We start from the raw sequence: 576,716 nt of genomic DNA, 5'->3' as shown, positions 1-576,716 counted from the left end.
CCCCCAAACTGCTGTATCTGTAATATCTATGACAATGTAGGAATATATTTTTTACGCAATATATATCTGTAAATCTATAGAAAGATAAGAAGATATTAAGTAGAATAAGTAGAATTTAGTAAGGCAAAGAAAAAATTTGTCACATTTGCTGATTCATCGCTTACTATTGAACACAATGAAATATGAAAATGTGTCAAAGCATGTTATAAAATGTATCAAAACAAATTATATTTGAACTGTTTGTTTTTTTTGTCTCTGGAATAAAATAAAATATACAATTAAAATATTTGGGGGATCACCAAGGAGCACAGATATAGTGACTTTATACATGTAGGTGAACTGTTCGATTAAAGGAGAATAATATAATAGACCATTAATATAAGTCAACTCATGAAATACATTTACTGACCATGGCAATTACAGTACTGACAACAAGACTATTTGAAATGACTAGCATTTTGAAACAATCTTGTCATCATAAGTAAATAGAACACCATAAAGTTTAGGTCTGGAACAAAGTGCTTACAGAGAATCCTCTAATATCCTCATTCAATGTAAGTTATATTAAATTCTATGTACTCTATAATAAGTATGTTTTGCCATGTAATTTACCTGATCTCTTAGTAGAACACGATGTTAGAAATTTTTTGTTTGTTTTTGTATCCCCATAATACATCATGACATAATTAACATGTAAGTACCATATTTCCATGTCTGGTAATTGATCATAATAATCATGTGTGAAATTAAAAGGAACAATCCGACTCAACAACAGATCTGTGCCAGAAACATGATAAATGAAGGATGATAAACTATTCTGGATTTCTTCTTCCTCTCTACATTTAGACCACAGTCCCTCCCAATAAATCTAAAACACCAGATGCAACTTTATACAGTCAGCACTGTGTCAAACGTACAGTGGTAATAAGTCTAAACTCTGCTACATTCAGTTAGGCTGTTTGCCTAGCCCCTCAGATGTGGCTAGTTTGTTTGAACTTCTTCAAGGCTAACATGTTTTGGCTTCTTTAGCCTTGAGACGTGTGTGGTCGAAGCCTTGCAGTTCAATGATCTGCCACATGGTCGGACATGAACACATCAGCATACAACCTTACTCATGAAGGTCTTCACATTAACCACTACAGCAGCCAAAAATCCAAAATACGTATTTTCTCTCCTAGGACGTTTTTTTTTCTCTCAAAAGTTATCCATCCAAATTTTATCTATCAAATAGGACTAAATATATAGAAATTGAGTGGCTACAACAGACAAATACATTTACTTGGATGGGGACAGAATGGGGAATATACATAAATATTCAACATATTTATATGCATTTGTTTCCTATTGGATAGGCGTAACCCGGCTACATAACCTTTGAAAAACTGAGCCCTTAATGATCAGCCTATCCCATCATGCAAAGATGCTCCTCTGGTTTGCAACCAGTGCAGTTTGGCTTTCTCTCCGCCTCTCCTTCTTTCGTTCAAGTCTCATCTTCCAGCATACCGCACTTAACGCCAGTAACATTAGTCCAGCAGACAGCAGAACAAGCCCAAAGTAGGAGATGGTGGACCCATGTGAGTTGAAGCTGTAAGCCACAGAAGTGACCACTATACCGGCAATGAGAACCACCAAGCCAAACGGTACTGTGCAACGATAGCAGGAAAGTTCTGCACCACCCGTGGCTGCATTCAGTTGGATTTCAGTGACCAAAGGCATAGCTGCTATAGTCACAGTTGGAGTGTGGTCATTGTTGTTGGCCTTCTCTGTGGCTGCTCTTTCCGGGGCCGCTGGGACAGTCATGGTGTCTTTACTGGGTTCCTCTGGCATGGCCGGATCCAGCCTCAAGATTTTTCTCCCTTCAAACCGCAGATGGCTCCGTGATTTAGCCAGCAATAGGTCTTCACTTTTTTGTATCCTGTGGTTGTTCTGTCAGCGTGTCCAAAGCTGTAAAGAAATATTGTCTTTATGTTATACTGAAAGGAATGTCAAAATCCATATATACTCCTCATCTTTTTGCCCAATTGTAACCTTATTGTACATAACATAATAACCCTAAACCAACAGGTTTGTGAAATGCGCAACAAAGATTGACTCATATATTGTTCACAGCATAAAACAGCCTTCATTTGGCACTTGAGAACTCCAAGCAACCTTCTTACACCACACCAGCCTCCAGGCCAACATAATCAGACATTGACTGAATGACGCAGAACAACTCAACCTTGCACACACTCAACATTGCATGAACGGGAGATGACATTATAAACTGCGCGGTGAAATGCAGGCAGCATCAAAAGCATTAGTAATTTCACAAGCAGTCATTTGCTAACTTTGCATAGAACCCCCGTAGATTAAGACATTACATTCAAGATGCTTGTCATGCAGCATTAGTCAATAGCATCAAATCGTATATATAGATGACTTTAAAAAATCACATTTATAGAGCAAACATTTTTTTACTTGAATTAAAATATTCTTGTAGGTAGGCTATCGTTTTTTTATTGTAGCCTACATGCGTATTATTTTTGTTGATACGTGTTGGTTTTAAATACAATTCAATTCAGTCTAAAGTTAGTCATGGAAAAAAAATGTAGCCAAAGCTCTACCACCGGTATGGGCTGTACATTGAAATAGTCAACAACATACAACCTAAATCACATGTTATATGCTTAATGAATTTTACGCGTGGACTAACAGCCGCTTCAAAAGTTAATATTGTGTAATGAGAACTTTAATTATGTGCCATTGTTTTTTAGTGTCAGTGTCTGAAGAAGTGTTTCAACTCACCGCGCACGCATTTTCCATCCCCGTACCGTTTAATAAGATGTTTTTTCCCTTCGACTAATAAAACAAAGAGTCAACCGTTTGTTTTCCATATTCCAAATCCGTGTAGCCTTTCAAAGTTCGACACGCAAATAAGACTCTCCTCGTCGTTATGCAAAATACATGAGGCAGATTGAATGTTTAGTTTCTAAACACAGTTCCAGTGTACGCTCTGCTCAGCGTTTTACAGATCGCCTTGTACGAACGGTGTTGAAACTGACTCCCATTCATCGGATGTCCCCTGCGCGTTTCCTAAAGTGTAAAGAAAGCGACTGTTTTATTGCCATCTTCTTGCATTCCAAGCACTTTTATAAATATGTCGCTGGAGGGATCCAAAAGCACGTTACACGTTTTTCGGGACTTTCGGGGGTAATTTGTATGTGCTTTATAGGCTACTTGTCTAGGCACCAGGATCAACATAATGTCCAGAGTCATTTAAACCAGATGTTGAAAATTACGAGTGGAGTAATAGGCCTAAAGCAGTGACATCTCCATATATTTCAGGGATTGATCTTAATTGATCTCTATGAAAAAGATATAGGGTTTTGGTTCATATTTTTTTTAAATCAATTTCTATGTCGGGCCTATGAAATAAATAAATAAAAAGGAAAAGAAAAACGGTAGGCTAATAGGGATTATTAAATTGTAAGGTATAATATTACATTTATTTATTACAACATTAGCTGGCTTTTGACTTTAATACAACACTCTTTGACAATTTTCTTTTACCGTAGTCAAGCATAAAATGTAAACTCCATCTCGCTAATAATTAAACATAATGTTTGTTTTAATTGGGTGTTATGGTCATAGACCAACTGAGGAAGTACATACAAAAACATTGCAACTTTGTATTCCACTTGAATCAAAAACAAATATAAACATGGACTTTGTCTAATGGTGACTGTTTTGGTTTATTAAGCATTTATCATTTCAATTTTTACAAATGTTTGAGGATAGGTTGTCAACTCCAAAACTAAATTGCTAACCTTTTAGATTTTCTTTTGCCAATATTTTCAGAAATATGTAAGTGGTAATAATAGCTGCTAGTAAATATTTTTTAAGTTAGAATTTTAAGAAAAAATATAGAATTCTATTAACTTTCGGTCTGGCACATTATATTGTGCTACATAACTAAACATAGTTTGTAGATTTGTTATTCATATTAAAATAATCTGTTTATTTTTATGTATCACTGTTTTTCAGCTCCACTCAATTTCATAATGCCCAAGTCATGAGCCCATGCTTCACTGCAGCAATTCCCAGCAGGATTAGGCCACTCCTCCTGTCAAATGATTTTCTTCATATTTGCTTGTTGCAACCATACCTGGTAGGAATTATGTTCATATAAGTTCAATAGTTTGCATACCTTTGGAGAATTGATAATATATGTACCATTTGTAAAGAAAACATGAGTGAGCATTGTGGGATTCACATTCAACTAGGTCATAACAGAATGGCACAATCATACAACAAAGCATGGCAGCAAAGAAAAAAATGAACTGACCCCTGTTCAAAAGGCTGCATACCCTTAGTTCTTAATACTGTATATTGCCCCCTTTAGCATCAATGACAGCGTGCAGTCTTTAGTAATAGTTGTCTATAAGGACTCGAATACTTGCAGGTGGTATAGCTCCCCATTTGTCTTGTCAAAATGCCTCCAGGTCATGCAAAGTCTATGGTCGGCTTGCATGCACCGCATGTTTGAGATTTCACCAGAGTGGCTCGTTGATATTAAGTTCAGGAGACTGTGATGGCCACTCCAGAACCTTCACCCTTTTCTGGTGTAACCAATGGAGGGTCAACTTGGCCTTGTGCTTAGGGTCATTGTCGTGCTGGAAAGTCAAAGAGCATCCCATGCGTATCTTTTGTGAGGAAGAATGCAAATTGTCTGCCAGTATTTTCTGATAACATGCTGCATTCATCTTGCCATACATTTTCACAAGATTCCCCCTGCCTTTAGAGCTCACCCCCCCCCCCCAGACCGTCTTTTTTCAGAGCAGCCTTTATTTCTCCTAAGGTTACCTGTGGGTTTTTCTTTGTATCCCGAACAATTCTTCTGTCAGTTTGGCTGAAATTTTTCTTGGTCTACCTGACCTTGGCATCAAGAGATCCCAGTATTTTCCACTTCTTAATAAGTGATTGAACAGTACTGACTGGCATTTGCAAGGCTTTGGATATCTTTTATCCCCTATTCCATCGTTATAAAGTTCCATTACCTTGTTATGCAGGTTTTATGACAGTAATTTTCTGCTCCCCATGGCTCAGAATCTAGCCTGCTCAGTGCATCCACATGAGAGCTAACAAACCTATTGACTATTTATAGACAGACACTAATTATAATTTAAAAAGCATCAGGTGTGGGAAATCCACCTTTAATTGCCATTTTCACCTGTGTGTGTCAACTTGTGTGTCTGTAACAAGGCCAAACATTCAAGGGTATGTAAACTTTTGATCAGGGCCATTTGGGTGATTTCTGTTATCATTAAGATTTAAAAAGGACCCCTCTGAGCCTGGGTCCTCTCTAGGTTTCTTCCTAAAATTCGACCTTCTTAGGGAGTTTTTCCTAGCCACTGAAATTCAACACTACTGTTGTTTGCTCCTTGGGGTTTAAGGCCGGGTGTCTCTGTAAAGCACTTTGTGACAACTGCTGTTGTAAAAAGCGCTTTATAAATACATTTTGATTGATTTGATTGATTAAATAAAGCTTTTTTTGCATGATCCGTCATGTTTTCAAAATCAATGCCAAAATTTCACAACTTCTGCCAGGGTATGCAAACTTAAGACCACAACTGATTTGTAAACCACAATTACGTTCATGAACATGAATCTGTGCAGTTACGTTCGCTATCAACATATCACCAGTGCAAAGGGTCCTCAATAAGTTACTGTTACATTGCACCTTAACATTTGACTATTATGTTACTCCTTAATGTAATTGATTGAAAATGAAAAATGCCTTGTTATGAATAACATTTATCCCACGATTAACAGTTAAGGACAGTTAAGTTTAGGCATGACTGTCCTGGCGTTAGGGTTAGAAATAAGGTTAGGGTTTGGTTGCAGTAAAGATTAGGCATCATAGTACTGAGGTTAGGGTTAGGAATAAGCAGCAGCGTTTGGTTATGGTTAAGGTTAGGCATCCCAGTACTAAGGTTAGTGTTTGGTTATGGTTAAGGTTAGGCATCCCAGTACTGAGGTTAGGGTTTGGTTATGGTTAAGGTTAGGCATCCCAGTACTGAGGTTAGGGTTTGGTTATGATTAAGGTTAGGCATCACAGTACTGAGGTTAGGATTAGGGTTTGGTTATGGTTAGGCATCCCAGTACTGAGGTTAGGATTAGGGTTTGGTTAAGGTTAGGCATCCCAGTACTGAGGTTAGGATTAGGGTTTGGTTAAGGTTAGGCATCCCAGTACTGAGGTTAGGATTAGGGTTTGGTTAAGGTTAGGCATCCCAGTACTGAGGTTAGGGTTTGGAAGAAGGTTAAGGGTCAGTTTACAATATTGCTGGAATTGATCTTGCAACTATCAAACATGACGCTGAGTGTAGTTGCAAGTTGTTAAGGACCAGTAACACTATGAACGTCATAGTACTGCTGATATGTTCATACAAAACTAAATCGCGTTTTCCTAAATAGTTACAAATGTACATAAATCCTGCAAAGATGGGCTTCTTATTACACTGTCTTGCTGAAGTGGCTCTCACTCAACTAAACAGCTATCAAATTCCTAATTTGAATCTTGATCACGGCAAAGGCACACATTTACACTTAGTCACACAGCACACATTTTACCAATCTAATGTTAGAATTAAACAATGCCTTTAAATACCTTTTAGATAATGTATTCTGTATTCTTATTCACATCATGACACACACTCCGAAACATACTCTATCTGTCTCTCTCTCTGTCTCTCTCTCTCACACACACACACACACACACACACAGACATCAATGTCCAGGTTATCTCATGCTTGGATTTTTTATTATTTAAACCAGGGGGGCACACCCAGAGTTTTGACTGTAACCAATGGGATCCAAACAGGGCCAGTAGATGGAATATGCCTACTCCCACTCTGCCTGTAACACAAGTGTTCTGTATTATCTCACTGTATGTAATATGGGGTATTGTCATGTGTCTTCCTTCCTGAAATATATCCCTTTGCAAAATGAGACTCTACGTTTCCATTTAGCATCTGCAAAGCCATAGCTTTTCTACAGCTGGACGTTCTCCCTCTGGAGAACCTAATTTATGTGGCATCCCTTTGGAGGCATTTATGGTGTGACAAATTATTTATTGGTTATCAGTGGCATATTCCATTTGGCATATTTGAATGAGTTTCAAATTCTCTGGAAAAAAGTTGCAAAAGGGGTTTGTTGACTGTTCACCTGTTGGAGAACTTTTTAGAAAACCTTGTTGAGTTCCAGGTAGAATACATTCAAATTCCATGTAGAAAACCTTCTACGGAGGTTCTATATGGATCACAATGGTTATATATGGAAGGGGTCTACCTGGAATTGATGATAATACTAAGGGGACAGCCAAGGATTTATTTTTTGTTGCATTAATTAAAATATTAATGGAACCACAAATCCAGGGATGTGCTTCCAGAAACGCCTAAAAGCATCAATACATTACTTTAAAAACCACCTAGGTTATAATGCCTAGCATGATAGCTTACAGTTGAGGGAACGGAAGGAGTTAACCTCAATCATTAACCCGAGACATTCTGTAAAGCAGGACAATGCTTTACATAATGTTTCCTTTCGATAGTGTTACCTTACACACCTGACACACGTAATCTCACATGCCACTCACGAACATATAAAGCTTCAATCTAAAGTACAATTTCTATAAAGTACAAAATAAACGGATAGTAACTTTAGTATGTCACTGGAATGCCTCTGACGCACTTCAGCATACGCACGGAAGTCCTGGATCACATGATCCAATGTCATAGCCGGGATTGTAAGTAAACATGTCGCTGCATTTCACAGATGGGGAATTTCTGGAGGCATGGAAGGAATTAGATGAACCTAATTTGGAGGGAGGATGGGAGTTTTTCACAGAGACAATGGGTGTCAAAATTTACCGGCTGTTTGACAAGGTACATTTAAGAGTGTTTTGATACATGAATAGCTTTTCACGTGTTGTTTGTTAGCTGTTCAGCCTTGTTAGCTTGCGAATCAATGAGTAGCCTATATCATGCGATTGACGTGCTCAAAGTACACATTGACATTTATTTCTATGAAGGCGAGTCGCAAGTAGACTATTTCCACAGTTTAAATGACCTCATGAACCTATTTAACGTAGAGAGTGAAAATACATTGAATCTTTAGCAGATTTTGAGACTACATTTGACACGAAAAATGACCAGGCCTAATTCAATCTAACCCGCATTTCCGTATTTATGCGCTAGGTCTTCTATGGTCAAATTAACTCATGGCCTGGTCTTGGGTAGCCTACTGTATAAAAACCTTAATTTACTTTTGGGTTGGCCTGTGCGTTCACATTTTCAGGATTAGAAGTGTGGTGAAAGAATGAGTGTAGGTTATCCATGATGAAAGGTGGTAAACGTTGCTGTCACACATTTTTTAAATGCCATTTTGATGATTAAGGATGCTATTTATTTAACTCAGGCCCTTTGTGTTCACAAGTAGTTACAATGGCACAAGTACAATGTGTCTAAATCTGAAAGTAGTAGTAGCAACTTTTTCACAGAATGAATACATGCTTTTAACAAACCCTTTGCTCAACTCTACACGCCTGTTGTAGCTAAAGTTTCTGTAGAATTAATATCTGGCACAAATTCAGCATATTTTTTTAAAAATATTTAAAGAAAGCAATTCTTTCATGTGCCGTTTACAGGAAACTGGACTTTATGAGTACAAAATCTTTGGTGTTCTTGCCACCTGCACCCCAGAGCTGTGTGCTGATGTCTACATGGACTTGCTGTATCGGAAACAATGGGATGGATATGTCAAAGGTACAGAGGGACACAGACTCTACTCTCTATCAGCATTCCTCCATTCAAATCTCTTATTTCAATTTAACTACTAAAAAGGGTTATAAAAAGAACTATAACATAAACAACTTAGATTGACTAGTTTGGTTGAGTATTGTTGACACAGTGTTGCTCGTGATTTATTTCTATCATAGGCTTTATGTACATTATAATCTCTTAGCCCACCAAAGCATCTTCAATATCCACTGTGAGTCTCCACATTGCTGTGTAATGGCACCATTTCAACCTAGGTTATCCAGGTTTGTTTTGTTGACTGGTAGTTTCTGTTCAGATACCATCCAGAATATGACTGATGGAATTGGACTTGGATTGGAACATGCTTAGACCCGTTTTTACATTTGGTTGTTGTCTATAGAAGGCAATGACAGCAGAATTTGTTAAAAATATAATTACAGAAGATGTCACAGAAACTGATAGAAGTGATGAAAAATATTTTATCTAACAATTTGGCACACATTAACAAGGGCTTGCAAACTGTTAGAGACTACAGGGCAAAACAGACTAAAGGACATGGGATATACTCAATAATGAATCACTTTTCTCATTTTCCATTGCTTCCCCACAGTTTCCAAAAGGTAACATGTCTGCCTATCTACTAGTATTTAGCTATGTACTGTAGCCATTGATGTTGTAGTTGGGTAGTTAGCACTTTAGGCTAATGTGGTTGTGTCCTTTATGTATTTAAGTGCTTAATCAAATGTTCTTAGAAGCGTAGACTGAATAAATGAATACTTGGCTGTGCTCATTCGAAAGGGTGAAAATGCAGATTTCTGTTTGCTCTGAGAAATGCATGCAAGAAACACGTTCCTCTTAAGGTATGTCTAAATCATTGGTCATATTTTGTTGTGGGATTACCAAATACTGAACCTTTGTCCTTTCCAAGAGTAGATACTATGGGTAGGTGTATCCTGGAAATGAAAACCAAAATAAAAACACATTTTCCTCTCCTAGGGACTTTTGCAAGCGGGTGGAGTCAGCTTTTGATTGGAAACATATCCTTGGCTTCAGCTCTTGATGACTGTTGTCAAGCTCTTTTCTACAGAATCTCATTTCAATAGATAGGATTCTGTGCAGTGGGTGTCTGTGCTTTCCGATTTGATTTCATCTTGACGTCTGCACGCTACTCAGTGTTCTAGAATATTATTTGACATTGTAGAATAAAATATTGTTGTTCTATGTTGAATGACTGCTCATTTGTGTGTGTGTGCATTTCTGTGTTTGCAGAGCTGTATGAGAAGGACTATGATGGCCAATCAGCAATCTACTGGGAGGTGAAATACCCATTTCCTCTGTCAAACAGAGATGTATCCTTAACGACCTACAAGTTTGAGTTTGACTATACCTGTAGACTAAGTTTGTCGACAAAAGCAACAACCGACTTTTACGCAATTTATTGTGTTACCACATGAAATCTAAATATATTTTATCAGGAGTTCTGTGTTGATCCACTGATCAACACAAAGTCTGTAATGTTCGACTGAAAATAAAATCCACATATTGTTCTGAATTAATAACAAATATAAAACACAAAATAATTGATTGCATAAGCATTCACCCCATTTGCTATGACACCTGCCTGAGCTGTGGTGTCACAACTGTCTGTCTATAGAAGTCACATAATAAGTTGATTAGTTGGATTCCATCTGTGTCCATTAGAAGTGTTTCACATGATTACATCAGATGAAGGAACATTCAAAGGTAATCCAGAGTAAGGTTATTCTGTAGCACCAATCAGGGCTAGGATATAGGAACATTTCCAAGGCACTGAATATCCCTGAGCACAGTAAAGTTCATTATTAAGAGATGGAGACACTATCGCACAAATGTATCTGCCTACAACTGACCATCCTCAAAAACTGAAGATGCAAGTGAGAAGGGCACAAAGCAGAGAGGCCACCAAGAAGCCTTTGGAAACTCTAAAGGAGTTGCAGTCTTCAACAGCTGAGATTTGAGATACTCTGCATACTGCTACAATAGCCTGGGTGCTTCACTAAATATTGTATTTATGAGAGTGGCAAAAAGAAAACAGCTGACATTGAATCTTGGATAGTGTGGTGTAAGCCAAACGCCCAACGTCGTCCTGAGAACCCCATCCCTACCGTGAAGGATGGTTGTGGCAGCATGATGCTTGGGGAATTCTTCTCTGCGTCAGAGCTTTTGGATTCCGCAAAGTACAGAGAAATCCTGGAAGAAAACCGGCTTCCAGCTGAAGAATAACCCCAAACATACCGCCCTAACCACACTGGAGTGGTTTAAAAACCAAAGGGTAAGTTTGGCCCAGTTCATAATAACTTGACAGAGCTTGTTTTTGCAAAGATGAATGGGCAAAGATTGCTGTGTCCAGATGTTTTGTATTTGTGATTAAAATACACCAATTTATATTATATTTACTTATTGTCCTGCTCTTGCTTTTTCTCTCTCTTGCTTTTGAAGAACTGTATTTTTAGAGTAAGCAAGCATTGTTACTGTGCAGTCATTGGTAACAAAGCCTCTGACAAGAGGTGGAAAAAGTTAATGAAAACACCTGCCAGCTGCTCTACATATGCTCTGAGTATGAGCCCTTGGTATTCCATCTGGCCATGCAAATGTTAATCAGTTTAAAGGTCTTACATTGGTGACAGCGCACAGTCGTCTGGAACAGCAGGTGGCCTCATGCATGGTTCCTTGTTAATTGTGACGTAAGCACGGAATTCCTTTAGCTTGTCTGTCAAGCTTGTGTTGCTGGGTGTTAGTCTGTGATAGTTTTCAAGTTCTGCCACATCCAACAAGATTCAATCTTTGTCTCATATTGACAATTTGCATTTTTAATGACTTTTCTGGGGTCGTAAGCAAGATGACCCGTCAGTGTGCTGATTTGTGTGCCGCTCCTTGAAAGCGGCAGTTCTGGCATTGTGTTGCAGTCCAGATGTTACCTGTAATGCAAGGCTTCTGGTTTGGATGTCCCTGAGGGGACAACATCCTCAATGCACTTATTAAGGAAGCCAGTGACTGTTCTGTTCAACCTCTGTATTTTCTTGAATGAGTTTGCAAAACAGTTCTGTAGCTTAGCATCTGCTTCTCATCCAACCACTTCTTTATTGAGTGTGTCACTGGAACTTCCTGTTGGAGTTTCTGCTTGTAGGCAGGGAGCAGGAGAATGAAGTTATGCTCTAATTTGCCATAGGCAGGGTGGGGAAGGGCCTTGTTTGTGTTGCTGTGAGTTTAAAGTGATGCAGGCTTTTGTCGGCTCTCAAATTGGGCAGTTGAAAGTCAGTTTGCCTGCAATGACCGGCCACAAGAAACAACCCCTCTGGGTGTGCGTTTTGTAGATAAATTAACACCATTTATTGTTAACAAACACTTTAACAACTAGGGGTCAGACATGGTGAAGGTGAGATGAAAACCAGGAATTGTTATAAACGCTACCATTCAAAAGTTGGAGTCCCTTGTTCTAAAGTTAAGTAAAAAATTGTATCCATTAAAATGACATCAAATTGATGATTAATATGGTGTAGACATTGCAAATGTCTGAGCAAGAGGCCAAATATATTAGTGTCTAATTTGAGAAACAGATGCCTCACAGGCAGGGACGTCCCAGGGCCCAGGACAGAATTGAACGTTTAGGGCCAAACCATATAAAAAAAATTAAAAAAAACTATAAAAATTGTGACATTACTGTCCAAAAAACAGGTCACAAACGTTTTATTATTTCATGTGTTAATTCATAGCTAGGCCACATTCAAATCACTTCATTTTGATCTTAAACAAGCTGTCTGTGTGTAAATAGCTTATGTCTGTCTGCACATAAAGACTCACAAGTACTGAATACTAACATTGTGTGTCTAATATGTAATTTTATTTGAGCCTGACAAATGGGCCCCCCCAGGCCTGGGCCCGGGGCAACGTTCCTGGATGTCCCCCCCCTGTTGGCGCCTCTGCTCACAGGTCCTCAACTGGCAGCTTTATTAAATAGTATTGGTCTCAACATCAACAGTGAAGAGGCGACTCCGGGACGCAGGCCTTCTAGGCAGAGTTGCAAAGAAAAAGACATATCTCAGACTGGCCAATAAAAAGAAAATATTTAGATAGCAAAAGAATATAGACACTGGACAGAGGAAGACTGGAAAACGTGTTATGGAGAGTCACATCTAAGTTGGAGGTGTTCGAATCATAACGAAGAACATTGCAATCTCTTCAGATTACCTCAACAAACTGACACCTAGAACGCCAAAGGTCCGCAAGGCTGTGATTGCTGCAAATGGAGGATGCAAAGTTTGAAGTACGCAGTTGTTATTTCAATTAAAAAACGATTTATTATAGTTCCTATTCGTTTTGCTATGTTTCCGATTAAAACTAATTTAATGTATGTTTTCAATTGAAAAGGTCATTTCTGTGTGAACGGTAGTGCCCTATCAACCACGACTCCTTGTGGTCGGTACGGAACCTTCAATCTCAGTTGTGGTTGTTGGCCCGAGAATGTCTTCTCCTTGATGTGTGCACCAGCAATAACGTTGCGGGCGGCCAATAAGAAACGAGACGGCTTTGTGAAATTTCCATCAGCGGGCTCCTCTCAATCCTAAAAACCTCCCAGCCATCAGAAAACGATGGGGAGAGACGAGGAGCGTAGAACGTGTTTTAGGAGGGGTCCATTATCTCTCCCGAGTTTCTTTAACCCTGTTAACCACAGTATGTGTACGTCAGGGAGCGGCGGGACGTCGACGCGGATGGCAGGAAGGTCTACGTGGTGCTGGCTAAGAGCTCTCCACAGTCCCCGTTGCCGGAGAAGAGTGGGGTTCAGCGGGTTAACGACTACAAACAGAGTGTGGCCATGGAGAGCGATGGGGCTTGCGGCACCAAAGGTATGGCTCGCTCAAGTGTACACAAGCTACAGTAAGAACCTGTCCCTTGTGGTACCATTGTTAAATGTCCATTCCGGGATCGATAATGTTACATGTCCTTTCGGTGGTGAACGTCAATCTTTTGTGTAGCTGTCTGTTAAGTCACAATTTTTTTGTGTTTATTTTTTTTTATGACAGCCAGGTACATTTGCATTCTTTTCTTTCAGTCTTCATGAATTACTTTGATAACCCTGGTGGTAATATTCCAACGTGGCTTGTGAACTGGGCAGCTAAGGTGAGTTCAGACTTCTTCTGCGCAGTTTTGTTTGGATGTCAGCACAGACCCCGCCCGAGCGAAAATTATTTGCCTAAAATCATGCCCCAAAAATAGTTGAGGTACAATGATTCCTGATACTGTAGGGAAAATGCGATGAAAGATGTCCTTTATTAAGTGATGTGACCACTAAGCACAGAGAAGCTGTGCTGTGTCTGGCACTGTTGTACTGAATGCAAAGGCATATTGAGGTGGTTTGGAAAGACAAGCACATTTATTACAAAACAGGTCTTCTGTTAGTATATTGAAACCTATTTAACATTTTGAAATGTTGTAAAAAATAGTTAATAGTAATAATAACAAAAATGATTCTTTATCTTTTTGGGAACCACTGGCACCACCTTGTGGACCCTGGTTTGAAAACCCCTGTTCTACAATAATAAACCTCTGTTCTACAATAATAAACCTCTGTTCTACAATAATAAACCCCTGTTCTACTATAATAAACCTCTGTTCTACAATAATAAACCTCTGTTCTACAATAATAAACCCCTGTTCTACAATAATAAACCCCTGTTCTACAATAATAAACCCCGTTCTACAATAATAAACCCCTGTTCAATAATAATAAACACCTGTTCTACAATAATAAACCCCTGTTCTACAATAATAAACCCCTGTTCTACAATAATAAACCCCTGTTCAATAACAATAAACCCCTGTTCTACAATAATAAACCCCTGTTCTACAATAATAAACCCCTGTTCAATAATAATAAACCCCTGTTCTACAATAATAAACCCCTGTTCTACAATAATAAACCCCTGTTCTACAATAATAAACCCCTGTTCTACAATAATAAACCCCTGTTCAATAATAATAAACCCCTGTTCAATAATAATAAACCCCTGTTCTACAATAATAAACCCCTGTTCTACAATAATAAACCCCTGTTCTACAATAATAAAATCCTGTATATTACAGTATTCAATATTAATTCTAAATTAAAGGATACCACAGGGTATAGCTGTAAGTACTATAGTGTAGTACATTATACTGTATCATTCTATTGTAAGTATTTGGGTCACAGCTTTCCCTTGATATGTCCCCAGTGGGTTGCCTGAGACAGAATTGCCTGAAATTTATTGCATAGTTATAACAGAGGACTACTGTAAAATGAATAAAAAAACATTGCTTGTTTACTGGCATATCTACTTCAATTTGCAAGTTTTGAATGCCTTTATTCACACTGTTAATCACAAGCAGATGTTTTGGGTTATGATGTCAATGGTTACTTTCTGTTGCCCAAATTGGGTGTGTCTCCTATGCTCTGTCCCTTACTTTAATTGATGGAGACAGCTATTCTGTGTGTTTCAACAGAGTGGAGTGCCTGCCTTCATAACAGACATGCAGAAGGCCTGCAGCAATTACTCAAACTACTGCCAGAAGAACAAGAAATGAATGCCTTTTATTGGAGGTCGCCTCAACGCTACGAGGATTGCAATTTTCAGGCCATCTTTCAGTACAGTTTACTCCAAGAGTATTTAACTCTTACCGTATGAGGTCCGGAGCCTGTTGGTTTGAACTAATTCCATCCAGCTGGCAACCAGGGAGTTGTTGATATGATAGTTGATGGGTGGAAGTAGTGTTACGGGTCTTGTGTACCTGCATGTGTTATGGAATGGGGCATGTACTGTATTTTAGTTTTGTCTATATTTTAAATTACACCTTTCTTGAAGTTACCGGGTACTGTATTCTGTCTCCAATGTAAATGTTGCGTTTTGGGTTTGCCTAACAGCTAGGATGAGATCTGAATCATTGATCTACCCTCTGTTTGAACTGCTTCTGTACTGTATTTTGTGCTGATAATATATTTTCCTTTTACATTCCTGTTTCTAATGGTCTAAAATGAGTTAGAATTTGAAATCCTACATTTTTTATGTATTAATATTCAGTCAGTTGATAAAAATATGTATTTTTTACACTTCTGATCAAGCACTGAAATCGAATCATGTTCCAAAAAAAGTATGTATAAATGAAACACTACGCAGTACATTACTGTAATTTTTCTGCTCATTAAACAAATGTACGTGATATGAATTCATGTCAGAGGCGGATCTTAAATGGGTGCGTTGGGTGCATGGCACCCATGGCAGCCCATCACGGGCCCCCAAGAAATGTATCTTATGGTTGAAAAAATAATAGCAAGCAGAATAAAATTATATTATGATCCATTTGCTACATACTATTTAGTTGAAATTGAAGTGATAAACATTTATCGTTTTTATGATCTATAATGCATTTGTATGATCGGCCAATCTGTGACCTTGTGGGAGTGTAGCCAGCAGAGGGACATTTTCAGTAACCGTCACTCCAGTGTTCCCATGGCATGTTCTGTTTGCTAATCCAAGTTTAGCATTTTAAAAGGCTAAATAATCATTTAAATAGCTTTTTACAGTTATGTTAGCACATCTGATGTGCTGATTAAAGAAGCAATAAAACTGGCCTTCTGTAGACTCTGCAGCTGGAGCATCAGGAAGTGTGGGTTCAATTATAGGCACTAAATGGCTAGAAACAAATAACTTCTGAAATTCATCAATCTATACTTGGTCTGAGAAATGAAGGCTGTTCCATGTGCAAAGAAAATAAGTTCTCATATAACACTGTGTACTACTGCCTTCACAGAACAGCACAAACTGGCTCAAACCAGAATCGAAAGAGGAGTGGGAGGCCCCGGTGCACAACTGAGCTAGAGGCCAAATACAGTTGTGTTCAAAAGTTTGCATACCCTTAGAGAATTGGTAATATTTTATTTCTTATGGGATTCATATTCAACTGTACTGTATTTTTTCTTTTGTCATAGCAGAATGGCACAATCATAAAATAAACATGGCAACAATTTTTTTTTTTTTTACTGACCCTGTTCAAAAGTCTGCATACCCTTAGTTCCTCATACTGTGTATTCCCCCCTTCAGCATCAATGACAACATGCAGTCTTTTGTAATAGTTGTCTATGAGGCCCCAAATTCTTGCAGGTGGCATACAGTGGGGAGAGCAAGTATTTGACACACTGCCGATTTTGCAGGTTTTCCTACTTACAAAGCATGTAGAGGTCTGTAATTTTTATCGTAGGTACACTTCAACTGTGAGAGACGGAATCTAAAACAAAAGTCCAGAAAAATCACATCGTATGATTTTTAAATAATGAATTTGCCATAAGTATTTGATCACCTACCAACCAGTAAGAATTCCGGCTCTCACAGACCTGTTTGTTTTTCTTTAAGAAGCCCTTCTGTTCTCCACTAATTACCTGTATTAACTGCACCTGTTTGAACTCGTTACCTGTATAAAAGACACCTGTCTACACACTCAATCAAACAGACTCCAACCTCTCCACAATGGCCAAGACCAGAGAGCTGTGTAAGGACATCAGGGATAAAATTGTAGACCTGCACAAGGCTAGGATGGGCTACAGGACAATAAGCAAGTAGCTTGGTGAGAAGGCAACTGTTAATCATAGAAAATGGAAGAAGTTCAAGATGACGGTCAATCTCCCTTGGTCTGGGGCTCCATGCAAGATTTCACCTCGTGGGGCATCAATGATTGTGATGAAGGTGAGCGATCAGACCAGAACTACACAGCAGGACCTGGTCAATGACCTGAAGAAAGCTGGGACCACAGTCTCAAAGAAAACCATTAGTAACACACTAAGCCGTCATGGATTAAAATCCTGCAGCGCATGCAAAGGTCCCCCCGCTCAAGCCAGCGCATGTACAGGCCTGTCTGAAGTTTTCCAATGACCATCTGGATGATCCAGAGGAGAAATGGGAGAAGGTCATGTGGTCTGATGAGACAAAAATAGAGCTTTTTGGTCTAAACTCCACTTGCCATGTTTGGAGGAAGAAGAAGGATGAGTACAACCCCAAGAACACCATCCCAACCATGAAGCATGGAGGTGGAAAAATCATTCTTTGGGAATGCTTTTCTGCAAAGGGGACAGGATGGCTGCACCGTATTGAGGGGAGGATGGATGGGGCCATGTATTGTGAGATCTTGGCCAACAACCTCCTTCCCTCAGTAAGAGCATTGAAGATGGGTTGTGGCTGGGTCTTCCAGCATGACAACGACCCGAAACACACAGCCAGGGCAACTAAGGAGTGGCTCCGTAAGAAGCATCTCAAGGTCCTGGAGTGGCCTAGCCAGTCTCCAGACCTGAACCCAATAGAAAATCTTTGGAGGGAGCTGAAAGTCCGTATTGCCCAGCGACAGCCCCAAAACCTGAAGGATCTGGAGAAGGTCTTCATGGAGGAGTGGGCCAAAATCCCTGCTGCAGTGTGTGCAAACCTGGTAAAGAACTACTGGAGACATATGATCTCTGTAATTGCAAACAAAAGTTTCTGTACCAAATATAAAGTTCTGCTTTTCTGATGTATCAAATACTTATGTCATGCAATAAAATGCTAATTAGTTAGTTAAAAATCATACAAAGTGAATTTCTGGATTTTTGATTTAGATTTGATCACGCACAGTTCAAGAGTACCTATGATAAAAATTACAGACCTCTACATGCTATGTAAGTGGGAAAATCAGCAGTGTATCAAATACTTGTTCTCCCCACTGTAGCTGCCCAATGTTCTTGGCAAAATGCCTCCAGGTCATGCAAAGTCTTTGGTCATCTTGCATGAACTGCACGTTTGAGATCTCCCCAGAGTGGCTCGGTGATATTAAGGTCAGGAGACTGTGATGGCCACTCCAGAACCTTCACCTTTTTCTGGTGTATTTATACACAGAAACTAATTGCAATTCAAGAAGCCACAGGTGTGGGAAATTCACCTTTAATTGGCATTTTCACCTTTGTGTGTCACCTTGTGTGTCTGTAACAATGGCACACATTCAAGGGTATGAATGTTTGCCCTTGTTACAGACAAGGGCAAACAACTATGTGATAATAAATGGCTTCATATTATCACTATCCTTAAATAAATAAAAAATTATTTGCATGATTAGTCATATTTTCAAAATCAATGCCAAAATTGCACAATTTCTGCCAGGGTATGCAAACCTACGAGCACAGCTGTACATTAGTGTCTAGTTTGAGAAACAGATGCCTCACAGGTCCTCAGCTGGCACCTTCATTAAATAGTAGCCGCAAAACACCAGTCTCAATGTCAACTGTGAGCAGACGATTCCGGGATGCTGGTCTTCTAAGCAGAGTTGCAAAGAAAAAAGCCATATCTCAGACTGGCCAATAAAAATAAATGATTAAGATGGGCAAAAGAACAAGACACTGGACAGAGGAAGATTAGAAAAAAGTGTTATTGGCAGAGAAATTTGTTTAATTGTGACTTGGATCACAAAGAACATTCTTGAGATGCAGAACAAATGAAAAGATGCTGGAGGAATACTTGACACCATCTATCAAGCATGGTGGAAGCAATGTGATGGTCTGGAGGTGCTTTGGTTGTGGTAAAGTGGAAGATTTGTATAGGGATAAAGGGATCTTGAAGAAGGAAAGCAACACCGCCATTTTGCAACACCATGCCATACCCTGTGGACACAGCTTGATTGGAGCCAATTTCCTCCTACAACAGGACAATGACTCAAAGCACAGCTCCAAACTATGCAAGAACTATTTAGGGAAGAAGCATTCAGCTGGTATTCTGTCTATAATGGAGTGGCCAGCACAATCACCAGATCTCAACCCTACTGGGCTGTTGTGGGAGCAGCCAATCCAACCGGTGGGAGGTGCTTCCAGAAACATAGGGTGAAATCTCTTCAGATTACCTGAACAAATGGACAACTACAATGCCAAAGCTCTGCAAGGCTGCAATTGCTGATATGTTGTGTCTATACTATTTAACTGTGTCAAGAAACATACTCATTCGTTTTGTATTTTGAAATGTTATTGATTGTAATATACTGCAAGTGGATTACAAGTTCTTGTGGATAATGAAAGTGTCAGTCTCCCCCATAAAATTCTGTGAAGTGATCACATTTGATTCCATGGTCATTAATGACCGCACCTTGAAGGCAAAAAGAGGCGCTTGGAAATTCCTCATCATGTATGACAAAGGGAAAAGTTGCATAATAACAGTATTCTTTTAAATTATACATAATTATGGTGGTTTAACATTCAGCAAGGCGAATGTCCTCAATGTTATCAGCCTGTAACCATTTGCCCAGTTGATGTGAAATAATAAGATAATTGAGGTTTTTGGCTTATGGCCTTCCTAAACACACATCCAACCTACTGCAATGCCGCAAAGAACAATTCCTATGCATGATTCCTACAAGTTCCACTGCAAGTCTAAGGGCACTTTAGCATATCTTAAATGCTACATTAGATCTGGGGAATGACCGTTAAGCAACTGTTCAAAGGGGGTGTAACGGCAGCATAAATCAGTGACGTCTCGCAAGTCTTCAACCCAATCATATCCATTAGTTGGGTGGAGCTCTAGATGGTGCTCACTAACCATCTGAAATCACAACGCTGTGTCACAATAAGTGCCATTTGCTCATTTGATTTGTGTGTTCTCTGGCTTTCCCCATGTAGATTGGTCTAAGTGAATTTGGCATTTGTGTCACCTCATATTTATACCCAGTTAAAATTATGGATGACCAGATAATGTTTTTCATACATATACTAATGGATCCTTACTGCATTAGAAATTATATTTTATTCCAAAGAACCTGTAGTGGTGCCAATAATAATGCCACACATTTTTGAGAAAAATATGTATTTCTTGAAGAATAAATTGTACATAAAAAAATATACATTTGAGTTTAAGATCCAAACAATAATCAACAATGCAATTTTTTACTAGTCTTTACCTCTGTGTCCAGGGTTCTGTATTTCAGGCATTGACGTACACTTTCCTTTGAGCCTACAGATGAGCCAGGCTGGTTGGTTGCGTCTGGAAACTGATTTCCCTTGAGCTTTTTCATCACTGAAGCGTGTGCTCAGTGATGGATTTTCTATAGTGGAAGGTACACTAGATGACTTCCAGGTTTTGTGCCTAAGACCTAAGCAAAATGATTAATCAAATCACTTTAGGAAATTATTTATGATTTATGAATTTTAATTTGAACATTTGTCCATTTCAGAAAATTATATTTCAACTAATATAACTAATTGGCTTTCAATCTTAGGTGTTACTAATCCTATTTGTGCCACAATATTGTAATGCAAAAAATAAATCTAGTAATTAGGCTGCCATATTGGTCGATTTAGAAATTATATTCACTTTTGAAAATTAAAAAAAACTACGAATTGTCCTTCCAAAATGCCATAACTGAATGCTCCAGTAATTAAATAGCTACACAGTTCCTTCATCTGGCATTCACTGAACAAAACCTCTGATTTTCCTGTCCTGGAAATTCACCATTTGTCTGGTTCTCCTCTTCCCCCTTGTGGTCTGTAGAGTGAATAGTAGAATGTTGTATAAACATCTGCAGTGAGTGAACAACATTTTCTCGCAATATTACTTCCAGCTCGACTATCAGAAAGTACAAAGAACATGTGTGTTTAATTCATATCTACATTCTGTGCATACATACTGTTAATTATGTAACTGTACCAAGCCTAGGAAAATTTATCGCAGATTTCCTTTAAGAATGCATGTAATAGCTAATAACTTGACAAATGGGCTTGGTCAGAAATTATGATAAATAGCTGTTGTTGCTTAGGGTGGTTTAACCCATTCATGTTCATAATGGATTTTAATCTCCTTTGGTACATATGTTCTCTGAGGTTATTGATGCGCATATCTGAAATGTTAAATCTCCCCAAAATTGAGCGTCTCACTCACCATACAGCGTGGAGTTAAATTTTCTGTTATAAATAGATTTGTGTGTGTTTTACCACTCTTTTGCATCAAAAGAGGAATGTGCAGGTCTAGTGATCTTTCTGTACTGCCACTACTAAAGGTTACAATAAATACATGTGATGTGTAGATGTATGTGCAGGTATCATAGCACCAGTTGATTTAAACGTCTTGATTATAATAATAGTGGAGATGGCTATCTTCTTTAGGCGTGGAGCTATTTCTTTTAACAGCCTTTTCCTAATTGATGAAGGTCTACCACCTTTTTTCTCATTGATTGATGAATAATTGATGGTCTAATGTAATTGAATCAAAAATAAATTGCTTTGAGTAACTGCAGAAGACATCTGCTTGTTTTGAGAGTTGACATTATTGTAACTGTCATGGTTATTCTTTACTTTATAAGACACTATTTTGTAAGCAAGTTTAAGATATTGTCAATTATGCATTCACTATAGATTAGATGGAAGCTAACACATAAGCAATGACAGTTTTAGTGCTGGAACATGTGAACATTGCATGTACTTTTTGAATTTCAGCTACTGGTAGTTTATGATTAATGTGTCTGAGACCCTTGTTCTAGAGCCAATGCCAGGGTCAAGTAACCTAATGTATGTAAACAGGCAGTATTTCATTGCAATTGTTTTAGAATGATTCAATGATTAAAAATGTATTTGCCTCTATTTTCAATTGATTTCTTCTTTCATATTTTAATTCTAATATATAGTTTGGCATTGCTCTCAATACCATTGAGTTGTTTTGCTTTCAGTGTTATTATTTATCTTGCAATACCAATAATTTTGTTAGTTTTCAATGGAAAAATATTAACTTGGTTTAGATTAAATGAAATCAACTGTCATGAAAATAATTCCTTTAGTGAATAATATTCAGTCCTTAAAAAGGTTATTTCCATTGCCAGTTCTATACAAATGAAAGACAAATATATTTATTGGCTAGCCCCTGCATTTTAGAAGGGTTTTCTTTTGATTTGTAATATACAGGGCTAATTAGCTCAAGAAAGTGATACACTTTTTCTTCTGGACTCTTGCTTCTCTTAAATGTCAACTTGGATTTCCCAGGTGCCTTGCTGTCTGCCAGAAGTAACACATTAATGTCTCAGCCTGGAGTTGTTTTTCTTGAACCAGGACACTAATACATATGGAATGACATTGGAGACTTTTAATAGATTACAGTTATAGATATCAGTGTGCTCTGGGAATCAATCTTTTTTTCTGATTGTATGCAGTGTTGCAAATCAACTGTGTTTTTATGGAGTGAGTTCAAATCAGTTGTATGCAGACACATATTGTTCTGCTTGGGGGCCCAATTCAAAATCAGCTAGTAGTGTGAAATGGAAATTAAAACAGAATGCAATGATGTGCAAATCATTTAAACTCCAACTTCAATAGAAAATTCTAGAAAGACAAGATTTCTGAAACTGTTTCTTGAAAAATAAATGTATACTTTGAATTTGATCCCTGCAACAGTTTTACAAAAAAGCTGGGACAGAGGCAACAACAGACTGGAAAAGTTGTGTAACGCAAAAAAATATACCTGGTGGAATATCACCCAACTAATCAGGTTAATTGGCAACATGTCAGTAACATCATTGGGTATAAAAATTGCATCGTAGAGAGGATGAGTCAGAAGTAAAGATGGGGAGGGGTTCACCACTCTGTGAAAGACTGCGAGACAATAGTGCAACAATTTAAGAATAATGTTTTCCAATGTAAAATTGCAAAGAGTTTCTCATCATATACGGTACACAATATCATTAAAAGGTTTTGAGAATCTGGAAAAATTTCTGTATGCAAGGGACAAGGCTGAAAACCAATATGGGATGGCCGTGATCTTCGGGCCTTCAGACGACAGTGCGTTATAAACAGACACGATTCTGTAGTGGACATCACTGCATGGGCTCAGGAACTCTTCTGAAAACCACTGTCTGTGAACATGCTTTGTTGCTGCATTCACAAATGCAAGTTAAGACTCCACCATATGCAAGCCTATCGAGTTAAAACTCTACGATACCACCAAAGAAGAAAACATACATAAACAAGATCCAGAAACAGTGCTGCCTTCTCTGGGCCCGAGCTCCTTTAAGATGAACTGAGGTGAAATGGGAAACTGTTCTGTAGTCTGACAAATCCAAATTTTAAATTATTTTTGGGCTAAAGAGTTCAAAAGCCAGCATCCGTGATGTTATGGGGGTGCATTAGTGCACATGGCATGGGTGACTTGCACATCAGTGAAGGCACCATTAATGCTGAACAATATATACAGGTTTTGGAGCAACATATGCTGCCATACAGATTACATATTTTTCAGGGAAGGCCTTGCTTATTTCAGCAAGACAATGCCAAACCACATTATGCACGTATTACAACAGCATGGCTCCACAGTAGAAGACTTAAGTGCTAAACTGGCCTGCCTGCAGTCCAGACATGTCACCCATTGAGAACGCATTAAGAAACAAAAACTACGACAAAGGAGAACCTGAATTGTTGAGCAGCTGAAATCCTATATCAAGCAAGATTGGGAAAACATTTCACATTCAAAACTACTGCAACTGGTCTCCTCAGTTCCCAAACGCTTACAGGGTATTGTTAAAAGAAGAGGTGATGCAACACAGTGGTTAACATGCCCCTGTCCCAACTTTTTTGAAATGTTTTGCTGGCATCAAATTTAAAATAGGCATCTATTTTTCCAAAAACTAAGTTTCTTAGTTTCAACATTTTAAATGTTGTCTTTGTACTATTTTCAATTAAAGGAAAAATCATTGTATTCTGTTTTTATTAGCATTTTTATGCCGCATCCCAACTTTTTTGGAAAAAAGTTCTAACCTATTTTTCAGTCTATATTTTCTCTGTCCACTTGTATTTTGTTTCTTAGAAATACTGTGCAGTAGTCTACCATTAACCTGGATACCAGGCCAGGAATCCAACTCTGTTTGACAATACTTTTACAATAGCAGATTTAAAGTGAAACAGAGAATGATTAAGTTGATTTCAAGAACTTGCAGTCAAAACAATTCATGTTGGACTCTTTCTGTTTAAAAAAACCTTGAATGTCTAGTCTGTTACTTAAGGCCAGCATTTTGCGCTCCTTCTACTGGGGTAATGAAAGGCCTCTCCACAAACAGGGAGAAACCGAATATTGTCTTAGGACTCTCCTACTCGAAAATTACCAGAATGGTAGGCTGCTATGGACCTGGGGGTATTTATGGATTTTGGATCGACAGCTGTTGAAGATAATGTTTGACTTTCACCCATCAATATCTCAGAAAACAGCTCCACATTCAAAATGAAAAAGAAAAATCTATGTGTGAAATACAGGTTTAAAACCAAAATAAATCCCCAAAGAGGAGCCTTATCTGGATTAAAGCATGCATTTAGCTAAGCTAAGAAACTTCACAGAAGGTTTAAAAGGTATTTTGAGAACTGGGTCAGACATGCAGCTAGTAGATGTGTCAGGATGTTTATTCTTTCCATTTGCTTTCTATCTATGATACGAGTTATTTATTCCAACTTTCAGAGGAATACAAATCAAATAAATAAATGTGCTGTTGTGTCTGAAGGGTGCTGTCTAAGAGAAGTAGACACAGACTGTAATTAACACTCATTTGTTAGTCTTATGATATGTTTATGTGACACACCTTGGGAACTACTAGCATTACTATGTAGAATGTGCGTAAGTGCACTCTATCGGCTCAGTTCCTACAACGGTGTCCAAAATACCCTTTGTAGAGATGAGGTGATGGTGTTTGTGGAATGGTGAGCTTCTGTAAAACGAATTCTTGCACCTTTGTTTCTGTAAGCACTAGGTTTTTAGAATGTTTTTTTTTTCTTTCTAAATTGATTTCTACGTATGTTCTCAATGTTTAGAATTTTTATGGTTCGTTCTTCTCCACTGTTCTCAATTATTGGGCGTTCGCTCTACAGACAAGATAAGACAGAAAGTACAGAGGGATCGCAAAAGAAGTTCAGACTCTAGGGGTCGCCAACACACTCCCACACATTCAATTAATGTAAAGAAGTTAGTAATTCAAGTAATTGCGTAGTCTACATACACCCCCTAGAACCTCTGAATCTGTTACTGTTTCAGCACTATGGGCATAGATTTACAGGTGTGTTTCAAATGTGTATTTTAAGGATTCAGAAAGGAGAGTCTCCTAGCTCATCTAATAATGCATTTACTGCAAGCATTTGGTTGTTCCCAATATCTTTGTACTCCAATCGCTTAAGACGTCTTCTGTCTTTTTGGAACCTTCTCTAATTCCTGAACAGATGGACCGTGAACATACTTTTCATTCTGATATTCCTTATCTTTGGCTTCTATCTGTTCTAATGGTCCAATAACTCTGTCAATACATTTTGTACTACTGGTCTCTTAGTCCCTCTACTTTCATCGTCTGACAATATGGTTTCATAGAAAGGTCCTCTTCTAAATATTTCTTGGGCAGGTCTTGTGATGATTATTTCCTCCTAATCACTGGCGTTACCTTCTCACGATCAGATCTTCACACTACTCCTCTTTTGTGCCTGCAATCTTTATGTTTGAATCTCAACTTCCTCTTCAGAGGTATAGGTCTTCTCTTTCAGTGTTGGCAATCTCTGCTATTGGTAGGAACCTGCATTGTTGGAGGAGGCCATTGTGACGGGTGCTTAATGGTCTTTTGCATTCTCAATGGCCCTTTGTGCTTAGATTTTAGCTTTGAAACTGGTTTTCTTTTTATGGATCTTCTACTTATCTTCTGAGCTCTTTCTTCAGTTAATGGACAGCTCTGATGCAGCTTCTGATGGAGTCTCTTTAAATTTTCTGAGTGGGTTCTGACACCCTTTCCATGGTAATTTCCCAGGTAATATTTCGTATTAATGTATGTGTGGACTAACGGCTTGAAAAATTATATGCAGTGATACCTGTCATTATCGTCTAAAATTGTATAAGTATACTCAGCAGTTTTATTCAACATTTTGACAGAGTTCCTAAAAGTATGGTAAGCAGTGGTTTTCACTTCCTTTGATCCTAGCAATCAATTCTTCAATGGTTTGACATTCCAATTACTTGACATTACCTTGGAAACAATGTAGGAATGCAGAAGAAATCACTGTAGACCATGAAGTAGACTCCAGCATCGGGTCTGACTCAGCGGGTTGAATAAAAGCATATTTTCAACCCACGTGTTAGCCCGTGGTTTAGAACCATTATTTTACTAATTGAAAATGTTTTGTATTAAGTCAAAACATTTCTGTGAGATGTTGACAGCAAGTGGAAGAAGATTCATTCAGACCAAAATAGTGCTTTTAGGTTGATCTTGACCAGCTTGAGAAATTCAGCAAATTAGAATGGGCAAAAATTGAGGGATCCAATCTGGTAGAGACTATTTTTGCATGACGGAAAAGACCCCTAGGCCACACCCTTTCACACCATGCTATACCAAATGGCCATATGGTAGCATTAGAACAAGCCCTTGAAAGTGCTAACTGTGAAAGTCATTAAATTCAACACTACATTCATGTCTTTTTCCTCACAAGGAACACATTTGCATCAAGAACACTTAAAAACTTAACATGCTACTTTTGTGATGCTGAGTAATTGTTCCATATCACACTTTATATATGAGGTCACACTTTATATCAAGGTCTCATAAAGTAATCTATTATGTAAAACAACATGGTAACCAGTAAACATAAACATATAAAAACACAAAAAATTTGGGGTCACTTAGAATTGTCATTGTTTTACATGAAAACATGCAGGAAATCACTTATAAAATATAGAAATATAGTCAATTGGAAATTGGCTCCAATCAAGCGCCGCCCAAAGGGTATGGCATAGTGTTACAAAATGGAATGATAGCCTTCCTTCATCAACATCTTTTCTACCCTGTACAAATATCCTGCTTCATCATCACCAAAGCACCCCCAGACCATTACATTGTCTCCACCATGCTTAACAGATGGTGTGAAGCACACCTCCAGCATCTTTTCATTTGGTTTGTGTCTCACAAATGTTCTTTTTTTGTGATCAGAAGACCTCAAACTTAGATTTGTCCATCCATTACACTTTTCTCCAATATTCCTCGGTCCAGTGTTCATGTTCTTTTGTCTTTTTCTTTTTATTGGCCGGTCTGATATAAGGCTTGTTCTTTGTAACTTTGCCTAGAATGCCAGCATACCTCTTTGTTGACATTGAGACTGGTGTTTTGCGGCTACTATTTAATGAAGCTGCTAGTTGAGGACCTGTGAGGCGTCTGTTTCTCAAACAAGACACTAATCAATTTGTCCTCTTGCTCAGTTGTGCAACATGGTAACTAATAAACTCCTTCCACACCTCTTTCTATTCTGATTAGAACCAGTTTGCGCTGTTCTTTGAAGAGAGTAGTACACATCGTTTTATGAGCTCTTCAATTTCTTGGCAATTTCTCACAAGGAATAGTCTTCATTTCTCAGGACGAGAATAGACTAACAATCAGCTGTTTCCAACTACGATTAGTCATTTACAACATTAGCAATATCTATGTTGTATTTCTAATCAATTTTAAGCAATTTTAATGGACATTTCTTTCGAAAACAAGAACATTTCGAAGTGAACCCAAACCTTTGAACGGTAGTGTGTGTGGGCATGCTCTACCATTTTAAGATCTTGGTATAAATGTTACTGTCAAGACTCAACAGAAACATATTCACATCTTCCACAACATAGCACTATAATGAGCACATGTTTAAATATTTCAATGTTTAACTGTGATGTATTTCGGCACATATGCTCAGGTGCATTGTTCATAGACTGTGTTTTCATATTGGTAATTTGAATCCGAAATGTTTAGGTTACTGACCCAGCACTAAACAATTGGCAGTCTGCTGCTCGCAACACATTTCATTTTACATTGGTGTTTTCTGTTGAGCTGCCCACAGACTTTGACTGGTACCTCCTCTGTACGTGGCCTAGTTAGTCTCTGGGCCAACACAAGCCTTGCATTCCAAGGACAGACTACTCCTGTTTACCTCTCCACACAGCAGACTGACAGCAGACTCAGGGTACTCTCCTTTGCTTCTGTGGTTTCTGGCATCCAGCTCCAGATTCCTGCATGTCTATCACTGTAATCAGGAGTCCAGACCTGCAGTCAGCCAAGCAGCTTGAAACAAAGCAGCATGAACCGCTGGACAGAAAATAGGTAAAGCATTTCATTTGGATATAAAGTACCGTGATCTGCATTCTATCTTAGATTTTTGACTTTCCCTGGAATCTAAATGTTCTTCCTCAAAGACCCAAAAGGGGGCATGCACACTCTCCTCTTGTAACCTAAAAGAGGCTGCATTTGGCAACTCTCTTCGCTACAGAGTTGTTGAGAACTAAGACCAAAATCATGACAATGTCAAGTAATTTTCTCCATTGCTCTTTTCTAAATATTTAACCCACAAAATATAAGTCAGCAATCATTGAGAGTAATTACTGAGTACCCTCTTCTGCTGCTGTATGTCTCTGGCTCTTCTTATACATTCCATTTAATGAAACTCTTCTGGGATCTGATACCTCTTATTATGTCATTACCCCTCCGGCATAAGAAGAGATGACTGTTTTTGCTTAACTACAGCTGCCTTCCCATCACATTGAGCAGAATAGTAGAGAGCACTGATGAAGTAGACTGCATGAATAAATGACTGTAAACCATACATAAAATAAGGGTGTCTGCTAAAAGGCATGTAATGCAAAGGATTACTTCGGATTGATAAATGGCATGATTTGTACGGTTAACGTCAAGTGCTTTGCTTGGAGTGCAGGTGATTGTTTGGTTCAAGCTGTAGTCGGGGTGATTTGTTTGGTTAAAACAATGATATAACACTTTGTTGAAACAAACATGAGAAGTGGACCCCTTTGATGTGAATGTTTTAAAATGCATTCCTCCTTTTATTTGAATGCACATATTTTAGCAGACAAAAATATTGACTATGGACAAAATTAGTAAAGAAATATGAGAAATAACCATACATTAATTATCTAATACATTTTGTCATGTTGGCATGAGTTTTTGACTTGTGGTTTGCTTTAAATGGGAAAATGAACGCCATTGGCTTCTGTGGGCAGTACTAAACTGCAGTAGCTGACATGATGAGGGAGTGCTATGCATAGGCAATAACACCTTTGACAGTAAACAGTTTTAAGATAAATGTTTGTTATTCCTGCAGTGCTTGGAGCCAGCAGTAAACCCACATGTGAACTTAAGTGTTATTCTATAAACTTATCAACAGAGTATTCCCTAATAAAATAAAAAGACCTGTCATGGTAAGCGATGGATGGGTTGATCAGTTAGGGGCCAATAAACACACAAATACCACAAATGAAATGTTTCAGTCTAGGGGCTGATTTACGCAGTCCCAGAATCAAATACCCGCTGGCCTCATAGCTTTTGGTTCCACAAACAACAATGATCATCAAGGACAGACAATAGTTCAGGCAGTATGTTACTGTCATTTGTCTTTACTTACAAGTAATTCCCTTTGGTAAAACATCTCTTAAATAAATGCTTTTAGGAAACAGGGGGGAAAAAAGCCATGTTACCATTATTGAACATGCCAATTTTATTCTTCAGAAACTCCAATATTTCAAATAGATATATTTCAGAAATGCTGTTAAAATGTTGTCATTGGACTGCAACGTCTAGAAACTACAAGTTACTTCCATTAGCCACCTGATTTGGGGCTATTAGTTACTTATTTGACTAAATATTTGAATTCAAGCCTGTGTCTACCAATATATTGATGTGAGTTAAAAAAAAACATTATTGTTCAAAATGGCATACAGTAACAAGCCTCTTCTCCACCTGGCCATCCTGATGTGGCTATAACAACAATAATGACCAGCAGTGTCTCCTGTCTCTCTACCTGATTAATGCACTTAGATATGATTGAACCCTGCTCTTCGTCTGTCTGTCTCCTCTCAGACTTGTGCCTGAAAGACTATCTCATTAAAGCCTCAGTTAACTCTAGTAATGCACTGTTGCAAGTGCACATCTTGCAGTATCATTAATGCCACTGTTCATTACAGCTTCGCCCTTGAATCCACACATACCGGGGAATTTGAGGTGTTTAGTGGCTGCAGCCATAGCAACTGACATTCTCTCTCTCACGTTCCTGGAAAAAGACAGTTCATTTTACCAAACTGCACATTAGCATTTTGTTTGGGTTTGATGGTTAGTTTCTGCTACAGGCAAATCAAATGAGAATATTATGCTGTCTTGGCCAAATGATTGGGGGCGGACACTGATCAGCATGATTGCCCTCATACAGCCATGTGGTTGTAATATGATACATTGCATCCACAAACCATTGAAAAGAGATAATGTGTACAGAATCATTCAATTTACATCCGACTTAATCCTCTCACTATGGCCATATTTTGTCAGGGTGTTTTTTTTCAATCAGAGATAAGTGCAGATTCTCATGGTTTCAAGCCTGGCATCTTTTTGCTCTGTCGCCATAACATTGTGTTTGTAATTAGTTTAATTCTACAGTTATTAAGCAGTCTCACAAATACTGGAAGGAATTCAAGCTCAGACTGGATTCTCACAGAGCTTGCCAGTAAAGCTGTCTAAATGGGTCTGGTGCCATGGTTCTTACTTGGGATGATTCCACATGTTGCAGTTTGTTTTAGCGCTGTATTGCTATGCTCTACTGTCAGCACACAGTCTCTGAAATGAAGGTACATGCACTTACTCATAGACTTAATTGTATTAACATATTTTTAGGGCAATATGCTAGTCCCCTAAAATACCTCTGTTGATGTGAGGAGCAGAATTATTGTATCTAGAATCATTTGTTGATGAAATAACGTGTATTATTTGTTCCGGACACAATGGTCCTTAAAGGTTTCCTTAGGTAAGATTTCATACTCTGTATGAGTACTAGTAGAAATAGAAAGTAAATTTCCTTTTGCAGGCACATTATTTCCATCATTAATCTTTTGAGATACTGATCTTGTGGATAGTAAAATGAGACATCTGCACTCTGGAGTAGACAGTATACTATTCAATGAATAACATTAAGTTAATAAAAATGACCTTATACTGTTTCAATTACACAATCCATTTAATATGTCTGTCTATCAGAACTACACACAGGAATACAGATGCTGTGGCAGATACTTATTGGCTGTGTAGTAGGGGCAGTGCCAAATGGTAACAGAATATTAAAAAATATCAACAGGTATGTATAATGCTTCCTTCAAGCAATCAATTATTGTTCAACTAAATAAAACTTTTTGTATAAAATAAAACATTTTGTTCATGGCAATTATTTAAAAAATTTAATAATCCTGTCAGTAGCAAACATGAGTATAGCTCACAGCATAACGACATAGACGTAAATAATGGAATATTGATACAATTAACATTACATACAATACAATAATCATAAGTTAAGTTGATAGATTATATAACCAGATTGATAGCTAGAACAATAACAAGCCAATAACTCATCAGTGTCTAGCACTGAAAACAAAGTGATATGTATTTCTAATAATAGTTTCAAGCTGATGGCCAGTGCTAAACATGAGCTAGCTGCTATTTCTAGCTCACTATGGTTACACATTTGATAACTACACAGATAACAAAAATGGTCTGGCGTGCAGATGGTTGCTTGGAGCCGGCAAACCAATAGGTCGTTGCTAGCATAGATAGCTATAGCTAAACTAATACCACTGACCATCAATTTAGGCTGTATACAGTAGTTGAAACTGATCAAACAACAAACAGGGGAGTACTGTTCTTGCTTTATGACTACAGTACATCAAATGCACATAAATCATCATAATATGTCGCAGGATAGAGTATATTTCTCAAAACTATTAAAAATTATCAATTGAGTTAGCTATTATCTCGCATTATGGTGAGAAGACAGTCAAGCCTGCACTTTAAGTGTTCTTTCATTGATTGTACTGTCCAAATTCCCAAAACAATCCTGGTTCTGTTTATTTCTTGTCCAACTGCCAGCTCAAAATTTGAAGCTGATAGTCAGTTTGTTTCAACAATGTTCATGTCCAATCTAGCCGCATGCTGTCTTTTTCTAGCCATGTGGTATCGCCATGATGACAGTAACCTCATCACCTGGAACATCTTCCATTTCTCCTTCCATTGGCCTTGTGGGAGGGACTATACTACTAAATGTTTTTGTCATCAATTAATTTTAGCAAATAACGTTAATGCAAGATGGGGAGGAAGGACTGGTGGGGTGTATTCTCAAACACTTCCCAGTGACTTACATCCGAGAGAGAAAGATGCACTGCTTTCAAGCTACTTAAATAGCAAATCTGAGCTAGAAAACTAAAGCCCTCACAGAGAAGAAAGGCTACCCCCTTACAAATGGGGTCGATATGCATGTCACTGGTCAAGGAAGCTATCCCAATAAGACTTTAGCTAACTAGCCAACATAAGATTCCTGTGGTGTCCATCGTAATTGAGAAAGCGAACAACACTGCCATCAGTCCAAATAATTCTAATGACATGAAGGCAAATTTTTTTAACCCATTTAGCAATGCCAGTGTATTCCCAAGCCCCATTGTAATTTAGATGAATGAGTATCTAGCCTAGTGTTTCTCAGCCCGGCTCCTGGACGGCCCCCATTCCCTGCATGTTTTAGATCTGCTCCAACATGCCTGATGTAGCTCATGAAGGACTTGATAATGAGCTGATCATTTGAATCAGGGGTGACAGAGCGGGGAGAGATTTAAAACATACAGGGCAGGGGGGGGGGGCAGGAGCAGGGTTGAGAAACACTGATCCAGTCCCTGATTCAAGTCATTTAGTCCAGGAGCAGGGTTGAGAAACACCGATCTAGCCCCTGATTCAAGTCATTTAGTGTCATATGTAAGACCAAGTTACAGAGGAGCAGTTTGCATGCTGCGTCAAAAACATATTCAGAAATGTCCTTGTTCTGTAAAAGTACGTGCAACAGATGTACAGTGGGTATACAAACAGCGGTATACGAGACATACTGAGGAAGTTGTAGTAGGATATTCGTTGTTTAAATTTGACAGGTGAGCCGACGGATGTTGAGGCATGAGGCGTCCGCACAAAAAATGATGTAATGGTGACATTTGCATGATCAGTTTTCTATCGCTCGTTTGAACCTCACGTAAATAATACCGTGTGGGACTACGGGTCAATAAACGTTGCCTTTGTGAGCAAGACCTGGGAAGACCTGGGAAGATCTGGGAAGGTCTCCCACTCAGAAGTACGAGATGGGAAGGTCTCCCCACTCAAAAGTACGAGATGGGAAGGTCTCCCACTCAGAAGTACGAGATGGGAAGGTCTCCCCACTCAGAAGTACGAGATGGGAAGGTCTCCCCACTCAGAAGTACGAGATGGGAAGGTCTCCCCACTCAGAAGTACGAGATGGGAAGGTCTCCCACTCAGAAGTACGAGATGGGAAGGTCTCCCACTCAGAAGTACGAGATGGGAAGGTCTCCCACTCAGAAGTAAGAGATGGGAAGGTCTCCCACTCAGAAGTACGAGATGGGAAGGTCTCCCCACTCAGAAGTAAGAGATGGGAAGGTCTCCCACTCAGAAGTACGAGATGGGAAGGTCTCCCACTCAGAAGTACGAGATGGGAAGGTCTCCCACTCAGAAGTACGAGATGGGAAGGTCTCCCACTCAGAAGTAAGAGATGGGAAGGTCTCCCACTCAGAAGTACGAGATGGGAAGGTCTCCCACTCAGAAGTTAGAGATGGGAAGGTCTCCCACTCAGAAGTACGAGATGGGAAGGTCTCCCACTCAGAAGTACGAGATGGGAAGGTCTCCCACTCAGAAGTACGAGATGCGAAGGTCTCCCACTCAGAAGTACGAGATGAGAAGGTCTCCCACTCAGAAGTACGAGATGAGAAGGTCTCCCCACTCAGAAGTACGAGATGGGAAGGTCTCCCACTCAGAAGTAAGAGATGAGAAGGTCTCCCCACTCAGAAGTACGAGATGAGAAGGTCTCCCACTCAGAAGTACGAGATGGGAAGGTCTCCCCACTGGAGGCCTGAGGTAGGGGGAGCGGGGAATCTATCAAATAGCACACCTGTAACTTTGTACAGTACTAACGTAATTTGTAAAATCTGTAACACTACGAAAGGTTGCCAAATAAACCGCAATTCATGGTTTTTGACTGGTTTGTGTAAATATTTTCAGGTTTGTGTGAAATTGTTAAGAATAATATAAAATCAGTCTGCACACCACCAAAATGAATTGGTTGACAGTGCTGGGGGATGGGTAATGTATATTAATGCACGAGTGCCAAATTAAAATGGATAAGAAAATGTTTATATTTTCACAGTATTACGAATGACCCCATTGCTGCTATCCCTACATTTCAGTTACACATGCTAGCTTGCACCTTCAATTTGCCTGCACTGCACATTTAGAATTGCAATTTGTACTTGCATTTGCATTCTTTGCACATTTATACATCCCACTTGTAACATACATTGTTCTTAATTGTTTCATTTGTAAATTTTTTGCACTTCTGGTTAGATGCTAACTGCATTTCGTTGTACTGTACTTGTACTTGTTCAATGACATCAGGTGCCCAGTTTAGGAAAAAGAGGAGAGAAGAAACGTGCAATAAATAATGGCATGCAGCTATGTCACCTCTTTATGAGTATAATATTATTCATGTAATGAAATAGGCTAGTACAACAATAATGTTTGTTAGCTTATGTTGCTTGCTACACTATTACACATAGGGTGACCATTTTCAGTTTTCTGTCCAACTAGCTTACATAACATTGGATATAATTTCACATGGTTTAATCATGATTATGTGTGTAGCCTGCAGCAAAACGATTACAACCTAACTAGTACATTATTGATTTGGTTTTATTGAAGTGACATCATAAAGGTTTTCTGTGATTGTTTTCACTGAGCTCAGTAAGGGGAATTTCCAATGATATAGGCTGACTAAAAGATGTCAATATTATGCTGATATTCTTGTATCTTTTGTCATATATTGACTATGTTGAGGTGTCTTATGCCTAGAATTAGCCAATGAGGTTGTATTCCTATTCTGAAATGTTCACAAATTGTACATAATGACATGTATATTTAATTGTGCAACAAATGTATTTAGGTTGTCAGTCTCTATACTGTATTTCAAAGCAAATTCAGGGGCACTTCTGAAAGATTTCGGAGCACCTTCTGACACTGACCAGGATGATAGTTTTTTTTATGTATTTTTGGTTAGCAATAGGGTAAAATGTGATTCTCTTTTCTATTTGTATTTATATACTACGAGCTGTTTTTATTTGTCTTTGGTTTTTTTTTAGGTTTATGAGACTTTTTGAGGTTTAGGAGTTTTTGTATTTATTTTTATATTTATATTTGGGGGGAGGGGGGAGGTGGGGGGCTGAAGGGAGACATAAAAGCTACAACTGCTACTGCAGTTATCTGAATTTTTTTTAACCAATATAATGTAAACACATTTTGTAACATATTACAATACATTTAAAATAATATATATTTTCACAATATTTCTATATTTAAATTTTTCCGTAAGGGGCGGGCCGCTCTGTAGATATAGACTAAAGTATTTATATACTGTATGTCCATGCCTTACCAGTCCAACCTATAAATATATAAGTAGAAATTATTCCAACCAGTTTAAAGTATACATATTTCAAGATGTGTTTTCAGAATGTATTCAAATACAGTAGTTCAACACTGAACACAACCTTGACTGTGCCCCTGTTTTGGCTTTCAGTACAAATCCTTTATTGTTTAGTTGTATTGCTTATTCAAGTGTAATCAGAGTGCTATGGTGAGACTTTAAACAAGCTGAAAGGTGAGCTCTCCAGTAACAACTATGTCTCTTGGCACTCCTGGGAAGACTGACACCTGCTGGCTGGCTGTCACTCATACTTGCTTTTCGCCTACCAATAATAATGTGCTACTAAATAATGAAAGCACTGGATTCAGAAGAATATCTCTGTCATGAAGATGTGTATCGACTGCTTTGGATTCAATCTTTTTGCAGATAATTCATGACATAATCCTTTGACTGGAAGTTCTGTGGAGTTGTATTGCAGACGTAGATGCTATGTAGGATGATAAGTATTGAAATGGTTGGCAGCAGGAGGAAAAGAGACATTTTGTTTGATTCGGCAGTTAGTATAAAGACTTATGATTACTCCTGCGCTTTAGGAAAACGATGTGATGCTGCCTCTGTAAAATTATTTTCATTTCTAATGTGGGACTGCTTACACCAAGCAGTTAAACACAATGATATATTTAATGTTGCCATGTGATCGAACAGAAACAAACTGAGAACCAACCAACCAGAGGAAACGTTTCATAAATAACGGTGTGTCAACATTGTTGCACCTTCATGTAAATATCAATATGGTGTAATATAATGACAATTTAAATCTAACAGCAATCTCCCCACCTAGCCCTACAAGGTTGTTTGGTCTTTAATTGCTCTTTCAGCTGGATTCAACCTCGGGACTCGCTTTGCCTGCCATGCTTTAGTCATCATAATCTTCTGAGAGACGAGGATGGACAACACTTTGTTTTATTTGACCTCTGTTTATTTGTTCTCTTTCCAAGGTCTTGGGAGATGCCAAGCAGTGTGTTTGTGACCAAGGGCACATCACTCATTGTCATCTCAATGGAGCCCCAGCACCCCAGACACCCCCTCTCAGTGCCAACGCCAGACTGGACACCAACACTCCAGTCTGGGGGTGGAGAGGGTCTCAAGTGGCAACACCGGTGAAGGACCCGTAGAAAAGGGGGTATCCAGCTCTTTTAAAGAAAATATAACATAAATCATGTAAGTCACTGTGCTAATGAAAATATAACATAAGTCATGTAAGTCCCTGTGCTAAGGAAAATATATCATAAGTCGTGTAAGTCACTGTGCTAAGGAAAATATATCATAAGTCGTGTAAGTCACTGTGCTAATGAAAATATAACATAAGTCGTGTAAGTCACTGTGCTAATGAAAATATAACATAAGTCATGTAAGTCACTGTGCTAATGAAAATATAACATAAGTCATGTAAGTCACTGTGCTAATGAAAATATAAAATAAGTCGTGCAAGTCACTGTCCTAATGAAAATATTACATAAGTCATGTAAGTCACTGTGCCAATGAAAATATAACATAAGTCTTGTAAGTCACTATGGTAATGGGTTTCTGGCAGAGTAGATTAATAAAGAGAACAATAAGAGCCCTACCACAGGGCCCAGGACCCAGCTCCATTCACACTTTACAGCCCTCCCATCTGTCCTCACCTGCCAAGTCTGTTTGTTGACGCAAGAAATCCTACCAGGTATGTTATTTGAGTTTGATTAAAAAATCAATGATGTGAGGTAGGTGCATGAAATGCTTAGCCACTGTCCGTCTTCGCATACCTTACCTGGACAGACGCGTTCTCCCCACACTGACCCTACTCCCTCCACAAAGCCAAGTACCCGTGCTATTTAAATCATTTCAAGAAACAACATGAGCGTGCTCTGTCAGTCTTTGGGTGGTCTTGTTCAGTCCTGGCCATGGAGCCTCTTGGCTGACTTTGGACTGACTGCACAGGTAATCCAAGTGACTCCTAATTAACTGTTACAACATGACGAGAAGGAGTCTCAGTCCCACTCCAGAGCTGGGCTTGCATCAAACCGATATTTAAACACGGTCAGTCAGGACCCAGTGTACCTCTTCCTGTCAGCCTCAGATAATACCAAGGTGTCTTGAGAGCTGTACTAAAGTAATACTTGTCCATGTATTTGTTTGCTAGGTTCTTATGGCACAAGGCTGGAGTTGTCAGATTAGTAAATCCCAGCTTCACCGGGGAGAATGTTAAAACTGATGGGAGAGGCAAATTTAGATGGAGATTGGTGGCAGTTATGTTTTTCTAATTAAATAGAATGTCATTTTAAAAAGTTTATACAGGCATATGCATATTTAAATAGTATTTTATTTTTTTATATACAGCAACAGTCAGTATGTGTTGGCACCCTTGGTAAAAATTAGCAAAACAGGCTTTGAAAATCATTTGTTCTTTGGTTTATCCTCTTGTTCTTTCATTATGAAAACTCACAAAAATGTATTTAATGGAATTTAAATGTTTGAAAACATTTTTTTTTTAATAATATGTAATAAGTATTTTTCTCCAAAACGTGCAGCCCTTGAATTTCTCATGAGTAAAATCTACCTGAAGTACATTCCCATTAATATTGTAAATTTTTAAGTTCAGCTGAGTGATTAGGAACACCTAAGTGGTAAGCCATGACCTGTTTCACTGGGGTATAAGTATGAGGTGAAACAAAAGCAAAATTCCCATTGTCATCCATCAGTGTGGGAAATACCCAAGAACACAGTAATGTGCAACAAAAGGTTTTTGAGTTGCCCAAATCAGGAAATGGCTTTAAGAAAATAGCTCAACAGATAGAAATGCCCATTTCTGCATCAGGGCAATAATGAAAAGGTGATTTTTAAGAAACCAGTAAGAAAGCAAAGTTCTGTACAGAAAAGCAACTGGAGATGTTAACAATCGGCCTGGAAAGGATGTGTGTCTATATTGACCCCATGCATAGTGAGGAGGATGGTTTGAGTGGCCAAAGAATCTCCTAAGATCACAGCTGGAGAATTGTAGACATTAGTTGGGCCTTTGGTCAGAAAGTCTCCAAAACCTGAGTCAGAAGCCACCTAAGTAACCATACATTGTTTGGTAGGGTTGCCATGAAAAAGCATTTACTGTCATCAAAGAACAAACTTCACATCCCAGAATTATAGTGTGGCAAAAGCATTGCTGGAAATGTAGAATCTATTGGAGGATATATATTGACTTAATTGATGTGCATAGGTGCCAGGTTTGTGCAATTTATGCTACTTAATTCAGCACTTTAAGAAGATAGCTGTCCATAGTGATATTCCAGACTGTACAAAATATGAAGTTCAGAAGACAGTCAGTTTTATAAGCAGTGGAAAAACGTTAAACATAATTTTGTCATTCTTGAGAGGGCCCAAAACTGAGTTGAAAAGTGAGTCTCCTTCATACAACATATGCTAAAGATGCATACATTTTGCTGTAATAGGAAAAAATGACATGCGCTTCTATGACTAAACAGATTTGCAAGCAAGCAGAAAACCTTTGCTCCTTAGCCTTCATACAGGCATTTTAGCATGGGTTTTGTTTTTCTTTAATAACGCAACAGCTTGAGTCATAGAGTCGGCAGGGATCGAACCATCCTTGTTCCTGAGACGAGTTAAAGATCTTAAGCTGGGTGTCTCTGCTCTGCACCCAGTGGGCTTAAACATATATCACACTGGCAGTGGGCTGTTTGTTTTCAACCCCCTCTTCCGCTCCCTGAGCTGGCCACTGATCCCTTCTCTGTCTCTATCTCTCATTGGATCCCCTCTATTCAGGGGCAAAAGTGAGGCTTCACAGTCAAACAGAACCCATGCTGACAGAGAATCTCTTTGATCCCCAAAGCTTACTATCTGACCAAGTTTCTGGATTCACTCCGCTTGGTGAGTGATGTATGTTTAACTTAAACGAACAAATTTTTTGTCACATGTAAATATGTTAATTTAGACTTTATCCAAATCTTAAATCCTCTGAACACCGTGAGAGGATTAGGTGAAAAACGTATGTGGCTGTCCTGTAAAACCAGTATGGGGAACAGACCGGTGAACTGTGCTGCTGACCTCTGTGACTCCTTTGATCACTGGACCTGGATGACAATCTGTTCTTATGTCTTGAATCACCATGTCGCAAAAGGGCAGTTCATCTATCTGTCTAGATTTGTGTCTGTAAAAAAACACATTTTGTGCTTGTCTTCTGAACTCGCTTTTTTCTGCATAGCATCCATATTGGTTTCAGTGAATTGAAATGTGTTTGTAAACCTAGGATATGTTTATAGGGCTATAACATTTATTTCTTCTATGTATTCCACTCACCTGATTTTTCAGAACATAAATCCAACATCTATATTGACTTACAAATCGCAGTTACAGCCTATTATCTGGTATATATCCTGTTGAAAATTTTCTCACTAAATCCCCCCATTGCAGAGTATGAAAATGTTGACATCCTGTATAATTCAGTATGATTCTGGGCCATGTAATGCATAATAATGGGGTTTACAGCATATATACTGTATATATACAGTGGGGAGAACAAGTATTTGATACACTGCCGATTTTGCAGGTACCCTACATAGGTACCCTTCAACTGTGAGTGACGGAATTTAAAACAAAAATCCAGAAAATCACATTGTATGATTTTTAAGTAATTAAAAATAACTTGCATTTTATTGCATGCCATAAGTATTTGATACATCAGAAAAGCAGAACTTAATATTTGGTACATAAACCTTTGTTTGCAATTACAGAGATCATGCGTTTCCAGTAGTTCTTGACCAGGTTTGCACACACTGCAGCAGGGATTTTGTCCAACTCCTCCATGAAGACCTTCTCCAGATCCTTCAGGTTTCAGGGCTGTCACTGGGCAATACAGACTTTCAGCTCCCTCCAAAGATGTTCCATTGGGTTCAGGTCTGGAGACTCCAGGACCTTGAGATGCTTCTTACGGAGCCACTCCTTAGTTGCCCTGGCTGTGTGTTTCGGGGTCGTTGTCATGCTGGAAGACCCAGCCACGACCCATCTTCAATGCTCTTACTGAGGGAAGGAGGTTGTTGGCCAAGATCTCGCGATACATGGCACCATCCATTCTCCCCTCAATACGGTGCAGCTTTGCACACTCTTTGCAGTTGGGGGCACCAAAAGACTGGAAAAGTTGTATTATACAAAAAAAAACTGGCAGAATATCTCACAACTAATTAGATTAATTGGCAACATCTTCGGGCCCTCAGGCTGCATTAAAAACAGACATGATTCTATAGTGGAAATTACTACATGGGCTCAGGAACACTTCCGAAAACCATTGTCTGTGAGCACAGTTTTTCGCTGCATCCACAAACACAAGATAAAACTCCACCATGCAAAGAAGAAACCAGATATAAACAAGATACAGAAGCAGCGCCAAGTTCTCTGAGCCTAAGCTCATTTAAGATGGACTGAGGCAAAGTGAAAACTGTCCTGTGGTCAGCAAATCAAAATTTTGATTTAGCCTATAAAGGAAAGGGACAATTGGCTTGTTATCAATGCACAGTTCCAAAGCCAAAATTTGTGATGGTATGGGGGTGCATTAGTGCACACGGCATGGGTGACTTGCACATCTGTGAAGCGACCATTAATGAGCAATATATAGAAGTTTTGGAGCAACAAATGCTTCCATCCAGACAATGTATTTTTCAGGGAAGGCCTGGCTTCAGCAAGACAATACCAAACCACATTGTGCACGTATTACAACAGCATGGTTTCGTAGTAAAATATTCTGGGTGCTAAACTGGCCTGCCTGCAGTCCAAACCTGTTACCTATTGAAAACATTTGGCTCATGATGAAACAAAAACTACGACAAAGGAGACCCCGAACTGTTGAGCAACTGAAATCCTATATCAAGCAAGAAAAATTATAATAATCACTTTCAAAAGTGATTACAGCAATTGGTCTCCTCATTTCCCAAAAGCTTACAAAGTGTTGTTAAAAGAAGAGGGGATGCCTTTTTCTCAACCTTTTTGAAACGTGTTGCTTGCCTCAAATTCAAAATCTTTTTTTCAAAAACAATAACATTTCTATGGCTCAACATTTGATATGTTGTCTTTGTACTATTTTCAATTATATTTAGGGATTACATGATTTGCACATCATTGCATTTTGTTTTTATTTGCAATTTATGTAGCATTCTTACTTTTTTGGAAACATGGTTATACAATGTGGATAAAAGTTAAATTAAGAAACACCCTTGAATAAGTAGGTTTGTCCAAACATTTGACTTGAACTGTATACATATTCTCCGATTACAGAGAAGGAATTATAAACCAATTTAACCGATAATGTCATGAGTTGAATGGACCTACTGTCTGAAATTCATGCTGCAGAGACATGGAATTCGGTTGTAAAATGAGTGGTTTTGGGTGTTTTCCTTTCATTACATGTCTAGAACTATTTCTATAATGCATTGTAGTAAAGGCACGTGATGACTCAGCGAAATCTGGCTATCAATTTTCTTTATAACAAAACATAATATAAATTTTTTTGGGCAGATCTACAAACACAGACAATGGATGAAATGTCCCTTTTGCTAGGATGTACTAGTTAAAATGATTCAAGGGAATAAATGTTAACATGGCTTGCCAAAGTTTTAGATTAATTTCATTATATCATAATAAAATGTACTTATATGTTGAACATATTTATTGGGATTTAGTTTTGAATGTTTTGGTACAATTAGATTAACATATCATTTAAACAACTTGCATTAATTGTTATCAAGTATATGTTGATTATTGTTTTTTGCAGTCAGTTTCAATACACTCCAAAGAGATTTATTTCACAGTTGCTATGTGGAGTGTGTAAAAATGTGAGTAAATACCCCTGATGTCAGGAGTTCATTTCTCACATCCGTCTTTCCTATTTCAACATTGTTTCTGTCTCCTCCTATTTCAAATCAGTCTTAATAAAGCATTGGAAAAATGTAAGTTGAGAATGTTTAGGTTATATACCATTTGCATTTCTTAAACTTTTGACTAAGAGATACTAAGCCTAACACTATTTAACATTTTGATACTGACTTTTCCATGGACTTAAATCCAAAGAAAATCTTAAAAACATCAATATTCATAGAGCTCGCTTTCTATTGTTTTAAAAACACTTTCTGTGCATCGGAACACATCGAATTGACATTCAAACACCCTTAAACCTGATCTCAGTCTAGGTGTAATACATGTCAGTTTCATTAGGAAATGTATGTGGTTTGGATATCAATGGGTGCATTAAGTCCAAATATGGATGTAGTAACAGTAGATTATAGTTATTTTAAATGATGATATAACGACAATTCATATTTTATTATTATTGTCATAGAAAATGTATCTCCTGGCAAACAAAGGTGAGGAATAGATATGTTTTATGATTCTATTATCATACAATAATAAAACATCAGGGCTATATAGTTTACCAAGTTTCCTCACAAATGCAAATAAATACATTTGCTGTGTGACCTAGAAGAAAATGTAGGCAAAATTAGAATTTTAGCTTAAAGAGCAAATAAGATTTTGTGCAACTACATTTTGATACGTACGCCTACAGTTTCCTAGTTAGCCACAGGCGTGCTTCTTGTAAAAAATATAAAAAATCTGCGTTTGTCCCTGAACATGTCAGTGGCCATTATTCATGTAGCTATTGCTTGAGTTCTATCTGGAGGCAGAGGTGCCGTCTCTCAATCTTCCTGTGGTTCAGCAGGGGAGAGTGACGCACTTTTTCTTCTCCCTTCACACAGGGCCGCCCAATGCCGTCCGCTCAACCTGGTGCGCCCTGCGACTTGGCCCTCCACGACAAACGCCCGAACCACGTCCAGTCTGTCTCTCCTTCGTCTACTCTGGGCCATTCAGCGCCACAGGGGCAGTTTATAGGAGAGGGGCGGAGTGGGGGTGTGCCCTGACGATTGCATTTAGCACTCACTCTTGGCAGTGGCAACAAAGAAGCCATTCCTCTGACAACCACCGCCAGTCATTAAGCATAATTTGTCTGGTATCCCCGCGCTGAGATTGCACAAAGGGGGTAAGTAAGACAGCATGAGGCATTCTTCTGAGCTGTCATGTGGAGAGATGTGGGCCCCACGTGGGGGCGCCGAGCAGACAGAGACAGCGAGACTCACTGTGATCTCCTGGAGGATGGCCGGGGGACAGCAACCTGAGAGGGACACCCCTTCCAGCCGTGCGTCGGACAGTAAAAACAACAGCCCCTGCGGCCAGCCAGGCTCCATCTCTCCCTGCTGGATTTACGCTTGTTTCTCAACTCCCTCTCTTCTCCCTTTCGGGCCTCCCCCGCTAGCCCCCCCCCCTTGTCTCAGTCTTTCAGGAGCAACCCCGCACCCTGGCCTCCTCTGCCACTCCCATAAATGACTACTGTGACAAATCAGTAAGCTGACAGATCCGCACTCCAACAGACAGCCAGACAGCCCTCAGGAATGACTCTGGCATTATAGGTTTTGATCAAATCACAATAGGAACCTAAACTGACCTGTCTGGTGTCACTCTTTATGATGACGGGAGAGAGGCCTTGCCTCACAGGAACTCGCCCAATAAAATTTACCCTCTTGTCTGTTTTCCCACTCTACATAATCACTGCAGACCAACACTTACACGAAGGCAAACAGAGTGTGAAAGGCGTGAAGAGCTAATAGCACCAATAAAGCCATTTAGATAATAGATTTCCTATAGTACAATTCAGAGGTGTAAGTTTTCTCAGTTTAATTTAAAGGCGGTGCTATTGAAGTGTATTCACTAACAGTTGTCTTGACAACATTTCAAATTAATTAACATTTACATAATATGGATTACACTTTTCATTTAAATGTAAAATGGGAGCATACCACAATAAAATAAAAGCTTGACGATAGGCGGAAAACATTTGCATACACTCTAAAAAGAAAAAGATTCAAGGAGAATCCTTTAATCTGAAACTTAGGTGAAACCTATGTTTTTCAAGAAAAAGGGTCAAAGGGTATTTGAAATAAATATTTATAATTGTTACTCTAAGAAAAATATGACCAACCTACTCACTCAAAAAACTAACCCAAAATGTTATTTAAAAGGTTCTTGGATTGATCATTTAAAAGGGGTTCTTTAACTAACCATTTTGAAGGGTTCTTGGTATTTTCAATGTGAAGAAACCTAAAAGAAACTCAGAGCACCTTTTGTTTTTAGAGTGTATGACCTGTTGCTTTTGACAACAGGGCTATATAATATTTGTTATTTGACACATCGCATTCAAAGCTTGTTTGACGTGTCAAATAGTTTTATTGGACTTATTAATATTGACAAGCATAAACCCAGACAAGCTGTAAATCTAATTCTGGAGCTGTTTCAAACTTTATATTTAAAAAAGTAAATGTTGAGGTATTCTGCTAACCTGTGCAGCCCACATAATGTTGAAAATGTTCCATCAAAAGTTTGTAAATCGAAAGGCTAGCTTTAATGGATTTTCATGAATTAGCAGTTGTTTTTATAAGCTGTAATGTGCCCAGCTAATCAAAATTAGTCAGTGCTTAGAAGAAATTTATGACAGACTGGCAGACTGACATTCAATCATTTGGAGCAGAAGGTTCATAACTTTATAAAGTTAGTCATTTGTGTCAGAGTTAGTGGAGATATTTTGGATGTTCCTTTCTAAACATCTCTGAAGTAAGCCAGCTGGCTTATTATTTCAATAGCAGGAAGTGTCCTTTGACCTCTTACGTCCCTGCTCACGTGTCTACAATACAGACTGAGCAACACATTGTAATCACACTACAATCATCCACAGGGGGGATCTTTGGGGAAGTATCTTGAATTACCTTGGTAGGTGATAGCTGTCAATTAAAATTTTCACCAGTTTACATTTCAAGTCTTGTTTATCTAAAGTAATTCATCCTAGTTTAAATAACCCTTTATCATTATTATTGTATGTGTTTGAATGTTGGCCTCAGTTATTCAGTCCATTTCTGCTTTAACGTGTCAACCACAAATGTCTGCTGATTTGCAGGTCTGTATTTGGTCCTCTTCATCCCTTATCGTGTGCCACCTCCCACTCAGTTCCATTTTGATGCCAACGATACTGTTTCAAAAGGAACAATTGAGCTAAGGCTGTTGCTCTTTCCCCTGTGCTGCATGGTGAGAGTGTTTTGAACAGCAGCGGTGGGCTGTGTTGGAGCCTGGCGCTAGTATTGGAGCCTGTCACTAGTGTTGGAGCCTGGCGCTAGTATTGGAGCCTGTCACTAGTGTTGGAGCCTGGCGCTAGTATTGGAGCCTGTCACTAGTGTTGGAGCCTGGCGCTAGTATTGGAGCCTGTCACTAGTGTTGTAGCCTGCAGCTAGTATTGGAGCCTGTCACTAGTGTTGGAGCCTGGCGCTAGTATTGGAGCCTGTCACTAGTGTTGGAGCCTGGCGCTAGTATTGGAGCCTGTCACTAGTGTTGGAGCCTGGTGCTAGTATTGGAGCCTGTCACTAGTGTTGGAGCCTGGCGCTAGTATTGGAGCCTGTCACTAGTGTTGTAGCCTGCAGCTAGTATTGGAGCCTGTCACTAGTGTTGGAGCCTGGCGCTAGTATTGGAGCCTGTCACTAGTGTTGGAGCCTGGCGCTAGTATTGGAGCCTGTCACTAGTGTTGGAGCCTGGCGCTAGTATTGGAGCCTGTCACTAGTGTTGGAGCCTGGTGCTAGTATTGGAGCCTGTCACTAGTGTTGGAGCCTGGCGCTAGTATTGGAGCCTGTCACTAGTGTTGGAGCCTGCAGCTAGTATTGGAGCCTGTCACTAGTGTTGGAGCCTGGCGCTAGTATTGGAGCCTGTCACTAGTGTTGGAGCCTGTCACTAGTGTTGGAGCCTGCAGCTAGTATTGGAGCCTGTCACTAGTGTTGGAGCCTGCAGCTAGTATTGGAGCCTGTCACTAGTGTTGGAGCCTGCAGCTAGTATTGGAGCCTGTCACTAGTGTTGGAGCCTGCAGCTAGTATTGGAGCCTGTCACTAGTGTTGGAGCCTGTCGCTAGTATTGGAGCCTGTCACTAGTGTTGTAGCCTGGCGCTAGTATTGGAGCCTGTCACTAGTGTTGTAGCCTGCAGCTAGTATTGGAGCCTGTCACTAGTATTGGAGCCTGTCACTAGTGTTGGAGCCTGTCACTAGTATTGGAGCCTGTCACTAGTGTTGGAGCCTGTCACTAGTGTTGTAGCCTGGCGCTTGTATTGAAGCCTGTCACTAGTATTGGAGCCTGTCACTAGTGTTGGAGCCTGGCGCTAGCGTTGGAGCTGTTGAACTGAGGTGAGCTGGGATGCTCTTGGGTGGCAGAGGTGCATGCGGGGCCTCCCTGGCTGGCGCCTGTAATTTTACCTTCCCATTCATCAGCAGGAGATATTAATAATAACAGCACATCTGGATTCACTTTACTGTCTCACTTTTACCCCTCTTCTACAGCAATAGCTGCTGCCGCTGCTGCACAGTCCCTCACAACACTTTCCCTGCCGTCAGAAGTGGTGGCTCTCTGTTCCCTTCTCTCTGCCTTCCTCTCCTGCTCACAGGGTCCGCTAGCTTAACGTCACTGCTGAATACCAGCCAGGAGTCTCTCTTTTTATCAAAAACATTATTAAATTGATTTTACAATCTTAGCACAAACGTTGTGTTTTTACCTTAATAAATGTTCCTGTTAACTGTTGTGTTTGAATGCTAACGCTTCATGTGATGGAAAATAATATCATCTTCTTTTATTATTGCATTAAGTCAGTTGTATAGAATGCAGACATTTCGCCAGTTGAAATCCATTGGCCCCTTTTACTTGGCACCAGCCGTCTGTAGAGAACGGGACACGCCACCCCTGGACAGAGGCTGCGTGCATCAGTGAGCTGGCCATCCATAGGTGGAAGCAGGGGCCTGCGGCTGGCGGGCCCGGCTGGCTCTGCGCCTGCTGTCCGACCCTCCTGGTGGCGGCAGGTGACAGAGGTCTGCTGTGTGCTGAATTGACAGCCCCTCGCGATGCACAGAAACACTTGCTTCATTACCAAACGCGCCCCCGCCCCCGAAACGAAAGTTGCCGTACAAAAAAATGCGTGCATCACTCGTTTGCTCATGAGTCAACACTCATGATGTCACAGGGAGTCGTGCCAGCTTCACACAAACTGTACTGTACTACTGATTTTTTCGTGTAAAAGACCTTATTTATTTGCAAAAAAAAAAAAAAAAAAACAAGAGCTGGTTCTGTTTTCCATGGTGTGGACTAAGAACTACCTCCCACGAAGAGACATGAGAACAACACAGCTGTTCAAACCTTATTTCACAAACAACCTGCTAAAAAACACAAAAAGAAATACTTATCTGGTGCCGAAAAAAACACTGGACAACTACAGATCCTACTTTGCTAACTACGTGGCAGCGCTCATGATATATTTCAAATATAACCAACGGGAAATGTGAAGCCTGATATAGATCTTCTCATCTGACACATGCCTTACGGCTGCCGTTTTTCGCAATTAATGGAAGCCTAGAGTTGTCACAATAGCGCCAGTAAAGAGAAAAGTGAGGGATGGATTCATGTAAGGACAGGCCATCTTGATTTATGATGTGCAAATTAGGAGCGGAGAGTCTGAGAGACCAAGGGGATGGGTGGCACACAGCACCCTGTGTTGTAGGTCCAGGCTCCGTGGCCCTACCTCGGCTGGCTCCCGACCGACTCCCCTCGGCCTGTTAGCTCATAAGAGGAGGCTCCAGCTCCGTCACGGCAGCTCTGGTCTGATGGCCGCGGAAATACAACCAGATTACTACACGGCACCACCGCGCTGGTTGTCAAGGTACTGCAAAGCACCATTTGACGTGTGCTAAATACCTTGTTAGCCGACCGCCGTGGATGCCCGCCGCCTCCATCTTGGTGCCGTGTTTCCGCTCCGTTTCTGTCACGTCGCGGATTGACGGACCGCTGAATCATCAGTCAAATGCCAGAGTATTTATTTTTTCAAACAGCGAAGCGGGCTACCAGAGAACTGATCACTGCAGTGGGGCTGCGCTACAGCCCAGAGCACTTGCTGTGTGACGCTCTGGTCAAACCCATCAGTCCTTCCCTGTGTCAGCTCACTGTGGCCCCGGATGACGTGTCAGCTCACACTCACCCATTGAGCCTCAATGGCACCTTGAGCCCTCAGCCATCAGTTGCGCTCTGGTGTAGTATTTTGGGTGAGCTACTGAGGACAGTAGAACACCCTGATTTTCCCAGGGCCATACCCTAATCAATGTCGCCAATTCAGAGCGTTAGTTTGTTTATTTTATCGATTGTTTCCAGAAGTATTGACGCGATTCCCTTTGGTGATTTGACAGGGAAAAGCTAACTGTGTGAAAGCGCTTTACTCTCTGTAAAACGAAATAGACTATGTTAAGTACTTTTCCTGAATACCTAACGAGGGTCGTTCCGAGATTGAAATAGCCAAGTGTTTGTTTTGGGGTAAATTACTCTGTTTGGATAAAGTCCTATTGTCTAGGAAAATTTTAGAGCATGAATAGGAATTGTATGTCTTGATTCACAACCTGTGGGAAAGCAAGGCTAGCTGCTAATTAAATAGACTGTTAAATGCCAGAGAGGTTTTCTTAATAATAGGAGATTACACTGAAATTGATCTTGGGTTGCCTTTAGAGAGCTGAATTTTACAGACATGCTAATGTCTACATGGATAGAATACAATATTTTGCTTCTGGGAAACAAAATAATATTGACATATGTACATTAATATAAAACATGAAATTCTGACGTTTATGCGTGAGCAGTACTTTGGCCTGGTTTTATTTACTTGACGTGGAAGGACCCCATCAGTGATAAGGCTTCAGTGATGTGAGAAAAGATCTCACCTTGCTTTAGTGAAACCTAGCAATTTGTTGAGATAAACTTCACAGTAAGTGTGATTATTGTGATTGTGAGGCTCTTGGATTGCAGGAGGAGCATGGAAAATGGGCTAAACAAACTACCAAATTGCACACCTCTGGAGTGCCAGAGTAAACAAAATAGCACCCATTTCATGTCTGTGTATATTCAACCTGGCAATGTGGTCTCAATTAGTGTGGAGTGTGAAAAACGGTATTACGCGAGATAAACTGTGTGAGAGGTGCGGAGTCGTTTAATTTACTGTTTACAGAGACACTTTTTTTTATTAAAACCACACACACTTTCCATCAGTTATGAGGTTTTTCCAGCTGGTTGAGTGAAAGTGTCAAGAGAGTGTATATTGTCTGTCTTCTGTGAAGTCCTCTGACATTGAGCACATCTGTGTTGGACACACTGATTATTTTCACCGTGGGCCCTATTTGAACAGAAACAGTCATAAGTCACAAAAATGACTTGTAATACAAGAATGCTCATTTTGATTTATGCACAACATAAAGTAGTTAAATGTTCGATTAGAAAATCTTTTCATGCAAAAAAGAGAGTTGTCATCTGCTTTGAGTTAGTTAGAATGTATTTATTTTGATTCAACTGTTATGTATATACCTACTTTATATTTACCTATGCCATAAGTCATTGGCACTCTTGATAATGAGCAAAACAAGTTGTGTGAAATATAATTGTATATAATACATTATTTTATACTACACACATATATTCTACCTCATTATAGATTCAGGGGAACCAACAAACATTACACTTTTCTTCCAGTTATAAATATACTTCCCAAAAATATTCTGCAAAATTATTGTCACCCTTGTTTTCAGTATACTATCTGCTTACTAGGATAACAACACTTAGCATTTACACATCATTTGTTTTACAAGATTGGACAACATATTGGAAAGGATCTCAGATTCTTTCCAGATCCTCGATATCCTCAACTATGTACTTATGGACTGCCCTCTTCAATTCCAACCACAACTTTTCAATGGAACTCATGTACGAAGCCTAAGATGGCCATAGGAAAATTTGGATTTTATGGAAAATTAAAAATGTCCTGGTGAATTTCAATGGTTGTATAGGGACTACTCAATATTTAACCTGGCAAAGGCAACCATGTTTTTGGCCAACATTTTCTTGTACTTTGTAGTGTTCATGATGCTTTTGACCTTAACAAAGGTGATTTTCTGCATACTTCTACTTCTTTCGACAGATCCCATTGTTGTTGTGTATATTTTCATTTAATTGATTATAGAACCTGAGTCCAGGGATCACAATACAGAGAACATTGTTTATATCTTGTTAAAAATCTACGTTTTCTTTAAGCAATTATGAATGTTTTATTAATTTTAAATAATATAGTTTTCCCAAATTTTCTTTGCATAAATGAGCGCTCATTAACCATGTTGTTTATTTTGTTTTGGAGGTGACTGTATACATGACAATGAATACAACCAAATAAAAACTAACTTTAAATAAATCTGGAAAGGCTCAATCTTAATAACGTGTTTCTAATGGTTTACCTGATCATGCCTTGTCTTGGTACCCATGTATAAGATGCCTGCCAAGAGAGTGGTCTGGTTTGCCTCACTAAATGAGAAACCAGCAGGGAACGGTACAGCGACCTGTGCTGAACCTGAATGTATTCATTTTGAATGCATATCCTTTAAAAGTTTAAATGTCTTTGTGCTTTTCAAGGACCAGACTCTGAAATGGCTAATTATGTTGGCTGTTTTATTAGCAAAGAAAATATACTTTGGATTATTTAAAAATAAAACTTTTCAATTATGCAGACGTCTGTCTAAAGTATCCTGTCTTTTCAAGGTGAATATTTCACTATCACAATATCCCTGAGGGAAAAAACTGTAGGAAGAGATTAGAAGAAACATTTACAGCTCACTATGAAATAAGACCTGGCAATAGAGCCATAATTTAATGAGAACCCTTTCTACATTTCACTCTGTTGGCTCTGATACAGCTGAATATTCACCAAGAAATGTAACTGCATGAATTAAAGTATTCCATAGGTCAGTCATTTCCAAACGTATCTTCTGGGACCACCAGACATTTCACATATTTGTTACAGCCATGAACTGACTACCTGGTTCATAAACTCAGCTTTTACCAAGCCGTTGTCTAAACCTTGTGTTGATTAAAAATTTGACCTCATGTGTATGGGGAAATTCCTTTGGAACACCTCTCCAACTGATATTACGAGTGGGAAACTATGATCCCCAAGCTCCCAAATGCTGATCTCCTCTATCACCTATTAAGTAATTGACTTTGACCACAGCATTTTCTTCAGTTCAATTAAACACCAACACATGAACAAATCTATTAACCGGATAGAGGCCGAACACTGTGATGTCTTTGACTGTTAGTTTATGGTTGATGCAGTTTTGTAGCCGATTATCCGACAATGCGTATTTTCAGTGGGTTCAAAGCATGTTTTTGAATCCAACTGGAATTTATTTGGTTAAGAATGACGCATAATTGAATCAGGTCAGGTGTGACAGTTTTGGGCTGCCACAGTTAAGTGAAATGTGTGGTAGTCTCCGAGGAGAGGATTAAGAAACCCTTTCATAGGTGTTATAAGGGATTGTGGAGGATATTGGCAATTGTCATTCCACTCATCAGTATTTGCATATTATTGCTGCAGAAATATCAATCTGTTATACAGATACTATAGCTTATTTCCCCCCAACAAGCTATGCCTTCATGATAATTTATTGCAGAGAAGCTGGAGCTTATTGAAATTGTCAAGAATACCTGAAAAGTCACCTGAAAAGAGTCTTGATAGTTCTGCAGGCTACATGTATTCTGCGCAGAACATGGAGGAAAAGTTGGATGTTAGTTCCAGAGGTTTAAACACTGCACGTTAACCTCAATCTTGCTTTTAAGACACACTGTAGAGGATCATAGCTACGCTCCTCTACAGATGTGAATGGAGTGCTGCAACAACACGTCTGTCTGTCAAGCCTTTTGAGCGATGGTTTATGATACATACAGGTCAGATGACAAATAAAAGTAAGAAATTTTCCAGACTTTTCACCATCATTTGACCGTAAAGTAAATGAGTTGTACAGAAGTGCTTGTGTGAATTAGCTCATTCAAAATGAAACAGAGATGCATTTATCTAAGTGGATGGTTTATGACTGATGTAGCGGCCAGTCAGTTCTTCCATTAAATTATTTTCAAAGAATGATTCTCTAAGAATTTCAGGGTAGACAGGTTAGCAAATTGTGATACTTTCCATGGCTGCTGCTTAGTGAGAGTTGTTTATTTGGGAGTTGTTTTGGCCAAGGTGTATTGAGAGCTTCCCTGTGGAATGGTTTGCACACTAACATATTGTCCCTGCTTGTCCATTGGAGACAACACTCTTCATTAAAGAAAAATATACATATATATATATATATATATATATATATAATTTTTTAATATATATTAGTTACATTCTTAATAACAGCTTTCGTAACCTTCTACTGAAACTGCAACCAACATTTCTAAATATCTTTGGATCATTTTGTGTTTTGTTGGCATGCTGTTATGTAGATTCTCTTTGTCATGAGAGTTATTCAACAGCCTGTAAACATGCTTTCCCCAGTCCAAATACTATCTATCCTGTTGTTTTATAACATAGTAACCCTACTAGTATTATAATTATAATTCATTAAAATAATGTATTCATACTTTTATTACTATTAATGTAGTACTATTTTCATTGTAAAGAGCATATAGGCTAACCTCGAAAATAAGTTGTTGATTTTGGCCTAGCCTAATAAACATAAATAGTGGAGGCTATGGCCTCTCAGTCAGTTCTAATTGTGGTTCACCGCTAATATCCCCACTTTGGCGAGTGGAAAATGAGCAGAAATAGTCAGATATACCGACAGAGGGCGAACAGAATCCAAATTGACGGACCCCTCCTCTTCATGACCCATCCCCGCCTCTTGATTGAGGGAGGTGTCAGAGTACTTACAACAACCCCACATTCAGATGGATATATGAATTACATCACAACCTTTGAGGATATATCAGAGGGACCCGGCTACTATCTGAACGTCAAAAGAAACTATCATGCCGATCCTCTGTGGGGAGGACTTGACAACTACCCATTTGAAAGTGGCAACAGGCGGTACAGCGCACGAGAGGTACAACCGCTGATGCCACTGACGCTGTTGGATCGTTTGATACGTGATAGTGAATTCGTGCGTAAAAGGGAGACACTGCTTATATCTTACATTTCATCTGCGAATTCTGGTGGTACACGAAAGAGACACAGTTCCATTTTCATTTAATTGGCGATTGCTCTGGAGTATGCAGCCGGAATTTTGAGGACAACACTCAAGAAGTAAAGTCTGAATGGATGTAACTCACGCCGGTGCGCACTCAATAAGAACCCTGCACCACTGTAACGGTTCACCTGTGTAATACTATATCCTTTTGCTAAACATGGATCAGTCACAAAATTTTGTAGCAATGTACATTCTTATGTTGTCGCTCGGACTTATAATAGAAGAAGGGCTATGCCAGCATTATTACCTCCTCCGTCCTATCCCGAGTGACAGTTTGCCTCTTGTGGAATTAAAAGAGGACCCAGATCCGATCTTTGACCCAAAAGAGAGGGACCTCAATGAAACCGAACTTAAAAGTGTGCTGGGGGATTTTGATGGTCGCTTTATTTCTGTTACAGCACCACAGGACAAATACACTGGCAACGATGAACTTGATGATATGGACTTTCAGCAGAAACCCAGTGGAGCGATGCCTAAAGAAATTAAAGCACTGGACTTTGACATACAGTTTGGCAAGAAGCACAAACCCAGTAAAAAACTCAAACGGAGGCTACAGCAGTGGCTGTGGTCATTTTCGTTCTGCCCGGTCATTTACACATGGAACGACCTCGGGAACAGATTCTGGCCACGTTACATGAGAGTGGGGAGCTGTCAAAGCAAACGATCATGTTCGGTTCCAGAGGGGATGGTCTGCAAACCAGCAAATTCAACCCATTTCACGATATTGAGATGGCGATGTATACAGAAGAAAGGGGGTCTAAAATGTTCTTGGATTCCAGTACAATACCCCATTATAACCGAATGCAAATGCGCCTGCTCGAACTGAAATTACTGTTTAAAACTATAAATTATGATTACCAATTTTGTATGTACTACCGAGTGTAGGAATGTATTTTATGTACATGTGGAGCCATTCAATTATATAGGTTCTTGTAAAAAGTCAGTATTAGGCCTATGTGTAACCAGTCTATCGTATTTGTAGAAAAATATTGGTGGGCCTTTTGTATTTATATTGAAGACGGTTTTTACGTTGTTTTCGTCTATGGAAAACGATCTATCGACCTCAGATATCTTGCAGCTGAGACAGCTGAATATCGGTAGCCTATTTTAATGATTTATCATGTAAATTAAGAGAACTGTTATTTATTCTTTATATTCATGTAATAAAAATTGTCACTGAAATAAAGCAATCTCAGTTTTTTAAACAAAAAAAAATATATCTCACCTACGTGTTAACTTAACACACCATGGAATTGATGGAGTCACCAGCCATAGGGCCTAGTATTTGCGCAGTCGCTCCCTTCCTCACATAATCAGTCACTCGCGACTCTCACCTACCAGCCAAACTTGCACACCTTGAACTCGTTCATGGAGTCACCTGGCATAGGGGCTTCTGTAAGGCGCCCTCCCCCATTCCAACTCGGAGGCTGTTATTAGTGGCTGCATCGTGCAACGCATGCTATGGGTATGGACTGCTCTCAGTTGATTGAAACTACGCATCTAGATAGCTTGGAAAATAGCACACCTAGAACTGCGGTCAGACTTGTTGATTAATATTTCTTCAACCTATGTTTTGCAGGAGCTAATATTGTTTATGATTGTCAAGCGCTTTCTTGTGGATATACGTGGAGTTTTGTCCTTTCTGTAAAGTGTCATTGTTTCATGTCAGCTGCAACAAAATAATCCATGACATTAACATGTTTAGTGACATTGGATAGTACATCAGAGTTTTCCAGATGGATTGTTTGTTTTGTCAACCAGTGACCAGTCCCATTAAACTATCAGGGTTGAACCATCTGTTATCTGAAGACTACAAACCTATTACAAATGTAAGTGTTGATAAAGTAACACTGACTGATTTATTGATCTATAGTTTCAGCAGCTGTTGACAGTTTTCAGAGAACCTTTCATCTCTGACACCCCCTTCCAATTTGGAACACAGCAGGAGTGAGCTCTAGAATTAAACTGGAATTCCAGAATGACTCTACAGTAAGCAGAGAGGATGTTTCACCTGAAGCTGATCAAGTTATTTCCCTTAGTCCGGCTTTGTCTAATTTTAACCAGATGCAAGGATTAGTACTTTTTACTTTTTGTCAAATTTATTATCACTGCTAATATGATATAAAATATGCCCACCACTGGAAGGTGGTCTTGTTCTGCCCTCAGATTGTTGTATCAGATCTTGAATATTTACACATATTAGGTTGGCTCAGTCTGAAAACTCTATCTGTAGTTCATCTGTAGTTTTCTTTGTAGCACAATGCTTTAGAATGATGACCCCTAATGACAAGGTTATGACTTTTCAAAAGATACTCCTTACATATTTTTTTTAACTTAATTTCCTCTGAAAGGTTTTACAATTGAAAATAATACATTTTGAGCCTATGCACTTTGATGTATTAATTCACAAAATCCAGGTCAAAATCACCATGAAGGTCGATCATCAGATGCATGAACATGTATGAAGAACGAGACTGAAACAGAGCCAAATTACATTTCCTTGGATCTTTTTCTCATGTGGTTATAATGCCTATGAATGTCAAGCCTCAGTTTACAAGCTATAACGCGTCCACCTATTTTAGTTTTGTGTGTCATTGCGGGGTCTTTAAGTAGACTGCAGGATGACACACACAATATCTAGTCAGTAGCAGCTGGTCCGGGGACAACATGTACTCAATAGATACATAATAGTATATGATAGCAAAGTTGCGGGAAATGTCATTTCCTATTGTTTCTTACAAACAATGTTCTTATTGTGCAAAAATATTTCCATTTTCAAATGTGTATTCACTTTAATTCCGCAAACCATCATCAATTGGGTTTGGATTTTTTACTTTCATTATCACACCACCTTCCCTCTGGCTGTGTCCTAGAGCTGTTTGGAAGTGCTGGTACTGGTCACATGACCAGCATGTGGAGTAATAGGTGTTGATGGAGCGCTTGGTGCTTGCTAATACCAGCTGCAGACTGGAGGATGCTGGGCAGCTAATGACCCTTGTCACTGTGAGCAAGATTTTAGCGCTGCTCACTCCCTTAACCCAGCATACTGGGCCTCAGTACACCCTGGCTCCATGGTCAGAGAAATCTGAAGTCTTACAGCAATGTAATGCTTTAAGCCATCAACAATCCATCACATTTTTAGCTCTGGGTTCCATTTATTGCTTTTCTTTGCTTAATCAACTTCTTTTTTGTTGTTGCACAGCTCATGCAAATACTTTTCAGCCAAACTTATTGCTGATTAAATTCCCTAAAGGCTTCTTGATCAAAGCAATGCCTCCTAGATAATAATGCCAACCATAATAAAATTATAACTAATAACAGACAACTGATTCATGCCTCGTGTATGAGAAAGGGGGATTCATTATTTATTGAGTGGCTCATTAAATTGGATAGAGATTACATTGACTTCTAGCTGTATCATTAAAATTAAGTTGGGCTGGTCCGGAAAGGATTCTTCTGACATTTGGGTTATTATGCTTGTTCTTATGTTAACATGAGATTAAATTAATTCTTGGTTCCAGTAAAAATGATCACTAACAATGGATATTGTTAAAAGCGCTTATAATATGTTCGCCATCAGGTCCACGCAGTCACATTGTCCTAGTTTGCTATTTAAATCAGGTAGACAGGCATTAAGTAATTTATTTACTATTCAACATTAGAAACGAGTGACCTAAGTGACTTTAAGCAAGCTGTCCCTGTCCTTGTCCACCTGGTCATAATTCTGACCTAGTCTAATATCAAATAGACTCTGGATTTAGCCCAGAGAAATTTATTTATTATTCCAATTGGACTCTTAATATCTCACCCAGCACAGCCAGAAGAGGACTGGTCACCCCTCTGAGCCTGGGTCCTCTCTAGGTTTCTTCCTAAAATTCGACCTTCTTAGGGAGTTTTTCCTAGCCACTGAAATTCAACACTACTGTTGTTTGCTCCTTGGGGTTTAAGGCCGGGTGTCTCTGTAAAGCACTTTGTGACAACTGCTGTTGTAAAAAGGGCTTTATAAATACATTTGATTGATTGATTAATAGTTCCAGACGGGCCAGTTTGAATATCTCAAAACAGGAACAGCTAGGGTTCTACCAAGACTAGTGTGACCCAAAGAAATATCCAGTCAGCGGTTTTGAAAAAACAGCTAATTGAGAAGAACGGTCAAAGGAGAGCGGTAATAGCGATGTAAGCTAACAGGTGGCCAGAAACAAGCAAAGAACAGTACAGTTGTCACGCGACCTCCCGGGGTGTGGCAGTGCCAACCTCTCGACTGTGCTCCTCCTCGCCGGTGAACTAACCCCCGGCATGGGAACGATGGCAGCAACACCCCTTCCCCGCACCTGCGTCTCATTGTGTTAATTACCTGCGCTTTAAGTTGCCTCGTTTTCTGTTTTCTCCTCGTGAGTTATTGTGCTGCGTGCTTTGTGTTTTGGCCACGTAGTGTGCTTGAACTCTATATAAATGAAAACGGTCTTTATTTGTAATTCTGTGCCTGGCACTTTGCCTCCTGTCTTACGTACACTACAAAGGTGTAATGGTAGTGAACAGTATGGTTTTATAGTAGTGTCTCTGTTGTACCACGCTGATGGCAGAGGCAGGATTTCACTTAAGCAGCATGAGTCAATTGACCCATCTAGCATGTGAAACCGATGTCCACGTACTGTTGCTGACAGTTCAGCTTCCTCCACAGACAAGGCCAGACACTGGGTACGAACTCACAGTGGTCTGCGTCGTTACACTCTGACAACATTCCAATTGTTTAAGCTGTACAAAAGGGAACAATTGTACAGCCCCATCTGCAACCGTTCATGTTGGGTGAGGTCACAGAATGTTCTTAACTCCGTAACATTTACCATGACACAGCAGGCTACTCCTGCTGCTGAGCAGAGGACAACTCACGATCCTGATGCAAACATTTTAGCTTCCCCCACTGACAGTTGTATAGCCCCGTTAGCAACATATCAAGCAAGCTGTGGAGTGAGCTGACGTTATAGTCTTAACTCCGTTACACCTGGTGTCAACACAGGCTGATGCTGGTGGTCCAATCAGGGAATGTATTCCAGGCGCACGTTACGTTTCAGCAACATATTTGAAAGTGTATTTGAAAATGTTTTGACTAGGTGTGTCTTTTCGTGGCTACACTTTACTGTTTGTTACATCATGTACAATTCCAGCAACATAGAATCCCAAAGCACATATTGTCTCTCACTGGTTCTAGTAACATGCCAGTTCAGTTTACCTGATTAGCTTGAGCAGTCCCAAATGCAACCCATTAGGTCATCTTTGGGATGAGCTGGAGAAGGCTGTTAACAGCATGAATGTGCCACTGTCCAATGTCCAGCAGCTGTGGAATGCTTTTCCACAGCATGGACCAACATACTCTTAGAAAATAGGTTCAGCTTTCCCATAGGATAACAATTTGAAGAACCTTTTTGGTTCTTCATGGAACCCTTTCCACAGAGGATTCAACATGGAACACAAAAGGGTTCTAAAAAAACATATTTTCTTAGTAAACATTTATTTTCTTTGTATTCTCCTATTGGAACACCTTTTAACACTCTTTTTCAAACATGCAACATGTTTCCAACACATGTGGAATTAGTGTAGATAATAATTCAGGCTGTTCTAGAGTTAACCCAGTTCTAGACCTGGTTCTCGGTGTGTGAATTAGTGACACAAAGTTCAAAGGTTTGATGGTCTACAATCTTTTTTGAGGACATAAATGCAGTTTATTTGCTCTGCTTTATGTTCATGTGCATGTGCTTTATGTGCACTTCATGTAAAATACGTATATGAATTACAAATACGGATACGAATACATTTAATGACAGAAGTTAGAGATTATTTAAGTTCCGACCGCTAATGTACTGGACACAGAGATCCTCGAAGTGTTTACTCATCTCTGAAATGCTTTGGCCTTGTTTCAAAATTACACAAATTTCTTCAACAGTTTGACTCATTTGATTGAGCTTTTTGATCCCGGATTCCTGAAATAAATGTTAATCTTATCAGGACCACCCCCCCCCCCCCACCTTTATTTAACCAGGTAAGCCGACTGAGAACCAATTCTCATTTACTATAACGACCTGGCCAATGGATGAATGGCCTCTATGTATATTTATCTAAACCAATGGTGGCGAAGTGATATGATGGAAACAACTTTATTTTGTCATCTGTTTGGAGTTATGTGAGTGCAAATCAAGCACAAAATGAATCATTCATCAAGTGTCTTATTTGTAAATGTTGTAATGCGTTTGCAGTCAAATCACTCAACACATACGGCTGACATAGTATATAAATAGCTCAAATTGCCCAGTACAACAATTTTATACAAAATCTTATTTGACCTGTCATGTGCAGCTCCTCTCCAGTCTGTCAGTGCAGGACAGCCTGTCTTTTAATGACTTGACAGATGCTATTCCACACATCTGTCAATGTGGTAAAATATGAAGGCATTGCTCTACAGCAGCCCGAATGCCCAGCTGATCTATTATGAAAGACCTCTGGACATCAACTCCACATAAAAACAGGTGTTCTCTTGTAGATGAGAGTAGTTGTATGCCTTGTCCTGCCATACAGCAGAGCAAGTCTATTCATTTGAATGTGTTGGCCTGTTTCTGGCTTATGGCCATGTGCATTTCTTGATTCAAATGTACAGTTACGCAGTTTGCTTTCTCATTAACACCTAATCAAATGGTTTTACCATTAACAACAGTGAGCATTTGTGTTTTCTGACTTCTTAATTTCTCCATTTATGAAGCATTTTATTCAGAAGGCAATGAAGGGGGGGGGGGCATGCTGTCAATAGTTGGATTGGTTTCATAGAGGATACTGTTTAGCCTATAACCCAGGTCATCAAACTCCCCCACACATCAGATAACTGGAGGCTTTTGAAATATCCTCATGCTGCTTAGCCCAGTCCTGGTCACAGTGTTCAAATTCGAAACATTGACAGGTTGGTGTTGATTCTCCCTCTTTAAATCTCTTTGACTGTGTTTTGAAGCTTTGTGGGGGTGATTTGGTGATTTGATATACCAAGCCCATTAATCCAAACCTCATCTGGTATGCAAGGTCAGTTCTACTTTGATGTGCTGGGAATAGTACTGCCAAGTTTAAAGCAAGAGGGCACTGCTCGTTTACCAAAGATCAGGAACCGTAGCAACCCACATTTTGGCCTTTATCCATCAACTGCTGTGAATATGAGTTTTATTTAAAGGATCCCCCTATAGCTGTCAAGAATTCAAAATATATATAGAGACCTTTCAGAGAACTTCTGGACCAAATAAAAAAGGCCAGTATTCCAGTATAATCTGAGGAATGTATGGAACATTAACGTCTTCCCCAATGAGCCAATGCTGATTTGTCTTAAACTTTCGCTGGGCGTCGAAGTTACCTCATAATAAAACCAAACACATCAACTAAATGTAAACACCAATTAATTGTTTGCAAGATTCAAAGAAGAAAATACATTTTATGAGCAGTGGTTCCAGCACAATACTCATATTCTCCACTGAATCAGAACACATTCTTTTCAATTTGAATGATTAATTATGAGGTTGGGTTTGGCCTTGGGTGCATTAAACCAAAGTTACAATCAAGCTCTCTTGAATACCAAGTGCTGAAATACCCTTTTGCATTTTTTTTTCAGGGAGCCTTGGAAGCAACAAAAAAAGGGTGCTTAGAAACGACGTGTTTGTTATGTAAAATAAAAAAAAACAACAGCCCCCACTTTGCACCCAGCGCAGGAATTCACTGCAATTAACTCTTCAGCGTCGCATGTAAATATGAAAGTTTGAGGCTCAGTAGGCAGGCCCGGCTCACTCACACAGGGATCCTGGGCCTTTGTTATCTTGGGCCTTTGGCCGGGCGCCACGCTGCCTCAGCTGGCGGCACCTCGGTATAATTTTCTCACAATGGCTGGCGTGTGAGCCGTCCATCATTCCTCTTCTTGTGTCTTTCAGTTCCCCGTAACCACCCACCTCTTTCCAAGCACCTCCCGGACCCTGCCCCATTCCCTGTGTATACGAGTGCCAAGTCTCAGCAGATAGCTGTCGTTCTGCCACGCTGAGTTACAAAGCCAACCGACGCTTTCAAGTTTATTTATCGATTTTCACCCTCTCTGGAATAGTGCTCTGAGTGTTGTTTTCCTGACTTGGATTAAATACTAAATTTGCACACACCTTTCTTTGAGTCAGTAATGTCGGTCATTCATTTTCCAGGTGAACGTTTGTGAACATGCGGTTAAAGGTTTGCTGATCAAATTGAAAATCTTAACGGCTCCTTCAGCTGTCATATCAATGAAGCTCCACAATGTCAGTTTTATTGTTTAAAACTGCTCATGACCAACTTCAGATCAACTTCAAGTCATTGTGATCTTATGTTTATTCCAAGTGGTACATTAGTGTGCATTTACTTTCCTGAAAATGTTAAAAATGGCACACTCGTTTAGAGTTCGTTAACAATAGATGGAGTTTGTCAGTCATGACACTCAATTACATCTCATGGTAAGTACTTGATTCATCAGAAATAAAATCTGCCGCCAGCCAATCCCTGTCTGGTTTGCTTCATCATAATAGGTATCTCGTTCATAGTATAGAGAGATGTCCTAAAGACAGCTTTAAAAAAAAAGAGAACAGAACGGAGAAAAATAGAAGGCATATAAAGTGAGAAAAGCAAGAAAAGTAGGGGTGGATGAGGGAGGGCTTTACATTTATCACACTGCCCTGGAGTGGAAAGAAGCACTCCTCTTTCCAAAAAGTGGGTTTTCACTTCAATCTAATTCAGTGTGAAGTTTTTAAGACAAAGCAGCAATGGCTTCGTGAGATGAATGTGAAATCCAGGCTGACTTTTCCCCATTAAGACAGAACTGTTCCAGAATTTGATCCATTACACAGCTTCTCAGTTTTAGCCCAGTAGTTTTTACCGAAGCCGAAGGACGTAGCAGACCCAATAGAATTTCACTGCTATGGGTTTATCAGATTTATTTTAGACCACATTTGATGTCAGAATGTTTAATTTTGTGCCTGTTTACATATATTTTGTGTCTTTACACATTAAGAGGGGTAGCCGTTTTGGTCAAATATTAAGTTAATAATAAGTAATTTTGCTATCTTATTCTCTGGTAATCTTAAATATTATAAGGCATATGCCATCTAGTGGCATATACAGGAGCTGGACAAAATAATGGAAACATCACATGGTATAGCATTGTTACTTTGAAGTAACTGAACCCCAACAATCCCTTCAGGTGGGGGAAGGGTTGGTGGGGTAACAGTGTCAGAGCCGATCGTTTTAAAGACCTGCTTCAGTAGGTAATAGCATACATGGGCCACACGACTAACGCAATAGTGCATTTCGCGTTAAACCTTTAAGTCATGCTGAGACCAGGGAAATCATGTCCTTCATCTGGGCCAATGCTGAGTATGAAGAACCTCTTTCTTTTTGGATTCACCTAAGGTTTCCCTTGAACGTTAGACAGCGCAAAGCTCCAGTAGCTCATTCCATCAGCCTCCCTAACAAGAGTCTCAGTGGGGGCGCATTTATTTAGGATTTCCGAGAGGGGTTTAATGAACACCTCGCACTTCGCCAACAATGTCTGTTTACCGACCCAATCAACCGGACAGGATGTCTGTGTGTGTGTGTGTGTGTGTGTGTCAGCTGGTTCTAGATCTCTGCATGGCACTGGAGACTTTCATTAGTCAGACTTTACTGTTGTGTTTGTTTCCAGGTTTAGGAACGCCAGACTGTGTGGTTTGTTTGAGGAAAGCTGAGTAAGGTGAATCCCACACTCTCTGGTCAGTGTGCAGAGTGTATGCAGATTTACACTGCCTGTTTTACTATCCCCGAATGATAGCTTGAAGCACAGTGTGCGTGTGTGCGTTCATGCGTGTGTGCACACGTGTGTGTGTGTGTGTGTGCGTGTGTGTGTGTGTGCGTGGCGGAGTCTGGAAAGTGAATGATGAGCCGCATGGAAACGATTACACTGCAAATATATCAGTGCTTCCGTCTGCCCTCCCACTCATTGCAGGAACATGGACTCGTCTCATCACCGCTCCAACAAGCCGTTAGGACGACAGCATGACGCCAAACAAACCAAGGAAGGTTGCAGATAAGAAGATGCAAGTAGATAGAGCTTGTCAAAACTCCAATGTTTCCCCTCGGTGAGAATCAACATTGCCATAAGATCTAGGGATCGGTCATGGAGCGGCCCGTGACATTCCCACCAGCCCTGCCTATGACAAATAACTGCTGATGAGGATCTGTTGATTTGTACCAGCCACACCGTTCAAGCTGCCTAGTGACTTCGCGCAGGACACCATCAAACAGGGAATGCGTCCCCCCCGTGAGGCTGGAGTTAAAACCCGGGGGGGGTGGGGGGGGGTGATAAATGTGGGGCGGCCCGTGTCAGTCCTGTAAACGTAATCTGCAAAGTGTTAATTACAACCCGGCGCCTCTGTGAAGCTGTGTGCGCTCAGGCCGGCTAAGTCGTCAGTCGCATCCTGATCTCCTTTCTTAAACAACTTTGCCCGAGCCGTGGCGACAGCCATGGAAACAGGATTTTCTCCCCCCGTGATTCCTGTTTGATCAACCGGGTTTGAAGCAAATGAAAGACATGTTAGAAGTCGTGTTTGTATTACCGCTCCTTCTTCGAAGTAATGAAACTGACGGTCTTTCTGGCTGACTTCAGATAAAGACCCACCGGACACAACTGAGACTTTCAACTAAATGTAGTTGTAGGTTTCCTCCAAAATCTAAATGTAGAGCTTTATCGGGTGTACTGGAAAGGCTGGGGTACAGGCCGATGCGTTTCACCCCTCGGCCGTCAGTTCGGCCTTCTAATCTCTTATAGCATTTTAAGCAGTGTTTAAGTGCCCATTAGGGTTTCGGTGGAATTATTCCCATCTTTTGTCAAAGTGGCCACTGTTACTGCCGCCCTAACAGCAGCAAAACCCCTCCACCTGAAACATTACGTGGATAACTGTAGAAGACACTACCCCCTTTCACTGATCTCCCTCAGGAAAACACACATCGGCGGACCCTCCTTTAGATTCTGTTATTTTATTATTTTGTAATGGCCTCCAAAGGTTGATGGATGGCTCCTCTACAGGTCTCCCTAAGGAGTGGGCTCTCTATCTACACATTCATCTACCACTGTGAGACAGATACGCTTGTTTAGCCAGCACAAAGCCCAGTAAGCTGTTGTCTCTGAGAAAAAGCTGGCCGTCTCCAGACCCACTGGAGGCTGTGATGGCTGGAGCCAGAGTAATGACCTGTGAAATTCACCGATAGAGATGTCCTGTTGCACACAGGTCCGCCGGCACCGGCCCCTTGTTCTTAGCCCGTCGCTGATTTATCGGCGTGGGCCCCTGCCGGTGCCGTTGGGGTAGTGGGTTTTTATGTGCATTGGCCCAGGGATACTCTTCGGTTTTTATTAAATTTATTTCATGCACACATTTTCTGCACAGGCTGCCAGTGAAACAAAGGTTCAGCAAAGTTGGTTGTCGCTCAGGACGGGAGTCATTTTAATATTAAGCTGGACTGAAATGTTTCGTCACAATTCGGCTCGGCCTCTGCTACTGACAAAGCTAGTACAAGACATATTCTCAGCTGTGGGAAGAATTGTGAAAACATCGCTGTGGTCTGAGCTTCTATCTTGAATAAATATCTGTTAATTTATCGATACGCAGCACCTGAGAAGTATGCAGACTAATGCCTGAGCTGTCAACGTTTGCTCTCCCTCTTAACCTAATTAGACAATACTTGTAGAAATGATGGGCAGACCTGAAATCCAAGCACCCCCTGGCACCTTCTGTCTGCTGTCTGTTCTTTAATTAGATACAGTTTGACTTAGTCAACTCAGTTTCACTGTCCAGCTAGATCCTCCCCATGTGGGTGGTAACAGCTCACGACCAGCAAGCCCTAACCCGTTGTAAGACTGCGGATTGTCTGGACATATTTCACTCGCCGATTTGTGTTTCATTGTGGGACCAAATAGTTTGTTTGTATTCGATTGTGTGTTGATTGGTCATCCATCATGTCTATTTTTTCTTTTCAGTAAATTAATTCATGTGGAGCCATTTTATTAATAGCTGTATTTGTGTATTAGTCCATCATACAGTATTTCATATAGCTCGTGAGTTCTCATAGCTGTTAGTTCAAGGCTTTTTTGTAGTAAAATTTGAGTTTCCGAAACATTCCTCCTGCTTTCTGGCCAGTCACACATGCGTGCCTCTTTCTCAAAGTTCAGTTCATACAGGTAACTGACCCAGCGGTTGAAGAAGTGTTTATGGAACCAAGATGACATCAGATACCGAGACTAATCAATATGTTTTCTCCCTGCTTGCCTGCCCTTCAGGTTTTCATGAATGCGGGGAGTGGGGGGGGGGGTCCTATGCCGTAATAACGTAAGCCTAGAGGAAAATGTGACAGATGTGGAGGCCTGTGCCAGTTAGAAGAGCGAGAGTGAGACTGTCTCAGACATGTCGACTCCGGTGCAGTGATGGATGGCGAGTGAGGTAAGACGGATGACATCGTCTGTCTGAAGCTGTGTTGTCATAGTGGAGGACTGCCGCTTGTCTTGCCCCTTAATATCAGAGAGCAAACTGAAGTTTGTTTACACTGCTTCAGCAGAGTGATTTAGAGACGGACCACTGGAGATGTGGGTGAAAAAAGGTATGCCTTACTGGAGGGTTGTATCAGATTTCTAAACACTCCTTTGAAATGGAGTACCAACAATCGTATAGTTGGAGAGAAGTTAAACAACCAGCCCTGGGTGCCATCGGGGGAGAACAAAACAAAAACACCCCAAAAAAAATGCAACTAGTTCATTACATTCGAAATCTCTGTGTAAACTGATGAAATAGACAGCCTCATCTACTACCTATAGTTGACCACAACCTGCTTTAATGAGTATCATTGAAACAATAACCTTTAGTGGAAAAAGTCTCTTGAGACAAAACTGCCGTAGTCTCCAAAACAACAGCGATTTGGGCAGGGTGTTATTACGATGTAAGATGGATTGGAGTCTGGCTTATTTTGCCGGTATTCAGGGTGTGTGTATGTGTGTGTGTGGGGGGGGGGGTTTGTAGACTCTACATTTCCAGGCCGTTCTGAAGTGGGGGGGGGGGGATTACACTGTGTCACACTGTTCATACTGTTTATGCATACCAGGTCACTGTGAGTGCCTCTTTGTCGCTAAAGTGTTTACATGAATTTATTTTGGGAAAATTCCACATGACCCGGGATCGGGATCTCTATAAATTATGGAATCTAGCGCTTTGTGTAATGATAACTTCTGTCAGTTAGTCATTCTTTGTGACAGTGTTTTTAAGAGTGTGTAAATATATGGCTGGTGAGAGAAAGGGGTGTCTGTCTGTGCGTTGAAAGGTGGAGGGGATCAGGGGACTGGCGGCGGCAGGGGGGGGCTTATTTTATTACAGACAAACAATGCTTAACATGGACTCTTTTTGCCTGTCTGCAAAAAATGACTTAAAAGTTTAACCACAGGGGGTGCGGGTTATTCGACAGATGCGTACGCTAGCTTTTAAAGTACCGCTTAACAAGTGTATGACCTTTACAGTAGAAACCTGCTGTACTAGTTGGTAGTATACCGGTATGTGTTCAGATCAAGTAAAACAACTGTGTGTTAGCCAGGTGTTATACCACAAGCACAATAGTCAGAAGTAACTGGCCTGCATTGACCTTCCGAAGCCTTAAGCCATTTTTATGTATTCACCAAGACGTATGGACCATGCAGTCCCGGTTATGTATTCACCAAGACGTATGGACCATGCAGTCCCGGTTATGTATTCACCAAGACGTATGGACCATGAAGTCCCGGTTATGTATTCACCAAGACGTATGGACCATGAAGTCCCGGTTATGTATTCACCAAGACGTATGGACCATGAAGTCCCGGTTATGTATTCACCAAGACTTATGGACCATGAAGTCCCGGTTATGTATTCACCAAGACGTATGGACCATGAAGTCCCGGTTATGTATTCACCAAAACGTTTGGACCATGAAGTCCCGGTTATGTATTCACCAAGACCTATGGACCATGAAGTCCCGGTTATGTATTCATCAAGACGTATGGACCATGAAGTCCCGGTTATGTATTCACCAAGACGTATGGACCATGAAGTCCCGGTTATGTATTCACCAAGACGTATGGACCATGAAGTCCCGGTTATGTATTCACCAAGACGTATGGACCATGAAGTCCCAGTTATGTATTCACCAAAACGTTTGGACCATGAAGTCCCGGTTATGTATTCACCAAGACCTATGGACCATGAAGTCCCGGTTATGTATTCACCAAGACGTATGGACCATGAAGTCCCGGTTATGTATTCACCAAGACGTATGGACCATGAAGTCCCAGTAATGTATTCACCAAAACGTATGGACCATGAAGTCCCGGTTATGTATTCATCAAGACGTATGGACCATGAAGTCCCGGTTATGTATTCACCAAGACGTATGGACCATGAAGTCCCGGTTATGTATTCACCAAGACGTATGGACCATGAAGTCCCGGTTATGTATTCACCAAGACGTATGGACCATGAAGTCCCAGTTATGTATTCACCAAAACGTTTGGACCATGAAGTCCCGGTTATGTATTCACCAAGACCTATGGACCATGAAGTCCCGGTTATGTATTCACCAAGACGTATGGACCATGAAGTCCCGGTTATGTATTCACCAAGACGTATGGACCATGAAGTCCCGGTTATGTATTCAACAAGACGTATGGACCATGAAGTCCCGGTTATGTATTCACCAAGACGTATGGACCATGAAGTCCCAGTTATGTATTCACCAAGACGTATGGACCATGAAGTCCCAGTTATGTATTCACCAAAACGTTTGGACCATGAAGTCCCGGTTATGTATTCACCAAGACCTATGGACCATGAAGTCCCGGTTATGTATTCACCAAGACGTATGGACCATGAAGTCCCGGTTATGTATTCACCAAGACGTATGGACCATGAAGTCCCGGTTATGTATTCACCAAGACGTATGGACCATGAAGTCCCGGTTATGTATTCACCAAGACGTATGGACCATGAAGTCCCAGTTATGTATTCACCAAAACGTATGGACCATGAAGTCCCGGTTATGTATTCACCAAGACGTATGGACCATGAAGTCCCGGTGACTCTGGGTAAGTAGACGCGTGCAACCGCATTCACCGTTTGAAAGGCAACTCTCCAGGAAAACCACCCCCGTCTGACCTCCCCAATCCATATCTGAAGTGGAACAGAGAACACAGAAAACACTGCTTATCAGTCACGGCTTCAGGTCACATGCCACCCGCGGGTCAAGTGGGACTCTGTCCACTCAGGGGATGATAGCGGTAGGCAAACCAGTAGACTGAGGTGAAACTCGGCTGGAGATGTCTAATGTAACGTTAACCCCCAATGGTTTCATGCTGGAGCGGCTGTGATTTCCTCAAGTGACATGCTCCTGCAGTTAACGAACCAGAGCGTTATGTTGATTGAATTCAGTAAGCCTGTGGATACAACCATATTTGAATGTCCACCCTGTGTGATTGTATGTGCGTTGATAAAGTGTTTCAGGAGTGCAAACAAAGTCGTAGCGCAAGTTAAACTCCAAAGACAATGACGTCTTTCAGATACCAGACAATTAGTTGTTATATACACTACTGAATGTGTTTTTTCTTTTTCTTCATTGCAGTATCCAAGACGCATTTGAAATCATACCGGTTGCCATTTGTTAAAGTTTGAAGAACTGAAAGTTGGTCAAATCTGGACATTAAAAACACTTCATTATAAAATAAATCGGTGTATCAGGTTTTTTTCTGACCTCAGTCATCAATAAAGAACCTTGGTCTGGCTGCTGGAGGCTCCAGAGGTAAGTGGAGTCTGGTGTTTGGAAGCTATCAGGAGAGTCTTAGATCAATCCAGTCTTTGACAGAGATCCAGTGCTGTTCTATGTATGATGTGTCTCAAGGATTGTGTGTGGAGAGATTTAACTCTGCTCAGGGCTGGAGTTCTGAAGCAAGTATTTGTAGGGATCTGCATGAATTCCATGGAATAGTGTGTAAAAGTTAGTCCAGTCGGCTTGTCACAAATGTGCGTCTCGGTTTTCCTTCTTTCCGTTGGGTCATTGGTAATTGAAGGAGACCGTCTAATGTTCTTCATGTGACACTCAGATGAGAGCGTGGGGTTGAAGGTAACACCAAGGCTTTGGGCCCGGGGGGCTGAGAGAGACTGAGGCACCCTCAATCATATTGAAATCCCTTGCCTTTTCAAGCAATTTTCACTGCTATTCGAATAATGGACTTCCCTCCATTATTCGATGTTGGACAGATGAGACAGACAACATAAAGGTCGATAACATGTCTCTACACTGCTGTAAAAGGTCAAACCAAAGCCAAGTAGTGAACTGTGATGAAAATGTAAAGGGGGGGGGGGGGTGTTGCCGGCCAATGGAGCTTCCCAGCATGATCAAGGTGATACTCTCATCTGGACTGTAACCACGCGCTTGGTCCCTGAAAAGACCACTTCAGAACGCTGCGACCACCTGGGGGATGTGGAATATTTCCGTATTTCCTATCGGATCAATTAGCATCCAAACAGGAATAGTTATATAACCTGTTGGAGGGAGCAACGGGTGTAAGTGCTTTTTAAATGAATCAGCAAGACCCCTAAAGCCCCATGGCTGTGATGGCCCACACCTCGACTAGGCTTAACCCTTCAATCTGTCACATTAACATGGAGGGAAACACTGTACCCCATTCAGATGGGCCTTTGGTTTAAAATGCAACGGCAACATCTAGTGGCTGAATTAATTACTGCGTTGTTTTCAGTAGGCATCTGTAATAAGCAATGTTTTCTACAAAGTTTTTGTCACACACACACACAAATAAAATTCAGATTAACAACTTCAATGGGTCTGCAGAATTTCTAATTCCAAGGAAGAATGAGGGGGAAAAAAACAGACTTGAATTGGCAGTATGAATTAATGGTGAAGCTGAATCTCTTACAAGATCAATAAAAAATGAAATTAGAATAGTTATTAAGAAAGTACTATTTATTAAGGTTAATATCATGACAACAGGCACAATACAAAGAATTGTGACATTGTCCTATCCTGAAGACCTCATTTAAATAAATAGTTTGAAGAATACAGCCTTCTGGTGAAACGGTTAGTATATCAAAAGAATTGTACAAATATGTAAGACAACAGGCCAACAACTTTTATACCTTTACTCAGTCCCTCATTTGACAGTTTTACGAAATGCAGAGAGGAAAACAACAACAAGATACAGGAATAGTCTGGCTCCAGCAAACGTCAAAAAAATGAAACATTTAAAAACAATCCAGTTTTAACTCCCCCATCATCCCACCCTGCCTCAATTCCCAAGGAACGTGAACCCCATCAACAGTCAAAAGGCTTTTAGAAACCCTGTAGAGAGTCATTTCTCACCTACTAAGGCACTTGCACCAAAGAGCACCATCAAAAATCTAGTCTTCATTCAGAACTTCATTCTCAGGTTTTCTGCCATCACTTTGGCTTTTGATTCATCCGGGCACTAATGTTTGCATATGAACATATTTCAGTGAAAATTCATAAATCCCAAGGTCCAGATAACCATTAAGTGTTTAAGGCATCTAGCGATCATAAAGAAAAAATAAAATTAAAAAAATACAGAAACCACTGAAAAAAACTGAAAACAACCACTTAAAACCGCCAATCCCATCTAGTTAGTAAACATGTCTGGCGAATGCCTAGGTTCTCTGATCTGTATTAGGGGCAAATCACAAATAACTAAACCGTGAACTCCCTCCACAATTTACACCAAAATACATTTAGTTGTGTTTGTAAACAATGACACTACCACATAGGCTACAGCATAATACAACCGCACGTAAAAAAAAACAAAAAACACGCTATGCATCTGCATGGAAACATTTCAACATAATGAAAAGCAGTTTACTAAGTATGATTATAGTGAGGAGTTGGGCTGAAGTGCTGTGGTTGAACACTCTACAGAGCAGAAAGAAAGTAGCACATTGTTGTGTTTCTTCTCTATTCAAATATTACTTTAATTCGGGGTGGGGGTGGGGTAGCATAGCCTACTCTATTATGAGTCTCTGAGCCCAGCAGGCGCGTGAAAGGAGATTGTGGCGTGACTGTTTGCTTGTGCGCACAAGCGGGTAAAGAACGTATCCAGCATTTCAACATGAACCTACCACTTTAAAACCAGGTCGCAAAACAAGAAGGGAAAGGCACCGGTGCCCAGTTAGTTCATTGCTGGACTTTCTCAGTCTCCCTTCCCTTAGTTGTGTCGTCCCACAGCGTGCACCATCGCTGCTAACAAAAGGCACACACAAAAAAAGGGGGGTGGGGGTGACTGACTGGGCAAGGGAAGGAGCAGCATCAGGTGTGCCGTCCATCATCGGGCCATCTCAATATCGGCATTCGCTAACTGGGCTCGTCCATTACAGCCCTAAGTTTGACTGGAATACAGTTGCTGGTGAACGTTGCAGAGGGGATGTGGAGGAGTAGAAGGGGTACCCTCTATCAGTAACCGCCGTTATCTGAGCACCAGGGAACACAGATAGTGTATCTTCCTCCCCCATACTCTAGTCTAGCTGGAACACTCCTCTGATAGACTGGCTGCGCTGAGGAATTAAACTCCTTTTTAACTGATTAAGTAACTTGGTGCTCAGTGCTCAAACCGGGTTTGCCTTTCCGACTCTGATAATGTAGTAGCTTTAAGAGCCAGAGGTAGTCCCGGAACTGAAACACTCATAGCGGAACAAAGAAGTTTCCATAGGTAGTTTCAGTATTATTGGTCCATTTGTTTCAGTTTTACACTTCATAAAACTACAGCGCTGAACACTAACGTGAATTGTGAAATTGACAGTAACTGCTTCAATTCTTTACAAACAGTCATCCCAAGCTTGTTTTTGCCAAGATCTTACAAAACATTGGATACACTGCCGGAATCAACAGGAGGTAGCAAACCTATAACTAAATGTACCCCTTAGAGTTCCATGGCTGCTTTGTACTCTAACATTGAAATCCAATGTTCTAAACACCCTAAACGGACTAGTAGCCTAGTATTGTGATGCATTTTTAAAATGGCCTATAATCAAATGTTTGGATGGCTTACAAAAATAGCTACCACTAGTTTACGCCTGGCCCTGAATCGTTTCTCCAGCTGATTAGCTTGTTTTTTTTTCTAATGTGAACAATATATAACAATTGAAATGGCGTGACTAACAATGAAAATGTGAGCCTGTAAATTTCAGACGAGCAAATTCTAAGAGAAGCGGGAAAACGTACAGTCTGTGCGTTAACATGGCTCTAGCTTATCGACTTCCTTCAAGGCCTCTGCACTCCACTTGGCGACCCCTCGGCCGGGCCCGCTCGATGACCTGAATTCGGTCAATAGTTCCGGATGTTGAAGAAGCCCACGCTGGTGGGGGACTCCTTAACTGTGACCGTGACCAGGTTGGCGGTGACGTCGGTGACGAACACGTGCTCAATGAGACTGCGCGTGGGCTTCCAGTCCTGGCCCGCCTGGACGGAGATGGACAAGTCCCGACCGTTGCTCGGGTACGGGGAGTCTTGGTCAGAGTCCGAGGTGCTCTCCTCCTCGCCGGTGCTCATCTCACTCAGGACCTTGGCCTGTTTCCCGCCATCTTTGGATGTAGATCTCTCCCGCTTGCCCTCCATGACCCTGGCCTCCGAGGGGGGGTTCTGGACGCCACCCTTCTCCGCCCTCCCTTGGGCTCTTGTCGTGGACTGCCTCTCCGCCGCGGCACCTACCTCGCTGGTCTCATCCAGTTTGAGCTTGTCAACTCCCGGCTTGTTCTTTCTGGGCTGTTGTCCGCCAGGCATGGCCTGACACTGTACAGGACTCGGCTCTTGACCACACTGACCGGTCGCGGCTTTCCGCGCTGGGTTGGCGGCACTCCGCAGGTTCGACACCGGCATGGCGCCGCTGTCCGGAGCACTGCTGCCCTGGGCTGGAGGGTTCACACCCTGCGGGTTTAGGGCCTGAAGGTTGGCAGCTTGGTTTGACGGGCCTTTAGGACCGGGGAATGGAAGTGCAGGTGGATTCGTGGCCACCCGGTTCAGCGCGGTCTGCCTAGAGGCATCTGGTTTCTTCAGCCCGTTGGGGGAACCCAGCGGTGGCTGACCACTGCTGGTTGTGTGCTTGGGGTTATGCAAATTCAACGCTGCTACTCCGGGCAATTTGCTCAAGGTGGCTTTCAAGTCCAGACCTGATCCGCTGCCCACATCAGAGACGGACAGTTTGAAATCAGACGCTTGACTCTTGCTCTGGTGGGATCTCTGGTTAACAGAGGGGGACGTATTTGACCGGCCGGCACCTGTAGTGCTCAGCAAGCTTTTAGTAGCCCCACCATGCGGAAGGGAACTTCTGCCAGGGGCACCCAGAGGGCCTCTGCTGTTCAACCCCATGAAAGTGAAGCTGGCTGGGTGTAGGGGTTTCTTGATTCCAACTCGGGAGTCTGAAGGGGAGTCTTTGGAAACAGTCTTTATAATCTTGCGCTGGCCCTTGTTCTGTTGGATGGCCTTCATCTCAGCAGGCAGGGCTCTCCTGCCTCTCTTCTTCCTTGGGGGCTCAGGCTTGGCCACGATGATCTGTGCTTTCTTTTGAGGGACGGGGTGGAGCTCTCGTGTTCGAGGACCCGGCTTTGCCTTTCTTTCTTCGTCTGTATCATCGTCATCGTCTGACGAGGAGGAGGATGATGAAGACGAAGACGACGACGAACCAGACGACGACGACGAGGACGAGGAAGAGCTGCTTGACTTTGACACTTCAGGCACAGTTTCCTGAATTGAGGAAGAGACAAGTGATGTAACGTTCACTTATCACACGTTTGTTAGAATATATCACCATTTTTTTTTTTTTACGTCCTGAATAGAAAACAAACATACCACAACTTTTCGAGGTCTGCCTCGCGGCCTTTTCCCTCTCTTGCCATTCAGAATTTCCTTTTCTTGTTCACTGTAAAAACAAAATATAGAAACATCTTTAACATAAAGGAGAAGTCATGAGGCATTAAAGTCATGAGTTTTGAGGCTATTCTATTAACAGGCTGGGCCCCTTTCCCTCATGACCACCAAAACAACACATCATTAGTAATTTTCAAATAAACCCCCAGCTCAACCTCATAACTGACATGTGGTGACTGTCCCGGACATATTGGTCACAGTGCATCACCCATGTGGGCGAAACACCTTGGTGGTGGTTGAAGGGAGCTTCCCTCATATTATGTAAAATGCAATGGGTGTCTAGAAAAAGTACAATATGTTCCAACAGTCGTTATAAAAACAGAATCCCCGGGCTACTGCACAGAGCAGAAGCCAGGCAAAAAAAACAAAAAAACATTTGAGGTTCACTGTATCATTCATGATTTTGGCTAATTAGAGCAAGACGTGGCTCCAAATAAAGCAATATCCCTGATATTGCAAACCAAACATGTCCATTACATGCAGTCCTGCTTGAGCCAGACACTTCCTATAAGAAAAAAAAAGATGATAACCATTTTGTTGCCTAGAAACAATGTTCCTGTAATGAGCCTGTTAGAAATGGTGGTAACAGTATTCTATTGCAAGTAACACTTCTGAATAAAACAGTAACTGCTTGTTCTGCCCAGAGTTTGTGCTGTATCAAGAAAGCTCAGCTGCGCTGTAAGCTCAGCAATCCCACAACAGCATTACAGTGTAGTGAGTGCGCAAGACATGTGGGGGAAGGTGGTGTAGGAGATGATTGGCTGGTAGACTAAACCAATGCCTATAAGTCAAACATTTCTGACAAGTATCTTATTGGCTTATGAAGGCCAAGTTTTACATAACATTCCACCAGACCTTCCACACATTTGGACTGAGGTGTCTGGTAACAAGACGATATTCACTGGGACGCAAGACTTGTAACATGGACTGTGCTCATGGCAACTCAGACAGTTACCCATCTTTCAAAGCGGTCTGGCCGTACGATGCTTGGCACTAACTAATCCGCAGTTAAAAATGAAATTCCCCAGATGCTCATGAGAAAAATTCACTCACTTTCACTTTTGGAAAGTTGGTTCCTTTTTTTTTTTTTTGCATTAATGTTCCACCATCTCATTTCCTGCACCATGTGCTACTGTAGCACGGTTTTCTAACAACAAATGTACATTAGACACACACTTACATGCCTCCTGTAAACACATACATTTCAAGGCTTCCCAATACAACACATTTTAAGCACATTTGTTTTGAATGCATAATGAACAGTGTAACCATAAAAACATCTTGAAAGCTTGAACAAACAAAAAAAACAAAAAAAAGAATATCCCAAAAAGTCTAATTGAGGTGCTTACAGCTGGAAAACAAAGATTGTATGCATATCTGTGGGCTCCACAATGACTTGAACAGTACACCACTAACGTCTGCTGGACTGTTTCAGGGGGCATTGTTTGGTTATAGTGACAAAGAGAAACACACCTCTTGGTAAATGCAGCCAGCAATCTTGGGTCGAGGATGTTCTCTTGGGGCTCCCAGCTATTGTGCCTGAAGCATAGGGAACATACAACCATCAACACACTGTAATCACTTCACATGTCCACATTTGCAGTTGACACTTCTCTATAAAAGAGGAGGATAGATGATACATATTGCACTGATTTGACAATAGCATACCACAAATGGAATGTAGGCCTAGTGTAACCTAACCTAGTGAATGTGTAGAGATAGGAGGCAAATTTAAAGACCTGTGAGTGGGAGGCTTAACCACACAGCAAAGCTAGAAGATGAGAAGAACTGAAACGTTTATTTTAAGCCAAGTGTGTAGGATCTGCCGCCTGTTTACAGGATACAGACACCAGGGCAAATCATGAGTTGATATAGCATAAGGCTGGATCGGCAAGCACATGATCATTTCCATCTGCCACTTCAGTGTTAATTTCACAACAAGTAGCTTAGTCTACCTAAATTGAAAGATCGGAATTTAACCAATTCGGTAGCGCTGACAGCAATGTATGGATGTTGGTTAAGAACCCATTGAGAAAAAACTGAATTCCCATTGATGATGGGATTAATTGCAACAAAGTAACGGGCAACAACAAAAATGGCAACTGTGACAAGTAAACGTGCATGTCAGAGGGTAAGTACGCACAGGCAGCCGGAGTGCTCGAGAAACGTGGAAACACGTTAATTAAATATATACACTAGTATTTATTTTAACGCTATGCAACAACTAGAGAAAACATTAACATACACACAAAAGAAATACAAGTACCAGGCAGGTTTACCAAATAAAAAATGTTTTATTGGAGGGTGACTCCCTACTCAAACATCTATCAAATTATGTTTGTAATATCTTAATGAATAAATAATAAAAAAAACTGATTAATAGGCCATTAGTTGTAGATCCGATTTAAGTCCGTGTCAATAGCCTAGGTTTTGTTGCCTTATTATTGAAAACGTAAAACAAACAAACTAGCAGATGTAGTTAATACGAAATGATCATTAAAAATAATATATTTGTTAATATCTATGTTAATTTACTAACATCAATTCCAACAAAAATAACAGACTACCGTACAACCAGATCGCGTAATATCTGTATTTATCGCTTTTTCCAAGCAGCATGTTTATCTATATAGGGGCTATATATTTCGATGATAGAGTGGAAATGTAAGTGATAAAACACAAAACAAGTTGTATAATCTTTACTACAGCAGTGAAGCAACAAGCTACACGTTGTTGTTGTTTTCATTGTTTGAGGTTGCCCTCGCAGCTGCAGCACCACTTGTACTTACTTGGACGACCATCCCCTCCACTTCACGAGAAACTCCAACTTTCCCTGCGAAAACATAGACGCGTAATGTTTGCAAACTGTGGTAAGCTAATATTTTTGTTGGTATGAGAGCAATACATTTTACCACGAACCTTTCTTAATCTTTTGTTAAGGATGCATTCAGCATCGAAAACCTGTTCTCCTACAGCGCTCAATTCCTCCATGTCCGCTGTTGCCTACTCTAAAGTCTTTTATGAAAAGAATGGAAAAGAGGGCGGAAAGAAAACGCATTCACAAAGTTTGTCCCTTGGCAGATACCGTCCGTGTAAACGTCACAGCTTGATGTGTGACCAATCACCTCGCGTAATCATATTGCAGATTTTTTTTTTTTAAATATTTTCCCCGGGAAAATCTGTATCTATTATTTTATTATAATTGTAACACTCTTTCAGTAGCCTAATTTAGCAGGCCTAATAGAAACGTCTAATCGTATATAAGGCAATTACATATTTTGGGGGGCGGTCTCCTGCACTGTTCAACAAGGGTCTCCCTAAAAACACGGCATATCGACCGCTTTATGTTTCAGTGGGCGTAGTTTACACTAGGCATGGAGTGGACATTCAGGCGCCCTCATGCACTTTCATGTAAACGTAATCAACAAGTAGGGGGAATGTCCGTGGTCAAGGTAGGATGGCGAGTTACTCGTATATCTGGAGACGTAGTGTTTTTTTGCCAACCTTGCTAATGCCAACGTAATATGCTTGCTAAATTATGTAGCAAAATGAAAATAAATATATATTTCTGTCTATCTCACAGGTGACCAGGGGTGGACTAGGACCCCCCCCCCCCCCTGTACCTGTGAGCACCTTTTATTTACTCACTAAAGTGGAATTGCCAGTGTTTCGTGGAAGCTATCAAAGCTCAAATCCTGATACACTTTGAGATGAACATTGAGATATTTGACCATTAATAGATCATTCAAATTATTTTTCTACTCAATTGCTTAATTTTAATGTCTGACAAATACAAATTAATATAAGTATATTTTTTCAAATCAAATAGGAATTTATATTTTTCAGACAAACACAATAGAAAGACAATAGGAGAAATGTAGGTTGATTGAACCTTCTGCCTGCCACAGCAGATACTGCCAGTGCTCAATTAAAATAGCTATCGGTTTGTCTTGGTCACCTAAACCATCATCTTTCCTATCAGTTGCCTCTGGCCACTGCAGTTGTGATTGCTACACTGACCTGCTTTTCCAGCTGTATTCATCATGGCTCTTATACATGATATAGCTACATAGGTACAGCTGAGGACACAGGGGACTCTGGGGGAAAAAGTAAAATGTTCTGATTTAAAGCTGATATTGGTATCAAAATGCACAAAATTGACAACAAAATCTGTAGTCAATCTTTCGAGGCATGTCAATTGGCCAATATATGTGTGTTATGTATATACTTGAAGCAATACATTTTTGTAAGGTATAATCTTAGTAGTTGAAGGTTGATGCTCAATTACTGCTATACTATTCAAGTATTGCAGTAATTTTACTTTGCTTTAATAATTTCTTTTTCAAAACTGACTAGCATCTCATGGGAGCATGATGCACCTGAAGAGAAAACACACTGGAGCTAACGCACTAGCATAATAAGTTAAATCAGAGAGAAGTGTAGCATTGCTTGCTTTTTAGAGTACTTGTTGTAGTTAAGCTTAATGCTATCAGTCGTTTTTTAACAAGAAATCGTTCATCTCTAATGTACGATTGGGTGGTGTACTGATGAACTTTAGCACCACCAGTCCGGTTGGCTACTTTTGCTTGTGGAGTTACATCCAAGCTGTGCCTGTTAAACGTTCAGTATGAAAAATGCCACATTTCTATAAAAACATTGTTCAGTTTGTTAATTTGTATTTTATTTTTATATACTAACATTGAAATATTATGCCCTGCTAATGTCAACAATGATTTTGAATACTTGTGAATAAAATAACATGTCATAGATTTGAAGATGGGTATATCTGGAACACCAATGCTCCTAAAGAGACAGTGAGTGGGGGAAAAGTCCTGAAAATGTTAAATATCCTGATGGTGGCAGAAGCAAATCCCCACCATGTTTTTGGACAGGGCAGTATGAACTAAAGTGGTGAAAATTGACAGTTGATGAATTGATTGGTATATAACCTTTTAATTGAAGCTCTGGACATGATTTGTCTCCCTTGTCTGGCTTCTAATTGGATGAAACACCTGGAAATATAAAACCAAAAATATAAGACGGGCATTAATCATCCCTTTAATGTAACCATGACATTAGGACTTTTGCAAATGCACCAAAAATTGTCTTAGGCTGTTAAATCCCTGATACATTTCTTAAAATATTAACAATTAAATAATTCGCATTTCCCATTAGAACTACACTCAAGATACAATAATAATGTCCATAGATGGGTTTGCAGGTCTTCAAATCCTAATCTCTCCACACAGCACAGTGAACAGACGGTGACTGAGTGCCCCAGCCTTGATGCAATTAACCATCTTGATGACAGTGCCCAGGACATCGTTCAGCCTTTTGCTGGCCTGTGCGTCTCGGTGTAGTGAGCGACGCACTAAGGCGGTGTTTGATGTGGCCTCTCATGTTGACAAACCACTCTCGTTGCTCATTGCAGCTACGTCGTTGGTACATTACTGATCATTGATTAGCGATCCGAGTAAACAGCACTGCTGATCATGAGACTTCCCCATGACGGACTCATTTATGGCTCTGGTGCCCCATGTAGGCATTCTCACAGGCATAGGCGTTTTCCGGCTTGGTTCATTTCACCACGGTATGATTCACATTCCTTTGTAAATATCCACCCTGAAGAGGAAACTTTCTATGGTTGATTTTGGCAGATGATGGCGATTCAGTTTGGTTTGGAGCATGTTTGTACATTATTGCATAACAGATGGGCTTAGCAATCGGGTACAAGGTACAGGAAAAGGAAGTGCAGTTTCAAGGGTAGGGGGAGGGTATGAAGACAGTTTTGACAGTTGATTAAAGTAGGAAAACTGTTCAAAAGTTTTTGTTTACTGTGCCCTCTCATGAATATTTACTACCTGGAAATAAAGTGTAGAAAAATAGATGGCATGAGCAGGGAAGAGGAATATCATAAAAACATAAATGTTATTGGCAGGTAACAGTTTGGTTGTCAGAGTAACACTGGCAGAATTTAGACAATTTCCATGTTGATGTAGTCAGTTTTCTTAGTAATATTAAGACCCATCATTTGCAGACCTTTGGGTTTTAAGGATAAACAGATGATAATTGTTGTTTGATACCGATAGTCAATATTCATATAACATCAGCCTGGGTGCCTGTGTAACTGTGTGCCTGTGTAATTGTGTGCCTTTGTACCTGTGTGCCTGGTTGCCTCTGTAACTGTGTGCCTGTGTACCTGTGTGCCTGGGTGCCTCTGTAACTGTGTGCCTGTGTAACTGTGTGCCTTTGTACCTGTGTGCCTGGGTGCCTCTGTAACTGTGTGCCTGTGTAACTGTGCCTGTGTACCTGTGTGCCTATGTAACTGTGTACCTGTGTGCCTGTGTAACTGTGTGCCTTTGTACCTGTGTGCCTGGGTGCCTCTGTAACTGTGTGCCTGTGTAACTGTGCCTGTGTACCTGTGTGCCTATGTAACTGTGTACCTGTGTGCCTGTGTAACTGTGTGCCTTTGTACCTGTGTGCCTGGGTGCCTCTGTAACTGTGTGCCTGTGTAACTGTGCCTGTGTACCTGTGTGCCTATGTAACTGTGTACCTGTGTGCCTGTGTAACTGTGTGCCTTTGTACCTGTGTGCCTGGGTGCCTCTGTAACTGTGTGCCTGTGTAACTGTGCCTGTGTACCTGTGTGCCTATGTAACTGTGTACCTGTGTGCCTGTGTAACTGTGTACCAACTGTGTGTCTGTGTACCTTAGCATTAATTAAATAAAAATGTTGCTTCAAATTCCACAAAAGTTATCTTTCTATTATTTTAATGACAAAATACTAAAACATAAGTCAGCTAATGAATGGAAATGTAATAAATTACAAGATAATTAATACTCATCATCTTTCTGAAGTTGTACATTATACAATGCCTGGATATACACTCACCTAAAGGATTATTAGGAACACCATACTAATACTGTGTTTGACCCCCTTTCGCCTTCAGAACTGCCTTAATTCTATGTGGCATTGATTCAACAAGGTGCTGAAAGCATTCTTCGGAAATGTTGGCCCATATTGAGAGGATAGCATCTTGCAGTTGATGGAGATTTGTGGGATGCACATCCAGGGCACAATGCTCCCGTTCCACCACATCCCAAAGATGCTCTATTGGGTTGAGATCTGGTGACTGTGGGGGCCATTTCAGTACAGTGAACTCATTGTCATGTTCAAGGAACCAAATCGAAATGATTCGAGCTTTGTGACAAGGTGCATTATCCTGCTGGAAGTAGCCATCAGAGGATGGGTACATGGTGGTCATAAAGGGATGGACATGGTCAGAAACAATGCTCAGGTAGGCCGTGGCATTTAAACCATGCCCAATTGGCACTAAGGGGCCTAAAGTGTGCCAAGAAAACATCCCCCACACCATTACACCACCACCACCAGCCTGCACAGTGGTAACAAGGCATGATGGATCCATGTTCTCATTCTGTTTACGCCAAATTCTGACTCTACCATCTGAATGTCTCAACAGAAATCGAGACTCATCAGACCAGACCACATTCTTCCAGTCTTCAACTGTCCAATTGTGGTGAGCTCGTGCAAATTGTAGCCTCTTTTTCCTATTTGTAGTGGAGATGAGTCAAAGTTATTTCAGTCAAAGTTGCTCTTCTATCAGCTTGAATCAGTTGGCCAATTCTCCTCTGACCTCTAGCATCAACAAGGCATTTTCGCCCACAGGACTGCCGCATACTGGATGTTTTTCCCTTTTCACACCATTCTTTGTAAACCCTAGAAATGGTTGTGCGTGAAATCCCAGTAACTGAGCAGATTGTGAAATACTCAGACCGGCCCGTCTGGCACCAACAACCATGCCACGCTCAAAATTGCTTAAATCACCTTTCTTTCCCATTCTTATATTCAGTTTGGAGTTCAGGAGATTGTCTTGACCAGGACCACACCCCTAAATGCATTGAAGCAACTGCCATGTGATTGGTTGATTAGATAATTGCATTCGTGACAAATTGAACAGGTGTTCCTAATAATCCTTTAGGTGAGTGTACATGTAGTAAGCTATTAGATTTCATCCACAAAACCGCAATGGAGGAAATATGATGACAATAGGACACATGAGCAAATAAAAAAAGGAATAATTACAAAAATTACTGGAGCATATTGATCTGAACAGGAGCCTAATGTAATCAAAATTTTTGCTCAGAAAAGGTGTGACACTTATTTACTAGCTTTTTGCATGCGGAATGTTGCACATTCTGGAAGTGAACATGAAAGTTTGGTATCGTGAGGCAGTGCTTTAGTAAAACAGACTGTGATTCAATCAGTTGGAAATGTGGATATCCAACCATCCGTTCCATTATCAACCCTTCTAGCCCACAACAAAAAAAACATTTCAGGAGTCATCCTTTTGGAACACTATTATATCTTCACCACAGCATGGATGCTTCTGATTTTTTATGCGACAAACATCATGAACATGTTTGAAAAATGTACAGTGATTGTGCTGCATGGGTTTGGCAAAATCACTCTCACTCGTAAATTCATGTATCCTAGCTTCAACTCAGTAAGTAGAACCTCCAAAAAAACAGTACAGGTTGACCTTTTACAACTTTCTCTCCATTCACCACTCTATTTATGCATGTGCTTCAACTACACCCGAGATGGACTTCTACATGATGGACTTCTAATGAAACACAGGTCACCAAAAATGACCCCACCTGGGTCAAACACAACACACTCTCTTTCTGAACCTCCAATAGGAAGGAGACAAAACAAGCCCACTCCAAGTAATCTTCATGATTTTAAGTCTACCCATCACTTTCCCCACAGTCCTCAGACGGCTGTTTCACAATTGGAAACCTACTGTATTCAAATGCTTAATGTCGAACCAAATTCCCAATTTTACGAATAGGTCATTTCATCACTAGCTGCCATATTGGCAAAAACTTTTCTTCATTTTCCATTCTTGTGGACAATTGTCCTCTCCCCCAGGCCACTCACTTAATTTGTTCACCAGCTAGGTTGTCATATAACATTTGCTCTACAGAGTTGGCTAATATAGGGAAAGACAGTGGTGATGATGAGGCAGATCTGAAGCAACAGAGGTGGTAAAAAGAAGAGGAGCAATTCAGGTTAACTGTCTTGCTGAGGGTTAAAACAACTCAGCTCTCACTTGGGGAATTGAACAAGGGACCTTTTGGAGAGTACTTCCTTACCACTAGGCTACCTTGACCCCCCTAAAGTTTGATCAGTGATGCCTAGGAATACAATTGTAATATTTTAGAGATACCTACAGTAGGTATTGAGGATTTTATGCTATTCATTATACCGAACAACCACTCTATTCAATAATAGTCATTTGTGCAAGTATTTCTGTTCCAAAAGCAACATCTTTGATTTGTTAAGTTGTATGAAGTGAATACACTTTAAGGTTCAACTTTCCAACTAAGATTGTACCTTAGAAAAATCTGTTAAATAATTTTTAACGCTGAAGGTACTCATATAAAATATATTGTTTGGCTAATTTGTTTTTTGATAATATGACAAATAATCTTTGAAAATTGTCATACACAGATAATTGTGGTCAGTGTAGTGTGCTGTGATTAAAATATTACTTCCAAATCATACAATTTTAATTCCTTTTTCCCCCATTCTCGCGGTAAACCCATATGATCTTAAAAGTGAACGGCCAGAAAAGAGTGTCTCTGTGTTAAAACTGGCCACAATGAGCGGCTTCCTGGGTAAATATGAACAAAATGCTGTGAGAAAATGTAGTTCATCAGCTTGATCTTTCTCTCAAAACAATATGAACCTTTGATTGTGTGGAAATAGTTTGAAGAAAATGTTTACTATTTCATTCAAAAACGTGCCAATCATTGGCTTCAAATCTCCAAGGATCACAATTGGAGAATTATAGATGTGGGTTATATCTTAGGGACAACAGGTCTCTAAAACTATGATTATTCGCCACCTCCATGACAATAAGTTATTTGGACTGGCTGCTAGAAGAAAGCTTCCGTTTTTACAAAACAGCAGGTTTAAAAAGTCACCACCCCTTTTAAAATGTTCACCTTTAGTTGCCTCAATGCCTAACGTGATAACATGATAACATGATAACATATGAACATGATAACATGAATATGATATCATATGAACATGATAACATGAACATGATAACAAGAACATGATAACATGAACATGATAACATGAACATGATAACATTTCAGGCATTGAGGCAACAATGATGTAAAATTCAAATAGCATATTTTCCTGTTTTTATTCTAATTCATTTTCAGAGTATTTTAAAATATGTTTTCTACTTGGATATTGTGGGTTACTCTGTGTAAACAAAGCCAGAAAAAGTCACATTTTCTGTATTTTCATTTGAGGTTGTAAGGCAACCAAAGGTGAACAAGGGGGTGGTTACTTTATATTCTATATATAAAGTACCTCCATTCTCTGCTACCCAGTGCTGCTTTCCTAGGGGCCATTTTAGCCTTTCGCTGATGAGGCCTTACTGAGGGCAGGTGAGCTGCTGAGCTGCGTTTAAGGACTGCAACTGGTTGTCACTGGGGCATTGGCCTGATGCAAACACAGGAGGGGGACCATTCGTGCCAAAATATACAGAGGGGAGAATAATTATTTGATACACTGCCGATTTTGCAGGTTTTCCTGCTGTCATCAAGGCTACTGTGCAAAGCTGTCATCAAGGCTACTTTGAAGAATCGACAATATTAAATGTATTTTGATCTGTTTAGCACTTTTTGGTTACTACATCAATCCTTGTGTTATTTCATAGTTTTGATGTCTTCACTATTATTCTAGGATGTGGAAAAGAGTAAAAATTAAGAAATACCCCTGAATGAGTGTGTTCAGACTATTGACTCGTGCTGTACATGACATAGTAGGTCATTTTTAGGGACCTCTTTTCACTTGAAATGGACACTTTTATTGATTGATACCAATCACATTACATGGTAAAACAAACCACTTTTATGACAAAAAACTAAACTAAATTACAAAATGAATTAACTTGCAGTCGGGCCACCTGTTGCAGGCCTTCGAGCAATTCAAATTGAGCAAATGATTAAAGCATTGTCCTAGGTTCTTTCATTCAATGGGGTAAAAACATGGCAGATATCTATGATCATGTTTTAGTGTCAACATGATGATGCATTAGTCTGTAGTAAACATTCTTGGACAGAGTACGACCGCAGTCATGCCATGAGCAGTGATGCCCCTTTGTTTATCAATGCAAGATGTCATTGGCTATTAATTCCACAGTCATTGGCTATTAAAGAGGAGTTTGGTGTGTCTCCTCTTTGCTCTCTGGAGGTACGGACTTCTCAGAACTGCAACACAGAAGACAACACATTATCAACAATTGCTTGCTTGGCTGGCAAGCAAGCAGGCACAGAAACACAGGCTTTTACTGGTGCATCACAAACAACTACAATGTATTTGGAAATGTTTCAGACCCTTTCACACGTCCACATTATATCCTTATTCTGAAGGGTTTAAATAGATTATTTTATTGTATTATCATCAATCTACACACAATACCCAATAGCGACCAAGCAAAACCACGTTCTACTTTTCTTTTGGGGCGAAGATTAAAAAAAAAAGAGCAGAAATATCATATTCATGAGTCTTCATGGGTGTGATGCTACAAGCTTAGCACACCTGTATTTGGGAAGTTTCTCCAGTTCTTCTCTGCAGATCCTCTCAAGCTTTGTCAGGTCGTATGGGGAATGTTGCAGCACGTACATTTGTTTTGGGCTCAGAAGAAATGTTCGATCGGGTTCGAGTCCGGGCTCATGCTGAGCTAGTCAAGGAGATTCACAAGTCTGTCACTCCTGGATTGTCTTGGCTGTGTTCTTTACGGTCGTTGTTCTGTTGGAATGTGAACCTTCACCCCATATGAAGTCCTGAGTGCTCTAGAGCAGGTTTTCATCAATGATCTGCTGCTACTACCATGCTTCATGGTAGAGATTTTATTTGTCAGGTGGTAAACGGTGCCTGGTTTTCTCCAGATGTGACACTTGGCATTCAAGCTAAAGTGTTCAATCTTGGTTTCATCAGGCCAGATGGTCTTCTCATGGTCAGTCCTTTAGGTGCATGGGCAAGCTGTCAAGGGCTGCCATATGCCTTTTACTGAGCTTCCATCTGACCACCCTACCATAAAGGCCTGATTGGTGGAGTTCTACAGAGATTGTCTGGAGCTCACTCAGTGTGACCTTTGGGTTCTTGGTCAACTCCCTGACCCAGGCCCTACTCCCTAGATTGCTCTGTTTGCTGAGCGGACAGGTCTAGAAAGAGGTTTTGTTTTTCCAAATTCCTTCCATTTAAGAAAAATGCAGGACAGTGTAATCTTGAGGATTTTCAATGTTGCAGAATTCTTTTGTACTCTTCCTCAGATCTGTGCCTCAACACAATCCGGTCTCAGAATTCTACAAAAAGATCCTTCAACCTAATGGCTGGGGTTTTGCTCTGACATGCAATATAAACTGTGGGACCTTTTAGAAACAAGTGTGTGCCTTACCAAATCATATTCAATTAATATAATTTTTGCACAGGTGGATTTGAATCAAGTTGTAGTAACATCTCAAGGATGATCAGTGAAGACAAGATGCACCTGAGCTCAATTCTGTCATAAAAAATGGTCTGAATACATATGTAAATGAGATAATTCAGTTTTTTACTTTTTTATATACATTTGAAAATGTTTGTAAATTATAGTGAACTAACATTTTAACACAATTAACAAGACGCTTATTTATATGGAACAAATTTGCTTACATCCCTGTTGGTGATCACTTCTACTTTGCCAAGATAATCCAAACACCTGACAGGTGTAAAGTAGATTAAAACAGCATGATCACACAGGTGCACCTTATGCTTGTGCCAATAGAAGGCCATTCTAAAATATGCAGTTTTGCCACACAACACAGTGCCACAGATGTCTGATGTTTTGGGAACATGCAATTGGCATGCTAACTGCAAGAATGCCCACTAGAGTTGTTTCTCAATAATTAATTTCTCTACTATTAACTATGTCATTTTTAGAGAATTCTTCATTACATCCACCCAGTCTCAAAAATGCAGACCATGTGTAACCTCAAGCCCATGTTTAAGCAATTAGTACCAAAACATTAATGCTTATATAACTTGATGCAAACTATCTACAACATTCTACTCTAATTAGGCCCCTGCAAAGTCAATATCCCACTGGTTACAATCAGCCTTCAACCGATACAGATCAATCCGGAGCTCAGCCAGCATGCAGTTTCTTTCCCTAATTGACAGCCCATACTACCTACCCTGACCATCAAGTGTATTAACATTCACATAGAAGACTTTTATTTTATTTCTTTCAGGCAGATTTTTACCCCATGGTAATCTTTTAGTTTGTTTACAGATCTTTAGGGATTACATCTTCACTATAGGTGCCTATAACTGAATGTTATTGTAATTCTGTAATATATGTATATATATATATATATATATGTGTGTGTATATATATGTGTATATGTATGTATATTTGTATTAATGTGTGTATTAATGTATATGTATGTATGTACAGTGAGGAGAATAAGTATTTGATACACTGCCGATTTTGCAGGTTTTCCTACTTACAATCAATCAAACAAATTTATTTATAAAGCCCTTTTTACAACAGCAGTTGTCACAAAGTGCTTTACAAAGCACATAGAGGTCTGTAATTTTTATAATCGGTACACTTCAACTGTGAGAGACGGAATAAAAAATCCAGAAAATCACATTGTATGATTTTTAAATAATTATTTAGCATTTTATTGCATGACATAAGTATTTGATCACCTACCAACCAGTAAGAATTCCGGTTCTTACAGACCTGTTCGTTTTTCTCTAAGAAGCCCTCCTGTTCTCCACTCATTACCTGTATTAACTGCACCTGCTTGAACTTGTTACCTGTATAAAAGACACCTGTCCACACACTAAATCCAAAAGACTCCAACCTCTCCACAATGGCCAAGACCAGAGAGCTACGTAAGGACATCAAGGATAAAATTGTAGACCTGCACAAGGCTGGGATGGGCTACAGGACAATAGGCAAACAGCTTGGTGAGAAGGCAACAATTGTTGGCGCAATTATTAGAAAATGGAAGAAGTTCAAGATGATGGTCAATCTCCTTCGGTCTCCATGCAAGATCTCACCTCGTGGGGCATCAATGATCATGAGGAAGGTAAGGGATCAGCCCAGAACTACACGGCAGGACCTGGTCAATGACCTGAAGAGAGCTGGGACCACAATCTCAAAGAAAACCCTTAGTAACACACTACGCCGCCATGGATTGATATCCTGATCCAGAGGAGGAATGGGAGAAGGTCATGTGGTCTGTTGAGACAAAAATAGAGCTTTTTGGTCTAAACTCCACTCGCTGTGTTTGGAGGAAGAAGGATGAGTACAACCCCAAGAACACCATCCCAACCGTGAAGCATGGAGGTGGAAACATCATTCTTTGGGGATGCTTTTCTGCAAAGAGGACAGGACGACCGCACCGTATTGAGGGGAGGATGGATGGGGCCATGTATCGTGAGATCTTGGCCAACAACCTCCTTCCCTCAGTAAGAGCATTGAAGATGGGTCGTGGCTGGGTCTTCCAGCATGACAACGACCCGAAACACACAGCCAGGGCAACTTAGGAGTGGCTCCGTAAGAAGCATCTCAAGGTCCTGGAGTGCCCTAGCCAGTCTCCAGACCTGAACCCAATATCCAGCTGGCCCTATTTCAAGAGGCTATTGATGACCACAGCAGTGGTTTTTTATACTTTTCCTCGTTAAATTAGATTTGGTTCAGGTAATCACCTAATCAGTACCCCATTAAGAAAAATGAGGTGTGCCTGTGTTGGAATTTATAGAGACACTGGAATGGAATGGCTGCCATACATTTAAATATGCTGATTAAAGAATTATTTCCAGAGCTGTACGTACTTATACAAGTAACTTATAGCATTTTCTCTACAACGCATTAGTTAATAAAAAATAAATAACTACATATCTACAAGTACACCGAATCATAAAAACCTCATTACTAATTTTGCCCTTAAACCAAAATGGAATTTAAACAGAAAATCTGACCATGTGTTAGTGGTCCGAGTCTATTTCAAGCTTATAAGCTCACAAATTGATATCCGAGGGGAAAACACCCATTAGGTACAACATTTCTCCATATTTTGCAGAATTCAAGCAATTATCCTTAAAATGTCCCAATTCCCATGGATTTGTACACATTTGCAGAAAAACATACCCTGTATAATTTGTCTTCTTCTTGAACACATGAAACGACACAAGCACTATGAAGACCACAACAAGAAATCCAGCTACTGCTGCCAATCCAACAAAGATATTCGATTTGAAGTCCTTAGGGTGGCCTGAAATATAAGACATAATGAACATTTTACATAATTTGATTTGTGCACATGGATGTCTGAATGACAATTCATTGTGTGTTAAAAACATCTGTTTCTCGTCCAATTTTCCCATTTCTGATGTGTGTCGCATATTTGAACAGGTTACTACATTATGTTAGATAGATGACTTTGGCTGTGTAATGAAGGAGCAGGTGTTGGACTGACACATTTTTAGGGCCATGGGGAGTGCAAAGTCATTAGCCTGATATAAACTCACCCTCTGTGGCAGAGACCAGCATGTGTTTTGTGACATCCAGGTGGCCGTCGTTGGGCTCAGGCTTGATGCCCAGTATGTGACACATCAAGGGGTATATGTTCACTGTCTCAAAGGGGCCCACCTCCAGGTTCTTCTGGAATGCCGGCCCCACAGCCCTGAAGAAGGGCTTCATGTCCATTTCCACGTTGTCGAAGCCATGCTCACCCTTGTGGGTCTGCACTGGGAAAAACTGGAACGAGAGCCAAGAGGCGACAGCGTTGAGAGTCTGAGAAATTCAATCATGAAAGATCACAATGTGCAGTTCACATTGATGATGAGAGCGGAACGTCCGGACCCGGTCTGTGCGTTTCTATGATGTGCACTCTATTGGACAGCAGAGGGAGATGTTGGCCCACTGAAGGACATGTTTGCTGGAGCAGGAAATCTGCTCAGTGCTCAGGAGAACAGGGACAGGAGAATTTCCCTGTTCCCCATTATTAGATGGCATGCTGTTAAAATGACCGCTGTTTACCTGAGGTGAGAGGGAATCCTTTCACGCACAAAGGATTACATCTTCGAAAATGTAAATGGCTGTTGTGACTGTAAGAGCAGCACCAGACCGTTCATTATACAGTCACGTTTTAAACCTTTTACAGTGTTCACAGAAAAAGCACTGGTCTATATAGACGAACAGGAAAAGGGAAGGCTAATTAGCATATATGTTATGTAACCCTCCTCTGAACCTACGTAACAGTTGATTTGATGAAACTGAAAGGAGTGTCTCTTTATGTTTCTGTACAAAGGAACCATAAACAGGACATAAAACGAACACGCCAAATACCTTGAAACATGTGATTTTTGATAACACACTGCACTGAAGTCTAGCTGAACTGCACCAAATCCCCTACTGTAATCTTAGCCTCCAATGAGTTTAAAACTGTTTAGATTTAATCAGTAACCCGGTGGGTTACTGTCAGTATAGAATTTGAAGTAATGTGTCATTTTGCTGTTTCTGTTTTACTGTTGGCTGTGTTGTGGGTTAGTGGCCATCTTTGGTATGCAAAAGTGGGAACCTGGTCTTTCATGATTATCACTCAATATGGAGTGATGTAGCACTTTCAGTTCTAAAGCTGCAGGCAGCCAGGTTGAGCCAAATGTAAATGCTAATGTCGAATTTTGGGGCATGAATAGCTTCATGAAGCATTAGAGAGCTCGGCATGCCATCAGCCAAACCTGGATTATCCTGGGAAGGTGGTAATGCACTTAATTAAAATTGTAATGTATTAAGATGAGAATTTAATTCCTTGTTTCCGGTCTAAAAGGTTCCATTTTCTCCATCGCTACAAGCCAAATTAACTTGGTAATTCCTTCAATATTTCTGGAGTCTATTGAAATATGGCATGTTATCAGAATACTCATAATGCATGCAGGATGATGGGTTATACTGTACATTATAGAAGTACTAAAACATAGATGGCTGTAAATATACTTTATGGGCTACATGGCTATTTTAAAACCAGCTTTCTGGCTAATACTATGTTCACTGATGCCAATCCTCTAATTGGTCATTCAAATAAAAGCATGAAATTGGAATGTTTGCAACAATAAACATGCTTAATCTCACAAAATGTTAAGTATGTCTTCATCTCCTTTTTAGTGTACTTGAAATTAGTTATGTACGTGATCGAAAAACGTGGCAAAAACACTGTCATTTGTTTAAGCAAAACACTATCATTAACATGAAACCGAAACTCTGTGAATTTACCCCATTGATGACATATCCAGGGTCCGAGAAGAGAATTATGGGTAGGATGCGGTTGTTGTTAGCAAAGTGAAGGCGCTTGGGCATCTCCTCCTTCTTGAAGACATGAAGGTGAGGATGTGCCCCCTTTAGGGCTTTATAGACCGTATCCAGCATGCCCTTCCTGGGAAGCAACATCCCAGAGGGCCCAAAATCCACCAGGTGAAAGGCTATATCACTAAAGGAGAATCCGGGGATCTTGGACAGGATGATCTCCTTCACCAGGCCATTGCGGTACACATTGCTCATTCCGTGGTCAGCGGTGATGATGATGTTGAGACTGTCAGTGAGTCCGTTTCGTTCAGCCGAGCTGCGAATGTAGCCCACCGTTCTGTCCACCTGTTTGACCATCTCCCGTCGCTCAGGGGAGTCAGGCCCGTATTTGTGGCCCGTGCTATCAGGCTCCCCGAAGTACAGCGACACAAAGTCCAGGTCCATCTCACCGAACCAGGTGTCCATCACCTTGTCTACGTTCTCACGCCATTTGGTTTCATTTTTGTAGTTGTAAAACCGGGGTTCCACATCCTTCACGGTTTGGCTCTCTCCCTGGTAGCTTGGTTGCGTGCCTGGAAAGTGAAGGGAGCCGGTCCTCAGGCCCTGTGTGGAGACATTTTCGGATGAATACAGGGGTTTTTCACACACGTGTATACACACACTGCAAATGCAAATGCAGTAATGTTTAGATGAAAGTCCATCTCTGGCTCCGGTTCTGACCTGTCTCTGGGCTGTGATCCAAATGGGTAGACTGCCATTGTCCCACCACTCATTCTTAAACTGGGTGGCGTAGTACGGCTGTTTCTCACCGGTGCTGATGTTAAACCACATGTTGTGGATCACACCGTGGTTCTCAATGTAGCGCCCTGAAAAAAGGTCATCGCAAATCTGTCGTTGTTAATAGTCTGCAACAAAACCTGTGCAGCCTTTCAGTGTCTACACGCTACTGGGACGAGGTCTTCAGACAAACATCGGAGATTAGAGGAATTTCATTTCAAGAAAACTACTTTTTTCAAATGGTGCTGATGATTCAAGAGTCAAAAATGAGTATTTCCATCAAGGAGAAGAGATATTCCTCGTTCAGGCTTTTCTACCATAATCATCTTACTGAACTGTGAAAGCTGCTGGACCCTGGCACTCTCAATTACAGTTCATTCCCTTTTTTTCCCCGGTGGCTTTTACAATTCTTATGAACTACACTGGGAATGACATGCGATCCTGTAATTTGTGAGACATAAACATGAACCTTTCAAGAATCACTGCACTCTCACAGCCTGCAGAGCACTTGTACAGGTATCAGTCCCCAGTAGGTACCTGTCAGAAGGGTGAAATGCGTAGGGCTGGTGATGGTGAGGAAAGGTGGGGTCACATATCTGGCCTTGACCCCGTCCTTCGCCATTGTGTCCAGATTCGGCGTGTCCACGTCGCGGTCGTAGTCCCAACGGAAGCCATCAAAGGAGATGAGAAGTAGTTTCTGATGACCTTTGGTGCTGTACCGGTCCACTGGTACTCCTAAAGACGACACGAAGAACAGCAGGCAGAGTCTTGCTGTCCACAACATAGCAGATCTTTCCCTTTGTTCTGTTCCTAGAGGATATTCCTTACTGTCTGACCATGCCAGCTTTCACCCCAGGTTACGTCTCTGAACACCATCCAGTTTCCTGTTCACCTGAGCAAAGTTTCATCAGCTTATCTTATCAATCGACTCTCCCCAATGATTAGGTGGATGTTTGCTCAGCACATTTCTGCAGGGTATGTTTTTATGCACTGTATTATCACCTTGCAATTCTGGGTATTGTGCTCATTTTGTTGCAAAGTATAATAAAGCAGGACATCATATTGAATCGGATCCAAAATCCTGTCTGCCTTTCATGTGTCTCTGTTTCTTGTAAATAACTGACAAAGGGGAATGACACATGGATTTCACCTTGAGTGTGGATGACACATGATCGATCTGACACCTAGAAAATGAGGAAAGTTCTAGGATATACCTCTTCATCAGTGAACACCAGTGTCTAGGCAAACAACACCCCGGTAGACATTCATTTCACTCTACAATTGTTTTTAGCTTATGGTTACTCCTGAATATCATTTTAGATTTGAAATGGATATCAACAGGTCACCAGGACCGTGGGCAAAAAAAGTAGCAAAACTAAATTATTAGCTGGGGCCTTTTTATTCTTAGTGCTTTAACTTACTGTGCTTTGCTAGATACAGTCCTGTATCACTGGTTTATGATGTAACCATATCAATGCCCATCAAATTCCCTGACATGCTAGGACTTCAAATGTGTTTTTTTTGTTTTTACCATGGCTTCAAGGGAGATACCTTATCTTCATAGAGATAAGGGATAACATTCATCAGCTCTCATTTACCTCATTCATATTCATTAGCATTTTGTTCATGTTAACGCCGTCCCTGTTCCAACGTTAGCAGGAATTGGTGGAGCAGTAAAAAATGTGGAGACCAAGGGAGATTCTCAGATCTCTGCTATGAGAGAAAACAAACAACACACATAAATGCTTAGGGCAGGGACACTTTATCTGACCCTCACAATTGTGTTTTTGCGATTTCTGTAGGGAATCTCTTTTAATCTCATGGAAAACTAAGGTCTTTGTCTTTAGCACTCCCTGCTGACCATATCCTGTTATTGCACCAACAGAGATGAGAGGATAAAATCACAGATCTGTCTTCTGCTACGGACAAACACGTTACATGCTATTGATTGAACAACACATTTGATTCAATTGTCATGGATCTACGTTGTTCAGTCTTTAACTAAACCTTTTCCCCCAGATATAATTTCCAAGTGCTCACTAGCATGCTGCTAGTGGGTATGGCGTCTGCATGTTGGTTGTTAAATCACAAGGTCATGTTCATACCAACGTTCAGACAGCCCACACGCTGTCTTTTGAATTGTAGGTAAAACAGACGTTTCAGGAATAAATGGCCCTCTGTATCCGGGTTGCACACAAATCAGCATTTAGCACGGTATCCACCACTCAAGACAGCTGCGCCACTATCAACATTTTGTTTAGAGTTATATAATTCTGTCGCGATTGTGTTGCCGCACAGCAGACTACACCCATCACGTTCTACGCATTGGATTATGTGGTTCCGAGTACGGGAGGTAGACACGCGGACTGTGGTCTTGCCTGTCCACACAGCCCGCATCGCTCAGCAACGGAGCCCACACAGCAGACCCCCTTTCCCTCTCCCTGGTCGATGTTTGGCACAATCTGATAGAGTGTGATCCACATTGGGCCGGGCCCACGGCAGCTGACAGCCTCTCTCGCGGAGCTGTCATGTCAAGGGAAGGTTTTGTTGAAATTTACCAAATTTTCACCAGGGGAGCCCCTACTGAAACAGGAAAATGACATAGGTGTTGAGCAGAAAGGACTCTTTCACACCTGTCAAACACCCTGGGCCCTAACAGAGGGACTCTGGCGCCGCTCAGCTGTGGGAGACCTTACGCTCGGGTGCGAACGGTAACAATTCGGATCCCACCACGGACAGTAAACCTGTCAGTGACGGTGTGTTGCTCGGGGCGATGCCCCAGGGTGCAGTTCAGGGGGATGCAAAAGCACTTGAGGATTAGTCGCTTGGCTTTGATTTAATGTTGCAGTCTGCTCTGACTTTATTACTGTAGTGTTGCTGAGTGTGAGGGCTGAAAGCCCGGCACTTCATCAATCTGAATCTATGCTCAAACCAAGGCGCTGATCTTCACTGTCTGGTTGCCATTAAATTGCAATAGATGTTTGTTGTCAGCCCTTCATAACAATGAGATTAACATTTAAGAAAGGCCACATTGGGCTTCCCCTGAGCTGCGTGCTGTAGCCTGGCAGTGTACGGAGTTAAGAACTCATCTGAGGATTAATGACAATGTTTTATAGATATTAAGATGGATGCATTTGTACTCATTGTGCCGGCGGTGTTTAACATGACATGTGTTTAATTATTATTACAATCAACGTAACGTAACATTCTTCAAACTGTATGTCTGCCGTAGTCCATACTTTAGGTGGATGCATGTGATATCATGAGATAGTTCTTTCTTTTTATTGTGTATTCGTTTTGAGCGGAGTATGAGTGGCTTCTGCGTTGGATACATAAGTGACATTAAGAGTGAGTGAGGGGTGTTTGAGCTAGCAGCGGAGAGGAGGTGAGGTTTTTCGAGGACTGATTTGCAGCTCCTTTCAGGCTCTGCCGCCTGTAACAGGTTGATGTGATAAACTCTCCAGCGACCACAGCAGCTCTAGTCAGATGTGGTACGGCGCCAGCCGCCCTCACCCCCAACACATGCCTGTACCACCTTGTCCTCGGCCGGGTTTCTCTGTGGCGCTGGGTGGCTCCAGCACTCGGGCTTTGCACCTTCACAAGGCAGTAATTGATTTCTTTAATTTGCTTCAAGAGAAGCCGTTGTCAGCCAACCAGGCAGCCATTTTTCAAGCCACTAATTAAATGCCAGGTCTTTAGGTGTGATATAAAATTCGTTTGGCTCCTCTGATCTTCTACTCCACAGACAATTCATTAACATTTCTTTTGTGCCTTCATGTTTTACACAAAGCTTCAAAAAGGAGCTCAACGGTGACATTTTGGTTTCTTTACCAAGTATTTATGAATTTCTTTAAGTGCATTTAGACTGTGGAGATAAAGTGTGGCTGTTTCACATAAGATAAAGAAACCTCTGAGTCTTCGTCTGAAAAGAAATTCACAGAAAGAGCTAAAGAATTACCTGAAATATCTAGGAACATTTGAAGTTGTATGTCATAGTTATAGTAGTATTTTGTATTAAAATGTGCCTCAGGCCAGCATTTCTCAACCTTTTCCATTCTGGGGACCACAGATTCACTTGTCAAGCTGGAAAACCACAATTCCAGTCATGGAGTTTACCATAATATACAACCCTGTTTCAAAAAAAATGCAAATAAAAACTTAGATATATATCCATATCCATATATCCATATATTTTTTTGAAAACAGTACTAAGACAACATGTTAAATGTTGAAACTGAGAAATGTTATTGTTTTTTGAAAAATAATTGCCCATTTTGAATTTGATGCCAGCAACATGTTTCATAAAATTTAGGACAGGGGCATGTTTACCACTGTGTTGTATCACCTCTTCTTTTAACAACACTCTGTAAGCATTTGGGAACTGGGAGACCAATTCCTGTAGTTTTGAAAGTGGAATGTCGTCCCATTCTTGCTTGAAATAGGATTACATCTTCTTAACAGTTCGGAGTCTCCTTTGCTATAGTTTTCGTTTCATAATGCATTTTCAATGGGTGACATGTCTGGACTGCAGCCAGGCCAGTTTAACACCCGGACTCTTTCACTACAGAGCCATGATGTTGTAATACGTGCAGAATGTGGTTTGGCATTGTCTTGCTGAAACAGGCAAGGCCTTCCCTGAAAAAGACATTGTCTCCTCTTTAGCCCGGAGGACGTGGCATCCATGATTCCCAAAAAAGTTTTCAGAAGTGTTCCTGAGCCCATGCAGTGATTCCCACTACAGAATTGTCTGTTTTTAATGCAGTGCCACCTGAGGGCCCGAAGATCACGGCCATCCAATATTGGTTTTCGTCTTTGTCCCTTGCGTACAGCGATTACTCCAGATTCTCTGAATCGTTTAATGATATTATGTACCATAGATGATGAGATCCCCAAACCCCTGCGCAGTCTTTCACAGAGTGGTGAAACCCCTCCCCTTCCTCACTTCTGACAGGCCCATCTTTTAATACCCAATCATGTTACTGACCTGTTGCCAATTGACCTAATTAGTTGTGTGATATTCCACCAGGTTTAGTTCTGTAGCACTGTACAACTTTGGTCTTGTGTTGTCTCCATCCCATTATGTTGCTGGTATCAAATTCAAAGTGATGACTTATTTTCTAAGAAACAATAACATTTCTCAGTTTCAACATTTGATATGTTGCCTTGGTACTGTTTTCTACTGAGTATAGGGTTAAAATAGTTACATATCACTGGATATCACTGGATCCTGCCTGTCTGCACATTTTACACAGTGTCCCAACTGTTTTGGAATCGGGGTTGTATATTGTGACTCCGAATTAGGTAAAGGAAATATAATGGCCAATCATTTTAAAGATCGTTCATTGTCTGCATGTATGTACTACTGCTTATAATGCCATTAAAGGTGATTTATGGCCACCAGTTGTAAAAGTGACGCTTTCAAGCCAAAAACGTCCCCAGGAATGGCGCACTGTGTCATTGATGTGGCAATCTTTTCCCATATCATCAACCACTTTATTTCATAGCAAACTGAGGTACAAACATGCATATACTTATAGATTATGCACATATAAACAACATATTACATATCAATCCAAAAAGGACATACTTCGTCTTTAGTTTTACAGTTGAGGTTTTGGGGCAAACATTTTCCAAGGCTCCTCAAAGTGTAGAAGGCCGGTTTGGTCAGTCTGGGTCCTTTCAGATCAGTAGGAAGAAACTCTGTCTCCAGGATCTGCCGCCCCTCAGACCCTGCTCAGAATGTGTGCTGCGTTATTAGTATTTTTACGTGACTGTGTGTTCATAAAGTTGCCTGTTCCTGCCACTGAAGCCTCTGAACTGCCGGACAAGATTGTGAACGTTTGAGTTGTTTGTGCCGCCATTCCCTTCGCTGAGTGAAGCCGTAGGCGGAGCTAGCAGATGAAAAGACATGTCCAGTGTCCCACCACCACCAGAGCCAACAGAGCAATGTGTTCAGGTACCGCTGTGCCCACCCGATCCATCTTTCTTGCGAGCCCCAATGTGTTCGGGATCTCCTGAAATACAAATTAAGCACTGCCTACAAAAAGAATGAACATAACTATGAGCCTATTTACACTACATGTATATCAAGTGTCGTGATTTCATTCAGATCCATCACACCTCCCAGTGGGTGCTGATAATTAGCATAACCCCCAACAATTTCCGTAACACATTATGATTTGTTGGTATACATTATGTTCAATTGAATTCATCCCTTGTTTTTATATTAAAAACTGCAATCACAGCATACAAACCAATCAATTTTCCATCTATTTTTTTTTTTTTTAGAACTTTGTCTCAACAGCGCAACTCTAACTAGGAATGCAACACAAAATGTTCTTAGCAAACATTTTAAGATTTTCTGGTGAACAGATGGCAATGACCTCTGGTGGACAGTTCATATCTAGACATTTCACCAGTTAAACAGCGGAAAGCTCAGGGAGTAGGACCACAACACATTTCACTGCAACATGTTAATCATTTAGCAGATGCTCATATCCAGAGCGACTTCCAGTTAGTTTATTCAACTTAAGATAGCTAGGTGAGAAGACCACACAACCTGGTAGTATTAAATGCACCTTACTCAGTGAAGTCTGTGCAACAATATCTATTTTGAATCAACCACATTAGAAATGTATCTGGTGAAATCCTGCATATTCAATGCATTGCCAGTGAAACAGCTCCTGCTGTTTTTGAGAATTCTTGTCAAACTCTTGAAAGGTTTAATTCAAACACGAGTAAGGTTGACACACGATAAATGATGCACACATTTTATTTTGATCCTTCTGGAAGACATTTTACAATATTGTTGTAGCCACACCTGATTCACTAATCAAGGTCTGGAAGATTAGCAGACAAGTCTAATCCAGTGGGTTAACTCTTGACTAGTGTACATGGAATGGCGGGGTGTCTCTGACAAGAGGCTTGAATACCTCTGAGCAAAAGTTTAGACAGTGGAGGAGGACACACTCATGTATAGGAGCAACTTGTCATATGTAGTGAACATTTGTGTTTGGGTGGGCTCTTATTGGTTTGTAATTGTTTTAAATATGTTTTGGAGTTTGATAACAAATGACACATATTCAGTAATATACAAAAATATTTTTTATAAAACTGATTTATATTTGGGAAGTAAATATTTATTGGTTCGTAAAACCCCTATATATAACATTAGAATAAAGACAAATAAATGTTTTAACTATTAAAAGTAACAAAAAAAATTTTGCTGTCAGAAAGGTTATTGATATTGTGATGTCTGAAGAAATGTTAAAGACATAAAGCGCAGTGGAACAACCAAAAAGCTTTCTGTAACTAATGAATAATACTTAGGTGACATCCTTGAGGGAAAACCGAAATCCAGTGAAGTGCTTGATGAGCATCTGGAAGAGTCATCTGGCACCAACGTACACATATCAACTGTGAGAAGTCTTAGGAATGGCCTTGTAGGGAGCAAGAAATCATTCTTGCAAGTAAGAATTTATTCCTCTTGATAGACAAGGACCAGAAAAAAACGAAGAATTAAGAAGTCTGCAGATGAAACATTGTGTGGGATAACTTGGTCAGAAAAAAACCTGAATAATGGAGTAGAGTAGCATAACAAATGCAGATGCTTCTGTACAGGTGTTCTGCATGATACAATTAAGCAATTAACAACCTATCATGCTCTGTGGCATGTGTAAAAATACTGAGCAGGCCCAGATGACATCGCTTTTGGATCAAGGTGACAAGAGGAAAGGATCTCAGTGACTTTGAAAGAGGGTTCATTATTGGGGTACGGTTGGTAGGAGCTTCAGTCCCTTGCGCATCACTCCGATATATAAAGAAAAACTGAAGACCAACTTTATTCCAGGTGACTGAGCATGACAATGCAGGACGTGATCAGATTGTGTCAGCAAGAAAAGTCTGTCGACAAGATCACAGAGAGGGATATTATAGTAAGGTTGTAGTGCAAAAACCCCTTAATACAAAGGTTTTCCATAAATTTGTCACCCGCCTCAGTGTGTATACAATAAAATCTCTTGAGACACTGCCTACAATGCTCACTTTTCTGCAAAGAAAATCATCACTGAGTGTTTTCTGCACATAATTCAAAATCACAGTTTTTTTTAAAACTGTGTGTTCATCCCAAATATTTTGCCCTGGTGTGGGTGTTTCCTTCTTTCGAATTTGCTTCAAAACACTGACCTCTCCTGGACGTGTTATTTAACAATTCCCTTTTTCGAACCATACAATGCACATTCTACCACAATCTAGCTATACAATCCAAATATCGCAATGTTAGTAATCTTTATCTATAGAAGCCTACACCTCTCCATAGCACCATCGTATTTTGATTGATTATGGGGAAAAGCATCAAGATCAAACCTGGTGCTAATAATTCCCGACCAGCAGGTGTCACTATCGTGCATTGTGTTAAAGCTTCAAATAATGAACGTTTTCCGGCACAATTTGGTGAAAGCCCCAAAGGCTTCAGAAAGCCTTGGTTTCCCATTACTTCTATAAACCCTGTGCACTCAACAAAGATATAAGCTGTAATCTCTCTGCACGAGGCTCCTCCATACCCCCTGACAGCGTTGCTACCTGCGGGTGGTCTTACCTCAAACCTAAAGAAAAAAGGCTTAGAACAGTGCAGTTGAACACAACCAATGGAAATGTATTAGAGAAATAACGAGGCACACCTGTGACGTGTGATGTGTCCGTAACCACTACTATCTTGTGATTGTATTGACCAAAATACATTGCTTACTCAATCTAGAACTTGCCCGGCTTTCCTCCCGAATCCTGAATGCTGTTTTTCCATGCCTATAGAGTACATAACGTTTTGAGTGTTGCTATACTGAGACAGGACAGCTGAGGATAATTCCCTGGTAACAGGTAGACACTCTGCTGTAGCCCACAGAACCCGGGATGCACACACACCTCCATACCCATCATGTCCTCCTACCTGCCTGCCTGCCACCCCACTCACTCTGACTCAGGGTGCTCCATAATGCCCTTCTCCACAGATCCTCTCACAATGGCGCTCGCTCCCTTGCATGGAGATTCACAGCAGCTGCCCTCCTCTTGCTCGCCTCCCACTGCAATCCCATGCTGAGACTCACTAAACAACAAGGGAAACCCGCCCCAGGACACAGCGTTGCCGCTTTGTTTTGGATTTCTGGGTGAAAATATTTTTTAACACTAACGAGCTGGAAGTGCAGCTTGTGCGAGACATGCAAGGCCAGAATTTCACAAGGTTTTGGGGAAAAAGACTGAAGCATGAAATGGCAGAAGACACGTCGTAAATGTGACATTAAAAGGAGTCCCAGATCAATTTCCCCAACCAAATGTTGCATTACAGAGGCCATTTTGACATAGTAGCCGTGTGATTATTTTTTATTTCCATTTGAAAGCAATTAGTGGTGTAGTCTTTCCCTCGAGTTCCTGTGACAGAATGTGCGGAATGACTCGGGATAATTGCTGTGAAATGAACAGAGCGGGGAAGCAGTAAAACGCCAGTCTTCCCCTCTCCACGGAAACACCCTCTGCCTTTGTCGATGCACCCGGAAATTAGGCGGCAAGCGATAACAGAGCTTGAATGAGTAACAAACGTCGGGGCCAAGTGATATTTACTCCATTTCAAGCTATTACAGAAATTGAGCGTTTCCCTCTGTCTCACGTTGTGCCGGCAGAGGCGCTGAGTACAGGAGGAGACGCTTCGACGCGCACGGCTGCCGTGGAGCCACCGTGGAGGTGAGGCCACACGTGCACACCGATTGGACACGGCTTCCGATCGCATGAGAGAGCCTGAGCGGCGGCTCCGTTTGGGAACAAAGTCTTTTTCGGTGAAAGATGCTGAAAGGAATGGAAGGGACTGACCCTCCTGTCTAATGTCTATAAGCTGGAAGCTGCCTCCACAGCTCCTGCGCTAATTACTGGCTCGCTCAGAGGCAGCTGTCCCTTGGTATGCCTTTTATGCCTGTCTTAATTACGTTGGCCAGGAGAGAATGTGATTGTTATTGTCATTACTCTCGTTAGTAATTAAGCAGCTATTGACTCCGTCCTACTTTCAGTCTGTTTGATTAGGCCTGAGGTCTGGAGATATGGATTAGTCTTTCCCAACGTCGCACAGTTGAGCAGGCGCGGCAGAGCCCTCCGCTGGTCGGGGGAGACCGGGTGGGGGGGGGGGGGGAGACCGGGTGGGGGAGACCGGGGCTCACAAAGGATGAGGAAGACGAGTTGAACCGCGCCTCCGACAGAAGCAAACCTTCAGCCCAGACTCAGCGTGCAGCCAGTGAACGACGGGAGCCTCTCTTCGCCTTCATGCCTCGTCCCCGTCAGTGACACTGTAATAGTGACGGGCTCTCCCGGAGGCGGCACGGCAGCCACCGAGATCACAGAGGCGGGAATGTCAACAACCTGCCGAATGAATACTCAACCAGAGGTGCAGGTGGGCTAGCCGCAGGAGGCGAGGGCGGGCGGGGGGGGGGGGGGGGTTGGGTGGGAGCGGTGGGGGGGGAGAAAAAGATTACTCAAAACACCAGGGATTCCCTCCCACCAGGAAAGTGGCAGGGGAGGGTAGAATAATAGCCTCGGGATGGGGGTTCAATAATCGTCAAGGACCCAAAAGCAATTCCTGACTGAGCACTAATCCCCACTTTTTTGCGGGGCGAGGAGAGAGGGAGATAAGCTTGGAGGTTAATGCAGAGGCGGCTCTCCTCTGTCCTCTTCTGTGACAGCCCCTGACAGGCGGACCCCAGCCGAACGGCTTGTTTATGTTAATGCGGGCGGCCGAGCCAGCTCCCACGCAGCGCTCCACAGATAGAGACGTCAGAGGCTCGTCAGAGTGGCGCGACAACCTCTCACCAGGGTACCCAGGAACTCTGCCTCCACAGGCAGGGACACGCTGGGTCTCTATCAGTCAACCATGTTTCAAATATCTACTCCGGCACTCTTGATACGAACAACATCCAAAGATCGCTTTTTTCGACGAAGCACACTCGGTATCCCTTGCTACTCTAAATGTATAAAAATAGCATCTGAATGCACGGTTTGCCAAGTATCCTGATGTGATTCTATTTAGCTATACGTTGTATTTTTGTTAACATTCTGGGCAGTTAAAATCAAATATGCGCTCAGGCCAGTTCATGAACCAGGGACACAGTGTATTATTAGCATGTGGTTACATAGCTTACGGTATCTTTGAGAAGATCTGACGTGATCAGTGACAACCCTGCTGCCAGCGCACTTGGCCTGGCTATTAAAACAAGATGGCCATCCGTCCTCCTGCCTCCTCTTTGTGTGCTTGATCTCCATTTTTCTCACTGATAATCCTCTGGCCCATCTTCCGTCGTAGCCCGTCATGTCTCTAGCTGATGGAATGGGTCTGCTCCTCTGACCCGGAGTTCTTTTGTTTGTGTCGGCGTGATGTAGGGGCTGACCCACGGAGGTGGCGTCCAGATGAGACGGGGAGCAAGGTGGGGACATGGGAACAGACGAGGGGTCAGAGGCGTGTGAGTGGTGCCTCTCCTCTGGGTCTCCTTCACCCCGTCGCATTCAACCTGCGCCAGCCTATCATTCTAATCTGATGATAATGATATTTGCTCAGGACGACCTCTGCTTGCACAGTGTAATTACGCCCTGGCTTTCTATGATCTCGCCTATTGGAAATCGATGGGCCATAAGAGGACACCATCAGAGCTTATTATTATCACTGCTTGGCTTTCGTTACAGCCAGATCAGATTTAATATGTTGTCCAGTTTCTTTTTACAGCGTGTTTTTTTGTAGTTTTTTTTTTTACTTTGATTTTATTTATTTTTTGTTGGCTGGGGTGGTTAAGCTGGTGTCTAGCCAACGTCGGAAAAAAAACTCCCTTAAAAACCATACCGTGATGCAACGCCTCATTGCTAACCCTTCATTGCACACCGCTATTACCACAGATATCTACGCATAACCCCTTCCCTGTAATTACACCTTGGTTTCGGCAGTTCAAAGTCTATCCATGCATTCGTGAGTGGACATACAGTATATTCGAACTGCTTAGACATATCTTCCACTCCGGATGATTCCAGAGACGCTCCTCCATTAGATACATGCCCATGGTCAAGAGCCCTCAGAATCAGTCTGGGATAGCCATCCAGTGACCTTTCTACGGTCTCTGTTGATTGAGACACTTCAGTGAGGCCTCGCCTCTATAATCTTTTGAACCTGGCTCAGGAGACCATGTTTTTCCGTGGCTGCCAAGGACATATGTGTGGCCCAATGATCTGGAGATTATTGCATTTCTTTTTCGGATTTATGAGATCCAAACTTATTTCAGGAGCCATCCGTGTCTTTGCAGTGACCTTCCGTCGCTTCCACATCCCCTATCATTTAGTGTCAGTTTTGTAAAGGAGATAAGAGGATCACCAGTGAGATTCAATCAATGTGGAAAATGGACACTGCAGAGATGTAATATTGGAACTTGGGGTTAACAATGACTATGCAATAACACTGTCATTCGGAATTCACTTCCAATGGCAGGTCAATTGAATTCATCCTTGGGGTAATACCTTTAGTTTTAGCGTTATCAACAAGTTGGATGTGTGTTTCTATTCAAAGCATGTGCTTACCAGCAATTTCCTTTTATTGACCCCTGTAAAAAGGTCTGGCTCAGTCAACAGCTTGGAGATGCCATGTTTTATGAGTGAAAGGTACCTAATAACACAGCAATCAGCATTTATTGCTCACGGAGTGTTCCAGAGATACCAGAATGCCCCTGACTTTAAAGACACTGAACAGTGAGTGCCCAACTGAATGCTGAGCTAAGCTGTGGTGATAGCGTCTCGGGGGTCACACTGTCCAGTCAACAGAGGTCGTAAGTCAGAGTTCAAGGGAGTAAATCTGGACCCAGAAATAAGAAGAGGGATTAAGCGTAACAGGGCTGAAAGGAAGAATGTGAGGAGATAGGTGGTGGACAGTGGCATCTTTGAATTGAGTGTGAAAATACAAATTTTTTTTTGTTGCCAAGGACAGAAAAAAAAGCGACAAAGGGGAGAGGGGAGTGATCGATCTGTTTGTGCAAAGGGCAGAGGACTGCCAAGACACAACAGTGAGAGCCATAAGTGAGGCAGTCTCTCAATGGGACGTAGCATACCACCGACACAGAAGGGGAAAAGAGAGGCACAACAAACCAGAAAAGGGTAACCGATACATGAGGCCAGGAGAAAGCTACAAGGATAGAGGCTGCAAATGGAAAGGCTATGCTGACAAGAAAGGCGTAACAACGACATCTAGACACCCAGTACATCACATGATGCATGCACAAATCTAGGAGACAGAAAAAGGACAACGGCGATGCAGAAATAAAGGAACGAGAATAAATGCAAAGGGAATATGTTAGCTGTGTATTGAATACCAGAGAGCACTGGGTGGACAAGGGACAGATGAGACGCAAATTAATTTTTTGCCTTCGGCCACAAATTCTCTGAAAGGACAAGAAAGAAAATGCCATTGCCCAATGAGAATTTCATTTGGCAAAAGCTTTGTGAGGCGCCGGTGACTGTAACTGTTGAGTGAAGTGAAAATGAAAAAGAAAGAGAATAAACAATCCCATCTACAGCTGGGCACCCAAGGACACAAAAAAGCCTTTCATCCTGCTCCATCATTTCGGAGGAATGTGATGCCATTGTGCCTGCTGTAGTCAGTCTTACACCCTGCCCTACAAGGAAATTGCACTATACTGCAAATAGGCCTTCGAGAGCAATCTGTGGAAAAACTGTACCCAAAGGGTTGTCACCATACTATGATTTTAGTCCTGCTTATTAAGGAGCTATCCTGTCAATGTTTCTTTGATATTGTTCTCTGGATTGTATGAATGTATCATTGTTCTTCATTGACGCCCTGTTTTACATAGATCTGGTTCCACATTTGGCTAGTACTGTTATTGGAAGTTCATTTGTAAATGCAGTAAAATGAACTATGTCGGTTTCAAGAGCTAATGTCACGGTTTGTTCAAGTATTCTTTTTAAATACTCTATGAGCTGGCTTGCTTATATGCTCTTCAGATTACAGGTAATATATTTTTAAGCTGTGTCAGCTTTCTACCAGTCAGTGTGTAAGGGCTGTGTTGTTCATTTTGAGAGGATTTGTCGATAGTTAAATATATTTCCCATTGTTTTATCATGTGTAAAGGTCGTTTCACAATAATTCCTCCATTCATTTAGTTGCAGACATAGGAGAAAAGGAATGCAGGTTCATTTAAATGGATACTTTGGGATTTTGAGATTTGGGGTATTTTCCTACATAGACAAATAAATAAAATGTTTATGTCTCTGTGTGCAGTTTGAAGAAAGTTCAAGCATATAATTCGCTTAGCACTGTTGCAGTTTGTCAGCTAGTAAGTGCTAGGTAGCTGTTCTCAAAAGCAGGGAAATAACTCCATATTTCAAGGGTCTAAAAAATGTGGCTCCAAATAAAAGTGTTGAGATTTTCTGGCTTAAAAAACAATTCTTCTCGCAAATGAGAATTAGCTGCCTATCTGCCCCGGTGTTTTTGTAAACAAACCAACACCAAGTATCGTGTCAAAAGAGTGCACCAGAGTGCCCAACAAGATCACAATCAATTATCGTCCTTACGTTCACACATTTGCAAGGTCACATTTCTCAAAAGGAGCGGGATGCAAACCGTGACCAACAAGTCACACTAGGGAAGGAGAAACGTAAACAGAGACAGTGATCAGTAAAACAGGTTGAGGTAATAACAACAATCAGGTGTCCGTGATCCAAATGATGGAGAGAGGGGCGGTGGATTTCACTGGCATGGCAGGCCAGCTGTGCCAGGGCCTGATGGTAGGGGGTTGAGTCCAGATGTGGCAGCCGCCGATCTCTGAGCTCCAGCCAAACCTACAGAGCCGTGGAAGGAGGGCTCTGTAGGCAACAAAGAACACCCAGGGCAGCTGTCCACCATTTAGAAAACTCCAATCAAATTAACTTGCAGCTTGTAGTCCACATGTGATTAGTAACTACATTATTCAATCCCTATTTGAAAATGTTTCACCAAGCAGGAAAATCCCAATATACCCAGTTACTGTACCACTGTCTTTCAAACCATTAGTACAGTAGCGTACTCTGGTTTAAACATGAGTGGTTCAGTATCACCGTGTGAGATTCATTCCAAAAATCTATTCTTTCAAATGTAGATGACAACCATTGTTTTGCATATTAAAGTTGTTTAGCTAGCTAGCTGGCAGTATCAGGTCTACCAGGACGATGTTTAAAAAAGATGCAAGCAGACCTGAGGGGAAGGGATTATGGCAGAGCAGGAAGTGTTGCCTCTCAGAGTTGTCATCTTTTAGAAAGAGGAACATTGTTGACACCTTGTACATTTACCAGTACATCTGCAGAAGGGAAAGGGCTGAAGAACATCTAATGGCTCAATCAATCAACAACTGCAGCTACACACAAATTGACGAAGCGCGATGAGTGTAATACGGAGGCTTTGGGAAAGAAAACCAAACAGGACTGCATGTATTTTCTAGATCTCGCTTGTCCTTCAATCCACACTGTGATGTAACAGTGTGGGTTTTTTGTTGCACAAAAAAACCATTCCTTGCTCTTTCTGGCCAATTACATGAAACACATATCACTGCCCTAGAAATCTCTCAGACATGATACACACAAACTAAGGTCCCCCCAGGGTGAAATGCCCCTTTAACAAGCTAGCCCAGATAACAACATTAAACACAACATTTAACAACAAAGTGCACACATACTATAGTAATAATTATTTTAAAAATATATCAGAAAATGACAATTATATACCACAGGGAAACCAAGATTCTCCTTCACATCTTCTTCAATCCGAATATGTAGCTTGTGTAGATATGCTGCAAATGGTCCCAATCCTGTCATGCTGTAAAATCTGACTCCTTGCAAAAGTTAGTTGTTGCAAAGAACATATTGGTTGCATTAAATCTAGGAAAACATTTGCATGATTCATGCTTACATTTTGTTTTTTAGCTAATGCATAACTGACTCCCATCATTCCTTGTGGAATTTTATCCAGAGTGCACCTCACGGCATTTAAGGGCAACATAATGACCATGTGAAAAATGGGTGTAAACACAATTCAAATGAAGTTTCAAATATCCCCTAACCACCTCTGCCAAAAGTAGTGCAGAGTCTGAGAAATTAGGAAATTAATAGAATCTATTTCTTATGAATATCAGTAAGCATTGTGGCTATACAGATTACTTTGTATAGTTTTTAGGTAAATGCCCTTGCTTTGAGATGAGTTTCCCAGAGCTACTTACCCACTGATGGCCAGCAACTGCGCCAAGCTAATTTAATCTACACTTCAGCTTTCTTCAGACTCTACTCAGAGAAATAAAAATGGTGTCCATCAGTTTATGTAACTCTGGGTAAGTAGGAAAATGTCCCAAACCTCAAAATCCCAGAGTATTCCTTTTATTGTTTTGCAGAACCTGTCAGAACCTTTTATGGCAGAATGGTTTAGTCATAAAAATCCTGCTCCTCCTGATCTTCCTTTGAATTACCTCTTCATTAAAAGTTGCAGCAACATTTCCATCCGCCTTTAGTTAAGGCTGGTTGGAGACCAGATGGAAGGAGATCATATTAAATCTCTGAAAACAAACCACTGTTCTGGTAACAGAGTTTCCCATAATCATTCCCTATTGGGGATACACCGGAACAATAAAGAACAACTATTTAATTGACAGGTCCCTATGGACAGATCTTCAAATCCATCAAAGAATAACATTGAAGCTACCCTTGAATCTCTGCTGTGGAAAGTTGTTTTATCTCCATTTGTTTTAAAGGAAGTAACTTTTTTTGCCCAAGGGGGAAAGGGTACTGGACGGTGACGATGGGATGTTTTTTGCATTGGTGTGGGGGGTTGTTTAGTGCTTAATAATGTCTCTTTGTTCAATGGTGGATGGTCTGCATAGCATTACCAAGCAAACTGAGTGTTTCCATACCTTTGTTCAAAGCCAATATTCAAGTGAAATGAAATGAGAATAACTGGAATGCTTAATGACATTTTTCTATTCAGTTAATACCAAATGAGGTTAAACAATCAATGGGTTAAAACAATTAATGTTCTTTGTAGAACAACTGGTGGACATTTGAAGTGTGAAATAAATATAAAACAACATTTTGGTGTCTATGCATAAAACACACATTTTGTCTCTTTATGAAACACGTTTTCCTAGAATGAGGAGCCATTCATAGTCTCCTCCAAAATGTTTGTCATACTTGATAGCTCATCAAACAATATAATGTAAAATACATAATATCAAATGTGAGCAATACTATACAGAAAACATATCTTGTTACTCGGTTGCATTCATGATGCCCCTGTCGTAAACAAGTGCCCTGGGGTCAACGTAAGCAACAGCCTCATAACATCACTGATCCGTCACCATGGTATACCGTTGCTATGAGTTACGTTCTGCATATGCATTGTTTTTTCTATACCAAAACCACCATGGGTGTGCTTAATTCTATTTTTATTTCATCCACCAATAGGATTATAAATAGGAAATAGGATTACATATACAGTAGGAAATAGGATGTTATATAGGATATAGGATTATATATAGGAAACAGGATTATATATAGGAAATATAGGAATCTATTTCCATCAAAGTCCCAATGCTATATAGCAACAACCAGGTGTTTGTATTGTTGATTTTGTTGTTGTTTGTGATAAATGTTATTTTTTTGTGTGTCAAAATTTCCATAGATCCTATTGCCATGGATATGGTGTCTTGGTGCCCACGGATGCTGCCAAGTTTTGTCCAGCTGTGGCTCTTGGACATTTCATTGCCTCTTGGACCAACTTCCTCATTGTGCTTGGGGACCAAATACACATCCTTTACCAGGCAAGTGTAACACAGTGTGAGTGATATTAAGCTCACATTTACTAGTGATAAGTGGTATATTTGTTTTTTCAAGATTTTTCAACCAGGGCCTGATTTATTAATATCAACATCCATTTTATTCTTCTCATTTGTGACTTCTCTGCATTTCCAGATGTTGATGAATGTTAAAATAGATTTTTTCCCTGGGTATTACAAAGGTTTATACTGATGAATGTTAAAGTTGTAAGAGCACGCCCCAGACAGGCAGGTGGTGGGGCTCCCAGGGCAGAGTGCTCAGATTTCTTTACAGAACCAGGGTCAAGCAAAACCCGTTGTCATAAACAGGCAAAGGTTGATAACAGCTAAGTAGTAGATCAGGCAAAAGCATAGAACGGCTGGCAGAAACCCCAGAAAACAGGCAGGCAGGTTTAAAACACGGGTCTAGAAAGTACAGGCAGAGAAGAGACTAACAATTGTTAGCTAGAGAACTGGATTCACATAAAAGCTATCCAAAAGATTAACAGATACACATACAAACTATACCACACAATGAAAAAGGTGCAACGAACTGAAGTAAATCGCAGGTGCTGATGAGAAACAGGTGATTAGAATCCAGGCAGTGAGCTGCATTCAGGAGATTGGTGGCGTGGTCAAGGATGTGAGACAGACATTACAAACATGTTTTTTTCATTGGTATTACAAAATGTTTATATTCAAGTAAAACAAGAAGCCATCAAAGGTCACAAAGTACTGACATTATTCAATTTAGCTTGAATAAAAAAAACTTTGAAAAAGAAAACGTAGCTATTTTCCTGGGCAGTAAGCATATTTGTTTAACTGACAATTCTAGGTAACTCTATTATTATTATTTATTTTATATTGTCCTTTTATTCCTAATCTTTATCAACGATGTGAATCATTTCAGTGGTTATTATATACTTTATGTTTGTCAGTTGTGACAGGCTAAATTATTTCTTGAAGTGGTTGTAGACCAGTCATTTCATTTTGGCACCTAATAACAGTCAGGTCACAGTGTGCCCCATCTGATCCTCATTGATATGGTCTTTGCACTTGCCGAAGCCCTCTTTCACAGGTGCCAACCATTATAATCAAGCTTCCTTGGGCCTTTACCCCAGAAATCTCCCTCTGCCTCCAGAGCAGAGTCATGTTGCAGGCGAAGAGTGTTACATCTGCCCTCATTCAGGGGAATGAGTTGTTTTCTGACCCTGTGTTCATACAGGGGCAATCATATCTCCTCTCAGCGCATCGTTTCAGAAACATTCACCTCAAAGTGCTCTGGCTGTCAGACGTGAATCCTGTCTATAGGCTGAACCAAGACAGTGACACATTTCCAACTGAACTGATTCCAACATGTGTGTGAAAATCGCAAGGTACAATTTAAGAATTACCTAATATTTTAACATTAACATTTTAAGTCACCCTAATTACTAAGAAAGTAACAAAATCATAGGTGTTACTGTATAATTTCATAGTAATATGGTTTTGCTTCATAAATTAGCAAATGTATTGTGATTGCATGCTGGAAAATCCCCTCTGAACTACTATGTTAATAACTAATAAGAAATAGTGACTTTGTTACTACTCGGGTGAGTTCGATCAACTCCACAGGTCATAACAGTGTAGAAAACATCTTCGTCTAATCATTTAAATAGGTGATCTAACTAAGTAGACTATCATTTTATTTGGTCTACATGTTAAACGTTGTAACACAGAAATACACTGAAAATAACAAGCAATTAATGCCAGGGCTTTTATAAGTAGCCTATTTAAATCATTACATTTACGATGGTTTGACTCAACATGGTGATTTTCAAAAATGTAATTACAAAACATGAGTTTTATTGGGAAACCACAGAAAGTGCAATAACGTGTGCATTTGATAACTGATCCTGCAAAAACCATATTGCCTTGTATTTATTTTGCAATACCTACAATATGTAACTAGTGTTGATACTCCAGCTATTACTGTTTAGGTAGGACCATTTAATATTGTTACCAATAATTGCATAGATTATACATATATTTTGAAATGCTACACAATTCTTCCTAACAATTTATGTCAGATTTAAATTACAACCAATCAATAGAACTGATAATTACCCAAAATATTTTAAGAGCTTTCGACTTCGCTTTCATTAGAGCAATAAAAAAAAAATGATGGAAAGGAAATCACATTGACCTAATTAGAAGATGCGTTGTCTTATTCAACATAATGTTCATCTGATGAATCCATTTTTAAGTTTTGTGTTATTGAACATGCATTACATGCTGCAATGGGTATGGTTTCAACAGTTAAATGATTGTGATTAATGATGTGATTGTTTCCACCAGTATCTAATTTCGTTGTATAGCCCAAAAAATGAATACAAGCAGTAAAATATCAGCCAACTGAATGCATGTATTGCACTGTTCTGCGTTGTCATAGTGTTACTGTCTGAAGTATACCAGAGGCCTAGAGCTGGATTAGATGTTGAGGTAGGAAGTGCTAAACCTCTGTTGTGCCTCTAATCTCTGATTGAATCCAGGGTAGGAGTCCGGTTTCTCTGCCTCTCCACTGACATGGTTGGCCATGGAGCACAAGGCCGGACCAGCCGTGCCAAGCCAGGGAGATGGAGAGATTGAGCAGCGAGAGCAAACAGATAAAAACTGATAAAAAAAAAAAAGAGAGAAAAGCAAACGGATTGACTTTGGTAAGAGGTCACTTTTGAAAGTCCTCCCGAGTGATTGTTCCAAAGCACCATTTTTTTTCCCTTCAGGACACCCCAGAGATGTGAAGTGTAAGGTTATAGTATGGCCCAGTGCTCTATATTAATGGTGACTTTGGCTCACCTAATACGGATTCTCAGGGTTATAGCCCCCGGGTGCCTGCTGAGCGGAATGCGAAAGCAAAAAGGAGCCGATTCCTCTCCCCATCCCCTCGCTTGTCACCAGGGCCCACCAGCCCTCGTTCAAGGTTACAGCCCCATACACCCTGGCAGCGATGGAGCCATCAGCACTGATTTTAAATGATACCCCGGACTGGCCGGTGCTTGACGTTTTCCCGTTCTCTTCCACTCTTTCCTTTAAACTCCTGATTATCCCCATTTCACGTTCAGATTGTAATGCGTGATCAGAGGGGAGGCTGAACGGGGAGGACACGTTTCTCCTTGAGCTGGCCATCACAGTTCCCGCTGTGAGGAGAAAAAGAGAAAGGTTATTATCAATGGGCCGCTCTTAAGGAGTGATCCGTGGGTAGGATTCTGTGTATTTCGGTGGGGGTTTTGAGCTTAAGTAATGTTGAGCCCAAGCGATTCTCAATGTAAATTCTAAAATGGCAGTTCGGCGGCCCGCCGACCTCATGTCTTGCATGCAGTGCTAACAGTTTCTTGGGAAACTGGCTCCCGTCAACCAATTTCAGGATGGCATACTTCACATATGCTCTAAAAATGTCTAACGTTTAAAAAAGAAAAGACAAAAAGAAAAGCCCCCTGCCCACCACGGCTGTTAAATGATACCTTCGAGGGACACTGGGACTTTTTGTTATTCCATCCTCATTGCTCATGTAGATTCCGCTAAAGCTCACTTGACAAGTAAAAATGTTATTCTAATGACGGTTGAGGGAGCAGATTTTTGCAGGTAGTTGTTATGGAAACCGCAGCGGCTTAACTGTGCAATAAGCTTTCCCTCCAATATTTTCCCCTTCTTCTCCTGTTCGTTGTTCTACGCGGTGAACACTGAGTGTTGGAGTCATTACCATAGTAGACACTGTTGAGGACAGAGCTCCAAAATGTTGAGAGCGTTCATGGAGACGGTAATGAGAAAGTGGGCAGGATCAACCATGTCGAGTGTTGTGGTGGAGTCATGAGTGAGGAGGGACTTTTGAGAGATTTAATTCTTGTGGCACTGAATGCTTTCAAACCTTGGTGGCTTCCATCATTCATGCTGGCATATTTACCCCCCCCCCCCCCCCCCCCCCCCATTGCATAACCCACTACAGAAAAAAAAACACATACCTGTTATTTTGGAATTGTAACAAAACCAGATCTCGGTTGTAACAGTTTAATGCTTCCGTTGGGCTATATCAGAGGGAAGGGAGCCAATGTGTTCACAGAATCTATGAAATCAGGAAGGGTTAAGTGAAATGTGAAAGACTGGGGATTTTCAGTCAATTCCCTGAGTGTGTTTTTGTGTTTTAACATTCATCATGGTGTGGAGGTGCTCAATTCCTAGATGAGGAGGAGACCTGGGGTCAAATCCAAGAATGATCGTCCCCAAGGAAGTGTTGAGGCTCTGAGATCCAATCTTTAATTAATATCCTCCAGGAGATAGCAGGCAGACAACCAGTCATTGAGGCAAGGACATGGTTGTCATAGAAATAAGGAGTGAATAAAATGTACTTCTTTAATTACAACTACTTTTCCCAAAAAGTTGGGACACTGTGTAAAATGGAAATAAAAAAGGAATGCTGGGATGTACAAATCATTCATCCCTATATGTAATTGAAAATAGTACAATGACAACATATCAAATGTTGAACCAGAGAAATGTTATTGTTGCTTGAAAAATATATGCCCACTTTGAATCTGATGCCAGCAACATGTTTCAAAAAAGCTGGGTCCGGGTCAACAAAAGACTGGAAGAGTTGTGTTGTACAAAAAAACCCTGGTGGAACATCTCACAACCAATTAGGTTAATTGGCAACAGGTCAGTAACATGATTGGGAATAAAAAGAGCATCCCAGAGAGGATGAGTCTTTCAGAAGTAAAGATGGGGAGGATTCAACACACACTGTGAAAGACTGTGCGGGCAAATAGTGCAATAATTTAAGAATTACACTTCTCAACATAACATTGCAGAGTTTGGGCATCTCATCCTCTACGGTACATTCATTAAATTAAATTAAAGGGTTCATTGAATCCGAAAACCAATACTGGATGGCTGTGATCTTCGGGCCCTCAGACGGCACTGCAGACACAATTCTGTAGTGGACATGACTGCATGGGCTCAGGAACACTTCCGAAAACCACTGGCTGTGAACACAGTTTGTCGCTATATCCACAAACACAAGATAAAACTTTACCATGCAAAGAAGAAACAAAGATCCAGAATAAAACAAGATAAAAAAAACACTGCCACGTTCTCTGGGCTCGGGCACATTTAAGACAGACTGAGGTGAAGTGCCAAACTGTCCAGTGGTCTGACAAAACAAAATTTGAGATTCTTTATGGGAATCATGGATGCCGCGTCCTCCAAGCTAAAAAGGAAAGGGACCATCTGGCATGTTATCAGTGCACAGTTCAAAAGCCAAAATCTGGGATGGTATGGGGGTACATTAGCACACATGGCATGGGTGACTTGCACATCTGTGAAGGCACCATTAATGCTGAAAAATATATAGAGGATTTGGAGCAACATATGCTGCCATCCAGACAACATCTTTTTAAGGGAAGGCCTTGCTAATTTCAGCAAGACAATGCCAAACCATATTCTGCACAAATTACAACAGCATGGCTTCATACATTGCTGTACATAGCATTTCTCTTGTTATTTAGTCTTTGTACTATTTCAATTAAATATCATTGCATTCTGTTTTTATTTGCGTATCACGCAGCATCACAGCTTTTTTGGAAACAGGGTTATATAAGTAGTAAATTAATCTAAGCCTTAAACTGTTGATTTGTGGAGGAGTAAACTGACATTTCTTTGTTTACTTTTCAGCATTTGTTAAATTGTAGATAATGACTAGTGTCATTATTAATGATAACACATACACATTCCCATCCCCTGCCATACACTTCATATAATAGCACCCTAGCAGCTGTGGAGCTAATTAAACACATTTGGAAAGTCTCTGAGATCAATTGTAGGCAAAATAAGCAGCATTACATGTCATTAGCTTTAGCTTACCATCCCCGGATGAGTTCCTGTGTGACGCTCATTGTGCCTCCTTGGAGCATGACTTGTGAACTTTGTAAACTTCAGCTGGTTGAACTAGAATGATGTCAGTAATTATCTGGGAGAATGAAAAATATCATATTACTACAATGACCTTGCTGTTTCCATAGATACAGAATGATAGGGTATGTTGCTATCTATATCATTGGCATCACTTAAGGCAAAGCACGTTCTAAACAGAAGTTGGATGATTACAGTATCTTAAAGGTTTTAGCTTCTAATAATACGAACAATCAAAGTTTACAGGTATGTTTTTGGGATCAAACTGTTCTGGCTGTTTGTTTTTGTTTTATCAATGTGAAATGTTTGATTGGATTTCAGCTTTAGTTCTTTCAGAGTAGGATGTTTCATGCCAAAGCGTTACATTTTTAATACATTTTTTGCAGTGAGCTTTCCCTATTAATGAAAAGGCTATTATGGTAGTGCTACAAGTGTCATCCAATAGATTATTCAGATTGCATTTAATTCCAACTCAAGTACAGAAGCTCATCAACTGTCTTGCACTTCTTCAGTATAGATGTACATGGACCGAATACTCAACATACTCTACATGTATTTTGACCCATTTTTAGTTTTTTTATGCCCTAATGTATTTCCCCTAACACAAGAACATGGATATCTCAGTGCGTAGCTTATATTGAATTTTCTGACCTGGCATTGTTGAATTAAAAGATATACTCTACAGACAGCTGCTTCTGAATATTCATTTCCAGTGAGCCCGCTTGCTCACCGATTCTAATCACTGTCAGTATGTGCAACTGTCAACCATTCAAAAACATATTATGCTCCTGCCTCAACTGCTTATGGATATTCATGACGCAGGTAAAATAACAAAGATTGCTCTTCAGCTGAGCACTGTGTACAATGGGGACACTTGAGAACTCTGAAGCCCCAAGTGCACATGCGTTGACAATACACTGGAAGAACAAACGTAGCCATTCATTAAATCTTTCCCTTCTCCCAGTTTGTCTCGTTAGGAATGACACAATTTTTTTTACCTTTAACACATCTTTTCTAAGTGTGTATTAATAATGTGGAACTCAATGTATGACCTGGCAGATTTGGAATGACCCTTGGAGCAAGACTCTTTGTGTTAGGTAGTTAACTCGGATCAGAGGAGGTCAGGCCCAATGCCCTGGCCAGGGCTGACTGAGTATTTTACAGACTGTCATCACTCTTATCACAGTTTTCTCCCTTTTTTTTTTTTACCATATCTTGATTGGTGACTTTTATGTGGAACATCAGTCCACCTCTACGGCGTTATCTATGATTCCTTATCATCTTCAACTCCACCATTGTATCTCACACTCTCTCACTCTCTTGCACGTCCCCACAGTTTCACATTCCTGAGACTCACCTGATATGAGAAATGTGTGTAGAAGGCCTCACCTAGTCAGCCAGCAGTATGTAAAAGCAATTTATGGGTGGGTGGGTGAGTGGGTGGGTGGGTGAGTGTGTGGGTGGGTGGGTAAGTGACTGACTACCCCTTGTTAAATAGTGTAGTGGTTAGAGACGCAGACCTGCAACCGACAGGTCCCTCGTTTGAATCTTGTCCAAGCAACTCATGCATTAGGATTTGTTCCGTATAGACAAAAACTTCGCTGGCTACAACCTTCAGGAGCTACGTTTATAGTAAGCCTAAAATAAAACTGTTCGCGGTTATATTGCGACTATTTCTGGTGGATTTCTGAAGTAAGTTGGTCAGGAGAGACAAAAACTTTGCTGGCTACAACCTTCAGTATCTACGTTATAGTAAGCCTGAAATAAAACTGCTTATACTGCAACTATCTCTGGTGTATTTTTGAAGTACGCATCCGTGCATGACGTTTGGGGTAATACAGGCTAGATGAAAACACCTTGGGCAGTAAAAGAGTAGGGGTTTCCACGATTCTCTCGTCTTTTAGCTTGACGAAAAAGTCAGTTATCGTGACCTATATTGATTGTTATTGTATCAATGTCATTCACGAATGACAGAAAACCAAACAATATTGTGCCATGAAATAAAATAGCTTTGGCATTGTAAAGTTCGTCTTCAGTCTCGCTAGGAATTGCTCAATTCTTATGATTCTTCCAATTAGTAAGTTAGTAGATACTAGTAAGCCTTTTACTGGCTAATAAGCTGTTAAAACGGCCAGTGGGAAATGCCATACAGTTCATAGATGCTATTTGTGGTGGAGCTAAACTTAGTAAGAAACCTTAGTCAGTTTAACACAATGCTTAATGGTGTCTTGTGGAATATTCATCCATGGCGCAGTGGTTGAAGACACAGCCTTTCACATGGGTGATCCCGGTTCAAATCCTTGAATGCATTAATTTACCGTGTTTCTATTTTTATGCTTTTATCAGTAATTGAATCCCTGCATTGAAACATCGCTGTAACTGCTGGACATGACACTGTTACATTGCTGTCATATGTTTACTATTTCTAGTTTCTATTCATTCTGTTTCTATGTTTTCTTCCCTTGTGTTTCACCAGTGTCTATGTTGTCTCACCGGTGTCTTGTTTTCCCCTTATCACCTCCCTTTTCAGTCTCAATAGTTTCCTGTCTCTTTGTTGGTCATTGTTCCTTGGTATGTCTACATTTCCTGTACTTATGTTTCTAGTTCTGTTAAGACTTACTGTGATTATGTAAGCCTTTGAATTAAAAGTCTATATTACCGTTAATCTGCGATTGTGACCTGCCCCTACTTAAAATGTGACTGACCGACCACCTAAGGACACAGCGGAGACACACAGTAGAGGAGCTCCTCTGCTGGCCAGATGAGGATGAGGAGTCTCCTTACTGTTACCCTCTGGCATCTATGAGAGAGAAGGGAAGCCTCCCTACTGTTACACCCTGGAGGGCAGGCCAGGTGAAAAGGAGATGCTTTTTTGGCCTGAAGAAAAGCTGTCTTCCCACCATACCCTTACCTACCACGAGGTGTGGGAGGACGGCGGACCGCCCTACCCTGACCGCGTCGAAGGAGACCCAGCAATGTAGCTAACCTTCATATGGCCGTGTGACCAGCACTTCAGCCACCCGGAGTTGCTGTAGCTGATGGACCATGACATGTTGGCAGGTTTCCTGTTGTGGTTGGATGGGAGGATGTGGAGCTGGGCCCTCCAGTTCACAAGGACCGAGGTGTGGAAACAGTAGATTTATATGGCGTTTCTGGCAGAGTTCCAGGCGGAAGCATCGGGATTCCTGAGGCGCTCAACTCCTGTCTGTGCCTTTCCCACTTCTCCGTCAGCCCCATCACGTATCAGGGGGCCCGATACCCAGCAGCCCACCAGGGGGCCCGAGCTGAGAATCAGCTGCTGCTGCCACCCACGTGGTTGGGTTTGTATACGTGGTTTTGTGAATGTCTTATATTTGCAGATTCCAAATTGCAATGGTCATTGTAAAGAGCAATGCAGGAAGTTTTCAGCATAAATATCTACACAGTAGATATTTATGACAATAACTGTACAAAAAAATCAATATATTTTTTCTGTTAATGATGCCTTATGTTAATTTGAAATGAAAAAATAACTTGTACCTACACTCCGTGCATAGACTATGGCAATATGATCTACGACTGCAGCTGTCACTGTAGTGTTGGACGCCGTTTACCATGGTAAATTCAATTTTATTGCTGGCTTTGTTTACAAAGCTCTTTTACATAAATTCCTGTTGTAGCAATCATCATAAATTTCCTTTAGATTTACAAGATGCTATTTCCAGTCTCAGGGATTCACCTTACTGTTGAAATAACCTCCAAAACTCTTTAAAATGTCAGAATTAGTGCCCCTAGGGTGTTTCAAGAGACTGATTTATAATGAAGACTGCTTAATTCCTCAATATTTCCGTATGTGGTTTTTATGCATTTTTATACACAGGGCTCGTCTATAAGAGAGAACTTTACCTGAGTGGGAATTCACTGTTTAAATAAACTCTTATTTATGCATTTACCTCCTCCAGTCTAATGCCATTCGCAACTTTCCGTTATCAATGCAAGCTCCCTTGATAAGCTTCAAATTGTTCACAATTCTGCAGCCAAACTTCTCACCCAAACCGAGCTTGGCAGAACATTACCCATATCCTCAGAGAAGTTCACTGGCTCCTGTTACTCAACACATTGATTAGATCATGCCTCTGACATACAAAACTTTCCACTCCCTTGCCCCCCACCTGAGCAATGTTTCTCCCAAACCAACCTACACAATCACTTTGACATCCCTGGGGCCAAGCTCTAGAGCACTGGTACAGGTTCTTCTGAAGGTTTGCTCCTAGTCTCTGGAACTCCTTCCTTCTAGACATCAGGGACTTTGAGACCATCTCCATCCCACAGACCCCCCACATACATAACACACACACACACGCACACATGCACACACACACCCTCACTCACACAAACGAAAGAAGTGGGAAAATGTATGTGCGCCTTACTGGGAATCGCTCTGGTAATGAACGCCTGATAAATAATGTAAATGTCAAAACTATGTTGGTTATGGGAAGGGTATATTTTAAAAAAAATATAAGAATCCTAGCAATCACAGAAAAAAGCTAGAACAAACCAGCTGATTTGGGACAGGAATAGAAACAGCGTTGTCCAGGAAGAAAGGGTAGGATGTCAGAATAGACCGACTTGTCTCGTTGCGCTCCAGCGATTCCTTGTTGTAGATCAGTCATGGTTGGGTCCATCCACAAAAACCGTACAATTTGGACTTTCCCACATTGTGTCATAAAATAGATCCAAGCTTTGTCAGTGGGGGGCAATGCTGTAAACATGGCCCTGTACCTGATCCTACAACACATTGATAATTCTGGAACCTATGCAAGGGTCATTTGTGGATTAACACCATCACACCAGAACCTCTAGGAACCATTAAGCCATGACGTTCTGTTCATTTTTGGAACAAGAATTAATTTCCTATCTACAATGACATTGTGACATACGGCATGGCAATATAATTTCAATGGTTGGCTGTGTGTTAAAAAGTAAAAAAGGTAATTACAGTACATAATATCAGCAAACAAGGGTTTCTGAACTGTGCATGTCTCTAACCACTATGCTACTGAAAATGTATATTTACCTGGCAGAATTTCAGAATGACTAAAGACGTGTGCAGAGTACTGTGTAGAAATGGACACATTGATTTGGTTTCAACATTGTCTGTCTGGAACCTAAACCTTTAAAACATGCCTGCATTTATTCTGGGCAGACTGAGTCGTGAATCATAAAATCTTAAAATAATCATATTTGCAATCTATATTAGCTCTGGCTTGGTTTACTGCAATGGGTGGTTTCAGACAGCAAGTGGTTGACTGGTTTGCCGGTGAGCGGAATTCTACCAAGGCGGAAATGTCGGCAGTGCCCCTGTGAACCCCAGTCACCAACAGAGGTGAAAATAGAAAAATGGTGGAGAGGCTAATCCTTGTTAGCTAGCTCATGAGGGACAACATGAATAGTACATTCAACATGGGCGTGCACTTTCATACTGCAGAAGTGAATTTAATAGCTTAACAGCATCGTATATAAACAAGCTAGTTTGAGGAAGTGAATGGTAGTTTCATCCCTTCCTTCTAGCCACGACCGAAGTACTCTAGGCTGCCTTTCCTGTAACGACAGGTGCGCCACACAGCTGTCCCGGCATAATTAAAAATCACTGTGACATATGCATTACATATGATAGTGTAATCCATACCTGTAAAAAATAATGTACATGTAAATAATGATGTCACACTAGTGCATATTCAAGTGCTGACTGGTCAATAGACTTATTCAAACAAATAGTGATAATTGTCCACATCAAAGACCTAAGTCGCATTCCATTTAGCTCTGCATTCATTCATTTTAGCTCAATTTTTTTTTTATTGTAATGATTTTGTTAATCATTCTGTCACTCAAACAAATAAAATTCAAATATTTCACACTTTTGAATTACTAAAGTCTCAAACAAACACTTGTGTCAGCTGGTCTCCTAATTGTAAAAGCATGATTTAAATACAGAATTACAGCTAAAATCATAATTATCTTGATTTCTCTAAACATTTCAGACTGAGCTCAGTGAAAATGTAATTCATATTCCATAACCTTTCCAACATTTTATCATAAGAATGTCATGCAACATGGTTTAAACCAGGGTTCACCAGGTTGAAGACAGTAAAGGTGAGTACACACTGCATCAATTGTAACCAAACTCCTTCAGTAATTAATACATACACAGTCTATATAATTGACAGTCAATTGTTTAAACATTTTGTTGCACTGCCGGTCTCAGAAAATACAATTATTTACTTCCAAAATAATTAATCCATAAAAATGCACACTGTTAAATTTTTTTTTTATCTCACCTGTCTAAAACCTCTGTCTGTCTCAGACATGTCACAACCAATCACAATCAAAGGTTTAGGTGTGCAGCAGACTGGCATTTAATGTTTGTGTTAATATTTATTTTTGCACGGTGGGGTTTTTCAACTGGAAAGATATTTCAGATAGATGATTATGAGACCAAAATCAACCTTTAACAAGAAGTCAAGGGTTCCAAATAGAAATACGTTTTTAAAATGTTGTGCCAATTTATTGAAAACTGAAAAATTCCATGTACCTAAGTATTCATACCCTTCATTCCGTACTTTGACGAAACACTTTAACAGTGATGACACATGTAAGCCTGTACCAGCTTTTCATAGCAGGATATTTCCTTATAAATTCTCTCAAGCTCTGTCAGACTGGATGCAGAGTGTCACTGAACTGCAATCTTCAGGTCTCCCCACAGATGTTGAATGGGGTTAAGTCCGGGCTTTGGCTGGGCCACTCAAGACTTGTCCTGAAGCCAATCTAGTGTTGTCTTGGCTGTGTGCTTTCGCTCTTTTTCGTGCTGAAAGAGCCCCAGTCTGAGGTCCTTTGAGCTCTGGATCAGATTTTCTTTGAAAGACATCTCTGTATTTTGCTCTTTACATCCTTCCCTGAATCCTGACCAGCATCTTCATAGCATGATGCGCCCACCACCATGTGTAACCGTAGGGATGGTATCACCCAGGTGATGGGCTATAATCACTTTTTGTGGGACATAGTGTTTGGCATTCAGGCCTAATAGTTTTAATGTTGGTCTTATCAGACAAGCCTTTTTTCTAAACACTCTCAGTCCTTCAGGCATCATGTCATATGCCTTTTACTCAGTAGTGGCTTCGGTCTAGCCACTTTACCATAAAGGGCCTGTAAAAACGGTTGGCTATGCCCTCACCCATTCGAGCAGCGCTATTAATGCCTCCTCCACTGTGTTACTAAACCTGGTTCAGATTTGTATCTGATCCTCTACAGGGTGTCCGGCAACAACAAGGCGGAGAGTTATTCGTCAAGGTCTTTAGTCCTTATTCTTCAATGAACACACGTGTATCAAACACACGTTCTTCTGTTGTTTACAGGTTCACTGGACAGATAGGTGAATATTAGTTATCGGAATGATTTGTGTTTCTACAAAGCAAGAGCATGCACAACATTAACACTGAATGAGTGTGAATGGTACAATGTTGCATTACAGCTAGGCTGTGTAATAGACATAAAATATGCACGTACCCATCGACACACATACCATCACTTGAGAGAGAGTTACATTATCATCAGGCTCACAAGAGAATTATCCTTAACCCTGTCTTTAAGAGCCAGATGCTGAACCGACCAGACAGACCTCTTATCTGATCTGCCTGCCACCACTGAACAAGACTAATATGAGCGTTTGCAAGCTCCTCAAACTTCGTGGCAAAACAGCTATAGGCAGAAATGCCCGCTCTGCAAAGTGCCACGGTAGCCCACGCACACGACTACGTTCACCAACACAGCCAATACCCAAGTCAAAAACTTGCAGTTTGACAGCAGATGACATTAATGACACAGTGATGGGATGATAACATAAACAAGTAGAAGTATCCCACACAACAGCATTGTTTACAATAGGCTAAGCAATGTCGGCTAAATTAGTGCTATAACCTCTTAACTTAGCGTCAAACAGAATCACAAGCAGGTTGTTCAATAAAATAACAATTCCCCACTGGGTAGATGGAAATGAACTCCCCCTTATTTGCACAGTATTCAGCTCTCCTACACATTACTCCAATCAAAGTCAGTCTGCAAACTAGCGTCTTCTCTCATCAGAGACTGTAACTTTCTGCCCAGAGTGGGCGGGTGCGTATTTAATAGGCACCTTTATAAGCGTTCAAGGATACCAATTAAGGTAGACTGGACAGTCAAACAAACTATAAATCAATTAAACCAGCAATACTGTGTGGTAGAGTAAGTTAGGTAGAGAGGAAGGAGCAGGACAGACTTTTTTATTGGGCATTTTTTTATTCACCCCCTGACCAATGCGATTCTTGGCCTTTTACTTAGTTTGGATGGTTGACCAGCTCTAGAAATTGTTCCTAAATGGTTATCCATTCAGTGGCAGGATGGAACAGCAGAGTCCGGTAAAAGCAGAGGGGGTGGTGTCTGCTTCACGGTTGACATTCTTTGGTGTCTGGACGCGGACTGCATTTCTTCTGGATGGTTTCCTGATCTGGAGCATCTTACCATTAAATGTCGCCCTTACTATCTACCCTGGGAGTTTACATCAGTCATGTTAACAGTTGTGTACATCCCCCCCATGCCAACGCTGGGGATGCGCTCTATGAACTTTTTCGAGTTATCGATAGGCTTGAATGTTTACACCCGGAAGCTGCCTTTATTGTTGTCGAGTATCTTTATTTGTGAAAAAGAAAAATGGCCGTTTACATCCCTGTATCGACTACAGAAACCTGAACAGCGCCACTGTGAACCATTGCCATCCCCAGCCACTGGTCCCCTCAGCTATTGAACAACTGGATGGAGTTCAGTTCCTCACTAAATCGGATCCACGCAGTGCCTACAAACTGGTGCGCATCCAGGAAGGAGACGAGTGGAAGACACTGTTTAGTGCCACCACTGGCCACCATGAGTACACAGTACATTTAGACTGCACGTTTCTCAAGTCCAAGCTAGGCTTAGATCATCAACTGTACACAGCGGCTGAGAAGTGCCACTTCCATCAGGCTACTGTCTCCTTCCATCGAAACCGGATCAGCCCCACTGGAGTGGAGATGGAGTGCAGTCAGATCACGGCCAGTTCTTACCACAGTTAAAGCCCAGCCACGCTTCCTCGGTTTTGCCTGTCTCTACTTGCAGTTCATCAGGGGTTTCAGCTTGGTGGCAGCCCCTCTGGCTGCATTCCACAATGGGGGACCGCGACAGCTCTCCTGGAATGTTGAGGTAGAAGCGACATTCCACAGGATCAAAAAGCTGTTTGTCTCCGCCTCCATTTTGAAACACCTGGATCCTGCTTGTGCCATTTGTGGTGGACGTGGGTGTTTCTGAGCTGTTCTCTCTCGGCTGCGCTGTAACCCACCTAAGCTATATCCACATGCCTTGTACTCCAGGAAGCTTTCCCCCCCGCAGAGAGGAACTATGATGTGAGGGACTGGGAACAGGTGCCTGCCTCCTGTACTTCCGGGAGTGAGGGACCGCCTCCCGACCTCATGGTGAAGACAGCAGCTACAGGACACCCAGGCATCTTGCATACCATTCACTCAATCTCCTGGAAATACCGGCGGCCCACCTTGGCATGAGATGTCAGAAGGTATGTTTCCTCCTGCAAGATGTGCGCAGGAACTCCTGCTAGATGCGCGCAAGACCGCGTGGGACCTGCCCTACAGTAAGCTCCATCAACTGTCCCACAGTATCCATAGCCCCATCTGTCGGTGGACTTTGTGACCGATCTTCCCCGGTCAGATGGGAACAGCACCATCTAGGTGGTGGTGGACATGGATTTCTAAAGACTGTCGGCTCCTCCACCTTCCTGGTCTCCCTAGAGCGCTGTGTCCTAGGTTAGCAGTCATCCCTGGCACCGTGGCATCCAATCCAGACCGACACACCACCTGTGGATGAGTGGAGCCGCGCCACATTTTTTGGGGTTGTCCTCGGGGCTGTGGGCACCCTGCTGCAGGCACAGCACCTCGGAGTGTCCCCTTCATTATTCACACCTGGACGTGTCCCGTCTTTGTCATACCATTACACACACCTGGGTCCCGTCCTGATTATCAGTGCCTGTATATGCGATCCTCAGTTCCCCTTGTTTATTGCCACTAATTGTCACACTGATACGTGTCTAGAGGGATTTTAACGCTACGTGTTTCGTGCTGTAGTTATTCGCTCTCCTATTATGTGTACAGTATACCTTGATCTGATTTGTAGACCTTGTTTTGTGATCTTGCTCTCAAGTAAATCAGACAAAAACCTTAGTTTCCTCGCATCTGCTTCCTGATTGCTTTTGATACAATGACAATCTGTGATCTGTTAGGAATAAAATCGTAATTAATACCTTATATATTTTTTTAGTAGCTCAAAAATGTATTCAAAATATGTTTACATCCTACCATTATTGGGAATTTCTCAATGTCCGCTGCTCATCAAGTAGCCTGCCTGTTCTTCCAGTGCCACCCTAATGCATGACCTCTTTTTAAAAAAAATGGTCTGGTACTTGCAATTAACTTTTACTTTTGGGATGGATGCGAAAATGTTGTTTGAATGTTGAATAAATAAGTACAATCACTCTCATACCTCATTTTAAAGCGAGTTGGTTTATTGACATTTGTCTCTTAATCATTTCCAGAGCTGTATATCAGCAAACACGTCAAAGTTCAAAAAATGTTTAACCCCATTTGGCTCAACTACACCACTTCTAAACCAGCATGCAAACATCGCCAACTGCGTCTTTGACCAGCCCGGTAGCTTGCTAAATGTAATTTGCTATCAAGCAAAACAAATGTATTTTATTATATTTACGTGTCAGAAGGACAAACAGCTGCAAATGTAGCTCTTCTGTTGCTGTCTAGTTACATGAAGGTTCGTGGCATGCATGTCTGGTACAGGACTACGTTGGTGATCTAGAGAGAAGCTGTTGTTTTTCCACTGTGACGATTAGAATCTACCCAACCGCAAAGACCACACTGCTGGTATGTACTCATGGTTCAGGTTGAACTGAAATATACTCTCTTTTACCTGGTAGTTCTTTTCTGTCAAATCGTGCTCATGTTAATCAAGCTGGTTCGAGAATGAGAGAACGGGTCTCAAAAAACAAGTAGTCTATTCACATAATGTTGTTGGATCTTAGTGTATTTGTCAATGTTTTTGGCAGTGAAGGCTTTTGATCCTGTACCCTCGTTGGCTGCTCACCAAAGTGGATGGTAAGGTTGAAAGATTTACCCGCCAATAGCTAAAATGACCAGGTGTTAATAATATTCCCTGACCTTGAGTGACCACAAAGGGTCAGGACACCGCCTTAAATAGGCACCATATGGCACCTTAACTGTCTATTCAGTGCCTGGGGGCACTGGGATTTTACTTTTATACCATAGGGAAGAGTGCCTCCATATTGGCCCTCTAACAACACTTCCAAGTGGATACTGTCTCCCATCCATGCTTAGATTCAAAGGCAAACCAGCAGTGGATTCTTTGTGCTGGGCTCCTGGCATAATATTTGCGCATTTCATTTTCATGTATTTTTCTCAAAGTACTCTGAGTGCCATAAGATTAATATCCTTTTATCCTCCAACTACAGTGACGAAAAGCAGTTCCTGTCTCTCCGTCAATGTCTCCCTGATAGCAGACTTGAATTGTGTATTGCCACAGCAGGCTGATAGACACAGCTTGGTGCTGGAAATGCAATCTTTACCAAGTTATTGTAGTCAACTTCAGATCATTGAGCAGATTTCTTTAAGATTTACATTTTAGTACTTCAGAAGGTGCTAGCAGTAGTGAGTCCATTCATTTTTATACTTGTACTCACCCATGTGGAACTCAAACCCACAACCCTGGCATTGCGAGTGTCATGTCCTGCCAACCGAGCTCCGTGGACCCAGTTTCAGACTGTATCCAGATTTGCACAGACCAGAGCAAGACAGAATGAGCAAAGACACTGCAGAGGAATTACAAGCCCGTAGTCTGCTCTGAAAGCTCTACCGACTCCTACAAGTTTTAAAGTAGTTGTGAGACCCAAAGAAAGGATTTAAGGAACCTATGGCAGTGGATTGCAACAAGGGGGACGTTTGTAATAGATCAAAGGAAACCCAGCTTCAGTTTGATTAAACAGTAGCAGGACCGTATCTATTGATTTGATTTCTGGCTGAAGAACTACATTCAGATTAGAGTTGAACCGTAGATTTTTTCTCAACATACATTTTTGACACTAAGTTCCATTGTCCAAGTTATTCAGTCTTTGGTCTTGTTCCGTGTTGAATATAGTTCAGGACTATGGTCCTGTGTGGCCTAGAAATACTTTTAAAAATTATTTTAGTCATTTAGCAAGAGTTACAGAGGAGCATTATGATTATTATACTTGATAAAGCTGCTGGACCTGCTGTGCCCCAACATGCAGAAAGAAGGCAACAACCAGCCCAGTTGCCCTCAGTGAAGTTGGAACAAATGTGGGAGAAAGGCAGCATGGAGAACGGTGAAGTCGCCTACTGGAAAATCAAAAAGCTGCCAAACTGGAGATTTCAATGAAGCTGGCCACTGGCCATTGTAAAACTATCTATTCCACTTCAAGTTTGGCCCACAAAAGAACATAAGAAGTGCACTTCTTCAAGGTGGAGTCAGTTGGGTGCTATGTAAGAAGAAATGTAAGCATGAATTACATTAACAGGAAGCTATGTATTTCAAATCGTTTTATATTTCAGGTAATTAACCGATTCTCCTCAATAAGTCATATAGCTTGGTAATCATGACACAAAATACTTCATGATGAAAATAAGATTTGTAAGTATGTGCCATTGCTTTCACTAGGAACGGGGGGGGGGGGGGGGGGGGGAGATAGATTTTTTTGTATTAAATACATCAAATACCTTGGGTTCCTGGTGCAAATATCGTACCGAATGAGTGGGTAAAGGCATATAGAGTAACTCAAAGATGGGCTGAATTTAGACAGTGAAACCTTTACTAAAACATGAATTATGTACAGTGTATTCTTAGCTGTGTGTTTTCCTCTATCATTTGAGCGACACAATTAAAGTATAATATATCATAATACTCTACTTAATGATGCAATGACAAACTGTTTCATTTTGAGGGAGTTCGACTGTTATTTTCCTCTTCCTCTACCTGAGTTAGCAAGTGATGAGGAACAAAGTGGAGCTTCAGTGACCATGGTGCCACTAATCACTGAGTTTTTCAGAGACCCTGAGCACTGTCAGGGAGCCCTGCTTTGCTCCAGTCCCTCTGTGTACTATGCCCCTCCTCCTCCACCAGTGCACAGGGTAATAGCCGCCACAAGCTGGCTGCACACGCGCGGCCCATTCGGCACAGCCACCCACCTCTCTCAGTGGGTCTGACCCCTGATCCCCAACAACCGCCATCAGAGGTTACAGATCTCAAGAAGACTATTTGTTGTTGTTTTAATGTTTTTTTACCTAGCTAATGTGACAATGTTATTTTGTAGAGTTGTGTAATGGAATGGCATTACCAAGCCACTGTTTCTATGAGATAATCCATGGTAGAAAGTGTTTACAGTTCAGTATGGCCCTGCTGATGTCAGATTACAACTAGAATGGATTTTTGTCCAGTGCCCAAGGCACCAGAAGGCATTGGCAATAAAAGCACAGGTATTGCTGCTATTACATGCTATCACATATAAGATCAAAGTTATCAACACATTACAGTCTCATCCACATAAAAAGTCTAATACGTGGCCTTTTCGTGAGCAATGAAAATCCCCATTACCTTATGCATAAGTATTGCCAGAAAAAGGCATTGTATGAAAGGGCCGGTCCAGTTTTCAGCGAGACCAATTCCCATTATTTTCATAACTTATATTCCCTTATGTTTTTCTCTGTGTTGTCATTCTCAGCACATTTTATAATGGATGAACATATTTCCTTCGTACACAGGAAAGCCCTGATAATGAGAGTTATCGTTCTTTAGAATTTGCACCAGTGATGATAATGGACTTCATTATGTCCCTCTTCCAGTAAGTTGTCACCCTGAACACATTTAAATTAGGCAGCCCAGTACAGATCTTAAACCATGATTATTTTTTACATTCAAGCCGCTATTTGGAGCCTTTGTTGATTCCCTTTAATACAGTGCCTTTTCACTTCAGTGAGCGGCTCTGTTTATTTTACTATCACAACATTATAAATCACTGGCAGCTCTCTATGCAGTGACAAGATGGGAGAAAAGTCACCTACAGCTGGCCATGGCTAGGGGAATATAGTGGCTAGAAGCAAGCTCACTGGCTAGGAACAGGGCAAGGTGGGGTCTTGGGCAATGGCTCCTGAGGGAAACGGTGATGAAAACATTACTGTGCCTTACTCAATGGAGAGAATGAATGATATTGAATGCATAATTAGGGTCAGTGTCTCTCCTGGTTTTGTGTGTATTTGGCCGGACTTGAAAACCATGAGGAGTAAAATTGAGTAATAGAAGAGAGTGTTTTGAAAGTAAAGTTGTTTTAGTAATTAAAGTTGAAGTTGTTATTGCTAACATGGTTTAATTTGTAATTTGCTAAACAAAAACAAACGTGGAAAAGTGTACAATCAACGGAAGAAGTTGTGGAATAATTATGGAAATGAGTCTTCACTGTGCACTGTAACTTTAAGAATGTGCCTGTAAATTATCACCAGCTGATAAAAATTTGAAGGGGAACATGGGGAAATGTTGACTGTTGATGTGTGTGTTCTCGATGTGTTGGTGCATTTTCCAATTAAGGGGAACATAATGCAGATATCCTTTGTGTATTTTGCAGAAAATGTTTATTGAGTACTTAATGGCGGCGCGCTTTTTTATGGTCGGCCTTTCTCCTAAGGACCTCTCATTTCGGTAGATGATGTATTTCAAATGGCTTGGCGTCCAGAGAACAAAGAAACAATCAGACAAGCAACGGAAGATCAGGATAATAGGGGCAAAGAACCCTACGGCCAATCGGGAGAACCAGCTAAGACACACACTTTTCTCCCTCTCTTTTTCCCTCAGTGTGATGCATTCTTTAGCAAAAAAGGGCCGCAGGGTATTTGATTGGATGCTCTGGGAGAACTCTGATGATGTAGAGTGTTTTGGATTTAATTGATTGGGAAATAATTGATGGGAAATAATGTGTATCCACACTGATGGAATTTGTGGTGGAACATTTTGGGTAATAACTTTGAATGTAGTGAATGCATTGGGAGTTAATATTGATCAGGTTGGCCTAGAGACTTTGGCACACTCACGGGCCTCATACCTCAAGACCATTACTGTGCCTTATATCAAAGACAATTTTATTTAAAAGAAAATCTATGTTTGAACAGGTTATTTGATGTCTGTTTTTGAAGTGTTACCATCTAACCTATTACTGTATGAGGTTTGTGATTGTTTAAGTTATAGTGTTGAGTGGGGCAGTGTATAAGCTATTCTCTTCACTGACTATTCGAGGAACAGGCTGCAATCTAGGCAGTCTCTTCTGCTGATGTGTGTCAGTCTGATAGCGGTCCTTCCTTTTACTCTGTCACAGAGTAAATACCTGCCTGGTGCCTGAACAAAATAGTCTAATCTTTTCCTTTCCTTTATAATCAACGCTACCCTTCATGTAATTGAGCAAAAGTGAATGCATAAAGTGTCATATTCTGCAAAAATAGGCTTCAAAAGTATTTGCAATCCTAAAAAGTATTTTAAAATAAAGCCCGGCAAAGTGGCATCTGTTATATACCTTTCACCTTTTCCTATTACTGGGGTATAAATATGAGGTTGTATGTATGTAAAATCCCTTTATCATCCATCTACATGGTAAGCCCAGGAACATTCTGCTGAAAGGAGACAGACTGTTGTTGACCGACACAAATCAGGTAAAGGGTAAAAAAAAATACATAAACATATAAAATATTGCCCAAAAATAATTTGCCAAAAAGGGCACATGTGAGGAAGATGATTGAGGCAAAGAATAACGTAAGGATCAATGGCCCTCATTCATGAAACATTCTCAGAAAAGATCTAATTTGAACGTTGGGTGAGACCCTGAGCCCAGAGCCAAAGTCCTTAAAAAAGTCCTTTTTGTTAATCCATATGTCAGCCAATGAAAGTATAACAACCATTTATGAGCTTTAAGTATGTCGATATGGCCTGAGTGACTTAGGAAAAGCAAGGCAAAGCTAGTTTATTTGTCTAGCGCATTTCACACACAAAGGCATTAAAAACATTACAAACACATGAACAACAGAAATAAGAGAGAAAATGCAGAATAGTGAATGAAATAAATTATACAGTAATAGCCTACAGTAGTGATACAATATGTAATATTGTGGTCCGTTTGTACGTTATTCCTCATCATCTTATTTTATATTAACTATTATTATAATTGTGCTTGTTGTTACTGAAGCTGTTACAATTGTTGTTTTTCTTGATAATGATGGTCTTACTGCGAATCAAGGCTGATCTTATTTTGTGACGTTGGTTTACATGGTCTCCGACCAGACGCGAGTTTGATCGTAAGGATACGACAAAGATAATATTGATGAATACCATCTCTGTTGGTCAGGGTATTCATCAATATTATTTGAAGATCAAATGTGATAGTATTCACATTTCATGAATGGGGGCCAATGTTTCCCAAAATTCAGTCTAGTGGAATCTTTGGATTATCCAGTTTTAAAATCAACTGTTAGACGCCACATCAAGGTCAACAAGGGTCTTTGGAAGTGTTGCACAAAAGAAGCCCTTACTGAGCCAAATCCACAAATGGCAGTGCCTGAACTTCACCAAAGTGTTACTGGAACTATAATCGTAATCTTGTGTTCGAGTGAGACAAAGAATGTACTTTTTGGCCATGCACACAGTTGGCATGTTTGAAAAAAAGGGACTGCATACAAAGAGAAACACTTGATATCAGATCAATACCAGATAATTAAATGATGCTTTGATACCAGATATATCACTGATGCTTTGAGGCTCTATTGATACTACTGTTCCATGGGCTCTTATTAAAATAAATGGTATAATGAATTCACTGGGATGCTTTGTCCTTAACTATATTTTGACCTCATTGTCTCTGCCAGGAGATTGAGACTTGGCCGTGGATAGACCTTTCAGCAAAACAATCACCCCAAAAATACATCAAAAGCAACACGGAAATGGTTACTGGACCACAGAATCAATGTTGTACATTGACCATTTCAGTTTAAAAACTGAACTCTGGATTGAAGTGTAGGTACAGTCCGTAAGTGCAAACCTAAGACTAAGGATCTTGAAATGTGCTACAAGGAGGAGTGGTCTAAGATCCCTACAAAAGTTTGCTCAAACCTCTCCAAACATCACAGAAAGAGGCTCAGTGCTGTTATCCACGCCTTGGGAGGGTTTATAAAAGAAATTAAGTTTTTCTGAAATATGTCACAATAATCAGTGTAAGGTTTTTTGTTTGAGCTCCCTTGTTTTTTTGAATACAGTAGAGATGTTTCTCACTCCATCCCATGACCTGTACGCCCTGCATAATGTAAAATTACCCTTTCCTGTCATTGTAAATTAATAGCAGGTTCACTGCTTTCTAGTATTTTATGGCACTTGAAATCTGAGGTAGATAATCAAGGAGCCAGTTGAATTCCTCAAGGAATGTTACATTTACTGAAGACATGGCTTTTATCATCCATTGCAGTAAATATCTTTCCTTTTCATCAGATCTTTTGTCAAATTGGTTGAACACTGACAGTTCTTTCTTCAAAAGAATCTAAGAGGTGCATGAGTTCCTCAAAAAATTTGGAATTTACAATCAAAGTACCACTTCTTCAAAGCTTAAATTCCAATACCCCACTTCCTATATCTTATGCACAATGCTAAAATTACTAAAATGTGATATTTACCGATTTTATTTATTTTATTATATGACATATTTTACATGAACATTTGGCCCAAAACAGCTATTTGAAAGCCATACTTCCAATCTGACCAATCCATTATTACTGACAATGGATTTTTTTTAAATAAAAGATTGAATGTAACCCCTTGGATTACTAGGTTCAGGTTTCAAACTTACATGAGACCCTTTTCAGAGCAGGTTCCTCAGGCAACGTTTTTTTTTATTGGAAAGGTTTGGCATGTCAAACCAAAGTGTTATTTCTCGACTTCCAAGCGTGTACTTGGTTCTGAGGATGGCTGTCAGGCTGTGCCTGTTGATAGCATGTTGTATTAATGGATGGATAAGTTCCTGGCTGCTCTCCCTGGAAAGGTGCAATTTGTGAAGCCCAGGATCCTGCAGTATCTGCATTAACACCTTGTCTGTGGTGTCTCCAAGGGCCCAGGAGCCGGGGACGGTGCCTTCTCTTCACACTTCGTTACTCCTGTTCCCTCCTCTGACCTTAAATCTGCTTGCATGCACAGAGCACACACCCCTGGAGACAGTAGACCAATCAGCACCTCTGCTCTCGGTCTGTAACCCCCCCACACAACTCACGACACACACTGTCATACCCACTCTCTCGGAATGGGCTTATTGTCGCCAGAACCATCATTGGGCATGGTTACTTGCACACATGAATGTGATTACTGTGAAGAGTCAGATTAATACAATAGTTCAATTAGAACGTTTGCATGCAAGAATAACCATTTCTGTAATAACCCTGTTTACATGTACTAATCTGAAATCAGGCTACCTGTTGGGGATTCAATAAATGCAGAAAATGTGCAATTAAAATACATTTCATTCCTCAGTTATATTAGATAAGCCTTTTTGCTGCTGAGTTTGGACATCTAAAGTGGAAGGTTTGCTGGAATAGTGCTAGAAAATACGTACATGGAGCCAATACAGAGCTGGCCACAAATACCTGGACCTAGATAAGGGTTTAAATAATGTCTAAATAATTAAAAATATTGCTCAGAAAATCAGGTGATGTAATTGGCGTACAGTACCTTCCGAAAAGTTCAGTGTGATCCTGGGAACTTTCAATGCTTCAAAAATAAAATGTATGCATCGACACATTTCTGTATCTGAGGTCTGCGGAGAAATCCTTAGACTTCAGAGAGATTCTTAGGCTTGGATTTTGCTCTGACATGCACTGTGAAGTGTGGGTCATAACGTAGATTTTTGTGCATTTTTAAATCATGTCCAATCAATTGAATTTGCTACAGATAGACTCAATTAGGTTCTGGAGACATTTCAAGGATGATCAAAGGACACAGGATGCATCTGAGCTAACTTTGGAGTGTCATGGCAAAGGGTCTGACTGAGTACACTACTGTTTAAAAGTTTTGGGTTACTTTAAAATGTCCTTGTTTTAAAAAGTTTTTAGGTTTTTTTCAAATTGATCAGAAATACAGTAAATAAATTGTTAATGTTGTGAATAACTACTGTTTTTTGATGGAATATCTACATTGGCGTACAAAGATCCATTCATCAGCAACCATCAGTCCTGTTTTTTTCACATTGCCATTGGAAAATTGCCAAGAAACTAAATATATTGTGCAATGCTGTGTACTACTCACTTCAGAGAACAGCATAAACTGTCTCTAACAGAATAAAAAGAGTGGGAGGCCCCGGTGCACAACTGAGCAAGAGGACAAATTCATTAGTGTCTAATATGAGAAACAGACGCCTCACAGGTCCTCAAATGGCAGCTTCATAAAATAGTACCCATGCGTATGCACAGTCTAGAGGACTGGTAGAAGCTGGTAGAGGAATGTCAACTGAAGACATAGGAAAAATCTTATCAATAGAAATATGAATAGCCTACAGCAGTGTTTCTCAATCCTGGTCCTCGGGACCTAAAGGGGTGCATATTTTAGTTTTTGCCCTAGCACTCACACACCTGTTTCAAAAAACAAAAACGTGCACCCCATTGGGTCCCGAGGACCAGGATTAGGAAACACTGGCCTACAGGAATGCGCAAACTGATTCTTGCAACATCGTAGGCTTATAGGCTATGGATGTAGCAAGCGTCAAAATCCTACTGCCTGTAGCTGATTCAAAAACATGTTAGGACTAATAGGTTGTAAAACGTAGCCCTTTGAGTGGGCATATCCATACAGTTTGAAAATAACACAAACCTGATGTGCATTTTGCGTTTTGCAACACATTTGACATTGCATATTTTAGCATACGCTACAACACACCAATTTCTTTAAAGATGCTCACTCCTACGACCTAGAGGTTCTTTGTGTTTTTAAATGAGCTACAGCATTATCACACATGTTAGCTTACAATTTGTATTTGACAAAATACATTTCAGAAATGACTTATTTAAAATTCTCACTGAATAAAAATAAATAGAACATAAAATAGGTATGCTTATTCACCACAAATCGAATAAAATAGCCAATAGGCCTACTCAAAATAAGTAATAGGCTATTGCTATGCAGCACTAAACGAAAAATGCACTAAAATGGAACAATAATTTTAACATAAGGACTGGTCTTACAAAAAACTTCTGAAATGTTATACATTCTTGGCCACATTCTCTAGGCTACAGTATCTTCTAACAGATCTTGCGTTTGCAAGACAGCTTCGGCTGTACCGCCACGACCCAGTACGGTCCCTACTCGAAACCATACGGAACGCTGCCAAACTGCAGACCCAAGCAACCCCACTCTGGTGCCACTGCAGATACTTGTTCTGTAGTGAAAACAACAGCTAAGTCCTAGGACCACATGACTTGAACTGGGCTTGACAAATCCCCTTTTATTTTGTGTCTGTATTGATGTTTCTTGACTCTGACTTTGAAATGTTCTGATTAGCCTAATGGCAAATGATCACTTCCTGCAACCCTCCCACAGTGACATGTCGACCGTTGTCCCCATCGACTGTTCAACTCAGATCTCCGCAATGATGCTCGCTGTCAGGCTACTTGATATGTATCGGGAAAGGATATTTTCACATTCTATATCAGATATTACTGGAAGTTCACATTATGGGAAATGTGTTTTCTTGTAAGTTTTTTTTACTGACCTGTCCCCACTTTGCTTCATGTATCCACTGAAATGACATAGACAATAGGGCTAATTTGGCTACCTTATATGGATAATTGTAGGCCTTCATTGGGCGGGGACCGTAAGCTTGTTCGTGTACACAGAAGTATAGTATGGGTCTGATTTATCAATGCAAATGTGTTGCGTATGCCAGTTTGATAAATCAGAATAATGTGAACAAATTGTAGGATTTACACATACGCCACAATTTTGTTAGAAACGTATGCAAGATTGATACAGGTGTTCGTATCAACAAAGAAGATTTGTGAGACGCAGAACAAATGCTTGATGCTATGTATCATGCTATGTATGCTATGTATCTTACCCAACAGATAATTGTCATCTGAATTGTGATATGATTTTATGGAACTATAGCTAACTAGCTACAGTTTTAAGAAATATAAAATTACGCAAATCCAGCCACAATGCTCCTGACATCTAGGGCAGGCTGGACTGAGAAGAGATGTTGTGCAATTCATAGTATTTAACTCCACATTACTAGCAGTACCTGTAATCAGCTAGTTGACATTATCATTGAAAGCATATCGTGAGGTGATGCATGCTTGATTGAATGACTATTTTTGTGTCCTGGTACTGTAGAACCAACAACATCTCTCTCTCATTTTGAGCACAGAGACCTGTACATTGTCGTTATTGACTTCATCTGTGTTTCCGATCACTGTCCCTATTTAAGTTCTTCCTTCGTTCAGTGTTTGGACTCCGTTCCATAGTATGTTTTTCCGTTTTAAAGTTCTGTAACAATTTTGTTCTTTTAGAAAAGTCCTCTGCTCTCCCTGTGCCTGTTTCCTTATCCATCTGCAATGTTACACCTATTCCCTGCATAGAAGGCGGGACAACGTGTCATTCAACTGAAATATGAAACATGTTGATGGCAATTTTAATATGCTTCGCTCATCACAAAAAATGTTTTATCGTTGGCAAAAATAAATAAATAGATTTTGTCTCAGTTTATTTTCAAATATCTATTTTCAGAATGGTCACCAACTTGTAACTGTCAAGGAATAAAGTTACTTGATGGGTATCTGTTGTTGCCATTTTCATTAACAAAATAAACGCTTGTTAAGTGTATTTAGTTGATTCTTCTCTTTTTATTCTCTTCCATTTTACCCCCTTTTTTACCTTACTTAATCTCACCATATCCACTGAAATAATGGCCCTGTCATATTAATCACAACAACTTCCAGTGGATTCCAGAGAATAATAGATAATGTCGGGCATTCCTTCAAGTCTTCCACAAACTAATCGACTAATTTCCACACTGCCTTTACACTCATTAAGTCATGTGTGTCGATGCATGTGAGGGCATGCTCACTAACCAGATGACTTTAGTCTGTTGGCTTTTGTGGATGTGAATATACAATTATTGTCTTTCAATGCAATTTCCTATACAAACAGATTTTGTAAATCTAAAATAAATCCCCATTTCCACATTCAGGGCAATAATTAGAAAGTAAGAAATTCTCCAAATCTACGATCATAAGTGTTGCCTTTTTTTTATGGCAAAAACAAGCTCCAGCATCTACAGTTTGCCAAACGTTACCAGAAATGTCAATGGGACCGGGTTTTATGGTCACATAAGCTTGTTAGGATCAAGGGGCCAGGGTTACGGTCAGGAGGCACGTAAAGTCATGGGCTTGGTGGTCAGAATGGGATCTGCAACCAACGGCTTATCGAGCCCAAAAAGTAAATTCCAATACAATGTCCCATAGAGTTCCGATTTTTTCAAAATTCCCCAAAAATTGTAGGTTTTGATATTTATTTTGTGAAAGAATATCCTTTGAATTTGTCCCATTCATTTGTTCATAGCTTTTGAACTGTGTGCTGGATGGTCCTTCTCCTCTTTAGTCTGGAGGACGTGGCATCCGTAATACAGAAAAATTATTTAAAATGTTGGATTTGTCACACCACAGTTTTCCAGTTTGCCTCAGTCCATCTTAAACGTGCTGGGGCCCAGAGAAGGCGGCCGTTCTGGATGTTGCTTATATATGGTTTCTTCTTTGCATGGTAGAGTTATAACTTGCATTTGTGGTTGCAGCAATGTACAGACCATGGTTTTTGGAAGTGTTTCTGAGCCCATGCAGTGATTTTCACTACAGAATCATGTCTGTTTTTAGTGCTGTGCCGTCTGAGGGCCCAAAGATTATGTCCATCCAATATTGGTTTTTGCCTAGTCCCTTGCATACAGAGATTTCTCTAGATTCTCTTAATCTTTTAATTATATTATGTACCGTAGATGATGAGATCCACAAACTCGTTGCAATTTTAGGTTGAGAAACTTTATTCTTAAATTGTTGCACTATTTGCCTGCACAATCTTTCACAGAGTGGTGAACCTCTCCCGAATCTTAATTTCTGACAGACATTTTTTTAATAACCCATCATGTTGCTGACCTGTTGCCAATTGACATAATTAGTTGTGTGATATTCTACCAAGTGTTGCTGGCATCAAATAAAAAGTGTGCATATATTTTTCAATAAACAATAATGTATCAGTTTCAACATTTAATATGTTTTCTTAGTACTATTTTCTGTTGAATAAAGGTTTTAAATGATTTGCACATCATTGCTTTCTGTTCATTTACATTTTACGCAGCATCCAATAATTTTTGCAAACAGGTTGTACAAAATGTTGGTGCGGAAATGGGTTTGTGAAACAGGAACTAGTTAATATGGCGATGCCAATGAATGTGCAGATGTGACCGTAAGCAGACTACTTTGAAAATTGGTTGGTGCCACCCTGCCCCCTTGGTTGGGATATATGTTGTCATGGGCTTCATCAAGTTCCAGCAGATAATAAAACAAAACCTGACTGCCTCTGCCAGGAAGCTTAAACTGGGCCGTGGCTGGAACTTCCAGCAGGACAATGATCCAAAGCACATCTCAAAATCAACACATAAATGGTTCACTGACCAAATAATCAAGGTTTTGCCATGGCCATACCAGTCCCCTGTCCTAAACCCCATAGAAAACCTGTGGGATGAGCTCAAGACAAGCGTGAACCTCCCAATTGAGTGGTCTCAGAACCCTTACCATGTGTTCCCAAAGTCACTTTACATGATCAGAACTGTTATCTTGGCAATGCGAGTTTAGCAAAGTATTAAATGAAGGATTGAATGAAAGATTAGGGGAAAAATATATTATACATTAATATTTTTTACAAAGGTTGCCAATATTAGTGAAGAGCACTGTGAAGACTTAAAATATGTATTATTAATGATTAAGTTGTTAATGGGGGGGCACTTCTCTAGACCTATATCTTAACCATTTTCCCAATTTCCTGTAATGTCTACCCTAATCACACACATTCCTGTGATGGATTTTCACTCTACCAAGCGAGTAAAAGTAACATGCAAAATGTTGTGGTCTAGACTCTTTCATAGAACACTTCCTTGTAGCTTCCTTATCTTCTCACCCTGATAAAACATTTACAGCCCCCGTCAACACGATGCACAAAAGCGTTACATCTTCAGATTATTTAGAATGACAGTCTCTGAGGAAAAAAAGGCTAAATGGGAAGTCTCTATCATCGACGTAGACAGAAGTTAGGCCGTGTCAAACCCATGCACTGGCATGTCAATATTTCATGGAGCGGGACACTCTCTATCCATATTTATTTCTTTTTTCAAGGCTTTTTATTGAAACGGGGAATCTCATGGAAAAAGATGGAGAGAGAAAAGTGAACGGTGGTGACGATATTGAACCATGGTCTCCAGTAGGGCGCTGCGTTATGTGCATAGAGCCAGGCATGTAACCACTAGACCTTGTCTCCACACAACACGTCAGTCTTAGAACAAGCAAGGCTAAGCATTGTCAAAACAACAAGGCTAAGCATTGTCAAAACAACAAGGCTAAGCATTGTCAAAACAACACAAAATGTTTAAAACGTTAAAACTCCCTGACTTTACCAAATGTCAATATAACACATTAGTGATAAGAAGTTTGAATCTTTTTAACGACTTTTCATATCATTCAAGTACATTTTGTTAATTTGTGTCAGTAACGCTCAGAGCATGCTAGACCCCCTACCGGTGAATGATATTTCTTTGTTCACCAAACACTTAAACTGAACAAATCCCTCCATTCCTGTTTTTTTAACTTAAGCAGAGGCTCTGTCTGTAGGCTCTATATAACACTGTCTATCATATAATTCAATAATCAAATAATGTATTAGTCAAAACCTTGTCTTTTTCTCCTTGACTGCTCACTGCAGATTTACATTTTTTCACTGTGCATGTGAGACCGTTGTTGTTCGATTTGCTGAGCTGAGCTGGAGGACTGTGTAAGAATCCTGCTACCAGTGATCTTGTTCATTCACGCTTTTCAAAGGAACAATACATTTACTAAAAAAGGACTCAAGACTGTCGAGTCAGAAAAACAGAGTTCTTCAAAAAGAACATATTCACAAACTGCACATTATTACAATACACAGCGTTATTGTCACAGTTTTCATTTCAGCAACCAAATGATCACTGTTTCTAATTCCCAAGTTGACCTGATGTGTCATTATGCCCACAAGCAAGGCACTTAACCATAATTGCTCCCTAGAAGTCTCTCTGGATAAACGTGTCTGCGAAATTACACAAATGTAATTGTTAGAGCTACTTTCAGAGGGGCATGTCCTTTATGTTTTTCCCACGACCTCTTCTCCCTGCGTTACGGCCTGCTCCTCTCAAGTTGTCAAGCGAGTCGTTTCCACACGATACTTATTTGAATACCATTAGCTATGGAAGCGCAAGCAAAGCCAAACATATTGTCCAAAAACTGACAATACAGTAGCCTATTTAAAAAAAAAAAAAAGTAAGCTGTTGAAATATGTTTCACTATAGCATAAACTACTGAAAGTTATATTATGATAACTTAAAGTCACTTAAGACCTTCATAAACATAACCAACTAATTAGGCTATTACTATTCTGCTTGCTGACAATTTAATCTGCCATGACCAGTTGATAATCACTTTGATTATTGCATTCGAAACTGTACCTAAGCTGTCCTGACAGTATTTTCCCACATTTAAGAAAAGATAAAGTAAATGTTCTAGTTGATGGGCGAGGCGTAGCAAATAATGCATATTTGAATAGGGTGTGCCATTCTATTTTGTATATCTATGTAATTATAATCACAAAACGGTATATCTCCTATTGACCGAATACAAGCAGTCTTATCAGTCTATTCCAGGCCTACTGCGAGGACACAGTGAGAATATGCATAATTTACAATGGCCAAACCATGACAAATGAGTGCCCGTGCAATGTTAGCATGGCTACAAGTTTTGAACAAAATTGACTCCAATAGAAGAAATGGATGGTGACATCGCCAAAGATTATTCTTCTGATTCTAGCCTCGCACCTCAGAGGCCTTACCGGTACAAAGACAGAACTAAGCACACAGAGCAGGTTTCCTTCACCAAATGACGAGGGGGGACAGAAGAGGGGAGTGTGGCACCGTTTGGGGTAGAACAAACTGATGACAGTGCAAAGGGCTGATTATCAGCAACAAATTACATCAAGGAGGAAGCAGGCCCCACACCTCAAGTAAAAAAACATCAGCAACACTCAACAGATGAGGGCTCCATCCCTCAGCGTAATATAAGGCACCAACATAGCTTCTGTTCCCCACAACAGTGATGAAGAATGGCAAGACGACTCTTGTTCCTTACTATGGCAAGGCAATAGAGTTTTTATCTGACATACGCCATCAACAGAGACACAACCTAAAGAAACTTTTGAAACCGAGAGTCCGATACATTGTAGAAGTATTTCGGTATGTAATATGTATACAGAAAGGTGACAAGGGAAAACCTGAATAAATGAGTGGAGGAACATAATGAATGCAGATGCTTGTATTGCATGATGAAATTAAGCTTTATGTGATATAAAAGAAAACGGGACTCATCAGACCAGATGATCATCCACTGCCCCAAGGTTCAGTTCCGGCACTGGCGTGCCCATTGTAGACACTTTTGACGGTGGACGGGGGTCATTGTGGGCATCTCTGACCAGTCTGTGGCTACATAGCCCGATACACAGCAGGGCAGATGCACTGTGTGTTGTGACACATTGCTCCTGTAACCATCAGTAACATCTGTGACTTGTGCCACAGTAGACCTTCTGTCAGTTCGGGCCAGATGGACTAGCCTTTGTTGCCCTCGCGCATCACTGAACCTTGGGCACCCAACAGCCTGTTGCTGGTTGGTGGTTTGACCCTCCCCAGACCACTATCATAAGGTACTCACCACTGCTGACCGGGAGCACCCCACAAGCCTGGCTGTTTCAGAGATGCTCTGACCCAGTCGTCTGGCCCTAACAATTTGGCCCTTGTCAAAGTTGCTCAGGTCTTTACTCTGCCCATTTCTCCTGCATCCAACACGTTGACTACGAGAACTGATTGTTTGTTTACCATCTAATCTACCCAGAACAATATTCGCTTCACCTTTGAGTGGACATAATATTTTGTCTGAGTGTGTATATAAAGTATCAATCAACAGTGTGTACACCTACTCATTGAAGGGTATTTCTTCAGTTTTACTATTTTCAACTTTGTAGAATTATAGTGAAGATCTCAAAACTATGAAATAACACAGATGGAATCATGTAGAAACCAAAACAGTGTTAAATGAAAATGCTGATTTTTCAAATTAGGCATTATTTGTCTTGATTAGAGCTTTGCACGCTCTTTGCATTCTCTCAACCAATTTCATGAGGTAGTCACCGGTAATTATTTTCCAACAGTCTTGAAGTAGTTCCCACATATGATGAGCACTTTTTCGTTACTTTGGACCAAACACAGCCCCTTAATATAATATTTTGACACTTTAAAACATACAATATTACATAATAACCATAGCCATCTGTATATACTACACACTTGTGCTAATTATATTCTTTCATATCCTAGTTGTTTTTTTTAATAAATGGTTTGCTTGTCAATAATAATCCAAACTTGTTCTACTTTTTTCTAGTTTATTCCATAGGTCGCTGTTTTTATCAGATGGGACAGCTGAAATTGGTGAAAGGAGGAAGATTAGCACCTTGAGTAGGAAAGGCTTCATCATGAGTCTATCAACCTGAGTCATTGGTTGAGACAAAACCATCACAAATCCTTGCCAGACAGCTCCATATCATAGCTAGTCCATCAACATAACATAAAGTTACCGGCCTAGCTTATTTCTAGGCTAGCTTGACTTGCCACATATTTAATATTAACAATTTGAGGAAAAGTAACCTAAAGACAAAAATATTATCTTCTGAAACAATTCATTTAACATTTAAACATTTAAACACCTTATAATAAATTAGATTTCCAATCAGCAGGGGAGTGGGGTACATGAAGAGGACATATTGTATTATGAAATACATTAGAAACAAAAAGTACTGTATCATTGCAGATAAGATGCAGGACACATGTGCAAGGAGAACGGAGGACCTGCAGTGGGTATAAAAAGTCTACAAACCCCTGTTAAAATGCCAGGTTCATTAAAAGAATGAGACAAAGATAAATCATGTCAGAACTTTTCCACCTTTAATGTGACCTATAATGTGAACAATTCAATTGAAAAACAAACTGAAATCTTTGAGAAAAAAAAAAAAATCACAATAACCTACTTGCATAAGTGTGCAAACCCTCTTATAACTGGGGATGTGTCTTCTATTTGTCGTCCTGTACATCTTCGCAGAACTGCATGCCTCAACTGTGAAACCTGGTGGTTAACACTGGAACCGCCAGGCCTTTCAGACTGCCCCGCCAGAGCCAAACGCCGTTTGGCATCATTAGCATACTAATCATCCCTATTAGCATACACATTCTCCTCCACAGCATCCTGGTGGTTCTAGTGGGGCTGTTGACTTGATTTCAATGCCAAAGCATAGCTCTAGTCTCCTAGATTACTGGCATATAAGAGTTTTCTATAGGTGACATGAATAGGCTTTGCCTCAAAGACATTTGTGGACCTTCATTGTTACAGAGATGTTTTGGTGTTCTTGCCCAGGTCTGTGCCTGGACACAGTCCTGTGTATGAGCTCTATGGATAATTCCTTTAAATCTCATGAATGTTTTTTTATTCTGACAATGTCAACTGTGGGACATTATATAGACAGGTATGCGCCTTTCCCAATCATATCCAATCTGTTGAATTGACCAAAGGTGAACAATCAAGTTTTCAAGGATGTTAAATCTGTTTAATACATTTTAGAATAAGGTTGTAGCATAAAATGTGGGAAAAGTGAATGGGTCTGAACACTTTACGAATGCACAGTAAGCTAAAAGCCAACACGACTTTCCAAACAGATTTGCTGAGATAGCTAGAATTAGCTAAATTAGCTGCCTTGAAATTGTGCATTTTACTGCAACTCATTTAACTATCTGGCTGGCAATGTACATTATTTCTATTATAATTTACAAATCAGATGTATCACATTTGACCAGTTCTGAAGACATTATTGCTAATGTTATGCAGGGCAATATATAGGACAGTTTTGCTGCTATAGTATGTTCAATGTTTTCTGTAACTGAATCATCATCCATTGTGGTTTTATAGCCATGAAGTTCATTGCTCTGCTAAGAGTGGATGTTGAACTTACCTTATCCCAGCAGTGGCTACAAATGAGAACAGAGGTTCCAAGGAAATCATGCAAAAATCCAGAAAAAGTACCACATTTTTGCCACAAGTTACACTATGCACCTATTAAGACATTATTTGAAAGCGTTACATATCAAGTTATGTGAAACAATGTTACTGGGATGCTGTATAATGGTCAGACATTTTACTTGACCAGTATAGACTGGATTGGACTGGCTTGAATGTGTCAGGCCATGAAGAAACAAAAATGGAGTCCTCCAGGTTTAAGGGAAAAAGGCAAAAGGCAAGGTTACCGTGGTTTGTCTTTCCTGCTCCTTGCCTGACACCGGGTCGTTCACCTTGACTGGGTCATTTATTCTGCCACACTCTGTCTGAGTCACCTGGCACTTAGAGGGACTCAGAACAATTACATTCAGCCTTCATGGAGCACCGACACCAGGGCTGCAAAAAGTCATGATAAATTTAACTTTACGCTCCAGGTTTCAGAGATGACCTTTAGTTAAGATACAAGTATTTTGGTAATTGAAGAGCTTTTTTTTCACCTGTATATGAAGGACAATCACACAGTCATCTTTTCTGGGATTAAAGGTCTAATCGTGTGAAACCTTTATCTTCACCGACCCTAATCTACTTGAGAAAAAAGCTCAAATGAACAGTCATGATAACACAACTTCAGCTCTAATCATATCCATGTTCCTCAGCTCCAGACCTCTGTTCCTCTACCGTTTCCAGAACAAAATACAGGCCTAACATGATTGAACCCTGAGAAACATTTAAATGAGCCGAGGACACAGTCTAGTCTGGCGTTGTCCTCGTCCCCTTCTTTCTACCTTCCTACACCAGGATCAATGTATCCAGGACTGACGACTTAGACCATCAGGCCCGCCTACCTGCCTGGGTGCGTGTGGAGCCCAGTTCGGGAAGACTTTGAGAACGGTGAGCGGCGAGCAGGGAAAAAGCCTGCTAATTGGTCCAGTCTGGCTGGCCCCTGTCAGAGGAGGCCTTTCATGGCCTTTTCATGGCTTCCTCCTGGGAGAGCAGAGGAGGAGACTGCCGGCTCGTAATGAGGCAGCGTACCTGGCTGCAGAGGGGGGAATCACGAGGGTCACTTGTGGGCAATTAGGAAGAAATAATGAGAGCTCTCTCTCCCTTCGTCTCAACCCCCCTTCTGCGACACACCTTCCAGAGAAGAGCGGGGGTTCATCAGACAACTTTTGGGAGATCCCGTGAGAGACTCTAATCCGAGAAGAGAAAGTGGCACTACATGAAATGTCTTATCAACAGAAATAGTGGTGTGTCTCTGGCAACCATGACTAGCACACACAAAGTAGCAAAACCTCATGCGTAAAATTACAAGTTCTTACTCTTCCAGATGTGCTTGTGTTAAGCGTCATTGTACAAAGATGACAAACTTGGGAGGTATCAGTTGGGACATACAAGCGTAACGCTACCACCAGGCCCAAAGAATCTAGAGATGAATGATTTGTTGTGCAATGCTGCTGCGTTCACATCAGTTCTCTGAGCCAGACCCAATTTATATCCAACACAAGCAGTCAAAAGAACGAGGTGTGAGTGCCCCAGGGCTAAGCTGAGCTGTATGGCACGGGGCGTGTCCTAGCAGTCCTTTATTATCCCCGGCTGGGACTTCCTGCTTCTCATGCAGCTCATGAGTTCCTTCCTGACTGACTGCATCTGTCTGGAGAGAGATTTTCCACTTCTCTGACAGAGATTGATGCCTCGGCTGTCCCCATCTGTAATACCACTCAATATCCACTGCACTTAATATCCAAATGGCAGCAAATCAAAATCACCTTCACTCTGAGACACAGGGGTGAAACTCCTGAGTTAAGTGATGCACCATATTTACATGCATACAGCCATTTCGTTTTAGGGTCCGGAGGTGAATCAAGCATTTACATGCAGGTAGTGGGTTTTCCATGTGGACATCTCCACACAACTCCAGAGTAATGATGAAGAATATAGGCATGGGCTGTGATTGTTCCTGCTTTTTTTTTTTCTTCCCAAGCGACATCATCCAGGGAAAAGCGTTCATAAACAAATTGAACAAATGACTGAGCAGAAGAGCGCTCTGCTTGTACTTTAAGACGAAATTTCTCATGCGAGATTAAAGGGAACATGTTTGTTCTAGCACATTTAACAGACCATAAAAGTCTGATACAGCCATCATGTTGGATATCATTTTGCTCTGCCTTTTCAGTTGTGTGCAACATCAAGCTGTGTCAGACCCAGACAGTGAATCAATCAGCTGGTTGTAGGTTCAACCTCCTCCTACCATTTATTATTATCACTGAGGTCTTCTCTCACAAGTGCAGGTCATGTTTTAGCTGTGTCGTTGAAAAGAAAATCACTTTTGCTCATTTATGTTTGATTGATAATAAGGTACTGAGGGTCATGTCACAGTGCTGCTATGTATTTTGATACACATCTCAGAAGTATAATGACATAATATCATCTGTTTTTATTTCCTGTTTGTTTTCTGACGGAATTAAGCATTGATGGCAGTGGCTCTGAATTGTGTGATATGGATGTAGTCTTGTTGTAGCCTGCTGTTGTCCAGTTACAGCCTGCCGTTTTCCAGTTAGAGCCTGCCATTGTCCAGTTGGACCCCATTGTGTTCTAGAGAAAGCAGCATGACCACTATGCCTCCAGCGAAAACCCCTCCCCAGTAAAAGCCCCACCTGTAGGCATGACAAGCCATAATGCGTTGAAGACTGTAAAAAAATAAAATAATGTGACGATTGTGAGATGGCCAAGGGAGTGTGTTAAACTGATGGAAAATGTAAAGTGCTATAGTCATGGATGTAATGCAGAATGATAGTCCGTCTCCTCTGCTTATCGGCCTGTGTTTGGGGTGTAATGGAGATAAATGTTTGTCTGAGGCCGCTGGCCTGCTGCTTTGGCGAACCCCTGTCGACACACCGGTGTAGACTGGAGACAGGCAGCAGCACCGAGAGGCCCTGTGCGAGGCCAGGGAAAAGGTCCTTGGGTGACTAACCTGGGTTTCATGCCTTAATGACTCCTTGTTACTCGCACAGCCATTTCCCAATTGCCGGTGGCACTTCCACCCATTATGTGGAGGGAACACGGATCAATATGTGAGGCAATTTATCTGGGGAATGAGAGAGTGAGGCTCCCTTAGTGTGGCTGCATGGCCTGCTCAATCTCTCTCTCTTCCCCCGCTTCCGCTATCCCTCTCTCCCTCACCTCCTCACTCTCTCTCCCTCCCTCCCTCCGTCCATATCTCCCTTCCGGTCTAACTCCTTCGCACATTATTTGTTGTTGTTTTTTTATAAGTCGATGTTGTGAGTGAAAGGAGGTGGGAATTGGCTTAATCAAGTATTTCATTAAAGTAAAATGCAATGCTGCCAGGAAGCTTGTTGACTGATGCAGCAACAGCAAGGGTGCCTTGTAACAGACAGAGCCCCGCCCACTTCACCTGCCTCGGCAGGAAGACAATGAGTCATCGTTAGCAGCACCCACCCAGTGGCCTGGCACAAAGTGTGGCAGCAAGTGATGTTACAAAGCAATCATCTCACAACACTGACAGATTGTTTTGTACATCATAAAGATACGTAAACTACCCTTCCAAAGTTTGGGGTCACTTAGAAATGTCCTTGTTTTCTACGAAAACCAACACAAAATGAGTTTGTGTATGTATAGGAAATACAGCAAGATGAATAGGAATTTTAGTCATTGCCATGGTTAGAAATAATGATTTTTAATTGAAATAATAACTGTGTCCTTCAAACCTCCCACAAGTTGGGTTAGCTTGAAGGACACTTCTTACGTGTCAAGTTGCTTCCACAACAGCTCAACAGGGTTGAGATCCGGTGACTGTGCTGGCCACTCCATTACAGACAGAATACCTGCTGACTGCTTCTTCCCTAAATAGTTCTTGCATAGTTTGGAGCTGTGCTTTGGGTCATTGTCCTGTTGTAGGAGGAAATGTGTTCCAATCAAGCGCTGTCCACAGGGTATGGGATGGCGATTGCCTTACTTCTTCAAGATCCCTTTAACCCAGTACAGATCTCCCACTTCACCACCACCAAAGCACCACCAGACCGTCACATTGCCGCCACCATGCTTGACAGATGGCCTCAAGCACTCCTCCAGAATATTTTTGTTTGGTCTGCGTCTCACGAATGTTCTTCTTTGTGATCCGAACACCTGAAACTTAGATATGTCTGTCCATTACCTGTTTTTTCAATCTTCCTCCGTCTGTTTTTTGTCCATCTCAATCTTTTCTTTTTATTTGGCCAGTCTGAGATATGGCTTTTTCTTTTGCAACTCTGCCTAGACGTTGAGACTAGTGTTTTGTGGGTACTATTTAATGACGACCGTCAAAGCAGCCCTGTCTATCACGTTTTAGCATGCTTGACAGAGTCAAACAAAAAGGGCACTGAGCTACTCACATTCTGCAATACTCTTGCTGAGAGCTGAGTCGAGCTTGCCAGAGGATTCCTGATTAGAGGAGGTCCTCCTCTGACACTTGGGCAAACTCCTCCAACAACTAGATGGAGGAAACAAGTGTGCTGTAGCAATCACTCTAACAAGGAAACAATTACTTTTTACCATTGGCCTCCACTTGTGAATGGTTACAGTTGCTCACACGTTTTCTGGATAAAAATCCCACTGTTGAAGAAACATTGATCAGATTGTGAATCTAAAGGAAAACAAAGACCATTCTACAGTAGTTAGAGATAAAATAATATGTTCAATAATCAGAATTGGAAACTGCATTACATCTACCCAGTCATAGGCTGTCCCTGAAAACCCAGCGCTCAAAGAAGGAGACTCAAAGAAGGGAACCCCAACATTCACTTTGAGAGGGCTACAGGGTTCATCGACTGGGATTGGAGTAATGCTGCACCTGTAAACCAAATCAAGTGTTTTGCATTACACTGGCCTGTATGTGAGGGTGGCAAGAAAAAAGTAAAATCAAAAAGTACCATCTGAATGCTGTGATTTTGTGATTTTGTGATTGTGGTAATATCAGACTAATGCTTTTTGGCCAAAACGTGAACCAGTAGATTTGCCACTAACCTACAGTAAGACCACCAGGGATGGTGGTGACAGGGTCATACATTGGGGATGTTTCTCATAACCAGGGAATGTTGTATCTATCAAGAAGAATAGGCCAAAATCAGTTCTACACTGTGTGAAAAGATGGTACTTATTCAGTCCCAAAGACATAAAGCTGTTATTGCAGCAAAATATGTGCCCACGTATTAATGTGGGGGTTGAATACTTATGCAAGTAATATATTTCAACATTTAAATAATTGATTTTGAGTTTCATTATTTTAAAACGTAATATAAAAAAAGAGCAAAATTGCAATGTAGCATTTGTCATTCAGTGATATGAGAGAATTAGTCATGGGTTGGAATTCTAAGGCACGGTGTATGAATATGTATTTCATGTTTTAAGTGCAGCTGACATTTGTGATTTTGCCAATATCTAATGTAAATGTAATTCTTCACCAATAACAGAAACCACTGATAAAGGAATGGAACAGTCCAGTCTGCCATAATTAAATGTACTCTTTTTTATATCTTTGGCTAACTAGTTGTGCATGCGATGCTGTCAATTTCTTAAGCATGTTCCTTTCAATGGCAATACAGCTGTAGATTTGTGGGTGTTTATTGCTAGCGGTAATGTTTACATAACTAAACTTCAGCTAAAAACATTTAAGTTGTTGACAGTGTTATAATTCGGTTGATACAGTGTCAAGATGAAATACTTCCATAGACATTCATGTATTTTGTAGCACCTATCCATTCTACTGTTTACCTCTGCAAGAGACAGCCAACCTCTAAGGTAATAATGAATGTCATCAGTGAGAAAATGCACTTCTGAGCAGGCAGTCTGTCAGTCAGCCTTTTAGGTTCAAACATTTTTCACTTCGTCAATAGTAAGTCTGTGCAATTCTGATCAGGCACTATGTCAGGCGGCCCTGTCAGTTTAGAACTATCTTTCTCTTTCTATAAATCTAGCTGTTACCTACTTACATTCTGACTTCCAAGCATTACATGAAGTCCTTATTAGATCTGAAATTGTCATTCTCTCAATGGCATAAATGAAGTCTACATGAATTTAGAATTACTACTTTGGACACTTCACAAATTGAATGATTTTCTGATCATAAATATCTTGGTATCTGTGTTGATGACAAGTTTTTGCTAATAAAGTTAGTGACTTAATAAACTGAAAATCCAAATGTTATTCCTTTATGGAAATAGAGCCTGTCTATCTTTTGATAATAGAAAATAAACAGATCAGGCACTCATTATGTCTGTTTTGGACTATGATGTTGTAATATATTTTGCAAGCAGCAGCTTCTTCACTTAAACCATTAGATGTTGTCTTTAACGGTGCCCTTGACTGAACTGTATATCCGGGGAGATATATAGAACTCATCATTGCACTTAGTATGGGATGGGCTTCTGTATGTAAAACAGAAGAAGCACTCTCTTTTGTTTATTCACAAGACACTCTTGCAGGAACTCCAATCTATATATCACAGTTATTACTCAGGTTAAAACTATTCATTATAGCACAAAAAAAAGATTGTTAAGTATTTGATATGCCAAGGATGGAATCTGAACTAGGTTAAACTGCTTTTACTTTTGTAGCTCCACAGATGTGAAATAAGCTGCAAAATGGGCTCTGACTTTCAATGCCTTGTACCTATGAATATAAAACGTTGCTGGAGGTTTCTCTTGATAAAACGTGTCTATCTCTAATAGTTTGGGTAAATACATACCGTATTTTCAGTGTAGATGTGCTTACAATCTTAATGATCAATACCTGATTGTGTGTATTAGGAGACATTCTCCTTTTCCTGGCAATATCAATACCTCATCAATACCTGATTGTGTGTATTAGGAGACATTCTCATTTTCTGTTATTTAAGAAAGTATACTGTATATGTATGTTAATGCAATTAACTTTTTGCTAAAGTTATTGCTCATGTTTTTTTTTCTGCACAGTTTGTCCCAGTGAGATTTGTGTTCCTGACCCTAAATTAGCTCTGGAAAACATTTCCGTTATTTTTAATCCCCATGCTGATAAAAAAAATCCCTTTAAACAGCACAAAAGCAAAATCATTCCACATCCTTAGTGTACCTCAGAGCGTTCAGAGTTGATTGAATTGAGGAATTAAGGAAGACAAATTGACACTTTTGCTGATTGGCAATCCTTCATACATCTTAGAAACAGATGTAATCTAATTAGTTGAATCAAACTACTTTTTAAGCTTTATGTCACAGGATAGAGGTGATTTCTCTACATCTTGGAAAAGCACATTTCTCCCCTTTGCATGTTTTGTCAGACTAACATAATTGCTGAAAAAAATAGATATGTGATGCTTTTAATCATCATTTTATTTAGTCAGGCTATTTATTTATTGTGGTTTAAGTGACCTTGATCATTACATTTGTACTTATTCCAGCGTCAAACTAATCTGATATTTACCCCATGAACTACTGCTGAATCTGTATTTTAATTTAAAAGTGTTATCTGTGAAGTACGATTGATGTAACAGCAATCTATTTTGAATGTTCATCATTCTGGCATTTCATAACCCTATCTCAGCTGCATGCCTTGTTATGAATTATTTGTTGGAGTGTATGGATTCAAGACAACACTCCTGTCTCTGAAGACCTGCCAAAGGCCTTCAAAATTGTTGATCACTTACTGCTACCTTAAAGTAACTGCCCAGTAAAACATCTTTCTGAAATACAAATGCCTGCTTTCATTGTTTTACTGGAGAGAAACAACTGTATTGACCTTGAACTGGTATTTGGTCAATACAGTTGGTAGTTAATACCAAATCAAATTATCTGTTGTTTCCTAGAACACAGAAAAATATTTAAATTATTTAAACTATGTGACTTAGATGTTGCCAATATTGGTCATTTAGCTCCTTATACATAACTGGGATTTACATGTCTTTCAAAATGCATATTGATTAACAAAATGAGATGTTAGGAATGAACTTTTATAGAAATAAGACATGCCTCTCACTAAATAGCAGAAAGTAGATCATTCACTTGATGTTTCTTTCTGTCCTTGACTATGGCGACATCATCTACCTGAATGAAGCTGACACTTCATTAAATCTGTTAGATGCAGTTTACCACAATGCACTTCGTTTTATCATGGGTGACAGGTTTTGCACTTATCATTGTTTGCTCATTCAGAAAGTAGGATGGCTCTCTGACTTCACATGGGTCAACAATGTATTTTATTTATTTATAAAGCCCTTGGGCAAAAATGACAATATTACCTGACATGTTTACTTACCCATAGAAGTACAGGTTACCATACCCAATCACAGGGATGGAAGCACTGGAAATTCCATCTGTTTCTACAGACTTGGGAAAATAGCTTTTAGTGTCTTTGCACCCCATATATAAAGCAGTCTTCATGGTTATATTTTACAATTAGCAGACACTCTTATCCAAATCATGTCACAGTTATTGCATTACACATAGGACATAGATAAATACATAGGACAACCACACAACCCAACAGTAAGTACATTTTAGTAATTAGTTAATGGCCAGTGAATCTGCTGCAAGGGGACTTTAGTTCCATCATTAGGGCCAGAACTGAAATGCTTTGAGTTGGCTGAGCAAGAGCTGTCCTGCTGTAAGGGTAGTCAAGTGACCTCAGCTGGCTAGAAGCTCTGGTAGATATAAAGGGTTTAAGCATGCAAGGTAGGGAAGGGCACTTCACCAAGTTTTTTCTGTGCTCTGAAAGGGGTATATATAAACAAGATCCAGAACCCAGGTCACCTTCTCAGAGCCCGAGTTGATTTAAGACGGACTGAGACAAAGTGGAAAACTGTCCTGTGGTCTGACAAATCAAAATGTGAAATATTTTTTGGGAATCGTGGATGCCGCGTCTTGTGGACAAGAGAGGAGAGGGACCATCCGGCTTTTTATCAGCGCACAGTTTAAAAGCCAGCATCTGTGATGGTATGGGGGTGCATTAGTGCACATGGGATGGGTGACTTGCACACCTGTGAAGGCACCATTAATGCTGAACAATATATACAAGTTTTGGAGCAACATATGCTGCCATCCAGATTACATATTTTTAAGGCAAGGCCTTGCTTATTTCAGCAAGAAAATGCCAAAGAACGTTCTGCATATATTACAACAGTATGGCTCTGTAGTAAATGAGTCTGGGTCAGTTTCAACATTTGATATGTTGTCTTTGTACAATTTTCAATTAAATGTAGGGATAAATTATTTTCACATCTCTGGATTTAGTTTTTATTTGCATTTTACGCAGTGTCACAACTTTTTTGGAAACATGGTTGTAATTAAAAAATACATTTTCCACTTTGGGTGTCCCCTTTGTAGGATATTCTATGATTTTGGTGTATTTTTAGATATTCATACAGTATGTGCCATTCATGTTCACATTAAGCCCAGGGTTTGATTCAAAATTGAATACAGGCTTTTCTCTGATAGTTATGTACTTAGTGAGTTAAGGCCATTCTGATTCTGATTAGAATAATTATTTTTTTAATGACTAGATTACCATTTCATAGATGGATTCTCTGTAGATACAATAAGACCTGTAAATATATACTCAGCATACTCAATACACTTATTGTAATCAAAGGCCATTGGTTAACATACAGTGTTTTTAGGCTGTTTTGAAATGTTCAAATGTTTCTATATTGCATGGGCAGAAAGTAAATGGAAACAACTCACATTATGTAGTAGCACAAGGTTAATTATATTTCAGCTAACATATTGTCAATGCAAAATGTTTGCACGCAGCAGCTCTGTGCTCCGCCGGGTATCATCTTGGGTCAGTGATTTTCCGTTTTCCTCGGGACGTTGTTTTTTTTTAAGTTGCCATCCGTTGCCATGTAGAGGCCAGAGAGAGTGGAGAGTGGTCCGGCGGGTGATCAGGAAGTCTGAAATTGGCCCTGAGAGACCATGACTGTCTAAGAAAAGCCACAACACCGAGGAAGAGAAATAGTAAAGAGAGTCCCCTGCTGAGGGAGGGAATACTGAGCTACCTTTACAAGCCTCCCGCCACATTCTGTTCAGGAACACAACAACAAAACAGACATTTTACATCTACTAGCTTTTATTTAAGTGCACGATAGTGGTAAGTGTTATCCATTCTAATGAGCTTATGAAAACCCTGAAGGGGTAGGGAATTTGTTGCCGAGCAGTAAATTGGTTCCGATTGTGTCAATTATATGTTGATTTGCCAGGAGTGCTTTTATCTTAATCTGTCAGTTGACTCGCTTTGATGTTTTGTCTAATAAACTCAATATGCTGTTCTATTTACAGCCGATCGGGTATGTTCCAGTGGCCAAAGCTCTAAACCAGACCTTACATACAACATCTCTTTGCCAAGCCGCCTCTACCGACTGGCACCCGGTTCCAAAAGATGAAAGAGCGGCGTGGTAAAGATGTCATTAAAAAGAGAACGGAGGCAAGGCACACTGGCAGACTAGGGAGAAAAAGTGAAAGAGAGAGAGAGAGGAAGCACTGAAGCAGAGAGTGAATTCTATGGTTCAGGATCTAAGGAAGAGACAGTTGAATCTCTGGTGTTAAATAATTCACTCCTCAGTGATCAGACCTCGATTTAATTAGACCTTGTTCTCCTGATATAATCGCATCCCCATCGCCTCCATCACCAGCAGAGTTGTTGGGTTGTGAATGTGGGGGTGGGGTCATGTTCCCCTGCTGAGTCTTCACTGCGGGGGTGCTCAGGTAGAGGACACCGAGACACACAGGGCCTGTTGACAACGCCGCACAGCAGTGAGAATAACAGTTACCATGCTAACAGTGCCCCACCGACGGGTCCCGGTGATTCCGATAGCTCTGTAAACGGGCCACGTCTACCACCTCTCATGTATTTACATCACAGGTGTCAGCCTCCTAATTGCCCCCCTTCTAAACATGTCATACAAGCATGAGTGGATGTGAATGTACATAGATCAATGTTCCTGAGCCTGGTTGTTATTGAATAGAGGACAAGAGGCCCTCTTGCTGGGTATCACTGTGTCATCTGATCTCTGATCTCCAACACATGATACAGGAGCACACTCAGTCTGTGCAACCTGGAATTGTGTTGGCACGTCATCCAACTCTACCTCATTTGGAGCATGGACACTTGTTTCTCTTTATTGCCCTCACCTGTGTTTCTGATCACTGTCCCTATTTAAGTTTCTCCTTCCCTAGTGTTAGTTGTCCGTCATTGTTTGATTTTCTTACTTCTTGTAGTTTTGGTTTTAGTTACCTTTTAGTTCTTTATTAAAAGTCCTCTGTTCTCCCTGCATCTGTCTCGCCTCCTGTTTCAGCATTACATGTATCCTTTTATTTCAGAAAGTAAACAGAAAAGACACTGGCATCATTATCCATACAGTCTTTGGTAGTACAGCCTTTGGCTAAAATAAGTTCTCCAAGATTTGAAGTGTGCCTCCAAACCACTGTTTTCAGATCTCTCCACGTGTTCAATAGAATTTTGATCTGGGGACATTCCTGGACACTTCAGTACAGTCCAGCATTTTTTCGTGAACCATTCGCGGGTGTTTTGTGAAGTGTGTTTGGGGTCATTGTCCATGTTTAAGGCACCCAGTGCCAAAGATTTCAAAGTAACAAGACACCACTGAACCTCCTTCATGTTTGACTAGTGGGAAGGTCTATTCTTTGAAGGCTTCATTCTGTTTTCTGCAAACGTAGAGATGGTATGCTTTTCCAAAAAGCTCTACTTTGGTCGGCTTGCACCATACAACCCTTGTTTCTCTAAGCTGGTAATGGAAGCTGCGTGTTAAAACTGTCACACCTTGCGTCTGAAGCAGATGATCAAAGTGCTTTCTCCACAATTTCGACAATATTTCTGTGAGACCTTCCATTACGTTTTCATACAGGAAGGTTAGCTTTAAGTGAATTGGGCCATAAAATTATGTACTGTGGAAACAGGAACATCCAGGTCTCTAGTGATGGACTTGTAGCCTTGAGATTGTCCACGTTTGGCTACTATCCTGTGTCTGACCACCTCAGACAATCCTCTGGTTTACTTTCTCTTCTCAATGCTCATTTCTGCACACACAGTGACAGAAAACAAGAGAATGAGATGGGCTTTGGACAATGAATACCAAGTGGGCTGTGGGCATCTACAGCAAGAGTGTCCAGCAGAATTTAAATCAGCAAAGCAAATTGTGCACTTTGGACAGGGAAGGCTAATAGTCATCTGGTCAGGTAGTCCTGAGGCATGGTCCTGGGGCTCAGGTGAGGACATGGTCTCTCTAGGTTTAGAGGAAGCCTTCCTAAGATGCAGAAGGCAAGCAGATGACAAAAGTAAAAATTACACTTGACAAGAACGTCTCAGCCTAGACCCTCAGCACATAGACTACATAGAATCTGATCTAAACTTCCTGGTTGCGCAAGCAGCGGGATAATAACCAGAACAGCACAGGGTGTGTTTCAGACAACATATCTCAACATTAACTGTCTCAAGTACACTGGGAGTTGCTGTGCTGAAGTATGGCGTTAATGACTAATTGGATATTATGACATTGGTGGGAAAAAATACAACAAATAATTTAGCTATTTGATAGAGAGTTTTAGAACCTGTATGTATCTCTTACTCTTATTGTGCATGAAACCATATACAAAAAATGATATCAGATCTTTAAAATAGCATTAATGGGCTTCCACATCCCTTTTTACACATTTGCACAGCAACAGTACTATTGCTTACGTTAAGATCAATAAATAGGCTTGTGGGCATCGTACAGTAAAGCCATCATTGTGTTTCCCAGACTCCATTTAGTCTAAAGGATGTATTCATGAGTTTATAGTTCCAAATGTCAGATAGTGGCATTCAAGAGCTGTTCTATAAAACATCCATTGACGACTATAAACATGTCTGTGTGTATCTCTGGCTATGAAATGCACAGCCAAAACGACAAAGATAATTTTGTTCGCCTGACAGAAGTAAGCTACTTGTTTGTGGTTGAAATTGTTGGAGAATTACAGTCAGGTTTTCCATATCTTGTAACTCTAAACGAAGAGAACAAAGGGCATCCTTGCAATGCAATACATTAATGCCTTGTGTATTAAATACATTTCCACCCTGCACAAATGAAACAAAACATTAATGCTATGGAAATGTTTGTTCTCATTGTATGCGCTTATTAACACCATTCCAGCTGATTTAATGTCAACTCACAAAACAAGCTTCATCTTCATTTTTTGGAATTGGATCAACAGACCGAGGGGTATTCCAAAAAGCCCCTCACAACAGAACGTGATATTCCATAAGTTCAGTAAGTGATGCTGCTGGCAGGCGGTGATTGGTAGACTGTTCAAATGTTTATTTCAATGATAAAGTAGGGAAAACCAAAGAATATACATTACATTAATCATGGGGGCACGAAGGGCTGAAGACAAGGCAAACACATTAACAGTAGAGTTTATGGCTAGTGGCTAACATTATCCTGCTCGAATTACCCATAGTTGCTCAACTTTTTATCATGTAGATTGTATGCAGTCACAAAAATATGCAAAAATCTGTTAATCAATTTCTCAAAACACAAAAATGTAGCTATTGGGCCATACTGATGACAACTACATGTGTACATCTTTGACCACACTGCACTGTTACTTTGGTCAGTAAAACCTCCTGCTAGCTACCCTCTAACAACCTACTGGTGTTAAAACAGCTGTTCTACAGCAGCGCTATCCATCACACCACCTTTCGCCCACAAACACACACACACGCTCACACACCTTCGCCTTTAACCGTCACACTCTCCTCTTCAACCTCTCCTGGTTAAACTTAGGCCAATTTTTCTAGGAATGCTGCGGTTGTGAGGCGTACAGTAAGCGCCGGTGACATCTATGCCGGTGCCAAGAGCCCACACGTCAGCCGGAGTTGACAGAATGGCTGGCACATGCCTGAGGGCCCTGCAAACTTCCCCTCCATAATTGCATCCCATGTCAACCTGTGACAAGTCAGCCTCAACCACCGCTGGAGAGCACTAATCACCGGCCAGGCCTCCTCTCCTCCACCTCCTCAACCCAATTGCTTCTCTCTCAAGAGAGAGAGTGAGTGAATGTATATATACATATACATTCCACCACCTCCTTCTCTACCTCACAGCCTCTATTCTCCGTATCCTGTTTTAGTAGCCATTACATTTTTACTGTCTCTAGCCATCAATGTGAGTCACCGATGAACGCAGACTTTTCTTTTTAGGGTACTTCTTTAAAAGACTTATGTACAGTAGCTCATTTCTTTTACCTATCATTCCCGGTGGAAGTTCCCATCAGCGTTGTATTCTATGTTCATTTGACCAATTTTCCGGTAATTGCAAATCAAATAATTAAAAGAGCTACAGGTGAAGACATTTGTCAATCTGGTCTTATCGTACAACTGGTGATCATTCATATTCTTTTGGATAATTCGGGAGAATTTGGGGTTTGGGTATAGAGAGAGTGAATTTAGAGCAATGTCAAAGGTCAATGCCTGGGCAGATGGCTGAGGGACTCGGCCCATGTGTCACTAGTTTTGTTGAGGATGTTGTCAATAGAGTGACATATCCAAACCATGAGCTGAGGATTAATGGCAGCAACTGCCGCCAAAACTGAAATCATGTATCATTGCATGTAACAACTGTAAGACAATGGAAATGAATGCTGAGTACAAATTGGCCAGCTATGATCTTTGCAAAAGGTCAGCATAAAGACAAATTACAGTCACAGCTCCATGGGACAGACATGAGAAGAATGTGACTCCAGACGATGACATATTACAAAGGAAAAACCAGTTGTGTCACAGACAGGATTCCTCACTCCCAGACGAGCTAAACATCTTCGTCACACGTTTTGAAGAAAACAATGCTATGCCTCTAGCAAGAGTCCTGACTGCTCACGCGCAAAGTGCGCTCACGTTTTCCATGGACAATGTGAGATGGACTTCAAGCATACTAATCCTCCCAAGACTGCTGGTCCAGACCCCTTTTCACACCCTCAGGCACAGATCAACTAGTGGGAGTGCTTGTTGTCAAATACAACCTCTCCCTTTTCCAGGTGGCTTTTCCTTGCTTCCAGATGTCCACAAACATATTCCAGTTCTGAAACATGCCAAGGTGACTGAGTTAAATGACTACTGCCCAGCAGCACTCACTTCAGTCATTGTGAAGTACTTTGAGAGGCTGGTCAAGGACCACATCACCTCCATCATACCTGCCATTCTAGACCAATTGAAATTTGCATGCCACCTCAGCAGTGCCACAGATGACTCTGTAATCCAGTAATATCCTGTAAACATGAAAACAATATACTATACTTAAACATGTGACCCATACAAGACTTTGAAAATGAATGAACAAAGCTTATTAAGAGGTTATCTGATAAAATAATGAATCATAAAATGTAAGGAAGCAATATAAATCAATTGAGAGTTTACTGCAAGGATGGGTCTTTGAATTGAATCATAGGAAAATTGATTTACTTCACAGAGTAAAATGAATGATTACATTACACAAGGCTTACTCCTAAATAACAAGATACTGACATTAATTATCTAGCTATTATCACAGAGAGATAAGTCATGGCCTGAAAGGACCTTGCCCCCAGGCAGACCCTGAGAAGGAGACAGTGGGAGAGTACAGTAAAGAAACACAAAGTGCTCTTTTTCAACCATCAGACTTGTTTGGGTTGAAACACTGTGTTTTCACCAATAATGTAGCCTATTGTAAAAGTGAACTTCCAATCAGATATCAGACCTAATGGATATAATCCCAACGCCGACTATGCACCTTGTTAAAAACCTAATTATAATCCAGGTGGTTTGAACACTGAATGCTGATTAACCGAAAGCTGTTATGTACGAGACCATATACAACAGGGAATGACATCCCATCGGTTTTTACTGCTCTAATTGCACTGGTTACCGAATTATAATAGCAGTAAGCATCTCAGGGGTTTGAAGTATGTGGTCAGTATGCCACAGCATAGCACTCTGTCCAAGAACTCCACAATGCTTTGTGCCTAAGAACATCTAAGCTGTGGCCCATTGGACAAATTCCAGGCCTCCTGGACAATACTGTACACCACCATTGGGGGAACAATTAGGAACTGTATCTGCCTGATATTGTAATCAACTTTAACTTACCACCTCACACAGTGAGAGAGATCCAACGGGCAAAGTTGGAGAGTTACAAAACTTCGTTTTATCTTGATTTCAGGAACACTAGAATTCTACAACTACATGTCACATCCACATAAAATAGCCAATTTTGACGTGGTTTTGAGTAGAATGCCTTTGTTAAGAGCAAACCATAAATACAAGTGTAAATGAAATAAAATAGAGTTATTTGGACCCCAACATCAGTGATGGGCGGTGGGGAACCGTCATGGCGCTCAATGCCCTCAGAGATGGCCTAAGGATAGATGCATATCTAAATATATTTTATATAGAGTGGGGAGAACAAGTATTTGATACACTGCTGAATTTGCAGGTTTTCCCACTTACAAAGCATGTAGAGGTCTGTAATTTTTTATCATATGTACTCTTCAACAGTGAGTGGCGGAATCTAAAACAAAAATCCAGAAAATCACATTGTATGATCTTTAAGTAATTAATTTGCATTTCATTGCATGACATAAGTATTTGATACATCAGAAAAGCAGAACTTAATTATTTGGTACATAAACCTTTGTTTGCAATTACAGAGATCATGCGTTTCCAGTAGTTCTTGACCAGGTTTGCACACACTGCAGCAGGGATTTTGTCCCACTTCTCCATACAGACCTTCTCCAGATCTTTCAGGTTTCGGGGCTGTCGCTGGGCAATACGGACTTTCAGCTCCCACCAAAGATTTTCTATTGGGTTCAGGTCTGGAGACTGGCTAGGCCACTCCAGGACCTTGAGATGCTTCTTACGGAGCCTCTTCTTAGTTGCCCTGGATGTGTGTTTTGGGTCGTTGTCATGCTGGAAGACCCAGCCACAATCCATCTTCAATGCTCTTACTGAGGGAAGGAGGTAGTTGGCCAAGATCTCGCGATACATGGCCCCATCCATCCTCCCCTCAATACGGTGCAGTCGTCCTGTCCCCTTTGCAGAAAAGCATCCCCAAAGAATGATGTTTCCACCTCCCTGTTTCACGGTTTGGATGGTGTCCTTGGGTTTGTACTCATACTTCTTCTTCCTCCAAACACGGCGAGTGGAGTTTAGACCAAAAAGCTCTATTTTTGTCTCATTAGACCACATGACCTTCTCCCATTCCTCCTCTGGATCATCCAGATAGTCACTGGCAAACTTCAGACGGGCCTGGACCTTGCGTGCGCTGCAGGATTTCCATCCATGACGGTGTAGTGTGTTTCTTATGGTTTTCTTTGAGACTAAGGTCCCAGCTCTCTTCAGGTCATTGACCAGGCCCTGCCATGTAGTTCTGGGCTAATCCCTCACCTTCCTCATGATCATTGATGCCCCACGAGATGAGATCTTGCATGGAGCCCCAGACTGAGGGAGATTGACCGTCATCTTGAACTTCTTCCATTTTCTAATAATTTCGCCAACAGTTGTTGCCTTCTCACCAAGCTGCTTGCCTATTGTCCTCTAGCCCATCCCAGGCTTGTGCAGGTCTACAATTTTATCCCTGATGTCCTTACACAACTCTCTGGTCTTGGCCATTGTGGAGAGGTTGGAGTCTGTTTGATTGAGTGCGTGGACAGGTGTCTTTTATACAGGTAACGAGTTCAAACAGGTGCAGTTAATACAGGTAATGAGTGGAAAACAGGAGGGCTTCTTAAAGAACAACTAACAGGTCTGTGAGACCTGGAATTCTTAATGGTTGGTAGGTGATCAAATACTTATGTCATCCAATAAAATGCAAATTAATTATTTAAAAATCATACAATGTGATTTTCTGGATTTTTGGATTCCGTCTCTCACAGTTGAAGTGTACCTATGATAAAAATGACAGACCTCTACATGCTTTGTAAGTAGGAAAACCTGCAAAATTGGCAGTGTATCAAATACTTGTTCTCCCCACTGTATATATTATATTTTGTAATGTTATTTTCATTGATTTAATAATTTTTTGTCTGAATTGTAGTGATCTACCTATTGAAATTTATTCTGTACGTGTTGGAAAAAGAAGGGTTCATATCAAAGAGAAAAAAATATCCAATCATAATTTTTCTTTGGTAGTTTCTTGGTGGAAATAATTTCACTGGGATCAATGCTCATTGGCTGGGCCATCGGGCTTTGAATAGAAGGCAGCAGAGCCGTTGAAAAAGAGAGTTGCGACACACTATGATCTCGCCGCCACGCAGTCACGTGGTTTATGTAGCTCTCAGTAGTTCCAAACAGAGCTGCGCTGTCAACCAGTTTGAATGAGTTTAAGCGGGACAGACAGCAGCAGCTATATTTGCAGCAATTATAGGTAAATATTGACGCATAATGTACATTGATTATTATGTTTACGCTAACATTAAATGCATACAATATACTTTTCTGGGGGGAGAGTGACGGAAACAGCATTAATACATTTTTGTGTTTAATTTTGGAGGGAAATGGACTCCCATAACGTAGAATAAATTTACAGCAACGACTATATTTGCAGCAATGTTCGGTAAATATTAACTTCATGAAATGAAACCGGAGATATAATTACTGAGTGAATTATATGTTCCTAAATACGACCCATAACTGTTAATGGGATTGATTTCAGTATGGCCAATGTACCCATTCATCCTTCCTTAATCATAGACTAAACCATGTATCAGAAAGCACACACACACAAAAAAATTAATAATACATCCATACGATATGATGTACACATTGTACAGACTAGTATAGGCCTACTCTTAAGTATCAATATGTACACAACTAACCCTAACCCATCATATATAAATGTTATATATATATATATATATATATATATATATATATGTATGTATGTATGTATATATATACACACACACACACACATTTACATTTACATACATAAAGTCCAGAGCACCTGGTGTCATTTTCCTGCATATCCAGGTCTCTTTGCCTATTTTCTATGTCGGAGGTACATCTTTTTGCCCCAAATCTTCAATGACAGCCACTTCTGACAAGACAATTAATCTATTATGTTCCAATAAACATTAACTAAAACTGGCTACATAAAACAAAACTACTGACTAGATTCATGAGAGGTCGGAAAATGTGTTTAATGGTCAAAATTACAATAATTTCATCAATTTACCAGCGAGCGTACTTCGGAAGCTCCTAATATTAATGGTCTTCAGTGCTGGAACTATCAGTGTTTGGAACTATTGGCTGCTCCACGACACGTGTTACTTCCGCATTCCAAAGTTCCTATGGCGGTCTATGGGAGTGTCGCAACTCTCTTTTTCAACGGCTCTGGAAGGCACCAGCCAACGTCATTGACATTAACTTCAGTTAGAGCAGCATTTTGGAATGACAGTAGAATCAACCAATCACAAATTGTCTTGTAATAAGTGGGACAACTGTATGATGCCGCCTAAGTATACGTCTCAAATTCAGAGCCAATAACGAGCCTTATAATATTTTCTCTCGCTTGAGCCTAGCTAACTGGCTAGCTTTTTGCAGTGAGTGTATGTCACGATGGCCGACAGTCTTAATCAAGCATGCAAATAACTTCTTTCGGATTTAACATTTAAAAGACAAGCTATATGAACATGCCATTGCTTATTTTATAAAGGAGAATGGACTTCGATTTTAAATGACCATCATAATGGTAAGTGGATTTTTGTTTTCATCTACAGCTTGCTTTTGCTCTCTCATTAAAATTATTTTGAATACAATGTGTAAAATATTATTTCAACTTTAGATCACTGGTTGTGTGGTAAAAACAAAGGTAATTACTTTGCAATTGGAGTACTGGGTAAAGTACATGACATGTTCTGGTGCATTTTTTATTGTTGCATGCTGGAGACTTTATTCTCTCAGACAGCATATACTGTCCGTGGTCTTGAAACAATGTGTGAGTAGTTGTGTGGTTTTGGCAAATGTTTCTTTGAAACCAGGCTACTGTATTATCTTGTAGCATCATTCCTGCCATCAGTATTTGCAACTGTTATGTACGTGTGCTGCTTTGGTGAGCCTCCGCGGAGGCGTGGCTTAGGGCCGTTTTACTCTGTCATCATCGAATTTCTTCTACATACGATGTGCAAAAGAAAGGTCTCAAGTCATGCTCTGTATTGATAGTTTCCACTTAACGTCACGGCATATGAGGACGCCCACTTGGCGGGCAAAAGAATGTCTCCTTCCATTGCCAACTATCAACAACTTGTCAATCTGTCATTTTAACCTCAAAATGACAGATAGTTGCAGTTTCATTGGATACGCTAACCACATTTATATATATATATATATATATATATATATATATATATATATATATATACACTCACCTAAAGGATTATTAAGAACACCATACTAATACTGTATTTGACCCCCTTTCGCCTTCAGAACTGCCTTAATTCTACGTGGCATTGATTCAACAAGGTGCTGAAAGCATTCTTTAGAAATGTTGGCCAATATTGATAGGATAGCATCTTGCAGTTGATGGAGATTTGTAGGATGCACATCCAGGGCACGAAGCTCCCGTTCCACCACACCCCAAAGATGCTCTATTGGGTTGAGATCTGGTGACTGTGTGGGCCATTTCAGTACAGTGAACTCATTGTCATGTTCCAGAAACCAATTTGAAATGATTGGAGCTTTGTGACATTATCCTGCTGGAAGTAGCCATCAGAGGATGGGTACATGGTGGTCATAAAGGGATGGACTTGGTCAGAAACAATGCTCAGGTAGGCCGTGGCATTTAAACGATGCCCAATTGGCACTAAGGGGCCTAAAGTGTGCCAAGAAAACATTAATAATCCTTTAGGTGAGTGTATATATATAGTATTTGCAATCAGATCTAAATGTAATCATTGTAATGAATGATAGTCTGTTTTTGACTGCACCGATGCATCCAACTCCAATGGCCTAGCTATCGTTAGTGAGGGTAGCAAAACTCTCTTGTTAAACATATAGCGTTAGCTAAATGAATAACAAAGTGAATGCAGGAGATAAACTCACCAATCCAACCTTCTCCACAACAACCCAGGCTGTCAATGGTGGGTCATTTAAACAGTAACAATGGTTTACCTGACATTGGGAAAACATTTATATTTTTACGGGTACATTTTTCACCAGGTTCTGGGTTTTAGTGGCTGCACTAAGCTACACTGACCACCCATAGAACCATCAGTAATTTAGGTCAATTAGCTTTAGGTAACTCCACTTTGACAGTGAAAGATTTCTTCTCCTTCCCCTCCAAAACAAGAGCATTATTGCCCCACCCTGACTGAATGCACAGATAGTTGTCAACACACTCTAAACACTCATGGGCTGCAAAAGTAGAACATTTGACCGGCTTGTGCACTAGCTCCATAGAATTCCCGGTGGGCCGCCATGTTTTAACAATGTTTTGCCCGCCAGGCTGTCAGAGCCATCACGTGACTACACAGGCATTCGAGTTCACTTACGTTCAATTTACCTCAGAAGCTGGAACTGGAATTGGGAATGACGTCACTCCCGAGTTGATCGCGTTCCAGTGTCCAAAGTCAGAAAACAAGTTGGACGCCCCCATTAAAGCCTTTGTTGCGCTTGCCTTTTCTGAATATATACAATGTTTTTCATTGTATTTCATTGTGTAGAAAATATTTTGACCGCATTTCTGTAACTGTAGCCTAACCTGTAACAGGCGAGTGCTCTTCACAATATTATAACGTTTACTATAAACATCATTTTCCTATTTATAACACTAGTCTGCTAAATAGCATACCTGTAATGCCCGTTTTTTAAGGTGCTGCTTGTAAAACATTTCCCATCTTGGATTAGTGGGGTTGTTCCGACTTTCCGAGTTGGAATTCCGAGTTGAAGGGGCGTTCCAGTTGAAACTTCCTCCGAATACAAATGGAACGCGCTAACTATATGTATGACGTAAGATTGTTCTCTGCAACTGAATGCCTAACTCCAATAGTTGTCATTACTGTATTGGTTCTCCGAAAACATATTCCAGGTAATCATGTAAAAAAACATGCTTCCATACGTTAAAGCTTTTTATACTGTAAATCTTTTTGATTGTTTAGTAGCAACAACATCTGCTTTAATATGTATGTGACAAAATACACAAAGAAAATGTGTTTTGGCTGTTGTGGTTTTGTATTTGATTTGGTGTCTACTGATGTCTGTGGCTATGTCTGCGATTCTGTGTGCCAACGATTCTGTGTTTGTGCCTCTGCACCTGTGCTTGTGAGTGCGATTCAATGTGTGTCTCTGTGCGTCTGTGATTCACTGTGTGTGATTCACTGTCGGTGCCCTTTGTGACATGGTTCCAGTGCCTCCTGTCTTCCCCAGATTGAGGTGAGAGCAGCCAGGTGGGTCTGGACATGTCTGGGTGCCACGGTAACAGGATGTGATAGCTGGCCTCAGGGGATCTCTGCCTTAGAAGTGCTAAACGAGCCAAGCAGAGCAATCACTGTGTGTGTGTGTGTGTGTTGCACCCCAGGACTAAATATATCCCACTAGAGGCGGTGATAAGATAAAAACCTCTTTAAAGTACAAAATGTTGCCAAGTAACAACTTTGTAGAGACAGATAGAGACGTGGACACTATCTGGCTGTACGACTGTATGGTATGGTGTTGCAGGCATTCCTTATTTATTGGTGCTGTAGGGTCCACCTCACCAGCATGGCTTCAGTCACATGGCTGGAGACAAGACCCACACAGTTTTAGGGTGCCTGGATGGTAAACCTTGCCTTCATCTCCACCCTCGACTCAACACTCTCCAGTGTTATTGTTCGCCCGGAGCCTCTCAGTGGGCTCTGCAAAGGCCCGCCCACCCACCCTTTTTTCTGATATTGGAATTCAGTTAATTGAATTAAGGAGGGGAAATTGCAGTGGGTTCTCCTACCAGGGGCAACAATGGACATGTGTCTGAATGACTGAGTGTGTTAAGAGGGCTGCTCTTTGTCCTCTTGGAACACCAGCAACCTGCTAACTGAACCTCATGCATATGAAAACAAAGCAAATCACTGTGTGTGTGTGTGTGCACGTACGTGTGTGTGTGCATATTTATATACACTATATACAGTGTGTGTGTGTGTGTGTGTGTGTGTGTGGTACAGTGTTCTTGCTGCAGGCCAGCAGTGGAGGTGAAGCAGTACAGGCAGGCAGGTTGGATGTTGAACGGGGCCCGAGAGGAGAGCGTGGCTCACCCCACCTCACGCCACACAGGCCGAGGTGAATGCCAAGGAGTCTCAGAGCCACTGTATCAAGTGGGATCCCCCCAGGGAGCACCAAGCCAATGAATTACAGATGAGATCATTGTTATAGGATCATAACGCTGATCTAATTGGCAATTTCTCTTTTTAATTGAATTTGTTGGAGTGAAGAGGACGCAGAATAGGATTCTTGGGACTTTGTGTGGGACAACGGAGGGAGCAGACTGGAGCTACTCTGATGGTGTGCCGGGCCCCATAGTTAATGAGGCAAAAAGACAGACCGTGACATTTGTCGTCAAACTAAGTATTTTGGCAGAAGATGTCAAAACCAATATACTTCATAGTGTTTTTGGTCGTTGGAAAAAAAGGCCCTGTTGGAATGCTGCCAGAAATTGCCGTCTCGAAAGCAATCGTGAAACTTCAACAATCTCCCACTACACCCTCCCCTGTATGTTTCCTGTATTCCACTGTTCTTACTTCCTATGTAGGCCTGTTGGATTTACTTTTACAAAGGCATGTACATTTCAAGCCTGTGGGAACTGCACACGCTAACAGTAATAAAGTAAATACACAAACTAAATTATGCTAGGGGCATATAAATCCATTGGTATTGCTGAAGTTGATAATATTAATATTATGTTGGAAACAATAATTCTTTCCTCGTCATGTAATCTAAATTACTTAGACAGATGGCAGTGTTGTCATTAGTTAGCAAAGTTAGTCAAATGGCTAGAAATGCTAACGTTAGCTCGCTCATTAGCTACACATCCCAGCAATTTTATGGAAGCTAAATAACCAATCTTGTTTGACCATTCAGAGTGTGGAAGTAGTATTGTGAGTAAGCACAGCTTCTGTGGCAGGCCCGGCGCCCAGCTTAGCCCCCTCAGTTGAAGTTTTAAATATCCAAAAAAAGATTAGCCCCCTTGCCATTATTTTCTGCCCCATCAGTCACTTTGTCCTGGCGCCGGGCCTGTTCTGTGGTATTGTGATTGCAGTATTGCTTCTCTTCCGAAGTAAAAGAAACAGGCAATCATGTACAACCCTGTTTCCAAAAAAGTTGTGACGCTGCTAAAATGCAAATAAAAACAGAATGCAATGATGTGCAAATCGTTTATCCCTATATTTAATAGAACATAATACAAAGAAAACATATCAAATGTGAAAACTGAGAAATGTTATTGTTTTTGGAAAAATGCATGCCCATTTTGAATACACATTTCAAAAAAGTTGGGACAGTGGCATGTGTTTGTCACTGTGTTGCATCACCTCTTCTTTTAACAATACTCTGTAAGCGTTTGGGAACTGAGGAGACCAATTGCTGTAGTTTTGAAAGTGAAATGTTTTCTTATTCTTGCTTGTTATAGGATTGCAGCTTTCTCAACATTTCTGGGTCTCCTTTGTCGTATTTTTCGTTTCACAATGCACCAAATGTTTTCAATGGGTGACAGGTCAGGACTGCAGTCATGCCAGTTCTGCACCCGGACTCTTTTACTGTGGAGCCTTGCTGTTGTAATATGTGCAGAATGTGGTTTGGCCTTGTTTTGCTGAAATAAGCAATGCCTTCCCTGAAAAAGACGCTCTCTGGATGGCAGCATGTGTTGCTCCAAAACCTGTATGTATTGTTCAGAATTAATGGTGCCTTCACAGACGTGCAAGTCCCCCCTGCCATGTGTGCTAATGCACCCCCATACCAACACGGACGCTGGCTTTTCAACTGTGCGCTAAAAACAAGCCGGATGGTCCCTCTTCAGCCCACGGACGTTGCAACGTCCATGATTCCTAAAACTAATCTCATGTTTTGATTTGTCACACCACTGGACAGTTTTCCACTTCACCAAAGTAAATCTTAAATGAGCTCCGGCCCAGAGAAAGCGGCGGTGTTTCTGGATCTAATTTATATCTGGTATCTTCTTTGCATGGTAGAGTTTTAACTTGCATTTGTGGATGCAGCGACGTACTGTGTTCACAGACAATGGTTTTCGGAAGTGTTCCTGAGCCCATGCAGTGATGGCCACTACAGAATATACAGAATCAGTTTTTAATGGAGTGCCACTCCTCATTGGGATATCTTTCACGACATCCGCGGTATACAGGCAAGTGACAAATGAAAAGATAAACCAACATAACACGCGTATCAGTAAGGTGTCGGGCCACCAGAACAACTTTAACCTGCCTTTAGAACCTTTCTGGAGGGATGGAAAACCATTTTTTGCAAAGATATTCCCTCATTCTGTGTTTTGATGAATGTGGTGGAGAGCGCTGTTTAACACGTTGGTCCAGAATCCACCTAAGGAGTTTAACTGGGTTGAGATCTGGTGACTGTGAAGGCCATAACATATGATTCATAGCATTTTCATATTCACCAGGCCATTTACTGACCCTTCATGCCCTGTGGGTGGGGTTGTTGTCACTCTGGAGAAGACTTAATAATGAACCCTCTAGCAAAGTCACTTAGATCCGTTCCTCTTGCCATCTTGAACCAAATTTCAGGTCAACTGGGCCTGATCAGCATTTTTATACCTGCCACAGGGCATGAAAGGATGTTAATTGAATCATGTTTCTCTACTCATTTATTCAGGTTTTCCTTTAACTTTGCACCCATCTGTACACCTACAAAATTTTTTTAAGGAGGTAGTCTTTCTTCTAGGTGAGGCATTAGCTTGCTAGCTCAGATAGATTTGCTAACTTAGGTGGAAAGTAGGGCATTTTCTTTTCAGTCTTAAGTCACTGGGAATGCTTTTGTTTGTATCACTGCCTTTTTCTGTCAGAGTCCTGCCTACATTTACAGTCCCACATTGCATTATTGTAATTTTCTATAATTAAACAATAACAAAAACATTACTTAGTAGTGACCAAAAGGTGAACTTCAAAACTTAAGAAGTTGTTCCAGGCTCAGCCTGGGGACGAGGTTAGAACATCTGTAAATTCATTTTTACAACCCAACTGACATTATATCTAATTTCCCACACTTCATCTCAAATGACTGCCCTCACATCTGTTGATGATCGGTCTTCAAAACTAGAGTGACACCTGACCAGTTAAATGTTACAGTGCACACTGCCTCCTCTCAGCAATGCTGCTGCCTATCCCCCTGGTCTGGGATCAGTTTCAGATTTAGCCCAGAGTGCTAATGGCCTTAATGGGACCTGTGGGGCGCTGTCCTGTGACCTGGGATGTGCTAATTGCTGTTTATGTCTGTCTCCTCTGCCCCGAACGCTGCACATCCAGCCCGGCCCTAAATGAGCTTGCCACTGTTTTCTGATTACAGCCCAGTTAAATAAGATGAGATAAGTTAGCCTCACATCTCTCCCCGAGCCGAGCTTGAGAGCTGACAACTCCAATACATCTGCCAGCCAGGGCTATGGTAATTGGGATGGTTTGGGAGAGGAGTGATATGTGTGTAGGTGTGTGTGTGTGTGTGTGTGTGTGTGTGTGTGCGCGCGCACGTGTGATTTAGAGCTGAGGAGTGCACGGAGAGAAGGGGGATGCCTCTCTCTCTGTTGTTCAGTAGCTGTCATTGATGAGGAGCCATGGAGAAGCTTCAGCTTTAAGCTGTCATCAGCCCTCTCTATCCATCCGCCTCTCTCTATCACCCCCCCTCCCCACACACACACGGTTTCTTCATCTCTCCTTATTTATCTCCCCCTCCTCCCCCCTCTGCCTTGCTGTGATCTAGATGCAGTGTGTGAGCAGCAGCCAGTCAGTGAGCAGTGTGTGCTGTCGGAAGCCTTGCGGTGGCTGACTGTTCTGGCTCTGAAATAGGGAGCAAACAGACTCGTCGCTCGTGACTCTGACACCACTGAGATCGACGCTCCCCCTCCCGGACTGACAGGCCAATCGCAGGCCACCCCTCGCTCCTCTCGGTCGCTCTCTTTCTCTCTCTCTCTCTCTCTCTCCGTCTCTCTTCCCCCATTCTTTCTCTCTCTCTCGGTGTTGCATTCATTCTTTTGCTCTCTATCTCTCTCTCTGTCTGTAGCTGAGTCTCTCTACCACAGCGCTTCCAGAGCAGAGAAAGAGAAAGCCCCCTGCCCAGCCCAAGGATAGCCAGCCAGACCGCTGAGAGGATGAAACTCTGACACGCCAACAGACCGCAGGGAAACGAGCACAACAGTGAGTACAGCAGTCCTTTCACCTCTCAGTCAGAGACTTAACACTGGCGCGCACACACACACACACACACACACACACACACATACACACAGACAAACAGACAAACACGTGCATTCACCCTCACACAGTACACAATGCATAACTATTTGTAGCAGTGCCTTTGTAACATACAGGCAGAATTTAAAGTGTTGAAATGTATGCGCTGGTATGTGCTAAACATGTTTTGCTATAGTTGCTTAATACTGTGCAGTTCTTCCACAGTAAATAATGTAGGTATTAATAAATGAACATTGCATACCATCTACATTTTCCTTTTAACGTCCTGTTACGTATGGAATACACTATACTTCACCACATATATATTTTTTTGATTGTGTGAAACCAACTATAATGGTGTGAGTATGTTGACAGATGTTTAATGGGAAAGACTAATGTTGGCTGCTGTTCAACATTGTGGCTGTAATGTGTTGGGGATTTTTCTGTCCTTGCTGTCTCGTTATATTGCCAATAGAGGCAGGTAGAAAAACATATCAGGGAAGCTTACCCCTCTTATCTCATATCTTAAACGTCTAAGCTGGTATAAGCCAATAGATGCCTAGGGGTAAACAAAAAAAGGGGGCGTCCTTTCTTTCAAGCGCTGAAGATTTCCAAGCAATTCCATTGCTTATTGTTTAGCGCTCAGCTACTAGGATGTCTGAGCTATGTGCAGATCTGTACTGATGTGCTGCACAATTTTTTGATTATGTTTCTGGTTCACATCTCTGGCCCAAGACGATTTCCTATTTCCCTCTCCCATTTCGAGCAGAGGGAGTATAATTCGATAGCGGCTCACACGCGGGGAAGTGCAGACAGTGGATCTGGTCAGAGGACACAGATTGCATTTCCCCTGGAGAATCCTCATGCTGTATTAAAGCCACTAGAAGGCTGCTCTGCACTTGTCATCAGCTCCAGTGGTAATATAGGCAGGGGAGAGCCTGGCGTGGTGTCTGCAGCCCCTACTCTCCTTTAAACACACCCCATTGGCTCTGGTGCCAGAGACCCACGGCAGCATGCTGGGACGGGGAATGGCTTACCGTTTATATATCACATGTGCTATGCCTGGGCTTTTTACTTAAGCTTGAACACATAAAGCAAACACATGAATACAATCTGTCAACGCCAAGAGAGATCATTAACGGGGTGCACACCAACAGTTTCCTGATTATGTGTCCCAAAGGCCGACATGTATTTTCTGTCCGTGTTTGCTTTAGGTTGGATAACCACAACCTGCCGCTGCATTCTAGTGAGTGTATTATAATGGTTCTCTTGTAATGTCATAAGAATAAGATCACTTGTGGACGTAGGTCTGTTTTTATCAGGGTTTACAAACGCTTTTGTAGGTAATATATAATTGCCCGTCACATATCACGTGACATGAAAAGCGTCCACTATTGCCAGACTGCCGAGGCTGAGAGAGCACCCAGGTTTGGGATGTTTGATGCATACAGGAATATAACACACCCATGGAAACGGACTGAGAGATCAGAGATCGATGACTCCAGTGCCCAAGAAGCATCTTAGTTGCTGATGCGTCAGCAGAAGTTGGTAAAGAGGAAGAGAGACTCCGTTCCCTTTTCCAGCGTATCCTCAAAACAGGCCTGAACCCGATGTTTTGAATAAACCTCACAGCTGCATTCCTTTTCCAAAAAGGACAAATTCCTCAGCATGTGCTTTGTTCTCACAAGGCCCCACTTTACCTCCCACTTATGTGATAAGTAAGGAGCAGGATCGATACTTATCAAAGGCCCTACTGACTGAGTGGCCTACATAACACAGCCACCAGAGCAGTGAAAACCCACAGAAAGTTCCCCGAGACATTATCAAAGGATATTCAGAACACAAAGAGAAAGCACAAGAAGAATCATCCAAGAAAGAAAGTCATTTAAGCATTCTCAATTAATGTAGCGTTTTGGAATTTGCCTCCAGCTTTCATGCAGAATTCATACCAATATTTACTGAGAAGTTGGTAATGTTCTGGTATCACTAAGGCATTCAAAGGCTTCCCCCCATTTCTTTTCTGGCTCATTATTTTCTTAGAGGAAGATGTTTGTGGAAAGGAAATTACTTTATGTGCTGGAAAACATATTTAGTTGCATACATCTACCTTCTAATAAGCAGACAGACAAAATAAAAATAAAACTGTTGTGGTATTCCTTCTCAAGTTTCGGGTCTTGGGAAGGCAGGGGGAAAATATTGCTAAGTGAATGTCATTCTCTATATTATTTATGTTTTCTAGCAGAATCTTAGTTAATTGATTCCATCGGTGGTGAGTGGTTTCACTGGTCGATACTGGATCAAATATGGTATGGAAATGGTAGTCTTTCAATCTGTACAGGCTCAGTTACACTGTATGCATGAGTAGTGTTGGGATGAGGAACGATTGAGAACATGACAAGGTCAAGTGATGACTTGGCCTAATATTGTTGGCTTTCTAACCATAGCTGGATGTAAAGGTGAAGTTACATTCTTAGGTTAGATAAATGTCGCATGTTAGACTCCTTAGACTTTCCGGGTGTTTTTCCGTTTACTTTATGACTTTTCTAAGCAGACCTTTGGGTATTGGGAATCTTTACTTGCAAAACTTTTAATAAGCCTGGCAACATTATCTCCAAATGTGCCAACGTCTTGCAGTGTATGCGCATTCAAGTGTTTTTTTGTTGGGTATTGTAGCTAGACCTACATGTTGGCATGATTCTGATTATTTACCAGTCAGTCTAATAAACATTGTGGAGGTTGTATCGCTATACTAGGTATTTGTATGTACTGTTTAGGTACATCACTTTCAACCAGGCAATACACATGGTTTACACACTCACGGCAACAAATCAATATGGTAAGCAGAAACTGAAGGAAATTGTATTTTTCCACTGGCATAAGACAACAAAACAGAATTCAGTGGTTTCCTTAACAGATCTTTGAAAGGTAGTTTCTCTTCAGACCTCAGTGAAAAAAATGGTAATTATAGGGCAGGGAGCCGCTGAGGAAATGGAAAACATTACCATAAAACTTAATTTGCCACATTTTGGAGGTCGCTTATCAGAGGGAACAGAATTAGTTTTATCTCACAAAACAACTTCAATGTTAGCAGGAACATGCCCCAAAGTCTTCCTAGGCTCTGTCGTAAACATGTTCTATGACTACATTGTTTATTTAGTCCATTTCATTGGAGAGTTTAACAGGCCCACCGTTGAGGTTTGTGGGCCTGGTCACCCAGTAGACATTTAATCAGCCTGTCCACAGTGTTGACCTTCATACTTTTGTTGTCAGTCTCTCCAGGGTCACACAAAGTAGCATCAAATATTTATGATATTAATAACTGCCTTTAGGGAAAAAAAAACATAAATAAATCTGCTCTGCAAAGCCGCCGATTAAGCAGTCCATTTCAGTTCATAAAATAGTGAAGGAGAAATAAAAGGTAGAGTGGCAGACATGGTCTGTCACAAACCACACACATCAAAGACCGAGACACCACGAGAGAAACAAAAGGAACAAAAGGCTTTTACTCTGTTCTCCTATTGTAGACTCGGGAAAGATTTGTTTGACCAGCAGGTTGTTTTGATATGGGTATTTTTCATTTGTGTGTGTCTGTGTGGGTGTGTGTTTGCGAGCAATTGGTCCATGGATAGTTCTTGTGTGTCCTACCGAAATTGTTGTGGGGGATGACTTGAACATCTCCAGTCTGTAGAGGGTGTCCTACATCGACAGACTACAAACACACACACACACACACTCACACACAATACATGGGCATACACTCGCACACATGCACATATGCGTGACCTCCGCACACATCCTTACTCGAAACATATATCGGTGCACACAAACACACACACAGACCTGAAAACGCAAAGCTGTTCAGCATTGAATCCAATTGAGCCGGGGCCTAACATGAATTAAGTGTTTTCCAGACCAGGTCTGGTGACCGTGATTAGAGTGAGGTTTTATTCTGCAGAGTGGCACGTATGCTGCCTAATGAGGAAAGAGCATGCCTCACTACGAAAAGCTCCAGGCGCTTGATCCTCTTGGTGGCTGTGTGTGTGTGTGTGTGTCTCTTTGTGAATGCGTGTAGCTTTTACAGGCCGTAGAGAAAGATACGGTGAGTATCAGTGGGTAGAGTTGGTTGGGGAGTGGCCTCACATCAGTGTGTGGTGTAAGAGATGAAACAGCCAGTAAAGAGTACTTTACATAATCAATGTTTAACTGTGTCCTATTGTGGTTATTAATATTGGCTTTTGGACTGCGCCCCATTGGCTTTACACTGGGGAAGTGGCTCACTCAGCTTGACATACTCCATGTGACTACGTGGGCCAATCAATACACTGAGGTCTGCTTGGAGTACTTAGCAATGCGATCTGCCATTACGTGGGAAAGAATTGTAAACGATCTTGTTCAAACTTTTTATCACTGTGTGTCATGGTGAATGTGCAATTTCCAAAAATTACTGATACGTGTCTGTATGTATGTGTGTTTGTTTCTTTTGTGTGCGCGCATGTGTTTGTGTGTGTGTCGTTTTGTGGACATATAATGCCAAAATGGTGCAGCAACATCTTGAAACATCCTTTTCTCACCAAACGATTCAGACAAAAAGCAGAATGTGCAGATGTTTTTGGTACCAGATGGCATGGTTGGAATTGCTAGTTTCCATCTGAAGCACTGGTCCAGCGCATCAGTCCTCCTGTATCATCCACCCAATCACATCAGTCCTCCTGTATCATCTGCCCAATCACATCAATCCTCCTGTATCATCCGCCCAATCACATCAGTCCTCCTGTATCATCTTCCCAATCACATCAGTCCTCCTGTATCATCCGGCCAATCACATCAGTCCTCCTGTATCATCCGCCCAATCACATCAATCCTCCTGTATCATCCGCCCAATCACATCAGTCCTCCTGTATCATCTTCCCAATCACATCAGTCCTCCTGTATCATCCGCCCAATCACATCAGTCCTCCTGTATCATCCGCCCAGTCACATTTGTGAAAATGCCAATACTGGTGTGCATCTGACTGATACTATGTCCATTTGTGCACTAGGTTGGATTTGGGCAGAACACGTCGTTTTCCACACCATTTTGTCCGAAAGTCGATTACTCTGCCTCTGCAGCCATTGATGTGTCTGGATTGAACCACACATTTATTCTGCATGCTGCCAATGAAAGTGTGGGGCCAGAGAGGCCAGCTTCCATCAGTGTAATGATATTTCAGCCCCAGTATTATTTCAGCACTGTTCTCTGCAGTTTCTGCTCAATTAAAAATAGTCCATATTTAAATGCAGAGAAATTCAGTCGCCTGGCGATCCGTGCGCATTCAGATATGCTGCAGAACGGTTAAATGATTAAGTTTAAAATTGAGTTTTTAAGCACCCCAATGCTCCACGCCTTTAGATTTAGAAGAAGGGGAGCTATTCATTTGTAGCTGTGAAATTTTCCTTTAGCGTCATTGATGTAGATTAACCTTTGAAAAGGTAAGTGAAATGTGAAATAATTCATCCAGAGTCAGCCATGTAGCAAATGTGATTTTCGCCGGTAGAAAGACTTGGCAGACCGTTGCCCGCAAACACAGAGGCATGCGGATGAAGAGCGGATGAAGAGCAGATGAAGAGCGGAGCTGGGCGTACCGCTCTTCTCTGTTTCTAAGGTCTACAGCGTGAAGAGCAGATTTTGGAACTGCCCTGCCGGTTAGAGATGAGGAAATAAATTCCAGCTTGTGTCAGCCCCTGTGTGCTGGCCGTTTGGAACTGTCTCCTTTCCTCCCTCGCCACTCTCTGGCTTTATTTAGAAAGGCCTGTCGTTTCCCATAAATCCCTGGGAGGAGGCGTCCGTCAGGGCTGCCAGCTCCCCTGTGTGGAGCACCTGTAACAGGGGAGGGATATGACAGCTCCGCCGGGGTGCTGCCGGCACGCTACTGGGACTGTCCCGTCCTGCCAGGGCTCCCACACAGCTATCGTAGCTCCTCTCTACGCGGCCTCCCTGCAGAACCTCAACGCAACATACACAACTTCCCGGGGCCTTCAGAACAATTCATAAGCTCCAACTCAGAAATGCCAGAGGAACTGGATTCCAATAGTCATAATTGTGATGTACACGACGTACAGCGTTGCATATTATTTATTTGTATCTGGTGTTGTAGAAAAATTATTTGAAATCGTGTTTTATAGAATTACCACGACTGGTCATCAGTGTAGTTCTATAGACTGGGACGCTTGGATAGTGCTGTATGTAGGGGATTGGCCAGTTTTCTTCAGATAATTTGAGTTAATCCTACTGACAGGACACCACACGTCTCATTTCACAATACCCCTGCTAAAATATCATGTCATATTTCAAGTGTTTGGGAGATAAATCTTCAAAACGATTAGGCCTTAGCAATGGGGGGGAAGGGAATTGTCTCTCCAGCACTTGGAAGTTCTTTACACTGGTTTGTTGCCTGGTCTACAGTGCAGTTACTGTATGTCAATGTGGTCTGCACTTATTGCACCGCAGCTGTCATCCTTGACACTTTAATACATGTCTGTGGCTAAAACATTTCCTGTCACAAGGTCACGGTGTCTGTCAATTGTCATTTGACATGGAGTAATTGTTAAATTATTACGTTTATAAATATTTCTTAAAAATGTTTGTGAGGTGAGAAAATAGGCAGGCTTTTATTCAGCTGTCAGTGCACATGCTCCATCATCTGCGCTCCAGGAAATTAGAAAGGATAAATCGTTTGACAGCACAATTTCACAAAACACCACTACGCCATCATTTCATTTTCTCCCAGCAATTTTTTTCTTTATTTATTTCATTATTGTCTTTTGAAAACAAACAGAGCGATAACCGTGGTTCCTTTTTGGGTAATCTATCCTACTTTCAGTGTCGCTGTGCTTTGCACTCACCTTCTAAAGCTTTAACCCCCTGCTGACCCACTGTGAGCAATTAGCTTTTGTGTCTTTGTTCTCTAGAAGCTTGTGAGACAATTGCCCCGACTAGATAAAACCAGCCGGTTAGCCCATAAGCAGCTATGGTATCGTGCCATCAAAAGAGGAGGATTATATGTTGGAGATGATAAGTTGAATGGATGGCCAAGGATGAGCTAGGTCTCTCAGCACCTAGGTTTGATCACTAAACTGCTCTGTGGTGTGTTATGTGGATGAACCAGTGTTCCTCTGGGTTATACAAACCGTACTTGACCACTGGTTCCTCCATACCAATCCAATGCAAACAAGAGAACACATCTAACCTTCCCCTTACTGGTGGTTTGTTTCTACTGAGGACGCACCGCTTTCCCCTCATTGTCCTTCCTCAGCCTGAAGCGTTGTGAATGTGGCGTGACCAAGGCAGAAAGAGGTCGTCTGCCTGCCCTGCCCACATACAGACGTGCTGGTGGTACAGTACGTCACCAATGTCAACCGCTGATGGCTGCTTATCTCTCCGGTATCGATTGGAGAATCGCTGTACGGTGGGACCAAAGCAGAGCGGCCAATCAATGGGGGCATTTCATTCTCCTTGAACGTATGTCTTTTGATCCTCACCACTGATTGGTTGCCCCTCGCTGCTTGCCACACTATGGTGTTTTATATGTTTTCGCTGTTATAAATGAAATGTTGGTGGAGAACTAGGAGCGCTCTGGTGTCGGCAGATTACGCAGAGGATGTGTGAGGTGTATATTTGACCAGGATCCTGGTGTGTTTTACCCCCTCTCTACCAGGCACGGTGAGGTCCTTGCTGTAGAGGTTAATGTGCTCTAATTTAATTCTAATTGGAAGTAATAATTTGACATAATTTCATTATTGAGGGATTTGGAAGCCAAGGCTCAACCAAACATGGAGTTTCTAGGGGTAATCTCCTGCTGTGTCGTCCCCTCTTATATCCAGAGTCAAACCTCCGCTGTGAAGGAGACAGAGTCTTATTTCTGGTGGCCCTGAGGCCATGGAATGTTTAAAAAAAGTACGTCCTACTTTTATTTATCCATCTCTTGGAATGTTTACTGTTCATTCCTGGGATTAGTGAGTGTATGTTGCACAGCAATTTATTCTTCTTGTGTCCTAGCTGTGTATTAGTCATTTGGAGCAGCCTTAAAACGGAAAGACCAATAATATAATGTGTAGTCATCATATTATCCAAGCAGTGGATACATTGGTTTGCTGTTAGTTACAAATTACCTTCAGCATATTTTTATCTCAAGATTTTTCATTACATAATTATTTTGAATTGCTATTTATATGGAGGTAAATTTGCTTAACCATTTGCATTTGTCCCTCTCATATCTAATATTCCTAACTTAACTTTTTCTCCGCACAAAAACCTACCAACCACATAAAACCCTCCCCCCACTTTCTCCTTTTCTCTATAGAAGGATTGTCCCTTCATTCACCTATCCTTTCCCTCCCCATCCAACTGGAGAAACAACCTCTCTAGCCATCCATTGTCAATTGGTACGGTGCCATTAGGTAACCCAGTACATCTCAACTCCAACCACTGATCAGCCCATATTTCTGTTCAACCGGGTCACCCAACAATACCATTTTCAGAGTCCAGTAGTACCCTGATATTATGATATGACAGCCATTGCTGGACCTGACTTCAGAAACTAGCCCAGCGCAGTGTTCTAAGTACAACTGCGTCACTGTCTTTGAATTCTGGTCACAGTGTACCTACGATACATGGAGGTCTAGCATAGGGCGATGTGATTTGGCGCTGCCTGGTGCTGGTCTAAAGTCATGCAGGGCAATCTTGTCACGTTACGCTCTAGCAACTCCTTGTGATAAGGACAGACGCCTGCAATCTTAATCATGGTTGTAAAGCTGGGGAATGTGTTACCCTCAAGAAAACGTGTACCAGTTAAACACTTCCTGGTTGAGCGAGCAGTGTGAAAAAAATCTGAACATCTTGGTGAGACATGCTTGGAGGAAACGCATTTCGATGTTTCGCTATGTACCTTCTGTGGAGTTTTTGAGATGAGGCGAGGCCATTATAGAGAATTGGATATCAGGAAATTGGGAGGTGCAAAAACTGGGTGAAATATGAGAAACATTTTCAAAAATAAGTAAATTGCGCACTGTTGTACAGTAGCTGAATACATTATCCAATTATGATATTTCTTTAGGGCAGATTCTTCTGATGCTCCAAATATAGGCAATTCTTTTTGTAGTAAGTATTTTATATAATTTCTTAAATTGAAATGCACAGATGAGCACCCAGTTTAAATTGCCAGTTTCTTGTGATGTAAAAGAATGAGACAAAGATAAATCATGTCAGAACTTTTCCACCTTTAATGGGACCAGTAACGTGAACAATTCAATTGAAAAACAAACTGCAATCTTAGAGGGGGGGAAATAAAAAACTCACAATAACCTGGTTGCATAAGTGTGTGCAGCCTTAAACTAATACTGTGTTGAAGCAACTTTTGATTTTATTACAGCACTCAGTTGTTTTGTGTAGGAGTCTATTAGCATGGCACATCTTGACGTGGCAATATTTGCCCAATCTTCTAAGCAAAAGCGCTCCAAATCAGTAAGATTGCGAGGACATCTCCTGTGCACAGCCCTCTTCAGATCACCCCACAGATGTTCAATTGGATTCAGGTCTGGGCTCTGGCTGGGCCATTCCAAAACGTTAATGTTCTTCTGGTGAAGCCATGCTTTTGTGGATTTGGATGTGTGCTTTGGGTCGTTGTGGTGCTGAAAGGTGAACTTCCTCTTCATCTTCAGCTTTCTAACGGACGCCTGAAGGTTTTGTGCCCAAATTGCCTGGTATTTGGAACTGTTCATAATTCCCTCCACCTAACTTAGGCCCTGGTTCCAGCTGAAGAAAAACAGCCCCAAAGCATGATGCTGCCACCACCATGTTCATTGGATGATGTTTAGTGTTGTTTTTGCGCCAAACATACCTTTTGGAATTATGGCCAAAAAGTTCAACCTTGGTTTCATCAGACCATAACACATTTTCCCATGTGCTTTTGGGGTACTTGATGTTTGTTTTTGCAAACTTCAGCCGGGCTTGGATGTTTTTCTCTGTAAGCAAAGGCTTCTGTCTTGCCACCCTACCCCATAGCCCATTCATTTGAAGAATACAGGAGATTGTTGTCACACGTAGCACACAGCCAGTGCTTGCCAGAAATTCCTGCAGTTCCTTTAATATTGCTTTACTTTGGATGGAGGATGCTCTAAAACGGGATCCATTTTCAAGACGATACTTGGTTTTGGCCTTGTGTATTGTCCTTTTGTGTCTCCCTTAGTGGTCTGCTGGAGAAACAGTTTGTATATGAAGTTTTGATATAAATGTGTTGAGTGGTGCACGGCAATGTGCCATTCAAAAAAGTAAACTGCCTTATACTGTAAACAGCAAATGTATCCGGATGGTTTTTCTGTATGGGGGCAGTTTTTCTGTATGGGGGCAATTTTCCTCTCCATTGAATCCTATTTATTGTTTAAAAATTTCTCTAAAAGTTTAAGATAAAGTTGCAAAGCTGGGATGTGTATGCTGAGCAAACATATTTTGCAATCAACCCTTTTGATTGGAATTAGTTTTATCACTCTCATCCATACAGTGCATTTATATATTAAATATTTTACATTCATGTCCTCCATAAGACCACTTAAGGTTGTCAATTGACAAAATAGTTGAGTGACCTACAAAGGCACGCTTTAAGTGTTCGTTACTATAAGCTGGTCTGCTAAATGTGTGTGGTGTTTAAAAGAAATCCATTTATTTTGTTTTGTTTTGGCTAAGAAATGATTGGCAGTCAATAATATATCCTGAAAGTAATTTTCCAATACCACCTTAATTGTGGATAGCTGGTATGTCCTGGCGTCTTTCATCGTTCTGTTCCTGTTTGTTACGTCGTTCCTTTCATGTCTAATTTTCTTACATCTTAGCTCTTTTTGTAACATGGTTCCTTTCATGACTTGTTTTGTTACGTCATAGGTCTTTTTATTAAAATGTCCTGCCTTCTGCCATGTCCTTCCTTCTGCTGTACGTGTAACATATCAAAACATGTAACGTGTTTTTTAACATGGTTCCCTTCATGTCTATTTTTTTACATTTATTTCTATCCTCTTTTCTCCCTGAACCTGTGTCCTGCATCATACCTGTACAATAACAGAATGTGTAATGTTTTGTAATGTGATTCCTTTCATGTTTAGTTTGGTTTTTATAAAAAATCCTCCTTTCTCTTTCATCCTGTGTCCTGCTTCCTACATGCAACAGAACATGTAACATGTTTTGTAACATTCTTTTCGTGTCTTGTTTTGTTACGTCTTATTTCTTTTAATTAGAAGTCTGACATTCTCCCTGTGCCTGTGTCCTGCCTCCTACATGCAACATTACAGTCTGTTATATTTATCTGAATGGATATCAGTTCATGATCTGATTGCATTCAACCCTTAATCAATACCTTCTATTTTCTATTTTTGGCAACGTAGAGAAGGATATCAGAAAACAGTTGATCATGCTAGCTTGATTAAGCCTCATGTTTGTACATCAAGCTTTTGTTTTTTAAGGCTTCAAATATCTATTAATTCTATCTTATCAATAATATCAGAGATCCTCTTCATGCCCAGGAGATTATTGTTGGTAGTATGATTGTCTTACTATCTGTCTGAAACGATGCTGTCGTTACTCCCCATTACAGTTGAGTTGTCTATCTTTGAGACTTCACAGATTAGCGTAATGGTTTCTAAAGAAGTCTGGATCATCCATATAGATTTATTAACTGGATTTTATCATTAAGTAATACATTTAGTGCCATCCGTCTTCCTAGAGGATCTAATTTAACGGATTTGACCTCGAGATCCAGTTTACTTCTAAGTCACATCAAAACTCCTTAGCAACTCCATAATGACTGGAATAGATTCTACCTCCCCACTAATTTTTCCAGGCCACCTGTTTTGAGGCTATTTAATGTGTTTCCTGCAATTTTCTTCACCCTTTAAACACAGGCCCTACTTTTTTTTTACCAGGCCATTGTATTCATAACCAACTATGCTGGCCAATTTTCAGGATTAGTCATATGTATACATTTCTGTATGCTTACCACTGTCCTTAGATCCATTTTGAGATATTTATCAATTCTTACCTTGTAGCAGTTTCTGACAATGATTTAAAGAAATTAGTTTTTGTAATTTGTCAGCGACGTCCTTTATCTGCTTCCCCAGGGTCAGGTTATCTTGTGGATACCATTCAATATATTTGTGTTCAGACAGAAGCATGTTCCCATGTAGCATTAGCGCAAATGGCAACCAGTGTAGGCGCAATGACTGGAAGTACAAAAACAAAAGTATTTGGACAGTGATAGCTATCTTTATTTCTATATCCTTTCCATGCAATTATTGCCTGACGTTTACGACCCACAGACATGACCAATTGCAGGGCATCTTTCCTTCTGATGCTCTGTCTGGCCTGTACTGCAGCCGCCTTCACTTTATCATATCTTCAGCATGTGAGAAGCATGCTTAATTGGATTCAGAGCAGGTGATTGACTGACCCATTCAAAGTGAGTCAGGTCCAGTTGCAGTCATATATGCGTGTGCCATAGCATTACCTTCACCAAGTTTCATAGAGGTGATATACCATTTACCATGGACAGGTCTTTTTTTTCCCTCAAGATTTTCCTCTTTCCATTACTCTAGTACAGATTTGTCTTATGTGTCCATAACACTTTATTACAGAGCTCTATAGGCTTGTTTATGTTTTTTTTTAGCAAACTGTAACCTGGCTGTTTTATTCTTTAGGCTTACTAGTGGTTTTCATCTTGTGGTGTACCCTCTGAAGTTCTGGTGGTTTTCCTTTGCATTTGGTTGTCTTGCATACATCTATGCCTACCTCCTGAAGATTGTTCCTGATCTATTGTGCATTTTCCTTTACCATTGAAAGTATTCTTCAGTCATCCACTATGGTGGTCTTACTTGGTCTACCGAGTTGATTGCCATTGCTGTGCTTACCAGTGTTTTCTTTCTTCTTAATGTAAAATCTCTTCATCTTACTGTGGTAGGTTGTTACAGGCCTCCCTCAGTATCCAGTGATGCTGTCTACTCCTTAATTAGTCTCATATCTTCTATCAATTATAAGGATATTGTCTTATTGGTGATTTGAATTGGAACTGGTTAGAGCCACTGTCTTTTGATTTTAAAGCACATTGTGATTTTTTATATTTCTTTGAAGTGTTCAATAGTTTTAATAGACCCAATCTAAAATATACAGAAAAATCTTCACTAATACAGGTGCATCTAAAAAAAAAAAGGAATATTGTGGGAAAAGTTCATTGTAAATCAAATCAAAAGGTGACACATATTCTAGATTAATTGCACATAAAGTGAAACATTTCAAGCCATTCTGTTTAAATCTTGATGATTACGGCTTACAGCTCATGCTCAGTTTTCCAGAAGACACTCACTGACACCCTCAAGAACTTGGGGAGCTTCACAAAGAGTGGACTGAGGCTGGAGTCAGTGCATCAAGAGCCACCACCCACGGGCTACAAGGGTCGCATTCCTAGTGTCAAGCCACTCCTGAACCAGAGACAACGTCAGAAGCGTCTTACCTGAATGAAGGAGAAAAATAACTGGACCGTTGCTCAGTGGTCCAAAGTAATCTCTTCAGATGAAAGTACATTTTGCATTTAATTAGGAAATCAAGGTCCCAGAGTTGGGAGGAAGAGTGGAGAAGCACAGAATCCAAGTGGCTTGAAGTCCAGTTTGAAGTTTCCACAGTCAGTGAGGATTTCGGGTGCCATGTCATCTGCTGGTGTTGGTCCATTGTGTCAATGCAGATGTCTACCAGGTCATTTTAGAGCACTTCATGCTTCCATCTGCTGACAAGCTTTATGGAGATGCTGATTTCTTTTTCCAGCAGGACTTGGCACCTGCCCACAGTGCCAAAACGACTGGTAACTGGTTTGCTTCCCGTGGTATTGCTGTGGTTGTTTGGCTGGCCAACTCGCCTGACCTGAGGTATTTTGTTGATTAGAGCTTTTCTCAGGTCGACATTCTGTATTATAGATTTTTTTATTCTAATATTTTGAGATACTGGATTTTTTATTTCTATGAACTGTAAGCTGTAATCATCACGATTGAAACAAAAAAGGCTTGAAATGTTTCACTTTGTGTAATGAATCTTGAATATATGAAGGTGTCACTTTTTTAACAAAAATTACAGACAGAAATGAACGTTTCCATGATATTCAATTTTCTTTTTGATGCACCTGGATATTAAATTGTCACAAATACTCCACATAAATACCTCTCAGCTTCTGTGTTTGCAAATGACATCAGTGCCCACTGTGTAGTTGTAATATTTGACAGGTTAAATTAGAGAAAACAAAGCCTTGTATCATAATTGAACAAAATATGAAGCAATTTGGGGAACAAGGTTTTGTGCATAATTTATCTCAGTTATACTGGGAGAAAATGTACCTTATTCCAGATGTTGAAAGTGCTCAAATATATTTTCATGATGGTTTAATCATTTATAGACATGCCCCTCTTTGAAAAATACGTGGTTAAATGTTAACACAGTGCTGTCATGTCTTCTTCACCAACGTGAAATGGCATGGCTTTTAGGCAATTTAGGAAAAAATGCACTGTTTCCATTTAAAATGCCAAAGCACTGCACATTTTAAATGAAACTATAAACAATCTAAGGAAGTTTTGGAAAACCATTAAATATTTCGATAAAAGTGCTTCAGTCCTTCCTCCATGCATTGTCAAAGATCTCTGACAAAGTGCTATGCTTGATTGCTTTAATAAGTATTTTGTTACTTCTGTTTTATTATTCCTAAAACACACCTGCCCAGAATTTGAAAATGCTGTTACTGATGGCCATCAAATCAGCTATCAGTTGTTTGGTTTTAAACAGATTACTAACTCAGATGTTCTTGATCATTTAGATCCATTCATTTTAAAGCTAGCTGATAATATCATTGCACCAACTTTAGCTTATCATGTTAATCTTTCGTTAAGATGAAACGAAATTCCATTAATTTGGAAATCGGCCTCTGTGCTTCCCCTGTTAAAAGGAGAAGATCCCATATTGTTACATATTTATAGACCTATTTCCAAACTATCGGTTTAAGCAAAAATCTTAAACACGTGTGAGTATGCAACTAAAATATATTTTACTTGAATCTGGTTTTAGAAAAAAGCAGCACAATTATAGCAGGTCATTATTGTCTTTGCAGACAAGGGAAACCACTGTGCAGCCCTCTATATCTTGGATATAGGCTATTTAGTAGAAACAGATCACAGTGTGTGCAGGAACAAGGTCTCACCTCTAAGCCTGTGAACGTGTTAAAGGGTGTGCCTCAGGGATGGTTTCTGGGACCACTCCTCTTTACAATCTACACAAATAACATTGGCATTGATTTTAATGCAGACGATACTCTGATTTATTGTTCTGCACCTTCTCAAATTCTGGCCTTTTCTCAGTTGCAGCTTGCTTTCAATATTGTTCCACAAGATTTCATCAGCCGAAATGTGTCCTAAATGCTGATAAAGCAAAATGTTGTTTTCAAAATTTAAGAAAAAAATCTACAGATCTTCCATTACTTACTATACTGCTTAAATATTTAATTGTGTCTGTATCTGCTTACGATCTTGGGAGTTTAATTGATGACACTCTCCTTTTAGACAGGTGTTCTACACTTTGTAAAAAAACTGAGGTAAAAGTTGGGTTGGTATTTTAGAAATGTCTTTTTTTTTTTAAAGCTAGAAAGAGGCTTGTACTTGCAACTTTTATGCCTGTTTTAGATTAAGGGATGTAATATACATGCATGATTCTTGTAAGTCTTTACGTGTAGGCTCTCTCATTGGTACATTTTAATTCACAAAGCTATTCTGGGTTTGACACCATCCGACTTTGTGAACTTGTGAATCTACAAAAAAGTTTAAGATCCCAGCATGTATCTTTACAGTCAGTTCCCACTGTCCGCACCAAGATGGGGCAAAAAGCTTTCAGGGTTGCTGCTCCTGTGTGTTTAAATCTATCTTGCTGTCAGTGCTTTTAAAATTGTGTATCTTTTCTTATTAGTAGCTATATTAATATTGGTTGTTTATTTACGCTGGATGCTGTGGTAACTGCATTTTGATCTCCCTATGTTGTGTTGTGTGTTTTAAATTTGTCTATGTTTTTGTCTGTTGATTCCCATCTTGGCCAGGACACTCCTGTAAAAGAGATTTAATCTCAGTGAGTCTTTTTTCTGGTTAAATATAGGTTAAATAAATAAAAAATAAAAAACAGTTGATTTTGGCACTTCTAATGTTTTGGCTATATTTCTGATTTATTTTGATTTATCTGCCTTTTGATTACCAGCATGACTTGCAACAGCACTTTTGTGTTTTAGTGATTAAACTGAACACACCTTCCTAATAAGAACATTTTATCACACTGGCCAACTTCCTAATGATAAAAAAATCATATGAAATTACTGACAGCAGGATTATTTCACTTAAAGAGTTGTGTTGGAGATAGAAGTTTGTGTGTTTAAAGAGAAAGATCCTAGAAAATAGGACCATGAGTCGATTGACTCGGGGAGAGTGAGGAAAACCAAACCTTTTTTTCTATAATTCACTTTTACAATGGAAGATGAAAAAGACAATGGAAAAGACTGTTACGCCGCTGAACTGTTTGCATAATATCTTTCTCATAGGTCTCCTTAACCTTTGCAGAAGGTTTATTGACTCCGGCTAGCCCTGCACAGAGCTAACGAGGGGTAGACAGGAGATGATGAGCACGCTGACTATAGGGAAGGGAAAAGACGTCAAGCCTAGCTTCCACCGCCTCCAGCCTACCCCAGCCCACCGAGCTCCACTACACCTCTTCCAGCTCTCTCCAAGCTTGACCTTTGCCTTCTGATCTCTGTTGCCATGGAGATGCCCACCATACTCTCTGCTCTAGCGCCGAAAAGACACTGGATTCTTTAGCAAAATGTGCCTTTAATACACTCCTCACTGGAGCCTAAATGTTGTGAAAACTAATGGACCTTATAGAAAGACTTGGGGAGAAAGCAAGAGAGAAAGGGAGTGATTTGTGCAGTTGAAGGTTGATGTAATTTATAGTCAAGTCTGCAGACGGCCACATAATGTCAATTGTAATGCTTTTTATGTCTGTTGACTAAAGGAGTTTCTAATGGTTTATTTTGGCTCTTGTTCACAGGTGCTACACTGGATCAGTTTGATTTGTGTCAATAATCAAGTATGTTGGATTTTGAGGGATTTTGATTAGATTCACAAGGCATATTTTAGTAAAGGAAACCAAAACACAATGATTCTGTTATTTGAAAAGCTTTCAAACGGAATAAAGATTCAAGTCAATAGTGAAGCCATTTCAGATAGGTATTAGAAATTTCATAGAGAGCTTTGCAGTATGCCTTGAAAAAAAGCAGTGTTTTCTTACATCAGCATAGATCTCTTGGCAAGTTAGATGAAGATTCCAGGTTTATCACAATAACAAGCAGGTATAGGTACATAAGGGATTCCGGTCTGGTCTGTGGGCAGCTTTGAATCCCATTATACATGGTTTGTACCAGTAACCCGCGTGGGAGGGGGGCTGGAGGTGGGTCAGGAGTAGAGACAAGACAGAGCTGCCGAGACACGGAGAGCTTTCCCTCACATCTCACTGTAGTGGATAAAGGGCATCCAGGCTCTTAAAGAAGCCATTAGCATTTAGATTTGAGATGCTCCCCTCCCCTAACCTCCGTAAAGGGACAGTGGGTGGGGTACATAACCAGCACACACTCCAGACTTTTAGGCCTCAGTAGGCCCAAGTGGCAGCTCTCAGCGCCCTACACCTGATCAATCTCGCAACAGGGCCCAGATTGCTTTGGATGACCTCCTTGTGATGAGGCAGGATTGGCCATACTGATGCTCTCCAATCGATAGCAGATGGTATCATGGCTCATCAACGATGAAGTGCATTTAATGGAGGTCAGGGCAGGGAAGAATCTATTTATTTTAATTTGTAAGTTGCAGTATGACATACTTTTAATCTAGGTATGTTGGTTTCAGCAAACTAAAATAAATATGTGTACACATTTCACATCAGATAAAAAAGAAACTTTGCTTGAAGTATTATTCAACCCTGGCATCCCTCCTCTGTGTTTTCCAGTCAGTATGGTGTCCTCCCATGCTCCTTTGCCGAGGCAGCTCTGTTCACTCAGAGAAACGCCCTTCCACATGTTTCACCTCATTAACCGATGATTGAAAAGATGACATATATGACATGTGCAATTTATAATCTTAATTAATTCACTATCCTCTGTCAGACACAGGTAGGGCAGCTAAGCTATTGACTTGACTCAAATGCTTTGGCGTATGTTGTCTTTTTAACTAAGAAAAAGCTGCATGTCATTTGCTTTCATTAGTATGTGAAGGGTTTTACCATCCCTCTTTCCAATCTTAGCAAAATTGGTCTAAGCCACAGTAATATGCACTGTGGGGATCTTTTCATCACTGTGAGCGGCAATGCAATCGGAATTGAATGAAATGTGGCCGTTGATTGTGATTTTGCACGGATGAACCTGGCTGCCCTGGTGCCCAAGTGCGTGACATGAGTGAGGCCATGCAATGTGCATGAAGACTTTGAATAGTTGAGAGAAGTGGCAGGTCGGTGGGTCATTGTCTGTGCAAAAGGCATCATGCTTGCTGAGCCATGACCAATCCTATCGGCCCTGGAGATCGCAGCACACCGTTTCAAATGGATTAGGCTCTTTCTTTTCACACAGTGAAATTGGCAAAAAAGTGTTCTGTAATAGTTGTCCTGAATGGAAAATAGGTCACACCATTATAGAAATATTCAAGTCAAGGATATTGACAATGGAATTGAATGTGTTTTTCAGTACGCTATGAAAAGCTTGAACTTTGTGGGGATAGGAATTTCCTGAAACATCTCTGTTCAAGGTCTGTTGTAGCCTCGTCAAATTTAGCTAGAGAAATGTATCAGTGAATGATTGTGAATATTCAGTAAAGTGCAGAAGGGCATGTTTCTGAAAAAATAACCTTTCCCTGTCCCCTTCAAACACCACAATCACCCTCTCCTTTTCAATATTTTAAATGCCTTTATGGATTTAACAGTATACTATTTTTAGGTGCATGAAATGGTAATGGAATCATTGCAATTGACTATGATTCATGTTTGGCTAGCATCACATAAATTAGAAGCTTTCTTAATGCTCTGAGAATTCATCATATCGGCACCCCTATTTTTTTAATAATATTTCTCCCACTGGGGAAACACTCACAAAATGTGTCAATGAAGCGGTAACAGCAAATTTTTTTGTTAAAGCTACTGGCCCTGAGCTCTGTCTCAACATTCCTTTATTAGAACTGAAAAACAACAACAATGCCCCCGCTAAAAAGTTCTCCTTTCCTTATGGAATTGACCCACCCACTAGCAGTGAGTTGGTGGGTACTGCGGAGTGAGGGGGCATTGCCGAGGTATAGGATCTGGCTGCATGGAACGCATGTCTCTGCTGTCTGGTGTCATTTCATGGTAGTGGGGTGCTGGGGTGTGTTGCCGTGATCAGCAGGGATTATGCAGAGCGACATGGTGGATCGCGACAGTAACGGAGGCAGCCATGGAGGTAATCCCTGTGTGCCTACCTCAGGATACTGTTTTGGGCATGCTTGACGCTATTCATCTGAAGCCAGTTATCTGCCTGGGTTGTGTTGTGCTCTGTACCTTCTCTTCTAGCCTCAACAAGGTGGGCTTCATGTTAACTACATACACTAGACGCTGATTCCCCATTCACAGTAGGATTTAACATTTTCCTGAAGGTCTACAAATTTTGCATGCTGAGAGAATTGTTAGAAATTACAGGGGTTCTCTGTGTTCTCCTTCAAACCAGAATTGTATTTTAAAATTATAACACCAGCGGAAAAACATTTGACGTGATCATACAACTTTAAATTGAGTTATTAACTTAAAGCTGTCAGAGTTACCAAAGTGTTTTTGTTATATAAACTCCTTGAAACTCTGAGACCCATATGCTATTTGCCAACTAGTAACACTTAATTTGGTTATAGGTTTACCAAAGCCCCTGCCTAAATGTGCATCAGTTATTAAATTTGAACTATGTTCATTGTACTGTTCATTGCTGTATTCATACAAACACCAATGAATACACATCAATCTGGAAGTACTTGATAAAACACTATTGAACTGGATCCCCAGATTGCAGACATCTTTCTTAAGGCCAGCATTTATACAACCAAGCAAACTATCATTCACAAGAAGGCTACATGCTGTATATTGAAAATGATATTCTGGCTTCACAAACCTGAAATATAGTGCTTAATAACATTTTATAAATAGCCTAGAACACCCTTCTGCACATGCCTCGCTTTGTAGGCCTGCTGCATGTTTTGCAGTCTGTTTCTGTGATGTTAATTTTTGTAAAGCTTTGCCACAACGACACATTTTAAAAATTCATAAAATCAGTTTGGTCTGTCAGTAGCTTGAAGGTTGAATCCACATGTATTTACTTTATTGAATTGTATGTATGAATATATGTTTACCTGATTATAGTTTGTTGGATAGGAGTATCTTCCACAAGCTGGCAACAGCTGTGTTCTTTTTTTTTGTTTAGAAAATGTAATAGCAAAAGCAAATTGCAGAGATGGAACACAGGTTTTAATTGGGTTTACTGGCATTAGCAGAGTTTTAACTGACCAGCAAGCGACTTTTCAATACATGTTTGGGATGTAATGAGGTAGGGGGTAGACTATGTGCTGTTAATATTTTAAATGCATATTTAGCCTTAGCGTTTCCTAGGTAACTTTGATTGTGATCTAATCTGTAGCTATATTTCTATAATGTTATAATTTGTGTCCTTTTTTTCTTAGATTAATTATAAACTCCACCCTTTTTTACATCTTCATTCACTTTCATGAAATATCTTCAACATTCTAAACATTACATCATCACACCATTGACACCATCGTGACCAAAATGTTATTCACTGTGATGTTATACTGCACTTTTTGATACATTAATGCTACATTTACCATTTTTCCAAGAGGATGGTGAACACATTAGAGAATTTGTTTTTGCTTTGATATGACAACAGAAATCAATTTTAACATTCAAGAATTAAATCTGTGTTAGTAAATATACAGTTTTGCAACTCAAAAGTTTGCATACCCTTGGAGAAGGGTATTGGTAATAAATCTACCATTTGTAAGGAAAGCATGAGTGAGCAGGCAAAACACATGTCTTTTATTTCTTATGGGATTCACATTCAACTGTAGGTCATATCAGAATGGCACAATCATAAAACAAATCATGGCTGCAAAGAAAAAGGGGAACTGACCCCTGTTCAAAAGTCTGCATATCCTTAGTTCTTAATACTGTGTATTGCCCCCTTTAGCATCAATGACAGCGTGCAGTCTTTTGTAACAGTGGTCTATGAGGTCCCAAATTCTTGCAGGTGGTATAGCTGCCCATTTATCTTGGCAAAATGCCTCCAGGTCATGCAAAGTCTTTGGTCGTCTTGCATGAACCGCACGTTTAAGATCTTCCCAGTGTAGCTCGATGATATTAAGGTCAGGAGTCTGTGACGGTCACTTCAGAACCTTCACCTTTTTCGGCTGTAACCACTGGAGGGTCAACTTGGCGTTGTGCTTAGGGTCATTATTGTGCTGGAAAGTCTAAGTTTTCATGCAGAAGAATGCAAATTGCCAGCCAGTATTTTCTGATTACCTGCTCAGTTCATCCACGTGAGAGCTAACAAACTCTTTTACTATTTATACACAGACACTAATTGCAATTTAAAAAGCCACAGGTGTGGGAAATTCACCTTTAATTGCCATTTTCACCTTTGTGTGTCACCTTGTGTGTCTGTAACAAGGCATTCAAGGGTATGTAATGATCAGGGCCATTTTGGTGATTTCTTTTATCATTATAATTTAAAAAGCAGCCAAACAAGTATGCAATAATAAATGGCTTCATATGATCACATTCCTTAAATAAAAGACAGTTTTTTTTTGCATGATCAGTAATATTTTCAAAATCAATGCCAAAATGATTAATGATTAATGCCAAAATCAATCACAATTTCTGCCAGGGTATGCAAACATATGAGCACAGCTGTACCAAAAAAGTTTTATTTAGCCTTTTCTTTTAATTTCAAAATATACCAATGAAATATCTATTCTACAGTTCCAGCTATTTTCATAAGTTTAGAAAGATGCAAACTTTGTATTCCAAGCTAATGGCTGCTTGCTAATTCCACCTATACTGTGTCCTAAGATATACTGTAGATAGCCAGTCAAGTAATATCTGTAGCTATGTCAATAGCTAGGGATATTCAGAAATACAGTAGACATGAATGAACAAATACATATTTTTATTTGCTGTACTTTTTTAGCATTTTTTTTCTTGCCTTTGTGTTCCATGCTACTCAATGAACATTTTCACTCTTAATGTAACCTGGTTAGCTAGCTGCAACAGCTGGGTTGGTAGAGAGCTTAGCTAGCATGCTGCTTGTGTGTTGCTCTGTTGGACAGCCTGGACTGGAAACCAAGTGAACAATCGTCTTTGAAACAAAATAACGTGCTAATTATGTTTTTTATTGTTATTGTAATATTTTTTCAATATGTAATTTTTTTATGTATCTGAGATTCTGATGTACTTCTATGAAATGTGTGCACTTCAAAAGACATTGATTCATTGAAGATTCTGATATTTAAGATATTTGATATGAGTATATTATATTTTGTTTTACAACATTCACATTTATGGTCTTTGATTTCTTCAGTTTAGCTTACACGGATAGTAATGTACTGTTACTACAATATGGAGATTAAATTTTACTTGGAACAGGAAATCATTTTTGATCATTTTACCATCTTAACTAGATATTTCCTTGTGAATAGTTTACATTTTTCTAACTGATGCTATGAAATATTCAAAAAATCAGCAAAACGCTACCCCTTTTAATCCATCACAATAGTGCTAGCACAGACAGTAAAGACAACGCATGGTGCATCCGGATGCTCGGGGGAGCATTAAAAGTTTCCCAGAGTCCTTGGCCAAGTAATGGGGAATGAGAGACAGAGGGAGAGAGAGGGGTTGCTTCCTGGTGGCACCTGGTCACCTAGTCTGTGAGACAGAGTGGTGGCCTTCCGTCCAGGAGTGTGACTTCCGTCCTCTTGGCATACTGGGTAATAGAGATCAGTAATTGGGTGCTATAAATCCTGGCTGGGGACAAGGTAGGTCAGAACAGGCTGATTACTTAGGCATTACAGTCAATCTAACCAAGACCTTGAATTGAAAGATTTGGTGAGGTGGATTCTCATTATCGGGGTGAGTGCATATATGCGTTTGCGTGGAGAAGTAAGGGCCAAGGTCCCCCTCCCATCCCCCTCCTATAATGACATTATGCAATGCTCCAATGCCCTCAACCACAAAAATGTGTAAACTTCATAACACATGTATTTCCCTTATCCCCTGTAGTTTTGTACAAATAGTTTCTGAATTGTTGGAGAGCAGTGAATTAAGGGGCTCTTCCTATTTCTGCAGGTATAGTGAAAGAGATACGTAATGACCACTGCTTTAGCTTTCAACAGGACAAAATCTAGCCTCTTTGTTATCATCTGTGTGTGCAACTAAATGACGATGCGTCATTAAACACGCCTGTCAAGGTGATGACCTTTCGTTCAATGTGAACAGAAAGTTTATTTAGTGAAAATTCTACTTTCTTCCACGTTTCAGTGTTTGAGGTCTTCGGGTTTAATCAATTTTCAGCTCATAAGTGACTAGAGGAGACTATGGAAGGTGAATTAGGGAGCAGAGCATCCAGTCCTTCTCAGAATTTTCTCCAGTTCAGAGTGTGACTTAGTGGATTACAGGAACAGTGGTTTCCCTCCCAGCCTCTGGTGGCGTTGTATGTGGTCTTCATATTTTACGCTATTTTGATACAATTGCTTTGGAAGTGTATCGATTTTTCAATCGACTCTCTACATTTAAAGTTATATGTCTTTGTGATGCCATGTGCCTTAGCATGCATTACTGTTTGATTTAAAGTCTTACGCGTAACGTTAAGTATAATGACTTTGCTGGATATAGTGAGCAAATGCACCAAATGAACAGCCCACCCTACATTTGTGATTCTGCAAATATGTGACAAATGGATGGTGTGGTGTCGGTGCAGAGCTGTGCGGTGTGAAGTGTTGCCACTCAGAAAAACATTCTGGCTAGCATCATCCCTCTTTTCCTGAAAAAGCATGCTACTTCACTTAGCGCCCTCAATTTGGGGTGGCAGAACAAACACTGTTTTAGCGCTTTTATCTTAATGCACTGCAAAACTCTAGAGCACTGAAGGCGTGATTATTGTACAGACACAAGGACGGTGTGCATTTAAAGCAAGGACTTAATGTGTTTAAATAGGAACTTACTGCCAGCCATGTGACACTCCTGCTTTTTCTTTTCTCCAGCCTTTGGGAGGGAGTATTTGTTTTTTCTGTCTTTTAGTGCGTTTCCTTAGGTTGTTTTAAATTGATTTATTCAAAACATCCCTTTTCTGTGACACTGATTCCGTGGATATTCATCTTCCAGCTCGTTGACTTATCTTTTACTCCCATATGTTTGTTCATTTGGTCCGCGCATGACATTTTCTGTGAAAATACGACAGTGGGGTTTGATAGTGTTCATTCTGTTAAAACGGGAGAGGAGTGGCATATGGCCAGCGTTGGCACGTCTCTCAGAGGCAGGTGTGCAGGTGAGCCCCGGCGGACCACTGTGAAAGCCGATCTGGTGCCACGCCCGTCTGAGCGCCTCTGATAAAATGCTCATCTCCAGCTGCTCCATGCTCACTGCTAGCAACCACAGCAACCCAGGCATGTTCCCATAGCTCCTGAGGCCATTGATTTAATGGTGGCACAGTGTCAATTGTGACCTCACCGAGTGATGTCTGAGCAGCTAATATCCCAACTAGTGACACTGACACTCTACAAGACAAAACAGTGGGGGCAAGATGGATCAGTAGAGAGAGAGGCTCGGACGTTTCCCTGTGGATTGTGGAGAATGATGGACAGTAGACATGAGGCCAGTGATGTCAGCAGAACAAATCAGAAATAAAGGACGACACAATAGAGCACTTGACGTGTTCTGTTCTTCCCATGACATGGTGCTATCTTTGACTGTGTAGTCTGTGTAGGGAAACAGAAATAGCTATAACAAGCAGTGGTAGTACTACATTCTAACTTTATTTTTCTCCATTTTATTGGAAAAACCTCCTTCGAGCACACCATATCTTGATATTCAGTCTATGGAAGACTCACTATCTATCAAGTCAAACGAACGCTATTAATGTTAATGGCTTTAAGTCTTAGCAAAGAGACTGACCACAACCCCCCCCACCAAAGGAGCTCAAAGGAGAGTTTGCAGCTCATCAGCCCTCAATTTGGTGAGGAATGAGGGGCAAGAGAGTGGGAAAAAGAAAGAGCGAGAGAAAAATGGAGGAATGGAGAGAGAGGGAGAGCCACCGCCGCCCACCACTGCTTGGCCCTGACACCTTGTGAAGAGCGCTCATTCATCACACGGTGTAGGGCTTGAGCCTCCGTAAATCACTGTGGATAAAGGACGCGCTGTAAAGAATGGAATTGTGAAGGTAAGGGTTTTAAATCCCCCTAGATGATCCGAGATAAACACGGAGAGACTTTTGACAGTCCCTCGTTACCGCCGCCAGCGAGAAGAGCTGTCACCGCTCCCTCCCCGCCTTTCATCTCGTGGTAACAGTCTGGCTGCTAATATCCTCAATTATCTCTGCAATATGTTGCTGGGGAAAAGGGAAAGTTCCGAAGGAAGCGTTCACACAATTTAAAGTTTTAATTTGACAGCTTGTGGTGTAATGATGGCTTCTGATGAGGGTGAAGGGGGCCCCTGCCTGCACCCTGTGACACATGATCGGGCTGTACCACGAATGGTTAGTGTGTGTCAAGTGTTGCTAGATCAGATGTCAAGAAGTCAAATACACGTTTCACAGGATGATTTCAAAATCCTATTTACTCTCGGTGGAGAATGTGAGCGGGGTTTAATTATGACTGGCCATGACATTTCAAATGATGACAGTGGTGGTAGACACAGGTTTTCACTCCTGCTCCGAAAGGCTGTTAGCATCTGTTCTTTTTTTAAAAAAAATTTCCGAATGGAAAAATTTATCTGGTCTTTAAATCGGCCAAATCGTGAACTTACCGAAGATGACATTATTTTAAACGTGTGTTTTTTTGTCAGACGAATGGAATTTGCTTGCTCTATGCATATCGTAGGCGTTGACAGCCTTGCAGCAAAACAGCAACATTCCCAGCACTGAGTTGGCTTGACTCCTTAAACCTGATATGCAGTCTTATTAAGCTGGCTGCTGATAGGGAAATTCGAAGGAATGTGTGTAACTAAATGGAGAGGAGTGCATTTGCATAGATAGGGTGTCCGTCTGTTGGACTGATAATGACGGTGGAGTCACAGTGCATGATGGAGATACAAAGGCCGTGTGACTGTCACATGAAGGTTGACTGGCTCATTAAAGGAAAGATTCCCCGACGCTACCTAGTCAGGTCATATAATTCTTTTTTTTTTTTTGCCTTTTTCTCCCGGCACTGATATGCATAGCTTCAGCTGGGAGGATAAACCAATCGATCATTTCAAGTGTCTCGGGTGATAAGTGATAGTGATAAATCTTAGGATTCGCACTCAGGTTTATGAAACATCGTCCAACCTGCAGGCCAGGATGCGTTATCCTCCGGTCTGCCGGACAGTCGGTCAGTCCTACTGCCCTGGTGCAGTCAGTCAAACGTGCAGGTGTCAGGCCACGCAGGCAAGCAGGCAGGCAGGCAGACAGGCGGGAAGGCACGCGGTACAGTTCTCTGGATGATGGGGTGATCTGTCTGCAAAGGAAATGTCCGCATAAATGAGTCCACACAAGGTTCATTCAGGGATCGGACCAGCCACTTCATTGCAAGTCTGAATCTATGTTCAAGTTAGTTCATATTAAAGTACCACTGTGAGTCTTCCGACTGCTCGTGTAATTGCCTCCTGTTGTTGACTATTTCTTATGACCAGAATCAGTCCTAAGGTTTGACGTACAAGACACATTTTCTAGATTGCATTAACCGGGTTTCCTTGGTAGATAAATGTCGCAAATAATGGGTTTGGTGATGGAGTGGAACCAGGATAACAAATTGGTCCTTTCTGATAACAACCCCCCTGTGTGCTTTCCTGGCATGAGAGACAGACAGGTTGAAGAGCGAGGCAAAGCTGAAACAGACCACTCCGCTACCAGGGGGAAATGCTCTGTGTCCCACAGAAGGGGGGACTGGGGAGATTTGTAATTGTCCTGCTGTGTTTGACAAAGTGACCCAGTGCAACCTTCATCCTCATCGGCTCAGCGAAAAGGGCACTGGCAGTCGAGCTGTTGCTGAGATAAGTGGGGATCTATCGTTTTTTGGTTGCTCTGTTATAAATGTCTGCCACCTCAATCACGTTAGACAAGAGAGCTATCTCCCCTGACAACCTCTTTTTGACTTGACATGCAAAACACAAATTGATACAAGACGGGCGGAGGAGAGATGGGGAAGCGAGAGAGAGATTGACTATATGGCTTTGGGTAAAAAAAAACCGTCCTCATCCTTTTACATCAGTGTTTAGATGCCACCCGTGGCAGGCGGAGACAATTTGAAGATGGAGGCCTCCTACACCCTACTGTATCTGCACAGCGACCACATATGGAACCTGTGGGCCGCTTCACCACCCACAGTACAAATCCCTTGACAATACCTGGACACTGACAGAACAATTTTCTGGATATCATTTACAGGGCCATGAATAGATGTGTTTTAAATACCATAACCTATTATAAGAGTTGCTGTTTTTCACCACTTAGTGCCCTGCTTATGCTATGGGTACAGCAGAAGAGTCTTGTACTCTAGAATGAGGGTAAAGAGATTATACAACCTTGACTGTGTGTTTTATGTGGGTGTTGCTATGGACAAGCACAGTACTTTGTTGATCAGAGTGTCTCTGAAATAGCCGAGTTGGCCGACAGAGGAGGTTGGCTGAGGAGATAGATGGCTCTTTTCAACCTACACTCCTCTGTCTGTGCTTTTCTTTTACAATGTGTGCCTTTGATTTAATAATATACTTGTTTGGACATTTCTACTGCTAAAATATTTATTTGAGTCGAATCTTGCCAGGATAGATGAGTTAGGAATTTTCTTTATGCTGACTTTCAATATGGAAATAAAATTTCCTGTCTTTTGTTATACAAACATACTGTGAGGTGGGAGGACGATCTGCAGTGCCTAATGTTTTACAAATATACAGTAACTGACAAGATACGAGAAGACAAACGGGTGAAGAAAGCGATCGGGAGGAAAGAGAGGAAAGAGATGTGGGAAAAGGCATATGATAGAGGTCAAACTCAGTCCCACGTGCTCCTTGTCCCCCTGGTGTGGACTTGTACTGTCACCTCCTCTGCTGCTCCCCACCACCAAGACACTCTGCATTCAATCCATTGAGGAAACGCTGTGCCCTTCCCACCAACACCTGATGTTTAATTCATTCTTCAAAACCCGGAGGACACTCATAACAGCAACAGGAAGAAGGGGAGCAAAAAAGAAATTAGAAAAATAGCAAAAAGCCAGCTTTGTATTTCCCAGTTGTGGACGTGAACGGAATGCAGGGCCGAAACACAGAGAAACAGACAATCATCTATTTGAGGGGGGACAACAGGCAAGGGAAGAAAGGCGAAACAAAAAGCCACCCCCACTGCCGTCCTCGTACACCTTTGTTTGACTCACGGCTTGTGGAGTGGAGGAGCCTGGAGATGCAGTGGGGTGAGTGGGGGATCTTAATCAGACATTAAGAAGCAGGGATTGTGGGGGGGCTCCCCTCAGCAGAACGGGGCAAATTGGTTGGAAGAGAAGGAGGGCAGAGTGGCCGTACAGCCAGGATAACTTTTGATGTGCCGGTCTGGCAAGGTTGGCTTTTATTGACAGATTTCCTGTGCTTGGTATTAGAAACGTGTGAGAGGTTGGGGTGAGGTGAGTAAGGTTAGATGAGATTGGAGCTGCTGTGCAAGAAAATAATCCACTAAATTCTGCCGACCCAATGGAGTGGTCCCAAGCGTAACGTCATGCACTGCACATAAAAATCCATTAACCAATCTTCAGCTGCAGAGTAAAATGCCGGGCTTGAATGCTGTCAAGTGTGTTTTCAACATGCTTCCTCGGTTCAGTTCAGAGAACACAATGCAAACAGTAGGTTTGGTTCACGGATCCATACTGTCTCTCATCTACTATAAATGGGTTCAATAGTGTGTCTTTACACAGGATTCAACATCCATCCCCAGTTCTAGAAAGTGTTTGTTGTTCATGGATTTATGGATATAAATAGTAGGAGGCCTTTTTCACGAGCCGTGCCCCGACTGGTTTGTAACGCCTTCAGTATGGTTAGGGTATTATTCATGTTGCGGCGCTAGCTGCACTTTTAATGTAATGAGTCAAGCTGTTAATGGGATCTCATCTCAGACACAAAGGGATCTCTCAACTTGAGACCCTGGCTGGCGCAGACAGAGACCTCTGTGCCCTACATAACAATGATGGGACGTGTCATAGCTGATTTATATTGCCCTTGAACCTGCCAGTTATAGGACGTCGTGGGTTATCCTTTAAAAGAAACCAGAGACAGCATTGGCTTCCACAGAGATTAAATACATGGTTTGTTTCCACCTTTTGGTGTGGTATAACTGAAGGCTTTTAAAGATTACCCTTTTATCTAAAAGTGCCATTTATCTCCCAAAGTATAGTGCTGGTATGTATTGATATCATGTAGCCCAAATCTGACTTGACCTGTGAACAAAAGTCAGTGGCTTTGGCATCGCTACACAGTCATGAGAGGAATCGGCGATGGGTTTGAGATAGGCACTGACAAATATTCAATTAGGTGCAACACAAAATATTGCTTTCATAGTTACAGAACATATAGATTTCATAGGACGAAGAAAAAAAAGGTATGCAATTTCAAATTGTCAACTCACTCCTGACAGGTTGTCAACAAGTCTGCTTATTATTTCACCGCCATTTTATTAACGTAGCACGGAACATATTTGTAAAAGGAATGCCACGGCAACTGTCAGACAGACAGTGCACGTTTTTACATTTTTTATTTAAATAAACCTTATTAACCCAACGCCAATTAAAGCGTGCTTAAGGTGTAGCTAATATTCTCAGTGCAACCTGCGGAAGCACCCAATTATTAAGTGGGCTGTAACTGACGGAGACCAGGCAAAACAAACCTTCAGTCAAGTCTGAGTCATGGGCCAGGTTAATATAGTTGCTCCTGGGAAGGCTGCGACTCCGTTAGATGAAGTCTGGGACTCGTTCCTAGCTAATCCAATTAGTGTTTGATTTTAAAGAGCTTTTTTACAACGCCATTGTCACGGACCATTTGCCATAGTCCTCGCTCTAGATCTTTATGAAGTTATCAAGCTGCAAAGGCAAACATAGTCCCTTTATGACAAACCGGACGAAACCTTTGTCAGGAAGTCGTTGACATGGGCATTGAAGTGCAATTCAATAGTTCTAGTACTGGTTTTATGCCAATTCGTCGGATTTGGATGAGTTTAGACTGGTTGCAGGCGGTGAAGAGAGGAAAAGTCTGGGTTTATTGGGAGAATGCCACTTGTAGTTGAGTGAACCTGTGATCGATTGGGATCTGAAGTGGCTTAGCTGTGCCTCTGTGTGTCAATAGCATCACCTTCTCCCTTCACCTTTCTGATAAACCGCTGGCTCCTGCTCCACATTGTAATGAACCACAGGCTATAGACACACAAGCTATCCAGTGGGCCTCCTGCCTCAGCTGAATCACCCCAGTCTTAAACGCAGTAAACACAGCGCTCCACACTCCTATGGGTTGAGTGTTGAATGGATTAGAATGCAATTCACAACACCGCAGCACTGTAGAATTGAGACAAGGATTTAATTGGCTCCAAATCAGGGCCAGATAGCGCCCGTTGTTGTTGACTTTTGATGGAAAAACAAGGTGACTGATATAGCAGAGATAAGCAAGGATCCCAACTCGATCACATCAATACGTTTCGGAGGCGTGCACAGATGGAGCACCTTGCAGCCAGTGACAGTGGCACTCGCTGAAAAGATAGACATTGGAGGTTGTGCCTGGCGTCTGCATTGTCATATGTTTATTGCTGTGCGTGCATGTCACCTCTCTGACAATAGTCACGGTGCAATTGTTTCAACACACCTTGGCCGCAGAGGCAATGGCTTACAAAGGCATGCATTTAAGTTGCTTCTATTCCTGCTTCCTCATAGATTGCTAGAGGAAACGCTATCATTGTGTTCACCTTTTGAATAGCGCTTGATGGCCATTTGTTTCATATATAAATGTATTACACACATAGCCAGTAACTGTGAAAGAGATTTGGATGAAAGTCCACATTCATCCATGTAATAATACTTATTGAAGTATTAAATGTTTCTTTGCTGCTTTGTTTATCTATTAGGACTGATTTCTAAGGGATTTGATCGAACAATGCAAGGCCTTAACACTTAGTAGCGGTAACTCATATACAGTAGATTACAGAGTCAGGAAGCCCTGTCTTTGTGTGGCATGCTTTAGACTGAGTGAATACACTGGTGTTGACACTGAACACTGTCTTCCTTTGTCTAAGCCTGTTATCTTGTGCCTCACAGTTTGCTTGATTCATTACAAAATGCCACTCTTCGCATCTTAGTCTCGAGCATATCAGTCTCCATGGAAACTAATTTGACCAGTTCTTCATTGGAACCAAATGACCCAGCTCTTGTACTTACCAACACAGCTCTTTGTGTGGAGGTGGCCTGTTTTCATTTAGCGATTACATGTGTGATGACACATGTAGCCACTGCTGGTTTGTTATCTGAAATATTTCATACAGAGGCAGAACATTTTGAAAAGGTGGGGGTGATGGTGATATAGCTTATTCCAAGTGTTTCAGGCTGAATCTGCATTACATTTTTTATTTAAGGGAATTCTTCTGGTCACTGAATAAATGTCTGTTAAATTATTTGTTAGGAGATGTGCTATCCTCAAATGGATCCTCAAAATACAACCAGTGCATTCTTGAAAGTATTCAGACCACTTCTCTTTCTCCATATTTGTTTTGTATTCATTGAGTACTTTTGAAAAAGCCTGATTGATGGAGTGCTTCAGAGATAGTTTTCCTTCTGGCAGATTCTCTCATCTCTGCAGAGAAACTTTTGTTGGAGTGGTCACTGGGTTCTTGCCTGGGTTCACCTTCTTGCCCAGTTACTTAGTTTGGCCGGATTGCCTACTTTAGGAAGAGTCTTGGTGGTTCCAAACGTCTTCCAGACATTCAGAATGATGGCGCTTTTCAGTGCTTTAGTACTTTTTTATAACCTTCCCCAGATTTGCCGATTTTTAAGCCTCCTTGGACCAATCTCTGAGGTCTATGGAGATTTCCCTTGACTATGGCTTGGTTTTTGCTCTGACATGCACTGTGAAGTGTTGTTCCTTTATATAGGCAGGTGTGTGCCTTTCTACTATAAATCATGTCCAATCAATTGAATTTGCCACAAGTGGACACCAATCAAGTTCTGGAGACATCTCAAGGATGATCAAAGGACACATGATGCATCTGAGCTTAATTTGGAGTGGCAAAGGGATATTCAAGTTTTTCAATAAATGGGCACATTTCTTATGTGCTTTTGCTTTCTCATTTTTGACAAAGTGTAGATCGAAGGCAAAATACAATATGTTATGTTGTCATTTTTAGTTTATAATGCAACAAAAGTCTATAACAACAAAACGAGAAGTAAAGGGGTCAGAATATTTTCAGAAGGCATTATTTGTATTAAATGGGATCTGTTTGAGGATCTGGCTCTAGATTATCAGGAATGTGGAGGAAGTGAAAGGATCTGAATATTTTCAAAACCCACTTCATGTATTGACCAGGATCCTATTCAGTATGTTTTGACTATTGATCAATATAACCTTTGGATTCTCTTTGGAAAATTTAAACATCTGTCTTCCTTTGAAAGGCCTACAGATAATTGTCCAAAAGAAAGGTCCATGAAGGGCAGAGCCCAAAAAGGCATTTGAAAGTGTCAGAGTGAAAATCTGCAAGAACTACAGTTATTTCAACAGACGGAGGCCCAGAAGCAAAGTGAATAACGTGTTGGAAATAATTCATCTGAATAAGTTGCTGTATTATAAATAATCACCTGCTGAGAGGACAGCACACTCTGTTACTGAACAAGCTCTCACAAAAATATAGTAACAAATGAACCTCCTAGAAAATGTCTTCCTTATAGATTTCACGGACAAGGTGGAGGTCGGTATTCAAGCAATCACACAATTAGGCTATGGTTTGACAACTCCTCAGTCCTCTGCCAGTATAACTTTATTTTACTGCTTAGCTTTTTCCAAACCAGCTTTCTCCTATTAATAATGTATTATAGTTGTATTCATATATATATATATATATATATATATTCTACTATCTCCTGTAGATATCTATAAATATAAAAAGCACATATTCTGTACTGTATCTTACAATTCACACTTGACAGTGACTCACTATTATGACTAGTTATAGTCTATAGGAAATCCTCCCATTCCAGAAATTACTTATGTTTGGCTTTTTGGCAGGGAATATCTGACCTTGCAGTGCAGAGACAAATTCTGTCAGTCCAACAATTATAACTTTTTTTTGTCTCTTTCTGGGTGTCATTCTTGACAGGAGACCCAAGCATAGAAGGAGTACTTGAACCGAGTGATTCAGTGCTCCTGGTGGGAGGGTTGTTTCTTCCAGTCTCCAAATCTGAGACTGATTGCCTCAGGATACAGAGGATTGGGGAGAAAAAGCTTAATTGGTTGCTGAATGAATAGTGGGCCATTAATGGGTGGTAATAATAGTTTTGATTTAAATACTCCTTCCACATTAGACCTTTAAGAGACGCTCACCTGTGGACACCTCATCGTTTCTGTTATCTCCTCCTGTCAAGGTGTCTCAGTGTATGATAGAGGACAAAAGATTAGATTAGATTAAACTTTTATTGTCATTGAACAGTACAAGTACATTACAATGAAATGCAGTTAGCAACTACACAAAAGTGCAAATAGAGGAGGGCAGAAAACCTACAGAAGGGAGGTAACCTCTTTCCCAGGTTATTTACACGCATATTTGCCTGAGAGGTCAACCCTTCTCTGTTAGCCTTAGTGGGAGTGGCAATAGAATTGTAAGGGACCAACCATACAAAAGACATTTCACCCTCAAAATATGTGCTCTGTAAGTGTTGTGCTTGAGGGGAATATGATCCAGAGACTTAGTAATTCTTTCTTGCCAATACTTCAATGCTATTTAGATATTTGCTTTGTAAAATGTGACAAGCAACACCAAGCCATGTGTAATGTCCGTTTCAAGAGTTTGTTGTTTGCTACTTGAGTCATCTCTGTTCTCTGGTATGCTGCCTCCCACAGCTCTGCTCCCTGCCACTCACTCCCACTTGACTTGCCCTGCATGGTCAGTCTGTATGGTCAGATGCATTAATGACAACAATGCAGTTTTTGTTTCATTTTCTTTTTAAAATGTGTTCTATAATTATGTAGCCAACCTATTTCCAACAATGCAAACTTGGGCAAAATAAAGTATATTGAAATGTACAAATTTAAATAAAGATTTATTTTCGTGCACACACTTATATTTACTGTTAAATAGCACTGAGTAAAATACCTGTAAAAGTAGCATGATATATAGCCTGTAGGTATGTGGCATGAGCCACAAGCCTGATTGGACCAAAATCAAGCTGTCAGGCCTGAATGCCAAGCGATACGTCTGGCTGAAATAAGGTACTGCTCATCACCTGGCTACAGTAATAGCATCTTAAATAGTGAATTGAGAAATACAAAACATCTTTGAAAGAAATAGCGTACATATCACATTCAAAACAGTTATTCTAGGATGTTAAAGTTATGTGCAGTTCTCTTAGCCAGTAGCTTACTAGAGACAAAACTGGGGAAATAAAATCAACAATTTAAATAACTTTTTGCCATCCTAGAGTCATAAACGACTCTTAAAATTTAAAAAAATTAAGAAATAAAATACAATAAAACATGGTCGTACAGTGGAGACTGTGAAATGTACTACTGTAGTTTGACATGCCGTTGATTATTGGTGTCTCTTTCGGTAGAGAATAATGACAAGGGAAGGTGTTGTTGAAGATAATATAAATATAACGGCCGAATAAGTCAATGCCTATCGTGCCAGGACGATTTTGACTCAGAAGTGTCTAGGAACGAGATTACGATTAAAGAAACTTTCGGTAAGGCGTTAAAGTGCGGTGGGTCTATGGCCAAGATTGTGTCCATTTACTGCCAAGAAAATTAATACCATAATCAACTCAAGGGCAACATTTTCCAAAATCGTTTATAATTCCTTTGTGGTTGCTATGAACAGAGGGTATTGAACATATGGTAGAATGGCTAGCTTGTGTAATGTGATCACGTGAGGTCTCCTTTGCACTGGGTTGACAAGAAAATTCTGGACTATCAGACCTTTGTTAATCTGACTACGGAATGACTGAAGCCTTCTGAACATCAAATATTACAGTATCTTTCCTCACAGCTCAATTCCACATGAAAATGATGAATGCTCCACACTGTTTGCATTTCAGTTGATGGAGAAATGTCAAAGCATTTCAAAGACAACTTTGCATGATTGAGATGGAATTAAGAACAAAAAAGGAAGATTGAAAGGTGAAAAACGTTGATTAATATATTCCATATTATAACACACATTTGGGAAACATCTTTTGATGCCACCTTAGGTCATATAAAAGTCTCTCAGACCTAAACATACAATTTACACCAACACAGCCACATGATGTTCATTCAAACAGGTAAAACAAATACGAATCTATAAATATACGTTTTAACATTGATTTAGATTCAAATAGATAGATTTGTATGTTAATCAATAGATAGAACACAGATTTAATTGCTTGAGGAACACTCTCCTCTAAGAGCAAATGAGACCAATCCACCGATCATAGTACAACCCCGTTGTGTTAGTTGCGTAAAATGCAAATGAAAAAAGAATGAAATTATGTACAAATCATGTATCCCTATATGTCATTGAAAATAATTGAAAAAGACAACTGTTATTATCTTTGTAAAAAAAATCATGCCCTTTTGAATTTGAAGCCAGCGATACATTTCAAAAAGTTTGGACAGGGCATTTTTACCACTGTGTTTCATCACCTCTTTTTTTAACAATACTCTGCATACCCAGAATTTGGAAACAGAGGGGACCAATTGCTGTAGTTTAGAAAGTGGAGTGTTGTCCCACTCTTGGTTGATATAGCGTCTCAATTTTTCCGGTCTCCTCTGCTGTATTTGTCACTTCAAATGTTTTCAATAGGGGACAGGTCTGGACCGCTGGCAGTTTAGCACCCGGACTCTTACTACAGAGCCATGCTGTTGTAATACATGCAGAATGTGATTTGACATTGTCCTGCCGAAATAGGCAATGCCTGGATGGCAGCATATGTTGCTCCAAACCCTGTGAAGGAACTGGATTTTTACCCTTTTAAGATTAGAATCATTGAAGGTGTAAATAGACATAGAATTGAAATTTTTCGGTTCCTTCACCTGTGTATATTGTTCAGCATGTATGGTGCCTTCACAGAAGTGCAAGTCACCCATGCCACATGCACTAGTGCACCCCCATACCATCACGGATGCTGGCTTTTGTATTGTGTGCTGATAACAAGCCGGATGGTCCCATTCCTCTTTTGCCTGGAGGATGCGGTGTCCATGATTCCCAAAAATAATCTCACAATTTGATTAATCAGATCACAGGACAGTTTTCATTTCACCTTAGTCCATCTAAAATGGGGCCCAGAGAAGGCCCTGGTGTTTCTTGATGTTGTTTATGTATGGTTTCCTCTTTGCATGGAGTTTTAACTTGCAATTGTGGATGCTGTAATGTACTGTGTTCACAGACAATGGTTTTTGGAAGCATTCCTGAGCCCATGCAGTGATTTCCCCTTTAGAATCATGTCTATTTTTAATGCAGTACCTCCTGAGAGCCCGAAGATCACGGCCATCCAATATTGGTTTTCGTCCTTGTACCTTGCAAACAGGGATTTCTCCGGATTCTCTGCATTTTTTAAATTTTATTATGTACCGTAGATGATGAGATCCCCAAACTCTTTGCATTTTTATATTGGGATATGTTATTCTTGATTTATGGCGCTATTTGCCCATGCTGTCTTTCATGGAGTGGGGAACCCCATACTTCACTCTCTGGAATGATCTTTTCATACCCAATCATGTTACTGATTTGTTGCCAGTTAACCTAATTAGTAGTGTGATATTCCACCAGGTTTTGTTTTGTAGCAGTACACAACGTTTCCAGTCTTTTGGTGCCTCTGTCCCAGCTTTTTGAAACTTGTTGCATCAAAGTAAGCATGTATTTTCCAAGAAACCATAACATTTCTCAGTTTCAACATTTGATATGTTGTCTTGGTACGATTGTCTATTGAATATAGGGTTTAAATGTTTTGCACATCATTGCATTCTTTTTTTTTTTTTTCATCACTGCATCCCAACTATTTTGGAAACGGGGTTGCGTTTAATTTATTTGGATCAACGTCTTGGATGTGAATCCTATAATTTCTCTTATTTAACTGTAGCTTTTTATGTGTGTGAACTGGAGATCAGAGAAGGGCATGGTTTATTATAGAGCGTCCTGGTCCACACATATTTTACTGAGTTGTCTGGAAGACCAACTCCAGCACACTGTAAGTCGACTTCTCATTATACTTCAGCTTAATGTTGTTAACGTCCTATTAACAATGCAGGACAGATAACAGCACTGGCACCCGGAGGGCCTTGGCAAATGTCTCCAGCAGTATGTTTAGTGCCACAGGCCTATGTATCTATCTCACTTCTCAATTATAAAACGCTGAAATGGGAAATGATTGTGGGGGACATCATAAAAGGTTTGACAGCAGAGCTAATACAATTACATTACAGTGATAAAAAAAGGTTAAAAGGTTATGTATTACATTGATCATGAATGCATTCTAAATTAATTGTAATTGAACAGTGCGCTATAATGCTATATTTAAAAAAAATAAGCCCTATTAGATTTTGGAGCACGCGTGCATTAGAATTAATTATTGAATAATTGTTTGTATATTTCAAAACTGGCAAGGCTCTGAACGACGATTTATTTTCTGCAGTGGCTAGGGCTTAATTACATTGGATAGCCTTATCTCCCCCCTTTAATCCGCTCTTTGGAGTCTCCCTCGCCTGCCCACGCCATCTAGTCGATATCATCAGACCTTTGGCAGAGCTGCAGAGAAGAAGTGATCCCCAATTTCTCTGTCACATTAAGGGTCGTTCATGGAGTCTCCGTCTCAGACCTGAGTGCTGTTTGGACGTACTAAGAAGAACAGTCCATACAGAGTATGACCCTTCATACACAGGTTACAACTACCTGGCACACATTCGCACGTACGCTCTTTGTCAGCCGAGTAGACTTCAGGAATATGTTACTATAACACTATCAGAAAATTGGCTCAATTCCTTCCCAAAAGCAATTTCTGTGGACGTTTCATACAGTGTCTTTGTGTTTTCAAGGTGTATTCATATCCTCACGCTTTCCCATTGTGCCACGCATCCATATCCGAAAGGGGTTTGTCAGTTGGATCATGGCTATGATTTACATTAACATGTAATTCAATCAATCCGTTGAGAAGGCATCTGAATTCTGCACATCGAATACCTTACGCCAACTGCTGATCTTGTGGTGATGGTAATAGCACTGTCAAGTTTGACAATGTCAAGAAAGCAATACAATTATTCCCCTTACTCATTTCTCAAAATCTCATTTCTTCACCAACATGGTGCTGTCAAGCTAAACATGTAATTCAATGAGCGTCAGCCCCGATGGCTTGATCACTTCTCCATTTTATTTTTAATGGTGCATATACTGTTCACGATTACTTAAATTTGAGGATGTTTAATTCATTTGGTACTTCTATTGGACTTCACTGTGGTTAGCAGTGATGAGAAGCTGTGCCCAGCCTATATTCATCCAATGTTATACGTGCCAGTATTCAGTAGTGTCCCTTAAGGCTCGGGGTGGAGGGGAACATTTGATCTGAGAGTGATGCGTACTGCAATGCATGGCAGTACAGCCCTCTTTATTCAGAGTTGCAGCCGAAATGGCCTGTCAAAATGGAGGAAATTGAAACCAGTCAATATTGCACATCTCAGGCTGCTCGAGCATTGTAAAAAGCGCCACATCTTAAATTGCCAAAAGCAGCCAAATCCAAAGCCAGAGCAGATATCTACACACGCATACACTTGCCTGTACATACACACACGCATACACACACACACACGTTAGCCAAGGTCATTCCTTTCAGTGTTGGAAATAAAACAGCAAGCTAAAGCCTGCATCTGTCTGACAGTCATCCAGGTCCTTGGACCAATCACTCTGCGAGAGCTGAGATCATTTTAATGAGGGGAGGTGAGTGGTGGTTTCAGCTCTTAGCTCTCAGCCCTCAGTGGAGCTTTCCAGGCAAACAATTTGCTGTTCTCTGGATTTGGAAATACCTTTTTAATCCCCACAACCTTGTTAAATAGCAGGATTTGGAGCCCATTTCTTAATCGAGTCTCGATACAAAAAGGATAATCTTCCTTCTTTCCCAGCATTTTCCTGTGAGGAATAAGAATTAGATGTGTTCTAGTAGTACTTGTTTTGTTGGCTGTTTTATCTGAGACATTTGAACAACACTTCAGTTGTTTCCAAGAAGGCAGCGCTGCTCTACATTTTCATTAGCTCACTTGTTCTGGTAGTGCTTCTGGTAGTGCTTCTCCTGAAACACTGATCTTAGGGCTGTTTTTGTTTAGAGACACCCTGCCTTTCTTTATTTAGGAACAGTACTTGGGGATGGGAGAATTACCATAGTTTAAATAGCGCACATCTTTTACTTGACATTTGATACTATACATGTGCTTCTTTTAAATGCGGACCGAGCTGGATTGAAATCAAATGGAGAAACGGCAAAATACAGAACGACTTCCAAAGCACAAATTTACCTGCAAAGGTGCAGCACCAAAAACGACTTCTGAGGTGGGTGGACTGCAGGGTGAACCAAATTCAACAAAAACCTGTCATTCGTTTGAAATGTGAATTACCATTGATGACTTATAGTTATTACCAATGCATTAAAACATAATGGAGACCGGCTGATTTCTGCTGTACTACCACCATTACACATAAGGGATGTTCCCTGAACCAGCAAAGGTCAAGAAAGAACATGAATAGGGTTTTGCATGATCCGCAAACGTCACATCTCACTTGAATTTAAACTGATGGACGGTGTGGGCCGCTTAGGTGCGAGTGATCGTGACTGGTTGTTGTTGTTTGGAAACAATGTGTGCAATGTGTGCTATGTGTTCTATGGGGAGTGCTGAATTGTTTCAGACGAGGTGGACATGGTATCTGGCTGGCTGGCGACCGCAGGCAGGATACATCCTGCTTAAGATGCAGTGGAGCCTCTTTGGGTTAGAAGGGCCAGCTCTATCAATCTGCTCCCGTTCCGGCCCCCACGTTCCCGAGCGAGCTTAATCACTGCCACAAATTAGCACTAATTACTCATAGCTGCCCGGGAGAACCCCCCTCGTGTGCTCACGCTGATCTGAAGGTCCATCGTTGGCACCTCGATGCTTGGCGTTCCTCAGGTAAGGATGGAGTTGTAGAGGGAATAAAAGTCCAAAACATCATCAGTGGATATAGTGGTAGTTTAGATACTGTAGAATGCCTTGCAGGTGGGAGGCTGGGTGGTGCTGGTCTAGTCTAGAGCCTCTGCAAGCTTAATGAGCCAACACCTTTTAACTGCCTCTGTCATTAACTGTGCCTGTCGCCATGACTCTCTGGGTTGGGTCGTGTTTGTGGGATTTTTCTCCCAGTAATTTTGCTTTAATAGATTCAATTTGCTTTCATTTGCTTTGTATTGATTTTTTTGGTCCTGTTTTGTCTTGTCAACCATAAAAACGCATAATTTCTCACAAAAGTTTGAGAAGGAAGAGAAAAAAACATATCTAATTTGCTAAGAGATATTGAGCGAAATGAAGAAAAAAAAGAAATGACAAATGATGTTGATACGGTCGGCAAGTGAAGCTTGACTACAGCCTCATGAACTCATTTCATGAATCATCTCTTCTTTTTTATATACAGAACAAGAGGACCACCTGAAAATATAGCATTTAATTTCAGTCGCAAAGAATGAAGCTTAATAATGGGGAGCAGAGGTCATTTCTCACCAGGGTAACCCAGTAGAAGCCTAAATCTAATCTCAAATTTATTTTTCTGTGGACATACATAATGTGCCATCCAACACTTTAGGACCCAGAATTTATTGATGTCAGGCTCATCACAAAGTGTCTGGTGTCTAAGTGGATTAGTGCAGCTACAGTATTAAATGGCGATCTATAGCCAACAAGCCAATGGAAATCTCTGGAATACATACCTTTACCTACCCCAGGTAGATTGTGTTAGAGACACAACACGTGCTTCATGTGCATTTGCTACACTGAGAGGGTGGAATCTTTTCCTTTCAGTGACCTCATCATGTACCCATATGCTCAAAAATACTTTCTTAAGTATTGGGGGTGGCAAGGTAGTGTGGTGGTCAACAGCCTTGGGCCACTAAATGAAAAGTCACTGGTCCTAATCGCCAAACCGACAAGGTTATAAACGCTGTTGTTATGTCCCTGAGCAAGACAGTTAAACCAAATTTTCTCCAGGTTTTTGCTGTAAATAAGAATATGTTCTTAGGAAACTTAAAAATAAAGTGACCCGAGTCAGGCAGTCAGTCTGAACTGAAATTGTTTTTGGAGATTCTGTGGAAAGTGCTTTACTGCTGGAAAGTGGGTAAGGTATTGTTATACATAGTAATAAACAGTAATTACATAATAATGGCAATGACTAGTATTGATTAGTGACTGATCATTGTAGGAAAAGTAAGTACTCAGTAGATTGATTAGCACTGTGTGTTGGTTTTTGATTAGGTTTAATAGTTAATAATATATTTAAGCTCATAAGGCTTTAGTTATATAGAGACTGACTTTCAAGAAGAATGTAATGATTGAGAGTAAATAAGGAATTTCTAATTAATGTATTGTATAAACAATTACATTGCATTACAGATTTCACCGTTGTTACGAAAATAGAAAAATAGAAAACAATATATAGAAGATTACAAAATTCTACTGAAATGCATTACAGCCCACTTAAATCCAGTTAATGAAAACATTTATATATATTAGTGCTGCCAAAAAACATTCTGAAGCTCACTAATTCTCACTTGGGAGATTGCTGACATTTGCAGTTAGTTTTGTATTAATATCACAAGTAATTTAAAAGATTGTGCAAGCCAAAGAAATCATAATAATAACAAATTTAGTAAGCCCCCCTCCTGTACTCCCTCTTCACCTACGACTGTGTTCCTGTACACAGTTCCAACACCATTGTCAAGTTCGCAGAAGACACCACGGGGGTAGGCCTGATCAGTGACAATGATGAGTCAGCCTCCTGGAGGTCAAGTGCCTGGCGGCGTGCTGCGCTGACAACAACCTGGCCCTCAATGCAAAGTAAACCAAGGAGTGGATTACAGGAAGTCTAAAGGCTACAGTCACGCCCCAGTTCTCATTAATGGCACTGAGGTGGGACGTGTGTCCAGCTTCAATTTTCTGGGTGTCCACATCTCCAAGGACCTCTCCTGGAGCCTCAACACCTCAGCCCTGGTCAAAAAGTCGCAGCAGTGCCTTAATTTTATGAGGAGGTTGAAGAAGGCCCGTCTGTCTTCCAAGATCCTTGTGAACTTTTACCGCTGCACAATTTAGAGCATTCTTACTAACTGTGCCACAGTGTGGTTTGGCGGATGCCCTGTGACCGAACGGAAGGCCCGGCAACGGGTGGCGAAAACCTCCCAGCATATCACTGGTGCCCAGCTCCCAACCATCGTAGACCTACAGCGCAAGGGGTATCTGCATAGGGCACACAGCATCATCAGGGACCCTTCATCCATGCCACAAACTGTTTGCCCTCTTACGGGTCTCTTAGTTCCCGCACCAGCAGGCTCAGGGACAGTTTCTTCCCAGCTACTGTAACCCTTCATTGCACATCTATACATCCCACTTGTAACATACACTATAGTTAATACTTGTACATTTTCTGCCCTCTTCTATTTGCACTTCTGGTGAGATGCTAACTGCATTTCGTTGTACTCCACTAGTACTGTTCAATGACAGCAAATCTGAATCTAATCTAAGGCATGCACATTGTATTTTGTATATACAGCCTATGGGGCTGTTATTACAGCTTATAATTAATAGTATTATTGCACCATGTGATCAATTATCTATCATATAATAATGTGTATTTAGATTTATATATATATATATATATATATATATATAAATCTAAATACACATTTTATATATATATAATTATGTAAGCAAATTCAAATTAATTTACCTACACAGTCCTGACTAGCTGATGTTATGGTATGGCCCATACCCTAACAAGATAAACAGTGATTGGTTAGGATTCAGAAATTCATTCAGAATTTTCTTTTTTAAACTCTTACGCAAAAACGGAATCATCATAATAAAAAATCTCTGTCAAACTGCAGCAACCTCATATGAATTATATTTTGAAGACAGAATTACCAAGAGGTTTCCTATAGGCAGACACAGAGCAACCAACTTGACTGGACAGTAAAACTCATCTGGATGAGCTTGTTTCAGGAAAGAGTTTGCATTGTGTAGTCTTGCCTTTTGCAACTGTAGAATTAATTAAAAATAAATGTGTTTAAAATATTATTAAATAGATAATCCAGTTAATCATTTTGATTTACAAAAGTATTTAGTCATAGTAATCCGTGCAAAATTTGAGTATGAATGTATAACCCCATTCAAGCTTTGAATCCACGTTACTTTGACCAGAGGAATGGGGGCATAGTAAGCAGTACGCGTCTGTTGTTGGAAGTCACAATTGGTCAGATTTAAAAATCTTCTACATTCCTGGCGATCTTTTCACATTGCTTATGTTCAGGTGTAAGCTGTTACATTTGAATGTTTTTCCTTGGGTCTGCCTTAACTGATGTGAATGTGTTATTATGCTTGCTAAAGAAATTGGCTAATGCAGGAAAGGGGAGAGAGTTCCTTGAGCCTTGTTTCCAATGTGCATTGCACAACTTGCTTTTTCCATCAGCAAGGTGTTGAGCAACCCCAAGCCACCACAGCAGCTTCAATGTGCCTTGACATCGATTCTACAAGTCTCTGGAATTCTACTGGAGGGATTGAACCCCATGCGGGCCTAAGATGTTTCCTCATTTTGGGTTTTGATATTGGTAGAGAGGGCTGTCAAACACATCAGTCCAATATCTCCCAAAGGTTTTCAATTGGATTGAGATCTGGTGACTGCAAAGGCCATACCATATGATTCACATAATTTTAATGCTCATCAAACCACCTGACAATGCCTCAGTGATTTCTCGTGCCTTGTTGATGGGGTCCTCGTCCTGTTGGGAAGAGACCCAATAATGAACCCTCTTTCAAAATCACTTGGTTCTTTTCCTCTTGCCATCTTGAACCAAAACTGCCCCTCCCCCCAGTATGATAGGATCTTAATTGCTTAATTGTATCATGCAGTTCACCTGTATGGAAACATTTGGGTTTGTCATGTTCCTCCTCTCACTCATTAATATGCACTGCTCCACAGGCTGACCAGAATTAAAAGACATGATGACTGATCTTTAGGATGTCCAACCATACAAGAAACCACGTTCATTTGTAATTGGAAAAAAAATGCACAATATAGAGATGCACCAAAACCAGTGTTTATTGTCAACACTCACTCTTGACTACAAAGCTTTGAGTATCTGCCGACACCGAGTGCAGATCTGAACAGCCACAACCAATAATGGTCTTTGGTTGTACATTGCAATCTGACCTGGGAGTCCTTTGTTATCTCACCTGAGTGACTGTGCTGTGTATCACTCACCTCCAGTGGTTGGGTTTGAATATTGTCTTACTTCACCCGTCGGATGCTTTTGTGTGGTGTGAATCGCTTTGTTTGCTTAAGGTGGCGGTGGTTTCTGCAGTAAGTTTGTCCCACATTGGTTTTAATGTGATATAATCTTTCAGTGCCAGCAGTTTGTATGGTCATGGCAAGTGTCGGGTGTCCTGTTGTCTGTACCAAACGGTGTCTCCTGCTATCAAGAAAGTCAATGGTCTGGCGTTTTAGCCATGGTAGAGATTTTGCCTGCGTTGGCATTGTTGTCTCCTGGCCTGTATAGTTGTCTGACACACCACCTGAGGTTACAGCTGTTTACCTGAGGTAGAATTATAGAGTGTAACGTTCTGCTCATTAACAGCTGTTCAGGTGATTTCAGATTATCTATGGTACTTCAGTGGGGAAAGGTATGGGCCCTTCCTCTCTGCTCTTGCTTTCTCTCGCATTGACTTTACTGTTTGTACAGTTTTTCCCCCAACAAGTCCTTTCCTTTGTAAGTAATGGGGTCTGTTTGTGATGTCGTTGAGACATTTTTGAACTACTGAGCTGTAACACGGCCCATTAACACTAAGAACAGTCTCTGGAATTTCTAGCCTGGAAAACATGGCTTTCAATTTGTGTCTGACTGCTGATGAGGAGGTGCTGCTAATCTTTCAAGCTCGAAGTATACTGCAGTGACTACATAGTCCTTTCCATTATGTGTGAATAAATCTCTAGCAACTACTTGCCATGGAGTCTCAGGGATGTGGTGCAATGTCATTGGCTCTTTTGGGTTGGAGTTGCGGTACTCTAGGCATGTGCTACACGCTTCTATCATTAACTATCACCTTTTTTGGCCAAAAACGGATGTCTTGCCCTCTATTTACTTTTCTTCAAACCCATGTGAGTTGTTCATCATGAGCTGCAGCTGATCTGATTTCAGTTCGTTTGCAGTCATTGACCGGAACATTACTGATGAATGTGTGCACTTGCGCGTCCATGCCCTAGCTTAGTGCTTTGTCGTTATATATGATTGCCTTTGCCTTCCTGAATAGGGTGTCCACTACTGGAATATCCTTTCCAACATGGTGTAGAATGATGTTTTACTTTTGTAGCTGTGAAATACAGTGGATATAAAAAATCTACACACCCCTGTTAAAATGCCAGGTTTTCATGATGTAAAAGAATGAGAGAAAGATAAATGAAGTGAGAACTTTTTTCACTGTTAATGTGACCTATAATGTGAACAATTCAATTGAAAAATAAAACTGAAATCTTCGAGGGGGGAACATTTTTAAATATAAACCTTACAATAACCAGGCAATTACCAGGCAATTTTGGCACAGAACCTTCAGGCGTCCATTAGAAACCTTTCAGCATGACCCAAAGCACACATCCAAATCCACAAAAGCATGGCTTCACCAGAAAAAGTTTTACGTTTTGGAATGGCCCAGCAAGAGCCCAGACCTGAATGAAACTGAACATCTGAAGAGGGCTGTGCACACGAGATGTCCTCACAATCTGATGGATTTGGAGCACTTTTGCAAAGAAGAGTGGGCAAATATTGCTACGTCAAAATGTGCCATGCTAATAGACTCCTACCCAAAAAGACTGAGTGCTGTAATAAAATCTAAAGGTGCTTCAACAAAGTATTAGTTTAAGAGTGTGCACACTTATGCAACCAGGTTATTGTGAGGGAATTTTTTTTCCCCTCGAAGATTTCAGTTTGTTTTTCAATTGAATTGTTCACGTTATAGGTTGCATTAAAGGTGGAAAAAGATATGACATGATTTATCTTTGTCTCATTCTTTTACATCACAAGAACCTGGCATTTTAACAGGGGTGTGTAGACTTTTTATATCCACTGTAGGCTACTGGCGGTTGTAAAGTTACCAGGGGTGTTCTTTGAAATAAAAATAATCTAACGGTGATAATGGGTCATATATTTTGAAGGGTATGGGTAAAGTCAAACTGTTTTTTGGTCAGGAAAAGATAGAGGTTTGTCAAATGACAGTGTAGAGTGAAGCAACAAAATTTAGGACTGCCTGCTTTTCTGTAGCGAGAGGCAGAACTAATTTGACTTGTTAGCTTAGTATTAAACTCACAAATATTGGATTTTTCTTCATACAGCAGCTTGTGTTTCTAAAAGTGAAATTTGACCGTAGAACATTGAAACGTTTGTGACACAAATGCGTGGTATACATCAATCAAAACCGGAGATCTATGGGAATCCGCTGGTCATCACCATTTTCCGCTCAGACACACTTAGATATAGCCAAATCCATCCAGAGTCATCGGTTATGTTGTCACACTGACAATCACCATGACCAAATTGTTATTTGGTTTAGCACCCAAATCCCATTCCCATGCTCTTTCTGGACAGTTATGTGGGAAGAAATCGCACTGACCTAGAAATCTCTCAGACATTCAAACCACCTTAGGTTCCCCCAGGTTGAAATACCCCTTTAAATAGACAAAGGGTTGGTCACAGGAAAGCAAAAGGACTGTGCCATGTGTAGGATTGCTAGTAGAGCATGTGTCTCTGTCATCCCACCAGGGTTATTATAGATGTGTGTTTTCGCCATTAGTTTTCATTTTGGTTAAAAGGACATTTTCAAATTCCAGTGTATTTTCAGTTAATTTCCAAACTGAGCTTGTTTCAGTTAGATTCTATTTTTCAGATTTATTTCATATATAAAAAAATTTTCTACTTTTTTGTTAGAAATAGTAAATTGTTCATATGCAAATGCACATCTATGAATAACTGCTTTGAGAAGGCAATGGCATATTTCTCTGTGTTCTTTGTGTAGAACACATTGATCAATCACCTGAAGAAGTCACTTATTTTTGATAAAATATTCTCTTTTTTTTTATATTGCATAAAAGTACATGAATGTTTCAAAATGGTATATGAAAAATTGCAATAGAAAGGACAATGGGAAAGTAATGAGGCTTTAAAGATTTAACCAACTTCTGAGAAATTGGCCTTCAGAGAGGTCTTCTTGGTGTAAGCACATTCAGAACCATCTTCACACCGTCTTAAGCCTTAGCCCCACCCCCATCTTTTCACACAGGTCCAAGTAATTAGCAGAATAGGGTAGCCTGGTAATAAAATAACGTTTACAAGACCACAAAACAAACAAAAATCCAGACAATATTAGTGTACTTTATCGTACGTGGTTGATGACCTCACCCACATCTAGGGTTTTGCATGGAATATTATCTAAACATGTGCACATGCATGACACAACTGCTGGCCTTAATCACACCTAGAGATGAACTCTCTTAGATTAATGGGTCATGGTGTGCAGAGCTGGTAAAGACTGAACACAATGAAATGTGGAGAAAGTCCATGGGGGGTGAATACATTTGAGAGCCACTGTATCATTTCATTGTAATATTTATTTATTTTGACCAACAAATGTGTCCTAGTTTTCTTTATGAACGTATTCCACTGCCAGCATTAGTTTCCCTGTTAGTGAGTCAATGGGAGTGGTAGAGTAATGGAAAAGGCAGGATTCAATCCTGAAAATAATGTCATGCTCAAATCCTGAATGTAATGTCAAGACATATTTATATATAACATATAGCAACCTAAAAATAACATGGCAATTGGTGCATAAAGCATAAAGGAGGATATTATAGGACTTTTGGTTTTTATATAAAGAATACACACCAATACTGCACAATAATATGTGTAGATTAAGAGGTCTGTTTTTTTTTTTTTAAACACTGATTATGTTTATGACACAATTAGTTATTTAGATTGCAGCTAATAATATACAGTATATGTAGGGTACTTTATATGTACCTGGTAATGACCCGTTTTTACCATATGCTTATATGTGCTCCATATCATTCAGGTCAAGATCAGTCTGTCTGAGCATATAGAACTTAATGAGGGAGTAGGATTTAAATCAACAATTTCTGAAAAATGCACAACAGTACAACTCTCTATGTACATTAAAAGCGATCTGTATTGAGTTGTGTACTGCCGTCCTATTTTGTATTTACCCCATTGGCAGATATATCGTTTGGGCTGATTTTTAAATGCACCACTACTTGATTTAGATTTTGTAGACAGTCATTGTTTAATTGTCATAGAGAACTACAATCTTTGTTGAGTACACATGAAGTTATACATTGACCGATGGTTGATCTTGTCATTGAAATGATCCCCTCTTTCATCACTGGTCATATGGATTAGTTGTTCAAATAAGGTTTTTACAGTATGTACCAAATTACTATAGGCAGAATTGGGTGTTTCCGGCTGAGGTCAAAATGGTCTATATTCACGCAGAAACACTAAACACGAAATTAGATTCATTAAGAACAAGTTGACTGAGAAAGACTTGAAAAAATTAAATAAACAATTTTTGAGCTATAATAAATGAATATACCTCTGGGGTTAAAATGACCCCAGTCTGTAGTATGAGGGTTAATGTAATATTTGGCATTCATGCATGCTGTTTTTCTTGCAGACTCTCCCAATTTCTGGTGGATGAAGGTCATGCTTTGATACGGGAACCTTACATTTCTCTTCCTTCAGCTCTCTAAATTAATGCTGTGTTTTTGTTTTCAGAGACACATACAGTAATACAAATTAAATGGACATTTAATGAATACCCCACTGCACACCTGAAATGACAGACAACCTCTGTGGTGAATATCCTGTATTCACTGCACAAAAAGATTGGGAGAATGGAAGTAACATTTTCAGAGCCAACTTTTCAGTTTCAAAGGATTTCTGCTCATTTGGAACTGCTATTGTCAAACAAAAGCTTTTCGCAGCCTCTTTAAATGATGCCAAATGGGTGCTTTGTTTATGAGAGAAATGTCAGTTGGATTTGTCTGCATGGTGATATGTTTTTACTGTGTGATATTTTTCTCGCTCAAAGCCTGAAATACTTTTATGTAATCAGGAATCAGTAGGTGTCCAAAAGATACTCCTTCTATGAGTATTATTTATTTGTATGTCTGTCATTATTCAAACTTCTTTGATGCTGATGTGGGGCTGCGATGCAAACAAATGAGGATGTTACAATACCCAGGCCACATCACCCAGTGTGAGGCTAAGGCGAGAGAAACCCCATCTCTGGATCCACTGTTTGTTTTTTAGTGGAAGATTAAAAGTTGCGTTAGGCACAAATGTCATGAAGTTGGAAGAAACATCAAACAAACTGTTATCTGTTGCATTGTACCCGACTGTTAATTGGTCTTTTGTTCACATCCTCTCTCTGTTCTTCTATTTTTAATTCATAAGAAATATAGCTCTGAACCTCAAATGAACCCTGTAAAATCCAAAGCTGAGGCCCGTTCTTCTTCATTACAGAAGCTAGCAGTAGCTGTTGGCTGTCACTACCACCAAGGGGCCTGTCCATGGTTGCATCTGACATCTGTTGGCATAATGTTGCATACAGCCTGATAGGCAACAAGAGTTGATTTATAATGTTCTCTTTAAGTGGATGTCTTAAGGTAATTATAAGCTGGTGGGGAGCTCATACTAATTGCACCTTCCCTGATCTGTAATGAAGGCCAAGCGGCATCAATGAACACATCCTGCGCACCGCCGTCAGTAGAGGAGCACGGGCAGTTGAGCTTGACCAGTTAGTGTTGGTTTTGCTCTGGGCTGGAGCTCGTCATCTGCTGTGATTCCATGTCCACGGCCAATTTCTCTTGAGTAATTAACAGGGATGCCACATATGGTGTGACTGTGGTAAATGTGATCGCTAGTGGACACTGAGGAGAAGAGAAAGCTAAAACCGAGGCCCCTGGTTGTGACCAAAGTTCTGGCTACCTAGCACACTGCGCATTGGGACAATACAGACGATCTATAGGTCAAGACTGAAAATAAGGAGTCTTTTGAATTATTCAATTTTTATCATTAGATCTTATGGATATTTCCAACCAGATTATACAAGTTGGAGAAAGAAGATGTACCAGAGATTGCCCAGTCACCAATGGTAAAATGTATCACACATACTATGTTATGGAAAACAGCAACGATATCAAGGATAATTAAGACAGAGGGGGGACGCTGTAGAGTTTTTGCTGCATCTATAAATGTTTAGTATTCTGACAAATAAATCAGAGACAAAATTAATATCATAATATTATATAGAAAAATGGCATAGGGTGTTTATTACCATCAATTAGGCAATGTCAGCTTAACAGGTTGAATTACACATATGCTTTCAGATACTTCCTGTTTGGTGATGTCAGAACATAAAATGGCAAAATGTAGTATCTTTTTTCCCCCCGTTATTTAATGATATCAAATTTGTGATCAAGGTCTTGCTTCACCGCTGCAACTGCTTGCACGATCAGGAGCGTCGAAAATCGACGTGTTTTCCAATGAAAGGAGTTTTGCTTGTTATCACATGGCTCTTCCAAACAGGAAGTGTTCCAACCAGGCACATTGTTTATTCCATTATTATGTTTCTTTCCAACACTTCCATTTTTGGTGGCCGACCTAACTGACAAGTAGATTTTTTTCCCTTTCAGTTATTTTCAATACTCTCTCTGGAATACTGGAAGTTGTTAGTTTATGGTCAGTGGAGTTGACATTTCCCTATCCAGATATGGATTCAATAATTGTGCCAGTTAAGCTGGGACTAAAAGCATAAAAACATTATTGATGACTTGGTTGGAGAAAAAAGCTGCTTCTCTGCTGTAACCAAAGAATAATTGTTGACAATACAGTTGTTTAAATGTTTTGCTTAAGCCTATGTTTGTTTTAAAGTGTTAAAGAATGTCTGATAAAATTTTCTTCTATTTAAATATTGCCCAGATAGCACACATACAGTACGCCTCACCTATGACGGCTCAATGTATACATGATACATCAGGAAGATGTAGTATGGAGATCGTGTGCCCATTTGCAAGGGGTCAAATAGAGGTATTTTGATTGTATACGCCCTTCAGTGTCTGATTAAACGATGCATCTCAAAGCCTCCCTGCCAATGTACCTGCAACATTCATTAGATTTACAGATGACATTTAACAAACCTTTGTTTGAATTTGGATCACTCAGAAATGTTGAACAACCCAATAAACTAATAGTTGTACCAAATTTACATTACATTACAACATGAACAGCATGTTACATTAAATTAGCCGAGATGATAGGGAATATGTTTTGCTAGATCAGATACAGTGATAATGGCAAGTGACAAGATAAAAGATTGTTAATGTCAAGTTTAGAGTTAGTATCAACTCTATTAGGCTATTGGATACCTTCCCATCAAGTTTTTAAAAGAACTCCATCACAGAGAAGATGACAGAAATAAAACTGTCATATTAACAAAAATAGGAATTGGGTTTTGTGGGAGTTACAGTAATGCCCATTGCACAATCCAATTCAAGCACTTTAATAAACACTATTATAAATATTTGTTTAAATGTTTAACATATCAAGGTAACTGCAACTGTTATTGACAGTGGCCTTTGGGTACTGTAGACATTCTATTAGCTTTCCTGGTTTGCACATGGGATTTTCTGACAGCACAACTGATTTTGACAATAGTTTGATCAAATAAACCCAAAAATACTTAGAATATTACTTTAAAAAGCTTCTGCTAGTGGCAAAAATCATATGGATGCAAAATATACCAAATCTACATGAGTCAACAAACATGTATGTACAATACAGTAAGTGGTGAGTGTATGATTTGAAGGATTTTAGAGGTTTAAAAACATATCAATATACTAATTCACATAATTTTATAATTAATTTTATAAATAGATAATTTGCATATTTACATATTTACTAGATTTATTTCTACATCTATTCATGAATATTCTTGAAAATCAACAGTTTTGTGAGTATTATATCATTTTGATGTAAGATCCCCATATCTGGGGACCCTATTTTAATGAATTATATTCTGTTTGACATGAATACTCTAGCTTCTATCCGCAAAAACGCGATGTCTGCTGAAACCTGAGATTCTTGTCATTGCTGCCTTGCTGATTTTGTTGGAGACTTACTAACACAGAAATCTAAATTTTTGTTATTACACGTAACATATTAAATAATGATATGGAGGTAATTTGGGTATAACTCTGAATCACGTCCAATGACTGGAGCACACAGCCCCCCTAGTTTACATTAGAGGCACCACCCTCCCTGAGAAACAACAGTAAATCCTAAAAACCCAGCAATGGACATATTAAATGTGTTGTATTTTAGTTTAGTCATATTTGCATTTTTTAGGGCAGTGGGGGGCTGTGCTATCTTACGTGCAATGGTTAACAAACAGTCAGTAAAATATAGTGTGTTAGTAGGATAGCTATGTTATTTGAGTGAAATTGTATTTAGCACATTTGAATTAAATGGAATATAGTGCAATTACTGTATGTAGTTAACAGTGTCTATGTGGGGCTAGCATAGTCCTGTTAGTGTTTGTGGGGCAGGTGAATGATAATTGTGAGTCACAGCGCGGGAAAATAAACTGTTCAGATGGCAGGATTTTTTGCATGAATTACATCTAATGCCCGTCTGCCATCTACCTGTCGGAAGTGATTTTGAAACAGTGGGTGACCGGGATGGGAATTGTCGGCATTGATCTAGCCTGCACACTTTCCAGCCCTATGGACTTGTAAGGCCTTGATGGAACACAGGTGGCTGCCAATGACACTTTCATGTAGACAGTACAATACATTGGGCTGGAACTGGACTTAGAATGGGGTCCCAATGAAATACAATGTATTTATATCATTATTAGCCTCATGAGGTATATATGGCTAGGATATTATGGTACAGTATGACTAGGTGTTTACAGGCTATGGATATTATGTTACAGTATGGTTAGGTGTTTACAGGCTATGGATATTATGGTGCTATATGGCTAGGTGTTTACAGGCTATGGATATTATGTTACAGTATGACTAGGTGTTTACAGGCTATGGATATTATGTTACAGTATGGTTAGGTGTTTACAGGCTATGGATATTATGGTACAGTATGACTAGGTGTTTACAGGCTATGGATATTATGGTACAGTATGACTAGGTGTTTACAGTCTATGGATATTATGGTACAGTATGGCTAGGTGTTTACAGTCTATGGATATTATGGTACAGTATGGCTAGGTGTTTACAGTCTATGGATATTATGGTACAGTATGGATAGTTAATTCCAGGCTATAGATATTATGGTACAGTATGGTTAGTTGTTTACAGGCTATGGATATTATGGTACAGTATGACTAGGTGTTTACAGGCTATGGATATTATGGTACAGTATGACTAGGTGTTTACAGGCTATGGATATTATGGTACAGTATGGCTAGGCGTTTACAGGCTATGAATATAATGGTGGATTACATGTTCTGTGAGTCATTCAAAAAAAATTTAAGGCACTATACAAGTTAAAATAAAAAGGATAGATAAGTCTGAAGCTTAAAAGGAAAGCAAATGTACATAAAAATCACCTTTCCACCCATGCTCTTCAAGGTTATTCCAACACAAACCTACAGTAATTATTTTGTCCTATTCTTCAAATACCATTTTTGTTAGGATTCAAACATTCTCAAACAGCCATATACACTCACCTAATGGATTATTAGGAACACCATACTAATACTGTGTTTGACCCCCTTTTGCCATCAGAACTGCCTTAATTCTACGTGGCATTGATTCAACAAGGTGCTGAAAGCATTCTTTAGAAATGTTGGCCCATATTAATTGGATAGCATCTTGCAGTTGATGGAGATTTGTGGGATGCCCATCCAGGGCACGAAGCTCCCGTTCCACCACATTCCATAGATGCTCTATTGGGTTGAGATCTGGTGACTGTGGGGGCCATTTCAGTACAGTGAACTCATTGTCATGTTCAAGAAACCAATTTGAAATTATTCAACCTTTGTAACATGGTGCATTATCCTGCTGGAAGTAGCCATCAGAGGATGGGTACATGGTGGTCATAAAGGGATGGACATGGTCAGAAACAATGCTCAGGTAGGCCGTGGCATTTAAACAATGCCCAATTGGCACTAAGGGGCCTAAAGTGTGCCAAGGAAACATCCCCCACACCATTACACCACCACCACTAGCCTGCACAGTGGTAACAAGGCATGATCCTCATTCTGTTTACGCCAAATTCGAAATCTACCATCTGAATGTCTCAACAGAAATCGAGACTCATCAGACCAGGCAGCATTCTTCCAGTCTTCAACTGTCCAATTTTGGTGAGCTTGTGCAAATTGTAGCCTCTTTTTCCTATTTGTAGTGGTGATGAGTGGTACCCGGTGGGGTCTTCTGCTGTTGTAGCCCATCCGCCTCAAGGTTGTGCGTGTTGTGGCTTCACAAATGCTTTGCTGCATACCTCGGTTGTAAAGAGTGGTTATTTCAGTCAAAGTTGCTCTTCTATCAGCTTGAATCAGTCGGCCCATTCTCCTCTGACCTCTAGCATCAACAAGGCATTTTCACCCAAAGGACTGCCGCATACTGGATGTTTTTCCCTTTTCACACCATTCTTTGTAAACCCTAGAAATGGTTGTGCGTGAAAATCCCAGTAACTGAGCAGATTGTGAAATACTCAGACCGGCCCGTCTGGCACCAACAACCATGCCACGCTCAAAATTGCTTGAATCACCTTTCTTTCCCATTCTGACATTCAGTTTGGAGTTCAGGAGATTGTCTTGACCAGGACCACACCCCTAAATGCATTGAAGCAACTGCCATGTGATTGGTTGATTAGATAATTGCATTAATGAGAAATTGAGCAGGTGTTCCTAATAATCCTTTAGGTGAGTGTATATTCTCTTAGAAGAGGTGATCCAACAAAATTATATTATTTTACTGCTAACAATGTTATGCATTGCATTATTTCCAATCTTCTTGATTGCTGAATTGAGATGGCAGTTATGGATTGTAGTGATGTCATTTCTCCGTTAGCCAAATATTTCAACATTACATATTATTAAGTATTAAAATGCAGTGCAGTCCACATTAGAAGCTGATGAAGTGCAAATTCTAAGTCGGAGTGTGCCCTGGTGATTGGTCTTCTTTTGTATTTGATTACCCACAATAATCTGGCACTGTAGACTGCAACCTCTAGACCTACTAGAGCCTAGTATTTTTCAGGTCATGGTATTTTGTATATTTGGGGCAGATTGTTATATTGACTGTGCGTACAAATACATGAGTGTGCAGCTACTTAAATGTTTACGCTGACACTACGCCTTGTTCCATGCGCGTATGTATCCAGTTGAAAGCGGTTTGTACAACAACCATAGGCAATACTCTTTTTGTGTGTATTTTTTCTATGTTTTTACTTGGGCGAAGGTGTTTTGTTAAAGGCGCACTCCAGTCAAATGATTACCCCAATTAAAGTGCTTAGCTCCTCCAAAGGCACAGTGCTCTTAAAAAGTAACCTCCCACTGTCTCAAATGTACAGTATCACCACCAGTCACAATCAAAACAAGTTTCAGGTGTGCAGTAGGTCGTTTGGGTTGGGGGGGGTCACAGCCCTGTTTTTTCATAGGTAATGTTCTCTAATTAGTTTAAAAAATATATAATTTGTATTCAAGGAGGAACTCATCAACTTCAGATGGATTATAATGTGACTGCAGTGCACCTTTAAGAACTTGCTTTACGCTGCTCTGATCTATTGTCATGCCGACCACACTATTATATATACAGATGGTCACTCACAGAACAACTTTGCAAACCACACTACATCAGGGTTTTAATAGCATTCAACATACATGATTTTGCCTCCACCTACTCCTTAATTCCAATCTAACTAAATGTATGCTTTTCAATCAGAACCTCCCGCAACTTTTTGCCACCGAAATATTACTCTCCCTTAATGCATCTGTCTATGAGTATGTTGATGCCTACAAATACCTTGGTATATGACTTGACTGCTTACTCTCATTCAATACCTATTTCAACCACATTGAGTCTGAAGTTAAATCCATAATGGGTTTCTTGTTTCGCTACAAGGCAGGCATTCTTCAACCACATTGCCAAATATACCCTTGTAAAAATGACCCTCCTGCCAATCCTCAACTCTGACATAGTCTGAATGCTTCCCGCTAAAAAGCTTCTCAATAAATTCTATGTAATTTATCACATTGTCATACCCTTTTTCACCAACACCTCCTTCAATACTCATCACTGTGACCTTTATACTGTGGTTAACTGGCTCTCACTACTTAAACAATGCCAGAATCAGTGATAACAGTGGCCTTTTATTTTATGTCCCCCTCTACTTCAGCTCACTCCTTTAAAGCTGCTATTCCAATAGTATCTGTTCTTCCATAGGTATGTCACTCCAGTCCTTTGGTCATCATTCAGTTTTGTTTCAATGACTGGAACAAATTGCCATTGACCTTTAAACTTGACACTTTTATCACACCTCACTCTTGAAAACAAACTAAACAAGGCGCTATCTGATCAGTGCACCTGCTAAGTCTGTCTTCTGTATATCTCTCTCTATGATTAGCGTACTTTGAGGTGTATTGTTTATTCTCTTGAATGTAGTTTTTGTTAATTTATTATTATTTTTGACGTTGTTTATGTGGTTCTTTCTGCAGTATTGTTCTCTAACAATCTAATGCCAATGACCAGGACGTAAATTACATAAGAATTGGTTGTCATCGGACATACTTGGTTAGATAGCAGTTTAATTAAATGACAAAGTCCTACCATGGGTTCCCTGTAGCTATGCCAGATTGCACTTTATGAAAATAATATAAAAATAAAGTGGTTGGAGGAGAGCTCACAAACAATAATAGTACGTCAAATGAAGTAACACTTGGACAAGTTCCCATATTCTCTATCTCCTCCATTTCCTCTGGCCTCCTGTTGGGCTGGAGCCAATGCCTGTGATTTGAACTGATACTGCACTGGAGTGACTGTGCCCTGTCAGTCTGCAGCATTAAGCATTAGTATTAGGAGACTCTGATGAAAAGTCCTCAATCTCATTTGAATATTCAGTTTGCACCAGTTGTGTTTGATTGTACTATTGCCATCCATCTTTAGCTTGCATCTTGTGGAACCAGGCAAAAACCGAGATTTGAGACATCGAAATGGAAATGATAGAGTAGTCCGTTGGCGGCGATACGGGGCTTAAGCACCCCCAAGAATGAGCCTAGCACCCCAATTAACACTCCCGAGAATGATTGATTAACACGTTGACTCATATCTGTTGGGATGACGGCATCGCACTTTCCAAATCCAAATATTTGTGCATGTATGAAAACCATATTCTGATGATTAGCAGTCAGATAAGGTTTTATACAGTTTATGTTAGAGAACAATAAACAATATTAAGTTCATGAAAGCAATAGTTCGAACAACCAGTTGGCCTTTCAACTGTGTCCAAACCTCTGGTTTTTATTTTCACTGGAGCTTTCTGGTGACCTTTACCAATAGTCTTTGAAATGTAATTTCTCCCTCAGCATTTAGCAGAAGAAATATTGATTGCATTCAATGAGTGATCTCTTTGAAACCCATCATCTACCTTAATAATGTCGCTCACAGGCACATTCTTTCAGCTTGGTTTCCATTAATAACTAGACTACGTGACATTGTCAACATTCTTCCCCCAAACAACAGGGTCTGTCAGGCATTCTTGATTCGCAATCAGGCCATTTAATCTATTTCTACAACTGAACCTATTTAACATATTGATATGCAGTTATCCTGTAGTGGGTATGGCCTTTTTATACCCTTGAGTGAAAGACACTCCAAGGCAGCTTTCTGAGATGTTCAGGTCACGTTATTTATCGTGTGACATTTAGCAGGGGCCTAATGACGCCAGCTCTCCAGTTTAATTAAAGGTTCAACCTGGATGACAAATTGACTAGTTTGTGTCTTTGAAAAGCAGAGGTACATGTCTAGTCTGTCAGACTTCTTAGGAGCAATGGCCAACATCCAAAGCAAAGAATAAGATTGGTGACAGCATTATAGTGAGATGACAGGGCAGCACCATAGAGCTTTGTCAGAATCAAAATGGTTATTGTTGGGGGAAAAGGGGCCGTTATTTAATATATTATTTGATGGTGTAGGGCTTCAAATGGAAAAGGTATTTTAAAATGTCTAAAACGGTATGACATAGGTTTTGTTTTTCATGAGTTTTATTCATTTTTTTACTTGTCCTCTCTTATGAAGGCTTTTTTGTTTGTTGTTGGTACGTTCATGGTGACCTTCTGCTTTTGCAGATGTGGGATCTGCAACTCAGTCGGTAGCATTGAATGGTTAATGGTCCATCCCCCAGTTATTTTACGGGAGACTGAAGAATATGTCCACTTTGCATGGTTCCCTTCCTCCATTTTCAAACTTTCCCTGAGTTGTGTGTGACACAGCTTGAAAGGGTTTCAGCAGAGAGGCAGCACACAAACGGAAGAGTAAGCCCAGATGATACAATCACTTTGTTCAGCATGAACACTTCTGCAAACATGTCTGCCTTCTGTAGGCAGCCACAGAGCCTTCTTTGAAAGACGACGGATGGTCTTTTCTTTATCCCAAAGTTAACCTTGAGATTTCATCTGACGGAATTTGTAGAAAACCACACTGAACAGGAACGTTCCTCATTTCCCCCTCGGGTCACCATCAGACCAGGATCTATACTCTGGGTGGACATACGTAAATGCCTGCCATCAATATACAATTACAGGTATTTCCTCAGCATTTCGGGTATTCGAGAATCTGTTCCTGAAATGAAAGCAATCAGATAGAGGCCCTGATCTCAGTGAGTCACAGAGATTGTGATGACAGGAAGGTTTAGGTGTGCCTGTCTCGATGAATGTCTCCACCCAGTGTACGTATTGAAACACTGGCACGCAGAGATCAAACACAGAGAGTCCGGACACTTCCCAGAAATGCAGAGTAAACTAGGCTAGCCGTAAAATGGACATGGGCAAGGGACTGAGTGGTGGTGATGTTGCTGGAAGCTCCCCAATGACACCCCCCTGTAGTGGTGAAAGTGGAGAGAGGAGGTGTCTGAGCTTTAAGCTCCCCTTCCTTGACGGCCCCTGGGATCCCTTTGTCCTGTTGTAAACCATCCTGAAGTCAGGACGCCTAATTGCCCGGCGCACACTAATGAGTTTGCAAACTAATTAAAGGGGTATATTACGCCCTGTGGGGGCCCCCATCACTAAGAAAGCCAGGGACATCTTTAATGAGGGGCCTTGATAACCCTTCAAAGGAAGGAAGTGTAGTGTCTGTAATGATGCCCAGGGTAAAGCCGGCCTCAGTCGGGGAGACGTGTGCTCCATGCCACCCTGCCGCTGCTCTGCTCTGCTCACCTCGGGTGTGTGGAGACTCGCAAGCAGATGCCAAGTGTTTTCAATCCGTCGTCCACAGCTACCTACCCACATGTCCTAATCAAAGATTTTCCCTCTCCCTGCAATGAGTTCAAAGAGCCACATGCCACACAGGAGACATGTAGGCAGATTCCTGGGTAGGAAGTAAAGGTAGGTAGGATGTAAAGGTAGATAGGTAGGTATATGGGTAGGTAGGAAATAAAGGTAGGTAGGAAGTAAAAGTAGATAGGAAGTAAAGGTAGGTAGGTAGAAAGGCTAGGTAGGAACAGTAGTAAAGGCAGGTAGGTAGTAAACGTAGGTAGGTACAGTAGTAAAGGTAGGTTGTAAAGGTAGGTAGGATGTAAAGGTAGGTAGGATGTAAAGGTAGGTAGGAAGTTAAGGTAGGTAGGTAGATAGTAAAGATAGGTAGGTAGTAAAGGTTGTTAGGTACAGTAGTTAAGGTAGGTAGGTAGATAGGTAGTAAAAGTAGGTACAGTAGTAAAGGAAGGTAGGTAGTAAAGGTAGGTAGGTACAGTAGTAAAGGTTGGTAGGTAGGTAGTAAAGGTAGGTAGGTACAGTAGTAAAGGTTGGTAGGTAGGTAGTAAAGGTAGGTAGGTACAGTAGTAAAGGTAGGTAGGTTGTAAAGGTAGATAAGTAGGTAGCAAAGGTAGGTATGTAGGTAGGTAGTAAAGGTAGATAAGTAGTTAGTAAAGGTAGTTAGGTAGGAAGTAAAGGTAGGTAGGTAGGAAGTAAAGGTAGGTAGGTAAGAAGTAAAGGTAGGTAGGAAGTAAAGGTAGGTAGGTAGGAAGTATTGAGTTCAGCTAGTTGAGCAGATCACGGTTGCGGACAGGTTTGACTTACGATCGTGTGAAATTGACCCTGAGAGTCCATCCTGACCACAGCAAATCCTGCGTGATTACCGTCTATGTCTCTATAACAGGAACCATCCACAAATAACTCTTCCTCTGCCCCCGGAATGGGGAGTGAGAGAAGGTCGGGTCGAAGTCTGGTAAAGGTTAATGACTCGGCCACACAGTCATGAGGCTCTCCCTCAAATTCCAGGGGAATTCTTTCTGCTGGATTTACAGTAGTACATTTCTTAATGGTGATGTCAGGGTAAGTCAACAACGGCAAGTAGTCAAGAAGCCTAGCATTAGTCAATACAAACTTTCCTCGCTCTATCAGCTCCGTTACTTTATGATGGGTGTGAATAATTACTGGATAGCCCATGGTGATGGTGGATGCTTTGTCATATGCATATTGAACCGCTGCTAGACCTTGATAGCAGGGTGGATACCCTTGTGCTACTGAGTCAAGTTTCGTGCTGTAATACGCTATGGGTTGTTTCCTCCTGCCACTACACGTGTCCTGCATTAATACTGCTGAAGCGTATCCCTCGGCCCTGTTGGCAACATACAACAAGAATGGTTTCGTGTAGTCAGGTGTTCCTAGAGCGGGAGCAGACTGCATATCCTGTTTAATGGTTTCAAAAGCTGCCAAAGCATCACAGTTCCAGTGCAACTTGGCACTGAGCTGCTGCTGTCCCACCTCTTTCATAAGCCCCCTGAGAGGAGAAACCTTAAGGGCATAGTCCTCTATCCAATCAGAACTGAACCCTGTCATTCCTAAGAATGTCATCATTTGACTCACTGTTTGGGGAAGTGGTGCACTACTCAGTCCTTCTAACTGAGTTGGGGAGATGGCTTTTGTCTGGTGAGCAATGGTTCTTCCCAGATATTCAACTTCTGTCTGACAATATTGGAGCTTCTTTCGTGACACTTTGTGACCCCCCTCAGCTAATCTTTGCAACACCTTTATGGAATCTGCATGGCATTGTTCCAAGGTGGGAGCACATATCAGTAGGTCATCGACATACTGAAGTAGTGTTCCCTCCAGGACAAGCTCCTCTAAGTCTGCTTTGAGGACCTGATTGAAAATGTGTGGGGAGTGTTTAAACCCTTGTGGCAGTCTCCTATATCTATATTGCTTACCACCATAGGTGAAAGCAAACAAATGTCTACACTCTACTGCCAAAGGAACGCTGAAGAAGGCGCCACATAAATCTATAACGCTGAAAAACTTAGCCTCCGGAGGGATGTTGGTTAGTAGTGTGTGGGGGTTCGGGACCTCAGCTAAGCAGTCTTCCACTATGTCATTAATGGGCCGTAGATCATGAACCAGTCTCCACTTCTGCTTATCTGCTTTTAGGACAGGGAACAAAGGTGTGTTACAATCGCTAACTGTTTCCTCGAGCACGTCTGCCTCTGCTAGACCCTCAATGGTGGGCTCAATACCTGCCACCGCCTCTGGTTTCATGTGATACTGCCTTTTCCATACTGGCTTAGCCCCTGGCTTTACTTTAATAAATACAGGGCTAGCTGACTTAACAAGTCCTACATCTGTGTCATGTTGAGACCACAACTGTTTTGGAACTATCCGCTCCATCTCTTCCCGTAACTGTTCCTGCCTGTCTGCCGCTTTCCCCATCTGCACTTGCTGACCTGTACCAACTTCAACTTCCTGAGGCTCTCCAACAATATCTGCAAAACAAAGGATTTTAATGAGATCACTTTCAGGAGAGCAAAAGATTAGAGGATTGTCTGTCTTAACCCATGCGACCTGCGTTGCCTGTTTCATCATTGGGCCCAGATCTTTGGCTTTGAACCCATCGTTTACTAACAGTGTGATATGGGGGACTGATCCAGGTACATCAAACCAGTCAGCTATCAGGGTTGACCCCTCAGCATCTGTTACTTCCATGGCCGCACCCTGTTTACCAATGACAAAGTACTGAGATACAGCGTGAGCTGGCTTACCGTTCACAGCGTCCAACCACAATTGTTCAAAAATGTGTTCCTGATAAGGATCATATTTTAGCGTGCAATGGTAGGCTAATGTTGGCAGTCTGCCCCGTGGTAATTGTGCTTCAATGTAGGAACCCCATTTAACAGTGACTTCTCTAACAGCGCTTTCTATGTTCCCAATCCAGTACACATTAGCCAGTGGTGCCTGGAGAAGCGACATCTGAGTTTTTATTCCTATTTTATCTATAATTATCCCATCAGGCGAACACTGAATTTGTAGTCCCAACCTGCACAGGGCGTCCCTACCTAATAAATTTACAGGAGTATGTTCCGCTATCAAAATAGGAATTTCTATCGAGCGTCCGCTCGTGGCTAGTTTGACTGGGGTTGTCATGGGTATAAGCTGCGCTTGTCCCGAGAATCCTATTGTCTTAGCATATTTTCCTGACCTGGGGAGATGAGAGGCATATTTTGGACTTATACAAGTGTAAGTAGCTCCAGTGTCTACCATCATTGGTGTGTCTCTATCATTAATATGAACCTGCAGCATCGGTTCTTCGTCAGCCTGTGATGTTAATGCTACAAACTGACCCTCCCCCGTAGGACTCTCTGGGCCTCCTCAGTATCGCTGGTTTGGTCCTGCATAGGGATTTACAGGACCTCGGTTGGGTGGGCCTAACTGTCGCTGCCACATCCTTGGGGCCTGGTTACCTCCCTGCCAACCCTGACTGTTAGTGGCCGGGTTAAACGCTGTGGCTTCCCATGGATTCTGTGGACAGAATCGTCTAATGTGTCCCTCTTGGTTACATCCCCAACAGGCTCCCCTCGGGGCTCCTGGCCCACTCAAATTCTGAGGTGGATATCTTCCGTTATTCTGAGGTTGATACCCTCCTCTATTCTGGTATTGTTTTGGGGGTTGTGAGTACACATTTGCTACTGGGTTTTGGGGAAGTTCATACATAGCCTGTGGCTGTTGTGCTGGGTGTTGACCTCCCTGGAGGACAGGCGCCATTGCGTATTCCTCAGGTGGGGTCTCTGTAGTAACCGGGGCCTGGGACTTTTTCCTTTTTGTCAGGTCATCAAGCTGTAATTGGGTGAGTTTTCTCTGAATGTCTTTACCCTGTTCAGCCAATTTCTTTTCGTTTTGTCTGTATCTGTCAACAGCATGAACGAAATAGTCTCTGAACTCTTTGTGAGTCTTTGAAGTGGTCAGCCCCACAGCATCCTCCAGCTTGGTTCTTATGGGAGTCGGCATAGCTTCCACCAACGCTTTCCTGAACATATGAGACACAAGTTTGTCAGTTTCTGGGTCATGTTCAGTTTCCATTCTCCACTTATCTGCCTGCTTCTGTAGGTATTCAGCAGGACTGTCTGTGTCTCCCAGTGGAGCCCCTCTTAAAACATCAGTGTCCACCACAGCAGGGAACTCGTCCCTCAGGGCCTTCCACAATAAATGTCTGTAGGGATCAAAGGACCGTCCATCTCCGACAACACTCCCGATTGTCCATGCCATGCCACCATCTTTGAGCACCGCCTCCGCTTTGGTCGTACCCAGCACTCTGACCAACAAAGCCTTAATGTCCCCCGCTGCCAGTATTTTGCCCGTAGTCAATTCTTCTAGTGTTCTAATCCATTTTCCCGCCCCATTATGGAGATTAGGCAATTTCACAACTAGCCCCTCCATGTCCTGAGTTGGCCATGGTACATAATGATGTTGATGCCCTTTGACTAAGATAGGTGCCATGTTGGTGTATTGTCTGGGTGTCCTCAATGAGTGTGTGCTTCTTAGTCTACCCTTTGGCTCCCTACCGTAAGGGCTGGGAGCAGCTGCAGCCCCCCCATATTCTCCCTCATACTGCCCCTGTTCCTCTTCTGCCTGACTATCTGAGTCACCCTGTGGATCTGACTCCTCCCATTGTGACTCCCTGAGTTGCTCTACTAGTTCGTCAAGTCTGAGTTCACAACTTTTGGCCTTGTTTTCCTTAATTCTTGATCTCTCTCCTCTTGTCTTATTACACTCCAACCATTCTAGGCATTCTTTATAACAGTCCACTTGAATGGGAGGCTTTCCCTTAGGCCGCCTGCTCTTCCCTAAAGTGAAGGAGGAAGACGCCAGAGGCCTGTCCCTTTCCATCTCAACATCCCCCTTAATTGTCACTACCCCAGACACCAGAGGACACTGTGCACCCTTATAGGGTGGGGGCTCATCAACCCATTTAACTTTTCTTGCTGTCTCTTCCTCGTCTTTCTGTAACATACGCCGGGCCTGAGCCAAACTGGCTAACTGGCCCCTTCCTTCCTCCAGAAACATTTTCATAACCTCCTGTTCCTTTTCACGTTTAAGCTTGCGCTTGTTACTCTGATCATTAACCTTATAATATGTAATCAAACTTTCCATTTGTTCACACAGGGCCACATCAAAGGTTCCGTCTTTGGGCCACTTAGTCATCAACTTTTTAGTTCGCTTTTCTAGTGTTTTAGATACTGCTTTAATTTGTTCCTCACATAACGGGAACCGTTTAGCTAATAGTTGTACGGGTGTAATCGCCATATTTTAGATTAGATGGTTGAATTTTGTTACTATTCTTGTCTAATTCTACTGCTTTCTCTGACCTTTGTTCTGTCTAAGTTTCAGGCTGTTCAGAATTTATTGTCAGCGTGCTCCCAGATGTCTTCCCCGGAGTATTTAACTTTTCTAGGCAGATTGCCAAGTTTTTCCCTTACTCGCTCCTCTCCTGGGTGCAGCTGCTTTCGACTCCCTGACCTGGGTTGTGCTAACAGTACGGGAGTAAGTACCCGTTGATCCGTGAAACTGCCAGCGGATGCTAATGTCCCTAAGACACGGACCTGACCGTGCTTGATGACAGTTCACAAATAAACTCCTGAACAAATGTATCACTACCCGTTTTTCTTTTAGAACCACACTTCTTCAGTTGGACTGTATATTTGTCTAATAATGGGCTCGTCTAAATCTGGTTGACTGGACCAGAGTCTAGTTCCTCCCGACGTGATCCAAATTACCTGTACTCCGATTGATTCAGAGTAATCGTGACTTTCTAACAATTGTCTCGTGGTTGTGTGATACTTCTCAACCACACAGTATTCAAATATCTGGGCCAGGAATAAATGTACAGAAGTGTCGGCGGGTCCTGTAAATATTTTGTGGTTTATATCACTGCAAAATTTACGTTTCATGAATATCCTAGAGGTAGTGACCCCCTCATTCATTTCGCTATTCACCAATAGTAGTCACAAAACAATTTCTGAATTACACAGCCAATTACTCAAAAATTACAGCAAATTCGCCAATTGCTCCTTATAACAGCACTCTCTCCGCAAGTATTCAGCCGCTCTTGGCTTTTACACCTCTAAGCGCACAACTTCTCTTTCCTTCTCACACTTCGGGCACACTGATCTTTTTAAAGATCTCCACACTCACACACTCGGGTACCCTTTCAGACGCTCATCTCTCATACATACATTCGTCATATTTGTTTCACACTTTTTCATACAGAAATCTGTCTTTATCACTCCCAATCTTTCACATACATTTACACAGGCCTTTTCACAAACATATATTGACACAACGCATATATAGATTACTTAACACACAAAACCCTAATCTTTTTCATACACTCTCACAGACCTAGTTAACCACTTTAACCAGCTCCGTGTATCTCATTCGAACCCGCACGTGTCTACAGGGTTTCTGTCACTCTCCCGATGGGGGAATGATCCTGCCAGACCGTATCTCTTACACACTTAGACACCCAACCGCGGGTTTGTCTTACCCCTGCCAGTTGCTGTCAACACCCACTCCCACAGGCCACCTTACCAGGCAGTGCCTTTTCCACAGACCCTCGCAGGCCGTTGCTGAGGCTACTGTGTCAAGTCGTGAGCTGATCACACACACGCCAACCAGTCGTTACACCAGCTACCTTACCAAAGTACTCTGTGCGCACCAACCCGCAGGTTTTTAACCTGTGCTGTCTCTCCGGGACAGGCACTCATACCCAACACCTGCCGGCCCTTTCGTCCGCCCCAGGCGTTCTATCTAATAGCAGTCGCCGGTCCTTCTCTCCCGCCCGTCCTTAACTGCACCTGCCGGACCTCTTGTCCGCCCCAGGATTTCTATCTAATAACAGCCGCCGGTCCTTCTCTCCCGCCCGTCCTTAACTGCACCTGCCGGACCTCTTGTCCGCCCCAGGATTTCTATCTAATAACAGCCGCCGGTCCTTCTCTCCCGCCCGTCCTTAACTGCACCTGCCGGACCTCTTGTCCGCCCCAGGATTTCTATCTAATAACAGCCGCCGGTCCTTCTCTCCCGCCCGTCCTTAACTGCACCTGCCGGACCTCTTGTCCGCCCCAGGATTTCTATCTAATATCAGCCACCGGCCCTTCTCTTTCTCTCGTCCGTCCTTGGCTACACCTGCCGGACTTCTTGTCCGCCCCAGGAATTTCTATCTAATCTCAGCCGCCGGCCCTTCTCTTTCTCTCGTCCGTCCTTGGCTACACCTGCCGGACTTCTTGTCCGCCCCAGGAATTTTATCTAATAACGACTTATTTACAATGTTATAACATGTGATGAATTGGATCCAAAAGTTCCATGTGCCTTTAACAAAACTGTATTCTTTCAAGGTTCATTAAATTTGGGAAGACCAGTGCTAGATGTCCCACCATAGAGTCATGTGATCTGAATTACACAAACATTTTAACTAAAAGCAAAATTGCTTACCTTTGTTGTGGCCACCGTTTGTGTAACTCAGTCCAATTCCTCCCAGGCAGTTCAGTCAAGCACCTCTGTCTCTGTCCAACTCCTGGCTGGCTCGCCAATTATGTCGTGGAAAACCCAAGTCCACAACGAATAAAACAAAGAGCACTTCAACTCAGAAACTTGTGAATCCAATCGACTTTAATGAAAGATCATACAAGAATGACAGACATTAAAGCCAGGTCCTTCTGCAGATACACCCCCTCTTACTGAGCTCAGGACCGTGGCTTTTATACAAAAACTTCTACCCGGAACGCCATCTGACCATCTTTTAGGAGTCCCCTGAGGTGGGGCCCTCTTCCTTGTTCTCTGTATGTTCTTTAATTAAGATGTGCTTACTCTTGACAAACTTATGGTTCATTTTTGGGTCGCCCCTCCAATGAACTCACAACCGTCGTAAATTTTCAGGTTCGCAACTGTCCGTGTGCCGGACATGTACAGAACTTATCCTTTTAGGGAGTCTTCCTGTGGCGACCCCTGGGTCAACATGTACACATGTGCACACCTCATGGTAAGGGCCCGGCTCACTGTTCAACTGCGTGGGTGGGTGGAATATGTCACGTGGGAGTTTGCTGCCGGTATGTCTGGGCTTTACATTGGTAACCTTTCTTAGGCAGCAGTGTATTAGAAGCTTGAACTTAAACATGTATATTCATAAACTTAAACTTAAACATGTATAATGATATATTCATAAACTTAAACTTAAACATGCATAATGATATATTCATAATTCGTGGGATTATAAGTAAGTAGATAGAAATTCTCTCACAGTAGGTAGTAAGAAGTAAAGTTAGGTAGGTATTACATTATTTTGAAAATATGAATATTCCAGAATTTATGTTTGCAGAGTCATATTTTTAGAATAACACATTTTGTTAAAGTTTTCACTAGAAGTATTAAGTATTCAAGTATTAAGCTGACCTATATCACGCTCAAAATTAAAATGGCAAAAACAGTGGGAAGCAACTTGGCAGAATGAAAAGGGTTTTTATAAATAGTGTCTATGTCATATGGACTGAATTCAGCTTGGAAACAGATGAAGGTCAGCATTAGTCCTTTTGATTCCTTTAAATTAGCAGAGTGTCTTCATCTAGAACAACAAATCGGAGGCGATGACAAGGCTCTCTGTCTTATCTGATGGAATTTCAGCGGTGACACAATACAGTAAACAGCTTCTTCCTCCAGCAAAGTCAATCCTCCCTTCAGTAAACAAGCACTTTTTTTTTTTGGTTTGGTCACAATATTTTCTCTGGTGACAGTGATGCCTGTTATTTTGCCTGTGGCTCCTGTCAAAACTAACATGGCTTAATTGACTGCGAGCGAATGAGCTCCTGGATTGATCCTGTCAGGCTCCTGAGGAAGTGATGCTGCTCCATCTGTGAGGTGCAACTCCAGCGACAGCAGCAATCTGTTGCTTGGGGATGAGCCAAAACATTAAAAAAAGTCTGAATTACAGAGAATACCTCGGGCACACCACGTGGATCTCGATCAGCTGTCATCCACGACATCCACCGGCGCACACACATGCACCCGCGGACACACACGCGCACGCACCTACATTCCAGTCAACACACTTCACGCCATGGATACTAATGGATAACTCAAGTGGCCTCAATTTCTCCCTTAAGGTATTGAAGGAAATCAGAATAGTCTTGTATGGCATATTAGGCGTTTTCCGTCAGCTTGGGCTGTCCTCTGGGAATGGATAAGACACAGGCTGCTGTCAGCTATACCTCAGGCAGTGTCGTTTGTTCCGTACAAGCATGGTGTGTTGTCATCCTCTTGTGTTTACATTTTCCCATTCCTCAAAAACCAAATGCGCCCTAAAAACCCAACCTTTCACCCCTCTCTTCTCCTTCTCCATTTCTCCGTCTCTACCTCTCCCTTAATCAATCAATCAATCAGATGTATGTATGAAGCCCTTTTTACATCAGCAGTTGTCACAAAGTGCTTTCACAAAACACCCGGACCGAAACCCCAAGGAGCAAGCAACAACAGTGTTGAAGCACAGTGGCTTGGAAAAAACTCCCTTGGAGGGGCCGAAATATAGGAAGAAACCTATTCCTTATGCTCCCTTACTTTCTGTGTATACTCTCTGGTGTAAGCAGTTCCCCCAACTAAAGTGTGTGACGTTACAGTGCCTTCTGGCTCTATGAAATATTTAGACGGCTGTGGATGTAGATGGCGGTCAGAGACGCAGTGGAATAATCTGGGGGACAGCTGCTGTAGCACATCTGGGTGTCACTGATAGCAGCGGAAGGTGTGCGCCTGCCTCCCGTCAGAGCCGAGGGGAGACTTCAAAGCTTCAGCCGTCCGTCAGTCAGTTGGATGGAGTGGGCGGAGTCGTAGCCTAGATCACCACGGTGGGCGAACTCAGACGGATTGATGCCTGACAGACTTTGGACGGCATCGGAGAGTCGAAGATGGTAGGCTACTTTTGGTGGAGAATTCTGTGTGCTTCGGTAACTTTGATATCCGTTCCTCGGCAACTGAGAGCCAGACCTGGTTGCTGTGGCACACTGTGTTCCACGGGCGGGTGAATAGCGTGTTTTTTCGTTTTTTTTCATCTTCAAAGACTTCATCAGTAAATAGCCTGCTTACACCCACTCTATTCCAATTAATCTCCTATTACCATCATCCTACAAGGATATCCAGAAAACACATTTTTGCAAAGCATGCTGCGGCGACAAGGTCTGGTTTGTGTATTCAACAGAAAGCGGTCATTTGAATGACTGTGGACTTTTGTTGGTTCTTGCTGGTGATGTGAGGTGGCTGGAGGCGCGACGTGTCGGAGCATTTGAAAAAGATTGAGTGTGAAAAGCCGCCCACTTCTCTCCCCTCCACCTTTAATCGGAGCAAGCGAGAGGCCCAATACGTGAACGATGCTTTGCTGTGAGGCTGGTCGACTGGCCTGAAATTCACTTTCCGTTCCTCTCTTAGGCACATGCGACAGGATATGGATGTGTCTCCTCTCAGCCCCGGCCCTCCCGACACTGTGATTAATGGCACTCGCTCCTCTCCCCATCTCGTTCTGTTACTGTCAGAGTTAAGTGGGCCGAAGACAATAATAAACAGTCAGTCTTCTGTGAACCCCCTAACACGATCATTCCGCCCCCCCCCAACCCCCCCACACCCCTCCGATGAGAAAAAAAAACGAGAGAGATGGAGTGAGAGATAGAGACCCAGAGTGGTAAGGGTGTGTGTGAATTTGAGATGGGGAGGGATATAGGTGTTAGGTAAAGATACAAAATGGGTGCGATTGAAGGAAATGGAGGACGGGAGGCGTGTCAAGAAGACAGCTAACGGAGAAAATAATTATGAGTACGGTAAAGTGTTAAATATGAAATGAGAGAGAAAAAGGAACGAAAGAGAACCGAGCTACAAGAAGTTATAGTGTGGGAGAAATGAGAGAGGAGATGGATCCGGTCCCAGACCTTCTGTTTTATTCACTAGTGTGCTGTCTTTCCCTGTCTCGCTTCTCCCAAGCCTGTCACTTCACTCTGCAAACATCCTGTTCAGCCTAGTACTCATGGCCTCTTTCCTTCACAGTTATGCAGGTTATAACAAACTTGATGTCAAAGTTGGCAACAAATATTTGCTTTTGGGTCTTAAGGTTTGGTTATTTGCGGGGTTTTATATATCTTATACTGTAAGATATATAAAACCACCCTTTGAATTGGATAGGTTAGTGTGTCCAAAATTTTGACTGGTACCGTATAAATATATATACCGTTCTGTGCAAAAGTCTTAGGCACCAGGGATATGTAAAAGGAAAGTATTCAGAACCATTCAGGTTCACAACATTTTGTTGTGTTATAGACTCATGAGTGATAACAAAAAATGCTTTCAATCTACACACAATACACCATACTGAAAAAAAAAAAAAATATGTCCCAATTTATTAATAATAAAAAACTAAAATATTTCAGGTAAATATTTATTCAGACCATTTATTTAGTAATTTGTTGAAGCTCCCTTGGCAGCTCCCTTGGGTATGCCTCTACCAGCTTTGCACACATAGAACTGGGCAGTTCCTCTCTTCATTGTATATCATCTCCGGCTCTGTCAGGTTTTCCTACAGATGTTCAGTCAGGTTCAAGTCTGGGCTTTGGTTGTGCCACTCAAAGAAATTCACAACCTTGACCCAAAGCCACTGCAGTGCCATCTTGCTTCGGGTTGCTGACGTGCTAAATATGAATCTTTCCCCAGTCTGAGGTTCTGTGTGCTCTGGATCAGGAACCTCTCTATATTTTGCTTTGTTCATCTTTCTTCCTAAGCAGTCTCCTTGTCCTTGCCATTGAGGAGGATCCCCATAGCATGATGCTCCCACCACCATGCTTCACATTAGGGAAGCATGGTGTTTTTGCCGCACATGTTTATTTTTTTTTTGCCGCACATGACACTTGGCCAATAGTTGGATTTTGGTCTCATTAAACCAGATAACCTTTTCCTCGTACTCCTGGGGGATGGACCTTCAGGTTACATGCCAAATGCCTTTTACTCAGGAGTGGCTTCCATCTAACCACTGGAATATTTGGAATACTGCAAAGACGGTTTTGCTTCTGGTGGGTTCTCCCATCTACGCATAGAAACTCTGAGTGTTGGTGGTTCCTAACCTCTTCCATTTCCCAATGATGGAGCCCACTGTAATCTGACTGTGATCCTGGGAACTTCAAGGCTTTAGCAATATTTTATAACCTTCCCTGGATCTATCCTTCGACACTATTCTGTCTGGGAGGTCTACAGATTTTTGGCTTGATTTTCTTTCTGACTTGCACTGTGAATTGTGGCCCTTATATATACACATGCGTATGCCTTTCAAAATCATGTTCATTCAAATGAATTTGCCTCAGGTGAACAATCAAGTTCTAGAGATTTCTCAAGGATGATCAAAAGTCACAGGAATCATCCGCGCTCAGTTAGGAGTTAGTCATGGCAAAGATTCTGAATACTTATTTAAATGAACCCACGTTTATGTCTATACATATCTCTCAAGACACTACTGGATACTAGGAGGTCCTGTCACACAACATTGTTTCCCTCCACCTCATCTTGTTCGACACACTCCCACCCTGAATGCACATATAGGCCCAGTAGACCAATGCACAAGGTAAGTCCTATAGAATTCTATGGAAAGTCCCACTGAGGTCACCTTTGAACCAGTACCACTGAGGTCACCTTTGAACCACCAAAGGTCATCCTACACCAGAGAGCACTACGCTCTTCTCACCTACCCAACAACATGCCGAAGCACAGGTCTTGGTTTGATTCATGTGCCTGGGCTGGCTGACTGTGGGTTAGGATCCCCAAAGCCTCTCTGTTGATCCCCTCAACCGTGGGACTTTCCCTCTCTCTGTCCTCTTCCTCTCCTTCCTCGCCTCTCTTATTACGGTGGATGACTTGCCCTACAGTCCTGCGCTCAGTGACTGCTAAATCCACAGGCCCTTGTACTGTTCTCGTTCTTTTGTTTCCAGCAGAGCTGCCTCTGAGAAATGAAGTGCCATGATCTCATCACACAGCCCCATTGTTTTCACTCTCATGCACACTGTGTAATGGCAATGGAGATAAGGGGATGATTCAGGCCTTTCACTGGAGGAAATGGGAACGCTTGTCTGGGAAGAAGTGAAATTACTGTTTTGATGGCTTTTGATGGTGGGGGGCATAATTGCTGGATGAATGGATTGGTGGATGGAAGCAGGAATGGATGAAGAGTGAGGAATCGGAAGACACGGGAGATGAGTATATCTACTGCTATGGGCAGTTGGAATGAAGGGAGCTCATAGGAGGTTCTACACACCGCAGGTTGCCTTGATGGAGGTGTCATGTATGTATAATAGCAGTGGTACCGAAAGCGTTTTATTCCTCTGTAATCCTTGCACCTTTTACATTGCAACTTTCCATCGCTGATAGCAACGCTGATTATGATATTGTTCTATTGTCATTGCCATAGTAACAGCGGTTCATTTAATATTGTTTGTGCATGAGATAGTTGCTAGGGCCTTTAGGAATACGAGATGAGCTTAATACATTTGACAAGTGGCATCCGGCTCATCAACACATTCCAGACAACATGGGTCAGAGGATTACAGCATGCAGTCATGACAGGGACAGAACATAAATACTCCACGGGATTATAATTAGCCTTACTCCGTGCATTTAGATACACTCAAGTGGAACTAAAACCTCATTGACTTCTGGGGGGAAATGTTGAATTAATTGTCTGGCTTTTCTTTTTCTTTCCGCACTTTTTTTCGACATCACAACAGCAAACAAAAGGTACTGTGATGAGGCGACGGACATCGACATTAGCCATGCTGCAAGCTCCCTGTGCGTGGGGCTCCGCCCGCTCCCTCTTGAAAAAAAAAAAAACCTCCACCCGGGGGGTGGGGTGGGGGGGATTCAGAAAGGAGTCAGTCAGCTTTGAAGCCCTCTGTGAAGAAGAACTCAAAAGCGCAAAAGGGGGATCGATGTGAGAGGGTGCCTGATAAGATAAGGCAGACACACACAGGCCCGTATCCTCGGAGCGGAGAGACTAGAGCGGGGGAGAGGAAAGGGTTTCCTGGTGCTGAGGCTGAGGCTGAGGCCCTGGACCTGAGGGGAATTAATGTGGAGAGAATGGAGACTAGCTGGGCTTCCCACAGCTCTCTCTCTCTCTCTCTCTCTCTCTCTCCTATCTCTCTCTCTCTCTCTCTCTATATATATATATATATATATATACACACTGTATATATCTTGCTCCCTTCCTGCCTCTCTATCTCCCTCTCCCCAGCCACACAGGCTTTATCAGCAGCCAGCCCTTATTTTCCATCCAGAAGTGGGGAGAAGTTGTAAAGCTAATTAAGGTGCAGGGATGCGGCTGCTCGACAGATGTGCATTGAGACGGCCGGCTATTGAGTAGCGAGGATAATAGTGTGTGGACCTGGTGGGCAGCAGGGCTGTGTTGGAGGGAACTCTTTACCTGGGCGTGCATGTTAATAAGAGCCAGCCTGTCTGTCTGTCGGCCGAGAGCAGGGAATTATGGGGGAAGGGAAGCGTGTCGCCTGCCTCTTTCTGAAGAAACAAGACAGCCTAGTTGATTAAGAGCACACAATCGACCAATTGGTTAGACAGAGAGAAACAGTATGCGGTTCTTTAGAGGAGAGGGAAAATAATACCTGTCTTGATTAACAAGGAAGAATTGCAGAGCAAAATGGTGTTGAGGATATACCTTTGGTTGGTGTTGAATGGTGCAGGTGATTTGGCATTGTGGATAACAGTCATTCACATTAGATACGTCCGTGAGTAATTTGTTTCTACTTGTTATCAAATGCTATAACCTGCTGCTAAATGAAACAGAAGTAGGCCATGGTTGAAGTGTTCAAAAGTACATTGCTGGATCCAAAATTACTTCAGATGGTTTGTTCCACAAATACAGTGCCTTTTTCCTCCCATTGATATTGTAAGTACACATTGTGTACCATTATTGGATTTTAAAAGCTTGTTGTATTAAATGAAGTACATTTCCCAGCAAACTAAAATAAGTTGTTAGGACTTTCCTAGGGCATGACAAAATTGACCTATAAAGTACCCTTACATTGGCATGTTTCCTTCTGTAAGTTTGGTCTAATTTGCTGTTGGTCCATGTGACATCCTTGAAGACGTTTATAGTGTTCTTGGAACATTTTGAATGGTCACCTGGAGGTTTTCTCTATTTCTCAAATGAGTCCTGGATATGTCCTCCTGATGGTGTGTCATGGTCCTCTGAAAGTGTTCCACTGCTGTTCCAGTATGGTGATGGGGACATTCTCAGGACACTGTATCATGAGCCACTTGAGTTTTTTCCCCTCAAGATTTTTATCTAGTATCTGGCTTGTTACTGATAAGTTCAAGAAAACGTTCTTACAGATCACACCCAGTTACTGTTATCAAGCTCATCGAGGTCCTGAATGGGTCAGTAAACAACTGACCCATTCATAACGTATTTTAGAAATGTTTGGGATTACCACACAAACACAGCATTTAGCAAAGAGTTTTACAGGATTGCATGGAGTTTCTTTATTCCTACAGCAATTATTATTCAACATATATATATATATATATATATAACCTTGTGATTTGAACTTACAACCTCTTGATTCTCTGCAATTCAATCTTTCTTATATGCCACCCTGTCTGTGTCAAGGACTGATTTCACCGGTATTCCTACTCTTTGAACTTCAAAGTAAATTTCAGCACTGTTAGAAATACACTCAAGAAAAATGATTATATTAATCATAGTGATTCAGCAGTTACATTTACACAGAATGAACCTAGACTCAAATTGCGGAAATAAGTAAATGAAATCATTGAGGAAAAACATTGAATTATAGGTAAGAAATGTGAATGAGATTTTTGATATTGTACAGATTTTTTGGTGCACCGAAAAGATCAGCTTACTCCAAGTCTAACCAAGAGGTGGTGAGCATAAATCTACTGTAGTCATATTTAAAGTTCATTACAAGTAACATTTAGTCATATTATCAGTGATTTATGATTGTTAGCTTAGCTCCTCCATACCATTTTTAATACCATGACACAACATTCCAAGAAGAAAAGCAAATTCTTATTTTCTGTGATGCTTGCTGTCAATTGCCATTCCCACTCAAAAAGCATCCGTGTTCAAAAGGGCATTCAATGGCTTATTTGAGAGTTTATTTTAAAATTACTTGATCCCAAGTGACGGAATAGAACATTGCAGCTGAATCTTCAGAACTCTGTTATCTAATGCCTATCAGAAGTTAAATTCATCATAGCTATGAATGTGTAAATTATGCTGCCATTTTATGATGTGTAAGTAATTTAAAATCTACTGTATCTTTTTTCACCAATGAGCATAATTTCTGAAGTTTTATAATCTAGCAAAAGTTTGCAAAATTTCCTTCAATGTTAGCTTTCTGCAAGTTAGCTTGCTTAATTAACTGAGCTTGCCATTCATGCTTCATATGAAACAAATCTGATTCTGCGAACCAGCTAACCAGCTAAGTACACAAAATGTGGCACTCTGTCAAGTCATCCTTCCATCACCCTCTGTGCTTCTGCACAAATTGGATCCAATTAGTAATCCCAGAGAAACGTTCTGATTTACTAATTTCGGTTTACACTTACTCTCACATTAGTAGCAGCATTTTAGCAAAAAAAATTTGAAAACAAAACAAGCTAAGCAAGTAGGATGTGTTAGAAGAAGTAGGATACGATAAAAATGTTTAGCTAGTTTTGTCGGCAATGTTATTATAAGAGAAGGAAGTTTCCTTCTGATTTAAATAGTTTGAGAGACATGAGGATCACAACCAAGTAATATTGTCAAAATCCTGTAATGTATTTGTTTTTCAGAAGAAGTTAAATGGGCAAAGTTAGCTTACTTGCCAGGTTTGTGAAAAAAGACACACAAAAATAGAAAATACAGTCACTATCTCCTCTGAATACACAGTATAGTATTTTATTTAACCTATGGTATTTTTTATTTAAAATTGGGACATTTGGTTATTAAGTTGAACATGTGTGCTCTATATGTGCTCTAAGAATGACAGTTTTGAATGGGAAATAAACTAGTGACATTTCTCTAAATGTGCCGACCTGGTGGAATGACTCAAATGTGTTTAGTTCAGGACAACTGAATGACATTAATGAATGTGAATGACGTGTTATTGATCATATAGAATATACTGCAGAGTACATAGAATATATATAATTAGGCTACCGTATGTGAATTAATTCAATTCAAATATGTGCAGTGATGCCAGTGAGTTTTGTCTAATAATTGTTCAAATTAGAAAGCACTGGTCCTTTGGTATTATAAGGCCTAAGTCTTTGTCAGATTGAAATAATTTCCTTTAAGTTGTTTGATCTCAACATTTCTCATGAAAGTAAATATTTTTAGCAGACCTCTCCAACATTGATGTAGTGAGCCGACAAGTCTACATTGGTTGAATACAATTTCATATCAAACCAAGCAACCCCACACTTGAAACACAATAGTCGGGTTGGTTTTAGAGTGTAACAGAATATCGTATCTGTTTTGATAAGAAGAAAAAGCTAACAATAATTTCTTCCTATAGATGGTCGCACTGTTCCAATCTGACACACAAAGCCTTGTTCAGTGATGCTCTCTTTACCAGCTATCTCCCAGTTTTTAATTAGTTTCCTTCCACAAAGACATTCTGATCTTATTTCTGCCTAATTGTGATTATTTACACAATAAAGGTTCACTGGTATTTATAGCCCCCTTTTTCTCCCAGATTTCAATGTATGCTGTGAATAATGAGTCGAAAATTATTTTCAACACTCCCATCATTATCTGTGTCTCAAGCACTGTCTTTCTTTTGAATATGCTAATGTTGGCTGATATCATCGGCTGGTAATTGTAAAACACTTCAAGAATGACGCATTTTGTGTGGCACTCTCCTGAATGAAGAAATCACAGTCAATACTCAAAGCTGCGCTTGAATATGTTGAGGATCTGTTTGTTTTCCCAGGAGAACGGCTGAGGGTGTTGCCTCTGCGATTAATGCCTATTCCATCCTCTGTGGCAGAATTCCAAATTACATGGGGGCAGCATCTACTAAGGCAAATGTGTAGGTTAGTTCAGCCTCCAATTCAACACCGCTCGCCTCTCTAATCACCAGGCTCTTAATACCAAATAAACCTCCACACGGAGAGATTAGCATTGATCCTATATGATAGAGCAGATATATAGTAGTTGGGTATTGCCGTCACGCCATCTTAAATTAATCTTTTTTATTGTTTCTTAACCCAAATGATGAAAGCCGTGTTTCCCCATGTCCTTAGGGATGCTGCCTTGTGCATTTCTGTGGGAGAGGAGAGGATGGGATCCTGACTTTGTTTTTCTCCTTCTGCTGTTATTTCCCTGTAGAGCAGGGGAGAGTGAAGGGAGCTATGAGTGATCGACTGTGCCTTTATTCTCTAAGTTTTCGGGGGATTTGAAGTTATTGAAAGTCTGGGGAAGGGTGACAGCTGGGAGATGTCTATGTGATGCCTATCAGGCGGCCGGGTAACTGCCATCATGGCTGTGTGCATCCAGTCAGGCTTCCTCTCGGGCAGAAGGCACAGCTCCAGTTCACTATCAATTTGTTGTTCTTCTGGCCAGTCATTTACACTTCAGTCCAGTATCACATCCATGTTGGTGTTCTTCTGGCCAGTCATCTGCTCTCCAGTCCACTAACATGTTGTTGTCCTTATGGCCAGTCATCTACTCTCCAGTCCACTGACATGTTGTTGTTCTCCTGGCAAGAGTGGGAAATGGGGAGGTTTGTGAATGATGCATGATGGATGGATGGCTTGGAGAGAGAGCTTGAAAAAGAGGGAACGAGAGAGACAGAGTGTGGAGGAGAATAGAGAGAGACACCGAGGGAGAGAGGGACAAATATAGACAGAGAGAGAGAGTCAGCGATAGGGAGACAGAGAGAGTGAGAGAATGGAATAGATAGAAACATCAGTCTTCCACTCAGAACCTTATCATGCGGTGGCATCATGCTACATAGAAGGATAGGATCTCCACCAGCCAAAGAGTTTTCAACAACTGTTCATTTTTCCTGGTGTCTTTTTCCGGAGAGTGGAGGGTGGGGTGGGGTGGGGTGTGGGGGCTATTCTTTAACGATTCCTCTGAGTAGCCATGCGAGGAATAATGGATGTCTAATGTGGAACGACAGCTTGCAGAGCACTGTCATTAATGTTGTAATTCACTTTTAGTGTTTCTACTATTGCGCTGCAACAGGATGCCCAGATGTCACCTGAATCTGCTCCTTCCAGCAGCCAGAGTGCACCCTGTCTTCACCAGCTGTCTGCGAACGCACAGTGCCAGCCCACCGTTTGTGCAAATGTGTGCACGCTTGTGTGTGTGTGTGTGTGTGTGCGCGTGTGTGCGTGACTGTGTGCATACACGTTTGTGTGTGTGTGTGTGTGTGTGTCTGTCGGTATGGGTGTCCGTAATGCCCGGTACTTCTCTCGCAAATGTCACCTTTCACAGAGTACGCTGTATTGATTCAGGATATAACTATCCTATCACATCATTGGCATAAATAACTACTTCATTTTGCCATTTGGCCTTCAGGTAAATGCGTACACTTAGTTTATACATATGTGTTTATTTTATTTACATGTACTTAGTTTGTTAAAAGAAGACTCCCTGCAATAAGACTAATTAGGCTACACTCACCCAGCGTTGGGGAGCTTTACTTTTTTAAGTCACATTTCATGAAGTAACTAGTTCAATTACTTACAGTGGGGAGAACAAGTATTTGATACGCTGCCGATTTTGCAGGTTTTCCTGCTTACAAAGCATGTAGAGGTCTGTAATTTTTATCATAGGTACTCTTCAACTGTGAGTGACTGAATCTAAAACAAAAATCTGAAAATCACATTGTATGATTTTTAAGTAATTAATTAGCATTTTATTGCATGACGTAAGTATTTGATCACCTACCAACCAATAAGAATTCCGGCTCTCACAGACCTGTTAGTTTTTCTTTAAGAAGCCCTCCTGTTCTCCACTCATAACCTGTATTAACTGTACCTGTTTGAACTCATTACCTGTATAAAAGACACCTGTCCACACACTCAATCTAACAGACTCCAACCTCTCCACAATGGCCAAGATCAGAGAGCTGTGTAAAGACATCAGGGATAAAATTGTAGACCTGCACAAGGCTGGGATGGGCTATGGGATGGATCAACTTTGGTTGTCCAAAAGAGGATGATTTGGGATCAAACTTTAATTGTCCAACAAGCAAGAGTTTCCAGCAAAACATAACAGCAACCCCGGTGATTGGTAATATGCAAGGGTAATAATGATGTAGTCGAAATAGTAAATTGCTTCCTGAATCGCGCAGCCCAGCCAGCCAATGCACAAATCGCTAGTCGAGGATAATGATTTCAAATGAATGCGAGCTGGGCGAGTGGCGTTGGTAGATGTATCATGCCCTTTAGCAGGGAGAGCTGGTGTTGCCATCTTTGCATCCTTTGTTGCCACTTGGTACTACTGGACAAAAGAACGCTACTAAAACTATGTAGGTTGCGCTGATAGTAGGTTAGCATACAGATTGTCCCTATTAGCATGCACATTCACCTGCCCAGCATCACCGTCCAGCCAGAGCATCAGTTCATCTACTGGGTCGTTATCAAACTATATAGAATATTCTAAAATAAATAATGAAATACAGAATTTGTTTGTTTTATATGATTAATGAATTTGAAAAGTACAAGAATGTGTTTGTTTTGAAGGTCTCATCACACAAAAAAAAACTACAAAAAAATAATACATAGAAAAAGGTCCGAAATGAATAGGCGGTGAACCGCAGTAGTGGGGCAGTCGGGTTGATTTCAACGCCAAAGCATAGCTCTAGTCTCCTAGATTACTGGCATATAATGTCTTTCAATAGGTGACATGAGTAAGTTATTGGAAAACCGAGAGGAGTTATTAGAAAAAGATAGAAGCGAGATATCATTGGATTTTCGTTTTTTGAAAAATTATTTAGCCAAGTACATTTGTAAAATAATAATCTTCAGTACAATAAGCCGAGAAAATTCAAAGAGATATGATAGGATGTGTGGCCGATTTAGTTTCTCTTTCCCTCCTACATGTAGATTAATGTAGATTTACATTTTCCATTTAAATTTGACCCTACACAATAAGCTGAATCTCTTATTGAAAAACAGTAACCTGTGGTAAGTAGCCTATATCATTTGTATTATGTTTCAGTAATAGCCTAATAAAGTTTTCATTCATCTGGGAGTATCATGCATTCAGTGAGGGGTGATTAGCACCTGGGTACCATTTGGGTACCAGTGCTAAGTGGCGTGGGCTGTTGGCGGATTAAGTCGGAAAACAGGGTAAAAAAAAACAGGTAAATTGTCTCTAAATCATTTTCTGATCATCAGTTTAGAAATCTGACAACGGAACAATGTAATACAAGCCTTTTTAGGAAAAGTCATGGAAGGAGGAGGGTGTAGCTTTCAGAATGGTAGTTTTATTTTAATTACAAAGTCAAACGCCAATTGGCGTAGGCATTTAGCCATTCTAGTGTTAACCACTATGCCACGGCATTACACATTTCAGCAGTCACTAGACTCCATTGAAGATTTTGTTAGACTGACTAACGTTTCTTATTATGTTTACCTCCACCAAAAATAGCGTCTATGAACTGTATTGCTTTTGCCACTGACCGTTTTAACAGCCTATTAGTCAGTAAATGGCTTACTAGTATCTACTAACTTCCTAAGAAAATTTTTGGGAGCCCAAAAAGAGGATGTGGAACCCTGGCCTGGGATTAGACTATCCTTAACAGAAATTCAAACTGGGTGTGCAGGAAATTCAATCCAGTCCTGAATCACATCAAAGCTTTTCAGGGTAGGTCATTGGCCACCCATAATAGAATATTTTGGTACATTAAAACCAAACGCTTTGATGTCAGTCAAATGTATTGTATGTTACTTCCAACCAAGTTGGCTAACTACATGGCTACTGTTTAATAGAGTATCCATGTAGTTGCATTTCCAAGTGGCATCAGATTCCTTTCTCGTCAGTGCAGGGGGAAATGTGACTGGCAACAACACAAGTGCTTACGCTAGCTAAATCATTCACTAGCACAATAGCTAGCCATGTTACTAGCTGTGGTTTTGAGTTGGCTTAGATAGTGTATTGTCTGTCATTAGATTCTAGGCTACGGGCCTACCTGCAGCTGAAATTACATCCCTCTTGGGCAGCTACCCAGCCCCGGTGGCACACACACACAGGTGAGGGGTCTGGTTGTCTGCTCCTTAACCCTTGTCTCCTATTAACGGCTAGTTGAAGGACTGGGTGAGAGCGGAGGGAACTCTCGTTGGTGGGTTTTGGGAGGGAGAAGGGTGACATGGAGATAATCCCAGAATGTGGAACTGTTATAAAGAAAATAGCTGAAGCCAAGCTCAAAATAAGAACGTTCATTATTATGTATGGTCAATGTGAGAGGAAGCCATCTCCTCGCAGCCTCAGTTAAAGAGTCGGCCCCTCCAACTCAGAGTCGAAAAAGAAGCCATAAAGAGAGAGAAATGCTGCTTTTGTTGGGAGGTGTGAGGGAGAGAAATTGTGTGTGTGTAATGGAGAGAATATCATTATGTGTGTGTGTGTGTGTCTGTCTGTCTGTCTATCTGTACAGACAAGGGCGCCAGTGTTAATGGGACTGCTCTGTAAAATGACCCTAACATCCGTTTCTTCATACATTTTCACAGTGCTTCAAAAGTCCTCATATTTTGCCCTTGTCAGCAGTGTATCACGGTTATGTGCGGGTGACCTCTAGAATGAGAGCAGTGCCCTTTGGAACCAGAGCTTGTATTTATGCATGTTGCCTTTCATGTTCAGTCCTTGCTCCCTTGTTATTTGATTGCATTCTCAATGCGTTTCACCAAACATTTAAACAGAGTGTTATCCCTGTAGACACGACTTCTGTGGTTAGTCTCCTGCACGTTAATACATGGCTAGCCTGTGAATGTCAGTTTAACGGTCTAAGCTACTTTCAGTCCACAGCTATGCGCGAAAAGATGGGTAGCTCCTCTTAGTCGATACCACTGCTATCCAGTATGTTGAGTGGGACGCTAACAGTTCAGCCAACAGCTAAAGCAGAATTTGCCATAGACAGTCAGTCCAAATTCCCCGATAAAGCTTCATTCAGAAAGGAGGTGTACCTGAGACAGTTCACCGGTCGGAGGAGCCACCATGTCACGAGGGGATGTTTGATACAGTACATACTGTGGTGTTTCATAACAGCTGTCCTTTGTTTTGCAGACTAAGCTTGGCTGGGAGTGATGCTCAGACTGGCTTAGGCTTGCAGCACCACTGAAGACTGATACAGGGCAGACTACGACAACTAGCCCCGAAGACCAGCGAATAGTGATCCACTGACGCCGAAGACCAGCGAATAGTGATCTACTGACCCCGAAGATCAGCGAATAGTGACCCACTGACCCCGAAGACCAGCGAATAGTGATCCACTGACCCCGAAGACCAGCGAATAGTGATCCACTGACATTGAAGACTCGTAAGACGGGTGAGAATCCCAGTATTTACCACTCTAAGTACACGATTGGTGAAGACAAATGTAAAGTCACATTAAATGGACAGAGTCTCGCGGTCAGGAATGGGTTTAATCATGTATAGTCAGTGACAGTCCCGGACTGGGCAGAACACAGTTACTTCATTACTGTGAATTAGGAATGCATATTTGGTTGAAGACCAAACACATTATGCCACTGCAGAATATAATGGATCATTCAAATGAGTCTGCGTCTACAGTTAGGTGTGTGACCCAGTAGGAAAAAAGGTTAATATAGACTGTATAGAACATGAATATTAGTGATGTGCAGTTCGCTAACGATTTGTTCTTTTTGAACAAATCCTTTTACTCACTTGAGACCCATAGATCTTGTTTTAGTGACTTGTTCAATTTTATTGTTCATTTCTAAGACGATCTCTGGCAGGATTCATATGCGGTCCTCCAGCTCAGTTATTTTATGACCAACAGCTGTTTATTTTATGTTTGCAGAGAAAAATTGATTAAGCCACAGACAGCATTATAAATACATCTTAATATCTGATAATTGGATGCAAGTTGCAATAATGAATGCAGTTTGTTGATTATAGTCATGAAACACGAATGTATACACACAAAACATACACACTGATTTTGTTTAAGTTAAAAAGAAGTGAAGAATACAGTGATTCGTTCAATTTAGTTGCTGGTGTCACAAGGTTCTTTAGGATCCGGGTTGAGCGGACAATGTGAAGCAGAGACCAAACACAAGGGAATGTTTTAATTGAAACAAAACATCATCAAAACATGCCATTTAAAATTACAATTACAAATGATCAAACTAATAAGAAAAACCAAAGATGCAGAAAGCAGCGTAGCCCCAGAGCTGGGCATCCATCAGGTTTCCAACAGCATGCTATTGCTTTGTTCACTCCACTTTGCCTCTGGACTGCAGTTTAAATAGACACAGGTGGACCATTCAATCGTCAATTATCCAATCAAGTTTCTTGTTCCTAATCAGGCAATTCGTCACACCTGAGGCTGCGACATTAGTTTGTGTGACTGTTTTGTTCATTTGAACTGCTTGCAGCAGAGTTCCACAACATCAATGGTAGGATTTATACACTGTCCTCCAGCTCAGCATGTCAACCACAAACAGTCATTTGCGCTGTGAAAAGTAAATCTGCAGGCAGCATTTTAGAAGAAAAAGACACATTAGGACTGATAATTACATTCAGGATGAGGTAATTAATCGTATGTATTGATTACATAATTTGAAAATAATGTATTTAAATGTTTTATTTCAGATACAGCTTTACACAACCTACATATAGAGCATCAGGTTTAGTTAAAAAGTGATTCGTTCAATTTTGGGATTTGTTTGAATAATGAGTAATGAGTTCCGTTGATCATTATCAGTGGGGGGGATCTGGGGCGATCTGGGCATTACTGATACGATTTACTGAACGCCTCGTTTGGTTGGAAAGACTTGTTCAAACTGAATGAAGATGTATTTTGTAAAGCCCTTTCTACGTCAGCAGTTATCACAAAGTTCTATTGATGCACAGTGACTAGTAGGGTCAAAACCTAGACAGAGACTTGGAGAGGAGGGGTGAGGGGTGACATTGTGGTTTCAGATGGCATCACCAAGAAGCAGCATATATAGTGAAAACAATAGTGGTCCCAAATCCGAGCCTCCTGGAACACCAAATCATATATTGGTTTTGTCTGAGGACGAGCCATCCACACATCGAACACCGACCGATATCTTTTTGATAAATATTATCTCAACCAGGCAAGAACGCGTAGCCCAACGTGGATTTCCAATCTCGTCAAAACCCAGCACTAAGGTCAAGAAGAAATAGGATGGATGCAAAACGTTTGTCTGTTGCCATTATGAGATTAGTTTAGTCTCAGGGCTCTGATGGGTTCTGAAACTGTCAATCATCACACACAAACACACTTGTTTCATTTTTTTGGATTGAATTGATAAGGCCTTATTGTATTTGGATCTGTGTCAAACAGGGATTGTTGATAGGCGTTGTATAGTCCCAGAGGTTTGTATTTGGTACTTCAATGTGTGTCCCATTCAACATTTTTACATTTATTTTCTGTTGACTATTCTTATACCTTTTACATTCTGTGTTCTGTTCCCGTTCCTTTGCATTCTAGCTACCAGTACTACAGCAACTGGCCTAGATGAGTGGTGTACTTTCCACGCTCACCTCAAAGCTAGTGGTAATTTTCCTTTTCAAGGCAAGTTGAAAGTGGTATCAAAATGAGATGTGGGATGAGTTTGTGCTTGTTTTTGTCCTGCCTAGAGTGGAGTTGCTTGGAAAGGCACAAGGCTGGCTCAGTGATGGAACGTAGGATGATTCAGCAGGAATCCAACAGCCCATCTGACTGATTCACATTTGAACATAAGCAGAAATATGCCCACTCCAGGGAGTTGCGGTAGGAATGGAAAAATAGCCCCCAAATCTCCCAGCAGCAAATCAAAAGTCTCTTTGTTTAACTCCTTTGCTGTGTTACCTTCTCTACAGCTCCCCTGTGTGCCAGAGTGTGTACACAGTGCTACTGATTGCACTTATTCACAATAAGCACCATGACAAAAATGCGGAAGGGGATTTTTTTTCTTTTGACTGTGTCACGACAGAATTGAATGTGCCTCTCCTGAAGAGGAGGGCCTGAGAGGATTATATGGCTCAGTGGGCACTGTGTTGTGTTGGGAGTGGATACGGCAGGTACCCATTGAAACCCAGCCAGGAGAAAGACACAATGTTGCCCGGGAATAATGTTGCCTCCCAGCAATTAAACCCTGGAGGTTTGGAGTGGTTTAGGGGGAAGAATGCTAAATTAGCCCATTCCTCCCCTCCCTCTGTCAGCCATGTCTTGCGTTTCCTTTCTTTCTGACCGCTTTGAATGAGAACCCCAGAACTGTACGGAGGAGTAGTTCGGTTTGCATTATTTAGTTGGCAAGTTAAATTCCCTCCGTCTTCCTTCTCTCTGTCGTATAATTTGCGTTGACATATTTAATGCATGCACATTTTCAAGTAGTAACCCAAAGGCGGAACATTTCCCTTTTATCAGCTCGTCCTAGAAACCCTGTGTGATAGGCTCCCGTCAGCAGCATGGAACTTCTCCACGCCCTACGTCTTGCATCCCCGTGGGTCCAGATCGCTCGTCTCCAGTACAGAAGGATGGTTTTCTGTCCCTCCCCCCCCCCCCCTCCCCCCCCCCCCACCCACCCACTCCGCTGCAGGGCAGTGGGGCCTCAAAGCCTAGTCGTCCAGGACAAATTGGTGGCGAGCGGCTCATTTACTCGGAGCCGTCATGAATGGACTGTGCTGTAACTGTGTAAACAAGTGCAAAGACTCCCAAGGGCATTCCTGCATAAATAATGACTCCAGGAGATGTTTGCCATTTGTACCAGTCACTGACTGCGGACATGGGTCAGCTAGTCCCCTCTACGGGGTGGCTTCACTAAACAGCCATTAGCGACCCAACAAGTTTACCTGCCCTGACACAGGTGTGCTGAGACAGCCTGACCGTTGTGTGACTGGTATTTCAGGCTGGTTATAATGACGAGATGATTGTGTTTCCGCCCTAACAGTGTGATTGGCCGGAATGTTGCTTGAATGCCATGTGCGTCACACTATACCCGTCTGTATACTTTAACAACCTTAGCATTACGAAACTTCTAGAAAATCCAAATGACCTCGAAGGATCAAAAAACCTGTACGTTTTTACATTGACCACATTTTACCTTTTATTATTGACTCAGTCTTTGCTTAGGAAATAATGATCGGCTTAATGTGGACAGGTTTTGTGCAACACTAAAGGAGCGCTCTTGCTTTGCCTCTTCTGCTCCGGCGTCTCTCCCCCTTCAGACACATCGTGTTCATCTGTTCATAGAGCTCGCTTTCACCTTTCCTGGTGAATGCCAGTGTTTCATGTAGCTGTAGATGTAATGTACCACAGGGACTATTCAGAGTGTGTAAAAATCCCACATCTCACCAAGCGTCATCCTCACTGGGCTTCACTCCATCCCGGGGTCCCAAAATTGAACTGTGTTTTCAGGTACCCACCCAAGCCTTAACTAGCGTCGTGAAAAACACAGACCACTCAGATTGCCGTTGAATATCCAGAAGCCTTTATGGGTTTGAGCTTCAAGCGTGGGTTTGAGCAAAGAACGGCTAGCAAGAAGCTCGGGGGAAAGAGAAGGAGATGTGACAGCGGGGAGAGGGAGGCGGTGTGGGGGGGTGGGGGGGGAGTGGAGTGAGGGTGAGAGATGAGGAAATAAAGAGAAAGACAAAGAAACACCCACTCCTCATTAGCTTAAGCAGCGTGTGTATCCATCATCCTGTAAAATAACATAGGAGAGAACAAGAGAGAACCCACGTCCACCGCGGGGCGACTTAGGATGGAGATGGAGAATGAATCCCGGCACTTAGGCTGTGCCATCTGTTCGTCTCGGTGAAGAGCGCGCCTTTTACGCCGTACGTACGCGTTCTTCCTCCCTCGCTCTGTCTCGTTCGCCTCGACACCAGAGATGCCGCCGTCATGCGCCCGCTTGAAACGGCAGACAGCTCAACAAAATGACACGCCTCAACGGCAACCCCATAGCTATGCCCCCCCCCCCGCCCCCCCCCCCCGTTCCTAATTTCACTTTTTTCCTGATAGTTTGCATATCTAAATCCGTTTTTTGATAGCATATGCGAAATACATTGTGACATAATACAATTTGAGCTCCATGTGAGAAATGGGATTATCTTGGGCGTGATTGTCAGCGGTATATTACGGTAATCACTTTCTTCCTGGAGCCGAGAGACATGACTCACTCGCAGCTTGACCCTCTATCATTATCTATTCCGTCTGACAGTATTTTATGCGGCTTGCTGGTTTTTGTTTTCCTTCAGGTGCATTAGAAAATGAATGTAGAGCCCAATAATATATAAATAATCCTGAATAATAATAATGAATAATCCTTCCCTTAGAAAGTGAAACAAGAAGCAAATCCAGCAACACTCCCCTTATTTTACCTGGTCCCGTTAGGGGCCGAAGCCAGTCAGTAAATGGGTGTTGTGTTGGGGCTGTAGATATTGTGAGTTGCCTCTCAACACTGCACTCCCCAGTGGTCTAATTGATAAGGTATGCATTTCCCAGGCCCCTGGAGGTAGGTCACAGCTCAATGACTTTGACACACTGCGAAGCCACAAAGAACAGAACAAGCACAAAAATGCCTCTTCTTGCATCCAAAAAACCCTTGCAGAATCCAGGCATGTCCTCTCAGACGTTCGTGTAGATACTTTTGGGAGCAGTGCACAATGGCTTCATTTAATAATTTGACCTCATTTGATCAGCGAGGCCAAACAGAACTTCAGGTTACAGTAATGATTAAAGGGGAACCGTAGTATCACCCCTGTATCCGAATCAAAGCGCCTTCGGCCCCCCTGTGGTCAGTGGATTAACATGAGTGTGTGTTTGTCAGTGATCTGAGCCCAGGAATCTGGGAGATGCGCGGTTGCCTCTCATCTTTGCCAAACGGTGACACATGGCTGGCCATGCATCATGTTTGAGTGCTTGGCTGGCTGACGTCTAGTCATCTCTCCACGGCCTCTCGGCTTGCTTTCCCAGGCCATAAAGAGGACATCCATCAGGACAGGTGTAATTTTCCGTGCAGTCCCTGCTTCTCTGCCAATACAATTTGTTAACCAATTGTTAAATTCGTGCGTGATTGAATGCCCGCCGTACGACCCTTCTGAATACGATAAAATGATTGGCTTCCTGTTTCTCTCGCTTGTTTTCCAGAAATCAACTTGACACGTTATTTAACCCAGGCGTGATTTACACCGTAGGGCTTTTCATTTTGGGAATGTTTTTTTTAAGGGATATGCAAACACATTTTTCGATGTGGTACATAAATCTTTGACCTGTTGTCAGGGGTTCAGGGGAATGATGGGGATTGTGGTCTATGGAGCAGTGTTGTTAGTCATATTTTACCGAAATAATTATGAATTTATGCAAGGAGAGACAAGATCCTCATTTAATATCCCAGTGGAACATGGCCTAGATGAAATGGGTCCTGAGCTTTTAGCTCCCACGGTTACCTCAGCAATTTGTCAGTCTAACCGGTATCCACTGGTCTCTGATGGCCCACGCTAAATGTATTTCACACTCCAAAGTATCTGTTGCCCACTGACATTGAGGTGACCCAGAAAATTCTGTCATTAAATGCCTGGCGAAATTTTTTACCAAGGACCACAGTTGGGGCTTTGAACTGAACAACCCCTTTTTATTCTTTAAATGTTGTTTGAGTGCGACCCTTTATCTGGGGGGGTGTCATCAGTGTTACGTATGTGTCCTCTCCAACCCAAACTCTTTGTTTATCACTTTGAAAATATGTGTCACGCAGGGTTGTTGTATGTCGTGATTTGGAGGAAGCGGCGGGATCTCATCAAACATTCACAAAATGTCTTTAATCCTGGCTACACCATCAATATCTCTATTAAACATGAAAATATGATTTAGATATTATTCCTCAGAAACGGCCACCATCCGAGCGGACAGCCTTAATTGCCACATAGTGTCTTTCCATGCTTAGGTCTACGACAATTAATTATTAATCAGAGGCTATTGACTTTCGGGCGTGGAGAGATATCTCCGCCATGCAGATTTAAAGCTTGTGCTGTATGAACAGAAATGACACGAGGGGATCTCTGTGGTCTGATCTTAGGTCTCAGGGGTGGTCCCGTCAGAATGTGCTGCTGCAGGATCTTCCTGATGAAGTCATTAAGAAGTCATTAAGAAACCATTAAGAGTCATTAAGTCGGTGAGGTGGCACTCCGGTGTGAAGCGCCAGGCATCAGGAAAACTTGTTAATCACGCAGTTTATTTGTTCCCCCAGTGTGAGACTGTAAATACTACAACACTGTGTTCAAGTGTACCTCCTAATGAAAGCCTGTATTAGCTCCTCTGCCTCTGTGCGCGAACGTCCGTCTCCAGAGGGGCTGCTCTCATCATGACGTGGTGGCTGCTGCCTTCGCCAGCCAACTCTCCCAAGCAATAAACATGAGCGCACATTTTGGGTTATTTTGTTCACTAATTTCTCCCCCTAATCTGCCAGGTGCTTGATTTATGGAATGTGAGGGATATCAGGGCTCGCATTACAGTCATGCCGCTGCTCCTGTTTGCGCTTGCGGGAGTGCGCGCGGGTGTGCAGGAGTGCGTGTGTGCGTCTTTCTGAGCTTATCAGGTTTTGTGTGTGCGTGTGTGTGTTTGTGCACTGTACATTGTGTCTGAATGGGTTTCTGCACTTGACGTGTGTCTAGGCCTCCCCTGGGCACATGCTTTTTCCAGCTGAATGTGTGTGACTACTAGAAGGCCCATCCAGTGGAAGGTTTGGGGGAGCTGCTGAAGGAGTCACTGAAGGGCCCTTATCTCCCTCATTAGGCCTAAGCGAGATGTCGCCTTTCCCCATAATTATCTCCATACAGTAAATCTCTCATTAGGAGGCCTCTCTAATCTGAACCTTCCCAGAGAGGGGAGACCATCTTTGGGAGGTGTTGGGGAGGACCAGGGGGGAGCTCTGTCTGAAGGGGGAAGTCTCAGGTTCCTGGCTCTGTCTTCTAATTTCAGCTTAAATGAGGTCTGCTGTGACCCCTGAAGAAGCCTGTTCTCTTTAAATGACTTGTGAGGGTCTGAAATCAGTGGACTAATGAGGTTGTGTGTCAGGGAGTGACGGCACGCAAAGACAGTGGGGCTTGACCAGTTTGACCTTTAAAGTGGGATGAAGTGGTTGTTTCTTCCATCTTTGTTTTGGAATTGTAACCATAACAGCCAGACTGGAGAATATCACAAGTTGAACAACACTGCAGTAACAGATGTTATTGAAAAGCTGCCATGTTGGTATAATGGTGTTGTTTGCCTCAGCTCTGACTTGTTGGGCACACACTTCCTTCTGTCTGTCAAGCGGAGTGTTCACCTTTCCCCTGACTATACCCGCCCAGGTCAACCAACTTCCCTCACGGCTTAATCCGTGTTGTGTGTAAACACATTAACTGGCAATTAATATGGAGATTCTGCTCCAGATGTGCTTGTAAGTGTGAATTTTGGACTTGGCAAGCGATACTTTGGTCCATATGGGTGAGCTGCTTGCAGCAATATCCCACCTGCTACTGCTGCCATTATTGTATACTGGCAAACAAATGCCCCTCTACCACAAGACAGGAAATGAGCGCACTAGAATTTAGCTTAGGTTTACTGAGGAGCAAATATGTACCTCATATTTACATTGCTTTGTACACCTGGGCCATGTTCACTGCAAACAGTATCACTGAACGCTGCAAATAGAAAAAAAACAAATTAACGTTGTTCCTTGTTCTACATGTTATTGACCCCTGTTTGTTTTTCATAGCATATTTTTTTATATTCACCCCATCACTGTCCTCCCCCTTTCTCCCAAATCCATTATATTTTATGGCCTCATCTCAATCCGGCAACTCCGACTGGGCTCAGGAGAGTTGAAGATCAGGAAATGCATCCTTCAAGACATGTACCACTGAGCCGTGCTGATTGTTATCATACTGCTCACTTAACCAACAAGTCCAATGTTTAGTGCCATTGAATGATTGTAAATCTATGATAAAAATAGATGATGTACAGCCTAATTATATGGGGAGCTGTACATTTTTGCCCTGTACCTCTGAATATTTGTGTATAATTCAGAACTGTGGTAATCTGTGTTTTTATGTTGTGATACTATGTATCTTCTGTGTGCTCCTATTTTTTCCAGATCCCTCTTGGAAAATACATTTTGAATTTCAATGAGGCTAAACCTGGTAAAGTTAGGTAAATAAAAAAAAAACAAATAAGTCTGGTTCAGCATGCTTGATTGCCACTGTTGCTAAAACCACAGTTATACCACAGGTTCATTCCTACCCTCAACATGTTAGGTGCAAGTCTAACTTGCGGGTTTCCCGGCCATGGTGGGTATGCTGGAAGAAGGAGGTGTACTCAGATTGCAGTGGCCCAACTGTATTTTGGAGGCATCTGTTACCCTATTAATATGTTTAAAAAAAATCAGCGCTTGACTAAAATATTTGCTGCAACTCATTTTGGGTTCCATGAATGTTTATATTTAGGAGCAGGAGCTCCACAGTATTTTGAGTTAATATTCTATAAGAGGAATGGGAGCTCCAGCAGTAAAATATTTGAGGTGACGGTCCTCAGTTCCGGTGGGATCGTGCCCCTGTCAAGCACCGGTGTTAATGTAAAATAGCTGTACACCCACACACAAAATGGTAGGAGTATATTAACATCAACTATGGCCTAATATTTTATGGTAAGGTAAAATATGTAATTCAACAACACAGTGTGTACTGAACACAATTACTATATCAGAAAAAGGATCAGGATTAATGTACTGTTAATAAACAGTATTGCGTTTAGTATTTAATGTCAGTGATTGAACAATGTCTGTCAGTAATACTGTACTCTAAGCGGTTCTGCACATCTAGGTGAGGATGGGGAAACCTCCAACTTCACCACCGTAAACACTTGGCTTTGTTTTTTCCCGTTTAATGGCAAAAACTGTGTCTTTCAGGAAAGGAGTTAAGTTTCCATCAGAATCTACAGTCATAAGGTCAGCTCAACATTGACAGAGGGAGTAAAGTTGTTTTACTTTTTCATTTAAGGTTTGGGTTTGGCATGCAGTGTACAAGTTTAAAGGTTAGGATTAAACCTGGTTGTGTTTTAAATCCAATTTTGAGAAGATCAATGGATGAAGTAAATAATTACTGTTGCTGTAAATGATCTTACAGAGTTGGTGCTTAAATAAGTAAAAATAAGACACTTTTTGAGCAATGTTTGTGTCAATTTAATAATAATAATGATTCCATAGTTATGTACACATTCATTTGCGCATACAGTCAGTACCTGATAGTCCTAGACTAATTAACAAAAACATGTTTACATCTCCAAGAAAATGAAGGGAATACATAGCTTTGGAAATCTTCCTCACCTGTATTAGAGAGAAGTCCTAATACCTATTTATAGATTGCAATAACTACGTAAGTCGAAGATGTTGAAAACGTGCCTACATTTTGCGGCGTTCTCTTCTTTAATGTCAAGTGTGCGTGTTTGTGAATGAGCTGGCAAAAAGAATACTTAAAGCATGTCTCATGTGATATTCTCTCTTATCTAGGAGACATGAAAGAGAAAATGGGCACAATACTCAGTGCTCACAGGCAGCAGGAAGAGCTTTGACTTAAATTAGCCATCAATGTTAAAGAGTGATAAGGGACAGAGGAATACACACTGGAGCAGCAGTGTCCCTCCACATGAGAGGCTGGGGCTAGGAGCTCCGTTCCAACTGCTAGCCTGCCTAGCCACAACCTCCCACTCAAAGCCACATGGGGGTATGTCCTCAAAATGTGCGTCTGCCGGCAAGCCCGGATGGGCCAACACCCCCCTGATGGTGGCATCCTTCCCCTGAGGTTCGCTCTGCTCTGCTCTGCCTAGCGCCCATAGGAAAGGGGAGCGGGTTACTAGCTAGCAGAAGCTGGCCGCAGTTGCTCTCCCTGGCACGGCCGTCACATTGGCTCTGGCCAGCCGTGAGTCGGCCAACAGCTCTGTCTTTTCCGGCCGGCCTGGGTGCCCGCATGAGGCCTGGCACAGTGTGCCGTGAGCTTGGCATCCCGGACAAACAACAGGAGGTGGAGGCATCCTTTCTCTTCTGATGATCTGCTCCAAGGACGATTTCCTTTCTCTTTGCACTGGACAAAGTAGCACTAGTCTGAGGCCCTAATAGAGAATAGCAGATCATGGAAACTGGAATGTAATATAATTGAAAGTGTATTGTATTTTATAGGATTGAATGATTCAAATATACTTCATTTTTAATCTGTGTTAATTTTCAGGACAGTTCATTGATGAATATTCTCAACCACTATTTGCATTTAAGATTAATATAAATCACATTTGTCTGAAAGCATTGAAATCTGAAAACATACAAAATACATATAAAATATACAATGCAGTATTTAAAGAAGTGTGCGTTAGCATTTGTGTGTCTTTGCTGTTTGTGTATGCACGTGTGCTGTCCCCCCTAAGCGGCCTAATATAATGTTAGGCTTCTGAGAAAATAGTTTGAATCTGAGCAGTAAATGTTTAGTTGTTCAAAAACATATTATATAAAAAATCAACAAAAAAATGTTAAAAAATGTCACCCACTTTGCTTAGTTACAGTATGCAAAACCTAACAACAGTTGTCCACAGTTAATATCTTATTGACAATCAAATGCATTTGGTATCGATCAAATGGGTGGCGTGTGCAGACAGGCGAGTTCTGGTTTAGTTGTCATTCCATCATTTGGGACCAGGTTGGGCCAGAAGCAGGCATTGGCAGACAGGCAGCAGAAGCAGTCATTTTGATTGCCAGCTATAAGCTGAACAATTTTAAGAGCAGTTAACACCAATCTGTGTAGAATCAAAACTGAAGCGTTAGTATTTGGCTATAATTATTGCAGTTTCTACTGTTTGTCCAGATGCACAATGATCTTGCCCCTTATATTTCTTATAGAATAGTGCCAAACTCTGCGTTATTAACAAACATTCAGTAGAAAACCTCATAATTAACATACCATTCAAAATGTCGAGGTCACTTAGCCATGTCCTTGTTTCTGAAAGAGAGGTCCATTAAAATAACATCATATTGATCATAAATTCAGTGTAGACTTTGTTAATTTAGAAAAAATACTATTGTAGCTGAAAACAGCTGAGTTTTAATGGAATATCCACATAGGCAAACAGAGGACCATTAATACAAGTTTATCACTTTTAAAGGCTAATTGGTCATTAGAAAACGCTTTTGCAATTGTGTTAGCAATAGCTGAAAACTGATGTTCGGATTAAAGAAGCAATAAAACTGGCTATATTTAACTTGAGTGTCTGGAGCATCAGCAATTGTGGGTTCGATTATAGGCTCAAAAGCCAAATGGCCAGAAACCAAGAACATCTCTTCAGATTACCTAACAAATTGAAAACTAGAATGCTAAAGGTCTGCAAGGCTGTAGTTGCTGCAAATGAAGGTTTCTTTGATGAAAGAAGTTTGAAGATCATAGTTATTTTTTTAATAAAAAAACTAAATTTCTAAACTTGTCAATGCCTATATTTCCTATTCATTTTGCTGTATTTCCTATTCAAAATAGTTTAATGTATGTTTTCATGGAAAACAAGGGCATCTCTTAGTGACCCCAAATGGTAGCATATCTATGTACTTGCTTGTCAGAAAAGGTAAACTTAGATGTTATATTTTCCAAGGGGATGTATAGATGCAGTTTTAATATGTTTTAGTGTTGCTAAAAAAGTGTCAGTGCCACATTAAGTAACATCAACTGAGGAAGTAAACACGTGAAACAGCAAACTTGCCCACTCTTAGTAGGAGTAAAAACATTGCAAGAGAGGAGAGCAGCCTCCACGCCTCCTATTTCTGGAAGCAAGCTGTCAAAGGTCAGGTAGGACCAGTAGTGGGAGGGGAAGCCATCCCATCATGTTTATCCTCTTTCTGGGCTCCAAATGTGAAATCTCTCTTTATTAGTTATTCATATCTTGGTTAATAATATTGTATGTGTCAGCTCAACTCCTATTGATCTTACAGTGTACTGTAGCTAATGAGCTGGAAGCTACTCTCCTTGTTTCCAGATAGTGACCGGAGCGGAATTTGAAACCTTACAAGTCCTCCAGACATAATGTAGTGGGTCCCCTCATTTGCATTTGGAGCTCGGTGGAAGGTAGGCTGGTCCTGAGACCGCCTCAGCTGATGAAAATGAAGGAAACTGTATTATAAAGCGGCGCCCTTCCTGTAACCCCCATAATTCATGCTGTTTATGATGTAAATATTTCAGAGGGGTGAGATGACCCCACAGCGTGGCAAAGACCATTAATAATCATAAAAATGTGAACCTCCCTCTCAATGATTAATTGCATGTAATTTGCATAATGCTTTGTTTGCAGTGAGCTTTAAGCAATTTACTACAAGCCAAGCACATCCTCCGAAGTATACCAAGGCTACTTCAAAGTGATTTTTGCTTGCATGTTATTAGTTCATTTACATTTCTCCATGTATATGTTTAAAGATGTAGTGAGCCAGCAAGTAGTAAAGCAAGTTAACTGTCAACAAACAACAAGCAATACTGCAAACTGGTAGTTGTTCTTCCTGCATTCTACCCAATTTGATATTTTGATAATGTGCATGTACAGTATATTCATCCATTAAGCCAAGAGCACAATAGTGGTCGAATGATCTAGGTTTTGATCGGGGTAGGGATCTAGGGTTTGAGCTCCTCTTTTTGCTCCATAGGTAAGAACCATAGCCTTATAACGGATTTAAGCGTCAACAGGAAGCCAGCGTTGAGCAGGAAGCAGGGATAATTTAAGCAGGTTGAACAGCAGTCGAGCTGCAGCATTCTGGACGAGTTGCAGGGGTTTGGTTGCACATGCTGGGAGCCCAACCAAGAGCGATTTGCAGTAGTGCAGACGTGAGATGACAAGTGCCTGGACAAGTACCTGTGCTGCTTCCTTTGTGAGGTCAGGTTGTACTGTATGAATGTTGTAGAGCATGAACCTGCAGGAGCCAGTCACTGCCTTGATGTTAGCAGAGAACGACAGTGTGTTGTCGTGGGTCACGCCACGGTTCTTTGCACTCTGGGAAAAGGACACTGTGCAGTTGTCAACCATAATAATCCCATCCTGGAGTAGGGCTGCACAATATATCGTTTCAGTATCGACATTGTGATAGTCACATCGCAGAATGTAAACATGTCAAAATATTGCAATGTCAGTTATTTCCAATATCGTGCAACCCTATCCTGGAACTGGCCTGTCTGTGGCCAGGCACCCACCGATATGTTGTCAGCTGGGTGTCTCAATTAAACTTAGTAATGTGTTAAACCAATTGAGCATTGTGCAAAGTCACATTGTTTATTATAGCTACTGTCTCTACATTGCAAAAACTTTCATACTAACCCATAGACAAAGTAACAGAAATTGTCAAAATGTCAATTGCCCAAAAACAAAATGTATTGGCTTTGTTGCAACATGCCTTTTGGATACCTTTCAGATTAGAAAAATAAGTGACAAATCATTCATGGCATGGTCAAATTGGCAGGTTTTAGTCTTAGTATGAAAAGGTTTTAAGTTGAGTTCCTAAAGCCCAGCATGCTGTACCCAACACAATTGGAGTTTAAATTGGATTTAGAGCAAAAATAAAATACCCAAGTCGTTGCCTATTCAGGCTGCTCACTGAAACTATTTTAATGTGTCGATCTGGGAGCTACTGATTGCATCTTTCAAACCAACCAGGCATCTTTGTATTTTGAAATGTGTTTGAATTTATTAGCAAAAAATCTTCAATGGTTTTGTATCATGATGATATAAGTCAACAGATTTTTAGAATGTGGTCCCCAGTAGCAAATGAGAGTGACAGACACACTAGCTTGCAAGAGAACAAGCTAGAGAAATGATGACGGTATCACATCCCCCAGAACGTGTACAGATTGTGTGGACTCAAGCAAGAGCCATGAAAATGACTATTGTAGTATACGTTCACACTTTTCCAAAGTGTGAAATTGTTACAGCACTGAAGTTCACAAGTAATGTAGTTTAATTCAGAATGTATTGGCTGGATATTTGTAAAGAATAGCAAGCGTGTGAATGTTTGCCAGATAGATTCCAGTTGATTTTGAGACATGTCATTACAGCAACGTCCACAGTACAATCACAACATCACTTCAGTGGTTGTGCGACACACAGCGTGCCTGTGGTATCAGGAATCCTTAGGGCCACGTCAAGACTGTTAGTGTGTGGTATGTACCATTTGTAAAGAAAACATGAGTGAGCAGGCAAAACATGTCTTTTATTTCTTTTGGGATTGACATTCAACTGTAGGTCATAACAGGATGGCACAAAGATATTTTTTTACAGACTCCTGTTCAAAAGTCTGCCTACTCTTAGTTCTTTGTACTGTGTATTGCCCACTTTAGCGTCAATGATAGCGTGCAGTCTTTTGTAATAGTTGTCGATGAGGCCCCCGAATTCTTGCAGGTGGTATAGCTGCCCATTAATCTTGGCAAAATGCCTCCAGGTCATGCAAGTCTTTGGTCGTCTTGCATGAACCGCACGTTTGAGATCTCCCCAGAGTGGCTCAATGATATTAAGGTCAGGAGACTGTGACGGTCACTCTAGAACCTTCACCTTTTTCTGCTCTAACCATTGGAGGGTCAACTTGGTCTTGTGCTTTGTGTCATTGTTGTGCTGGAAAGTCCAAGAGCGTCCCAGGCACAGCTTTCTTGCAGAGGAATGCAAATTGTCTGCCAGTATTTTCTGATAACATTCTGCATTAATCTTGCCATCAATTTTCACAAAATTCCCTGTGCCTTTAGAGCTTACACACCCACAAAACATCAGTGAGCCATCACCATGCTCACAGTAGGGATGGTTTTCTTTTCACTATATAGGCCTTGTTGACCCCTCTCCAAACATAGCGCTTATGGTTGTGACCATAAAGCTCTATTTTGGTCTCGTCACTCAAAATTAAGGTGTGCCAGAATCTGTGAGGCATGTCAAGGTGTTGTCGGGCACATTGTAACCAGGCTTTTTTGTGGCATTGGCGCAGTTAAGGCTTCTTTCTGGCAACTCTACCATGCAGCTCATTTATGTTAAAGTATCGTCATTCTGTGCTCCTTGAAACAACCACACCATCTTTTTCCAGAGCAGTCTGTATTCCTTCTGAGGTTACCTGTGGGTTTTTCTTTGTATCTTAATTGTATTTTAATAATAATCATATATTTATAAAGCCTCTTTTACATCAGCAGTTGTCACAAATTGCTTTTACAAAACACCCGGCCTTAAACCCCAAGGAGCAAACAACAGTAGTGTTGAATTTCAGTGGCTAGAAAAACTCCCTACAGTACCTTATCATGGCTTGGGATCCCAGTGTTTTCCACTTCATAATAAGTGATAGAACAGTACTGACTGGCATTCGCAAGGCTTTGGAAATCTTTTATCTTTTTATATCCAGTTCCATTACCTTGTTACGCAGGTCTTTTGACTGTTATTTTCTGCTCCCCATGGCTCAGTATCTAGCCTGCTCAGTGCATTCACGTGTGAGCTAACAAACGCATTAACTATTCATGCACATACACTAATTGCAATTAAAAAAGCCACAGGTGTGGGAAATGAATCTTTAATTGCCATTTTCACCTGTGTGTGTCACCTTATGTGTCTGTAACAAGGCCAAACATTCAGGTGTGTGTAAACTTTTGATCAGGGCCATTTGGGTGATTTCTGTTATTGTTATGATTTGAAAAGGAGCCAAACAACTACATGATAATAAATCACTTCATATGATCATTATCCTTAAATAAAAGCATGATTAGTCATATTTTTAATATCAATGCCAAAATATCACCATTTCTTCTAGGGTATGCAAACTTATGAGCACAACTGTACTTAGGAAACAAAGCTTTCCTAAGTATGTTCATTTATGCACTCAATACATATTCAGGGATCCTTTTGCACCAGTTACTGCATCAGTGCGGCGTGGCATGATGTCAATCAGACTGTGGCACTACTGAGGTGTTTTGGAACCCCCAGTTGCTTTGATAGCGGCCTTCGGTTTGTCTGTGTTGTTGGGTCTGGTGTATCTCATTTTGCTCTTGACAATACCCAGTAGATTCTCAATGGGGTTCAGGTCAGGCGAGTTGGCTAGCCAATCAGGCACAGTAATACCATGAACAGCCAACCAGTTGCCAGTCGTTTTGGCACTGTGGGCAGGGGCCAAGTCCTGCTGGAAAAGGAAATCAGCATCTCCATAAAGCTTGTCAGCAGGTGGAAGCATGAAGTGCTCTAAAATGTCCAGGTAGACGACTGCATTGACACTGGATTTGACATGGCAACCAAAATCATCACTGACTGTGGAAACTTCACACTGGACTTCAAGCTTCTTGGATTCTGTGCTTCTTCACTCTTCTTCCAGACTATGGGACCTTGATTTCCAAATGAAATGCAAAATGTTGGAGTATTTTGGACCCCTGAACAATGGTCTAGTTATTTTTCTCCTTCATTCAGGCAAGACTCTTCTGAAGTTGTCTCTGGTTCAGTAGTGGCTTGACACTAGGAATGCGACACTTGCCCATTTCCTGGACATGTCTGTGGGTCATTGCTCTTGATGCACTGCCTCAGTCCACTCCTTGTGAAGCTCCCCTGAGTTCTTGACTCGGCTTTGCTTGAGAATCCTCTCAAGGCTGCAGTCATCCCTGTTGCTTGTGCACATTTTCTTAACATACTTTTCCCTTCCAGTCAACTTTCCATGAATATGCTTTGATACAGAGATCTGCGAACAGCCAGCCTTTTCAGCAATGACCTTCCGTGGCTTACCCTCCTCATGGAGGGTGTCAATGAGTATCTTCTGGACAGCTGTCAAGTCTGCAGTCTTCCCCATGATTGTGGTTTGGTGTACTGAATCAGACTGAGAGATTGAAGGTTCAGGGAGTTAATTAGCTGATTAGAGCTCTTCTTAGGTCAACATTTCTGTATTGTAAAAAAAAAAAAATCTAATATTTTGAGATACTGGATTATTTATTCCCATGAGCTGTAGGCCGTAATCATCAAGATTGAAACCAAAAAGTATTGAAATGTTTCACTTTATGTGTAATGAATTTAGAATATATGAAGGTGTCACTTTTTGATTTGAATTGCAGAAAACACTTTTCTACGATATTCAAATTGTTTGAAATTTTTTGTATATACGGTACTTATATGATAGCATAATTACTGCCATTAAATATGCTGTAAAATTCATAGTTCCAAGAAACAGTTTTGTTGATGCTGTGCAGTTTGTGAGTACTGTAAGCGTGCCAGCCCCCAAGCAATTTGAATTTCATCCAATGAGATTCAGACCCTTGACACTTGAGTGACATGTACCAATATACACATTGATGAGTTGCACAGTGGAAGAAGGCGGGGCCAGGCCTGTGTTATTAAATGACATTGAAGGAAGAGCAGTAAGAGGAATGATGTAATGTACACACAGTACATTATCTGCCAAAGTGATGTTAAACAATTTCTGGGACCTATTCAGGTGCTCTAATACAACTGGAACAACTGGTTGAAATTACAGTTTTGGATTACATCTTTACTATTACTTTTTTCCTATAGACATTAATCTATACATCTTTTGGTCATATCAGGAACCATTATAAACTCCCTATTTGTTTTATTGTGGTTAGATCTAATGGTTATTAAATATTAATATCCTGGCACACCCAGCGTGGTATCTTGGCACCTTCATCCTTGGTCTACTGGCCTGGGCAAGGGCAATTGGCTATGTCAGTGAGATCAAAAAGCATTTGCTGAAATGTTTGTATGGCAAAATGAGGTCCAAGATTACAAGGCCCCCTGATCATCATATCCCAGCATTGCTTAGTTCTCTCCCTTCTTGACCACACTGACAAACAGCTTTTTAGTCCAATATTTTATTTGCTAACATCAGGATCAAAAATAGACAACTGTAACGATTCCAACCTAACGGAATAGTTCCAGTCCCTGTTTTAGTTTTGGTTTGTTGGTTTCTCTGCTTGTTACCATCATGCCCTTATTTGGAGTTCCTGTCCTTGTTAGTCACTTAGTCCATGTCGTTCACCTGTGTTTGCTCCCACCTGTTTTGTGTTGTCTCGTTAGTCTTTGTATTTAGTTTTGTCGTTTGTTCAGTTCACTGTCCGTTGTTGATGCTGTATGTGGCTCTGTGGCATGGCCCTGTTTTCATGGTCTTGTTAGGGAGCCTATGAGTTCTGTTTGCCAGGGCTGTTAGTTCGATCTCGCTGTTTGTTCGATCCGGCTGTGTTTTGGGAATCTCTGATCTGCCTAAGCGTTCTTCCTAAACTCCCTTGAAACGTTACAGTAATAGTCTATATAAACTATATTCTTAAGGCTTATTGCATTGTACAGCCAAAAGCAGCAACTGCTTTTCCCGGGGTCTGCAGGCAATGTGAGATTGCATAATTAAAGACATAAATAGACAGCACAGTGCAACAACAGAACTATTTACATTTAAAATGAGACCATACCAGAGTGTTAGATGACTTTCTAATCTTGGCACCATAGTGTTTCAGCAGGAGTAACAACTGGTCAACCAAGTCCTGGCCCTGTGATCAGACAAACCGGCAGACCGACTGAAGCACAACTGGCTAAACAAATAGGCACTCTAGCGGGACATTAAAGGCCCTGGCGGTCAATAATGCTATTTGATGTGGATTCTTCAATGCTGAACCGACGGGGGGGCCTCCAGTGGAGCTTGGCCTGGGTTACAAACCACTGCCCCCCCCTCAATACCCACCTCCAGCACCTCTAGGACAGACAATACATCTGCAGCCCCCGTGGAACAGGTGCTGGCAATTTAGTTGCGGCTCAGCCGACATGATGTCTGATTGGACTGGAGCCGCATCAGATTGTTCCCTCCAATTGAGCTGCCACCAGCTGACATTTTCACAGTATTTAATAAAAGCCACTCTTGATTAGCAAGGCCTTACCACAATCTTTTTATTTATTCCGTGCGGCAGAAAAGCATTAATTCACAGTAATTAATGAACAAGTGGTGGAGGGCCTGGGCACAGCACAGCTGCCTCCTCCGGGAGAGGGGCTGAGGGGAGGAAGGGAATGGAACGGGCTCCTTGGCCCTGATTAGATGCACTTCATTCTCAGCCGTCCCCGTGACACCTTTACTGTCTAATGATAGCCTTCTAATGCTAAAGTAACTGGCTCAACCGCAGAGTTTATTGCAAAGGAATGATACTCTTTGTACTGCCTGCATCATCGGCTAACATTATTGTTAGCACACTGTCTGGGCTGCTCTCCTGGTTTACTGAGGATTATGGCAACGCGTTTATGGTGGGTTTAAACTTTTGCTTTCAAGCTTTTATCAGCTATCATATTGATACTTTATAATTGAATACCTCGTAAAATGTCAACTAAGACATATTGCTGTTGTTGCATTGGTCATTTTTCGAATCAGTCAAATCAATATTGTGAAAGATTACAAATGGCCATCATTCTCCCAAATGTCCCATTTCTGCAGTTCTTTTTTTCCCTTTTTTTTTTACCCTTCCCCTCTCATATCCTCTGTCTTTGGCTGTCAGTAGATTTTAGTGAGAGGGATAAACTGATCTCTTTTATCCACACTTGATCTATTTCTCTTTTATCACCATGTCTTGATTTTTTTTCCTCTCTCACATCCGCTCTCCTTCCAGTTGGCTGGCCATAGAGATGCCATTTATGAAAACAGTTTAAACTTGAAAGGCACTAGCAGTTAGATGGAAGAAGTGGCGATGTGCAGGATGTTGTTTGGCGGTTCACAGGTTAGTTCTTTCTCTGTCTCTCTCTCTCTCTCCCCCAGATAGCATGTCTGTCACTCTCAAAGCCATGTCTGGCGTTTGGCATTCCATCAGCAGCTAATTGTCTGCTAGCTACTTTTAGATGCTGGCTAAAGACCTAGTATATTTAGACTTGCTTACATCTCAGAAGGTACGTTTTTTTTCCTCAAAGAGGAGACAGAAGAGAAGGTGAAGGTACAACGTGATGCCAGAGGAAATCATTACAGTACTTCCCTCGTCTCCGGCTTAGAAGATGCATAGATTCATCACCTGTCAACAAGGTTGGGAGGAGCTGTAAGGGACCCGTCAGAGCCCTTCTTACAGTACATACCTAACATGGGTCTGGAAAAGTACTGGATCATTCAGATTGAAGTTTAATTTAATTCCAGACACATTGGAATTGCTTATGATCAGACTGGTTTAGTAGTGACATGGAATATTGGTCATCAATAGGTCCGCCCAAAATATAACTTCATGGTAAAAATATGTCACAACATGCATACATATCTCCAAAACAGGAGCCATCTCATTCCATTCCTCCCACTCCTAGTTTGCTCCCACTTTTAGCCATTATTGGGAATTATATAATATCTCTGCATACATTAGAGGAACTGAGAATGTTGTCTCCTCAAATCAAGCTAGCATACCATGAATAGCCTTGGACCTCTGTAAACTTTGTTAAAACCGTAAATCATTTCAGAGAACCAACATGCATTTCAATATTGATATGTTTAATTACAGTGCAAACGATCATGTGCAGAGATGAATCAGTGGCAGAGCAGTAATTTAAAAACACTGATTAGCTGATTGCCTATTAGCCACTAATGAGTTGTTTCTGGTATTAGACAAGTAATCAGTCCTTTCATTGTGTGACATTTGGGATATTGACAACCTTCCCTTGAATAAAATGTTTGAATGCATGAATAATGACAACTACAGCCACATGTCCATTGAACCTTATATTTATGGGACTACGCATTAGAAAGTGCAATTGCTGACTGATAGAGGAACCCATTAAAGTAGCAATAAAATTGCAAATGTCTTTCCCTTTTCTGTTTTGCTGCCTTTCAATATGGGCAAAGGGAACACGTTGCTCTCACCAACTGTGCGCAAGCCTCTGGCTCACACATACATTGCAATATGATACGGAACACATTTTCCCATCCAATTCCTCCCCGCTGTGATGGTGAAACACTCAGTGAGATCCATCTTTTTCAATTACACCAAGAAAGGATAGCCATTCCTTCAAGCCCAGAGGGAGTGGGAGTCTTAAGGACAGGTCTCTCTCCCAGATCGCAGGCAACATTAAAATGTATTGGTAGCATCATATATTAAAGAGGAACCCGCAAAATTAATCTGTGGGACACACGGAGGAATACCTATGTGGAAACACACTTACAGGAAAGGCTGAGGGGTGAACAACATTATGAAAACGCACAAGCATGCCATGGGATGTAACAAGCCCATAAAAAAGCCCGGGGAAAGGAGGCCTGAAGAATGCATTAAATCTAGAATAGAAACGAGTCATAGGGAAAATATTATGTGGTACAAGCAAACATATAGCAGCGTCTACCCGAAACCTGCCCCAATGATAGACAGCACAAGCGGACCTGAAAAAGCGCTAACGCCACAATAACCTTCACTAATGGCATTGTTCAGTCCCAAGCAGGAACTCCCCGAGCTCAGTAGCACGCAGGAGCTCAGTGGTAAAGGGTACGAACTATAATCAGTCCACTGTGATAAGGGGGTTTGCTGTGTGATCGCTCAAAAACCCACTCGTGAATGGGGGATTGGAAACACCAGGATCCTTATGAGTAATGGGCAGAACTAGGTCCCGTCTTCCTCTTACGCCCCCCCCCCACTAACCCCCCCTCAGCGGGCTAGCAGGGGGAAGTACTAGGAGGGAGGGGAGACCTTGTTTGATGATCCTTCCTGCCCCCCTGAGTCACAGCTGGTCATTTGTTATGCTTTATGTAGCGTGCCGCGGTGGCCGCCACAGAGCCTCTGATCACCTTGAACATGCACACCGGCGTGGGAAACCAACCGCACGGCAACCCGGCCAGCCGGCCACACAGCCAGCCGGCCGGTCACTCCTCCCGTGTCCCCGCTCCTAATCAGGTGACAGGGAGCGAGGGACCGTTGCTCTACGACATCATCTGTGTCCTCAGTCCCCCAGTCCGCCTCGGGGAGGGAATTACACCTCCCCAGGTGGCCCCCAGGCAGGGGGAGAGGCCCCTGCGACGCAGTCCGCTGAAGATGAAGACAGCTCTTTGAGGTTGCCTAGATTGAAAAGCAAGAAAATCTCCCCCAAATCAAAGAGGTGACCCGGCTCAGATTGTTGGGGAGATTAAAAGTCCAAGTTTATGATACCTTTCATTTGTCAAAGTTTCTGTGATAGATTTTTGCCCTAAACCCTTTTTAAGTGCGCTGACATCACACCGTACAAGGTGTTGTCCGTCCACCTTCACATTAACCGTGAAACAACACAGGGCGCGTAGTTCAGCCGCTGTCAGCGTGTCATGGGCTTGAATGGACCATGAGTAAGTACACAATATCCATCTGTTACATACACATGTATTACGCTGTCCTCAGATGTAAATGTTGTTAATTACAGACAATGTCCCCCATGTTATGGTTTATCACTGAAACGATCTCCCTATGTTAATGTTTATTACAGACACTATCCCCCATGTTATTGTTTATCACTGAAACGATCTCCATATGTTCATGTTTATTACAGACACTATCCCCCATGTTATTGCTTATCACTGAAATGATCTCCCTATGTTCATGTTTATTACAGACACTATCCCCCATGTTATTGTTTATCACTGAAACGATCTCCCTATGTTAATGTTTATTATAGACACTATCCCCCATGTTATTGTTTATCACTGAAACGATCTCCCTATGTTAATATTTATTACAGACACTATCCCCCAATGTTAATATTTATCACTGAAACGATCTCCCTATGTTAATGTTTATTACATACACTATCCCCCATGTTATTGTTTATCACTGAAACGATCTCCCTATGTTCATGTTTATTACAGACACTATCCCCCATGTTATTGTTTATCACTGAAACGATCTCCCTATGTTCATGTTTATTACAGACACTATCCCCCATGTTATTGTTTATCACTGAAACAATCTCCCTATGTTAATGTTTATTAGAGACACTATCCTCCATGTTATTGTTTATCACTGAAACGATCTCCCTATGTTCATGTTAATTGCAGACACTCTCCCCAATGTTATTGTTTATCACTGAAACAATCTCCCTATGTTAATGTTTATTATAGACACTATCCCCCATGTTATTGTTTATCACTGAAACGATCTCCCTATGTTCATGTTAATTGCAGACACTCTCCCCAATGTTATTGTTTATCACTGAAACGATCTCCCTATGTTCATGTTTATTACAGACACTATCCCCCATGTTATTGTTTATCACTGAAACGATCTCCCTATGTTCATGTTTATTACAGACACTATCCCCCATGTTATTGTTTATCACTGAAACGATCTCCCTATGTTAATGTTTATTAGAGACACTATCCTCCATGTTATTGTTTATCACTGAAACGATCTCCCTATGTTCATGTTAATTGCAGACACTCTCCCCAATGTTATTGTTTATCACTGAAACGATCTCCCTATGTTAATGTTTATTGCAGACACTATCCCCCATGTTAATATTTATCACTGAAACGATCTCCCTATGTTAATGTTTATTACATACACTATCCCCCATGTTATTGTTTATCACTGAAACGATCTCCCTATGTTCATGTTTATTACAGACACTATCCCCCATGTTATTGTTTATCACTGAAACGATCTCCCTATGTTCATGTTTATTACAGACACTATCCCCCATGTTATTGTTTATCACTGAAACGATCTCCCTATGTTAATGTTTATTAGAGACACTATCCTCCATGTTATTGTTTATCACTGAAACGATCTCCCTATGTTCATGTTAATTGCAGACACTCTCCCCAATGTTATTGTTTATCACTGAAACGATCTCCCTATGTTAATGTTTATTATAGACACTATCCCCCATGTTATTGTTTATCACTGAAACGATCTCCCTATGTTAATATTTATTTGCAGACACTATCCCCCATGTTAATATTTATCACTGAAACGATCTCCCTATGTTAATGTTTATTACATACACTATCCCCCATGTTATTGTTTATCACTGAAACGATCTCCCTATGTTCATGTTTATTACAGACACTATCCCCCAAGTTATTGTTTATCACTGAAACGATCTCCCTATGTTAATGTTTATTAGAGACACTATCCTCCATGTTATTGTTTATCACTGAAACGATCTCCCTATGTTCATGTTAATTGCAGACACTCTCCCCAATGTTATTGTTTATCACTGAAACAATCTCCCTATGTTAATGTTTATTATAGACACTATCCCCCATGTTATTGTTTATCACTGAAACGATCTCCCTATGTTCATGTTAATTGCAGACACTCTCCCCAATGTTATTGTTTATCACTGAAACGATCTCCCTATGTTCATGTTTATTACAGACACTATCCCCCATGTTATTGTTTATCACTGAAACGATCTCCCTATGTTCATGTTTATTACAGACACTCTCCCCAATGTTATTGTTTATCACTGAAACGATCTCCCTATGTTCATGTTTATTACAGACACTATCCCCCATGTTATTGTTTATCACTGAAACGATCTCCCTATGTTAATGTTTATTAGAGACACTATCCTCCATGTTATTGTTTATCACTGAAACGATCTCCCTATGTTCATGTTAATTGCAGACACTCTCCCCAATGTTTGTGTTTATTAAAGGCAATATACACCATGTTCATATTTATTACAGACACTATCCCCTATGTTAATGTTTATTACACACAAAATCCCCATGTTATTATTTGTCACTGAAACTATCCCCCATGTTAATGTTTATTACCGACACTATCCAACATGTTAATGTTTTTTGCAGACACTATCTCCCATGTTAGTATTTAGTACAGACACAATCTCCCATGTTCATGCTTATTACAGACAATGCCCCATGTTAATGTTCATTACTGAATAAATCCCTATGTTAATATTAATAACAGACACATCCTTCCCATGTTAATATTTATTACACATTCCTCCCATGTTAAATACTGAAACCATCCCACATGTTAAGTTGCTGAAACTATCCTCCATGTTAAGTTACTGAAACTATCCCCCATGTTAATGTTTATTACATATGCTATGCCCTGTGTTAATATGCATTCATGAAAATATTCTTCCATATTAATGTTTATTGCTAAAACTTTCCCCTGAGTTAATTTGTATTACTGAAACTAGTCTCCCATGTTTATTACTTAAGTTACCCCCCACGTTAATGTTTTTTATACACTATCCTCCCAGGTTAATGTTAATTTCTAATTCTATCCCCATGTTGATTGTATTACTGCAACTATCCTCCCATGTTGATTTGTATTACTGAACCTATCCCCAACATTAATGTCTTTTACAGATACCATCCTTCCAGGTTAATGCTAATTGCTAATTATATCCTGCGCATTAATGTTTATTACTGACATTATCCATTCATGTTAATGTTAATTGCTGAAACTATCCTCCCACATAGATTTGTATTACTGCAACTATCCTCCCATGTTGATTTGTATTACTGCAACTGTCCTTCCATGTTGATTTGTATTACTGCAACTGTCCTTCCATGTTGATTTGTATTACTGAACCTATCCCCCATGTTAATGTTTATTACTGAACCTATCCCCCATGTTAATGTTTATTACAGTCACTATCCTCCCATGATAATGTTAACAGATGAAACGATCACCCATGTTAATGTTTATTACTGAACCTATCCCCCATGTTAATGTTTATTACAGTCACTATCCTCCCATGATAATGTTAACAGATGAAACGATCACCCATGTTAATGTTTATTACTGAACCTATCCCCCATGTTAATGTTTATTACAGTCACTATCCTCCCATGATAATGTTAACAGATGAAACGATCCCCCATGTTAATGTTTATTACAGTCACTATCCTCCCATGATAATGTTAACAGATGAAACGATCACCCATGTTAATGTTTATTGCTGACATTATTCACCATGTTACTTTTTATTACTGAAGCTAGCCTCCCATGTTTATTATTGAAATTATTCCCATTTTAATGTTTATTGCTGAAAGTTTCCCCCTATTGCCCTATTTTAATGTTTGTTACTGACATTATCCCTCATGTTAATGTGAATTACTGAAACTATCCCGCATTTTAATGTTAAGTACTGCAACTATTTCCCTGTTATTGTTTATTACTGAAACTATTCCCATATGTGAATGTTTATTACTGACTCTATCCCACTTTGGTAATATATATTACAGACGCTATCACCGTATGGTAATGCTTATTACATACACCATCCCCATATGTTAATCTTTATCATAGACACTATCCCCCTTACTACAGAAATTGTCCCCTATGTTTCTTTGAGACACTATCCCTCTTTGTTAATCTTTATTCCAGACACTATCCCCATATGTTAATCTTTATTACAGTCACTATCCTCCTGTTTATTATGGCCACTGTCCTCCTAGGTTTATTACAGACACTATCCCCATGTTAACGTCATGTGTTTTTTTTATCAACCATCCTGAACTACTGATACATTTAATAGGTTGACATTCTGTAGGTTGGCTTTAAAAGAAGGGCCAAGTTCAATTTAATACTTGTCTGCTATCTATTCTCCATCTAATGTCTACATATTGTTAGAACTGTCCTGGGTCAAGTCTCCATAAAGACTGTGTATTATTTAAATAGGTTCTGTATGTGCTTGCCTCGTTGCACGGCTGACCGTGTGAAGGTCACAGTCAAGCTTTGTACTAAAACTTTATGAGAAATGTCTCAGTGTCTGGGCCTTGGGTGGGTAATTGCCGGCTACCATTCAGGTTAATGTGTTGAGTGGAGAGGTGTGGTGTTGAGTGGAGAGGTGTGGTGTTCAGATGTGTGTCCCGGTTCTCTGGATGATTCGGTCATGTGACCAGTTGGAAACACTGACCAGGCTTGTTCTGCATTGTTCTCCGCGGGCCACTGATGGGATCTCGGTGTTATGGCTTTTGTTGTCTCCGCGCTTGTTCGTTGTTCCCTCCTTTTATGATCCCAATCTCCCTGCTCTATTCTGCACCGGCCCACTGATTGTCTGAGCGAACAAATGGAGCTCCCGAGTGATCGCCCTCATTGAACCAGCGACACTGTATGAAAATATGTTCTCTGGCGTGCAGGCACAGAAAGGGGCAGTCCTACAATAATACCACCCATTTCAATGCATTGAGGCAAACAAAGGCAAAACGCATTGAAAAATACTGTCGAGTTGCCAATTACTAGGTTTTTTTTGTGAGGCCTTTTGTCTGCGGCCCATAAAGAATAACAGCCTGTTATTGTCTCTGTCTCCGAGTGCCAGAGGGAGTTAGTCTGCTGGATAGAGGAGTCAGGGAAAAGACAGGTGGGGACATATCCTGGCCCAGACATACCCCTGGACTTCCTCTCCGTCATTCTCTTAGTTTCCCCACCGCCGCGACGCCTGGGTACACGTGGAACCCGGGCGTGTTGTCGGCGTGTCACGGTAGCTGGCTTAATGGAAGCAGCCATTCTAACTGACAAGATGGGAAAACAGACATGGCAGTGTCTCGCTCAGCCTCTTTATCTTGGATTTACCCACCACTGTTTCATTGATAACAAAGACGCCCGGTCGCTCCGACGTCCTGCATCTAAAGGCTGTGATCCCCATAGGATTTGTTCTCCTAAAATAGACCGAGATTAAACACATTCACTTTGGCTATACTTCTGTCCTTCCATGCACACACGTACACGCGTAGACACTGTACGCAGCTTAGTCTGTGAAAGGAGTTTTCCTGCATATCCTATTAAAGTGGTGTTTTTATGAGCCCTAATGAGTTTCTCTTCCCAGACACAGTAATAAATGTTTAATTGACAACACAGTCGGATTGCACGCACATCACGAAAACGGGCGTCTTGCCTCCTCCATGACTTGGAGAGTCACATTGCAGTTCCCAGGTACATCCTTAAAACAGGCTGGAGTGGTGGGAAAAACGTTATTGGTTTATTTTGTGATGAAGGGGTGGAAAATGAAGCGATGAGTCAGAAGACTTATGGGTATTATCTGAAAGGGGAGGGACAGGGAATACACCAAGTAAGAAGTAAGAACTGCGCTCATGGTTAATTAACACGGAGTTCAAGAACCGCTGGCTTCATCCATCACAGAGATGGCCAGACGGAAGATCCTTTAATTGGGAATGTGAAGAAAAAAAACAATTGAGCTGGATAGGTGGGTCATGCGTTAAGGTCAACATATCTCATAGAAAACGACAATCCTCCCCCTTACAGCAAGATTAACTCAGTCACGGCTTAATTTTCCAATTGTGTGCCCCAAGCTAATGTGTTTAGAGTTTAAGCTATAATTCCTAAATTCTCAATTCTCTTCTCCCTCTTGTGTTTGAGATTGTATTTTTCAATTGGTTCTGGTTTTAGAAATGAATTAAGCTTTTCATGCTGACGGTAATGTGAGTTGAAGGCGGGTTGTACTCAGGTAAATGGAGAAGGGGTGGATTTCTTCATTTTCTCATTATTGATCTCAACATTGGTCATTATCTTTACTTTCACATGAATGAAAATAATTTCCATCTAGCAGGTGATCAAAGACATCACTATCTAATGAAAAAAAGGAATGAATATGCCTGGTGTTATTTTGAGAAATAAAGTACCTGTGCAAATCCATTGCACAGAGCTGTTCCACATTGTAAGACACAGCTACTCTCCACACAAAAGAAACCCTTTCTAAATCCCAATTCATCTAATTGTACATCAGAGTTTTAATCAGTATTGTTATGAATTGTGGGCTTACGACAAATAAACAAGGACTCTGAGCAGAACTCTAAGCTCTTTAAAATAGTAAATAGGACTTTTTCCTGAAATTGTTAAAAGTCTGAGTTGTTAAAAGTTGCATGTAAAAGGAATACAACTAACGAGGTGCAACGTAGCTATGAAGATAAATGGGTGAATGCATATCCTTCAAATGCATCGGTAATAACGCAAGTGAAATCGATTGGTTCAAGGTGTTGATATACACATTTATTTCTCAGTAGATTAGGAGCTTTCTGTTTACAAAATGGTACACGACAACAACTCATCAGCTTATCAGTTCAGCCTATTAAGCGCAATATATACTTACTGTATTTCCTAAAATGACATCACTTGCTGTTTGGAAAATATTCTAGTGCATTATTTCACAGCCTGCATGTCATGTGGTTAGTGGGAGGTTTGGACTGTGTAAAATGGGCCAGAGAATTTACTAATAACTAATATGACATAAAGAGTAGAAAATGGTAAAGAACTAGTTACTTTCCTGAAAATATTATTTTAATAACAAAGCTATGTGTATTATCAGTGCTGTTTGGTCTCAAACAGGTGAGCTTGCCAAGAATATGAGCATCATAGAAATATAGACAATGAAAATGGTGAGAATGCTTTTGCGCTTGCCACTTTCACTATCAATACTGAATCAATTGCTTGTTTTATTTCAGAAAGCATTTAGGCATAAAGAATGAGTGATCTGACTTTTAGGTCAAGACAGACAACCTTATTAAGTTTGCTTCCCAAGGCACCCTGCTGCAGCCTGACTAAAACTCTCCGAAGTCTGTGTGCTGGCTGGTCCTCCTGCTAGCACAGCACTGTGTTCTCCCACTACTGAGTTCCACTAATGGCAATGGCTCAGACCAGGCCTCATTAAGGCAAATTGACGCCGGCAAACGGGACTGCGGTAGGCGTGATTACAATAAAGGTTCAGACAAGCCTTTGGTCTCTGGTAATTTGTGGGAGCACGGTGATACACAAATAAACAAACATGGAGCACTTTAAAAACAGCCCTCTTAATTAGCTTGTTAGGATTTGGCTAGTAAGTCATACATTTGTGGTGTCCTTGGATGTGTGCTTTACTGTAGCCATGCACAGGGAGGCTGAGACAGGGAGGGTGCTGTAGATAGAAAGACAAATTAAGTGTGTGTACATTGTTTAAAGATTCAGTCTGTAACGTTTGGCTACTTGAGGGTAAAGTGGCGGTGTCAAGCCAAAAAAGGGCCTAGGAATGTGTCTGCTATGCCATGGTGGTAACACAGAGGACATTTCTTTAGCCGCGTGCATTCGCAGGAATACAGCAAATATTTCTCCCCTGGTTAACGTTTCGATTTCATTAAGAATTTATTTTGCACTTTTACTTTGGGTTTACATTTAATTGGATTTTAGTTGGATTAACTTTTTAATAAATTGTTACTGATTCATCTATTTATTTGAGCTATTTATTTTGTTATAGTTCAAATCAATGTCACCTGTTAGTCATCGCTAGATGAATCAGTGAGTATAGACAAGAATACAGCCCTGAAAAACAACACCTGGGATGTGTTCATAGTTGTTTGAAAGAAGAATTCGACATAACATTCATCTCTTAGGACTGTCGAGCTGTTAAGTGAACTACACATCATGAATGACCATTATGCGGCCTACAAGAACATTACCAGTACCCAGGAAGCATTTGAAAAACAGTGCTGACTATTACTGATCAGAATGTATTTGCTCATGACTTTAATTGCCACTTCATTGCAGCAGGTGATCTTTTTGAAAACTCTATTCCTGCCCCCAAATGACAGATTAATAAATGATAGAGGAATACATGAAAATCAAGGTATTATGCAGGAATATTGATTTTGATAATCAAGTGGTTTTGCTGAGTCTGTTCACTGTAAAATAAGTCATTGATTCATGGCTAGTTATAGACACAAAAAAAACATGGGGGGCTGATATGCAAGATCCAGACTTACTGGTTTTGTGCTCCCCCAATTATGTCTGGAGCTCCCCCAATTTAATCTAATTATACATTTTGGGGTTTATCCCTAACGTGTGGAGAAACTGTGCTCGCACTCCATAAGGGTGGGGACACTAGTGTCCTTGATAAGTATCGCCCCATCTCTAATTTGTCATCCCTTGCTAAATTCCTGGAGGCATTGGTAAATAAACAGTTACATTTCTTTTTATCAGAAAATTACATTTTGAACAGATTTCAATCTGGTTTTAGACCTTGGCACAGTACTATCATAGCAACTACACAGATTGTAAATGATACTGTCAAAACCTTAGATTAAAAATTAATCTGTTTTTCTCTGTTGACCTGTCGACGGCGTTCAATGCAGTAGATCACTCAGTGTTATTGAAAAAGCTGTCTTCATTGGGCCTGGCCAAGGACACTTACCTCTGGTTTCAAAATTGCCTTAGAACAGAGGCTCCTGTAGTTCACAAAAGGAGTTCCGCACGGTTTAGTTTTGGGTCCTATGTTGTTCACTTTATATATGACTGAAATATGTAACTGCATGTAGCATTTCATGTTTCTGCTGATGACACAGTACTATTTGCTTTGACTTCATCTTCTGAACAAACTTTTACACACCTGCTGTCTTATTTCCAATTGTTGCAAAAATCACCTTTGGACGTAGGTTGGTACTAAATGTAAATAAAACTAATTACATGATATTTAATCTAGTCACAGAACCTAAACTTATGTTACAAATCCCTTAGGATTTAGTTTGATGGACATTTGTCTTTTAAAACATGTTATTAAGTAGGTGAAGAAGCTAAAGATTAAAATTGGTTTCTTTTATAGGAATTAATCTTGTCTGTCACATAAACAAAGAATGGATATTGTTCAAACAACTTTTAGGGTTTTACTTGTTTATGGTAATATACTATGCATGCCTCAGCTTCTGTATTCAAATCTCTGGATGCAGTCTTTCATTAAGCCTTGCATTTGATCACTGCTGCAAATTTTCACACTCATCACTGTCTGTTATATGCTTCAGTTGGCTGGGAGTCATTGACAACTTCTAAAAGGCAGTCATGCAACAATTTCCTGACTCTCTAACAGTGCAAATTAGTTGGTTGATCAGCAGTTTCCAAACACAGTGATCTTAAGTTAAATGTTGTAGTGCCTATGAGACATTTTACATTTCTTATAAATTGTCTTTTTTTTGTCAATTGTTTTTCTAAGTGTATGTTTAATATAATCTTTGGGTTACATTTATATTGTTGCAAAACAGGGCTCAGCTGTAGACGATACCTATGTCTCAGTTCATTCAGTCTGTAAATATAAAGGTAAGTAATTAATGTGTTTATGTCTTCAAAACCACTCACTTTCAAATGTCATTGTTACCTGAGGTATGATAGAAATTCTACGTATAGATTCTGCACACAGAAATAACATATACATCCAGACCAAAATGGGGGGGGAATAGGTTAATCCTAAAAGTGACAAACTGCAACAAATGGTATTGTTACATTAATTAGAATCAATATTGCCTTCATAGGTGCATTTACACATATCTATCATTTCACTTGGTGTAATTTTGCTGCTGATGGTAAAACACATCTGAGACAGATGTCTGGTTGCTGAGGGACACAGCACGGAAAAAAAGAAAATGGTCAGGTTTAGGGATTTCTTTGTCATGATTGACCTCTACTGCCCACCTGCCCTCTGCCTGCCATAGTTTCAGAACAATGGGTGGGCAGGGTGGGAGGGGCTAGCAATGATCCTTGCCCTGGAGTTACGTAGGACCTCAGTGGAGGCCAGGTGTCAGCCCATAGAGCTTGGCAGACAGAAAAACACACTACAATGGATGTTTAGGACCAGATTGGGGCTTGACTGGGAGATTTGAAAAATACTTCTCAGCTGCAGTACATTGGGCGCTGTGCGTTCTTGGTGATTACTGTGATGTTGTCCTCCCACTTGAGATCAACATAACAGCTGAGGCCAACATAACAAGGGGGAGAGGTTTGGGGGGATTTCCTGAAGACCACCATCGCGCTTTTGTCTGTGTAAAGTACCAGGGTGTTTTGACTGCACCAAGCCACCAGCTGGTTGACCTCCGCACGGTACTGGACTCATGGCCATTAGTGATGAGAGAACATCACTGCTGTGTCATCTGCAAACACGAGTAGTTTAACTGATGCAATGTATGTATAGTCGTTGGTGTAGAGTGAGCTGAGGAGAGGTTAGAGCACGCATCTTTGAGGTAAAGTCCTGTTGATTTTGGTTTCGGATTGAAATGTTCCAGAAACATTTTGTATTCATGATATCTGGAACAAGCTGTCTGCGATATCCAAATTTTGACCAATTAACAGGGTTGTTCAAACAGGCCGCCTGCCAACTCAGCAACTGCCACAACAGCTGCATTAATAGCCACACAAGTATTGCATTCTTAGAAAAAAAAGGAGTCCTGATTATTTATTTTTTTCTTTCCCGACCCAATCCTTTTGGATTCTAGAAGTCAAACCATTTTAAACTACATGGAACCCAAAAAGGGATCTACCTAAAAACACAGTTCTGAATCAAAAGAGTTCTATCTAAAAGTAAACAGAATTTTAAGTACATTCCTCTGGGATAGAAAAGGAACCCTTTGAAAAATATAAAATCTGACAGTATGTGAGAGCAGAACATGTTTTTACTCTACTGTATCCTGCATAAATATTGCTTCAGTAGCTAGCTAGATAACGGATAGCTTCACGCAGGTAATAATTCGATACTTTTCATACAGGTTCATAACATATTTGATGGATGGTTTTAATACTAAGCTCAACATTTCTGCTCTTAAAAAGAGAATATCAGCAACCGTACACTCTTGCATGTTTCTATTCAGCAGTTAATATCCATTTATTGTCACATTTGCACATTTCAAAAGCTGGGTGCTAGATGTATTTCAGCTTTTTTTTCTTTCACGCTCACCAGTCAGTGTCGTTCCACCACTGGTGATTTTAGCCGTCTGGTAATCAGATTAAAGTGAAATTCCTCCCCTTTAAAATTCCTCCTTTTAAAGCTGTCATCTCAGACTGGCTGTCTGAAGTCACAGTGAAAGGAACCACTTAACCCTATCGGTCTGTCTGTCTGTCTCTGTCTGTCTATCTCTGTCTTTCTATCTCTGTCTGTCTGTCTCTGTCTGTCTGTCTCTGTCTGTCTGTCTCTGTCTTTCTATCTCTGTCTGTCTGTCTCTGTCTGTCTCTGTCTGTCTGCAGTGTTGTCATGGCTTCACTGCAGTGCTACCTGGGCACACTGGCTCCACGCTCATGTGTCCATGTCGGATTGGGGGGAAGGATTGGTAGAAATGAGGAGTGAATAAGAGGGGTGTGTGTGTGTGTGTGGACACGGTATGAGTGTGTCTGAGAGTATCGGCTGGGTGATTTTCAGTTCCCAAATGAGTGGCTGTCCTGTCACTTCAAATTCTGAAAAGGACCACAGCTGCACTGCTAAAGCACCTTGATGGGATAGCATAAAAGTAAAGTGCATCACTAGCTTGCTTTCTGGAGACCCGCTAGTGCTCACCCCGGCTTTTTGAATCACGACGTGTAACGGGATTCATTTCCGATGCAGAAGCAAAACATTCCCCCGAAAATAAACCTGCTCTTGTATGGAAACCCTGTGAGTGGGGAACCAATCGGCAGAGGAGCTAGGCCATTAAGTATTCCTTTTGGAACTCTGCTTCCTGCCACCCACTGTGCTAAAGCAAAGGGCCAGATTGGGCCAACTAGTGCCTGCACAGGGGCCCCGTGCCTGTAAGTGGGCAGGCCAGCTCTTTCTCCCTTGTCCCTCTCTGCCTGGTCTTTCTCTCCCTTGTCTCTCTCTGCCTGATCTCTAACTCCCTTTTCTCTCTACCCGGTCACTCTTTCCCTTTTCTCTCCGCCTGGTCTCTCTCTCCCTTGTCTCTCTCTGCCTAGTCGGCCAGGGGGCAGTTCAGAGCGGTGTAAGAACACTGGAGGCGCCTCCACACTTCTCTAATCCCAAACAAACACACAGCCCACCAACCAGGGGAGGAGAGGGAGGACAGGCGAGGGAGAACAAACAAAAAATAGAAAATTACACAACAAAACACACAAATGCCCATTTACCACTCAGCCACCTACTATGTGCTGTACACAGAGAACACATCTCAGTCGGGACACTAACAGAGCCCAAAACGCCAACACACACTCACTTTGAGGGAGGGAGAGCAGACCATATATCTGTTTCCCTCCCTCTCTTCATCTCCCTCCCCCTTTCTATTTCTCTCCATCACTCTTTGTCTCCCGGTCTCTCTCGGCGGTGAAGTAGCCAGAATGGAGATGTGTGTTTCGGCACACAGACCTCCCACACGCCTTGGAAGGCCTACTCCCACTGACTGTCTGCATTAAGGGGCCTCTTCCCTCCCACTGGGTCCTGCAAGATTCTGACTCATTACCTTTGTCAAAGTCCTTTCTGTGTGAACGATCAGCGCCGGTACCCAGCGAGGGAACCCTATGCCAGGGGTCAGCAACAGGCTGGTTTATTTTGGGCCCCCAATGTTCTCGTTTCAAAATGTAGCATGTGGAGAAGAAAGAAACGAACACTTCTTGGTCAGAAAGAGGCTGAAATCATCAGGAATTCAGCTGGGGACTTGTGCAGTGCACGAGTTATTTGTTATTGTAATTACGTTCCAGGCCCCAGACCGTCCGCTTGGACAGAAAATGCCCCGTGGCTTAATCTAGTTGCTTACCCCTGGCTGGTCCTATTGCTCTTCTGAGTACTTACCAGTGTGTGTCAAGATGACCTCCAGTCTAGCTGCTGGTGGCTCCACTTCATTGTTCGATTGTGCTACATTAGCGTACTAGCATTCACAATGGCGCATAGGTAGGGGAAAGCAAGCTGTCTCTAAGTTTTACTTTTGCTTGAGCGGATTGTGCTCTTGTGTGTCCTAGTAGCCCACTCCAGTCACCATCAACAACCCAGCCCAAGTCACCATCCTCCAGGGCCCCAAAACATGACTTAATCAGACCAGCAACACACAGAAATAGTAGAAGGACCATATGTTTGTCCTGTTAACTACTGACTATGTCTTTTCTTTAGAAGTAAACAAATAACACCTGAGTCTCCCCCATATTTCTCCCCGGGCTAAACATCGGTTAAGGGCTACGTAAACAGAGCATCTGATTTGGCCACCGGTTTGGCTGTCAGGTTGGCAAGTTGGCTAGCAGTGCCTCTTATAGTACACGTCACAGCACTTTGTGCTCTTTTATAAACTCTCTGTTCTTGATAATCAGATGAAATGACCACTGGTTGATGCTTGTAGTGCCCCCCCCCCCCCATTTTCTAATACCTACTGCACATAAAGGTCTCTTCAGTTCCCTGCAGCTAGTGACTCCAACGAAAAAATAATTTTAGCTAGATAGTTTTGGTTCCGTCAACACACTCTAAGACTCTTGAAATTGCCTGTCATCTTGCTTGACCGTCTTGTTCTTGGTGTTGCTATCTTGTTCTGTTTGTGTCGGGTTGTCTTATTGTGCTGTGGTCATCGTTGTAAATGAGAATGTGTTTTCAGTCAAAATACCTGATCAAATTAGTATTTTAAAGCAAAGTAATCTGTGCTGTGTTGTCACAATGCAGTGTCATTGTTGAAATGTTTTGTTACCAAACTGTATGACTGTCCTGTTGTGTTGACTCTGATTATTATGTGTTGTTGTTGTGCTTTGTTGTTAGCTTGTTTGTTGTTAGCATGTTTTGTTGTTGTCATGTGGTGTTGTGTTGTTATAATGTTGTTTTGCGGATGAGCTGTGTTGTTACCATGTTTTATTTTCATGTCGTGAGCATGTTTTCTTGTGTTATTGTCACATTGTGTTGTTGTCCTGATGTGTTGCTTTTGAGCTGTGTTGTTAACACCATGTGTTGTTGTCAAGCTATTTTCTTACAGAGTTGTATTACTGTTGTGTTGGGTAGATTTCTCTTGCAGTGTTTTGGTGTCGTTTTGTGCTCAAGTTAGTTTGCTGTTTTATTTGTGTTGTTGCCATGTCTCTTCTGATGATCTTCTGTTGGTACCACACTTAGCGTTTTAATCCCAGCCCCACAGGAGGCCTTCTGCTGCTTGCAGGTAGCACAGCACACTCTAAATAAGAATGTATACTTGTTTTGTAAAAGAAAGGTCGAAAAAAGGTATTCAATAATCGTATAGTATGTGAGCGGGGCTGTAGTTAACCACTCCATCCAGTTTACGTATATGTGAAGCAGCATGAGGCTTAGTGGCATAATGAATGTATGTTTGCCCATGGCTGTACAGTAGTGGGAGGGAGATGTATAAATGTTAGCCGTCTATTGTGTCAGAAACAGTGTAATTGTACTCCATTAAATCAGCGGGGTGTCCAGTTGGCTGTATCAGTGATGAAACACTGTTTCTGCCCCTGCCTCCGCCAGGCGTAGGAGGGTCAGCAGGCTGGGGACCACCTGGATGATTTAAGGCCTGACTCACTGCTTAATACTTAATGAGAGTGAGGCGTGTTATACAGGGCCTTTGGATGCCTTCCAACAGCCAAGCTGTAGTGGCCTTGCTAGCCTAAAGCTATGCAGAAGCAGTGCCGGGAAGGCAGTTTTTTTTTTTTATTGGGGGGGGGGGGATGGGGGGGGGGGGGACAGGAGGGCTCTAATTAAATGCACTATTCAAGACAAAGTGCTGTACCTGCACTTCTCATTTTTAGGGAACAGCGTACCTCTTCGGTGTTTGACTTGTGCCAGAGCTGTCCGCTGCTGAACAGGCGTTCAAAGCAACCTTTCTCCTGCATAAAACAAGTAGCCTAGCCTGTCATCTGCCTAGATTCACACGGAGAGGCATAAAAAAAGGTTGATCAAAGTGGATTGAAGTCAGGATCTACAAAGAATGGCAATAGAGTGTGGACATTCAGGTTGTGAATCCTCTTTGTTCAAGTTTACCTGCTGTGAATCCGTCTTGTGGTAATATCTCTTCTTGTACCCTCTGCCACCCAGAACCCACAAACGAGAAACCCTCAGTTCCTTCCCCTCTCACGTTATCCTTCAACACGTCATACGAAAGGAGACAAGGTTTCAGGAGCAGACTATGAGACCCCTCACCTGCATGTGTGGATGTGTGTGTGGGCAAGGCTGGAGAGAGATTTGTTACTGACAGCCAGTTGGCCCCTAGTCTATAAGATAACGATAGACAAAACACCATCAAAGCCAATTCAAACACATAGCTTGTAGCATGGCTAACTATCTTGCAAGTTAATGATTTAGCTAGCACTAATGTTGTTGCCAGTCACATTTCCCCCTGCACTGTTGGGAAATAAATCTGACACCACTGGAAATGCAATTACATGGATACTCCATTAAACAGTAGCCATGTAGTTAGCCAACTTGCTTTGAGGTAACCTACCTTATCTATTTGATTGACATCAAATAATGTGGTTTTAACAATTGCTGGCTACAGTGGCCAACAACTCAACCCAGGGGAATGCAGGCCTCCAGCCTAGTCCCATTCTAGATACCTTGTAATCTGAACATTAGCTAGGCCTTCTGGAGCTCTCCAGATGGTTTCATATAGTAGAGATGAATGCAGCATGCTCAAAGCAGACCATCGGTGCCAGAAACATTAGTTCTCCTTGCCACTCCACACTCGGAAGCAGAATAGAGCGCGCCAGTCACTGGAGAAACAGGAGCTGGTAGTCTGTTTGCTTGACAACATTAGGCTACTTAGCTGTCTATCTAGCTAGTTAAACATACACATTTTTCTCACCTCATTTAGATATATCAATATTGCTGCCATAATTGGATCCACAGTTACACTGAGATAGAAACACAGACGTACATCAAAGCTAGCTTAGCTAACAGTACAGTAGGCAATTATATTCACAGGCTCACTAGTCTTGTATACGACGTCAGGTGCAAGACAAGTGTATCCATTTTGAAGTGATTTTTTTTCCTACAGATACGTTTTATTTATATATTTATTTCATTCTACTGCAGCAAAAGAGAAAGTGGGAGCAGGGAGGAGAGTGTCAGGTAACAACTGGATTGATGACAGTCTGAATTAAATTACGTTTCTTTAACGTCAGCCATCAGTTATTATTGTGCTAGCTAAACACAGGAAGATGTGTGATTATACCAGGAGATCTGAACCTTAGTAACTTTATAAATTTTCAGAAAATGTATATATTTAAAAGTTAAAGCTCAGTTAGTGTTTTCAACTGTATTCCTTCACTAGGCAGAGAAGAGGCAGAGTCGAAGACCACGTTACTTAGGTAACTATTCCAAATCTCAGACAGCATGTTAGCCAAACTACTGTAGGTCTATTAAACAAGTTGTTCAAATGTAGTCTGAAATCTTTAGTGAGACGTTTAATGGCCTGAAATACACTGTAAAATGATTAGACTGATAAATGAATGTGAATTAAACAACATGTTGATTTCATGAAAGCCGGGCTGTACCCCTACCAACCGTCCGCCCCCTCCGCAGAAAGTCCCACACCACTACAACAAACAATTTCATAGAAAGAATACTCCCGCTCATCTACTACTTTCAAGAGCACAACATCAGGAGATTATTTGATCAGAGGCAAACAGCATTCTCCTTCCTGAATAGGCATAAAGAGAGAGATCACGGGATATATATAATGGTAATATCAAAAGTCATGGACTTCCATCTCCATGTGTAAACCCATAGCCCTGAACTCTCATTGTTGTCCATAGCTTATGTATTTCGTTAATATTGTCAGCATATTCTAATGCCCTGAATACATTCATAGTGTGCAGCCCTCTCCTCGAGCACTTCTAGGTGCCCCACACTCCTGCCCTGAATGAGCCTTCACCTTTTTCATCTTAGTCAAGCACTGGTCTGATCACTTTGGTGTGTAGGGGGAGCTTCTATCTTCTCCTGTGCTGTACGACTGGCCATGTTTTCTCTCAGATTGACCGACACTAAATGCAAACGTTTTTTGTACCCGTGCAGACAAGTGCTGGACCAAACGTGAACAAAAACACACGCGCAACTTTAATAGTGCATTTTTGTTTTCTAAACCAGATCTTAAGCCTTATCCTAACCTTAACCTCACGCTGACTTAGAATGTATCCTCAGTAACCTAACGTTTATGGCTACTATTTACCTAACCCTGAACTTCAAACCCCGAACTTAACCCCAAGTCAGTTAAAGCGTGTTGTTATAGAGGACCAAAACATCATACATCCATCATTTCTCTTGTTTTTCTATCATAGTCCTCACTCGGATAATAAAACAGGAACACCCACAAACCACACATACACACGTGTGTTTCCAATGTGATTCCTGTGCTCACTTCTGCACCCAAATGTCTCATCTCCTGCCCTGTCCCGGGCCCAGATTTACGGCTGTCCCCTCTGTCGCCTCTGCAACTTGTTCCCCCTCCGTTTTTGTCCAGTGGTTCATCATTTTAAAATCTTTCATGCCTCGCTCGCGTCAAACCATAAATCAGGATATCTGGTTACCTTGTCTTTCAGCTATTTCCTGGAGGAAAATAGAGGGCCTTTCTTTTTTTAGGGAAGAGGATGAAACAAAAGGCTTTACACCCGGCGGCAGCTTATCCATCGGCGTGTTGTCCCTCCATCCAGAACTAAAGCTGTGTGCAGTGATAAGTGAGTGGTTATCAAGGCCACATTAGTCTTTAGAGATGATGCGCTACGAAGAAAAAGGGGAAAAAACAACAACCAAGTCATTATGACCACAGGTGTTTGGCTAATGCATGAAGTGGCTATTATCTGTGCAGCAGCTCCAGCACTTCTCCCCTTGGTTCAGAGATGGTTTATTGGTTTATTAGGACCTCTCGCTGCCTCACTGTACTGACTTAATGTCATGAAATGGAGGAAGGTAGTGGTGCTACAATAGTTCCCTCAGCTGGGAGAACTGTGTCATGTACGCTGTTAATGTTGTTTCATTACCATGCAGCGTTTAGTTGGCACTGCCCTGCAGAGGTGACAATGAATTATAACTGGCCGAATACACAACGTGTGTGTGTGTGTGTGTGTGTGTGTGTGTGGGAGAGAGACCCTTTACTAAATACATGGGGACAAACCTTTCCTCAAACTGTAAACCTAAACCAGTAAAATGTGGTAAACGGGGGGAAAATGTTTCCTGTCCTCATTATGAAAATGCAATTACTTGGCTATGTGTTAAGTTTGGGGTACATATTACATTTGGGTTTTGGGTTAGGATTATCGTACTTTAAAGGAGAAGACATTTTGATGTCCCCGTTTAGACGTGTGTCGTAGAGATGCTTAGAGGATGTTAAAGGCATCCGCCATTTTTATTTCATGAACATAATGGAACTTTCACCCAAAAATAGTGGATTGTCCACCCTTATTGGCTGATTCCTCCCCATGATTCCCGCACGGCCATCAGGCTACTCTAACTGGGTCATCTAGATGGATCAGCCAATGGATTTGACCAAAATTAAATACTTTAGCATGGAGACGGCTCTGCCGATGCTGGAACAGATGCTATAATGGCATGCATACACAGATGAGACCTCTTTCCATCTCTGTGGTCTGTGTGCGTGGGAGTGTGTGTGTATGCGTGTGCGCATGTTTTTGTGTGTGTGTGTGTGCCTGCATGTGTGTTTATCCTGTGTTTTGCCGTGTCTGTGTGCAGTGTTGCCGACAAGAGAGGCAAAGAGAGAGCCAAAGAGAGGGAGAAAGGGAGGGATGGAGTCAGTGAGATACAGACACTCTCTGGGGTTTAGAGCCAATGCTCATTAAGGCCTCCTAGCACAGGGAGCTCATCCCTCACACTCCCATCGCCTGGCTCAAATACGCTCTGCTTCCTCGCTCAATCCCCTGCTCTTTCTACACTCTCTCCTCTCTCTTTCTGTTCCCTCTCTCTATACTCTCTTTCCTCTTTATTCCTGCTCTCTCACCCCTCTCCACACTTCCTTCCCTCCCCCGCTCCCTCCGTTCTCCATCCTTCTCTCGCTTTTCCTCCCTTTTTCCTCTCTCCCTCTCATTTCTTTCGCTAATTTTTCTCCCCTCTCCCTCCTCCTTCCTTTCCAGGCTCCCTGTTAGCTCCTGTTCCTCCGGACTCCAGACGGGGGCCATGATGCAGCCTTGCATGTGAGGGTCTGTGTATGCCAACGCATGCATGTTTCCGTGTGAGCGTTCGTGTGCGCGTGTGTATGAGATGAGGCGGTGGGCTCGGCGGGGCCGCGGTGACGTTATCTGTCACCCTGACAGGGAGCCCGCTGTCGGCTTGATTACTGCTGGCCCGCCAAACGCTTGACCCATGGGCGGCGGCGGCGGGAGCGTTATCCACCCCGGCCCTGCCTGAGTCTAATGGCCGCTCGCCGTGATCGATGTCCTCCCTACCTGTGGAGCTGTGCAGCTTAGTACCCACACACAACAAGCTGGCTCCCGAAAAGACCACCGGACACCTCAGGAAATGTCACACCTGAGCGTACTGTATGTTTACACGGCGTGCATTCATTATTCAGCCGGTAGTGTACATCACAGCCAGGCGTCGATATATCGTCCGACCGACACAAAGAGCTGTTTTGACATGCACTCTTCTGTACAGGAATATGAAGCTTACCCTTTGCGGCTTCCTGAAAATGATGGTCACGCAATGTTCTTGCGGTTTCCTGAAAATAATGGTCACAGCATTTTCTTGTGCTTTCCTGACAATGATGGTCACCCAGTGTTCTTGTAGTTTCCTGAAAATGATGGTCTTGAAAAATATTGCCTCTTTGTTCTATAATCCCTTGCGGTCTGGTTCTGTGTGTAAACCGCAAGACCCTGTCACGGCTGACATTAATAATTTGGTGATTTGTAGCAGCATTTCTTTGTTCATCATTAATTATTTGGAAGGGTGTTTTGGTGCCGAAAACCTCTTCACACACTTCTTACAAGTTTAGTGCTTCTCTTCTCGCCTGTCCACACAGATGATTAACACCACTGAAATTAGCAGGGGGAGGAGTGAGGCCTACGGTTTCCTTTGCACAACAGTTATCACTACTCAGATGTATTAAACAAGAAGTGACAAACTTTCAAAAGATAATTTGATATATGTGTAACCAAGATTATTTGTATTATTCTATAGATAATTACTTATTACGTAAGCTACAGTAAATTCAGTTAAATGTATGTTTGTGTTGTTACATAACAACGTGTGACTGTTATGAAACTGTTATATATTCCTGTATACCCACACATACTATAAAGGATTTAGGGTTGCAAAGCTACCTGTAGTTTACCAATGTTAACAAGCATTTTCTGCAATGTTGGTAATTGAAGTTAGTAAATTCAGCTTCAATAACTGGAAAATCAATGCTTACACACATAGTACTTGTTTTCCCCATGAACACATAGTACATGTTGTGTAGTAGACAGTTTACAGTTAGAGATAATAACTTAATGAATAAAAAGATCTATAATCAGCAGTAGCATTATTATCAATTTACTCACTAACTATTGACTTTAAACAAATGACAGTTTGAGGCCAAAACAATGAAAACAAAATGCATTACTTACAATATGTTGTTCATGACATTTTGTAATATATTACACAATCTCCTAATAATAGGTTGCCAAATAAGATAATTTACTGTTAGCTTTTAACCCTATAAGGGATTCAAGAGCATTTCCTATATGCTGTACTTACAGCTGTCAAATGTATTCAAAAGAGGGAGGAGTGTCTGCAGGTTAATGCTCCTCCCTTGTTCTTGATTAAGTTCCCTAATTACAAACTTCTCTTACCTGATTGTCTGTGTCTTAATAAGAAAGCAATTAAAATAAAATAATAAACTAGCAGGCATTAGGCCCTGGTGGACTAAATAATAAGACATCAATGCTCAACATTAACCAGGTCTCTCTCTCTGCATTACGCCCTTGTACATTTTCTTCATAAACAAAACCCCACCGCCGCACTTGATCTTTCCCAAACTCCAAGGTTACTGTGTCCATGGATGTCCCAGTGCAGGGAGAGATCTGTCAACAAACTTCTGAGGGCTTTCAGACTTGGCAAACTTGAAGGGAGAGCTAGCTTGCGCAGGTGTCCCAGGAGGTAATCAAGCCGCTCCGTTCACCCAACGTGCCTGTATCTTTAAACAGAATAGATAAAGGAGGCGCGGGTCACGCTGGAGAGCACAGGTACTCGGCAGGAAAAGTTCAGCGTATTGATGTGTTGCAAAGGGCTACAACTTCACAGAGCTAGAAGTCTGAGGCTGCCGGCTTCATACTTGCACAGGTACCCTAAAGGGATCCGGGTTACTGCCCCAAGATATTGACTTGATGAGAAGACTCCTTATCTCTCCCTCTGTCTCTTTCCCTGGCTTTTGTCAAAAAGAATAAATGACTTGCTTCTTCACTGGAGACTAATGATCCACCAATGTCTTTCTGTCTTGACGCTGAGAGTAGAGAAGAGGCTTTGATGATAGAGGATTGCGGCTGACACATAAAAGCTGGAGGGCCCCCCGAGACGCTCCCCATCCCTCATGCTACTTAGTTATGTGTTCCACTGTTATCGCTATGGTAACACATAGTTATTTTATTTCATCGTCACCACCAAAGTTCAAGCTTAAGGCACAGCCTAGAGAAAGAGGAAGGGAGAGTGCGAGTCCCCTCACTCTTTGGCTCCTTCACCTCAGTTTATCTCTCTTTTGTTTCCATCTCCTTGAGTTAGAATGTCTTTGCTGTGTGCATCTGAACAGACCTGTTGTTGTAGGTAAAAGCCGTTAAATTATATTGAAAGAAAGCTGTCTGTTTGGCTCTCCTTCGTCCCTCCTGCTCCTCAGGTCAGTCTAACCACGATGAATAAACATGAGGTCTTAATGCTGGTCAACTGTTTTGGAGTGATAAGCCAAGCAGGTGTTTGACTGGAGCCAAACAGCAATAGAGTGCCTTGCTTTGTATTTTACATGGCCTGTCTACTGAAGGCAGTCATCCAAGGATGGAACGCTAGGGATAAAGGTCATGGTATTGAGCCGTGGACATACAGAATTGTAGCCCAGTTTTTCACTGATCTTTGTATTCGTTGCATTCTGAGTTCTGCCTTAAGTTCTTCACCGATTCTGCTCCTTTTTATTGCTGCATCTGTGAATCTAAAACAATTTGAGTACAAAGATGCGACAGGTTTTCGTGGACTTTTTTTTAACAAACTGTAAAGTATTTTTCCGTCATTTGCAATTTCTGCTTGGCTGACAAGGAATGGTTTTAAAATGTACATGCTACCATGGTTCATTTAGCAATTCCATCTTTAGTTTTACATTTTAAATGTTAACGCCTGGCACCACCCTATAATAATTCATTTTTTTCTCTTACTCTTATTAGACTTAAACCTTAACAGTTGCAAGTAATTAGAAATTCAATATATTTTTGTATTACCTGTTTTATTTATTTAATTATTAAAATATGCAAATAAGTTGTAGTTGACAGAGTTACGATAAAATCTGAAAATAGGCAGATGGATGCAAAATCACTATTTTTAACTTTGGTGCCTGGCCTTGAATTGATAGGATTTAAATATAAATTGGTCTTTATTGCTGTAACAAAGAATTGCATTTGAAAACACATATACCTTTTAAGAGATGTGTTGCTTTTCTTTTACAACTACACTCACCTAAAGGATTATTAGGAACACCATACTAATATTGTGTTTGCCCCCCTTTCGCCTTCAGAACTGCCTTAATTCTACGTGGCATTGATTCAACAAGGTGCTGAAAGCATTCTTTAGAAAGGTTGGCCCATATTGATAGGATAGCATCTTACAGTTGATGGAGATTTGTGGGATGCACATCCAGGGCACATCCAGCTCCCATTCCACCACATCCCAAAGATGCTCTATTGGGTTGAGATCTGGTGACTGTGGGGGCCATTTCAGTACAGTGAACTCATTGTCATGTTCAAGAAACCAGTTTGAAATGATTCAAGCTTTGTGACATGGTGCATTATCCTGCTGGAAGTAGCCATCAGAGGATGGGTACATGGTGGTCATAAAGGGATGGACATGGTCAGAAACAATGCTCAGGTAGGCCGTGGCATTTAAACGATGCCCAATTGGCACTAAGGGGCCTAAAGTGTGCCAAGAAAACATCCCCCACACCATTACACCACCACCACTAGCCTGCACAGTGGTTACAAGGCATGATGGATCCATGTTCTCATTCCGTTTACGCCAAATTCTGACTCTACCATCTGAATGTCTCAACAGAAATCGAGACTCATCAGACCAGGCAACATTCTTCCAGTCTTCAACTGTCCAATTTTGGTGAGCTCGTGCAAATTGTAGCCTCTTTTTCCTATTTGTAGTGGAGATGAGTGGTACCCGGTGGGGTCTTCTGCTGTTGTAGCCCATTCGCCTCAAGGTTGTGCGTGTTGTGGCTTCACAAATGCTTTGCTGCATACCTCGGTTGTAACAAGTGGTTATTTCAGTCAAAGTTGCTCTTCTTTCAGCTTGCATCAGTCTGCCCATTCTCCTCTGACTTCTACCATCAACAAGGCATTTTCGCCCACAGGACTGCCTCATACTGGATGTTTTTCCCTTTTCACACCATTCTTTGTAAACCCTAGAAATGGTTGTGCGTGAATATCCCAGTAACTGAGCAGATTGTGAAATACTCAGACCGGCCCATCTGGCACCGACAACCATGCCATGCTCAAAATTGCTTAAATCACCTTTCTTTCCCATTCTGACATTCAGTTTGGAGTTCAGGAGATTGTCTTGACCAGGACCACACCCCTAGATGCATTGAAGCAACAGCCATGTGATTGGTTGATTAGATAATTGCATTAATGAGAAATTGAACAGGTGTTCCTAATAATCCTTTAGGTGATTGTATGTCTGACAAATGACATATGCATGGTCAGAAACTTTTACAGCAACTGTAGTTTCTCTTTGTAGACTATAGGAAATCCATTGGGGAACCGTCATGGCCTTCTACATTTTCAGAGAGGGCCTAAGAATGGATTGAAATCTATATATATATATATATATATATATTGATATTATAATTTGTAATGTTATTTTCATTGATTTAATATTTTTTTTATCTTTTTGTAATGATCTTCCTATTGAATATCTGCAGTTTGTATCAACAATGTCTGCGGCCCATGGCATGAAAAATTCACCCAAGGAAGCTCCGCCCAATGAAACTCCGCCCATATTGAATACCCTCCCTCTCTTCCAATTTGTTCCTCTGCGGCCCGTGACAAGGATCCTCTCCCCAGGAATGCTTTGTCATTATAAAACATGCTCCCTCTCTTCCAATTCGTTCCTCACGGTGCCTCAGCACTTATTGTTCTTTTGGACTATTTCCTTATTCTACAGGTCGCAGTAACTTTTTGTTTTTGTTTATTTACATGTCCAATTCACATTTCCAGCTTAGACTGTTTATCGCCCGCACATATTGCCTATCCATTGGACTGTATTGGCCTATATCAGTGATTTTTCCTAATATATACTAGTGTACAGTTTTGCTACTGTTTGCTTCCCCTTTGTGTGGTTATGGAGGTCTATAAAACAATGGTTGTTAGGGGTACAGTGGAAAAAATACATGCAAAACATTAAACATAAAAAAATTATGAAGTAATTAACTGGTAAATAGTGGCTATTTGGCCATAATTCCCTGAACAAAAGAAGGCACATAAATGTTTGGCTTGTCGTTTGCTTTCTTCATATTTATTTACAAAGCTACATCAGATGTGCTAGGCTACTTCAGTAGCTAAGTTACGGTACCAAGATCCATCTCCAGGGGGAAACTTGGAGTTTAAAAATGTTAGTTCAAACAGAAAAGTAACGGGGGTCGTTAAAACTAGACCATATTCATTTGGATCACAACACGTATGATTTTTCATTTGTTATTAAATGCGGAATTTGAGCCTATGTTACTGCACGCCTCTCCATGTATTCCAATGTCTTTGTTACAATAAGAGTTAATCAAGAGAAACATTTACAAACTCAAAAGGACTTGATCATATCGACTGTGCACTACTTGAATTACCAAAACCCATCATATTACATATTTACATATTTCATTAAATCGCCCTCAATCTATATCCATGTTTTTACAGTAAAAAATGCAAGACATTTTGGGAATTTAACAATTTTAGACACGCTAAAAATCATTAGATACGGACATCGTTTTTCATTTTCCTCAAGGAAATAAACAGGTCGGTGCGTATTAAGAAAGAAACCAGGCACCGCAAGCTTTGAGGAACCAATTAGATGAGTGGGAGGGTGTTCCCTGCCGTGGGCCGCAGACACGAGAAAAAATATGTACAAACAGAATTTTTCTTTGGTAGTTTCTTGATAAAAAATAATATAGCTGGTCCCAACGCTCATTGGCTAGGCCCTCAGGCTTTGAAAAGAAGGCACCAGCTAATGTCATTGACATTGACTTCAATTAGTGCAGCATTTTGGAATGACAGTAGTGTCAACCAATCACAGATTGTATGATGCCTCAAGGCCTTCTGGAGGGCCTAAGTATAGAGTCAGTAGCAAGATTTATCATGTTTTCTCACGCTTGAGCCTAGCTAGCTGGCTAGCTTTTTGGAGTGGATGTATATAACGATGGCCCGACTGTCAGCCCTGGCTTTAATCTTAATCAAGCATGCAAATAATTTCTTTCAGATTTAAAATCAAAAGACAAGCTAAATGAACCTGCCATTGCTTATTTCATAAAGGACAGGAGAATAGACTTTGCTTTTAAATGATAATCATAATTGTGAGTAGACTTTTTGTTTTCATCTACATCTTGCTTTTTGTTGCTATCTCATTTATTTAATTCTGAATACATAATCTTATTTAAATTTTAGATCACTGGTTGTATGGTAAAAACAAAGGTAATGATGTTGCAATTGGAGGTACTGGGTACATGACATTGGTGTTGTGGCGCATTATTTTATTGTTGCATGCTTGGGATAGAACATTGAATACAGTGCAACTTTTTTCTCTGACAGCATGTACTGTCCATGGTCCATTTTTTCAAAAAGTGAGTGACAGTTTTTTTGGCAAATGTTTCCTATTTTTCTCCTAACATGGTTCTTGCTATCGATATTTGCAACCAATGTGTACATGTGCTGCTTTTGTGAGCCATGGCCGAGGTGTGGCTTAAGACCATTTGACTCTCTCATCAAATAATTACTTCTCCTACTTAGGTCTGCAAAAGAAAGGTCTCAAGTGAGCACAGATTTTATGTCCATTCTCTCGTTCATAAAGCAATAAGGTGATGCTGGCCTAATATCCTATAGGCCAATGTATGCATCTTTGTTAACTTTAGACTGAAATGTCAAAATATCAGCATATTTACTTTGTTTGGTTTAACTCACCTTGCATTCACTATAAAGTAGTGGGTGGTCACGAATATGACTCGAGATTTGAAGTGTTTTTGAAGCAAATCTTTTTTTGCATGTTCTGCAGACAGTGTGACCATCTTCGATTAAGTTTCCCTCAGCCAAAAATATGGCCAAACTTCAGATTTGGTCTTCTTAGAAGGCTGAAAAATCTCCTGAGCGCCGTCACTGCCTTCTGGCATGTTTTCACACAAAACAAATCCCATGTTGCATGTTGCGCCCGCATCAGACTGTTGCTTACTTTCGTTAATGCTGGAGAGTGTTTAGTAAACAAAAGGTTGCTTGGTTGCATCCCTGAGGCGGCAAAAGGTAAGGTTCTCCCCACTCCTCATCACTTTGAATGGGTTAGGTATGAAGGGCTCCTCTACAATGATACAAATCAATTGGAGTAAGGAAGTTAGTATTTGCAAAGCCTGCTGAAAAAAGTGGGTCTAACACTTGTATCGGTATAACAGCCACAACTACTCCACTATATGAATGCAATGAATGACACCTGTTGCACCTGCTTCATATTTATGTTGATAAAATATTTTTGTACATTGGGGGTGACCATAAGCCAAAGCAAAACCCTGGCTCATCACTGGCCACAAACAGAAAGGGGAAATTGAAAAAAGCACCAGCATGTTCATCTTCGTGACAGTCTGGCCAATAAAAAATAATTGTACTTACTGTTCACTGAACATAATTTTTTCATTGGCTATTTGAGTTTTATTGATGTTAACATCTGCATTCTTTCACATTTGACAAGGTGGATTGGATGAGCTATGTTCAACATGCTGTTTTACTACTAGTCAACCTCAGTGTATGTTTACACTCGAATAATGTTGTACAAATATCGGTCACATTTTCATACCGTTAATAAAGATGCATTCCAGGACTTTTGAGAATAAAACCTTTTTGTACCTTCCATTTTTGCTGGATTCTTCATATGTTGTTTACAGTTTGTGCAATAGAATCGCTGTCATACCAGAGTTATTCAGGTAATTCCATGTCTGAAAGGGAGTGGTTTTGATGACATTGAGCAGGTTTTGCCACATAGGCTACTGCAACATTTTTGGGGACATGTTTTGATTCAACAGCACCATTGGCCAGAAATTGGAGAATGCATCTTCAAGCAGGTGCGTTCACAGGAGAGTCACAGATACATCTGTATGGACGATTGCATAATGGTTTGTTTAATGACATCATTAAGCTCAGACAAAAAGTAAACAACATTCACATAGGCTTTGAATAATTTGAACCGATCATTTGATTCATCACAGAACTGAACTGCAAATCTGTCCGATAGTCATTAAAGTCACTAGCTTGTTAATATATCCTGATTTTAGGCTAGTAAACAACTAGGCCTATTGATTTAAAGATTTCCTGAAAGTCAGAAAGAGTGAGAAAAAGAGTTGCCACTATTCTGTCAACTTTTTATGGATGCAGCTAGTTCAGACAGGGGATCCAAGTGACCAGTGGCTCAGCATGCATCAGATGACATTGGAATTGCGCCTACCACAGTCTCAAGATTCCTTATCTAATATGGCCATCAATCTAAGTTGGTCAGGGTACTCACTCTCCTGATTTTATTCTTTATTTGAGAAACCACAAGACATGGTCACCTTTAAATAGTTTCTCACTAGCTTGAGTGCATCACATCAAATATTTTCCAACAACTCTGGGTCACAAAGAATCCTCTGAGTTTATCTGAGGGGGTAGTTTTTTTTGTAGCCCAAACATTTCAGTTGAGGCAGTTGGTTTTGTTACAAAGCATGATAATGAATTCTGATCTCACGCTGCTTGTGAAAGTCACAGATGAAAACAAACAACGCCATCTTGGAGCCTGCTTTTGTTTGCTATGTCACACTTGTTTGTTCTACCTCACAGGGTTGGGGTTTTACAAACAATTTAGTGATGATTTTCTTTCAGAAGTCTTTCAGAACTTGTCACTATTAAAAAAAAAAAGAATTATCTGGCCCCTTCATTGCAATACGCAAATCCTTTATACAGGCAGATTTTTATATTTTGGGTGTATGTCTCCCAAAGTGTGCAAAAACAGGAAGTCTATCATCAACTGTCACGGCTTAGGTTGAGAAAGCAAAGGAGGAACCGGAGAAGGCGTGGCGGATGAAGGTTTTTATATATGAATAGCACAAAATAAACAGAACGAGCGTCTTACACAAGCGCATACAGCTCTGACTGTGGCAGAGAAACAATCACACACAAAGACAGGGGGAGCAGAGGGAACATATATACCGGGGGAAACAGCGATGATGAACAGGTGCACTAAACGAGACACAGGTGAAATGCATGATGAGACGGTGGTGTCAGAAAACCGGTGACGTCGACCGCCGGGGCCCGCCCGCTGCAGGGGGAGGTGAACCAGCAGAGGTCGTAGTCGTCACATCAACATACAAAGAGCTATGTACATTAGTAGTGGTTAGTCTCATTCGCTGACAATAACTAAACATAGGTAGCAAAAACATTTTGGGCCCGTCAACATACCAATATGGCAAATTATATCATGTTGCGGTCTATAGTAGGCTATAGATGCATCTGTGTGATCCAGGTCTATGTGTGGGGACTTGAAAGTCCTTGAAAAGTTATTTTTTGGTCTGGTCCCTAGAAGTTAACATGTGATTTTAATCTTAGGTCAAGGGTAAATCATACAACTTAGCAAAGTCTTACCAAAACGTTTTACCAAAATATATTTAAAGTTACATTTAAATAATGAATATGGGCTTAAAGTGCAGTCTCTCAGCTTTAATTTGTGGGTATTCAATAGGAATTACAGCTCTTTAATATTTAGCTCCCCTCTTTTTCATGGGACCAAAAGTCATTGGACTTTTTACTCAAAAGCTGTTTCATGGACAGGTGTGGGCTTTTTCTTTGTTATTTTCTCATCAATTAAGCAGGTAAAAGGTCTGGAGTTCAATCCAGGTGTGTCATTCACATTTGGTAGCTGTTGCTGTGAACCCACCACATGCTGTCAAATGAGCTCTCAATGCAAGTGAAACAGGCCATCCTTAGGCTGAAAATCCATCAGAGAGATAGCAGGAACATTAGGAGTGGCCAAATCACCAGTTTTGTACATTCTGAGAAAAAAAACAGGTGAGCTCTGCAACACAAAAAGGCCTGGACATCCACAATAGTGGATGATCGTAGGATATTTTCCTTCACAACATCCAGCCAAGTGAACACTCTCCAGGAGGTTGGCATGTCATTATCCAAGTCTACCATAAAGAGAATACTTCACAAGAGCAAATTCAGATGGTTCTCCACAAGGTGCAAACCATTCATTAGCCTCAAGAATTGAAAGGCCAGATTTTGCCAAAAAACATCAAAAAAGGTAGCCAAGTTCTGAAACACCATTCTTTTGACAGATGAAACTAAGATCAACTGGTACCAGAATGATGGGAAGAAAAAAGTATGAAGAAGGCTTGGAACGGCTCAATATCCGAAGCAAACCACATCATCTGTAAAACACAGTGGAAGCATTGTGATGGCATGGGCATGCATGGCTTCCAATGGCACTGGGTCACTAGTGTTTATTGATGATGTGACAGAAGACAGAAGCAGCCAGATTAATTCTGAAGTTTATAGGGATATATTGTCTGCTCAGATTCAGCCCAATTCAGCAATGTTGACAGCGCTTTACTTTACAGATGGACAAGTACCCAAAACATAACATGAAAGCAACCCAGGAGTTTTTTAAGACAAAGATGTGGATTATTCTGCAGTGGCCGAGTTAATCACCTGATCTCAACCCGATCGAGCATGCATTTCACTTGCAGAAGACAAAACTTGCAGAATGACCCATGAGCAAACGACAACTGAAGACATCTGCAGTAAAGGCCTGGCAAAGCATCACAAAGGAGAAAACACGGCTTTTGCTTATGTCCATGTGTTCCAGACTTCAAATAGTCATTGCCTGCAAAGGATTCTCAACAAGTTATTAAAAATGAACATTTTATTTATGATTGTGATAATTTGTCCAATTACATTTGAGCCCCTGAAATAAGGGAACTGTGTATGAATGTTTGCTATGATATTTTGTTCTCCTCCTAGAATAAAAGCTGAAAGTTTGCACTTCAATTGCATTTCGGCTCTTTCATTTCAAATCCATTGTGGTGGCGTACAGAGACAAAATTATGAAAATTGTGTCAGTGTCCAAATATTTCTGGACCTGATTGTATCTAGGTTAACTTAAAAGGTAAAAGGTTAGGATGCTAAGGTTAAGCTTAGGGTGATTGTTCCGGATTGTTCGGGTTTAGCAAAACTAAATCACTTTCATTTGCAATGAAGCCAGCAAGTGAACATTATGCAGAGAGTTGAAAATTAAATGCCATCCTCTCAGGTCAGCAGGCTACGAATATAATGACTGGGCAGTACAGAGCATTAAGCAAGTGTCCGCAATCCATATCTCCATCCTCAGGAAAAGCACTGACTTTTCTTTCCTGAAAGCATGTTAATTGTGTAGAATGTGCATACTACTACTGTGATGCTTGGTTGGTCAACCAAGCTTCTTAACATTAGAACCGCCAAATGCCTACACCAATTAGCGTTTGAGATTGTAATTAAAATAATACAGCCTCCTCCTTCTAGGACTTTCCCTAAATAGGCTTATATTACATTGTTACGTTGTCAGAATTCGGAAATGACAAACTGAAAACTATTTAGAGAGTATTGACCTATTTTATTACCCTGTTTTCCGACTTAATCGGCCAACAGACCAAACCATTTAGTGCCAGTACCCAAATGGCACACAGACGCTAATCACCCCTCACTGAATGCTTGACATCAGTGGATGAATGCGTGATACTCCCAGATGAATGATAGGGTCTTGGTTGAATTTGAATGAACTTACAAATGCAATACAAGATTTCCATGACCATTCAAAAACTTTATTAGGCTATCATTGAGACATAATACAAATTATATAGGCTACTTACTATAGGCACACCTTACTATTTTTCTAAAGGAAATTCAGCTTGTGTAGGCTAATTCATCAAATGTAAATCTAAAATGGAAATATACATTGTATTATGCTTAATAATTGTACACAAAATGAAATACTAACGATATTCTTTACCAGTCACCAATTACCAATTCAACAGATATATTACACGTTACTGTTTTTATATTAGGAGAGAAAGAGAAACTAAATCGCACACACATCCTGTCCTCTCTCTTTGTATTTTCTCTGCTTATTTTACTGACAATTAATATTCTACAAAGGTATTTGGCTAAATAATTATTCACGGAACCAAATATGATATTCTTTACCACTAGAGCTATGCATTGGTGTTGAAATCAACTCAATAGCCCCAACTAGAACCCCCGTGGGACATCTGCAACGACGCACAGCTCAGATAGCCTAGTCTTTTTGGACATAGTCTTTTCCAAATAACTCCTCTCAGTTTTTCAATAACGTATTCATGTCACCTAATGACAAACCTTATATGTCAGTGAATGCACCAACCCTACGGTACGTCTCTCTAGAAGCACATTTGCTAAATGAGCTTCTACAATAATGTAAATGTAAAAAAGCTAAGTAGTCACCAGAGGACAACTACATAACAAGAATCAATCAATCAATCAGTCATGACCTGACAAAAAGATTAACATTTCTACTGTGAATTAAGTTCTGATTTTGAAGTGATGTGACTGATGCTCAATTCAAACCAGCAGCCCTTAAGAGGTGGTTTTATTGTACCCAGGTCTACCCTAACTGGCTAGTTATACATTTATTAAATTATTTTCAAAGGAAGTCAAATGCTCACTGGCGTCAATCAATGGTTTGGTGTAGTCTTCTTCACCAGACAGCCTCAGAAACATGGACCACACTTACTGAGAAGAGGGCGCTGTTTCCCTCCATGTGATGAGTTCCCTGTTAAGTTTCATGGACAGGTGTGGGTCATTTGTAATTGAAGGAACATTATGAAAAATAGATATACAAAACTAAATAGAATGGCTTGCCTTGGCATCCATGCATGAAGACCATTGTCCTTTTGTTCTACTTGTAGTCCAGCTTGTCCAGAAAATATAAAGTAAAACACTTCACTGTGAAGCTAAATGTGATATAAATAAATAAGCACTCATTTTTGCAGGGGTCCCTGCGACTCATATTAACTCACGTTGTTGAATACCCTATGCATTATTCAACTGTATAACCACTGTTCCAAGCTATTAGGTTGAGAAAACTTTTCCTCCCTGTCTCTTTCTCACATTCTCATTTCAACAAAATTCGATTTGACTTGATTTGATTTGAGACCTGCCACTTTTAGTTTGACTTGAGCTGTCTATTTGCCAGTAGAGAAAGCCTCCAGGTCTTCTTTGGAATAAGGGCTTGATGAATTTCACAGAAGTGCGTTTAAATACCCAATTCTGATACACTCAAATACCACAAAGGATAATTCAAAAAGGATAATAATGTATGTGAGATGCAAATGTTTAATAAAAATAATCCCACATCTGTTTTATAGTCACAGCAAGGGAACCCCAATGGGCATTCCATTTATATCACTGTTATTATGGCAACACAATGTCCTAAATATGAACATCCATCTATTTTTGTATTATTCATATTTGTATTATGGTATGGAGTGCCAATTATGTGTTCTGGTTCACTTATATAAGTTCTGTGTGGAGAATGTTCTGTGTTGGTGACGTCTACCCAGAAATGTGAACAGAAAGCCTGCTGATAGTTTGGTGTGGTTAAAATGTGGATGTACACAGCGGTTAGCATTTCTAATACTCAAGTGTGGTTAAAGAAGAAAAATAAAACAATGCACGTCTGTCGTGATTCGAAGAATACCCTGGGGGTCTGAATTGGTGGCGTTTTTACCCAGCCCCCTTCCCTGATCACAGTCCCCTACCATGACTAGCAAAACTCTACTCCATTTAAAGCAACATGCGTGTACTACTGCCCCTAGCGGCGGCACTTACTGTCAAAGCATGCGCATAGGCATGTAAAAAAGGGAACTGTTTTCTGGTTGTAGCATACATTTATCCAATGTCTGCTGTGTATTACGGCTACAGGCCGTGGCTAGACAGTAAGTTCTCCCTAGGGTATCTTCTATCAGATGTGGATGACAAAGACATGGGGACGTCAGGGTGTGTTGCTTCAGAACTAGATACTGCTCGGTAGCCCATATACCAAAACCTCTCGTCCATGGTGTCCTTTTAGCAGGAGCTAGCAGGGAATCTGATCCAGTCTTTTTTCTGGACCCAGTGAATGAGAGAAAATAAATGATTAGTTTTTATTGGTAATAAAACAAGTGGCACGCAGTACAACATCCTTAAGACTCTGTGTCTACAGGTGAGTAACCAATGGCCCTGATCCTAAAATGCTTCCCCAGCAGATCAGCTCACGGGCCAGACCTGTGTACAAATTAGATTATTTTTTTTATAGTACACTTGTCTGCATGTTTCATTTGATATGTCAAGAACCAGTTCAAAGATTTCAAGACGACACAGTGATGATTTCAAGACGACACATGTAAAGTGGAATCAAAACACAATGTCCAAGGTGTCTACACCCACATATAGAGCCCAATCAAAACACAATGTGAAGTCTATACCTGCATAATATGTCTAGTCGCACGAGTCGTTCTGTCATTACTTCCTGTGTGCCGTATATGGTACAGAGGGTACAATACCCCAACACTGGGACACGTGGTCACGTGGGTTGACAGTGGCCGATGTGTGGAACCGTCTGTTGTTGTGGATAAGCGTACAAGACTCTCTGCTGTGCCTGAGGATGGCCATGCGTCTATCTAGTCCTGGAGGCGGGCTAAGCTCAACGTTAAACAGTGAGGGGGAGGTACACCTTTGTGTGTGTGTGTGTGTGTGTGTGGCGTGTGCGTGTTCAGGGCAGCAGACGAGAGCCCCAGACCCTGCCTGCTTGCCTGCCTGTTCTCCCCCAGAGGGTCATTCAGCCCTTCTCCCAGCCTCTAATCCCGCCTGTCCGGGGGAGATAGGGGGAGCGGCTGTCCACGGCACACCCCGGGGCACCGCAAACACAATCACAGGCCTTTCACAGACACTTAACGGGGCTTTGCGCTTGTTCAACAAGGCAAAACGTGGCAGGAGGGATCAATTTAATACAAGGCCTGACTCGAATGGAAAGAGGGTAAATAAATAAGCAATGACCGGGAGGGCCGCCGCCACAATTTGTGCAGCGCTTGTCCACTTCCCCAAGTCCCTCTCTCCCTGTGTTAGGGCCACAGTGTCCGGGCCCCTCTTTCCCTGTGTTAGGGCCACAGTGTCAGGGCCCCTCTCTCCCTGTGTTAGGGCCACAGCGTCCGGGCCCCTCTCTCCCTGTGTTAGGGCCACAGCGTCCGGGCCCCTCTCTCCCTGTGTTAGGGCCACAGTGTCCGGGCCCCTCTCTCCCTGTGTTAGGGCCACAGCGTCCGGGCCCCTCTTTCCCTGTGTTAGGGCCACAGCGTCCGGGCCCCTCTTTCCCTGTGTTAGGGCCACAGTGTCCGGGCCCCTCTCTCTCTGTGTTAGGGCCACAGCGTCCGGGCCCCTCTCTCCCTGTGTTAGGGCCACAGTGTCCGGGCCCCTGTCTCCCCATGTGAGCACGTGCCGGAGAGAGTTGGGAGGTAGTGGAAGCAGCATCTCTTCCTCTCTTCGGGGTGCTATTTTAATAAATCACCGCTACCATCGCTTGCTACATTAATTCCCGGGGCCCGGAGCAATATCGTGGTACCAAACAGCGATCTGCACGAGGTGCTAAATGATGTGGGGGATCCCCCCGGTGAGAGAACAGAGACCCCCTGAATGCGCTCATCCTCTTGCCCGTTCCGTCGACGTGGCTGGCTCACACCCCGAGGCTCCAGCTGGGCAGGCCTTCTCGCCGGCCATCACGCCCGCCTGACATCCTAATCAACCGAGAGTGCACCAGGAGCCGCCGCGGCGCACATACAAATGACTGGCGCATACTGAACATGTATAGGTAGGAGGGGTGTCAGCTGACCTGGAGACCCATCGCCAGTGCATCTCATACCACATTATCCACAAGCCCCTCTTCACTGGCTTCATTAGTTTCACCCATACGGGGACTGATGGCTGCAGCCTGCACTGCACGTACTATGTACAGGCACGATAGAAATCCCGGGCCAACGTGTTCAGGTTGGAAGTTTATATAAGGCGCGAGCAGGACGCTTACAGCCTCGGGAGGATTACTTGTTTTTCGTTTGTGTTGCTGTATTGAGACAATGGGTTGAACCCTATCGGTGCCGTCCTTCCAGTCACATCAAACCGTTCCAGTAAAGCTCTGGTCGGGTAGAATTGCGGCGTAGTAGCGCTGTGCGCTCTCAGGTTTCCGAATGAGTGCCGGACGCGTGGGAGGCAGGTGTATCAACACAAAGACTGCATTAACGTGGCGGTGGCATAGGTTTGATTGAATCTGGCCCTGGGTTGTTGTGCCAGAGGTGGACCAGGTAGTCGTACTAGGTCTTGTAGTCATAGTGATTCTGCTGCTGATGGAAGACGTGTACACGTTCCTTCAGCAAAGGTTCCCCGGAACCTGGCGCCATAAACCCCTTCCTTTCATTCATCACCCCCCCCCCCCCCATCGTATCAGGAATGCTGAGACAGAAAGAGCAAAACAGGGAGAGACAAACGGAAGGAGAGAGAAAAAGAGAGAGAAATAGAGAGACAGAGACGTACCGATTCACCACCCAGAATGCCGCTGAGAGATTATACCCTTCTTTCTTCACGCAGCGGGGGAATGGCCAACCGCAAATGGGGCGCCTGGGAGTGTGTGGCGTGCCGTGAATGATAGCGTGGTGCGCACTCCAAACACTGACCCCAAACTCTAGGACTCCTCCTAATGTCCTAATCTATCACTATTCCCGTCTTCGTCGGGGGCTCGGAAAGTGTGGTGCCGGGAAGGACAGCGTGAATCACGTTGTCAGGGCGTTAAAGGGTGACAGCCTGGGCCAACCCGCAGAAACTGTTAAAAAGACTTGTGAAATATGTAAAAACAGTAGTGCATGGCGGTTGATTTATCGGAATATCTCAGGTGCTGAAGAGTTTGGTGCTCCAGGGACCAGACGTTAGAGCATCCTTCAAGTCCCAACGCAGTCTTTTACTTTTTATTTTTAAATCATCGCTTAATTATTTACCGCATGTGTGTGTGTGCTTACTTCTTCCGAACGCATTTCCCCCGAGCCTCGTCTTGAACCTAACGTGATTGTGGGAGTGTTCTACAAGGGGGGGGGGTGTCCCGGGTCATGTTGTTAATTAAAAACTTTGTACAACCGCCAGAACTCGCCGGGTCCACCTACTGTCCCGTGACCTGGGTAGTTTGACTGGAGGACACGACCTCATCATCCACTGTGCGATTCGATTGGACAGTGGACGGTTGGAGGCACCTGTGTAAGCTGGGATTCCGTTGAGGAATGTTGTGGAAATTTCTTATACAATGTATTCTGATTGTATAAAGGACAATTGATTTCTCCTGTCTTACCTACCATTTTCATAGAACTTTGGAATTTTAGAAATTGCCATCACAGGAACCACTAGGTGGTTATATTCGCTGAAACATTCAACGTATGAAGAGGGACAGTGCGTACATAGGTGCAGGTACGCTTGAACTTTTCTAAGTATTGACTGATGGTGACTGTGATGTTACTGGCATATCCAGGACCCTATTGATAACAATTCAAACTCGATATTGTTATTATTCTAATGATTATGTTGAGGTAATTAGCTAGGTCTTCACCAGCTTCTGCATCCACAGAATGATAGCTAGTGAACTGTGTGGGTGTTCAGTATGTACTTAGAATAAAGAAACGATCTGTACAAATGGCCCTCCCTATGGACCATTACATCAACCGTGGTAACAAATTAACAAAAGTCTTTTTTTATTTTCTTTTGCCTACAACGTATATTTGCATGCTGTCGACATAGAGACCTCAAACATTCTGAGCTATAAGTCAAAGTGAAGTATTTAGTGTATGTTTCGGCTGTAGTAGCATGCTATTAGACTGTAGCAGGTAGGCAGGAATACATTGGCCTAATGGAGCCACTCACCTGCATGCTTTATCAGGGAGGACATGACAGACAGTGACTGACATGCAGATGGATGCACAGATTACAAACACAGGCGAATGTCTATTATGGAGATAAACTAAATGAATCCCATCCACTTGGAAGATTGCACAAAGGTAAATTACTGCATTTAAATATGAAACTGAAATGTGGCAATTACTTGACCAAACATTCCCTGAACAAACACATTTCCTTGGGTTCCAGAGTAAACACTCATTATCCTGCCAAAATGACAATAGGATATATACATTTGGTAGAAATAAATTACTAAGTATCCAGCATTAATCTATATTGGGAAAATAGGAATGCACCAAACATTTTGAAGAATGTAGGCTATATAATGTTATGTGAACAGGGACAGGCAGCATTCTTGGACGCCTTTGTTTGGCCCACCTGCAAAGCCCTTAAAACACATACTACTATGGAAATCAATAAGTACCTCATTCGTAATCTCTTCCTGTACATCAACTGTTTCACTGCAGTATTTCACGGTCTACAGAGTCAATTATGAATCATTACCGGTGGGTAAACTTTACATCAGTCCATACCATAGAACCAGACGCTGTCTGGAGATGAAGACGCAGCGTTGAATAGTAATGCCATCTACAAAGGAACTGGAGACAGCATGGTTGGCAACACAGTGCCCACAGCCCGGCTGCCCACCTGCCTGGCTGCCCACTTGCCCACCTGCACATAGCCCACCTGCCTGGCTGCCCACCTGCCTGGCTGCCCACCTGCCCACAGCCCACCTGCCCACCTGCCCACAGCCCACTTGCCCACAGCCCACCTGCCCACTTGCCCACCTGCCCAGCTGCTGTGTTGAACACGCATCGCTTTGAGGATGGTGAATAACGGCTTGCGCTGGTTGTCCTGCTTATGCCACACGTTAAGCCACCCGTGCCTGTAAGTAGGCAACCTTTTCCGAACCCCCTCTTTATCTAAAGAAACCCCCTCCTCATTTCCCCCCAACCATTAAACGGCATCTGAGCATCAGACTTAATTGATGAAAGAAGGGCCTGTCTTAATTTATAAGCAGGCATCCACCAAACTAATCTGGCGGTGTTGTGAAGTCTGTCCTTTCCATTAAGTGGGACTCACATTATCGCCTAATCAAATTACAGTCATTTAATTGTCGCCCTCCCTTGAGGGATTCCGTGATAAAAGGAGACCAGTGTTTGCTGCAGGGGATGTGTGCAGATTGAACAGGGCCTGTGTCATTATGATATGAATTTTTTAATAACCAAAGCATTTACCGTCATTTCTTTGCTTTGAAGCTTTGTTAAAGATGACGTTGAGTTTGCCATTTTCTCCTGTCTCCCAGCTCAGAGTAAACCTAACACCGTGGAGGTTAAGTGTCTAGCTTGAGGGCACTAGGTGACCCCATGAAGGATTGACCTCAGTAATCTACTGATCACTGGTCTCATTTCTTAATCACTACCCTGAGGTGTGTGTGCATGGGTTGTGTGTGTGTGTGTGTGTGTTTGTGTGCGTGTGTGTGGGTGGTGTGTCCCTAGACCACCTGTGTTAGCTCTGTCCCCGCGTTGTGGTTCAGAGGCATAGCTGGCTGCCATCACCAGTCAACCTGTGATTAACCGTGGAAGTCATCGCGTGGACGGGGACCGCTCTGTCCGCCCAGCACACCGTGGGCCCCACAGGGGTCCCCATGGCAACCAGAGTGAAGTATACCCCCGCGGACACTCGCCACCGGCAACCGCCGATGACGCCACCGCCCGCTGTCCGCCGACCCGTCCTGGGGGCGGGTCGGTGGGGGGGGGGGGGTCCCCGGGCGTGTGATAAACGGAGGAGCGTGGGATCGTTTGTCGAACTGATGGAGTTTTATCCCTTGCCCTTTCAGAGCAGCCAAACAGTGAAGAGAGAGAGGGAGGGAGAGAGAGGGGAGAGGGAGGGAGAGGGGAGAGGGAGGGAGAGGGGAGAGGGAGGGAGAGAGAGGGGAGAGGGAGAGAGAAAGGAGAGGGAGGGAGAGAGAGAGGGAGCCACGGCCAAGCGTGACAGGTTAACCCAACAGTAATAGAATACTCCTAATGTTCAGGCCTGGGCAACGGCCAGCGATCGAAGCCACCGGCCAAACATCCACAACGGCCAGACGTCCGACCCCACTTGGGCCGTGCTCTGGGACCAGGTCGCCCCGCTTTGTGGTTGTCACAGGGAGAGGCAAGGACAGAAAGGGCACTTTGATGGCTTAATAGGCGCTTTGATAGCGTCGTAGGGTGGAATGAAGCGGGTGACAAAGCGCGTTTACAGGGTATTAGGACAAGGAAACCAGCTGCACGATGGTGATGGAAGCCCACAGCGCATCTAGCATATGGGAGTTTTACCCCACACTTTAAAGGACCGCATTTTACAAGGGCATTTAAATGACAGAGACCACGGGAGGCGAGCGGCGGGTCTTCGTTACAGCGTTATTCAGTGTGGAAACACTTGAACAGGGTGTCCGTACACGCGGTAGAACATGCCCCGTGATCAAGCGCCGTGGAGCGGTCAAGGAGACGTTTGGGTGATTTTGTTGTCATGACGTTCAATTGAACATGGCCGCCTGTCGCCGATTAATCCTCGCAAGGAAACACTATCCTGCGAGGCCGGCCGACACTCCGTGCCGTCCAAGGTCTGTTTGTGTAGAATGGATGTTTGTTATCGTGCACCTTGGGTAGCCGTTAGTCATGTTTGAATATGGCTTTAATTAGCCCTGTGTATTCCAGAAGCGGCGGCTCACAGCCCTCTGTCCACAGCACCGCCGCCGCCGCCGCCATCCTCTGTAGCGCTGCTAATACGTTGGCGCCTCTCCCCTCCTCCCAGAAACATCAGCGCTCTGTGTGGTTAAGATAATAGCAGCGGCACACAGAAGACGTTAATTGAGGGGAGATAAAATGAGGAGACTGGGAGATGGGGAAGGTGTGGGATGCTATGCGTGTTGTGTGCGTGCGTGCGTGCGTGCGTGCGTGTGTGTGTGTGTGTGTGTGTGTCTGTGTGTGTGTCGGTGGGTCCGTGGATGTCTTTGTGGGGGTACAATGACCAAACACCCTCTTACCAATAACCAACTAGCCTAGTGATAGCGGGCATTACTCTCTCTAGCTTCTGCAGCCACCAACTCTTTTAATACCACTTCTTCCGATCATTAGTTTTCTTAAAATTAGATAATAAACTTAGTGGTGACCGTATAACCGCAAAAGAGAGAGTTGTACATCAAAATAAAAACTGCCGTTATAACCATTTTCAAATCCTACAAATATAGAATATGAGTTTGTGTGTGTATGTCTGTGTTTGTGTGTGTTGTGTGTGTGCGTGTATGTTGAATGAACAGCTGACTAAAGACACAACAACCGCTCAGTGTCCTACGCGCACAGCTGGCACATTGGCTCCTTCAAACGCTGTTGCTAGTGCAACTAGCCAGCACACTTTAGCTAGAGCTTTTCTTTTTTCATTGAAACCATTACTAAGGTTACAGCCAGTAACCAGCATCTGAACGGGCATGACTGTCATAGCCTTAACCTCATCTACAGCTTAACCCTAATCCTGACTGACCTGTTACAGTGTTGACATTTTAATGCGTTGTTAGATAGAGACAGTGGGGGAAAATGGAGGGAGAAAACACAAATGGGGGGGGGGGGGGGGTTGCCAAGGGATTGTGATCTGTCCGTCTTGTTCCTCCTCTCTACTGTGAGACAGGAAGACCGGAAGATGAGGTATTAGTGGGATCTGGTTAGGTCGGGCCCGGAAACTCATGGTGGTGTTTGGTCAAGCGGAATGTGCAGCTGGCGGGTAGGTAGGCAGGCAGGCATGAGGGTGGACGGGCAGGAAGACAGTCACCCAGGCAGCCGCCGGGCCTACGCGTAGCCACTCAATGTGGGCAGAACACAGGGGGAGCTGAGACGGGAGTAATCTGACCAAGCAGCTGAAGTGACAGAAGCTCCATTAATAGAGGCATATGTCTGGAGCACAGTGAGACGGAAAGAGAGAAAACAGACACTGTACCAGCCTGAGAGAAACGGAAGGGAGAGACAGAGCAAAAGGGTGAGGGGTAAAAAGAAAACAGTGCCAGTCACTGTAATTGCTTCAATGCCACTGGGAATGCTCACATTCATTTGAATCATGCTGTACTCTCTCTCTCTGTCTCTCTCTTTCTCTGTGTTCATAATTAAGGAGGGGGTGTGGAGGAAAGGGAGGGCGCACTAGTGGGTGGGACTGAGGTGCGTGGGGTGGAGTCGGGTGGGTGATCCTGTGTGTCCTCCTCAGTGTGTTGTGCTAGCGTACGCCGATGAGCGCGATAGCTTTCCAGTAGAATCAGCCTGAGCGCCAGTCCGTGACTGTGGCCTGGGTAGAGGAGCGCGGTGGGGAGAGGAGCACACCGCACAGCACTGAGAAGTGAGGGCGATAAGGAGGTAGGCGGACCGCAGCTCAGACCTGTCAGATGTGATCGCGCTCCGAGGCGCTCCGTACGGGTCTCTCCCTTCATACATTTCCCTAAGACCGCACAGCTCCTCACAAACCCCGTCTTTTGTCGTTTTGCCCTCTCCTCCTCGCAGCTTCGTGTTTTTCCTAGCCTCCTCCTTGTTTATTTCTTTATTCTGTCTTGTTTGGTGCGTGCGCGCTGGGTGATGTTCCCCTCCTCCCGCCTCTTTCCGCCTCCTCCTCTTCTCTCCTCCTCTCTCTTTGCCGCTTTCACAGCCTAGTTTTCTTTTTTTTTTCTCTCTCTCAATCTTGTGTGCAGGTTGTATCTGACAGAGAGAGGACTGCCGCCACGCTCCAGCCCCGCTCCAACCCACTGTGAGTATTCTCATGCTAATTTGCCAGCTTCGTCCTTCCAAACGTCCATTTGTCTTTTATTCGGAACCGCTTTAATGTTCTCCATTGCGGGTTGCTGAGAATGCGGTTACGGGGAAGACAGGGAGAACGGGGGGTAGAGAGAGAGAGAAAGAAAGAGGAGGCAATAAACGGGAGAATGTGTGCTGTGAGAGGAGCCGCTGGTGCTGTGAAGGATTGTGGAAGGGGAGGGGGGCGGGTCTTGGTGTGGTAGATAGTTTTGTGTGTGTGAATGAGTGAACGAGTGAATGATTGGGATATTGTTCATAGCAAGCGCGGAGTAGGTCAGCAGACTGAGGGCGAGTTCTTTCCGCGATTAACTCAACTTCTTCTGAATTCTCTCACTTTCCTCATTGCCTCTTATCTGTTGTTGTTTCGTCTTTGCTGTCCCTACGGGCTTAGGAGTTACTATTCCGAAGATGTCTTGTAGTAATTTGGACGGTCAATACATGTATGACAAGCAGAGTTTTTAGGAACGTAAGATGCGCGCGTGCGCGTGTGGTTGTTTGTGAGTGTGCATTGCAAGATAATTCAGTATCCTGTATGGTTCAGAGTTGTGTGTCCTCTGTTTGTAGCTACGTGTACTTGTCCCTGCTAGGCCTCCTGGGGGCATCTGTTGTGAGGGACATGCATGTCATTCACATGTCTTTATACAGTAGGCTTGCTGTATGTGTTGTAAAGGGTAGTATGTTAGTGTCCAATCCCACCAGCTGCCCCCAGATCTCAGTTGAACATTAGCCCGCCCACGTGTGTGTGTGTGTGTGTACCTGAGCTTGTGAGAGGTGTGTGAGTGTGTGTGCGCGCTTGCGGGTGCTCGCACTTGCACCTTGTGTGTGAGTGTGTGAGTGTGAGTGTGTGTGTGTGTGTGTGTGTGTGTGTGCACGCTTTGTGATTGTGTGGAGCAGGTAAAGGTGGGGGTGTGCTCTGTGTGGGTGCTGAGATAAATGGAACCAGTGACACACCGCTATGCCCAGGCTAATGGGCACGCAGGCCAATCAGAGGGCACAGAGTTCACCATGTAGACCGCTGTGTATGTCCGCACAACAACACCTTCCTCTCAGGGCTGGGTAACAATAGGCCTTACAAGCCCTGTGTGGATGGGACTAAGCATTACTAGACATGTTGGTTATGTAATTATTATCCCAGCATGGACGTCGTTCCAAAGAATTGTGCGCATGGGATACTGCCCTTGAAATTATTCTTCACATCTTTTTTTATCCACTCTCACGACGGAAGCCCAACTGTGTTTATTCTAGGTGCGAAGATATTTTCAGTATTTTAGCTGCCTGTTTGTTGACATCTCTCCTAATAAAAATGTGAATAAAAACGAGCGTGTGAATGTGTATTTCACAGACGTTCAGCTACATGCTTTGCCATCCATGGCGTGCTACTTCATTGGACCGAGTTTTCACAATCCGTAGGCACAGTACTCTTATTGCACAATAAGGCCATAATCAACTGATGTTCAGCTTCAATTCACTGGCACCAAACATATTAACAGAATAATTCACTGCTGAATTTAATAAACACAGGCCATTTCGATGAAATATATATGAGCAGCACTTTGTTTTATTCAATATTAATTGATCAAATCTGTTCAACATTTTCTTCCTGGACGTGCAAGGAGTACCTGTCCAACTCTGTATCATCTCGGAAATGTTGCGTATTCCACATGCATTGGCATTATCAGTGTAACCAAAATATTCTAGGTTGTTTTCACTGGAATTGTTACCCTGATTGTATCAATTACCACAATGGCATGGCTAAAATCACCCGTGTGTTGATTTGTGCTTTTCCACATAATTATATTATCTGAACCCCCCCCCCAACAGTAAAAGTAATCCTATCCAAATAGGGCTGTTACTGAGTTCGCCGCATGTATATACTGTGAGCTTCTTGCTGAAAGAAAACCTCTGCTTTGTAATGTAATCAAATTCCCTCAACAACCCGCTAATTTAAGGAAATTTGAAATGCGAGGAACATTCTGTGGTGGATTCATTTGGCAGTTGGAAACGGATTGATCTGAAGATAGCAATTAAGCAGAATGCAGAAGCTAGGCATCTGGTGAAGCAGAGGACCCCGTTGGCTGGCAAAGCATTACCATGTATGTCCCATTTCCACATGATGAGCCCGACAATGGATTCTATCTCCAAGCTAAACAGTGTCTGTTGCAAATGGGATGTATGGAAGAGGTGTTTGCGTCCTTGTGTTGTTTGTTGATTTCCATGACCTGGCTGGTGCTTGGTGATCTAGCCTATTGGTCGGATTAATGATAATAAGGTCTAATATGTGCATTCATATCCAGGCAGACCTGCTTTTTCTGGCCCTTAATGAAAATGAATAGTCACCGCAATTCCCTGGAACGATAGCAGGCGACGAGCTATGCTTTCTAAAGTGAGCCGATAAAAATGAGAACCATTCCGCCAATTACAGAAGATTAGGTTACCCTCCACCAATCTGAATCCTTAAATCCCTTCTGTTTGTACAGCTCTGCATGCCAAATGTAATTCAGCCCCAAGATCTGGGTGGAATAGCAATAAAAAGGTTAAAAGTTCTGAGTGAAACCCTGTGGTAAAAATAGCCAGACGAGTTAAAGCACATGATAATTGACATAGCACTGTATTGCACTTGGCTGTAATTAAGTGTGTAACAGAGGTTGTCAGTCGGAAGGAGGATTGAACAGACTATCCTCGCGTATTTAACACGCTGGAACGTTTAACATGTCATGCTAGCCTTTGCTGAGGGTGCTTCTGGGTTCGCCTGGCTTTGTTTGCTTTATTTATCTGGGTCTTGTGCTTTACAGCTCCGGTTATACGCTTTGTACTGGTTCTTGATCCCACTGTACACAACAGAACGTATTAAGTATCTATAGAAACTATTGTCTCCGGTGTGCCTCGGAAAAAGCTTATCTTCTATTTTTAGTCGGCTTCTCCTCATTGTTGCCTGGGTCGCATGCTTACGTCTTTGCCGGTTGTGCCATAAAGTATCTGCGCTTCATCTCCACTGTGCCGGCAGCCGGAGACATCTCCTCACCCACACGTTAGTGATCTATGAGCCATATACCAGAGCCTCTCGCGCTCCCCTTCGCCACCCTGGAACCCTCTCCATATGACAGCACCTATATGTTGAGAGCTCAATATTAGCCTAATGTGCTAACAGTTTATTTCACATCACTCAGCAGCACTTATCACAGAGCTAGACAACAACCGGTACATGCTGAACTCCAAAAAAAAAAAAAATAGTCATAAAGATAAAAATCACATTTCACTAGAGGGTGCTTGTGTAAGAGTAATGTTTGCTGTGAGCAATCCTGCCACCTCATTGAGATGGGAGGGAGTTCTGGGTGGCTAAATCAATTTGTGCAAAGGCCGTCTGTGCTAGTATTGGTTTTGTGATATGATCTTTGTTTTTTTAGAGGTCAGCGTATACACAACGACAAGGGCATAGAACCTGACCACTGCTGTGTTTCTTAACCCGGGAAACCATCCCCCGCCGGGGAATTGGTGGAAACGAAAGCTTTGGTTCTGAAGACGATCATGGTTTAACCGGAGCGTAACTTCCATTACAGTGGCAATTCGTTTCTTTTCCAGTCAGATCTTGATGGAGTGTCTGAGGTTAGAATCGAGAGTGGTCCTGACATTCTTCTCTGTAATTACTCAGTGATTTTGACACCGATCTTCTTTGCATGCCAAGAGTCGTACACATAATAGTAGCTAGCACACACCAGGGTGTGTGTGTGCGCATGTGTGGTAGTGTAATGGTGTCAATGGATTGAGGAACCTGACACCAGCAGGTCAACGGTTAGAGAGCTGTGGACAGGAAGAGAATATACATATATCCCATGAAAGTGTGTCAGCATTTCCATTGATCTCTGCTCATGTAGCCGAATGTGGAATGGATGAAAATGACCCACTACTTTCAAGGCTTATCTATTTTAATCCCATACTGTACATACCAAGGTCATTATTCTGCTTACGCCGCGTTCCTAAACGTTGCAATCAGTAATGGTGATTATTACACAAATTACCTGGGGATTGTTCATCCTTTCAGATGCCAACGGATCAACTCTGTACATTCGCAAGACATGTTTGCCACATTTTTCAAATTATTATAACGAACAGGAGAACTACATTTAGTAGACGTCGTGTTTTTGGCCGTGGAGAAAACGACTGTAGCTCGTGCGGCTTATGATTCGTGGTCTATTTCTAAAAGGTTCCCTGCTGTGCTGTATCCTATCAACTCACTGGCTAATCAACCCTAGCTGTAAAACATTACATTGTTGGCCGTAATAGGTGGGAGGGGGAGCAAAGGTCCCCCGCATTTAAAGTCTCTCTTATCTCCGACTGCCTTTAATTTTCCTATATTGCCTGGAGCCGAGCATCATGGGAAACACAGGAGGACACTGAGACACATTTTTAATTAAGTACAGTTTTAGCGTCGTCGGATTTCTAGAAGCACAATGGGAGGAAGGAGAGGCAGAACACAGGGCCTTTTTCCTGTCTCATTAATCACAGTGCTGCTACCTTGTCTGATACCGCGGTACAGGGGAGAGAACCGGGCTGCAACTGTAGGGTGGAATATTTGAACATCTCAGCGCTGATGTGTGCAAAGCGGAGTACGTGTCTGCAGGGGAGGCTTTGAAATTCCATCCACTCCAGCCCTTTTAACTCAGCGGAGGGGATGTGTGTCTCGCTCCAGTTGGCCAGTGGCTGTTACAGGGGGTGGTGGTGGTTTGGGGGGGGGGATTCTGTGCGTCTACCCCCCCGCCCCCGACATCACTTCACCGGCCTGCTTTGTGTCGGATAGTTTTAACGTGAAATTGCTTTTTCTTTCAAATTCCCCCCCCCCCCCCCCGGAAACGCAAGTGGCCACGAGATGTTACATCCCTTAATGGCGTGTTATTGTTGTTCTTTCGTAACGGGGCCTCGGCTTGTGAGCGGCGGATTTCCGTGTCGTGCTAAGGTTACGGCCTGCTATGTTTCCCCTGCTGCCCGCCTCTGCCCCGCTTGCGGTCATCGCAGATCCCGCGCGAGGCTTTCAGCGGTGCCCATGGTAACCCTGCTGAACAATGTATCAACACCTCAGCCTATGATTACTCTATGCATTAGCACAGCTTACATTTAATTTGTCGGCGGGGCCCGCCGGTAAAGCTGGGGGCCCGGCCTATCAGAGGCACTTTGTAAAGGCCCATAAAGAGCCTCCTATGGTGATCCTATCAGTCTGACACACTGTCAGCAGACACACTCTGTTAGTCAGCAGCACTGACTGAGGGCTGCGGCCCTGCTGAAGCCCAGGCGCCAGTGCCCCGGCGCTCCACTGGGGCCAGGCTGCCGGGATGGTGGCTCCCCACCTGCCAATCAAACACCCTGCCAGGACTGCGACCTCTGGCCCCCTGTTGAAATGGATGCCCTTCGACAGGTGATCCGACAGACAGGACTGTGTGCCCTCATGTCCTCAGTACCACAGGCACCAGCGGGTAAAAATAGCTTTTTTTGATGTTGGCACAGTAGACTTGATTTGTCAGGCAATTCTGCAGCTGTATTCCCATGTATGGGCATTCCCATCGATGCATCCAAAGCTGCTTCTGGTTTTTCTTAGAAAGGTGCTGCCACATCACATGGCCTTTCGCTTCTAGCCTTCTCATTGTTATTCCGGATCTTTTTCAGCGTTATCCGTTATCATGGTGACATCCACATTTCAATTTTTCAGAATGAGTGTTCTAACTGAAAGGAATTGGCACATTTTGCTCAGAAGCTATTTACCAGTCTGTTCTTGTTTAGCAATACCTAACCAAAAACATAACCAAACCAAGTGATGTAGTCATGCTTGGTGTTGTCATATTTGCAAGGAATATTGGATCAAATGCTAAACTCACTTCTAACAATGTGAATACCTTTGTGATGTATGTCTGTAAATAAATCGCCATGTACAATGCAATTAGTTATTATTTGTATTAGTATACATTTAGAAAATCTTTTTTCATACATTAAGAATTGGACTGAAATGAATGTCCCATTAGGTCGAATGTATGCAGACATATGGAACATCCTGACTGGTTTAGCACCATACCTACTGTGTTAGGGAAGGTCTGCCTAATTGTAAAAGGTTTACCTGAAAATGGCTAATGTGTGCCTTGCTTCTTCCCAGTCTTCAGGGAGAGTGGCTCCTTGCTAGTAGGTGTATACACACTGTATGCATTCCTCTTGCCTTTTGAAAAAGTCGTTACTAGCTAGTATTTTTAGCTTTGCATTTGCATCTCTCCAAATGGCATGCAAAATGTCTTGATCTCGGGCCAGTCAAGGCTGCTTTTATCAGAGCTCACAGTACAGGTAGAAAAAAGGACTGTTTTAGAGTTGTTCCCAGGGAGAAATGTTTCAACCGGTTACAAAAAAACACAAAACAACAAAAAAAGAAGCACTTATGCTTCTGTGTGGCTTGAATTGGGAACCATTTTCATTTCAAAGGTTTCTAAATGTCTTGAATGGAACACACACAGTAAAGTGCTTTATAAATCTTCACAGACACTCTGACCTTGGTGTCACATTAGTTTAAAGCCTATTTGTTCATTAAGAGAATACTAGAGTAAGTGCTTCTTCTTCTGACAGGTTTAATACTCATTAGATCCTGTATCAGAAGGTCTTCTGGACGTCACTAAAGTCTCGTACGTCCCCCAATGATTCCTTTTTTGTTCACAAAGCTCTGCTATGCCGGCTTTCAGCATACGTCACATTGCGGTTAAGGTATAACAAGCGTCACGCACCTACGTTTGCATGGTTGGCTAACTCTTCAGGTCACTCTGGTCCATCCTAATCGAAGCAAATCAACTTTTATTTTTGATGCACTGCTTCGGGAATAACCTGTTTGGGCAGTCTAATGGTTGCAGTTATTTTGATTGGTTATTCTGTAATGTGACATTGAAGTGACGGGCATTGCTATTGTAGTGTTATGTCACGCCGATGTTATTTAGTTCATGTGTTATGAAGCTGTAAAAAGAAGTGAAATGTACAAAACCCTTCTTAATGAGACGCTGGTCTTTTTACTGGACTCCCTGAATGTAGAAGCCTCATTGCTTCATCACAGAACCCTGTAGGTGTCCTCGCCATTAAAATGACATGGGAGTCAATGGCTTACATGACTTTCAGCTCAACCACAATGAACGGATATCTAAGAAGGATAACGTATGTTTCTGAGGAGAAAAGCAATTTTCTTTTTCATAATGCTTGATACTTCCCTTGTCAAACCAGACTATCCAGACTCCCCATCTGTTATCTTAAACTTAACCATTCGTTCATTCTATTAATGGCACCCTGTGGACAAAAAAACGGGGGCACAGCCATTCCCCAGTGACACACCTGTGAAATATAGACTGATAATGCCTCTGCCACTTTCCTAACAGTGCTCTCCACCACCTCTACGTGACAGGCTGGCCCAGCGCATGTATCATAATGAGAGGATCTCAGCTCCGTCAATTAGGTGCACCTTAAGCTGCTGTCTGAACTTCTGTGAGGTTCATGGGGGGTGGGGGGGGGGGGAGAAAAGCCCCAGATGAAGGATTTTCACTTGACTCAGGGGAGCCGACAAGCGTTTTCCCTTTGAGCGCAAATAACATTCCCCTGGAATGTCAGCTCTTTTTCGACGTCCTATTCAAAGCGATCCCAGTGTTTCTACCTCTTCTGTTTGCCGGGTGTGTGTTAGATCAGTCCCGGAGGCGGAGGTTCAGAGAGGAGCAACCCAGCATAAAAACCGGCTCCTTCACCACCATCACCAGACAGCCTCTGAGACGGAGCGGAGGAGAAACCCGGTCGACGTCTCTGTCTCACCGGTTCACTTTGAATTATTTCATTACTTGCGCTTGAGACTTGAGCAATTATACCAGGCGCCGCGTATCTGTTAATTATATCTGACCTCACGTTGGCGCTGTTTTATTAATTGTTCGCCGAGATTACATTCGTAGATACTGTCGGTGTCATTCTTACTGTGCGGTATAATGGGAAGATGGAATATGTAGATTTAGTTTCCTCTCTGCTTAGCTGGATGGAGGCGGTCGTCACCTGGACCCAGTCTACCGCGCGTTCACCATGGCACCGGGGCCCCCCCTGGTCCGTCCTCTTATCCCGATGCCATGCCACTGTTGCCATTGGTTACCTATATGCCCCAGTGATGCCTGTGCACACAGGGATGTTTTGTTAATTCATAACTGATGTTCAGAGACCTCCAAACTCTCATCCGCCCGTCCGCCTGGTTTGCCGCATGCAGATGTTGCCAGTGAATTTCAATCAGCCTGGCCTCCGTCACACCGGCGCGTTTGAACCTCCTCCAGTGCACGTCTCTAAAACCTACTCCGAGTGTTCCCAGGCCTGTCTGACGTCCCCGTTGAGGGTTCGCAGCTTATTTGAATCCATTCCCTAAACGTGCTGCTGGTGTTGTAGCCTTTTCCCCCTTGTTTTTCTTTTTTTTTTGTTATCCATTATCATTTCCTTAGGCCTGTTTCCTCATTGGTATTCAGCTTGAGGTGGCAGGAAGGGCAATCTGTTTAGGGGGTTGAGGGGATGTCACCTTTGGGTTAAGCCTGCCTGGTCATCCTGGAACGCTGCGTGAGTGTTGGGACAGCTGGCCTTATAGTTAGTGAGTGTCGCAGTGGAGGAACCGGAGCTCACTAGTGGGTCCTCCATCCCTGCCTCCCTCCCCGTCTCCCTGCCTCCCCTCTTCCTCCCTGCCTATTTACCCGCCTGCTTGCATCCCTCCCTGCCCGCCTGCCCGCCTGCTTGCCTGCCTGCCTGCCTGCCTGCCTGCCTGCCCAGCTTGATGGGAGGGGAGAGGTGGAAAACTGGAGCTGCAGAGGTAAAGAGAGGGAGACGTAGAGACAGAGAGCTAGCGAAAGAGAGAGAGAGAGCAAGAATGAGTTAAGGCAAGTGCTAGGGCACTTCCAGTCTGGTCTTCTGCATGCTAATTTCACTAGCCGCCACAAGAGGGATCAACATCTGGCTGAGACGTGGCCTCTAAATCCATCAGGCTTGGATAAACAAAACCCCTACACCTTTGCATTACTCTAAAAAAGCTATGCTCTGTATTTAGAGCTAGCCAAATCAAGTCAACCTCTATAATAGCGCTGAATGCAGAACCGGCTGAATAAAGACACCAATAATATAAATGATTGCTATCTACGTAGAGCATGCTTGGTAAGTCAACCCCCATATTAGCTCTTTACGTGGGACTGACTGAATAAGGTCGACCTCCGTGATAGCACTCGATTTACAACTAGCTGAGTGAAGTCCACATATGTGATACAGCTCTGTACGTAGAATGAAGTCAACTTCCATGACATGCAGGCATGAGGGATGTCTGTCCTCAGTGGGTGCACATCCGTGGACAATTCAGCTAAGAGGTTAGACGCACTGACCTTATTATCCAGCAACATTAGAAATAACAAATAAATCCAGAGCTACTTTCACGAAAAGCTCTCCGGTTTAGTTAATTGGTGTCAGTGATGGTATTTCCACTGGGGAATGGCTGGTTTATTTAAACCAATTTAAATGTTTTATATTTTAATTTTTTTATCCATTACTCTTGTTTGACTTATGTGGGAGAACCTGACACTATTAGTTGCACGGCGCTGCTCAAATGTGGTTAGTAGTTCAATCCGTTGTCTGTCCGTTGAGTCCCTCTGTCCACCGCTGCCATCCCGTAAATTGTCTTCTCCAGCGGCCGCTGGACCGTTTCCTATGCATACATCAGACTCAAGTCTGGTCTCCCCGTGCCGGTCGGACAGAACAGCCGCCCGGCGCTTGTTGCCCGTGTCACGAGACGCAGAGTGATGGCGGGCCCCCACTGAAAGCTATCTCTATCCCAGTGGAAAATACACATGACAACAGGTTTACAGGTTCCAAATGAGAAGTCACCAGGAACAGGGGTGGGGGGTGGGGGGGGCACTCCGGATTGGTGCACACTGACATTGATACATTTCACCAGTCGTCCGGTGCTGAGATGTCTGCCGTGTGCTGTGCCTCGCAGCGGGGTGGGACCCCGTCACTCCCTCGTTATTTGGCAACAAAACGTCCACGGCGTGTGTTGGGAAAGGTTTCAGCCAACCACAATCGACTCCCTGCGTACACACGTCCCCCGTTAGGGATCATAAAGTGGCTCTACGGCTCAGCGTTATAGCAACGATGTAGTTAAAAAGCAGCTTCAGACACCACTTTAACCACACACAGAGGTTGAATAGAAAACAAAATAAAACAGTCCGTCAAAAGCCTTTCGTTTTGAATAGAGAGCAAATAAAATTAAATAGCACGGTAATGGCTTTCATTTTCCTCCAGACTCTTGAAATTGATGTGATGGCTTAATTTGACTCTGGCAGGTGGGATGTGATTGGCAACGTATATGGCTGCATGCAATTCCCCCCAAACAGCACGGTAAACTAGAAATAAGCAGCTTCTCAGCAACAACCATCCTGGACCATATGCATGTGTTGGAGCGCACGGCGACGTGTTCACAGTTCCGGCCCCCACGTTTACAACCCAAGTGCTGTTTTGATTTCACTGACCCTGAGATCGTTTCACAACACACAGTCAGTCGTAAATGAGCCCGTCTGTCTCACTGTTTGTCACGTCTGTTGCTTTGTGTCTACATGTCGGGTCTCTGTCTTGGTTCTCGCTCGGTCTCCTCAAGTCCTTCTCACTGTTTGTCCCTGTTGTCTGATTGACCACTGGGACTGTTTCGCCACTTAGATGTAGTGATTGCTGTCTGTTCAATGAGTTAGTCTCCCCCAGATTGAATTTGAGCCAGATTCCTGAACCTTCCCTCTTCCTTCTCTCACCTTCACAACGCACACACACACACACACACACACACACACCCTCACAACACACACACACACACACACACACACTGGCAGATATTCCACTTGAGTCATTGGGTAGTGTCCTGCCGTCTTATTCATATTCACCACCACTGTTCTACAGCTCATACCAGTTGCATCAGTAACCCTATAATGGACTGTCTGACTACTGCATATTATGGGAAATCAATCTTCCTTTTTGATGCGGCTTGTTCTGTGAGGCCAACACAAGCCTAGTAAAGATACGATGGCTTGTCTCATTTCAACGTGATACAGTATTTGATTGTGGCTGAGTTTGTTTCCCTTTGGGCCTGGGAAGCCTTGCTTCATAAACCTACCCTCGGATGAATTTTTTGTTTTCATTCATTGAATATGTATGTATGATCTTGTATATACAGTGTGTAATGTTTTGGAATATACTTCCTGTTTTATCAGGATATTTATTAATTTTAGACATCTACTACAGAAGCCCGGAACCATGAGGTGAAACATTTTTGGTATCTTGTTATAACGAGAAACTTCAGAGAATCTGTATGTAGAGAGTTCTTTTCTTTTTTTCTTGTCATTTCGAGATACTATGTTGTTATAATGAGAAACATAGGGATTTATTTTTTATGCTTTTTTTTCTTCTTCAAAATAAACAAATTGTCTGACTCATTGATTTGCAAAGCATCTCATGCATCTATCTTTATTTTTAGAAAGTGGATGGTTGTATTCCTAGTTGTATTTTTATCATATGTTGGCAGTAACGTCTATGTAGCATTGTAGCATTTAGGTTCTGTAAGTCAGTAAGTTAGGCTACTCTTTTCAACAAACAAGCTTTTTATTTTACAAAAAACATAGCAAATTAAATGTAATTGAAAATAATAATAAAAAATAATAATAAAAACAATTCTGGTGATTTCGAGATAAGCCTAAAGATGCAGCACCAAAAGAAATATCACCTTATGGTTCAGGGCTTCCATACATCTACTGTACCTATACTAGAAAATATTTTTAACATGTTCGAATAAATGTATGTAGGAACTAAACAGTTTTTATAATGGCTGCCATATCCATTAGTGTATTTCTCCACACATTCAATTTAGAGTGCCCTTTTAAGCAACCTTTGTTAACAGTCAGTTATGGCCGCTGTATGTACAATACATCTTCCAGTACATGCATAGAGCCTGGTTCAGTGCTCTCGTCAGGTTTGTGCCGATTCCTGTCCTCTCGGTCTCTCTCTTCTCTTCAAAGTAGAGGGGAGAAGTCTTTGCACAGGAAGACTCCTGGTGAGAGTGACTCTTAAGTCTTACCTAAGGGAACCGTTTTGATCATTGTCTGAATATTTAAATTAGAATTTCGATCGCAGAAGGGTTTGAGGGAGGTAAATCCTGAATAGAGAATCAACGCTTGTCTGGCTCATTTCATGCTAATGATTTTTCCTTCTATGTCACTGTAAAACCAGAAGCACTTCTTTCATTGTTTTTTTTTTTTATGTTGTTTTCTCTTTCCTCACAAGTATTTCATAAATGAGTGCTGGGAACGATGATGCCTAGATAGAAAATCATGTCCTTTACATGACTGATTACAGTGCAATTTCACACTTATTTGCGTGGAGATCCTGAACATCCTCACAGAACTAATGGATTGTTGGTGGGAGCGGCTGCCATTCTAGGACAGCTGACAGGGGCCATGCTAATGAGCAGAGAGACACTGATGTTGTGCTTTATTAAGCTCAGGAGAATCTGCTCAATAAGATACATTCAGCGCTGCCTGAACGCCTCTCTCCACTGCTGCTCGCTTGAAATATCATTTTTGCATACAAGGTTGAGGCGGTGCTATCATTTCCTGTGTGAAGGGATGGGCTGTTTTCTCCCGTTTTAATGTCCTTATTTCGAATTGGTGAGATTTTGTTGAAGGATAGACATGTTTGTGTTGCGTGGAGTGTGGAGTGGGTAGAGAGAGGGTTGCTGTTTCCCACCGTTGGTATGCTGCTTTAATGAGAGCGTTGTGTTGACGTCATTACCGCCTATGCTTGCTGGTGTGTTTTAAATATAATTCAGGTCAGGAGCACCGAGCTACCAAAATGTCTTAATTACAGCTTAATTATAAAAGGTAACAAAGTCAAAGCAACATTCTTAAAATGTACTTCCCCAAAATATCCAGGATGTATTTATAGCCTCATCTCAGGATTTGATCAGGATCTTTATGAGAGGCCGGGGACATCTACTTTTCCATTAGGCCTTTCACTTTTATAATATTGCTTCATGGGGAATTTTGATGCGGCATGATTGATGGTGCATAGTGATGGGTGAGTATGGCTATTATCAAATACATTTTCTGCAAACCCAAAGCTACTCAATAACATTAGGGTAATGACGTTTTTTTGGCAACCATTATTTTCAGTTTTATGACATTAATCTTCTCGAGGGGAATACGTTACAGTCTATGATTTCATACCGTACATACATGATGTTATACCGTAATTATAATATAAATGTCTTATTGGTATTAACAAGACTTTCTTCATATCTCCGTTTTTATCTATGCAACATATCCTTTGATCTCCCTCAGAACAAGTACTACTTAATATCCACTTAGAGTCACTTCTTCCAGTTAAAAATAATTATGGTCAAGTCCATGCAAATTGTGATGAATTGCAACTGGGTGTAGTCCATTTGTTCTCATGGACCCTTTACAAGGCAGTTTCCCAGTGTAATTAATTTCTCTCACAGCTGTTTACGGAAATACATTGCTACTTTGTTTTTCCCGCCATGCTTTGTTTCGTGTTGTCGTTGCTTTCTTTCATCATAATGCACTGTGTGACTATGGGATGAGGCCGAACACGCTGTATTTGTGCTCACCACCAGATTATGCTCTATAAATGGATGTGACTATTTTCACAACGGCAGCATGGCAACATTAGCTGAAGATATAAAACTCTGACTTTAACGCAGCGGAGCGAGCGAGCGGCGCATCGTGAGAATGGCTGTCTGCTAAAGAGCAAAACAACACGCCGGCTGCCAGCAGTACACAGGGAATTACTGGTGTCAAGAGGGAGCTTGTTGCAAACTTAAAATATTCACAGTAGCTGCGGATCAAACTTTTTTTGGGAGCTTCCCATAGATTCTGCTGTGCGCGGACCACGGTCAACAGAGCGCGCGACTAGGCAAAATACAGTACACAGGTGCTATAATTTGTTAACACCATCTGTTCTAAAATGTGTTCGCTGTACATCACTCAAAACAACACTGCAGGCTGCTTTGAAAAAACACCTAAGCCTGGAACATCAAAATGAGTATCTCCATGAATTGAAACGGATTAAATAGATTAAATAGTTAATATGCAGAATGTCACTTTCAAGTGTCTGTTTCACTGGGAAAACCTGGAGGAGTATTTTGGTGATTGAAGGCTGTGGTGTCATAGTTTTACAGTCACATTGTACAATGCTATAATAGTGGGTTCTGTTAGACCTATATGTAGGTTACAGTACTGTGATCAGGATGTGAAATATAGCTTATTCTCTTCTAGATTAGCCTGAACTGGTAATAGCCCCAAATAAACAAATGTGCTTGAGTTTTATAAAACCAGATGAAAAGTTGGATCCTCAGCTACTGCCTACTATATTTCCGATTAGCCCGTTGATAGAAAGGTTGATTTGCTGCTGTTTTTGTGAAACTGTTGTTCCACTCTTGCATTAATCCTCCAGTGCCTGGCCCTCTACTTTGTGACATTTTCCTTAGGTCCGCTGTGCCTCTCTGTGTCCTATCATTTCTCTCTTTATCCCAACCTGTCTCTCCCCGGCTCTCTTTCTCCATTCCTCCCTAGGCATGGCTATGCCCGGGGCTGGTGATCAAATCTAGTGCTGTATTCTCACTCTGTCTCCCAGAGATGAGTGACAGATGGTGACCATTAGTGTATATTCCATGCATCTGTTGCAAGGCGCTAATTTATCTCATTAGGAGAACGTGTGAGGGGGAGGAGGAGTGTGTAGGAGCGCTACTCCGTTTCATTATGTGTGTAAAACAGAGGGAATAGAGTGTGTGTGTGTGTGTGTGTGTGTGTGTGTGTGTGTGTGTGTGAGAGGGAGAGGAGGTATTGGTGTTGGTTAGAGTGGGCAGTAGTGAGCAGCAGATTGGGCCCACTGTGCCTCCTCGTTCTTGGGGTCATGATGCACCGTCCTTCGTCTTCACACCACGCACGCGCACGCACAGCCCATTAATGCTGTAAATTCTTTGCCCATAATTTGCAATTTCTGCTTAGCTAACATGTGGAATGGTTTTAAGATGGTCATTCCATGGATCATTTAGCAATTCAATTTAGCATTTTAGGATCTACGTAGGTATACAATAGTTTTTTTATTACTATTTGAAATTAAAATGATATTGACCTTTACTTTTATTATTCATAGAACTGCATGGGAAAAAACATGTTACATGGCTAAACAGATAGCGAACAAATAAATCATTAACAAGTTTGTTGTCAAGTGCCTTGACCAAACAAATCTGTGAGATAGGTTCATGCTACGGTTGGCACTAATTGCCCATATGCTTGTCTGCTGTTTTAACTTTTTACAGTTCTAAGATGACATTTCGATGCATTCAGAAGCTCATGTGTCATACAGCCAAACCGTGTTGTGTTCCTGTGACTCTCCTGAGTGTAACTGTTATAATTATTAGTTTGTAGCTACAACCTCTCAAACCTGATGTTTATTTTTGTGTCAAATCCTTATTTTCAGAAAGTTTACCTATTTGTTCCAATCAGAATAGTTCTGAACCATAGTTCCAATCAAAATAATTCTGACAATTGGTTCAAAACAGAAGAGTTCTGATCAATAGTTACAATCACACATTTTCTAAACCATAGTTCAAATCCAAGACATTCTTAGCCATAGTTCTAATCAGAATAGTTCTGAGCTGTAGTTTGAATCAGAAAATATGGCTTATTTGTTACATGTATTCATGAAAGACATGACATTCTTTACTGGTAGAAAATGCATGTGTTAAATCCATTTTAGTCTTTGATTATTAATAGACTAATAGACTATTAATAGTAACTTGTGTTTACCAAATGTATTTGCTCCTGTCTGCTCTATTACTGTAGGCATCGGATGTGCTCTTAAATGGATTTCTACCTACAGACTGTTTCAGAGATAACAAGTTATGGTACAGTGTGTATTTAATGAAATGTCAGTCAAACATCAAATAGTACTGGTTATTTTCCTGTGTTCGGTCCGGACTGCATTCTCACCTGCAGCAGGTCACATCAGTCTGAACAAACCAAAAGGGAAGCCAGAGTTTGAAGAATGAAAAATAAACGTCCACAAACCAGTCTGACATTAAAGCCATATAACACAGACAAACACACCAGCTCTCACCTCCATCTGCGTACTTAATCACAGGCAAGTATGCCTCTTCCTAGACCAGTGGGCACGCTAGGGCGGTTAGTAGTTAATAGTGATGTTACCGTGCAAGCTACTGTCTCAAGATCTTGCTCATGCTGCTTTTAATTCCATAACTATTTATCTTAGTTACCATTCTACTTCTAATGGCAGTTTGAGCAAATCCGTACCAGAGCCTCACATGTAGCAAAACACCCAAGGGTGGCATATCATCCGCCCTGCTCTTGGACTTAAAGTACAGGAGCTCATTTTAATTTCCATTCAAGACGTTAACCAAAGTGGATTAGGACTGCCTGTTTTCTGCACACAATCTCTTTTAAAGCCCCCAAAAGATTGTTTCAGCACATATTCATGAATAAAGGGAGTTTAAGGAGATTTGGCATCCAGGCTCCTATTGACCTGTCTGGATGGTTTTTGCTGGGCTATCTCCCAGCCCAGGGGAAGGATTTAGCCCGCCAAGGAAAATCTCCTATTTCTCCTCACATGGAAGTCAAATAAAATACACCTGGTGACCTCTGCACTGTGTCGGGGATGACCCAGGAGAGATCCACCTTCAGGGTCGCTGGTACTGGAGGTTACGTGGTTCAGACCCACACTCATAAAAAGGTTTCGGATCTGGGGGACGATACACTCTGGGGGTGTGTATGTCCTGTCGTGGCGGCTCTTGTTACACACGCGCCATTTTAGGCACACGAGCACGCTCGCCGTGCGACAAGTGTGCAGGGCTGTATGTTTCTACCAAGTGTTAACTTAGCATAGAGCCCTTTTTCTTGTAGCGTTATTCAAAGTGCGTTTCATCAAATGTCTATGCGTCTGTTTTCACACGCGGGTGCCTACAGCGACTGCGGTTGAAGTGGCGAACGCTGCAGTGGGAGGCTCAGATGGCTGGCTCCGCTGTGTCTGTTCGGGATAGACTTTGTTGAGCGGGTCGCGCCGAGGTCTCCGTTTACCGTGGCGACGGATGCCGAGGGATCTGTGCACGTCAGGTTGAAGTGGGGACTGTTGTCATGCATTGATCAAATCAGACACGAAACTAGACCTCGTTCGTGCATGAGAACGTTCATTTCAAATGTCCACACTAGTATCGACAGGCCGAATGGAATGTAGAGAGTCGGGCAGGATTTTCAGGGCGTCAGATTAGTCTTTTATTATTTTTTTTCTCTTTGATGAACAGCATCAAGGATGGAGCTGCAATTCCATAGTTGGAACCGTAGAAAGTAAATATTCCAAAATGGATATAGACAATTATTGTTCTTAATTCAGAACAGGAAGCTAAGAATTAAAGGCTTCACTGGGAGCCAGAACCCCTCTGATATGAGCTGCGAGGACAGATGACTCCACAACGCCTTCAGGAAAGGCACAGTGCAGACCGTTCTTCCTAGATACACTATTCCACTAGAACTAATATAGCAAATCCATTGAATAATTCACCAAAGTGACTCAATGTACTCTTTAGCTATCAGGGGGGGGGGGGGGGAAATCAAGCATTAGCTCACATTTGCTTGGTGTTGTGTTATGAATTACATTTCTGCTACCAGGGTTTGCTGCAATGAATCGTTTGAAGCTGTGAGCCGTAGCGGTGTTGGAGAGTCATTTCGACGCACCTGGCGCTTTGCAAACTCCCATTGTCTCCTGCCTAATTGAAAACAATTAGCCCAAAGGTTGTTTTACATGTCAGTACATGATAGACTTCAATTATTCCATTGTTTTCCTTTGTTTCTGAATGGCACTGTCTGAATGGCACGGGTGATTGGAGTAGTCTTTTGTGAGGCACGGCGCTGTGTCAACCTGTCACAGCCGTCCTTCCTGCGAAAGCCCTGAAATAGACGGCGAGGCAGCCGGGTCATTGGCGGCAAATGAACGCTGCGTGTCTTACTGCAAGTGTCTAATGATCTAGACAGACCCAGTTTACAGGAAACAGTTTTAATTTTATTTTTTATTTTTTTTAAACACGTTTCCCTTCTCATCGTCTCGGCTAAGATAAAAAAACGTGTGGGTCACTGACTGCTGTGTCACTGTAGGCTTTAGCTGGGGACTTTTCCTGAGTGAGATTATTATGAGTCTGGCTTTGGTTTCAGACACGTGTGCACATCATCACCTTTTTCTTCCTTGTGAGCTCATTTGTTACTAGTCCAACTAGAACCGAGTCATGCCAACTGGAAGACACACACAGAGCACTGAGCCAGTAACCTCCTGTGGGCCTGGAGGGGAAGCCATGTTCTAAGGCCAAGGCAATGTCTCCCTGATGAAGAATAGTCCTCTGTCACGCAACACGATCAACTCTGCCGCCGCAGCAAATCTGTGTGGATATAGAATGTCAGTATATGTCACTAAGGATATATGCTGTATGTTAATATGGACATATGCTCTCTGTGTGGGTATAGAATGTTAGTATTAATATATATGTCAGTAAAGGTATGTCCCTATGAAAATACAGCATATGCTGTCTGTGTGGATATATGCTGTCTGTGTGGATATATACTGTATACTGTACGTCTGTGGGTTTATATCTTCAACATATGTGTGGATATTAACCGATATATAAGCCATACCATTATGACCACCTGCTTAATATTGTGTAGGCCCCTCTTTTGCCGCCAAAACAGCCCTGACCTGTCGAGGCATGGACTCCACTAGACCTCTGAAGGTGTGCTGTGGTGTCTGGCACCAAGATGCTAGCAGCAGATCCTTTAAGTCCTGTAAGTTGCGAGGTGGGGCCTCCATGGATCGGACCTGTTTTTTCCAGCACATCCCACAGATGCTCGATTGGATTGAGATCTGGGGAATTTGGAGGCCAAGTCATCACCTTGAACTCGTTGTGTTCTGCAAACCAACCCTGAACCATTTTTGCTTTATGGCAGGGCGCATTATCCTGCTGAAAGAGGCCCTTGCAATCATGGAATACTGTTGCCATGAAAGGGTGCACATGGTCTGCAACAATGCTTAGGTAGGTGGTACGTGTCAAAGTAACATCCACATGAATGGAAGGACACAAGTTTTCCCAGCAGAACATTGCCCAAAGCAACACACCGCCTCCACCGGCTTACCTTCTTCACATAGTGCATCCTGGTGCCATGTGTTCTCCAGGTAAGCAACGCACACACACCCGGCCATCCAGGTGATGTAAAAGATAATTTGATTCATCAGATCAGGCCACCTTCTTCCATTGCTCTGGGGTCCAGTTCTGATGCTCACGTGCCCATTGTAGGTGCTTTTTTTCTTCTTTTCTTTCTCTCAAAGATTTCAGTTTGTTTTTCAATTGAATTGTTCACATTATAGGTCACATTAAAAGTGGAAAAAGTTCTAAAATGATTTATCTTTGTCTCTTTCTTTTACACCACAAAAACCTGGCATATTAACAGGGGTGTGTAGACTTTTTATATCCACTGTATACTGTAAACGTCTGTGTAGAAATATACTGTTTATGTCTGTGAATGCATACTGTATATGTCTGTGTGGTTATATACTGTAAACATCTTTGTGGATATGTACTGTGTTATGTGTGTGGTTATATACTGTAAACATGTTGGTGGATATGTACTGTGTGATGTGTGTGGTTATATACTGTAAACATCTTTGTGAAAATGTACTGTATTATGTCTGTGTGGATTTATACGGTAGGCTATACGACTCTATGTATATATACTGTATACGTTTGTATGGATATATACTGTGTATGTCTTTGTAGATATATTCTGTATACGTCTGTATTGATATATACTGTGTATGTCTGTGTAGATATATTCTGTATACGTCTGTATGGATATATACTGTGTATATCTGTGTAGATATATTCTGTATATGTCTGTATGGATATATACTGTGTATGTCTGTGTAGATATATTCTGTATACGTCTGTATGGATATATACTGTGTATGTCTGTGTAGATATATTCTGTATACATCTGTATGGATATATACTGTGTATGTCTGTGTAGATATATACTGTGTATGTCTGTGTAGATATATTCTGTATACATCTGTATGGATATATTCTGTATACGTCTGTATGGATATATACTGTGTATGTCTGTGTAGATATATTCTGTATACATCTGTATGGATATATACTGTGTATGTCTGTGTAGATATATTCTGTATACATCTGTATGGATATATACTGTGTATGTCTGTGTAGATATATTCTGTATACATCTGTATGGATATATTCTGTATACGTCTGTATGGATATATACTGTGTATGTCTGTGTAGATATATTCTGTATACATCTGTATGGATATATTCTGTATACGTCTGTATGGATATATACTGTGTATGTCTGTGTAGATATATTCTGTATACATCTGTATGGATATATACTGTGTATGTCTGTGTAGATATGTTCTGTACACGTCTGTATTGATATATTCTGTGTAGATATATTCTGTATACGTCTGTATGGATATATACTGTGTATGTCTGTGTAGATATATTCTGTATACGTCTGTATTGATATATTCTGTGTAGATATATTCTGTATATGTCTGTATTGATATATTCTGTGTAGATATATTCTCTATATGTCTGTATGGATATATTCTGTGTAGATATATTCTGTATACGTCTCTTTACTCTGCTTGGATGTGTCCGTCATCTGTGGGCTTTCTATTTTTTTAAACTTGCATTACTTTTCTTAACTTACATACTGCATTTAAAAAAAAGCAAAAAAAACATATGAATGATATCATATATTTTTGGAGTGTGTGCGTGGGTTTCATTACTTTGCGTCTCTGTGGGTAGTATTCCTGTTATCCCAGACCTAGCTGGTTGGTCCGTGGGCTGAGTGGGATTGTGTCAGGGGCAGTATGTTGCTGGAGGGGCCCGGTTGTTGGTGCGGGCTGGCTGACTGGCAGAATCCCGCCCTGGCTCCTCTGCCTGTAGAGCCGGGAGGCTGCGGTCCTTGGCTCAGACCGCCGGAAGTAGCAGCAGGAGAGAAGCATGGCAGTGTGTTTACTTAGCCCAGTGATTTTCATGTGTCGACGGTGCCACGTGTGAACGATAGGGCTTCGTACGCGCCGAGGTGGGAGCAGGTGTCCGCGCGCTGGGCACACGTTTGTGCGCACGTGTTTGGTGGGCGTGCGCGCACTCGTCCGACCCGCCGGCTCTGTGTTCCTGCGTGTTTCTCCTGTCAGCATGTGTCCAGGGCAGCGACGCTGCGCCTGGCTTTGCCTGAGGCCAAGGAATGTCCTTTTGGCCCCGCAGTGTCCCCTCACACAACCCTCCCACAACCCTCCCACGGCCCAGCGGGGCAGCAGGCACCTCTACACACGGCCCGGGCCAGCCTGAGCCCTGTTAGAGGGGGCGCTGCCACCTGGTCAAGGTTAGGAAGCTAGAGGAACAACACGGCTGCTAGCCGCTAGCCAAGGACGAGAGCTCTGGACTTAGAGTACCACGTTCTGTTACACTGTTATACTGCTTGTGGGACTTAGATAATGTTCGATAGGTCTTTTAGAGTCGTTATCTGGCTTAATGAGGTGAGACATTGTTGTTCTGTTCATTGTTCTTTCCATTTCTAATTTCAGGGCGTAAAACTATAATACCATGCTTTGACATTCTGGGCGAGTTCCTAAGCTAGGGCCGGTTGTCCGTTCCGTGTTTCCATCACCTTAACATTGTGAGCCTTTTTCCTGTCAGAGGCTCCCGAGGACCAGGCCAAAGTTATTCATGGGCTTTTCATGCAATGCTGCTCACAAAGTAGGCAGAACAGCATTGAATCGCAGCAGTGGAGAATTTGCCAAAGTCTGAAATATCCCCCGGATCACTGGCGGTCTCAAACGGCAACAGAATCAGATCTCTCCTCAGCGGCCCGTGTTCCTCATGGCGTCACACCAGACGCCGTGGCTTTGGTCTCCTTTCCCCACTCTGCCTCCCGGAATTCAACCCAATACAAATCGGCCCACAAGTGCCTGTCTCATGCTGGATACATGCTACAAGAGATTTGCTTCACTCCAGTGCCTTGGGAACAGGTTTTCCTTCATCGCCATTGTCTGTTTGACTTTTAAAGACTATACTCCTGAGGAATGTGGGCCTGGCTGGCTCGGCTGGGCTTTAGTGGATATAGAGAACTAGAGCTAGCTGGGTCTTCTGGTCTATCCCAGGATGAGAGGAGTGAGGGGCCTGATCAGTCGAGTGAGGAGAGAGACATTCAGCCGTTCTAATGCCAAGAGAGTTTACTCCCCCCATTGATATCTGAGACGGGCATGAACTACTTAGATTTAATGCAATTCCCTGAATGTTCCAAGGCCTCAGTTTCTTCCTCAAGTCTATTCTCTCACTCCTTCTTGCTGTCTCTCTAGCACTGTCTGTCTGTCCGTCTCTCTGTCTGCCCCTCTTTTTTTATCATTGTCATTAAGCTAGACCTCCATGTCCCCTGTCACTCTCTCTTTAAAACATTTTTTTTTATAGTCCTTGAAGTTATTAAACATGTATAATTACTTTTAGCCAGCCCTGCCAGGGGGTAGAAGGAGACGGAGGGAGGGAGGATTGTGTAGACGGAGCGTGTCTGTATGTTCTCGTGTAAGCGATAGGTGTTGTTGTGTAACCAAGGATGAGTGTGTTTGTGCCCTGTGCTTATGGGAAAAGGAGTTTTGCACACATGCTTACGGGCCTGCTTGTGTGCTCCGCTCGGCTCGTGTTTCTTTTATTGGCGGTGGACTGTCTCTCCGCGGGCCCTGGGCGGGGCGGCTGGGTGTCCGTCTACACCACGAGTCGGCAGCATGCTGGGAGTCATGTGATCAGCTGCTGAATGGCCACCGCCGTTTCCAATAGTGTTGATCTTCCCTATTTATTCACCGGCCTTTCTGACTCTTATCTCCTTCTCTCTCCGTTTTGTCTCTTTCTTTCTCGTTCTCTCTCCATTTCTCCCTTTCTGTCTCTCTCTATCACTGCTCATCTACCTCACTGTTACTCTCTCTCTCATTCTGTCGCTGTCCAATCGAATATTGGTTGGACCTGGGTCCGTTTTCTTCCTGCCCGGCGCTGAAGGGAGCTGTTAAGGTCATGTTCCAGTAGGGGGCTCTCACCCCGTTGTGTGGCTTGACAACTGATTTCAGGTCATTTTACTGAAGGACGCGGGGAACTGGAAAGGTGCGATACTGACATGTTTTGGACAATGCTCCTCACACTGGCTTTGCGTCAGTGCCTGCGCGGAGCTGTGTGCTCACCCATTCATTGTTTCTGTAGTGGTCCGTCGTAGGTCCCGTTCCGGGTGCGTTAGGACGTTACACGGCGGTGCCAGCCGGGTGCCGGGTGTTGTGCCCTCACCTGCTCGTGTGGAGCGGAGAGCAGCGGCTGGTCGTAGTGGATTCGGATAGCTTAAGCGATGTGACACGTTTGGGTTGGGACACCGGAGCGGGTTTCCGGAGCTCTGGTGAGGGGCAGCCGGGGCTGGTGGCTGAGCATGACTGCAGCTCGATCTGCCATGGATGGGGTCGGTTGAGGACAGAAGAATGGGTGTGAGACCGCAACATTCCTGTCAGTGTAGAGACATCTTGTGGGCAAAGCCTTGATTGCAGTTTTGGGTCTGTATAACCAAAAAGACCAAGTCAAATATTTAATGGTGTGCCATGTTCCTGTGTACTGGTGCGATCATGGTTATGTGGGATTGCAGGTTTTAAGAACATGTAGGCCAATTGTGGTGGGACAAATATTATTTAGATTAAATTGCACTCTAATACAAGCATGGTTAATATGCAGTTATGCAACACCTGACCGTGTCGCACGTTTGTAATCGTTTTCTTTTGAAGGTTTGTCACAATTAGGCACACGAATGCAAGTGGGCCTTGCACAGCCTGTTGCTAGATTATCTCTCTTCTCCTTTGCTCATCTTTCTAACAGTCATACATCACCCCCTCAGCAAATGCATCAGAAACGCATCTCAAAAGCAGACCCATTCATTAACGCAGCCAATGGCTAAATCACACTAGGTAATTACAGTCATACAGTCATTATAGTCACAACAAGGCAATGAAGCTTCTCCTACGAGTCGCAACATTAATATGGCTGCTTGTCCATACTCTCACATAACATTTCATTAGGTTACGCTGTCCAGCAGATGGCAGCAGTGGCTTGGATGTGTTTGTCATCAGACTGGAAAAGAACAACACCCTGCATTGTGTGCATGGGAATGAGGCACATACATGCTCATTTTTGTATTCTCTCATAAACCGCAGATACGTAGAAAGGAAGTGTTGAATGTTGAATTACATCAATTCAGCTGAACTTGAATAATAAAATATGTTGGCCTTAGAAGTGAACAAAATTGCTTTGGCCACTGAACCAAGTAAATGTTTATTAGTCGCGTATCGCACACATTAGCAGATGTTGTAGCAGGTGCAGGAAAAACAATGACGTTTCCAGCTCCAACAGTGCAGTATAATGTCAAACAAATATATACAAATCGACTCCTAATATAAACACGAGATCAAGTAACGTCAGATCAATTGCATTGATGATGCACAGCATATAATGTCAGAATGCACGGAATGTGCACTTGTGTGGTGTTTAACAGTATGAAATGGTATGTGCAGCAGTGGAATATTACAATGGGAATGGAAGGAAGGGACAACAGGAAAGAACCGTAGGCGTCTGTTCTGTGGAATAGACTGTCTATGAATTTACACTGGTCAATGTCTCCATATACATTCAGCAGAAGTCCCCAAGGTGCAGGTCAGACAAGAAACCGTGTAATCTACATGGTTCATTCTACAGAAGTGTTGTAAATCAGAGGTAAATTAAAAGGCTTGAGGTGGTCCGTTGGTTTAATTCCAGCCTACTGCTGTTTTAGGAAACTATTGATTTTATCCACAATAAAAAAAAATACAGGTGAATCCCATTTTTCCCCAAACTTAACAGCACAAATCTTATGTAGATATGTACATGTGTTGTTTTTGGTGTTTTAGATATTTTCCTGAATCTTACCACTATATTGAAACATTGAATAACGTAATAAGTGACATGCAGTCATAAATCTTTTTTTGCTTCTTTTGCATTTTTATTTTAGAAATGTTGTCTAGAGTACCTCATTAAAAAAAGTAATGAAAATAATGATAATTTGGTAAAATATAATATCTGGTTCTCTGTGCAATAGTCCATATTGATTTTATACATCTGGTCCATGATGGTTTGTGTAATTATAAAATTAGTTGTTGTTAGATGTTTAAATTGGCACTTTACATGTATATTTATTTTAGCAAAATAGTAGTAATTTTTTTCTGTCAAGTGTCAATCCTAGAGATGGATTTTACTAATTGCTTTATAGACATTGCCATTTAGACCATTTCAAAAATTATCAACTGGTGATCAGAGAGCATTGTCTTCTTCAAGTTGGATAGCCTGTGTTATGTTAACAAAATATTTAAGTTAATTTTTTTATTTTTTAAATTTGAAAATCTAGAAAGCCTAGATTACTCCTGTAAACTACAGGGTATAGGTCAGGACATAGTCAAACATAGTACCAGTACCATACATAATGTAGCACATTATAGACATCTGTGTTTTGGCTTAAGCTACAGGTGGCTCAAGAACAGTGCATCAGGCACAATATTGTAGAATATATATATTTTTTAAACATCCAGCATTCCTCAATGACATCATATTTACAGTTCCCTTTATATTTACGTAAAAATAATCTGACGACAAGAGGTTCATTTCCCCAAACAGTCCATATTGGTGCAGAGACACAAAACAATAGAAAAAATTACTTGATTGACAGTCTTGAAAATTTTGGGAATTGATTAAACCACCATTGAACCACAATAAGAAAAACATATGCGTCTGGGGTAACATTGATGAGTTCGTCAGACTCCTTTTGCACGTTTCATTGACATTGTGCTGTCAGCCACAATGACAAATCATACCATATGGCCTTTCTTTGTTTCTGCAAACATTAGCTACTGGATAGCTAACTAAATCAACTGCTGACCCACAAACTTGCTAGAAAAGTGCCTTGTCCTTCTAACAAAAGTAGTTAATAAATGCTGTATATTCAAACAAAATAATCCACTTCAGTTTTCTTTACAATATGGATAGCCGGTCAAAATTAAATCAAACACAAATGCTCATTGCTGGGCAGTTTACTTAAAGCAGCATAAGCATAAACAGGTATTTTAATTACAAAAATATATTTTGATATCTAGGTATACGACCCGAGCCAGTGTTTGTAGCACTTGCAGATGAAACATTTTGTCTTAAAGGTATGGCCAATATGTAATTAATATTACCAGTTTGATGACCGGTGCAGTAAGTCAAATCAAGTCCCATCAGAAACAGATGTATTACTTACTAGCAACAGCTGCACATTCCAAAAAATCTATTTAAAAGTAGAATTTTTTGTTTATCGAGTACTTTTTGGGTTTCATGGCACACATGGTGTACATTTCCCACCCTGGATTTAGCCATGTAGTGAGCTGCTCTGCCCAAGCTAGTGCAGGGCAGTTGCCGGTGGGTGGTAACATTAACACAACAAACTATTTTGACAGCTAAATAGGCTTTTTGAAAAATATAATTACATTACTACCTGACATGACATTTTAAACCTCAATATTCTTTGGAGCTTGTTAGTTTCTTATACTGATAATCATTGGCTTCATTAGTGCCATTAAAATGTTTTTTCAAAAAGACACGTTTTTGGATGGTAAAACAACCAATACATTAGTTATTCTAATGTCATTGTTGAATAAATGCATATGTTTAAAAGTTAGGCATTGCTTCTCAATTGTTTTCTTAATCAATTTGTACTGTATTCATTAAACAAAGTCTTAGTCATTGCTTAAATAGAATTTCAGCAACTATCATTTTGTAATTAATAAACGGTACACCAGATATAATATGGAAATATCAAAGCAAGTACTGTGTAATGCATATAATAGTGTATAATATGTATAATACTGTGGCATATCCAGTAGTTTTTATGGTAATTTAGAGACAGGTCAGTGGCAAGTATTTTACTATGTTTTACAATGTAAAGTTTTGGATTACAATTGAAATAATCATGATACTTTTACAACTTAATGTTCTTCGTTGATTCATTCATAGCACTTTTATTGAAAACTTTGCAGTAAGTCTGCTGCTGAATATATTTTCTTGAGCAGAAATTGTGCTGAAAGGTGAACTTCCTCTTCAGCTTTCAAACGGACCCCTGAAGATTTTGTGCCAAAATAACTGTTCATATTTCCCTCCACCCTGACTAAGGCCACGGTTCCAGCAGAAGAAAAACAGCCCAAAAGCGTGATGCTGCCACCACCATGCTTCACTGTGGGTATGGTGTTCTTTGGGTGATGTGCAGTGTTGTTTTTGCAACAAACATACCTTTTGGAATTATGGTCAAAATGTTCAACCTTGTTTTCATCAGACCATAACACATTTTCCTACATGCTTTTGGGAGACTTGATGTTTGTTTTTGCAAACTTCAGCCATGCTTGGATGTTTTTCTTTTTAAGAAAAGCTTCCATCTTGCCACCCTACCCAATAGCCAATTCATATGAAGAATATGGGAGATTGTTGTCACATGTAGCACACAGCCAGAACTTGACCAGATTTCTTCTTGTCTTTTCATCAATTTTGGAGGGACGTCCAGTTCTTGGTAATGTCTCTGTTGTGCCATATTTTCTCCACTTGAAGATGACTGTCTTCACTGTGTTCCATGGCATATCTAATGCTTTGGAAATTATTTTGTACCCTTCTCCTGACTGATATCTTTCAACAATGAGATCCCTCTGATGCTCTCTGCAGACCAAGGCTCTTGGCTCTGAGATGAAACTAATAAAATGCCAGGAAAATCCTACAAGAACAGCTGACCTTTATATGTGATTAATCAGAGTTACTTTTAATGATTGCAGGTGTCTAATGACTTCTATTTAACATGAGTTTGAATGTGATTGGTTAATTCTGAACACAGCCACTTCCCCAGTTATTAGAGGGTGTGCACACTTAGGCAACCAGGTTATTGTAAGGTTTTTCTTTTTATTTTTTCCCCCTAAAAGATTTCAGGTTGTTTTTACATTGAATTGTTCACATTATAGGTCACATTAAAAGTGGAAAAAGTGTTGACATGCGTTTATCTTTGTCTCATTCTTTTACATCACAAGAACCTGGCATTTTATCAGGGGTGTGTAGACTGTACTTAGAGTTGTGTTATTTTTTTCCATTACCAGGGTCCCATGTCATCAGTTATTTCACCATTCTTTCAGGGGTGTGTAGACTTTTTATATCCACTGTATGGGGACTCTGTTTAACCTTTTTTAAATTAAAGTCAATAGTTTTACTAACTACAAATACCATCAATACCCAATGTGCAGTCAATACTGAAACATTTACTATGGTTATCAGAAACACTAGCATTTGGCCTTCTACTAAAGTCAGTATACCAGAATGGTGTTTTAACCCAATTACAGCATGTCTTCACTGCCATTTCCACAATTTAATGGTCACAGTTGCTGCATCTCATTTCCGTAGACTTACTGTACCATTTAAGCACACTAACATAAATAATACTATTTCCAGAGTAGGGGTCAAATGGGAGAAGGTTCAGGTTCACATCCCTCCAGTGAACACCTGGGAGCTGAAAAAGGAGAATTGAAATATGTTAAAATATTTCAGATTTCAACAACACACCTGTTATAGCAAAGTGAGCATAACTGCTGGGAAGTCCTCAAAGCTTCATGGATTAGCAAATAGTCATCTCTGTCACGATTGGCACTGTTAAAGATGATTAAATAACATAAATACTAATCGATATTGTATGCTACGAACATTAAAAAAATGGCATCGTTTTAGATTAGAAAAATTGCTTCTCAGAACGATGTTTATGTTTTCCTGTTGTCAATACCGTTGCTATGATTACTTAACTGAGGCTTTTATTTAAGATATTTGATGAAGACTATATTAGAGGGATCTTAGACCTAACCCTAAACAGAATATTTCCTGATTCTTGTTATCCATTGTTAGTGCTTGAAAACTATTGTTTTTAATTCCAACCACAGGCAGGTTCCCAATAAGGTTAAATCTGGAAACATCGACTGCATAGTAACATGCTGATTTTATGGTAAGTTATCAATTTGTGAATTTGTGTGTCCACTTGGGATTACTGTTTTGCTGGGAGATGCAAGCAGGTTTTTCCCAAAAATGCGTTGGTGCTGTTGGTAAGGTTCACAATGCCGTTTACCTTCGCAGTGCTTCCAGGACCAGTCAAAACAAAAAAGCCATAAAACATTAAAGATCCACCAATGTTTTTTACAGTAGTGTAAAGTACATTCGTGCACATGCCTCAGTTTTTCTGAAGCCATCCCTACTACCACTGCAGTAGTAATAAGCCCTACTCTATGCTCAGTAAACCGACTGGAATTATTATTTCGATAACAATTTTTTCTTACATGAATATATGAACACTGAAGGTTATGAACATTAATGTTGACATCATACATCTTTTCATTTGGCAAATCCTTCTATATATTGTTGACCATAATATACTCGACAGGCAAATCCAGAGCGGAATCTCTCCTTGTTGAGTCGTGATCCAATTTGTAAATATTACCAACAGTGAATGTGAAAATTGATTCAAATTGGTAGCTCTCTGCTGTTGATTTGCAGGATGTGCAATGATAGGTTACAAGTAAAAGGAGGGCTATGATTGCCTATGCCAATTTATTTGTATAAAATGGGCCATAACTATAAAACTAGCAGCACAGACAAACACACACAAATAGTGCTTAAAGTGTAGAATCGAGGCAAGCTGGAAAGTCTCCCTCATTTTCTAAACAATTATCAAGTCAATGGAGCTAGATATCAACTGGCTAAAACTATAGTTAAATGTAATACCTTTTTTCCATCTTGATTTTCAGATATGCGTTGTCAGAGAAATATCTTAAAGATAAATACCCAGAGCCTAGGTAACTTAGTAAATGTTTTATTGTTTTGTTGTTTATTTCTTCTTGCACCTGAGACAAGTGATCCAAGTGGTTGAACTAATATCAAACGTGTCTTCCTCTTAATTTACTTAATATAACATGATGCAAAATATAATAGAATATTCAAGGTCTCCACTAATTGTTGTATGCAGTGGATGGGTAGTTGGGTTTATTACTACTGTAGGTTATCACTGCTGGATTACTTTAACTCGATTAATATTACTAAGAAGGGTACTGAACATCGTGATGGAATTGGACATTATCATATATTTTCCCAAATGTTCAATTAATACACAAACTAACATCCAGTTTTTCACCGAGAATGAACTTGTCCTCACACTATATTTCAGCTTTGAGTCTAATCTTCCTTCTGGTTGGAGGTGGGGTATTATGTACCTCAACCATCTGAGGAGATTAACAGTAAATAATGCAGTGAGCCACTTCCCCAACCGACGCCTGCGTCAGGAACACATCCTTAGCTTTCCACTGAATAAACACCCACCTAATTGTTTCAGGAGGAAATAGTCAAGAATCCCACTGTTTCCCTGTTTATTAAAAACCCCTCCTAATCTTTAGAAGAACACACGTAGCTTTGAGATACAGACTGCCAAACTAATTACCGGCTAATTCTCACTTCTCACTCCACTCGTTTGAAACAGGACAATAGAGGAGCTTTTTTTGTTCTTGTTCTGTCCTACTCCTCCCCCTCACATTTGTTTTTTCCCTCTTTTGGATGATGGATAAACATTTGTATTCATTTATTTGGCACGCAAGCTTTTCCCAGCGACCTCAAGAACATCTGCACTTCAACACACAGTGCCATGCGGAGCATGAAGTATGATTTGAATGCAAATCACTTATTCATTGCCATAATAACGGGAACACATGGTTCGACATTATTCCCTGAGATGCACAGGAAACAATACCATGACGTCTGCTGCACCGCATTGTAGTTGTGCCACTGCAACCCGGGTTCACTCCTCGGGGAGGTGGTCGGATTTGGGTGCCTTGGAGCGCCGTGCTGTAGCGACCCGTTGTGTCACCCATGGCACACGGAGGTTCGTTGGTGGGGTCAGCCCGAGGAGTGCTCAACTCAAAAAGCGTTGGTTCCAGCTGATTTCCTGGTTGAGTGACCGGTGGGATGATATGCAGCACGGCCTGGCGGGGTGCCTTTTTTCGATTATGCGCGGCCCGATCTTCGACTCTCCGGAGCCAGCTAGCAGTTGGTGAGGTGAGACAAGGTCAGAGTTAAATTTGGGGAAATGACTATGTTAAATAAAGAAGAAACGCAGTGTTGAAGTAATTCAATCATTCTAATTATGGTAATCCATGCCACAGGATAACCCTGGAAAGAGGTCAACACTGACTAAAGATATGACATGTAGCTAGTAGCAGTCATACCACCGTAGATATGCATTTGTCTTACCTTATCTAAATGTCATATCCGATACTGAGGTGTTCGACGCCAGTGAACCTCATCTATTCTCCGCAGTGACGTTTTAGAAACAGGAATGAGCAGTTTCCAGGAGGAGGCCTCCTTTCCCTGTTCTCTTCCGTCGTAGCCACAGTGCTTGAGTAAAAACAACACAGTGGTGGAATCTGGAACCTGGCGGCGCGGGGCTGGCATAGCGGGCTGACCGGCCCAGCGGGCCCAGCAGGGGGGCTTTTTCTGATGATGGCGGTGGTGAGGACGCCGAAGAGCCCCTGCGCAAATGAAAGGTTAAGTAATGGAGGCAGGCGAGCTTGTCATCACATTAGCCCAGGCTCCCTGTAATTGTGAGTCTGCTGCTGTCAGTCCCCGTATTCGTGCAGAGCCAGAGCCAACGCTCTGGATAAAGTGCTCCGCCGACTGGAGATAAATGAAAATCCAAAAAGACTTGGGCTAATTTGATTACGCCGGGCAATTGCTGAATTGTTCCCATTTATTAAAGGGATTTGATTATGACATGCAGTCAAATCGGTGCCGAAACCGCAGGAGCTGTCCCTTCTGATGAGTGGCCACTGCTGGAGGGAAAGGTGTGTGTGTGTGTGTGTGTGTGTGTGTGTATCAGTGACTCACTCCACCGGGTAAAGCCCCGTCTCCGGCGACGTCTCCTGATGCGGATGAGCACAGTGCGTTGGCGGGAGGATGGACCGGGTATCCGTCTAATCCCCGTAACCGTTTCCGCGCTGTGCAGATTACCTTTGTGCTGCGAAAGTGTTCACTCGTGTGCGTTTCATCCAAGGACAAGGGCCACTTCACGGCCTGTTCGCTGTTGGAGTCGGCCCGTGGCTTTAAATGCCATCCAGAGGGACGCCATGGAGCCCGGCCACCAGTCATCTGTGTGCGACACACACTCTACCCAGCCTGCACCTTTGGGCTGTACATTTGGATGAGGGATTAGGAATCCTTCATTCAAGCCGTTGACATTTGAGTGAGCATTAGTGAAATTAGAACCGTATTCCGGGCGATACGTCTTTCCCCGATGAGCGTGCGATACCGTGCAGCCACGAGGTGTGGCCAGGAGGGAGCAGTCTTGGGCTTGTTTGCGTTTGTGCGCGTGTTTGCGCGTGTGTGCGTGCGTGCGTGCGCGTGCGTGCGTGTGTGTGTGTGTGTGTGCGCGCATGATGTACGGGAGTGCATGAGTTTGTCCCTTTGTGTCTTGGCGCGTGGCGCCCTTAGTTCTGCTTGGGTGGAGGTTTGAAGATTCACAGTGGGGGAAAAGTGTTTTCTGTAAGGCAGGCTTTACCCAGTGAAGTGTCCCCGTTTGAGACAGGGCACCCGGCTTATCCGCCACAGCACCTTTCACTGGGCCAGCTCCTCTCCGCTCCGCTCCCAGCCTGCCCCGGGTATCCTGGCACAACCACCGGGCATTCAGACAATGACAGTGGCGAAGATGATAAACACACACACACACACACAAAATCACACACTCTCCCTCCCGCTCTTATTAAACAAGTGTCAGGTCATCCGCTAACTGTGGGACCACGTCTGCCACTGTTCAGCCTGTTTATACAAACCGCATACAAGCTGCGTTCATTTTTTTTTTTTTCCTCCCTTCTCATTCAGTGTTTGCAGTCTTGCCTGTGAAGTCAGCCTTGGGTAGCGAGAAAATACGACAGAGTTGAGGTTTATTTATTTATGCCTTTTCTTTCCAGGCCTTTCAGTTTGGGTCTGACAAACGGCATGCAGGTCTCACTGTGGTGGCGGTGATTCCGTTAGCATTGATTGCTGTGTTGGTGTGTTTGGATTGTCTTTCGTCTAAGGACATTCCATACGAGCTCCCGCATTCATCTGGTCTCCATCGCACTCAAGGATGTTTTTTTCTCTTGTTTTTTTCTTACATGTTCAGTATAGTGTGCTGAAGAGCAGCAGAAATGTGCAAAGGTCTCTCTATGATCTAGTTGTGCTCCTTACGCTGTTTTGGTAATGAAACCAGACAGAAGACCAATCTTTGGCCCAGCTATTATCACTCCCATTGGAGCTGTTGTGAGCTAAGTTCCAATTTTAATCAGAACGTAATTACATTCAATAATGCGCATGTTCCTAATTAGCAATTGTAATTACCATGTAGTCCGGCACAACCAGTATGGATTCGACGTCTTTATCGAGAGCTGCTCTGCTGCGCACTTTTGGATCATTGATCATAAAAGTCAATCACCGTACACATATCACAGTTACTTTTTTATGGGAGCCCTGTAACATTATGCAAGTCCTCTTTTTCGGGATGATTCCCCTTTATTTATTGTGCTGAGCTGGTTCTCTCTGCCCTGGATCCCATTGTGGATACGTTTGAGCGCGTCAATACCTCACTCTTCTGGCATCCTCCATCAATAGTCTGCCCATTAAAATATGGAATTGCTTAACGCAACACAGCAAGATGCATTTCACTTGCATGGGGACGCATATTTGCAAATACCCCCCCCCAGATCAATGGCCTTTTACGGCCTTCTGAAACCATTGTCTGCAAACAATTGGAAATCTTTGGGGGAGTATCGGGAGGGCAGGAAGAGGGACGCTGGGAGAGGCGAAGCGCTCCGCCGTGGAGGCGAATTAATTACCCTTGTGAAGAATGAAGGTCTGCGAGATTTGCTTTTTGGGGCCATTATCAAGTGACACTGCAAACGATTGTTTGGCCCTCTATGGCTAATGTAGCCCAAACAATGGCTGGCCCCAGCCATCATATGGATCATTAGCAGCTCACCGTGGGACTCTGTCCTCTGGCGCTTCCCTCCTGGGGACTGCTGGGGGCACTGCATAGGGGAGGGGAGGGCGTGGTACCGGCCCACGGAGAGGGGGGGGGGCACCTGTCACTCGTCACTCGTTAGGCCGCTTCAGTCCTCCACCAGCACTGTATCCACACATGGATCTCCAAGTGGACTACACCTCTTGGTTACACTATAATGGACAACTAGATTATACAGTCATTTGGGGTTTTATGAACAGTCGTATCCATAACACAGTGGCGATTTGTGTTGTGAATGAAAATACGTTCCACTGTGATGGAAAATAGTTTCCTACGCTGTTTAAATTGAATGAACTCTGCAAATTGTTTGCAGCCAGGACATGACTATAAGTTCAACGTTGGCCCCTAGCCCCCCGCCACAAAGTCAAAACAGCATTCGCATTTTGACAACAGTGCTGAGCTTGTGGGGAGAAATCAATAGGCTATATCAACCTAATAAACCTACTGGACCTGGAGGACAGCTTTCCAACAAGTATGTCTAGCTAGCAGGCTTTTTGATAAGGACGTTGTCAATATCAAATTTCAGAACGGCTGATTTTTTTTTTTTTTTTAAGTCTACATTGCACTATGAAGGCTTGGAAATATGATGACTGCTCGAGTAGATACATATTTTGTACGAAACAACTTTGCCAATATCTTAACATCAACAAATGTACTTTCAATGGCAGTGTTGTCAGTATTAGCTCTCCACCCCTGACTTTAGTCACAGAAAGAGGGAGTGTACTGTTAAAGAAGGCCGGAGGGTTATGGTCAGCCAAACCATGTTTGTTTATGGCTATAGAAGAGCCGGGCAAAGAATCATACATGGACGTAATCTGACAAAGGTATCACTTTTTTTTGACAGACAGGCTGTTTTGATAGTTATGATGTCACACACTGTATGTAGGGTATTGCCAAATAAAATAATAAAAACACTGAATATGTATTTTGGGTAACATTTCCATTTAAGGCCTCTATAAAGTTAGGGACCTCGATAAAGTTAACATTTACAGCCTGTATAAAATTAACATTACACACAAGTGGGTAAACACTTATAATTTCAATTGCTCCTCTCAATAAGTTTAATTCATGCTTTCATCAATTCCAATTATGCTAAGATCATTATGTTTCCTATACATTTTTCAGTATAGTGCTGTGTGTCTCTACACAATATTGTGTTGATACCATAGGCACATTACACCAGATGTGCTGTAATATGTAATGCAGCCGTGTGCTTGCCGCAGTGCTGCCTTTAAGCTACCGTCAAATTCATGTTAACCCATTTAAACCGTGTACAGTGTATTGAAACTGTGTATGGACATGGAGACACTGTGCTGGCAGAGGTTAGCCGTCCTTATTCAACAGATCCAAAGCGGAATGTTACCTCTGGTTCTTTATAGAGCTACTGCGATTGTTGATACTATCCAACCTCATAATTCCTCTTTTTTGGAATTCAATTTTCTACCCATATTGGTTCCACTATTACAGAAGATAATGGAATGGAACCTTTTTTTTTTTTTACAAGGTTCATAGTAAAACAGGAAAGAAAGAAAACATTTAACTTAAACTGTTTGTCCAATTTACTTGTCAACAAACAGGCAAACCATTTTGTTTCCCTGCATGCTTTGAATGTACTGTGCATAGCACCAAAAAAAGAAAAAGAAAACCACCACCGAAATGAAAAAGCACAAACAACAAATTGGCAAGGTGCTGATGGATTTTATGTACAGAGGCCATGCATAATACCCCGTGTCAAAAAAGCAAAGTGAAATTTCCTGTTAAATATGCAAAATCCTGCCTGTCTATTGAATGATAATGGCCCGGCACCTTGTCACGGGGTTGCTGACTCTGTTGGCTGGGCATCAAAGGCCTGTTGACTAACTTTGAAAAGACCTTGTGTTTCCTGACTCTGGGCTTTCCAAGATTGGACGAATGCAGCAATGGAGGGACGTGTGAGGGAGCGGAGCGCCAGTCACGGCAACCCTAACCCGCCGGAGGGACGGGCGCCTTTTGAAGTGATAAAGACCCCGTCTCTTTCTGCTAGACAGCCGTCCCCTGAATATGGACTAACAGGCAGCGCGCTGTGATAGGTTCATGTTTATAAAATGGCCGTGGTGTTTGTGCGCACAGCACGCCCCCCGGGGGTCACGTTTCTGCTGGAGTTAAACTCTCCAAAGTTTTCCTGGAGAGTCACGAGCCCGTGCAGTCGCGGCCGCGCGCTAGGGGGTGTTTCCGCGGCGCCGTGGCTGCTGCGTTCCCCGGTAGATCCGTGCCGTTCTTCATGATCCCGAGGCTCCGTGGGCCAGACCGTTACATCCCGATTTGCCGGAGCGTGTTCCGACCGAATCGCGGTCGTCCTGCATCCTTGTGTAATGTGTCATGCAGCTGTTATGTCACATGTATTAGAGGCGTAATGAATGGTCCGCGGAGCCGCGCTGGCCGTGACAAATGTGCGGCGCTTGCTGTAATCAATGCCGAAGCAATGTGAATTCATCAGGCCATTATTCTATTACCCTAATCATCTGGAGAAGCCCAGACAAACTACCAGCTCCACTCACCGCATTGATCATGTGTAGGTATTCTATTAAACCTAATAATACACTTTCTTTTGGCTAAATCACCCCTGCACATTTCAATACCAAATGACTTCTGTTCATTCTATTAAGGTGGAACTACTCTCAATTACGTATCATAGTCCTATTGTCTGATCCTAATGAAGATGAAACACTTTCATTTTCCCACTTAATTAGTTCATATTTAACAAAGGTGCTGCGCCATCACACTCTGAACGAGCCCCCCCCCCACCCTCCCCTGACTCCTTTTTTAAGATCTCTTTATTTTTTTCTTCCTTTCCGTTGCGTGGCAGCCGTTGAACATAATCCCCTTGGATTCCTCACTCAGATATGTGCTGTAAGTTGTGCTGTAACCCGCCGGTTCCGCAGTGAGGCGTCTTTTCGGACAGGCTCCTTCTGTGTTAGCGCGGTATTAACAGGTTGATTTGGTATTAATATGTGTCGTGGCGGGTTTGAGTGTGTTGTGCCAAGGCCAGTTAATTGTAGGTGAATTGATAACGGCCCAGCTGCCTGTGTGTTGTGGCCTCTCTGTCACTCTCTGTTTACAGTGTGTACTCTAATAAGTCATTCATCTGTTTGGCTTGGCAGTGATGCACTTGTCGCTTTCATGTTGCGGCCTGTGTGTTTGTGTGTGTGTGTGTGTGTGTGTGTCTGTGTGTTTTAGAAGCCTTGGATGCTCTTTTGTCTAGCCTGTGTGTAGTAGTGGTCGACAAGGGCTCTAGCGTACCTTCCACCAGGGTTTGGTTCAGAACGTCCGTCAGCATCTTTCTCACCCTGGCCAACCCAGTGTCCAGAAACGACCCCGACCCGCCCACATAGGCATGTGACTCCGCCTAGCACTGCCCCTTCCATGCCCCCCCGGAATCCTCCTCAGTCTCTCCTGGCCTCTCACTTCTCTCTACCTTGCTCTCTTTCCCAACTATTGCCTGGATCGTGTTGTGATTCATTAACATGTCTGAAGTGGACATGGTGGCGCGCGGACTGGAGGAGCCTCATCTGAATCAATGCCCCTCGCCTCCCAATCTGCCCTTTATCATGTTAATATGATTTCCATTGATGAAACGCTTTTTCAAAATGGCATCCCTCTATGGTTTTACATATTGACTTTTTAATTCATGGCCCTCAGTGCTACATCGCTCTTGTTGTGCCGCTGAAGTAAGTGAGCGAGGGAAAGAGAGAGTGCTCCCCAGATCAGAGACGGATGTTGCTTCAGTGAGGAATTGACTGCGGGGCACTGTTTTTGTGTGTGTGTGTGTGTGTGTGCGCGCATGAGTGTGTGCGGCTGTGCGCGCCTGTGTTTATGTGTGTGTATGTGATCCATGAGGGACAGTGTTTTTCCAGCTCTCTCTCTGTGATGGAGTGTGTTAGCTTGTTAGGCCCGGCTCGGAGCAGAGCAGAAGTCCATCTGAAAAACACTGTGTCAGAACGTCGGCCTCCATGGGGTCAGTGGAGCCGCCCTAACCAGCGCTAGTTTAACCCCTTATCATGAAGAGTAGTGTGTGGCTGGGCTGGCCTGACACTTTCACAGCTAGCTAATATCCTCACCGCCAGAACACTCAAGTCCACTAGCCGGTGTTGCTAGCTACAAGTGTTAATAGCTTGTCTTGACAGTGAACAGTGTAGCGCAGTAATGGCTTTTAGCACTTACATTTATAGACTGACCGCTAAGCATTCCTACAGTGAAGTCTTTGCGATTGGCTTACTGTAGTTCATTCTGTTGAATGAGGTGGCAAAGAAGCTTTTTTCAATATGGATAGAATGTACCCAAACAATCATTTGTATAGTGCATGATTTGGCCTAGCAGGTTACCACTCAGAAAGGATGTTACTTGCTCAGAAACCTGTAGTATTTATATGTTTTAAAAATCATAAAGTCCTACCTTCAGTCGATTGACAGGTGTCGATTGACATCCCTTAATAAACAAAATCAGCTCAACTTAAACATGTCAACTTAATTAAAAGCATGTGTATTATGTCAGTAATTTTCCAATCACAGCCATCAACCACTAGAAGTAGGTTTAGGCTTTGACTTGACACCACTTACTGTGTCTCAGCTCTTGGTATTGGGACTTGCCATCATATATCTCCAGTATCTCAACAGAGAGCTGTGCAGATCTGTGTTGAGCTCACTGATTAAGCGATGGCTCTTCCCTCTGTTGCAAACGACAAGCTGCCAGGGACTTTGGTTTTAAATTGTGCAATTAGTGATCTGGCATGCTTTGCTTGGCTTCAGCAAGACTCAAATCCCAGGCCAGCTCCTCGCTGATGCACAGTCGACAACAAACACTCCAGGAGCATTTGTCAGACAAATTTATCAGAGCCCGGGCTTTCAACTCACTTTCCCGGCTACACTAACTTCGCTCAAATGCTTCGTTATTTACCATTTTACAGCTGGGTAAACAGTGGTGATTGAGGTTATGGTATTTGGTGCTGCGAAGGCAATGATACTTCACATTCAAAACAGCGAAACACTAGCCACGAGGTGAAAGCAATCACTATGCGGTTGATGCACCAGCCCCAGTCTGTGACTATCTGCCAAACGGAGTCTGTCAGTAACGAAGAAATCCGGCCAAACCAAGGTGCAATAAAGGATCATTACCGATTCCATCTCTTAAGTGGAACATGCCATGCATAATGCGGTCAACAAAGAAGTATGAAATTCATGAAGAACGCCACTTGAGTAGGTCGTGAGGTAGGGCTGCACGATATATCGTTTCAGCATCGACATTGCGATGTACGCATCCGCAATAGTCACATCGCAGAACGTGCGATTTAGTAAGGTAAACATATATCAGTCTACAGTATTTTTTATTTTTTTTCAAATGGAAAACCAGCATTATATTTGTCTGATATAACTTAATTTACTCTGATTTATGGGTTATTGGATACACAATCTATTATTATTATTATTATTATTATTGTAATTATTATTTTAAACCCAGAGTTCGTTGCTGCACATGGTTGACATGCAGGCTCTGCTTGCGCGTGACGAAATGATGAGCGAGGAACAGGCAAAAAAGACCGAAATGGAGAATTTAGTTGCAAAAAGAAATGCATCGTCAATTACATGGAAATATTTCGGCTACAGGCGGGATGATGTTGACCAAAAAAAGGTACTTTGTCGAGACACGACCAATTTGTTTGATCATTTAAGGCGGCACCACAAATCTTTGTATGACGAGTGCAAAGCATCTCAATGCCGTCCAAAGCAAAAATCTATTTCGGATGCATTTGCCAGTAGTACACCATACGAGAAAGGTTCCAAATGGCAGAGAGAAATCACAGATTCAATAACTTTTCACGTCACCAAAGATATGGCACCAATTAACACGGTTACCACAGAGGGTTTTAAAAACATTATCTGTTTGCTTGACAAGTGGTATGTAATGCCATCACGCAACTATTTTTCTCAAGTTGCCATCCCAGAGCTGTATGAGAAATGCAAGGCACAAGTTGAAAAAGAGCTGTCACAAGTGGAATATTATACAGCAACAACGGACCTGTGGTCCAGCCAGACAACGGAGCCCTACATAAGTCTGACCGTACACTTTATTAATGAGGACTTCCACCTGAAAAGTCGCTGTTCACAAACTGCATTTTCCCAGAGGATCACAAGTGAGAACATCGCAACAGGGTTGAGAGAAGCTTTAGCTGATTGGGGCCTAGATGAGAGTCGTCTAGTCTGTATTACAACAAACAATGCCACGAACTTGGTGAAGGCTGCACCTGAACAAGTGGACCAGATTGCAGTGCTTCGGCCACAGACTGCATCTTGCAGTTGGTAAGGTATTCCCAATTACGCATTCTATTTTACTACTGTTGCTATTGCTAAACTATTACAGTTACATATTATTACCTAGCAACCTGTTCTGAAATATAACAATATATTGTTTCATACATTTTTATTGTAGAGGATTGGGCTGGGGGAGAATGAAGGATTCAGACTGTCAGGTTGATAGCCAAATCTCTTTCTGAAGACATCCTGTATTTTTTCATATCGCAATATATATTGCAGAAAGACGAAATATCACAATGTCTGTCATTTCTAATATCGTGCAACCCTATCGCGAGGCTACACAGCTCCCTCATGATCGTGTTTCGCTATAATCTAGCATGATATTAACAGCTTCGTGTGAACAACCTAAGTGTAAATGACACTAACAGGGCAATCCCCTTTCCATACGTTCATGTTTGGACTGTAATGGCATAAATGATAAGTACCATTGAATTTCCGAAGAATGTAACTTATTGTCCAAATGTCACACCCAATAACATCAGAACCTTAAATATACATTTCTTCTCCTCTGATGTTTGTAAACAAGCGAAAATAGACTCCAACACTCGACACCCTAAACGCCTCTTCCATTAACGTGATGTCTGCCAACTTTTTGAATGTTTTTGACCATCAAACTGAATTGGTCCATTAAGTATTAAGCATGCTATTATGTGTGTGTGTGTGTGTGTGTGTGGGTGTGTGAATTAATTTCTGCCAGAAATCTTTAATGAAGTCGTAGTTCTGAGGATCCGTTGTGAATACTGAATGCGCCCCTTGAATAACGTTGAGCCACGAGGCTACATCCAGAAGAAGGACGTATCACCTGCGTGGCGTTTAGCCTCGCAGGAAGAACTAGCGTTTACGTATCATGGCTGGTCGGTCACTGCATCGCTAGTTCTGTTTGAATTTGAGAGTGGTCAGATCCCTCCAGCCCCATATCTCGGCTTTTACCCATAACAGGGGCAAGTACAACACTGTGGTATTGTTTTAACTGCTGATTGCCCCTTTCTGCAAGTCTTAGATAATAGCCTTAATATAAATTTTTCTCTTTGAAGTTATTGCCGGGAATATTATGAGTTCAAGAAGAATTTGGGAGAACTTGTTGTCACACTGAGATTCTGTCGGACATGTATTTTTAATCACTATCTACGACTGGAATCTCTGTAGCCTTTAAAACTTTTATTTCGGCGGTAGTGTGTTTTTAATGTCTAAAGCCAAGCATAAGGAGCCTGGAGTCTGACCAGCTGGGATTCCATTCTACTTGCTAGATAGATGGAAAAACTTGCAAAGTTGTAGAAAAGAAATACTCTGAATTACAAGTAGCCCATTTCCCAGAGCACCATGCTACAGCTGGATGCTAAACATCCGATTCCACAAAAAGAAAGTGTTATAGGGAATGACAAACCTACATGTTTAAGTTGATTATAAAAGGGTGTTTTGGCATTGTATAGCACTGTTGTAGTTTCAGTGGTAATTAACATTGTTTTGTCTGAATTTGTGCGATTCTCTACTATTCATCAGGGGCAAAAAAACATATTGCTATTTCTTTCCAAACTGAGTGAGAAGTGCTGATATATTCACTCCTACAAGTCTTGTATGCTATATGCTTGGAAGAGTTACATACATCTGCGCAGATACCAAAAACATGGAATTGGAGAAGTGATTGACTGTTTTTTGTTGCATACCCTACCTGTGAATATATTAACACTGGATCTCTAATGGACTACGATGAAAAGGTTCCACAACGAAAATTAGACAAGCGTACGAAACGCGGCTCTATCAGGGACTGCCGAATCGAGTCGTCCGATATTGTGACAAGTCCTCACGACGTCATTTGTGAACTTCTGACACGTGGTGTATCGGACACCATTCCCTGGTCCAATCTATGACGTCACGTCCAGAGTGGAGCTCCGGGGGTTTGGACCTGTGGCGATGTGGGGTTGGGGGGGAGGGGGGGGTTCTCTGGACCACACGGCCTCGCTCCGTTCCCCCTGCCCTGCTCCCAAAGCAAGCACAGCAATTACAGCCTCTGTCAGTCAGTGTCAGACACGGCATCGATGATCAATGGTGACCGCTGGACCCTGGATATTAGACGCTTACGTTGTGCATGCCAGGGAGGTAAATCCTCCCTCAGCTGCCTCCCCGGCCTGCTGTTCACTCTCCCAGCACGGGACACCAGTGGAGATCCATTTTGTTTGGTGTGGGTGATCCCTCCTCCCTTTCCCTGTCTTCCTCTCTGAGTCAAGTCTCTGTTATTCCGTCAGAATGGGTCTACCTGGTCTTTTTAACCCGGGTCCCCCCAGTCACGCCGTATGACCTGTTGAGGCTCTCTAGACTATACCCCTGCCAGCGGCCGTCCCTCTGCCCAGCTGTACGGAAGGACATCCCTAACACCTGTACATTTACACTGTTTAGAGCGATGGGTTGTTTGGGGGGGGGGGTGGTCTCTGTCCTCAGCTGGAGTATACAGTGTAAGGTAACAGCCATACACGCTGACCTTAGAGCTGTTGTTTAATCACCAGGGCATTTTAATGGGTTGTCAGAATAATGAAATATGGTTGGAGGTTACCTGGTGCAAACATTACTATAAATCCCTCTCACACAAGCCGACGAGTGGCTTAATGGTTATAAATCATCACTTTGGGGAGAGAAAAATGACAGCTATTAAAATAATGAATGGGATGATTAATTTTTCACATTAAAGATTAAATGCTATGAGAGGTATCATCAGATATTTGAGCCGCCGTAAACGTTTGAAAGTGAGAGCTTATTTTCCCTAGTTTATGACGCCCTCCGTTTCTTCATTGTCATCAAAGTTTCTGCCCTTTTTTTTTTTTTTGCTGTGTGTGTGTGTGTGTGTGCTGGTTGGGCTGGCATAGGCATTCCTTCCTCCCAATTTGTGCTGCTGTAAAAATGCTCAGAGGAGAAGGCTTGAAGAACAGTCATGGCTGCAGGCAGAACAGAGCTGCAGGCAGAACAGAGCCCCCTGAACCACTCTGCAGGGTGTCCCTAAGGCACTCACAGGCATCTTCAACCCCTCCCAAATAATTTCACTCCTCTAAAGCTGTCAAGGCCAACTTAATAGCAGCCAGAGGAAATGATAGCAGGCTAGTTTGGGGTTTGATTAAATCATTTTATCACCTCGGAACGCTACTAGCAATTAGTGACATAACGTTAGTGTGCTACCATGCTAACCCCTGATTATTCAGGCTTGTGTAAATACTGTATAACGTTCTGAGGAGAACGCTGATGGACACGTTCTGTGGGCTTTCATAAATACTTATGAATAAACAAACACTAGCCTGGTTTCCATTCAACTGTTTAACGCAAATACTTGATGTGCCTGATGGTAAGCCTTTCAAATGTAGGCAAAAACAGAAATACCCTTGAAAAAGTGTGATCTATTTGTGCCAGTAAAATGATTGTGAGAAATGCCAGTGGAAACACGTTCATGTGCAAATACTGGTTTGATTTAACTATTGTATCAATATCATCCTGGGATTTTGCAGTGATATGTGGCGTGGCCCTCCCACCATGACTTGTAGAGTTGGATTATATGACTCCAGACGACATGAGTTATTATTAACTTCACAGCGTTGGGAAAGTGCTCTGTGATAAAACTATTGCTCCTTTTCAATACACATCAAGGGTCTTAATCTGGTGTCATGATAATTGATGCATGTCATAATCATTTAATCTAGGTAATTCTACCTGTTTCTGTCACTTGTTGACCTGAGGTCCGGTACCAAGATTACATTGTTTTTTAACCCAACATTTTTGAAACTGAGCACCTGGTGGAACATGTCTGTATGGTGGTCAGACACCGCTAGTGGAACATGTCTGTATGGTGGTCAAACACTGCTAGTGGAACATGTCTGCATGGTGGTCAAACATCGCTAGTGGGACATTTTCTCATTCTTCTTCATCCAGATTTTAGAAGACTAGCATAAAAATATGTTTCCAAATGGATGGAAGCTACTTACAGGCTCTCTCCCAGTAGCTCCCTGGAGAAAGTGCTTAATAGCACAACCGTTCCTAATTCACATCTTACTTTTGGACCCGCCATGTTCTTCAGATATATCACCCACATTGCAAGGCAAAAGATTAGAGGGAGACGCATAATTAGAACATCAACAACCATACATGTTAAGGAACGTGAGTAATGACGTTTTTTCTTTTTTTTCTCATAAAGAATTGGAATGTACACAAAATGCAGGACGGAGTGGGTCTCTATTACATATTCCAGGCATGGCTCTGTCTTAGGAGAGGTGTGAATATCAGACTTTTCCCACTGTTGCCCAATTATTTTTGTGTTCCCAGGCAATGATAGTATTGCTTGTCCATCTGCAGCCTTCAAAGGGATATTCAAATCATCTCATTGTGAAGCAATGGCTCCATTTGTTGGCACTGAAAGAAGCGTTGACTGGAAATTTGATCTGCTCACAGCAAAGCCAGGTATTTGTGTAGCTAAACTTATTTACAAAGCGGTGGAAAATATAAACGACTCCTCTGGCATTCTGCATGCGCAGTTCTTTTTTTTTTTTCTTCATTCTGTATTCTCTCTTTCTGGTTTCCCTGTTTTAGTTTTTTCTGTTCATTTCATCCACTGTGCACTGGAGACAGTTGTGATGGGTGCCCGCGCCACCTTCATGTGTTTCCAGTTCTTCTGTCTGGTAATGATCCAGGGAGGCCAAACACAGGGCCGTTCTCAAACAAAATGGCCGTCATAGCTGCCCGCTTATATCTCAGCCCTCCCTTCCCCAAATCAATTCTGACATTTCATTCTGCCCTTATAGAAGGTAATGGTGCATTCAGGGGTTGTTACCGATAATGTTGAAATGGTATTGCTTGGTTTCACTGAACAGACGAACTCTAACCTCTTCTGCTGAATGGTCTTTGGTGTTCAACTTTACTGCACCTGCTGTCTTGTGCTTTGTTATGAATATGGGGCTGAAATGTTGATATTTGCTTAACTAATATCTCTTGGTCCAAAGATGGAAACATGTATATGTCTCGTCTGGAGAGAAAAAAACACCAACATACTGTTAACAGGCTCTGTCTTTCTAACAGAACACTGAGACAGCCCTCACAGTCACTTAGTCAATATGTTGTTTGTAATATATTATTTACTGGCTACGAGTTGTTTTATATAAGGACGGCAGGAACAACTGGTTCAGTGTTTGCAGTCATCATGTTGAGAGGAATCACGGAGCCAGATGTATGGGCCTGGTTTTACAGCACTGCTGCTTCCCTCCGATTTTTATGTAAAATTCATCCCTTCCCAGTTTTATTTATTCAAATTGTTACCGTCTCAACAATTAGTGAATTCCCAATCAACAAGAGAAAAAAAATATATTTTAATTACTTTTGATAAATGACAAATTGTGTTGGCACGGCTCCCTGCGAATGCTTAATTGGAAGCTGGGTGGGGTGAGGAAGGCGGACTCGGGGAGATAGGATTTCTCGGGGGATGAAATCAATGCAGCTTTCTCTGTGGTTCACCGGCTGGGCTGCTGGGTCTCAGCCAACCTGAGGCCTGCTCAGATACACAGCTCAGCAGAAACATGCACGGCTCTGAGAGCATGCATGGGAACGCGCCCGCCGACGCACGTACGGGCGCACCAACACACCCGAGCGCAGGCAGCCGGGGGAACAAACGCTTGCGACTGCCTGCCGTGGCCTTCCTCTCTAACACGACGTTGCGTTGCCTTGTGTGTCCGCAGGTTTCCTAGGTTCCTGTGGCAGCAGCGAGTGATTCACGCAGCTTTGGCCCGTCCGGCTTTAACTGTACATGGAGACCCCCAGCTGGGCAGGTACGTCCCTCGGCCTCACCCACGCATACCTCCACGCAGACGCGCCCGCTTTCTGTCTCGCCCCCGCATCCCTGTCGGCCTTTCTCTCACGCCATCTTCCTTTATCGCACCGTTCTCAGTGTCAGTTCGTCGGTGTCTGCAAACTTTTAAACAGCGACTCTAGGACACCCTAACCACCTGATGTGGTCAGACGGAGGAGAACTCGTTGTGGTCCTCCACAAAGCGTTTATCCATATGGCTGAGGCCCAAGTGTGTGTTCCATCTCCTCTGGCTGGCCTCACAGGAGCCATACAGCAGGTGGCAGTGAGGATCAATGGTCCTCTACACTCAGCCTCTCCCCTGGCTCCCTTCCCCTCTCTGCTCTCCCCTCTCTCTCTCTCGCTCTTCTTCCTTCCCTCCCTTTCTCTCCGTCCCATTTCTTTTCATCTCTCGGTCTTTCCCTCTTCCTCTCTTGTATCTCCCCGTCTCGGTGTCCCTTTTCTTCTCCTCTCTCTTCATCTCTCTTCCTCTTTGTGATCCTCTCTCTTCCCCTCTCGCTGTTCTTTTATCTCTCCGTCTGCCTTTTCTTTTCCCCTCTCCGTCGTCTCTCCTATCTCTCTCGCATTTCTTTTCCTCTCCCTCTCTTCGTCTCTCCTCCCCTCCCCTCCCTCCTCATCTCTCCTGCCGTTGCCTCCTTTCCACTCCACCACCTCCTGCCTCTTAGTTAACCTCCACTGGCGAGATTCAAAAGCGGAGCCCATCACACCTCAAAGCGTCATACCGGGATAAAGAGCACTTTCCCCCCAACCCCGTCTTCCATTACTCTAATTGCTTGGTTATAGTTGGGCATTATTACAGCGCTGATCAGCGGTGTGGTGTGGTAATCATGGACCTCCGATGGCCTTAGCTGGTGGTCTTTGTAGTTTTACCCCACTGGGCTCACGCTGCTACTGGAACTCCGTTCTTAAAACAACCTGGTGCCAGAAAGCCGCTCTACCCTGATGAAACCAAAGGCTCCCCAAATGTTTTGATACAAGATTTTAATCAAATGACCCGAATCGGTTTGCATTCTCAACAGGTGCGACATTCTTTTGATTTATGAAATAAACACTGGTTTTCTAGTGCTAATTTGCCTGCTTAAAACGGGCAATATGGGGCTAATTTGCTTTAATTCACCGCCGCTTCGGCCACTGGTTAGGCTTGCTTCTCTAATCAAGATGAAATAATGAGAGAGAAAATCTGTTTTTCATGCAACTCGAGTCATGCCCTCTGTCAGACAAGTCTCGTTGACTTTCAAAATAATAATTTGCCTCCTTAAGTACATTGTATTTTTCCATTCCTGAATGTTTGTTTTAGTCTGCATGTCAGTGGAAGAGCTTCCATTAAAATAACACCCTAATACACCCGGACAGGTTTCTCCTCGTTGCTACAGTATATCTGCACAATGGAAGGCTTCCCCATCAGGCATTCGTCTGGAACACCGATCCCTCTGTGCTTATTAAATAGAGGGTGAAGGTTCTGGAACCACTGCTTGAGAACCTTCCAGTCTGCAGGAGGACATGTCCATCATTGTTCCCAGTGACTCTCCTGTCACTCTCTGAACTACTACAACTAGAACAACTACAACAGAAAATTATGACGACGATAATAGTTGTTATTGGGCCTCCTGTAGTCACGGGTTGATGTTATTAGTCTTGGTCCGGTATTTTGCCTTTGGTGGTCTAATCCTTCCTTAACGGGTCACACCACATGGTTGACCTAACCAAAAGCCCGTTTTCCCTCAGCCTGTGTTGCTGGTGATGATTGTTACAGCCACACTGATTATCTTTATGCTCTTATTTCACTATACGAAGGAGTCGGGGGATGGAAAATCCTTGGCGGTGATTTTTTTTTCCTCTTCCCTCCCCCCTCCAGGTGTGGGTATTGATCTTTGGCTTTGCTCTGGGGGAGTGTGTTCAGTTAAAAGGCCCACTGATGTAGCAGGGCTTATTAAACAAATAGACCACAGAACAAGGCCACAATCACTTTGAATCACGGACGAGGTTGGCTGTCTCAAAGCACCGCCGTATCAAATATGAAACGCTCCGCTAACAAGGTGCGTAATCTATTTTAATCACATCATATTTTATGAAACAAGGAGAAGGTTGAACATAAGTAAGGGAGAACCGTCAGGGATTTGGGAGCTGCGTAGTATTTTGAAATTGAATGTGACGGCTGGAGACTGGCTCGACATCTACATGCCCAGCTTCATAATGAAGCCGGCCAAATGGTCAGTTATGGTTAACTGCAGTAGTGGCTGGAGAATAGGAGTAATAAGGGGGCTAATTCGGAGGCGGTAATACGTTCACCTCATAAGGAAGTCAGCTAGCAGTTCGCTTGGATCAGGGACAGAGGGGCTGCTGGGAAGGATGTTTTTTCTCTCTTTGACATCCATGTACAGGCAGATTGAAACCATCGAGGAGGCTTCCCAGGTTCTCTCTTCTCAAGCGACACCATGCCGGTTCACTATCTATTCCGCTAGAACACCGCCACTGTGCAGAAACACATTTCCCCACATCAGATATTATTTTTCTTTCTATTTTACTTACAGTGCCATCACTCTAACGCGCGCGGGCACGCACACGCGGAGAAGCGTGCACGCGCGCACACACACACACACACCTCAGGGTAACACTGTGTTGATGATGGGAAGAGTAGAGGAAACGACTTGTGCTAGTCATCACGATTCAGGCTGGGCTCATAGGCTAGTGTTTTTTCAATCGTCTTTCTTCCCTCAGTCATAAATTGTTTCTGACACACTGACACTAGACTAGGTTATGAATATATGAATACATTCCGACCACATACACTGTACCAGCCTGGAGGTAATGGATAGAGCACCAAATTATAGACCACTCCATGAGAAATACCACTTGTGGAATTGCTAGGTAGCGATCAACAAAAGCATTTCATTGACATTAGAGCTTGGCGGACAAGGGCTTACAGCTCTAAACCTACCGTAGACAATGCACCGATTATCTCTCCAGTAAACCATTCAAATTGTGAAAGATGTTGGTCTTTTCGAAGTGAACCCCCATTTTGCATTTTGAAATTCTAAATGATAGTTAAAATTGTGGTTTTCAATGCGAGAATACTTGAAGGGATCACCGTTTTCCCCAAATTGCTCGTGTTTTTTTTTTTCTTCTTCCTCAACACCCTCACGTGGTTATAGGAGCTCCTCCAGCGTGGAGGAGGACTGAGGAAGAGGAGGAGGAAGGGGGTTGTCTGCTGCGTGTTTAAAAGCGGAGGGAGCGGGCGGGCGGGCGGGCGGCTGGCGGGATTCTGCTGACGGCAGGGCTTTGGTTCAGAGCATGCCCATTAGAGGGAGCCATAAATCCTAGACTCTCCGGGCCTGGCTGTGTCAGCAGTCCACTGAATGAATTGATTTTAAACGCCACCAAAAAAAAAAAAAAAAAAGAAGAAGGAGAGAGCGAGGGAGGGAAAGAGGGAAAGAGAGCCTCTTTAATTCAACCTCCACCAGAAAGCTCTTTCCTCTCCCTCTGCTTCTCAATTCAGAAGTGTTGTTGAAAAGAGGAAAGAGTGGAGTCCTGAAAACACGGCAAGTGTCACCAGCACCAAGCCCCCTGGCTAGCACCTCAGTCCCTCCACACATGTGTGATTTACAGGGCTGGGCTGGTTGGGGGGGACGGCCACACACCCCTCCTCTTCTACATTACGGCAAGAGAAATGAGACATATCATTAAAATAAAAATGGGCCCGGACGTTTGGAAATCAAATGCGCTGGATTTGGAAGTTGATGTATGTGTTTGTTCATTTATGGGCCCGTCCGTGGGTGCCTGCGTTTATGTGTTTTCAGCAACATTGGAACCGTGTCGTAGCCTTGCCTCTCCTCTCCTGTCGGGGATGCTGTGACGGCTCTGAAATGAAACCACGGATACCTCACGCCAACACACACACTTCCACTTTTATCCGTACATACACTTGCTATGCATTCAACGGGCATTCTTACACACACACACTCACACTGCTTGTCCCTGGCGTGTGTGTGTTGGTGGCCACCATCCAGGTTCCATGCCCAGTGCTCGGGAGGTCCTCGCTGGACCCTTCACCTTTGCCTTGGTGCGGCGACGCGGGGTGAACTTGCCCCGCCCCACAGCACTCTGCTCTGTACGGCCTCAGTGCCCGGGTGGCGAGGTATTCCCTCGGGGAGACGACAACACGGGCGGGGACTTCCTGGGAGAAGCATGGTCAGACGGGGTGAGGACTGGCCGCAGAGTGAGAGAGAGGGGAAGAGCTTGAAAGGGAGGGAGAGACGGCGAGAAAGAGAGGGAGGGAGAGACACTATGAGAAACAGAGGGAGGGAGAGTCAGAAAGGGGGAGAGAGAGAGAGAGAGAGAGAGTGTGTGTCCTCTCTGGCTCATTACGCTGTTTAAAGAGCCGGCGCCTCTGAATCACCTGCCCAGCTCCACGCCTCAAATAAGCCCGTCCACCTGGGATCATACATCAACCTCTCCATCAGTCCCTGGTGCCATGCTCTCACTATCCCAGCGCTCTCCCCCCTCCCAGCCCCGCCGGCCGCAGATCACATTCATATGTATGGAATTCAGCTGGGGAGATAATGCAGGGAATGAACCAAATTTCACCGCCGGAGCGCCAAATGACGGAAAGCAATCCACAGCGAGCACAGGAGCAACAATGTGCCTCATCATGTAATCCTTCTAATTGAATGTTTGGCGTATACCACGTCCACCGTGGCCCCGGTTGTGACACGAGCGGCTCCGACGCTCAGCTCTTCCTCATCTGGAAAGCACACTTTCTCATTCCTAATTACCCCTACGCTCAGGGTTGGAGGAAGGAGCGACCGGAGACGTTTTACGATACAGATTGCGAGAATATTTCACTTTGAGAAATGGGCAAAGCGCACAGGAGTAAGGGCTTGATTACAAGGAGCGGGGCGCAGAGCCTCCACATCTTTCTTCTTCCTCCCCTCGTTTCAATTATGGCTGACTGGAGGCCTGCCGCTGCCAGCGTCCTCAAATAAAACTAAAATATGATAAAGCCGAGTATCAGCCTTGCCGCTGATTGAAGCCCAGAGCCATGTAAGGGCTGTGATTACAGCATTTGCCAATATTTTGTCGACGGGGGGGTTTCAACGCCGATATGGGGGGGGGGGTATAGGGGATGTTATGGGGGTTGCATGAGGAGCGCTCATGGCGCATGATAAAAAGCACATTTCATTCTGCCCCCCCCCCCCGAGGATGAAAAGAAAGATGCCTGCGTACGGACGCTCCACTGTATTCCTGCTCTGCGTTAGGCTGCCGGTGTTATTTTTAAGTCGGAGGATCATTACTCATGTGTAAGACGCGTGAGCTGGGAAGATCTCCTGTCATAACACCGCAGACGTCCACGACTCGAATGTTAAAGAGGCCCCGGCATTCTCCGGATACATCCTCTCGATTGCTTTCCGAAAAATCGGGTTTGACCCAGGTAGCATCGAGGGTGTCTCTCTTTCTCTCTTTCTCTCACACTCTCTCACTTTCTCTCTCTCTCCCTGGTCTCTGAACCATCGAGGGTCTCTCTCTCTGGTCTCTGAACCATCGAGGGTCTCTCTCTCTCTCTGGTCTCTGAACCATCGAGGGTCTCTCTCTCTGGTCTCAGAACCATCGAGGGTCTCTCTCTCTCTGGTCTCAGAACCATCGAGGGTCTCTCTCTCTCTCTGGTCTCTGAACCATCGAGGGTCTCTCTCTCTGGTCTCAGAACCATCGAGGGTCTCTCTCTCTGGTCTCAGAACCATCGAGGGTCTCTCTCTCTCTCTGGTCTCAGAACCATCGAGGGTCTCTCTCTCTCTCTGGTCTCTGAACCATCGAGGGTCTCTCTCTCTCTCTGGTCTCTGAACCATCGAGGGTCTCTCTCTCTCTCTGGTCTCTGAACCATCGAGGGTCTCTCTCTCTCTCTGGTCTCTGAACCATCGAGGGTCTCTCTCTGGTCTCTGAACCATCGAGGGTCTCTCTCTCTCTCTGGTCTCTGAACCATCGAGGGTCTCTCTCTCTCTCTGGTCTCTGAACCATCGAGGGTCTCTCTCTCTCTGGTCTCTGAACACTTGCCCTTTCCAGCTGCCACCCTCGACCCTCTAACATGAGGTGTTGTGTGATGTGGCTCCACCCGACCAGGTGGATCTCCTCCGGCGCCGGCATGTTATCCGGGTCCCCCCCCCGTGACCTTACCATCCCAGGCGACTGGCCAGCCGTCTGCCTGACACAGCTTTACAGGGGGGGGGGTTATATTCCTGTTTACATTTGAAAGCTTGAAAATGACAAGGAGCTGACAGAGAACAGCAGCTGAATAGGATTCACTCAAGGGGATGTGAGGCGTTGTTTGTTTTTGCTGGCGTGTTAAATGACGATGGACATTCAACTTGCATGGTGCGGAATTTGAAATCTATATTTCGTCTCGTTTTTGGCCTGTGTGGTGTCGAGTTTTTTTTTCTTTTTTTTCGGGAGCTGAGTCGTGTCATAATACAGCTAGCTGCCTTTGAAAGTGAATGAGATGAGGGAGCGGCGCAGCCACAGCGAAATCACAGCGGAGAGAACCCCCCCCCTCCCCCCAACCCCTTATTCGTCCCGCTATGAAGGATTCAATCATACATCTGGCCCTCTGACCCATCCCCTCGCACACAAACAGCCAGGGTGGTCTCCAAAGAACCCCAGGCAGATCACAGGAGTACGGGCTGTGTGTAAGCTAAAGCGTGCCACCTCTCGCAGGACTTCTGTCACAGAGAAAACAGTGAGTTGTCGCAGTGGAGAGTGACTAGCATGGCGGTGCATTGATACACTGATGCGGTGAATGTCTTGGACAGTGCAGTAAAAGTGCTGAGGTTGAAATAAAGCGGTTATCTCTGGCATGTATCACTAGGGAGACGAGAAGCACTGGTGCAAAGGCATCCGCCTGTTGACTTCAGTGTTATTGCCCCTTAATGTCGGTCCCCTTCAAACAACCCTTCGCTTTCAGTCCTTTTCATCATCGCATATTTGTCTTTGTATTTCCACCCGACTTCAGAGTAGTCGAAACCCAAACACGCTGTCTTACTGTGGAAGGTCGCGTTACGTTGATATTCACCAGTCGTTTATGTTCATCTCCTGATTTCTTTAACCATTACGTATGGACGTCGCTGAACTTTCTTGCCGCGGCGTCGAACATTCAAATTGATCCGCTCAAGTTCCTTGCGTTAACCTTGAAGGGCGTTATGTCGGGCCCATCCGGTGATGAGTTTGCTCATTAGAAGTTGGGAGGTCCTTCCCGAGAAGTCACAGAGCGGCGAGCGAGAAGAGCCTAGCAAGGTGGAGATGCTAGCTCTGTCACAGCAGGGATGTTGACACCCCGTGAGTAATCTGGCGCATGCTCAACAGAGGGTCGAGGTGTCACTGGAACACCTCAGCGACTGGCACAGGGGTAATTACTCTTCCGGCGTGGGCGCGACTCAAAATTTTTGAACCTTTTCTTTCTCCAATCACAGTTGATGGATTGAGTGGAAGAGGGCGATCATCTGGTTCTTAGCAGGCTCACTGAGCGTGGTAGGCCTCTGTTGATTAATGATATCTGCCGCGAGTCACCAAAAGCGGAAATTAAGTATTTCTGTTTAAATGTAACATTTGTCTCCTTTGCCCGTGTTGAGAAAGGCATTTGTCAAAATCCCCAGCTTTGGCGGAAGGTGGATTTCCTCTGGGAGTACGCAGAGAATTACTTCCTACTTTCACATTAATGCCATTCAGTGTTGCATGTTTTACTTCCTGAATCTACTTTCACCCATTGGCCTTTGCCGGGTATTTTGAATATTGAACCATTATTTGACACACAGTTCAGGCTTAAAGCGACTGCTACCACCGTTCTCTGTGACAGCTGAGGATTGGATGGAGTTCAGAAACACCCAGACAAAGTGGGGAATGACCTTGAATGTCTGAACGGAAGTGGTTCAGGTTCAAGTGTGTGGGGCACAGCGGGAGTGATCTGGTGGCAGCCCTGGTTGAGTTAGGTTACCGTTATGGCGATAGTGAGCCTGCCACGCCGGAAACAGAACCAAGCCTCTGGGCAGACTAATGGTTCCAGGGGCTGGCCGGGGTCCAGCGCTGCCCTGTGCAGCCATTGCTTCTCCCTCCCGTGGCTGGGATATCATTACCTTCGATGTGTTACATCAGACTCGCTTGGTCAGGCTCTGAAACAGTCAATACTCCACAATTTAGAAAATCAGCCAAGTTTGCAGAAACAAAGAGGCAATATCGGAAATAAAGACGGATATATAATCTGACGGCAGGCGTTTTTTCACGGCGGGTGAATTATTTGTTGTCCGGAAGGAGGGGACGTGCTGGCGGGGTTAAGAGGAGGGAGCCAGCCAGCCATCCGTCAGGGGTTAGAGGAGGTGGTCAAATGGCTCGAATAAACGTGCAAATCACAGCGACCAACTACTGACCCTCCCCGTTTCATACAAGCAGCCTTTACTTTTTCCATCAATGGAAATCTAATTGCTTGAAAAGCGATCAATGGCAACTAAATTGGTTTTGTGTGGAAGCGAGCATGCAATAAGCTCTGAGCTGTTTTAATGTGTGTTGGTTTTGCATCTTAAATCATGGTAATTTTTGGAGCGGGGTCCCCTTTCCGTTCTCCTGAGAGGGGCTCAACCTAGGTACTACCCGGAGACTGGGGAAGGAGCACTCAATCAAGCCACTAATAAAAATCACAAACTTAATTGCTTTTCCAAACTCATAAATCCTGTGCGACTGTATGCGTTAATCTTTAGCATTTCTATGTAGCCTTTGGTAGGCTTGGTAGGAGAGGCTGCTGGCGGAGGCCTATGGCGACACATTTTTGGGGGGGGACCTCCTCCCTGCAGGAGCTGCTGTGACCACAGATAACCCCTTAGTGATCTGATACCACTAATCCCCTATAATCCCTGATACACTCCTTAACACGCTCCTAACTGACAGCAGTCGATGTGGGCGCACTCCTGCTTTATCGCTCATCTCTTTGTCTTTCGTACGCTTTTTTTCTCTCTCTGCCGTCAGGACCCCCTGCACACGGATCAGCAGCACATCTGCATCGATGTCGCACACTTTTACGTTCCCGCCACCCCTGACTCGATAAGCTAAGACTGTTGGCCCGGGTCTGGGACAGTCTGGAAGCCAATGGGCGAGGTCGGAGCGGGCCCTCTTTACGCGGTACCACAGCAACAATGACGACGACGAAATGAAATGACACCCGACAGCGTTTCCTGTTCTCCCAGGATGGCCAGCTGGTTGTCATGTTCGGAGATACTTGGATGGGGCTAGTACCAGGCTGACCCATGTGTTAGAAAGAAAGTTATATAGCATTAGAAGGCCCGTAGAGGGAATAGTCTCCACACAGTGTAATTTATGAATGCCTCTAAGATGTATTCCAGCCTATGTCTCCTGTTCGCCATCCCTTAGGTGCTTATCTATCAGTTATCCAGGAAGACAGAGCATCAGGCCAGGTTGTATTTCTGTCTGCTATTGTAATTACATTGGAATTGATCTAAGGACATGGACGCTGCATGTGCAGTAGCTTCTCATGGACTAGTCTCTCTTGTGTAATCCTTGATACTATTACTCTAAACAAACAGTTGTCCTGCTGGAAATTTCACAAAGGTCTGGACAGATTTTCGGTGTGTGTGTGCGTGCGTGCGTGCTTGTGTGTTTCCCCCCCATGTTTACAGAAACTCAGTGTAGAAATATTGAAATGGAGAGTGAATGAACTGTCTGTTTGATTGAGTCTTTTTCTAGAAGGTCATACAAAGTGGGGGAGTGAAAAAGCTAATACAAAATGAATTTGTTTACTAATGCACAGTCGTTTGTAATCATAACGTACGAAAACATCTCTGACAGCGATGCATACATGTCAATAGACGTTTTATCTGGATTCATGTTTTTCGCTTTTCCACCGAGACCTGTCGTCGCAGTACAAACCCGAGCCCCGTCTTAACAAACAACCCAGCCCTGTATCATTCCAATCACGCATATTAACCAGCTCTCGCCACCCATCAATCTTCCATCAGCCATTTTAGAACTGATGCTGAAATGATGTTATAAATGATGGTTAAAAAAAATCCCCCTCACATTTTTCGCTGTCGGCTGCCTGACGGCTTCTCAGATGCTATCCCTATACATATTTTGCGTGCGCGTGCGCGTGTTCACTTATGTGAATGTGTACGGCAGTCACCTCAGGGAAAAAAGAAAAACAAATCAACCTTTCGCCAGCAAACACCTGTACCGGGTACATGGCATTTCCCTCATCATGTTACGCGTATGTTAGGTCACACGCGCAGGTTGCAGATGTTGGCCGTACGCAAAGTCCAACGCGCTCTGCTAATCTCTATCACTTTATTGTTGCGGTGTAAATTCCCGCTGTTGTGGGGGAGGCTGTTGCGATGTGGCTGTGAAAGTGTTGCGCGGTTTGCCCACAGTGTTGCAGTCTAATGTAAGTATGCACACGCTCTCCTTCATGATCCCTCATTTATCATTTTGACACCGGCTACTTTTTTGAAGTGGAGAAAAATGTTGCAGTCAGCTCTTCCTTTGGTCTCAGCAAATGTGTGTGAGAATGGGCGTGTGTGTGTGCGCGCAGTTGCGCGCGCGCGTGCGTGTCTGTGTGAGTGCGTGCAGCAGTATGATTAAGTGGCTACTAGGAAGACATAGGGCTGTTTATTTACATGAACACTGTACCAGGGTTATTATACAAATCCTCTATGCTACTGAATAGGCTCCATTATTTCATTGCATGTTGTCTTTGTAATGTTTTCCACTGCATCCTTGAAGGATAATAGAGTCTGAAATATATAAAGGCCCTGTATACAGGCAAATTATTTAGCATATAAAGTATTTCACACTCAAATGAGAAAAAAAAAAATGAAGGGTTTGTTTGCATTTTCTCTCTGTGTCATAATTTTCTAAGAATGGGAAGCAAACTTCTCTCTCCTTTGCCCTGTATGTTGTAGTTCAGTGCCACTCAGTCGGAAAGTGACTAAATCATTAGCACCACCGTTAACATCTACAGTGATTGGGCTTGAGGTAATGTCCTTGTGGAAATGTATCAAGAGATATCCGAGCACGTGTTGACAGTTCAGCAGTGGTCCCGTGTTCCGTCCGAAGCGGCTCTCATAGCCTGCTCTGCTCACAGGGCAGAAGTTGCCTGACGTCGAGTGCACGCTTGCTTTCGTATGTGCTGCTGTGTTAGAGGGTGCTGTCTGGCTGGTTACAAATGAGTTTGCTTGTGCTCCGGCCGCAGAAACCTTCTGTGCCCCAGGCTCTCTGTGTGTTGTGTGGGTGGGTCTCTGTGAATGTGTGATGGAAGATCTTTGTGTGTGTGTGTGTGTCCGTGTGTTGGTGTGTATACATATATTCACATTATAGGTGTGTGGGAGTGTTTGAGAACCCTTTTAGCATTAGCCTGCCGTTACCACCCTGGGCTGTATAGTTTCCTGTCCACTTGGTTTCGATCCCCACGCTCGCGCCGAGGTCACGCAGGTGACCTATTGGTAAAAGTGCCTTGGTGTGCCAATAAATGCCTAAGCATATTAATCACATAGGAACCCTTAGTCTCTGAAGAGGTCAGTGCTTTAAAGGGCACCTGAAGCATTGCCCATCTTACACTGAAATATAGCCAGTCCATCTTTCCGGTTGAATGTACAAAAAAGTTTTATTACTTTCCCTGAATGAGGTCAGTTTACCCTGCTCAAATAAGAGCTGATATATTACAGGCTTGTGGAACGTGATTGTAGTGCGTCTGTCAGATGCATATTTCATACTGAATTTAGTTAGCTGTAAGTATTGCATACATTACCAGTAGCCTATTCCCAGTATAGGCTGGTATAGAGCATCTGTTTTTCTATTACGTGAAAATGAAATATTAATCTCAGAGCAGATCTGCTAGGAGTCAGTCATTCAGACACCTGTGACAGCTGCTGTGAAACTAATATCAGAATGTCAGGTGTCTGCTGTAATACATCTGATCACGATGTGAAATTCAGATCGCCTCGAGCCAAACAAGCAAAGGTTCAAATGAACTAGTCTACGGTAGGTGAAGTTACGTATCTCAATGATATGCTGTAGGTACAACATATTGATAGAGATTGTGATGGGTTTTTTCATCTTTTGCATGGATATATATATATCTTTTTTTTAATTTTAGCCCCGCTACCTAAAATAAAAATACTTACGCTTATATAATAATGTATTCACTTGTATTATACCTCAAGGCCCGAGAGAATAAAACAGTAAATGGCTTTTATTTCTTTATGACTGAGGCTGGTTCAATGTTCACTGCAAAACTGGAGCTTTGCATTAATCACTAATTATACCATACAGCAATCTAATGCATCAGTCCCCTTAAAGTATGCATTGAGTAAACAGAGATCCATACTATGCAATTATTGCTTTCTCTAAATAGCCTCTGTGAATACTTGAAAAAGTTAACTGTATGTCAATAGCCATAAAAGGTTCACTCCATTGAAAGACAACATTTGAGGTATAAAGTGTTTGGTGGGGCTGCCAGGTGTCCTAGATTGGTTCATTTTCAGATTTCTCAAAGCCAGCAAGGCAGTTAGAACTGGTAAACCGGGTTAGGTTGCATTCCACTTTTCATTTGTACAGTTTGTTAAAGGGGCCCAGTGTAGAATCCTGCCTCTAAACAAAAAACACAGCTTGTCTCCTACTTGTCTTCCCTTAACAAACGAGACTGCTATAGTACAAGATAGTCCAGGGTGGTTTCCAGGATGGGAAGGATGGTACACTGAGTGTCTAATGCAAGTATAACGGCATTACAAGTCAATGCAAACTGTTAGATGGACCGGCGAGAAAGTTTAAATGGGGAATATTAACCGTAGCTGTGTACTGGTAATATTTGCTTAAATCTTTGCTAGTAGTACAGTATAAATCTTACATATTGCCATTTTAAGTGTGGTTTATACTTGGTCTAATTGGACCAATTATGCAAGAGGTGTTGCTGGATTGAAATTAAATTACACTTTGAAGTATCGGTCTCAGACTCATGTAATCCTAATGTCCTTTTTCATGGTTACCTGAAACAATTTCTAAAAGTCTCTTGAAATATGTTCCAGTTTGCATCCAATAGTTTAATGGACAACAACAGACATTCTTTGGGAAAAGATGTTGTTGGGAAACTCTTTGTTTTTAGCTTTGTTTTTATGAAGTAAAAACCAGAGTATGATGCTTGTACTAAACTACATTTTAAGACTATGGATGATGGGAGTTATGCCAGCGTTTACCAAACATGTGTTTGGTTGCGAGAGACAGGCTTAAGTAAACTCACAAGTATGTAATTAAATGTGGTTAAATAAAAATAGCATTAAGTTTAAGGATGGGGCCGCACATTTGAAAAAAATACATGTTTAATTAAAATGGCCCTGTAATATACACTTGTACATGTATATATTGTGAAATAGGACAACTCAGGGCCCCCTGTAAACCAGGCCATTCTTTCAGTTTTTTTTCCTTCTCCACATTGTCTGCGTTCCCTTGGTGTCAACTGACCCTGACTGCCCCATGACTGTCTGCCTTCCCTTGGTGTCAACTGACCCTGACTGCCCCATGACTGTCTGCGTTCCCTTGGTGTCAACTGACCCTGACTGCCCCATGACTGTCTGCCTTCCCTTGGTGTCAACTGACCCTGACTGCCCCATGACTGTCTGCATTCCTTTGGTGTCAACTGACCCTGACTGCCCCATGACTGTCTGCGTTCCCTTGGTGTCAACTGACCCTGACTGCCCCGTGACTGTCTGTGTTCCCTTGGTGTCAACTGACCCTGACTGCCCCATGACTGTCTGCATTCCTTTGGTGTCAACTGACCCTGACTGCCCCATGACTGTCTGCCTTCCCTTGGTGTCAACTGACCCTGACTGCCCCATGACTGTCTGCGTTCCCTTGGTGTCAACTTACCCTGACTGCCCCATGACTGTCTGTGGTGGTGGGCCTTGCTGTGTGCAGACAGGCGAGACATCCACCCTCTTTGAGCTAAAGATGCTTGGACATTAGCATACACAGGTTGTCACTGGCAAATGAATGACAAGACTTTCATCTCCCAATGTGTCAACCCCGCTTAGCCGTGACACGGTTCAATGTGCCCGCAAAGTGCCACTTTGGTTGGTTATGGAACCGGCATGCTATTGAAAAGCTGCCTGGCTAAGATTACTTAATAAATAGAATAATTTCACCATCAATATTATTCCAGGACTGTGACAATGTCAAAAGGAACAAGAAAACAACCAATCTAGGTTTGATATGAAACTTTGCCGTCCATGGTCGCTGCGTAGCCCTCGTTTTAGCGTAATGAAAAATGAAGGGATGCTTTGTGTACACAGTGGAATAGTGTATTACCTAGTTTCTCCTCCCTTTGTTTGCCCTTGTCATACCTTGCTACCTGACCCTCAGCCCTGGCCTATGTGTTCCCCTCAACTGGATCTCTGGGAGCTGTGCGCATGCAAATGCCGGCAGTAAATGTGGCACACTGGCAGTTGTGTTTTTATGTACGTTTCATTTCCGCTTGCCCTAGAGAGGTATGATTTTCACTCACCCAGGAGAGGTATGACTCAATTACATATCCTTAACTCTGTTATCTTTGGGGGTGTCAATTAGTCTTTGTTGGGAATGTTTAATCTTCATTAAAGATTAACGGTGTGCAAACTCACTTGAGAAATAGGCAAACTGAATATTTCATGAGACCTGTCTTATCAGTGACTGACTAGTACCACTACCAGCTGCAGCTCTAGAATCACAAAGTTAAGCTACCCGTGATCCTCCTGTCCAGAGAAGGTTTGGACACCCAGGCCTGGAAAACCGACGGCACCTTGATTCCCCACTAATGAAATCATCACAGAAAGATTGCGGATGGTTTTAATTCTGATTGAAGTCATTTTTTTCAAGAGATGACCTCAAAAACGCTGTGCGCGCTTCCCGACTCTCATATCCTTCATTTCCCATTGCTCTTAGACAAAGTCCTGAGTTGGCAAGATTTAGCTGTGAATACGAGACATTTATCACATTTCTCCATTAATCTGATGTGCGGGCCCTGATTAAAATGCTACCCCCAGTCAGACAACGGGGATGCTCAAAGTGCACAACTTACAGAAATAAGCAGATTGATACAGATGTGGCGTGTACCTTCCCCTGGTCAGGCTTGTTTGGGATCAATAAAGCTGAACGCTCTGGGATTGGGGTGTGCTCTTTTTATTTTTTTCCTCCCTGAGTTTGTTTTTATTCTGACTCAGCGAAAAGCCAAAAAAGACAGTTGGGTGTGAGTGAAGGAACGGTTTCAGCGTCCCACCACCCGGAGATTTGACAGGACGGTCAGGGAGCGATCCCAGAGAGCAGGCAGAGATTGATTCTTTCCCCTTGTTGTCCAGAGAGGTGATGTGAGACTTTCACGGAGGTTCTGTGTGCGTATGGGGGGGGGGGAAATGAGTGCAGAGGGAGGTCGAGAAAAATGAGGGAGACAGAGATGGAGCGTCTGAGCCACGCCCTATCAGACTGAAAGGATTGGGAGCGTCCTCTGCGTAGGCCGACCATCTCTGTCTCACTGGTGTATATAACGTGTATATAACGTGTATATAATGTGTATATAACGTGTATATAAGGTGCACTCTGGCTAATGTTGCTACCGAATGCACCGTCCTCTCGCTTATATATCCGTTGCCTTCTGTCGTCGATGGGTACGGATCAAATTGTGTCTGACTGACACAACAGCCGTGACGCGACAACCAATGGGCATGGGTTCTACCGAAACTCAGTGCGTCTTATGAAATCGCCGTAGTTCAAAAGCTCGGGGTGGCTTATCTGTGGCTCGCGCAAGGCGGTGACCTCTGGATGGCTCGTGTAATGGATGTGTACGTACTGGGTGCCGTCTACCTCACTCTCTCTCTGAGGCTCTGAGCAGAGCAGACGTGAGCTAATTAATTCCAGGGACGCTGGCCTGGCCGGACGCCGACACGATCGTTGTGACTGTGTGGTTATTGAACATTTAGCACGGTGCCGCGACCCTGGGAGGTCACCGCTCATTGTGGCAGGAGTACATGCTGCCCTGTGTTTGCTCTCCGGTCTGTCTGCGTGCGTCTGTCCAGGTGCGTGCACATTTGCCTAGTGTCTAGGCATAAGTGAATGATGTAACCTGTGCATGCAATTACATCTCCGTGTCCGTGACCAAACTAGGCTCCCTGAAAAGAAGTCTCCCATGCCATGGTCATAAACGTACAGGAAATACATTCGTCATCTAAAAGTCAGTACATTATGCAACTACTTTCTAAAATGAAAACACTTGTTTTCTCTGCAGTTGTTTTTGGATACACTGGAGAGATGGCAAGCTGAACCAGGCGATAATCAGCTGCATTTTTCCACGTAGGCGAAGAGTGTGGACATTCAAAGTACTAGGCGAGTAGATTAGAGGGTTATAATGCCCTTGAACATCCCTGGTCCTCAGTGTTATTGTGAAAATATAGATTAAAGAACACAGGGTCACAGAGAAAACCAGCTGCAATCACCAGAGCCAGTCTTCATCTCCCAGGTGCTTTTGAACTCGGAATACCCTCCCAAATGGATGAGAAAAACGACGCCGCCTCGCATTTTAAAGGCGACTTCAACAAAACAGAATGCCTTAACGGCCGGGCTCTAATTGTGTCAGAGATTGTTTCTGATTTAAATGGCCTACATTTGGGACTGTGTGCTGGTCGGGAAGAGGTCAAGGAGAAGTGGAGATAAGGCTCTAATTGTCCACATTGTTTCTCACTCAAGCAAGCCATTGTGGATGAAAGGATGGTGTTGAGCCTTTTGGGAGCAGCAGTATTAGCAGTTCCTCGTGTGGATAGGGGGAATGCTTCGCCTGTTGTGCTTCGGAGAGGGTGTCTGTTCATGTGGATATATCTTAAGTAGCTGTGAATCATTTTATTCCTTCTGTTTCTGTTGTGTTTTCTATGTCTAATTATTGTTTCTGTGCACTTGACATAATTATTTCACTGTGATGTTGAATTCGTTTGTGGATGATGTCTTCATTAGATCAGGTCCAGCAGCTTGATCTACCACGGTGCCAGAGATCGCCAAGATGCTGCAAAGCTCAATAAAAAATATGTAATAGATTATATATTTTTCTCATATTATAAAGAATAAATAATACCTTTTGTGGGGTTTTTTTTCTCCCAACTGTCATAAATCCAATAAAGCCATTCTTGTCCTGATGGGACTGTTCATAATAGATGAAGATTAATGTCCCCTTTGGTCCAATTAGACCATCAGGAAATGACTATTTATCTGATTGTGTACTGCAAAAAAAAATAAGTTAACAATTCTATTGGATGTCTGCTTACCAAACACTCGTCTGCAATGTTTGCGGTCCAGACAAATGACCCTCCGTGCAAGATTACTCATACTTGTCGGAGCGTGCGTGGTCTACATCTAGCAATCAATCCGGCGTGATAGCCCATCAACTCTCTGCCCTTTGTCAGCGGACGGTGTTTGTCCTGGAAGCTAACCTGACGTGACCTCAACATGCCTGCTGGTCCCAGAAGATGACTGTCAATGTGACGCGTGACGACCATCAGTGTCAGGATGTAGGAGCCGCTGTCAGGAAATGATGGCGATGGCCATCCCGGGTTACAATGGGCCCGCGTCCGGATCGCCCCGACGATCCTGTCGTAGGGTGACAGTGACGTCCGCTTGGACAGGAGACGGGCCGAAATTGGCAGGTGGATGGGTTGTGGGGTGGTGGATTGGGGGTTGTGAGGGGTGGGGGGGGTGGGGGGGCGTTGGGCCAGAAGGGAGATAGCAGCTCGTGCATTTTTTATGTGTGTCCAGGGGTGCTTACACAGCGCCTCGTTACTGCCCGTCCAAACTGTCATGGCACGGGGCCCACCGTCCAACTGGCAGCAACAGGCCCTCCTTTAGACACCTCCATAATTTAGTGCATGTGTTTACAGAACGTTGACAAAGTCAAGTGCACTGGCCCCTGTATACATCCCAGGATGAATAATGCATATGTCAGGGCTGGGGAATAAGTCTGGCGGTATGGAAGTCTGGATCCACCACCACATAAGCAGAGTAAATGTCCTGACATTTCAAATATCCACTGTGGCGAAATGTGCTGAACACGCCAGATCTGCACAGACACCCGGTAAACAGAGGAGGTGGAAGAGGGTTGAGTATTGGATGGGACATCGCGGTTACATATATTCCAGAACAAACCGGGGCTAAACAAACCAAAGCGGCCGGGGACCCGTTTCCCAGAAGCATCTTACGGTCGCCAGTAACCGAGTCGTTTTACTGAAGCCTTTGTCGGTGCCTTAAAAGCCTCCCCCGATCCCGGGCCGACTTCTGTGTGCTGCCGTCTGTCTCTCTGTTTATCAGAATGTGACATGGTGTGACAACATCTAGGAATATGTGCGGATTGGATGAGGAAAAAGAAAACATGCCAGTTGTTCAAAATCAGTTACAAATATAAAACAACAAATGATTGGTTGAATAAATAGTCAAGCCCCTTTGACGCAACTGAATGGGCTGTGTTGCAACCAGTTGTCTTAGTAATAATTAGTTAAATCGAGTCCAGCTGTGTAATTAAGGTGTTTCGTATGATTTCAGGTTAAATACATATCTCTGGTGGGTTCCACAGTTGGTTAGTGCAATTCCTAACCAAAACTTGATCATGAAGACAAATTTCTAACTTTTAAATCAAAGGATAGTTTCAATGCAAATCTGGAATCCAGTTCCACAAAGCACCAATTGGGGGTAAGAGATGACACTCCTCGGTCCGTGTTTCGAGACATTGGATATCTCCCAGAGCGCAGTAAAGTCCATTATAAAGAAATGAAGAACATGGCACTGTGAATATATCTAGAACTGGCTGTCCTAAAATACTGAGTATCCTTTGGAAAAAAGTGGAAAAAAGAAAGCCATAGTTGAAAATGATTCAAACTATATCTTGGCATGTTTGCCAAAAGGCTTGTAGGAGACTTCGAGACCAAGTGGAAGAAGGTTCCATGGTCTGATGAGCGCTAAGTGCCCAACACTGCACATCATCCTGAAAACACCATCCCTCCGGTGGCGGCAGCATCATGCTATGAGGATGCTTCTTTGGCCTAGAAAGCTTGTGAACGCAGAAGAAAAACCTGCGGAGGTCTGCAAAAGACCTGGGACTAATCCTGGGACCCAGGAATAATCCTGTTCCATTGAAACAATGACCCTAAACATACAGCCAAAACCACAAACGAGCTGCCTCAAAACAAAAATGCCAGTCCCCTTGAGTGATCCGCCAAATCTTGGACCTCTGTCCAAATGAGAATCTATGATGAGTTGAAAATTGCTGTTCACCAAAGGTGCCCATTCGACTTGACAGAGCTTGAGCGATTTTGCAAAGAATGGGCAAAACCTAGAGTGACTAGATGTCCAAGCAATGGTTAATCCCCCTTTTGCATGAACTCCGAAAATAAACATGAAGGCTCATCACAAATGTTTAATTGAGGCTTTTGTAAATAAACATAAACAATATTGTAAAACATTTACAAATAACACAAGATGACAGATAGCACTGACATTTTTACCACTTAATTACTACTTTCCACAAAGAAATAAAATCGCAGTATTCTTTTTAATACGTTTCCACTTGGATATTGTGGGCTACTGTGTGCAAATAAAGGCAAAACAATTCTGATTGTTTTCATTTCAAGCTGTAAGGCAACAAGAGGTGAACATTTTGAAAGGGGATGATGACTTTCTACACCCACTGTACATATTATCTTAGAACTGGACTGTGTATTATGCTATGCAAGGTCTTCCTCCTTGCCTTTCTAACATGACCTAAATTGCACATTGAAGTTCAAACTGAAATAAGGGAGTCAGTACACATCTGCTGCTTTTAGTTTAGTTTGACCGGTTCTTTGTAATTTGTAAGCCCATAAACTGTATGCCGATGCATGATTTTGCAAAAATAAAAATAAATGTCTTATCCTGACACAATATGCCATATGGGCTGGCCCGGAGTTCGCCGATCCCAATGAATTTAATGTCGGAAAGGCAGGCAGGAACATTTGTACAAACACCTGTTGCAAACCAATTGCTGGGCAAGAAGAAATGGGATTTAATGCCTTGATGTTGTGCCAGGTTCACCTGTGATGAACATATTATTATTATTTATTTTTATTTGTGGCTTAACATGTTTCCACCAATCACGATGCTTAGTTTGACCGGCCAGTTTGTAGAATACTGCCGGTGTAATCCCACTGAAGTAAACACGTGACAGCGAGAGGTTCGGAGTGAACACACACCCAGGTCATGTGTACTCTATGTACATGATTAAACACAAACGTACCCTGGCTAGCTATTTCCCCTGGACCTCATTCTTGTCAGCCATTCAGCTATGGTGAAAACACTGCATGTTTGAGTATGCACGCGGGTGAGTTGTACTCGCATGTGCTCCAGCATGTGTTCTTACGTGCAAGCCTTTTGGTGTTTTAAATGAGAAAGAATGAAAAGGCTTCATTAATGCCATAATGGCCCTTCATAAAGAGCTAAGTGTGCATTACAGAGCCAAGGCATCTCAGGGGACCGTCATCACTCTGAACAGCGGGAAGCCTCGTCCTGGTGCAACACACTGGCTTCCCCGCTGAGCTAATGCCGGGTTCTTAAGACAGGAGATACTTAGATACAACCCACACACACACACACACACACACTGCTGTCCCTGTTCTCCTTCTGAGATGTGTGGTAATAGAGATTCGTGTCCAGTTGGCGTGCGAGCAGCTCACTTACTGTATCAGGCTGGTAGTCAGCCTAGTAGATTCCCTCCCGGTGGATTTAGGTTCACCAGTCTTGTATGTGCAAGCATATTTCCACATTCATCCACTTTTCACAGTGGATTTGAACTCCCATTTAACGGCCGTATCGTCTCGCTGTCTCTCTCAACGGCCCTGTGTCACCACTATTTTACTGGCTAAGTAATTATTTATGCTCCAGTGTAGAGAAAATATTTCATGAGGAGTCTAGGGCTTTATCTAATTCTCCATCCACTCTGAAGATAGGCGATAATGGGGTTGTACAGAGGGCTACTGGCGCCATCCATACATAGAATATTATTTTACTAGATGATTTTATACTCGGTGTGATTTATGGCGAGCTCCGGTCGTGATAGCCATAATTAATGTGAACCGTCATGTGTGGGAAAGGCCAGCTACTGATCTATACTCAGCGTACGGGCGTGTGATCCAGTCCTCCCTGCACCAAATCTCCCACCCGGTCCTCGAATCAGCACTTCTGGCTGCGTCGCCCGGGACGTGCTGTGTAAGGGGTGCTCTGTTGGATTCCGTTTATTCCGTCATCCCTCTTTTGCCGTCTACACGTGTTTTCCTTCCGTCCGTCGCAGCAGGCAGGAAGTTTCCCCTCCCGGTCGCCCTTCATCCAATCCCCCCCCCCCTTCCCCCCCTTGTTTCCCGCTATGGTGGATCAGCAGAAGAACAGAAGAGCAGTGCGGGTGTATTGCCTTTCCCTCTGCAGGAGTGTGGATGTAATGTGAAAGAGAGAACAGAAAAGGAAAAAAAAAGGAAACACACATCCGTGCTCCCCTGGGAGTTGGGCGGTGGCGGCACCGTCGCCCCGGTGACAAGCTCCAAACAAGCGCGTCAGGTTGAAAGCCTCGATGGCATTTGCGGACCTTTGGCGTATGAGACTGATTCGCTTCGGCGGGGAAACAAGAAAATAACTTTTTTTTTTGTCGCATCCATTCCATTTTATCTGTTTATTGACTGGATTGCGTGAGTTTGGCCACTGCAGATCTGACTTAATATGAGGATTTGAGAGAGGGAAAAACGAGCAAGGGCGGTTCCAGGGCCCCTGGGGCCAGAGGGAAAGCCTGGTGAGCGCGTTGACCTGCTCAGACGGGGCACATTCAGAAGAAATGAAATTCATCTGCGTCTCAGACAGGAAGGCAATGGAGACACAAGCAGCCTGAGAGCTGGAGAGAGAGACAGAGAGAAATTTCAGAGTAATATTGATCCACGTTAATTAGATTCCTATCAAGTCTTAAGGGACTGCTGTTCCGGCAACACATTTTAGAGTGAGAAAAGAAGCTCAGAGATACACCAGTATATGAACTGAGTTAATTTCATTCCAACGGCCCCCAGTACAAAACCTGACTTGATTATTCAGAGTATTTTCCATGTCTAATTACAATTTCCCTCAAGTTGATAGAAACTTTTCAGTGCCTCCCTTTAAGTTTACACTGTGTTTTTGGGGTTTTTTTGTGGTCAGAAGCACTACTTTTTGCTTTGCAGCGGGCTGTAATTAAAGTAATGAATGTGTCTGTTATAATTAAACAGTACATTCATTTGACTCAAACTGTCCAAGGAAATAAAGTAGCCCATATGTTTCTGTCCTTTATCTGTCTTTTAAAATGGCATTCTTTTCTTCCCCAGAATATTTCTGACAATGAGCCTTTTTTTTTTTACTGCACTCTTAAAAAAAAAAAAAAATCCACAAGCCTCTAAATCTCTAAATGCAAACTTGCCCTGCTGCCTCCAGACGACAGACTTGCCTCCTAGCCTGGCCCGGACCGGCTGTATGAGTCACCAGCTGTGGTTGGTTGTCTGTCGGCAGCCTGCTGATGGTTCAGCTGAACCCCCCCCCCCTCCGTTCACTCATTTCTCCTGCGCCGTGTCGGTTTTTTTTCCGCGCTCCCCTTCGTGTGTCCTCCTGGCCATATCATTTGCCGGCTGATCTTTTGAGCTGTCCCGGGAGCGTGCGAGGGGTCACGGGAAGGCCTGACGTCCTGAGGGCACCCGCCGGGTCACTGGCTTCAATGGTTGATCTGTTTGTCATAATGGCTTTTAAAAGGTCACTTGTGTTGATTAAAATAAGTGATTGTTAAAACCGCAGCGGCCCGACTCCCAGCACCCGCCCCTTCCCGTGTCAGGTCCAATGGGGTGTGGCCCGATTGTTGTTGTTGTTTTACGGGTTCCACGGACATGTAGGTCAGGCAAATGTAGGGATAGAACGGAGGTCGCACTGCTATATCCAACTGAATGATTGTAGGTAATATCACCGGTTGTTGTTGTCTGGTGGTTCTGTGTGTAAGAAGGGTGGTTTGATGGAGGGCTTGTCGGTCCTCTCGTGCTGAATATTCCCGTCCTCTGGGCTGTAGCTCAACGGCGTCCCCCCTCACAGCTGTATTTCTGCGAGACGTTATCCGAGGGTTTAGGGCCGTCTCTACGCCGGCCGGTATGAATCTTTCTTTTGTTACAGCGCTCCTCCTTCCCCTCGCCACCGGGCCCTCGGACCGTCTCAGGGGACTGTTCACAGCGACGTTGGAACACATGGACTGTTCCGCACGGGCTCAGGGGGCCAGGGGGAGACTCTGCCGGGTTCTAAAGCGACACACCTGCGTGGTTCCTCTCCACCCCCCCGGCCTCTGCCCTGCACCCCCCCCCCCCCGCCGGGCGCCTGAGGCCCCCCCGCCCTCGGCCTCGGGCAGCTCGCTGTATGGGGTCTATAATTGTTGCCGTAAATCCTGCTGCTCCCCTACGCCCCTGTCTTAACCGCCCATCGCGCATGGTTCACTACGGCCCTTGTTGATTGCAACTGTCAGCCCGGCTAGATTTATTCACTCTGGGCTGGGTGGGGGGACAGTGGGGAGTGGAGGAGAGAGTGATCAGGGGTGGGCGGGTTTATTAGCTGAGCCCACGATTGACCTCCCCCCACACCATACACACACACACACACACACACACACACACATTCCCTCAGAGTAGGAGGAAGTGAGTGAAGTGAGTTCATGCTCAGCTCTGTGTAGTTAGGCCACAATGACGAAGGGGAAGCACAGTGTGATCTTCTGTCGGTGACATCACAGTGTGATCTTCTGTCGGTGACATCACTGTGTGATCCTCTGTCGGTGACATCACTGTGTGATCTTCTGTCGGTGACATCACTGTGTGATCTTCTGTCGGTGACATCACTGTGTGATCTTCTGTCGGTGACATGACTGTGTGATCTTCTGTCGGTGACATCACTGTGTGATCTTCTGTCGGTGACATCACTGTGTGATCTTCTGTCGGTGACATCACTGTGTGATCTTCTGTCGGTGACATCACTGTGTGATCTTCTGTCGGTGACATCACTGTGTGATCCTCTGTCGGTGACATCACTGTGTGATCCTCTGTCGGTGACGTCACTGTGTGATCCTCTGTCGGTGACGTCACTGTGTGATCCTCTGTCGGTGACGTCACTGTGTGATCCTCTGTCGGTGACGTCACAGTGTGATCCTCTGTCGGTGACGTCACAGTGTGATCTTCTGTAGGTGACGTCACACTGTGATCTTCTGTAGGTGACGTCACACTGTGATCTTCTGTAGGTGACGTCACACTGTGATCTTCTGTAGTGACATCTGGTGCCGATCCCTGCTTCTTCTGGCTGTGTTGTGTTCTTATGAAAGCCTTCCAGACTCATCCTCCCCTCCCTGTGCTTGTCAGGAAGTGCGTGACAGAGGTTCTGCGATGTGTACAGTTCACCAACTGAGGGTCCAGCCCATGGCAGAGCCCAGCGCAGACCAGCTGAACACCTCTGAAATGACCCGTTGGGCTATCAGAGCTTCGCCACGGCATTCTGACACTATGCTGATCACTGTAGCCCGATTCTTTGGTCCATTACTGTGTGGTAGTTGAGGCTCAAGGCACACATCGTCTGAGAGGACCTACGTTCTCCTCAGGGAAGACAGGGCGGCCTCAGTAGCAGCATTAATGGAATTACAGGAAAGACCCTGCCCCTGGCCTTACTCAGAGAGAGATAGGGAGAGGGAGTGAAGGAGAGATAGACATGAGGAGAAAGAGAGAAAGATTGAGGGAGAGAAAGAGAGGGAAAGATAGAGGGAATGGAACCGAGAGAGAAAATGAGCCTTAGAGAGGGGGAGACATGGAGAGAGCTAGGGAGAGGGAGAGACAGAGGTGCAGGGAGGGACCGACAGACAAAGAGAGAGCAAGTACACAAACCCCAATGTACTTGTATTCCCTCATTTTGCTTCTTTAAGAGAAACAATCAATAGCTGCTCATTAATTATTCACTGGATCATAGGAAGGAACCATAACTGTCATAAATTGTAATTTTGTTTGATCATTAGAAGACAATTTATTAAGATAAGCAGACAACGTTATTCATAAACCAAAGGAAATGTATAAATATTCATGACGCCCGCTTTATATTTACAGAATGGCAAACGATCGTCATAATCCAGGCAGCTAAAACTTTAAATATGAATTCACTGGAATGATGAAATGATTTGGTGAATTGATTAATGCAAAGTTTGATTTTGCAAAGCGTCTACAATGGATGTCGAATTCCAGATGGATGCTACGTGTCAGCATGGAACCACAGTGATCAGCAGAACGTTGGTAGAACCTTAAATGCTTTAAAACGCCAGTCCGTCTCGTACGGGATGTCGTTCATTTCATTATCGAATGTGTCGGATGTAGAGACGGAGTCTTCTGGAACATTATGAATAGTGCCGTTGTTTCCTAACCAATCATTCCAAATGCAATCACAGTTTTACCCAAACATCCATTTATACTAGTTCAGGCTAAAACACTGGCTGTGGTATTGGACGGTGAGGAGAATCAGGAGAGAGAGAAAGAGAGGCATGGTGGGAACGTACTGTTGGTCAGAGATTGAGGGAGAGAGAGATGGGTTATTACACACACAGAGATCGAAGCAAATTGGGGTCATCAAGTAGCCCTGACTTGTATTGGAGACAATAGTGTCAGAGCAATGCAGGGAGGAAGGAGATGTTTTGTTTAAAGATGTTTTCGGCAATGTATTCAGTGCTGCATATGGGAAAGCCTGGGCCTCCAGGCACAGACAGCCGTCAATGGGCACAGATAATTTGATGAATGTGTTTGCTTCCTCTCTTTCATAACCAGATTTCTTGTTCTCCGGCTTTATTTGGTCTCTCAGATGAAGTGAGCGCCGTGGAATTTGCTGCATTTTGTATTCACACGGAGCCGTCGCCGTGACCGTAGGGCTGGCTGAATAGGGAGAATCAGCTAGAATCTCTCTCTCCCCTACATCTCGCAGCTTGCCTCAATCCTTTAAGTGATATATTTGAGTGCAGATTTTTTTGTTCTTTATTGCTCTGCGTTCGCGAGTGGTGTCCAGCACCTGGATGTGATCTGTCTCCAGGGGTTCATGAGTGGTGTCCAGCACCTGGATGTGATCTGTCTCCAGGGGTTCATGAGTGGTGTCCAGCACCTGGATATGATCTGTCTCCAGGGGTTCATGAGTGGTGTCCAGCACCTGGATGTGATCTGTCTCCAGGGGTTCATGAGTGGTGTCCAGCACCTGGATGTGATCTGTCTCCAGGGGTTCATGAGTGGTGTCCAGCACCTGGATGTGATCTGTCTCCAGGGGTTCATGAGTGGTGTCCAGCACCTGGATGTGATCTGTCTCCAGGGGTTCATGAGTGGTGTCCAGCACCTGGATGTGATCTGTCTCCAGGGGTTCATGAGTGGTGTCCAGCACCTGGATGTGATCTGTCTCCAGGGGTTCATGAGTGGTGTCCAGCACCTGGATGTGATCTGTCTCCAGGGGTTCATGAGTGGTGTCCAGCACCTGGATGTGATCTGTCTCCAGGGGTTCATGAGTGGTGTCCAGCACCTGGATGTGATCTGTCTCCAGGGGTTCATGAGTGGTGTCCAGCACCTGGATGTGATCTGTCTCCAGGGGTTCATGAGTGGTGTCCAGCACCTGGATGTGATCTGTCTCCAGGGGTTCATGAGTGGTGTCCAGCACCTGGATGTGATCTGTCTCCAGGGGTTCATGAGTGGTGTCCAGCACCTGGATGTGATCTGTCTCCAGGGGTTCATGAGTGGTGTCCAGCACCTGGATGTGATCTGTCTCCAGGGGTTCATGAGTGGTGTCCAGCACCTGGATGTGATCTGTCTCCAGGGGTTCATGAGTGGTGTCCAGCACCTGGATGTGATCTGTCTCCAGGGGTTCATGAGTGGTGTCCAGCACCTGGATGTGATCTGTCTCCAGGGGTTCATGAGTGGTGTCCAGCACCTGGATGTGATCTGTCTCCAGGGGTTCATGAGTGGTGTCCAGCACCTGGATGTGATCTGTCTCCAGGGGTTCATGAGTGGTGTCCAGCACCTGGATGTGATCTGTCTCCAGGGGTTCATGAGTGGTGTCCAGCACCTGGATGTGATCTGTCTCCAGGGGTTCATGAGTGGTGTCCAGCACCTGGATGTGATCTGTCTCCAGGGGTTCATGAGTGGTGTCCAGCACCTGGATGTGATCTGTCTCCAGGGGTTCATGAGTGGTGTCCAGCACCTGGATGTGATCTGTCTCCAGGGGTTCATGAGTGGTGTCCAGCACCTGGATGTGATCTGTCTCCAGGGGTTCATGAGTGGTGTCCAGCACCTGGATGTGATCTGTCTCCAGGGGTTCATGAGTGGTGTCCAGCACCTGGATGTGATCTGTCTTCAGGGGTTCATGAGTGGTGTCCAGCACCTGGATGTGATCTATCTCCAGGGGTTTATGAGTGGTGTCCAGAGTTGATTTTTTTTGCTGGAAACAAAAGACCCAAGCCTATTGAGCGTGAGTTTGAACTTAAGTAGACTCACTGCGATTATACTTCAATATCATATGTTCAGCCTCCGCCTCAGTGCGGATAGTGTGTGTGTGGCAGGAGGCCAAAAAGATTTAGCTTATCTCTATGGATGAAGTGTTTAGTTGAGGCATTGGTAACTTGCCTTGAAACACAAAGTGAAACAGAACTGCCGCAGCGCCAACACAATTAAAACAGAGGCAACTCAGTGATTTGCTGACGGGTCCCTAAATCCTTTTTTTTTTTTAAAAGATAGAATCAGGTGCGTGTCCAGAAGGAGCAAACAGGGGGCGATGAAGGGGCGTGTACACAAGGAGGAAACGGGGCGATGGAGGGGCGAGTCCTGAAGGATTAAACAGGGCGATGAAGGGGCATGAACCCGTTTATAAACGACCACATGGCAACATTAGGCCAATCGCGGTGTGGCAAATTTCCTTTAATATGTTGTTTTCTGATTTTCTTTTTCATGTGGACCTTTAAAAGCTAGTTTTTTTTTTGCGAAACTAAACTAACCGAAGTTCAATTACTTGTGATGTTGGGGTGAAACATGAAGAATGTAGCCTAATTGAATGAAATGAAATACAGTAAATCATTTACAATGAATTAATCAACCTTGTCATGTGTCCAACACGCCTGTTACAGAGGGCGTGTTTCATCAGCACCGTCAAGTACAAACACATTAAGGCTGTGCCATCATACAGGTGACTATCATGATTAGCGCATGTGATATCTAATGACATAGGCTTATGGCAAATACATTTTCACATAGTACCCTCTGTCCAGCAACCCTATTGTTCTACATTCAGCACTGAGTGGGCCCATTTAGCTGCGCATTATGAAAGATGTACTTCGAGTGTATTTTCGTGTTTCATTTGATGGAGACTGTGGGGGTTGAGAAGAGAACCGGGGCAATTAGTGAGTTCCGAACCCATGCTTAACTGGTAGCGCCCTAATCCACAGGCCTGCTGTATTAAATCCCAGTTTGTTGAGGTTGACCCAGACTTTTGAAATGTAACGCCACCCCCGAGTGTCTCTGTACCAATAAGTACACGCCGTACATGTCATCTCTGTGTTCATCTTTGACTGTGAGCTGGGTGTACATGCGTAGGCCGGCGCCGTAGCGTGTCTGCGTTTTATTTCCGTGTTCCGGTGCGTCGACGCACGTCACATGGAATGGACGCTGGAATGGCATGGTAGCTAGTTCCCACTGTGGGGGGGAGATTTAAGGGCCTTTTATAGAGATGGATCCTGTGGGTTTACAGGACTGGAGCTACTGAGCTACAGTGTCCCACCCTGACAGAGACGGGCCTGATAGGTCTCATACATAAACCACCAAGGTTTAGGCGCGTGTGTGTGTTTGTGCGCGCGCGTGTGTGTGCGCGTGCGCGCGTGTGTGTGCGCGTGCGCGCGTGTGTGTGCGCGCGTGTGTGTGTGCGTGCGTGTGTGTTTGTGCGCGCGCGTGTGTGTTTGTGCGCGCGCGTGTGTTTGTGCGCGCGCGTGTGTGTTTGTGCGCGCGCGTGTGTGCGCCTGTTTATGTGCGTGTTTGCGTGTCACGGTCAGATAGCCGTAGCTGTCCGTCCACGTGCCTCCCTCCCAATTGCACAATCAGTCAGAGGAACGTTTCAGACAGGCTGCTCTTAATATGGAGGCTTCCACCCCAATCCCAGCAGATAGTCTGAGTAAATCAAACCTGCGAGGAGGAGCGGGGAGACTCTTCAATCAGACTCTGGAGGAGCAGAGCCTGCTGGTGGAGGGCGTGAGGGAGGGAGGAGCAGGCAGGAGACGGGGAGTGAGAGCAGGAGAGAGTGGTAGCGTCGGCCTGCTATGCTGATGACTACACTGAGAGAGGTGTGCATCTGACCACTCCCGTCTTGTCTTTTTACGAGGCCGAATCTCTCCCACGCAGGTCCTCCAGGCACCACAGCACAATGCCTCGGCCGTAAAAAAAAATCAAAACAAAACAACATAAAATGAAAATAAAAAGGAAGAATTAGCTGCGAGGAAAGGCCGGGGTCTTCATGCGCGTCGGCGTGTGTCCTCTGCGCTGCGTGCCTTGTCGTACGGCCGAGCCGTAACAGGTCTTCACGCCGTGAGGGGGTCGTTTCCTGTACGCTTGTCAAACCGGGCCTCAGTCACTGTGCTACGCCCGCTTGTCTGCTTGCTGGGCTACCTGGCAGGGTCGGGGGGAGTGAGGGCGGTATTTCGGGTCACATGTTCCCTTAGAGTCTGTGAGGTTTGAGGCGTGGTAGGGGCGTGTCGGGGGCCAGGGGGAGGCCTTGGCATTCAGGGAATGGCCACTGAGACTTGGCCAGATTGCAGATGTGGCCATCTTGGTCTATTGGAGCTAAAGTGATGATTAAGGGATCATGCCCTTTAAATAGACATTCCTGTTTACCCAGGTTAGGGCCGCAATCAATCCGCCACTCGCCAGATTAATTGAGACTCTTTCGATTGATTTTTTTTTTTCTTCTCCCTCCTCCTCCTCCTCCTCCTCCTCCTCTTCTTCTTGCCCTCCTCACCGATGACTCCACAAACTGCAAGGCCAGGAGTGTCAGGTGGAGGCAGAAGGAGGGGGATGGGAGAGCCTGACCTGTCAGACATCAGCGCAATGTCTGTAATGTCCCCGGCATCACTGTACTCTCTCAGTCTGTGACATTGCTTTTGTTATATTGCGGTACTATGGTGAACATACACAGGTAAGGAAAAAGCCGGGTCTTTTTAAGGTCGGTTACACCAAACATTCCAAACTGAATGTGGACGGCAGAGTGCCTACAGCAAAGCTCTCACTTGCGGCCATTTTAAGTGGTTCATTCCGTTCCATTTATTATATGTACAGGTATAAGAAATGTCATGGTACAGTGTATGCCAGGTTAAAGAGAACTTGGTATTCCCCTCTCTGTAGACATCCTCATTAGCGCTGTAGACTGACAGTAGAGGCAACAGTTAATTAGGCCACGAGGATGAACTCTGTACACCGTGTTTTCAACACAAGATGATAAGCATCTCAAGATGTGAGACTTCTCCCTCTAATTTAATGTATCAAGGCAAACCAGGGAGGATTGCTGTGTGTGAGTGTGTAGGGGGGGGGGGTTGCCACTTGAAATCTCTCCGCTTGGTGCGATCTGTGTGTGTGTAGTGTGTGTAGTGTTTGTGTGTCTGGTGTGTGCGTGTGTAGCATGCCTGCATGTGCTATTGACTTGTGTGACTATGAGTGCTTCGCACAGCTTCAGTAGATAGAGCTGTTTGACTGTGGAGCTGAATCACATGCCTGAACCCATCTCCAACGTACATTTGACTAGTAGTAGTATCATCACCTGCTACAGTCTGTCTGCCAGTCGGTCGGTCTGTCAGACTTCAGCACCATCTGTCAACCCTTCCTGGTGAATCTTTAAAGACCGTCTTCATTCTTCCCCCCTTCAGGGCAAACACATTTCTCATGTTAACCCCCCCCCCACACACCCCCCCACACCTACCCCCGCACTTCCAATAAGTAAAAGAAACAACAAAAGGCTGAAAACAAGAAGATGAGGTATCACTTTTGGCAGTCTTCAGAGTCCAAACTCTGGGAGGCAGTTGCGTCAAGCTTTTTGAGGCTGCTCCAGTTTTGGGGTTGACAGAACAGCTTCTTCGCAGTGAATTTCTTCCAAAGTGAGCGTTTGAATTAGTAAGCAGCCGTAGATTCTTCATCTCAGAATCCCCTGCTTTGTACGTGATGAAACGGTTGTAATGATCATACCAGTGTTAATAACCTGAACGCCAGTGATGCTGCATGATCTGTGAAAGGGCATCTTACAGTGAAGCTGCATGATCTGTGAAAGGGCATCTTACAGTGAAGCTGCATGATCTGTGAAAGGGCATCTTACAGTGAAGCTGCATGATCTGTGAAAGGGCATCTTACAGTGAAGCTGCATGATCTGTGAAAGTGAATCTCCCAGTGATTCTACATGATGTGTATAAGTGAATCTCCCAGTGATTCTACATGATCTGTATAAGTGAATCTCCCAGTGATTCTACATGATGTGTATAAGTGAATCTCCCAGTAATTCTACATGATCTGTATAAGTGAATCTCCCAGTGATTCTACATGATGTGTATAAGTGAATCTCCCAGTGATTCTACATGATGTGTATAAGTGAATCTCCCAGTGATTCTACTTGATGTGTATAAGTGAATTTCCCAGTGATTCTACATGATCTGTATAAGTGAATCTCCCAGTGATTCTACATGATCTGTATAAGTGAATCTCCCAGTGATTCTACATGATGTGTATAAGTGAATCTCCCAGTGATTCTACATGATGTGTATAAGTGAATCTCCCAGTGATTCTACATGATCTGTATAAGTGAATCTCCCAGAGACTCTACATGATCTGTATAAGTGAATCTCCCAGTGAATCTACATGATCTGTGAAAGTGCATCTCCAATGTGGCGGAATGACAGTTGACCTAGTTTGCTTTGCATCACGGTGACCTTGATGTTAAAGGATTCCTGTGCCAGAGATGGGCCTTCCTTACCATTTTTAGGATCAGACATATTTCATTCACAATAGGTGGTTGAATATGGAACCTGTGTAATGGGAAAACACATTTGGAGGCCTTTAAAGCAGGCTAGAACTTCCTACAGCCGTGGTTGAGGATGTTACTGAACTCCGTGTCATTCTGCAGCGGGGATAAGAACACGTCAGTGGAACCATTGAAATGGCCAGACGTTCCCCGCTATATTTGGGGACGTTCATTCATTGTTTATAATAGGCGATGCAAGGCATTCTAAAGAACGTCTGTTGGCTTCGGTTCTTAGCAAGCTGTACGGCAGCATACGGAGCACTCTGTGCGGGTGTTGGTGTTAATGTGCGTACAGGTATGTGACTGAGGTATATGATTCATCTGAAATGGCGGCGTGACGTGTGTACTGTACGAAAAGCATTTCAAAACGGACGAGAAGTCTATGTGCAGCAAGGTGCTTTGTGGAAGTGTGGCACTTCCTCCTTCTGTCTTGCGCTCTAATTTGATTACAGACTGATTAAACCCTCCCTAATGCAGTCAGAGCTACGGCATGCTAATGTAATAAAATCACTTACAGCTAAAACGGGTTAGCTTAATTGGCAGGAGGAACGATGCTGGGATTTGCATTAAATTATTTATTTGCTTAGCAGACGCCCTTATGCAGGGCATCTCTCAATTCCATTATACACATTAGCCGTTTGCGCAGCCAATTTAGCGTGAGCACCTCGTTCAAGGATAGAACAACAACAAGTGTCGAACCGAGGTGCACAACCCCCCCCCATGTCCGTTTGAGTGGTCCACTTCCTGTACAAGGCTATGTGAACAGGAAGCGGCACTTGTCGCCCGAGTGCTTTGGCTTAACCTGTCCAGATGGGTGTTTTATATTCAGACTGTGACATGTCTGACCAGTGTCCAGGGTCCAGTGTAAACAGATCACAGAACATTAGCCAGTCATCGCATCTCGGTCAGTGGTCCCGGTCAGTGGTCCTGGTCGGTAGTTCCTGTCAGTCCAGAGATAGTCAAGAGTAATTGAGCTGATCCATTAGAGCAGGGATCAACCAGATGGTGTTCGTTCTTCTGCTCATTTACTCATTCATGCAAACATGTCAGTCTTCCCAGAAGAACAGCGAGTGGCGTGTGTGTGTGTGTGTGTGTGTGCGTTTGAGAGTGAAAGTGAACCCAGGGTCACCAAGCCCCACTTCTCCCACCTGTTAGCTAATCCATGCCGTCAGTCTGCGGACACGATCCCGCTCACTCCAAAAGCCTAATGGGTAATGTAGTTAGCAGTTCATGTGATCCATGAAGGAACATACCCACCACTGATAAGAAACAGTCCCTTGAGGCAAAAATTAGTCATTGTGGCTTTTGGAGTTGGCATTTGAAACAAAAGGTTGAAATATCTGTGTTGCAGACCCGCTGTGTTCGTATAGTAGCTAACATAGCTAAGAGGATGTGGGCATTTACATTTATTTTGCTTTACCACAATTTTTTGGACCAAGGTTTATTTTGGCTCTGAATATTTAACTGCCTTACATTTCATAATGTGTTTTTCCCAGTTACAGAGCTGGCTGCCTGCCACAAAGGCTTTTGATTGGGATTGAACCCACACACCCATTTCCTTTAATATAAATCAATATTCTCCAAAACTGCCAAAAAACACTTTTGATACTCACTATTACTCAATGGGTCTGGACACTGGTGACACATCCAAAGTTGACACATTTGGTATAGAGGCAGATTTGTAAGCCGGTGAAATCCCCAACAACAATTCACTTAAGAACCACTCAGACCTAATTGACTATTCTCCCCAAGTTGAACACACACAGACTCATGGGTATTGGTGGAACGGGCTTCCTGCTGTTTGTGAATTGTCCATGGTATATCCCATACCATTATGCACTCCCTTCATTTTGAATGCCTATTTCAAGTCTGGCGAGGGCTAAGTGGGCCTGTTGGTCTAAAGGTCCTGACAGAAGGGAGGGTTTCTCGGGGGTGAAACAGTTTTACCAAATTCCCACATTTTAGATCCCTGGCCATTCCAAAGGATTTTATCTCCCCTTGTATTTTTATGGCTGCAGCCGCAACCACGGTATTGTTTGCATTACGAGTCTGGCTGGAGTAAATGGAGCTGTTTTCAATTAGTTTTCAAAGTGCTTATCCCATTAAAGGTAATGACTTATTGATTTAACGACAGTGGTGCTTTTGGTGTGAAACGCGCTGCTATTATGACTCTCTCCTCTGTTGTTTGAAAAGGGCCGACGCCGCCGAGCGCCCGGTTGAAAACCCTTCCTCTCCTGCCATCCCCCTCTCTCCCCCGGCCGCGCGGTCCGCGGTTGTTTTTGCGGCAGTCCCCGGGTAATTATAAAGTGGCATAAGTAAGTCGGTGTTCGCGGAGCCGGAGCGGGTGATTTTTCTCCTCCTGGCCTCTTGCCAGGGGTGTCAGTTGGGTTTCGGGAGCCGCAGCAGAGGTGGGAGAGCCTGATGTCATTGTCAATGTTCCTTTGCGTCCCGCAAACCGCAGTGCAGAGGAAGCGATGGAGGCCCCATGCAAGCTAATGTGCCCGCTGTCTCCCTGTGGGTTCCACTCTGCCATGCCGCCATATGGCCCTGCTCCTCCCTTCAGTAATCCCTCACTGGTGTCAACATCCAACCCAGGAGGGCCGCGCTTTTGTGTTCGGCTCCGATTCACACTCTCTCTCTCTCGCTCTTTGCGCACTCTCTCTCTCTCTCTCCCACTCTCTCTCTCTCTCTCTCTCTCACTTCTGTCTTATTCCTCAGTCTTGCATTCACTCCAATTACCTCGGTTCAACTCCCTGTTCCTGTCTTGTGCTTAAGGTTGAACTGTTCGCTTTTAATAGTAGCCGGAATGTCAGGATCTGTTGTCGTTTCAAGGCTTTTTCAACGGGCGATCCGAGAACACTGCAACGTGTCTGTGATAAAGACCGGACTCATGCTGTTCTTCTGTTCTCTCTGTATGTACAGTGGTTCATCGTGTTCCGGTCTCTGAGCATCTGTCCAAACAAGAGGTTACAGGTTCCCCCCCTAAGCCTGAGTGTTTGTTAAACGTTCTTTCTTTGTGGACAGTGTCCTTCCTAGAGGTGTTAGCATGCGGAGCCTCCATTTTAGGTTGATTCTGCCTTTGCTGATGGGTCTGTTTGGATGTTTGGGAGAAGTGATCGTCAGACATTTTTCTTCTATTATCTTTTGCTCACATAGAGAGACAGACCAATACACACACACTCACACACACACTCACAACACCTTTTATGGTAATCTTAGAGGCCTCAACCATTCCTGTGCTATCTCTGAATTGGAGTGAGAGTGAAATGAGCCCACATGTTCCAGTTCTTTTCTTGCTGTATAATGACTCACACAAGGTGGGTATTATCATAATGTGTACAAGGTGGTTATAATCATAATGTATACAAGGTGGTTGTTATCATAATATATACAAGGTGGTTATAATCATAATGCGTACAAGGTGGTTGTTATCATAATATATACAAGGTGGTTATAATCATAATGCGTACAAGGTGGTTGTTATCATAATATATACAAGGTGGTTATAATCATAATGTATACAAGGTGGTTGTTATCATAATATATACAAGGTGGTTATAATCAGCATCTAAACAAAGTGAGTAATATCATAGCGTATACCAGGTGGTTATTATCATAATGTATGTTAGGTGATTAATATCATAATGTATACAAGGTGTTTATTATCATCTTGTGCAAGGTGATCATAATTAGAATGTATACAAGGTGATTATAATCAGAATGTATACAAGGTGTTTATAATCAGAATATATACAAGGTGGGTATTATCATAATGTATACAATATGTTTATTATCATCATGCGTTCAAGGTGTTTATAATCGAAATGTATACAAGGTGGTTATTATCATAATGTATACAAGGTGGGTATTATCATAATGTATACATGGTGAGTATTATCATAATGTATACATGGTGGGTATTATCATAATGTATACATGGTGAGTATTATCATGTGTTCAAGGTGGTTGTAATTAGAATATATATAAGGTGGTTATTATCATAATGTATACAATGTGGTTATAATCATAATGTATACAAGTTGGTTATTAGCATAATGTATACAATGTGGTTATTATTATGATTTATATTTTGTTTATTATGATCAAATATGATAAGGTGGTTATCATCTTAATGTATACAGTGTGGTTATTATCATCAGATGAACAATGTGTTTTGTCATCATAATGTGTATTAAGTGGTTATTATCATAACATATGCAAGGCAGTAATAATAAAATAATTTATACAAGGTGGTTACCATAATGATCTGTAGAATTTTGTTATTATCATGTAGTACCAAATGTAATGTGTATCATAATGTACACAAGGTGGTTAATTTCATAATGTGTGCAATGTGTTTATCATTATAATAGTATACTATTTAGCTTTCATCATAATGTATGCAATGTGTATATTATCATAATGTTTACCAGGTGGTTACTTGGATACTGTAGGTGGTTATTATCATAATATATAATTACGTGTGCATATATATATATATATATATATATATATATATATATATATATATATATATATATATATACACACACACACACACACATTTGTGCTTGTTCTGCAATTTTAGCATTCTTCAAACTTGACCATCACTTCCCACAATCAGCCTGAGGGATTGTCATTCATTTGTGTTTGATGATGGTGAGATGCTCATAGCTCACCCGTAGTATTTGTGAAACAGAGCTAAAGCACTGCTCCAGCATTTTAGCTGTATAATGAATACATGCTTGACAGCGAGAAAAATGGTAAAACTGTAGCATCTATTCTTAGCATCTGTGTTGCTCAGTAATAATTACACTGTGTCATAGCCTGTCTCACCAGAGGACCTAGTCTAGCATACTGCCAGAGGCCACTTAGCTATTATTCAGGGGAGAATGGGTGGAAAATGTTTGACAAGAGTGTCACTGCACAGTGCACACTGGGTTAGGCTAGATTCCATGACAGTGTGTATATATGGTGGAGTAGAGCTGTGTTTTCCTAGTGGAGACATTTCATCTGCTGCAGAGCTTTTATTTTCTACTACAAAACGCTTGTTGATGTAACACAGTATAAGTGGTTGATGTTAAAGAGTGTGACTGGCTGAAGTTAGAGGCACTTTCTGTCACATGTTATTCTGCCTTATGTTCACTGTCTACAGTGGTTGTTCAATAATGTCGTGTCGTGCTTTTTAACATGAGGTATGTCTGAAGAAGAGGTTATCTAATGGGCAGCAGAGAAGCATGTAATAGTTCAGGATTTTGGCAATGAAGTGCTTCATAGATTTCGGTCAGATGAAATGTCTGTGCATTCAGTTTGAAATAAGTTACCCACCAATATAAGGAATATTGCAATGACTGTACTTCTACTGGAACAGCCAGTGATAGCTGGCAATGGTGGCTCACAATTACCTTTTCCCTTTTTTTCTTCTGGATGCAGACCTGAAACTGCAAGCTCATCGGACTCTGGGGAGGTACATAAAGGGCAATAATTGCCAAAATCCCACACTATCCCTTGAAAAGAAGAGTTAAGGTCAATGAGGTCATTAGATAGGCTGACTTTAAGGTGAAGGTCTGCAACCCTCCAGCTCTGTGAGGTTCATGAATAGGCAATGATTATGACAATGATTCGCTCTCACTCCCTCACGGAGAACAATAGGTTTAATATAAAGACACACACCCAGCTTGTCATGAGTAACTCAGTCACCCAACTACTATGCCCTTTACTTCTAATTCCATTAAAGAACAATCAAAAAAAAACCAAAACATTTTGATTAAAAGATCAAGTTGCCTGTGAGAGTCTAAATTAGTTCTACCTTTTTTGAATTTAATGAAGGTGGTCAAATGCAAATGTGGGCTGTGTGCTCTGCGCTCTCTCCCGATCTGTCTCTCTCTGTCTCTCTGGCAGGCTGTCTGTCTGGGCATGATGATGGATAGGGCTGCCAGCAGACTGGGGTTTCTCTAATACTGCACAGGGCCTCTGTAGAGGTGGCAGGAGAGATGCATCAATGCGTAAGATGCCTGTCTGTCTTTGTAAATGGACATGTGTGTTTTGTGTAGAAAGCACCACTCCTGTCCTCTGCAATCCTCACGTATCACCCCGCTGTTTAATGTCAGTTGAGGTGCAATGGTTAGGGGAGCACTGCCCCAGTATAACCTGTTACTGTTTTTTCTTACCCCAACAAAATACATGAGGAGTCTCTTGTTATCAGTGGGGTCTCGTCTGATCAACTAGTCCAATCCATAGTAGGAGCAGCACTTGGTTTGCCAGTTTGGTGGAAGCCAACAGAGGGGGCCGGTCAAGATGAAGAGCTACCACCAACGCACTGAGGAGAGAGTAGCGAGAGTGTGTTCCTTTACGATTCTACTGAGGGTGAACAGTGTTGTGTGGGAGAGAGTAGCGAGAGTGTGTTCCTTTACGACTCTACTGAGGGTGAACAGTGTTGTGTGGGAGAGAGTAGCGAGAGTGTGTTCCTTTACGATTCTACCGAGGGTGAACAGTGTTGTGTGGGAGAGAGTAGCGAGAGTGTGTTCCTTTACGATTCTACCGAGGGTGAACAGTGTTGTGTGGGAGAGAGAAGCGAGAGTGTGTTCCTTTACGACTCTACTGAGGGTGAACAGTGTTGTGTGGGAGAGAGAAGCGAGAGTGTGTTCCTTTACGATTCTACCGAGGGTGAACAGTGTTGTGTGGGAGAGAGTAGCGAGAGTGTGTTCCTTTACGATTCTACCGAGGGTGAACAGTGTTGTGTGGGAGAGAGTAGCGAGAGTGTGTTCCTTTACGATTCTACCGAGGGTGAACAGTGTTGTGTGGGAGAGAGAAGCGAGAGTGTGTTCCTTTACGACTCTACTGAGGGTGAACAGTGTTGTGTGGGAGAGAGTAGCGAGAGTGTGTTCCTTTACGACTCTACTGAGGGTGAACAGTGTTGTGTGGGAGAGAGTAGCGAGAGTGTGTTCCTTTACGATTCTACCGAGGGTGAACAGTGTTGTGTGGGAGAGAGTAGCGAGAGTGTGTTCCTTTACGATTCTACTGAGGGTGAACAGTGTTGTGTGGGAGAGAGTAGCGAGAGTGTGTTCCTTTACGATTCTACTGAGGGTGAACAGTGTTGTGTGGGAGAGAGTAGCGAGAGTGTGTTCCTTTACGACTCTACCGAGGGTGAACAGTGTTGTGTGATTGAATGCTTTAGCAGCACACCTGCTCTGGTAGGACGGGCTGTGTCTCTGGCCCTCATCTCCCATTCAAATGATCCTTTCCTCAGTGGAACAGGAGCATATGGTCCGAAAAGAAGCCTCTCTTCCTTTCTGCGGCTGTTTACATAACGGCAGTATGTATAATAATTTCAGCAACGGTACATGTGCACTAAAAACCCAACGTTGATGTCTCAGGGAATGGACACATGAAATAGAAATGGCCACCAGCGTGATTATGCACCATAATAAATCATTTTGCAATGTTTAAATGTCGTAGAAAGAAAGGGGTTAAAAAGTAGTAGATTACTTGTATTGACCATCTTCATGGGGAGACCAGAACAAATTAGGAAAAGTCTGTGAGTATGTACGTTTTTGATCAAAACGTGGAATATCCATTTAGAAAGAAAATGCTTGGCTGAACCCAGTAACTAGGATTTGACAAATATTCTCATTTCCATTCTTATTTTAGTGAGCAAACATGACTTTCATGGATGTCTCGTCCTCTGTTACGGATGTTAGAATACAGTATAACATAGACATTGTCACTTGGAATGTTGAGCAGAAGACATAGTACATATGGATTGCATAATTGCAGACAGTGGGAATAGTTTTCAAAGTCAGGCACTACACAAATTGTTAAATACGGCATATTTAAAAAGTTGACACAAGTATTATAGGTTTGTGTGATGAGAGGTTTGTCAACAGTATCCACCATATAAGGCCACATGTAAATAAGGGAATTCATCAGTGACAGTGGTAGGGCCAGTGCCAGACGGTGATGGAATTCTTACGTCCATATACATGTATATTGCTCTCTTCATGCAATCGATTATTGCTGAAATAAATAAAACATGTATAAAGTAATCTCAACATTAACATGCATGGGAAGAATAAATAAAACTGCATGCATGAGTTTAGCTCACGACATAACAACATAGACATCAACAATGTAATATCAATTACAATGAACGCCGCATACTATACCATACTGTCGGGAAAAGAAAAGAACTGTAATACGTGACCGAAAATATCAAGTCGATACCTCCAATAGTAACTAGCCAACCAGGGATTCTGATTCACAAACTTTTTTTAAAGAAATATGGCAGAGATATGTCTTGACTAACCGGAACTGCCCATAAACATATTACGTTTTTTTTTTTTTAAAGACTAATCTAACAATTCTTGTAAAACATTGTTTGAGGTTGCCATGCTAGATAGTTTTAGCTATAGCCAGGGTGTCATCTCCGCAGTTGGTACCAATGAAAATAAGTTTATACAAATTTCTAATTATAGTTTCAAGCTGATGGCCAGTGCTAAACATGAGCCAGCTGGTTAGTCTAGCTAACTATCACAACACATTTAACAACAACCTAAATATGCTGCTGCTTGCAGATGGTCCACTGACGAAAGCCCAACTAGACACTGATGTATTTGTCCTCTTGCTCAGTTGTGCACCAGGGTTTCCCACTCGCTTTCTATTCTGATTGTAGCCAGTTTGCTCTGTTTTGTGAAGGAGTAGTACACAGCGTTGTGCAAGATCTTCAGTTTCTTGGCAATTCCTTGTGTGGAATTGCATTCAATGAACTAACGACTTCCAGAGAAAATTCATTTTTTCTGGCCATTTTTAGCAGATGCACCAAATACTCAACTAGTCTAAAGAAGGTTGTTTTTAATGCTTCTTTAATCAACACAATTTTCAGCTGTGATAACAGAATTGCAAAAAAGTTTTCTAATGATCAGTTAGCTTTTAAAATGATAATCTTGAATTAGCAAACACAATGTGTCATTGGAACACACGACTGATGGTTGCTAAAAATGGGCCTCTGTACAACTATGTAGATTAATAATCCACAGAAGTGAATACGAATATATATATACAGTATATATATATAGTATACCCCCCCACCTAGTTTTTAACACAAAGACATGAGTGTTGTTTCTTTGTATCCGTTGTGAGTGGTAAAATACTAATGCAGTAGGTGGTGCAAAAACATAAAAAATAAAACATTCATGTAAATACCCACTTCCAAAATGGTCTAGTAACAGCAGCTTGTTGTCTTACCAGCTCTGTTTCCATCACCCACACCAGTGGGCCCGCTGTACATTTGGACTAATTATAAAGGCATGATGGTAATGAGGCAACATTAACATTCATAGGATCAGGTCCTATCTTTGATCATTGTCTGACAGACACTGTGACATACCTGCCGCGTTTGATAGGACACTAAGAAGACAGTGCCTTAGTCTGTATGTATATTTAACACAACTGAATTAGGCAATGAGCTGGCCGCGCATACATCCAGGCTTGGGACAACTCGTGACGGTATAATATTGTGTTACATTTGTTGCGAATTGGTGAGTTTGATATTTGAAGAATTGGACGCCTACCTTACCTAGATTGAGTTTATAGGACTGCTTGCTTGGGTTGAAATGGGTTTGTGTTTGCGTGTTTATTGAGTCGTTTTGTGTTGGTATGGGTTTGTATCTCTATGTGTGCATGTCTGAGAGAAGGCAATTGTTGTGTATTTGTGTTGTGTATGGCTGTTCCGTGGCCCTGAAAGTCTGGGGTCCCTGTGATCCATCCTCCCCTGCATCGGGGTTAAAGCCACACACTTAGGGCACAGTGGCTGCAGGAGGGAGAGAGTGCGGGTGGGCGGCTCATTAGATAGCACTCCCCACAGAGTGTGAAGGAGAAAAACACCCATTAGCAAAACAAACGACGTGCCCATCGCTCACACAAATACCAGTGCTTGTTTACTGAAAGCCGGGTGAAGGAGGCAGCCAGTGCCTACTGCCTGCTGGGGCCTTCTTATCAGAGTACTTCCGGGGTCATGGATCAGAGGTTCCAGGACGTGTGTGTTTGTGTGTGCTGATCTGGTTATTCCTTTGGAGGAGGTGCCTGCTGGGGGATTAATGGATCCTAGGCTGAGCTGACAAGCTGACCTCTGAACCCTACCTGCCCCCCTTTTTTAAATTTGTTTCTCCTTCACTTCCTCTTTGACCTATGTCAGAGCTGGCATGGTCACATCAAGGCTCTCCAATCAAAAGACCAAATTACACCTTTTTTCTTTTTGGGGGAGGGGGAGGGGGGGTGGTGCAGTGTATAGTTAAGAATTTATTTCAGGTAGATTCTTATTTTCTAGTTAGACATCAAAATGAAAATAGCTTGACAAAATGATTTATTCTGTCTTGGCTTTTAAACAGGTTGTGCTGATCTTGTGGTAAACACTTGGTTTAATTTAGCTCAGTTTCCTTGCTTGTTCATACAGTATCATATCGCCAATGGAGCCAGCAGGCTGCTTCTCTGTCCACAAAAAGCTAGGCATTTACATGAGCAGCTTCCAAGCGGAGTGGCGGCAGGGCTTTTCTGATGCAGGGTAATTAGCTCCAGACTGTAAGATAATTAGCTGGGCTGCATCTAATTTTGGTCACAACCTCTGACGATAATGGTCAAATGAAATCAATGGTGTACGGAAATGCGTGGGATTTGCTAAGCAGCATGTGCAAATGGGTTAGCGACTCACTGCTAAATGGCTAAAATGAATTTGGTTTTGATTGTGAGCTCTTCCGACTTAAAATGGTCACGTGTTTACGACTTTCTGGAATATTTATATTCACAATCAACTAATGTGTTAAAAGGGATATTGCCAGAGTCAGACCATCAAGTAACTTTTTCTAATTTAAATGTTTATTAAAGGATGGAATAATATAACAATTTAATAGAAATTCAGGCATATTTAATTTTAAGATATGGTATGTATATACCCTATGTATACATACATGGTACTTGGTAATAATTTCACCAATGCTGGAATGACTTAGAAGCAACCAAGGGTCAAACAATGCTCAAAATTATCATAATTACTCTTCGTTGTGTGTTTTGACACAGCTTTCTGACTGAGATCGTTACAATGTTCCATTGTTTTTTTATGGACAGCAATCACTTTAGAGCTGGAATCTGTTTCTGTACATAGTTGAAAATCGAATTAATCAAATACAATTGGACTGAACTTAAAGCCACAGCAATTAAATGTTTTAGCCTGAACATTTTGCTTTTAACCAGTCCCCTAAAAAAAAAAAGAAGTATGTTCTGTATCTCCAAATCATTGGAATCTCAATTCAAGCTGCAGTTTTCACAAAAAATATTACTGTCCGTGTTATTGCTTAAGTAGACTATAGTTAAACATGTCAGGGAAACATTGTGTGACTTAAATGAAACCAGAGGGTAAAAGCCCCATTTTTATCATGTTTTTAGGAGACAGAGTGAGATCCAGATCACCAAAACCTGTGTGTATGATTCTACCCCCTCCTCTCACTGGCTCCCGGCTTGCCTGCTCAACAATGTGGGTTCAGTCTTTGGTCTTTTGCATTTGGGAATATCCTAGTCTAGTTATGAAAGACCCTGCTCAATAAAGTTGTGCAACGACAATGATGGCAGTGGCAGTGTGTGCCCTGAGAACACCAGACAGCTTCAGATGAAAGCCTACTACAGTAGTCTGCTGCATGTGGTAGATATAACTTCATAGTCTACAGTATCTGGTAAATGTAACTTCATTGTCTACAGTATGTGGTAGATATAACTTCATAGTATTCAATACTTGGTAGATTTAACTTCATATTCTACATCATATGGTAGATACAGTGGATATAAAAAGTCTACACATCCCTGTTAAAATGCCAGGTTCTTGTGATGTAAAAGAATGAGACAAAAAACTTTTTCCACCTTTAATGTGACCTACAGTGGGGAGAAGTATTTGATACACTGCTGATTTTGTAGGTTTTCCCACTTATAAAGCATGTAGAAGTCTGTAATTTTTGTCATAGGTAATCTTCAACTGTGAGTGACGGAACCTAAAACAGAAATCATATTGTATGTGTAATTAATTAGCATTTTATTGAATGACATAAGTATTTGATACATCAGAAATGCAGAACTTAATATTTGGTACAGAAACCTTTGTTTGCAATTACAGAGATCATACATTTCCTGTAGTTCTTGACCAGATTTGCGCACACTGCAGCAGGGATTTTGTCCCACTCCTCCATACAGACCTTCTCCAGATGCTTCAGGTTTTGGGGCTGTCGCTGGGCAATACGGACTTTCAGCTCCCTTCAAAGATTTTCTATTGGGTTCAGGTCTGGAGACTGGCTAGGCCACTCCTGGACCTTGATATGCTTCTTACGGACCCATTTCTTAGTTCCCCTGGCTGTGTGTTTTGGCCACGACCCCTCTTCAATGCTCCTACTGAGGGAAGGAGGTTGTTGGCCAAGATCTCGCGATACATGGCCCCATCCATCCTCCCCTCAATATGGTGCAGTCGTCCTGTCCCCTTTGCAGAAAAGCATCCCCAAAGAATGTTTCCACCTCCATGCTTCATGGTTGGGATGTTGTTCTTGGGGTTGTACTCATCCTTCTTCTTCCTCCAAACACGGCGAGTGGAGTTTAAACCAAAAAGCGCAGTTTTTGTCTCATTAGACCACATGACCTCCTTCCATTCCTCCTCTGGATCATCCAGATGGTCATTGGCAAACTTCAGACAGGCCTGGACATGCACTGGCTTGAACAGGGGGACCTTGCGAGCGCTGCAGGATTTTAATCCATGACGGCATAGTGTGTTACTAATGGTTTTCTTTGAGACTGTGGTCTCAGCTCTTTTCAGGTCATTGACCAGGTCCTGCCGTGTAGTTCTGGGCTGATCCCTCACCTTCCTCATAATCATTGATGCCCCACGAGGTGAGATCTTGCATGGAGCCCCAGACCGAGGGAGATTGACCATCATCTTGAACTTCTTCCATTTTCTAATAATTGCGCCAACAGTTGTTGCCTTCTCACTAAGCTGCTTTCCTATTGTCCTGTAGCCCATCCCAGCCTTGTGCAGGTCTACAATTTTATCCCTGATGTCCTTACACAGCTCTCTGGCCTTGGCCATTGTGGAGAGGTTGGAGTCTGTTTGATTGAGTGTGTAGACAGGTGTCTTTTATACAGGTAACAGGGGAGAACAGGAGGGCTTCTTAAATAGAAAAACTAACAGGTCTGTGAGAGCCGGAATTCTTAGTGGTTGGTAGGTGATCAAATACTTGTCATGCAATAAAATGCAAATTAATTATTTAAAAATCATGCAATGTGATTTTCTGGATTTTTGTTTTAGATTCTGTCTCCCATAGTTGAAGTGTACCTATGATAAAAATTACAGACCTCTACATGCTTTGTAAGTAGGAAAACACTGCCGATTTTGCTGATATCAAATAATTGTTCTCCCCACTCTATAACGAGAACAATTCAAATGAAAAACAAACTGAAATATTTGAGAACAAAAAAACATCACGATAACCTGGTTGCATAAGTGTGCACACCCTTAAAATAATACTTTGTATAAGCACCTTTTGATTTTATTACAGCACTCAGTCTTTTTGGGTAGGAGTCTATTAGCATGGAACATCTTTATGCAGCAATATTTTCCCACTATTCATTGCAAAAGCACTCCAAATCCGTCAGATTGTGAGGACATCTCCTGTACAGCCCTCTTCATATCACCCCGCAGATGTTCAATTGGATTCAGAATAATTCAACCTTGGTTTCATCAGACCATAACACATTTTCCCACATGCTTTTGGGGGACTTGATGTTTGTTTTTGCAAATTTCAGCTGAGCTTGGGTGTTTTTCTTTGTAAGAAAAGGCTTCCGTCTTGCCACCCTACCCCATAGCCCATTCATATGAAGAATACGGGAGATTGTTGTCACATGTAGCACACAGCCAGTGCTTGCCAGAAATTCCTGCAGTTCCTTTTAATGTTGCTGTAGGGTTCTTGGAAACTTCCCTGACCAGTTTTCTTCTCGTGTTTTCATCAATTTTGGATGGACGTCCAGTTCTTGGTAATGTCTCTGTTGTGCCATATTTTCTCCACTTGATGATGACTGTCTTCACTGTGTTCCATGGTATATCTAATGCTTTGGAAATTATTTTGTACCCTTCTCCTGACTGATATTTTTCAAAAATAAGATCCCTCTGATGCTTTGGAAGCTCTCTGTGGACTGAAACATATATTGTGATGTTGTTTCTTTTTTTACTTTTGTATTTATTGCTGTATTCCTTACCTCTGCCTGCCCTTTGGCCTTCTGCTTGTGCCATTGTGCCAAACACACATTTTACTAGTCTGCCTTGTGCCAGGCCAGACAGATAGCTTACTGCTATCTTTAAGAAGACACTAGCCAGGGATCGGTGGCTGGAAAGAAACAAAATTTGGAAAGTCCAAATACCACCATTTCAAGAATGCCAATCATTATACACAGGAGCTATTTTCTTCCTGCTAGAGTTACTTTCACAAAAACAATGATTGATAATGCATTGAAAACCATGGCAGTGTCAAGTAACACTGTGTGCCTTAGATTGGATGACATGGCACTGACGTTGATCAAGTGATGGAAAAGTCCAGACACTCCAGTTCACTTGCTGGGCATTTGGGCGAATGGACCGATATCAGTGGGAAAGATCAATTGATACAGAGACATTTCTGAAATGAATGAGCAGATTTTGATCCGCAAGAATTTCATTGAGAGAACTACAGATGTGGTTGTGTGTATATAACGCTATTGTCAAAAAAAGAAAAATAGTACCCTTGTGCAGGTCAGTGACTGGGAGAGTGAAGGGATCCATCGCACCAATTAAGACGTTGAATAGAATCACTGTATAATTCACTGGGAGTATTTGGCTAGAGAATGAGTCCCAAGTTATGTTTAGTAAACTTAACTTAGTTAAGTTTTAAATGACTCTGTGAAAGTTCTGAACTTCATTCAGTCAAGGCCTCCGAATGACCGACTGTTTGAAAGGCTCTGTCATGACCATGGGACTGAGCTTGACCAGCCACTGCTACACACCAAAGTCTACTGCTAAACACCAACATCTACTGCTGCACACCAACGTCTACCGGTTTCCAGAGGGAATCCTCTACGGCAGCTTTCTGTGCTGTGCACCAAAGTGCTTTTTGTCTGACCGTCCACAACCTCCTGTAACTGTATTTGAGGACACAGACTGGGTGGATGCCTTTCTTATCTTGCTAATGTGTTCAGTGAACTGAATATAACTATGCAAGGTAAAGACCCTAACACTCTAAAAATGTATGTTAATGTGTCTGGATTCATGAAAAATATTCAACTATGTGAGTGCAAATGTGAAGATGAGGGTATAAGTTGGTTCTAGCAGCTTGACACTTACTTTTTTACTTGTGGTGTTGATAAAGCTCCTATAGTGCAAAACCGTAAGCTCCCATTTATCCAAACTCAACAGTGAGTTGAACTCATATTTGCCTGACTCAAGTCTGCCAAACTTGACTGAGTTCATAATCCCTTCATTGACATTACCATCAACAAGCATTCAGACCAGACTGCATGAAAACCTTGTGGATGTGTCCTCAGACTGTGGCCTGAAGATGAGGTACTTAGAGAAAACTCAGTCACAGTTCTGGTGCGATGTGGAGGAGAATCCGGATTTGGGAAAACGTGTTTTGTGAACTGTTGCCTTTTGGATCTACATTCCAATGTGAAGTGACATTTTCCTCCGTGGCCCTGATCAAGTCAAAGCACGGGAAAAGAATGGATTTGGACAAAAGCGCTGTTAACAGCTCTGCCCCCAAGACTAAGTAAGATTATGAATGAGACACAGGGTCAGGTGATTCATTGGTTGGTGAGTCCCCATGTGCCATACACAACAATACTATAAGTATGGGTTAAAAGTATTAAAAGGAGGTATATGTGTATAAAAAAAGGTTGGTAACCACTGGACTAGTCTGGGGTATGTATAACTTCATAGGCTACTGTATGTGTTAGTTATACAGTATGGGGTATATACAGTGGATATAAAAAGTCTACACACCCCTGTTCAGATGCCAGGTTCTTGTGATGTAAAAGAATGAGACAAAGATAAATCATGTGAGAACTTTTTCCACCTTTAATGTGACCTATAACATGAACAATTCAACTGAAAAACAAACTGAAATCTTTGAGGGGGAAAAATAAATAACCTGGTTGCATAAGTGTGCACACCCTTAAAATAATACTTTGTTGAAGCACCTTTTGATTTTAGTAAAGCCTTCAGTCTTTTTGGGTAGGAGTCTATTAGCATGGCACATCTTGACTTGGCAATATTTGCCCACTCTTCTTTGCAAAAGCGCTCCAAATCTTGTCAGATTGCGAGGACATCTCCTGTGCACAGCCCTCTTCAGATCACCCCACAGATGTTCAATTGGATTCAGGTCTGGGCTCTGGCTGGGCCATTCCAAAATGTTAATCTTCTTCTGGTGAAGCCATGCTTTTGTGGATTTGGATGTGTGCTTTGGGTCATTGCCGTGCTGAAAGGTGAACTTCATCTTCAGCTTTCTAACGGACACCTGAAGGTTTTGTGCCAAAATTGCCTGGTATTTGGAACTGTTCATAATTCCCTCCACCCTGACTGAGGCCCCGGTTCCAGCTGATGAAAAACCGCTCCAAAGCTTGATGCTGCCACCACCATGCTTCACTGTGGGTATGGTGATCTTTGGGTGCAGTGTTGTTTTTGTGCCAAACATACCTTTTGGAATTATAACCTTGGTTTCATCAGACCATAACACATTTTCCCACATGCTTTTAGGGGACTTGATGTTTGTTTTTGAAATCTTCAGCCAGGCTTGGATGTTTTTCTTTATAAGAGAAGGCTTCTGTGTTTCCACCCTACCCCATGGCCCATTCATATGAAGAATACGGGAGATTGTTGTCACATGTAGCACAAAGCCGTTACTTGCATGAAATTCCTGCAGTTCCTTTAATGTTACTGTAGGCCTCTTGGAAATCTTTTCATCCATTTTGGAGGGACGTCCAGTTCTTGGTAATGTCTCTGTTGTGCCATATTTTCTCCACTTGATGATGACTGTCTTCACTGTGTTCCATGGTATATCTAATGCTTTGGAAATTCTTTTGTACCCTTCTCCTGACTGATATCTTTCAACAATGAGATCCCTCTGATGCTTTGGAAGCTCTCTGCGGACCATGTCTTTTGCTCTGAGATGCATCTAAGAAAATGTCAGGAAAATCCTACTAGAACAGCTGAACTTTATTTGTGATTAATCAGAGTCAATTTAAATGATGGCAGGTGTGTAATGACTTCTATTTAACATGAGTTTGAATGTTATTGGTTAATTCTGAACACCGCAACATCCCCAATTATAAGAGGGTGTGCACACTTATGCAACCAGGTTATTGGAGGTTTTTATTTTTCATTTTTCCCCCTCGTAGATTTCAGTTTGTTTTTCAATTGAATTGTTCACATTATAGGTCACATTGAAAGTGGTTATGATTTATCTTTGTCTCATTCTTTTACATCACAAAAACACTTTTTATATCCACTGTATACCTTTTATTGTCTACTGTATGTGGGAATTATTCAGTATGGGGTATATAGTCTACAGTTTGTTGTAGTTCTTCAGTATGGGTTTTATGTAACTCCATAGTCTACAGTTTGTTGTAGTTTTTCAGTATGGGTTATATGTAACTCCATAGTCTACAGTATGTTACAGTTCTTCAGTATGAGGTATATTTAACTCCATAGTCAACAGTTTGTAATAGTTCTTCATTATGGGGTATATGTAATTCCATAGTCTACAGTTTGTGGTAGTTATACAGTATCGGGTGTACATAACCAAATTCCACTGTAGCAATATACACAGTAGCAACAATAAGGTCAAACTATATTGCACATACAGTATATGTTTAAGCAAGAAAAAATAAATCTTCTTGAAGTATTACGAAGAAATATAATTTTGTCACACCCAACAATAAATATGTTATGAAAAAAAATTAATTCCATTTTTGTTGACCTAAGGTTTATTAAAGAAAATGTTTAACTGTCTAATGACTCTTTTGTTTGATAGTCTAAATTTGGGGTACTATAGAAGCCCTTCCTCAATACTTGACACTGTAAATGAACTAATATCAACAATGTTACCGATGTTTCCCATTCAAATGTTTTCATCTTTATAACATGTGACCTACTGTTTTACTTCTTTGCCAAGTGTCTTCATTCTCCAAATATTCTTAAGGATTCCATGTTGTGCAGCTTCTGTATCAAACTTGTTAATGAATGTCATCAATCGCCGGCACGGAGGTGTTGACTGAAGACATAGATCATGATGGAACCGATCGTGTAGAATCCTGCCTTGAAATCCTTTGTTTTTCAACATTATCGTACAAGAATGTCCTAACAAAGGTAGCTGAATAGCTTCCTGAGTTGAGCATTCTGTCAAAAAGATTTGTTTCCCTAAGATGTCCTAACTGCTGGGGAATGCCATAGAGTTGAGTAGCAATGGCCAGGTGTGACTGGAGAAATACCCCCTTTCAATCCCCAAATGACACTCCAGTCCCCAGCAGGGATTTGGCTTAATGCAGAGTTATAAAGACATTCAGTGGGAAGTGAGGATTGGAAGCATAGTATATCATATTGATGCACCTCCATGCAATGACAGCAATATATGACAGTAAATCCTTGATACGTATGCATCATTTCCCCTTCCCTGACTGCCTGGCCACTGAGAGACAGTCTGCCTCAAGATACAATGATTTCTGCCGGGCATCAGTCAACGTGATGGGTACAACTCTGTGTGGTTAGTGCTCTGTGTGTCCGGGCGCACTGAAACAAAGAGAGATGCTACTGTCATGTTAATTTGACTGCAATCACCACACTCAATAGGGATCTTTGGATGCCCCTGAAGTTGTGGGCAGGACTGGATTAATGTGCCGACTTACCGGGGCTGATGCTGAGAGGCGATGAAACGTATATAAATACAGTAGATATATTTATTAGATTATTTTTCACCACGCCGCTACATAGTCAGAAAGTTTGCAGTTTCGTCAGCAGGAGAGCAGAATATAGAACAAGATCGTTGCATTGTGACCATAGGCATGTAATCATAAAAGGGTTTTCCTCTAGAAGGGTTGTGGAACCAATCTGACTTAAACTCATTGGGTACACTATCCATGGCTCCCAGTTGTGACTTGAATGTGAACTGTCATCTAGAAACCATCTAGGGATTAGATTTTGTTGGTTGAGGCTGTCAGTTTGACGTTCTCAAATTTGAAAATACAATTGTGGGACAAACGTAGGCTACAGTTTGTAAAGCCAATGTCTACTGCTGTAGGAGAAGGCCAATCTGTCTGTAGAAACAAAAACAACATTCTGAAAAAGTCACAATGAGCAAAGAGCAGCAGTGCAGCAGTATTTTCCAAGAAGTTTATGCTGAGATCAGGCCATTCCCAGTGAGTAGTCGAGGCTTCTTCTTCATCATTCTGTGCCCCTGGGTAGTCAATGTAGAAGCCTACTAGCTTATTGTATATACAACTCCCCAATATATTGTCCAACCTGTGTTTCTTAATTGGTCTGGAGATTTGTTGCCTTCAAGACTGTGTTGTTTTTATTGATCTTAGTTTATAATTGTCAAACTCATATCAGTCATTTGTGTGACATTAAAAAACAAGATTCTGCATTTCATGTCTTCTGTCAGGTAAACCATGAAACACATTTAGTAAATGATGATTTCATTTTAGCACGGAAATAAAAACTAAAACAACGGTGCCGAGCTGTAAGCTACGACAACTTGTCGTAGCTTATTTCTGAATGGGCGTAGGGGCCAAGATGGAAGTGTCTTGGCTGTAGGGTGAGGCTCATTGAAAGAGATGACGGTGCTTTTGGCCTGACTGGATAGATTCGGGCCTGGCTCATCCACATTCATGTCCACTTGGAGGATGCCCAAAGGGCCTCATTTGGTGGACATGTTTTCCTATGGGCTTTTTAGGGTTTTGTGGCTATCTGTGTGTGTGAGAGTGTTTGTGGAGGGTATAGTGTGTGTGTGTGTGTGTGTGTGTGTGTGTGTGTGTGTGTGTGTATGTGTGTACGCACATGCATGTGTGTGTTTGTTTGTCTCTTTCCCACTCACTTCCTTTGTTCCCTAAATCTTTTACTGGGAAACTTTGTGTGACATTAGTATTCAGCCAACAACACAGGGGTCATGCCATCTACGCTCTCTCTCACTCTTTCTCCCTCTCTCTTTCTCAGCGGTTCCTCTTCTACCTCGCCTCTCTTCTCCCCCTGACTCCCCCCTCTTCATTTGGTGGGCTGCTGCAGCGCTTTAACTAGAAGCACAGGGAACAAATAAAAATAGATGGGCAAAGTTGTGGGATGTGAGACCTAGGGGACACACTGTACGGATATACATTTTCCGCGCGCATTCCGAGCGGTCCCTCTCGTCGAATGATATTTTCCTGGCCCTCTCAGATCACTGCTGTAATTCAATTGGGGATAGACATGAGCAGGATTTCCTTGATGCTCCCCCCCCCCCCCATTCCTCTAAACGGGTTGTCTGCCTGTCAGCATTGATAACGCTAGCTCATGCACACTGCAGCTAACTCTCACCAACCCAGGCCACCATACTCAGTAGCGCTACGCTGCTGAATAGCTTCTCCATGATTTACTGTATGCCTGTCTGCCCAACCGCCTTTTCATTGCTGCCCCTCTGGAGGTCTGAGCTGCCAGTCTTTCATTCTGTCTCTATGATCAGATTTTCTGTTGGACTATCTAACTATTGTTCATCTAATATGTCTATGTGTCTACGGCTGCCCGTGGAGATGCTTGATGGGATGGGAAAACTGACAGGGATTGGGTACTATGCCGGTGCCTCCCTCTTTCTTCTTAGCCTGTCTTTCACTCTCCATTCTCTGTCTCTATCTTCGTTTGAGTGGAACTGTCCACGAACAAAGGGCCTCTGATGCTTGGTCAGCCTGGTTGTGCGGGGCCACAGACCACATCACTGCCCAGATATACACCACTGTTGGCAGGGAGAACCATTCAGACGTCAGGCTGTATAACAAGGAACATACAGGTAATGGATGTACTGGCTGTCAGGTTTGATAGACCACAGCCTCACCTTACTTCATTTTTAACATCGGGTCTTGGGAGCTTTATTTGTTGAAATCATACTATTGACTTTTTGACAGTATTCACATTGCTTGTCAAAATGACTTACTGCTGCAGGCAACACAATTATTTTACTCAGAGTCTTAAAATCTCCACCAATTAGGAAATAAGTAAGTCTACCTAGAATGAATGGTGATGAGCATTTGGTTCAGATCCCTTTCCAGAGTTTCCCATTGCAGTTGGTTTGCAACTCCACGTAACAAAAGAAGGACGCGCACACACACAATGGCCTACGTGCCGCTTGTACCGATTGACAGACCTAAAGAGAGGGGAAAAGAAAGATGGGGTTTGGGGTGGGGAGCAAAAGAGAGGGAGAGGGAGTGAACGAAAGCGAGATTAAGCAGGAGAGGGGGAGCGAGGGATAGAATGATGGCATGCATCAGCATGGTGAGGTAGCTAATGCTTCATAAGATTGGCAGTAAAGTGTGCCTTTGGATGGCGGGCTGACTTTAGTGTGTGCATTACTGAGCCACATAAATCTGGAAGCCCCCGCTTTGCCTGCCTGCCTGGGTTCGCCTTTAATTACCTGAGCTAGCCTGCCCCGGCTCGCGCACCTCTCCTCGCTAGCGCACAGTACACCACCAGGCAGCACTTCCCTAATGGGGCTGCCTCGCTCAGGCATCACTCACGCTCACTCCGGCCAGCTGGCAGGATGGCCTGGGGGGGAAGCCTGGCCTCCTATTATGACTGGAAGTCTCTGTCGTAACTCACACCTCTAGGCCTCCGTGCCATGTGGCTCTTTTCGCCGTAATGACTGTGGAACACTCGAGGTGGACGGGGCTACCGAGGACCTGTGTGGAGGCCTTGGATCTATGTATATCATATTCAGTGGAAGACAGGCACAAATGGAAAGGCGTAAATATTTCCGTTACATCAACAGTGCGCGGGTTCCGATGGGTTCCGGTAGGTTTCCGATGGGTTACGCCGCGTTCAAAGCTACAGCGGCCAATGATACGGAGCCGTTAGGCGACTTAGCTTCCCGGTCTGTCGGGTGTCCTTGGGGTTTTGCCGTCCGTGATTGACAGCCCGTGACAGTTTTACCAATTGTTGTGTTCACGGTGCCTCTCCTCTTCCTTATAAAATGGAGCCTAACGATGTGCCGAGAAGCCCTCGCCGCACACTAAACCACAGCGCGATCCTTTTGTTTCGCGCCGCTGCAATACACGCGAGCTCCTCGTGTCGCCGTCGTCTTGAATGACTCACGCTGACCTTGGAGATTATTGCTATACTAGACAGAAGGAGAAAAAAAAAAACGCTATATGTTTGTCAAGAGCTGTCCGTCATCAATGAGCTTTTGTGTTGGCTATCGATCGCCTCCTCGGCAGGACACAGGGGTTGATGGATGCACAGCAAACAGACTCTGCATCGCCAGCAAGCCTCCAACCTCTCCCCCCTCCCCGCACCTGTTTATTCTGGGTCTCTCTCCGCGTTTAGTCTCTGTCCGCGTCGTCTAGCTTCAGCCAGGGCCACCAAGCCGCGTGGCCGTTCGTCAGTAAACACAGAGTGGATTACTGTAGTTTAGCGCTGCTCCTCCAGCATCGATAACCCAGCCTGATTGCTGTGTAAGAGTCGCTAACGAGAGTCCCACCTGCAGTATCTGCACCCCATATAAAGATAACAGCACTATTCCCCTATCAGTTGACCTGGTTTCTCTTCAGCTCCTAAGCTTCTGCCTCTGGGGTGCAATTGAGTGGGCCGTGGTCTTTATGAAGCCCATACCAGACAACAGGAGCGAGGAGCACGATGGAAGAGCCATCGTACCCTGTGACTCTTGCGATTTTTCAGTCCAAGAACAGCTGCGCCGTTGCTTTCACAGTTCCTCTTCAGTAGAAGCTGGAAGGGTCGTGACGCAAATCTTAGAGAATATACCCCCCAAAAGAGGTCAGCTTATGATTTATTCTGTCATTATTAGGAGAGAAAAAAGATGCCAGAAATCAGAAAGATTTATAAAAAAACATGAATTAGTCACACTTGTTTGGTCCCTTGACATGCTTTGACCGTGTGTGGTTCCCTTTCCTCTCCCACTGCAGAACATGGATATGGTATGAGGTCAGGCTAATCGATCTGCTTTGATATTTTATAGACCAATCCACATGTGGGCACAAGGGCTCTTAAACAGATGCTTGTCCTCAGCCCCCTGGCCAAGGACATAAATATTCCAAATACACCCTCACTCACACAGAGGGGAGAAAACCTACAGACCAAAATACATACACGTACAGACACACATAAACATGTAAATAATTATAAACAATCTACTTTCATGAAACATCCTTGAATTGTTTAACAGTCTGTGGTCTATCTGTCAGTTAAGAAAGTGCATCTGTGTGAGGAAAACGCATCAGGCTAACTCACCTCATCCAAGCTCAAAACAGCTTGTACATTTCACCCACACAGTGGATCCAAACGGAGAACAATTTTACACTCAATAACACTTAGAGGGATAGGAAAACAAGTGTGCCGGACATGGAAGAAAAGTCTGGCAGATTACAGGAGATTTGCTGCCCCCCGGGACATCTCACTCAACTGATGTTGACAAAGCAGAGCCGGTGTAGGTTGGGTGAAAAAAAAAAAACGATTGGAAAGAAAAGGAAAAGGTATTCAAGGATGCGGCTCCGTCTATGATAGCATTTGACTCGTGCTCTTTGCGAGGTGTTTTCGTGTCATGAATTATTCAACTGTCGAATCCCAAATTATTTGACAATCATTTAGAACAATGGTAAACCAAGCTCTTGGCTGTTGCTAGCAATCAATAGCCGAATGCAGTCCTGAAGGCCAGTCCTCGTAACCCCAATCTACTGGGTCGACCCATCCTGGCAGAGACAAACAGACATCGGTTGCTCATCTCCATTCAATGTTTTCTCTGTCAGTCCTCTTCCATCGCCACAACCTCAAGCATTCTCCACAAGTTTAGAAATTAAATAGAAAGTCTCCCACAAATATGAATACAAATCAAATATTTAATTCCCAGAAGTTTCACTGTATGAATTTCTATTATTGATGAATGTTATTGTTGTTGCCTGCGAAGCACATTGTTCTCCTCAAATGATGAAAGGGACAGATGAAGAGGATGAGGACATTAGGAAAAGTCTTGTAACTGTTTAGTGAAAACCGGTTCCTAAGGTAATCCCGGGGCTGATGACAGTGATGGTCTCCACTGTTAAAGAGGTTGATGGTGACTGACTGTACTGTGCCTGGGTTTGTGGTTTCACCTGGCTGTTAATGCTGTGGACTCCCATCCTGCCTGCAGCCACAGCCATATTCATCTCCATACTGTAAAGGAACATGCCTCTGCTCTAATGGGGAATGATTAAAGAGTACTGGAGCTAGTGGAGCTCACTGAGAGAAAGTTCACAATGTGCACCCAGTCCGTGACAATGAATGAACATGGCTCCATTAATAATGCACGAGGACGGGGGTGGGGGGTTGGACGTGGGGAGGAGAGAAGGGAGAAGAGGATGGAAGAAGGGAGGATAGAAGAGGTGAGGAGGAGAGATGGTAAGGGAGGAGAGAGAAGAATAGAATGAAGTGGAGAAGAGGGCAGGGGATGGGAGGAAAGGAGAGAGGAGGGGAGGAGAGATGAGGGCTAACACCTCAACATGAAAGAATAACTACATTAGCTACATTAGCAAAGTTCATCAATGCTACACAAGCTATAAGCTGCCCATAAATCTCCCTTAATTTGTTTCTGTTTCTTTTTTTTTATTATTTTTTTTTAAATAATTTGTTATGGTATCAAAATAATTGTTAATTTGGAATGGAATTACTAATCTATTAGTGATGTTGTGACTGGAGGAATACGTCAGGGAAGTCCTCTCTCTGTACTGCTGGGCTCCTGCAAGGGCAACCAGGAGGAGGGCCGGTAGCCTGCGGAGCTGTATAGTTCAGTGCTTAGTTGTATTTCAGCATCCGTATCCGACTAGATCAGCCCTGCAGCATCCACAACAGGAACCCAGCCGGCAATGTTGCTCATTTACATACACCACATGTCCCTGATGAAAATCGGGCCTCTGTGTTGACCACCTAAAATGGCAGTCAGAGAGAGGCGAGGGAGCGACTGCCTTAGCTGACTGACTGGCTGGCTGGCTATTCCGTGGGCTGCCCTGATTTACGAGCTGTATTATCAAACTCATGTCCACCATAACGTCTCTGACTTTCAATGGCACTTTTCCGGGTTTTTTTCTTTTCGCCGTCTATTTTCCTCTGCCCTCTGGCTCGCTGCGTTTTACATGCGATGGTGTCTGTTACTCTGAGGGAACATTTGTTATGATTTAAGAGCCCCCTGCAGCAGAGTACAGCACACTTGTCATTATAGTACCTGCTTATTTGATAGCCTGTGCATTGTCCTCTGGATTAACTAGTAATTGCATGGTAGCAATTTGCAAAATCCTCCTGTGCATTTTTTTTTTTTTGGGGGGTGGGGGGGCGGGGGGGGTGTCACGCTGAATACTATCATTTTGGAGCAATTGCAGGCTAGTACACAGAGTAGATTACCCTATTCATCTCAACTTGAACCTATTTTATTGTAGAATAAGAAAAGCAAATTCACTACTATTAACCCTCTTTGACCTGGTAACGGCCAGTGAGTTCCAAAGCAATTTCTGCTACCTTTGAACGTGTCCAGAGCAATACCGTCATCCGTCCATCACTGCTACAGGAACACTATTTTATTACTCCATTTGATTCTATACAAGGTTCATTCCCCACATTTTTATGCATCCACGGGCATTGCTCGGGCAGAACATCATCTGGAATGAGAAGGCTCCGTGTTCTACAGTTCAAACAGGATACAGCAATGACAAATTCTGGACCTGTGGACTTATGGTGAGCGCGGAGACAGGGGGAAAAAGAGATTAAGAGGAACACCATTGTTTATCTCCTCCAAGGTGCAGGGTACTTTGTCGTTTATAAATGTTGCTAGCTTTTTATTGGTTACCTCGCAGGCTTTTCAGACGGAGGGGGGGGACTTGAGGAAGGACTCAGGAGGAGGTTTGGATACAACTTTAATAATGCGTGGCAGGGGCTAAATGAGCCATTCTGCGGTGCTTTAAGACGTCTCTCCCCTCTCACCCACCCATCCCCCCTCACGGTCTCAGGACCTGAATTATTAAAAGTGTTGTTTTCCCTTATTGCATTGCAGCAATGTGCCTCGTCGCTAGAAACAACGAGCTCTGAGCTCCAACTCCCCACCTTCATCTGCACTGTCAGGGGAACACATGTGAGAGCAGTGGACACAGCAAAGGACACAACACACACACACAGTCACAAACACTCACTCACAAATACACAAACACACGCATTCGCAAACACACACACACACAAAGTCACAAGCAGCACAGAAACATGCACACACAAACACATGCGCTCACAAATTCACACACTCACAAACACACATTCCACACACACACTCATACTTATTTTACTATACCTGTGAGGGCCTTTTGGGGATCACAGTTGATTTCCTTTCAACATGTTATATTTTCTGACCGTAACCCCTAAAACTCCATTGTAACCCTAACTTAACCCCAAGCCGAAAATAAAATAATTCACTAAATGACGACTGGGAAAATGTCCTTACTAATCATGACTTGCCATCTGTTGCTACTGTATACTGGTGTGGGCACCTGGATCTCACAACTATTGTAGTACACACACACACGAACATATACTAACTCAAAAATACATTCACAAACATATAGTCACACAAACACATAGAACCCACCCATAAGCAGACCTGTAGTACGCTTAATATAAAACAATTTTACATTGTTACATTTGGCAGTGACAGACATTTTCCTGTGTATTCTTTTTTTTGGCTATTAACTACAACCTCTGTCAGAAAATGTATGTTAAAGTTTGTGTTGTGGCCTCCTGAAGGAGGGCTCTTAATTATTTCTGGAGTTGTATAGAGATAGATATAGAGATAGATATAGAGATAGATATAGAGATAGATATATCTAGATGGATATATAGATATATCTCTATATATCTCAGATCTATATCAGCTCTAACTAACTATCTTGGTAATGTATATACAGGTGCTGGTCATACAATTAGAATATCATCACAAAGTTGATTTATTTCAGTAATTCCATTCAAAAAGTGAAACTTGTATAATGTATACATTCATTCCACACAGACTGATATATTTCAAGTGTTTATTTCTTTTCATTTTGATGATTATAACTGACAACTAATGAAAACCCCAAATTCAGTATCTCAGAAAATTAGAATATTCTGAGAAGGTTCAATATTGAAGACACCTGTTGCCACACTCTAATAAGCTAATTAACCCAAAACACCTGCAAAGGCCTTTAAATGGTCTCTCAGTCTAGTTCTGTAGGCAACACAATCATGGGGAAGACTGCTGACTTGACAGCTGTCCAAAAGACGACCATTGACACCTTGCACAAGGAGGGCAAGACACAAAAGGTTGTAGCTAAAGAGGCTGGCTGTTCACAGAGCTCTGTGTCCAAGCACATTAATTGAGAGGTGAGGGGAAGGAAAAGATGTGGTAGAAAAAAGTGTACAAGCAATAGGGATAACCGCACCCTGGAGAGGATTGTGAAACAAAACCCATTGAAAAATGTCACAAAGAGTGGACTGCAGCTGGAGTCAGTGCTTCAAGAACCACCACACACAGATGTATGCAAGACATGGGTTTCAGCTGTCGCATTCCTTGTGTCAAACCACTCTTAAACAAGACACAGCGTCAGAAGCGTCTCGCTTGGGCTAAAGACAAAAAGGACTGGACTGCTGCTGAGTTATGTTCTCTGGAAATCATACTTTTCATGTTCATACTTCTCAGTTGGCCAACATTTCTAAAAATCCTTATATTATATTGGTCTTAAGTAATATTAAAATTTTCTGAGATACAGAATTTAGGATTTTCATTAGTTGTCAGTTATAATCATCACAATCAAAAGAAATAAACATTTGAAATATATCAGTCTGTGTGTAATGAATAAATATAATAAACAAGTTTCACTTTTTGAATGGAATTATTGAAATAAATCAACTTTTTGATGATATTGATGAATTTTATGACCAGCACCTTTATATACAGTGGATATGAAAAGTCTAAGCACCAGGTTTTTGTGATGTAACAGAATGAGACAAAGATAATTCATGTCAGAACTTTTTCCACTTTTAATGTGACCTATAATATGAACAATTCAATTGAAAAACAATCTTCAAGGGGGGGAAATGAAAAATAAATACAATACCTTACAATAACCTGGTTGCATAAGTGTGCACACCCTCTTATTACTGGGGATGTGGCTGTGTTCAGAATTAACCAACTACATTCAAACACATGTTAAATAGAAGTAATCACACACCTGCCATAATTTAAAGTTACTCTGATTAATCACAAATAAAGTTCAGCTTTTCTCAAAGGATTTTCCTGACATTTTCTTAGTTGCATCTCAGAGCAAAAGCCATCGTCCGCAGAGAGCTTCCAAATCATCAGAGGGATCTCATTGTTGAAAGATATCAGTCAGTAGAAGGGTACAAAAGAATTTCCAAATCATTAGATATGCAATGGAACACAGTGAAGACAGTCATCATCAAGTGGAGAAAATATGGCACAACAGAGACATTACCAAGAACTGGATGTCCCTCAAAAACTGGTCAGGGAGGCTTCCAAGAGGCCTACAGCAACATTAAAGGAACTGCAGGAATTTCTGGCAAGTACTGGCTGTGTGCTACATGTGACAACAATCTCCTGTATTCCTCATATGAATTGGCTGTGGGGTCGGGTGGCAAGACGGGAGCATTTTCTTCTTTCTGGCAGAAAAAGTTCTGACATGATTTATCTTTGTCTCATTCTTTTACATCACAAGAACCTGGCATTTTAACAGGAGTGTGTGGACTTTTTATATCCACTGTATGATCTAGATATATGCATTTATAATTTTGTTCAGTGTATATATATATATGTGTGTATATATACACTCATCTAAAGGATTATTAGGAACACCATACTAATACTGTGTTTGACCCCCTTTCGCCTTCAGAACTGCATTAATTCTACGTGGCATTGATTCAACAAGGTGCTGAAAGCATTCTTTAGAAATGTTGGCCCATATTGATAGGATAGCATATTGCAGTTGATGGAGATTTGTGGGATGCACATCCAGGCCACGAAGCTCCCGTTCCACCACACCCCAAAGATGCTCTATTGGGTTGAGATCTGGTGACTGTGGGGGCCATTTCAGTACAGTGAACTCATTGTCATGTTCAAGAAACCAATTTGAAATGATTCGAGCTTTGACATGGTGCATTATCCTGCTGGAAGTAGCCATCAGAGGATGGGTACATAGTGGTCATAAAGGGATGGACATGGTCAGAAACAATGCTCAGGTAGGCCGTGGCATTTAAACGATGCCCAATTGCCACTAAGGGGCCTAAAGTGTGCCAAGAAAACATCCCCCACGCCATTACACCACCACCACCAGCCTGCACAGTGGTAACAAGGCATAATGGATCCATGTTCTCATTCTGACTCTACCATCTGAATGTCTCAACAGAAATCGAGACTCATCAGCCTGGGCAACATTCTTCCAGTCTTCAACTGTCCAATTTTGGTGAGCTCGTGCAAATTGTAGCCTCGTTTTCCTATTTGTAGTGGAGATGAGTGGTACCCGGTGGGGTCTTCTGCTGTTGTAGCCCATCCGCCTCACGGTTGTGCGTGTTGTGGCTTCACAAATGCTTTGCTGCATACCTCGGTTGTAATCAGTCGGCCCATTCTCCTCTGACCTCTAGCATCAACAAGGCATTTCCGCCCACAGGACTGCCGCATACTGGATGTTTTCCCTTTTCACACCATTCTTTGTAAACCCTAGAAATGGTTGTGCATGAAAATCCCAGTAACTGAGCATATTCTGAAATACTCAGACCGGCCCGTCTGGCACCAACAACCATGCCATGCTCAAAATTGCTTAAATCACCTTTCTTTCCCATTCTGACATTCAGTTTGGAGTTCAGGAGATTGTCTTGACCAGGACCACACCCCTAAATGCATTGAAGCAACTGCCATGTGATTGGTTGATTAGATAATTGCATTAATGAGAAATTGAACAGGTGTTCCTAATAATACTTTAGGTGAGTGTATATGTGTGTGTGTATATATATATATATATATATATATATATATGTATGTATATATATATATATATATATGTATATGTATGTATGTATATATGTATATATGTATATATATATATGTATATATGTGCATATGTATGTGTGTGTGTGTACATGTGTGTGTATATGTGTATATATAAAAGGATTATTAGGAACACCTGTTCAATTTCTCATGCATCTGGCACTTTGGAGAGGTGTTCTCTTCATGGATGAAACCCGGTTTTCACTGTACAGGTCAGATGGCAGACAGCGTGTATGGCATTATGTGGGTGAGCGGTTTGCTGATGGCAACGTTGTGGATCAAGTGGCCCATGGTTGCGGTGGGGTTATGGTATGGGCAGGCGTGTGTTATGGACAACGAACACAGGTGCATTTTATTGATGGCATTTTGAATGCACAGAGATACCATGATGAGATCCTGAGGCCCATTGTTGTGCCATTCATCCACGACCATTACCTCATGTTGCAGCATGATAATGTACGGCCCCATGTTGCAAGGATCTGTACACAATTCCTGGAAGCTGAGAACATCCCAGTTCTTGCATGGCCAGCATACTCACCGGATATGTCACCCATTGAGCATGTTTGGGATGCTCTGGATTGGCGTACAGGTCCTGCCAATATCCACCAACTTCGCACAGCCATTGAAGAGGAGTGGACCAACATTCCACAAGCCACAATCAGCAACCCAAAGGAGATGTGTTGCACTGCGTGAGGCAAATGGTGGTCACACCAGATTCTGACTGGTTTTCAGATCCCCACGGACCCCCCCAATACACTGAAACTGCACATTGTAGAGTGGCCTTTTATTGTAGAGTGGCCTTTTATTGTGGCCAGCCTAAGGCACTCCTGTGCAGTAATCATGCTGTCTAATCAGCATCTTGATATGCCACACCTGTGAGGTGACTGGATTATCTCAGCAAAGGTGAAGTGCTCACTAACACAGATTTAGACAGATTTGTGAACAATATTTGAGAGTAATAGGCCTTTTATGTACATAGGGAAAGTCTTAGATGTTTGAGTTCAGCTCATGATAAATGGGGGCAAAAACAAAAGTGATGCGTTTATAATTTTGTTAAGTGTATGTATAACTATTTGGAGTTGTGTATGATAACATGGTGGAGATCAGATGATGTACAGAGAATGCATCCTGCTCCACCTCTATCCTACACCCCCCTCCTCTACATTTTAATCAAACAATTAATAATTAATCAGAGGTTGGGCTCCATGTTGTTGAGTCTGCAGATAAGAGAGAAGCACACTGCTGAGAGGACCTAATAGAAGAAAATACACAGACTTTACAGACAAAACTAAATATTCCCCAATAAGGTTTACAGATAGACCAATAACCAAATGTCACCAGATTTAATAATTCAACGCTTTATTAAAAAACTGACATGCTCTAAAAGCTATTAGAAATATTTTTCAAGGTTTTTGTTTTGTAATTGTTTTGATTTTCAGACCGTAAAAGAACAATCTTACAAAACCATCTTGCATTTTACTCTGTCATCACAATATTTTACTTGAATTTGCAATTTGCAACAGTACATGTCTAAAGAGTATGCTAAAACATACAGAAAATACACCAATACCAATTTAGTAGTTTCTTTGACACATTTTTACATTGAAATGCATTTTACAGAATATGAATACTTAGTCTCATGTTCATGTCATTTTCATGTACTGATCTGTGTGTGCTAATGCAAACAAATTAAAAGTACAGAATATTTGGGTGGTCAGCACAGTAGTCATATGCATTATTTATTGAATACATTTTTGTGTGTTAGTGATTCTGAAACACTGACCGTCATCCATTTTGTCCTTTACAAATTCAACGATGCTGTACAGTGCACAGTACAATAACCTAACAAATCACTGCAAAAACAAAGAAATTACAAAAATATTAATGATAGGAATGATGACACACAGTGTGGTATAGCATTGTAATTTATGCATTTGCCATGCTTTAATATTTTTACTATCAATGCCACACTTGATCTACTGACAATGTGCTGGACCCGCTGCCCCACCACTCTCATGGAACGGCCAAGATTGACAACATGCTCAGTTATAGTGGCACAAATGTTATCTAAAACTACCGTATAGTCCTTTGTATTCCCTTTGAGCTACTTTACCAACACACATCTGAACCCCTCTTCCCTTCCACGTGCTTGGTCCATTTGTGCAAATAGCATCTCAAAGGTGACCTCTTTTATCCAGGAATAAGGACTGATTGCTGATTGAACAATTGTTCAATCAAAACAAAAGTTTTGTATATGTGCAGAAAAGTTCACATTCAAGTGAGCACTTTGTATCGGCTGTGACCACATTATAATTTTGTTTTGACATGATTTACTCAACTGAGTTTTACATTTTTAGTTGAGAGTTGCGCTTACTGTTTGCAAAGATGTGCTTAGCATTCACATGTTCTGTGAAAGCAATGTGCTCATTACATAATGGTGACCAAGTGCACCCCAATTTCCTTAAAATTATCTTATTATCTGAGAAAAAGTAGCGTACGTAAATTTTTTGAATAATACATGCATTTCACAGTTGTATTTCTAAAGTTCTAAAGTTACATGACTCCTGAGTTTTGTTAAATTGTTGTACTCTATCAGCAAGCACAACAGTCCTTTTTTTTTTACTCCAATTGAATGATTATAGACAACATAAATGGAGTCAATTATTGTATTGTCTCAACACACAATGCAAGCCATCCTTTTTGAAGTGTTTTAAATATGCCCTCCCCTGAACTTCTTAACAAAGGTGGGGATGACCGCTTCGTTATACAGTGAAAAAGAATATGTATGGCGTCGCATCATTCTGTTTGTACCAAAGAGCATCGCCCATTGATCTCACACTGTATAGTGATTTCTTAGTCTAATATGTCCAGCCTGTCCTCAGTGTGCTGTGTTTAGCCGCGACATGACAGGATGTATCGGAGAATACATGATAGAAGCACTTGTGCCGCTATTCGCTGGGGAAGGTCCTTCTTTGTTAATATTCATTCAGTAATGTGGAAAGATATTAGCAGTAGGAGCTCATTGACACGGCCCCCGAGCCTGCAGTGTATCTCTCTCACGCTCGCTCATGCGCACACGCACAGACAGACCGGCAGAAACATGCACGCACACACGCACACACACACACACACACACACATAAGCATGGCCACCCCCCACCCCCCCCCCCATGCCCGGCCCATTAATAACAGTAATACACACACCGCGCCCAAGCCACCGCCGCCAGCCGCCGACAGCACCACTGACACTTTAATGGGCTTTTTTCTTCTTCTTTTTTTTTTTTACTTTTGTTTTTGAATAATGCATGTGCTGCTTGTCAGCGCTGCTTTCAGTTCTCCCCACAGCGCGTTTGCAGCGTTCCTTTGTGCAGAAATTACAACGGGGTCTTGTGTTTTCCAGTGGCTGACGCTCTATAAGCCGCATTCATCACGTGTAGGGACGCGTAGTAGTGTGTGTGTAAATCAGACGTTGTGAGAGCACGGGGGCCGGCCTCTCAGCTGTTTCAGGGGTCCAATTAAGAGCAGTTCACTTCCCTCCAGGCTGAGGTTCTTGTGCACAGCCGCCGCGTCTCTGTGGCCAGAAGTGGAGACGGAGGGCTGAGGCTACGGATGCTGCGGTCTGGGCGTCGGGTGTGTGCCGGCGCTGGGTCCTGGCGGAACTCTGTGCCTAATGCCATCAAACTGATTAGGACGGCATTTTAGCAACGTTAAACGTTTGTCTTTGAATCGGTTCATATACAACCACACGAATGATGTCGTGCCTTTTTGGCACGTTCTCAAAAACGAAGAAAGATGTGTGAATTTGTGCGTTTTCATGCTTTAATACATTTTGGAGGATTTATGTAATGGAAAGCATTTGTGAATATTCTATAACAGTATAGAGTGGGAAAGGGAAGGTGATTCACGCAATAAATAGACATTGCAGTAAATAAAGTTGTGCCTTGGCGTGTCATAACCAATCAGAAGTGGGCCGGTATGTAAATAAGCCTTTTGCCGCACTGGCCTTATCTTTCACTTTGAATTGAACTGTGTGTTTACAGACATTATCAGAAGTGCACATTTATATCAGTAGAAAGCATTTGCAAGAGATGAACCTGAATATTTTCTTTCAACTGTGTATGTAAAAAGTTCCACATCACTAACATTTGGGAACATGCAAGTTCTGCATACTGTATCCATCATTGTAATGCATCGACAAAGAGGTAGAGGTGTGTTAGTTGCCCACGTTACATAACAACATCAACAACAAGTAGCTAATGTTAGCTAGAGCTAGATTAGCTCAAATGTTATGAGAGAACAATAAAACCTCTCAAACCTTTTTAGCTTGTAGTTGGCTTTCAAATTTGCACTTACGCTTGTGCAACCTGCCTGCCAATGCATAATTTTGTCCCAACCCACGTCTTGACACTAAATGGGAACTTGCCTGCCCGAACCGTGCCCATTTGATCTTGTCTATGCCAAATGCATTTGATTAACAACAGGAAATATGCTTTTGTATAACAATTGCTAACCTACTACATACCACATTATGACTGACTTGTGTTCAGTGACAACACTTTGCTTTTGTATTGATTCTTCGTCCGTTTATTTATGTCCAAACATGGATAAACTGAAACAACTGCAACAAAATGTACCAGTGTATGATGTTAAACAGGATAGCATTGTGTATTAGACTGCCAATTCATTGAATGGTTGAATATTTATATTGCTTTAAATTGCATACATATTTTCTGACAATAATCCCTTACACTGTAATTGTTTTAAATATTCATTTTTAGGTTATGTACATTTTGGATATATCATTGGTTTGTTTTTTTATCTGAAAAGTTTATCAAAACTTGTCAGGTCTTCTTTGAAGATTGCTTTCAGAGCTTTTGCAAATATATTTTTTTGGGCTGGATGTGTAATAAGTGATTGGTTTAGTATTCACCCTTTTAGTCAGTAGTTGGTAGAGGCACATTTAGCAGCCATTTCATTTCAGTACTGTATGCTAGTAGATGTCTCTACTAGCATACAGTACTGCTTTGCATATCCGGACTCTGCATTTTTTGGTCATTCTTCTTTGCTAAATTGCTCAAGCTCCGTCTAGTTTGATGGAAACCTTTGGTGAACAGCAAAAACATACAATGCGTCCCATGTGTTCTAAATTGGTTTGTGGGCTTTCACTTGGACACTCTAGGAGATTTACCTTTTTGGTTTTCAGGCAACTCTGTCTTCACAAGCCTGTCAGGCCATGACGCGGAGAAGCATCCTCCTAGTTTGATGCTGCCACCACCATGCTTCACCACAGGGATGGTTCTCAGGATGATGCTCAGTGTTAGGGTTAGACTCTAACTCCTTTAAGGTTGCCATAGGCCTCATAATCAGTTTTTGAAGATGGCATTTACAGTTGTGCCATATTCTCGTCATATCTTTATGGACAACTGTCCTCTTGTGGATATTCAATACCTTGGAAATGTTATATATCCAACACCTAATTGGTGCTTTTAAAGAACATTTTTCCAGATTTGCTTTCAGTGTTCTTTTGTCTTCGTGTAGTTTTTATTAGAATTTGGGCTAAGCAACTGTGGTACCTCCCAGAGACAGGTGTGTATGAACTGAAGTCATGGGAAACGCTTTAACTGCACACAACTGGACTCAATTGAACTAATTTTGTGACTTGTTGGTTGCACCTCAGCCCATTCCGATGTGTAATAGTGAAGGAGTGAATATGTATGCAATCAATCACTCACTTTTTATATTTGTATTAATTTAGAACAATTTGCCTAGTTTATTCTTCACTTCAGCACTATGGATTTGTTTTGTGTTGATCAGTGGCAAAATCTCTAGATTAAATCAATGTTATTGTGTTCATGTTGTGTAACACAATAGAATGTGAAAGAAGTCCAAGTGGGATGAATACCTTTCAATCATTTCCAAAAATATATATATATATTTGCGTAAAATGCAAATAGAAACAGAATGCAATGATGTGCATATAATGTATCCTTATATGTAATTGAAAATAGTAAAAATACAACATATCAAATGTATTTTATTTGTATACGTGCCCATTTTTATTTTGATGCCACCAATACGTTAAAAAGAAATTGTGACGGGCATGTTTACCACTGTGTTGCATCACCTCTTCTTTTAACAAAACTCTGTAAGTGTTTGGGAACTGAGGAGATTGCTGTAGTTTTGAAAGTGAAATATATTCCCATTCTTGCTTCATGTAGGATTTCAGCTGCTCAACAGTTTGGTGTCTTCTTTGTCATTTTTTTGTTTCATAATGGGCCAAATCTTTGTAATGGGTGAAAGGTCTGGAGTGCAGGCAGGCCAGTTTAGCACCTGGACTCTTACTACAGAGCCATGTTGTTGTAATTCGTGCTGAACGTTGTTTTTCATTGTCTTGCTGAAATATGCAAGGCCTTCCCTAAAAAGAGACATTGTCTGAATAGCAGCATATGTTTCACCAAAACCTGTTTATATTGTTCAGCATTTATTGTGCCTTTAAAGATGTGCAAGTCACCCATGCCATATGTACTAATGCACCCCCATACCATCACGGATGCTGACTTTTGAACTGTGTGATGATTAAAAGCCGGATGGTCCCTCTCCTCTTTAGTCCAGAGGACGCTGCATCCATCTATCACAAATTGAATCACAAATTTTTATTCGACCGACCACGGGACAGTTTCCCACTTCACCTTAGTATGTCTTAACTGTACCTGGGCCCAGAGATGGCGGCAGCGTTTCTGGATCTTATTTGTATTTGTTTTGTTCTTTGCATGGTACAGTTTTAACTTGCATTTGAGGATCCAGTGACGTACTATGTTCACAGACACTGGTTTTTGGAAGTTTTCCTCATCTCATGCATTTCTATGATTTTATGCACCGTAGATGATGAGATCCCCAAACTCTTTGCAATTTTACGCTGAGAAACGTTATTCTTAACTTGTTGCACTATTTGCCTGTGCAGTCTTTCACAGAGTCGTGAACCCCTCCCCATCTTTACTTCTGAAAGACTCATCCTCTCTGGGATGCTCTTTTTATTCCCAATCATGTTACTGACCTGTTGCCAATTAACCTAATTAGTTGTCAGATGTTCCACCAGGTTTTTTGCTAGCATTAAAACTTTCCCAGCATTTTTTAAACGTGTTGCTGGCATCAAATTCAAAGTGAGCATATATTTTTCAATAACATTTCTCAGTTTCAAAATTGGATATGTATTTGTACTATTTTCTATTGAATATAGGGGTTACATTTTTTTCACATCATTGCATTCTGTTTTTCTTTACATTTAACACAGCGTCTCAACTTTTTTGGAAACTGTACATAATATTTTCAGTTTTGGCATGGGCACCTTCTCTTTTACAACCAGTGGCCAAAAATCTTGAAATGCGTCCTTAAGGGGGTGCATTTGGGTCAAGGGGAATCATGATGTGTTAATGTAACAAGGGGTGCATGTCAGATGTATACAGTCCCCTACGACACCTTTGATCATTACACCCTGATATTATCACTGTAAGCATCTCGTTTGGATCATTTGGGTCTGCAGTTGGAACACATCTGCTTGTGCAATCGATTTCACAGCAGCTACGTTTCCATGTTTTGTCATTTCATGTGAAGTCAATAAACATCCGAAATCAATATTCATAACAATCAATGTGGTGTTCCCTATTATCTTTCTTTCCTGCGCAATGATTTCCTCTGATTTAATTTTGCCATCTCGATAGTGAAGCCCAGCGCCTTGCTGAAGCCTAGTGGTTCTTTCCAGTTCGGTGACAACTCTTGGTTTTTCTCTTTTCTGTTTGTGTCCCTGTAGGAAACACGTTGTGTAAGCCAGGAAGCATTGCTGTCTTCGGGAACGTCGTGTACAGCGGGCTGCTCAACGAGCACCTCTGGCATTTAGGAGTTCCCCTCTTCACGAGACTGGTAAGAGGACCTCTGGACCCACAGATCACACCTGCTCCTCACACTTACACCTACATGTTGCGGCTCATGTGGCTCTGCGGTGCAGGGAACATTTCAGGTGGATGAATCCCTGCCTGAAGTCTCTTGAGGCCAGGTTGGACATTTGAAGTCGTTATATGTTCCATGGTATGAAAGTGCTGCACGGTGGGTTTTAAGGCAAGGAATCCCCAACCACATCTAAGTGTTTTGTTTTTATGTGAGCCTTTTGAACGGCTTTGGTTTCTCTGTAGGGTTTGAGCTGTAAGCTAAGCTAGCCCCACGCGAGTACAACTGAAGATGTCAAGGCAAGTCTTCATGTCTTCCTCATTCTTCTCTGGCCCTGGATACAGAGGAGAAGGCATTATTTTTGCTCTCCCGTTGAGGTTATTATAGAGAAACAGTCTAGTTTCCTTTGGAGAAAAAAAAGAGCCTAACCAGCTAAATAATTCATGAAATGTAGTTTCATCCAGACAGCCTAAGCAAAAATGACAAGATCATAACTAAGGGTTTCAGTACAAGTTGATGCTTGGTTTAAGAATTAACGATAAACATTTACTCCTTTATGTCAAAAGAAAATTGAATGTTGTTTTAGTCTAAAATAAAATCTCACTTTGAAATCTGCTGATGTCAGTTGGCATACAGGCTTTCACTGGTGTCGTATAATGTTGCACTAAGGAATGTTGGCTCAAGATTGCATTGCTAAGTTAATAGATGTTCTGTTTAGTTTAAACTATATTAGTCATGCTTACAATTGAATAGATAAAACATGCTTCTTCTATTTATGAGTGCATTTATCGCTGATTAGGACAAAAGGGTTGCATTTAAATGGCTTACTCGAAACAGATAATTCAAACTCACAATAATCCATTTTAAAAGCAATGAAAGTCAACACTGTGCTTTAACCAGCAACAATTGCTCCTGGCGGATATCATGTTGACAATTGTGACAAGACAGCTCAAATCAGTCTTGACTTAAAACATTGTTAATGATCCTTTATACATTGAAAGGATGCACTCAGAGCTTCAAATAAATCATGGAAATATGTTTTTTGATCAGTTTTAATGCCTTCCTTTTTGTTTACACCCATTCGGAAATGTTCACGCCCTCTTAACCCTTAGCCCCACCCATCCCCACGCGATGCCCTTTCCCATGATCCCCTGTCCTTGTGAGGTCATGTGCCAGGCTGAGTAAGGGGGGCAATACAATCATTATGTCATGAATCTAATAAAGAAACAACTACATTTGATGTTTTCTACCTTGTATTGCTACACAGTTTTCATGCTCTGATTATTTTCTGTTGTCAGCTTGTCATGGTTTTCCTACAGGAAGTACCCCATCACAAGTTTCACCACTCATCGTTTTTGTTAGGGCCACCTGCATTCAGGGCTGGAAGGTTGGTGAGAGCAGTAGTAACACATTTGCAGTTCGCTGTAACCTTGTGGTTGCCTATCGACACGTACTGACCAGGGAAGCCCTATTGACAGGAGCCTGCAGCTTAGCAGACCAATTAAAACTAATCTTTCGACCAATCATGGTTAAATCAAGGTTGTCATTTTCAATGTATTTCCTTGTTTACAGATTACCGAAGCATTGTTTTGTTAAGGCACATACAAATGCAAATTATGAAGAAGCCATTTCTCTAAAGAAAAATGCATTTTGATTAAAAAAAACTAAAAAACATTGAGGTTCGTAGTGTCAATTTTGTAAGGTTATTGATTATTATGCATTAGCATTCATTTACACTCAGCAGGGGGTGCCAGTACCAAACTATATAGACAGTCCAAAGTTAACATCAGAGATTGTATGAGCTTGAAGCCAAGAAAAAGCCTGATATCTAGATACTGTACTTTTCCCTAGACCATGTTGCTATTTTGCCAGAGTCAACCATTTATATACACTTATGTTGACAACATCATACAGAGAAGCAAGAAAAATGAGGAGAAAAGAAATAGACCTTTTAATTAACATTTAAATTATTATTATTTTTAAAGGTAATCAGCGTTGTACCATTCTATACCAGGTGGTCAGACATATCCTTTTAATGAGAGGACTCATTTTAATATGACCTTTACACACATGGGTCACACAGCTCTCATGTCAATTTTATTCCTCCTTTTGTTATTATAAATATCGTCATCATCATTATAATAAGCAGGGCTGAAAGTAAGACGATATGTCCTGGCTTTTAGTTTAATTTAATTTTTGTTAGTGGAGGAATGTCGCCGGTAAAATTCTGAACAAGTTAAAATGAAAAGCCGAGAAAACTGTAATCAATGTTTAACATCACCACACATCCAACACATTAGCATTTGTGAATTGACCTGAAAAAAGGCAGAATATATCCTTCAGAGTGCTTTGTGGTTAGACAAGATCCCTCTGGGAAATGAGAAAAGGCCTTTATGTAATAGAGAGATGGGGGGCACCTTGTTGTCCTGTGCCGAGCTCAAGTTCAGCACAACTGTCAGTCAGCCCCGATACTGCACAGACCCTCTGACGTCACGTATAGCTTGTGACAGCCACTGCATTCTAGCTCAGTGTATACAGGTTCTGGGCGTAAGGAGCTACATTATATTTCCAACTCAACCGTCTATGTGTTCACTGATGAAGAGATGGGGATATCTTGCTATGCAAAAAATGCGCCATTATCTCATTGAAAGGTCACATTCCGGTCACTTCTTAAACAGGCAAACATACATGTGATAACATTAGCTCTAAACAAGGGACTGAATTCAGATGGGTTTACCCAGGAGCCCAGTGTTTACGGTGTTAGGTCAAACGCAGTGCTCGGCGGGGTCTTTCCAACTGCGGATCGGAACAGGGTTGCAAATCTGTCGCGTGGACTGAACTGGCGCCATCGTGTCTCAGTACGGGTGTGTTCATACAGCACGCCGTCATGGCAGAATGTCAGCCACTGTGTGAAGTTAGAACCAAACTACAGCCGGGTAATTAGTCTGGACACGGAACGGATCTGTGAGAAAGAGTACACTGCGATATGTCACCGGCAACTTTGCTGATAGGTTTCAAAACAAATAAAACATGTCCAAAAAGTGAACCGCATGCACGCCCCAAAACTGAAAACACGTACACAGTCAGAGAGAGAACGCAATAAATGATTCAGAGCCTGGTGGCTGGTGCTGGGATGAAGCCTTTGAAGGATGAGGAAGTGATAAAGACATCAAACAGCTTACCTGTCAGGGAGGTGGCTTTCATTTAAATGTTTAAAGGGGGTTTTAAGCACTAGAAATGTGTCTACTGTTCTTGGTCAATGGAGAAACTGGGAAGCACATTCTGGTGATGAGTGCTTCTCAGGGTTCACCAGTCGCTGACAAAAACACTGGTGCCTCAGAATGTCAAACACTGTTTTTAAATGGTTGCCAACAAGTCAATATCTGTCCTACCAAACACAGCTTTTCTGAACATCAATAAGTATACCTATTTTAACCTGTCACTTGTTTTACAGACACACTATTGAGTCTACTATAGATTTACAACATGTACTATAAGGGATTTCTCTCTCTCTCTCACTGTTTCCCTAACTCTAACTTTCTCCCTCTCGCACACAGACACACGCACTGCCTCCCTCAATCACACGCACAAACACGCTGGTAATGTAGATAATGAAACCTTGTTGTGTAGCTTTTCTCTGTGTTCTTCCTTCCTTCTGGTCCGAAGCTGCTTGTTGTGGCGCTGAAGTGACTCTGCGGTGCTTCTCTCTGAGGGCAGAGGATCAGTGGGACACACTCGTTCATTACCAGGTGTATTGGGTTGTATTGTTGTTTACACTTTGACAGCAAGGCGTCGCAGGCAGTGTGTGGTACTCACATTTGTCTTCCCCGCCCCTGGCAGACCGACACATAGACTGACATGCAGACTGACCAACACACAGACAGGCAGACAGGCTAGGCCTGGCACCAGGGTGACTTTGCCAGTGCACAGCTCTGAGCACACTCTCTTTTCTGTGTCAAGACGCCACGCAAACGATGCGTTATTAACATTAGCTACAGTGGGGAGAACAAGTATTTGATACACTGCTGATTTTGCAGGTTTTCCCACTTACAAAGCATGTAGAAGTCTGTAATTTTTATCATAGGTACTCTTCAACTGTGAGTGACGGAATCTAAAACAAAAATCCAGAAAATCACATTGTATGATTTTAAGTAATTTATTTGCATTTTATTGCATGACAAGTATGTGATACATCAGAAAAGCAGAACTTAATATTTGGTACAGAAACCTTTGTTTGCAATTACAGAGATCATACGTTTCTTGTAGTTCTTGACCAGGTTTGCACACACTGCAGCAGGGATTTTGTCCCACTCCTCCATACAGACCTTCTCCAGATCCTTCAGGTTTCAGGGCTGTCGCTGGGCAATACGGATTTTCAGCTCCCTCCAAAGATTTTCTATTGGGTTCAGGTCTGGAGACTGGCTAGGCCATTCTAGGACCCTGAGATGCTTCTTACGGAGCCACTCCACTCCACACATCCATCCTCCCCTCAATACGGTGCAGTCGTCCTGTCCCCTTTGCAGAAAAGCATCCCCAAAGAATGATATTTCCATCTCCATGCTTCACGGTTGGGATGGTGTTCTTGGGGTTGTACTCATCCTTCTTCTTCCTCCAAACACGGCGAGTGGAGTTTAGACCAAAAAGCTCTATTTTTGTCTCATCGGACCACATGACCTTCTCCCATTCCTCCTCTGCATCATTCAGATGGTCATTGGCAAACTTCAGACAGGCCTGGACATTGAGCAGGGGGACCTTGCGTGCACTGCAGGATTTTAATCCATGATGGCGTAGTGTGTTACTAATGGTTTTCTTTGAGACTGTGGTCCCAGCTCTCTTCAGGTCATTGACCAGGTCCTGCCGTGTCGTTCTGGGCTGATCCCTCACCTTCCTCATGATCATTGATGCCCCACAAGGCGAGATCTTGCATGGAGCCCCAGACTGAGGGAGATTGACCGTCATCTTGTACTTCTTCCATTTTCTAATAATTGCGCCAACAGTTGTTGCCTTCTCACCAAGCTACTTTCCTATTGTCCTGTAGCCCATCCCAGCCTTGTGCAGGTCTACAATTTTATCCCTGATGTCCTTACACAGCTCTCTGGCCTTGGCCATTGTGGAGAGGTTGGAGTCTGTTTGATTGAGTGTGTGGACAGGGGTCTTTTATACAGGTAACAAGTTCAAACAGGTGCAGTTAATACAGGTAATGAGTGGAGAACAGGAGGGTTTCTTAAAGAAAAACTAACAGGTCTGTGAGAGCTGGAATTCTTACTGGTTGGTAGGTGATCAATGCAATAAAATGCTAATTAATTATTGAAAAATCATACAATGGATAATTTCTTTGATTCCGTCTCTATTTGTGTTCTCTATTTGTGTATACGGTGGTGTTTGTTTGTTGTTGCATGGTGCTAAGAATGGGTAATTATGAACAGAGTACTTCATCCACCTGAATTGGGAATAATTTTTGCTACAATTTCACAGTGAAGCATCTCTGACATTTTCATGAGCATATCGGAAGATGTCACTTTTCAAGTCCATTTCCTTTTAAAATCCTTCCATTCTGCAAAGGCCAACTCCCCCACAGCTAAAACCTTTCTGGATGGTTCCACCTGTTCAACTTCTTACCGTAGTTAGAAACCCGATCCTCTTATTACGGAGATGTTAAATATAGTACCTGTCGAGATGATACCGGCACAGAAATGTACATCTGTGTGTCCTTACCAGCTGTTCTGGAAACTTTATTCTTTAATTACAGTGAGGTGTCATCACAAACACTCTTTTCTTTTTTTTTATGTGACGCGGAATGGAGAATCCTCTCTTCCTGTCTCAGAGCCAACCAACACACAAGCCCATTAGGTGAGACAGCTGAGCCCAGCCAACATCGAGTCAACTGTGGGAGAAATTAGGCTGGGACTGGGGTGGAGAACCATTACTAGTAAACCCCAATCACCTCCGCACCCTGAGCATGAGTCTGAGTGCTCCGGGGACCACAGTTCAATGCTCTGACTGTCAAAGTCTCCATATCTGATGTGAAGATCCAGGTCAAACCGCGAGGATGGTGTCATTCCTGCTGAGATGATATAGCAAGAGGCGGGGGGCGGGGTGGCGGGGGGGGGGGTGGGTTCCTGAGCTGAGAACGGCCATTTTAGTGCGGAATAAAGTGCATTTAAGTCATTTACTTGCTCCTTTCTCTCTGAAAGCTCTGTAATGGACAGCAGATTCCCCTGGGGTGTGGGGTTTGGGGGGGGGGTCTAAATGGGCGGGAAAGCCACTTGCATAAACACTATAGACGACGGGAAAAAAAACTGGGCTGGGGAGAGAATGAGAGTAACAACATGTATAGACCCAGACCCTCAGTCTTCTCCCATTCCATTTCTATTTCCATTTAATGGGTAATTGAGAGCTGAAGATCCCAGGAAGGAGACATGGATTATGTGATGCTAAAATGACTTCAGGTTCTCCATTTATTTTCTCCATTCTACCTTTTTTTCTAATCCCTGAAACCCTGAATGGCCTGCGCATTAGTTTCTGTCTGTGATGCACTCACTACCCCTCCGTCTTCCTTTCTCTCCCTCCAATGTCTCTGTCTCTCCTTTTGCTACCTCCCTTTCTCGTTTTTGCACTCTCTCTCTCTCTCTCTCCCCTACCCCTCAGTTATTTATGAGGAAGACTTGAAATAGACTTCAGTATTTGATAAAAGCGTGATCCTTAATCCGAGTTGCCTGAGAAGTGCATTTCATTTTTATTTCCCATCTGAGATTGATGGAGGGGTGGGGTGGTTACCCCACTGTGTTTGTTGACGTAACCCCATTGGGTCCGGTGGACATGGGAAAAGATATGGACGAGGTGTATGTTAATGGTAACAGTAAGAGAGTGCGTGCTCGGAGGGTGGGGGAGGCTGTCTTGTGATCTAGCCAGAACGAAAGAAGAAAGTCATCAGAAATTGATTCTTCACGAGTAAAGCAATATTGTTTCCGTCTAAAATTGACGTTTTACATTTGTTTTGTCTTCCGTCATCATACTTTCAGGCCGTCTGGTATTAACCGGCCAGCATCTGGAAGAATCACAGATGTCTCACAGAATTTTTTTGACGTTTCAGCGATCAAATCCTCGCCACATTGCAACTATCCTTTCAAAACTTGTTGTATTTCTTCTCAAGAAAAGTGATTTAAAAAAATGGTAATACATTTAAAATGACAGTAACGCAATACACGAACGAAGCCCCTCGTGTACCCAATTCACTCAAACCCAGCTGCAAATTGTAAATTTAACTCAGCCTCCTTATGTGGCAATTACAGATGGGAAACAGAACGTGAATATATCTCCTCTGTTCATTACCACAATGTTCTCTATGGCTGGCAAATGTTCTTTTGGATCCTACAACAAATTAGCTTGTCCCCCGGGACATCTTTTATTGGACGATCCAGCAGAGGAGTGCGCCACAGAAACCACTCTGACTCTCTGCAGTCTGCCCCCGGTTGCCACGGGGTTAATATTTAAAAGCGCGAGCCCCCCAGTCGTGTATTGATGATGTGTTTTGAAATTTGCTGAGGCAGGCTCGTTGTTACAATGCTGTCTAAAAGATAGGCGAGCCCCCTCCCTTCTCTTCCCTTAACAGCAGCCAGATGGAGAACACGCTACAGCATGTAATGTAATGGAGCCCACTCAGCACACACCCCGCTCAGCAAAGCCCTCTCCCTTTGTACACCTAAACAAATTTAGCAAGCTTCTTTTCTTTTTTTTTTTCTTTTTTTTATCTATACACCACACGTACATTACCGGTCAAAAGTTTGGACACGCTTTCACTTGAATGGGGGAGTTTATAATCGCCACGACTTACACTTCTGTCCACCGGAAACCCCTCCTTCGTTGACTCAAGAGCTCTAGTTGGTCGTGGCTGAAACAAGATAGACACGCCCACACGACCTTTGACCAGTAACGCCAAAAATATAGAAATATAAGTATACAAACGAGTGAAAATACGTGAATTCTTCTAATTCCCCCGTGCTTCCGGTCAGGGTGGTTAGTCTGTATTTGTGCTCCCAGAAGTAGCTCTGTTCACTATGAGGTTATTTTTCGTGCTCCCGGTACAGCTGAAGCTGGAATGTACATCACCTCTAGTCAGTCTCGGTGATCCTCACAGTCCTGCCTTAGGTAGCCCGCCACCATCAATAGCATCATCATCAACAGAACCCATGCCCCCCCCCGCCCCCCGCTCTGCCGCTCTCCCCACCACCAGTCCTCCACCCCCTGCCAGCCCCCTCCCCACCACCAGCCTCCCCCCCTGCCAGCCCCCTCCCCCGTCTTCAGCCTCCTCCTTCGCCCTCCCCGTGATGCTAAAAGTTACAGTACCGTCTGTGCGGTCCCGGTGTGTTCGGCGCGCAGCCCAGCGGTTCTCCGTGCAGGGGTACGCAGCTCCGGTGGAGGAATGCTGGAGGCAGCTGTCAGGTACAGGCTGCTCCTGCTCTAGTTGAGCCTCTGCGCCGTACTGACTGATTTCACATTCGCCAATAAGAGACAGCGCAAGCCAAGACACTGAGGGAAACCAAGTGAGAGAGGGAATAGAGAGAGAGAGAGAGAGAGAGAGAGAGAGAGTCGAAGTGAGTGGTGTGGAGAGGCAGGGACAGTTGAAGAGTATCAAAAGCAAAAGGAGGTTACAACACCTCCCAAGCTATCTTTCCTCTTTCTTGTCTGCTTACTCCTCTCGCTGGGGCTCAAAACGGAGGAAAAGGAGGCTTTTGAAAAAATTAAGGGAAGAGAAAGCAGCTGCCATAGAGAGACGAGGAGCAAAGCTAGTCAAGCCCCATTGAATAGTTGAGAGGGAGGGCTGCCCCAGTGGAAGAGGGACCAGTAAAGCACTCGTTCCAAACGGTCGGACTTGCTTCTCCTCCTCACACCCACACTGGCTGGACTTGTCCTACCGCTCAGCGCCTCTCTCCGCTGCGACTACACTCTCACCTGTCCCTCGTCCGAAATGATGATGTATTTCTGGGTGAGTACCGCACCTGAACGATGTTCTCTTTTTGTTTACCGTAGTGCTGCCTCCAACTGCAGAGTGTATACTGCTCGTCAGATGTGCATTTGTCTGTGTGTGTGTGTGTGTGCGTGTGTGTGAGTGAGTGTGTGTGTCTGTGTGTGTGTGTGTGTGTGCGTGAATTTGAAAGGGAGAGATTCTAGTTGCGCCTGTATAGATGTTGGAGTATCTACCTGATCGGTAGTGGTTTAGTCATGCAGATTTGTTTTGTCCTCAATGTTTCAATTTGCCTTTCGCTGGTGTGTGTGTCTGTGTGTGTGTTTCTGTTTGTGTGCGCGCGCGCGTGCATTGTGCCTCCCACATGCATGAACTGAGCTGATGGTTATTCAACTTCCATGTGTTGTTTTATTGATGGGAGAGCACCAGGTCGTTTAGCCCTAATCTATCCAGGCCTGTCACTTCTCTTGCCCTTCAACCCAGATGTATTGGAATTTACATTCCTCTTTCCATATTTATCTATCCATTCCTTTTCTGCAAATATACCGTAGTTGACAATTAAACGAACCGGAATGTACAGCCAATGTAAAGCAATGTCTGTGCTTTTAGACCAGTTTGCCAGACCGTTGGGGTTGTGGCTTGCACTTTCAGGGGCCACGTTTTAGATTCACTGTTAACGTATCTTTTCTTTGAACCTATTTGAAAGGGTATTATTTCCCATTTTATTAACAATAGCTTAGTCTTTCTGTTTTCTTCTGTTTTTCTTTTGTTGCTCTTCTCCAAAAACATGATTACCATAAATGAAGTAATGCATGAAGTGCACTAGAAGTGTCCACAGTGCTGGAACCAGAGGTGCTGATTAATTGTGTATGAGATCATGGATGATTACTGAGATGAGTTTTGTCGGCTCTGTGCTGTTCTGCTCCCTCCACACCACAACAATCCCCTCTGCTATTCCTCCCATCCACTTGGAGAAGTCTAAAGTAATGCAGATTGCAGCCTCTCGCGATCCGTTTCAATTTACAGTACAGACTTTTGCTCCGCAACCCTCCCGACCGAGTCATGGGGATCTTTATGATTTTGAAAAATAGACTTTCCCTCCAATCCTTGTAATTCTTATCATAAAGCTATCAAACTGTGGGCGAATGTGGGATCCGTCTGGTTCGTCGTGGGGAACTTGGGGCTTGTGGCTATCGATTGGGAGTTTTGGATTACAGGGGGTGGTGTGGGGGGGCTTTAGGGGAAGATACTCAACACTACCTGGTCCAGTCTAGTCCATTAAACGGCCTTATTTCTGAGCCGCCGAATTTGTTTTATTTTCCATTAAACTGACAGCCAAGTGCATGAATAATAAAGTGTTATGAATCAGGAACATGACATGTAGTGGTTCCCCAGCCTCTCCCCCAGTCCACATTCCCTCCCCAGACCTGGAGTTTAACTTGAATCCAACTGTCGGACACAGGCCTACCGAGCAGTCAAAGCAATTAAGTGTTCCTGGGAGGTGCTATGTGCTAACCGGAGTTTGATGCTAATTGAGGAAGGCAGATCCCGGTCTGTGAGTGAGCAGGCCTCTTTGAAGGTGTGTGTGTGTGTGTTTGCGCGTGCGCGCGCGCCTGCGCGTGCGCACGCCGTGGGGCCACATCTTGTCTCGCTTCCCCTCCTCTTTCATCAACCACAATCTCAGATGTTCCCTTCGTGAGCGACCGCCACACACAGCAGCGCGCCTGGGTGAGGAGGCGGGTTGCCGCGGTGACGTCTCCGCGCCGTCGCCATGGCGGCCCGCCTGGGCATGGGCGGCGGTGGGCGCAGTCAGACTGGCACCTCTACGGCCTTTATATAACCCGGTTAACGCGGAGGAGATTTGACGCCAGACTGTCGTGTTGGTGCGTGCTGTGGTCGCCCAGCCTTTAGTTACAGTACCAGGGGAACCAGGGAAGTCTATCTCCCATTTGAGGCGCAGGTGTTCAGCATTACCTGGCGTCCCTCCGGAGGCCTGTCAGCACCGGATCAGTCGGGGGAACCTGCGAGCTTCCCTCATTAGAATATTTATTTACCAAGCAGATGTTCTTATCCGGGGCAATTACCTTTGGCTTACATTTCCCTGTTGCCCACTGATATAGATGAATGTATATACAAAAGACAGGCCTGGCTCATGCAGTGCACTCCTGGGCACCCACCGGCCCCGTCTCCCGCTCCCAGAGGCGTCGTCTCCAAACAGTCTGGTCTCCTCACCGCCAAACCACCTCCTTCTCCACCTGACGGGCGGATGGGACTGAGAGTTGTGGGGGGGGGGGGGGGGGGGGGGGGGGGTTGGGGGCTGGCCTGTGTGTCGTTCTTTCCACTCTGCTGTTCCTTTGCATTAGTAGGACGGAGCGAGTTGGGGGAGAAATGAGAGAAACCATGCATGTTTCTGTCCTCCCCTGAATGCCATGAATTATTGAGCAGGGCAGGGCCCTCGCTGCGGAGCACACTGCCCGGTAATGGGGAGAGCAGAGTGGATATATGGCTGGCTTGGCTTGTATGTAACACCGCTTTACTGTCGACTTCCCCGCCACACAAGCGCCTCGCTCACAGTGGCTGTGCCAGTTCCCGCTGCTGGGGCCACTAAATCTTTCAGTGTGTTTTACCTGTACCTGCGCTCTGTTTTGTATGTTCCAACTGACGCGGGTCTCAATGGCTAGAGAATGCCTGACGTGTTAGCGGCGAGGCGGCGTTGCTGAGCCAATCGGTGATGGGGTTTGTTATAGGGAATTGTTTAGATCAGGGAATTGTCTATTCTGGTGCCTGTGAACCAATCAATAATGTGAGTAATTAAAAGTTAGCGTCAGAATCCTGCAAAAAATGTGAATTCAGAATCTGAAAGCGAAACTGTCTGTTTTGAATGACTCAAGGGAACCAAGAGTCACGGGCATAATGTGGATGTTTCAGTTGAAGAAAGAAATCCAGCGATTTCTCAACGCAGCATGTATGTCCACATTCAACCTGAACAAAATAAACCCGGAGCCCTTTGGCCCTGTCCATCCGACCGGCCGGAGCGGAGGCTGTTGGGATCTGTGGAGCATTGCATGTGGAAGCCGTACCGATCAGCCATTCAGGGCAGGAGGCTGGGCCGCAAGTCCAGGCCACCGGTTTCATATTGCAAGATGAAGTGCCTGCGATCGTTTGTTAATGTATTAATTGATCTGTGTCCTCAGACAGACGAATCGAGAGTAGTGTCACGTAGACTCTTTAGTAGTCCCCGAGACGCTTTCATTAGCTGGCGCTAGACGCACCCCCCCCCCCACACACACACACACACACACACCACCCCACACACCCCACCCCAGGCCGCTGTCGCCACACACTTACCTGACAGCCCTAATGACTCTGGAGGCTTCTGTCACTCCGGCCGGGGGAGCTGTCCCACACGGTGGCCCGGGAGAGAAGAACTCGGGTCTCACGTCGTCCAAACGAGAGGCCCGTCCTTTTTAAGGATGAATGTTTTAGTAGTACTTCACTCCAAAGGAACTTTGTAGAAACGGGATGTATATAAATCATTAGGAAGTTACTCTGAACTGGGGGATAATGGTGGTTAATAACTCTTCATTGACTTTCATGGCAGCTCTTTACTACTGATGTGGCACCCCAACTTGGGCTAGTGTCATGGTGCAGTATGCCATTAACAACATGAACTGTGTGCTATAAAGCGTCTTCATTCACAAGTCATATTTTTTTTATTTAAATTTTTTCTGGGGGGAGGGGTCTGATTTCACTATTAAAACAATAGAGCACTGTTAATCCTACCTTTGAAAAACTTTCGTCCTCCAAAACTTTGTGGAATCATTGTAATTGCGCATTCCCTCAGAGCATTTTAAAGAGTGCTGAAGGCCTCAAGAGCAGCCTTTGGACTTAGTAAAAGGAAGAGGAGACGGGTAAATTGCAGGGATCCCAAATCTGAACCCATACCTTTAGTGTGTGTGATCATTAGCCATCAGTAGCTTTAGCAATAATTCTCTGCGCTTTTGCACTCCCCCCCCCCCCCCCTCCCCCCCGGGCCTAATGGGTCCAGAGCCCAGCTAATTGTAATTAGACTCCGACAGCGGGTTTTACTTGCAGGATTTTCACACAGCATTCCTCTTTGATATTAGCTGCACAGCTGATAAGGAGATTAGATACTAGAGAAGGAAGAGGATGAAGATGTGGATGGAGAGAAAGCAGGGGGGGGGTGGGGGGGGGGTGGGGGGGGGGCTCTCCTTAAACTACAGAAAGACACCTACACTGGGGAAATCACTGGTGAGTTTAGCTGAGGAAAATAGATCCGGACGCAGTAAAAGCCTCACGCTCGCTTATTGCACCTGCTATCATTAGCGCTTTTGTACACATGGTCAACCTCCCAGGGAAAACTCATTATCCAGCTGTGCCGTTATTTTTCCGCTGTTTTCTCCTAGTGGAGTGTGACTTCAGGGCTATAGCCAGTGCACCGTTTAATGCCTTCCAACACAATAAAGGACTCTAGCCTTAATGATGTGGGATTGGATGGCCATGCCTCAGGTTGTCCAGGGGCTTGTGAGGCGTTACTGGGACGGCCATTTTGTCTCGGCACTGTGGAGGCTACACATCAATTCGGTCATTCCAGAGAAAGGAGAAATAAAATCTGTTTTAGTGATTAACGGACAGATTGTTCAATAGTTTTTTTTTTTTTTTTCTCAAGGCCGAGAGAGAGAGAGAGTGTGAGAGAGAGGAGGAGGGAGAGGAGGAGGGAGAGGAACTGTAGCTCCTTCTACTGCTGGCGTTTGACGTTAGCATAGTAATGTTATATCAGGTATCATGATGTACGTTCTTTTCCCTCCCGTGAGTCGGTGTCTTTCACTGAAATGAGGGTCTTGCATGCTGAGGAATGTGTTAAATCGTACCTTGCAGAGCATTCTGCAGAACAATACACAACCCTCATTTCACCTGCAGCCTCGGCTAACCCCCCACTGTGCTCAAGGACTAGGAGAATGAAATATTAACGGAGGCTTATGGCACCAACTTAGAGAGAAAAAGATGATCCACGGAGAAACTGGAACAAAAGTTCAACCGTTCTGCCCCCTTTTATGATGTCTTACACAATATACTTAAGGCTGATCAATAAGATAAGACATCACGGATGATTGAACACTGATTGGAAGGATAACTCATAAGCTTTGGGCTCATACTGTGTGTCAGCTCAACTTTAGAGTGAGACAGGATCTATTCCCAGGCAATTTAGGGGATTCAGTCATTTACAAGGAGACACAGCCAGAGTCTAAACCCTTTAACGCAATCTGTCTAAGAATCTGTCTGTCAGGAAAGAACTCATTCTCAGCACATACAGACAAACAGGTACACTATAAAGCCTTTTTTTTTTAAATCCCTTTCTGTTTGTTCAGAATATATATTTTATCCACACAATTACGTTTGCTCCGTGAACAGAGCTTAATAAATGTCTCGCCCTTTCGCACCGTGGCTAATTCCCTGGTCATTCTTCTTGGTGTCACCTGGGTTGGAACTGAAGGCCCGAGCATCGCTAACACATCGGTGCCATTGATATGACCCGAATTGCCGGTTCCCACACAGAGACACGACCGAGAGGACAGGCCAGTGAGAAACATGTCCGCTGGCTGCCTGGTTCAAATGATAAAGAACCCGCTTGGCTTCTCCTCGTCCTGGCCGGGGAATGTGTTTATACTTCGGATTATGTTTCCGCACTTTCCGGTGCAATTATTCAGTTAGAATGATCAAGTTATCTTCTCGTACGATGATAATAAAATAATACGCAGTACGATCCAGGCTAGCCATCGGCTTGGGGCGTATCTTAGCCCTGTGATGTCCTGCTTACTCTACATTTTACTTAACATCCAGTAAAATGAGCTACTGCATGGGGACCCTCTTTATATTCATGTTATTTTATGGTAGCGCGCGCGCACACGCACACACACACACACCCCATTAAAAGCTTGTTATATACTCTTCTCAGTCAATCCAGGGGAGTGTAAAACCCTCTGCCACGTGCAAAGGGTTAAGAAACACTGTGGCACCCAAGCAGTAAAATGAATGGCATCAGAGTGACATTAGTGTTATAGGTTATTGACCGATTTCAGGGAATTTATGACCCTAATCGAGAGGCGACGTGGATGGGAGTGAAGGAGGTAAGAGTGGCTGCGACGGCGTGACCCCGCCAGTGGACACTACACTTTCGGCAGTCCTAGTAAATTGTCGTTGGAACTTTATACGTCTCAGTGGAGGGCTCTTTACTCTCCCAGCCAGCCTCCTCGGGCCGTGCCCTGGGTCCTCCCCCTCTGCCCCTCCCCCAGCCCTTTCAGGTCAGATATACACAGGGCCCGCGTGACGAGGACAGCTACTTTATATCACACCGTGACAGCCTTGGCCTCTGTAGGGCTCGTGTGCGCGGGCGGGTGGGCGCGCGCACGTTTGTGCGTGTGAGTGTGCGTGCGTGTGTGTGCGGGCGGATATAGAGGTTTCTGTAAAGACGCACAAATGCGCGCGCATTAAAATGGCGACCCGCACGGTATTTTGCATGCGTCTGCCTTCGGTTGTCCTGTAAGCGAATGGATTATTGAAATGATGCTGTTTTTGCGTCCGTTCTGCCCACCATGTGACCCAGCCATGTGACTCCAGTGGAGTGTGTCATTTCGTCTGCCAGACCTGCCTAAATGTGTGCCGGCCAAAGCCTCTGTTAAGGTGGACTAGAAAGAGAAATATTCAGCGGTGTCGCAGTGGCTTCTCTTCTGTTCTGGAGAGGAGCCTGTAACAATAAATAATTCTCATTGAAATGCTATATAATGTGATGGTGTTGACACAGCTATTTTTTTTGTTGCCCCAAAATATATGTGTATACATGTTTCAGCATAATGGGACAGCAGCCACACAGTTAGTCGACTTTCATCGCACGGTTCAACTGACAATCCTACAAAATCACCTTAACGCTTTGTAAGATCTATGGTTGATCTATATATTATTATTATTTTTCTCTGCTTTTTACAACACAGTTAGATCACCACAGGCTCTCACTGAATAAAAAAAGTGCAAGTCTGTGTTCTTTTTAAATGACTTCACTCTGTTGGTTTAATATTTTTTACGACGTACTATATGCTCAATACCACTCAACTTAGTCTAACAATGACTTCCACAAGTGCAGTATATACTGTCACACGGGGGATTGCAACCAATTGATGTTGAACAACCAGTAGTAACCAATATCTCACAGCTAATAGCTCGCTAAACAAATCAGACATTGCTGGCTCAATCATACTTTTGAATCAACAAGTCAAACCTAACATGATATCTGTTTTTAAATCCTCAAAGTATGCTCTCCTCACGTATGTCCTTTAAGCATCGGCATGGACTCCTGACCAGCAAATGTCGTTGTTTATTAATAATTAGTTAGTGTAATCCACACAGATAAAATAACTGAATTTGGGGGATATATAAAACAGAACTGAGTAAGAAACAGCTTTCGTAGGGCTACCTTCGAGACGTTATTTTGACAGAAACGCTGCACAGTCTACACTAACCTGGGCACAGGTAGCGTAGTGCTCAGGGCATCTGACCAGGAAATGAAAAGTTGCTAGATTGAATCCCCAAGCTGTAGATGTTCTTGAACTATACAGTTTAGTGTAATTACTCCAGGGTGGCTCTAAATGATGGCTGATCCCTAGGCTGTGACAACACCCCCTGTGTATAACACACCCTGTCTACTTGTGTTAAATAGAACAAATCTAAACACACATATATTTATTATTGTTATCATATGGACCGGGGGAACCTCAGCAGGGGAGGGAGGAGTTATTTAACTTTTTTTTTTTTTGTTTGATACAAAATAAATAAGTGGCTCGAGTGGTTTCATTTTTGAATAGAGGCTCTCATGCTACGATAGATTGGACTCCCAGATGTAGCGTACATCTCGTAGGTTGCACTAAGTCGAGCTTTTTCTCGCTCTCGTCCAGACCCAATTCTAAATGACAGTGTTTGGGTACACAATGCACTAAATTGGTGTAAAACTCCTTTAGTTTACAATGGTTCCCGGTGTCACATGCTGCTACAGTGTTCGGGCAGCAGCAAAATATATTGAGAAAACAAGAGGTATTGAGACAGCTTGAAATCAAAATGACTTATAACTACTGGTTTACCATTGAATATAATGCCAGTCTCTCAGGGGAGCAGTTTTTTTTTTATATCCAATTATATTCATACCGATATCATGTAGCGCTTATTCTGTACCTCAGAGGACCATTTGGGCTATGTTTTAAATTATGCATCTGTTTTTTTTTTTATCACTATGATGTGGAAACACTGTAAATGCTGGTTGTTTACAGTAAACAAAACTGAGACACCTCCTACAATATAATCACATATTCTATCTTCAATGAGTTACAATGTCATGGTGCCATGAACCCTGTGGGCTGTTTGTTGAAAATGTCAACCCCAGACTTTGAGGATTTTAGGACATGGCCTTTTATCGTGTTGTTGGATAAACAAAAAGCGAAGCTGTTCACCTTAATTAAACTTGTATACAGTATGGTTGCGGTGGGCTACGTTTAAATAATTGAAAGGAATTTCTCTTGCACTGCAAAGCGTAATTTCACAATCATTTTAACCGTTGACGTTGCGTAAAATAACTCTGGTGCCTAGGCCTCGGTTCTCGTGCTTGTTGTTCACTCGTACGTTTGGCGAGACTTCAGATCTAACACGTGTTGCTTTTTGTTTGGTTGCTGAGACAGTTAGGACGCTGTGTGTCGTTGAGGGGACTGGCGAGGTGCCTTTGTCCTTCAGTGTGGAGGATGAGAGAACCGAAGAGGAAAGTGATTGTACTGATTGATGTGGCGCTAACACGTCGGCCGGTTCTCTTGTTCTCTTTCTCATGCTGTGATGAACACAAACCGCCGGGCGACCCTCTTCTAATCCAACACTATTGACAGTGGCGCTTCGGAATTGTGACACCGAGTGCGGAAGTATGTTTTTAATTAAATCCAAAGACGTCATGTGCGGATGGTGTGGTACCGACCACCGTCCTCCGTTAGGCACATGCACTGCTTTCTTGTGTGCAAATGTGTCAGGTGGCTATCAATTATTTTCCTATTTTTGTATCATACAATATATACCGTTTTGGCCAAACCAGGTGTGATAATGTTAATCAAATGCAGTCGGCTTGGTGTTAGGCTCCTAGCAACAGGACTGATTTTGTTTTGTAAACTGGAGATTACCGGTGGTGTGTCTCTGCGTGCTGAAAGTGGTTATCATGAAGTCAGCGTAAGATGGACACAGCAGTCAGGCAGGGCAGCGTTGTGGATGGACTTACACAGCGGTAGGCTAATTGCGTACACCTCTGTGTCCCTCATTTCTTCAAATACGTCGGCTAATGGAATTAAAAACATGTTGCCAGGGGTCTTTGCAATTTGGAAAATAAGTCCATTAAGTTCATTAATTTAATAATGGCCAATAATAATGAGTTTAAATTATTGCTCAATTAGGAGGGAGCGTATGGTTGGCTGTTTCACATTCATTTGAAATCACCTCAGTGTGCAGTAGTTTAATGAGATTATAATGGAATTGATATCACATAGGTAGTGAATTAAAGCGTTACCGGAGAACCCATTAGGAGTCAAATTGTATTCCTGAAACACTTGTCACAGCTCAAATTGGTTTCTATTTTTGTTATTGTCATTAGTAACACTGGTATTAGTATCAGTAGCTGGATTTGTGTTTTCAGGAGGTTTTAATAATATCCATATTTCTGTGTGTTATGTATGTATGTTATGTGTGTGTGTGTATATATATAAATATAATATACACACACATACAGTTTTTTATATGAGAGAGAGAGAGTTAGGTACATAGATATGTTGATATATATAAATGAAGCAGTAACAGTTGGGTTACAGTGTTTGTTTATATTTGGAATAGGACTGTATCGGTGCTGTCTCCCATTGATTTAAACACTAGCGACCTATTCAGGTTTCAGAATCTGTAATTCTTGACCAGGAAACCTGCTGAGGAACTCAGTTAAAATTACACAGACAGCACATTCACACTCATCTGAAAAGGTCAGTATAAATTACAGTGCTTGTTTCACTGAAAAAAGTCAGGTAATGTGATCCTCAGTGAGTAGTTAATAATGCTCCAGTGCCTTTCCATTGGCTTCTGCTGAAGCTTTGACTTTTGCACCAACGCTTTATGTAAATGCACAGTACATTTAAAGGTGCCGTTTGTAACATCTCATAGATAACATAGATATTGAAATTTGAAAGGCCTGAAATAGCTTCCTTGAAACAGTTGCTGAAACTGAGGAAACCGCATCCATAATTTGTATGTTATTGTGCTTTTCTTTTTTTATTAAAACCAGAGAAAATGATTTATTCTCAAGTCATTGATAAACTGTTCTTATTTGCCATTTACTGTAGAAGAACTGCAGTTTGTGTGCTTATCTGGAAAAATGGTTGCTATCATGCACAAAGCATCTCTTCTGTTGAATGCCATTACCTAAGAGCTGTTTCTCATGGTGATTCATGACACAGCCACTCAGTCCTCAGATGAGGTTTTGGGACCGGGCGGAGGAAGGATGACGGTGGGACCCCCTCCCCCTTCCAAAAAAAGAAAAGAAATAAAAAGGAAAGGGATTAATCAGTAAGATATTGTTGCCTGCTGTACTGTAGATGAGTGTGTGTGTTTGTGTATAACGTGTGTGTGTGTGTGTGTGTGTGTGTGTACGACAGAGCACGTGATCCTGCATGTTTATGTCTGTGTGTGTTTGTCTGTGTATGTGCACATTGGGGTTCACATGTGTGAGTGTGCTTAATTAATATTTAAGCCACCTTCAGCATCCAAGGAAAGCCCAGCAAAGGGGATTGTGTTCTCATGGATCCTTTAATCCTCTGTATTAGCAGTTTAATAACAACAAGCCATGTGTAGATTAACCAGATCAAGCTCCCAGAACGTGCTTGTGTACAATCTACTTAAATGCTTTGATTCTTGATGGTGTAAAACGCCACTCTCTCCGCTCTCCTTCATCTCTTAATGTATGGCTTCATGTTGACATGTGTGCTAATGCTTCCCCCGGACAATATGTCAGACTGTCTGTGTGTGTGTGTGTCTGTGTGTGTGTGTGTGTGTGCCCGGGGTGTTTGTGCACAGTAGCATTTTGGTATCTTTGTTTTGCCGTAGTTGCGGTGTGAGTGGATACGTCCCTGCGACGCACGCTAGCGAAGAGAAGCAAGAGTGAACCCTCTGATCTGGATGTATCAGATTGTCTTTATCGGCGGCTCACTTTCATATCAGCTGATAGTGATGACAGAAGGCCCCGCTTCTACCCGCGGATCAGCGTGTCACAGACACAACCCTGGTCCTTCACTGATAGTGTCACTCCCCCGTTCCTCTCCCACTTTGTGAATATTATAGATTGATTACCGTCTTGTTATCGCGGCGGTTCAGGTGAGATCGACATGTGCTGCTGGGATGAAGAGTCCAGGAGTGTGCTTTTACACAGGCACTTTGCCAATATGGGGCCATGAGTCAGTGTGTACCGCACAGGACCCACAAGAAGGATGGAACAGGATCCATCAGCAGCGTCTGGAATCTGCTTACTGCAAATATATGAACAAAATCGGCTGTCACAGCAAAAATGCAACGTTTTGTAATTTATGGAATATGGATCAGATCTTTTCGAGTAGGCTCATTTTGCAATCCACGTATTCGTATTAAACAGTGATGGTGTTCATTAATTGACGCTACGTGCGTGTTTTGAAAACCGAGAGAAGAAATAAACCACCGAATCCAAAATTCACAAATAATTTTGGATTGTTCATTTTGGTTCTGGTTAGGTAGATGTGATCTTTTTCTGAATGAACCTTCATTCTGATGAAGGCAGATTCATGCTGTACCAGTTCCGTGATTTTTTTTTCAAGTAGAGATGGGTTTGCTATATGCTCCTGGTGTACCACTGGCCACTCTTGAGTGGAGTTGCTGGGTGGGTTTCTTTATGATGCACACACTAGCCACACATTCTAAATAATTCACACTCTACTTGAGCATTCTCCAACGGACTCAATGCCGCCATTAGACTGTCTCTAGCTGCCAGTTCCTCTTTTTTTTTTACTTTTTCATTCTCAAGCACAAACACCAACATTCGGAGGCAGCTAACAAAAAAGGAAAATCATCGAAAAAGGAGTAATATCTCTCTGGTCGATGAGAGTTCATTGGCAATTCACGATATTAAAGGGAGTTTACATACAAAACACTCCCAACATTAGGGGGGGTTTTCACAGTTCAGCAATATTTTCTGTTCTTCACCCTTTTTTGAAAAATCCGAGATGCCTCTTTGACAATGGCTCCCTCATGCAGAATGCATGAGCGCAGTGCGGATCGATACGACCCCTTTAATCTCGCTACATAGACAGCTTCTGCACTCACGCTGTGAACCGGCACCTGCCGCAGGCTGCCACTGCTGCAATCCGGATCAGAGGAGGGAGAGTGATAAGTCCAGGTGACAAGGGTCGCAGCACGGGGTCCCCACTCCGAGCTGAGGCACACGGCCCAGACGAGCAGAGGTCCGGCCCAGGGGTAGACAACCCTGTCCTGATAGTGCTGCAGAGACTGCACCCATCGTGTTTGCCTATAGGCACCACACCTGTCCAAAGGAGCTAATTGATTAGTTCAGCGGTTAGGTAAGTTCGGCTGACTCGGTTGTCCCGTGTTCGATTCGATCGTAAAACGTGAGGCGTTTGTCGCCGAACACTGGTCTGGTGTAGTCCTCGACCTGAATTCCACACAAACAAGCATCTGGCCGTGGAAGTACAGGCAGTCTGGAGTTTTATGTAATTGACTAAACAGGTGAGGTTTTTAGATGTTTTTTTTTTTGTTTGTTTGCTTTTAGTTATTTATTGAAACATCATTTTCTGCAGGGCTTTTCGCCGTCTACTGCTTTGATTTTTGGTGTGTACGAACGGACCCCATGCAAAATTTAAAGGTTTATTGGGAAGTGTTTACAGAGATGAAAAGAAAAAAAAGAAAACATGAATGCTGTATACCGTATCACACAGTATGTTATTTTTATTTTAATATTTGTTGTTAATTAATAATCGAAATCCCCTATCATATTGAATAAAACATAACATGTTGAAAAATCAGCTTTTAGAATGTGTTTTGGACAAGTTAACTATTACCTTTCAGCCGTGAGATTATAAAAATGACATGCTTTGGAAATACATTTCTATGAATATGCTTCTCTCAAATAACCACTACTGTCATGAAGGGAACCGAATTCCTTTGGCTGAGAATACTAGCAGATAAAGCAGCCAGTGGTCCTTTAGAGGGAGTCAGTGTGCGTGCGCGTGTGTGTGCGCGTGTGTGTGTGTGTCGCCTGGCGAATCACGGGAATGATCAGTTAAAAGGATAAATCAGAGAAGGCCACCTCCACATAATTGATGTGTGGTGCTGGAGAGATAATATAGAGCACCCAGAGAGTCTACTGCTCCGTGGACTCCTGTTCTGTTTCTCCTCTCCTCTGGTGCCCGCCTTCCCTTTGCCCCCCCCCCCCCCCCCCCTCATTTCCCTCCCTTCTCCACGCAATGCGGCTTTTGTTCACTCATTCCTTTAACCATTAATTTCGCTCCAAGGTGTCATGGCAGAAAAATGAAAGGAGCGGTAATAGGTTATGTCAGGCAGACAGAGGTGGTGTCTTTTTGCGGATGCCGCTCAGCCCTTCAAGTCTCGGTGAAAGGTAACTCCACTTGGTGGGTTCAGCTCTGCATCGGTCTTACCTGCTTTATGGAGAATGGCAACAGACGACCTCTCCATCAGTCCCTGCTACAGTCCTTGTGACTGCAAGTATTAAGCCTGTGGGGGGGGAAAAAGCAGGAGTGAATATGCACGAGCAATATGGAAACATGACCGTGACAGATCACAACAGGTACGCATGGCTGACTCATGTATTCCCCCTCTTAAATGGAATTGTACTCATATTTACACATTTTGAACGTTACATTTTTTTTCCCTTCACATTGTTCTCCCACGCTTGAGACTTTGACATTTTGAAATTCATTGTTGGAATATCCGCTAATCAGGCTAGCATTCACTTCCCGGAAGGTGGAAGTATAGACTTATAGCCAATTAAGAGAGGCAAAGGTACACATTTCTTGATATATTCTTACAAGAAGCACACCTGAGAAGTTATTATTTAGATCAGTGGGTCGTTTATATGTCTGAAAATTTTCTGCTAAAGGTGCAGTGGTTTTGATACTGAAAGGAATTCCCATTAAGCATAAAACTACAAATTCCAATACATAGATGAACACTAATTGTATTAAGGCAGATACATTCTGTTTCTGTAACCCTGATATGTTTGTATAGATTCATTTCATGCACAGGCATTGATACCAGATATCTATCAGACCAACCTGCATATTTCCGTGGATTCCAGCTGTATGTTAGGTTTAGTATTTTGATAGATCCTCCACTCAACAAGCATCGACCTTCAACTTAAACAAGTTTCTATACTTCTGACAAAACCTTAAATCTGTTGGATGTTTGGAGGATCTCTAACACCACTGGCAGAGAAAATTATTTTCAGAATGACTACTTCTTTGTCCATGCCAAGTGATAGTCGTATGCCAGCATTTTGAAGTATCCATATTGAACAAGGCTTTATTTAAGCAGTGCGGCACCTTGGGGATTTGTGGTATATAGCCAATATTCCACGGCTAAGAGCTGTTCGGTTGCGTGACACACAATGCAGAGAGCCTGGATACAGACCTCTTTGGTCATATACCACACACTTCCAAGGTGTCTTCATACTAATATCACCTGGCTACCAAAGTTATTTGACGAGTAAAATGTCTCCCCTAATCTACTGTGTAGAAAGTTTTCCACCATACCTGAGCCCTGCATGCAGTTAGCTTACAAACGCTCTCTGACAGTCGGATGATTACAGAACTGTTTGTGTTTTAATAAATTAAAAGTCAAACACCAAACTATACTTTTTGGCCTACAGAGCTCATATTTAATTAATTCATGTTATCAATGGAATTTTCCAGAAGTTCCGATCTATTACCTCCCTCGTTTTGCTCTTAGGAACAGAACCCAACCGTTTTAATTTAATGTATGTGATGCTTTATAATAATAGACATTTGAAACAGGAATATCCTCCCCATGGTGCCCTCAACCATTTGACACAGAGGCCAGACGTTCGTGAAATATTGAACAGATATATCTCAGCATTTGGGTTTAGTGCAGAAGAAGCATGATATTACATTCATGACATAGACTCCCACACAGAGATATTACACTCACATTTCTTCCACCTCCTTTGGTCCGAATCTCCAAAACCTATTGCATTTCACCTCCTTCTGCGGTTCCGCCAATGTCCACAGTAAATCTGTGCCTGTGCATATATCCCCAGAGGTATGTTTTGATGGCAGTGAAGTGGAGAGAATGTAAAAGGTGTCAGGGCCTATGCTGTGTTTGTGTGTTTGTGTGTGTGTCTGTGTATGATTGTATGAAACTGGCCAGAGGTGTGACTGTGTGTGGGTTGTCTGTGACTCTCCAATGACAACAGCTAGAGCTCTGGGTACCCTCAGCCAGAAAGACGTCTGGCTGCCTGGCTGGCACTCCGTATTTATGCCTCACACACACACACACACACACACACACCTCTGTCCCGGTTGCGGTTTCATGTGCTCTGTTATGATATGTGCATCTGAGGTGGAGTGCAAAGGGAGGCGTTATTGATGTATCAGTCGTCTCACTGCGGCCCTCTGAGGAGGATGTGGTGGTCAGGGTTTGAACCCCTGACCCGTGTGAGAGATGGAAACCCATCTGGAGTTTCTCTCCGCTGTCAGTTAAAGAGCAATGTTGAGAAGTGTGCCTGTTGGAAAAGGGACATTACTGGGCACGACCAATCTGTTCCAAATGGAATGCACTTTCAGTCAGTTCCCAAATGTTGTAATTGACCTTGACACCGGCCGCATCGGTAACAGTGGCAAGCGTTGTCCAGGATCGAAAAAGTCATAAAGATAGGCTGTTTTGGTCAATTTGCTCTAACAACTTTTGGGGTTTCTTTCCTCAATACATTCCATGTGTAATGACGGTGTGCTGTAAAAATGAGTTACTACCTGTTTGCTTTTGATGAAAACTTCCCTAACCGAACGTACCCCGTTATTTTGGCGAAATAGTGACCCCCGATATCAGGTTGTTGTATTAAGCGGTGAAATAAACACAAGAGCTAAGGTTGGTATTCTCCACATCCTCTGTGAACACACTCCTTAGCCGACATGCACTCTGAGGCACGCACTACGTGACATCCTCCTCTAAAGCGTCTCCCTGAAGGCCAATAAATATTTAATCATCGATCTGATGTGATTTCCTTGCATGGCTGTCCCTTTGCCCTGTCAGCTCTCCCTCTGCACCGCCCCCCCCTCCCCCCGTGCACCAGGCCCTGCAGGGGTATCCGGGTCTGACCCCATCCCCGTCCGCTGACCCCTCCTGTGCCTGAACAAAACCCTCCCTCGTGTTCCTCCTGCCTTTTACCCTCCCACCGTTCCAGGTATCACCCGCTCTTAGCTTCAGCGCTTTCTAGCCTGGAGGCAGACGGGTGGGGGGGAGGCGGGGGGTGGGGGGCGATGGCGCAGTAAAAGCTCCCCAGTATTGATGTTGACTTCCGCCGTTTCTCTCTCTCACTCTCCGAGAGAATGGCGGTGGTGTGTGGTGTGTTGGGGGGAGGGGGGGGGGTGATATACGGCGGCTTGTGTGGGAGGCATTGTCAGTCCTCGGGCTTTCTGCGGTTCCGCCAAGACCGAAGAGCGCTCAAACTTCCAAAAAGCCTGGCCTCTCTCTCAGGCAGGTGAGTGATGGCCGGACGCAACCTGCTGATCCCAGCACCGGGTGCATTAGTTTGCAATAAAGAAAGCTGTGATTGTGAAACGCGGCTGGCGAAAACATATGAGGATGAATGACATCATATAAAAGCCAAGCACTGTTTCAGAACCCATTTACAGTGGCGACTGCCAGAGCCTGAAGCCCGTTGTGAGGGCCTACAGCAACAGCACATCCTAGTGTGGGATAATGCCATAGATCTGAGAGACAAACCCACCCATCCCTTTCATAAACCATCACCGTCCCTTCGTCAGTGTAATCAGGACTTGGCAGCTTTCTGGAGTGAAACATCATACTTTTAACTGTAGATATTGACCTTTGTTTATTTATTGTTCTCGGGAAACACTTGCGTCGCAAAGCCACGGTGGTAAAGATATCAGAGCCGTTCGGAGGAAGTCTCCCACCAAATAAAAACAAATTGCCGGGTGCATTTGACGCTTACATTTGGTTGTGAAAATGTACGTGTCCTTTTTAAAGGACAAGCGATGAGAAAACAGTGCTAATTTGGTGCAAGAAAGACTAGCAAATCCCGGTCTTTCATGTCTATGTGTTCTGCACCAGAGGCCCCCCGTGGCACAGCCGTCCAAATGAGTCGGATCTGCAGGAGGAGAAATAATTAAGGGGAGAGCGGGTACCTTGTTGCCTTAATTAGACGCCCAGACAAAGGGGCGCCGACGCCTCCACAAAGAGCCTGGCATGCGGAGATTGGTGAGAGGCAGGTTGAACACGCTCCCGCCCTGTTTCTCAGATGTTCTCTTCCTGGACCGACTGGCGTAAGCCTCGGTTATAGATACCAGGGAAAATATGGCTGAGAGTCTTGGAGGCCGGAGTGCAGTGGAGTCCCTGTTACGAAGAAACCAGAGCGAGCGGCAGTCAGACGTTTGTTATGCGCGGCAACTATGACACAACCTTTAATTAGCGGGAATCTCAGGCGCTCTGGGCGTGTGGTTTAATCGGTGGACCTTTAGAGAGGGTGCTCGTCTCGCCGAACGCCCCGAGTGCACGCTGATCGTGGCATCCCGGTGGCCCTTCCCTCTACCGAGGGGTCCGCAGGCACCGTGGCGTTGCCAGATAATGAGGTAGGGTGCACCTTACAAAGGCCTTACCAGTAACAAACCTACCGCCAACTGCTTCTTTGTTTTCATTTCAATGGATCTCCGGAGGTCTCCCAAGACGGGTCGAGGGAAAGGGGGAATGAAGGCTTGTTTGGTAAGAGAGAGGCTTCTCTGGACCAAATAAAACACTGGGATCAGTGATCTTTTCGGAAGTTCAGTTAAAGGATAAAATCTATACAGTATGTACTATTTCCGGGCCAGCCAAAGTATTTTTCAACAGCGGTATATATATATTCTTTAAACAACGAATATATGGCTGCACCATTTGAATGCAGTTTCTTAGGGGTCAGTCATTTTAAAAACTAATATTGCACTGTTACTGTAGATACAGATTATGGTAAAAATAAATGAAATGACTATGTTCTTAATTTTGCGTAGGGTAGACACGTGACACAAGAGATGCTTCACTGTACCATGGCTTAGATTCAATGCCTGGGAATGTATTTATGGGATGCAACAGCATTAGATGGTACCACCATGTCTCAGACACCGCTTTAGAACCCCCATTGGGTTGGGCTTTAATCTGGTTACTTAGACAGCCATATCATATTGAGAAACACGAACACGTTTAGCAGCGTTTGTCATTGAAGCGCCTCTCGAACATGGCCCACCAATCAGCCCTGTTTCAAAGTCACCGACTTTTCTTCTAGCGATGGTAGCCAAAATAATTTATTTCATTAACTTGTTTCTGTTATTTTGACAATGCAGTACCTAAATATTAAGGAGATTTTACGAAAGTACACAAAAGCCAATACACATAGCTCCTTTAACTGCTAATATTTTGTTCCCGCTACATAATGAGCAGTATAAGACAACTGAATATTAATCGTGCACATGTACATATGAACACTGTATCCATCCCTGTTATGCATCCAACGCTATGCACCACAAACCAGTTTCCTCTTCGGTTCTCTCTGTCCTCCTGATGGGGGAGCTGTGTCCATAGTGAAACCCCATGCAGTTGGCTGACAGAGAGCAAAGGTAAGGATATAACCAGTCGTCTCTTATGATGATTAGTGCTAGTAGTCACTATTGATCATGGTAATACAGTAAACAGTGGAAAACAGGCATGTGCCTACCAATCGTTCGGGCCCCATTAGCCAGTGCCTCTATTGGCTTTGATTATTGCTGACTCGGCTCGGAGTGCACAAGATGGATCCACGCTGCTGCTGCTTCTAGCCCCCCGTTTAACGGACTACATTAAAATGACGCCGGCCTCTGAGACAGCCAACAAAAATCGCCATTTTGTCACATACTTCCCGTTTTTTATTTGATTCATTATCTGGCGTGTCACCGGTATATGTTTGAAGGGTTATTATCGCCCGCTTTAAAAGCAGTAATGCCTTAAATCAGCTGATTGAATCTCCCCCCCCCCCACCTCGGTGTTAGTCCTGTCCCAGTGGATTGATCACAAAGCCGGGCCAGCTAGGAACACACCATGGGTTGGGGGATGGGGGGGAGAATAATGATTAGTGTGTCTTATTATCTAGTCGCCACAGTTAAAATGGTGATGATGGTGGTGATGATGAGGACGAGAACGAGGTGGTGGAGGACGGTGATTGCGGGGGTATTTTTCTTGTTGGATGATGTTCGTCAAAGGGATAAGTAGGCCTCCAGATCAAACCTGGAGTTAACTGAGGATATCTCCGGCAGATTCTGATAGCTTTGATTCCGCATGACACAAAGGAAGGCACTCTGGCGATTCATTCATCTCTCTCTTTGAAGGGAGTGGCCTGGCTCAGCTCATTTGAATTATTAACTGTGCGAACAGACAGGGGAAAAAAATATATATCGAGAGAGAGAGAGAGCGATGGAGAGATATATGTAGGGAGAGATCAGTCTCTCCTGAGCACCTGGAGGCTCATAACAGGCTGTTATACTGTATAGTTCATATAGCGGTAGTAGTGCCCCACCACTTGTCCTTAACACAGGATCTGGGGCCTGACCAGAACGCACCGAGGCAAGCATTCACGCATCTGGAGTTCCAGTTAACACAGACACAGTCTTGTCCAAGTCTCAATTAAGATCGGCCTGATTGCTCATTTTGCACAGGACCAGCTTCTCCCGCCGTTCTGTTCGGCTCGACAATTAGATCTACAAACCGCATCACCCAAGAATTACACCATGTTGGTTCATTATTACATTGTGCCGTGCCCCTTATTTGTATTCCCTAATCTGCCGCTAATCTGTGCCCGGACCCAGTGTTTGGTGCTAATGAATTGGAAGGAGGGGTTAGTTGAACTGGTGTAATTTCCCACTGCATGCTGTCTGAATGGGCCTGATTGAATCTGTGAACGGAGCGTCCCAGAGTGAGTTAATTTGGCACAGTGGACATGTGGCGTCTCCCACAGCAGGGCCCGATTATGATGGTCTTTCCGTGTCTCCGGGTGGGAAAGTGACCAAATTCGCAATGATATTATAGTAGCCACCCCTGCGCCATGCCCCAGACTCTATGGGCTGTGTTTGAAGGCTAGCCTGCGTCTGCTCCGTTTCCAAGGAACCGACACATTTCTGGCATCAATAATTAGGGTGCAGACTCTCTCTATCGGTGTCGGATGGATATTTACCGCTATACGCCTCAGCAGCCTCTGACGAATCCACGGCCGGGGCTAATAGCGTGAACATTTGCCATTGGTGCTGTATGTGTCCTTGAGCGCGGCTCCGGCTTAGACGCAGGGAGACTGTGGACAGCATTAGGCTCCGAGGGGGGAGCCTGCAATTAAAAGGCGGCATGCCGGGTCCCGCGAGGTGCTAATGCCCAGGATCAGCTGCTGTTCTAATGTCATTTCATCCTCTCAGTCATTCACATGGCCTGTTTGATGTGGGAATACACTGGGGACTTCACCCCCACCACCACCACAACTCACTACCCAACCTCTTTTAAACCCCCCCCCCCGAACCCCCCCCCCCCCCCCAGCGGTCTACACCCCCACCCCCACCAACCCGGATTGCACAGAACCTCCCCTTCTGTGTCTGAATGCTTATGTTGGCTTTTATCGTTTCCAAAGTAAACAGAGTGGCGTCGGGATAGAGGGGGAGAGAGAGAGAGAGAGAGAGAGGGAGAGAAGTCAAAAAAAAAGATTAGAGAGGTGTCACATGCTCATTGCCAGCGTGCTGCTGACTGCCGTGGTCCTCTACTGGAGACACTGAAGCGCAGAGAGAAAAGTGTCATTCAAAAGGCTACAGGAAGGAAAATACAACAAGACCCAGAAAGAGGGGAAGAGCAGAGCAGGAGAAGCACAACGAGTGATACGCTGTGCCAGAAGGAGAGAAGCAGAGAGCGAAAGAGAGAGAGAGAGAGAGAGCGAGCGAGCGAGAGCAAGAGACAGAGTACCTCGAGCGTGAGAGAAAGAGAGCGTAGGATCTCCCTGCTAAATGCGCAAAGCGTCTCGTTACCACACGCTGAGCTCCATGGCCAACTCAGGCTGTCTGCTTCTATCCAGCCCTGGGATGCTACCTCACTCCCTTCATTGTCCTCCAGCCTTCCTCTACCTGGCCGAGGTAAGACTCTCCCCATCTCATTCCCTCTCCTCTCTCTCTGTCGCTCTATCTTCGTCTGTTTGCCGTGGCTCCGTTCGCTTGGCAGCACATGATAGCGTTGTGTTTTCCTGAGTACTCCTCCGAGCCGACCCTGACCCTTCCCGCACAGTCAGGAAAGGGGTCAACTCCTTTCTTGTCTCCTTTTCAGGCTTCATGTCCTCCTTTTCTGTTTTATCCTCTAATCCACACTGGGCAGATTTGAACGAGGGCGTTCATGAATTAGCAAGAGGGGAGTGAGACCGGGATAGGAAGTTAGTATTTCGGTAGAATTTCTTTTCATGTGAATGTAACGCTATATTTTTGTCATCAGATTATGGTCACACTGTCCTGTGACGTTTTGTTTTCTGTCAGTCTGTTTTCCTGAGAAGTGTCTTTGAAACAGCACTCCAGTGGCAGGCACTGTGCAGTTTGTAAGACAGGGGATATTGAGCAACTCTTAGACGCTCACTTTTCCACCATGATCATCTGCACTGACATGTGTTTGAGCTATTACACGATGCTTGGATTTTGGTTTGTTCCATTGATTTCTTGCCACTGATCCACCTTTTGCTTTGTGAAAATCACAAGACTGCATTTAAATGTGCCGAGAGTGAACAGCAACCCGACAACAAGGTGACTGTTTAGAGCCCATGTGCATCTCTTTAATTATTCAAAACATTTTAATTTGGCTAGGGGGAGTGGCCGCCTGTTCAATTGTGTTTTTTACTACCGCTAGCTAGCATGTGTTGCAGTAAACAGTGTGTTACTGCAGTGATTGAAGCAAATGATTGTAAGGCTGGCGGGATGAAACCCTACTGCTTCCTCCCTTTAACTCCTGCTTCCCCATCAGGGTAATGGCTTTCTCCCCTCCTACCCATCTGTCCAGCCCCCCCCCACCCCCCACCCACCCCAAGCTAGGCCCTCGTAGGGGGGACAGGCATGTGGACAGCCAGGTGCCAACAACACACGCTGCATGTAGAGAAGCCAAGGCTTCCCTAAGGAGATACTGCTTTTATTCATGACCTCAGGAGTGTGTGTGTGTGTGTGTGTGTGTTTATTTTTCGACTGTGTTTGTTCACGAGGAATTGTTATATAATATTTCCTTCAGTTTTTCTCCTGCTATGTAAAAAATGTAAGACGTAGGCCTAAACGCGATTATGTTCATATTGAACCTAACCGTGTCTTTTACAGTTAGTGTATGACGTTTTTACCAGCTTCAGTAATAATGAGTTGGTTACGTCACCCGTCGTGAGGCATGTTTTTCCCCCCATCCTCTCAACGAATAGCGTTTTGCTTTGTTCGAATCGTTAGTAGTACTTCAGAGTACACATTGAGAAGCATCTTTGTTTCGTCACATTAGTAAATGATTCCCCTTCTTTTCTGTTGTGTTGGCCCACCAGGCAGATTCATCCTCGGCAGGCTTGTTTGGGAAATGACCCACTGAATCAAGATTTAGCTGTTTGCCCTGTCTTCTGTGCTGACCCCACTCTTGTTGCTTGGCCATCACTCCTTTTCAGATGGGTCACTGCTTCCTCTGTGCCTCTCTTTTTATACACACGGCGGGCGAGAGGTCCAACCGCCGCCTCTCCGAGGAGAGAGAGAGACACACCGACTTTTGGGAGAATAGATTGAGGTGATAGCCTTTTGCCTGGCACTTTATTTGAATTCAAAAAGGCAGGCTGCATTAGAATGGCTGGGAGTTCTTTGGGTATTATGTGTGAACATGAGGCTCTATAATAGGCAGCACGGACGTACAGAGTTTATTACATAAAAGATTACCAAGCCCCAGCCTTCCCCTGTTCTGCGTTGCCGCGGTTTGGCACAGCATAGTTCTTCATCGGCAAGCTGCTTTGATGCTCCTTCTAGCGGGTTGATGCGCGTATGAATCTTGGCTAAATGTTTGTTTTCATTAACACAAGTAGAGGCTCCTGTGGTGCAATGGGAGAATTACGGCTATTCCGCTTACAGAACGCTAGCATAATGATACAGTACCTTCTGTCGCTGTAGAGCTGTGGGTTTTCCCCCAGAATTCCGAGGGTTTTTCGAGACCCTCAGCTAAACGCAAAAAGCCGCTTGTCTTTCTGTAGAAATGTCACCTTTCGCCCTCGGTCGATCGGTGTTTGACAGTAGCTTATTCAATGATTTACGGCGCCCGATATTGACAGCTTGGATGAATTACAACAGGCCTCAGTTGTTTACCTCATGGTTGTATATTAAAGCATAAATATATGTATGATACGAACTGCGAGGCGGGATGCATAAGCCCACACTATGTAGCTATGGCATTTACAGTAGCCAGGCTTCACTCGGCATCTCATGGACGTCCTGTTCTGCAGGCTTTGGGTGTGCATCTAACTGTGCTGGTAAATGCAAGTCTACTGTAAGCAGGAAACAGTTCAATTAAAAAGAGACAGTTCCTTAAGGCTCAGGGGACAATCAGCTGTTGTTATTGGCTGTGTGTCTTACATGGTTCTCTCGGTTAGAGCTCAGTGCCCTATCGGGAGATCTCACATTTTCCGAAATTGCTTTCTTTGATTTGTAATTGGATTTGGTATCTTTACATTCCGCTGTGTTGATATCTACCCTTATTGTCATATATATGCTGATTGATTTTCTTTTTTTTCTTCTCTTTTTTTTTTTCTTCTTGAATACGTTCGATTTTTCTTTTTTTCTTTTTTTTTTTGGGGGGTGGGGGGGGGGGGGGGGGGGGGGGGGGGTTAAACTAGCATGTTAAATGGTTAGCGGACCCGCGGAGTGAAGCGTTTGCGCTGATGGAGAGGTGGCGGTCAGGTTTTACCTGGCCATCTGTCGGGGGTAGAGTGCGGGTGGGCACCGGGGGAGACCGCCTGGGGGGAGGTGCGTGTGTTCTCCTCCACAGCAGGGCGCCACTGATCTCTGTCCTGTCATTGTAACTGACTCCAGCCTGCCTGGCCGCGGTGATCCCCGCTGGGAGTGGAGGGAGGGCCCGGGGACACCCCGGAGGAAGAGACCCGGACAGGACCCGGGACAAGCACCGCGCTCCTTTGGCTGTTGGCCGATGGGGGGTGTTCTCCATGTTCCCCGGGGTTAGGGTTGATGCTAACGCAGAGGAGACTGGGCCTTTCTAGGGGATCATTATTATATGGCGGGCTGTGGTATTGACAGCTTTGAATAGAGATGCAGTCTGCAACCAGGAGCCTAATAGGTTCTGGTCTCTACATGGGCTCTCGTTATGCCTGTGCGGATGCACGTCAGCTGGCTTGGAGAAATGAGACACCGCTTCTTTGAGCTTTGAAATGAGACTGAGGAGGAGGAGGAAGGCTGGCTTCTCCCCCGTCCGCTGACCTCGGGGGTGGGTTAACTGAGAAAGGTTGTCTGTTTTTACGCCACGGTGAACGAGACCCCTTTACTGTACGTTGGCGTTATCTTTAAATGCTTTCTGTTAAAGCGGGACCCAGTATTCTTTGAAGATTACAAGAGAGCTGGGAGTAGTGGAGGCTGCTTACAGGGCTTTCTCGTTTCTTTATTCCTCGTTCTTCCCTCTCACACACTCAACACACACACACACACACACAGACACACACGGATATTCACCCACATGTATGCTCATATTCATTTTCCACTGCTGTAGCATGTGCATTTAGAACACTTGTCACTGCCAAATAATTTATATATCGCGTTTGCTAGATTTTTTTTTTTATCGTATTTATATATTTTTTTACTTCTCATGCAGTCTTTCTCTTGTTTTATATTAGAGTTTTATTGAACTGATTTCATTGTCTCAGAGCCGATACATAAGTGTTGCCCTAATCCTGCTACATCTGCTCTGTACGCCACCAATAAAACGTTGAAACTCTTATTATTGACAAGTTACTCTTTTATTTTATTTTTTTATTTTTTTTCCCGTTTCATAAATTCTAAACACATTCATGGCATATTTTATAATTTCATTCTGTCACGAAGAAAGCTGGACTTGGCACGTTAATGCAGTCAGTTTGCTGCAACTTTGATTCAATCAAGCTCAATTCAAAAACTTCAAACTCTATTTCATTGGCAGTGGGGAATACATTCGAGGGCATTGTGTGTTTTACCTAAGAGTATTCCTCTCTGCCATTCAGCTGTTTTGCCCCTTAAACAGCAGACTCATAACGCCAGAACAAAAGCGGAGGGGACTGATTGAAATGTTTTCTCACTTTTCCTCTGCGCCCTGGAGGAGAATTTTAAATCACAGCTCAGTCGTTTATGTTGAAATTTCATTTGGTTGGTGAGCTGAGCGAGGGCTGCCTAGTTCTTCAGAGGGAATGCCAGTCACGCCACAATCCCTCCATGTGACTTCTCTTAAGGCTAGCCACCGCCGTTCTCTGTTAGACCAGAGGAAATGGAACCAAATTACATTTCCTCCCCACAACCAAGAATGCCACAAACAGTTCAATAAACATACTCATGCATGAACCCGTATTTTTGAGGCTTGAGTGTGTCGGTTGGGTTGGGGGGGGGGGGATTAACGCCAAAACATACCACCATGTGGATTTTGAAGTGATTGGTTTTGTGATCTTTTAAAATATCAGCCTGGTTTCAGAAAAACTGGGTGTTCTCAAACCTGCATCTCAATGGCCTCCTTCTCCAGGCAGGGATTTAGTACAGCTCAAGAATGTCCGCTTGGTTTTGCAATCGCCGACGTTACGTTTGCTTCAGCGCTCCTTTAGCTAAAGCCAGACCACAAGTAGAGCACGCTGAAGGGGCAGAGACACCTTCCCTTCTCTACACGGACGGAGCTCGCTCACACAGACACACACAGGGATAAAATGGGGGGGGGGGGGGGGTGATAACCCCACAGTGAAAATCCATTATAACTGTGTGTTTGTTTGGGGTGACTCCTTCTCGTTTTACTGACATAAAATATATCCAAAGGTTTTTCTATTTCTTTGAATGGCTCGGTAAAATGCTTAAGCGGCCCTAGCAGCTTGACTCCAATTATTTCTTTACTGCGGTATCTTAGCCAGCTGTGATTATGATGTTTATAATGTAGCGCGTGTCCCTCTCATCCTGTCCTTCAAGCCTCCTCCTCTCGGACGGATCCTCTCATATGAGACACATTATCCCGGGTGCTGAGTTAACAAAGTGGTCGTACGAGTGAGGAAGCCGTCGTTAAAGTCACAGCACCTTTTTCGTCGTCCCCCCCCCTCCCCCCCCCCCCCCCCCCGCTTTATAATGACGGTAGAGAACAGCAAAGCGCTCTCCCTCCGCGCGCTCGTCTCTTCCTTCCCTGGCTGTTTTTTTTTCTCTCCACCATTTAGAGAGGGATTGTGAAATCGAGTTCTTCGGGCAAATGCTGAAATTTAGTTTTTCAAAAGGTCATTATCAGTCTTGGTCTAGACACAGTGTGTGCTCTTCGACTGCGGTGAGCTTGAGGAAATAATTTCTCATATCAGAGCCACTTTTTAAAGTAGTTTTCAGTGTCACAGTTCTTATTTGTTTTCGCCTTGCCTTGCAATATTTCCCCACCTTCTCATTTTGGAGCAGGTTACTGTATATATTACTGTTGAAAGGCACTCGGGGTCATCCTTTAAAGACGATCAATATTTGAACTATACTCTTGTGGTTCAGCATGTACTGGTGTCTACAATTAAATGGTGCTTGAAATTGATTTTAGGTTCTCTGTAAAATATAAAAAAAGTCTGAAGGTATTTGGAAATGGATGGAAGTTGTAGGAGTGTGCTTCTGGCATACACAATTTAGATGACCTCTATCAGGCAGATTTATGATCGTTTTTGTTCCTCCTGATCAAAATGAACCGTTTTATGTTTTTCACAACACGGAGGAGGGACTGATTTTGGTTTCTTTATAATTTTTTTTAAGTTTTATTAATTCCCATTGCATTTCTGCGTCAGCTGTCACTACTTAAATACATCCCGATTAGATGGTTATTAGAATTACAAGTGGACCGAACTGCCTTCCTGCTGCGTTGAATAAACAAAATAAACGCTCACATTTTTCTTCGCTCCTGGCGCCCGACTGAAAACAGGTAGGTGCTTCATTACTCTCTGCTAGTTGGATAATCACCTCAGAAGGCGTGAAGAAGCTTGTTTCCCCCAAACCTGTGTCCTCCTCCTCCTCCCCGTCTGGCTCAGTTTCGTCGGGAGCCCGGATCTGCCTGCTTTGTCTCGCAGCAGTTTGTTAGTGGAGCTTGCCTCTGTGTTTCCCTCCAATCATCTATCAAGGTGAACAGTGTGGCAAAGCGCATCGCCTCAGGGTTCCTCCCCATGTGCTTAGGAGCTTTTATTAGGTCTCAAAGGGACCCTGGCTATGGTGCCTTAAAAAATTGAACTTACAAATTACTGCCTCCACAGGCTGTGTGTGTGTGTGTGTGTGTGTGTGACTGTGTATACTTAATGCTCTATAGAGTTTTACACATCCTTTTATGTGTGCATAAAGGCCCCCATGTAGAGTATGTGTTCATATGCCATTCAGATTAGTGTCAGTGAATTAGTTAGTGCGCGTGCATGCGTGGGCACGTGCGCGTGCGTGTCCGTGGGTGTGAGCGAGTCTGTGCATATGAGGTCCGTATTAGTACAGCGTGTCCTTGTGAGAATAGTGATCATGTACAGTGGGTCTCCCAGGGGACTCCGGAGGTGGGGTCAGTACCAGCTGTCTTCTCCCTCAACGCCACTCTCCAGTTGATGCCGTTCGCGTTAGCAGAGAGATAAGCCGCCGCGGAGTCACTCTGAACCAGCTTAATGTTTTCCATTCCTCACCGTTGTTCAGCCCTTTGATTCTAATTTAATGACTCGGGAATTGTATCTCCACATTGTTATCATTTAGCAATAGCAAGTAATGAATAGTGATTAGAAGGGAGAACATGCTGAAAGAGTACGCTTTTCACCCAGGAACCGTCGGAACGGTGCACTGAGAGGAGATACTGTGTTGTGGAGAAGGGCCTTATTTACCCACCCAGCTGTTTTTTTGTTTTTTTTTATGTAAATACCTTATTTCTTTGTCAGACAGGCCACTATCAGCCCTAATGTGAATAATCTGTCTAATATCCTTGGCATTCTGGCTCCCTCAATGAACTGTAATAAACTAATAAATTACTCTGCAAATTTTTTCCAATGATTGCGCTTTCTGGTGCTTGGAGAGAAAGTGCTAATTAAGAGAATGTGAATGAAATTCTAGAGCAGTGTGGTATGAATGTGAGGGAGACAAATGCGATTTAGCTCTGTCGCGAGCAAGTGGAAAATTGCTGTGTAAATGGGAGGTTGTTGCCGGCGAACGTTTTCTGTGTGCTTACATTTCATGGGTGAGAATCCAATCTTGCAGGGCAGCAAGTCCACACTGCCCTCTTTGATAGGCTCCTATGTAGTCCGTCAACTCTGCGATAGTGCTCGAAAAGATCCCCAAATCACCTCTGGAAGGCACACACACACACACACACAAACACACACAAACACACACAAAGAAATGAAAGGTAAAAGCCATTGTGATACTGAGGAGTTGAACTGACAATGTGGAGAGTTGGTGACAGCGTATGCTGTACAACAATTTGCCCCGCTTTCCAATTGACCAGAATTCCTGACACTCGACTCGGTGCAAAGCCGGACACATTCCAGTATTCACAATTGTCCCTCTCTTTTGTGGCAGCCGTGTGTTTTTTTTGCATGTATATTTCACTTCTAACCTGTGATTGTAGGTGCTTCAGGCGGGCAACAGCCTCGCTCGCTTTCCCCCCCCGCTTCCCTTTTCCCTCCGTTTCATCTCACATCTCTGAGTCCGGGGACAATTTTATCTATTGGTGTGGGCAGTTTTGGAGAGAATTACGGTGACAGAGCCATGGAAATGATAGGCCGGCAGTGAGATATCTGTGCCCAATAAATTCTCCATTCCTCAACATAATTTACGAGGGAGGTTTGTGTGCGTAAGACCGACAGTGTGCCAGGTATCCATCTCCACCTGCTCCTCCACTTCAGTACCTAGCTCCCTCCAATCCGCTTTAAGGCGGCAGCCCGGCTACTGCTCGATTTATAGGCATCCACAGTGGCCACACTCAATAATTTATTTTCACTTTCATTTGTTCTGGTAAACAATGCTTCTGATGATTCTGCTCTGCATTTCCCACACTGCTGCTGGATTAAGTTGGATGATTATTGTTTGGTCACTGCAGAACCATTACCGCGCGAAGAGAAGGAGAGCATTTTATTAAGATGATGCATGGCGCCAGTGTATGTGAGACTGCACATCTAAATCCCCAAAAGGCCTTGAAGTGAAGTATTGTACTGTATTCGCAAAGGTCATGGGTTCCCCTGATTATACTGTATGAAGGCAGGCCAAATGCTGCAGGATTTTATATTTATATTCCGGTTTGATATGTGTGAAGGGGCTTTTCCCTCAGAGAACAATGCCCTCAATGATATGGGGGGGGATTAGTCCGTTAGCTAAGAGTCCTGGCTGCTATTGTGGTCAGTCTTTTTCATGTGTTATTCCACACACAGTGGAATTTCTGCGGCAAATTGTAGCTTTGCATTTTGAAGGCGTTGACGTTAGCCAGAAGTGCAAGAAAAGAGAGAAGTAGATTGAATCCCGTCTGTCATATGTCCCGTCGTTACGGCCACATAACCGCCACCATATACACCGACCCTCAGTTTGGTTTTTCAATGAAGGTCTGAATTCACTTCCCAAAGTTGTGCGCTGATTCAATAAAGAGAGGATGAGTGGGACTCCAGGGCAGTGGCACTTCTCAATTCAGTTAAAGAAGTGAGCAGAGTACCAGCCATTATTGGGTTAGCTTTAACCTCTTATTTGGGCTGGAGAAATAGTGTCCGTAACCATCTGAGATCTGCTTCTGGCAAGACAGTCTTTAATCACCGCTTCACACACTGCCGGCCTGTTTACACAATGGACAACTTGGAGCACCTAAAATCCCATAGCACAAGGGTTCCCCACCTTGTTTTCCCCCTCAACACGGACCGTGGTTAAGTCTTCAGTTAACTCTGACGGTCTGCTATTTACCTGCCCCACTTTTCGCTTTTCTCGCAGTTCAAAGATCTTGTGCAAATTGTGGTTAGGGCATGTGCAAAAATTACTAATGGTTTCGCATATCACTCGTTCCTATGGAAAATCGCTCCTTAGGCCATCTACTCTCACACTGTCCGTTGTAAAGTTCAGGGAGAATGTCGGCAATCTCGGCCCTAGACATTTCCACACAGTGCCACCAACACAGTGCCACCAACAGCCCAGGGATTTGAAGAAGAGGTTTGAATGTTAGAGGCATTGATGGGCGTTTAGTCCATCCAATCTGCATGAGGTGCAGGTGTAACTTTCACAGGGATGTTTCTGTATCAGGATGAGTCAGATGTGTCAGTTGTAGCAAATCCACAGCCGGTGTTTGGGAAACCCTGACATTAATCCTGTTCTGGAGGCAACTCTGTTTGCAAGGCAGCAATTATGTGATTGGTTGCTTCATGCCAAATACCAGAACCACTCGTGAACTAGCTATAGTCATTTGGGGATAGGCTGAAACGCACATGAAACATTCACAGGCAGCTAGCTATCTGTTGCAAGTTCATTTGACTAAATTGTAGTCAGTCAGTGATTATTGTCGTCTGTGGTATTTTACCTGAAATGCATGTACAAAATGAGGGTTTTCTCTACTCCAACGCTTAATCCAGCGAAGTATTTATATTCTGTGACTTTATCTTTGCATAATGTCTCCTCATTCATTGGTCAATTACACAGGTGGTTTAATATGCCCATGGAGTTTGGAGGTGGGGCTTCGAGTGTCTCTAACAGGTTCCGTTCTAGCTCCTGTGCGTGCAGACGCTTGCTAGCAGCTTGGATGGAAATGGCTGAATAACATGCAGGTGTACACGTTAGCAATGTAACATGGCCGGTCTAGTTAGAGTGTTAGGATTTAGGGTAATGACATCACGGGATCCTGCATAGCACTAACCCAGCACATGAGACCTCTCAGAATATGCCCCCTGTTTGAAATGTAAGCTCTCCTATCACCGTTGAGGTTAACCGTGACATTATTTCTGAATTGGGGCCAGAGCAAGATTCATGACTAGACAAAACACCAGCCTGGCGTAAATAGTAGCCCTGGACTTCTACCTCATGCACTTCGTCTTCACGTAGGTCTTCTCCCATGGACACATCGGGATGTGAGACGCTGTTTCTTCCAGGAGAATACTCAATGTATTCTCCCGATTTTTCACAATCGCCTACAGTATTCCCAGCACGCCTCTCATGTCAGCACACCTGCTTATTGGCCGGGCATACCTGTGTCTTTAACTAGACAGGGCACTCAATGGGAGCGGACTAGGAAGGCTCCTTCACAGGGGACTTAATCGAATCTACTCCCCCTTAACCTGGATCTCCACTGTCACTGACACGCATGCGTCATCTCCAATAAACCTGGTGAAGTCAAATCACGTGGAAGCCAGCCATTTTGGGTAACTGGGATTGGCACCGGGCCTTCATGTTACCTGCCAGATAGCACTTACTCTAATGCACTGCATGGCCCAACGTTTTTTCGTGCCTGACTCAAACCATGTCTGGAGGGTTATTGCCACTGTTGACACGTTGGTCACATGCTTTCAGTACCATGTTTAATTGTGTTTGTACCTGAATTCTAAAACGTCGCTTTCATTCGATTTTGAGGTCCTCTTTGTCACTCTCTTTTTGCTTGATCACTCTGTCGCATCTCCTTTCGTTCCCCCCTCTCACCCATCTGTGTGTGTGTGTGTGTGTGTGTGTGTGTGTGTGGTTAGTACTGAGTGCATCCGTGTAAGTGCTCACCAGCAGGTTATTCCCTCTGAACTGGGGCTCTTATTTAATGCTAATTGCAACAATTAGCATGTGAATGAGGAGGAAATTAGATAATAGAAGTAGGATAAATATTGATGTTAATTAATATTCTAGTAATGGGGCACTGCACCAGGTTACTATAAATTTATACACTGTCACACAACTGTCATTTGCATATATTAACCTAGACCAATTTGAGGTAAACAAGATTGTTGTTAAAGTAAAAAAATAAATCAGTTAACTCTTGGAAGGTGACCATGTCACCTGTGTGGGGAGAAACATGAAAATAGAAGCTGGGCCTTGGGGTTCATTTCAACGGTCCTGTCAGTCCTGTATTCACTGGTGGTGTCTAAAGTGGTAAACATCTGCGTTGGAAGGTTAAATGGCATCAATCAGACTGTCAGGCAGCTGACCTAGGGAGGAGCCCTTTTAATTTCTTTGTAATAACTGCAGCTCGGCGCTTCAACGCCAGCCAGAGTGAGACGGATGACATTGCGTGGTCTTTCCCGGGGTCACCCGAAGCTCTTGTCACACGGTAGCCGTATGGACCGGGCCCCGGCGTCTTGTTGTCCGGCCGAGGCAGTGAGAGACTCTGCAGTAGGGAGACACAGAGGAGGCAGTGACCCGGGACAGATAGCCCTGGATGATAGGGGACTGTGACTGAGCACCCACTGGGGTGGAAGTAAAAACGTCCCCTGGAAGGCAGGCGCCCACCATCTGGACAATAGCCCACGTCTGCAAATCAGCAACGCGCAACTGACAGCCATCAACACACACACACACAGTATACAACAACGCAATACATTAATACACTCAGCCCCAGAACAGGCACGCACAAATACACAAAAAAAAACTGTCTGCTGTTTCCTTTTCTTTTTTACCAAAACGAGAGAGAAAGCGAGCGGGGGGAGGAGTGGAGCGCCGGGGGCGAGCGGCCAATGGAGAAACCTCATTTCTTCCGGCGTGCTGCAGCGAGTGGGTTATTGAGGTGGCTGTAATTTGATAAGGAGAGGAAACTCAATGGACTGTGAGCAAGTCAGCAGTTTCAGGCCAGTCACATTTCTGATGTGATGTGGAGGTGAAGGTACTGGTGGGAGGGATGGAGGGAGGCGAGGGAAGGGGTGGAGGGAGTGGGGTTCCCTGACATTCACAATCTCACTTTCATGGGAACATGGGGGGGGGGGGGGGCTCTGATCCACTCGAGGTCCGGAAAGTTCTCGGATGGAGCTGCCGGCGTCGTTCCCAGGCCCGTGGCCCACATCCACCGGTCTGATCAATCCTCATCTTGGGATCTCCCACTGAGACTCTCAATCCTCTGTTTCAAATGCTCACTCACGCCTTCCGTTATCCCCATTAAACATGCTCTTTATTCTCCTTTTCTACCCAAAGTCACTTTTTGTTGTTGTAGCTGTTTCTTCCTCGCCCGATAAGAGACATAAGTGTGATCAGTGCCGGCCTTTGATGTTACCATAAATAATGGGGCAGCGTGGCCTACTCCAGAGCCCTCAGCTTCCTAATTCAGATCAAAGATTAGTTCCACGTAGGCCCTGGCCCGGCCCTGGCTGGAATAAATCCCGTTATTGGATTCCAGGAGCCCTGCACAGCGAGCTAGGCACCTCCCTCTCCTGCGCCGTCCCTCGTCAGACGATGGGCCTGAAGACTTTCACACGCAGCCTATTGAGCTGTTTGTACTCCCAGGAATCTACAAGAAAGAGAGAAACAAGAAAGGCTGAACAATGCTGACTTTTTAATCAACACCGCGTTCAGAGGCAATCAGCAACGGCAACCAGACGGTTGAGAAATCTCTGAGAGAACAGAGGGATGGAGGGATTTTTTTTTTTGTGAAGCTACTGTTAAACAGGCTGTAAAATGCTCCCCCCGAATCTCTAAGGCTTTGGAATCTGGCGAGCCGATACAGGAAGTTAGTCTCGTTCACACATGAGCAGCTGCTCTTATCTGGCTGAGGGCGTAGTCAATCTGGGGCATGGTGTTTTACAATGGCAGCGCCCCATTCTAAATGTCTGTGCTGATCTCCTCGGACTCATGGACGCGAATATAATTCGGTCTGGCCAGTAACTGGACGTTGAATTAGAACGAATGATCTATGGCTGAACCTCATAGGTAGAGTCTTCCCACTGTTAAAGACTAAATGGGAATCCTTTAGTAACATTAATAGGCACGGAGAACCCAGGCCGGACCGGTCCATTGTTAGCCTGTTAAAGGAACGACTTACTGAGCCTTTTGTGAAGTATTGAAGAAAAAAAGTATCCGGCACCGAGCTAGACCGCTCTCAGTAAGACCAGAAGTGAAGACGAGATGGGAGGAAGGGGCAGAGAGAGTGAGAGTGAGAGAGAGAGAGAGACCAGAGAGCGAGAGAGAGACCAGAGAGAGAGCACTTTTCTAACAGTAATATGTTTATATAACCCCAGCCCTATCCATCACTACTCATCTAGCCAGGGCAACATGCTGCGATTCTTTTTTGACGTTTGCATGTACAGTAGGGATTGAGAAAAAAAACATCACCCCTTCCTCTTAACTTAGGACCTTCAAAACAGTTCACTTTTTGAAAATAGGTCTCATACCCAAATCTTAAAATCCCAAGCTTTATCCCTGTAAAAAAAACAAAAACATAATGGCAGCTGTATTCTCTGAGGATTTGGTGTTCGTATCTGGTCATGAATAGCCATACTGAGCAAGCATACCGTGGGGCCCACGCATAGATTAGGAGTCATACCCGTTCTTCCCTCAGTTCCTGTGTTCATCTAAGGAATTCCACTTGGTAAACAAATTGTACCAGAGTAAGGACATTCAGAGCTTGAAGTCCAGGACATAGACAGCATGAAAACCATCACTAAGTATGAAACACAGTTGTACTTCTCAGTATAACCGAAAGACGAGGAAATATATTTCCTCCAGCGCAAACACATAGACACACACACACCACCAACATCACCCACTGGATTGCTTATTGAAACATAGAATCCATTCATTTAATTGAGGTCAGTGTACAATTAAAACATTCAGAATCTATCAAACAATGAATTGTGCCCCAAATTGCACAGTGTGGCGGTCAGGCAGACACTGGTGGATGGAAAAGCTCCCCAGGGTATGTGTGTGTGTGTGTGTGTGTGTTTTTTTAGGTGTACGTAAACACTAAGGATATCAGATAGATGGCCATCCAGAATGCTGCTGAGTGTGTGTACTCCATTTTGTGAGGTGCTGAAGGTTTAGACGCACAGAGGATGCATTTGTATCACATCTCTGACACACAATCTATACTTCGATATATGGTAATGTCTGTGTTTCTGTGTAGATTGAAATTCTGTCTCACTGTGGCTATGGACAAGTAAGGATCTGGTAATGCGCTAATATGGGCATTTCTTACAGTTTTTCTACTTCAATTACAAAATAAATTAAATCTCTTTCCATATTGGACCTCCTGGTGTTTTTCATATGGAATTAGACTGCTGTGTCAAGTGTTCAGCATTGCACTGAAAAAAGAGGGGGGTGAATCAGTCTTGTTATAATCTATTTAAGCAGCTACATTTCTGGCATTGTGTTACATCCCACAGCACAGTTCTATTTTCTGCTGTTGGCATTAGTAGAAACCTATTGTAATTGGTGGAAACATTAAACCAGCTGATGTAATGGGTCATTACAGACTACTAGTTGTTAGGTACGTAATATCTTCTTTTTACTCTCTAGCGACTCCTTATGGAAGGGCCAGCACCTGCAAGCTCAATCATGTTTTTTGACCCATGAATGTGTTCTCCAACAAGCTTATTGGTACAGAGTGTGTCGTGTATGTGAGTACTTTCTGGTTGAGTTAACAGTAACAGTGTAAAGTGCTTGTGCTTGGTGAGATGTGCTTAACTAAGTAGGTTCCTCTCAATCATCAACTCCCAAGCCTGCCAGGAGTTTCTCTGTTGAGACAACGCCTATATAAAATAGGGAGGGGAGAAAATGTGATAGATTTTGGCGGCAAATTAATATAATAAAATGCATTAATTGATAGTCTTTAGTTAGGTCTGTTATTATAATAATGCCTATTTACTTGTTAGCTTAGGTTGCCTTTAAAGTACAGTAGGTAGGGCTTACAAGCCTTACTGCTTGCCTCTCAGCTAATGTCTTCTAGTCGGCTTGCTAAAAACATTTCTAAAAGATCAGGGGTAGAAATGGGATACATAGCACTCATCCACGTACAACAAATGGGAAAATGTGTGCAATTGCCTCTTTCCCTTTACAGTTCATGTATAGTAGGATCAGCTATTGTTTGTTGACACTCCAAACTGCTACATGACATGTTAGTCAATACAGTAGGGTAATCTGCATTGCAATATTTCAAAAATGTGATGATAATGCATTTTAACTCTATTACTATTAAAGTAAAAAAAAACTAAAGTTAAATGGAACTATTGCTCAAGTTGCACTCATGTCAGAATTGTAGTGATGAAGTGAACTTTGCTCCATTTGCACGGTAACAATCTGTAGAAATGCCAGTAGCCTAATAATTCTTGCTTGCACACCATGTACCTGCCAAATATTTAGTATGGATGTATGCTTCAAGATAGCTTTCAAAGCCTGCCCTCTGGAATTATAGGGGATATCTGTAATGGGTACGGACATTTTATGATTTTCATCTCATAGTTAATCAGTCATTGTCTATATAGCTCTTTGTCTATGAAATGGAGACGGTATTTGAGCCCAAAGTTCTTGATCAGAGAGTGCTGTTTTGTTCACAGTTACACAAACGTAGTTTCCTCCCACTACAACTGTCTCATGTATACAGAATCAAATTATATGTGAAAGCTTTTGTGCGCTAACTTTTTCACAGAAACCCCTATGTAGACAATTACCAAAATGGAGTGTTACAAAAATAAGAACCACAATATTGCTGCTTGCAATATATTTGTTTTGCATTTCCCATGGTGTGTATATCTAAAATAATCTCAGAAATATGTTTTCAAATATTTTCTGTTTAAAATGAATAGAAGTTATGTATCAAAATGTATTGGTTGCAACATCAGTAATAAATGTGAGATGTTATTTAAAAATGTAACACACAATTTCAGACAACTACCTTCAGTTCATTGACCTTTTTTTTTTTTTTACTTCATTTAATTCATTAAATTATCAACTGTCCATATAAAGTGTACTCTATATCGTAAAAGCTACATGATCCGTCTGGATAACCAAAGGCAAAACAGGCGTAAAATGCAGTTTAATTCCGTATCGCTTCATCTTTTGTTCTTTGAGGCTGATTGATTTAGGCCCTACTTGTCATGACTGGGGGTGCTTGTACTCACGTTTACTTGATGAGCCCTTTTAAAATGATTGCAGAAGACCTTTGAATCGATTTAGCATCCAGATAAGCAGATTTCTATTGACGTGATTGTGCTCTATGAACGTGTGTATGGGGCATCTTAAATACTGGCACTGATGCTGTGCTGACGTTACATGCCAATATGCCCGTCACACTGCCACTATTCATGAAGACTCTATGACGCTCAAATGTTTTCACACTCCAGGATTTTTTTAAATATTATTTTCCTATGTGGTCCTGTCCTTTAGAGAAGCTTTAGGATTGGCATGCAGCCTAAAAGTTAGGGCATTTGCCCATTAAACCAAAGGTTGCCGGATTGAATCCCGAGCCCCGAGGATGTAAAATCCGTCGTTCTGCCCCCGAGCAAAGCAGTAAGCTCTGTATTTAATGTTTCAGACTTCATTTGTATAGGTTGGTATCTAAGTTTTTCATTCATATTTAGTAAAAAAATTGGTATGCATTCCTTTAACAAAAGTGTGATTGTATATACATGTATTTATGTATACATGTGCACATAGCATACTGTTCATTTCGACAGAGAGGCCTATATTTTTCATGTGCACTTAGACACAGTAATTGTGTAGTCATTTAGCTCTTCTACACTTTTGGTGGTTTATGCAGTTTCAGAAACTACATTACCTTTGCATATAAATTAAAAAAGGTCATTACAAAGTCTCCTTTTTGATGTGTGAGTGCTAAATAATATATATAATATTTTTGCAAGATATGCTCTTTCAAGTGCTATCTGCGGATCTTTCTCTAATATATGCACTACATTACAGTGCTTGCCTCGCTTTCCCCTTCATATTTAGATATACGTTAATGACTTTAATGGGATGTTCTCTTTCTGTTTAATCAGAATCAAAGTTCTGTGATACCGGTGTGTGCTAGTCAGGCCCAAAGCCATGACCTGTGTGGAACCAGCGTTCTGTGTGCTAGTCAGGCCCAAAGCCATGACCTGTGTGGAACCAGCGTTCTGTGTGCTAGTCAGGCCCAAAGCCATGACCTGTGTGGAACCAGCGTTCTGTTTGCTAGTCCCACCCCCCTCATCGGTGAGTGATTGCGGGGGGGAGCAGGTGATCGGGAAATCTAATATTCTAGAAAGGTCTCAGTGGGAGAGTGTAAGATACAAGAAGTGTTCTTGACACGCAGCGTCTGTGGTCTCGCAGCACAGCCGCCTCACTCCTCCTCTCAGGCTTAGTGAGGGCTGAGTAATGGGTTTACATTGCCTCTTTTGCCTTCTTTCACCCACCTGTGTTTCGAGACTCCACAGTCAAAGCGAATTCATTTGATGTTTTCTTTTAATCGTTTTTCATCAGCTTCTTCCCTTTTTATCAGATGCCTGCGTCGTCTCATCCCCTTACGTCAGCCTCTCTAGCTCTTCATCTCTCTTCCCCTTCACCTCTTTTCCTGTGGTGGCTGTTCTCCCTCCCTCTGCTCCGGAGAAGCCCATCTAACTGAACCTGATCCTCAGATTTACGCGGCTAATTCCCTGCACTCACACTGCTTGGTGTGGTGTCAAAATTGGCACGCCATTGATTTACGTCTCGCCTTACAGAGCCCCGAATGGCTGATGAGTGGCGCTTCCTGTCATAATAGGCCTTGTTTAGGCCTCTCGCCGCTCCACTGTTCCCCCTCACCGTGCTGCGCTACTTCCTGTCCACCGCCATTTGTTGTGGCTGAAACCCATCAGATTGTGTTTATTTCCTTTTACAAGGAGGATGACACAGGATGAGTGGTCATACTTTACCTTGTCTGTTAATGGCTTCGTCTGCGGTTTCACACTCATTACTGCTCAGAACCAGACTTCACATCTCATCCCGTCCAGGCTCCACAGTGTCCGGAGATTGTGCTGGTCATCACAGGCAATTTTCCATTCAAGCCCAGAGCCACTTGGTTGGGGTTAATCGCTTGAGCCGCTGTTGTGATCAATTTAAAAGCATGGCAAATGCTGGATCACAGCCCACATGTTAGGAGCAGCAAGACATTTTGAAGTGTGTCTTGTTCAGGGGAACAGCAGGGGACCCTGATGCACGCGCTAAAATGGGCTCTCCCCGGGGGCCACTGTAATCTTGTTCCCCCGCAATGGAGAAGGATGGGAGGGGGAGAGGGGGGTGGGTATACAGCCCTGGGGAGTACAGAGCTCTCTGGAGAGCACTAGCTCCATCTCCGCGGCCCACCTCATCCTCCCACCCTCAGTCAGAATCACTGAGCTAAGCAATAAAGAGGCTTCTGTCATTACAGCCACTCCCTGTCTACTGCTCAGATTCAGATGGTGATTGACTCTGAGAATGTTTAATCTCTTTCTTTTTTGATTCGGCGCTGATCCCCACAAGTGGCGTTTCATAAATTGTAAAATGTTGAAAATAAATAAATTATGATGTGGATCATATGAAATACAAGAACTATAATCTGGAATACAGAAGAATAACATACTAGGAGCTACTGTCTTCATGTGTATTTTTTTTTTGTTGGGGGGGGGGTTCATTAAATTTTCACTTGGAAGCTTTGCAAGATCAGATACCATCACAAAATCACACTGAAGTAGACAGGGCTTTGCCAGTGATGGAGCTGGGCAGGGTCGGCTGGGTCGGCGCGGGGAGTGTTGAAGAGAATGAGCAAAACCAGAGATCAGTGGAGTGCTGCGGCCCCAGGCAGGGCCCTGCGTTCTCAAACTCCCCGCATCAGAGTGGATGAGCTTCGGATCGGACGGGAGGAACCCGACCCAGACGAGCTGTCAGTGAAGAGTTACTGCAGGCCAGGCGGCCGGCCGCGAGGATGCCACACAGGCAGCACGTGGCCAGGAAGAGGGGAAAGGCAGCCAGCAACAGCAGTGTGTTTGTGGAAGAGGAGAGGAGGAAGAAAGGAGTGGTAAGGGAAGGAGAAGGAGGAGGCTGAAAAAGCCCAGACCATGTGTTTCTAAAGCCCAGCTCATACATTGCTAATGCCCGGAGTAATATGGGTCTCATTCATAATGGATAAATCCTTGGCCCCCGCTTGCAAAGTATATCATGCGCACTGCACTCTAAAGAGGTTAAAGATTGGGCTGTGTTTGCCGGGAATGTTGCGACCACTGCTGGCCCGGGCATTAGTGTGGGTTGTGGCCGCGAGCACAAGGGGGAGAGAAGTGGTACTGCGTCATAGTGGTGGGGGACTGGGACTGTAAAGAATGCGCCCCCTCCGCACATCTTATCCACCATGTCATGAGGTTTGACTCGTGCCAGTCCTCTACGGCATTGCTTTCAGCTGGGTTCCTCTTGCAACCTCAGCCCACGGTCAATTGACAGTAATTTAGAACTTCCAGACATAGCCCGAGCCCTGTGGTAAATTGGCTAGAAGTTATTTTCAATTAGTTAAAAACGGAATGTTCATTATTTGTACGGGTGGATGAAATGCAGTCCCTTTAATTAAATATAAGATCAGAGCACCATGCCGAGAAGAGATGTGGTACATTGCAGGCGGATGTGAAACTTGACATTCATTAGCCGAGCCCAAACTACAGTAGTGTACTATGTACTTCCTTATGGAGCACCGACACTGGCCAACTACTACCAATTAGCCACTCATTAGGGGAAAGATGCCAAGAAAAATCTAGTGAAGTGACACAGTGATGGCTCCATAGAATACGCGGGGTTTGCACAATCCTCATAAGCCCTCCATGCTCCTTGGTCACGTCAGGGTCCAGTGTGGTCGGAATAAACCCAGGTAGGAGCACACGTGGCAGGGCTCATTACGTCAGGGCACTGGGTGACACACTTCCCCTACTCCTGCCTCCCTCTCTCCCTGCGTGACTGTGTGCATAAATCAACGCTCCCGTTTGGCCCCATTACTGAGCACCTCCGCTCCTCCGCCCCTCCCACCGTTAACCCCCCCCCTCCCCACCCCTCCCACACCACCTTTCTGCAGCCTAAACAATGCATGAGCCTCTCAAAGGGCAAAATGCTGTACCACTTAGCAAATGAATATTTTATAGTGTGTTAAACTATGCAGAGCCTGGCTGTTGACTGGCCCCCTTACTGCTGTCAGAGGCACGAGGACTAGCGTCAATACGAATGGCCCTCCTTTCTATCGCGAGGCTCCAGCGAGTTCAGGGGTCACACTAAAGAACGTTGTTGGTGACATATTGAATATCTGGCCCTTAAATATATATAGACCTACACACACACATTTAAAATTGGGTTAAAAATATTTTTGTTATCAGGGCGAGTGGTTGGGCCCATGTGTACCCAGAAAAATCCATCATGTTTATCAGTGTCAAATTTAACATGCTGTCAGATCACTTAAAGATTGGGTTCCTTCTGAGGGGCCCAAGACTGTAAAGTCTGGTGTTAATGGGAAGTTCCAGTAAGGGGATGTTTTCTCCCAGAGCAGTGTCTTTTTACGCCCACAGCAATGGCCTGTCCAGTTTCTGTAATCCCATAACTCTTTAGTAATAGCCCGGTAGCCCCTTAATGCAGCGTGTTTTAGGGAGGGATCGGGGGAACATTCTCCCTAGGTCAATGGCCTTTGGGTTAATGATCTTATAACTTTACCGGGGCTTTAATCGTCAACTGCCTGTTCGCAGGGGAGTAGAGACAAGGCAAGATCTCTTCTTTTTTTCTTATTCCGTCTCACACCCCTACCTATCGTCTTTCATGTCGTTTTTCTTTATCTTCAATCCATCATGTACCCCCCCTGCACCCCAACAACACACACACACACCTACCTCTATGTTACCCTTTGGTCCTCCTAGACTCTGAGACTACTTTTTAAAACTTTTGTGGAACTCAACCCCACATCTGCCTGTTTTCTTCCTCCACCATTTCTTTCTCTTTCTTATTTCTCTGCCTCTGCCCATCCTCTCCCTTTCCTCCCTGTTTCTTTCCCTCACTTTGACCAGGCCGAGTGTCTGCCGGTCGATATTTGGGGCTGAATTGGCTGAAAGGGGAAAAGAGGCCTGTAAAATTGAGGAGACAGCCGCTTGGAGGGAAGCCAGCCTATCTCTCTGGCTTGTTTATGCTTCCGGAATGATTCCCAATACCAGATAACCTGAAGGAACGTCAGCATGTGTCTGCTCTGAGGGATGGCAATGGATCCACCAATCTCTAATTATCAGCCTGCAGCCCCACTTATCAGCAAACAATTTATTGTTATTAAAATCTTAATTGGTTGGGTGAATTTCAACTCTTTCCATTCCCTGTACCGTGTATATTAGTAAAATGCATATAGGTTCAGGTAATGTCCTCTGTGTTGTGTTAAGGTGAGACGTAGGCACAATTTTAAGGTCAGTGTCTGCCTTTGATCGCCTCCGCGGGTTAGTCTTTCTTTATTTGTGTTAGTCAGGGGATTTTGGATTTTTTTTGGCAAACAACCACTGCATCGCTTTGACATTGATTAAAAATACATGGCGCTGTTCTCGGGACAGTGCACAAATCGGCGCCGTGTCCAGTTGGTCCGGAGCGAGGTGTCGTGGTGGTAGCTTTGTGGGTGAGGTGTCGTGGTGGTAGCTTTGTGGGTGAGGTGTCGTGGTGGTAGCTTTGTGGGTGAAGTGTCGTGGTGGTAGCTTTGTGGGCGAGGTGTCGTGGTGGTAGCTTTGTGGGCGAGGTGTCGTGGTGGTAGCTTTGTGGGCGAGGTGTCGTGGTGGTAGCTTTGTGGGCGAGGTGTCGTGGTGGTAGCTTTGTGGGCGAGGTGTCGTGGTGGTAGCTTTGTGGGCGAGGTGTCGTGGTGGTAGCTTTGTGGGCGAGGTGTTGTGGTGGTAGCTTTGTGGGCGAGGTGTGGTAGTGGTAGCTTTGTGGGCGAGGTGTGGTGGTGGTAGCTTTGTGGGGCGCGGACCCGTCCGTCAGCGCGTTTCCACCGTGGCCCACCCATCACCCATAATTCACTCTAATTAGCTTTAGGGCAACACTCAATGTGATCGTCGCCTTAGAACCCATGACAACAACAATGGAACTCCCGCTAGAATGGTTTCCCTTTGTCCCTCCCTCCCGCTCTTTCTTTGTCTCCCTCTCTCCCCTCTCTTTTCGATATCTTCTCTTGTCTCCACTCGCTCCCTGAGTGGCTCTCTTGTTTCATCTGGCTCATCTGTTAAGTGGGAGATAAACCTCAGTTAGGGTGTGTGGAAGTCACTTCAGTGGGTACAATGTTATCTGAGACCTAGTGCTACTCTGAGAGGCAGGGAGGAGTGTGTGTGTGTGTGTTAAACTGTCACTGGCCCGGTGGTTTGTTCATTGCCGCGGTTTAAGGAGGTGATTGTGCCCACTTCCTGCTTCAGGTGTGTCTACCACCCACTCTGCCGCGGTGGCCTAGCCTGGCCTGGCCTTTCCTCTCAAATGGCTCTGTGTGCTCATATGTGCCTAATGGGCCTAAATGGTAGGCCATTTCCAGGCTGTGCAGGCAGAACTGTGGGTCAGTCAGTGTGGAGACGTTTTCTTGTGCTAGGACAGCAATCGGGTGGGTAACGAAGACAGGGCCATTAGAGCCTATATAGGGGTGACATCCATTCTCCCTGCTGCCTTTGCTCCTATCAGTGGGCTGGGCTGTGCCTGGCCGACTGAGGTGGTAGAGCTACCTGCCTTCCCACAAATTGATGGCCAAACCTGGAGGAGAGTGGGACTACTACTGATTAGTGAGGGCTAGTAGTCTGCCTCTCCCACAATCCCTTTCCTCTTTTGCTCTCTTATCTTCACTACTCATACTGCTTTTGGTCCACATACTCTGTGTGTGTGTGTGTGTGTGTGTGTGTGTGCGCGTGTGCGCGCAGACCTGTGACTATGCCTGCTCCCTTTACCCTGACGTCAATGTGACATGGCACTTAATGGACTCTGCCATGTGAAACAAGCACCCAGGGTTAATTACCTTGCTAAGGCCCTGGCCTTTGTAGAGCAGTTCATTCCCACTCGGACAACCACTGTAAGAGAAATTGTGTGTCGTGGCGTATGTGTGTGAGACCGTTGAGATCCCTATTGTGACTGTAATCCTCTCTAAAGGTCTTGAATCAGATTCAGGCTTTTCCCCAACGCCCAAGAAACAAGTGTGTTTTGTTGTCGCTATTGCGAAAATACAGCAGGCTGAAGCTACAGGCAAGCCCTCACAGAGCGGCTGGAGATAAAGCTGGGGGCTATTCTGAGAGTGGTGGGGCTCCAGTGAGGAGTGCCGCGCACTTGGCGAATACACTTCCCTTCTTCGCCTTATTCACATGTCGTTTACTGTTGCCAGTGCACCAGCGGTCTCAGCGGTGAGTGAGGCCGATAAGCGCTGCATCCAAACCCACTAATGGAATGTCCATCTTTCTATCCATTGGATTATTCCGGTGAATTCCGGGTGAGTAATTCACCAAATGACAATGGAGATTGCCAGTGTAGAAATGGAGAAGTGATGCATTTGTTTACCTTTTTCACTTTTTTCAATTTTTTTTTGTTCCAGAAAATGAAGATTTTGAGACATTATGAAAATACACAAGAGGAAGCAGAGTGTTCTTCTATAAAACTCCTGTAGATAAAAGGAGTTGTATCCCTCCAAATGTCTGAGAATACACAACGATTTGGCATACATAACAAATCCTTTGAAGATAGGACATCAATGCCATTCCAGCTACATAAATTCAGCCCAGGAAGGCAATGGGGTTAAATCCAGGTATATATGTTTTTGTCATCTGCCTGTTGTGGTGTTTAGAGATGTGGCAATTTCAGCTGAAATCAAAGAGAAGTATTGATTCTGTCAATGGAGAGTTCAACTAGTAGACTGAAGTATGTGTGTGATTAGAGTGTCTGGGAACCGAAACACTTTGATCAGGAAATCTAAACAGACGACGATTGTGACATTCTTGTCGTTATGCCAGATGAAAGACAAACAGTGCTAGTCTGTGTACTGTTGGTGCATATTAACAGTCCCTGACAGATAATAGTGACTTATTATCTGATAGTATGGGTTGTAAAATAGTAGGAGTTTACTGTAAAATGGGTTCGCTTTTTGCCCAGTTGATTCAGTTTGATTAATCGCAGTACTTGAAATGTGCATTTTCATGGTACGCGATCGATGATACGTTACTGTAGTGCAAGTTTGATTGAATAAACCTCATCCACCGACACACATTCAGAGCCTCGGGTCGAAAGCCACTCTCTGTCCTTTCCCGGGAATCGAATGTGGTCCATCCTGATGTTACCAGAGCTCCTTTGTCCTTCGAGAGGGTTGTTCATCAACGCTGATTATAAGGTGTGATTGACAACGATACTGCAGGGTAGCCCTTCTCCATTATGATATTGGACTGCAGCTTTAGTTTCCCTCCCAGACATCCTGGATGGATGAGAGGCAGGGTAGCCCTTCATTGGCTGGCACATCGGCGCGGGGGCGTCGACCGACCATCAATGATTCATCCTCCCTGGCTCCAACGTCTGTGCCAAGGCAGAGGTGTGCCCCAGAACAGCCCTGTGGGGGTAGCCTCCAAACAATGTCCCCTGCATGTCCCTAGCCAAATTCCCCGAAACCCCTCTCCTTGCACCCCGTCCCGTTCTGCCCTGCCGGGGCCAGTTTGCGATGGAGAAACTGAGCCTTTCCAGAGCAGAGGTGAGAGATGGGGGTGGGAGGGCTGGGTGAGGGGGGGGGTGAAAGCGCAGAGATAGTAGTCAGGGAAGATAAAGGACATCCTGCTCACTGGGAGGAACCGACAGGTTCTGGCTCACTCAAGCTTTACCCATTTTACCGAGAAATAATTGGGCTACTTCAGAAGAGTTTGAAAAAAAAATAAAAAATAATAGATAACAGTCCTAAGGACACTTAAGTGCTGTAGAAAGGCCTTGTTGTCATGACAGCTCTGTGTTACATTTCCTTTTTAAACACTCTACTTATATTTACCGGGGTATTAGAAACTCTAAATCCATTACAGCTTGTTTACGGAGGATGCAGCCTTTGTTTTTCAGTGTTTGTGTGTGCTCATGCTCACGTTTATTCCCACAGAGATAAATGCTATTAAATTCATGGTGTTTAGAAATGATGCCGGTCACAATAACCGGCTGCACCTGTGCATACTCTATCCGCAGGTGTTCTGTTCCTCGTGTTGTTTGTCTTCCAATTTTGGAGAAACACATTTGATTTTCATCAAATAGCCCCGAAGCCTTGGTTTTGCCCTAAACGGCTGTGGACAGTTTTTTAATCTTGAAGAAACGGAACAGCGGTTTTGGATAATGACGGCGAGTCGTTTAAAAATTACGTAATGCTTCCGTGGCAGCCAGTTTAAATGACTGGTTTGCGAGAATGTAAGCCGAGCCCATTTAAATGTTCAGAAGCGGTGGCGGCGTTGTAGCGGCGACGGCAGCAGCAGGGGGTGCGTGAGATTCACCAGGAGAGGCACAAGATCCACGCTACATCACCGTGATTATTTGGCTAGGCTGAAAACGATAACCCACTTAAGACAAGTTTTGTTGCACTCAGCACAAAGAACTGTAATGGCTTGTAAGACATATAGCGGTATGATTGAAAGGTACACTGTCCTTAGGTGACACTGTTTTTGCCATGCAAACTATTCCGCGCGCACATCTCTTCCTCGCCTCCCCTCAGCTCCTAGAGAAGTCGCATTTCCATTTTAAGATTGCCTCCCCGGCCCTTTGTGTGTAGAATCGAATTACACTGAAAAGCACTGATTGATTCTTTCTGAACACAATAGTTTTCATCATTTAAGCCAATCCCGGCAGGTTCCCCTTTCTCAAAGTACCTATTGAATCCAGTCCAAGAAGTCATTGTGGCCATTATAGTTGTTGCAGAATGGGTGAATGACTGGGGATGTGGACACGGAGGTAAGAGAGACGTGTTTTGGCAGGGGGGGGGGGGGCGGTTACATGTAAATGGGACCGGGGTCAGGAGTTCAACTTATGCATGGCGCATATCTCGTGTAAGCATCGCCCGGACCAGTCGCTTACATACAGTACTTCTGTCTCTGAGTCCACACAAGGCCCCAGGGGCCTTTTAATGGCCCCAGTGAAGAATAGATTCCATCTCGTAACGTGTGCTAATTCACCGCCGGGACACGCACCAGGGCCCGTCGATGCGTGCCCAAAGAGGGTGTCGCTGATGAGGCGGCAGGATTTCCAAGCGCGAGGCGGTTTTAGATGGTGTGTGGGCGGGGCGGAGGGGTTGCGGTACCCAACCCTGGACGGCTTTGATAAATGGCGCACCACCACCAAACTCCCTGGGTCCATCCCCCAGGCCCTCGGTGATATCCTAATTATCTTTTGAGGGCGCTGCAACGCACCCACCCTTCGTTGTAAAGACTGCGTGCGTGCACAACGCTGCGGAGGGAGAGGCCCCACCCCCGCCGCCGAGGAAAGGCAGGGACTTTAATGGACTCCGCCACTGTCACCGAGCGTCCCGAACCGACAGTCCCAGTGAGTGGGTGAAATACCTCAGGTAACCCCACTCTTGGCTGAGAGTAAACAGCAGCCTCGGCGGAGGGGCTCTTGAACAGAGGAACGCGGTGCGTTTCAAGCGGTTACCCACGGTGACGCACCGAAGGGGAAGGGCCTCCCTGGGTAGTCAACAAAGAGCTTCGGTTGGATTTGATTCCGCTAGCTGGTGGAAATGACTTTCAGCCAATGAAACATGGATATCCTCCATGATTCTCCATGTGCACTGTCACACCAGCCCTGGTGCTACATCAATGGGCCACTCGCTGTTCTCATTTGGAGTAGTGCCAGTCTGATGAGCTGAAACATAACGTACCTGTTATTTCGACATCCATCACTGACTCACTGTAAAATCCTCCAGGATCTTCGAGGCTTTCCTTTTAAACCGGATCTGAGACGGGAATCCGAGATGCCTTTTTGTTGCATTAGAGAGTGTGAAACTTGGATCAGTACAAATGTCACCACCAGTCACGGTCACGCACCTCCTCCTGCTCAATGCGTTAGCGCCACCACGAAACGTAGCCGTGCCGCCCAGCGTATTACAGCGATTTAGCTAAAAGGCAGAATAATGATTATGTGAGGGCTCTCTTTATTAGGACTGTGCGGCTGACACTTTTTCAGAGTGTGTGTGTGTGTGTGCGCGCGCCTGTGGCTAAGAGAGCTCCTGTGTGTACACCGCAGAATATGTGGCTTTGTGTGGAGAGTTTTATTACAGGTGTCAATCTATCGTATTTTAGAGGGTGTCTGGTTGCCCTACAATACGCGACCTCGCTCTGCTGAAATATTTACCAGGCGGCAAAATTGTCACTTTGCCCAATGTCCCTCGATCAGTCATCTGGCCCTCTCTGACCCTCTAACTCCCTCCCACTGGCTCTCTGTCAGCCCGATATGGCCAGGCCCTGGTGGCTGCTTTTGTCCTTTTCTTACTTAATGTACTATTTCATGCTTTTTGGCTGATCTGCTCGATCAGCAGTACTCCCCCGTCCTTCTCCACCACCACCACTACAACCCCCCCCCCCGGTACACCGTGTCCATTTTTTCATTCCCTCCCCAGGTTGACATCCACTATATAGCACACACCGCGGTGAATAGGACTTTCTTTCATTAGAGCCGAAATGATAGAAGTGGACCTTTTAGAATCATTCCCCCTTTGCTCTTTTGTCGGCAGACCTGAAAATGAAGGGAATTTAGTATATCTTTTTGATGTATTTCAATAGACGTTTTGAGGGCCCGTGTGAGTAGAACATTGGGAATTTGCCGGATGTACTATTTCCAAGAGATCCGCGCCGCCATGCATTACGGGCGAGGAGCATACACGCATGTAGGGCTCCAGGATATGGATCGGGAATAAGCCACTGTTTCCAAACACCTTTTGATGAATGGGGACAATCTCAAACTGTGTCGGTAACACCAACCCGAAGCTTTCTCCGGTGGGTCTCCTGATGATACAGATCCCTCTAAAGATTGCGGTTGGTCTTATTAATTGACTTAATTATCCAGCCAAGTCAGAGTTTGGAGAGGAACGTGTGGGCAGCCTGGATTTCGGTGGCATTAAGTCGTCATTGACGGGGCACACAGGCACAGTGTATTTACTGCCAGGGCCAGCGTTTATCCCGCCTGATGCTGCTAATGCGGGTATCAATCTCCACAATGCGTTCTCCCTCCAATATGGGTCGTGTCGTCTCTGGTTAGTGGAGTCTCCTGATGAAATTGTCTAAAACTCTACCGATCAATCAAGCTAGGGCTGGATTGATTTTCTTTCATCTTTTCTCGTCCTCTTTCCTTTCTGCTCTTCTCCATTCGGGGCCCTCTGATGTTCTCTCTTCTGTGTGAGACGAATGTCGCACAGAGGGTGAAATAACATCTGGGCTTCACCTGTCGGCATCTGCAAGTGTTTCTCTTTTTTACCCTCTCGCTTTCTCTCTCACATGCAGAGTTCTCTCAGTAGACGTAGTCCATCTATGGTCCTAACCCACTCCACATCCAGTCCTACCAGAACACCTCATCACCATCTATGGTCCTAACCCACTCCACATCCAGTCCTATCAGAACACCTCACCATCATCTATGGTCCTAACCCACTCCACATCCAGTCCTACCAGAACACCTCATCATCATCTATGGTCCTAACCCACTCCACATCCAGTCCTATCAGAACACCTCACCATCATCTATGGTCCTAACCCACTCCACATCCAGTCCTACCAGAACACCACACCATCATCTATGGTCCTAACCCACTCCACATCCAGTCCTACCAGAACACCTCATCACCATCTATGGTCCTAACCCACTCCACATCCAGTCCTACCAGAACACCTCATCACCATCTATGGTCCTAACCCACTCCACATCCAGTTCTATCAGAACACCTCACCATCAACTATGGTCCTAACCCACTCCACATCCAGTCCTACCAGAACACCTCATCACCATCTATGGTCCTAACCCACTCCGCATCCAGTTCTATCAGAACACCTCACCATCAACTGTTTAAACTGTAACTACAGCATCAGATTCCGTCTGTGCAAATGTATTCCCCCTCGTCTTTATGTTGAAATACGTTTGTAGTGTTAATAAAAAGACTTCCGAGCCTGAGGACAGGAGCAGACCAGCGTGGCCCCAGCCTCCCCCTCACCTGCTCGGGCTCAGCCGGGGGACAGCAGGGCAGCCAAACCCCCCCCCCCCCCCCCCCCCCCAGGGCCCCCATCGGTATGGGCCGCACGACTTTTCCCCATAATGAAATATTCACAGGTCACTGGTTCCCTGAGAAATGATGGGGGTCAGTCAATTGCTTTTCAGCAAGTAATTTTCTCCCCCTTCAGACGGCCCTGCTTGTCGTGTTGACAGTCATTAGCGCAGGAGGAAGGCTGGATCGAAGCGCAAGTGTGACACTTGTCAGACAGGAGCAGTGTTTAGCTCCTCTGCTAGTTTATTTCTCTTCCATCTTTTCTTCTTTTTGTCTCCTGTTTATTTTTTTATTTTCTCCACTCCTCTTGTTATTCATCTTTTTTTTACAATCTGTGTTGGTAAGCATATTGTTATTCTTTATGGCAGTGGGTACCTTTATGTAAGTATTGACTAGATGCATCTTTTTCTATTCAAAGCTGTTGTCCATCATCCGGTCTTATTTTATGCTTAAAGGTAAAAATCAGAACTCCTTTTTTATACTGATTTTAAACGTTGCTTTAACCTAAGTCTTCAGTGCAGACCAAACAGAATGTAATCCCTTCTAAGGTAATCAATCACTCTGAGAGAAAGTCATCAAAAGCCAATCAAAAGAGTCACTTCAGATGTGGTGATTGGTGATTAGACCCTCACAAAATCCCAGGGAATGTTTAGCCTTTTTTCTTTATGACTTGGCCTGACCTTTAAAGATATTGCTATTTGGCATGATGAATGGTCCAGGGAGGAGACAAGTTTTTTTTTTTTTAACTAGTTGTGATGACATGTGATGGTTGTGGTGGTTGTGGTGGTGTGGGGTGATGGTAGTGGAAGTGGAGGTGGGTGGTGGTGATGGTTGTGGTGGTGGGTGGTGATGGTAGTGGTCATGGGTGGTGAAGGTATTGGTAGTGGAGGTGGTTGGTGATGGTGGTTGATGTGGTGGGTGGTGATGGTTGTGGGGGGTGATGGTAGTTCAGGTGGGTGGTGATGGTTGTGATAGTAAGAGAAGTAGCGTTGATGGTAGTGGGAGTGGAGGTGGGTGGTGATGGTAGTGGAGGTAGTTGGTGATGGTAGTGGAGGTGGGTGGTGATGGTAGTGGAGGTGGGTGGTAGTAATAGAAGTAGCGTTGATGGTAGTGGGAGTGGAGGTAGGTGGTGATGGTAGTGGAGGTGGGTGGTGATGGTAGTGGAGGTGGGTGGTGATGGTAGTGGAGGTGAGTGGTGATGGTAGTGGAGGTGGGTGGTAGTAATAGAAGTAGCGTTGATGGTAGTGGTGGTATTAGTATTGGTAGTGAAAATGGTGGTAGTAATGGTGGTGGGTAGTAGTAGTGATAATATTGGTCTTAGTAGTTGGGAAAGTAGGGATGGTGGTAGTGATAGTGGTGTTGGTAGTAATAATGGTAATGGTAGTAGTGGTGGTGGTAGGGATAATGGTGGCCTTGGTGGTGGTGGTAGTGATAGTGTTTAATGGTGGCCTTGGTGGTGGTGGTAGTGATAGTGTTTAATGGTGGCCTTAATGGTGGTGGTGGTAGTGATAGTGTTTAATGGTGGCCTTGGTGGTGGTGGTGGTAGTGATAGTGTTTAATGGTGGCCTTGGTGGTGGTGGTAGTGATAGTGTTTAATGGTGGCCTTAATGGTGGTGGTGGTAGTGATAGTGTTTAATGGTGGCCTTGGTGGTGGTGGTGGTAGTGATAGTGTTTAATGGTGGCCTTAATGGTGGTGGTGGTAGTGATAGTGTTTAATGGTGGTCTTTGTGGTGGTAGTGATAGTGTTTAATGGTGGCCTTAGTGGTGGTGGTGGTAGTGATAGGGTTTAATGGTGGTAGTGATAGTGTTTAATGGTGGCCTTAGTGGTGGTGGTGGTAGTGATAGTGTTTAATGGTGGCCTTAGTGGTGGTGGTGGTAGTGATAGTGTTTAATGGTGGCCTTAGTGGTGGTGGTGGTAGTGATAGTGTTTAATGGTGGTAGTGATAGTGTTTAATGGTGGCCTTAGTGGTGGTGGTGGTAGTGATAGTGTTTAATGGTGGTAGTGATAGTGTTTAATGGTGGTTTTAGTGGTGGTGGTGGTAGTGATAGTGTTTAATGGTGGTAGTAGTAGTAGTAGTGGTGGTAGTGATAGTGTTTAATGGTGGCCTTAGTGGTGGTGGTGGTAGTGATAGTGTTTAATGGTGGTAGTGATAGTGTTTAATGGTGGTTTTAGTGGTGGTGGTGGTAGTGATAGTGTTTAATGGTGGTAGTAGTAGTAGTAGTGGTGGTAGTGATAGTGTTTAATGGTGGCCTTAGTGGTGGTGGTGGTAGTGATAGTGTTTGATGGTGGTAGTGATAGTGTTTAATGGTGGTACTAGTAGTAGTGGTGGTAGTGATAGTGTTCAATTGTGGTAGTAGTAGTTGTAGTGGTGGTAGTGATAGTGTTTAATGGTGGTAGTAGTAGTAGTGGTGGTAGTGATAGTGTTTAATGGTGGTAGTAGTAGTGGTGGTAGTGATAGTGTTTAATGGTGGTCTTAGTGGTGGTGGTTGTGATAATTACGACAGTAGTAGTGGTAATGATTGTGGTGGTAGTAGTGGTGTTGTTGCTGGAGGAATCTCAGCCAACCCCGTTCCCTTCCTCCCCAATCCCAGTGTTGTAAGGAGAGCAGAGGAGGTAACAGGACATCAGAATGACATAGTGTTAGATATGATACAGGCCCTCCACAGTGAAGGGACTACAGGCAGCCAGGCTGACCCAGAGGGAAACTCCAATTAGCAGGCAGTAATGGATAGTCCCTGTGGCTGGTGTCTGCAGGCGGGTAGAACACTGACCCTCAGCCTCGCCCCGCCGCAGATACACGCATTGTTCTCTCTCTCTCTCTCTCTCTCTCTCTCTCTCTCTCTCTCTGTGATGGAGACTTAGAACAGGTCTGGCGATCTGTTTCCATTCCCATCTGCCACATAGTTATCCACACACAAACACACACACACCTTTTCTTAACTGAGATGGATGCACAGACACACGCGTGCACATACAGAGAGAGAGAGGGAGAGAGAGGGAGAGAGAGAGAGTGCTGCTCCACTTGCTGTCTGCGCGGTTCTGGGAGGGTATTAGGCTGTGTTTCCTCCAGGGAAGGAGACTGAACCTCCTCAGGTCCGTGCCAATCAGCCCTGGGCCATGGCGTGCTGATAAGAGCAGACAGCGCTCTGAATCCCCAATGGAAGAGAGGGGAGAGGGGACTACTGTGTCGGCGCTCTGGCCTCCTCCCCGCACTCTGTCTGATAAGCCCCTTTCTCAAAGCACAGTTGGGAGGGAGCAGCGTGAGCGCGGCCGGGAGAGAATCTGACTGCTATCTGAACATTAAAGAGAGAACATCAGGACTTAACTGGCCGGGGAAAGTCTCATCTTATCAGAAACACGGGGAAATGTTTGAATTGATGAAATGTAGCTTGATAGACGTTAGTGGTGCCCGTTTTGGAATCGCGCCCCGACTGGCGGGCTAATTCTGCGGTTGTGTTATAAGGGGAAGGTGTTGGTAAATGGCCCCCCTGTGTCGCGGCCAGCGTCAGTGTGTATGTAAGATCATTTATTGGAATGAGAACGTCCCACAATTCACCTCTTTTGGAGAGGCTCTCTGCTCCCCCGGCGGCCGCATTTACCCTTGATGCCTCACGGCAGGCGAGCGATATGCCGGGGGGGTGGTGGGGGGGGGGGTGCTGCTAAGTGAAAACACTGCACTAATTGACGAAAAACTGATTTTGGGTACGAGCTCTCCAAAAGAGGTAACAAGCTCTTTCGCGAAGTGGATGTGTTTGAAAGGTGTCAAAAACAAAGACTCCCCATTAGTCTGCATGCAGCGTGGTTTGAAGGCCGGTTCTCTGTTACAAATGGACTTATCATATTTATCCCCATGTCTTTATCAGACGGGTTGCCTGTTTGTGTTTGCCGGAAAACATGGGACCGCCATTATAGCTTGTGTCAACATGTATATGTTCCATCACATCAATCTTGTACTCAGCAGGGGCAGACAGTGCTATTATGTTCAAAGCCCATTTGCCTGACATATTCTTACTGAAGATGGCCTTCACAGGGGAGGGGTCCGATTCAGTGAATATTGATAGGTTCATTGATTGATTGATGGTCTCGGGTGATTCATCGATTCATTTCGCTTCCAAATGAGCTGCGAGAGAGATGCGAGCGCAGAGGAAAACAAACCGCGTTCTCCAACAAGCTGCGGCTTTACATAATGAGACAACACTGATTTATTTTGGGCACTGCTGCTGTTTTCATTAGGATGTGGTGAAGAGTTGTTTTTGTAGTCCATTTTCAACTGATTCTAACAAGAAGTGTTGGAGTCTGACACACCTGCTTAGAGGACATGTTCCCTGCCCCCGACTGAACAAAGTCGATCTCCGACGTCCCGGGTTTTAGGAAGAGTTGCCAACATTATTGACCAGTTAGCGGTGCAGGGACTGTTCATTGGGGAGTAGGATGTGTGGATTAACACAATGGAAAGCCATCCCTCAAAGTGCTTAAAATAATTAGTCAGGCCTCCAACACGACAGGCCTGTCACTGGAAGAAATAGTGTTTGTATTCACCGTGGTGGCTGTTCTCTCTGCCTGTCCTTTCTGCCGGACGTATAGTTGAAGAGTTCACTTTTCAGGGATAGGAGGTTTCAGCGTGCCTTGAAGGTGCTAACGCTGCCCTGAATGCGTCCCTCGTCAGATGCGCGTCTCCGTAGGACTGTGTGCAGTGTGTGTGTGCGCGGAAGCACGCGTTCATATCCAGAGTGACCTCTTGTGTTGCGGAGCTGGTCTGATTCGTAGCTGTACTTATGTGTGTGTGCATCTACTTGTATGTATATTAACCTAACACACTGTTTTAGCATGCGCGTGGGTGTGTTTGTCTGGCCGAGTCTGTCCACCTACAGCATACGGGTGCGCGCGTGCGTGCACGTGTGTGGGAGAAATACGGGCCATTGATAAATTGATCACGGTGAAATTGTGGAGTAGTGAGACATGCTCTAAATCCCTCCCCCCGTCAGCCGGCCTCCCTCCCACACGAGCCATACTGCGCCTCCGCTCGCCTCCTGCATCAATTATTGTGGATTGCGTGGTTGACAGAGTGTAAACCAGGTGCCAGCCCTCAATCCAATTAAAGAGATTTAATTGGAGGAAATAAATGGAGTGTGTCCAGGAAGTGCCGGCTTGCCCACACTAAGTAGATTTTTTTTTTTCTTTTTGAAAAGTACGTTTTTTTTTGTGTGTTTTTTTTGTATGAAAGACTGATTGAATCTAATACAGGCCAGGGGCTATTGGTCTATTGTTTTTTCTTCTGAACTACCTCCACTTCCAACACAATTTAGTAATGCAAACAATCCAATCTTTCCTCTCTGAAAGGTCTGCCAGGCTCTCTAAACAGGAATATTAGCTAAAATAGCCCCATTAGGGGTTGTCCTCATAAGCATCTTGGTTTTTGATAAGATTTTCCTAAACTTGGGGTCGGAACCTAATGTCGGGTAATCAGATTAGAAAATGGTGTTGAGAGAAACTCTGAAATAAGCATACAGTAGGAAAATAATTTGGTTGTTCATAGAACTGAGGGTACGTCGGTAATGTCCGTTACCCATTGGATTCAGTTGGAATAAAAAGAGCAGTTTATTTTCTTCTGACTTCCGGTGTTGCCTCATCTTTTGAATGTTCAAGCTACAAAATGTTCAAACCCCGTCACTGAACGATAAATATCTAAATTTACATGCCTTCTGTTTCCCTCTGCAATGCCTACAAACTGCACAGAACTCATTAGAATAGTGAAGACCAGGCAATAAATCCAATGAAGATTATTATCTACACAAAGATAATACGCAATTATCGCCTGATGATCTTCTAAGCTTCCCAATATCACTCACTGTTAACCGCACTTCCTCCATCCTGAAACACTTGGTAAGTTTGTGCGATTAGTAATAGGCCGCACCCCCAATTAAACCTTGGCCATACATTACCGCACCTAATCTTACACGGAGGGCTCACTCTTTAAAAAACGTTTATAAACCCATTTTACATAGTTATAATCCACCTTTGCCAGTCTTTCAGGGATATATCACTTCAGGGGTGGTTTTGGAACATTCAGTCTCGACCCACAGGTCAGTGTTGAACAGCGTTGTTACCACTGATGTCTCTGGGTAACCGTTGGAGTGTACCAAGCTGAACGGGGGGGGGGGGGTGAGAGCACGCGGTCCCGGGCGCAAGCAGCAGCCGTGGCACCACACAGGAGTTAGCCCCTAAATAGTGGTGTCTGAAGCGGTCAGATGGCGGCTCGCCGCGTGTCTCTCCCCGTCTCTCCCCCGATCTGTCTCAGGGGAGAGGGCAGAGACCTGGCCTCCTCCCAGTCCTCTCTTCACGGGACAGGCCTGAATAATTCAGCACTGTTATCTGTGTGCCGCTAAACCCATCTACAATGAAACAGTCTTACTGCACATCAATGATTTACCAGCCCACACCCCCTTAGAGGGAATCATATGGAGCTGACAGTCTCCTCACTTCAGCAGCTCCATCCACCACTTCCCTGTAATTGGAAAGAGAAAAGCAGGAATGCTGTATCAGGGATCTGGCAGAACGGTATATGCGTTTAAACAGCCATTCAACAATGTCAACCTGCAGATGTGTGTCTGGGGACTGCTCCCGCTAGTTAGCCCCAAAGAGGGGAGCGAAATCAGGAACAAAAGACGTGACGGAGCGAGAGTTTTCGGCAAACACATTTCCTGAGCTGGAAAGGCCTATTAGCCGGGAACACATCCGCGTGTGGACTAGAGCAGCGCTCCGATTTCAGCGTCTTGGATGTGTATCTGATAGGCTGCAACGGGCTTTGTTTCCTAGTTATAACCCCTTTTAAAATCCCATCCGGGGCTACTTTGTGTCTCCATCTCAGTTGTCTTTCTCCCTCACTGCCCTTCAATCTCTCCTACCTGGCGTATCACACGCTAATTCCACACCACACTCGCCGCTTCCCCTTTTTTTTCCAGCATCAGACGAGCAAATCAGCGGACAAGCGATTGTACAAGTTTTCCCAAGCTTTCGAGAATTACCACCATTTCATCACAGATAATCACAGTTAATAACCCTTCTCATTAAAGAGACGAGGATCACGGGTCATTAATATTGTTAATATCTGCTCTCTTTTTTTCTCCCCTTGCCGAGTGCCAGAGGGAGTGGAAACAAAAGAAGGACTAAAAAAGAGCTTAGCGCGACAGTGATTAACCGATTGGGGTAGATGGACTGTGATGAATCAAAGTTATCTCTCAAATCTTAATAACTGGAATTAGCTGCTGATTAGATGAGCTTGGGCAGGGAGTAGTGGGCATTTTCACTTCAAAGAATGTGACCCGTGTAGAGCTGTCCCTCCCCTTCACGTGCCACCCCACCGCAGACGAAGAGGAAAGCCGCCGAGGCAAAGGATAACTGAAAAGAAGCACTAGAAAAAAGAAGAGCATAGCAGAGAAATAATGAAAGGGGTTAGTCAATGTAAACGGTGCCTTACCTGTTCGCTACCCGCCGTTAGTCGTTTTCCCTTTCTCCCTCTCTGTCCCACTCCTTCATTCTCTCTTTTTCTTTCGCTTTCTGCCTTTGTGTGTCCCTCTCTCGTTGTCTCTGTCTGTCTCCCTGCAGTAGCAGGTGTCGGGGATGTAGTGACGGGGTCATTATGAGAGTGGCTCGGCCTCTTTTACATGTTTGTCATTGTCACAGCGGTCAGCGGATGTCGTGTTGAGAGCGTTGCGTGTTTAAGTGCTGGCATTAGTCCCTTATGAGAATCTGGACCCATCATATCACTCAAAGAGACATCACATCCCAATGACACTCAGCTGGAGCCCTAACCAAATGTTGTTGTCATTTTAGCAGTGTTGAACTACTGCAGAAGAGGACTAATCTGCTGTCTAATTGACATCCAGTGTAGACACAGGGCTCTGGTCATTTACTAAAATTGATTCGCAAGTGTGTGACCAAGATCCAACGATTGTTCCTGGTCAACTTGTTCTATCATCAGTGTTCATGTCAGACTGTTCTTCATCTCCTTGATCAATAGCAATTTCTAGAAATTGACTACTTCAGTACATGTGTAATAGAAGAATACCAATTTGTTCTTTCATTTGTTAAATGAGAGTAACAACAGGGGAAGATCTACTCTAGTACATTCCATCGGGCCAAAGCAATGGCAGCTCTTGATTCAGTGATCTTTTGTTTTTAATTTTTTTCGGAAACAAAAACGACACCCAGCCCATACGTCTATTTAAATTCCAACAACCATTCCAGAATAATTAGTCCCCAATGTAAATGTCCGTTATGCAACAAACAGGCAACAACACTGAAAGAGGCAATTATCTGTTCTTATAGTGTAGGGAGAACACGACGCGTCTGATCATCTGTAAATGATAGCTGTTTTTAAAGAGCCTGTTGGTTTATTAGGAGGTTTCTTTAATGCGCCGCTCCCCAGCTCCAGACAGATCCAATGCGCGGCTGCTGCTACGCTTGGGCGAGTGACGAGGGTTGCGGTGGAGACAGACAGGTTCATTACATGTCACAGGAGTTCAAAGTGATCCTCTGTCGGCTCTGTTTATTAAGTGGCGCTCCGGTCGTCTCTGAGGTATAGCGACACTTGGTAGTCGCGGCGCAGCGGTAGCTAAGAGCAGTCCCGTCTCGATCGGCGCAGGGCCGGGACTCGGCGCGTGGCGGCGTCGCACCGGCGTGGCAATGTAATGAAGAAATCACCCAGGGATCAAGGGAAATGAACTCTCCTTTAATGCCAGCGTCCGAGGGCGTATCACAAATAAAGGCTCCCAATGACAAGGAAGAATCACATTAGAGGAGATGAAACATGTGACATGTGAAAACGATTATGGCACTTGGGGGGGGGGGGGGGGGGTTGAAAAACGGAGAGAACGTGCGAGAACTCTTAATTCTCTCCAGGGGTCCAAGTGTAGACGCTGTTTGTCTTCATGAATACATTTTTCCGTAAATGAGGTGGAAAGACATAAAGATTAGAGAAACATTTGCGGGGGGGGGGGGGGGGTACTGCAGTGCCTATTTGGAAATCTAAACCTGGGTGAGAAGCAGTGCGGACGAAGACCAAATGTAGCTGAGGGTATCCAGAGCGTCTTCTCAGGCACTTCAAATCTGCTTTAAATTGGGCCGCTGTGTTTCCACCTCTCCCTGTTCTCTCCCCCAAAGTTGTGCTGTAATTGGCAGAAAATGAGGGGGGAGGGCCAGCCGCTGCACCCCGAAATCTGCTTCATCATGAGAAACTCGACTGGAGGATTTGTTTCGGCTGTTGTTGTTTACCTCCGAGTTGGGCTGTTCAGACTCACCTTGAATGATGTGAATATGGCTTGTAATTAACAGGCTGTCCCTAGCTGGCTGCTGCTGAGGGGCTGGGGCCGCTAACATCGCTAACGCTAACAGAGAGGTGAAGCGCGTTCATGTGGCTCGCCTAATTAAAATGGAGCCGGCTAGATTTGCGATTTATTAACGTCTGCCTTAAGACAAAACCAAGGCCGTTTGCATGTAGAAGTCAGCCCAGGCCTTATGCCTCCCTTTCTCCCGTTTCAGCCAGCCTGCCCACCCGTCCGCTCGCTGAGGTTCAATTAGCCGGGCGTCAGTGTGAAAACAACAAGGGGCTTTTATGCGCCTGGCTGGCTGAAAGTCGTCGCTGTGTTTCATTTGTGTTGCGTCAACTGATTGCTGAACGCTGGCCACTGTCGAGCTACAGTACGTGACACTCTCCATTTGTCCCCACTCTGTTTTCGCCTGCATCGGCCCTACGGGATTTGTCACAAGTTCGCCATCCTGTCAGTGAAGCAGTCATTAAAGTGAGATGAGCGCTTCTCTTCTTGTCTCTGCGGTCTGGGCAAAACACTCCACTTCCTTTCCTTTGGACTCTGCACCGACCGGGTTTTGTACACTTGAGCCGTTCAGTTAATTCAGGCAACAGTACACAAACGATGTGCTGAATTACCGGGGAGATCGACACTAAATGCCTGATATCTACCATGTATTCTTTAGGTAAACATCTGTAAGGGCCCCTAAAATATTGTAACAGGTTTGCAGGCTCTGGTGACAGATTAAACTGCGTAGGGTAGGGACCTTTTAAGGTCTTCCAGTCCCTGACAAATGAGTTTGAGTGGCCTGACTGTGTGTCTAAGTAAAAGTCATAAAGCTGCCCACTCCATCATGAGTCCTATCACCCAGATTGATCAGTGGCTGCGTTTGATTGATTTCCCCCTGGATTCGGTGCCACACAATTAGTCGCCTACAGTCTTTAGCCGTAGCGCTGCCCTCTGACCTCCCGCGCGCTCTACAGGAACTGACACCACTCTGCTGATATGTGTCCTCCCCAGCCGCAATGTGTGCTCAGCCCATCTCCCTCCGGCCTTTTCAGAGCAGCTCCCCCCGTCGGCTTTGCTTGAAGGGGATCAGAGATTGCTGGCCGCTGGCCAAGAGCTCTACCTATGGCACCCACGGAGATGAAATAGAGCTGACCTTGACCGTTCTGTCATCAAAGGCGCTAACTCAAATTAGCGGTTAGCATCGCTACCTTCTCCTGGCCATTGTCCTGTTTCTCTCTAAACCAGCCGGCCCGGATCGGTTCAAGACACTTTTGCCAGCCTAACCTCCTCACCTGCTGCGCCTTGGAGAGTAAAAACAAAAACTCAGCTCCCAAAAGTGATTTCCTTAAGTAAGGGTTTCAATCCAATTTTGTACTGGGAGAGTGCTTAAGATTAGAGAGAGTAATTTTTATTGTGCTCTTCAGTAATGGGGAGGAGGGTAACTGTGAGACAGGGAGCGAGAGTCAGGGGTGAGAGAGTGTTAGCGAGAGAAGGAGAGATAGGAGATCGATGCTGGCCGGCCTTTCTGTCTGGCTTGCTGTATTCCCCTCGGCCTCGTCGGCGGGGCGGGGTTTCGCTAGCTCCCACCGCCCAGCGTTGCTCGGGGGCACTCGAGCACCACGGAGGGACCTGTTCACCCGTCGTTCGGGTGGATGCAGGTGGACCGGCTCCATCCTCCGCCCGGGGCCGGCATCACCACGCTTCTTCTGGGCTCCGCCTCCCGGACGTAACAACCCGACCTTAGCTCGCCGAGGTTTCCGGGGGATACGGTGACCGTCCGGGCTTTTCATTATGCACCGTGGTTTATTCCCACGACGTTTAGCCGGCCAGAGAAAAAGGGAGTGTGCGGTTGCGGAGGGGCGGAGGCGTCTCTTGCCGATTCTCGCGGCCCGTTTTTCCTCCCCCAGTTCGTTCCCGATTGAATAACTTGTTTCTCACATCAGAGAGAGGAGAAAGGTCATAGGGGAGACAGTTGATGTCGTGTCTCACCTATGACCCGTGTTTCACCCCCTCCCCACTGTCTCCGGGCTGTTGCTTGGTGTCGTGCGTCACGTGGCGACGGCTCTGTCCTTGGCCGTTGATTCGCGCAACAGAAACAATTGGCGTGACCTCAATAGGAACGGCGCTCCGTGCCCCCGCCACATCCATCCACGTGCCTTACTTCTCCCATATGCTGTGAAAATGCTTCTTGTTTGCGATAAGCTACATGCCTTGTTGTCAACTGGACTCAAGGTTTCTCTCCGTTCAGTCATTTGTTGATGTTGGAACGTGTCCGCCGGGAAACTGAAAGGTCTCAGTTGCTGACTGCGCCACGAGAAGCTTCCGTTTTTAGGTAGCTAACAACTCCCTTCTTGAAATGGTTGCTTAAAAGTTTAAAATTGCCGACATCAAGAGTTGCCTTGAATAAGGATACCCTGCAATGCAAGTGGGTTATATAATGCCATGACTAGAGGGAGATGAAAAGTAGAGCACATGAGGAGAGATTAAAAAAGTTTCAGTGCGAACAGGGAGGCAAGCCAGACAGGGATGTGAGGAGGGGGAGTGGGAGGAAGGAGAGGTAGACCGGGTTGCTGAGGTCAGGGAGGAGTTGAGGGACCAGGCCTTGAGAATGTGTGGCCTCTCAGGAGCCTGGTCAATCCTCGACTCTCAAGGCTCAAGCCTTCCTTTTTTCATTTGGATAATGGAGGCATTTCCTTAATTGGCAGTTTGGGCTGTGGTTTGTTTGGCAACACGTCAGCGTAACATTGTTTCCAGTACATTTCCAGCGCCGCGCTATATGACCCGGTCCACTCATTAAAGCAGGGGCCTGCTCCCGGCTTCCTCTCCTCCAGCCCATCTAGCTACGACTCTCTGTGGAAGGCCGCATGCAAGATGGAGGCCAAAACAGCAGTGCGCAAGTGAGGGAAAACAGGAATAAAATGTATTTATCCATCCTCTATCCCCCTTCCCCAGCCAGTTAGGGCTTGTAGCGCTGTTTACTGTTATTGTATTCCCCATAAGGCTCTTTTTCTTCTCTTACTGAAGGAGTTATGCGTTCAGCTGGAGTGATCTGTTACTCCCAATTTGGTGGTAATGTGTTATTGGATTTTGGCGTTGTTATCACATTATTATTATTTTTATTTTTTTTCGTAATGTAGAAAGGGCTGGTATCCGTTCCAGCAGCGCTGATCACCCTCCCCCATCGTCGCCCTCCCCCATCATCACGCGCCCCCTTTCACAGTGGCCTCCCTGGGCTCTGTGCGGTGGAACAAGGAGACATGCTCTCCTGTAGCCCTACCATCACATTGTTTAACAGTGTGCGCCAGCCAGAAAAGTCCATTATTTCAACAGCTCATTATCTTAAGCGTCCACATGAGAAAAAGGGTTCGCAGAGCACCTGCCACGTCTCCGCCAGCCATCTATCACTGAAGTTAGGGGAACAGAGACGGAACAAGATGAGGAAGGAGGAGCGGAGGGGGTGTGAGTCATCAGGAGTCGGGGAGGGGGAAGAGGAGCAGCCGGGACAGATGTATTAGGTGGCAACAGGTAGCTGATGTTAAAAGCAGAAGAGTTTAACGCAAAAAAAAAAGATAGAAAAAATGACCGGCCTGTCGTATGAATCAAAGTCTTCAGTCCAAATGTGATCAGTTAATTGATCTTTCCTCTCGCGCGATTGGGATTCCCCCCTCGCCCCTGCCCCCGCCGCCAGAAAACCATGCTCTACAACATAAACTACGTTCATTAGCGATGATCAAGGAATTCTTTAATCTGCCGGTGAAATATGAGATGATGGCTGTTTCCCCCGAGTTACTTAGTTTGCCGGCCGGCTCCTCGGCTCCTCCGCTGCGGTGCTTCCGAAGCACCGGGGGGGATCCGCCGTGGCTTTCATGCCGCGCGGTTCCCTGTCACTTCCGTCAAAGCGCGCGGCTCTTCTAACGGCGTCACTGTAATCACCGGCGAAGTGGAGCCGGGCATTTGTAACTCTGTCTCCTCTGCTTTGTCTCCTCAGGGTAACCAGGAGGCCACCAACCCCCCAGAAGCCATGGCCCAGCCGTACACCCCCGCCCAGTACCCGCCGCCCCCACAGAACGGCATCCCGGCTGAGTTTGCGGCGCCCCACCCTCTCCCCGCGCAGGACTACACGGGGCAGAGTAGGGTGCCCGAGCACGCCCTGACCCTCTACACCCCCACACAGACGCACAACGAGCCGCCCGGCAACGACAACAACACGTCCGCCATCACCGCCAACACGACTGTACCGGTGAGTACCTCTCCGGGTCGTGGCCCGAGCACGCCCCGGGGTTGGTGGCAACAAGGTCCAACAGTACCATCGCTAACTACAATGGCTAATGATTGCTATGTACTGATTGTTTGAGCCGTGAAGCTCTAATGACATGTGGTATTTATAGCATGGGTGGAGCTGTTCTTAGGCACACTGCAACCTGGAGTGCCTGGATTACAGCCCTTATCCATGGTACATTGGCCCCACCTCAAACTCATGCCTTATTGCTATTATAAACCAGTTACCAACACAATTAGAACTGCAAACGTGATGAGAAGTTGTGCCTGTGGTATACGGTCTCATATGCCATGGCTTACAGGCAATAGCCATTAAGTATTCAAACCACCTGGGTTTAAATATGAAATGTTTTATTTTTACTGTTCAAACTGTCTTGGTAACCAGTTCATAATTGCAATTAAGCTTCTTGGAGGGTTGTGTTACATTGTTAATATTTCACAGCTAAGTGCTATATCCAGGAATTCCCATAAGTTTCATGCATAAGAACTCCTTTTAGCCATGGTATATTAGACATGTATCACATTCCCTTTTTGCCATTTTGCGTAAATATAAAACGTCTTTCAGCCAATCAGCATTCATGGTTGGAACCACTCAGTTTTATAGTCCATTTGTACTTTAGCGTGTTGGGTTAGGTATTGCTAATGTTACACAACTACCTAAAAGGTTCAAGGCTGCATGAGTAGACTTTGATGTCAGAAAATACGTAAGGATCTCAAAGTGTGGAGTTGATGTTGCATGAGTCAGAGTTGATTGGACTTAATTGGAGACATTGGGGTGAAATGAAAGTGCATTTTGGAAATGCCGGCAGACCGGGCTTGCTGGGAAACGTGTAAACCTGAAGTGTTTTATTTATTTTCCGGCGATGAGATACAACATGCTGTACACATGAATCATTTAGGCTCTGTGAAAGGGGAACAAGCCCTCCCCCTGATCCATTTGGTCTCGGAGTTAGTGGAGAGAGGAGGGAGAGATGCATTATATGCCTGCAGGGGCTTGGCCTGGACTAGGCCAGCCAAAAAGCCCTGCCTAATTGGTCAAATTAGCTAATTAGCTGTAAATGTATATAGACATCTGAGAATCTCCTCAACATATTGAGGAGAAGCCACTAAGCCAGGATTATAAACAGACATTTTCTCGGAGGAAAATATGGGGAATTCAGCGTACAGCTTTTATTAATATATTTTGGTTGAATATACCAAATTCAGCATATCGCACAGCTATTTCTCCACAATAAAATATGTTGAATTTCTTCACATAGCATTACATTTTTCATAAGTTGGTACATAGTTTAATGGCATATTTCACAGCTTCTTTTGTGTAGTTTAACAGATAGAATTCAGCAGATTGCTTGGCTACTCTATTTTTAAATCAGTAAAATTCAAGTTCAAGTTATGTTTCTGTTTTAAACAATTTAAACCCTAGCATGTGAATACATTTACTTTTCCATAGTTCTTGTAAACATGTCATTCTACCTATTACACAATTTCTCTGTCATATTGAAATATGTTCAATTCATCGTATTCAGGTTTGGCCCATAGGACAGAGAAAACACCAAAGCAAGGTATACCATGCGAGGCCACCAGGTAGGCTTTATGTGGTTCAAAGTAAGTGAAAGTATAAATAATATATTTCTTATATAAAATATACCATGACCTGGGATTCACTCTTTCTGGAGGTGGTCATGGATCAGAGAGAGGAAGGTTTAGGGGAAGTCGGCTCTTCCTCTCTTTAACTCCTCTGAAAATGCCAGTAAAACCTAGACTTCAGCCTGTCCTTTCTTCCGCATCTCCCTCTCTTCCTCTCCTTCTCTCACACAAAAACACCTGCTGGGAGAGGTGAGTTCGGGGTGAAAGCCACTCTCCTGAGGCATTCAGGTCACACAGAAATATCATTAACAACTCTATTCTTCTCGGCCGTAGAAACATTGAGTCGCCGTGGACAGAAGGTTAAAGGGAGGCTGTAATGTACAAGGGCAGTGACATGGAGAGCGGGACCTGCTGCAGAGGTGTATCATTGATCTGCAACGAAGTGGTAGAAGACGTGAATATCCGTGCGTCTCACTGTTCTAGGAAGCCGGGGCAGATAGACTGGAGCGCGTTCGGTGTATGCTCCAGTAAGGAGAAACTTTGCAGGAGGTTCTACTCCCCTGATCAGAAACACAGCTGCCTCTCGTTCCCGTACACCGCTCACTCCTCCCCTCCTGTGTTCTCGCCATTTTGTCTTTGATTTCATTTCATCTGTCCGCCTGCTGTGAAGAAAGCCAAGTAACGTGACCACGGAGAGATGAGACGGCCCTGCTCCCTCCCTCCCTCTCCTTTCCATCTTGACTTTCCCCGCTCTTTCTCGCTGTTCCCTCCACTACCCTATAGCTCGCTCGCTCGCTCTTTCCCTATCCCTTTCCTTTTCTTTCCATCTCTCCATTTCAGTGCGGAGAGCGAGAGATCAGATTAGCTGGCTGTAAACAGAGTGGCTGCCTAATCCCCAGGGCTGGTGTTGTAGAGGAGCGCTCCCCACCGCCGCGCCTCCCACCGCCATCGCTCCTCGGCTTCTGTTTTCTTTGGGTGCCTGATATAGGCTGGGGTGTCTTTGATTAGGACACCCTGCAGAAATACAGATTGGGCTCCCGCCCCCCCCACCCCCACCCCCCTCCCCCTTCATCCACAGAGCTTCACTCTGCCCATCTTAGGAGAAGCAGACTTTAACTCCCTAAACCGCTAACGTTCTTCAACCCCTGACAGCATCATGTTTACCCCGTGTTGGAAAACTTTGGCGAAGACGCTTTCATTCAGAATGTAACCTTTCTGGGGTTTTTTGGCAAGAAAAGTAAATGCTTTAAATTAAGTAAAAAAAAATACAAATAGATCTATTTTTTGTGGTTTCGATCATACTTGAAACTAAAGTATTGTTTCAAAATAGATGGCTCAACCCGTTACAGGAAACCTACAGGCCCGAGTGAATACAGAACATTGTTACACTATTATGCAAATTATTGTTAATTCCTCCAGTTAAGTAAAATGAATCAATTTCCTTGTGCAGTCCAAACAGAAGGTTACAAAAATGCCTTCAGAATTGTCAAGGAATTCCAAATTGACCTTGTCTGTGCCTTTTTGGGGTTAAAATATTCCTGAAGAGAAGAGAGCGAAATGCAGTGAAATGTATGGATTCAGTTTGAATCCCCAGCAGAGGCTTGCTAGTGTTTGTTTAATGAAGGATTGTCTTCCCTCCAGGTACTGTTGTCCAGAGTGAGACCACTGGGGTCTGCTCTGACTATATGACTCCCATGTTCAAACGGCACTCACATGAAAGCCTGTGACTTGAGGAAAGAGGCGCCCCAACTTTCTCCAAATCCGCAGAGACAGGGTTACTGTAGAAGAGGGCTGCCAGCCAGTTCGGCTTCAAAAACCACAGCTTGCTATCTAGCGAGCTCTTTTAAATTGGCAGAGTTCGGGTATGGATTTCATGAGTAATCGTTATTTTCATTCAGATGACAAGTCAAGGCAGTGTCGTTGGGACCACACTGAATTCGCCATTTTCTCGAAGTTTGTGTCGGTTGCATGAAGACAGTTCAAAGGGGATTCTGGGAGCTTGTGATAACAGATACACAAGCTACTATACACATGCAGACTGGCGTGCAGGTCAACCACACAGAATACCATGCACAGAAAGCCAGACGTTAGCTCCTCTTTCACGAGGCGTTTAGGCGAGACTGCGAATTGCATGTCGCGGTGTTGTGGGGGCAGGATAAATGCAATCACAGGTAACCCACCTTTAGTGGGAATATGCATTGAAAGTATAGGAAGCTTACTAAACTTTTCTTGTAACACTTAAACCATTGATCTCGAGAGATTCTAACAGCCTGCAGCTCTCGGGGTTTGAGGGATGAGTGTATTGGGCCCAGTAAAGGGGATGTCTGGGTTATCTATCTGAATAATAGGCCAGGGGGGAGGAGGGATGAAGGCGGGGCTCTACTGTACTTCTCCCTCTTCATTCAGGTGACAGGAGAAGGGATGTGTTTGCGGCTTCTTCAGAGAGCAGAAAACATAATGGATGGGGATTAAAGGAAGGCATTATAATTCTTGTGAGAGACAACTCTGTATTCCCCCTCCCACCACTTGCGCGCACACACACACACACACACTTAATCGGATGTAATCTACCTGCTTGGCAGCGTTCCAATCAGATAGTTTCAATTATGTGCTTGTAATGCCACTCAGAGAGAAGGCGGAGAGTGCTGAGCGCAGCACTTTGCAAGCGATTCGCAAATAACGCCGAAGAAGTCTGTTAGAGGATTGAGTGAACAGGAATCATGCTGGGTGACTCGTCGCCCGAGAGGACAATTAAGCTTGGTGGGGGAGGGGGGGGGGCTGCGGGTGACGGGTGTCGCATCATCCCCCCCCAGCCCACACACACACGCAATCATAAAGTGCCGCTGTAGTCTGTCTCCCACGGTGATATATATATATATACACGCAGGTCATTATCTCATAACCCACCAGCCCCCAGCCAACCTGGGAGAGGAGCAATGGGGAGACAGTGGCGTTAAAGGGACGGACAGAGACGGACACGGCCAGACTGAGTCTGGGTTTTACGAACCGGAGGTGGGTTAGACCCGGCTGAAGCCAATGCAGCCAAGTTGAACCTGCATGTTTGCTAAAGAACAACAGAGCTAGGTGATCCAGAGATGAGCAGCAGTCGTCAAGCTGAGTCTGGAGACACGTTGTAAAGGTCCATTGGGTCACGTGTGACCGATTGGACAGGTCGTCCCTTCGGCCCCCGGTACCTCGTCACTCTCAGCGGTCGCGGCACATCCATCTCCTGTGTGTCACCCCAGGGCCCAGCGTGGCGACCCAGGCAATTAACCTCTAGCACGGTGGGACATGGACCGCTGAGGACCAGTCCTCCCTGTTCGCTCCGTCACCCGTCCTCCCTGTTCGCTCCGTCACCCGTCCTCCCTGTTCGCTCCGTCACCCGTCCTCCCTGTTCCCTCCGTCACCCGTCCTCTGTTCCCTCCGTCTCCCGTCCTCCCTGTTCGCTCCGTCACCCGTCCTCCCTGTTCGCTCCGTCACCCGTCCTCCCTGTTCCCTCCGTCACCCGTCCTCTGTTCCCTCCGTCTCCCGTCCTCCCTGTTCGCTCCGTCACCCGTCCTCCCTGTTCGCTCCGTCACCCGTCCTCCCTGTTCGCTCCGTCACCCGTCCTCCCTGTTCCCTCCGTCACCCGTCCTCCCTGTTCGCTCCGTCACCCGTCCTCCCTGTTCGCTCCGTCACCCGTCCTCCCTGTTCCCTCCGTCACCCGTCCTCCCTGTTCGCTCCGTCACCCGTCCTCCCTGTTCGCTCCGTCACCCGTCCTCCCTGTTCGCTCCATCACCCATCCTCCCTGTTCCCTCCGTCACCCGTCCTCCCTGTTCGCTCCGTCACCCGTCCTCCCTGTTCGCTCCGTCACCCGTCCCGACTCTACGCGGCCTGACGACGGAGCTAGCCTAGCTTGGGCATCCTACTTTTTAATGAGAGCCTCTGGATGTCGCTAAACAGCGCTGGGCACCCCTTAACACTGTTCGCGGAGCGCTGTCACCGCCGAGGCCCTACCTGGATGGCTCCGGGGGAAACGGAGTGGCACCTTGAATCAAACAACTGTCAGTGTTAACAATGTATGTCACCGTCTCCGAATGGGCCATAAAAGCAAATAAATGACGGCCATTACAGTGGAGATTGTGATTATGATAATGAGAATAATAAAGGCGATCATCATTACGATCGCGATGATAATGATGATACTGCGATGATGAATTATAATGAATAAATCCCCAGCCCATTTCCTAAATGGTAGGAGATGTGTCACCCAGGGGCCTTCAAGCCACCGGCTGCCTTGAAGCAGGGTCGGCTTGTTAGAGGACGGAGAGGGACCTTTTGTGTCGCCGACGTACCCCTTTTTAAGCTTTTACCCTAAACCAGCGCATCTGGTTGGTTAAGTAGCTGATTGAATACGGTGGGCCCAGTATAGAGTTAAAACATCCAACTATCGAGGAGACCCCGAGGAGAGGTTTGGGAAACCCTGCTTCACGTACGCTTCGGTTTCTCCGTCTCTCTTTGTCTATCTCTCCGCTGGTGTCATGTGCGAGTGTGCCCACTCAGGGGTGTCTGTTTGTGACTCCAGCGAGCCGGCGTAATGTGGAGTGTTTGCCGTTGCTCAGGATGCACTTCCCTGGGGACCTGGGAGTTTACATATGATATTCAAACAGCTTTTGTGCTCACTCTGTCTAAGCCAGGCTTCGCTTTCCGTGTCACTTCATCACTCTCTTTTTTTTTTCTCTTTTTTTTGTCAACTGTCTATATTTTTTCATCTCCAGAATTGCAAGATGTCTTGGTTTTAATTTTTGTAAACACATTCAATTTCTTATGCAGACCGAGTTAGTCCCTAAAATGATTGTCTTGTAGAGTTCTCATTCTAATTACCTTTTTCTACCTTAAACTGTGTCAGTTTTAGTAGATAAAACAGCACTTTAAGTATAACCAAAACGTGCCACAATTATCTATCTATTCGGGTAGGTGTGCATTCATTTATTTCTAATTACGGCAGGTGTGGTTGTCCATAGCAACCTTTGTGAAATCCATCACGCTTGTCTGAGGCTGAAACTTGTGGGATTTTTCAAAGACACCCGACACATCATTTATATCACAACTCCAGCATGTCATTTACATAATGATGGTAACAACAACACAGGAGCTGTGGGGCCTCTGCTCTCTGACGGCTGGATGCGAACGCCACCAATAATGTGTCTCAAGTCTTGACGTGTCAGGAGCTCTAGGATCTATATCCGAGCCGTTCTGTCAGGCCCTTCAATCTTTCTTTCCCTTTGCTTCCGAAAGCAAAGTGCCAGAGATTAATAAGGAGATTTGTAATGCATGACCTCGGGTTTCAAACCATAACTCATCAGCTGTTTATCGTTCCCTGCTTCTCGCCAGATTGAAAAATAGCAGACGCTAAGTAAGTTACTGAACCAGTCCCTCTCCGTGTCTCCTCCACCTGGCCGTGTGACCTGAAGGTACGGTAGTAGGAGCTAATGAGCGGCGTGTGTCTTTGTGCTATTTGTTTCCCTCCGGCAGACAGACGACCTGACGCAAACGGAGGGGTCCCAGCAGCTCCAGCTGCAACAGTGTGACTCCTCAGAGAAGCAGCAGCCCAAGAGGTTGCACGTCTCCAACATTCCCTTCCGCTTCCGCGACCCCGACCTGCGGCAAATGTTTGGCGTGAGTTTCCTTCCCTTGGCTTTCCTTTACCCACCCGCAAATGTCGCAGTACCTGACCCAACCCTTACTCTCCCTCTCCTCTCTGTTCTTTCTCCGTCTCTCTCTCGGTCTCGCCCTCTTCCGGATCCCTGCACAGGTTTACTTCCTTCTGTACCAGAAATAATACAAAACTATCTAAAAGCCTAACCACTTGCATTTCACACCAGCCCTAAAAGAAGCATAAAACCAAATATGTTTACCCAATAAGGATAATGGATCCAAATCAAGAGCATTGCCAAGAATCTCATTTTAATGTTGCACACTAATTTGGGTCATTATATGCCAAAGGCGTTAATTTCCATGGTTATGGAGACAACGTCAAACTGATGAAATGAATTACAGGGGAGCCCTGTCTATGGTGTAATAAATGACTGGACAACACAGCAGCTAGCTCTGTCTTTTCACTCATGTTTATCCTTTGCTCTTTTCTTTCTGTCATTCTGTTTCTCCCCCTCTATCACGCTCTCTTTCTCCCACTTTCGTTTCTCTTTCTGTCCTTATTTCTCTCTCCCTGTCTCTTCTTCCTGGCTGTCTGATTGTTAGGTTTGTGTCCAGCTCGGTAGAAGCTCGTGTGGAATCCAAAACGCCTCAGTAATTAGCTTGGATGCTTTGTGTGCCTGCCCGGCGTTTGTGTTATTTTAAGTAACTGTCCAACTTTCAAAAGTTAATATTCTGTAAACTTATCCCCAAATAATGGCGTTGACTCATCCTATACTTAGTATTTGTGGCCAAGACATAAATTGGGGGGAGGGGGGCACTTCACAAACTCCACCTCAAACTATCTCAAACAGAACGTTTCAAATAGGCTTGCTATTTGTTCAAATTTGAGCTAGCCGATCTAGCTAAGTCACAGACATATTTTTAATGATCATATACATCCACACTGCTGTGTTGTTGGGTAATGTTCAAACCCTTTCAACACAGAGAAGAAGCTTTCTTTACTGCACTTTTTTTTTTTTCAGAATTAAACTCTTTAATTCATTGTGGTAATTGATTATCTGTAATATCTCCTGGAAATCTGTACTGACAGGTAATTTAAACAGTGGCGGTCGGTTTTTCCACTTTGTGTTTGGCGGCTGGGTCCTGTGGTTGATTGTTGTTGGCACTGGGCAGAGCTGGTTGATGGTGGGAAGATGAGATATCCTGGCCGTGCTCAGCTCCAGTTCCACCCCTGGACATCCACAGTGTTTCTGTGTGATCAGTGTGTGCAGGGCATGTCCATCCCTCTGGCTCTAATGGCCACCGTGCCGCCTGGGGCTGGATACACCGTTACCGTTATGCATGAGCAGAGCCTGCAGTCACACGGGCAGACAGTGGAAAGGCAGCGCCGAGACGGTGCATGCGCCAAAGCTGTGGAGTCCACCGCACTGCGGCCGAGCACCACCGCCAAGCCCCCAGGAGCTCCATCTGCTACTGTGCAGCGCGAAGGGGCCCCTCTCTCCCAGGCAACGTGCACGCTTAGCGCGGACACGCCACCAGCAGAGAGCGAGAGCAGGCTGCTAGCAGAGACTCTACCTGGACTCTAAACGAGGAGGACGGGTCTGAGAGTTACCCCTCCCAACCCCGTAGGTTTTGGCGAAGGATGGTCCTCCGAATTGCTAACGAGGCGCTGAATGAAAGCCTCATTAAGGTGACGGCGGCAGGCCTTAATCAGCAGCCGGTGTCATAAACCACACGTAACATAATGAACGTAAATCCAGGACGTGCAAATTAGTATATATCATGTGTGGCACAACAACTAGGTGCAACGGCGAATGCTATTACGACCGAGGAGACTGGTGGATTCTAATTGTTGCGGCTGGGTGGTATTTTTGTTGTTTTGACTCTTTCTTTTACCTTAACCGTTAAGAATGAATACCTAACCCTATCTGTAATACCTTAACCTAAACTTGATTTGAACCACAGTGAGTTTAGCAAATTCATAACTTATCACCCGTTGTGCAAATCTATAATATGGTCCTCCGGTAGCCATACATGATATAACCTAAAGTAACGTAACCTAATCGTACTAAATGGAGGGCCAAAGGAAATATGTACAGAATGTTACTAAACCTAGTGAGGTCAAGTTGTAGCTAATCAGGCATTCGTAGTGCGTTGGAGTCAGAGCGCTGTTAGAGGAGTAAAAAGAAAACACTCAAAGCCAATGCAAGCTTAGGTAGTGTGGCGCAACATGGTGCTTAAGGGCATACCTCCTTATTCTCCACCTGGGTTGTTCAACAGCACTCCTACCATGCTGCTTGATGAGGGCTCTACGTGAAGAAACTTCTCTGGGCAATTAGACCTCTGGCCCCCTGCTTTCACGCTGAGCTCTGCTCCAGCTCGCCGGCCCCTACTGCTCCACTTTCTCAGAGTACACCATGTTGTGTTATGCTAATCATAACTAGCCTCCGCACAGCCATCCAGTGGGACCCACCCTGCGCTCGGTCTGTGGTTGCTTGCTCAGACTTGATCACAAGTGTAAAAATTAAGTTTCAGGGAAAAGAACAAAACAACTGAAAAGAACAAAACGTGTGATGGATCAGAAACAGAACTCTAGTATACCAGAACCGAAGCTTTACTTCAAATGCACGGTTAATAATGTTGATTTATGCTCTAAAGTTGTTCTTTTTCTGCACAAATGAGCTTGTTAGCTATGTGATACAGGGCTTTAAAGCCAACCCTTGAACTTTCAAAGGGTCCTTTGAACGCCCATTGAAAATTCTTCCAAAGTAGCCACTCCATAAGTATCTAGTATTTCATTCTGTAATCCAATTAGGCAATAATAGATAGTGCTCATACCATTTACACAATGTAATGCCATTTTATGATACCGAGCCAAACCTCTTTAATGTCCACTCCTTGCTATCTACCCGCCAGCAACATTTCACTTGTATCTCACACCTTGGGCCTGTCTGTCAATCAGTCATGTTAACAACAAACTTCCCTGCCCATTCCACGGCAACCTGCTCATTTAGCTTTATTCTGGAGTAATTTAACGAGCTGAAAATGTTTTTGGGGTTCCTTCCAGTTCCGAACTTTTGTGTTGCTACTCGGAACACTAGAACCAAATAAAATTGCGGCTCTAAAAAACTATATTTGTCCCAACCTTTTATAGAAATGAGGTTGCGTCTCGGAAACGAAGCAGAGCTTACGAGCGGCTCTCGTAAAGTGGTGTTCACGAGATCTGCATATTAACTAGTGTCTACGACTTCCTCCCGACGGACACTTTTGCTCATTTCCTTATTGATATATTCATTGTTTTACGATGGCTTGTCTTGGGATGAGAGAGGAAGGAGGTGACGTCAGTCCCCCATCTCCGTTTCTGTCCCTGGAGGCCCGTCCCGTTGATGCCGTTGTTTACTGGCGCCGGTTGCTGATGCAGCTGTTTATGCGCTCGGGCTGCGGGGCTTGCAGGGGTGTGTGGGAGCAGCTGAGATCACTGGTGAGCGGCGAACGCCGCGGCCTCCCGTGCCGTGTGCGGAGTGGCTGCGACGACATCCCCCGAAACTAATTAATCGACGCCGCAAGCCCATTAAGCTTGGTTAAAACAATTAGCATCTGCACATTTGCGCGGGGAAGCATTGTCGTTTCTCATGCGAAGAGGGGCACCACGCTGGGATGTAAATGCCTGTGTGTGCGACGGAGCCAGGTGCCGTAAAGCGTCGCCATGGAGCCAATGGAGATTAGTGCCATTCGGGGGGCAGATGTGAAGAGGTGGCCCGCGTAGGGGTTGCCGTCCCGGATGAACTCGATCCTTGGGGTTTAGCGTGTTTGCCCAGTCCATAAACTTTGTCCGTCTTCTAGCCCCACTTGCCTTGTCGCTCTTTCCTCTGGTACGGCCGGGCCAGTCAGATAATAGCCAGATCTTCCTAAACCCTATTAGTGGCTCAGTCAAATGATCCATCCATTCCCATTGAGCGCCAACCACATAGAAGGCCAATTTCTTCCCTGTTGTGCCCAAATGAAGGCGACGCAGACCGCTTGACAGGGTAATTACTTTTAATGAAATAATACGGCCAATGTAGACAGCAATTAAAAGTCCCTCTCACTCCACTCATTAGGAGGAACCCACGGTTTGCTTTCATTCCTCTGGTTCGTAATGATCCGAAGGCGAGCCTGTTAAATCGAAAGGCTTGAGCGTGTTAACCCCCTGGGACCACCCCTTGAGTCCTATACGGTGGGAAAACAAAACAAATAGTTCTGAAAAGAAGAGGCGGAGAAAGACAGAGAAAATGGCAGGTACCTGTATAGATGGGTAGAGAGCTTGGCCACCTGTTTGGTAGTTGGGCAGGCAGAAGGCCTGCTAGTCTCCTCATGTCAAAGCCCTGTTGTCTCTCACTATATCGGTCAGGAGGATTTGAGAGGAGTTTTCCTCAGGAGCTTTATAAGGGGCTTTTGCATCACACCACAACCCGACAAACAAACACCTTGACATCATGTCGTAGGTTTCTTTATTTGAAATTGATTTTTCATTCTACTATGTTTATTTTTTTTGTTTAAGCAAATACATTAAATTCTACTGAAATAATAATCCAGTAAATACATACGTGGTCATTTCTTTGCATTTAAATCTTTCTCTCCCTATGTGAACGCGTATTATGTATGGCGCGAATGCAACATAAAAAATAAAAAAAATTACAGGGGTAATATGAGTTGTTCTTCCTCTTTGCTCTCTTTATTCTTGATGAAGTGAAATCACCAAGGTTTTTATAACTTAATCTCTCTTCTCTTGTCTCCATTCTTTCCGCAGCAATTTGGAAAGATTCTCGATGTGGAGATTATCTTTAATGAGCGAGGATCCAAGGTAAGTGAACTGGAACACCAGCTGCTTCATTACCATGTACTTCTTCTGTTTAGTAATGATGGCATTAGAGCTGTGTGTGTGTTGGCTCAGAGTAGTGGCTCCGTAAGCCTGGTCCTGGAGAGCTCGAAAGCTGTGTTCAAGTGTTTACTCCTCTCAGCTGCCTCTATCGTTTCTGCTCTAGCTTTGAGATCTAGTCGAAGAATCATTACACCTGTTGATCAATCTACAATTTAGTTGTTTGAAACGGCACTTAATCCAGCACCATACCTCTCTGGACTAGGAAAATAGACCTCTGGTATTGTCCTTTTAGTCTGCTGGTCTTATACACATTCAGCCAGATTCACACACAAAGCAACCTGGTCCCAGTTTATGTTGCTTGCAACAAAGTTCTGGATGGTTTAGTGTGTCACCACACAGAAATCGCTGGCAATGTGGTTGCATTGTACCGCAAGAGATATATATCAATCCTATTTCACACAGCAGATTGTATGTCCAATAGGTAAGCAGAAAAAAAGGTTGACACCACTTGTCATATCGTTCTGTTCGGAACTCCAACCAGGTATCAACATTGCTGTCAGGGCTTCTGCAAACTGTGACAGGAGAGACATGAAAAATGGGGAATGTATGAAAAAACAGGGAGACATCATGGCTCGTCATGGGTTATATGTGGTATAGTAGACAAGACGCACTTTTAGGAATGAAGGCAGACCTTTTCATTACATTATCAGCTGAAAGTGTCCAGGCCAAATCGCCTTGCCCTAGCTCTTTTTTTATCTCGGTTAGCCAGCTAGCTACAATAGCTTGGTAAAACGTGGTACGTGAATAGGCAACAATTTGGCTAGGTAGAAAAATTGTACAGCAAGCATTTTGTCTATCTCAGTGATTATACAATTACCAAACGTAAGGCTGAACAAATAATTGATGAAATGTGTGTTTTCTGACAGGATTCGACGATGCATGCAATTTAAAATGTGTCTAAAATACCTGTTGTATCAGCAGAGTTGCTTGAGATGATGTCATTTGCATCTGCGTAAAAATAACATGTTGAAGCTGCTTGGTTCGACACAGGCTATAAAGATCCTTAGTGTTAAAGCAAAACTAGAACCACCGACGGCGACAGAACTGCACAGGGTTAGTCATCCACTGTTTATTTAATCGTCTGTACCAAGCTCCAGAGCTTTCCATTCATAAAGTAGACAGCCACCCCTAGCTGTGTGTTCAACCAGAAAGGGGATCGATTCCCACTCCTACCTGAGAGTTTGGGGTCTGTGTGAGTGTGTGGCGAGGCTCCATCTCGGAGCAACTACTGTGCTCCAACTTAGCCCCCTCAGCCAGACAAGATTGAGCACCGGATAAAGCTGCCTCCTCCGCCGTAACAAGCATTTATTGTTTGTGCCCTACAAAGCCATTACCCATGATGCCTCTCTCCCACACCCGGCGCGCTATATAATGAACCTACCAGGCCATTAATAAACAATCTATTTTCTATGAAGCTTTGGCAATTTGCATTCAATATGTTTGTCTCCTTTGAAAAATGGTTGCTCTACTCTCCCTCCGTGTAAGCTAATTATTTGTGCATGATAAAAAAAAAAAAAAAGATATAGAGGGGCCAACCATATTCGGGCGAAATGTCCAAAGGATTAATTTTGCCCTCAATTCCTTTTTGAACTTATTTCTTTATCTCTCTCTCTCCCCAAGGACAGCTCCCCTGTTATTTAGGCTGGGAATAGGAGCTTGTAGATCCTGTGAATGCATACAAGATCTCAACGCTCTTCATTCCTCACATGTATTATATCCTCAAGCAATTATCAGCCAGGGCTGGCGATGGCTTCCTCCCTCCGCCCCTCCCCGTATATGTATATATAGAACCAAAGGACTGGGACTTGTTTGGCCAGCATGTCTTAAAGCTGGCGCTGGATCTCAGGTCCAGTCTCCCAGTCCCCATAACTCAAGATGGTGACAAAGGCCTCAGGGGAGGGGGGGGAGTGGCGGGGGGGGGGGGGGGCGTGTGGGGGTAGGAAATGGGTTTGGGGGGTTGGGGATTGAGGGTATTTCGGTGGGAGTTTAAAGGAGATATCCGCACTGTAAATCCTCTGTTTTTGTTCTTCCGCCTCCCTGGAGGATTCAGATCAGTAGTGTGTGATTTATTGGTGTACAGATGTTGTTTGTGATACGTATAGGTACATTTATAATCGACTAATACGTTTATAGTATTGCCTGTGCCCCGATAGACTTCAGATGGCTAATACGGTGATGAAGGATAATATAATGGTATGCCTAAGAGAAAAAAGGCAACATATGGTTGACTGTAATTGCTGCGGTGCCTACCACGGCTACTGGAATGAATTAGATGTGTTTGATGATCGAATTAAACCCAATAGCTTCAATTGCTTCCTTCCTTGCTCAACTGAATTTCATTCCATTGGGGTGGGGGAGGGGGGTGTTTGTTGTTTTTTCTGAGGCAACCGCGGAAGTCTTCACTATAATAATTAGACTATTACTGTATGTGCCGTGAGAGAGTGCATGGCGTCCGATGCTCAGTGACATTCTCCACTGGTGGTCTGTGGTGTTTAATTGGGTAAAACTGGCAGGTTTGTTAGTGTTGTGACGGTGTGTGAGGCCTCGTCGTCGTTATCTCTCTCTCTCCCCCCTTGGATCTCTCTGTTCGCCTCACTAACAGCCACATAATTAATACCACTGCTTAGCTACAACTGTACTTCCTGCTGCTCAGCTCGTCCTGACTTCTCTTCCCTTCTTTTTATCTTCTCTCCTTCCCCCTCTGTCCTTCCTGTCTTTTTGTCCCTAACCCCACCCACCACCCTGCCTACCTGACCTTTCCCCGCCCTGTACATCTTTACACTTTCCCCTCTCTGCCTCGCTGGTCCCGGTGTCAAACGTGGCTCTCCTGCAGGGCTTTGGGTTTGTAACTTTTGAAACGAGCACAGACGCCGACCGTGCGCGGGATAAGCTAAATGGAACAATCGTAGAGGGACGCAAGATAGAGGTGCTTTTTCCCTACTTCCTGCTCCTTCTTCTACTTCCTCCTGCCTGCTGGCCTGCCACCCTACCCGCACCCCCACCCACCCGGCTCTCACCTCTGACCCCAAGAGACGTCGTGTGAGCATGTGCCTGCTATGAGTGTGTGTGTGTGTGTGTGTGTGTGTCTGTCACGTGGACACGTGCGCGTTCAAGCATGCGTAAGTGGTATGTGTCCGAAGCACTCGGTGGAACCAGGGATCCAGACGGAATGGAGGTGCCAGTTGTCCATCATTCTGACACCTGAGAGGGAGTGCATGCGCTCGCCATCCCACCGAGACCTCACTGTGTCGGGCTGAAGGGAACCCACCTGTCTACACGCCCCTTTTACCATTAGTTGGCCTAGCCCGTTTCAGTTCTTTTAATTGTGTTCTTGTTTTCTGTAAGTGAGGGCTTTCTCATCCATTCCCATCTGTTCAACACAGAGGAAGATCGAAGTGGTCTGTCTGTGGTTTTGTTTTGTTATTATTTTCTAGTTTTTTGTTTTTTTACCTGTTTGTTTATTCAACCAATTGCCTGGGTTGCTTTTGGCTTCTCCTTTATATGCATAGGTAATTGCCGCATGTTTTCCCACTTGCTGTGGTAATTAAATAATCTCAAGGAAATTCAAATGCTGAATAAATGTATGCAAAGGTGATTCAGTGTCATTGTGTCATCTAGCTAATTGACCCCCTTTAGTCCTCTTAGTTGTGACTAATGGGTGTAGTGGTTCCCTGGCAGTCATTTAGCTTTCTTTTTGGAAGGGTACTTGACTCTATGTCATATTTTCGGGAAACAGGTCAACAACGCAACAGCAAGAGTGATGACAAACAAAAAAGTGGCCAACCCTTACACAAATGGTAAGATCTGACTCCTGTCTGACATTCAGCTTTGCAAAGGTACTCGACAAGAAGAACGCTCATCTTTTGGTTTCTGTTCCCCCTTTTTCCTTCTATTCCCTTTGTCTGTCTGTCTTCCCCGTCTGTCTGTCTTTTTGTGTCCGTCTTCCTGTGTCTGTCTGTCGTCTCACAGGCTGGAAGCTGAACCCAGTGGTGGGAGCTGTCTATGGTCCTGAACTCTATGCCGGTAAGAAATCCTTCTCACCGTCTTTGGTTCTGCATTGTCCGTGCACCACTCCTTTCTCCCGTACTGGCCCTCCAACACACAGAACCAACCCATGTCTACCCATGTTGGTGATAACAGAACCGGCCTCATTCTCAGCATGTTTCCAACACAACATTTTTCCTAAATCAAAGTGAATTTGGAATGGAACGGTGGACCAGATAACAGGTGGATGATCCAAGCCTCATGGAGGGAGCGGAGGCAGCCTGAGCTATTGTTTGTGGGGTTTGCACTGTGAAGCCAGGAAGGGGTTGGGGGGTGGGGGGGGATGATTTCAAGAGCAAGCCGCCCCAGCAACTGTTATCTGATTGTAGAGGCTGCTGCCGTGGATGGATTTGCCAAGTGCACCAGATTGACTTTTACAGAGCTAACCGAATAAGGGAGATTGAGTGAGCGATATTGTTGGCACCTTCCCTGTGGAAGGCTGGTCTTCCTCCCGGTCTGGGTAACGGAGGGGCTTCTCCCAGATCTCTCTCTACATGCCTCTTTTATTGCTGTATGTTATATGAACCCTTTGCATTTTAATGAGAGGGAAATGGTACTATTTCATTTGGAAGAAGTGCTGAGCACATCGCACCACTTTAACGGCTTTCCTTTCTGCTCATTAGACTAAAATCTGTTCATTCCCCGGACAGCTTTACGGCCAACCTCTAAATAACTGTCCATGACAGAAAGCAGTCATCTATCATTTTTATTTCATCTGCAGCCCCTCTCACCCTCCTCCCCAACCCCCCAGCAGCGAGCCCTCCCCGGGCCGCCCCCCACTGCTCGCTCCCCAAGCTCCGACGACATCTTCCCCTGACAATTACACAAGCGTCACCCCCCGCCTCCGCACCCAGACACCAGCGTCCCCTTCCCGATGCACGCACACAAACACACTCCTGGCGCAACACTCCGATGCACTCAGAATCCTGCGGATCTCATACAAAAGGGATACACACCGAGAGGCATTTCCATTTACAGATTCACACATTCCGACACCCACTAATATGCTGACCTATGGAGCGCATGTAGGCAAATGCTTGTGCATGCGCACACACACACACACACACACACGGAACCACAACACACATGCATGTGTGTGCGCATGCACACACACAAACACACTCCCAATTCCTGTCATAAATCAGAGGGAGCGTGGTGTATCTCTCCAGGCAGTGAGAAGTGGGGGGTGATGGTGATTTATTGGCTGCTAATTTTTCAAGTCGTCTTGACACAGCACTGAAGTTTGCCAAGCCTAAACGACAACATATGCTTGCCAGCTGGGAAGATGGGAAACATAAATAAGAGATACATTTTTTTGAAACAAAAACACACTAATCAGGAGCCAAAAGGACAATTCAGCCTTTAAAAACAGCTGACCACGCATTTGAAGATTTCTTCTTTTTTTTTTATGGCCCTGAAAGAAGGAAATAGAAATCGCCAGTGGTTCCCTCCATGGATGTGTTCTGGAATAATCATGGCTACATTTAATATACTTTTGGTGGGAGTAAAATAGGATGTAAAGGTGATTAATCACTGTTTATCAGTCCTCATTTCTGTGCGGGAGATCAGTGAAATTGGGAGCCATAAATCGCGGTGCGGTGACAGCGTACTCCGTCTCCATTCGTCCTGGCGCCACAGGTTTATTGTCCTCAAAACCCATTCAGGAGAATGACGGATGAGAGCTTCATGCTGGCTCCCTGCTTGGAACCTTGTGCAGGCTGGACTGGCTCCTCCTACTGATAGGGGCTGCCTGGCGGTGACAGTGGTGGGGGTGGTAGAGGTGACAGTGGTGGTGGTGTTGGTGGGGTGGTGGGGGTGACTCTGGTTGGGACTGTGGTGGTGGCGGGGGTGAGAGCGGTGACTGTGGCAGGATTAAGTGTGGTGGGTGTGGTAGTGGTGGTGGGGGTGATGGTAGTTGTGATGGGGTGATGGTACTGGTGATGGTAGTTGTGTTGGGGGTGACGTTAGTGGTGACAGTAGTTGTGATGGGGGTGACGGTGGTGGTGGTGATGGTTGTTGTGGTGGTGGTGATGGTACTGGTGATGGTAGTTGTGGTGGGGGTGACAGTGGTGATGGTTGTTGTGGTGGGGGTGAAGGTTGTGGTGATGGTTGTTGTGGTGGGGGTGACGGTTGTGGTGGTAGTTGTGGTGGCGGTGATTGTTGTGGTGGTAGTTGTAGTGGGGGTGAAGGTGGTGGTGATGGTAGTTGTGGTGGGGGTGACGGTGGTGATGGTAGTTGTGGTGGCGGTGATGGTAGTTGTGGTGGCGGTGATGGTAGTTGTGATGGGGGTGATGGTGGTGGTGGTGGTAGTTGTGGTGGCGGTGATGGTAGTTGTGGGGGTGATGGTGGTGGTACTTGTGGTGGCGGTGATGGTAGTTGTGGTGGGGGTGATGGTGGTGGTACTTGTGGTGGCGGTGATGGTAGTTGTGGTGGGGGTGATGGTAGTTGTGGTGGGGGTGACGTTGGTGGTGGGTGTAGTGGTGGTTGCGGCGCCAGCCATGTACTGTGTACCCCTGGCCCTATATCCTCTGTTGTCTCCCACCTCCTCTCCTTCTGCAACCCAAACCTTCCCTGGAGCCCTCCGTAAGGGGCCTGTGGGGGGAGGTCCTGCCTGCACCAGACGCATTGGGTTCCCACTCAAATGGACTGGGGGGTGTGTGGTGGGAGGTGATGGATATTAGGACAGAAACAGAGACCGCTGCCTGCTAGAGTGTGGTGGATACTTTTGCAGAGACATTTTTAGATTTCACATTACTATAAAAAAAAAAACGGGGGGGGGTAAAGCAGTTTGAGGAGCTGTCTGATACCACGTCTCAGCTAATCAGGTGAATAACAGTTGCGTGTACTCTGTGGTGTTTCTGTTTCAGCACCACGGACAGCTACCAAGCAGCTCCTCTGACCACTCTGTACCAGAAAAACTGTTGTTGTTGGGGTTTTTTGCACCAAAGGAGTCAGAGAGACACGTCTCTAATTCCTGAAGAGGTGGAAGGAGATGAGTAGGGCTCTTGATGTTTTCACTTCCAGAGGTTAGGTTTGGTGAGGACCGTCTGAAACCCACCAGCTGTGTAAATGACAGAACAGAAAGGCTAATTGCCATCTTAATATAATGTGGACAGATCCTCTCATTGTCTGAGTGTATGTTGAGGGGATAATTAAGCTCCAGTGTCTTGATTAGATTAAGCAGTTTTGGGTCCCCAGTGCTTGGATTAAGTGCTCATTCCACCGACTTACTTGAGCAGGAACAATTTTGGAAAATGTGTCTATTTTTTTTAGTATAATTTTTTTCGCGGCTGGTTTTGACCCCATCGTCGGCGCAGAGCAGGATTACGAGAGGTTGGGTCAGAAAGCCTGGCCTGCCGGCTCGCTGTGTGGAGGTATTGGACTTCCCTCAACTTGACAAATATGACATATGAGGTGAGGTTTGACCCCACCGCCCAACGACACATTACTAATACTTTCCCCCAGCCAGTCGTTCTCTCCCTCTCTCTCCCTTTCCCTCTCTCTCTCTCTCTCTCTCTCTCTCTCTCTCTCTCTCTCTCTCTCTCTCTCTCTCTCTCTCTCTCTCTCTCTCTCTCTATCTCTCTCTCTCTCTCTCTGAAAGGTGTTTGACTTTGGTAGCTGGACCTGGTTTGTTCTTTCATACGCCACTGTGGCTGTTGTTGCTCTTCACGGGTTTACCAACGTGTGACAGCAGCCTTTGATTTATGGGTTATTATTGAAGCACTGTAGCCTATCGCCAACTCATTATGGGTTTACATTCACATATATCATGACGCGCGGATTTGCATACACCCCCAAACCTTCCCCCCACCCCCCAATAAAAGAAGGAAAGAAGACTTGGAGCGCTAGAGATGCTAGCGATTTGTGTAGGGGAGAGGGGGTAGAATCCCCCGAAACTATCAAAGCGGGTTGTTTTTGCCCTTTAGCAACTAAGCCGGTATATTGGACACTCCCAAAAAGAGACTCATTTAAATGTCAAGGTCAGCGTTATAAATCACGGGAGTGGAAGGAACACCTTGTGAGTTTCAGATGTCCATCGCTGGTGTACCGTCAGCATACAAGGCGGCCTGGCTGGTGTTGGGGACGAAGGAGTGCAGCGGGTGGGGGGGGTCGCTTCCCGGTTAAATGAGATGCACGCGGTGAATATGCGTGGAGCCCCTAATGGAGGGAGATGTTAATGGCTTCGGACATTAAACCTGGCTGTCCGTGTTTTTAAAAGCTCCACTAATCTGTCTCCCTGTCGGCGCGGCTGCCGGTGTGTACCGTTCATCACCATCGTTGCCTGTCCCATCAACCTGTAGGGGTTAACGCTACATAACACCACACACTGCCCGCCTTGACGGCACTCTTCCCAGAGGCTACAACCTTTAGCGGTCCATAGGAGTGGTTCTGTAGCGGGCGTCGTTTCTCTATTGTAGTCTGACCGCGCCATGGCCAGGTGTTTTCCTCTGTCCGTTGTCTCTACCGTGACTCCACCGAAAGGTCATTGGATCGGTGTTTGGGGAATGTGCCGTAGGGCCTCCCGGCTGCCCCAGAGATGCCGGCGCCACAAATTCACCCCGAGTGTGTCGCGGTAATGAATGAATCAGTCCGATGGAGAGGTGGAATAATGGTGGGCAGGAGGAAGTGTTGTCACGGAGGGGGGCTGGGGGGCTGGGATGAGCTCTGGAAACAGGGCCGTGTCGATCAGGACGGGAGAGAGTTTGAGAAGGCTGTGTTTGTATGCTGCGCCCACGTTCCTAATCAGACAGTGACTGGACTGATTGAAGGTTAAGGAGAGACTTGGGGAGCTCCCGGCCCAGAGCTCGTCTGTTAATTCCCCCCACCCCGCCCAAAACACACACACACCTCATTCTCTGTTGGCTGCTCACGGCTGCAGGAGGACGGGCACAGGCGTTTGAGGAGGGTCCCACGTGGGGTGTGGAATGGGGTCAGCCGGAGGTTTAGGCGTCGGCGGTCCAGTAGCCCATCTGCTCCGTGGTCCCTCAGGGCCTGCACATCCAGCATGGCTGCACAGCAACCTTCACCTCCACCTGTGACCGGCTGTCTGTCAGTCTGTCTCTGCCTGTTCGGTCTGCCCTGCCTGTCTTTCTGCCTGTTTATCTGTCTGTCAGTCTCTCTCTGTCTGCCCTAACTGCCTTCCTGTCTGTTGGACCTGTCTGTCCGCCCTGTCTGTCTTCCTGCCTCTTTGTCTGTCTGACGGTCTCTGTCTGTCTGCCTGCCTGGCAGCCTGCCTGGCTGCCTGTACCACACCACAACCCTGCTCCTTGTGTAGCTACAACCAAGAACGACCTCTCCCTCCCGTCAGACAGCGTGCTGGTGCCTAAACCAGGCAAACGCCGCGGTGCGAAACTAGTGGGATTGCATCCATTAACGGGCCGTGCTTTACGGCTGCCCCCGGATGGCGAGGGGGGCGGCGGCGGGCAGGATGCGTACAGCAAATGTGGATCCTCGCTGAGTGTGGCACAAAGCGGCGGGCTGGGAGAAGGGGGGGGGGGGGGTGCTCGATGAGGCGCAACCAGCATATATTCCATCTATTGTTCCCTTGTCTTTCCCTAATGTATTCTGTCATAGGAGAAACCTCTGGCACTCGTCTCTAATTCAGCCTGTCAGGAAGGTAAGCAATGCCAAGTCCAGCACACGTCTTCCTAAAGCCCCTCCTCCTCCCTTCCCCACAGTGACCGGATTCCCTTACCCTGCCACAGGGGCCACGGTGGCCTACAGAGGGGCCCACTTGCGAGGTCGAGGGCGGGCCGTGTACAACACCTTCCGCACGGCACCTCCGCCACCGCCCATCCCGGCCTACGGAGCGTAAGTATGCTGTGTTTGTGTGCGTGTGTGATCTGTGCGCGTGTGTGTGTATGAGTATCAGGCCCTTAGGGCAGCGTCGACCGCAGAGCCAGGTAGCACAGTAATGGGTGGGTCTCAGTGGACTTGAAGCGGCAGGACTGAGATGTTCTCCTGGTTGTTTTTGAAGCATTCAGACTCCCCCTTATCAGCGCCCCGCCCATCTGTCTGCCTGCCTGCCTGGGTGGCTGTGGTTAGGGAGTGGAGAGGTCTGGCTAACCCAGGGTCCCAGCCTGCCTGTCTGGTGATTGGATCAGGCCCCCGGTGATTGGGACTAGCCTTGGTTCCCCGGTTCCCCCATACTCCGCCCCCACCCAACAGCGTCTCCTGACAAACCGGTGATTTATATGTCGGCGTCATGTGACCACCCCCCCACCCCCTGACAGCACGCCGTCGACTGGAAAAGCAAACACTTTCACCAGAGCAGAACATTGCGCGGGGTTTGCGAAGCGGCTGTAACACTCCCCCTTAATGTCATCCGTTATTTGTGGTGGGCTCCGGCCGCCGAGAGCTGACCCCGGTGGACTTTTCGGAGCCCACTCCCATCACTCTTGTTTCGCGCCATGCAAATGTCTGCCCGATTTGCTCTCGATGGAAATAGCCGAGGACACAAACATGGGTGTGCCGATCTAATCTGGCCATATGTGGAAGCGGCCGTAACCCAGATAACGAAACAGATCTCCCTGATTGTTCTCTCATTTCACAGAGTGGTGTACCAGGATGGCTTCTACGGGGCAGAAATCTATGTAAGTACAGTTCACTGCACCTCTTTGCATGCTCAGATGAAACAGAAGTAAAGCAGACAAAAGCGGCCAGCCCCGGAGACCAAAATGTGATCTCTTCAGCCCCCAGCGTTCCCCCGGCCGCTCTGCCAAGCCTGCGTCGATTAGGCCTCTGTCTACCCTGCCAAGAAACCTGACAACAAAATATAAAACCCCCCGAGCTCCTCCCTCCTCCGCTGCTCTCTCTCCTATGATCTCAGACTTTGGCAAACAGGCAGACCCCGGCTCAGTGTCCCCAGTCAAGTTGTCTCTCCCCTTAAAAGGGCTCTGGCTTTTTGGAAGGAGCTTGTGTCGGCCCTCTATCTGTCCCAGTCTGGCTGCGTGTCTGTCTGTCTCTGTCTGTCTGTCTCTGTGTGTCTGGGCAGGAAGAGGCCTCTCTGTTCAGCCCAGGGGGCCTGCGTTTCTGTCCCTGCTTGTCTGTCCCTGCTTGTCTGTCCCTGCTTGTCTGTCCCTGCTTGTCTGTCCATGCGTGTCTGTCCATGCGTGTCTGTCCCTGCTTGTCTGTCCATGCGTGTCTGTCCATGCGTGTCTGTCCATGCGTGTCTGTCCCTGCGTGTCTGTCCATGCGTGTCTGTCCCTGCTTGTCTTTCCCTGCTTGTCTGTCTCTGTGTGTCTGGGCAGGAAGAGGCCTCTCTGTTCAGCCCAGGGGGCCTGCGTGTCTGTCTGTCTGCGTGTCTGTCTGTCTGCCTGTCTGTCTGTCCGTATGTCCCTAAGTGTGTTTCTGGGTGTCAGCCTGCGTGTTTGTCTGTCCGTCTCTGTGTGTCTGGGCAGGGACAGGCCTCTGTGTTTGACCCAGGGGGCCTGCGTGGGCTCTTTGTGGTTCTGTGTGCCTCCCAGCCATAACTGTGTGAGAGATAAGAGGATCTGAGGCAGATAGACACAGCGTCAGCCAGGCCCCATCGCACGCTGCCCTTGACAGAGAAAAGCGGGACGCCGCACAGATAATGCCCAAATTACCACGCTGTCCCACTTTGACAGCGGTCCAAACATTCGGGGGGATGTAATTTGTCATTTGAATTCAAGGGGTGGGGGGTGGGGGGGTGTATCGCCTCCTTCCTTCTCGTCCGCGATATCGATATGGCAACGCATCCGCCCACGAGCGATCGGTCAGCGTCTGGGAACGGAAGTGCCAGACTTCACGTTGATGTATGACTCACACTGCGGGTGGCTGTTAGTGATACCACTGACCGTAGGGGGAGCAGCACTGAGCGGGCTGAAAGCGGTCACTGTGTCCGTGGCTGTTAGTGATACCACTGACCGTAGGGGGAGCAGCACTGAGCGGGCTGAAAGTGGTCACGTTGGCCCTGGAAGTTGTGCCCGCCCCCGCCTCTGTCCTTCCCTTCTCCCTTCACCAGGCACGGTCAGCGGTCAGCCGTCAGCCCACCCCCCCACCCCGCCCCAGTTAGTTTTGCCATTGGCAGAGAGCACCGTGAGGACTCCCTTCTCCTTGAGCCCGTAGTGAACCGCTTGGCACTAACAAAGAGCGTCTGGGAGGATGACAACACCACACTGTACTTCAATGAGACTGCGTTAGGAGTGTGTTCATATTAATTGACACACGCACGTGCCTGCACACACACAGTACACGTGACCGACTTATTATGGTGATATTTGTCTGGCTCCGTTGCTGTAATCAGCGTTAACACCCCGAGGCATGGCCGTCCCGCCGGAGCCCCTCTCCTCACGCTACCCATGATTCCCCGTCCCCACAGGAAAAGGGGTAGACTTCTCCAACCTGGCACCAATCTCCCTTCTAACCAGCCGCCCTTCTGACCAGCCGCCCTTCTGACCAGCCTCCCTTCTGACCAATCTCCCTTCTGACCAGCCTCCCTTCTGACCAGCCGCCCTTCTGACCAGCCTCCCTTCTGACCAGCCTCCCTTCTGACCAGCCTCCCTTCTAACCAGCCTCCCTTCTAACCAGCCTCCCTTCTGACCAGCCTCCCCTCTGACCAGCCTCCCCTCTGACCAGCCTCCCTTCTGACCAGCCTCCCCTCTGACCAGCCTCCCCTCTGACCAGCCTCCCCTCTGACCAGCCTCCCCTCTGACCAGCCTCCCTTCTGACCAGCCTCCCCTCTGACCTGACACCCCTCTGACCAGCCCCCCCCTCTGACCAGCCCCCCCCTCTGACCAGCCCCCCCTCTGACCAGCCCCCCCTCTGACCAGCCGCCCCTCTGACCAGCCTCCCCTCTGACCTGACTCCCGGCGGAGTACCCAGTTGCAGTTGCTATACACTCAATCTCCACAGTAGTATGGCTCGCCATTGGATGCCCTCAACCCCCCCCCCCCCCACACCCCCAAGTAAAATAAAATAATAATAATGAAAACAAGCATTATTAACAGTCGCTACAGCCGCCGTAGGATGCAGATGGGTCGATGTTCCACCGGCAATACTAGAAAAACAAGTAGGTGAACGGCTTCATTTCTCAGCCGGAGTAATGACTGTTTCGCCAAAGAGGCCTTTAATTCCTTCCCTACCCTGGCAAATGAATACAGTGGTCCCGACTCCCCGAACACTAAGCCCCAGTTACGTCTGTGCGAGAGAAGAGCGCGTGAAGATGAAGGGGTCTCGTCAATAATTCAGCAGCCCGGCCAGTGCCGCTCCCCCATTCTGAAAATGGGCTGAATTCTGGGATTGTTATCACACTACAGACCGTGTTGTGCTCCTCCAGTCACGCACAGGGCCCCGACTGGCTCCCCTCCCCAGCCTCGCAGGGGATCATTCACTCTGCTGCCTCAGACACCAAATATTAAACAGTGCCCTCTGGCCATCTTCCGGAGGTACTGCACCGTGAAATAAATAGCATTCCAACGTGGTGCGGAAAATGCTCCGGAAGGTGGACAATGGACACTGCTTTGAATGACACTTCTGTTACTGAATGCATGCTTGTTATTGTCCTGCTTCCGAGTGGTTAACTAACCAATCAGAGTTTCCAACAGGGGGGTTATGCTGCATATAGATACGCCCAGCCCACTACCGCGGCTGCCTACAGTGACAGGTGAGTGTCCCCCACATACTGTAACGAGTCAAGCAGAGTAAAAAAAAAAAAAAGGAAACCAAAAAAAGGTTGATATTGTGATAAATGAAATTAGAAGCTGTGACAAGGTCTGACGAGTTATTCCCGCCTGTCTCCCGGGTGTCTCCCACACTGAGAAGTCTTTGGTTTGACCCCCCTCCCCCTCGGAGTTAACTGTCCATTAGGAGTGCCGGTACGGCTTCAGGCTAAAACACGGCAAAAAAGTAACCTCGTTCGACAAGACGGAGAAAAGAACAGAAGATCTATCCCATTCCTCTCTGCCTTTGACAGGCGGGTGGGTATATCAACTGTATTTATGAATGGCCCGAGGTCTGTGGAGGGGAGGGGGGGGGTGGTGCCGGAGGGGCAGGGACTCTATCACTTCTGAGCGATGCCATTCGGGTTCAGGTGTGCCCGTTTGGAGGAGGCGTCGCTGATTCATTCGGACCTTCAAAAGCCGCTGTCAGTCTGGACGCGGGGCGGTTGGGGAATCTAATCTGGGAGGGATTGAGCGTGTCACTTGTGATAAGGTACACCCTGCCTGAGAGCCTGGAGATCATATCGATAATGTAAGATTTATCAGGCCTCGCCGCGCCGCGAATTATGAGCAGCCGCGCTCCGCGGGAGTAGAAATTGGACAGCGGCTTTTTCCTCTGAGAGTGATTTAATTCCTGTTTCTCTTGCCTATATTTTTTCCCCCCTTTGAGATTTAATGTAATTCGCCCGAGTTGTTTGTTTTGGTTTGTTTTGCTTCCCTTGTCTGTTTGTTTCTTTTTGAATAAGCGGTCATGCCCATTGGATCAATAGGGGTTTGTCGGTATTGCCTCAGCAATACCTTATCGGACTTACCAGCCGAGCAATCAGCCAATCATGAAAGGAGGTCACGGGGATCATAAGAGGCTTGTAAAATCCCTGTAAAATATGAAACATTCGTTTAGGAAAAAAAGAAAAAAGCTCCTACCCACAAGCCTGCTTTGCATTACAGAGGTGCTGCCCGGCCCACGTGGTGGAGGCGCGCGATGTGAGCTCTGAGGGTCCGTCTGACCTCCAGGTGGTTAGTAATGCCACTCTAGCGAAAGCCCATTTTGTAGATAGATTAGCCTTAGTCGGCCTCTGGGGTTTGGTGCTCACTGTAGATAAGAGGACCGTGGAGAACGTCCCTGACCGTGTCGTGGTAGGCCCTCTCCTCTCCCCTAAGGTGCCTTCACATCCAGCTTCCTTCCTCCTCAGTGTCCTGCTCGCTGACCTTGGTTGTCGGACTCCAACGGGACACGCCGTATGGATCTTATATAAATCAATGTCCCTCCTCGGCCCCTCACCAGCCATGTATGCTGTACAGTATGTCTTGTCTCCTTTAGGAAAATGACATTTCTCCCCTCTCTCCACTTGGTTGTTATTCCTGGTTGATTTGGTGCCCTCAGTCCTTGGCTGGGAGTGCCTTATCTGCTCCGCGCAGACCTTCATTTGCAAGCGAGCGTCAGAGGGGGAGAAAAAAAAAAAAAGTAAATAGAGGAATATGTGAAGTCAAGTAAATAAATAAATAAAGCAGACACATCTTGTCCTGTCTCTGAAGGAAATTGGAAGGATTAGTTCCAAACCAGCAACAATGAGAAGACAGGGGGCACGGGGCACTGTGCATTCCGGGTAAACAAGGGCAGGGTGAGAGCGCGCACGGACCCTGCCTGAGCCCTACAGCACCTCTCCCCCCTGGGTCTGTCTCTCCCGTCATTAACCCTCTCCACCAACTGATCAAGGCGCCGATTAAAAGGGCATCGTGCATTCACAAAGGCGCCAGCTCCTTTTTCGGTCCTGCCTTGTATCAATTTCAGGACCAGGGGGATTGTTTTATAGAGACTTGAAAGGATTGACCATAAGTTTCCTGTGGGACCATTCATTTTGTGTCAGTGACCATAACGTTGTGGCCTTTTTTTGCATTGCAGCTACGGCAGAGTCTATGCAACAGCCGACCCTTACCACCACACAATTGGCCCTGCCGCCGCGTACAGTGTGGGGACCATGGTAAGGACACCCTCTCTTTACTCTGCACCCCGTTGTTCGCCAGCCACACTAACGCAAAGAGCAAAGGCCGCCAGCCGCAGTACTCAGTCGGGAAATAAAGACCATTGAACCGACCCTGATCGGTGGTCTTTATTTTCCCTTTGTCATGCTGTCTGGCAGAACCCTGTAGAGTGCAGCAGAGTTCCCCGTGGCATGTGGTCGTCGTGGATTCGGTGAAATGGGTTCGATGTAACACCTCATACGATGTTAATTTGTTTTTGTTTTTGTTTGTTTAACTCGAGGAATGGGAATGTTCGCTACATCTAATGAATCCTAACACATGGTTATTATACACCAAACACATACAAGAACACTCCTGACGCAGACTTCTGTTTTAGCCTAACTCTAGATTTGAAGGGGTGAGGTCAAGTCGTCGTTAATGTCTGTTTTTAGCTAGCTTTTGCAGCTAACATCAAAGATGAAAACCATATCGGAAGAAAGAGCATCCTGAAATGGGGGAGACGTTTTGTTTTACAATGAGGGCGCGGGACTGGGCTCACACGCTTATTGGAAAAGATGAACGACCATCAGGCGCATGCAGCAGTGTGCCGTGGGACATGAACGAGAGCGATGGATGGAAGGAGGGATGCTGGGAGTTCTCCCACCCACCTCTCCGGTCCACAGTGTTGATGGGACGTGCGCTCCGACAGACAAATGACTCAGATTTACCATTCCGGCATGCATGCGATTTTTCAGCGACATAAACATAACAACGTACGGTTCCCCGGTGCAGCTGCTAGCTAAAAGCTTTCATTAATTAAGACGTTTACTTATTTTCCCTTTTCATTTACTTAATTAAAAAAAAAATGTGCTTGAATGTTTTTTTTTCTTTTTTCTTATTATTGTTTCTTCTTTTCCTCCAAATTTCCTTCCCTTCTCCAGCACTCTTAGTCAGTACTTTTTAGCCAGATTGGAATTTGGCTCGGAATGAGCTGAGCTAGAGTTTGTGAGTGTGGGGCACAAGTTGGGAGGCTCACCGTGGTGGGGTGTCATTGGCTGAGGTCTGAGAGCCTGGTAGTGAATATCCATCTCAACAGTATAGGAGTATGGAGCTAACAGTTCAGAGACACGGCATGAAATAGATTCCGAAGTGCCGAGAAAAAAAAAAAAAAAAGATTGGTTTGGTTACTAATTCTTTTATCATATTTGATTAATAGCGCGGAAGGAGAGGGCAGCAATTTTTGCATTTGAAAGCCATTCTATAATTAGTTCCTCCGAGGTTGCATAAAATTCTCTTTACTGATTTCCGACTTGCAAAAATGTGCTAATGCTTTTTCATCCTGATGAAAGTTTTACACAAGCGAGAGAGGGTTCCCTAAAATGAAGGGAAATTAGCCTTTGAAGGTTTCGGGCTCTGCCTGTGGAGGTTGTTTAAATAGAAGCACAGTTGCTCAGATGACATGGAATGTGTATGTGGGAGTCGTTCTTTACGTGCCTTTGCCCTGTTAACCAGAGCATGGCAGCAAACCTAGGGAGCAATAGTCTCTGGTGCATGTTCTTCCACAAAGGTATGGGCACCCCAGTTGGACTTGAAAGAAAATTATGATTAAACTCCTTTGAACTGAATTCGCTTTGGTTGGATCTATGACATTGTTGTAGCCTCGAAAGCCTTACCTTAAGGAATGTTTTGCGACAGTCAAAAGCATGAAAGAAGCACAGTATTTTCCAATTTGTTGCTTAATGTAATTAATGCGTGGAAACTGTGTGTGGGGGCGGGGCCCACTCCTCCATGTATGTGCCTGTTGAATTCGGAGGTGGGTCGTCTCCCTCCATCCACTCCACGGTATTGATATGACAAAACGTCTGTATATGAGCGAATGGTAAGGGCCATTAGCTATTGCATGCGAGGACGGGGGCCACTTCTCCACGTATGCGTTCGTGCAAGTGTTTCGTTTTTTTCTCTTGGAAAAAAATGGAACGTTATTTCAGACAAACCTTATACTTACTACCAGGTTCTTTATCCACCAGCGCCATGACCTCGATTGGCCCTCCTGCTAATGCACACATAGGCAACGTATACATTCTCTGCTGATTGATAAAAAAAAAAAAATTAAAAAAACATTATTACTTTCTTTAAATAAGTTCTCTGTTTCTTCATCCCGCATCCAATATGGATGTTTTAATGAAACAAACCCAGGAAGGAAATGTGTGAGGAAAACAGAACTCAACAACCGAGCTGTAAACACCTTAATACTGATTGGTGCTTTTTCATCTTTGATGTTACAGGCTAGCCTATACAGAGGAGGGTACAGTCGCTTCACTCCCTACTAAAAGAAAGAAAAAGAGAAAAAGACAGAGAGACATTACCCCCCCCCCCAACAAACAAATATCAAACAAATAAGCAAACAAGCAAACACCTCGTCCTCCGTGGAGTTCTAAATCAAACTAAAAGCTTCCAGGTCCCAAAGCTGACCCCTCCCACACCCGCTACAGCCGATTTCTACAACCTTTTTGATGTCGTCATTGGTCTGCTCCTATGATTTGATCTGTATTCATTTTGGGCTTGTGATTGATTTCGGAGAGGTTGTGTTATGCACATGTGACGGCTGCAGGCGGGTGCTGTGTCACCATAACCAATGTCAGCCTACTGTAGAAAGCATGCTGCATGCCCAGAGGTGTGTTTTTCCACAGTGGCCGTCAGCCGGATAAGAATGTAGCGCGACCTTCCTGATTTGCTGTTCTCAAATCCAATCGCAAGATTCCTTAAACAATTAGCGCTGTGTGTACATGATTGGGACTATAAATACGACGCTTGTGTCATTAGCTAATTCTTATCCCGCTAGACGCCATTGACAACTGTACGACTGCTTTATAACGTTGGAGTGTCCTAATGCACTTGAATTGTAGTCCTTGCCGTGATGTGGTGTGACAGCATGCAGATGCACCACAGCGCAGGTCAGAGGTCACCTGGGGCTAGCTCTCACCAATGTGACGGCACTCTAGGGTTAACGCATTGGGTAGGACTTTCATGTGTTAGTTTAGTTTGGGCAGATTCTTTTCAACACTGATTCACATGTTCCCGTATTTTTATCTGGGGTGTATGTCAAGTTTGAAGGTGGGTACTTATGTCTATTTTTTGTAGGCTACACGGTCAACATTTATATCGTTGCGCAATTCCTGATAACTATTCACTTCTCAGAATTGCACAAAACCATTATTTACCTCAGGATGAACCACAACATGTGATTTGATCTGACAGCTAATTGTATCAGTAGACGGCTAGTCTTTTCATTGAAGACTTTCCTGACATATTACCATCCAACACTACCAGCGAGTTCCCTCATTTTATGACTACAGAGCAATGTTTTACACGTTCATTTATTTTCCAGATCTCTCTGGGGGAACTGAATGACTAGAGCAAATAGACTATGAGTGAAGATAGGGCTGATTCTAGGGAGAAAGCTGGACTGTCATTGTATATTATGCCACACTCAAGTGCAAATACCTTGTTCCACATGCATTCTAAAACATCTGTGTGTTCTCATACCATGTTCATGGACTAGAATAGTGTCAATCACATCTTCAACTCAGTAGCTGCCCCATACAAACTCATGAGGAGTGGGGTGCAAACCAAAAAAAAAAAGAGAAAACATATTTTTTAATTAAATCAAGCCAAGACACATTCTATCTAGATCAAAATGCAACTAACCAGTTCTGGAAGTACACAACTATCCATATTGTCGTAGAATTTTGTTGGTATCCTCTTCGAAGTGTTATGTTCTGTTTTATTCATGTTTGTTATATTTTATTTGTATATTTTCCAGATGTGATATATTTATTAGGGTAGTTTATCAGAAGAAGTTCCATTTAGTCAATATGATGACAATTATATAGATTAATGTTGTATATCAAAATAATATAACATCACTTGATTCAAAGAAAAGAAAAGAAAAGTATGTGTATGTGAATGAAATGTTGTTCTTCTTTTTATATACTAGTATTATGGGTTGTACCATGGGGGCTTTTATATTAATAATAATTAAATAAAAAACACTTCAGACATTATATTAACTGTTTTTAAAGGGAAGAGCTAGCTTATTTATTAGTAGGCATTTCAGATTGACTGAGAGTTTGAGTGATTGAGGGAGTGAAAGAGTGTGTGATTAATGTATACTCATCAATCATTTCAATGTAAACACTATGAGTGACACAGACTGTTTTAAATGACTTTCCTCCAAGTTCACATTCATTGGACCAATATAAACCTAAAAGCTCCTCAGAGCAGAAATTGAAATGATTTCAAATAGAATTTGCAACATCACCAATTCTTCAAAGTTAGGACAATCTTTTTCCCACAGAGAACTAAATTTTTTTCTTATTTAAACATTTAGGTACATTTTGTGAGTAGAAAGATTTATTTTTAGGACTTGCAAAATATTTTTCAATGTGTTTAATTTCCATGTTGACTCTATGACCAGAAAGTCTATTTTCTGGAGTAAATATTCCTAATATCAGTGCCAGGATTTAGGTCAGATTTGTGTCAGAAATGCAAAAACATTACAGAGTAAGGGAAACAAAATATAGAACCTTGTCTATATATTGCTTACACGGTAGGGATAAATAATATGGAATTTTGGGAGTTGGTGGATCTGTCCCTTATAGATTGATATCTTTTTTTTTTCTTTCAATAAGAAAAAAAATGCTACCTCTAAGGGGGAAGGATTTCTTTATAAATGTTATTTTAATTTCTTAAACAAAAATGCTTTTGGACATTTGAATTACACATTTGAATTATTTTAATTTAAAACAATGGTGACTGACAGAATATGTATATACATTTAATCCATATAATGTAGGTTCATTTTGAAACATTTAAATACATTTTCTGTTGGTTTTGTTTTTATTAATTTATCTTTTTATATATGTTTTGTGGGGGAAAACTTAAGAGATTGTCATGTCTTTAAAGAATACCTGATAAATATTTGCTAATTTGAACACTGGCTCCACATGCATGAACTGAATAAAATACTCCCCTCTCCCTTGGTCAAAGCAAACATCATTGCATTGAAGTCTCCCACTCATTGCCCACCAGTTCTTAATGGTGTCCGTCATTACAGCTGTTGTTTCAAAATCTGTATTTTTACACTGCACTTAATTGGAGAGTGAAACTTAGTAATTACTATAGATGTGCTTGAAAGGAAATAGACTATTTAAATCCTCTGGTTCAGTTGGGGTGCAGATAAATTAGTTAAATAGGAAAGACGTTGTGTCAGAGACTGAGAGCACACATCCTAATGAATGCTGCTCTTCTGAAGCCATCGTTTGGCAAATATACTGAAGGAGGCCATAGAGTGAGGAATAGTAATTACTGCTTTTCACTAGCTTTGTTTTTGAGGTTTGCTTGCTTCCTTTAGTCTAGCCGCACCAAATTATCTGGCACTCTGTGACAAATCTGCACCACTAAATCACTACGGTAATATTGATAACCTATGCGATATGCTATGCTAATCTTTAACTATCCACCCGCAATGTTCCTGTCCGCACCAGCCATACTGTGTATACCAGCTAACCTGTATCAGCACATGAACCAGCCTGATAAGATTAGCTCCTTTAAGAGGAGCACCAATGCCCAGGAGAGACATTAGCCTCCATGCCTTACCACCAGAAATTTGAAAAGGCTAATTAGCCACGATCAATCACTATATCGCTATTGTAGGTTCACTCACAGTCCATTGCTACACTAAAAAGTTAACTTTTTAGCTGCAGAGCTTCACTATAGCAATGTGGAGATCTCAGTCTACCAGCAGCTAGAATTCACAGTTAAAACAGAGAGCAGGTCTAGATGTTTTTTTTTTTTTTTGATATCTTCTTGTTTTCAGTGTTAATTGTGGTCAGTTTTGTTCATACATGAAGACATTGAAGTGATGTCATGGTTTTTCTAGGATGGGTTTGAGTATTGTCAATGCTTTGTCCCTTTATGATACATGCATTCATTGTTACACTATTAAATTGTCAGCTTATCAAGGCATAATATAAGATGTACATAGCTAATAGATATTGTAAATGTTTAATTATGTTTTGCTAAAAATGATAAACGTGGAACTGTATTGTAGAGGCTGAAAGGTTTTATAATACCCTAAACCCCATGTACATTCATATCTCCTAACTAGCTACATTATTAAAACATCCCCAGGGTGTTAAATTCCATGTCCAGTCAAATGCAGTTTGCTAACATTTATACATGCTTCTTTGTGTAAGTAAAACACACATTTTGTTACTTCATAATGTATGATGTATTCACTATTTTAGTTAGCCTTGATAAACTGACCATTTAATTTCTTGATCCATCCAAAATATTTGTAGAAAAAAAAGAGAACCAAGCAAAAAATGTGATCGTTATTGTAAATATATAAATGTATGTACACATTAACAATTCTCTGATTATCTGTTTTATATGTATTCATATATATATATATATATATATATATATATATATATATATATATATATATATATATATATATATATATATATATAAATAATATATTAGTGGTTTTATCTGTGTATTTTCAAATGAGCTGAACTTGTTCTATGAATTGTATGTAATTTCTCAATAATATATTATCTGAAAGATGTAAGTAATTTGCTTTAATGAATTTTTTGGTACAGTATATTACTTTGACTTTTCTTCATTCATGAATTACGTTGTTGTAAGTATACGTGACATATCTAAGCAACCACTGATGTTTTCAGTGTCAGAATAAACAGACAAAAGAGCATTTTGTTGTCATAAGAGCGCTATATAATATGTTTAAACATGTAATCTCGTACAATTCCCTTTTTTCAGATTTAATGAGAGCCAACATTTCCACCGATCTAAATCCAGCATTCCTTTAATAGATACTGGTCGTAGACCTTCAGTTCAGGAACTTCCTCAGTAGCAGTGGCCACATGCTACAGCCCTGGCTCAACCCTCCCCTGGATTTACTTGTCCATGAGTGATTAATATATTTGTCACTGCAGCTCCTCCGATGCTGGCCTGACTGTCAGTGAGGAGGACTATATGTAGCGCAGGTGCTAATGTGTTCCCCCTCTGATCTGCCACATAGTGTAGGGGGATATTTTCGTATGGTCCCCGATGAGTCCTCAGTAGGACTGAGGTAGAAGAATGGAGGCGGGGCAGGCTGCTCCGTGGATGAGGCAGAGAGAGATGGAGGGAGAGACAAAGAGACATTCTGGGCTGAGATTAGCATGCCGCGCGTTCATCTGTGTATTTCTCCAGGGGAGGTGTGAAAAGCACTACAAAGCCTTGCCTTATTTTCCTCTGAAGCTCAGCGAGCTGCTGAAGATCTCTCTGAATTAGGGAGCGACTGTCATGACAAGGGTCCCAGGACACCCGTCTCCCCTCCTCCCTCTCTCCCCTCTGTCCTCTCCCTCCTCCCTCCCTTCCTCTCCTCTTTCTCCTCCCTCCCTCTTCTTGCTTCCTCTCTCCTCCTTTTCTCCTCTCTCTCCTTGTATGCGATCTTGGGATAGGCCACAGTGTGGCTGAGAGCGTCTTCACTGTGCACAGTCAAACCTGAGTAGAGTGATTATGGCACTCTCTGTTCTGTCCTGTGAAGAAAAGTAGCACTTGCTCTGGCCTACCTACGCTCTTTAAAGCACACTTCTTTTATGCTGTATGACTGTAAGACTGGCATGAAAAAAGAATGAAGCTCTATTTTTCTCTCAGAGTTTCCCGTTCAGTTGATTTTTGAAGCGTTCTTCTCAATCGAATGGTTTGACATCAGTCACCCAGCACGTCTTAACCTGGAACTGTGTACTTTTCGCCCCTCGCGGTGCAATGCTTTAACAGTGAAGAAAGAGGAACTTCTGTAAAAGTAGTGTAGATTTCTATCTTATATATTTTCTCAATGTTTATATTCAAAATTATCTGACTTATGTTTTCTGGTGTAAAACCGTCACATTGTATAGGTTTTTGGGTTGTGGGAAATCCACAAATGTAACACCACAAACTTTATGATTATATAGATAGGTAAAAGCACACTTTGAACTCTCACTCACAACACTCATTCACCATACTCTTCATATTGTGCGTCTATATGTGTCATACAGCGCTGTGAAATTCTACAAGCTTACCATGTCTCCCTGCTCTTCTCTCCATCTATCTCCAGTAAAAAACAAAGAGAACGCTGTACTCAGTATTGATGGACATCACAGATGAAAACAACGAGAAGAGGAGAAATAACTTTGAGAAAACAACAGGAGAAGAAGAGAAGGAGTCCCTCTACTGAGGCTGGCGAGGGAAAACGGGAGGTGTGTGCACGGAGTGGTGCCGCGGCGGTTGTGTCAAAACCAGCCACAAGCTTGACAGACGGAGTGAGCCAGTTTCCACCAGGGACCACCTTTGCCGGGTATAAGTGAAAGAGAATGAGAAAAAAAAGAAGAGCGAAAGCGTCCCGTTATTAGAAAACATTTTATTTTTCTATACTTTTGTGATTTACAATGGTAAAAAAAAAAAAAAAAAGTGTGTATAAAACAGTATATATGTACAAATATGTTTTTATGTTTTTGGTAAGGTAGACAAAAACAGTTGGCCCTCGATGCTGATTTTGTGGAATGCAGGGAGGAGAGGGAGGAGTCCTCTCCCCTTGACCCACTGCTCCTGTCACTGACAGGCAAGAGCAGGTGAAATACCCTACAGTAATGTTACTGTGTTAGGAGGGTTCAGGCACAAGCATTGTATTGCAGGTCCACATCGTGTGGGCGGAGTCAGTGGTTAACTTCCAGCCGGAGGTCTCTACGGTTACACTTCCTGTGCACGGTCCTTTCATGGTGTGTCTGGTCCACTTCCTTCCTCGGGCTGGTGCCACTGTTCCACTCGCTGTTTCAGTGTCACTGGCCGGCATCCTATGGGCAGTAACCGCTGTCCTCTACTTCCCAATGGATACTGACCTCATGACTCTTCCTACTGCAGTAGCACCGCTGGTCTTCTCTCCACTGGCAGTACTGACACTGGTCTGCCCGTCTGTGGCAAAGCCAAGTGAGAAATTAGATATTGTCCCTTCTCCTCGAGCACCCCTGTCCTCTCCAAGCCCCAGAAGAGGTGTCCACGTCAGGGCGGGACAACGAGAGAGAGAGAGAGAGAGAGAGAGAGAGTGTGTTTTGACGCGGTCCCTGACATTCCTCACCTGCCAGGGTCAAAGTCCAAGCCTTTGTCGGTGCTCAGTCTGAAACAAACTGGAGACCAACACGCCAGGGTGCATATTAACTAACGACGCACGTTTCCAGAGAAGATAAATACTCATCAGTGTCCATGTAACAATTGAATTATAATCGAATAATCAAATTGCGTATTGCATCAGCAGGTGCGTAACAAAAACACAAGCCTTTAGGCATATGGACTATGTCGCTTGATAAACATTCTAGAACTAGTGCCCGTCCAATGGTAATAAAGGAATTAAGGAGGGCTGAGCATTTTCAATTACAATGTTGTTTTGTCAATGTATTCTGAGAATATTTATTTGTGTAATTTGCAGCACTGAAAACTTTTAAAGAAGAAAAAAAAGTGTTCATTTGGTGAAGCAACCTTTTATCAGGAGAGTCACTGTAAACCGTGTGTTTAAACAAGAATGTTGGTTCAGTTCTTGAATGTATTTTATTGTCTAGGGTGTCCAACAAGTATGTATTCTTTTTGTGTATATAAATATATAAATATATATAAATATACATACATACATACAGTATATATTATATGGGCTGTGGTGGTGTCAGGGAGTAGAGGGGGCAAGCCACAGGTATTGGTATTGTCCCTGACCCCAGTACCTAGATAAGAGCCCCCTCCTCTGAGATATATCTCTGATATACAGTAACATGTGACCATGTGTTATATGATCTATCAAAATGTGGTGGTGATAGTGTAAACTGATTTTCCCTCTCCCCTGCACTAAGACACACACACGCACTCAAATTCAGTGAATCCAACGCACTCGCACAAATACACACCAAAACATCCCAGTTGACATAGTTTTGGCCCAGAAATATACTACGTAAACCACTTAGCCAGCAGATTCACTAACTGGAGCGCTCACTAGCTACCGGTTGGAAATCTCAGCTCCTCTGGTCCCACAGAGCAGAACTCCATAGCCTCTGCGTTGGGATTGGATCAGGCGTAAAAGCTTGCTAAGTGGAACAAGGTGTTCCAGATGTCACATAAAAAGTTCATGAATATATATATATATTATATATATATATATATATATATATATATATTTATTTTGTTTTTTACTTGAACCAAAATGTGGTGCGAATCCAGGCTGGCAGGCAGGAAGGTAGACGGGGCAGACATGTCTTTGATCAGGAGACAGTAGGCCTCAGTGCTGATGGGGAACAGACCCAGATGTCTATTGATGTGACCTAGAAAACACTACGCTCATCATTGCTGTGGAAGACTGTTCTGTTCTACTAAAATAAGGAGACTTGGTGATGTGGGCCTATGCATGCTAATGCAAGCTTCTGCAGACATGATCCCTCCAATTCTAGCTAGGTATCCACAGTTGACTAGTTCTGGTATCAACTCTATTAAGGCTGTAGCAATAGTCCACTGGGAATCCCATGTTAGACAGAAAAAGACGAGTCGGATTGGATCAGCAGACTGTGAACAGGTCCAGGTGAAGTGGGAGAGTTTGAATGGTCTGCCTTTGCTTTGGTGAATCAGGCTATGATATGCAGAGTTAGCTCACTATATGGAGACAGTTTTGTCCAATCAATAGTGGTAACGCTCAGACTAACAAACTGACATACTGTATAAAACACATATATTGTTGATATACTGTGTACAGTATCTTACTATATGCTTCAGCTTCATCATTTTTCCGGTTAATAATGCCAGAGCCTTGCCGGTGTCAGGGCTGCGAATACCTTTACTCGGCCGTATTACAGACACCAACACGGAAACAACGTTTAGAATCATCGTCACTTTTGAGTACCGTTCAGGAAGGCGACGATCCTTAGCAGGTCTGGTATATAGGAGTAGGTTTTAATGTGCGAGTAACATGGGTGTATATGGCTTATTAACTCCCCGTCAGTCATTTTCAGGTGAAATGCGAGGGTCAGGAAACGGGAGGCGTGGTACTGTAGCAGTCAGTGGGCCACCCTCCTGATCCCTGCATTGGCCGACTGGAAGTACCTGTCCTTATCTTCCTTAGCCCCTGAGCACAATCGCTTGAGCTGTGACACGAGCAGGATGGCCCTGTGAGAAACGTACCGGTGTACTAGCCCTCCTGTTCTCCTGTGTGACTAGTCGACCGGCCCTTTTGTATTCCCAGCATACTGTACATAATACACCCTCCCCTCTGACTCCCAAAATCTTGTATTTTGTTCTATAATGACACATTTATTTATAAGGATTTTTTAAATCTATCTCTTTCTCCTTTTTGTAAATGTTCCAGTTAAATAACGTTTGAAAATGTTAAAACATGTAATGGATATATTGAAAGGTAAAAAGTCTCTAAAAGTCCCCCTGCTCTGGCTCTGTACTCTAAACTTTGTTTTCTCTTTCTGTATGCTTCTCTTATGTGCTTCAGATGAAGAGTTCTATTTATTATGACATTAACGTTATTATAATTATGACTAATTATTAATATTATCATCCTCATCCTCATCATTATTATCATTAATAAACTTGTCTACTTCAACCAAAAGGTGGAGTCTTATTAGCCTGAGCGTTACTGCAGTGTAGATGAAGATGAGTTGCTTGAGCAGTGTGTGTAAACTCCCTGAAGACGGAACATCCCTTAACAGGACATGGAAATGACAAGGGGAGCTGGGGGGACGTGCCAGGTGGAAGGGGGGCGGAGACTACTCCTAAACTCATTTGTCTTACCGCGCCCCCTCTGGGATGCAAGATGGAATACACCTGTCTGTCGCCAAGGCGACCATTTACCTGAGAGGAGAAAACCTCATTTCAGACCCCATGCAAACTCGACAGAGAGAAAAATCACTGGATGCTTTTAGACAAAGGGTTTCTTTTCCAATCTCAGCGTCTGTTATAGTTATGGCTTTTGACAGTGTCACTGAAGTAATTAGAGGGAACTTGAAAGAAACCAATTGATCCCAAATTCTCCCTTTCCTCAAATCACAATAATGAGGTATATGTTTCTTAAAAGCTCATGATGTATATTATCCTATACACTAAGGTCACTAAGAAGGTTTTGTACTAGTCCTGTCAATATACATCCAACAGAGGATGGCCAAGTTCCAGGGGTCAGCAACCCAAGGCATATATGACTGGCACCAGAGGGTATAGTCTTTGCATAAAAAATATATACTATTTGAAATATCGATTTAATCATAATTGCTTGACTTTGTTATTTTCAGTTTTGTGCGTGTTTTATTTAAAATTGTTTTCACCATAAAAAAATAAAAACGGGCATTCATTTTTACTGTAGTTCCCACGGTATTTCAATCTTGATTGAGATTAGCTTTTATGATGCTGCGGAAATGGGTTCCGCTCAACCTGCCTCTCCCTTCCCTGCTAAATTGTAAACTAAACTGCTGACATGCTTTCACGTTGCTAGCAGCTGGCATCCCTTCTTTCATTATTTTATTAAGTTCAGTGCCAAAATGGCAGCAGCATCGAAGAAAATTGCAACTTTATTACTACTTGGAGAACAGAATGTAGATATGTTATACTAAAGGGCCGGGCTGTTTAGCTTCTCTATTGTGAAACTGTATTTTTTTTTTTGGTCAGACCTCAAGTGTACAGCATCGTTTTGAAAGAAGACATGAGAAAAATGTCCTGGATGAGGCAGACAGGTCGGAGGTGTCCAGGTATTAAAAGAAAAGCAGTGTGTTCACACTACAGAGGTTAGCTACATAGTTTGGAAGTCTACCGCTTAACGTGGAAACCCTTTTACTGGGGGGGAATATATTAAAAAGGCTTTCCTCAGTCATTTGGAGGCTTAACGGATTGTCTAAGAAACAATCATCCAAAATATACTACCATTAAAAAAATGCACCCGTGTTTAGAGTGGATCTTGATAAGAGCTGGGATGTCCATACGTGAAAATGTAAGCTTCTTCACAAAACAAAATACACAGAGACGTTTTAAAGCCAATAAAACCGTTGCCAATAGCCTGCACCAAAATAACCGATGCATAAAATGCATTACTGTTATATCTACACACAGATCGAGGGCTTTGAAATTAAATACACAAAAACATCGGTAAAATAAAATAGCCAGTAAAAGAAAAATCTACACATGCCTTTTAAGGTTGATGGTGGAGCTCCGTGGCAATAAACTGACAGAGCCTATGTTTGTTTTAACTAGGCAGGCAGTTAGACATGTGGGTATGAAAATCTGAACTGGCGTGCAGATCAGAAGACAAGGTCGGATACATAGTAAATTGGCACTCTGAACCCACTCTACACCTACAGGATAAGCCGTGTAGTTCTGCATATATTAAAAGATCGGAGTGGGTTTCATTGGTTTTCAGTTGTTTTTTGTCTCCTTAACAGCTTTTGAAAAAGGTAACGTATTCCAAGAGAGACAGCAAGAGGCAACGAGAAAATAACTCTTGGAATTAAATGGAAGTCCGTCTCCGCTTCTGCGGCAAGGAAGGAACTAGTTTTACGTTGAAATATGAGGTATTACCAATACATCATGAAGATGGTGTATTGTTTAAAAAAAAAACTGAAAGGGGAAATGCATGTATGCTTAATAGTTTATGTTTAGATGATGTTCCTAATTTCCGAGCCATGTTTTGTGACCTATCCTGACGGACTGACGGCTGTAGTTACTATCCAGTAACCATTTTGTATTTTTAATAAATAATTTGATTTCACAGGAATAAATAAAATCCTTTATTTTATATGGTGTCGGTATGGTGTAGATCAGTGGTATTCAAATCTGGAGCTCGAAGCGCATTCCACTCCATGTATTCACCTCATCCCCCTAATCAAGGACTTGTTTATAAATTGGACACCAGGTGGGTGCAAAGGTAGAACAGCAGGCTCTGGAGCTCATAGTTAAAGATTTGAAACCACCTGGGGAACATTATAAAAAAAAAAATCATAATTTACATGAATACCCACAGCCTGAGATGTTGAAAACATGTAGCAAGGATGTCTTTCTGGTTGAAAAGATGTTGAAAAGATGTGGGATAAAACTGATGTAGCAGCAAAGCAATGTAAAAAGTTCAAAAGGGTGTAGACTTTCTATTGACTATGTTAAATTAGGATAATCTGACTTTTAAAACAATTGGGATCTTAATAAATAAACTCTATCTGTGACATTATCCGTCGATCATTAAATCAGAATATTGTGTTAATCTCTGAATGTCTGAATTCCAGCAATTCAGTGTTAGATGACTGTAAATTCATGGTTTGAAAAAGGTTTCATCCAGGCTGGAATTTACTACAGCGCGTCACTGCAATGTTTATGCAGTCTTTATTAATAATATCCATCCCATGCCCTCACAGACATCATTCTAAATAGTGAAAGCAGAACTGGCAGGGGTCTCCACAGCACAGTGTTGCCTATATAGGGGACCAGAGCCAGGGCACTATCCTGCCTCATGTAGCCAGGAGAGAGTTGTCCTATATGGGGTAAATGCAGGGTTCCTGTGTATGGAGGGCATCATTCTAAACAGTGAAAGCAGAACTGGCAGGGGTCTCCACAGGTATTTTATCACAGTACTCAAGACCACCACAAGTCTTTGATTATTGGGGAGATAAAGCTACTCCGTAAAATACATCAATGATTTAACTGAACTCCCAGAGTCTGTGAAGTGAAGAAACAAACTACTCTAACAGGGATCCCAAAATATTTAGGTCTCATGGAACATTTCTTTAAAAAAAGTGATTTGGTTGCCCAACTTTTTTTACTGATGAAACAATGAGTGGTATATTGTTTTAAATGTGTGCATGCTTTTCTACACTGACAAACAAAAGCTAATTAATACGGATGACATACGTGTATCCTCAGTGAAATTCAGCTGTGGAAGAGAGGAAAACACCTATTGGTTTCCAACTCACATAGGAGAGAGAATGGAGGACGGAGGATTTCTGATTAACATCTAACAGTAGAAAATCTCACTTGTTGGTCCAGCCGTGCAACAGATTGTAATAACAAGGTAATACCACTTGGTGGCACCATACACTCACACAGGTTACATTTCAGTTCCTTACAATGGCCATTCTGTTGGTGCAAGCACTTTTTTTGCCAATATACATTAGCATGGCTTTATACTGTCATGTACACTTAAATTCATTTCTTGTCCATAATTACACATCCCTCCAATGTCTCAGTATAATGTCATAATACCATAGGATCCCGCATGTCAACTTGCACACCGTTCATCGGACGCATTTCATCTTTGGGCTTTGTTCAAACATTCCTTGGTTGATTAAGGTCAAAAGACAAGCTAAAAATAAATGGTAAAAGCATCTGCTGACTGAAATAGACTGAAATAAATCCATCACCCTGACCAAAGGAAATGCTCATAATCACGCAATTATGAAGTGATGAGGCACTTTGGCTTTATGGTAGGGTGCTTTACTAAAATGGCCCACGTAAAAACCCATCTGTACAAATGGGTCTTCGTATTTGAGCCAAACCAGGAGCTGAAATAGCCTATATATCAAGCCATGGCACGTATAACAAAGAGCTCCATCTTTCCAGTGGCTGATAGAAAGGCAATGCTTCCAGACGTGGAGCAAGGAAACACAGTGGGATTAGATATGGAGATTTGGGATCCTGTGTAGCGCAGTTGGCAGAGCGTGCCAGTTGCAATGCCAAACGTTGTGTGTTCGATTCCCATGGAGGACACCCATGTGTACTGTGTTCACACATGAATGTAAGTTGCTTTGGGGAAAAAAAATCAGCTAAATGTCATACACTGTATATATGTGTATTATCTGCTGAAAAGCCTTAACAATACCTGAAGGCTTGGGGAGAACAAGTGTTTGATACACTGCTGATTTTGAAGGTTTTCTACATGCATTGTAAGTGGGAAAACCTGCAAAATCGGCAGTGTATCAAATACTTGTTCTCCCCACTGTCTATATTCTTACCCTGAGATTTAATAATATTTTTAACCGTTTACAGTAATCTATGTTCACTGACATGATATAATTAAATACCATACCATACCATACCATCTTCTTCCGCTTATCCGGGGCCGGGTCGCGGGGGCAGCAGTCTAAGCAGGGATGCCCAGACTTCCCTCTCCCCAGACACTTCCTCTAGCTCTTCCGGGGGGACACCGAGGCGTTCCCAGGCCAGCCGGGAGACATAGTCCCTCCAGCGAGTCCTAGGTCTTCCCCGGGGTCTCCTCCCGGTGGGACGGGACCGGAACACCTTCCCAGGAAGGCGTTCCGGAGGCATCCGAAAAAGATGCCCAAGCCACCTCAGCTGACCCCTCTCGATGTGGAGGAGCAGGGGCTCTACTCTGAGCTCCTCCCGGGTGACCGAGCTTCTCACCCTATCTCTAAGGGATCGCCCGGCCACCCTGCGGAGAAAGCTCATTTCGGCCGCCTGTATCCGGGATCTTGTCCTTTCGGTCATGACCCAAAGCTCATGACCATAGGTGAGAGTAGGAACGTAGATTGACTGGTAAATCGAGAGCTTCGCCTTGCGGCTCAGCTCTTTCTTCACCACGACAGACCGATATATCGACTGCATTACTGCAGAAGCTGCACCGATCCGTCTGTCAATCTCCCGTTCCATCCTTCCCTCACTCGTGAACAAGACCCCTAGATACTTAAACTCCTCCACTTGAGGCAGGCACTCTCCACCAACCGGAAGCGGGCAAGCCACCCTTTTCCGACTGAGGACCATGGCCTCGGATTTGGAGGTACTGATTTTCATCCCCACCGCTTCACACTCGGCTGCAAACCGTCCCAGGACGGTAATTAAATACCTAACAAAGAAAAAAATCATATAAAAACACAAACAATTTTTTTTTTACATTCACTAATACAAACTGCTCTTGATTATAACGTCTGCTACATAACTAAAATCTCTATAACATTCAACCTAATCTCAATGCATTCACATTTATAGGTGGAAATGCTCTGTTCGCTTCCTGACCAGCGATCCTCTGAACACCAACACCATCTGAACAGTCCCCTGAAAAACGAACCACTTCAAGGTCTCATGGAGAGTGACACCATCAATTGAAATGCTACCATATCCAAGCGGTTCCAAAAGGACAAATTGGCCAGAGGAAAAGCATGGATTGGGTCACTCTGTATTCATGCCAGTGCTATTCCAAATCTCCAAGAAGAGCTCTACACCTCCCTGACCCAACCCGATCCCTCGGATCATGTGATAGCGTGCTCCTACACATCCCCGGGACCAAAGTCCACTCTTAGAGGATCGGCCTTATGGTTATTACAATCAGTTGATGTGAACATGGTGAGAGAATAATGAAACATAATCACTTTATCATTGATCATTTCAATTCCAGTGTATCATGTCTTCAGAAATTCGTAGCAGTAGACATCTTTTACAACCTAAGTCGGCCCGACACATCCATATTTATAGTAAGTGTTTGTTACCAGACGAGCCAAGATGCCCTGTACTGTATCTGTGGTCGTGTGTCTCTGTGATCGGGGCGGGGGGGTCGGGGGGGGAGCAGCCGGCTGGGTGTCTGGAGTAGTAGACACTGCATCAATCAGCTCACCACTCAGCCATCTGGCCTGGACACTGCTGCTGCTCTCAACCTCATATCTCAAACTTTGGAGTTTAGCACAGGATGTAATTATGTACTGTGGCACATTACTATAAACAGCCACCTGGTACCTGGTGGTTGGTACGTGGTACGAGTGGAGAACAGGGATACTTTAAAATGCTGAAAGGTGTGTATGTTATACAGACATTAATAGTTTTATACTGTCTTCTAACTTTGCCTATGTTCTGTGTTTGGATTTTTGTCCAGAATATATGTGTCCACTTTGCATTGACAGTCTGTCTCCAGTAGAGGACATCCTATCCCTCTCTAAACGAATCCCCTTGGTGGTCTTAGGGAATGAAAACCACAAGCACAACCAGGAAAGAAAGTAAGTAAGTATTTGAAAATGAAATTCTTAAAACTTTTCCTTGCGGCACAGAGAAATGCTTTTTCAGTTTTACTGTACTATTAATCTACTTAGTTTGTTCATTTCATGTGAATATGATATCCAAGCAGAGGCGAAGCCAATCATAGGGGCCCCCAAGAAGTTTATGTTATGGTTCAAAAAATTATAGCAAGCAGAATAAAATTATATTATGATTCATTTACTACACACTATTTAGTTGACACTGAAGTGATAAACTTATATTTTATATGATTCCCAAATGCATTTGTATGATCGACAAATCTATGACCATTGGAATGTAGCTTGCGTTGCCAGATGGGATAGTTTCCCCCTTAATTGGGCTATTTTTAATGACGATGTGCGTTTTTTATGTGGAGTCCACGGGTGATTGGGCCTATATTGTCAGTAAATCTGGACGCCCTGGGTATAACGTCAGATTTTGTCGGGTTGTTTGATAAGGATCTGAACAGTGGACAATTAAGTGACCAAGCATACAAATGGAACGTAGATATGTCTGCCACTCAGAGGAAAGAAAACCATTACATTATAAACATTCAGTATAATGATATATGCCCTTGAGAAACGTCTTTAGTAAAGTTGTTGAGCAGCAGAAGCAAGAGAAAACGGATAGATCTGACGTTACAATGACAGGAGCAGAATCACAGTTTATAGCGAAAGGGGATTACATTTTTTATCCTGGTCCAAAGCACCTAGGCAGCGAAGTTTTGGAACTGCATGTATGTTTTGTTGTAGCCTACTAACAAACTTCTGTTCATCATGGTACGTGAAACGTACGAACATTTCTGGGAGAATAGTATAAAACGTACATATATTATATTATCTGCCTATCTTTTCATTGGGAAATCAGGCAGCAAGACTTTTGCGATGGGTGGGTAAGCTCCGCCACTGGATCCAAGTGAGAACGTCTAACCAAATCAATGAAAGCTCTCTGGAAGTGAGGATCCCCAGACACATGCAGGGTCAGGTAATATCCTATAGGCCATGATTACTACATGTTACCATAACTGGTTAAACTAACTATTGTACCAACCAAAACATGTATATTGCTATTTGGCAGGCAAATGAGTGACAGGCAGAAACTTAGTATAACTTTAAAGACATTTTACTTAAGTAGAATTTTGAGTACTTGAGAAAACATTTCAGTGAAATGTAGCAAATTAAAAAAGTACATAAAGTAAAATATAATATTTTCCAGAAAATGTGGTAATTTCACTACGGTTACCTGAAAGTTGTTATACAATATCTTTTACATTTAATACATATAAAAAGAAAGAGAGGGAATGGATGTACAATATGAACTGCATTCATGATTGTATGTAATACAAAACAATATAGCTTATTATATTGTTACACAGCTAGCTACACAAACATTGCCAAAACCATCCATAGCGATTAAAACTATAGGTATATGATTTTAGCTGGTTATGTTACCATTAGCTGTTATGTTACCATTACATGTTTACTCAAGTTGAAGGCAGAGCTTTCGTAGGGAACTACCTCCGTCATCCTGAGCAGGAAAAGCTTGCACTGCATCAAAGCACTGTAGCCTCTCTGCTTTAAGCAGAACTGGTCATTGAGATAAAGCCAAGTATTTTCCTCCTCATCGTCTTCTACAAAAGAGTCAGACACTGAGTCTGTTTATGTCTGAATTGTATTAGTCTCGTTTGTCTCTGTGTTCCTCACACATTGCTTTGACAAACCTTTCTCTCTTTTGTGCTAATTAACATTTGTTTAGTACGTTTTTTTTTTACTATGGTAGCATCTTCCAGACGATCTAGTGCAAAGCTTCATGTAATTGGCACAATGCGTGATATTTGATTTGATAGGTCAGTGACATTGGTTACTGGTCACTAACTCACTAAACAACAACCACGTTTTCTGGGTTGCAAATGCCACAACAGTTCCGGGCAACTACCAACATGATGTGCAGACTGCATTGAGATTGTACTCACTTATGGATAATATCTAAGAAAAAGTGCAACACTCCAAATGCACTTAAGTAACAGCAAAGCTACAGACTTCGAGAAACACGGTATGAAGTACAGGTACACAGAAAAGCTACTTAATCAGAGTTACGAGAGTATTTGTAATGTGTTACTTCTACCCCTGTTAAAGTCACTGCTCTGTCTCTGGTCTGTTTGTTCCGTGCCTTGCTAGGGTCCGTGTGGCTTCGTGGAAAGAAATGCCTCGGCTTCTCCCTGAATATAATTTCATGCTACAGGGTTTTAATCTACTGAGGCTGTGATACAATCATGCAGACACAATGGAACACCAAGCCAAACAAAACATGTGCACTGCGCTTTCACAATACACTCCTAAATACAGGCTACAGTTTCAAAATGCACCTACAATGCACATCTTTCTATATAATTGCATGTTTTCTGATGTAATATTTTTTTAATGTATGTAAATGATAATTAAAAAAAATATATATATTTTTGGAAGGCTTTTGGAGGTGAACCTGTTAAAAGTCACGTTTGTCATTGGCTGTAATCAAGAGCACCAAACCGACTGCAGACAACTGACTGATCTATAAATCATCTTGCACCGTAAATAATGACTGATTATTATTTGTTGATCGGTCACAATTTACCCACGACACATTATGGCTTGGATTCTCTCCAAAATGGCCAATGTGTGAGGTTGTGAAATTGGCCAAGAACCTGCAGGCCCTCATCCAAATGCACGGTGCGCCTCCTCTTGAGCCGGGCACGTGTCACCTCCAGTTGGGAGGTGTGGTACAGAGCCAGTGAGAAATGAAAGGTGCCTATAAGGGATTCTTAATTTCATTTGACCAACAGAGTGCATGCATATTTCATTATTAAATGTCCTGACCACTCTTTAACATACAGAATTGCTGGCCCGGGATGAGACTGCCGGGTTCCTGCCTTGCAAGCAAAGTTCCAAGTCTCCTTTAGACATGAACAACAAAGGAAAGTAGAAAGAGTGGTCCAGCCACGCTCCAGCTAAATGACTTACTATGAAATGGGTTAATTATCCATTACAACATTACAAAGGTGCTGTCGTTAGCACTGGGATAAAGGTCCATTGAAATGCACCCACCCATTCTTCCTCTACCTATCAGAGGAAATAATGATAATAATCCCTGAAAGATACACTGTGAATGGACACAAAAAGTGCTTAGCTTGACTGAATAGGAGCACTGTAACCAGCACTGCAACAATTTGTGTGATGAGGTGAGCAGGCAGTTTGTGCCTGAGGGCTTTATGTGTATTGGCAAGGTCAGGTGCACTATAAAACATTGTTGGTGACCTTTTATTTTACTGCCCGCTAATTACAAGGTATTTACTATTTAATTCATGATCATGAATATGTAATACACAACAAAAATTAAATATTTAGGAACAATGTTGTTCACTTCCTTGCGACCAAGTGGGTAAGTATTGTATACAAAATCTACATACATAACTATAAATGTGTAATAAGTAATGAGGTTTGTAAATAAAACTGAGGGTAAACTGGACAATGCAAATTCAACCAAAAACAACATTCTGTTACCCGCTGTCCCGTTTCCTCCCAGTCGGCTCGGCCTTCGCTTCTGACTCTGACTCACGTCAACCTCAACTCACCCACTCATCCTACATTAATGACTGTACCGCCAACAACCTGTCTGTTAAGCCACTGAGGATTGCAGATGACACTGCTTTGGAGGGTCACCTCACTGAAGACCATTAGCCCATCTAGCATGAACAGGTCAACCGGCTGGCAGCTTTGTGCGGTCAAAACAACCTAGGACTCAACAGAGACAAAACAGTAGAGTTGCTGTTATTTTAGATACCCTTTCAAGGGTTTTTTGAAGTTTTCTGAGATGGGCAAGGACACGGTTCCCTGAGTGAGCTGGGGTCATACCACCTGGATTTGTGCAGAGAACAACAGCGTTGTTCAGGTTCACATCTAAGTCCTTCGCACTCTGCGGTGTTGTTAACCGTGATAGACCAGGTCTTTGAGCGAACAGGCCATTTCCCTGAGAAAGAAAAGCTCTGTCTTGTCGAGGTTCAGCTTGAGGCGCTGGCGCATCCAAACTGTGTCAGCCAGGCACACTTGTTGCCATCTGGGCGTCAGAACAGGGAAGTAGGACAATAGCTGTGTGTGATGGGAGAGACCACGTGAGGAATTTATAGAGCCATAAGACCTGGTTTTACAGAGAGAAGAGGAGAGGGCCTAGAACAGAGCCTGGGAGGACACCAGTACTGAGTGACTACGGTACAGACCCTCACCACATCACCTGTTAGGAGCAGCCTGTCAGGTAGGATGCAATCCAAGAGGGTGCAGAGCATTAAACACGTATCCCCAAAAGGGGCTAGAAAACCTCCAGGCAAGATCATTCATGCCCTCACCCACCCCCCCGGTCACCTACTGTTCCAAAGAAAGGATCTTCCGACAGGTGGAGGGTACACACAAACCTCTCCAGGGATCCCAATCAAGGAGAGAAAGGCTCATCCTGCCATTTCGTGACCCAGGAGCTAATCCATTTCCAGTCCTGGTACACCTGGGAGGATGGCACCTGTTCTACCCACACACACACACACACACACACACAAGAACACGCACCCTCGTTGTGATTGGTTTAGAGCGGACATATCAGCAGACGGCTGGCCACAGCCACCACAGCCTCAACAGTTGGGACATCACCGAAGTCTGAACTGTCCATAGATATAATGTTCTTCACCGTACCCAACTCTACTGAGCTAAATGAAAATGTACGACCTCTGTACTATACTATACTACACATTAGTGTACTTTACTGCACTAAAGTGTTCTGTCCGAATGTCATCCAAACATCTGGAAAATAAATCTCCTAGGTGTATTTTCCAATGTCATTTAACAATGGAGACGATGGTCAGATTGTGACAGGCAGACCCAAAATCAGTAACGACCCTGAAATAACCCACGTCGAAATGATTCTTCAACAACCTAAATCACTGGAGAAAAAAAAGGGAAAAAACGGCTAGAGTGGCTTTCTAATTTGCATATCACCTATACAGTTTCGTAATTTAGCGGATGCTCTTATTAAGATCAGCCACAGGAATCAGAGTGAGGGGAGGGAGGGGGGTTATGACAGACAGGGATAGAAGTAGCACATTTGCGGATAAGAATCAGGCTACAACAATCAGTGTCACTGAGCGTAAGGACTGGAGCAGAATGTCATGTCCCTGGTCCATCAGGGAGTGACTGAGTGCCCCTTGATACTCTGTCCACTCTCCTCCTCTCCTTATCCTTCTCCCTCTCAGGCTTCAGAACCAAGGTCATTCCTTAAAGCAGAGCTGGAGTGGAGGGAATCAAGGACTTTCAAGCAAATGAAGAAATCAGAAATCTTTCCAGACGTCTGGTGTCAGTCTGGATGCTGCCTGTGCCCACTACAGGGACCCAGGGACTGGCTGCCTATGCCGCTAACAAAATGAGGGCGAGGGAACAGACTTAATTTGCGCCTCCTAACTAAATATACAATGCTATTTCCTTTCCCAACACCCCTGCTCCCTCTACTCTTCCCTGTCTCTCTCTCTCTCTTGCTTGCTCCCTCACTCACTCTCTTCCCCTCTTTACTGACTGTGCCAAGCCGCTCAGGATTAGAGCTGGCACTGGAGTCCATCTGCACACCGGATTTGGATTGTGGCTTCGCTGCGACCCGTCTGTTGTCCGGTGCCTCTGGACAGGGAAGGGCCATAGAGAGAGAACCCAACGCCAGGAAAAACTGGTTCCCCGAAATGGTCTTACAATATTATCTTTCAGTCAGTACTGTATTCAGCGCAATGAATTTCCGACTCCAAAGGTTTTGTCGTAATATTGCACATAAACAGGCATTGTTATTATGTTGCAGCCAGTTTGATCAAAACAAATTTGCCCCAAGGATTTTGACAAAAGGAAATGTACAGGGCCTATACTGTATGTGATGACCAATGAGCCTAACTACACAGTTCTGTCTCTAGGCAGCTGATAGGCCGGCCCTCTCTTCCAGCGGAATCCTGTTTTATTTACCCTGTGGATTACAGGACTGCCTTGGCACCGCCTACATCAGGTCATTAAAGTAAAGCAATGGTTACTTTTATGACGGTTACACTTAACCTTCCGAGGTTTTACCAATCAAACGTAGAGTATACGTTTGGCCCGGGCTCACGGAGTGAGGGGCGGTTCACCGTCACATTCTCCCTGTCGAACTTTAGAGGGCGCTGACACATTGGTGTTGAGACGAGGCACCCAGCCTAGTGCTGAGAACACACTTCTCAGTCTCGGCATGTGTGTGAAGTCATAGGGACACTACAGCACTTAGACACAGTCAGGGTGACAGGTTGGCATTGGCAAGTGAATGTCCTCAGCATAGAGGGTCCTCAATGACACCCATCTATGATAGACGGCGCACCTTTATAATGAAGCTAATGCAATTCTAACTAGTTACATTGTTAGTCACTACAACAAGTGCACGTGTCACCCAGGGAAATCACCTAGATGCCCACGCTGATAGTGCAGTTAGCTCTACATTTACTGTGTCAACACACGAGGCTGCTATGCTAAGTGCTAAACATCTGTTGCAAGGTAAATTATGGGATGGATGAATAGTGAGTTGGAAAAGCGATTAGGCTTGGCATTGGGACATGAGATTTGGCAGTTCATTATGCATTGATAAGTCTCTGTGCACTGTTCCTACCATATGCTGTATCTCACTGATGTGTATATCCTTGGCTTGGGTCCAAATATCGATAACAACACCCAGAAAGAACAACCATCACAATGATCCATATGCAAATAGTAGAATTTTTATTGTTTTAAGATTATGCATTCCTCAGCACAGTAGACCATTTATTGATTGTTTACAGTGATTGCGTCATAACTCAGTTTCATAGGTCTAGTTCTTGGCTTAGTCAAGCAGTGCCAGAGGTATCAGTAGTTCCAACCCGTCCCATCATGCCTACTGGTCAGTACAATGAACAGACCATCAGACATTCCCAATCTGGACACAGCTGCAGGCCCTTCAATCTGATGTAGCTCAACAATGTCCTGTAGCCCCTTAATACATTTCCTCTCCATACACCCCATCCACAGTGCCCTGAATAATTACCTTTGCGGCATCTGCATTCAAAGAGATGAATGGAAAACAGCAGTCGGCTGGGCTTGGAACATCATCCGATGAGCCTGTGTCTCCGGGCATGTTTACATTATGATAGAGAGAATAAAAAGCCAGATAGACTTATCTTGGTCTGCATAATCATTTCCGCAGTGTTTCAATTACCACCGGCATGCTCGAGACACACCAAGCAGGACTGTGGCCGTTGGTCGCGGGGGGGTGGGGGGGCTGTAACAAAAATATGACGCAGGCTACCTCAGAAGGTGTCGTCTCAAGCTATCGATCTCTGCACATTTACACAACAAATGAATCGAGTGTCCCGAGTAGAATAATGTAAACAAGCCTTCTGTGACAGTAATGACTGTTTGGATAGGATGGTAATATTTTATTACATTAATTTCAGTGGTTTCATTTCAACATTCACAGCATAAACAAATGGTTACATCAATCAATCAAGTGCTTTTCAGATAGCCAGCCTAAAACTCAAAATAACAAGAAATGAGATCTTTAAGGGAATGCACCAGATTCAGGCATTTACCCGGGAACATCCATACTTGTACTGCAGTAATAACTCAGGAACTCTACTCCCATGTCTCTTGTTTGACCACCTGTTTCAGCTAAAGTAGATAATCCTGTGTGCAGTGGAGGTACCTCAGCTACAGCCATGACATGAACATTCAATCTGAAAAGGAATGAGTATGTAGCTGTGTTTGACTGTGTAGTTAGCTAGACCAACCAGCTGGCTCACGTTAAACGTTGGCCAATGGCTTCCAAAGCAATTATTAGAAATACTACAGCAAGCCGTGTAACCTTTTCTTAACCGTTATACGTTCATGGTTACTCCTGGTTAGACAAGAAATTTCTCATATTTCGCCAAACAGTTTGTGTGGTTAGTAAATGTTTTGTTCTAGCTATTGAAATAGTAAAATAATTTGGACAAACTGACTTTTCTGTCTGTTCAATATATTATGCAGCGTTTTAGACTTGCAATCAATATTCCACTGTTGCTGTTTATGCCATTATGTCATGCACTAAAGTCATGCTTGCCATTTGCCATTAAACCCTGCATGTTAACAGGGCAAAAGATGAGTATACGTTTCAGTTATCTGAGCAATAATTAATTGCTTGAAGGGACCGCATTGCATATCTGTCGATAGCAAACAAAATCAGGAACAATTTGTCTCCACCCCTGAGGAGCCACTCTGACACTACCTCAGGTTTACCGGTGACCATTTACAGTTTCACCTGTTTACACTATAAAAAATATGCGATGCAAATATTCCCAGAGGTTTTGTTAATGTAAATAAAACAACTGTGGTCTAAAAATGCTCTACGTGCATACAAAAGAGATAGGGAAGAGAGAGGCTAAAACGGTCAGTGTCATTGAGAGTCTCATGTACAGAGGAGACAAACTGAGAGCTGAAGGAGTATGGAGGTTTCAGGATGTAAGTGGATCTGCTGTTGGTCAATACCCAGACGTCTGATATATCTCGCCTCACAGGAACACAGCTCAAAATAGCCTTGAAATCGGGCAAGAAATGCCATGATTTCAATCATGGCAGTCTGTGTTTCCATTTGGTTTGCTGTCGTGGATGATGACTGAGCTTTATTTTAGGTCAGATTGGTTGTCAGATTGCCCAGAGGTTAGAGCATTGAGCCAGTAACCAAAATGTAGCTGGCTTGAATCCCATTGCCAACAAGGTGAAAAACAGTTCTGCTCTCAAGCACAACACTTAACCCGAATTGCGCCTGTAAGTAATTGTGAGTGAGAGAGTCTGCTATGTAGATGTAATGTATTTTGTATGTAATGTGCCCCATCACCAGATTGCATAGTGAAGCAGCATGGCCAGTTCATGGAAATACTCCCTTTATTCCACTTGGTATTACTGTTAATAACATTTAAACTGGGGAAAAATATATATTTATAAATTTTTCATTGTACATTTTTATTTGTTTTGTATCTAACTCAAGCAATGTCAAAGCTGCACTTTGTTGGATTTTTATCAGTAAAAAACAAAGGTTGTGTCCCCTATAAACATGTTGTGTAAGCTAATGAGGCCCTCTAAGAGTTGTTTAGCAACACAGACAGCTCAGGGCCTGTGGAATGTCAATTTATAATTTTTGGAGCATGCCGCTACTTTTCAGCCAATTCTGTTCCAGCAATCATGTTCCAGCCAATCGCCTTCAGCGAGGTGGGTCTTCTAGCCAATCGCCTTCTGCGAGGCGGGTCTTCATCCTTGGCTCATTTTGAGAAAGCACATTTTTCCTGGAAGATATATAGAGCATAGGTAGGCCAAAGGGAGCAAAGGTAGAGACCAGGTAATTATATTTTTCTTATTATTCAGAACTTTATTCTCTATCGGCTCTCTATTCTCTAACCGTGATTGCAAAATGTATTTTTTCCAGAAAATCCTACCTACTGCAGCTTAAAAGCAATGTTATTTTTAGGAATGCTGTAATTACCATATTGTGTTACCTGTGTTATTATCCATGATATCTTAAAACATACATTCTTTATTTATAATTACATATCCAAACCTCAACGGTGCAAAAATCTCTAAGAAATGACACTTCAGTTTGATGGGTCCAGACTATGCATCTAATCCTCAGCACAGCAATTCAGCCCCTGGCGATTTGTTAACAGCTACAACTGACACTCTCCTGACCAGGGGCTAGCCAATGATACGGAAAGGTGAAGAAGATGGGAGGTGATGAGCAAGCCTTCTTTAGGGACGCAACACCTTCTAAAGATTCACTCTTCTAGACGTAAATATTTGTCAGTGTGCCGTTTTCCACGACATGGACATTCAATCAACACCATTAGTTTAAGTACGTTTAATTAAGGGGATATGGTGATCCAATAAGAAATTAGGCATCGGTAGTAATGACATTCATACTGGGGGCACAGGTTGTTTTTTTGGCAACAGCACCTATTGAAAATGGGGCAAGGGAAGACTATTGTAGCCACTTTCAGAAGCAGACATACTACTGAACTGAGTCATCCATTAAATACGCTCCCAACATTCTCCTAGCACGTAATTATCTCTTGCTTTACGGTTCCATCTGTTTGCCTATTGATTAACTATCGATCAGAGAATGGAACCTTTATAACCTGTTGATCAGAGTGCAACCAGTCCATATGCATGTGTTATACAGAATGGGGTAAACACCCAGGCATTTCCTAACAGTAAAAAAAGGAAAATACTGTATATTTATCTCGGCACTGCCTTGTTAAGACATGTCATGTTCTCTTCAACACTTAGTAGCTAGGATACTTTTATTTTGAAGGCGCGAAACTAGAATTGCACTATTGTGGCTAACTATCCATACATCGCAGTTCGGGTACCACTACGCCAAATAAAAAGTTTGTTTGCTTATCTAGGTTATACAGTAATTATACCACGGGCATGGTATAAGTATGGGAATTTTCCCCACGAATTGTAAAAGGTTAGCTACCTACACTGTTGTATGTACCGGTAATAATATACAAGTTTTCCCAATGTCAGGTAAACCATTCCTACTGTTTAAATGACCCACCATTGACAGCCTGGGTTGTTGTGGTGAAGGTTGGATAGGTGCAATTTTCTCATGTATTAACGTTGTTTTATGTTTAGATACTGCTATATGTTGAACAAGAGAGTTTTGCTAGCCTCGCTAACTTTGGCTAGACAAATGGAGTTGATTGCATCGGTGCAGACGAAAAGAGATCATGTCATTCATTACAATGATTACATATAGATATGACTGCAAATACTATATATATAAATATATATATATATATATATATATATATATATGAAATACAATATATATTATGACGGATTAATAATACTATATATAGTACATTGGGGAGAACAAGTATTTGATACACAGCCAATTTTGCATGTTTTCCCACTTACAAAGTATGTAGAGGTCTGTTATTTTTATCATAGGTACTCTTCAACTGTGAGTGACAGAATCTAATACAAATATACAGAAAATCACATTGTATGATTTTTAAGTAATTAATTAGCATTTTATTGCATGTCATAAGTATTTGATACATCAGAAAAGCAGATCAGAAACCTTTGTTTGCAATTACAGAGGTCATACGTTTCCTGTAGTTCACACACTGCAGCAGGGATTTTGTCCCACTCCTCCATACAGTCTTGACCCCATCCATCCTCCCCTCAATATGGTGCAGTTGTCCTGTCCCCTTTGCAGAAAAGCATCCCCAAAGAATGATGTTTCCACCTCCATGCTTCACGGTTGGGATGGTGTTCTTGGGGTTGTACTCATCCTTCTTCCTCCAAACACGGTGAGTGGAGTTTAGACCAAAAAGCTCTATTTTTGTCTCATCAGACCACATGACCTACTCCCATTTCTCCTCTGGATCATCCAGATGATCATTAGCAAACTTCAGACGGGCCTGGACATGCACTGGCTTGAGCAGGGGGAACTTGCGTGTACTGAAGGATTTTAATCCATGATGGCGTAGTGTGTTACTAATGGTTTTCTTTGAGACTGTGGTCCCAGCTCTCTTCAGGTCATTGACCAGGTCCTGCTGTGTAGTTCTGGGCTGATCCCTCACCTTCCTCATGATCATTGATGCCCCACAAGGTGAGATCTTGCATGGAGCCCCAGACCAAGGGAGATTGACCGTCATCTTGAACTTCTTCCATTTTCTAATAATTGCGCCAACAGTTGTTGCCTTCTCACCAAGCTACTTGCCTGTTGTCCTGTAGCCCATCCCAGCCTTGCGCAGGTCTGCAATTTTATCCCTGATGTCCTTACACTGCACTCTGGTCTTGGCCATTGTGGAGAGGTTGGAGTCTGTTTGATTGAGTGTGTGGACAGGTGTCTTTTATACAGGTAACGAGTTCAAACAGGTGCAGTTATTACAGGTAATGATAAAAAATGATAAAATTGACAGACCTCTAGATGGTTTGTAAGTAGGAAAACCTGCAAAATCGGCAGTGTATCAAATACTTGTTCTCCCCAAGTATACAATACAATATATTATACTAAATATTCAATTTTGTGATGTAAAAGAATGAGACAAAGATAAATCATGTCAGAACGTTTTCCACCTTTAATGTGACCTATAACGTGAACAATTCAATTGAAAAACAAACTGAAATCAACAATATTGTTTGAAAAAGCACTCCAAATCTGTCAGATCTCCTGTTCACAGCCCTGTTCAGATCCCCCCACAGATGTTCAATTGGATTCAGGTTCAGGCTTTGGCTGGGCCATTCCAAAATGTAGCAACTTCTTCTGGTGAAGCCATGCTTTTGTGGATTTGGATGTGTGCTTTGTGTCGTTATCGTGCTGAAAGGTGAACTTCATCTTCAGCTTTCAAATAGATGCCTGAAGGTTTTGTGCCACAATTGCCTGGTATTTGGAACTGTTCATAATTCCCTCCACCCTGACTGAGGCCCCGGTTCCAGCTGTAGAAAAACAGCCCCAAAGCATGATGCTGCCACCACCATGCTTCACTGTGGTATGGTGTTCTTTGGGTGATGTGCAGTGTTGTTTTTGTGCCAAACATACCTTTGGGAATTATGGCCAAAATGTTCAAGCTTGATTTCATCAGACCATAACACATTTTTCCATGTGCTTTTGGGAGACTTGATGTTTGTTTTTGCAAACTTCAGCTGTGCTTGGATGTTTTTCTTTGTAAGAAAAGGTGTCCGTCTTGCCACCCTACCCCATAGCCCATTCATATGAAGAATACGGGAGATTGTTGTCACATGTACCACAAAGCCAGTACTTGCCAGAAATTCCTGCAGTTCCTTTTATGTTGCTATAGGCCTCTTGGAAGCCTCCCTGACTAGTTTTCTTCTCGTCTTTTCAGCAATTTTGGAATTTTTGGTAATGTCACTGTTGTGCCATATTTTCTCCACTTGATGAGGACTGTCTTCACTGTGTTCCAAGGTATATCTAATGCTTTGGACATTCTTTTGTACCCTTCTCCTTATCTTTCAACAATGAGATCCCTCTGATGCTTTGGAAGCTCTCTGAGGCCCATGGCTTTTGCTATGTGATGCAAATAAGAAAATTTTCCTACTAGAACAGCTGAACTTTATTTGTGTTTAATCAGAGTCACTTTAAATGATTGCAGGTGTGTAATGACTTCTATTTTACATGAGTTTGAATGTGATTGGTTAATTCTGAACACAGCCACATCCCCAGTTATAAGTTATTAAGAGTTTTCACGACACGTGAAAACTCTTAATTGGCAAAGTACGTCTCTGACAATCTTGTAAATACAGTGTTTCTGTTTTTTTCCCTTAGAGGCAAAAGGGAGGAACGTACACATTTCTTTAACATGTAAAGTAATATTATTGATTTGTTGGGGGGGGGGGGGTTGCAAGAGGAAACGCAATACCATGTAATTCTTCACAAAACCTTTGAGCCCGTTGGACACAACCTTTGTGGATTTTCTGACAAGTAGGACTTTCCAAATCCCCCTGATAAATGGCATGCATTTCTGTGCGTGGAGCCATAGTCAGATAATTTGCAGGCTCCTCAGGGTTTTAATATCACTGCACAACACCACCCAAACTGCAAGACAAACAACTTCTGTATTGAGAGATTAACTCAATTTCTGTATAACTGAGTACAAAGACACACTACTACACTTGATTTAAAGTATCACTTACACTTTTCAGTGGAATTTCTAGCTTCTATCCATTACAGTATTTCTCTTCAAAATAAAATCATTGTGGCTGTCTTTTTATGATTGCCTCTTGTTTCCCTTGAGATTGCTAGTTTCCCTGTTTTGTGGTTGTAATGTTGGGACAAACAAGTCCAAACAAGGATAGATTATAGAGAACATATAAATCAGAGTTGCTACAAAACAATTGAAATAGATGAACTGAAACCACTGTCATGGTTTTCCTTGATGGTACACTCTCTGTACAGTAAAAGACAGGGAAGAGTTGTTAATTTACAGTAAAGGAAGTTTAATTGTTGTTAATGTACACTAAAGGGCAAGGAATCGTTGTTAATGTACCGTACAGTAAGGGATGGTGAACCATCGTTAATGTACAATAAAGGAGGCAGAACTGTTGTTAATTTACAGTAAAGGAAGGGAAGTTGAAAGTGTTGCTAATGTACTGTAAAGGAAGGGGAAATTGTTGCTAATGTATAGTAAAGGAAGTTGAAAATGTTGCTAATCTACAGGAAAGGAAGGGGAAATTATTGCTAATGTAAGGTAAAAGAAGTTGAATGTGTTGCTAATGTAATGTAAAGGATGGGGAAAGTGTTGCTAATGTAATGTAAAGGAAAGTGAAATGGTTGCTAATGTAAAGGAAAGGGGGAATGGTTGATAATGGAAGGGGGAACAGCTAATGACGGATTAATAAATGCGGTCTTGCCAAAGGATGTAAACGAATCTTGTAAGCATAACTTGTCATAACAGCTCAGTCCTTCAACAGATTCAGGTTTCTGACACTGAATCAATGACTAAGCAGCATCTGGAAATCCACCAAATGCAGGTATTTGGCTCCTGCTCCGGATCTTTTGGCCAAGTAATTTACTCAATCCCAATTTGTTTTATTAAGAGGAAATTCATTAAACCCATCGTAGCAATGTTTATGCCTCGGCTTTATTTTCAATATTTTTCTTGTGGCCTTTCACTTCAGTTTGTAAACATTTAAATTACTTTGGTGTGGCGTGTTGCCCTTGCGGTGGGTTTTTATATGATAACCAAGATCAGTCTGTTAATTCATTAGATAATTGAAAGAAATGTTGCAATAGAGGTTTGATTGAACTGTCACAGTTCATCATCACAGTTTCACAGTTTTTTACTAAATGAAAGAAGAGAGTGAGTGAGCGCCTAAAGGAGAGTCATCGCGTCATCGCGTCCTGATGGATACCTGCAGCAAACTCTGATTCTGTTCTCACTGACCACGTTTTACATGCACACCGATATCCTGTTAATATTCAGAATACTCAAGTATTCAGGTTTTGAGTTGTTGCATATAAACCTATTATCCTGTTTGCAATAACCTGAAAAAGCTTAAATCTGTTTTTGAGAGACCTGGATAAGATGCCTGGGATATGCTAATCTTAGCTGTGTTACTGTGGCAGGTGAACATCCTATCCTGTTTACTGTTGTTTTTCCAGTCGGCTCTGGCTAAGTTCAGCATATAGCCTGTCATTGGTATTGAGTGATGACATATTCATCTGAAAGGCTACTCTACATAGTTTGACAATCTGCGCCCATTCAATCCACCATGATAATTACGTGATCATTTAATTTCCCAGATCTAGGTACCAGACTATACCAGCGTCTATTTGGTAAGAGCAGGATCAGGCCAGGGTTTTGGGATAGTCATAGGCAGCCAGTATACACCCACCACTGTAGGTCAGTCTGTACAGTAGCATCTGCTGAAAGACTTAAATGTCAATTAGGTTAAGTATTTTCCACACTTTCTACTTGTCCGCACAGTAACCATCGGAGGTTAGACACACCCATTCACTTCACTCACGTGAATGGGGAGGTGTATCCAAAGCAGTGATGGCCAGAATAATACCTTACATTGTTGTAATTACTGTTGCTGCCTGATTTATAATAGTTGACACCTGTGAGTTGTCTATGTTGCTTTATGTACTTTCTCAGGGCCAGTATTGTAACCAGGCCAAATTTACAATTATCATCAGGTTGACAGGTTTTAAGGAAATGAATAGCTGAGGAAACAATAAAACATGTTTCTGATGACTACTGTTTATCTGGGATGTTTTTTGTGGTTGAAATACTTTCTCATTGCCTCTTAGCTTTAACGGATGACTGTCCTTCTAGTATTCATATTTTTTAAGAGATACTGAAAGAAGACATCATATTTCTCCACTTCTTTTACTGCAACATTTTAATTTGGTGTATCCTTTTAGTGCAAGAAATGCATGATCCAACACTAGGTTATATTTTATGAAAACTTTAGGTTATGGGGCTGTAGTCAGTGTCCAGATACATTTTAACAAATTAACTGAAATTAGGAATAATCTGTTTGTTCATGAATTCAGGTATCAATTCATGAAACTTTATTATTATTTATACAGCAGATTTCATATACAGATGTAATGCAATGAGCTGAGATAAAGGTATTAAGATATCAATATATTTGTGACCAGTATAATACCATATGAGTTGCTATTATATACTGGGCACATGTAAACATACTCATTGATGTTCCTTTCCTTCAAATAAACACATCTGCAGTAACTTACAACAGAGTCTCCGGGGGAAAAAACACTGGGGTGCATGTAAGTGTCAGATTACAGACTGCCAGAGGACAGACTTGGAGAGAGAAGGAGACAGAGAGAAAGAGGAAAAAAAGAATGGGGACACAATGGCAAATAGAAAAGGATGTGTAGAGAAAAAGAGAGGGAGAGAGGGGGATGAATGAAGACAGAAGTCACGGTAGAGAAAATCAATCTGGTTTTAGACGGGAGAGATCAAGGAAGAGTAAGACCGAGGACAGAGAGGGAAAAGAGGGAGAAGGGGCAGAGGCAT

The 576,716-nt window shown here is 42.9% G+C and overlaps 6 protein-coding genes across 11 annotated transcripts in view; 3 read left to right on the top strand and 3 right to left on the bottom strand.

Moving 5' to 3' along the window:
• tmem100a (transmembrane protein 100a) overlaps nucleotides 1–3,171 on the bottom strand; it is a 3,332-nt gene extending 161 nt beyond the window's left edge. The window contains exons 1-2 of the mRNA XM_010891703.3: nucleotides 2,788–3,171; nucleotides 1–1,944 (exon numbers count right to left, since the gene is read on the bottom strand). The exon at nucleotides 1–1,944 is cut by the window's left edge and continues 161 nt beyond it. Of these exons, the coding sequence (XP_010890005.1) occupies nucleotides 1,411–1,827 (417 nt within the window). The 5' untranslated portion in view covers nucleotides 1,828–1,944; nucleotides 2,788–3,171 and the 3' untranslated portion in view covers nucleotides 1–1,410. The remainder of the gene's footprint in view (nucleotides 1,945–2,787) is intronic.
• A 4,604-nt stretch (nucleotides 3,172–7,775) lies between these two features.
• pctp (phosphatidylcholine transfer protein) lies at nucleotides 7,776–16,165 on the top strand. Its single transcript, NM_001304148.1, is given in 6 exon segments — nucleotides 7,776–7,926; nucleotides 8,688–8,805; nucleotides 10,069–10,148; nucleotides 13,511–13,682; nucleotides 13,889–13,956; nucleotides 15,316–16,165. Coding segments are annotated over 6 exon segments (648 nt in total). The 5' UTR covers nucleotides 7,776–7,797; the 3' UTR covers nucleotides 15,397–16,165.
• A 38,123-nt stretch (nucleotides 16,166–54,288) lies between these two features.
• Nucleotides 54,289–55,659, top strand: nog1 (noggin 1). The gene has a single exon (XM_010891701.3). It carries the CDS (start codon nucleotides 54,692–54,694, stop codon nucleotides 55,358–55,360), a length of 669 nt encoding a protein of 222 aa, XP_010890003.1. The 5' UTR covers nucleotides 54,289–54,691; the 3' UTR covers nucleotides 55,361–55,659.
• Nucleotides 55,660–71,583: 15,924 nt separating this feature from the next.
• On the bottom strand, nucleotides 71,584–78,579 carry cbx2 (chromobox homolog 2 (Drosophila Pc class)). Its single transcript, XM_010891700.3, has 5 exons — nucleotides 78,475–78,579; nucleotides 78,345–78,388; nucleotides 77,029–77,094; nucleotides 75,478–75,547; nucleotides 71,584–75,372 (listed from the first exon to the last, which is right to left on the bottom strand). The coding sequence occupies exons 1-5, from the start codon at nucleotides 78,544–78,546 to the stop codon at nucleotides 73,957–73,959; spliced, it is 1,668 nt and encodes a 555-aa protein (XP_010890002.2). The 5' UTR covers nucleotides 78,547–78,579; the 3' UTR covers nucleotides 71,584–73,956.
• A 7,826-nt stretch (nucleotides 78,580–86,405) lies between these two features.
• On the bottom strand, nucleotides 86,406–94,595 carry LOC105022925 (ectonucleotide pyrophosphatase/phosphodiesterase family member 7). Its single transcript, XM_010891699.3, has 6 exons — nucleotides 94,272–94,595; nucleotides 93,678–93,823; nucleotides 92,928–93,560; nucleotides 91,184–91,412; nucleotides 90,804–90,927; nucleotides 86,406–86,865 (listed from the first exon to the last, which is right to left on the bottom strand). Exons 1-6 carry the CDS (start codon nucleotides 94,516–94,518, stop codon nucleotides 86,808–86,810), a joined length of 1,437 nt encoding a protein of 478 aa, XP_010890001.1. The 5' UTR covers nucleotides 94,519–94,595; the 3' UTR covers nucleotides 86,406–86,807.
• Nucleotides 94,596–166,733: 72,138 nt separating this feature from the next.
• LOC105022924 (RNA binding protein fox-1 homolog 3) lies at nucleotides 166,734–544,422 on the top strand. 6 transcript variants are annotated; one of them, XM_010891694.4, is made up of 17 exons: nucleotides 166,735–166,858; nucleotides 174,373–174,506; nucleotides 258,233–258,494; nucleotides 323,919–323,974; nucleotides 370,411–370,500; nucleotides 440,831–440,940; nucleotides 513,918–514,169; nucleotides 521,309–521,452; nucleotides 526,221–526,274; nucleotides 529,186–529,278; nucleotides 530,089–530,149; nucleotides 530,322–530,375; nucleotides 536,075–536,207; nucleotides 536,950–536,989; nucleotides 539,963–540,021; nucleotides 541,980–542,058; nucleotides 544,324–544,422. In XM_010891694.4, the coding sequence occupies exons 5-17, from the start codon at nucleotides 370,479–370,481 to the stop codon at nucleotides 544,366–544,368; spliced, it is 1,146 nt and encodes a 381-aa protein (XP_010889996.1). In that variant the 5' UTR covers nucleotides 166,735–166,858; nucleotides 174,373–174,506; nucleotides 258,233–258,494; nucleotides 323,919–323,974; nucleotides 370,411–370,478; the 3' UTR covers nucleotides 544,369–544,422. The 6 variants fall into 6 exon arrangements, with proteins under 6 accessions (XP_019906675.1, XP_010889996.1, XP_034150988.1 ...); XM_020051116.3 differs by lacking the exon at nucleotides 529,186–529,278 and having other exon boundaries at nucleotides 166,734–166,858; XM_034295097.1 differs by lacking the exon at nucleotides 166,735–166,858 and having other exon boundaries at nucleotides 174,353–174,506.
• Nucleotides 544,423–576,716: the final 32,294 nt, after the last annotated feature.

Source organism: Esox lucius, chromosome 11, assembly GCF_011004845.1.
Source record: "Esox lucius isolate fEsoLuc1 chromosome 11, fEsoLuc1.pri, whole genome shotgun sequence".
Classification (NCBI taxonomy): Eukaryota; Metazoa; Chordata; class Actinopteri; order Esociformes; family Esocidae; genus Esox; species Esox lucius.
This window is presented reverse-complemented; position numbering and strand designations above follow the sequence as displayed.

What these genes read in the sequence shown, in the direction of transcription:
- nog1 (XM_010891701.3), top strand. Translation starts at nt 54,692, where the DNA reads ATGGATCAGTCACAAAATTTTGTAGCAATGTACATTCTTATGTTGTCG.
- cbx2 (XM_010891700.3), bottom strand. Translation starts at nt 78,546, where the DNA reads ATGGAGGAATTGAGCGCTGTAGGAGAACAGGTTTTCGATGCTGAATGC. An exon ending in TGGAGGGGATGGTCGTCCAA is followed by an intron (nt 77,095 to 78,344) that starts GTAAGTACAAGT and finishes CCTATGCTTCAG; the next exon opens with GCACAATAGCTGGGAGCCCC. An exon ending in GCAGACCTCGAAAAGTTGTG is followed by an intron (nt 75,373 to 75,477) that starts GTATGTTTGTTT and finishes TCCTCAATTCAG; the next exon opens with GAAACTGTGCCTGAAGTGTC.
- LOC105022925 (XM_010891699.3), bottom strand. Translation starts at nt 94,518, where the DNA reads ATGTTGTGGACAGCAAGACTCTGCCTGCTGTTCTTCGTGTCGTCTTTA. An exon ending in CTGGATATGTCATCAATGGG is followed by an intron (nt 91,413 to 92,927) that starts GTAAATTCACAG and finishes CTCTCGTTCCAG; the next exon opens with TTTTTCCCAGTGCAGACCCA. An exon ending in GCTGGTCTCTGCCACAGAGG is followed by an intron (nt 90,928 to 91,183) that starts GTGAGTTTATAT and finishes CTTATATTTCAG; the next exon opens with GCCACCCTAAGGACTTCAAA.
- LOC105022924 (XM_010891694.4), top strand. Translation starts at nt 370,479, where the DNA reads ATGGAGACCCCCAGCTGGGCAG. An exon ending in CCGCCAACACGACTGTACCG is followed by an intron (nt 514,170 to 521,308) that starts GTGAGTACCTCT and finishes TCCCTCCGGCAG; the next exon opens with ACAGACGACCTGACGCAAAC. An exon ending in TTAATGAGCGAGGATCCAAG is followed by an intron (nt 526,275 to 529,185) that starts GTAAGTGAACTG and finishes GCTCTCCTGCAG; the next exon opens with GGCTTTGGGTTTGTAACTTT.